Source organism: Melopsittacus undulatus, chromosome 12 (assembly GCF_012275295.1).
Source record: "Melopsittacus undulatus isolate bMelUnd1 chromosome 12, bMelUnd1.mat.Z, whole genome shotgun sequence".
In the NCBI taxonomy this organism is placed as follows: domain Eukaryota; kingdom Metazoa; phylum Chordata; class Aves; order Psittaciformes; family Psittaculidae; genus Melopsittacus; species Melopsittacus undulatus.
Genome location: NC_047538.1, coordinates 14681236 through 15209926, shown reverse-complemented (window position 1 = coordinate 15209926; position 528691 = coordinate 14681236). Strand labels below are relative to the sequence as shown.

The window sequence follows — 528691 nt, the reverse complement described above, 5'->3', positions numbered from 1 at the left end:
TCTGGTACCCGCGGGATCCCGGAGGCGGTCACGGCGCCGCCGCCATGACCGTGTTCCAGGGGCAGCTCAGCCGGGGGCAGGAACCCCCAGCAGCAAGGAGCGGTGCCGAAGGAGGCCGTTAAAGCCGGCTGCTGATGGGCCCGGGGCGGGTTGAGGCTGAGGCGAACGGCCCCATGCACCCTGTCGGGCCTGCGCGGCGGGGCCTCCCTCACAGCCTCCCCGGGGCTCCCTACCCCCGAGTGCAGCGCGCCCGGCTCTCACCTAAGGCAGAGCCGCTGTTCTCGGAGGCGATGCCGAAGCTCCGAGCTCGGCTCTTGCTTGCACCGGGGTGGAACACCCTGAAGGCGGGCGACGGGATCAAAGCTAGCTGAGGGCGGCAGGGCGAGGAGAAGCCGAGGGCGTTCATGTGTTGTGATATAGAACCTCACACTAATGGATGGGGCAGTTGATCGTTAATGCTTTTTGTCCTTTCAATTCAGCCGCTCTCATTTTAAATTAACAAACAGCGGAAGCAACGGCTGTAGGAAGGTAATTGCCTTTTATCAGAGATGATGGAAAGACGGCTCAAGGCTTTTAGCCCCTGTGCGAGCCAGCTAAAAAGGAAAAAAACAAAAGCCACTTTCTCCTCTGAACACTGCTGTATAGCTTCAGGCAGCACAACCCCTTCAAAACTGATTTACTTAAACAGGATAAACCCAAGTAGGCCTATTCATCTTCCATGGCTTAAGGCCCAAGCAGTGCACAGAGTAAACCTCAAATCTGTGGCATTTAGACACAATTCCTAAATAACTACATAAAGTCCTAAAAAAATCCTATGTACACTTACTTCTAAAGGGTTAATGAACATTTGCTGTTCTAATTTGCTCTGATACATAATTTGCTCCTCCCCCAATAGAGAACTATATTAGCTTTTATAGTTGCACTTCAATTACAATGTTGCCTCTTCTGTCCTTCACTATCATAACTGCTTTGAAATGAACACCAGACCCAAAATACTATCATTATATTGGTTTAATCACCAACAGTGTAATAACATTTAACTATGATAAATATTTTTGTTTACCTCCATATTCAATTTCAGGACATGAGAATCTTCTAACATTTCACTCATGCCCTTGAGGTCCCCAAACACTGTTATGAAAGAGAATAGTAATATTATAAAACAACAGTTGGAAGACCTCTGTTAGGCTTTTCATCTTTGTCTGACTGGACCAACAGATCTAATAATAGGGTGGTAATTTATATGGCCATAATGTCATGGCACTGTATCAACACATAATAAGGTTATTGAAATTGGTTTAAATCTTTGCAAGCTGCCCTCAAACCCAAAGCAGTTTCTAACTGTTAATTCCTCATAACAGGCTTCTACACTCAAGCCATTATTTTAGAGTGGTTTTTAAAGTATGACTGCTTTTTTTGATGTTCAAACCACTCGGGAACACATTTCAATAAATACCCCCAGTTTTCAAAACACCCATTTACATCATGCTTCGACCTTCAGAGCTGAGGAAAAAAGTCTCATGATTAAGTACAGAACTAGAGTTGCTGTTGGCATTCACTGTAAAGGAGCTGGGTCACGTCACCTCACCTCATAAATCACTAAGGAGAAGATTGTCCCTTTCAAAGAGTATATGGAATTGCAAGTATCATGACTCATTTGCATCCAAGTTATGTGACTGTAACTGAAGTAATGCACTGAGAAGCTTGCACACTTCAGAAAATAGGTTAACGTTTTTGTATGCACATAAACAGCATCAGTTCAGAGCACAAGAGGCACAAATTATTGCATCAAGTTGAAAGAATCTAAATGCCTGCAGTGCTTTGAACATGAAAAAAGTAACCAGCATGCTGGTTCTTCTACTGTGCATCTGCTCTCAGAGAATCATAACACTATGACTTAAAGCAATGATGTAAGAGCTGATTCTTTGAGACATTCATATTACCAGCAGATAAACTTCTCAATTTTATAAACAAAAGGATAACAATCCCATAGCAAAATAATGGTTTCATTGAAACAACATTAAAATCCTGGTTAAATTCTTAACCCAGAAAGCCTTTGTGACCTCTGGAGAATTAAATCGGATCTGCTGTGTCTGATAAGCTGTAAATTCACCTGGAAATTTTCATCACAGGGATGTCTGACAAAGGACTTGTCAAACATGCACAAATATCTTGCCTTCTGTCCAGACTTTTGAATTAGAAGTGTGCAGGTCCAGCTGCAGAACACATGATTTGCAATAGTATCCTCACCTACCATTATAATTAAAAGAATTCCTAATGATAAGGGGATTTTCACATACAAGATAGAAGAAGGCTGGACAGAAACTATTGATGGACACAAACTACAGAAAAGAGGCCTGTAAGGAAAACAACTAGAGCTTCCCGTTACCAGGCTGCATTTATCAGAATGAAAATTAGGTGGAGCCACAGTCTTCATATTCTTAGTTACGACCTCAGTAGCTGCAGCACACACTACCCTGTTCCGAGCCTGAAAGCTACTGCAAGGCAAATTTTGCTCAGCCCACATGACTTACCTCAGTAAAATAATTTGGTTTGCAACTTTTAACTTCTTTTGTGTTCCTGGTGAGCTGGTATTTACTCACATTGTGGTTTTGCATCTCGCTTCTTGCTGAAATCTGCGCTGCTCAACCTAACCTGGGTCAGTCACCACCTGACAGCCATGGAGAGATGTCAGAAGGACCCCCCCATGAGCAAGCTCACATCAGTCCTCTGATGTCAAGAGGCGGCTTATTGCTACAGGAGATAATCAAAGTAGACACATTATTTGGTTCAGTGGTACTGCACAATTACTAATCTCACACTTTGCATCCATGCAGATTTAAGGCAAATTGAACTGTGTTGTCTACAGAAGCACAGCTAACTCCTGGTTTTGGTTGGAGAAACTTCAGCCACTTGGTTACTTCTCTAAAGCTTCAGATTGCTGTTAGTGTTTTTCTAAAGTCAGTATTACATAAAATGGGATCTGATGACCAAGAGGTCGAATAAAAAGTAACTTCTATATTTATTTATTTTTAAGATATTCCAAATTTGGATGTAAAAAAGATCATAGAATCATAGAATAGTTAGGGTTGGAAAGGACCTTAAGATCATCTAGTTCCAACCCCCCCTGCCATGGGCAGGGACACCACACACTAAAGAATGCCATGCAAGGCTCTGTCCAACCTGGCCTTGAACACTGCGAGGGATAAAGCATTCACAACTTCCCTGGGCAACCCATTCTAGTGCCTCACCACCCTTACAGTAAGATGCTGGTACGATGCTGTTTTTTAAGTAACAAGATGAGCTTCACATTGGAAATCAGATTGCACAAGTCATTCCTAAGTAACATTCTCTGCCATTGGCAGGTGGACCTGGGTTATCTGTTGCACAGAGACTGAGGCGACTGAGGCTGCCCTTGCTTGCTCCTGATACATAGAGCAAACCTGTTCCTAGGGCTGAAAATCCCAAACTCTTATTAAACACACTCAATTTATCTATGGCAATATTAGAGAAAAAAAATGATGTTTATGTGGGACAGAATACAGTCTTCATACTTGGGCCCTTAAATTCAAATAGTTCAGAGTACTTTTCTAGAATAGGTCATATGTATCTGCTCTTTGTAAAAAGTAAAAAATAATCCTCTGAGTCAGCCTTCTGGCTGCTTTCACATCACACACCTTTACTATATGCTACCACTGTTCAATTGTTAAACCATCTCTGCAAGTCAACCCCAGCTACCTTTCCAGAACTATAGCACCAGTCCAATAACTACTACTACTATAGACATTCTGGCTTTTCCTAGTTCTCCAGCCACTGACAATTTCTCTCCCGAGTCATTATACATCATGATGTTTTAAATTCAAACCCGTGATAACAAAATGTACTTTGTTGTTCCATAAGGCTGCTGTGAGCTACAGCTAAGAAACTGTTGCTCCAATTCCTTAGCTTGGTCTGCTGTATTTACTGCTAGTGGCACACAGACATGAATCAGGAGCATAATCTTTGGCTGCCAAAAATCCAGGTGTAGTTGCACTTACATGAGCAAAGCCATAAATGTCACTACCTTTGTTTTCCCCAACAGAGGCAAAATAAGTTATGCTTCTGAAGGCCCAGTTGTGCTGGTATGGCTGTTTTTTATGTAACTGCCATTCTGGGATTGCTTTGCCAGTCTAAACACATACATATTATACCAAGAGAGTACTCAGACTTGACTGGCACAATATATTGCTAAAGAAACCAGAAAAATTTGCAACTGCCATACTGTAAGGATACTGATCTAACATATTTATCTCACGCTACATCTATATATAAAGCAAACCAACTTAAGCAGATTTAGGCCACAAACAATGGGTGCCAAATATTTAATCTCCATGCTATGTGCATTTTGGACAGTTCTGCTTCAGGCTAAACCTTGGAGTACCTCTTAGCACATTCCTGAAGTGCACCTATCAGTTCTGCTCCTCTGCAAACAGCCTAGTCCCTGTGATCTGAGGCTGCCCTGAAACATGAGCCAAAGCACAGTAAATAGGGACTATCGGAAGAATCATGTAAGGGCACTACTGATCAAACTGAGGTATTAATGTAGACCCCTCTGTAAATGCCAGCCATTCAAGTGAGACATGACAGACATAAGGCAGGTAAATGCAGCTCAGTAAGACCTTGCTTCACTCTGGTTATTTCCAGTAGCTATTCACAGCAGAGTTAGTACAGCAAGAGAAAATACACCTTTTCTTGGAAGAAACCTTCACCTTTTCCACCATTCACCTTTTTCTTGGAAGAGCACATTCTTTTAATGAGAGGCAAAAGCCTCAATTATTGAATACTAATTATAATGCTGTACCACAAGAAGAGACACTGCTGGCTCCACATATTCTGCAGTTTATTATTTAATCTATTTTAATTAATGCCTGAAAAGCAATGTGACTTCTTCCTCTGAGCAGAAGCAATCAATGCATTTATACAATCTGGTAGGTCACTGACCAAGGCTGGCTCTTTACCTATGGGGGCTGGTGTGCCAGATGAAATACCCACTGAAAACCCTGTGTCTGGCACCAAGGGCAAGCTTGTAAGGCACCTCACTGCTCGAGTAGACACCAGTGTTCTCAGAGGCCACAAAAAGAACAAGCTTGTAAAATAAAGCTTCATAAAACCAGCTCAATTCCAGAACATTTTACTAAGCATATTTAAGCATATAATGATTAAGAATGTGCTGAAGTCCCATTAACTTAGAGCAAATTAAATGAGGACTAAATATCCTTCCAAGTGCTCATGTAAAGGCCATCTTATACATTTGTTTAAATTCTTTAAGTTTGTATTACATAACCGTAATTGCAGAGACCAAGCATATAGCATCATTACATCTCATACTCATTCTAATAAAGTTATTCTACATAAATTATTTTCATAACTGCTTCTATGCTATCCAAAAATAATCTAAAGGAACTCAAGTCCCATACATGTGTAACAGTCATAGCTTCAGAAGCAGCTTTATCATCTGTTGCTGTTATGGTTTGGGGTTTCGGGGTTGGTGTTTTGTTACTTATTTTATGAACAGAAAACTACACCAATGCATGCTTCCTTCTGCTCAGACCCTTCAGGAGAGGGATAAAGACTTCATGTGGGTTTTCTAACATTTTAAGAAAAATCAAGGTTTTGACTGTTGAGATAAATACTTAATAATGTCCATACTACAGTTTTAATAAGTAATGTGATCACTGGAGCTGAGAGAGACAAAGAAAAAAAAAGATAAATCACAGAATTAGATGGAAATAAAACACACACTGAATGTTCTAGAAAGATATTCAGAATATGGAGGTTATTTTGGTTTACTCACCTGTTAAACCTAATATCTCCCCTGAACTCACTATCAAGTATCTGACTCTGCAGTCCTACTTGCTGTTTATTTTACCTTTACCTTCCAACCACTTTTAAAAATATACACTGTCTAGACATACCTTACAGAACTCTCTTTATAGAGGGACCATTCTTGAATGCAAGTTATATTAGAACAGATATTCCATTCTGGTGATGATTCCAAATTCCCCACCAAGTTAGTAAATACATATTTTATATATGTAACTATAAGAAGTTTAGGTATAACATATAAACCTATTATTATTTTACCTATATTAAACAGTAGCTTAATCAGGCCACACAAAACTTCATGTTTAGAATAAAGGTCTCAGAGTGCCCGTGACTATTCCTTTTGTAGATTGGACATCTTAAAGCTCCACTGTCCATCTTTGTCTCCTTGCAAAATAGCCGTTTCCATCTAAGTTTCTGTTAGATAATCTTCAGAACATCTTTCAAAGTAACAGATTTTCTTAATTATATTTGTTCTCTGCTAAATTATATATGGCCTTCTCCATGTTTCTGACTTCTGGTCTGGTTTCAGTTTTTATGTTTTTCTCCATCTATCTTTCTAGTACAAAGATAAAAAAAATTGTGAATCAGCAATTACTTTTTCCTCATTCATATTGTGTATGACTTCGATTTTAACTCTTACCTACTCCACTTTGTATAAAAGTTTACAGTAATTATTATTTTTCTCCCTCATCTATGATCCTAAATGCAGCCCTTGTGTCTTCTGGTTTAAAAGATATGGTAAATTTCAGTACTTTAATCTGATACTGCATTTTTTTGCCAGTTCAGAGACAGTTATTTTATGCATTTTATGTATTCAACATTTTCTTCACTCTGTTCACCTTAACTTATATTTCACAGCATAAGCAATACTGATGGGTTACACAATTCTCAGTTTATTCTATTGCCTTCCCAGCTGATTACAATACAGATTCTATTTTCACCAAGTCAAGACCATTTCCTAAACTCCTCAGAAGCTATCAGCAAGCCTTCTCTGCAGAAAATTAATCAGATGAAGAACATTAGCAATGTTCTATTACATGAATCTGAATGATACAAAACTAATTCCTAGTAGCTAGCATTCCATATAAATAGAGCTGTTTGCTAAGTCATAAACATGTATTATTTAAGTTCAAGCTAAATTTGAATTGTAAGATGCTTTAATTATTTCCTTATTACTGCTTAGAATTCTATCCCTTAATTTTGAAATTACTTACTTCCTCATGATATTATGGAAACAGTGTGCAGGTCTTAGCAGTAGTTTTGTCTTAATATTTATTTTGATATATTCAATGTGTAACAATAAATATCAGTTAAGCTTCAAACATACTGAGGACCTCCAAAGGCTTAATTCGTTCTCTGGTCTGTTAAGAGTATATTTATTAAAGTTGCTGCTAAGAGGGAGACATCTCCACTAGGGTCCAGGTGTGGCACAGAATCAAGATAGCCTCAACTTAGTGTAACATGACTCTCAGGTTTCTCCAAGATCCAGGCTTCTTCCAGAGTGAACCTGGATTCTTGCCCTTCAGTAGCATTTTGTGAGGTTCAGGCTTTTCATTAAGGAAGCACTGGGTTTGCTCTTCCCTTCCTATTATCTGTACTGTATCTCTGCTGCAATTATTTCAAGCCTAGATTTCATTTGGGTTGCTACCTTAACAATGACAATACCAGTTGCTTGTCTTCTCAAAGTGACTGTCAGTTTGAAAAGTTCACTCCTTATAAAGCTAGAACAACCTCCAAGACAGCTCTACCATTTTATAGATATTTTATAGGCATTTTATATTCCCTCTTCCTTTGAGAACTTGCTTGGCACATTCTGGTATTAAGACTTGAAGGATCCACTCCAGCCTGCAAAGAAGGCAGATTCCACGTGCCCTGAGGACATGGCAGGAAAAGGAATGCTCCAGACACAGGTTTCGGACATTAAGGATTTTAGAACCTTCAAGATTTCGAGAACCTTCAAGATTTCTACCTGATCTTGCTGTGCTTGTAATATCCAGCTGGGGCTAAGAACAGCTAATGGCTTTTGGGAGGGAAGTGATGGGCACTTTGGTTGTCAGAAGCTGGAGAGCTGATTATGGAATTGATTCCTATGACACTTGGCCTGGAAGCATTCAAGTCAATACAATCTCTTTACTAACCTGAAACACAAAACAAAATGCCCCAAACCAGGACTACTAGCTTTAAAGAAACACTTCAATTTCTTACCTGGACAAGTATGCAACACCATGCAATTAAAAAAACCGCAACAGCTGGCACATCCCAAAAAACAAATCCCGCACCACTCTTAAGTAAGTACCAGAAATGCACTTAAAACTCTTTCATTGCTAATACCTCATGAAAGATTTTACTTCACCTTATTACACAAAGTTACATAAATCTATGTGCAAAAATGCACAGTTGATTAATGTTGACTGTTTACCAGATACACTTTGTTCTGAGTCTAGTTATGAATACACATATAAACAACAATTCTGAAATAATTTAAAAGAAAAAATATAACTGAATTTATACAGATATTTTAAAATTTCTTCCACCACCATTTTTACAGACAGGAAACAAAAATCTTGCAAACATATAACATATAAAAGATGTTATAGATAAGCAAACTTAACAAGAATGCCATGCAATCGTTCCCTATTTACACTTTTTTCCTTCATATTCCTTAAACCTGATATTTGCCCTTTTATTCTTAAAAAAATAATTATAGAAAAATACAATATGTTAGCTAGAGTTTACTTTTTCCACTGGATTTACTGCAACTATAATTTGAACACACTAAATTATGCACTTCACAAATATTTGATATGACCATTTGCTGCTATCTGCACTGCAGTCCTGTTCCTGTTTCCAATGAAGGGAATGACAAAACTCTCCTAAGCTTCAAAAGGTAAAACTGCACCTCACTTTATTAACTATTCTGACATAATACAAAGTAACATCAGAGGCTTTGGTTCTTTATTTTAATTGTTGGAAAATGCAAATCCCAAATTTAGAATTTTTATTTAAGCAAAGCAAAATACGTTATCATCATTTGGTTTAAATCTAAACTGACTTGCTTTTCTTTTACCTATGTGTAAAAAGATAATCTTTTATTATTACAAGACTACTGTAAAAACTAAGGCTTATAAATGCTCTTAGCATGACATGGCATGCAAACACTATGCTTGCCATTTAGGTAATGTCTTCAAAGAGAATGTCTTGCTCAAATACACTCTGGTCATTTTTTTCGTAAGGTATAAAGAAGTTTGCGATGCAAACTCCCAGTAGGAGCAAGCCATTGAAGCAGAGTTTTGGTTTTAAATATGCATTTGTCAAATTCAAATTGAAGACAGCCATAGCTATTTCTCTGCATCTAAAAGTTACAATAACTTTTATTTGTATTAATATATGGTTTAAACAGTCATCAAAAAAATACAAGAGGGGTAAGCACTTCTTCCTACATCTCAGAAAGACAGGCTGGAAAGCTCCAAGTTTGTAACCATGTACAACCCAAGAAGACTACATGGATCATCTTGCAATCAAGGTGGTCAAAAAGTCATTTATATAGCACTGAACCAGCAACCTATGGCTAACCATGCAAGGAGTCCTGGTATCTAGAAACTATTTAAATATGCAACTACAACGAATTAATTGGCTAAATGCTGCTTTAACATCTCCTGGCAATTAGAAATCTGGGAATGGCCTTTCACAGTACTTTACCTCAATGGCAAGTCTAATTTACTGCTGTCTCTATTACAGAAACACCCAAGCTTGGTTACAGAGGAATAATTGCACATGCTTGTCAGGAGTGGTAGAAATCTTGCTACTTTGTAATAATTAAACAGAGGCTTGTAAAAAGAATACCTTCAGCATATATAGAGAAAAAAACCTGCAGTCTGCATTAGTAACTTTACATTCAGCATTCAAAATAAGTCATAACAGAACACCAATGGCAGCAAAATAACTTAGGGCTTTAAAAGATCTTAGTATCAGCTACAATCTTCTACCACCTACACTGGCACTGAATAATTGAAAAAAAAAAAAAAGCATGCATTTAAATAGCTTTTTAATTCACAGATGTCAGAACGTATGAAGTGCATCTTAATACCCAACTCTTTCAGCAATAGAAGACTATAATAATGTCACCTTACAACAAATAGCTATTTTTACTAAAAATCTATGAGCAATCACTCCAGGCTTTAACATATTATACCAATAAAGACATGAAGCCAATATTGCACATGTACAAAACAGCCAAGATATGTAAACTTCATATTTGGCTTCTGTTTGATGAATTACTTATCTGTCTGCTGCGGCAGAAGATAAGAAAACTGATATTGCTAACTAGACTATCAGGAAATAAGATGGCACGATATAAATGATTTTATTCCACTCAGAGATAAGCAAGTCTGCTCCCACGAGTCTTTGACCAAGAGTGATCAGACTGAACTAAATTTCCTATCTACTCTCAATCAGGTTTTAGAAAAAAAAAAAAAATCAACCAAACTCTATTGCTCTACTATCTAGGAAAACAAATGGAAAGAACATCCCATGCTCTGCCCTCCCCAGGCACAACACTGCACCATGGCACTGCTGAAAAGTTTGTTGCTAAAGGATTTAATGCTATAAAGATAAGATACATTAATTTAACACACACTGGCATAAGTTACACAATCTGAAAAGTGCCCATTTGATAAAACCTCCAGGTAGAACCATAAAGGCAGCAAATGTTTCTCCTCAGAACCGAAAAGATGTTTAATAATCTAGTTAAAACATCCTAGAAACCAAAACTGAGAACACCTGCAAAAAGCAGTGATGCCATCCTGCGCAAACATGGCCTTGCCCTAGAGGCAAAGTGATACTGAAACATTTAGTTTGGATTGCAAGTTGGTATTTAATGTCAAAACATTCTTTTGGTTTCATCCAAAGCATTTGTGACCCCTGATAGGGTATGCTACCAATTTCTTTAAACCTTTAATTTTCTTGCTATTTTTTGCTTCTGGAAGCTGGCACAAAACATTTACTAGAGCTTTTATTACAGACAATTCAAATGGAAAGTTAAGTGTACAGCTTGAATTCATAGGTGCCTGTTTTCCACTGGTTGTCTTCTACACTGATCATGTTGCGCTCTGTGAAAGTAACCCATCCTTCCGAATCGATGAGAAGGACCGTGTTAGTCCTGAAACAACAGAAGGGTAGAAGCTTAAGTCTTGTGTTCATGATACACATTTGCAGAGTCCCATTTCTCATCCTCAAAGGTTTCAGCTCATTCTTTTTCTTGACCACATCACCACCACACCAGCAGGGCAGAAATCATCCCAGTAAGTTTAAGCAGGCATTTTGAGTCCCTTCTGTCACTCCACTGCTCCAATTCCCTGCTGCACTCGCAGCAGCTGACACAAAACTTCTCATTTAGAAAGTATGATAGAAGGTTAAACTTGATTTAAGTGTCAAGTGTTCCATTCAGAAGTAGCATACACCCACACTTTTCTTCACAGCCTACATGTTCCCTGATGGGTTATTCATATCAGTGGCACTCTTCCATTCCTTCCTTTTAAATCCGTTGTCCATTAATATTTAAACATCATTAATTATTCTCACAGGACACTGATACATGATCATAGAGAAATTTTTTTGTCTCTTGGAACCTTCCAAAGAAGAAATCTGTTTTCATGAAAAGCAGATTCCATTCATGCATCTGTGCCACTCCATATCAAGTATGAGCTGTTGTTTCTCTATGGATACTGCAGTACCCTGCAGACAGAGATGACTGTCAGAAGTAGGAATTTTTCACCATCCTGATGTGGTGGCCTTCCCCAAGACATCTCACAGTTGTTCACTCATGTAGAAACTGCTTCATTTCCTCAGAAGAATATTGTGAGGCCTAACTAACAGCCTCTATTCACTTAGTCATGTTGCTAAGGGAAAGGTAAGTATGAGCATACAATTACAGTAGCAGGGAAGACTTGAAAGACAGTGTTAATTCACCAGTAAGAGGTCAGGGCTTCTCCTGAGTTATCCTAGTTTCCTTTGAAATTGCTAGACTGCAAGCTGTGAAGCAAAGGAAGAAAGATGCTGCTTTACTAATTTAAGTCTTCATAAGCCATATTTAAATTGTTCTTTGAATGTATTTTACAGAGATACTTGGTTTTGGCAGTGTTTTCTTTCTCAGAATACCAACTTAAAATACTTACAGAAGGGAGTGCTCCCAGCTTCACAATTTACATCCTACAGAGGAATTTCCTACAGAGGAAATACTATGGCTGATTATGCCAGAGACCAATCTGACAAAACTGTTGGCAGACTTTTAGAGGAGGAATTCCCTATCAGCAGCAACAGGGTCCACCTATAATTTTGTCCCATGAAGGATAAAATGCAATATTCATTGCATTATTCTATTCTTGTAGCTTTAGAACAACAGTCTGAGCAGAAAGTAAGAATATCTCAGTAAAAACAGCAGCATCAGTTAGGGATAAGTGGAAATACATGTTGTTTTGGATAACAGTAACAGGCTTCTAATGTATGAAAATGGCAGTTACATATTACAGTGACATGCCTAAAGAAACCTCTGCAGATGACATTCTCTCACTCTTGAAAAAGAAATTCTGTAATTCTGCCGTATCTTTGGTAAGATCAAAACTAGAGGTGGTCAGATCCGCTACTACACCGGGGAACTGTATTATCTTGCCTTAAAAAAACTGAAGCTATGTCATACTCCCCACCAAAGGTGAACTATGTGCACTTAAAATGCTCATCAGTAGTAAATCTAAAACACCAGAATACTGAGCAAGGAAATAGTTCATTGAAGTAATATCTAAATAAATTTAAAGCAATCACTATATAAGTAAAACTCACAGCAGTATTGCTTTAATTGGAGATACACTTTGATCTGTTTCTGACTATGAGGTTTCTTACCTTGTTCCATAACCTGGGCAACGAACACAAATAGCCGCATACTCGTTTAGTATAGGACGTATGAAATCCTTCCCTTGCTCTTCAATCGCAGGGTCTGGTAATTGACTGAAAAAAGAAGTAATAAAAATATAAATATTGAATTTTCCAATATTAACACATCCATCCCTCTTAAAGTGAGCTGTGTTGACTGGGTTGTTGATAAATATCAATCACTTTTCAAAAAGTACGAAAGTGTGAATTGTGTTTGAAACTAAAGAATGAGGAAAACCAAGATAAAACAGCTTGTAAGCTCTTTCCCAAAGAGATTCTTTCAAGCTTCTGAACTTGTCTCACTTTAATATTTTTTGTATCTTGACAAATTTGTCACTTTCCTTGTTATTCTTGGTTTGTCTTTCTAGTATTTTGGTTTAAATTTAAAATATTCATGATCAAGTAATTTGAGGCTCATCACATAAACGAGCATCTTTCCAGTTAGACTCTGTGAGTTCTTTTTGTATCAAAGAAAGACCTTTCTGCTTTCTTTGACCTTATCTGGAATACCTGGAAAACACCCAGGACAATCCCCAAAATAAAATTCACAAAGATGCATCAGGCAACAAGGTGAGCTAAACCATCCAAATTTCTTGACATACATTCCTATCAAAGCTTGAAAGATGTTTAGAAACATAGATTTATTATAAAGCATGTCAAGCTTTGCTTATTGTGACTAAACAAGTAGCAGCATCCCACAGAAGAGATGCTAAGGTCTAAAAGATTGCTGCAATAACCCTACATCCATGGCTTTCCACTCACATCACCAGAACATACTCTTAAATGCTAGCCATGAGTACGGCTTCTTATTTCAGTAAAGATTCCAATGTTATTTATCAAATTTATCAATTTAGCAGCAGGTTTTTATGTTTGAGTTTTAAGGTTCTTCCATCTTCCAAAAAATAATCTTATTTCTGCCTCCTAGAACAGACCCATCTATAATTGTACCTATCATACTGTAATAATTCAGCAGCCTATCAGCTGTGCAGTGAATGTTGGGAAAAAGGGCAGAACAGAACAGACTAATCAATTCAACCTCATTTTCAGAGCTCATCCTGACCTGTAGAGGAGACTGTGCAATTTGTTATACTCTCTCTGACCTTTACATTTAACTGGGATCATTTTCTTTGTTGCTGTGGTGGAGATGAGGACCTCGGGGTGTTTCAAAGAAAAGCAAGAATAAGTGTGAACAGAGCAACTAAGCTCTCCTGATGCCTGTGCTGGGCATATGGGTGGGGCATACCACGATGTAACAGAGAGGACACATAGCAGGACACTTCAACCCCTGAGAATCATCAGCTTCTATCTCATATCCCACCACTGACAACTCCTGTATGAGCACAATGGGCTCTCCAGCTTAATGACCCTAAGTAGTTTTAAGGAGCCTGGAAGGAGTGCAGTGCATCCCTGAGATCACAGTCAAAGGTAGGGCTAAAGCAAAGAGGGGATAAAGGACAAAATCCTGTATCAAACAGGAAAGAAGGGAATTCTAAGAGTAAACCACTTAATTCCTGCAACATACACAAAGGGATCATAAGGTAATATGCAATAAGATATTTTAAGAAAGTTCAAAGCTAGTGCATATCCATGTGTTCAAGATGAAATGATTTTTTCATAACAAACATTAAGTGTGCTTTGGAAATATTACAAACTTAATTTTAAATATTACTTTTTGTAAGTAAGTATTTCCATTTTATAGTCAGATTATTTCAAATGAGATCCTACTGAATTACTGAACATTAAGATCGCTTGGACTGTAATGTATCTTGTACCTTTGTCTTTTTACTAGTAAAAGGTAAAGTGTAACATTTTTTATGAGAAATCTCTTCATCTGGTATGAGATGAAAAACTAATTAAGTTGGCTTAATAGACTTCCCAATTACTACTCACTGCACAGACGTCTCATTCTTACATATTTTGAACCACTGAAAAATGCCACAAACATGAATACTGGCATTAAAATTGACTGATAAAGGTAGGAAACTGGACCTATATACCAGGGACAGCTTTGCTTTAACACAGATCACCCCATACACAGGTGAAAGTCAGGCAAAACATGAAAGATACTAGATGGTGAGCAATGATATAAATTTAGATAACAGCACCTCTTTTACCCTGCTCCATGTCTGGACATCGAAATGGTATAAATTTCCCTTACTTCTAAACACCTAGCTTATGGGCTCAGATTCACTATGCAGCCAGTCATGAGTGCAGGACCCTTGCCTACATACTCAAACTCATCTCTTTGGAACTTCCTGGACCAGAGACCTACAGCAGAATTCTGCAAATACACCCTCAACTCCTTCCCTCATTTAGCCTAAAACAACTGCACTCTGAGGAAGGCAGCTGGTTCTACTTTGAAAATATCTTGCTTCTCCACCCTCTGTCTACACTCTGGTTAACAACACAGAGTAGCTAGCAGCTGCTGATGCAAACCTGCTCATGTAAACAAGTGTTTACCCTGTGTGCAGTAAGGAACTGAACCTTACCCTGAAGTGAGCCTCCACAAAGCTTACAAGCAACTTAGAAATCCCTTGTTTTGCACTTATTACCCTTACTAAGAGAAGTGCAATCTTTAAAGAAAAGGGCACAGAGAAATCAGTGTACAGTCTATCCATACCAAGACTGCAGTAATAATGTTTACTGTGCCTGCTGCTTAAAAATCAATATTGTTGAAAGTCTCTTTGGAGAGAAAGAATCTTACCTTTCCTCTTTATTAGCTAAGTTTAGTCAATTAATTTAAGACTAAAGTTTCTTTTCTGTCAAAATAGTTTCTAGATGCAACTTTTAAAATTGCCATATCGCATTATGTCCTTACGGCTGTTGATTATTCATCACTGTGAGAAGCTCCTGCACCAATTCTTCTTTGGTAAGGTCTTGACTTCTCTTGACCACTTCTGTAAAAAGTTGCTTCCCATATTCAAGTTTCTTCCATGGTGTATCCAACAGAGAATTACTCAATCCATGTATTCCTATACATAATAAAAATCCATTAACAATCAACTAATTACAGATCAGTGTCTGTAGAACACTTCTAGCTGCACAGGATCTATGCACTTACTAAATAACGTTCAAGAAGGTGGTGGTGGTGGAAATCAATTTAATTGCAAGGGGTATTCTGGTGATTTGCAGTTGTCATTACATATTTCACAAATTTTATTAATGTTTAGGTGACTCCCCAGCTAATCTTTTCCTGCAGGTAAACTATAAAACACATGCCTCATTCCTAAACAGGAGACTACAGCAGGTATGTATCTTGCACTAGGCTGTGCTTAGGCACTTTTCTGTGCTAACATTCAGTACTTTGTAGTTTTACTCTAATGCATATTTGCAGCAGCTACTTTTAACCTCTGGTTTGTCAAACTGCGAAAAAGCTACAACAGAACTATATGTATTTTTTGCAGTGTTGCCTTCTCCAGGTTAGCCACATTAATCAATTTATTTTTGCCTCTGATATTACTCTTGAAAACCACTGAAAAGCAAGATTTGATAATAAGGAGCTTTCCCTTTAGAAGTACCCTACATTTCTCAGCCACAATTCAAACTAAGCACAAAGATTAACAAACCTCATCTCTCCCTAAAGACAGCCACATACACAGAAAAGGAATTAGTTTTTGAGGCATGGAAACCAGAATTACCTTTGCTACAGTCTACAGATAACCTAAAATCTGTGATTCAGTTTCTAATTACAACAAGCAGCCAGACTGGGTTTTTTAAGTATTTGTATTAAAACCTGCTTTGTGCCTGTAGCTGTACAAAATCTAAAAGCTATTTCCAAGAATTTATGCTGTGATTGCAAGAGTAGCTATTTGCCTACTGGCAGCAACATGTTGGCCATTAACCTAAGCAGGCAAAGTAAGTCACTGTCACTAACTTTTATCAGCCAGCTACGCTGCTCAGAGCCTTCTGTGTGCCCTTGTCCATTTAAATGGGCTTTTTGGTGATGAATTCTGAAGTACTGTTCTCTATAGTCGCTAGCAAAGCCCTGGATTTTGAATATACACCTGATAAAATAAATAAAAAAAAATGCAATTAAGCTAACTCTGTTCTTAAGGGAGCACAGTCCCACTCTGCCCTTCACACTACTGGGTAAAGAGATTTAGGGTCAAATCCCTGAACCTTTGAAAAATTCATTCCTCAAGACAGACTTCTATCTTTCAGTCAGAGTTACCTAAGGAGCATTCCACCAGCTGTGGGTACACTGTCATGCACAGAAGCTTTTAACAAACTATTGTTTTTTTACAGAAATTCTTTAGCAAAAACATAAATGAATTTAAGGATTTTTTTCTTTTAAAGAATGCAAAGACCAAGTTAGTGAAGACAGTGCTTAAGTGGCCGAGTTACTAGAACAATACAGCTACATTCTGATTCCTTTAAAATAACAAAATGTAATATTCAGACTTTTCTGAAGAAAACCTACCAGCATTTAGGAAAACAGGTTCTGGTTCTCCTTTGTTTCCATAGTAGCAAATTACATCTCCTTTGGTGGTACTGAAAAATATAAATAAGAATTTCTCCTTGAAAAAAACATCAGCTTCTATGTTTGATTATGCTCTAAATCAATGCAATTGTCAAACACAGCAAGATGCTTCTCCCACTACTACTCCTATGATACCACAGGCCTGAGATTGATGAGTCGTATTACTCTCCTCCTCACAAAACACTGTATTACCTATATCACTGTTAAAGATCACATTATCATATTTAATCATAACTATAATAAAATTCAGTAAAATCCGAGAACTGCTGCATGGAAAGTAGCCAAGCCTAATGACAAAAACCTGTATGGTTTTTAATAACTGACTAATTAGTTACTTGGGGAAAGGAGGCATGTTAAAACAAAAGGATGTCATCACAGCAAGTAACTTTTTCCCCATCATCTCTACTGAACCATTACCACATTTTAAGAGGCTGACTACTCTGAGCTGTTTCACCTGACAGAAGCACATTTTGAAGCCCACTTATGGCAGTGTCATAGGGCATGTCTGGGTCCTTGAAGTGACAGATATGCATTTTCAGGCTGTTGTGAGATAACTTTATTGTTTGTAAATTCCCTTCCTAATTGCAGGTACTCGTTTCAGCAGTCACTCTCTTGTGCCTAGTGTAACAGGGCAGAGGACTTCATATGACATTCAAAACCAGCTTCCAACACTGGAAGTAAATGTCACTTGGCAGAGGTGAAATCAGCATATCTGAATTGCATAGATTTTTAAGCTGTTGTATTGATATTGACAACACAAATACCAAACCAACTGATAAGAAAAAAAAAATCAAGAAAGTCAATAAGCTTTGTGTGCTTGTGGGAAATGGAGCATGGGAAATGGATTGCTATTAGATGGCTCACTCTCAGCATCCCTCAATCCCATCAGCTGACATGAAACAGTGATTCCGCAGATTGCTACCAGTTGGTGGGGTTTTTAAATAAATTTGCCAGGACACAGCCATGAAACTATATAATGTTATACTTCCCTCCAGTGATTTACTTGCTCACAGTGGAAAAGTGTCCTATTCAAGTTACTTACAAATACACTGATTGTAGTTCAGCTTTTAATGTCCTCCAAGCTCTAGCTTCTTAGAGAGCAGACAGACTTTCTAAATGAAAAAGAAACAAAAAACAGCCCCAAAACCCAAACACAAAACTCGCAGTTAAGATTGAATTTGGATTGAATAGCATAAAACATAATACAGTAGAGAAGCTATTTCCAGCTCATTTTTTTCCTAAGATAAAACCACATAGCTGTGCCTGAATGCAAATAATAGTATATAGAATGCAATCTCATTAACAACGTACTAGAAGTTAAATTGCTCTGCATAAGTTTAGCATCCACTACTCAAACCTTAATAAGAAGCAAAACAGCCTTGATTTAGCTGTTTATATTCTTCTTAAAAAGCTATTCTGAAAGATGTTCCATAGCATCCTCTGCAAGACGGCCAAATGAAGAGGGAAATATTAACTTAATTATACAAGTCAGAAGAGGCAAGAGGAATAAAAAAAACTCCACATAAAGTAAAAATAAAATTGTCTTTCCTCCTCTGTGCACTAGTCTGTCCCTCCTGCACACTTGATACTTTTCTGACCTTACAGAAATACATCTAAGTGTTCCAGTATAGTTCAAAGACAGTAATTATAGCAGGGGGTATTTGTGTTTTGTTGCTTTTATTGTTAAATATCATGACAAGCTCTCAGTTACTCAATTTACAATTTACCTACTTGTTAAAAGAGATGTGGCATTTTTTAAGTCACTAGAGGAAAGTTCAGAAGACTTATTTTCCTCAACTTTGTTTTTATTTTCAATATTAAGATCCTTGTTCACATTTACCTTATGCTGATCTCAACACTCTTCACTGACCACCTCAACTCTCCACAGATGACTGCCCACATCAGAATCATGCTTTAGTTTCATCAGGGCACTGAATACCAATTGTTTCTTTCCTATTCTACCCCTAATTCTTATTCACTAAAGTTTTCTACTAGTCTCTGGTAGAGCTCTCATGGAAATATATTATCTGTGATTCAGTAAAATATTCTTATCCATCAATAAAAGTATATTAGTGCAAGCCTAATGGTTTCTTTACCCCATTTGAAGTATTTGCATTGGGAATACCTAGATAGTCCATAACAAAAGTTGCCAAAACAAAATAGAACGGAAACACAAGACAGGACCACAATTTCCTTTCCTTAATGTCTCGAGATGCAAATTTCTGTTCCACTATCACATATTAACTTGTGTATGTGACCCATTTATGGAATCTGTTAAAAGTGTTGCATTTTCTTAATGAGAGACAAAAGGGTTTTTTAAATCATGATCTTTAAACACACTAAGGCAGAGAAATACAGCATTTTTAATGAATATGAGAAAGCGATGCTGAAAAGTACAGGTGGAACTGAAAAAGAATTCAGTTAGGAACAATCTGAACTTCCCTTCTATTTCTTGAGACTCCTTCAGATACAAACAAGTTCTGTATTAAAATTTACATAGAATAAAAGGTATAGTTTGTTCTTGAGCTGGCAAAGCCAGCAACAAGAACAACAACTGTTTTCACCAGATGGGTAACCTTTTCTTTGTTGAATAAGCTTAAGTATTAGAAATAAATTACTGGAAGAGTGGGGAAAATCTAATGAAATATTCACCCATTAAGCTGGTTCAGCAAACTTTTTGCTAGTAGATGTGTCTGCAGAAATATTTGTATCAGAAAAATGAGCAAAACTTATATTTCTAAAACCATTTTTATAGTTATGCCATAGGCAATAAGAAGTCTGACTCTTTTTCATATTACTAGCTCCTTTAGCTATATAACTAAGATATTTTGCCTTTAAGGTAGATGGAGGTTATTACAAATTGTTTAAAATTTCAAATATAAGACTCCCATACACTCTTCCCTTCACTGGATTCTGTCAGTTCTTCAAGAAGTAAAAAAAACCTTTAGATAGCCAGAGAAATTAAGCCATACTTTATTTGGCTTCAAATACTAAGCTACATACCTGAGATGCCTGGGACCTTACAGGAACAAAAAAAGAATGGAGTTCAAAGGATCAACAGTTCAAAGGATTGAATCCCCTGACAGCTAAAAAGGACAGCATTGAGCTGAGCTATCATTAATAGATCAGTCTGACTTCTTTGTCACAGTCACATGCTAGGATACAAGAAGTTTTACACTCGGTATACACTGGGACACTGCACTTGCCATAAACGCAGGCAAAGAAAAAACAATGTGCAAATAAAGTAGCAATTAGAATACATAAAATACTTGTAATCTATTTAAACAAATAAAGCAAAACTGATGTCTGGGTTTTGGGTTTTTTTCAGTTAAGACACCAGTAACTACACAGACTATTTTATTGGTGCATTAAATATTATCATTTCGAATTGTCAAAGCTGTATTCGCTGTAGGTTGTCTGCAAAGAGAAAAGATCAAAGCAACTGTTATCCCCTGAGGTCTGAAAAGATCAAGTTTTAGATATAGATTTGGACAAATAGCCCACGGAAGCCCCTGAACACAAGTTCTGTCATAAATGAGACTGCATGCTGAACAAGTAGGCACTACTGACTTCCTTCAGCAATTACTTTTTAGGTTGAAGAGTATTACCTAGCATCTGTCCTGCGATTCTTGTGACTGACAAATTCACTAACAAGCTCACCTGGAGTTGAACAAAAAGATGGGAAATACATACAAACTGCAGGGTCTCTAATTCAGGACATCTGTAACTCATTTTTTCTACATTCCACATTCCTCCAGATGTGTGTTTTCTATTACCCCTAACTTACCTCCACTGCAACACTGCTGCTGTCTTCTGTCAAAAGACTAAAGCTTTCTAAGAGACTTCTGAAATGAAGATACTTCCAAAATTCAGTTCACTGTGCTAGTCAGCTTCTCTTTCTTTTAGTATTTGGCTCCACCTTCTCTCTTCCTACTGTTTACAGATAGTCAGTACTCAACATCAAGGCAGAAGCCAAGGTGAGAAAAAAATTATTGAAGCCTGATCACAGCAATAGCCTCAAAATCCTTGCCTGGGCTCAGACTCCATTTACTCTCAGCTTCACACATACAGGTACCCAATTCACTGAAGAAGGAGTAAAGGCACAATTAAAGTGATGACAATAGGACCCAGCAGACTTTTATTTTTTAACACCCCAACCATACCAGACAGCAGAAATAGAAGAAACTAAAACTACATAAAAATTATGCTCCTAAATACATAATTCTGTCAAAAAAGAGTAAGCAATAATAAAAGTTCTAGGAAATACTCTAAGGAGTATAAATATCAATAGTAATGGATTCTTCACAGCAACATGGAAGCCACACAGAGTTTGCCACAATTACTTCCTAATGCTGATGAAATATAAGCAATGTCATTCTGCATCAGTGCCCTGCTTCAACTTCAAGGTGGCTGAGTTATGTTCAACAAAAATATAGACAGAAAAGGAAAGAAGAAAAGTAATGAGTCAGCAAAGCTCCACAGGGTGTGGTTATCACCAAGGGATCACTCCACTGAGCACTGAGCTCTGATCTTCTAACAGGGGAGTATTTTACAGACAAGGACATTATGTTGTTTAATGAATAATGTGTGTGTGTATTTTTTGTAAAAGGACAAAAGATGAAATTGGCAGCTTGAAATGAAGATCAGTAATTTCACCTGAGCAGTATGGCTCACATATTCTTTTCAATGTTTATGAGATAAGAGAAAACTCCTTCTGTTCTGAAGCTGAAAACAAACAAGCAAACACCAAACCACCAACTATAAAGCCCAAGTATTTTCATACATATTTCTTCTAACAACAAATAAAATGGTGAAAAGAATACTGCTGGATAACCGCAGCATACAAAGCCCGCTTTGAAGCAGTACTCTGATTTTGTTGTCAGCATCTAAACATTTCTTTGGTGTTGTCCTAATTTTTTGAGCCAGGCAGAAGCTGACACCAGAGGGAAGAGATAATATAAAGAAGTTCCTCAGAAGTTTTTTTCCCTCTCTTGACACTGGAATGTCCATCTCATTAGACTTGCAAATGACTGAGGATCTACGCAGTAATATTTCAAAGGTGGTACTACAGAACACATTAGAGAAGTACCTGGACATCTCATTTGCATGAGGAAGTCACAAGCAGCAAGACTGATGTACCACAGAAGGTGGTATTAGAACAGACAATCCATAACTTGCAGAGCACATGATGACTTGCCCATCTACATTCTTTCCACACCAGCAGCCTGGCCCTATCCCACTTTTCACTGCTAAGGATCCTAATCTCTGGAGAGCAATCAAATCCCTCCTACACAGCCTCGTATTGATAACCATACTGAGTAAGACAGCCAGTTCCCAAAACCTAATCACACTGTCCAGCTAGTTTAATCTTACAAGGCCCTACACTACAAACCATTCAGTTAAACCCCAAACACTTTCTTCAGCTTGCTTTTATCTCAATGATGCTGCTACATCACTAATCTACCATAGATTTCCTTATTAAAAAAGGAAAAAACGTATATAGTGTCTCATGATATTTAAATATAAACACTTTGTGTATTACATATTGTATTTTCGTGCATCTATTCCCCTCCCCATACACACAACCCAACCCCATTGTTTTGGGGGATCTGCAGTTTCAACTGGAACTCAGTCCTAAAACCTATTATTAGCCAAACTTCACTCTCTAGATCAGAACATGAAGAATAAGTAGTAATCTTCATTTTCAATACATTACCAAATTAGTCAGTGCAGGTGATCATATAGTTTACTATATTTCCCCTGGAGGGGTTGAAAACCAGTCACAGGGGAGAGCAGAAAAGCTTAAATGAAAGACCTTTTTCTGCACCTCCTTCCACTTGTTTTTGTTAGGGACAATTCATTTATTCCTCATGGAGAAAGTGATTCACTCCTATTACACAGGGACCTTCTTGCACATAAACAATATGGGCTCCACTGGCAACTTATCAGAGACACTAAACTTGCTGGGAGACTGACAAGAAGCTGCCACTTCAGTCTGTCCTTCAGGGCAGTCTGTATCACATACTTGGCCATACAGAATACAAGCGAGATGATGCCACAACAGCCTTAATGCAAGTATTGAGACACTCAGCAAAGTCTGAACAACTGTAACAACACAGACATAAACACAGGCTTCCCCACAAGAAATGCTATCCCAATCATTGACAAAAAAGAGCTCACTATTACTTCAGATATTATCACAAAGGAAGAAAGAAAACTGCTCTGAATCTTAAGCAGACATTTTTTTAAGAGACCGGTCCAGCCTCCCATAAATTTGTTCCTCTCTAATCAGATCAACTGACAGTCAAAATTAAAGGAGCAGTGACACTGCCCTCTTAAAAGCTAATTTTGCAGCCACACAAGACTCCAAATAGATTTGCCATATGCCATACATTCAACATAAAAGTACATTTAGTATAACGTGATAAGTATTCATGACTTATACTCAGCAGGTATAGCCAGATGATACACTGAAAAGATGAGAAAAGTACTCAGCATTTTTATCAATACAGTGTTCTTATTAAAACCAGAAATAAATAGCATTAAAATTGACATCACGAGATACCAAAGAGCAAACAGATCACACTAAAAGTGCCAAAACCCATGCACATTTAAAATAAGTCACACAAAACTGTGGAAATGAATGCAATTTTACAACCCATATGGTCGTTTTCAGCACTCCTCACATCACTGCACCTGTATCACTTAGCACATTGTCATCATCATAACAGAGAAAAGATACAAATTTCTTTTCCTGAAATGTGTACCTGAAAACACAAACATTGTAAATCTCAATGTGCTGCTTACAGCCATAAGTATCATGTGCTAAGATATACTCCTCCCCAACAGTGCTTCATTTACACTTCAATTTGAGTTTCCTCTCCATTTTCCACCACACTAACAGAGCCAATCACTATTTGTTAATACATGTTAAAAGCTGTCTTCAATCTTTACTTTGAACAGTAACATGGTCCAACAAAATAGCATTCACCACAATAACATTTTCTATTTACAGAGTGTAGCTTCCATTTATATTTCTCACAGGAGTACTTCTAATTTCCTAAAATGACAAGTTTACATCTCTTATAGAATTGCTCTGCATCATTAGCTTGGCAAGAATTTCATTTCATCAGAGTATCCAAGGCTAAGGATATGTCAAAATGGAGAAGTTAATCAACACATACAGCTTTCAGAGTCATACTCAGCAAGGAATTATGACCTGCATCACCGCAGAAAGACTATTTGGTTGAGCATACAATCCCCTATCAGCCCCGCATGGAGGAATAAACAAATAGAAGCAGCATATGAATAATGTCCATTTAACCCATTTTAATAACATTATACTAGCAACCATTATGACTATTCCATTTACCTATATTAGAACAAAAACTCAAACTTACTTACTGCTTGTTATGAATATCAAGTTTGCTTGAAAATATATTAAGACTATTTCTTCTGTCATCTTTTCAGTTATAGACAGCCTTGCAGCTTTGGAAGGCTAGCCAGGTAGCAGAGAGCACAGAGTCAAATTCTCTGGCCACGGTAAAAAATAATGTAAGAAATAGAAAAATATTGCGAAGTCTCTGGTGGGATAATGAACTTCATAAAGCAGAGAGTAAAACCAACATAAAAGCAGCAAACCCTGCATTGCCTAACCTGCTTCTGGATTAAACTCCTGGAAACAACGTACATGCTTATTTCCAAGCAGGCACTCCTGGTGCCTTCAGGGGTGGCACATACTTGCTTTTCTGCATTCATCCCTTGAGACTTTGATCACCTACAAGAGTTTCACTTCATTTTCCCATTATAACATAGCAAATTTATAAAAAAAAAAAGAAAACAAATAGCCTGGCAGAATTTGAAAGAAAGGATTTCCTTAAAAAAAGACAAAACACTTGCAGGAAAGTAGGACTGAAAAGATGATGAAATAACTGGGAATTTTGAGCCACCAGCTGAAGGTGGTCTAGTACAGAAAGTAAAAAATGTAAACACGGGCCAGGTCAGTGATTGGGTCCTTGAAATTTTTTTCACTGAATACAACAAACACTGTGCCCTTCTGCTTTAAGCATATGTGGTTTCCCAGAAGCATTCAGAAAAGGTGAGCAGGTGAAGGCCCTGCACCATCAGGTTGTCTACTAAGATAAATGCTTCTGTAGGAAGTGTACCAAAGCATTAGTGTGTTCTTCACAATTTATACTTGCTTATGGTCATGAAGTGTGCATCTAACTGAGCACTGATATATAGCCTGGAGATTACTTTAGTCCTGGACTGCCATTCTTCTGAATCAGGCATAATGCAAAGAAAAATCAGCATATATATTTGCGAGTGTACACATGCATGTGCAGTGGAAAGTATTGTGCCAGCCACATTGACTATAATGAAGTGTCCAAGGTCCTTCCTTCAGCTACAGGAACTTGAAGAAGTTAACATATTTGTTATGTGCTGATTCTTTTTAATGTTTCAGCAAAGATTAATGATACAGCCACTTGACAGGAATAATGGCTTGAAAGCTTTCAGCTATTCTAATCCTGCTGCAGAGCATTCAACCTCTCAGAGGAAAAAAGGAAAAAAAAAAGAAATCTGAGAAATTACAGAGCCAGGGTTTTGTTTTCTCCAAGACACAAGCCACACAGCCTTCAGTGTAAAGACTGACTATGGCCTATTAGGGAGTCACAAGAAGTTTTGAGGGAAGCAGTGAACAGAATACAAGATAGCCTCCAGTGTTTGAAAGATGAAAATATAAAAAAGAATTATGAGTAGAGTAACATTAGGACGTTACACACCCAATTAGAAAAAAAAGAAGAGATCTAGCATTAGTCTGTGATGGGTTTCTGTGCTGTTATACTTCTGTACTAAGAAAGTCACTGCTGTTATCTCTCTCCCTTTGACATTTGACCTGTCACATTTTATAGACTTACTTCAAGTCAGCTGCTAATAAATTAAATCCATTGTAAAGATGTCCTTCTACTGAGACTTTCTTCAAGTAAGTGTAGCTGTCCAGATCTCCAGTCAAGAAGTTTGTCACAAGAGCACCTAAGAAAGAGAAGTACATAGAGCAACTTACATGCATGAATTCACTATTCCAACAGACCGGGTATAACAAGCATTAAGACACAAGATTCTTGTTACCAACAGGGTACAACAGGGGGGAAAAAGCACCTACCAAAACCCCACAACAAACCAACCAACCAGCCTTTAGAAGTCTTACAGCATTGTATCATATTCACATTAAGAGCTTGACTTCTATTTGAAGAATTCAGTCAAAAGCTCTTGGTCAAAAGTTCTAGGTCAAAAGTTCTACAGAATTCATATTTACTAACTATTCTATACTGCATGGGCCTTTCCTCTCCTTCCACGTTGCCAAACTCTTCCTTGTCTTGCTTCATTTCCCCCATACATGACCCTAAAATGAAATACAAAATGGCAGGGTTCATTTGTTTCTCTGTGTTACATGTTTTGCCACTGTAATATATTCCCAACACAGTACCTTATGACAAACAGACCTATTTTTACTTTAGAAAACCCCTGCAGACGTTCCCTTTCAAAAGAGTGTTTCTTTTTATATTATTTCTGCTCCTCCAATTTATCAATGTGTAAGGGAGAAGGGACTACAGTAATCTCAGGCTAACCTCCAGCATAATCCAAGCTGCATTGTTTCCCTGACTTGGGTGTTTGAACAACATATACGTCTAAAATAGTCTAATGTAAATCTAGCTCAATGCTTGTCTAGTTGTTCTGACTGTTAATTAGAATTACTTTCAAGAGAAGACAGTTGGTACTGCATTGCTTGTTTGAATGTAACTTCAGGCTCCAGGCACTACATCTTGTTTTAATTTTGCCTGCTTGATTAAAATATCATTATCCAAGTCAAGCTTTGAATATCACACAGGTATTCAAAATCATCTGTTCACAGATTCTGTTTACAGCACAATAATCATTTTATTTGTCCATAAAGTGGTGTTCATTGCTATTTTTCTGGGACATTAGGTCTTGTTTGTCCACTTCCTTCTTTTTCTATTTCTATTCCTTCATACCTCTTCCTTTTGCATTTTGATCAGTCTTTGGCTGCATATAGTTTGTCAGGGCTGCCAGCTTGCCTTTCTTACTTATTCCCAGCCATGTCCCACCTTCTTTTCCTTCCTCCATATCCAGACCTAAAGAAATAAGTAAGAGTTAGGCTATTACATTAAATTACAAAAAAAAAAAACAACCCAAAAAAACCCCCTCAAGCTTAAATCATAATCTCCTAATGCAAATCCTGAGTCTTGATCAGGCTGGATAAAATGAAGGAGGTCCAAGACTGTCTTTCTCGACAAGTGAGGTCAGCCCTCTTAAATTATCCACCCTCTAATTCTGCACAATCAAACATTTATCAAGTTACTGCAATAATTCATGAGATAGAATGTGAAAACTAAATGTAAAGGCAAAATTATAAGCTTTGCCTATATGCTAAACTACATATAAAACTCAGTAGGCTCAGAATGCTTCTTAGCTCAAAAGCAACTCTCAGAAGATTGATGTGATCTGAAAGCTTAAACTCACACATAAACAGAAAAATTTAGAGTTAGCTAAGAAACTGATAAAAATCTTGGACTCTGGTTAACAGTAATTTACATTGAGAAGGGGGACCCACAAAAGTGTAGACCACAAACTCTTGAAAGAGAGTACAAGTTAAAAAAAAACAACCATTCAAAGCACTACCTGTTTGTAATGAGCTCATGTTAACCTGAAAGCATTTAATAGAAAACCAAAAACTAGTTCAATATAATATGTACACTCTCAGAAATCTTTTAATCCCGAATCATCATTTGAAGATCAAAAGGACAGGTTTTGGATACTTATTCAGAAACTCCTTCATTTCTTCAGCATCCAAAACTTCAATATCAAGTTTAGCCATATCATTTCTTTACACAATACTTTTATTACTGTTTCTCTACCTTAACAGAAAAGCACACTGAAGGAAACCATAAAGCTTTGTTAACCAATGCCCAGTGATTACATATTCCTCTTTTCTGAAACAGATGTTAAGTGCAAAATATTCCTTTCATTTTTAAGTCACACAAAGAAGAAATTTGATTTATTTAGCTCCAACTTGCTGCTTTTGAGATAACATTATTAAGTTAAAGGCAGTTATAGCCCATATTTTCATGTTATCTCCACAGACACACCCCCTGCATGGAGAATATACCAGTTTCTTATGCCAAATACAGACAGACCTGACAAGGGTACAAAAGGCAAAAATTCACGACCCTTCAATTTCAGGATAGCTTTTTGTTTGTTTTAAACTGCTACATAGCAGGGGAAGCAGCATCCAGAATGTCTGGTACAAAACAAACATCAGCCAGAACATCAGAAGCAAAGGAGTCATCGTGCAGTGGGAGTAATTTATCCTCTCAGGTTTCCCTGCCAATGACAATAACACATAACATCAACAAAGAGTATTTGCGAAGTCAAAACCTGGCCTTTAAGCAATGCTTTGCCTTCCACAGCTTCATTTCTGTTTCTGAGAAAAGGCAGAAGTATTGATTATACTTTAAAATGACTACAGCTTGATTCCCTACAAAGGAGAACCAGACAGCTGAATGAGTGTACTATCACTTGAACACAATGTAGACACCAAAATTAATAAACTGATGGATCAACAACTAAAATTATTCTGAAGCCTATAAATTATTAACTATTAAGAAATGAGAAAGTTTTCACTTTCTTGAGGCTTGGTTTAATGATTTTGAGTCACTATTACAGACACTGAATCTGCAGACTAACTAATTCCACCTATTTTAAAATGTATTTCAGTATATCTGACAAAGCTAAGCTAATAGTTTCTGATGGACAAATTAATCTAATATATTTCCACTGCACTGCTCATACTGCAACCAGTTAAAGAATGTAAAACTGGAAAGCCCCTACAAGATACAAAACCACAAATAAGATAATAGTAGCACAACTTGTCTTTCAAAGTTACGTCTTCCCCAGAAGTATAGGGAAGAAACGTATTTCTTATTAGAAATGCAACACTATCACCCAAAGCCCCAAAAATCTAGACCATAATTCCCTTATAAATTGTTGGTTCAAGTGGTTTCCATAAAAGACAGACATACCACTAAGGATCTCATTGCTGCTGTCCCAAAACTCTGCCGATTTGGATGGTCTGTGGTAAAATTCATCTCTATTAGCTGCTAGAATAAGCCTGTAGAAGACAAGAGGAAAGAGATACTATTACTTACAAATAGGAATGTCACAGTAGAGGCAGGAACAAAATCCAATTCTTGCCACAGCATAAACTCATTTTAAGTATGAAACCATCCTTTATCTTCACATCTCACTTTTATCATTCAGTGTAAAGGTCAAATGACTTCTGACAGCAGCCTTCTCTCTCATCTTAAGACAGTCAGCAAGCCTACCTTGTGTGAATGAGACAGCTATGATTTTCAAAGAATAACACATACAACATAAGAGACTGAATAAAGATTACTTATGCAATTCCTTGGCATGTGAAGTTACAGCTTAATTAAAGAAAACTTAAAGGTAACCCACAGATTTATAGGAAATTTATATTAAACAATAATCTGAGTGTATCTTTTTACTGGATCATTACTTAGGATCATGTAGTCACAGTATTTTTTAATCTAACTTTTACACCTAAAGTTCTATTTATGCGATTCAAAGACACAAGTCAGATGCTTTTGCCTGTAAGTACCCATTACTGAGAGAAATTTGTGATAGTCTCAGAGGTGCAGCCCTACTGAAATTCATTAGCAGTGTTAGTACTGGAAGACTAGAAATAAAATGTAGGCTATTCTGGCTGGGCTCATCCATCTTTCTAAAGTTTGCATTTTCTGTTATTCAAAAGCAATGGAAGACAGTCAGAAACTAAACTCAATGACTTACTACAACATCAAATAGATATAGGGTATCCAAATAAAAGCTTGAGCTACATGGGTTACTGGGTTTCTATGCTGAGAAACTTCAGACTGCCATTTTGAAACCTGCAGATGAGCTTTTATTTGACGTTGCTCTTCCATCAGTCTTTTTTCAATTTTTTTTTTTTATCAAAATAAATAAATAAAAAAACCCCAGTGAAGTGTAATGGATTTGGCTGATCCTAGTAAAGGGCAGAAGATAACTGTAACCTTAGGCAAGCCATGTACTGGAGACTTAGGGCAACAGGTGACTACAGACATGCTTGTGGACAACCTCACCACACCATGCCACGATCCAACAGCCAGTGCTTTCAAAGTCCTGCTCATTATTACCCATAACATGAATCACCTTTATTTCAATTGCAAGATTGTGAGCTCTCCTCATTCTCTCCAGCTATGTTGCTTAATATTTAATTTTAATGAAATATCACCTTTCAGAAACCTGCAGATATTCTTAACCAGCTCCTGTAACCTCAGTACCTTCTTCACTGTCAGTTCTTCCTACCAGCTGCGCGTCAATTACATTTACACAGCAGAAGCCAAGTTTGCTACTGTAAAGTGAAGCTAGACCATACAATTTGCATTCTAATTTTTAAGCCACAACACCAGAATCAATTTTCATGAAGTCTCATTACTTCACTCAGCATTCAAATGTACTGACATTTTCTGCAGGTTTCTGGACTTTCCTGAAAATTCATCTCTTCATTTATACAATGTTTTAAAACACAATCATGAGGTGCCAGTTGCACATTAGAAACACAGATGGAGAATTATAATTAGGCTAATACTTCAATGGCATCCCTCCTGTAAGAAAGACACTTAGTATTTTGCCCAACAAAGATAGCATCTGTTGGAAAGCACAGCGTATGTACATTTTTATCTTTTCAGTGCCAAATACTCATAACATTGCTCCTTTCAGACTTGCATTATTTTTCTCCTTCTGGCTGATTCTAGTCTTCATTCTATAGGCTTTCAGCTGGTTTACCAATTCTCTGTCATCTTGCTTGAATTTCCTCTATTTACAGCAGGCATCTTCCTTTTACAGATATTTTTTTTTAAATTAACACCTCTACTGTTAAAAACTAGTTTGGTTGAAGTACATTTCTTATTTCCTGAGGCTCCAATTACATTTTGCCTTCAATAATTCCCAACAGGAATACACAGTTTGTTTATACTATCTAAATACCAAAAATGAGTGAAATTTTTCTGATGTGACTAAATATTCTGCATCTCAAGTATAATACAGAGACTCTTTAAGTTTAGCACAAAGCTCATACAGGATGGCTATAATCAAAATAGCTTCATTTTGTCTTTTATGAAACATAATCACACTGTAAGCCAGCAATATTAAGTGACCCTCATCTTCTAATAAATTGCAAAAAGCCTATTGAGCTATTTTTATAACTAAAATAATTCAACTGTATTAGGATTTACATATTAAGATTTATTTTAATGTTGAGACAGAGATGAAAACATAAAAAATCACTCCATTAAAGCAATTTCCTATAATGTAATTCAGTTCCATAAAAGAGACTCTGATTATAGCTTTGAAGCTTGAAACATGTATTTATTTGTAAGGCGCACACAGTATAGTTCACAAAGATGTAAAGGCAGCTTGTTACCTTTGACAATAATAACAGACTACAATAAAGTGCCTGTTATACTGCACTAAACTTTACTACAAATAGGCCTGTAGAGAGAAACAGAGGAAAAAAGAGCAAGTTGCAAGGGTACAGGAAAACAGATTCATTAGCATATCACAAAGGTGAACTTTAAGGTTTTTGCTTAATTAGGTGCTTATGGAAATTGGCCAATGTACTCAAAGTCTACCTGGATGGAAAATTCTCTTAAGTGCTATTGTGATCATGTCTTAGCTTGAGAAATTGTATAGACTACAAGACAATGACAAATGATATGCAGTTCACCTTTTACACTTTTAATGTCTATTTTAGACACTTTTAGTTAGAGATGCAAAGTAGAAGAAAGCAAGAAAAGTAGTTGTAGATGCCTGTTTTAATGTGAACAAACTGGTATGCCTGCAGGTACAGGAATGCCCTTTCATTTGGGAAAACTGTTCCACGACCTCACAGTGAAATAAAGAGAGCTATAGCACAATGGAACACACACGAGTTGCCAGGAAAAATTATACTTAGCAAGAGGCTATTATAAACAGGTCTAAATTGGTCTAATGGCTGTAATATTGTTCACAGAATTAGGAAAGCTGGGTGCTATTCTGTCATGGGTTCAGCAGTAGCTCATGCTCTGCCAGGGAGGAGGGAGAGATAGGGCGCCTGGTCTGGACTTTAAACCACGACATATTCCAAACTGATATTCAAACCAATGTCCTTCAAAAAGCAGAGGCAAGGGCGAAAAAAAATCTTAGGAACAATTTAAGAAAGAACTTCTGAATAAACAAAAGCAGAAAGATTTAGTTATGGTGTGTTAATGAACAAAAGCGAACTAAAGTTATGCATCTGATGTTAAAATCAGACACCAAGAACACTACGGCCTGGCACTTACCACCAAAACAGATGGCTCAGAGTAATTTGCCTCTGAGGTATAGAGCAAGACATAATTTAAAGGGTACTGAGAATGTTAAATAGTTAAATATTCCCAAATTTGAGCCAAAACATCTCAAAAGTATTCTCCTATTTTGACACTGATAACAGGTTCTTTTCTCCTATAAATCAATAATTTTAATCTTTATGCAATTTTTTATAGCAAGAAAACTACTGTTTTACTTCTGAATATTGATCATGGCAGAAAGTTCACTTGGCAAACAACCACAGTTTACATCCAAAGGATCCTCCCAAGAGGCATCAAACTGATGAATCTGTCTTTTGCTAACTAGCAATAGAAAGTAAGTCAGACCAAATAAGTGGATATATTAATTCAGCACCAGTCATGTCATAAACAAAAACCTTTTTAAATGAGATTCCAGATACAGAAAGGAATGTGCTCCACAGACAACTGAAGTTTTGGTTCTCATTTCCTTTCTTTCTATAGAATGACATCTGCTTTTCAATACAAAAGGATAGAAAAACAAGTCAATGAAAAGCACAATGATTTGCTGCACATACTGACTCTGACAGTTTCTGGATGAATGTCAATACTTATTTCCCACAAAGCAACATGGAACCTGTAAGTATATATGAATACAGAAAGCAGTAGAATGCTACAGTCTTCTTACTGACCTTAAGTGATATTACATGTACTCAAAGATACTGATATCGGATATGAACTTTCAAAATTAAGGACTGCAATGAGAAAAAATTATTATAGGAGCTTTATTAGTTTGGGAAACTCACTGTATTATATGAACACATCCAGTAAAACTCATCTAGAAGCACAGATGCTTATTTTTGTTTTAAGCTTTGGCTAAATATTTCATTCACATGACTATTAGTTAACTACCTAAAATTTGAATTAATTTTACTGAAATAAAATTTCAACATAGGATTTTAGTTGCAAGCAGATTAGAAGGAGGGGGAATCATAGCATGGTTTGGGTTGGAAAGGACCTTAAGATGACCTAGTTTCAACCTCCCTGCCATGGGCAGGGACAGCTCACACTATACCATGTGTGTCATAGTATACTGTTGCCTGGCTCACAAGACTGACCAGCACAAATTAAGAGAGGATAAAATAATACAAAGTGGTTAATAAATGCAATACTTCTGCTCTACTGCCTGACCATTACTTCCAAATTTAAATTGGATAAATTCAAATTGTTGGTTTCAAACTGAAAGACCTAAACATATCTACTCTACTACAGAGAAGGGTACAGCTACAGCTGTGATGCCCCAAACACACGATTCCCCTTGGTTTAAATGATAAAGTAAAAAGCCAGACTTTCAGACTATGAATTACAATACTTAAAGGATGTATCCTACATGACATTATAGATCACCATCATGTCTGACATGTCCGTGAATGCAGAGCCCAAGTCTTCTGACACAGTCTGAAAACAAAGGGTTCTCAAAACATTATAGCAAGTCCTCCAATGGAGAAAGTCATGAAATTAAACATTACAAAAGCATAATCAAACACATACACTGATTTGAGTTTGTAATTCAAATTTTGGCTACAAAAAGAAATTGAAAAAAAATTAGAAAAACAAGTCTGTTTTAACTATAACCATTGTTACCTGTATGCATTTTTTGAAACTGGTCGGGGGTCAAATTTGAATAGAATGATGCACATTGAAAAATTGATGTTTAAATCTTGCTTCTTCCACAAACGCTTAACACAAGGTCATTCTGCAATAGCCTACAAAGAAAATAAAGATTATCTATTACACTACACATCTAAAAATAAAGCCTTGCTTATAGGCTGAAGCTTAAAGATTGCAATGTGCTCACTAATAGCCCGCAATAAAAATAAATAAATACAGCAGGACTTCCAAAATACATTTATTTCAATTAATGCTTTACTACCAGAATTCTTATGGTAGTTGTCTCAAAGTTATGTTTGGCTAATTCAGATTCTTAGGAAAGAAACAAGCATCAGGGAAAATACTGTCAGTCTAGAGTGCTACCAATACATGAAAAAAAAGGACTATTATATAATTCTCTGCTCATTATCAAGAAAGTACCACTACCTTTTTCCCCTGTCTTCAGTAAGACCAAATGCTTCTTTTAGAATAAAGGAGAAAATAAGACCTAAACTGTTGCAGAAGCTGGAAAAAGCCTGATCAAAGACACTCAAACCTATAAATAAAGTATATTACAGGCCAAGCTATTACTGGAGTCCACGAGAAGAAAGCATTATTGTTTACCATCAGGTATAAACAAAAATATACCGGACCAGAACATACATCTGAGGAACAGTTTCTAGCACTTGTGGTATGTTTAAAATTCTGGCCATGCTCAGATGGCATGACAAATGTTCCTTCTATTTCAAAACCATAGACCAGCTTTCACATATTTTGTGTTGCCCAAATGAATTTTCTTCTGGTAATATAAATGCAGCCTGATCTTTACATCTTGTGGCTGCTAAAGCAATCATCAGAACGCTACCAACAAACCACACATAACTGTTTTATGCTACTAAGCTTTTTCCATGCAAGAGCTTTCAAGATATGTGAAGAGGAGAGAAGGACAGGCAGAACTCAACACCACAACTCTAAGGCCATCTGAGCATGCCAGTGACTGAAGAAACTTCTGCACAAAAGTAAAATTTTTAACCATGCTTTCACATATGTAAAAAGTGTCTCTCCTGCTCCTTAATTTCCACATGATTTATCTTAAGGGATATCAGGAAATAGATAATCTACACTACAGATCCTGTTACCAAAACCAGAGCTACAAGTACAGCATTTATGCAGATGATTTTTTTTTTAACTAACTGACGACAGGCGCATTGACAATGCCAAAAGGATCTGAATTAGTGCTGGGAAAGTCTTTACAAAAGAAGCAGAAGCACAAAACTGATCCTATCTGGGCTGCAAAATCTTCCTTGGAAGCCAGCAAAAAAATGGACAGATTGCTTGCTAAAATAAAAGGTTTTTATTTGTCTTTAAGACATGCACCAAAATGCCATATAAAAAAATAAATTTAGATTGAGTGATTTCTTGCCTGCTTGTTGAGGAACTTGTAAAAATAAGACAGTGACTTACAATTTGGGTTAATAAGTAGTTATATTGTAATTACAACTTTGCATGTCCTTTGGAAGGTAAAGGGCTACAACTTCTACTATCAAGGATATGTCACCATCTGTCCTTCAGAAATGACTTTATGTCCATAAAATACATTAAATAAAATGCTTTAACAGAGCTGTTCATGGAGCAAGAAATACACAAGAATACCGTACACTGTTGTTCACTGGTCCTTCTTTAACAAAGACAGAAATATAACCTCATTCTTTTCACCTTTTTCTCAGTGTGAGCCGTGTCAGATTATTACAGAAAAAAACACTCTCAGCTCAGAAAAGATCCCCCTTCAAATCTACAGTTGAGAGGTATCAGTTTGCAGCATCAGCATGAACATGGTGGGTAATCCTTAAAATTTTGGGGTTTGCTTGACGAAGTGCAAAGAAGCACACATAGTGAAAGCACAGACATAAAACAACATTTCAATGGGCAACCATCACTGACTACTCTTGCTGACTGAGGAGACAGGACTCCCAGTATTCATTAGGTGTCCTGCCAGATAACTAAATGGATTACTCAATTAAAAATACTGTTGCCAATTAATAACTCATAAGACTACTACTTTAATGAATGGATTTCAGGCTCCATTAGCTCATTTATCAAGTTCCCTTCAAATAGTAAGTTCAGTCCAGCTGTTTGTGCAAAGTTACTGGTCAGCATAAAGCTCACATAAAAACTGCCAGTCAGAAAACAGCAGCCTGGAAAAAAATCTTTTGGCAGCAGAATAAGTTGGTGATACTTGCCTCAATTATTAAGACATAAATATTCTCAATGCTTAGATGCCTTTCTAGAATCCATATGCATTTTTATTAAGTTACACTGCTTTGACATAAGTATATTTTTGTTACCCCAACAACCCTACTTGATGTCATTACAGGGAAGTAGTGCTCTTAAGAACTACAAATATCAAAACAGTGCTATTTATCTCAGGCTTCACCTGCCAGCCTCAAAACAGTGTGTTTATAGGTCCTATATAAACAGTCCAATATTGTGTTTTTTCTCATTCAAGACGGAAGTGTTTAAGCAACCTAAACCAGAGCTACTCCTTAAAATAGCAGTAATACTTAATTGGCAAAGGAGACAACCTATGTATTTTGGCACCTTCTTCAATCAAAGCTGACACTACATTTACTAGACATGTTTTTATACCCAGGGCTGGATGTTAGCCTTGAAGTTTTTAAATAAAAAACATATCAGAAGTCACACTCAAATTTAGATATTCTGAAATTTAAGACAATTAACAAACACTAAAAGGGAAACAAATGAAAAGAGGTTGTCATAGACATGATAAGTAAATAAGCATTTAGGTGGGCTGATGCCAACCTCATGAAGTTTAACCATGCCAAGTGCAAGGTCCTACACCTGGGTCAGAGCAATCCCAGGCACAGCTACAGGTTGGGCAAAAACGAAATTCAGTGCATCCCTGCGGAGAAGGACTTGGGGGTGTTGGTCCATGAGAAAATGAACGTGAGCCAGCAGTGTGCACTTGCAGCCAACCGTATTCTGGGCTGCATCAAAAGAAATGTGACCAGCAGGTTGAAAAAGGTAATCCTGCTCTTGTGAGACCTCACTTGGAGTACTGTGTGCAGTTCTGGTGTCCTCAACATAAGAAGGACATGGAACTGGTGGAACAAGTCCAGAGGAGGCCACGAGGATGATCAGGGGCTGGAGCACCTCCTGTATGAAGAGAGGCTGAGAAAGTTGCGGCTGTTCAGCCTGGAGAAGGATGTATGGAGACCTCATAGAAGCCTTCCAGTCAGGGATGCTGGTGAAGGACTATTCATTAGGAACTGTAGTGATAGGAAAAGGGGTAATGGGCTGAAACTTAAACAGCAGAGGTTTAGACTGGATATAAGGAAGAAATTCTTTACTGTTAGGGTGGTGAGATACTGGAATGGGTTGTCCAGGGAGGTTGTGAATGCTCCATCCCTGGCAGTGTTCAAGGCCAGGCTGGATGAAGCCTTGGGTGATATGGTTTAGTGTGAGGTGTCCCTGCCCCTAGCAAGGGGGTTGGAACTAGATGATCTTAAGGTCCTTTCCAACCCTAACTATTCTATGATTTTACTTAATTAAAAAGTCTTTATACAGGTGTAATTCTTTCAAGCTCATATTCACATAAAAGAGGGTGCTGCAACTAGGGTATGAGACAAGAAAACTGCACAAAGCAGATGTGCTCAACTCAGCTCTCTCATCATTCAGCTGGAGTCTCTGCAGATCAGGAAGAGAAGATGAAACAGATTAGGTCAGCACTGGCTTCCACACTTGCAACTCAATCCTACAAGTCTAAAGTTTGATCAAAACCTGACTTTCTAGCTCCAGTTCAGCAGAAAATATGTCTTCAGAAGTATCCCAAGAGACACAGGAGGCAGCTTAGCATAAAAAAAAAAAAGAAAGATCAAATTAAAAAAGGCTAAGTTGTGGCACAACACATGCCTTCTGGTTTTCTTTTCTGAAGCCAATACAAGCCAGAATATGCACAATGCAACATGACAAAATCTGCAGTGTGTGCATGGGGGGAATCCCCTCTAAGGTGTAGACAATGAAGACTTACTGCTCTCTGGATAGTGAGTTTTCATAAAATCTAGTTTGATTATTCCTAGTCAATAAGACAACACTTATCAAGGATGACATGATAGCAACAATTTCCTATTTCTGTAATATGTTTCTAGCTTGCTGTCTAACTTACATCTGATACACACACAAACCAGCTTGACAAGAATTACAAACATCTTGTAATTAAGTGTTCTGCTCCAAATGGCATTGCTGATTTGGAAGTGACATTAAAGTAACTAACACTCTTATTCTGTGCTACTGTGCTCTGTTAGACAGTACAGTGTGTTGTTTCACTTGTTTTAAGAATCTGTTAGAAGCCTGTGTGGATACATGCCAGCATAAGGTAGCATTTAGAAGGCCTATCAAGAGGCTAAAATATGATAGATTGTGTATGTTCTTTTCATAGGGTTCTACCATCATTTGGTTGATTAGAAGCAGTCAGTTTACAATTTGGCATAAAACCATTTTACCCTTAAGAACTCCCAGTAGCAGCCTTTGAAAAATGAAGCCATTTGTTATGTATTTTGTTTTCACAAATGAGGCATCATAAATAACATCTGTCAGTTACCACACTGATCTCAACTGCTTCTCAACTGATCCAAAACTGTTGTTTAGGTGCAGTCTAAGAGACAGCTAAAGATCATTAGTCACTGAATTCTGATAGCTTTATGTACCACAACAATAACTTGTGACCAGCAGAGTCTAAAACTATTTTAATGCTTCTTTTGAATTTGTCCAAAGGAAATTGAGCATTAGACTCCCCAAATGCCCATAAAAGAATGAAATTGGATGCATTTTCTTTCAGCAGTGGAATGAGGGACTTTTTGTGCTGAACCTTAAAATCATGGAAAATAAGAGACGCTTGATTAGTATTTAGAAGTAAACTACTTTCTCCCCACACACAGAAAAGTGCTTCACAGGTGCATTTTCAAAACATTTTACTGATCTGTTTTTGAACTTCCCTTGGGTAGCATATGCTCCAGTGTAGCGTTACTCATCATTAAAGCTAAAGATGAGATGGAATAGATGGATCCATAATCTAATGCCTTTCAGGCTGCTCCATATAAAGACAATTTCTAACTAACCTACAGTTTGCAACCCTGCCAAAGAGAAGACTCTTCATCAAAATAGACAGAGTAGAGAACTTATGAAAACACAAAAAATAAAATGCAAGGCTCATGCCATTCCCAAGTACAATGAACTAATTTTGTTTTCAGCTTCTTAATTTTTCTCTGGCTTCTTACAAGATTATGTCCACTGTACAGCTCCCAGGAGAAATGAAGGCTGGTAAACATCAACTTTCACAACACCATACTTTAAAAATATTTGCAAAGGATGAGCAGAACAGCCTTTCCTTCAGTTTCTCAAGAGCTCTAAATTCCCATCTGCCACAGATCCACAGACCCTGAGCCTTTTGCTAGACTTCTTCCTCCTTTCAGGCAAAGCCTGTTATTTTTAGCATTCACAATTTTTTAGGTTTTCTTCAGTGAGAAATCAGCTAGGAGTCCTTTTCTGGTGCAAGAAACTCAATTTTCCATTTCTTTTTCACAGAAAGTCTATGTTAGTTGGAGGAAATATTGATGAAAGAATCATTTATACTTGCTCTGTTCTTATGCTCTTCCCTAGAGATACTCTTCTATACTCTCACAGAGAAAAAAAAATACCAGTCTATATGAACCTTTGACCTGACCCAGTACAGCTGGTCTTGTATGCTTAAGTTAAACTTCCTGTGACAGGAGGGTTGCAATCATCACTTTTGTAAACCAGATCTTATTCTCAGTCTTTCTGATGCATCTACAGTAACTCTGAACTTACTCCCTACCCTGAATAAAACTTTGAGGAGCCATAGGGTGACAGACATATTACAAACCTGGGGGAAGGAAGCGACCAAGAATAAAAAAAATACACAAACAAAAATACACAGCAGTTAAGTAGATGAAGGAAGTCCTGCAAGTATCCTCACTTAAGAAAACACACATTAACTTCCTTAAAAGTAGAGGATACAAAATGAACACTGCAATATGAGAAAAGCTTCAAAAGTTACTGCTTTGAGTTCAAAGAACCTTCTGGGAGACAAAGGGCAAGGACAACAGAGTTTTGTTAGTTCTGCTGTTAGTTATTTATTTAATTGTAATTTTTATGTGCTCTTTAAAAATAAGAATGTCCATAATGCATGTTTAGGGCCACAAAGATGATCAGGGTTTTAGAGCATCTCTTTTATGAGGAGAGATTGCAGGAGCTGGGCCTGTTTAGTCTAGAAAAGACTGAGATGGGATCTCAATAATGTACATAAAATATCTCAAAGGCAGGTGCCAAGATGATGGGGCCAGACTCTTCAGTGGTGCGCAGCAACAGGACAAGAGTCAATGGCCATAAATTAAAACATAAGTTTTACCTCAACATGAGGAAGAGCTTCTATAATGTGAGGGTGGGAGAGCATTGGAACAGGCTGCCAAGGGAGGCTGTGGAGACTCCTTCTCTGGAGACATTCAAAACCCACCTGGACACATTCCTGTGTAACATGCTCTAGCTGGCCCTGCCTTAGCAGAGGGTTGGACTGGATGATCTCCAGAGGTCACTTCCAACCCCAAAGATTCTATGATAACAGTAATTTGGCTGCCTGCTACCAAAATTGAGCAGGTCTAAGACTACCAACTTTACTGCAGGAGTTATTTATATCTGCTTGTTTCCGTTTTCAAATAGATAGCTGCTATGATGGCAGATATCCTATTACTGAATCTGGAACACAAGTAAATAGTTAATAAAGAGAAGCACGTAACTGAAGCATTGCCAAGCACACCAAAACTATTACAGAGAAAAATAGTAGCCCGTTCTTTAGCCACTTAATTTATAATATTAACTGAATATTTATAACTAAAATCAATAGTAAGTTGGCTTCAGCTAGAGCCGAGATGCTTGAACCACTGCCACAGCCAGGATAAATGCAGTTAAGACTGCAACACACTGCTAAGAACTATAGTAAGTCTGAAAACAACTCCCCTCAATAAGTTACTGAATTTAACTAAAAAAAAATAGTGGAGTACACGTAACATTTTAACTTTTAAAGCCAGCACGATACACAATGGAGTGAGCTCATCATCAAGTACCTCAGAGCATTTTGTGCCTTGTTTGCCTCATACAATCAGAAAATACATCTCTCAACCTCCCCAGTGTTTTCAATACCTACAAACTGGAACATGAGTAGTTTTCAGTACCTTTCGGTGACTTTTTCTTGCCAAGCTGGCATCAAAGGCTCACTGTATGTTAAAACGATTACTTTATCAGATTCTTTTATATGGCAAGTTCCAACTACCCACCACCAGCACAAAACCAAAATGCCATCACATAACCATACGGAAACAAGGGTTGCATGGCACTTTAACGTGCTCTAATAACTATTATTGAATAAATTGAGAACAAAAGTTCCCTGAGATAAAGAGGCTCGCTGCTAAGTCCTCCTCTGCGCCACGGGCTGTGAGGGGAAGAGGCCACCGCCGCCGGGGCTGTGGCGCGGGGGGGGAAGGCAACACACACAATCCCTCATGAACCCGTTCACTCCGCGCCAGGCCGCTCCACGAGCTCGGGCTCTCCCCTCTCATGAAGGGAACGGACACCAGAGAGTTCCGCAGCCCGCACCCGAGGTGCCTCCGCCATGACCGTCCGACCCCGCGCTCCCGCAGAGGGAACAGCCACACTCACCTAGCGCATACCGCGGACACCAGCACATCCCCACGGCTTCCGGGAGGAGCTCAAAACAACGCCAGTCCCTATTGGCTTCGGGCGCCCCGCCCCGCCCACCCTTTGGAGCTCTATTGGGGGGCGGATCTCCCGCCTCTCCTCCCAACGCTCCTATTGGCTGTCCTCACACAGGTGCCAGGTGAGCACCGCCCTCCCCGTCTCCCCCACTGGCCCGGCCCGGGCTGGGCGGGGCGCCGTGAAGGGCCGTGGCTTCCCGCTCTGCGCCTGGACCTGAGGCGCTGCCGGCACGGCGTGAGGAGAGCTGGCCCTGCGGTGTTGCCAGAGGCGGTACCGGGTGCTGGAGGCACGTCACCTTCCACACAGCCGTTACATGTCAGTTCCATGGCCGTAACAGTGGATTGGATAAGAGCCTGGTATTGGATAGTACATAAGCTGCATCTGGGCTGCCTCAGCCTGTTTCCAGTGTATTTTCTTTCAAGGTATGAAATAATAACGTCAAAGGCCTGATCTGAGCTTCAAAAGGCTCATATCTCTGAGGGCTGATACAGCTGGGATTGGGTTGTTGACAGTGAGTTCGGGTGTAGCTACATACTTCTAGAATCAGGTCACTGTGTGGGATGTGTGTTACCTTCGGGAGAGGCTCCACTTCCAGAAAGGCCAAAGTCACTGATCCCTGTGCTTGCAATGGGCATGAATTCAGGCCAGGACAGCTTTCCTGAGCATTGAGGAAAACACAAGTTGACAAAGTCAAGTTTGCTCTCAGTTATTAAGCACAGCATGATCAGAGTGAAATATTTAGTAATTGTACTTAAATCAGCAGATGTAGGCTGGGATTGGATCCGTGCCACCTTTATGTCCTTTCATGGTGAAATACAAACTTACTTGTGGGTATTTAAAACAAGATTTCAAACTTTATTTCACTTTTTTCAAAGGTACCAATAGAGGACTTCAGTGGAGTCTGTGAATTAACAATGTTTAATGGTGAAGCCTAAAGAGAAGACCAGAAAATCTTTGATTGCTCTTCTGAGTTCTAAATGAATACACACAAGATATGGAACACTAAAGAAAAGAACTCCTAGATGTATATGAGCATGTAATGTGGCATGGGAGGCTAAACCTTTCATCCTGCATGCAAAAAACCTGGTATCAGTTGTTAGCTTTATAACTGGCCTAGCAGCTGACATTGAGCAAGTTCATCTCAATGCTTTCTTTCTCCAACATCAGCAATGGGATTATAGCATTGACCTTTGCAAGGTCTTCTGAGATCTACTGCTGAAAATTGCTGGGTGAGTGTATTATCATAATTCTTTGTACTATTGCTTTTGAAACACAATAATAGATTGTTATTACTTTATATATATAAACTTTTATATAAATAAACCTAAAATATGCTTCTGTTTTCAGGTACGGAGTTATTTAAAACAGTAACAAGCAATTAGATGATAGCAAATAGCAATAAGTTGTGCCAGGAGAGGTTTATATTGGATATAACAAAAAATTTGTTCATCAAAAGGATTGTCAAGCATTAGAACAGGCTGCCTGGGGAAGTGTTAGATATCCGTCCCTGGAGGTGTTTAAAAGACGTGGACATGTGGCACTTAGGGACATGGTTTAGTGATGGATTTAGCAGTGCTGGGTTAACAGCTGGACGCAATTAAATCTTTTCCAACCTAAACAATTCTCTGAACCTGTAATAGACAAAATTATACAAATTTTTAAACCCCAATTACATTAAAATTGGTAAAATGCATGCACATTAAATGTAATTTAATGTTTTTTGGTGTCACTCTGTCTCTCAAAGTATAGACTCTTCACTGTGACCAAAAATTACTTAGTTTCTATGCTTGATACTCATTAAAAATCTTCAGATGATAGGTCTGCATACCTTTAGTAAGAGTTACATTCATTGGGAGAAGAAAAGGAACTGTCCATAGGCTTAAAACTTAATGGTATTAGTTTTTACTTGTTTATTTGTTTGAGTTGGTGTTTGGTGGTTTTGTCTTTTTTTAATACATCTGTAAAGTTACAATAATTTCAGAATAATTTAAACTTTTTTTTTAGGAAGCTTCACAAAACTCAGCCCATTGCAAGTATTTGTGAATACTGGATTTGGTAGCCATTCAGACTCTCTTCTGTTTCTTGTGTCTACTTTTGTTCTGCCTAAAACAGATCACTTACTGTTGTCCTTTCAGACTCTGTCCTAGGAGATCTGTGTATAGCTCCCTTTGTCAAACTCTTAATACGTTGATCCCAAGTAGGCAGTGATACTGTACCCACTTCTGGTGCCTTTAATGAAGAGAGTGGTACTGGCTGCCAGTGCAGAACATCTGTTGGAGATAACAAGCAGAAGTTTAGTGAAAAGCTTGTAGAATTGTCCTGAATTAGTCTCAAAACCAAAAATAGTCCTGTTACTTGTTTGAAACCTTTGTTCTGTCTTTTAAGTGCTGGAATGCATGTTGTTCGTAATGCATAAACCATACCTTAACTGGATTAATTATCTTTTTCCTGTGAGCTCTCAGTGGTTGCTAAAGAGGGGAGAGACACCAGTGACTTGGATACTAGAGATCAGTTCTTGCTCTGATCCTATCTCTGTCAGTTGTCTAGATGATGTAAGATCTTTACTGGTAAAATCTGCAGCTTAGTGGATGAGTGGACAATTCACATAACTGATTAGTTACAGCAGGATTTGATGTGCCCAATTAAGTTACCCTGGTCAAAAAAAAAAAAAGGGGGCATTTTTAATGTCAGAAAATGTGAGCAAACACATCTGGAAATAAAGACTGCAGGGATAGGGCTAGCTTGGCCAACAGTACTTCTGAAAATGATTTAGCTGTTACTATATATAAATGTTTCAGCATGACCTCTCAGGGCAATACCGTGCTAAACGTGACTAATGTAATCCTGTAACGTATAAAATGCAGAATAGATGGGGGAGAGAGAGGAGTGGTGCTGCTTTTGTCCACAGCACTGGTGACACTGCACCACTTCTGGCATGCACGGTTTGGGATGAGTGGAAAAACACTATAAATATTTTCAAGGAGGAACATAAAAATAATGAAGGGGATAAATAACAAGATACAAAATAGGGATGCAGGTAGCTCAGGAGGCTGAGCGGTGACTCCATCACAGCGCACAGACCACCGCAAATAGTGAAAAGGTCAAGTTAGGCAAATTCGTAGGGCTCAGGTGCCTGTGTTGCCTGGCTTCACTGCACCTGTCTCAGCGCTCAGTTCAGACATCAGCTGGGCCCGGAATCTCCCGGTCCACAGCAGTGAAAAGTACGATTTAGCTTTGCAAGAACAGACCTCTGGCTGTGGGGCACGGCGCAGTGCTGCAGGCCGGTCAGTGCCCCCAGCCGCTGAGGTGACAGCACAGCGGCACTGCGCCGCTTCACCGGGCGGCACTGCCTGTCCGGGCGGCCCCAACCCCCCTCTCGCTTCAGGAGCGCTTCTCGCCGGACTGCGGCGGCTCCTTCGCCCGCTCCCGCCCTTCGCTGCCCTCCGCCCCGCGCGGACGGGCAGTGTGGCCAGCCAATGCGGCGCGGAGCCGGCCTGCAATGCACCAATGAGGGCTTGGTTGCTGGGCGCGAGTGCGGAGGGACTACCCAATAGGAAAATTCGTGGGGTGCGAGCAGCGCGCCTGGCTGCGTGCTGGCCGCGGACGGGCAGCGCTGGGCAGGGGTCGGTGGCGGCGCTGCTGGCGGGTGGCTGGCTCGGTGCGCCCGCGGTCGCCTGGGCTGTGGTGACGGCACCGGGCGCGCCATGGTGCGCAGCCTCCCGCTGGGCCTTGTCCCTCAGGTGTGAGTGTTGAGGAATGATAACCCCCGCGTAAAAAAAAGAGTTGGAAAGACGGTACCGACATGGTCCGACCGGGAAACGCGTTCCCCTCTCTCGGCGGGCCGGGCCTGAGGGACACTTCACCGAGCAGTAATTCCGGGAGGGCACGCGTGGTTCCGCGTTGCGCTTGGACCTTTATTTAGAGCGGCCTTGAGGGCCGCCGGGAGGACCGCGCTCCCGCGGGGGCGGCGAGCGGCCGGGCTGGGTGCGGGGCGGGATCGGGTAGCAGCGGGTATTTTTGAGAGAGGAGAGATTCTCCTGCGTGCGCTAAAACCGCAGCCGGAGATCGCAGTAGAGAAGGTAAATGCGAGAAAAGGGTTAATGATTGCTTCCCTCCTCCCCTCCCGGCTGGATAAAGATGGTCTTGGATACCCTTTGTAAATAGGAATGTAGAGGTGGGAGGGGAAAATCAGTCCGACTCAGTCTACTACGTTGCTTCGGTGGGTAGGGAGGCGGTAGCGAAAGGCTGATACCGCCTGGGCGCTCTCCCCGGCGGAGGCGCTGAGGGACGGACGCGCCTTCCGCGGGAGCTGGGCACCCGCCGGGCTGCGTCGGAGCGGGGGTAGTGAGTGGCGGGTTGGGAGCTCCGCAGCGGGGCTCCTGCTGCCGGGAACTGGAGGTGAGAGAGGAGGACAAGGGGTTGCAGTTGATGTGCTGCCCAGCGGCTGCCGAGTGTTTTATTGAAGAGTTGGTGTGGGGGTCCCCTCGTCTTTTTTCTGGAGCACCCGCCTCCTTGAAGCCGGCAGAAGACAGAGAAATAAGAGAAGACGGAGGAGATGGTGAGCAATCACTGGGTTGGGAGGAATGAATGAGGTTGCCGGGCTATTTTCTGTGAGAGGTTCCTGCAGGGTGTAGTACGTTCGGGATGATTTTGCATCACGATTGCAGGCTAGCCTTCTTTGTCTGCTAAAGACTGCTGGTTAAGGTTTAACAGCGTTCATCAGTTTATTGTGAGATACACAACGAGGAGTTATGTATACAAATGGCTAAAACTGCGTGCGGAAGCCACACACACAAGCAACCCCTAAACAAACCAGTATTGTGTTAATCCTGCAAAATATGATGGGCAGCTCTTGTCATGGAGGGAAGTCTTTGCTCAGGTTATTTGTGGCATGCATAGGAGATGAGTCTCTTAGTAGCAAAGACTAAAGAAAACTATCCAATTTCTTCACAGACGTGAAATCCATTACAGACTTAAAAGCAGAAGTTCGGTTTTATTTTTCATTATTGTTTTAATTTTTCCTGCAGTATGATTCAAGTCTAATGTTTGCAAAACTTGATCAACTCTCGCAAATGTTGACTTCTAGCATGCATATAGTAAAGACTGTCCTTTCTCGTTTTTTTCTGATGTAGACTCTTGTTTGCATGTGTGGAAGGGGGGGGATTCTTACAACATGCACTTTGCTTTTCACAGTTTACTGTGATGCCTTAGGTATGTCACAATACAAAATGTGATCATTAACATGTAAAAAAAATAAGCATTTTTTATATCAAGTGAAGACCTGTTTTTATACTAATAATATCTTCAACTCTAGATACAAGTTTTGGAGGGAAAAACTGCTGTTTTGTGTTAATGGGAATGCTTTAGAGTAAAAATCATTATTCTAAATGACATAATATTGACATTGGCTGATTGTATCTTCTTGAGGATGAAGTGCTGCAGTCTGTATTAAGTGCATTAACCCTTTAAGGTTCCATGAATTTAAACATATTTTGTTTACAGATTTGTGCAGGACTGCATGGTGCAGTACTAAAAACTGGAATTTTAGTGGCTTTAGGAATGTTGTTAGTGTACTGCAAAAGAAAAATTGCAGCTTCATCTTAATTCTGCTGTGGAAAAAGATTAATTCTAATAAGGTAACACAGGATATAGATGGGGAATAAAGTGACTGAAAGGACTAGATAGTTTGGAGTTTGTACAGAAAAATGTAAGTTTTGAACTATGATCCTCATCATGCGAGATATTTCGATGGATGGTTGTTAAATTTATTTTAAGCAACATCTCTGTAAATGCTTGTCTGAAATATTTAAATTATATGCTCCATTACGCAAATGCGTTCAGCATACCATTGCTTGGCTAAAGGAATCTATCAGGAGGGCAAGGTTTAGAAGGACAATACAGTTTTGACTGCAGAGTTTATCCCCATGCATTGTTCAGAGATGCATAGAATGTATTTTATTTGACATTAGTGATCTTTATGGAGTTGACTTTGCTGAATTTTATTTTTATGTCATAGTTGCTGTCAACATAAACAACTGAATTCCAAGTAATGTAACAATAAATGTAACCTACTATTTAGCTAGAATAGATGAAAAATAGTTCCCTTTGATTTTTTTTTCATCTATTCATTCAGAATCTTTGCATTAGATTTCAGTCTCAGCAGTTCCTTAGTACTGGAAGAACTGGTAAGAGTTACAAATAGAGGGAGATTCCCATTATATTAAGACAATGTACTAGACATGGCAAAATTTTGCTTATACTTTAAATTTGATGCAAACTGCAGCTTAGAGAAGATATCCTGAAGACCATCTGCATGCATATTACAGTTATATAAAACTAAGCTTCTGTGTTTGATTTTATGTAATGCAACACATTATTTCTGCAGTGCTTTTGATGGATCTTGGTTAGTGTCAGAATTGATAGGCTGTGAGGAAAACCTGTGAGAAATCTTGTGCTACCAGGTTTATAATTTGTTGCCCTTAATATTTTATTATGTGAGTATAAATCATTGACACAAACACTGTAAACAAATGCTGTAGCAGCTAAGTGTGAGATTACATTTAGCTTATGTCTTTACAGTTCAACCAGCGTATGACAGTATCTTGTCTAGTGTGAGTGCCTTGTATTCCTAATAGCCATCATGGTAATCTTCAAAGCAGAAAGGTTAGGTCAGGTTGTTTTTTTTTTCTTACTTTATTGCCTGTCCCTACAGAAGAAGGGGGAGGAAAAAAGGCCAACTCTAGGCTTATACCAATATGGATAGGGAAAGCATTTATCAGATGTGTTGCATGCAGTGCCTTGTTCAGACTTCATGTGAGTCACCTGAGAATTACTACTGAGGTTTCTGTTAAGATTAAAATCCACACATCTTTAGAAAGTGCTCTTTCCTTAATGCAAAGCATTTAGAGTATACATATAACTTGGCAAACATCTTCAGAAAAGACCGTTAGCAATATCATGGGTTTAAGCATTAAAACAAGAACAAGGAGACTGGGAAGTATTATCTTAAATTCCAGGTAGGATGTGGTATACATGTGTGCTGAAGCAAGGATAGACACCTCACCAGTTGAAAAAGTAGCAACTGCCTCACGTAATGAAATGTTTTTTATTTTCCTCAGTTAGCTTGTGTGAACAAAGACAAACCTGAAAAACTGTGGTGCAAGGCTTGTGTTTGTCCTTTTTGCTCTAGTCCTAGCATTTCACAATCAGTGCAAGCTGTATAGCTGCTTCTGGTTCTATATGCTGAGGTTCTGGAGGTCTAGATTTTCTTCATTAGCTTAGGTTGCATTCATTTTAAATAGTATGAAAGACAAAAAACTAATGCTAATGAATCTCATTCTTTTTCCATGTCTGCTTTTCTGCAACCTTTTAAGGAAAGGCAGCTTAATTTGGTGGTATCCAGTCATTTGAAAGGCTACCAGTCAACTCTCTGGCAGTCACATTTTCAAGAAGTAGCATTTTTGGTGTGTAAATGGCTAATCATTTAGTAGTAAGTGGACAGCATCTATTACTCATCATTAGTTTGTACACACTACATCAAACAATATAATTTTAGAATCCTGATGAGGCTCATTGATTACCACTGTGTTGCAGGATAGTTTGACATTTTGTTCTACCAAAATACATACCGTTCTTGGAACATCTTGGGAATAAAAAAAATGTACAAGAGACCCAGGAGAATGGGTGGCATTCTAAAATATTTTAATCTCTTTTAGAGAATATTTCAATTTAGTTAATGAAGCTCATATCTAGTCGCTACAAGGAACATGACTGAATAGATTCATAGCTGTCATTACTGGGAGCATACCAGTACTGAAACAAATGGCCTCTCTCTGAAAATAATGAATGTTAACTAAGCGAGGCATCATTATATGCCTGGAAATGACTGGCTTTACTGATATTTATCTTTAACTGATTACTATATCAAATTCTGTGAAAGTGTTTATACCCTCATATTTTCCTATGCAATTATATTTTTTGTTGTCTAATCTAGATAAAATCAGTGGAAATGTCACTGGCTCAAGTAAGAGCCATCTAAAGTTGATTCAGAGAGGTTGGCTGCAATGAACCAAGGGATTAGCTTAATCATATCTTTCAAAATCAGGCCCTCAGACGAATTAACCTAGAAAAACAAAATCACTGGGTACTTCTGTATGTATCTAAAACTGTGTTTTCTCACAAGTGGACTTTTTGTACAGGAAATGTTTATTAGCAGTAGTACACTGAGGAAAGAACCTGCAAGCCTGTGTGTGTGCAGCTCTGCATCTCTCCAGATACTTCTTTGTGAAGACTCTTGGTCTGATTCTGCAAGTCTTAATCCTCTGTCATCAGCTGGTATTAATTACCATGAGAAGAGTGATTTTTGAATATAGAACATATACAGAAAGAGGACAATTGTAATATTTAGTTGACAGATTTGAGGCTGAGTAGTCCAAGAAAGTAATATTCATCCAACATTTGCCTAATGGTGATAACTGCTGATGGCAGTATTGCAAGGTACTAAGATCCCTTAAGAGCACATGGGTAGGATTGTGCTTCTCTGCTTCACTCTCCAGTTTATATTGCCCTGGGAAGACCTTTCTGTTTCTGAACTATGTGCAGTATGCTTTATCTCTACAGATCTGGTAGACAACTCAAGATCTTTGCTCCGTAAGGTCCTTGACTGCAGTGTCAAAATTTTCTGTGCGTATTTCAGCCTATGTTGTTTATAATTATGCTTTTCCTGCATCATTTTGTTTTGGAAGCTGCAAAAGGGTTTCTATGAGCTACTGTGCAGATACATGCCAGTGCACCGCTGATCTATTAGCTTATGGTTTGCAGGTCAGGGAGAAATTGAGATTTTGCTATCTAAGTAATATCGTCTCTTTGCTGCTTCAGTGCTTACATGACATCTCAAGTTGGTTGAAGATTAAAAGGATGCTGTCAAGGTATCTTTCACAGTTTCATTTTTATTATTTATTTTGTTTGCTTTATTATTGCTGTCATAAGCCATTGGAAGCTTGAAGTCTAGTGCCTTGCCAACAGGCCTTTGTCCTCCAGAACAGTTAGTGTTTAGCTGCTTATGGTTTATTTAAGAGTTTTGAAGCATTTACTGTCTTCTGAAATACATTACTGAAGAGTTACAGCTTAAACATTGCAAGCGAGAGGGGAGAAGTGAGTAAATCAGTTTGGGGCCAGTCCTAGCATTGTGTCGTTATAGTAAACTAAAAGTGTTTCTTCTTTTCCTTATTTCTTTCAGAATTTAGTAATTTGTGAATATAGAATTAGCCATTAGTGCACAGTCATCCATGAGAGTGGACTTCCCAGGGGATTGATATCAAGACCTGCATTCTTAGTTGGATATATCTTGAATTTTTACCAGTGCCAGTGGTATTGACTGAGATGCTGAGCAGTAGCTTCATTTGGGGTACTGGCCAGGAAAAGGTATCTTTACAGGATCTTACAGGATCTGGGCTTTATTTTTGCTATCATCAGAGCAAAGATCATGGAGGTTTTGTACTGAAAAATGATAACTTGTTGCTGTAAGCAAAGCTTTTCTTGATTGATTGACATTTGTTGCAATGTGAAGTTAGTGAAACTAGAGCTACTGTTTCCAGTAATCTAATTGCCTGTTCATCTGCTCTGGCAGTGTAATTTCTGCCCATAAGTTGGAAGCATATCAGCTCAGTTCCTTCATGGGACCTTCTCATTACAGTAAACATTCTCTATTTAATTTACATTATGTAGTGATAAAATTTTAAGTAACTGCTATTCAGAACAGTGACAGATGCAGTCACACAGACTTTTACTGGCTTATTCCTATGGCTAAGAAACTGTATTGCAATGTTTAATTAATCAACAGTATCTTCATCTACTGGATTCACAGCTTGATGAGAGCTGAATGTATATAGTGATACTGGGTAGGCTGTTTTTTGCAAGTTTTAAATGAAAAAGTAATTATCTTTTTGGCAGTATGCAGAGTAGGAAAGGTTGCAGAGGTTCCCCAGAGAAAAGTGAGTTGTGGAGTGGCTTCAAATGTGAGTTCATAAAGTGTGGGCTGTCTTGGGGAGATAGGAGAACCTGTGATGATACTTAAGTTGGGATAGCTACAGTAATTTCAGTCATTGCAGTTAGATGGCTTAGTTAGAAAGGGCAACCACTTCAGGCTGCAAATAAAAGCAATGGATAGGGATGGACTGACTTCCCTGGAGGTTGATTCAGTCTATGAGTTTGAATCAAGTGGTTTAACTGACACTTGGAAGGAGTCTTTCTTCTCTCTCTGCTGAGTAGCAAATACATACAGTATATGGAGACTAGCTTCCAAAATCAAGCATGTATGTCAGGTGCTGAGAGTGAGACAGCGTGAGTATTATTCTTGCTATGTATACATGAAAACCTAAGAACTTTTACCTGGTGGGTATTGTAGTTGGTCATTGCTGAGTTGATTTTTTTTGTAGACAGCTGTTCATGCCCCTTACCTATGAGGTTAATTGTAAAAGGTTGAAAGAGAAAAAATAAGTCTGGTCATTTTTGTGCAGTTGTCTGAACTTTGAAAGGATTCTCTTGACAGCTGGTTGAGTTTCTTGTGATGTAGCATCACAATCATTACTCGTAGCAGTCTGGTGGAATCCATAAGCTTGCTACTGTGAGAGTTTCTGTTTTGCTGTTCCTGAGAGGGAAGCCTTAAATGAGACTGCATATGGAGAGAAAGGTGGGCATGAGCATGACTTAGTGGTGTTACCTTGGGGCGTGTCAAGGAGAATCGCTTGGATGCCAGCAGGAGAATCACAGGAAATACAGGTGTCTCACAAAATTAAAATAGTGTGGGGTGGTTATTTTTTGTTTGTTTTTTTTTTTTGAGTGCTTCTCTAGAATCTGTATAGAACACTATTTATTGGTGTAGACACTTTAAACAATATCCTGCTCTTTCCTTTGACATATAATGCTAACATTTTGTTAATCTTCTATAGTGGGTTAAAATGGCAAAAGCTCAGATTGCTGAAATAGGAAGTCTTTTGTCTCTTGTGTCTGGATCTGTTTCTCTGTTTTGATAGGTTGGTGAGTGAGTGTTCTGCTATGCATCTACTCTGAAGTATGTAAAAGAAAAATGCTTAGATATGCTAACATTAAGAGTTTTGCATAAAGTTGTGCTGATAACATTATACTTTTCAATACTTGATAAATCTTTGGCTTATGGTTAGTATTCTGCTGTTGTACATTGCTGGCAAGTTGTGATTTAGAAATGAACTCTATTTAAAAAAGTGAAATAATTTCACATTTCTTCTACAAATCTTAATCTGATGCAAGGAAACTTCAGTCATGTTGGTCAGTAAAATGACAATAACCATCCATAAAACTTTGATTCAGTTCTGTATAGCAGTATCCTAATAATGGTCTCAAGGTACTGAAAGCATAGTTTTATTGTATGCAGTAGCTATAAATTTAAGAGTTTTCCAGTATGTTAAAGACATATATTATTCTGCCTGAATAAATATCACATTTGACTCTATTTTATTAATGTAATGTCAAGTGAAGTCTCAAACATGAATCCTAGCTTAAACTGGCATTGTTCTGCTGCTTTGCACCACAGGCTGGGTCATGCCATTCTGGTATAACTCCTCCATGTATTTTTAGACTGGTTCTTCTTTAATTCAGTGTGACAATACAAGTAGAGTTATTGACAGCAGCTAAAGTGAAACCATTATGACTGTAATCAATAACACACCTGCAGAGAATAACAACTACTACCAGGCACATATTTTGTATTGATTCAGAAATTTATGTTGTCTCTACTACACCCAGTCTGCTACTTCCATAATTTATGTAATAAAATTTCTACTTTAGAGAAGCTGTTACTAACTTAAATACCAAGAAATGATGACATATCAAGATGTAAATTGCATATTGAAGATTTTAGTACAAGCAGAAATAGCACTTGCTAAATTCCTGTGGGTTCTGATTCAGGACCAAGGCACTTCCTTACTGCAGGCTGAGAGATAATAGAAGTAAAAAGCTATGTTCCCTGTCCTCAGGCAGTATTTTAGAGGTGAAGGGTAAGATGTTGTTTTTAATGTGATGTGATTGAATTGTATAATCTGTAAATTTGAAACCATGATAGACTTCATCTGTAACAATCACCCTTATTCCAGTTCGGACCTCAAAGTTGAATGTTAACTTTTTCTCTTCGTATGGATACATCTTACGAGTACCTTCCAGCTTCAGATATTCTGTGATTCTGTAATCTTTCTGTGCCTATCTCGAGCAGAAGAACACATATCCTCTGATTTTCTTTTCCAAGCCTGAAGTCAGTGAAATTGAGGAGAAGGTACAGATTATGATCAAGAATTTGGGAATACCAGTGTTGCTTGAAAGTAATACCTAGCTTCGTGGAGATGTGTTTTTATGCCCTTACTTGCTAACTCTGCATATGTTTTGTTGGTCAGATGACTAGCCATGAGTCCAATGGAAAATTACTATGTATTTATACTGAATAGAATAAAAGCTCTTGATGGGCTTTAAGCATGATAAGAAAGCATCAACAGTGTATCACAAATAATCTTGGTGTATGAAGCTTCAAATTCAGTTGTTCATGCAGATTCATGAGTACTTTATTAATTCTTTATTTGAATGGCAAATGGAAGACTCAAATGTCCAGCTACTGCATGCACTGGCTTCCTAGATATACAGCCTTCTATTTCTTATTGTTTTATGTTCAATTATACCTACAATTTGACAATAGGGGTAATCTCAGTGTCGTGCAGAGAAATACAGATGACTTCAAACTTGCTATTCTTCAGGTTATTTAATAATACTGTAGTTCTTGGTTAACTTCTAGAGCTCATTTGTTGCCTATTCTCTGTTTAGTGGCATTATATGAAAACTATGTGTTATAGGAACAATTACAGTATAAAAGGACTGTTTTGTGCTTCACATGTTCAAGGCTCACTACCAAGAAGTTAAGCATCAGGCCTGTTTATTTAGTTAAAAATGCATTTGCAAATCAATTTGAGTCCTTAGACTACTGAACTGTGAGGAGCTTTTAGCATAAAGCTTATTATTTTTTATGTCAGAATATAACTGTATTTGTATACATTTGGAAGACTTGAGGTCATATAGGAAACACAAGAATTCTGTGGCCTTTTTCTCCATGCTTGTTGAAAACTGCACAGTTTTGAATGCATTTAGTACATTACCAAACCTGAGTAGAGAAAAGCTCAGAGGTACTTAAAACTGTGAACAACTTCAAAATCAAAGTTTCCATTTATACTATTGTAAACTATTCAATTAAGTGCAATTTCCAGTTGGGGTTGTATAATGCAGAGAATATTGAACATCCGCATTTGCCTCAGGCTGTCTAGTGGACTATATTGCCCGCAATTAAACAGATGAGCGCACAAATAAGGATAGGCATCCTTCCAAACAGTTCTAGCTATATTTAGCAAATTCTTTTCATTACCCCGTCTGTAGGACGGTAGTGATGTTGGTAACCTGAACATTAGCCAATAGAGCTGTGAGTTGCCTAAGCTCTGTCCTACAAGATGTTTCACTTTCCTATATTATTTTGACCTTGTATTGTCTCCCTTTCTTTTTATGCCCCAAGTGAGAAATGAGCTTTACTTTCTCCATCTGAATCTAGAAATAAGAAGCCAGTTCTCTGTGCCCCAAAGGAACAGCAAGAACTTGAAAATTTCACAAGTTAAATGTTCTGAAATTTATGAATGGTAAAACCAAGGCAGGGGGCAATACAGAGAAGTCTTTTAGTGGAAACTAAAGCAATAGATTCTGTAATTTTTCTACCTTGTTTTAAGTATCAATATCTGAAGTACTACCATGCCTCTTGCTAAAATGCAGTAAGCTTTGTGTGTAGCATTACCTTCAGAAAATACTGAATTCACAGTTTTCTTAATTGATGCTTGCATTTTTTTCCCTTCATAAACTTCTGTATTATCCAAGTATGTGTTGATGCTGTAGCTGGCAGGCTTGAAAGATGCAGCCAATTGACAGTATAATTGCCTCATTTTCCTAAATAAATTACTAACTTCAACTTAAGAAAACATAAATAACAGCTTAATCTCATACTTGCTGTGTGGAGGTGCTGTGTTTCAGAAGGGAGACCTTGTAACTGTTAGACTTGGAAATTAACTGGTGTGAGTTCTTTCCTGTGCTTTTTTTTTTCTTTTTACTGGGAAAGAGAAATATTCGTAACTCCACTATACCAGAATCCAGAACAAATTTAGCTCTCTCTACCCTTTGTTCTACTTAAGGAAAATACTATTTCCTTTTCTTTCAAATATGAAGTTGTGTAGATGCCATAATCTTCATCTGCATTCCTACAGCCAAGTGCCTGGTTTTGGTATTTTAGGGGAAATTATGTCTGAAAGGATATCCTCTAAACTGCCAGCTTGCTACATTATTCCTTAGTCATCATGGAAACGTGAGCTGTAGAGTAATCGAATGATTTCACATTGGATCTTCCACTGAAGTTTAGCTGTGTGGGCTTTCCTTGGAGTGTGAACAGCTCTGCTGTTCTGCTTTGTAAGAGTCTTCTGCATATTGTCAGCTTTCCAAGAACTGACCCTGCTGATGGTGGAAAATTTCTCCATTCCTCAGTTATTTTGTTCATTTAAGTTTAGATGGTTCATATCAGTTTGGGTACCTCCTTTCAGCCTTTGTTTTGTTGGGCTAAATAATCAAAACTCTTCCTCTCTGCTCAGAAAATGGGCAACCCATGCCCAGTTTCAGCAGTTCATATTTATGACGAGTCAGTCTTTCTCCTCTTTCTCCCGTATGCATCTCTGGAATACCATACTGAATTCCAGATTCAGTTCTATTGTCACATAAACTAGTATTGGCAGTTCTTCCTCCTGCTGAAAGTAGTTCTCTGTTAGATCTTAGTGTTATGTTGTCTTTTCTCACATACAGCTCTCCCGGTTCTTACGAAGTTGATTGATACTTTCTTTTTTTTCCTTCTTTCCTGAAGAAATCCAGGATAGGTATACCGTTTCTAAGCTTACTTGAAAATGTGTACATCTTACAAAAGAAAACTCTTTGGTTCTCAGATACAACGTAATATAGTGGGTTTTGTTGCTTTTTTCATCAGACTTGATGAATAGGCTTGTGTAAAGAACCAGGCACTAGACATGAAACAATATCCTAGATAAATAGCTAATATCCCAGCTAACACTCAACTAAAATAACTGTGCTTTATCTGAGAGGGAGTATACTGCTCTGTCCTTCTATCAGTGCTGTGATATTTCTCTTGTAGTGTGTTCAGTTTTAGAGAGGATTCTTGTATCACTAACCATTTTGGAACACTGTGTCTAGAAAAGGAGAGATTTATGTGAATGGAGAGACTGCACAGGGAATGGTAGAGGATGCTGACATAATAGCCAGGGGACAGGGAGATTGAGGTTGTTTTCTCCATCAGGAGATGGTCATTAGTTGACCACCTTAGGACTGAGAGAACTACAATAATTGGCAATAGCCATTTTAAGCATAAATGAGATTGTGCTGCCTTTTTATTGGACTTATCTTCTGTGCCGCAGGACACAAACTGTGACTTGTTACCTATGCAGCAATGAATAAATACTGCTGTATTTTGAAAGTGCTGTTTTACTTTATTAAAATTGGCTACTGATCTTGGTGGTGAAAGAACTTAATGGGTGCCAAATGTAGATGTGTCTGCTGGAGTAATGTAGTTGGGAAAAGGAGGCTGTGAGCTAGAAATGTGTGTGTGATTGTACTGTGTGGTTTCACCAGTGATGCAGAAAGTAAGGCATGTGAGAGAAGCCTTTTAGCCCTGGAGAGGCCTAAAAAAAATTAATGTAGTTTGTCATGGTACCACAAAAAAAGGGAAAGACTAGTAAGGGTTAGAGGGAAAAAACACAACTATTTCCTGTGAAAATGGGTTGAAGTCTAGGGGAAATCAGCTGGGCTCACAAAGGAAATAGTGATCTTTTTTATCTTTTTGCTTTCTTTGAAGCAGTAAACGAACGTGGTTTGGTCTTCTGAAAGCTTCAAAACCAGTAATGCAGGTATCTCTGTTAAAGAACAGAGCTGTTGTTTCAGATTCAAACTGTGGAGCTGCAATCCGTAGAAGTCCTTATCTTCAGAGAGTTTCTGACTTTGGTTGAATTCCTACCGATAAGTGATGTAGAGTTCTCCGAGGCTTTACTGGCATAGTAGCTCAATTAAGAAAACTAGAATTCCACGTAGTGTCCGATTTAAATGACCTTTCTACTGTCTGTATTGGTAAGTATATCTACGTGTACCCATGAGACTGCTATGCAGAGCATATAATTATTTTGTTTACATTTTGAGATTGATGTGAGTGGAATCAATACCAGTTACTTTGCTTTTCATTACTGAAGGCATCTGAAATGTTGACCAATCTTATCTTACTTGTGTCAAACAGATCACAAAGCCCTTACATACACATCATTTGACCTTCTAGGACATTCTTCAAAGAGCTGGCAGGCTTAGCATGTCACTTTTTTCTCACTTGAAGAAATTAAATCTAATTAGGAGGATCTTACGTAGATCAATGTAGATACAGATTAAAGGTGCACACAGTGTGTGGAGAATCCAGAATGAAAATAGCTGTAATGAAGATGGGGGTGGGGAAGGGATAGACAGACACATGACACACACTCTGAAATAGGCTGACTTATTTTAGAGTACAGGGTTGATAATTTATGGACTTTAGTAAATGCACTGTAGAAAATACAGCAAGTTGGAGAATTCAAATGGGGGCAAAAAAAATCAAGCCTTTTTCTTCTAGAGTATATAAAATTAGAGGAATTATGCACAAATACTCTTTCACAGTTTCAGTATTGGTGATCAGCTGCCTGATACTCATTTTTTTCTTCATACAGGTGTAATTTGACTGAATACACATGAATTACTTAATGTATTTTAAGAGCCTAATCATGAACAGAATTGACTTCTGCTCGGGAAACCTTTGACACTACATTGCATGTTAACATTGTCCTTCTTGCAGCAAATATCACTTGAGACTTGTAATAAACAACAAAAAATATGTTTGTGCATTCTTGTCATTTCATATGAAATCAAATGGCTATTTTCTGATAGAAATCTCAAGAGCATTGAGTTTATATAGGTTTCTCTCAGTTCCACCTCAGAATAACTGCTTGCATGTATTTTTTTGAGGCAAGGAATGTTAATAGTAGATCCTTTGTGATAAATTATTTTAAGTATCTTTGACACCACAAAATTGAAAGAATATTATTTGGTATGTACAGTAACAAGATAAACCCCAGATGGTTTGAAATAGGTGTAATATCCAGGAGTAAAAAATGTCTGCCTGTTTTGTGTGTCCTTGTGAGACTAGGGAATTTGGAACAGTCATTGGAAGATGAAGGAATCCAGCTCTCTGCATTATTGGACCCAGAGGCCATACTGTGTCATTACTAATGCATGCAGGCATGTTCAATAAATTTCATGGTTATACATCTGATTGTCATTTTCAGAGCTCATTGATTTAAGCAGCTCCCACTGATCAAGAATACTATGACAGGCATCACAGGCTAATATGCTGATAGGTACAAAGTCAAGAAGTGTTATTTCGGTCAAAAATTGAGGAAAAAAATGTGCTGTGGGGTGAAGTAAACACTAGAGCAGGGTGCCTAGAGAGGCTGCAGAGATTTACATTCCTGGAAAATTTAAAAATCTGACTGGAAAAGATCCTGAGCAGCTTGCTCCCATTGACCCTGCCTTGAACAGGGAACTGTACCAGATGGTTTCCAGTGGTCCTTTCCAACCTCAGCCGTTCTTCAAATCTGTGAAAAAAAGATGGGTAATAATTGAATATGCTTCAACTTATTCTGTTTTTACAAGAAGAAGCAAAGTTGCAAGGATCCTAATGGTGAACAATCTCCTTTTATGTTTTTTATCAGTGAGTATAACCTCCCAGCACAAGCGAGGGAGAGCTGATGGACAGAGCTGTGGGTCAGGCTGGGATGTGGCTGCAGTTCCAAGGGTACCATTAGCAGCTGCATTTATGAAACTCAATTTAGTTGTTTGGTTTTGGTTTTGTTTGTTTTTTTTTTTCTTTAAACTAACCTAGTTGTATTCATGTAAATTAACACTGGAGTTCAAACTTCTGCCTTTAGTGACATAAAGAATTTTACAAGGCTTATTTAAATTTAAGGGCTTCTGCTGACACTTTATGCAGCTGTCTTCAAAGCATATTGAATATAATCTCTTAATGACTTTTGGCTTTGCCAGTAGATAAATATTTCTTCCATTATCTTTTTTGTTTCTATTCGGTATTTTGTACTTTTTGAGTAATATTTGCGATTATTTTCTTACAATACCATGTTAGTAACAGCAGCAGGAAGGCATAGTTAGCTCAGCTGGAACATTTTGGCCTCAAGACTTCTTGTTATTGCATTCAGAGTAAGAAATAACTGCTTGCTTATCTTTGTGGTATTTTCATTCTCTTCTTCCTCTTATCCCCTTTTCTTGTTCTATATTACTTTGTTGTTTAGACTTAAGACAGATGATAGGAATAGTAGGTACAAGTTGATTGTAACAGATACTGTCTGACATTGGTGTGTCTGTAACTAGGAAGATGAAAACAATGAGCAGTAAATATTTTGGACAAGCTGAAAGATGTTGCTAAAATAATTCATAATTGTCTTGCCTGTTAGACTGGATAAACAAGAGAAAATGATTTCCTTTTGTTTATGCGGATTTTTGAAGAGCCTCAGAATTGCTGTGGTGATGCATTGAGCTGTATTGCTGCTCAGTGCTCACTGCTTTCTGTTGACGTAATTAATGTTACCCGTAGCTTCCGTCAGTGCAATCTTCCTGTTGAGAATGTGGTTCTGTGGCAGAGTCATGGGACTGGAGATCTGTGCTTGGTTTTCCCCTCTACAACTGGTTTGCATTAAAGCACCTTGAGGACATACTTGTAATATTAAAATAAAGGTGCTTAGCCTTTGTTTAAAAGGCTTTGTGTTACCTAATGAGGTTTTTACTCACTTCCTGGGGACAAAACCTGAGCTGTTAAATTTGTGGCAGCAAAACAAAACAATTTTTGAACCAAGTCATCATTTTCAGCATCAATAGAAGGTCATGCCTTGTTAGCTGACATTGCTTCAACATAAGGTTCCAGTCAGAATTGGCAGCAGTATGCTTAGAGCAGCTCTTTGAGACCTTCACCCTTTACTATGTTTGGAATTGCTAATATGGTGGGTCTTTTGAATATTTATAAGAGACTTGTTAAGATAGTCCTTCCTGAAGTTATTCAGAGTATACGCTCATTAGTTGTCAGTGACTAGTCTGGCAGAAAGAAGTTTGTTCAAGCACATGATAGACCACTGGATTCAGTGTTGCTCTTCCATTATTTCTTCTCTCCTTAGTGTTGTGTGTTGTGCCACGATGCTTATTTGGCAAGATCAAAATACAATTCCACTTATATTACTTCCGTAGTTTTAGTGTCGGCCTGGTTCTTGAGAAATTCTGACCTTCTGGGACCTGGAATTTGGCGAGTAAACTTTTTAAACAAGGTTATAAATGAAGACAGGAAATCTTGTTCATTTGCCTGCTGCTTTTTTTACCTAGTCCCTTGCTCAGCTGTATTATACCAGAATGTCCAAAATCACATTACATCTATGCCCCTTGCAGTTTTAAGAGTATGTAATTGCAAAAACTTAGGGGTAAGTTTTAATAGCAGGTGATTGTTCTCATCAAGAACTGTGTTAGTCTGATCTTTTTAACAGTACATGTATCATACACTTGAACTTTTCTTCCTGTGAGCATCTTCAGATGCTGAATAGCAATTAGTTTTTAATCAAATAGAAATTACCATAATGTCAAACATACTTTTTCAGCTATGTTGTTCAGAAACAGAGGAAGTTATAACAGTCATAAATGTAAGTTATAATTATAACTTCTTCCTGAACTCTCCCTAGGTGCTACAGACATGTATAGGTAGCAAAGTAGCCATACTGGTAACTTCACTGACATCTCGATTTACATTGAAAACATAAATTACCACAGCTTGCTATTCAGCTTTTGTTTTTCTTAATCAATGAGATTCTTAATAGTGATTTTTTTAGTATTCCATGATTTTCCGCATTTTTTAAGGTAGAAGCTTTTAAAATGGCTCATACAGAATTGCCATACTTAGTTAAAAACAGTTTTAGGTGGGTCAGTTTAGGATTTGTTGAAGTGCTTCAAAATTAAACCTACTAATGGCATTTTTTAATCTGTAATATTACTCCACCAATGTCTGCTTAATATTGTTTCTGATTGTTACCACTGTTTGCTTTTCTTTCTGGTTAGGGGGAATCATGTGTTTGTTTGAATTTTCTTGGAAACAAAATGTAGAAGGGGAAGCAAAGGCAAGATTGTGATTCTGATTCTGGATTGAACTGTTAATAAGAAAGTGAAACTTTTGAAGGAAGTTCTTGCCTGTGATTGTGTTTGTTCCATTCAACACATTTCTTACGATTCTCCTGTCTCCCTCAGTGCTGCTCCTGGAACACCATGACCCTTATAATGGAATTTTAGTTTGTCACAAACTGAATTTCCGTGTACGTGCTCTACTTGAGAGTACGTCTCATGTTTGTGATGAGGTTTCTCCTTTGTTCTGCAGTCCTTTGAAGCATTTACTTACCAGAGTTGAAGATAAATAATGCATCCTGTTTACTAATTAGATAAATTTTTATCAAGTGTCATCCTGAAGTCACGGGAATTGCTGTGTTAAGACATAGTGTTGCTTTATAGCTTGTAAATTATGAAATGAAACAGAAGATTTCCTGTGGAAGGTGAAGGCACACGGGGAGGATACGTGATTTCTGTAAGGTGGCCAAATGCTGACGACTAGCTTGCAGGAATGGGGGGAGGAACCCAAAGTTTGAGGTTTTTTTTTTTTTTCTTTTAGATTTCTGATCTAAAAAGCTAATTTTTTCCTGTTGAGTGCACATACATCTTTTGTGGGTCTGAGTTAGTAAGTTTTTGCTGCTATTAGTGGCTTCAGGTTGGGCCTTGTGTGTGGGCACTCTTCATTGAGGAATATAAAAAATCTCCAAGACTATACCTTAGTTATTTGTGTTGTTGATCGCTTCAATCCCTGCTATTAGAGGATACCCTATGTATCAGTGTGACTGTCCTACAGATCCTGTCTGGCCAGCAGTAGAAATTGTATATAGAGTTGTCCCATTACTCAGGTCAACAAGCTATTAATCACATTAGTCATAGAGTTTCCATTCAGTTTGGTTTGTCTCTTATGTTTTTCAGGGATATCTATAACTGAGTTGTGCTTTATGAACAAGGAAAGGGACCTAAGAACTTGCCTGAAAGGGTGGTAAGAGTTGTCAAAATTTTCTTACATATATTTTTCTTATACATGTTCATGTCTATGAAATCTAGAAGGCAAAATTGATAATAATATAATCTCTCTTGCTAGTTACTGTTCCAGATAGTCTCACAATTGCCATTCTTTAGCCAACAACGAAGTGATGAAAGACTAAATTCATTTGATTGTAGTAGTCTTTCGCGGCTTCTCTCAAACAGTAGGGCTATTGAACTGAGTATGGCTAAAATATGCAAAAGTATGAAGTAGTCTTGGAATACCAAACCACCATATAAAACCAAATGTCTGTATAATCAAAATGTGGAATAATTAACTGCGTATAATGTAACTAATAGTAGAGCTTCCAGAACTTTATAAATGGACCTTTTCAAAATGTTTTGTTCTGCTGCTGTCCTGCCTTTAGACAAGACATGAACTGGCTTTCCACCTCCTAACTGTTAGTTTTGTGTTCAGCTGTGCCATCAGATTTCACTTGAGATTGCTTCCTAGAGAGCTCAGAGAGCAATCAGTGGTATATGAGTGTAACACAAGTATAAATTCAGTGGTTATCTACTTGTACGTATGGGATGTGTGGCTTCCTGCAATATACGACCCTTCTGCAAACTTACTGTTTTTAAGTGAAGGGCCCTTGTCAGAACAGTAGTGTTAGCATAGTCAAAGACTAAGCAAATCATTAATTTGTATGATTGCTCATTATTTGGAAAGTCCTCCCGGAGAACTAACCAGACAGAAGTTTTCTTACACAGGAAAAGCCATCTATGTTAGGATAAAGGAACATAACTTTTAAAAGTTGGTCTTTTAAATGGTGAAAGCCAGAAGACAGCTGCACTTGCTAAAGGAATAAAATTAATTGAATAGTTCAAGCTCTTTAAAACATTGATTTTTCTAATTTAATTTGTTTTAATGGTCGCCAACTTTGTTTTGAAAAGTAGAATTTTGGGTGGAAGATGGGAATGCAGTTTACACAGTACAAGGAAAACGGAAAGTTGCCACTTCTTAATAAACTAAACAATGTAGAAGAGGTGGGAGATTTCTTAGGTTTTTCAGTGTAACGGTCATCCTGAGGTGAAGTTTGTCATGTTAGAGCAAAGGAAAATAATTGTAGGGATGAAAGGAAGCAAAATAACAGGGACTAGAAGGTATTATCTCTTATAAAACAGCCTCACTACTTGCTCAAAACTAGGAAAAAAGTAGCAGGCAATCAATGAGATGCTGTTTGTGGATACATGAGCAACCTGTTATTATTCTGCAGCATATTTGTGAAAGAATATACAATTCTGAAAATGTTCCTGCTCTTTCTACACTGAAGAAACCAATAATTGTGCTGTCATTGCCAAAGATTTTTTTACAGAGTTAATATCTAAACTGATCTGCTTGTTTCAGTAGTGAGGTGTGCTTTATACTCATTTTAAAGACTATGTCACCCTTAATCAGGAGTGCCATATGTTTTCAGAATGGTGGTGCTTTATGTATTGCTTGTCAGCCCTGAAGAATGCTGGTTAGTTCCTTCAAGTGTAGCTCTTGGCTAAGACTGCTCACTTGCAGAACAATTTTAGGTTTATTTTGATTGCTTTATTGGTTTGTGAGTTTTCATGATAAAATAGAATTGCTTTTTTTTTTTTGAGATTGACATCTTGGTGGAAAATATGAAAAGTTTGGGCCATTTGGAACTGCTCTTACTCCCACTATGGTCAGCAGGAGAATTTCTGTGGCTTTCAATGGCTTCACATTTCTCTGAATGTGAAGACTTTCCTTTCAAAAACCAGTCTTAGTAGTATGGTATAGCTGGGGTTACATGAAAAGTAAGTAACTGTTGCACTACTTGATTATGAAAAAATATATTTCCCAAGTAGAAGAAAGAAGTTTTAACCATTTCTGTTATACCAGTGTGTTGATTTTTTTTTGTTTTGTTTTTTTTTTCAATCCCTCCAACTCTGAAACTCATTGCACCATAAAAACTGGTTATCTAAAATTATTTTGCTTGTATCATCCAGTGTATTTTATTACACTGTATGCAGGAGTGGGTCTGAACAGAGTGGCTTCTCACAACCCAAGAAGGAGAATTGCAGGGTGTATACTTACTGGAAAATGGTAGACATGGCATAAATTTACAATCACAGGTATTATTGGTCATCTAAACAGGGAATCCAGATTAGAGAGAAAGCGTCCGATTTTGTGAAAAGTTCTATAGTTTTCAAAACTGTGTATTAGTTCTCAACTCTCCTAAAAGCTTAATATAATATAATATTAGTGAACATTTCAGGAAGTGAGATCCTATATTCCCTTTGCAATAACTTCTAGTAAGAATTTCTGGTTTTTAAATCCCCTTTAAGAAGATGCTATTACAAGTGAATTTGACCTACAAGCATCTAGTCAACAAGTGCCCAGACATTATTTGTGAAACATTAAAAAGAACTGCCCTTTCAGAAAATTAATATTTAATGGGTGTTTCATGAATTGTGGTTGTTGATTTAAACGGTCAGTTTTGTTTGTAATGTGCAAAACAGAGTTGTCTTGATTTGAAACCTCTTTGAGGCTGCCAGTTTGAGAGCCATCCAGAACACGTGGGTTTTATCTGTTATAAACATTTTTTCCTTGCAATTAATTTTTTTCCCCCCTAATTCGTTGCTGTTAGATTAATGTGAACAAAATTTGGGTTTCTACCATATTTTCTGGAATACTCAAGAACAATGAATTAATCTTAATTAACTGATGGATTGCTGTACATTAATCAAACTCCTGCTTAAGGTACTTAATTTCTTGCAAGTAAGCTATTTTTAAAAAAGTCTGTAGTAACTTTTGTTATAAAATTGAGCCTTGGTATGCAAGGTTGTCACACCCAGGAAGTGCAAGATATGACCCAAATACTCAAATTACCCATAGACAGCATTTTGGTTTATAAACATTTGCAGCATAAGGAAGTCTGAGCCAAGTACTTTCAGAAAGGAAATTCCTTTCCATGTTGTTTATATTAGATGGAGACATTAATTAGTATTTTTTCATATGTAGCTCATGGAAATCATTTTTATATGGTTTATCTGACACCAAGTTTATTTTGAATTTGAACTTTTGCCATTGTCTCTGCATGACATGGTTTATAAACTCAGTCTGATGGCTTGCTCCATGTTGTACGCCTGAGAATTTACCTCTACATGATTATCTTTAGTTAATGATCATAGAAGCCTCCAGAATTGCTGGAGTCCTAATTCTGCCTTCATTATTATCCATAGAATTCTAGTGCCTTTGGTGTTGTCGGGTGGATTTAGAAAAGAATATTGTATTTCTGTGTATAATATGCATGGATTTATTTTCATTTGTTATAGCTTCATAATTCCTAAATAAAATACTTACTTTTGTGAAAGCTTGGGGAATTTGCCTTGTTGCTGCGTGTGACCTGATGTGGTTTATGGATGAGCATGTGGTCCAGGCAGATGAAGAGGTGAACTCCTTCTTTTAACTTGTATGAGGCCTGGGTTGCAAGCCAGGTGATGCTGGAAGTTGCTGCACTACATGGTTAGGTCTCTTAACCACGATAACAGTAACAAGGGCAAGCCTGGTACTCTGCAGCAATGGTACAGCAGGCTGTGGCTGTTTGTGCAGCTACCTATGCACCAACAAAAGATAGGTTGTAGTATTGCAAATAATATTTTATGGCTCGATCAGGTAGGGTTTAATAAATAATTCACTTTGGGGATCATCACGACTGCTGGAATACTGATTATCAAAATCTGGCTTTTTTTAGTAGGGTGTAGTTAATTGTTTTCTTCATGAAGCACATATAACCTGATTATTAGGTCCTTTTGCAAGACAATTTGCTATCTGTACAGCTGTCAAAAGGAGTTGCACATATTTGCTCACATTTGTATTTAAAAGAAACATGTAATTTAGGATCCTTAAGATCAAAGGGTGAGAGTTTGCATTCTGGTTAAACATACAATCTAATTCCACTGTGGTACCTTTGCTGGCATATTCCCAAAGCCATACTGAATTTCCCTATGTGGATCCAATTGATAGATTAAAAGTTTAGGATTTAACGTGTACTTCCAAAGCAATACTCATGGTAGGCATTCTTGGTATTCATAAAGTGTTCTTGGAGATATCTCTGGCAATACTGGAGTAATATTGGCATGGTCTATTAAAGCTACAGTGAATAAAACTTTAAGACCCAGTCTCTTGATTTACATTTCTCACAGCAACATCTAATGGAATCAGCAAGGCATAAATGTTAGACAACTTCTCTCCTTTTATTTAGATCCATTAAAGTCTCTCCCAAGCAGATAAAGGAAACTTTGATGAAAAGAATTAAGCAATATATAAGCAATATAAAGCATTATCTTAGAAATACTTTACCATACCTGTTTCTCGGTATACCTCCCCTAGAAACATATCCTTTTCAATTAACTTTAAACTGCAGAATGTGTACAGATGCAATTGAAATGTAGCTGTTTTCAACTGCTGCACCATGCCATGGTGACTGGTTTTGTTTCTTCAGGTGTTTAAATGTATGCTTTTAAGAAGATGACATTCAGTTTTATTTGTCTTTGCTTCATTCTTGATTTCTTGTAATTACAGTATTATTCTTGCATTGTAATATTTTAAACTAGGCTTTGGAAAAAGCTTTATGGTAAGCGTTGATTAAGCATCTCTCTTTTTTTTCCATGCTTAAAGCTGTATATGGTGTATAAGTTGGTGCTGTTGCCTTCAATAGGGATGTTCATGGAATGAGTCTTGCAAAACTGAATTGCCAACTTTGAGGTAGAAACTTGTTGACAATTTTCAATAATAATTTATCTAGACTATTTTCCTGTACAGCTTAAAGGGTCTTCATGTTAAAAACCTGATGACTCTAATAAGTTTTGAAATAGGCTTTTAAAACTTCTACATAGTAATGTCAAGTGTGTCAAACCTAATAAAACCGTTGCCTTTGCCTTTTAGATTTAAAGCTGAATTTCCCCTCCATCTGGAGGGTTCTGCTTGAACAACTGCGGAGGTGTGCTGTCCCATGGGATTTCTGTCAGGGATTGTTACCCTGAAACAGTGCTGTCAGGAACAGAAGGGAAATATGCCCTGATACGTCTCATGAGCTAAAAGCATCTCTTGTTCCTCCTCTTCTTCCTGACTGGAATTCCAGTAATTGTTGCAGCTTTAGTATCGCCCACATCAGTAGAAAGGGAGACTTTTTCTTGCAACAGCTACTTACCATTGCCAGGATTGGGATAGGGCATTTTTTGTTTGGGGATATGAGAGCATGTTTATCTCATTAAAATGATCATTAACATATTCTTCCATTGATGTTATTTTCAGCACATTCCTTCTGATTGTATGGTAATTCTTTTGCTTTCCTGAAGTCTTTCTTCTCCTTAAGATAGCTGTAGAGAAGCAGAATTACGCATTACTTCAGAGCTGCACAACTGAAGATTGAATTCATGATGCTGTAATGGCTTGCAGCACTTCTTGTTTTGTGAATTTCTTCTCTTGGCACTGGACATTTGGAAATATCTGCTGGTATTTTTTTTTACTACATACACATATGGGATATTATTTTGCACAGAGATGTAATACTTGTTGACAAAAATATGATTTTCAGCGTTTTTGGAGGAAGTTTGGATTTGGTTTGGGAGCTGCACATCACTTTCTGGGTATTTATAGATAGAGGGGGCAGCACAAAGGCTAGATGCTTTCCAATGTGTTAATGTAATAGTATATCTTTCAGGAAGTCTTTTTTGTGGAGCTGAGTTTGGACATATGTTTGAAAACAGCCTTGTCACACGTGTCATCAAGGTCAGAAGGGAGAGAATGCAGATACTTCAACATTTCAACTTGGGTTATGTGAAAGGAGCATAGAATGTTAGCATTTGCTAACTAGTAAACTAGTCTTTTCCTGCCTCATAAGCAGTCCTGCACTAGAGGTGACTCAGTTTCTCCTGTTCCATGAAAAGTTTAGCTCACACTGCTGTTGGGACTTGAATATTGAGCTTGTAGGCAGTGTACTTGATAAAATCCACTGCTGATGGATTGTGAATCTGAAGTGTTAAAAGTGGTATCAGATGAAAGCATGGAGTGCATAGTGTGCAAAAATCCCCAAATGACGTTTAGAGTGTGGTGTCTGTACTTGGAAATACTCAGCTTGTTGATGTAATGGATAGCAGAGATTAATTCACCCTCTCTTTATACTGCTTCTTTGACATAGCTGTAGTGCTGGAAAGTGCCTCTTCTTACTGTAGTGTCAACTCTACCATGCTTTGCTACAATCAGCTCTGGACAAATGAGAACAGTTGGTTTCATGTTATAGCAATTTGGTGGTATGTGGTGAATACCAGCTTGCTCCTTTTGAGTCCTGGCTTAGAACACATTTTAATTTCAAATAAACATCAACTGAAAACCACTTATTTTGCTGAGCATTGGACCTTAGTAACACCATCATAATGTGTTTCTGTATTTAGTAATTCAAGCTTGTTTGCTGTTTTGGGAAACTGCCATGTGTGTTTGTAGCACTCAGTTGTTAATTAAAAAAAATAAATACATCAGGCTAATATTAGGGCCCGTGATGTGGAGGTGTGGAGCCTTATCAAAAGCAGACTTTCTATAATAAGTTTTGTGTGCCAATAACATTGTAGGAAAAATGCTGCTTTGTGTTTGTATTTGGTTTTTTTTAACCAAGAAAAACTCTGCTGCTTTATTGAATTTATTCCAGACTTAAACCACTGTAAAAGCATACTACTGCTGTGTAAACACTTTCTACCAGCAGGTGGATACATGTGTGTGTTTGTATATATATATATATATATATATATATACATTCATTGACTTAGTTCCGGCTTTGCCTGGCTGATGTCTCTCTTCCAGTCACTGAAGCTGAAAGTTTGTGAAAATCCTATTGAAGATTTGCAACACAGTGGATTTTTCTCTGCCAAAATTTGCAAGTTCACCTCATTTTATGGATGCTGAGCTGTTCTTGGATGTGTCAGGTGTTCCATCTCTGTGCTTTAGCATTATCACCAAACCTCCTTCCATAGTCATATATTAAATAAAAAACAGTAATTGCTTCAAATGAGCATGAGCAATACCTTCCATAGACATAAAAATAGATAGGAAAGAGGTAATTATTTCTAAGTACTGGAGGCTGATATTTTCCTGTCCAAAATACTTAACCATCAGTAGTAGTCCTCAACTGAATCAAAGGAATAAAATGGAAAATGGAATTGTGCTATCTAGAACCAGATGGTCATGGGAGGATGATTTTTCATCTGTGTGATGTTAGTAAATTCTGTTTATTGAGGCAGATTAGGAAAAGAGGTTACTCTGCAAAGGTGAGACTTATAGCTGTGTATGTTCTTTCTTGTTTTCCTCACTATTATTAATGCAGTTACCATTCTTGGACTTGCCTCTAAGTGGAAAGTAGATCCTGAAGGAGGTAGTGCTAAAGCCTGAAACTGTTCCTAGGTAGTTCTGTGATCATGTATAACCCTCCTCCAAAGAGCATGAGGATGAAGCATCTTTTACTAAGGCAAAACAACAATGATAAAGGGAAAGAATTATGTATACCTATCCCAGCCAATACCAAAGCAAGCTCTCAGATTAGAGAGAGCTTTGCTTGTAGATGTGTCGTGTTAGCCAGCTTTGAGACTGAGCAAATTACTGACTGTACTCAGTGGAGTGCATAATTTTTCAGGGGTGGAAGGAAAGAGTTACATAGAAGTTAGAGACTGTGAGGAAATGCTTTACTCAGAGTGGAATTTGTCAAGCAGATACGTGTGCTGTGGGATACTGCATCACCTGGTGCATTTGGTGTATTATGGTGAGAGTTGATCGCACCCTGCTTTGCTTGTGAGGACAGGTCACAGCATAACACTGTTCTCTCTTGGGGTTTTTTCCTTTTTTTTTTTTCTTTTTTTTCCTTCCTGCTTGGTAAATCTTACAACTATTTCTTTTTTGCCTAACAGAAACACAAAATTATTTCTCTGTGTGCTTCTGATTGAGGAGTACAAAGGGCTTCTTTCCTAGTGTACCACAAATAGGAAAAGGTTATTAGCCTTTCTGAAGAAACTCATTTAAGAAGAAAAGAATAAGAATATTTCCTGTCATTTTTCTGAATAATAATATGCACAGATTATATTTTGCAGCTTGGTCCAATATCCAATCAATTCTTTTTATTTCTCATAATGTAGTTCCTTGGCGTTTTGGAGAAGACAGCATTGGAAACCAGTGCGTATTGTTTTTTCAGGGTTTTTTTTTCAGAGCAAGTTATTTTGGTGTAGTGAATTAGAAGCCCATTCTCAGTCAGAAACATTTGATCAAGTGTGAAATAAATAGCCAGACTATTAAAGTCTGTGACTGAAATTACAAATTTTAATATGATTTATTCAGAACGTTAGGTATAAAAGAGTAGAAACTTTTTTTTTGTTCCACTAAAGTCATGTTAATTGGAAGGAGGACAGTGCAGGAGAGAGTGACATTTTATTTTGTCCTATTGTGGCTACAGGCTATTTCAGAATAGCTTGAGTTTGTTAAAAGGCAAATTTTTCTAGAAGGGCTAAATGCAGGATTGTGTTTGTCAATTTACAATAGGAGTGGAATTTCATTACCACTACAATTCATTTGTGTTGTGGGAGGAAGAGTAAAATAGATTCTCATTGACTTAAAATGTCACTGTCAATTCTAGCTGCTGGAATTCTCTCAGTTTGTTGGCTGAACATGTGAAAGAAAATAGGACTCTGGGTCAGCCCTGTTCTCTCTAATTAGGATCCTTGGGGTTTTGTGTGGGCTCATGTGTTCAGGGGTTTTTGTTGTTGTAGTTGTGTAACATTGTGCTTTTGTCTGTCTTCTAGCACCCAGTGCTCTTTGCTTTCTGATAGTGCTACATTTTTGTTTCTGTAACACAAACTGTCCTCTCAATTGTAAAAGCGTAATTTATTGTGGCTGGTCTTCATACCTTTCTCTCCCTGATCTCTTCTAAAGTCCTTGACATTCCTTTGCTTGGTCTATACAACATAATGTTTACATGATTTTCTTAACAACTTCTGACTTTCTTCAGTGTTTCTCTGACTCCTGTTTATTCCCTCCTTCAAAGAGCTGTACAACAAATCTGCGTATCCTTTTTCTCTCTTCGTATTCATTCCATCATCTGCTCTTTCTAAGCTTTGTTCCTTGCCACAGTTTTCAGTATACTTCTTACAGGGCATCTTTTGAAATCAAAGTCTGCATACTGGCAGAGAGATGTATGTGATTAATTTTTGCTTTGGCTTAAACAGAAGAATTGCCATCTCTGCCAGTTCCAAACACGTAGAATTGCAAGCTGGCTACTATATTTTGAACTCTTTGGAAACATGTTTCTTATTCCCACCCCTTGGTAGAGACTACTTTAAATATTTGGTAAAGGTTACTGGAAAATACTGTCCTCCCTGCTCAAAGTGGCAGATTACATTATATTGATCATGGAATTTTATGCTAGTACTCATGAACAGCCTTTGAATTATGGCTGTCATGAAGTTCTGTATTAGTGTGCAGTGAAGTGATTTTTAAAACAAGGCCAATTAAATTAGAAATACTTCTTCTTAATCTCACAGTTAGAAATACCACATCAACTGGAAATCACTTTGGCCTCTTATGGCTTTCTGCCCCTGTAACTTGTGAAGATAAAGTATCATTCTCCTGCCATCATTTTCTATGTCTTAGAAAGGAAAATTGGATAAAGAAGGCCTTCTGTTTGATGACCAATATTCCCATCAAAATTTGTAGTTGATGTTGTTTTTAAACTTGCAGAATAAATGTTTAAATTTCTTCATCCAACCACCCCAGAGGAAATGATATTACCTGGAAAAGATTAATTGCTTGTTATCCATTATTTTTAGGTCAGTATTAATAATTTATATTCACTGCAAGTATTGAAGGCATCAGCTTTACAGGTCTTTGGGGAAAAATGAAGCCCCTTAAAAACACTTGGGCACTAGTTCCTCCTTGGTTTCAAAGAGGAGAGTTTCATCTCTATAGTAGCAGTAATGGTAGTGCTAGTAATGGTAAAAAGCTTTATTTCTTTAATTCCAGCGTAAATTAGTCATAAACAATTAAAAATAAAAGTACTGTTAATCCCCTCAACTGTTTTATAGTAGGTAAAGTCTAGCACTCCCTATTTTAAATATGGCTTTACTTGAACTGCTTCTCAAAATATTTCCACTTATGTCTGAAATCATAATTATGGCATTCATTGTATTTGAGTGTAATTGCTGCACTTTGCATTCTGTTCAAGTCATGGGACTTAAGTAAGGAATTAATATGAGCTATTGCTTTTCATGCCTACTGGAACCTGCATTTTGGACCCCATCTCCTTTGTTTTTTATCAGTTAGTGTAATGTTTTTAATGAGGTTGTCTCGTTGGTGTAGAGTATGACTCTAAAATGAAAGTGACATTTACAAAATAATAAATACTATGTACATGGTTAGGGGCTTACCTTTATGAGGTGCACAAAGATTTCTGGATACAGTAACTGCAACAGCTCCACATTAATCCTATTGTAGTCAGATTCTCCTAAATTATTCCACCTCTTCAGGAAATTAAATGGCATAATTTACAAAATGGGAAAAATACCATCTCTACGTAACAAGACTTAATTGATACTTGTCAAGTGTTTGAGCTGCTCTGCTTTACAAGATGTGTTGCTGGGCAGTTACAAGTATTCATTCAACTGAATGCAGGTATCAGTGAGCTGAAGAGACCAGTAATAAATGCACGCATCTTTAATGCATCCAAAAAGAATAAGAAGAAATGTGAGTGTTTTAGAGACTTGTTCTCCTGGTAGATGAAGCCCTTATAAAGCATTTTCAAAAGCCTGGTAGGTGCAGTAAACTACGGATGCATTAGCATGGTCACTGTGTACTGCCAATCCCCCAGAAATTGGGACAAACTATGAAGTAAAGTAGGACTATGCAATAATATTAGTCTGTGTGCCTCTTTGGGAATGTATGACCTCTTGATGGGGAAGAGTTGCACATCTGCATGGTAAATAGATATCCTCAGTTTGGAACTGTATAGAAAAGAGTTGATAAGCCCGGTCCTTTCCTGTTCCAGCCATGATGCTTTATATATTTAAAATGTATCAAGCTTTCTTCTAAAAAAATAGTGTTTGTGTTGTCTCTCTTTTTTATTTGGAGATGCTTTCAGGATGTTATTTCTCTGATAAGTAGAATTGTTCTGATTTCCACCAAATAATAGCACAAATAGCTTCTCTTTTTAAAGCAATAGACTAATGACTCCGAGATAAGAACAGCAGTGAGAACTTTAATGGATCCTGATGATGCTTGACCTTCTTGTCCCTGGCATCTTTGGCTTTTCTGTTCGAAAAGAGAAATTGAGTTTTGAGAGAACTTGCTGGCAATAACCTCTCTTGCTACTTTCCCATATGACCTGCAGTGTTGAGAACACTCCTTTAATGCTCATGAGCCATCTCTGGTGCTCTCTGCTTTACAAAGATACTGTTAATGCACACACCGAAAACAAGTATGTGCAAAACAAAGGCAGAGCAACTGAGGATGTGGCTTGAGACATTTGTGGAGCATTAACAGCTCTTCCCACTAGCTAGCCCAGGGAGGAGACTGGCTTAGCACATGCTGAGCACAAACTACTTTGAGGCTTTCTTCACCTTTTTCTTCTCTTTATCAGCCTTTTTACTGGGGTGTTCTGAAGTTTCTTAGTCCTTGGGAATTATTTCCATCTGCAGCCTTTCTCCTGAACAATTGTAGTAATACCAGAGTCCAATTTAGCAGTGTTTCTTCAAGAGCTTAGGTCCTTGACTGATGCGTAGAAGACAAATGAAAAGAGCCATTGTAAATGGGTTTCTGTGCTATTAAAGCTTAGAACAGTGTTCCCTCTTGGCTGTGTGTCAGGCTGTACCTTAAGGGCGGACAGGTGGGCTATGAATCTTAAAAAGAATTAAATACTTAAGTGCAGGGTCAAGTATTTGTATCAGTGAGTCTCTTAAACTGGTCTTGGAGTAATCAACAGTAATAATTTTCTGTAATATTTTTAGGTATTTAAAGTGGTAGTTAAGTCGCAAGTGTTTTGAGTTCCTACATTTCATCAGCTTTCCCTACAGTTTACTTTTATGATAATTTTGCAATAGAACCTCAGTTTTGTATTAATTTTATAAAGCATAGGGACAGGTTGTTGTTCTGTGGGAAAACTTTTATCTAGTATAGCAGTACCTGCACAAAGAACTGGTAAGGTAGAGAATGGATCAAGCTGGGAGAGGAAGAGATTGTTAGTGTTAAGGACTGTTAGAAAGATCTGCTCAAGGAGAGACATTAGCATATGGCTTGTTTCCTCTGTGTTTTCTTTTCCTTTTCTTCCTCCCACTATTATTCAGCTATTTTAGGGTATTCCATCAATGTCTGACACTAATCAAGCAAAAGGGAATTACCAGCTTGTGGACTGTACCCTGTAGTTCCTTGAGGCTGTGCAGCCTCTCTTCCTATACAAATATGTAGACTTCACCTCTTGGAACCTGCAGTTCCAGCGTACTGCATTGCTCACTGCTCTCATCAGTAACAGCTCTGTAGCCCTTGAAGCATTTTCTTTATTCCGCTCTGGTGTGCAGAAACTGGTAGGCTTAAATTGTCTTTGGCAAGAAGCTGTAATAGATGGTTGCCAAAGGCTGTCCTCTACTACTACAGAGTAAGGGTTTCCAGATGTGAAATCTGTACCCTGATCACTTGCTTCACCTGCTATTTCAATGGCTCTGCTTCAGTTCAGTCTGCCACTGAAGTATATTTGCTTTGTTGTTTACAGTTGGTTCTCCCACCTCAGAATATATATCTAAGCAAAATGATATTATAATAAAGGATCCATATGTTGCCATGGGAATCTATTCCTTGGACGTACCAAGAAGTAGAACTATTACTGATTTATGACTCAGTGTGGGAATAACTGCCTGGTTTCTTCATTTTTCTAGTATTTCACATATGAAAAGGAGTTATTGCCCACTATTAAAGGAGTGAGCTCATCAAAGAGAAAAGATAATTACAAATCATCATTAACATTCTTCTTTGAGAATAGCTAGTTGTGAGAAACTGGGAGGAGCAGCAGAATGGAAAAGTTTAAGAATTAAGTGCCAGTGTCTCTGACCTCCTATTAGAGCATCAAGCCTGCCTTGTATAATAAAAACTATTTATAAATTGCTGCTCTGTTAAACGTGTACAGAATTTTACGATGCATAAATTGGGAAACCAGCCAGCAGAGGGACTTAGAGTGATGAATGGGTGGCGGGGTGCAAGACCAAAACTGTTTTATTCATGGATAGTGAGGTCAAGAAAAGCAATTGCTGGGAAGGACTGGCAGTTGAAGGGGAAGGGTACAGAACCCAAGAATCCAGCAATCTGAGAATTTTCCAAGCAACATTGTCACGCTTCTTTTTTTGGCAGTTACAGCTCCAGGTAGTAGCTTTTTATTTTTACTTCGCTACACTTCCATGAGTATTTTTAGTCTTTCTCCCTGCTCCAGTTGCCTCACTGATGCCAGCCACTTCCGGTGTCACAGCCCTAATCCTCCTAAATCTCAGTAATTTATTCCCTTAGATTTTAAGTAACAGATAGGAAGAGGTTGGGGTTTTCCCCTGTTGTTTTGAAACATCCTTACACCCACCCACACCCAATTATACTGTGGAGAGTGTGATTAAGCAACCAAAATAATAGTACTGATTTGGGGCCTAGCTAAAAGTTCTTGAATCTGTTCACTTGATTGTTGCTGCTCAAAAGACTGCTAGAGACCTAGATCTCATTAAATAACCACTTAATTCTATCGGTCATGCAGATATTCCTCAGCAGAATGCAGTTAATGCAACTTAATTCCAAACAGATGAGTTAAGGTCACTAGGTTGCAGTTATTCTTTGTAGTATTGTCACAGGATATGTTCAACATATGATACACAACAGGTGTATTATGTATCCTCAAATACCACAGAGTAAAACAAATGAAAACAAAAGAGAATAGAACTCTTTTGGACCAATGAATGAAATCTAATTTCCACTTGTGTTTTATTCTTTTTATAAATTTGTTTTAAGGTACTTAATTTAAAATTAGCGAATTGTTTGAAGATGTGGTTCCATTTGAAATGCAGGTTTTTGTGTTCTGTGTCTTGTATCTGTGAGGATTTCTGCCAAAAAGCATGGAAAAGGAAATGAAAGAGGCACTGAAAATAATCATTACACAGAGAAGAATTCCTTTACCTGGTAGCAAATGAGAAAATACATCCTGGTTGGTCTTACAATAACAATGGTCTTTAGTTTTCTTCTGTTACCCTGTGAGGTATTTCTTAAATAGGTAGTGTAAAGGACTTTTGTGGTTGGGGAAACTGCAGAAATTGCAAGAAATTCCCTTTTGCCATCCCCGTTTATAAACAAAAAACCAATCACAAACAACCCCCCCAAAAAGCAGAAAACAAACAAAAAAAAACCAAACCACCAAACCCAAGCAGTATTAATTAAAAAAAAAATTGCTGTGATTTCTTATAAATGAAATGGATGTGACTATGCTTTTAGTATTGCTTTTGGTCTAATTTGTGTGTTGCAGACTAACAGTATTTAGCCAGATTTCATCCTGCTTTTGGCCACCAGTGTTGCTGAAGGCCTCCTCAGAGCATGAAGGAAGTGTGCTGAAAGTGGATTCATTCCTTTTACTAACATCTTTTACAGTAGTATGATATTTTTCAGGGAATGGCCTATTGCTACCCAAGCTTGCAGGATTCATCTGATGAGCCTTTAGGTTAGAAATGGGTGAGTGGGAGAGCCTTAGATCCACAGTTCTTCAGTAGACTGCATGCTGCTTGCTAACCCCTTAGAAGCTCCTGTTCTCTGGAATTGCTTTGCTTTTTCACTGATGTACTAAGGAAACTAGCTGTGCTATATAAAACGCTTTTCTCAGCCCTAACTTTGTCCTTGCAATGATCAAGTAATATAGCATCTATCTTAAGTCTGCTAACTTTACCTACATGTTGAGCCAGAATGTTACAGAATTGTTTAGTGGATCTGACCTCACTGGTAGAGCTAAGGTCCTTCACTGTACAGTGAATATGTTGACTTTTTTGCTATAGCAAATGTAATTTGAAGGGGATATTAAAGTTTGTTTGCATTGTTAATAATACCTTATGCTTAGAAAAACATATCTGTACTGCAAATGATTTAGCACATTCCAGTGGTATGCTTGCCTGCACACCAAGCAAAATGCAAGGGGAGCGTCATGTTTTGTGAATGATTCGAGACCTTAACTTTTAAGTTGGGGAGCTGTTAGTTGTAATATTAACTTCATATCTTTGAAAGAGAAGATACTTGTCTTGATACTTGTCTTCTAAACTGTCAATTATGTTCCTTAAGGAAGCACTTTTTAGCCAGGTATTTATTTTGTATGGCTATTTAATGTATAAATGTATATATGTATGAAAATGTTATGATAATATCTGAATTGGAAATGGCTTTGCCATAACTCCAGATGGAATTTAGGTTATCTGTAAGAACCAGTTGTTTGGTTTGCAACTTAAGCAAGTTTTGCTTCGGTAATTTGAAGCAGTAAATATGAAATCCCATGCAATTTTTCACTTTTTACACTTCTCAGAGAACGAAACCATTTTACTGTGGAATAGGACTGTGTTTAGAATATCTAATAACAGCATCTTCTGAAAGTGCTACAAAGACGGCATTGCTTGTTTCCTTGTGTCACAGTTGGCTCACTGAGTAGCAGAGTTTCTCTTCAGTGGTTTCCCTAAGTAGCATATTTTCTCATTCATGCTTTCCCTGATGTTATTTCCTCCCTGATATATTGGTGGTCACATCAATCCCTAAAAGTGCATTATTCATGTTGAGAAGCTAAGGATGCACTGGAAAGAAGTTTAGTCTAAGTACTGGTGTTGGTTTATACATTACTAGCATTGATGTACTGTAGTAGTGATGCTGTGCTATGACTGACTCAAATGATGTAGTGAAGGTACTTTATTCCTTTAGCATCTGTCACTTTGTGCTTTCTGTACATGAAATTTTTATGGAAACTAGACTAAATGCAGGATTGTGCATGTGACTTGAAATGTCTCCTAATGTGAGGTGGGAAGGGTAATACATGATGTCTTATGTAGTACTCTACTTAAGGAAGCAAATGACATACCTGCCTGAAAAGAGAAGGCTCACTAACATGATGTTTAATGTATTTTCCTGAGAAAACAATTATATCAGTCTATGAAATAAATGCATTACATGTGTCACTTTTGTATACATTGTTTTGGTTTTCTCTGGAATTGACAAATTGTACTTGCTTTGGACCAAAGCCACATAATATATGAGGCAATTTCTTGCCTTGTGAATTATTGAAAAGAATGTTTGGTACGTTAAACTTGTCTTCAGCTTGCTGGCTCCCCTCCCATCTCTTAATCCCTTTGGGAATCTTGGTTTAAACTATCTTCCAGAGGCTCAGCAATTCCTAAAGGCTGGGTAACCATTCCAGTGGAATGGAAGGAATTTCTAAATATGATTTGCCTTTCCTCTTACATTTGTCCCTTTCTGGACTGTGGTCTCATTTTTGCTAATTCTGGATAGCAAGTATGCTAGATTGCAAAATATGCTTTGATCATATCGGTCAACCCTGACACAAAAATCACTGTCTAAACTTTTGGGATCAGAGGATGCTCAAGGCAGTAATTTGAATTGTTTTTTCTGTATCTCTGCAATAAATTTATGAAAGATATCATGTTCTGTTTTCTTACTAAAATATGTGTTTGTCTGTTGTTTGTACAGCCTGGTAAATTAGGGTTAGTTATGGGGCAGGAGTGCTGGTTTTCTGCTGTGACAGCAGCATAAGGAAGACAGGCAAACAATCAAGCCTTGCATATAATCATATTGTTGGAACTTTTGGTCAAATGTGAGATTTTTATAAGAACTTTGGACTGGATTTTGTTGGACACATGTCCAATGAATTAAATGAATTTATTGTGACATGGTTATTTACAGGGATGATTTTTAAGAGCCCTAAAAATGTCTATTAAGCTTAGCTTAAAGGCTTTTTTCAAAGCATTGTAAAGGCTACAAAAAAGTAGTTTGAAAGAAATGATTCATGTTACTTTTCAACGTCACTCAGGTAAATCTTTTTCTCCCTCTTTTCAGGGAAAAATAATAAATTGAACTCGTTGATCATATCTTAAGTTAAGGTCCAGATTTTTCTCAATTTGCATAGAATGCTGCATGGAAACACAATAAATCAGCTGGGTATTGTTTATTTAAAAGAACTACAAATTGTATTTAAATACCATCTAGAAATGTTTGTGAAGCAGTTTTTCCTTTTCCCTCATATGAAATGATTTGTGTAATCCCTGTTATTGATATGCTGTAGAAAATTTAATAACAGTACAATTTTATTACTGCATAAATCTCTGTTATGGCAACATAAATCTCTTACGACAAACTTGAGACAAAATCATATTAATTGTGTCCTTCTATTGACTTCAGCTGAGTCATGTCCAGATCCTTTGACAAAATAAACTATGAAGAAATGCAATGAGGCTGCTCGTCAGTTATCTGTATAGAGAAAGCTAAAATAAGATAGGGGATAACTGCTAATACTTCCTGAAGACAGATGTATAGATATTGATGAGTTTTATTCTTTTATGATTACAAAGTCGTCAACCACTCTTCTCATGTAACTAGCTTTAAGGCAGAAATAAAAGAATTTGGTATAATATTAACCATGGTAATTGAAATTTGTATGTTGTAGCAGGGAATCCTAGCAAGCTGACCTGGAAGATGGGGGAAAACCAGCACTTATTCTGGTAGCATAACCTCATGAAGACAAATGTAGATTTTTTTTCTCAGTACAGTACAGTCTCTAGGGAATGCCATCACACTCTCCTTGTGATGCAAATGGCAGACACTAATATGAAGCTTTGGATCAATTGATTCATTTCTGACTGCAGTTGCTTACCCATGCTGTGCTTTAATGAGCTTATTTTCCATAGTGATTGTATTTAGGTGGGGACAGTGTAGAGAGTAAAAAAAAAAAAATTAATGGAGGGATTATAGGAAAGGCAAGGGAGGTGATTTAAAATCTTCCATGTGGAAAGAGAGCCTTAGAGGTGTCTCTTTTTCCTCACAGTTTGCATGGATACGTCTCTTAATTTTACTAGCATCTCTAATTCACTAGCTCTATTTTAATGGCCTTCAATATACATGCAGGGGTTTGCATGAAAGCGGGAAACCTTACTCACAAAGAGTAAGATTTGTTTTTGCTTGGTCTGCTTATGTTGTTTAAATTCTAATGCTTTAGATTCTGAGGATAACTACCACAGTATCTGATATGGACTGAAAGCTCATGGGAGAGCTATTTTTAACCATAGTACTAAAAGTTACATTAAATTATTAATAAATTCAATATCTAATTTCGCAAAACCTGATATCACTTGCCTTAACTGTTCATAAGCTACATAGTAGGCTGTTGAATGAGTTTCTTTAAAAATGATGCAGGGTAGCACTTTATGAAGGAAAACTGCATTCTTTGTTGTCCTGAATGCTGCTGCTGGGGTGTAGATAATAATCTTGAGCATTATGAATACAAATCTGATACAAGGGTGGAACTGTTTTTAGTTTTAATTTAATAGTTGTTGCCCAGCAGAAATAGCTTAGTGGTTTCCATATGCTGTACTGGAAAAAAAAGGATCTGTATTAATTGCAAGTTCTTCATAACTTAATTGTTTTTAATAGACATGTAATGTACTACAGGGGTTAGATCTCATGACAGGCAGGCAGGTTTTGAACGGAATGTGATAGGGCTGGGGTGTGGTGCTCATGGCACCTTAAGAGGAAGATGTGTAAAATGCTGCTGACTCCTAGAGCCAGAGACCATCAGCAAGCTCCAGTCTGTATCTTGTCTTCTGTTAATACTGCAGCTCCTAGTTCTGAGTTTCTGCTGGCATGGATCACCTTTATCTTTAGATGTGTGGTCACAATTCAAGAGGCATAGACTGTGACCTTGGATGAATCACTTGGTCTTATGAGAAACAGAGGTATTGTTTGAGTAATAAAGTTATTACCTCAAAGTTAGGAGCACTTATATTTAACAAGTCAATTCAATAGTATGAGTTAGATGAGAATTTAGGTATTTTTGTGGAGTAGGTATTCCACTCAAAGTATTTGGTAATCGCTTCATGAAATGGGCTTTCTCTTTCTTCTTTTTAATGTTTTCATTCAATGACAGAATAGATTCAAGAAGTTGTGGGGGAATTCAGAAGACCCATGAAGAAGTTGAAATAAAGAACACTCATGTATTTGTCTAGACTGGCTGTTTATCAGCTCCTCCGACAGCTCTGTGTGCTGTTGCCTGGCCTAGCATCCATGCAAAGGCAGGAAGCTTTCAATTATTCCAGTTCTATCCTTGTGTTCCAGTTTTATCCTTGTCCCTCCTTCCTCCTCCATAAGAGAACTGACTTCTGCTTTGTCATTTCTTACTGGAAAATGCAGTGTGTCCTGGAAACACAAGATCTCAGTTTGTAGCTCTCGTTTATGTAGACATGGACATTTCATCTGCAAGTGAATTGCTGGGCAAGAATGATGCTTAATATGCAGGATGTTACTAATACGCAGCAGCAATTCAGGGAGTCTTTTTGGCAAATAGGAAGATTTCTGAAAAATGAAATATCACGGGTTCTGGAACTATTTGCAAAAATTTGAATGGTTTAAGCTGAGAAAAATACTGAGTTTGCAAACTAGAGAAAATGAGACATCCTTTCCCTCTTATCCAGAAGTGTTCTGATTAGGATACTGCCCAGGATGTGAGAAACCTGATTCAGCACTGAGACTGTAAATCATACCTCTTCCACCTTGGCCAAATGCTTACTGCAGGCTTTCCTGGCCCAGGCACTCTGTTTCTTCTGTTGCTGTTGTTCCAAGATAATTAAAATGTCCCAGCTTGCTTCAGATCTTCTGTTTGAATTAAGTGAAGGCTGGATTTGTGTGGCAGGAGACTGGAGTCCAGAAAGATGTTCTATCTGCTTGCTTCAAAGGTAAGTTTCTTAATTGGAGAAGGTTCATTGTGAATACAGCACTTTATCATGGAAAGATCACTTGCTGTATTCTAAGCTAACCTAATAGGTAGTGCTACCAGAAAGGTCTCTCTCACTTCCTTTGCTGTTGCCTGTGTTTCACAGTGGGAGCATAGGAAGGGAGGGCAGGATGGGTCCTTGCCCCTCTAGATAGCTGTTGCATTGGCTTAGCTGTCCTGTAGCATCACAGGGACAAGGGAAGGTGGAGGCACACTGAGCTTTTCTGTAAAAGGGAACTCTTCTTTCTCCTCTCCATTTTGTGAATCTGGCCTTCATTTCACAGCTTTTGTAACAAGACTGAAATGGAATGTGTCATGTAAAAATGAAATTTTGAGAGGGTTGGAGCAAGAGAAGGAGCTGTTTCAAATTCAGTTCGATCTGCCGAACCAAGAAATCAATTATTTACACAGCCTGAGTTAGAACATAAAATGAAATAGTGTATTATCTGCAGTTAACTTTTCTCTCTATAGTTTTAAGCAGGATATTTGAGCCTTAGACATTTGGAGAGGGGGAGGTATGTGCTGGTGGTGTGTTTCACTTTTGTTGTGTGTTCTTATTGGGTGGGTTTTCCTTTCTGTTGTTTTTGCAGTGGGATATCTGTTGATTAGGATATGTGGAGAATGCATTATCTGGTGTGGATAGCTGCTATTGCCTAGATGGCCCCTGGATTCTCAAGGCAGCTTACTTCATAACTGTCCAAGTCTGGTAGGAAGCTGAAACCACAGAAGCTGAATTCTGATGAGGTCATGGTTCAGGGTGCAGTGGCTGCAGACACAAATGAGTAGGACATAAATACAAGTGTGCTTTTGGTTGTTGGTAATCTGTTTCATTATAAGAAAACAGGTCATTGAATAGCAAGAAACATAAAAATGTTAAACTATGTATTTCAGCAAATAAGGCTTTTTAAGATCTAATCTTGGGTTCTTTTGTAATGCTGTGAATTATTTTTTTATCTCCTATTTTTTTATACTGTCTCTAAAAATATGCATCATGAATGGGTGGTTAATATTAAGACAATGTATTCTGCATGCTTTGACTTGCATCAGGCAGTCCATACCCTTAAGGAATACTTGACCTAAGGGAAAAATAGTGCAGCAATTAATTGGAGGCAATACATGACTCTAATGGTCCCTTTTAAGATGTTACCAAATGCAAAGATGCTTAAGCAAATCTTTGCAGCAAGCTGCCAGTCCTGAAGACCCATCTGTATAGAGATGAAATTGTCTTTATTGTCTTCATGCAGTTACCCCAAGCCAACATGTGTCTCAGGCTCTTGCTGGGATTTAGTCCTGTGGCTTCAAGCTATTTATATTAGGATAGGAGGGAATCAGCTCTTCATAGCTGGGCACAACTGGGGAGATAGGGAGGCAGAAATGGCATTTGGATTAGGATCCTTTTGGTAAGCAGTGACTTCATAGCTTTTCAGCTCAGAACTCTCTTGTTTGTAACAAACCATTTCCCTGGTGTCACTTCTGCATCTTGCCTGGGATTTGTCATTTCATCATCAGTCTCTGCCTGAATTTTTTGTTCTGTTTTTACTTTGTACTAAGTCTTTTCCCTTTCCATTTCACTCCAGCTTCCTCATTATTTTCTAGAGTTATGCCTGTCCCTGTGTTCAATCCCACATCATTCTGCGTTTTCTGGTCTAAGACTTCATATTTTGACAACACTTTGCATGCCTTGTGCTCTTAAATGTGCATTGTATTCCTAGTTTAAAGGACATGGCGTTTTTGTTTTCTGTAGTGTGTTACTTTAGTTTTCAGAGAAGGGAGGCTTTAGGTGATAGTAAGCCATAGTTTTTTAAATTTGCTAATATTAGTCTCTGGATGATGATGCATTTCGGTTGTCATCTATCAGCCATTTCTGAGTTGTGGGGAAGGAAGAGTGTTCTGCTTTTCCCTAAAGTTCCCATACTGTGCTGCATGTAAGAGGGAGCTTAGTTTTATGTTTAGGCAGTGATTCATGATTGTATATGCTTTTGTATAAAGCTGTGACTTAACACTCCCATTTATGGAACATACCCTTATAGAGGTAACTAGGAGATGTAGCTGAACAAGAGAATTTCGGTGTGAAGTGTCCGTGCCCATGGCAGGGATTTGGAACTAGATGATCTTGAGGTCCTTTCCAACCCAAACTATTCTATGATTCTGTGAATTGGAAACCTTTCTGTTCTGTTAATTTTATTTTTAGGTTTAAAAATTTCACTAGAAAGATCTCATTCATTAAACTGAGTACGTGTTCTGCAACAATTTCAAACCTATTTACAGAACTTAATAGAGATTATATCTGTTTATAGAATTTCAGTTTTAATGGAAAAAGTTCATAGATGTGGTCTTATTCTTTCTTAAATTCTGAATAGTTTTTCCATGAGAGATGTGTGGTTTTCTTTCTCTTTGGTTTTCTACTCTTTATTTTACTAGTCCTCGGAATGTGCTAACATTCCTAGCATTAAAGAGATCTAAAAATTGAATCCAAAGCACTGGAAATGGCCTTCTGTCTTCCTTGTGCTTTATCTATTTACATGAAAAAGGCTGGGTTATTGACACTGTATCATATTTATTGTAGGTTCCTGGATCTTGTTGCCATAGTTACATCTGGTAGTCAGAAAGAGTTTTGCTGGGTTCAAAGTTATGCTAATTGACAGTTTCTTAGGGAGAATAATCCTCGAATTTCAGGGAATAATCATTCTTTCTTGCTCTAAAACTTGAGCAAACTCTTTAGTTTTAAACCACAATATCCCCTCCCAGCCCAATACCATACCAAGACTGTGTGTACTTAATTTTTCTCAGAGAATGTTTTTGTTCTTGAATGCTTTTTGCTATTCGGTCAGTCTTCCTTTTGCTTTTCTCATCTTCCCCCATCTCAGAAAACAACAGCCCTTTTCTCTTGCTAGCATAGATTTTTCTGGAGAAGTGACAGTAATACAATGTCTTAAGTTTTAAGGTCCTATTTTTTGTGGGTAATTTGAGCTATTGTCCAAAGAAAGATAAGCAAGCTTAAGCACATGGAAAAGTAAAATATTGTTACTGATGCACCATTAATCTTGTTCTTAAAGCAAAAGGAGTTACTCTCACAGAACAAGCAAATAAAACCTCACCAGGACTCTAATGTTTGGTCTTGGCTTTCTCTCATTATTATGAAGAAAAGAGGTGCCAGAGTGGAGTAATTCAGCAGAGACTTTGTACTGAAGATTCATTCTAAACAGCCCTTGGTATGTCTAAGTGGTACCTAACAGGATCTACAAGATTATCACAAATGCACAAGATGGGATAAGCTACAGATTTTTTTAATTTAAGCTGTTTGAAGATATGATCAAGCTGCCTTGACATTCCAGCTTAAAAGAGTATAAACTGATTTGTGGCTTGGGAGTTGTATCTAGTTTAAAGCAAGGACAAGCTATGCCTCCTGCAAGTTTTGCTACCTTATGTGAGTAGCTAAAATCATTGTATAGAAAAGGCTTTATTGAAGCAGACATTTAGATTTTATGATATTAGTGTGTAACAGTATTTGGCCTTATACTTCCATTCTGTGGTAGACCAGTGAGAAGAGGAACAGCTGATAGTCCAGCTTTCTTGTAATGGTCAATCACTGCTCTCTATTCAAAGTGTTTTAAACTGAGTCTTCTGGAAGATGTCCAATGGTTACACAATCAAAATGAAGAACCTTGGGCACTTCTAAGTCACCAAAGTTATCAGAAGAACTACCAAAAGTAGATAAACATAATTTGTGTCTTTCAATGAAGTGATTCAGGGGGAATTACTGTTAACTATTGAACAGTTATGGTGAAATTCTGATTTAACAGCGTCTAGATGCAAAGGTGAAGTCTTTATTGAGGAGCAATACAGAGTTTTTTGAACGTGCCTTCCTAAGCAGTTTGTGTGGGCTGCTTAGTTTTGTGGAGGGTTAGTAGCTTGTGGCTAGAGCCTGGCGTAGGATTTAGCAGTGACTGAGAACAGTTGCAGACTGGCTAGGAATCTCGTGCCCCAGGAGCTGCTGAGGTTGTTGGTATGGGGAGCTCCCAGAGACACAGAGGTAGGTGGGAAGGTTTGAGATAGTGTGTTTAGGAAATGGGGGCTGGGATGGATAAGTCTGGCTTGATATCTTGGTAAGCATTAGCCTGGATCTCCGGGGCGGAGGGGAGAGGGGTGGTGTTTGGCTGCATTATACTGATATGCATTCACTTGCTGTGATTGAACTGCTATCCAGTCATTCTGAGGTTTTGAATTGCCTTGTGTCCAGTCCACTCTTTAACTCCTGTTAAACTTCTGTTCCTAAAGTGTGCCTGTTGGACTGCTTCTGGCAGCATCCAAGTGTGCCCTGAAGGAACCCGACTGCCCCAGGAATTTACAAATGTTTGAGATTTTCAATTAAAGCTTAGTGACTGGCTAGGAGAACACAATGAAACTTGCTGAAAGCAGAGACATGGTCTAGTGAATGAAAGAAATGTTTTAAAGCCAGGAGGGCTGCATTCTACCCCTAGAGCTTTACTATTGATTTGCTGCAGCATTGCACATTTCATTTATGCTGTGTGAGCCTTTAATGAGACTTTTTATGAACAGGATAAAAATATGAAGAGGGATAGCAGTGATGGCTAAATGGCTCCTTTAATAATATTTAAAAGGCTTTATTAATTTAAATTTGTAGAAAACTGGCAATCCTTGTCTGCAGAAGTGGTGTTTTTATAAAAATATGTTTTTATTATAGTTCTCTGTTAGAACTTGATACAGAGGTAGTGATGTTCAGCCAGTTGAGACGGACCAGGTTCAAACTGTACCTTACATGTTCAAGATATAGTCCCTGTATTCTGTCCTAAAGCTATAGTTCATTTTTACTGTTGTTTAGCAGCGATTGTATGCCAGTCTCTCCTGAGAGCTCTGAAAGGCTGCTTTCGAAAGTGGATTAATATTCTTAAATTTAGTACCTTATGTTAACAATTCAAATTCGTGTTTTGTTCTTTGTTTTTCTTAGTAATAACATGATATATATATGTATATCATGTTTTGCCTTAAATAGTTTGAACTGTTTTCTGTTAACATTTGTTTAGAAGGCCACTTTTTTCTGCCCTTTCAGTGCACTGTGCTGTCCATTTGCTTCAAAGAGCTTGTGACTTAGATGCATGTGTAAGAGACAGTTTTAGCTACAGGATGGTATTAAACTTATTTTGCAGTCTACCAATCTTAACTTGGCTTATAATGCTACCTTTAGAGAGAATAGGACAATTAACAGAACCCTCACATCCTTAAATGAGGCATTTATTTGGATAAATACAATTTATATTTAGTCACAGAGATATTTAGAAAAAATAAACTTCCTATAATCAGTGCAAATCTAAGTTTAACATCCAATTGCTCTATTATTTTGCTTGTTGTATTCACTACTAAAACTTGTAATCAATTCTCTATTACATGCATTCTAAATTTTCCAGACTTAGTCTTTCTCTTTTTTCCTCATGCGTATTCTAGTGCTTAGATTTCTTTGCAAATTTACATAAAAATAAACTCTGAAGTCTTTGAGAAAGGACGATGCTAAGCATGTCATGTTCCTGAATGCCTGCTTCTCAGGTCTTAGGTCTATTATCATATTAAAATTGCAGAGAAATTTGCTTATAGTAACAGAAGCATGGTATTTTTTGAACACTGTGTTATGCAATTACTTGAAAGTCTTTTGCCAGGGAAGACTTCTCTTTTTTTTTCTTTGCCCACATAGTGTATTAAATTACTGATTTTCCACTGCTATGAAGCTGTCTGCAGTTAAGAAGATCTTAGAATTAAATCATGTTTAAATCATAAGGCCACTGACCATGTTAAAGTGTCGAGGACAGGACTGAAACTTTCCTCAAGTTTAACAGTATTTGAATTGGGTATTTTAAGTCAAGCACATCTCTTGTTCCTATTTCTATTCCTTCAGTGAACTGCAGGCATTTTCAGTTTTATTTTATGCCTCACTTGAACATGCTGTATTTCTTGCAGTGGGCATAAGGGAAGAGAAGAAAATAACTACTCTCTGAATGCTCAAGCATGATACAATAAGCTGTAGAACATTGATTATGAAGAATGCTTACTGACTTTGGGTATGTGCTCGGTAGCTTCCTGATTTAAACCCTCCATATCTGGTAGCTGCTTTGCAAAGCTGGATTGTTTTATATACATAAGTATATATCTATCTCTATATACATCACAGTGCCGATAGAGGGGTGTAAGCTTCAGCTACTATCACCGTTAGTGTTAACAGTACATGGAACATAGCTTTGAGAACAGGTTTGATAATTTTCATTTATTTTTTCTTTTTGGTATGGCAATGCTCAGCTTAATTTCTGGAATTTTGTAATTGTGTATAAATAATGGAGTCTGTTCAACCTGTAATTAACCTGTTGCTTTTTCTCCCTACCTGCTTTATAATTTTCTTTAAGAATGTATGTGTGTGTTTATTACACTTCACAGGAAAGAAAAGCAAATCTAAACATTAATTTCTCCTATTGAATAAAAAATGTCACTCTGCTGATGTTTTAAATAGAAAGTGTTTGTGCATAGCTTACTATCTAGATTTACAGTGCTGGGTTCATAGTCACCTGCTTCAAAATTGGTTTCTGTGTCTGGCTGGTTGTTTTCTAACCCTGTTATGAAGGTCACACTGTCTGCTGGTAGAGGGCACCTGCTGCAGTGCGTAAGTTATGGCCTATGTTTATATTAAGTTATTTTGATGCATGACTCTGTGATTATGCAGTAAGGTACAGTGTGATTCATGAGATCCCGTTCTGTAGTGCCTGTGATGTTATTGAAGCTGATGCTACGATTATGACTTTGTGTTACCACATTATTTCCAAAACCATTTTTTTTCCCTCTTAAAATATGGCCAGTGAATATTGTTATCCCTGCTGATTATTGAGGGTCTGGTCATGCCCTTAAATTGACATTAAAGTTTACATTTTGATGTCTGTGTCTTAGATTCTGAAAAGAGAAGTCTTAAGATGTAAAATTATACTGCAGGCTCATGTTGAGAACAATCCCCTTGTTGGATCAATTGCCCAAGGTTTTGATGCATGGATGTTTCATACTAGTAAGACTCCCAGAAAATAAATGAACTAACACCATAAATAATCAAGAACATCCTATCACAAAATATTTTTTGGTCTATTTATTTTCACAAATGTAACTTAATTATTTATGATTCTTTTTTTATGCTGTGGTATTCCATGAAAGTAATGAAGTCTTCAGAATATGAGACCTTTCTACAGGTCAATCACTATATCTTTGCTGAGAAGTGTGGTAATAATGCCAGATTGTCAGTAAAAATTATTATGCTTGAATTTGGTTAATTATATGGCTCTATTGTACATTTGTCTATCTTTATTCTGTATAGCTTTTGGACCAAAAACCAGTACCACTTCTGGTGTGTAGATATGTAGATGTAGCACTTAAGGACATTGTTTAGTGGTGGACTTGGCAATGCTGGGTTAATGGTTAGACTCAATGATCTTGAAGGTCTTTTCCAGCCTAAACAATCCTATGATTCTACCTAGTGTGTGTGTGTCTCATATCAGAGTGAAACCTCATTGTACAGCTCATTGTACAGTTCATGAGGTGTCTGTTATTGCAGATGCTCCTAATATTCATATAGCACTTCTGGAAAGGAAATGCGCAAGAATTATATGCAGCTTTTTTCAGCTGAGATGTGAACAGTGAAAGCTGAAAGAATACATACTTGCCATAAATCTGAGAATTATATTGCTACCCACAATACATATGATAATATGTGATCACGTAATGCGGTGGAAATGCCACCCAAAAAGACTTTATATCTTGCCTTATTTAGTACGTGTGGCAGATACACCCATGGGGAAGAGCCGGGGTGAATTGAATGAAGGCAGTTTGCCAGTTGTTCCCTGATCTAGAAATTATGGCTATGTAACTTAAATATAAACCCCCACACCATTTTCCTCAGCAAATATGGTCTATAGTAAATAGAACTGTGTGTATATATATATTCTGGAACTTTCTTACCTGTACATGTGGTATTTTTACAAACACGTTTACTTGCAGACTACACAGCCTACAGTCAAATTCAGCATTTTTACATTAATTGGTGTTTAATGGCCAACTTCCATTTGATAGACAGCAACATGTTTTAGATGAGAAGCGTAGAAGGATGGATTTCCCTTTGTACTCTACACTTAATGTCTTTGCCGTGGTGAAAGTGTGTGTGTACATACATATATTTTGGATATTTTTTATTTGTAGGCAACTGCGTCACAATGTTTCAGGAGATTCATAAGTAATTTTATGCTAAGATAATTTTTTCTCCTGAATACATTAATCACATATCAGTATGAGCATGTGTATATGAATGTCATAAATGAGATGATCTACACAGCAGATTTAGAAACTAATTCAAATTAGGCCTAACAAAAAATAGGGAGTGAGGAAAGAGAAGGGGATTTTTACAAACTGATGATAATGTGAATTGCAGTATGTATTTTTAAATAAATAGGGATAGAAGATTAAAACCTTCAGCCAAATTTTGCAAATGTCAGGTGTGCGGTTGTGTGGAAAAAATATGCGTAGTACATAGCTAATGTGATTGGGATTTGGGGATTTGTTATGTAAGGGAACTGGGGTTTGTTATGTAATAAATGCTTTGGATGTGCTCACAACTGCAACAGAGCTGACAGTTCTAAATAAGACACGAAACTGTACACAGTTTGCAGCTCTTTTGTATGCTTGTGGTGCTCTTTCCCAAGCAAAATTGTCAACTAGCAATGAAGTGAAGTAGTGTAAAACTTCTTACAAAGACTACACATATTTCATTTTTTGTTGTAATAATTACTTACTTTGGTTAGCAATATCCATATATAATTTCATGGCAAATTAATTTGCAATTTAGTCTGTAATTGTATAGCTGCATATTATGCTGAAACTGAAGGAACAGGTTATAAGGTTGTTCAGAAACCCAGTGGACATGGTTTACAAGTCTGTTACCTGTTTATGATCTAATCCTTTGTGTGCTATCACTGCACCAGACCAAACCCAGAACATCTGTGTCACCCACATCCACATAAACTGCCTGAGTAATGATGTTATATTTGTTGTCTCATGGGCAAGTGAAAGTTTAGGGTTTACTTTCTGGATTTTGTTGGAGATGTAAAGCTATGAGAAAGGTCTTGTGTTGCTCTCACCTTAATGAGATTTAGGAGTCTCAGAAGATTTCCTGAACCAGTAAAGATCAGGGTTTGGCTTCCTTTTTTTTTTTAAGACTCCCACCCTTCACAGCATCCAAATTCGTTCAGTGATGTGATACAATTGCATGGGTGAAACTGTTCATCAGTGTTTGAGGCAGCCGTAATCCAATGCAAATATTAGATTTTTAGTTGTTTTCCATGAAATTTAGTTGAAATAAAATGAATTCCATTTGGCCTTTCTATAACTGTTTAAGGCAGAAAGTTCCATAATGCTGGAATACCTGAGTCTTCATTTACCTGGGCAATTCTTTATTGCGTTTAACCATTTAAGCATAAGTGAGAATTTTCTTTTTTTTTTTTTTAATCCCAAATAAATATGGGAATACTGGAACTACTTATCCACTCCCTGAAAGTCAGTAGAAGTTGGCGTTAATGAGGGAAATGCAGTGTAGAACTGTGATGGAATGCACTGCAGTTTCCCTCAGGGTATTAATTACTTGCTAGACAGAACTTGCTCTTGCCCAGGGCAAGGTGTTAGGAACAAAGCCTTAGGGTGTGTTTGCACCAGCAATTAGGCCTTCTATCCCCTCTCAACAGGAACCAAGCCATGCAAATAACTTCGCCTTGACAGCACTTCTCTGCTGTTTCTGACTGCTGGGACAGTCTATGGGGAGGAAGATGTTGGAAGAGCCATCCACTAAGGGAATGAGTCCTTGCTGTGTGCTGGTTAGTAGCTGGGAGGTGGTGCTGTGTAGGTGATGCTTTCTGCTCCTTGCTTGCAGAAAGTCAAGCAGGTTGCTCTCAGGAGCAACAGAGCTGGAAAGGGACAATGATCTGGGCCATGGTGCTTTTGGGAGGCAATGCTGGTGCTTGCCAGTTAAGAACAGCAAATGGACCATCTATCTTCCTATCATTTCTTCTAGTTTCAAATTCAGTGAGGATATATTGAGAGGCAGCAATTAGGGAGAAATTATTTTGCCCCCTGACATGTTCCTGCCTCTGTCCTAACCGGGCAGCAAACTGTGACTGGTATGCTTGCTAGCCCAAGGCTACGTTTGCGCTTACTGTTTGTGTAGTCATGCTTCATTCTACTACTATGATCCAAGGGCTAGGGTTACTGGTTACGGTTAATGTGGTAAGGATTGGTCAACTGTGCAGAGGAATTGCTGTACTGAATGAGCAGGAAGGACTGTTACGTGTTCTAGTCAAGGGGATGAAATCTCTGCTGGATGTTACAGTAGCAGTGTGGAGAGGTTTTGCCAGAAAAGTCATCCAACCATGTGCTGCAATAGGTGTCTGGGAGTAATTTACACGTCTTGGTAAGATCTGAGTTCTGAAAATCTGAAAGTTCTACTTTCAGGTCTGTGTTTGTGTAAGCATAAGTTGTATGAAGAATTACAGGTGTCATTTTAGAATTCTGTGCTGGTTTACTCAATACAGATGTTGGAAGAGACCCTACCTGAGGTGAGGGTATAAGAGTAGAGGTAAATATTTCAGGTTTGACATCTTGTGTTTGAATATCCCTTTTAAGTTAAAGTATGTGTCTAACTTCAGGCATGTACTCTAGTTCTACTAACAGTAGATGGGATTTAGGTATGCAGTTAAGTATCCCATTGAAACTGCAACAGATACGTCGTTTTGCAGTCTAAAAGTGCATGGTGCTTTTGCTTATGTATAATTGCACCATAAATGATTTTAATATTACATAAAATGGTAGAATAGTTAGGGTTGGAAAGGACCTTAAGATCAGCCAGTTCCAACCCCCTGCCATGGGCAGGGACACCTCACAGTAAGCTCTGTCACCCAAGGCTTTGTCCAGCCTGGCCTTGAGCACTGCCAGGGATGGAGCATTTACAGCTTCCTTGGGGAGCCTATTCCAGTGGGTCACCACCCTCACAGTGAAGAACTTCTTCCATATTGGCATCACTTCTATTCATGTGACTCTGTGATTCTACCTAGACAAAAAAGGCAGAATGTGAATTATTCAGTTTAAATTACATTTTATAGGATAGGTGATAAGAAAATGAAGTTCTGATTTTACCAAAGCACTTGACTTCTCTAGTGTATAGTGGAAAACAAGCATAGGGTACATACGTTTATATAATAAATGTTCTAAAGTTACCTCAGCCTTTAACTTGATAGAATAATCTCTCTGTTGTGAATTTTATGCGTATGGTTGTACTTCTGGAAAGAGGCCTTCAGCTACTGAACAGTGAATTAATTTTAAAAAATTTGAACATGTTTTTATTTAATGTTCAGAACACAGTTGATATAATGTACTATATTTGGAAAATGTGACTGAAAACATCAATTCCAATTTCCTTTCCAAGTAAATGGAGGAATCTAAGGACAAATAAAACAACTCTGTAAATTGTCTTTCATTGTTGTTGTGTACTATAGCCATAATTAGTTAGATGTTTGTGTACCAGGAAAAGTACACAGTAGTATTACTAGAATAAAAATGTTTAGTGTGTTTCCCATTTTGGCTGATGGCTGACAGCCAGCATTGGAAGTGGAATCATTAAGCAGTGCTGATGGTAGATGAACAGTGTATCTGTGTTGTACTGACATGGCTTCATTTTGATTTGTATACAGGGAGCAGGTGTAAGTAAGTGTGATAAGGAACTCCAATCCTCTGTGTTCAAACTGTTCACTTACCTGTGTCTTCTCATCCTAGAGAAGTAAATTGGTGACTTGTAACCTGAAAACGCACAGAATGAGGGGGTAGCAACATTCAGTATGATATTGCTGCAGGTTGCATGGGTTTGTGGGTGGTCAGCCCCAGGATGGTAATAGCACTGCTAAAATTAACTTTCTTTACTAGAACATAAGTATTTAGCATATGTTTGATTTTTTTTTTTCTGATACCAGTGGGACCCTGATTCTCCAGCCTCAAATTATTATTGTGAAAGTGAACATCATTGCTCAGATGTATTGCTTGAATGACACTAGTGAAGATCTGACACTCCACTCTTTCCTTCTTTGCTGTTTTAACAATAGAAAGATACTTAGCAGGTAATATGCAGTCAAGATACTCAGCTGCTTGAACAGATGGACAGTTATCTTTCTGAAATAGAGAGCTGACCTTTAATACCAGGCTGCATTTGACTTAGAGAAAATAGTTATTAAGAAGCAGGTAGACAGTACAGGCAGATTTCAGAAGCACCCAGGGTACCAGTGGGGCACATCTGGCAGTCAAAGTTAAGGTTTTTTCTCTTTAACACTTAGCACTAGGATCCTGGAGAGGGCTATACAAGCAGAACATCATTAGAATTCTTCAGTAATGTGTGTGGGTTGTAGATCCAGTAAGTGTACTCTCTGTGTATGCGTAAGATAGTCTAATTTTGGTTGTATCCTGGAAGAGTCCATTAGGTGTTTTCCTGCAGCTCCATCTTTTCTGGCACACTCATTAATGTAAAGGTGACTTACTTGAGACAGAACCCAGGAACTCTAGGTGGTTTCTTCAAAAACATTTTCCATTCCTCAGCAGACATGATTTATAGCTTATTGTCCTTCTGTGTAGCTCTCCTTAAAGTGTCCCAGTCTGAAGTACAGCTTTATAATGGTTGAAAACTTAATATTTGCTTTATCACAGCTGTTGCTTTGCTGCTTTAAATACTAAAACCAGAATGAGCTTGGGATACTCCTTTATTTTAATTCCGTTTCAGATACAAATGCCCAAAGCCTTGAAGTATTTCTATTGAATGTCCATTTTTTTCCCCACTCGATTTGGACCCCTCTTCCAAGTTCTGCTAAGCATGCATTTATTTATTTCCATGTTTCATTATATCAGGTGTCTAAAGCAATGCTCTGTACTTGCAGTGAGCACACTGCTTATTCTTCCAAAGGGTTTCATTGAATTCCAAAGAAATAGTCGCAGTGGTAAGCAATGTGCTGAGCTTTTTTTTGTACACAGAAATTGAGATCCACTGCATTGATTCAACATCTTTATCTTCTCTGTAGGACATAGCGTGTTGCTTTAGCACCTCATATTAAGTAATGGTACTACCTTCTGCCTGTGGAGAAGGCTTTATTCAAGATACCTATGTGTTTTACTTTATCTGCCTTCAAGGCAATACCACTGGAACATAAAAGTAGGGAATCACTTGAATATTAAAATCCCAGCTCTTGATGAGAGGTACCATAGCTTACATGCATTGTGTGGTACTTGCAGAATCTGAGAAAACATTTTTAGGTGAAAATTAATTTTGGCTTTGTCTACTACTGACAGATTAGGATATTTAACATGGAGTATTTCTGATTTGTGGCTTTTTTCTATATTACAATTAACTCCTAAGTTGCTGCAGGAGAGTAAAATAGAAAAGTTTGTTCTGATGCTAAGTTTCAGTGTAAGACTTTGACACATCGCTGCTAGAAGCTGTTTACATGATGTTGAAGAAACAGTTCACATCTTGTCATGAATACCACAATGGTCTAGATTGCCACAGGCAAGATGCTTTAATTTCACTGGTAGGATGACAGCATTGTTGGAACCTATCCAGTTGCCCATCCATTTAAGCACAGCTGAGAGCCAGCAATTATGTTTAAATGTATCAATTTGCAGAAATATAGTAAGCTTTGATGAAATCATTCTCTAATTCAGATTTCAAAATTACTTGCCGAAGGCTTGCTGGCCACGCTGCTGCAAACTTTTAAGATTAGAGATTATATTCCTGTTTCAAAAGGGATTCCCCCTCCCCCCAAGACATGTTAGATTATTTTTATTTACCTGGTGACAGTTATGATACATTAGGTCCTTTTTGTTCTTGCCTGCTGAGTGTAAATCTTCACTGGTAGTTTCAGGCCAGTTGTGGAGCTACACTCAGGTGAGTGAGTGGAAGATGGCTAATAACCCTTGCTCTTAATTTAGTGCTATGTTTACTGACATGACAAAGCTGTTGACATAAAGAAACTTACTTGCAAATTCAGCCATCAGGATTTATTTGGTCAGTCATTACAGAGAATTACCCAGTAATAGTGCATATTCAGTACATTAATTGAAAATACAAGCTCGTACTCAAGAAACCTGTAGTCTTAAAAATCATGTATGAGTTCATTCTTCTAAGCAACTCAAATGAGAAAGCTCTATATGGTAGGTATTACTGATTAAGCCAGATCATATACAGGCTTTTAAAATCTTTAATAGAAGATTTCACATTATATCTAGAGTAAATACAGCTCTGTTTAGTTTTACTGGACCCTGGAATCATTTTCTTGAATAACTAGTTTCTTAAACTTCCAAATTTTGATGGGTACTCATCTAAGACCAGTGGTTTCTTGCCAGAATCTTACAAACTGTTCCTTGTCTATAAAACCAAGGTAAATGATCCATGAAACCATCTTAAAATGCTTTCAATAGCATTTTGAATGAAAAGTTTTATGAAGATAGACAGTATTCCACAAGGGATTGGAGAATTTACTGTTGGTCTTTTGATCTAAACTTTAAGGTTACATTATTAATTTGGGTCTGATTAAAATAAAACAAATACATTTTACAATGTAAACTGATTTACTTCAAAGATGCATCTACTTGGCTAAGACAGAGGGGTGTATTGAACAGGAAGAGAAGACTGCCAAGTCCTTGCCTACTGGGAGGAGAAAATCTATATAGGAATTGCTGAAGGTACAATCAATGGCTGATGTTAATTTGTTGAAAATTTATTTCTACACAATGTGTCCCTAGGAGAAATACTGTTTAGATATTTGAGTTTGCTATGCTGGAGTGTATTTGCCTGTTGGTTTGTGGAGGGAGAAGTATACCCTTTTCCTCTCAGCAATATGTTTTGTGCAAAACAGTTTACACAGTTGGACTCTCAGCAGGGAGAAAGTCAGAGGGCTGACATGTTATTGTAATAATGGCAAGGTCAGCAGCAAGACCTGTGGTGTAGCACAACTGAAAAATAAATACATGAATCTGTTTTTAACATGAAGCATAAAATAATCTGGCTTTGGTTGTAGAATATGTTAGTAAAGATTGTAAAATTACAAGGCTTGGTTATCTGAAAGAGTGATCGTATTTAACTGATAAACACATCAAGTTTTCACTGAAAATAGCCTCCTTGTTTCATTGTGAGGATTTCAATCAGTTTATGTACTCTGTATGCAAATACATTTAAAAAATTGACTGTCCTTGTACTTAGTGATCTGTATTCTGTATTTAGGAAGAATGGTCTTAACTTTTTCCTAACTTGTAAAAATATATCATGTCAAATGTAACTAGGTATGGATGGCCTGTTGTACGGCTGTCATTAGTATCTTTGTGAGCAGATATGCTGGATCTGCAAAGTGGAGTTACATCTTTAGTCAGTAATTGAGATTTTTGTTATAAACCCAGTAACTGTAAAGAAAGCAGCAAATTCAGAATTATCAGACCCATGTAAATAACACATTTACTTAGAAATTTTAAACTTTCTCTCAATAGTACTGTTCCAAAGACCTGTTGATTTAATTTTACAAGTTTGTATTTCTTTTTTAAACCCCTCTTGAATTGTACTTATTTGGGGTCAGATTCCAGAAGGTTAATCAGCCTTTCAGAAACACCAGGTTGGTCTTGGGTTTTTTCCACTCAGCTAAAAGTGTGTCATGACCTCAGACTGCATTTAGACTGAATTAGGCAAACGAGAACTGATTAACGTAGCTATGCTCTATTGCTTGGCCTCTCATCTAGGCTACTGTGTTTGACGTAATATCCCAACAGTAGCTTAGCAAGGGGCTAAAGAGTGAGATGCAGAGCTTACCAAAAGCAGTTTTGAGGTAGGAATCTGCAGCCGTTCTTCAGTATTGAAGATTGTCGTGCTTTTATGAAAACAACTGTTAAGACATGTCAGTCTCCATCTTTCTCTTAACTGATTTTTGTACTTCAGGTGTATATCAGATTTTCTTTGATGGTGAAGCTGGCTCAGGAATCTAGTTCCTGGCCTTTGTTCTTGTGCCACTGTGACCTTAGCTGTATAGAAGGGCTGTGTCAGATTGTTAGTCCTATCTGTGGTTAGAAAAAAAATACAACAAATACCCTTATATGGTGTAGAAATGGTTTGTGGAGAACTTCTACTTTGAGAGGTGATGGTAAAGGTTAATCAGTCAAGTTAAATAGGAGGGAATGGCTACCATACACATCTTTATCTTTCTGCTATTGGCTACTGCAGCAGTGATATTCCAGCCACACACCTTCTTCTAAGTGTTAAAATAACAAGTGTATGTTGTTTGCACTTTGGATAGGACAGTTTAAACTATAGCATGATTCAGTCACTACAATTGGGTTTGTTAAGTATCACGCAAGATCAGTTAGTTTCATCTCTCTCCTCATGACTGTGCAGCAATTGGATCTGTATCTTACACATTTCGGACACAGCAAAACTGTCTACTGACCATTCCTCATGTGCTGATGCAGGTAACCAGCTAGACCCATGTCCCATTGATGTGCTGTGTCTGATTCACAGAGTCAAAAAGAGTAGAAGAGACAAAGCAAATGTGCTGTTAACTGGAGTCAGGCTAACCTGTGAAATTCTACCTACACAGATCTGATCCAGTGCGATTGTCTCTGATGTTGTGGAACTTGACCCCACATAGACCATAAAGTATTTGGCACCTTGAATAGGATGTCAGTTTGTTTTGGTCCTATTCCTTTTTTCCCAAAACACCATACACAATAGAGCTTACTTGGAAGAGGCGTTCTGCTTAGGATAAATTTCTACAGAACCTTCCTCATGGTCCATTCTGTCCCCATAAGACAACTAACTTTAAAAACTCAGTTCTGCTAATGTAACTGTCTTTATTTACTCACTAGATGATGCTTTCATCAGATCTTGCACTGGAGAGATAATAAGTGATGGGGATCAGTAATGTTTTAATTTCTTTTGCTTAAACTTACACTGAAGAATACAGGATCAGCAACCTCTGAATTAGTAAGCCTGGCTTTATTAGTTTTCTTCAGTCTTATTTAGTTTTTTCTTGTTTACAATTAAAGAACCGTTTTCTCCAGCTGATAAATTCAGTGTGCTCCTAGAAAAAGGCTGTGGTTAGTTTTCACCCACTGCTGCTTCCCCTCTCCAGTGCTGTGAGATGAGCTTAGCAGTTTATGAAATACTGGGAGCTAATAGACTACGTGATAGTCTCTTTTCATGCTAATAGTTGATTTTGTTCTCTTTGAAACAGTTTCTATTTCTCTCTTAAATGTTACCAAGTGTTCTGTGAAAAAACCCTCCAATCTATTTGAGGGGGGTCAAGAATATATGTATTTCTTCTCTGTGTATTAGGGGTATTAAAATTGATCATGAGTGTGAGTTCTTATCATTCTTTGTTTTGACATCAGAAAAAAGAACCCTCAAAGGCTTCCTTGCCCAGATTCCCACTTGAGGAAGTATATCTGAGAAAAATCTTTGAATAATAGTTGGAAAGAGTGACATGAAATTAGATCAATCGCAGTACTGCTGACATTGATTGAGAGGTGTTAAGTGAGGGATGGAAAAAACATATCTGATAAAGATTAATACTTTTTTTCACCAATGCTCCTGAGAATTGTATAAATAATTTGTTTCCCATAAAGCTGCTTATGGAAAATTGAAGAGCCAAATCATGGCTTGCAGAAGTTCATATGAATTCTGGACACAAAGTTCTTTGAAGACCACACAAAGGTCTTTAAAGACCTTTAAAACTTCATAGCTGTGCATCCTTAATTCAGCTGAAGCATTATTACAATTTAAGATGCTTAAATAATTTAGTATTATGGATGCAGAGCTTTGTCTTCAAAATCCCTTTTTCTCATCCCCCTGGGAAAACTGAAGTGAAAAGTAAACTTGTAAATGCTTTGGAATGATTTGTGTTTTTTAACTGGAAACCCACCCACAGTTTTCCCAAGGTGCAGGTCACTGAATCTTAATGCCCCTTTTAAAGAGAGGGGAGCTTCAAAAATTACCCAAGACATGGTTGGAATCTGAGTGGGAAAGGGAGTTACTTCCTGTGTTAGCTCTGTGCTGATGAAATTAAATCTGTTGTATTTGATGTGTAGTTGAGAGCTTCCAAATACAGTGCCAATGTTTCAAGTTCCCCAAAAGCAGATTTGGCTGCAGAGTTTTTCTGCAACAGCCAAGAAGTCACATGAGACCACTTATGTAAGTCTTGGATAACATGTACCACCCCCAACTCCTGGGGAAAAAAATGGTGTTAAAGTAATCTTTTGTATTATATAGCACCTCTTTACCTTTTGATCTCAGTGTTATTGTTGCATATAAAGGAAAGAGTATATTAATCTTAATAATAAAATTTCCTTTCTTCTTTGTGCATTATGAAAATAGGAGTGGTTTTGATGACTTTTGCATGAAAATGCTTGAATTCTGCAGTGATCAGCATTACTGACTTTCAACAGCTATGTAGTTAATATTGTGGCAGGTCTTTCTTAGAGGATTTTGCTTCTTTATTTGTGGGGTTCCTGACATTTGGAAATCCCATATATGTCCACTGCTCTTACGTGCTTCAGCTTCTTTCCCAATACCATGTTCATGGCTGATGCTAGCAGATAAGTTATAGCAGTAATACATTTGCAGAAGAGAAGACCAGGTGCTTAGAAGGCTTCTGCTTGTTCCACAGCTGTAATGGCAACCATGGGAACTTTATTGGTACCTTAAGTCCAGATAAACTAATTTTGTAATTAAAATTAGTGGTGACTTTAAAAGGGCCTTTGCCTAATTTATGGTTAATGTCAACCACCAGTTTTACTGTGGTAATACTGCCAGTCTGCACTGTTAAACATTTCTTCTAACAGCCATCTGACCTAACTGGAGTAGTTGGGTTAAACAAATTTGGGCATAGGGAGCAGTAGTTGCAAGTAATTGAAATTGGATGCTAAGTTAAAAACTTTATTAATTTTATTATTTTTAAACTAAATGCTGCTAATCTTGAAATTCAGAGCATTTTGAGCCTGTCATGTGAGCTGCATTGCCCCTGTTAAAGGCATGATATTTCAGGTTTAGATTTCTGGGTGTCATGCTGTAAACATGCTCCACGATATGCTTGTTCTGGACTTCCATTATGCCAAGTATAACTTACGATTTGACACACGTAAAACTGTTACTTTGCAGCAATGGAACAATAGCTTTGGTAATCCTTTAAAGCTGAAGAATAAATAATTACTGCCTCTCTATTTCTAGTTAGAGATTTCTTTTTTTGAGCTTGAATTGATGTGTGCTCCACTCTTACCTGTGGTCAGGTGTAATGAAACAGACAAAACACAAAGTGGAAGTTTCTATCAGAGAAAATTGAGATATGTCACTCTGAAAACAAAAAATGAATCCATGTGCTTACCAGAATGGGGAGAGCATTCTGTGTAACCTGCTCTCAGTTTTAGTAATAGTTTTTCTGAAGTTGTAGTATCTATAACCATTTTCAAAGGTAAGTGTAGATAAGCATTATTATAGCGTTTAATTCAGGAGAAGACTGTGTCTATGGAATCTCTATTCTGCTTGCCTATGAACAGAAGCAGAATAAACAGAATAAAGGAAGAGCCTGTCACAAGAAGCCACTGTTTATGCTTTAAAAACTTTTTGTTTAAAAATTAGAATGTTTTTGTTTATTTTAGTTCTCTGAAATCTGTTGGTTTGCCGTTCTGAGGGTTTTTGTTAAGCTGAAATTCCAAGTTAGCACTAGCATTTTTGTTGCTAGTTGACTTGCTTATAACTCCTTTTTCTTCTGTGACTAAGGCCCCAGATTAAACGCTGGCTTGCAGTATTAATACTTTATTGTTAATTGACTTGACTTGGTCCCTTGCAGTGCAAAATTAATGTCTTTGCCTTCTCTTTTTGCAGTCTTAATTGTGGCACAATTGAAAGTAATAAAAAACATTTAAAAATTCCAAAGAAACAGGCTGGGACAGCATTTGCCCCAGAAAGCTACAGTCTTTCAAATGGGGGGTTCTATGAAGTGTGCTGCTAACCAAGGTGCAGGTGAGAGAGGGGCCTTGGGATACTTTTTATTCAAGTCCCTAAAGAGCAGCTGTGCTCCAGAGGTGGTTCCTGATGGTGTATTGGTAGCTGTACAACACATACTCCTTGTGTAGTGGGAGTATTGTACTTAAATAATTCTGAATTAGTGGCTCTTTAGATTTTTGGAAGAGTGGTGGGTGTGAGCCAGGCAAGGAAGGCTGGTGCTGCAGCCAGCGTTGGTTGCCTTCCCTTGGAGCTTCAGCTGCTGCTCTGAAACACCCCTTTGATGGAGGGCAGAGAAAAGCTACCTTCTCCTGCTGAAGCAAGACAGCTTCTCCTGGATGCTAGATGCTATTCTCCTGGATATTAGATAAGATCAATGACCCTTAAGGGTCTGCTGAGGTTTGTTTTTCTTTGTGTGGTGCTTTATGAGGAACGTATGATCGCACAGTGTAACAGAGATACAGCCCAGAGAATATTTATAGCAATACTGACATGGAATACTAAGAAACGTGCAATTTCTGTAACATGATCATCGTTAATGGTTACCTACCAAATAAAGTCTAAATATTTGAGAAAATTAGCCTGTGAAAGTGGATGTGAAGGAATGAACACATACCAAATTGTTCTGTTGAACAGAAATTACCTTCTGAAGTAATGTGAACTTGGGATGACTTTTTACTCTTTGTGTAATGAGGGGAAAATGGTTCGGTTTTGCTCTTTAACAGATGCTGCCTTTGAATTGTAGCAAGAAGGGGGGAAAACAGATAATGATTTCCAGTAAAGTCTAATTTGTTAAAAGGCACAATTAAGCTTTGAGATAAATGATTTAGCTTTTAAAACACTGAGAGTAAAGGAATTAAACTGAATTCTCAGCTGCTGCCTGTAGGGTTGCTTTTTGAGTTCTGTAAAAGGGAGCATTGTGCATTCAAAAAAATTTCATTTTTCTGCTTGTGTTCTGTCTCTGAAACTACACATGTGCACTGACAGCTATTTTGCATCTATTTTAGGGCAGGTTATCTTATTTGATTCTTCTGAGAAGCTAAGCATGTTGCTATAGCTACTGAGCTTGTGGCTCTGGTGGGGGTTTTTCATCAGTTTCTAAATGTAATTGGTAAATAAGGCTAGTATAAGGCGTGTGACATTCTGCTGTCGGTTCCACTTGAAGATTTTATTTGTCTTTAATTTCTTTAGTTCTAGTATGTACATGGAAACATGTATATACCATTTTTATGTAAATATGTAGAGATGACAAAATGAAAAATGAATGTGCAGGTTTTCTAACCCAAGTGTTTGTTTCGGAAAGCTCTTGTATTCCTCCTGTTCAGCTTGTGCTTGGGTGTGGACTTCTGGTCTCCAGCACATAGTGACAGTATGAGATGCTGCTGAATGTGACGGCTGTGCGAACCATATGCTTGGAACTCCAGTCTCTAAAATGAGCTTTGCTTTCTGGTGTGCTACATCTAAAACAGATGCACTAGTAGAAAAAGTGCTGCTAACAGTATACTGCAGATATTAGGTACAGGTTTTTAACATGTGTAAAGAACCATTTTAAACAAGATTTAGGCTGCTACCCATTCTTGAACCTAACTACAGCACGTGCTGCATTCTCTGTTCCCTCCAGCTTGGTTCAGCTGTTACACTGTTGTTGCTAATATTGGGTGATGCTACTGGAAATGTAGTATTGGATTTGTCATGGGTGGGTGTAGTTTGGGTTTTTTTTTCCTTTTTTCATCCAAAGTCCACTGGAGTTTTAAGTCCTGTATGATCCTTAGGACAGGGTTGATGTTGTAATTTTTCAGCTGTCCAGGAGTATGAACATTGTGAAGTTCAACTACAGAAATGAAAGCCTTAATGCAAACCTGTTGCAATGAGGGCAGGCCAGGGTAGTGGCTATTGGCTGTTAATGGCTTTTTGTCAGGCAGCACTAATATAGGGTGGAGGGAAAATACCCTGTAAAGTAGCATGATCACTGGGAAGCCAGGCTATAAAAGGATCAGCTGGTTTCCAAGGATATTTAGAGATGAAAAGGTACAGATAGGTATCCAGTGAGACTTTTCAAGCCACTGATGTAAATTAGGATTCTAATGTTCATTGACTTAGAGAATGGAGGACAGCTCTACACTGGGTCTCCTAGTTAATTCCAGAGCCTGTGTATTTGTATTTCTAGGTGCTTTTTTACTGTTACATGTTGTGAGTGCCTTGCAAATTCTTCTGTACCAGTGATGGGTTTAGTAGCTACTTGCTGAACCTGAGTGTCTGTGATGCAGTGCTTCTGAGCCACTTGAGGTAGTATGAAGTCATTCTTTACACAGGTTTTATTAAGATTAGCGTCCTATTTAGGCTGCAGTAGCTAAGTCTGTCATAGAATAATTTATTGTGAAGCTCTTAACTTGCAGAGAATGATCTAAATACAAATATTGTTATTCTCTTGGCTAACAATAGGTATTCTGAGACTAGGAAGAAACTGTACTGAAGAGATTAAAGGACTGGAGGTTGCTACTGCAAACTCTAAAATTTTAAAGATTAACTTCAAGACAGGTTCATAACAACCAAACTGGTATTACATTTTTAGCATCAGTCCACTCACTTTTGTGAAGAAATATCCCTAATTCAGGAAAATCCCTTAATCATGGAAGCCCTCTTAGACAGTCTTTATGTATGTAAGGCCAGTGTGGTACCAGTTACCTGTGGAACAGATGAGATACATGTTTGGTGGCCTGGAACCTCTGCCTGCAAGGTGCTGGGCTGGATGTGTGACTTGTCAGCTTAGTGCTCTCTATTTCTGGTACTGAAATAGTAACTTCATTTTTAGGGGAATCCTGCCAATCCTGTAGACAGGGACATGGGTTTAACCTGTTAGGACATTATTATAGTCAGATAACTCATAAGGTAAGTGGTGACCATCCCTGTAAGGGTTTGGATTACCTACATATTTTCTTCAGTTTCTTTTGCTGCTGCTTTCCTGCAGTTCCTTCTTTCTTGCAAAGTCTTCATTGCTTTTATAACCTAAATTACTTTTTTTTTAGAAAAGAGCTGAGAAATAATTATGCATGTGATCTGGGAAATGAACAAATGAATGCAAATCCTGTGACTTAAGAGACATTTGATAAATTGTAATTGTGAAAATACCTTTCCTGGTAAAGGGTCACATGATTTCTGACTGCAGTGCTTGATTTAACAAGAGTAATTATGCAGAATCTTTGAAGGTTGAAATCCTAATTTTGGTTTCATTTAAATATCTGGTTGTCAAATCACATAGGAAAAAAAAATAAACATTGTCTTGCTGAACTGTTTATGAATGAGAACTATGTAGTGTCTATATTGTGTATGCATGCAGGTTAAATTCTGTTACACAGACAAATTCTTGTTTCAGAATCTGAAGTATTTCAGTACCTATATTTTAAAGGGATTCAAATTCTATCCATCCAATTAATTGCATTAATATCTTAAAAAATAATATGGGCATTTGCATGTATGCATAATCACTTAAGGTGCTTATCCTGTCATTTACTGAGTGACTGTGACCAATGACGTCAGAATTCTTGGCTTATAAAAATACAGCCTTGACAACTGTACATTGACATTTACATTGACAACTGTAAAAAATAATTGTAATTAGAGTTTAGTCAACATATAAACCAGAAATGTTCAAAACCTTCCTTTTGCTTTGTAGCCATCCAGGTGGTGTAGAATTTACTGGGATGCTGCTGGTAGGTTACATCAGCAGCATTGCAGGAAAGTAGTAGTTTCATAGTAAGCAGAATTAAATGGGGAAATACACCTTTTTATTGGCAAAATTTGGCTGGGGTACTGAGTCGATTTCTGTGTTTTTTTTTCCTTTTTCCCCACTTTTTTTCCCCCCTAAATCCCTGTTGTATTTAAAACATGCAGAGCAATCATTGATCTGCAGCTGAAGTGCAACCAGCTTTGGGTGAAACACAGAAGCTGTTTAACAGCAGGACTGCTCTGTAGCTTAGGGCAGAAAACAAGGATGTTCTTTCCAGTTTGAAGTACTAGAAGTGTAACATGCTGGTGAAGCCTGACTTGTGATTTCTCAGTTGGCTGATCTGACTATTAGCAAAGAAGAGACTGCTACGAGCTAAAAGAATTACTCATGTAACTCAACCACTGCTGGTGCTTTGATGCTGAAGATTAAGGCCCAGTGCTCATTGGCAGTCATTAGGGATTGACCACCCTCAAGTATATGATGTAGTTGCTATATAATTATGTTGGGATTTTTTGTGACATTAGGCTTGATATGTCTTCTGTTTCAAAATCTGCCCTAGGATCACTGACTGTAACATAGCTAGCATTTCAGATAGATTGCTGATTATTGCTTTATCCTTTGCTTGCATTTAGAAGAAGCTGTTTCACAGAATTAGGAGTTAGTTTTCTAGTACAAGGTAAATTTCTGGCTCTTACTCATTCATACAAGGAGATAAGAAGTATTTCACTCGGATAATACACGCACTTGAGTATTAAAAATTGTGCTTACCTGCTCTTTTTTTTTCTTTTAAGTGATTGAATACTATAGTTAAAATAGATAATATATAGTGATATAGTATGCACCTTTGTTACTGCACTAACAGAAATTAATAGTCAGTTCCTCAATTGAAAAAAAGGCACGAAAACTATTGGATGTCTTTATATATATTTTAATGCAGAAATGCATTAAAAGTCCCAGGTTGGTTTTAAACTTGCAGTACTGAAATGACAGACATGAATTCTCCAAATAACACAGAGCTGCTCAGAAACCCCAATTCTTTTATGGGGGTGGTAAATCTCTTGTGTACTTGTCTTCCTGATACTGTCAGTGACAGTTTTGCATAAAGTGAAGCTGGTATCAGTAGTGGAAACCTATAGCTTTACTTCATCTCCAAATCAGGTAATGCTGCCTGAAGTATTACCTTCCTGCGATCACTTCAACAAGACAGTGTCTTCAGTCCTGCTTTTTATCGATCACAAGTTGGTCATATTTGGATCCTCTGGAATGAAAATATCTTACAAGTGCAAGAACATTATCATGTTGGACTTAATTTCTGAGAAGGCTTTTGTGTGTGTTGACACTTATTTCCCTGTAGAGTCCCTTGAAACATGCATACTTGGAACCTCTTTGGAGGGCCAAGCCACTGCTTTGTTCTGTCTCTCAGAAGGGCTTGTGATTTTCCTGCATTTCCTGTAGAGCTTGAAATTATTCATATATTGATGTTCTACTGAAACAAGCATGGAAGTCAAAATTAGGATGGCTTTTATTTGTAGCTTGTTTTGTGCATGGTCATAATCTATAACATTAGTAGCATGCTGCTTGCTGCAAAGGCTTCTTCTTTATGCTGTTTTTATGGCAAAGCCAGCTGGGTGGCAGTGGTTCCTATCTGGAATCTTTGCAGACATGTTTAGCATGACACTGAGTCGTGCTAGTGCAACTTCCTCAGTGCAGCTGAACCCAGCCTTTAGTGTGTGTATTCATAGATATGGCTGTGTGGCTTCCAGGTGGCTTGAGCATGGGCAGACGCTGCTTCCAGAAAACAGCACTGATGTAAGTGCAGGGGAATGCAGGGGCTCCATGTGTATCTGTGTGTGCTTTAGATTTACTTTTTATTAATATCTCGGTGGCAAATGTAGACATTGGGTTTATGAGAAGAAAATATTTCCCACAAGATGAAACTTAAAGATTTCAGTCAGAATTTCCTGTTAATGCCTCTTTAAAAATGGAATGAAATGCAAGTCCTCATGTGTTACAATATAATGGATGAGAGAGGTTTTTTGCATGTGACAGTTGCATGTGTTAGTGCTTGTGTGAATAGGGTTGCATGTACTGAACGGCCAGTATTAAGTGAATCTTACTTTGAAGGGATCATCTGCTGGAGAGTTGTATGGGTTCCGCAGTGATATTTTTTGGATTGAAGGTTCAGAACTCGGGGGAAATTCAAGTGGATCTACTGAAAAGTGGAGGGGGCTTAGCAAGAATAAAACAATCTCTGCATATCTGTGGTCTTTATTATTCACTTTTGACCATTTCTGCTTCAAATACCTGGTAATTCACTTCTACTGAGTTCAGAGTCCTACCTGTGTGCACAGCCACCTTGACTGTGTTTCAAGTAAATATATATTCTACTGCTCATACATGAAAGGAGTGATTGCATAGAATTAAGTGTAAGCAGAACAGCAACCACTGTGTTGACTACAGATTTGGTTTAATAGGTAGTGTTTTATTCTCTAGTTGGTATGACATTGCTGCCAGTGAAAGCTGGTACTTCATCTGGCCATAGCAGGGTTTCAATGACCCGTATTGATTTAATATTTTTCCCCTGTTTTTTACCCCCTTTGTCTAGCTTTTGTCTCATTATAGTAAAAGCTGATGTGAGACAAAGAAAGCTATAGCAATAGATGCTTCTGGGACTCGCATACCAAGCACGTAATTGTTTCTATGCCTCTTTGAAATAGTTGCCTATCTCCAGCTATAATGATGCACCAGAGGAACAAATCAAAACCTGCTCAGCTCAGTACCAGAGATTTTTTGTCTTAATCAAAAGAATATATTCTTGCTGCAGAGCCAGTTGCTAGCTCCAAGAAAAGCTGAAAAGTGCTGCCTGTCCCTCAAGAAGCATTTTCCTGCAGGCACAGTTTTGATAGATGTGTGAAGGGCATACCATCTGCCTTAGGGTGGTAGAGGGAGCTGTGTAACACAGGGCTCCTAAGGGATTACAAAGCTGTAGGACATTTAGAAGTGTTGAGGACAGAGAAAAGGAGGGCAAAAGGAGTCTCTTGTGCTGAGAAGCAGGCTATTGAAGCATGGTGTGAGTGCAGTTTGTCTTGTGGTCTTTGTATCATCTCAGTAAATCCTGGCTATTGCCTTTCAGGATTTTTACTGGGCTATCTACTTCCTATCCCCATAAATCATTACTGACTTACGATATAGCACCCTTTATAGCCTCTGCAGGCTTAGCTGTGATTTAGATCACTGTACCAGTACGCTAATTGGCTGCTTCCTCCTATTGTCATTTCCAGGCTCTGTAGGTGTCCTTGCCTTTCCTCCTCCTTGAGTTTCATGATTCTACAGTCTTAAAGGGTAATGGTAGAAAGGGCTCTGACATGAATGCTTTTTCTTGGTGAATTGATTTCTCGCATAGGTTGTAAAACTGGCCTTTCTGACAGGGTCTACTTGAACATTCAGATCTCATGGGGTCTCTGTTGGGCTTCATTGGTTTCCTTTGGGATTGTTTAAAAAGGACTTTCAACTCAATTTAATGTACTCCTATTTTACTGGTCCTGCAGCATCTGAAGCTCGAGGTGTCTCTCAAGTTGAGCCCACCTACCTGAGAACACAACTTTTTTAATGCCTGAATAAAAATCTGACTTTAATAGAAAACTGTATAACTGGAAAATATGCTGTAGCTAATGTGCAGTCAAGCACAAATGTTATGGAATAACTAACATTGCTTGTGCTGGTAATTTTGTTTGTCTTTGTGTAACACAAACCCTAAGGATGGGCTGTGTTCTGCTATCTGCTGGTCAGGAGGTCACAAGATGTAGTTCCTCCTGTTTGTTGTAGGTCTGAAATAGACAAGTGGAGATGGAAGTGATTGTATTTGGGGAGATTAAAGAATTGCTTATTTGGAAGCATGAAGTCACTACAAGGGTGTTTGAAGATTGTGAAGTAGTGAAGCATCCGTTATCATTCTCTACAGCTGCCTGACAGGAGGATGGAGCCAGGAGGGTGCTGGTCTCTGCTCCCAAGGAACAAGGGACAGGACAAGGGAAAATGGCCTCAAGCTGCACCAGGGGAGGGTTAGATGGAGATGAGGAGCAATTCCTTCCCCAAAGGGTCCTCAGGCTTTACAACAGGTTGCTCAGAGCAGTGCTGGAGTCACTGTACAGGAAGTGTTCACAAACCATGCAGAGGAGGCCCTCAGTGCCATGGATCAGTGGTGGCCCTGGCAGTGCTGGGTTTGGACTGGATGATCCTAAAGGTCTTTTCCAACCTGATTGATTCCATGATTCTGTGATTCATGGGGGGCGTTCTATAGTGAGGTACTGTTAGAACAGTTTCCCACATCACTATAATATAGCTGTCAACATGGAAGTGGCACAACCTGGTACAGGAGCTTAATAACCAAACGTTGTACATGTGGGTAGGTGTATTTATGGCATCAAGACTTACAGGCAAATAAGAGCAATGCTCTGTCTTTACCTTTCATGCAGTAGTAGGTGAAATCAACACAAGAACAAACATTTTTATTTTATATCATAGTTAAGGGTAATATATAATTCATGCTGAGATCCTTCAACATTTAAATTTCCTTGTTTCATTACAATGCTTCTTAAACAGACTTAATAAAAACTTCAGTTCCCATGATTTACCCCTTCAGAGATGTCACAGCATATCCCAGCTGCAGAGGAAGCTGCATATCATTAAGTATGCACTGAAAATACAAAGAAAGCACTTGATGTTTTTCCCAGATCCATATTGTGTTCTTTTACAGTTTGGGGCTTTCTGCATCATCTTTATTGATTAAAAAACTGGGGTTTGGATACTTGTTCCAGAACTTGCTTTAGGTGTATAGGATTTTCCCCCATTCATAGGTAATGACCAAAAAAATCTGCTGTCCCTGAAGACTGTCGAGGAGCTGTACCTAAAGAATGGTAACTAAATAAGACTGAGATCATTGTCAATAACTTCATGCACTTCCCATCCTGGGAACAGCATCAACAATAATGTTTTGTTTGTCCATTGATTGCATTATTATTAAATATATAAATCAAACACAAGGTTAGAACATTACTATTTCACAGTATGGTCAGAAACTATCGGATTTTGTAGTACACTGAGGAGCAAATCATATCTGAGGTTTTGTGCATACACAGAGCTTTAGCACCATTGGTGGCTTGTGGCTTCTTTACTCTTAATTCTTTCAGGAAAATAGAAAGTACCATATTAAAAAAAATAATTAGCTGCAATAGAAATTGAAGTTTCTATAACTGCTTTTACACTGTTGAGACAGATCTCTGAGGGTCGTGGTCTCATTTTATAAGTAAGAGAACTAAGGTACTGAAACAAAAACGAAGCCATAAAGGCAATCAGTAACAGTGCCAGTGATAAAAACAAGCATCATCTGGTATAAAGTCCAACCTTCTTCTGCCCACCAGAAGGATTTAGCTGCAGGAAGCTACACTATTTTTTCTGTTTAGCCTGGAATCCTTACAGAAGCAGAATGGAACTCTTCCATTTATTTTCAAACTCCATTTCTTGTGACACAACAAATGGAACAATTATAAGTAATGAAGGCAGTTGTTCTCTTAGGTGTTTTGTAACAAATAAAGAACAAACTGTTTCAAAGAAATCGGAGGGAACCTGTTAACAATTACCTGTTAGCTCCTCCTCAAGCTCAAGCTTGCTCACACTGGTCACATTAAATCCTGTTCTGAGCAAATAAACAACCCCTAAGTGAGAGCCAGAGATTAGCTACATTCTCCTATGGAACTTCCAAAGCAGCAGCATCTTTTATGGGAGCAATTTGTCTGAGAAGTTGGCAACATACCCTTTGTCTCAATGATGTAGATCCTAGCGAGCCCAGAGAGAGAGGATCCTTTGTTGCCTCTATTAATGCTAGAATTATTTTGAATAGACATTTCCCATCACTGTATTAGTCTTGATCTCCATCCCTTGTTGTAGGCAGTAGTAACCGTGAGGGTATTGTACTGTGGCCAGCCTAGAGCAGTATTCACTCTGAATGGAATTTCCATACAGAAATCTGATAAAGGGACGGCAGTGGAAATTGAACTAGAATGTGTTATTTGTGCATGGTAATTGCAAAAATAGTTTGGACATGCATAGAGTGCTCTGAGAGTCGCAAACAGATTTCATTTAAGCTAATTACATATTGGCATATCAGTTTAAAGGGATCACAAAGGGCTTCTCCTTCTGCATGTGTTGTATTAACTATCATACACCGCTGCTGCAGTAAGGTAAGCTAATTTGGAATGATCAGCTTGAACTTTTATGTGGCCTAGGCTGAAACTGCTTCTTATCTCATTTTGTCTTTACATTTCTGGCTTTAAAATAAAGCTTTAACACAGCAAATGTTAGATATTGAAAAGCAGGGGGAGCTCTTCCTATCTTTTACATTTAGAAGGAGCAGTATTTATGTTAGTGCTGAGTGAAACTGTTCACAGCCTCCTAATAAAACGGTAATTAGTAGGGTATACTAGCTCTTTTCCTTGAAGGTATACAGCTTTGAGATTATCCCATGATTAGTAACTCTGGGCTTTGTAGGTGGATAGGAAAGTGGAGTGATACCGAGACAAGCCAATCAGCTTTTTAGAGTGCTTGTCATGTTCCTGTTCTCTGATTTCACTGGTTAGTACTAAAAGGAAGTGTTGCTTGTAAGGCACACTAATAGGGTGAAAAAAACACGTCTGATTTAGTGATTGAGACTGTGCAGGAATGCGTACTGGGATGGGAAGGATGGGGTAGAAGCTGCACCGTAAGTTTCACACCAAAGTCTGTCTTCATCTTAGTAGTCACACTACAGTCTCTTAAGTCAAAACCCACTGATGGGGTCAGAGGCTCCGATTTCCATTGACTTCAAAGGAATTGCTAATGCCCCATTTCTGTCAGCATCTGACCTCCTGAAAATTCAGAGAAATAAAGCCTAAAAGTGTGGGTCCTTTTTGAAGGCTTTGGAAATCAGAGTGTGTTTTGTCCCAGAATCACTGAATAATTTATGTTGGAAGGGACTTTTGGAGGTCATCTGGTCCAACCCCTGCTCACAGCAATGTCTTTAAACCTTTTATGACATCCTTGTAAGACTGGCCATATGTGAGCAGTTCGAAGCTTTGTTAGGTTTGGTTCAGTCATAAACCATAAACTGTAACCCTTTTAGCTTGAGCTAAATAGTGAGGAGAAAAACATCTTCAAATATTGAGCACTTGCACTCTCCACATGTAATATACAAGGCTAACTTAAATATGATTACTCTTGAAACACAGCAGTAATAATTGGTGTAATAGTATGGATGTAAGTTGTGGTTCTTCCCATTGCGGATTGACCAGACAGGGGGCTGTGGCTTTTGGGAACAGACTTTCCTATGGAAAGGTTTCATTTCACACACACATACAAACATAAATAGGAATTAAAATCATTACAGTCTGGTATGCTGAAACAGTGGGAAGGTTTTCATGGCATGATAGCTCAAAAGTATTATAAATGTTGAGAAGGCCATCTTTTTTCCTTTTAATATTAAAACTTTTATGTTAGGGTCATTAAAAACAACATGCAAGAGTGTAGATTATCTGTAAAAAATAATGTGAAAATTAGTTTGAGTAATGATAGATGGAGATGCTAGTTAAATTTAAAAGAAAATGTGAAAGTATGTAAGCTGTTGCATGCAAGTTCCTATGCTGAACCTAGCATACTTTTGAGCATATAACATATTTGGGTTTGCATCTCATGTAGTTGAACTATTTTGTAGTGAAGAAAATACATTATTTATGTATTTTAGAATACTTAATACTGATTTCCAAATAGAAGTATTGCAGAAGGATCTTAATTTGTGGAAGATAACTTCCTCTTATCCACTGCATAGTCACCCAATTCATTCATCCAGACACCAAAAGTACTAGTCACTTTGTGCTTTTGCCATAACAGGGAGGCTAGATTGGGAATAGTGTTTGGTTGAAAGAAGTAGTGATCACAGAACTGCAAAGCAGGATGCATTCCTCCTTATAGGATATGTTCTTCCTTATAGCCTGTGGCTAATGTGATATGTTAATCACACAAATTTTGGGGTTTGGAAGATGTTCTGCTCTGCATTCAAAGTGCCGAAGTTAAACATTTGATTACCCTTGAACTCTCATATGCAGAGAGATAACCATTTCTTCTAGATATTCATAACTTAGGTCAAAATAAAAACGGAAACTAGTGGTACTTTTATTATCTTTACTTAGCATTACTGTCACTTTGTTGTTTCTAGGCACAGGTCAGATAGTCCTGTAGACGCTCATTCAGATTCTGTAGCTGATGGATAATGCATCTGTTTCCTTTAAATTGGCATGCTAAGATGAGAATGTGAGCAGCTAAAGAACTGGAGTCAAGAATAAGTGCTTAGCCCTTACTTGGGTAATCAATCTCCCAGACTCAATAGGAGGCATGCTACAGAAATAGCAGGAAGGCGAATCTGAAAAGATGTGGGATGATTTCTTTAGTGTAAATGTGGTTTTGTGTCACTTTATTTCCGTGACTCACTATATCTAATATAAACAATAAAAGACAGAAGACGACTGGCTTTCTGAGGGTGGAATCAAATCTGAATAAATTTAACACGGATTTAATCTGTAGAGAGCTGGAGTGGAACTTTTTTGGGTTATGTCTGACAGTTATTCTGTAATTACTGGCTGGAAAACAAATGTTTCAGCCTTTTTATTCAGCAATACTAGCAAAAAAAAAAAAAAAAAGGAAAGTACAAGGATCATTTTAACCCTCTGTCCCGCTGTTCATAGTTCATGTAGTTCTTACTTTATGCTATTGCTGGGGTAAGCTAAGCACCTTTTGGAACAAATAATAACTGTAAACTATATCTCCAGGAAGAGGTAGTAACAGAAGCGGGACAGAGAATGGAGGAGTAAGCAGTAAAAAGCAGGAGTAAGCAGCTTTATTTTAAAAGTACAATCAAGTCATGTTTACCACGGTTGCAGTGCTTTATCCTCACATCTTGCAAGCTGCCTGCTAAAACTGAGGAATCTTGCGTTGAGCATGTCAACTTGCTTGTTTGGAGACTATGTGTGATAGTGCCTGGAGGCCTGGATTGGGACTAAGACCATACTGTGCTTGGCACTGTACAAATGAGGAAAATTAAGCCAGTCCTTTCCCAAGAAGCTTACTAGAGAAAAAGCCTCGCTGTGATGACTGTTGTGGTTGGGTCTCTGTGGACATACATTAAACTGAAAAAAGTCAGCTCGTGTTATATTAAGAATATGAAGTACAAAATATTTCTGTTTTGCAGATGTCTTTATGCGTATTGATATGCGATAGAAGACAGCAGAGCAATCTACTGCAGAATCTCCATGTACAGAGCATGCTTGTTTTATTTGTCTTGCATATTGATAGTGATTTTAATTGGATTTGGTTTTATTTATCTGGCACATACCACAGTCAATTCTGTGAACATGTATTTTGTAGGTTTTTCTGTATGGAGGGACAGGCCTGTCTGTGGTTTTTCTTGCTTCTCTCGTATCCTCAGCATTTGGTGGATGAGGGCTTTGCAACTGGAGCATTTTCTGACTGCAGGACTCCATCAGTGCAGGCGGGTGGTTTTTTTTCCCCTAAGTTAATTCCTCTTTACATTCTGCTCTGAAATCCCAGTGGGTTCCTGCTCAGCAGTGCTTTAACTTCTGAATATTGAAACCAGCAGGTATGGTGAGAATGGAATATTTTAAACAGCAAAAGAGATACTTGGCTAATGTATAATATCTCATCCTCTATACATTGGACTGAAGAGAAAAGCTGTTTGAGAGTCGCTTTGGGTACAACTGTTTATGGAAGTGACTAGGACTTACAGGGTATGTGAAAGCTCTAAAGCAGGAGAATGATGCCAGGTGCTGGGGAAAAAGGAAACGAAGACATCTCTGGATTGGTAATTCTGCTTTTAGGATAAGGTGGATGTAAGTGTAAATCAGAAAATTTTGTTTGGCAACTGTGAAAGGCAAGACACACTTATCCAAAGGTAGACATTTATGGGTAAAGCATCTTATATTAGCACCTGTCCGCAGTACAATGTGGAGATCATGCTCATCCTTTTAGATTAAGTTGGTGGCTGTGATACATTTGGACTTTGTTATGTTCAAAGGCTTTTGTAACTAAGTGTGACTTCCAGTGGAAAAAGAAAAATGTGATAAAAGCTCCAATAGCATATAAAATAGGTTTGTGTAGGTCAAAGAAGCAGAGAGAAGGGTGATGCTGGGCTAAAATATGATGGCTTCTTGTCAAGTCCCTGAATTAATGCTTTCCTGGCAAGCAGGCATGTGTAGGGGTGTATGGGAAAGGAGTGAAATAGATTACAGGCCAGAAATCGGATTCTTGAGCAAGGTGTTTTTCTTTTTCTTGGATGGAAGAAATAGCTGAGTAGTAACTTTTCTATGAAGGCAAAAAAGGCCACCTTTGACACAAGGTCTCTATGGGGAACAGTTGAGAACGTGATAGAGAAAATAACAGGGGAATGTTTTTTAAGGGGCCTATTTCTTTTTCTTACGAGGGCTATTGAAATAGAAAACCTCCCTAAGCATACCAAAAAGCATATTCAACTTAAATGTTACTGATACTTTTCTACTGAACTGCCTTGCTTGGTTGTCTGACAAACAGGAAAAAAATGCTAATTCTGACAGTAAGGTTTTTTTTCTTTCCTATGCCTAATTTCTTTGCATATTTAATTCACTCTTCACCTTAAAATAGCTTTCTGGTGTTTGCCTTGGTGGCCTTTTCTGGCTTTATTTGCTTTTGAATTGATTTGCAAGCTTTCACTCACTTCCTTTTTGAATGAAGATCTGTGATGATAAGGGGATCATATATCTTCCTCACTGTCCTTTGATACCTTGCTTCCTCTCCAAAACATGTTTCATACAACACTGGGCTCATCAGCTGGGTTTTTTAATATTCCAAATGGTGGAGTTCTGTAACAGGAGTTAGGAAGCAATACTGTAATACAGTTGGCCTGTATGACTAATCAGTTAGATAAAGAATTCAGGCTGCAGAATAGCAGAGCCTTCATGCTTGATTGATGATAACAGCAGCCAACTGACTTACTGCCCTTACTGCTAGCATCCCCCACACTATTAGAGAGGATTTCCAGCACAGTACAATAGATTTGTCGTACTAAGCATAATGCTGGGGTTTGTAGTGCATGACATCAAAACCCAAAGAAAAGCAGGTCAAAATGGATGACTCCCTGAATATACTTTGAAAAGCAGGAGTGGAAGAGTCTGGAACCAATGCTTGCTCATTCCCTACCTGCATACTTCCTACCTAAAAGAAGTGGATTAGTCTCTGTACTTAGCACAGCATAAAGAATGTCTCTTATTCCTAATAACGTTTACCATGGAGCTTGTTTTGCTTTGGCAAATCTCCCAGAGCCCAGGGAGATTCAGGCAGGGCTGATTTCTTAGGCTAGTAGAAGCTATTCTCTTTGAGTCAGGGCTTATGGAACTGTCATTATATGTAAGCATAGAATATATGGCCTGAAATAAATATCTTTTATGGAACCCATAAGAAGGAAAAGATACTTGTTTAATATAAATGGATATTAATTTCTTTTGTATTATAGGCTATAAATACCTCTCAGAAAATCTTATATGCTGTGGCTTTGGGTTAGGTTTTTTTTGGTGTGTCTCTAGTGATGTGAACTTACTGCACTATCCGCAAAGCTATCATCAATCATACTGTTGTATTGAAGCTGCAAAAAATAGGTTGAGGTGGGAGAACTTTCTGTTGCAAAGAGGAAGATGGAGGTTTGCCTGGATGAAATCAAAATCTGTTTATGAATCTCAGGAGAGCAGTTCCAGTCTCCTGCTTTATAGGAGAGTAAGGAGCCAGGAATCTGGATGTTTCTAACACATACACATAGTAATACATTTTATGGACACTGAACTTATCAGGTGTCAGGTGTTAGCAGATTGATTGCATTCTGTGTCATTGCAGAAACCTAGCGATATGGTTTTTCTTTATAAATATCATTATGACCACTGTTCTCATTATACCTAGTAAAACAGAAGCAAAAGGCACCTAAAATAATATCTATAAACTGGGTACTTGGTTTAGATTGATGTAGATGTTTGAAGCGGAACTCCACTGAGTGCATAAACATAAAACATTTCTGTAACCAGACTTAAGTTGCCAGATTGAGATCTGTACTTTAATTTATGACTTCTACAAAGAAATTGCCCAAATTGTAAATAGCTGGTGATGCTCTCTGCCCAGAATTTGAGTTTTGTGTTTGACTTAGTACCTGATAGAGAAGTACTGAGCTACTGTAGTGGTTTTGATTTGAAATTGAAGCTGAAAATTCATTGTGAAGTTGTTAGCAGCAGGGAGCTTCTTTTGTGAAGAACTAAATTAGAAGCTTTCAAATCTTTTAGTACTGACAGACTAAATGACCTCAGCAAGCGATTAAGTTTTTATTCTATCACTGATTCATCAACAGTTGTCCTTCCTTTCTGGGTCCATTATTCATCACTAAAAGAGTTCAGTATGAAAGGGAAATTTACCTTTTACAACTTGGCCTCTCTTCCTGCTTCTTTCATTCCCTGTAGCCACAATCTAAGCCATAGAAATACAATTACAATATTGAATGACTGGAATTTATGAGACAATTTAGGTTTGGGAAGTGAAGTTGCTGTTTATGGTGTAGGTACCTGTCTCAGTGGCTGAAAGCTGGATACTGGTAGCATGAGTGATGATAAGGCAGCCCTCCATTTGCTAATGGGAGGATTGCCAGTTGTACTGCACTGGCTGTTGCCTGACAGTGGTTGCTCCTTAACAGTTTCCCTTTTGATCTATATGCCACATGAACTTAACATCCAGTGTATCACATGGAAATCAGGCCCTGTGTGTTAACCTGCAGCTCAGTCTAACAACCGTTTTAATGCCGTCATAAACCTACACATTCTTGTATAGCATAAAATACACCAGATTGCATCTCATAAACTGTTATGTTAATGTTCTGTATTTATGTATGTGCATTACCTAAAAGATGTGAAGTTCTCAAATGGAAAATGGGCTACAGTATCTGCTCTGAAATGCATCTGCACTATCTATTTATAAGTGATGTTTGAACTGATGAACTTGCCTTATGCTATGCCTCCCAAACAGATGCCAGAGATAGTAGGTTAGTCCAGTTATAGAGATATCATAAATCTGGTACAGCTTGAGATGATCTATGTTCAGTGTTCATCTAAGTAGTACTCAATGGTGTGTCATGGGGAGGCAGGAAATCCTGGATGAAGCAAGGGATATTCTGGTTATATGACCACTAGGAAGACAGATTTTTAAGCTATTGTGTCCAATGGAAGCAATGACACAATCTATTTAATACTATTTTATGTTTTTCAAGCTAGGCATGTCTTATAGGCAGCTCTGAATGACAAATTAATTTCATTTTAGTCTTCTGTGATTGACTTGGTCTCCTGGGTCTATAAATCAAAACAATTGATGTTTAGCTTGTTTAAAGTTCAATCATGCCCAAGATTTTGGCTCTGATGAATATTTTAGCCATAGAGCTCTGCACCAGTGGGGAACAGATGAGTCAGGAAACATGTTGTCATTTTCATTTTTTCTTGGGGAAAATAAGCTAGGGAAAGGATTGTGACCCTCCAGTGATTTCATGAAACAGATGAGTGGTACAGAATGAGAAGTGTCTGGAACAATCTATCTCCTCTAACCAGAGTGTTATGGAGTTAGTTCTGCTGCCCTATAAGAAAGAAAAGGGAGGAAAAAAAGGGGCACAGAATTGTGCTGGTTGGAAATAAGCAATAACACTTCAAAAACTCATACTGAAGCATTATTGTGTGTTAACAGTGGTACTTGCTGTGTGAACATCCAGCATCTGCCAGGAACCAGTTCCTGTCCTACTGATCTGAGAGCAATATGTACCTCTGCAGGAGTGGATTAATTTCCCATTTGTGTTTACTTGCTGTAATTCCATATGGGGAAATGTGCAAGCATGGGCAATGTCTTTGGGAAAATGTGGAAGAGATGCAGGAGAGGGGAAGTAAGAGGGACAAAAGTACACTTGAGGTTGTTTAAGATCTGTTAAGGAACTGTGATTGGTAGAAGTCATGTACCTGAAAGAAGAAAATACAGTTTAAAATATTGCAGAGCAGTTCAAGCTGTACAGGAATAAATGAATATTTTTCTCTTATTCTTAAAATGTGTATTCATATTTTTGCTATTTCTTTTTTACTTTCACTTGTGGAGATCTTTAAAAATCTTTGCTTGAATCTCTTTGCTGAAGTGTCTGCTTTCATCATCAGAGAAATCTTAGAAACCTCAAAGCCACTCCTTCCTGGTTAGTCCACACAGAGGTTGTTCTGCCAATGTCCTGCTTCTTGACTCAAGCAAAGGTATCAGTTCTGGGTATTAAGACTTCATGATCAGATTAGAGTAGACTTGCACCAATTTTGGCACTAAAAAGCATTTTATCCAGCTGTATGATCAGAAGGAGACACAAAAGCGTCTGACCTTTGTCTGAGGACTTTAATTCCTTTATTCCTCCTAGGAGGAATCTTCATAGGATTGTCTCTAAGTCCAATATTTCACAAGCCAGTTTGATCTATTTGCCTTGGGTATTTCCTAGCAGTGATGGGGCAATTACTTTTCATATCAGGTAGCACTTATTTACCTGTATCAATTTCTTTTTCCTTAGCACCTATTTCTATTCCATAATTGCAACCTATTTTTAATATTCAGGATTTAAGCTTAAGGAATTGGGAATATGAAAACTAGTGAGAACAATTAAATTGCATTAAAATTCCCATAAAGCATTTAGAGGCAATTACTCTAAACCTGCTGTAATTATAAGGTTAAAAAGCACAGTGTAAGTTCTGCCGACACTCTGTAAGTCCATTTTTCAAAGGAGGGTAGTTTCAAAGCAGCTCTACCCAGACTTACTGGGCTGCTCAGTGCAGCCTGCTTCAAGGCACTAATCGATTAAATCTATGCTGTTTAATATTAAACTACGTCCTTTCTGTCCCAACCTGCTTTTTCTTTTCTGTCTGCTCATGAGTGGCAGAATTTTATGGAGAAAGTAACGTGAATTTTATGGGGACAGTCCTGCAGTTGAGCTAAATGGGTACTGAAGTAAATAATAGAAAGCCTTCCTTTGCTTGTTCAGCATGGTGGGGATATGAACTCCATGGAGTAATGCCCATCATTAACTAAAAATATTAAAACCAAGACAGGGTTTTATATTCTGGGGGCTTTTTCCTCTGCCTTAGTTCTCTAATTAACATCTTGATGACTAAGTCTGGTCTCTCACAGATGTCCTTATGTACTCTTAATGCCAGACCTATTTGAAAAATGCCAGGTTATTTGGAGTAAACATGACCAGTGTATTTTCTGCAGCATTAAGAACAGTTCATCATACATGAATGTTTACTACTACTACTACTACTAAAAGTAATACTTAAAATCCTCTAGTAATGTGCATTGATACTAGTAGTAGAAGGACTAGTATTATTAATTCATTCAGGCATGCGTCAGCCACCCTGGAATATTGCTTGGATCTGCCAGGAGAGGGCATGTGTCACTCAGAGCAGGCAATGTTTCCCCACTGCTGCCCTGCCTGCCACCATATACTGCTGGGTGATTCCAGAGCTGGGGCAATTTCAGGCCCAAAGAAAGGCTTGAGATTCTTCCAGTTTCTAACGTAGGTTGCTTGCTCTTACGTGCTGACATTCTTCATGGCAGTTTGCCCAAGGCATGTTAAGTGACCACCATAAAAAGAGAAGCCTTAGATTGACTACAAAGGGTTTTCAATCTTGATCCTACCGTATCCTAACAGGGTTTCTGGCAGATCTAATTTCATTTGTGTTGTGTGGGGTTAATGGCTTGATAGGTACAACTATATTAATAAATAATTCTTAATTACAAGGTGTATTGAATTGCTATGAGAGGAGATAATATCTCTTTATGACAATATTGTGCATAACTCAGCTAGCCTACCAAATGAAAAGGGATAAAATAATAATTTGCACAGTCAGATGTTTTGAAGCCACAGAGGCAGGTAACAAGATTTGAACATCATTGATTCATCTGTGAGCAGAACTGGAGTACAGGCAGTGAGATAGCAAAATAACCTGCTGGTGGGTCAATTAAAGCTCTCTGGTAAACAATCCAAACAAGTGCAATTCTGCTTCAGGCATTTCCTGCCTGTTTCTATAGCAGTAGCTTATTCACTCCTAGACAATTCCAGTGGTTAAGTGGTATTTGGGGGGTTTTGTACCTTCAGAGTGTGCTGTCTATCAAACAAGATTTCACAAGGACCATTGCATTAAATTTCTGAATTATCCCAATTTTAGAGACACAGAGTAAACATGTAGCAAGCAGAGTTTTAAATGACAGGCAAAATGGAAGAGAATTTTATAGTTTTAAAGCATTTACCCGCTTGGATCACTTGGACGCTACCTAAGATAAAATCATAGAATCATAGAATAGTTAGGGATGGAAAGGACCTTAAGATCATCCAGTTCCAACCCCAGTGCCATGGGCAGGGACACCTCACACTAAACCATGTCACCCAAGGCTCTGTACAACCTGGCCTTGAACACTGCCAGGAATGGAGCATTTCCAACTTCCCTGGACAAAGATGGACATATATTACATATATCAAAAAAAAAGGTGATTTAGCATGCCAAAATAATGATGTAATTTTCTTTTTTAATCTCCCTTCAGTCATTTTTAAATGACTGAATGGTTTTAAAATATGTACAAATATTTGAAATTGTTATTGAGCGCCCAAGCAAGTGCTGAGTGAATTTTATGGGTGGGGGGGTTGTTGTTTGGTTTGGGTTTTGTTTTTTCATGCAGCACCTCTGATGGCTGCTCATGGGCCAGAACTGCATTGAGGTGTTAAAGATAGGAGTTTATGACTGACAGTGTTTAATATTTTGAATTTACCATGAAGGCTGGGATTTGAGAGCCGAACTTAATCTCTGTGTCAACTTAATTAAACTTGGTTTAATTAAGCAAAAGGAGTCATTTCAGTACAGAAACTCCTTACAGAGGAGTGCCTTATTTTAGTTCCACCTCTGGTGAAGCATGTAGTAGTCAGGGATATGTGTAGAACTTTGTTCCTGTTGCCTTATGAAAGTCCCAGGTGATGCCTGAGATTGCAGTGCACTGATTTTTTTCTTGTCCTGGAGAACATCCAGAACAAATTATCAGAATCTGGTTGCAGGCAAAACAGACTGCCTTGGAAGACCCATCTGAAGTGCAAAATACTGTAAAGATGAGGGCTGTCTTAGCTTGTAAAAAATAAAAATAAGAAGTAGTTTTCAATTACATCACATTAAAATGTAGGACCATATGGCTCAGCTCTGTTTAGCTTACTAAAAATACCATATACTCCAAAATGTGCTTCAAGTTTCTCTTTGAAAACTCTGTGCTTCTCAGGTTGTCATGGAAGCTTATGATACAATACTGAGAAGGAGATTAAGAAGAAAAAAAGAGGGATTTTTTTTTAATTGGAGCTGAGGAGGGATAAATCCAAAACTTTGCCAGTTTTTCTCCATGAGAAAAGTAGTATAATGAATGCAGTAGGGGGGACATGCAGAAAACTAATACCCTCCATGCACAAGTGTTCAGAAGCATCCCCCAAATTTGTAATTTGTAGTCCATTATGGATTGTATAATTCCCTCTTTCTTTGCTAAAGAGAACTGGAAACATGGAAATGTTCAGGGATCTAACAGCAAACTCCTGTATCACACCGTGTTGCAAGGAGTTCAGAAAACTTTCCCTGTGCAGTTCTGTAGTATTTGAGCTGTACTATTGATGCTTCTGCTGTAGCAGAACATATAGATTCATTTTCTACAATGGCAGCCTACGTTCCTCCTGTATGTAACATTATCCTGAGAAAGTATTACTGTTTGTGCTTTTCCTTGGCATCAGCTATTGGTCACTGTTAGAGAGTAGGATTCCAGAGTACTGGAATAGCTGAAATATTTAAGGCCAGTCTTATACTTCAGGGGACTTGCACTGATGTTGAGTTTGTTCCAGCTTCTACATATTTTTAGATATTGTAGCATGAAATTTCACACCCCCCAAACTGTGGCTTCAGTGCAGTGGCACTCATGTGGCCAGTGTTCCCAGCTCCAACAGGACTAATGGCGTGAGTACAGGGTGCAGTTCTGCATCCGTTCTTTCCTCATTATTTAACGGAATACATGAACTATTATAACTTTGTTCTTCAGAGTAACTTTTTGATAGTTATGTATTTATTGATAGATTTCAAGTACAAAAGGGAATAGCTCTGTGTGTAACAAGAGTCTTCGCTAGTACTCGTTGTCCTGGACAGTATTAATGAAGAGTGGAGAAATTTAAGTCTAAGGGCTGCTGATGGTGAGTGATTCTGAGTAAATTGGTATAATAAACTGAAAGGAAACAGGGCACTTAGAATATAATTTTTAGCTTTGTTCATGTGTTTCTGATAAAGAGGATTTTTTTTAATGATCTGGTTTCTTTCTCAATTGGACTCAGAAGAGCAGTTTTACATGGAGGTGGAATAATGTGAAAGTTATGCAATTTTACTATAGATGTAAAAACAGAGCTATGGCAGGGAATGAAATTTCAGGGTTATGACTGGGTAACTTATATGACTGGATATGATTCAAGATGAATGCTGTAGTCAGTTTACCTCATTTGATTTAACTGTATCCTCTTTAATGAAATGGAAATATAAAATGATCAGATACTCACCTGAGGATATTTTTCTTTAAATCAAGAAAAACTATTCCTCTACCCCCTAAAATTAATTGAATGATTTCCATATAACTGTGATTTTTACAAGTCCCACAGTTTCAGATACAGCTTGACAGTTCTGGTTGCTTTTATTTTGCTCCAACATTCCACTTCTGTAACTGAAAGTGACTGTATCTGTGCCTTGAGTAACAACTGCCTGGGTTATGTATGTGGGTTGATGTTTATCACTGCTGTTGTTTCATCAAACCCTTATGTGTACACTGGATGCACACACACAAAAAGGGTCATTTGGAATGAAATGAGTGCAAGATAGTTTTATAACACAAGGTACTGGTGGTGTATCAGCACAGGGAAAATACTGTGGCTGGCCAGCTTGTGTAGAGCAGCACACCAGGCTGTTCTTCATCCACTGGCTCTATGACTGCTGCAATGTGTGCTCAGGGTAAGAATGAAACTGCTCTGTCACTCTTTCAAGTCAAACCTCAGACCAAAAAACCCTGAAGAAACGCTGCCCCCCATTCCCAAACAAACCCTGAACTAGCCAACCCTACAACCCAACCCATGGCTGTTTCTGTACTGGATAATGTATTTGATCTAGTTATATGCTGCTGCGTTATGTTGTTCCCATAAACAAAATCTTCATCCTTTCTTTCTATTCCTAGTTTTCCAGAGGTAGCCTGGGTAGTTTCTGCCTGGATAGTTTAATTCTTTTAGAGCTAATTAAGGTTGTCTGATTTTACAGTGCATGAGCTGATGTGGTCTTTTTCCTTTCTCTGATACAAAAAATCAGTGGGGTTAGTGTATAAATGAAAAAGAATATTCTAGACGTTGAAGTGAAATTGCTGATTTTAAAGATACGAAGAAACTGCACGAAAAACCTGTTCTTTTTATAAAATTACATGAGATTTCTGCTGTTCCGTTATGATTTGAAGCATACTTGAGCATACAGGCTTAAACACATTAGTATCTGCTCTAGTTACATGAAAAATGAAGAATTTAAACCCTCCAGATTTAGTTTCAGTGTTCAGCCAGTGCCTGCAGCAAGCTTAGGTACTGCTTCAGTCTCTTGGCACTTGCTGCATTGAAACTGCAGTTCATGAGGACTGTAGTTGCTAAATTTCCACAGAGGCTCTGAAAATGACTTCAAAGACGTTTGAACGTACCAGGTTCTGTGTGCAGGAAATCATAAATGCATGTGGAAATATGTATGTCTTGTTATCTACAGGTTTGAATTTTAATGGAATGTTTTCAGTTCCTTTTGAGCTACTCCATCCTTAGGAGTCAGCATGGTGATCAAAGGGTATGGATATGAAAGTAAAAAATTATTTCTAACCCCAGGTTTTGCTGTGTATTTAGCTTGGATACATCATGGTGTATCTCCAATAGCAATTGCTGGTTGAGGACTTTACTTCCCATGGAAAACACATTGAAGTCATAGATTGAAAAAGCTCTATGTTAATAGTGGTATTTCATTAACTTCTTACTGATTAATGGAATTATAAAAGGTTTCCTCTGCTTTTTGTATATTAAACAGTAGACAGTATTTTGGGGTTTCTTAGGGATTTCAGACTGTAGAGTTGACTTTGCTGACAGCAGCCTTTGCAGGGCTGTGACAAAGAATTCAGTGAGTTAATTATCTTTCCGAATTGCCAGTTTGGAATGTAGCAAGATGTCAGATCATTTTACTTGGTCTTTTTGCTTCTGGCATAACTGACCGGTAGATTTCAGAAAGGGATTAAAAGGAGCTAGTATATTTCATGCTTTCAGTTCAATAAAGCTGGAATCTGGAGTTGCTGTTTGCCAGTTTATCAGTCTTCTCTACAGTTTTCTTTCTTCTTTTCCATAACATTTTGGGAGGGGGGTGGATCCACCCTTTAGTCATGTATTGCTTCATGTCTCCATTGTATCCAAATTACATATGCATATAAATTAATATATTATATATGCTCATTACAATAGGCAGCTCCTGAAACTGAGCTTGCAGTCAGAGTCAGTCTAAATAATTTCTTCTTGCATGATCATGTCATTACAGATATTAAGGCCCAAGCATTCTCCTGACAGTTGTGCTCTGAATTTCTTTAAAAAGTGTCAGTAACTGGAGGCTATTAAAAAGCTTGGTCTTGGATAGCCAAATCTTTACACATCTCTTTGCAGGGCTGAAACATTTGTTTAGGGTTTGAAGGTTCATGTATTATTGGAGCAGACAGACACATAGTCTGTGTGTAGTAAGAAACATGGCCTACCTTTTTGTATGGGCTGCATGGTGAATATGCATAGGTAAGGAACATGGCTTTTATAATTTCAGTTGCTGACTAGTATGTGCTCATCAGTTTTTAAATAGCATATGCTCTTTCTGTAATTTATTCACAATATTAATGGAAAGACCAGGTAACCCAGGCAAAGCATGGGTAGCCAAACAGGAGCCATAACCTGTGTGCATAGGTTTGTAAGAAAGGGGAGAATGGCTTGGAGTTCAGGGCAGCAACATCAGAACTCAAAGACCTAGGAAAAAATAAAGAAGAAAATAGGAAGTTTTAGGAAGACCTATAAGGAAGCTTGTATGCTTCCTGTAAGTACTGTGTTACGTGGTTTTCTGTTTTACTTCAGATGAGTTAGTTCTAGCTCCTCAGCAATCAGTAAGGATTTAGTTACCTAAATAAAGAACCTGGTGAACTTGGGTTTGAGTTTCTCTTCATTTCATCTTTCAGTCTGCAAAACAATGCTGGTAGCATTGCACTGCCTTGAGGCAATGCGGATCCTCTCATGGGGGCAGCATAATTACACATCACAAGGCAAATTTTTGAAGAATGGTAGCCAAGTAAGTGGGTTTGTTGATTTGGAAAAGGAATTCTGACCTCACTGTTAGAACAACTTTGGAAATCACTAGTCAAAGATATACGGATATTACGTTAATTGCTATTATATGAATCGCATTACTTGTCAAAGCAGTATATTAAGCATGATAAGCCTTGCTTATGCCTTAAATTCTCAATTGACCCAATTAACCTAATTAGTCATGTTTGAGGGTGGACAGAAGCTTGGGAGTCTTACAGAACTGAAGTATTCCCTGTAACATCTTTTGGGCTTAAAATACAATCAGAATAATGCATGTTTACTACGAAGAATTGAAGCATCAAATGCATTTCAAGTCTTGGCAGCGCACTGTGTCCAGCAGCTTGGCCATTACTGTGGTTCCATTCAGTTTGATATAAGCAAACCAGCCTGTTTCAGTAAATTGCAGCAATAAAACTTTTGTTCCAGCAGCCAAGTTAATCATTTGACTCTTCAGTGAAATGACTGTGTTTCCATGACAATTGGATGAGTTTATGATTGACACACATACAATTAGAATCTGACCTTCAAAATAGTAAATTGCAGAGACCTAATGAAAGCTCAGTCATATTCTTAAACAACTTGTCATGAAAATAAGGTTATATTGTGACTTTCCCCAGGAAAGTTACTACAACTTGTAGGTCTTAACACCACTGAACGCAGCAGAGTAATAGCAAGATTTACTGTGGCCTTAACAGTAGGTTTTGGTTCCAACTTAATGTGGACTTTTACTTTCTTATTGATTTAAACCACTGTGGCTTTAGTAATTTCTTTCAATTAGTACCCACAGTGAAATTCTGTAGTTCTTGGACAATCTAATTTCCTATTGCCCTCCTATAGAGCTGTGCATGGTTAGCAGAGAAACTGTTAGGGTTTTTAAATAATAAGGTTATGCATATACCAACTCTAAGAGAACGTATGCTATAGCTTTATCAAAATTTACAAATATTTATGGACATTTTTGTGAACAGTTAAATTTTATTTAATAACATAACATTCACTTTACTTAATAAAATTCTGGTACAATTAATCAATGTAAGTTAACAGCATGGATTCAGTCAAGTATATTTGCTTCTGTGCTTTCTTTTAGTACCTGCATGGCCTCTGGACACATGGAAAACTCCATCTCCCTTTCTAAGGGTCCAAAAAAGTAAGACTTAGATGAGGCCCTGAGGGGCCAACAGCTTGTTTTATTTTATCATGGAGACATGTTAGTATTATATGAGCAGCTTAATATATAGAAGCTTTGCAAATGTTCTCCCAGCCTAGTCAGGATGATTACATATTCTTGACATCAAGTAAAATATTATTTGTTCAATCATTACAATTATCCAAGCAACTCACAGACAAGTGTATTTTTGTGCAGTTTTGCAAGGCTGATACAGTGTCATTATATCTGATACTATATGTACAGGATCCATTCCATTTCTGGCATGTATTTTGAGATCTGAGAAGCACCCATGGCCTGTGACACTGTTGTGACCGTAAATCAAAATATCTTGCCAGTTTCCAAGGTACTTATGTGATATATATTTTCTTTTTCTAATAAAACACTAGTCAAGCTGAGGTTTTTTGAGACCAGTACTTTAGACCTCATCAATCCTCAGCTGCATTTTTGATGGCACAGAAACTAGAGGCATTACTGAATCATTCAGGAGGAATAATATAATGAGAGAGAAGACTAGCGTCTGAACATTCATGGTCTGCCACAGCTTAATGATGGAGTCAGACTGGAAGCTGGCTTGCGAAGTCCCACAGAAGTGTCGTGACTGTGTATTTCGGTTGCTTAGCTGCTTACGTTAAAAACCAGACATTTAGATTAAAAGAACAGATGTGCAGCCATATTCTGTCTCCTAAGTCTGAAGATTATAAATATTTAAGATGCAAATAGGACTTGGGTGACAGAGTATTTGCTTCTGTATTTCTGACAGTTAGGCTTGCTCATCAGTTTTATCACACTCGCTGCTTGTTAGGAAGACACTGCCCAGGCTGGCAGAGCTAAAATTAGATCTACCAGCTTTTTTTACCCCATTGTGTTTTCCCATGTGGTCTTACTCCCCATTCTGCCTGTGAGCTTGAGCTGTAAAGAGCAGTGTGCTTCGACAAAAAGGTTCTGTAAGGCACAATACCTCAACTACATCTGAGACCAAAGAGATCAAGAGTGCAGCACGTTATACCCACACTTTCAAATTCTATGCCACCGTTAGGTTTTCTGACCTCTTCTGTTCTCATTTTGTTTCTCTCTGTTTTGGGACCACAAGGAGAAGAGTTACATAAAAAAACATGATTAAACCGTTACATCAGCTGTATACTGATAAAGATAAAAATATTAAAAGCACTGCAGTTTCACACTTCCTAATCTTACCAGGCATGTGAGTTAATCCTACTATCAACGTGAATAGCAGGAACAATAGCATGGTGCAGATGCATCTGAATTGTTTACCTGTTTAGTTCTTTTCTATTAATCACCTATTTTCTTTCCTGACCTAGTGGTAGCTCTATAGGACAGGCTCAGTGTGTGCTTTCTTCACTGTTAGCCTTATTTTCCTTGTTTTCCTGCTTGTGTTTATTTTTTTTCCCTGATTGTTTCTCCTCTGCCTTTCCACAAAGAAAGTTCTTTACAGTCACTAAATCAGTCATCAGAAACATTAATATCAATTAGTCCATTGCTACTTTGTACCTTTAAATGTTTATCAAGGCAATTTATCACAGCAGCCACATGGAACACATACACCAAGAGGGACAGATAACAGGGATTCAGGCACTACTGCCAGGGATTCTGACAGTTCTGGGTTTAGCTCCACCTGCACCTTGGCACATGCTCATTGCCAGTTCACACTTGGCACTGCTGCTTCTGTTTAAGGGGGAAACGTGGGGCTCTAAAGTGCTTTTCCTTGCCAGTGTTTCAGTGTTCATCCCACTCACAAAATTTATTTGGTGTCAGCATGTTTCGCTGCTAGGCTTTCTAGCATGTGCTGTACTCTTCAACACTACCACTGTTGTATTTAGTTGGTTAATTTGGCCTTTCAAAGACATCTTTGGTCTCCTGTTAGTGTCTCTGCTAGTAACAAACTGCAGTGTTTGGGACTCTGAGGTCAAGCTGTCACTGAACTGAATTAACCAGTTTACTGTAATTGCCAGATTTCTAGGGATCTGATCTGCAGGTTTGTAAAAATAGCCAAATACTGAAATAAATGTACCTTTTTTCCCTTTATTTTAATACTGCGCTGTTGTACTCTTTCAGAATCCTTAACATTCTTTCTTGTTTAGTTTTTTTCTAGCACATCCCCCTTGGTATTTCTTAGAAAAAGAAAGAAGTTGCTTGAGAACAGCAGGAGGTCAGAGTTTTGGGAATATGATTTGAGTTAATCTCCCCTCACTCACCTTAAAGATAAATGTAAAACCATGTGGGTCTAAGAAATTGCTTTGACTTCTTTACAGCAGGATTGTAATAAATTTTCTGTATCAGGAGAGCTTCAGTGATACATGAAAAAGGGATGAGAACAACACCATAAAAAGGGAAACAGTATGGCAGAGCAACTGATTTTTTTTCAGAAATGTCTGAATAATGAAATTCTGACTGCTTTCACCTTTTAAATCTTTTTAAAAGAAGAGGCTGAAGCATTTTTTAGTGTTTAAAGACCAAACAAACTGGTACTATTTTACTATGATCCTTATTAAACTTATGAACTGAAAAGACTAGCTAGTTAAAATCTGTATTTACTGTGCTTCAATTAATACAAGATTACAGGTACTTTCACAACCTTTTGCAAATGTGGAATCACACACTTCTGGAAGCTGATATTGCATGTTTTAGCTGCTTTTGTTTGTCATGGGAATTGGAAAAACTGCAGTCAAGTATTTGAATAAGTTGGTGTATCTTTAAATAGCCTGAGTAGAACAACTGCCTGGTAGCCTGAATGTATTAAAATGAAGCATACAGCTTGTAGGAGTTCTGGGACCTGGAATGCAAATATTCTTTGTATTTCCTTCTTCAGTAAGCTGTCTGCTTTGTGTGTGAATTCCCAGCTTGCCAGGGAAGGTTACTCAGCTCTGATCTGTAACAACTAGAAATGATTGATCTCTTCTGTCCTTAGATATTTTTCTTAGCTATCTCTTTTACCCTCATAAAGCAATGAGTTTGCATGCTATTTATATATTTCTCTGCAATTGTTTTTTTTTTTTTGCTTTAGATTGCTGCAGTGCTTCACCTTTAATTTTCACTTTGCTTTATCAAAGCAATTTGTATTAGTGATCTTAACCTATGCTAATATAACACTGTTTTGTGTGCATGACTGAGTAGAGATGCTACTTTTTCTTTTAATGTGAACTTCTCCCTTCAGGTCATTCATCGTTAATGAATAGAACTTCTTATTTCTCAACAAAGGCAAATGGAAACATTGTTATGCAATTAAATAGAATATATTTAATTTTTGTGTAAGTCAAACAGACATGCTGCACTCTTTCATGATCATCTAGGTACAGATTTCACATCCTTTCAATATCTACTAGCCCAAACCTCGTTAGTGAAATCAGCGCTTCTCTGTTGTGCGTCTCAGTTCTTAGTGCTTCAGATGCCAGCACATCTGAAATGATCTGACTGCTTGTACCTTTGTTTTCCTAACCATTTGTATATAGTTTCTTAGTTTGGGAATGCTTATTAGGTTCAGCTACATACACATGCATCCACTTGGTCAGTTTTCTGGGAGATGTGTGCATCTCCTACTGTCCACAAGAGCATTGTGGGTTTTGCAGGTTTGCTATGGGACTTCCAGTTGATTCAAGTGTTCTTGTTTAAAAAAACCTGCTTCATGTAAGTAACTGTAAGAGTTGGAAATGGAACAGAGGTCTCACTCAATTGTGTTTCTTCCTGAGGATGAGAGGAAGGCATCACTTCTGTGTTACTTTTGCAATTCAGGAGATTGGTGTCTCACTCATGGCTCTGACCTTCAGCAAACTGTCTATTTATATAGCAGAAGGTCTTACACCAGTTACAGGGTTTAGGTACCATTGTAATGGTCACTGTTTAAAGTACTCTAGTTGTCAGCACAGACTAGTAAGACTGCTCAGTACAAATATGAATTTATGGAGAAAATACAGTTCTTAGGTTACCCTATAATTTTATTCACCAAATACTAGTTGTTAAGCATTCTTTCAGGTTGGTTTTCTTCTTCCGTTTGGGCACAGAGAGTGTCCTCAGAAAGAACTGGACAGTTTTCAAGTACATATTTTGGGTAAGAAATTTCCCAGCTTGACAAAATATCTGGTAACTGCCTTTTGTTCAGAGTTGAGACCTTGCCAGCTTAATTGCCAAGGCAATAGATGTTAGCCACTGGCAGTCAGTGCAGCAGAATTAACATGCTGGAATGGTGTCAGATCAACAGAGAAACATCTGACAACATTGACTGCAGAGTACTTCTGGTTATTGTAATCGTAATGAAACTGTTACAGCATTGTGCTGGTTTATAGCAGCTAATCTGCTGTATGAGTACAGCAAGATATTAACTGTAAACAGCAGCTTTTTGTATTAAAATTGTCAACAGATTTCCTTTTAAAAGTTTACCTCTAAAAATTCCAACTTGAGTTGGCAAGTCTTTGCTGAAGGAGTAAGTTAACAACACTCTTAGCTTTATAGTTTAATTGTACAATAAATGAGTTTAAAACCCAGTGAGGTAGCCATGATGTTCATGTATTAAACTTTCTCCTCTTCATCAAAACGTTTTCAAATAGGAGCCAAATGGGAAAGGTTAATTTCTCAGTTCTTTTCATCTAGAATTTCAATTAAATATGACAGTGAATTGAGTAGGTCTACTCAAGCAATTCAAATACAAACCCTTGGCTAAATTCACAGCTGAAGTCTGCTGTATCTTGTGTCTTGCAGTCAGTGTTGAACTTGACTCTTCACCCACAAATTCAACCATTTGCTGCTTTCTTCTTCTCTCCCTTATTTTTGTTATTCCTTTTTTCTTATTTGCTTTCCTTTGGTGTCTTCTGTCCTTTCCCCTGCACAGGGGCAATAACCTTGAATTAGGAAACCTAGCTGGAAGCCATTTCTCACCTTCCGGACTGTTCACTGGACTACTTGATTGGATAGGAAGCTGCGTAATGCTGAAGTCAAGTCTTCAATAAGCAAGGATCATTTCACTATGATCATTTCACATGATTTTTGTGGCTGGGTATGGATGCACTGAACCACTTTAATGATATTTATATCACTTGGAAACATTGAAGTTAAATTTTGTCATGTGAATTCACTCTATGATACAGTTATTAATTTACAGGAATGTAGCTAGTAGTACTAGTAACTAGAAACTGCTGGTTCGTTTAAGAAACAGCTCTTCTGTTTCATAACAGAAACTCCTCTGGACTGCCAGTCCTTGCACAGTAAAAGTGTTGGTCGGGGAGCTGTTACTGAGTGATATTTGTGTCTGATGGGTGATTCAACCTAGATTAAAAAACAAAACAAAACAAAACTTGGATTTTATTACAGTCATGGATCTAAAGCTTTGTCTTCAATGTAACTCTGTCACCAGCACTTGCTGGTCTTGTCCATTATTGCTTTGGTTGGTTTGATACTCTGGAAAGCCCTACTTGCACTACAAGCGTATTGTGGGCCAGTATCTCTCACTTTTGCCTAGGAGGTATTGAGCTGAGGTGTATGAACCTAGCTGTAATTCAGTTAAAACTACTGAATCCTGCAGTGGACCTTCAGAAGGTGATAAAGATGCGATTTTGGGTTCATCATATACTCAGGCGCACACAACTTCTAGGAACAAGAAGCAAAAGCATATTAAGAGGCCTTGGTGGTCAGTCAATAACTTCAGTGCTGTCTTTTAAGCACCAGTTCCAGACCTCACTGCAATTTCTATCCAGGCTGAAGAGTCATGGAAGTGATTACAGAACTGGGTCTGAGTTGCTTTATAAGAAGAATTTCTTTCTTGAAGGATATAACTGGCTGCAACCAGTTTCCCACAGTTACTGTGAACTTCACTGGCATTAAAATTGCATTATCACTAACTTTGGGATTTAATTGTTTTTCTTTTTTTTGTCCAAGATTAATTTTCATTATAAATTTTTGGGAGATCACCTTTGCCTCCCTTTTAAAATGAATAAATTAATCCTGTTTCTGTAATACATAGAAGGTGACTTTTGCTACCCTGTGAAAAGCTCCTGTATTCCATTGGGTTATCCTTAGGATAGTGGAAAACAAAATTAGGTAATTCATCAGCTAAATTAAATGAGACTCCATAATAGCATGTAATGCAACAAAATTCCTTTCCAAATTTGCATGAAAGGTGATGAAGTACTGTGTTTTAATTTGTGTGTGGTGAATTCTTATTCTTTGGATGTTAGGCTGTGAAGTTTAGAATTATTTTTTTATAAAAGGTGGTCAGCCACAGGGTTTTTTGCTACCTGATTCTTGAAGCAACGTTGTTGTTAGAGCCTCAATATATATGTTTGCAATGTATATGTGCACTGGTGTGGGATTAGATTCTGCACGTACCTGTTTGTTTTTCCATTCCTAGATGTCTCTGTAATGAGAAATATTAGGAAAGTAGTACCAGCAGCTGTCAGTGGGCTCTTGATAGGAAGATTATTGTGCATTAACTTTAAAGAGTTAGGGATGTATAATTCATGGCTACTTGGTGGATTTTGCAAATCTCCCAGTTGTGTACAGTTGCTAATCTGGCTGACATGATGGAAAACAAATCTGGGAAATACTGTCATTTAGGTTTGCAGCAATCAAGCAACTGCAGTTTAAATGCAATTTCTGTTTGATGTTTGGGAGAAAATCCTACTCCTACATTAAAAGCACTAAACTGTCTGGGCTTCTTATAAATATTAATTTACTGACATGTCTGTGACATTTCCTTCGGTAGAAGGGATTAGCTTTAATTTTACTTTCTTGTATCATAGCACATTGTCATGAATCACTATACGCTGGCTTTTGTAGTTCTGTGTTTCATAAATTTTCTTTTAATATGCCATGTCTTTGTCAGCACACTAACATAGTTGAGGAAGTAGGTGCATCTCCTTTGCCGAAGTTAGTTCAGCCATTGTTGCCTTAATAAATGATTTACACCACTGTTAGTGCGTAATGACTTGAGCAACATTGTTGTACATTTTCAGTCCTGACATTTTAAAAAGCCACGATTCTTATCTATGATACGTCTGTGTACTGATGCATGGGCTCTTTACTGCTTTTGCAATATGTATATAAAATTCATTGGCAGTAACTGCTGTTACCCAGAGCATCTATTTTTGAAAGGTCTGTGTACCTACCCATGTTGACAGAGCTGTTCAGAGGGTTTGTAACTTCCTGGGCATTTTGCCACTGCTTCTGTCTAAACTTTGTCCATGTTTGTATCGGCTGGTTTTGTTAATTGTTGCTTACTTTATGTTAACATGCTGATTTACATTATAATTAAGAATGAGTAGGAGTTTATAAAGGACCTCCAAGCTCATAAGTAACACCAAAATACTGCTGGTTTTAAATAAATTTCTCAAGATAATTGAGTGTAAATATTAGAATATCAAACAGCTTGTAGTCTGCCTCTTTAGGTGGGAAGCCTTGAATGAGTGTACAGTGTTGCTGCTAAGTGCTTTGTGTGGTAGCTGTGTTTGTATCACATCTTCAAGTGGAGAGACCTCACTTCCCATGGCTGTTTCATATGTGTTGATTCAAGTTGTGACAGAGTATGTGCCCACATACTGAGTTGTATGATGTAGATACCTCATGTTTGCCATCTGATATCTTATATAAAAGCAGAACTGCATTGTCAGTCAGAATATCTTACATTTCTCTGTGAAATGAAGTAGCAGTTCAGCAAAAAAGGATAAAAGGTGAAGGAAGGAGGAGCTTAGAGAAGAAGAATTCTTTCTCTCACCTCCTTGTCTCTTGGTTAACAAAAGTAAATCACAGCAGATGCAAAATACAGCTCAAAGGGTACTGTTCAGTTCAGCCTGTACTGCTGGTGATTTATCTGTGACAGAGCTCCTGCCAAGGAAAACATACAATTGGAGGGTATGAGCTTCTTGTAATCAATACAAAGCATGGACAGACAAATTTAACTTGGGACCAAGTGAGCTCTTTTCCATTGGTCTCTTTTCCTTTGGTGTAACTCAAGTTGTGCTGTCTGTGATACGTTGCTATAAACAAGAAAACCATTTGTTCCCTAAGGCTGATTTTGGCCTCTAAGTGGGTGATGAGGGCTGTAGCTGTGAATCTGCAGGTAGGTTTTCTGTTACCAAATAAATTACATGACCCGAGTTCTTTATTAGTTATTTTAGTGTCAGAAATGCCTGAAAGAAGTTCATCTGAGTGACAGAAGGAGGCAAAGATACAAGCTCTTGGCAAGATTTTGCAATATGTGCTTATGGTAGTATAGGAGCTGAATTGACACATAGTCTGCTTGTCTATCCACACCATTTTACTGTGTCTCTCACTTAGTTTGGACTTTACTGCTTGCCTCATACTTGGCAGTTTTAATTGCACCTATTTCTATGCATGTCACTAACAGGCAGGCTAGTGCAGTGTGAAGCAAGGGCCACATAAGCCCACCAAACCAGGGGGGTCTGCCAATGCTTCACCTATCCGCAGACCTCTGCTCACACAACCAACCATGCACTAATCACTCTGGGTGCATGTTCAGAAGCTTGTTGAGTAAGGAACCAAGAAGGTGTGACGAGTGCATTACCACCACATCCCAGGTTTAGCAGATGATGCAAAATAAGACATTAGGAAATAAATGGTAAGACTGATTGCTACAGTACTTTACATCGCACTGTTTATGTAAAAATACTGATCTGGACATGTGCGATGGTGCCGCATCAAAATGGTTTTGATGCATCAAAATCTTTCCTATGGTCCTGTAAGCTACTCAAATTCTCGCTGCATTAGAAAGTTTTAATAACTAATTATGTTCACCGAAGTAAGAAAAGAACAAAGTGATTAGGATGCAATTGTGGAACTCACTGAGTGGCAGGAAATTGTTTGCTGATGGATGCTTTACTTTCCCGTGCATTTTGCAGTGTCTGTGTCTTGGTGTCTGTTAAGTTCCTTATTCTGAAAATATTTATCTTAATTATTATAGCTAGAGACTAATTGTCAAGTTCCATTTTTTTGGTCGTTTGTTAGCGAGCGAACATAAAAGCACTTGGAAGCTCTAATAGTGTGAGTGGGGTAATTAGTTACAAGTGAGAGAGAACAAGCAATTTGAAAAGGCATTACAGGTTTTTTCCCACCTTTCTCATCTGAGAGCTGTAAGATGCTTGATTAAAATCAGCAGTAAAAATACATCACTGGAATGAAGCAGTGTTTTTGTGATGAAGTACAGGTGTTTTATTAAACGTTCTGTGGTCCAAGCTGGTGGGCTTTTCCCCCCTCTCCCCTGCACTACAGGTCATGCTACCAAATGGACAGCAGCCATGGCTGAAAAAGGACTTTGCAAGATAGTACGAACCTTATCAAACTTCAGGCTTCCCAGGATTTGAGGCTCAAGCTCTCAGCTGTATAAACCAACACTTGGTTTCTCAATGTCAATTAGACTGCACCGATGGGAATGGGATGAGAATGGCATGGTCTGTCAGTGTTAGCTGATCCAGTTGTTTGTCATAACCCACACAGCACATTAGGGACTGTAGCTCACACAACTACGCAGAACGGTACCCATCTTGCTAGAAGAGAGAGCCTGTGTGGTTTTGAATGTCATAACTCCTGCTGACCCATCTCCTTGTTTTACCGACCGTGTGGATGTGTTTGTTATTGGCAACGCATACTGATTAAAAAAAAGGTTAAGTAGCCCACAGCCATAGATGAAGGTTATAGCGGATGTGGGTCTTACCCAGGATGTTCCGAGTCAAGACAAATGCCTTGGGCTGCTTGTCGTCTTGATTCTGAATCAACTAAACCAAAACATACTGCTGGAAAAATAGGACTCTAAAATCAAGGGAAGTATTTTTCTAGTAGTTTTCGTCTGTTCCAGGTGACACTAAACATAAATCATGAATTATTTCCAGCTTAAAAATGGAGAATATTTTAATAAAATACATAAAATTAGCCTACTTAGAGGAGGAAGTCATATTCTTGTTGAGACTAAAGCTAAAAGAAGTTAGGCTTCAAAGAAGCCCTTACCTTACTTCAGAAATGTATAGTCTTGTTTTAGCACCAGTTTGGTTACAGTGCCTCTGCAGGGTTGAAGGGTTTTTCCTTATAGACCACTGATATATTTATTTGGCCTTACTGCACCTTCCAGTCACAGGAGGAGCAGACAGAAAGGGTCTAATGATGAACCTGTGTTGCAGGTGAGGGGTAGTGGCATGTCTGGTTTATGGGTGAACTTTAGCCTGAGTGGAACTAAGCAAGGATGATCTGCAGGAATCATCTACTTGAAATGTTCCTGGTCTCAGAAAGAGGAGGAGACTGGGAATCTGAGACAAAGGATCCTGCTTGTTACTTGTATGAGAAATTTCTAGGATAAGAAATGCTGTAATGGGAATACTACCTGAAGCTCAAACAAAAGAATGAGATGTTGAAAAATGCAGAGTTCTTTCTGGTGACTTTCAAAGGTGAATGTTCCTGCCCTAATTTCTCGTATTTCTTGCTCCTAGAAGAAAAAATGTCAGATGGGATGAGGAGTATTTGTGTAGCCACAGTTGACATTTTTAGAGTCACTAGATGGTATTTAGACCTGGATGACTAAAAATGCTATGGTTTATGCTTATGCAGGAAACATTTTTGGCTTTTAAATGTATGAATCAGTGGGGAATTAAATATGTATCAGATTAAATTCTAAATTTGGAAATGTTTGATGTATGCACATACGGATGGCACTGGGACAGATATCAAGAGGACTGGAATTGTTGGTTAGCCAAACGAGCTCTTCCTATGGAGTTCACTTTCTATACTCCACGATTCTGTGGGATTTGCCTAAGGTCTCAGGAGATGGTGGAATAGCTGTTGGAAGTACCCTTTTTTTGTACACCAGCATGACTCCAGAAGGGAAGGGGGGACTGAGGAGAGATACAGTGAATAGATTTCCACTGTATTAGGTTGTCAATTATTTAAAAATAATCTCTTCCTTCTTTCCCTAGATGGCATATTAATGTCTTTTTTTGTTGTGTTTCATTGTTTCTCTGACAGAGTTGTCATCAAACCAAGGGAGAATTTGTATCTTAGAGCTACTACAGGAAAGGAACACTATAAAAGGTATTGTTTTCTGCACTTGCTCACTAAGTATTTTGCTGCTTTGTTATTATGTGTGTTCTTAAATCGTCCTTTTATTAAATTACCTTTACACCTCTCAGATTTGTTAGTCTGTATGCTATTGAAGGCCAACTAACATTTGCTTTACAATAGTGATTGAATGGTTGAGAGGCAGAAAGTAAGGAAATATACCCATGAGAGCTGAGGCACTGAGAGTAAAATTCAAGTGCCAGCTGAGGTATACAGGGATGACAGTTTTCTCTTTTGTGACTTCACACCATCTCTGATTGACATCTCCCTTTCTTGTTTCCCATAGAAATCCCCATTTCATTTCACTCTACCCCTGACAGAGCAGAGAATGTCTCTTACTGTGCAACTCCTTTCTATGGCCATATTTACAGCAGGTGGAATCTTTCCGCCTGAAACAGAGCATTCCCTTCCTGTTCTCTTCCTGTGCTTTCCTAGGGTGTGCCTGTACCTGAACAAGCTTTACTTAAAGGCTATGATTATGTCTTGCATTCCACCTCCTTCTGCAGTAAGGGTCATGCTCTTAAGATGTTTTTTCCTCTCTCTATTCTCTCCCTGCCAACTATGTCTTGGCTTTTCTCTGCTTGCTTAAAGGATGACCACAGGCATTTTCAGCTGCTGTGAATTCAGCTCAATGCTTTTGTCTGCCTTTTAAATCTGGAGGCTTGGTGGTGAATAATGGGATTAAATATTAAAGTATTCTGTTTGTTTTCCTGAAATATGACTCCCTTCTGTGTACTGCTTTATTTTTCTCGGTGTAGGTGGATTATAGTTTTTTAGCCAAGCATTCTTCGAAAATAATCCTCTGAATAACAAGTATCATGTTACTGATTTTTTATGAAGTTCTTAACATTTTAATTTGATTAGTTTTTAGATTAAACATTGTACCTTTTATATATGTCAAAACCAAAAGCATGTATAGCCCACTTAAAGTTCCATAGCTGTTTGTAGGAAGGATTCTTAACAGTTTACATTGCGTTCACTGTTTAAACTGTTTACTACTTATCTCTGTTATTCATATGGTCTTAATGGAATGGCTTAAAAGTGTTTATTATAGCTGGAATGCATTCCTGTTTAGACAGTGCAGGATTTTAATTTTGATAGAACAGAGGGCATTTGTTTTAAGTATTTGCAGTAGTTAGACAGTTAAAGCAGAATGATGACTTTTCCCCACTCAGCACCGTTATCAGTAGAATGGTTATGAAAAAAGGGATGTTTGAATAGAAAGTTGGTTCTTGGAGCAGATTTTCAGTGGTCTGGAAGAAATATTTCTGCTTCCGATTAACTGTAATTAGGCACTAGTGGTAGTGCATTCCTGGAAAGAAGAAATATTGATGGGTGATACAAGCTAGAAAAAGTATTAAGATTTAGTCAAAGATAGAGAAGTAGGATAGCCTTGGGAGGAATGAGGTCAGTGTCTAACTACAGCTATTTGGAAGAAAATGATCTGTACAAAAGACAATTGATAATGACCCCCTAAAATCCAGTACTTCCTGGAATTCCTACCGATTTTCATATCAGTGTCAACCTCAGCACAAAAGACATAGTTTAAACGTGGTAATTGTCTAGTTGAAATGGGAATTTATCATAAGGTCAAATCCAGAAGAGGTTTCGCGGTCATGAAAAGCAGGATAGGGGAAAGGGGAATCCCTAGAAGTTCACTACGTGTGTTGGTATGTTGCCAGTGCCAAGGTTGTGGGGACCTCTGCCAGCCTCCCAGCTGCCTACAGAGCGGAAGGGAAATACGGTACCCCTGTGCTGCGTGAGCAGCTGTAGGGTTGCTGACTCATAGCAAGCTGCTTGACTGTGTCTTCAGAGCCACTGATGGAAGGAACTTGCAGAAAAATCTCCCTAGCTGATGTGGGAAACAGATTATTCTAGCTGATGTTTTCCTAAAAGGGAAATTCAGCTTGAACAAAAGATCTACCAGGGAAAAATTCAGCGCAAAAGTTTAAATTTTTATAGACCTACAAGCCGATGAATACGAAGCTCTTCTAATAAAGATATGGATCTTAGTTGTGAAAATTGCTACTTGAAGTGATGTAATAAAAATAGTTCTTGATGAGTGCATGAATGTAACACTTTGCAGACTAAGCACAGCACTGCATTTCTTTTTCGTGCAAGTGAAGATCTAAATGAGTAAAGAATGCATGAGTCTGGCCTAATCAATGGGGTTACTATGGCATTTTACCCAATTATATGAAAAAGGCATGTCCTGAACATTATTCTCTGAAGGCTGTGCTGACTGTCAGTTTAACCCCAAAGAAGCCAATATGCTTGGCTAATACAGTAGAAGATGCTTCTGAGTGAAGATTTCTGCTTTGAAGATTCAGCTATGTCTTGTACCTGGAAACAGAGATGTAAATTTGTCAGTTTTCTTGACATTGTTTCTGACCCTCAGATTGGAAGCAGTGTTCTGAAGTAGGATATTTTTGAGTGTATAATGAAGAGTGTGTAATCTGTTGAGAGACATTACATGCCAAAATCTATCATATGGAATGATGAGACTCTCCGAAACTGTCACTAAAATGTGTCTGGTTTTCCTGACTTTATATGTTTATGCGTGAGCTGGATGATTATTCAAGACATCAGATGAGCTAAGTACTTTTGTTTTGCTCAGATATTATTTATTAGTTCTCAAATGCATGTTTGCCTTGTAACACTGAAAAGCTGTGGTGTTAATCAGCACAAACTTGGATTGCATCCTAAATTTACAAGGGTAAAATGAACTTGGATTGCATTTTAAATTTATAGATGCCGAAACAGTGAAGGTTCTATCACTGCATATACAATTGCAGAAAGCAGATCTATAGTTCAGGTCTAATGGAGTAGGTTTACTTAGTGCTTCAGGCTTCTAAATTTAGCGTAGTGAAATAAATACTTGATTTAGAATGAGACAGATGTTACTGGAGAGAATTAGAGCTGCTTGTGGGCCTCATTCTGTATCTTCCCTCTTTTTTTTATATTGCTTTAATCTCCTCTTCATTGATACTGTTCCTGCTTTAAAGCAATGTGAGGTCAAAATCTGGTTGTTTTTAATGAGAGGTTGAAATACGAGAGAGTAATGCAGTAGGACTGGTAAGCAGCTAATAAAATTCATTTGATTTAGTAGCTTCAAGAATTAGATGGGAATATTGACATTGTTGCTTTCCTGTTTCTACTCATTTTCAGTTCCCTAGCAGAGCAGTAGAGCAGCCACAAGATGTGGCTGCGAGAGTTAAGCAAGACACACATTTAGCAAAAATGGAGAGGGTTTTTGGTTTGGGTTTTCTCCTGAAAGCAGTAAGAAAACCACAAGGAAGATGCTGATCTGAACACTTCAGAACTGTGATTTTTGGTTTTTTCTTTCCCCTAGCAATGCCTGTTTGTTTATTGGCCTAAAATGCTGTGGGCGATATCAAGTGTTTCATTCAGATGGGTTAAAAGATCTATTTCCTTTTTGATGCATTTAGTTGCATTAATCTTAAAAGTAGTAATTGGAAATGCCCTCATAAACCCTGAGATTGAAGCCCTAGAATTAAGCCCAATTCGTTATTACCCAGGAATGTAGCTATACAGTTTTATTAGCCTTTCTTCTACTGTAATCTATGGATCTCATTTAGCTGCATGCAGCCCTGTTCTTCTGAAACATAAAAGGAAGGAAATCTCACAATAGACTGAAATAAATTATCTCTGTGTGTTAATCTACATGTAAAACATCCAAGCCCACTTCTCTAAAGGAAGATAGTTTACTGATAGGCAAAGCTTGACTGTGTGCTTTGGATACAGGAATTAAATGGATTTTAATTTTGGTCTGCAGAGTACTATTTATAGGATCAATTAACTCCTCATGGTTGGGATAAGTCATTTGACACATCTGTTGCTGAGCTTAAACCCTCACTGTTCCATGGGGTCACAGTTGGATTTTTTCCTCTCATCTCAAACCATGTAGTAAAATGATGATATTCCAGTCAACGGCAGTCAGGTTAAATACAGCTCCTACCAACACCACGACTGGAGCATTTGGAATAGATCAAGCAGGCCGTTGGTCCACCTAACTGTAGAGCTGACCTGGTCTTTTGTTGCTTGCCATTATGTTATTTAGTTTATCTGTTAGAAGATGACACAATAGTATCTTTCATAAGTTAGAAGATGACACAATAGTATCTTTCATAAAAGGATTATTATGATCATCTGCAGCATTTTCCAGCCTTGATGTAGTATTTCAGTTACTCTATTTTGCCAGTGGTCTGGCTATGGAAATTGCTGCCTACCCACTGACTCCCTTGTTCCTGTGTTTTGTGAAGTGAAGACTTAATGCTTGTAAATATATTACTGTTCTCAGCTGTAGATCTCTGAAAGAGTTTCAGGCTGCGTTCCTGTCAGTAGCTTTTTTCTTAAATTGGAAGCCCTTTTGCTAGTACTCAGAACATCCAGAAGCCAAAAAAAGTAAGGATATTAGTATATTATTTAGTGAAAACTTTTCAAGTATTCTGTGTCAGTAACTGCATAAAGTTATAGCAGTTTATTCATATGATTGGCTTATTTGTGGCCAAATTATATTGTATATTAATGAAGCCAAGATTTAAAATGCTAGGGGAGGATCTAGGGAATGAAGTTATGAACTGTGCTGCTTCTGATCTCTATCTTTCTTTTGTTCTCATTGAAATGGCCCTGTTCTAAAAATATATATATTGATTTTTTATGGCTCTACTTGCAAGGTGGCCTCCGCAGTAAGGAAGTGTTTCTGTTAAAAATGCTATCAGACACAGTCCGTCCATACAGCCCTACAGGCCGCAATGCCTAGAGTTACCATAATGCCTGGTATTATCTAGCAGCTGTAGAAGCTTCTTGAGGGTTTTCTCCCTATCTACTTGATTGACAGTATTCCAGGAGAATGGTTATAGTGGCATTTTCTACTCAATAGAAGTTTGCAGATTATCTGCTTCCACTCACAGCAGCTCTAGTGTCTGTTGGTGTTGTTGAGAATCAGACTGAGGTCAGGGAATGTGCTGAGGCTTGGTACATATATCTTCTGCTAAAAGCAGCTATGGGAGAAGTTGGAAACCTGAATACACATGAATCAGAAAGGGACCACAAAGTGTGATCCATTTTTAAGTAGTATTCCTTACTGATTTCAGTTGGGGAGACCATTGAAAAATCAATGATATGCAGCAGCTTTAGAATGCAATGACATGTGTTCTGGGGTGTTAAAGTGATGGCCTATGAGGAAATCAAGCTGGTAGCAGTTATGTTAGGAAAGTTCCAAGGCAGGAGAAAATGGGTCAGAGGTTTGCGAAGCAGCAAATTTACTATTCATATTCCAAGAGAGATAGCAAAGTATGATCTTATTCATTCTTCATTCATTTTAACTTCCAATTTGCATTTTATTTCTATAGAAACCCCAAAAATATAAAGAAAAATAAAACACAGGCCTGTTCAGTATAATGTACAGTATTAAGCAAACAGAATCGCTGAAATTATCAAAATATTCTGAATTTTTCCATGAGATTTGTGCTCAGCAGGTTACTTCAGACTTGGCTTTTTGATATAAGGGGGAGGGAAATGCTGTCTTCCAAATGCTGCCTAACTAAAGTAGATAAATAGAAATTAAGTTGTGCAAACAGTGATTCTCTTCGTGTAGGGAATGAAGTGTGAATGATGCTAATATTTTCATGGTTGCAGCTGAGCTGACAGAATTAATACTTATTGAGACAGAGCAATAGCAAGGGGTTCTGTAACATTGGAATTCAGCAGACACATACTGAAGTCAGAATTCAGCCATCTCTACCTTGATCCTTATCTTTGAGTTTTTAAAAAAACCTGTTCTACCTAGACACTCGTTTGAAAAGGTATGAGGAATGTTTGTTTACACAGAGAATTCACAGTGCACAGCATGAATTTATAGTGTCTATCACATACCCCATTACACCTTAGTGTGGACACTTAGTAGGTGTTGAGGTAACATGACACCTCTTTGCTGTGCTGTTTCATGCTTAATTAACACCAACTCTTATGTTTGAAGGAGTGTGGCATAATGAGTGCTCTGTGACAGAAGAGTTCAGCTTGGTCAGTGTAGAGAACTTCTTAGGTCCTGGAAAGCAGGAGCTCTGCTTCACAAAGGTGCTGCTACACTGTTCTGGTCTATGAGTGATAAATTTCAAGGAGAAATTAATTTTTTTTACGTTGGGTAAAAGTAATCATAGGCTAAAACATTTACTTTTAAAATTGCCCATATAAAAATACTTCAATTTGACGCTTAATACATTACTGAATTATTTGTGCTATTACATGTATGCAGTTGTTAGAAAGGTGTTCTGTATTCCTCTAATTTATTTTCCTTTCCATTTGGGAGTACAGCATAGCAATTGAAATGTATCTTATTAGGGAAATAGAGCAATAGAGCTACAGTATAATTAAAGTTGTTCAGGCACAATGTATCACCAAGTCCTGAAAGCACTGCATGGGATTTTAGAAGGAAAACCCAAAAAATTCCCAATAACTGACAGCTGAAGTGAGGAATCATTACCAAAGGAAAGCTGTAGAAAGATGGCTGGTGTCATTTAAATATGCACTGGTTAATCCACAAGAGGGTTGGTGTTAGATATAAGAAAATGCTGTATTCTTGTTTTGCTAAGAACTGTATCTTTTGTAAGGAAATACGATTGCAGTGTAATTAACTTAGAAGTTAATTGAAGTATTAATTTTTAAATGGACTGGGAACCATTATGGTAAGATGGGAGATGCTGTGGCACTACTGACCAGAGCCTGTTCTGTAGTGAAGTACTCCAGCTGCATTGCGCATACAAAGATGTGTGTGTGCCTGGATTCTTTTCTTGGGGTTGCCAAACCCAGATCATAGTAGGATATTCTGCCAATTTATTTGCAGCATTTATTTCTACTAAACGATTCCTGCAGGATATCAGATGAAATTTCCTACTGATGTAAAACCTTAAATATTACACATTGACATTTCTTCTGCAATAATAGAACTGGTGAGCTGCACAGTTATTGCTGTGTCCTTAAGATCCAAAGTTCCTTCTCAAGGAGTTTTCCTGTTAGCATTTCCTCTGCCCTTGTTCCTTGCCTAGTCTAAGCCTTGTTTCACAGACTGCTTCTGTCCAAAGGAACAAAAAAACCCTGACCAGGGTTTTTTTTTTGTTTCTTTTGACACCAGCACAGTATGTCTGTCTGTGCCTATGAGAGAACTACATTGAAATAGCTTTCTTTGTGAATTCCTCATTGCTATTCATTGGTGGAGATTGTCACGTAAGGGTCAAATTAGAACTCAGTCAACCAGAGCAGCAACGAGGGGAGCCAGGCTCAAGATAGATTTCACCATAAGGTCTGAGAAGCAGTTTTATTTTAATTTGCTACATGTAATATATAGATATTTTACTTTATTTAGCAGTGTGTTGCTCTTTTGTCTGTAGAAACTGAATTATGCTTATGTAGGCTCTGTGGTCATTTACTTGACAATTAGTCTTTCATTCTGCCTCCCGACTTTTATCTTTGGGCATATCTTTGCATGGTTTTGTTATATGTAGCAAGTTTTAAGCATAGAATTTACTTCTGTTAGTTTAAGAAAGAACAAGTTTTCTTGCATGGTGGTTCCATGCCCTTTGAGATTGGAGCCATGCAAAGAAAGGCTCATATTTCTGGTAACTTGGCTGGAACACAGGAAATTGTGTTTATGCTGGCTTCAGGAAGGCAGACAGTACCTGGTCAAGCATAAGATCTGCTAGGGCAAAATTACTCTCTAAAAATGTTCTATAATATTTGAACCAGCAAAGTGAGTTTGTACTGGCTCTGCATTTCATACCGTGTGGTTGAAGCATTTTTGATGTGGTAGTAGCTTAAAACTGGATGTACTGCTTCATAGAATCACAGCTTTGTGAAATGGATTCTGTTCTGTATGTTCTCCAGCAAAAACAGGCACTAAATTTGCATTCACTGACCCAGAGAAGTTTGGGTGCTAAATGTTTTAAGACAAAACAGATCAGAAACTTAGAGCTACAGAGATGATCTAATATCCAAAAACTTACTTTCACTTGGGTTTCAGATGGGATTAGATTACAGACAGGTAGAACAAATAAAGGGGTATTAAGCTATTGTGCGGTGTGCTTCTCTTAGAAATGAATGTACTCTCTACCAGCTATCTATGAAATGGTCTTGAGCCATTTGGGGGCTCGTACATCAGACATGGGGCCTAAAGTTGCATGCCGAAATAATTATTCTCATTTCTGAGATAATCGTGTTAGGTTTCTGTGTTTTAAAATGGTTGGCTACAATATCCAGTTTTATAACATTCAGAATCCTCGCTCCAGTCCTGAATTTTCCTTGACTGAGGACATTAACAGTAAGTCTCACAGGAACATGCAAGTATTGACCACTGATAACAAATCAGATTAACCAGTTGTTTGGGGGGGTTTTATTTCCTTAGGAGTCTCAGGATTGGCTTCTCTGAATATTATTTCTTTTTCCTCCAGCTTATGAGGAAAATGGCATAATAAATTATTTATGCAACATAATGAGGGGAACCTGGCAGATGTCTGTGTACAGAAGAGCCTGTAATACCTTATTAACTAACTGTCTTCTCTTTCCTCTCTCTTGCAGCTGATTCTGCTTAAGGCTGCTCTCCTGCTCTGTCTATACTTTCCTAGTCTTAGTGGGTGATGTGACAGCAGCTCTAACATTCAGACCCCAGTAATCCAATAGGTGTGTATTACTTGGTTTTCTCTGCATGCTTTCTGAAACTGCATGGGGGATAACAGTCATTTTGTGCTACTCATCTCTTATGGCACTTCAGGGTGAAAATATAATTAGCATGCGTTACGCTTCAGTTCCACAGATTATTTAAGCCCCAGTTTTGCTCTTTTTCTGATGGGTTTTATTCTGTGTAGAAGCACATTGCAGCTGTTTCCATGCATGCTCACAAGTGTTCATGTTCGCCCCTACAGCTGCTGATTTGCTGTATGTATAAGCTTCTTGTTGCTCATCATGGTACCGTCTCTCACCAGCAGGACTCAGTAGACTTGATTTGGGCTGGGAGAGAGCAATAGTGGGATAGCTGTGCTCAGTATTCAGACTGTTGAACCTGAGAAATATCCGGTGTGCACCAAGAACCACTTTCTCTCTTACTGAGAGAAGCCTCTGTGATGTTCTGTAGCTGACTTGGTGGACATTGCTCCCTTCAAACACACCTCACTCAAGTACCTGATTGCCTTAGGCAGGCAGAATACTTTGAAAAGTGCAGGGGATTTCAGGTTTTCCATGGCTGTTAGGATTTAGGTGCTCAAATCTCACAGAACTTGACCCCTCTTAATCAAAAGGGCCCTTTAAAATCTCTTGACCAGCAGCTACATCCTATATTAGCAAAATTAGTGTGCAGAGGTAACTCACTTCTTTCACAAATACCATGACTTTGGGCATGTCCGTGTTTCCAAGAGACTTCAAACATCCTTGGGCATCAGCTGGGTTATTAGTAGGGTGTGGGGCCCCTGCCTTGCCTCTTTGCACCGGGGTGATTTTCATCCCTATTGAGCAGTTAAACTGTATTGACTTGTAAGAAGCCTTTTGATGCATTAGTTCTTCATAGGAACAGTCAGAAAAAACGGATCCTCTTACTTTGCTCTAACTCCAGTGCAACACCAATATATTTAGAGTCATGTAGGCAGGAGAGAGATTTGCTGCTGTCAGCATAGCCTTTGACATTCTGTAGGCAAGTGTTTGCTGTGTTTAGAAATGCAGCCTAAGGAATAATCTTTACCTGGCTGCTATAGGTTTCATATTTTCATTTATTTATATCCTTTTCAATGCACTTCAATTTATTTACAAATGGTAGCAAATTGCATGTGGCGGCCTGAGTAACTAACTTGTGAGTCAGTACTTTTATTTTTTACCTCTAGTCTAGACTGCTGATAATGTAGATTGTTGAAACCCTGGGTAAATAATTGGGAGTGTGATCAACAGCAAGCAAGTATTTATCTGCTAATAAAGCATTTAAAATGCAGAAGTCTTTGTCCAACAGTTCTTAAAAGGCAGTTATTGGTCCTGCTGCTGTTTCTGCACAGCAGTTAGGGTTTTTATGGTCACTAATTGTACATCTTAAAATTCAGTTTATTTTCTGCCTGTGTTTTTCTTTGCACAGAGAAAAGCAGCACAATATTTATGGTTGTAAGGAGGTTAACATTATATTTTCTGCATGGAGATCTCTGTAGCTCTCTAGAGATTTGTACCATTTATAGAACCCCAAACTCCTAGGTTCTCTCATGTGTGACACCAAAGGCTTATAGCTCATTAAGGATTTCCTGAATGGGATCATTTTGAAAGTTACATACCAGCTCAGTCATCAACTGTAACTTTTATTATTAAAGCTGTTACTGCTTCAGAATCTGTATTGAGGGAGGTGCTTCTTGAATTTTCATGTGCTTTTCCTTAGATGAGAAACTTGCATGATATATGCTAAAGAGAGCCCGGGTTTTTTAGATTTACTGTGATTTACAACTTACAATCTTCCTACATCTCTCCTTGATTCACTATTTGAAATTGGTCCATAGAATTACCCAGCCTCTTGGGCCCCCAGAAGTTAACATCAATTTATGTGTGAGGAGGAGCTGTTTTTAGCTGCAGACAGTGAATGGCCTGAAAGCTGGACCCCTCAGGGAGCGATTGAGGAAACTTGAGATCCTGCTCAGCAGCACCTCTCAGGGGCCTGTCTCCACTCATTAATCCCTGACCCATCCAGATTCTTTACTGTTTCTTGGGCCTGGAGCAGCTCCTCATCTGAAAAGTATTTGGATCTGTGTGTCAGTCAGGCTGTTCCTCTGCTCTAGCATAAGAGCAGTGACAGTTAGTAACCAGGTAGCTGCCTTTATGAATTTACAGTTGGAAATGCTTCTCCACCTTAACACCCATGTATGCTTTTCCCAACATTTGGCTAGTGCCTGGGTCTGTGAAGTCCCACTTCTTTCACACTCCCTCTGAGGAAACTCAGAGCATGTCTGCACTACTGGGAGGAAAGACAACAAACAGAGCTGTCTCCATCTGTGCAAAGCATGGAAGCACAAAAGCAGAAGCATACAAGTTGGCTGTGCATGAGCCACCTTAGGTCTAGAAAGTCTGACTGTGTTTATGTGTAGCTGTGCCAGGGCTAAATCATGCTGAGACACAGCAGGTGAGTCACGCGGTCCTGTCCTGCATTACACAGGCTGCCCATGAGTCTCACTGTCCTTTGAGATGGTTGTGATTCTTCTTTGCAGAAACCAATGTACTCTCTGAAGCTCTTATAGACTTTTAATAATCTAGCAAAACAAGATTGAGTGTGGGAGGTCTCTGGAGTTGACAGCTAGGTCTATATTTGACTAGTTTGCGACACCTGGAAAACCCTTTGGTGGTTTTTGGTTTTCTCTCAGACACTCAATAGAGGTTAAATCAATGCATGAATGAGAAAAGGCACTTCTGCTTACTGGTCTGAAAATAGGAAAGCCTTGGACCATGGCTATATGTAAACATTATGAGATTAATACATGGTAATCCTTATGCTGTTTCCAACATTATTTCATATGTCCCTGATTCCTTTCAACCGTACCTAGGAGTTAACAATGAATCACAGGGCTATTGGCAGGTTATTTGCTTTGAAGCCAAGGTGTGTGCCATTGGGTTCGGGTCTGTTACTTCTGCTCCAGTGTCTTTTGGGCCTGTTTGATAATTTCAACCATGTATGACAAAAGAAGAGACAAAAAGAGACCTTGAGCCTACATAAGAGCTTCCAACAAACTGAGCATGCAGCTTATTATCTACTAATTTCCCTTGTTTGGGAACGTAACAGTATGTGACCACATCATCATTAGCTACCAGAGAATCAGTGCAAAAGATAGACCTGGTTAATGTAACAGTCATGGAAAACTCATCAGTTGAGAGAGTGTGCATCATCTAAAGGCGCTGAAAGATGAAATGCAAAGCTTCTGGAAAACCAGGGCTTGGTACTATCAGTGCTCGTGGAAATCCTTGCTGGAAAGCAACGAATCTCTGACAGCAGGAAGAATCACTTCCAATTTGCACATCAAAGGACAATTTCTAGGGACTTCAAGCTAGCACAGGGTATGAACTCTTGAATTACAGGAGCTAGAGCAAATTCTGCCTCTGTACTCATCTCAGAGGTGCTCCAAATAGTTTAGTAGCAAATGGTAGTAAACCAGTTACTTGTTTAGCTTTAGTGAAAGGGTTCTGTTGAAGCCACCATTTAAGCTTATATTGTGTTGCTGATTTTGTTCTCATGAACGCATTTTAAATGATGTTCACATAGATATGTGGAGTTAGTGGGGAGTTTTGCTGCATGGATCATGCAGATGGAGATAGGGTTTTAAATGGAATACTTCATAACCCTGCTAGAAAAGACATAAGGAGAAATATACATCCCATCTCTCTGCTTTAGGAGTTCTTTATCCTGTGTTGAGAGACAAGCAGCCCTGTGTGTTTTCCATGGAAGCTGTTTGATTTTGCCTTTTTCATTTGCATTATTAGGGAACAGCTGCATGAAGGACTGTTCCATTGGCTGCTGCGCTGTAATCATCAAGCACATTTCAACTGCAATTGTACTGTCTGCATTTAAAAATATTTTCCATGTTACAGTGTACTTTAGAAATGAAAACTATTTTTAGCTACTGTCTGCTCAACTGGGGGTGTGGGTGTGGGTGTCCATTCACTTGGAAAAATGGACACCACTGTTTTCTTGTATCATGAAGTTTCTGTCTTCAAAAATGTTAAACTTCTCACTTATGCTGTTCAAGACAGATTCCAGTTGTCTGTAGTGAGAAGGATTGTGTTCCTCATTCCCTCCAAAGCCATATCTGTATTTTTTTGTATTTAAGTATGTTACTGTTTGCACAGTGAAATTAGCTTTGCAGGAGGGATGAAAACCCTTGTCAGAGCATTTTAGCAAAAAGATGAAAGGAATTCAATATAAATTCTCTCCAAGGTGAGCATAGGTTTTTTTTCTTTCTTGAATAGAGAAGCCTTGGATTATTTACTTTTAAGTTAAAATCAGATCAATGGATGGGAAGACAGGCTTTTCAAAGAGCACTGCAGTTTGCTTCTTAGAGTGAGCAGTATTTTAGTAGGGTGACTAACAATGTGCATTTTTATTTCTAACCTCTGACCTGTGCCCTCCCTACCCCTTTACCTAACCCTTTCCATTTGCCCTGGTCAGTTAACAGGCAGGAGCATTTGAAAGCAGTCATGGATGACTATGATATCAGGTCTGCTGCCAGCATTTTAGCATCTGTTAAAGAGCAAGAAGCTCGTTTCGAGCGGCTGACCCGTGCACTTGAGGAAGAGCGGCGCAATGTCTCCTTGCAACTTGAGCGTGCCAATCAGCCAGCAGACCGAATGAGCATGTGCAACATTGGCAATGGTCAGCCACTGGCAACGGCCTGGCAGCAGCTTGTCCTGCAGGTAACAGCCTGCTCCTTTTACCTGTTGCTAGAGTTCACCTATACCAGAATTTCCCATTCCAGAAAGTCAAGTGCATCTTGTTTGTCTTCAGCATTTCATTCTGTGGCTTGTCTTCTGATACCCTAGAGTTGCTGTGCTTCATTGATTGATTTGGTAATTTAGACCTCAGAGGCTTTGCTTAGAAGTTGCTCTTTTAGCTCATGGGTTACTTTTAAACACATATGCATCCTTGAGTATTGAACCCTAAAGAACCATCTTCACACCCTCCTCTAAATCTATGCATTTGCTGTATGTATGGTGATGTGCTGGTGATTGAAAAAGAAGGTTGAATCATAATCTCCATAGAGCACAAAATTTCCATTAGAAATAGTTGGAGTTTGAATAGAGGGAGCAGCATAAAAAGCAGGGATTTCCCTCCTGTGAAGTCCTATTGTTTGTGGAGGGAAGACTTCACAATTTGTTTCTCATGTTTTTTGAATTAATGGAGTTAATTTTAATGATGCAAACTGGTTTTGCGGTATCCACAGATTTCCAAATATTGTTTTGCTTGATATGTGTTCTTTAACTGTGTAAATGTGCAATGACAAACTACTTACAGCTCTAAATTACATAAGCTCGCCAGTCGCTCTGACATGCAAGGTAAGTCATGCAGAAGCAATAGTACCATTTGTGAAGGTCTGCTTCCTAAGAAAACATTGTTCAATTCAGAGAGAAACCCTGGGCTGTGGGGATTCTAAAAGTTGTTTCCCAATTACACCAGACTGTTTTACAATTATACTTGCACTAAGCTGTATTCAGGCAGACTCTACATTATATTATGTTAGCACAGCTCTTCTATTAAGAGCTGCCATGTTTCTGTACGTGTAGATGTTTGAATATGGGCCTTCATGTGAAAGGAGTAGCTTGCGCTTGTTAGGCTGAAAGCCTGACAGTAGCTGGTAGGAGCTTTAGGTTGTTAACCTCTGGTTAGCAGCTGGGCTAGGGAGAGGGGAGATGTGCTTACATAGTAGTTTTCACAGGGAAAGGACAAGTTCACCTTCACTTTTTTCTGAATGACTTTGTGCAAAGTGCTTGATTAATAGCTCCAGAATGAAATTCCTTATCCACAAAACTGATGAAGCATGAATTTTCTGCAATGTTACAGCTTAAGGTCTAACCACTTCCAAGAAAACTTAATAAAAGAGTTTGAAGTTACTGGGGTCTACGTGACTCTTATGGAGAAACACCCCTGTAAGTGACCCCACACTGAATCTGTGTACACCCAGCTCACTGCCACTGTGCAAGGGGAGTTTTAGTTCATAAGTAATTAATGCTGAGGTATTTAGAGTAGCTTGTATATGAAATAACATGGTTGAATAGCTAAATATGTACAGTTAAGAATTAATGTGAAGTTATTTGTGTGAATTTTCATTCAATGTATTGAGGGCCAGGTTCTTCCTTGAATTACTAGAATTAAATTCTGTTTAAATGAAGGATGAAAGCTGTAAATTCAGTCTTCTGCAGAATATATCATGATTTCATCTTTATTATTCTATACTGCATTTCCTTGTTAAGAGTACACAAAGCAAAAGGCACTCTACAGTCTGCTATTTCTAAGGATTGCTCATGCACTACAGTGAAATGCAACTATGTGAAGCTGTATTTCAGTGAGGACTGACTGATTTCTGCAGTTTCTGCTGTACTGCTGCCCTATTCAACCTTTTGTTGCAAGTAATATTACAAAATAACTCAAGTGGCAGCTTTCCCATTTGGAAGTCACATAGGTGTTTATATATGATCTAGTTATTCTGAGCAGATTTAGGGGGAAAAAAATGAGGGTTAACTCCATTTTATGAGAATGCCAAATACCCTTTAACAATCCCCACCACCAGGCATCAGTTTTCTTTGTTGGTTGTTTGTCAAAGTGGAAGCTGTCAAAGAGATTTGTTAGAGAAGTGTGTATAGTCAGGGCTTTGTTAACAGTCTCTCTCCATACTTTTCTTGTAATAAATGCTCCCAAACTTACTCCCTTCTTGGAAAAGAAAATTAAGCTTTTTTTTCTTTAATTTTAGAAAAGGAAAAATAGTGTATAGGCAATGTGTATAGGCAATGTGCCAGAAGTGTAACAGCTTCATAAAGTCCTCAAAGACAAAATCAAGGTCTTATGCAAATATTGATTCTAATTAATTCCATAACAATGGCTCCTTGTCCTAGGCAGCCCTTTTAGCCACTTCCTTCAGTTCCTTGGCTGGTGAGTTCTGCCTGTTCATTGTGAATTTAGAGTACTCCAGCAGAACATGTGAGCTGTGGTGTACTTGTTGACGTCTGCTGGGAGTGCATAAGGCATTGTGTCTTTTGGCCCCTGACAAGAAGTATCAGGTCTGCAAATGAGCTCAGGGATGTGCTGGGAGTGCCAAAAGATGCATGCACGGACTTCTTAATGTTACATTGAGAAAGTGTGGAGGGTTTTTCTAAAAAGTATGTTAAAGTTGTTTTTAATGAGTGAAGTTGATTAATTGGGCACATTACACAAATTATTAATGGTTTGTTCAGATACTAATTAGAAATAGCTGAGATTATTGGTTGGAACTTGATGATCTTAAGGTCCTGATGATCTTAAGGTCCTTTCCAACCCTAACTATTCTGTGATTCTTGAATAGGACTTTTTCCCAGAGGGGTTTCTGGGAAATCCTGTCCTCAGGATAAGAGGTTCTAAATATTCATAGAGGTCCTAGACATTGCTGAAATGTCTCCCATTAGTATTAGTGATAGGCTTTTACGGAGGTAATGGTCAAAGCATTATCTCAGCCCACTGCAGAAGGCATTGCCTGCCAAACCTTCTGGCCATGCAGAGGTTTTGGACCTGTCTCTCCTTCCTGGAAGAGGCAATAACCAGCTACTGTCACAGAGACAGGTAGCTTTAACAAGCACTATTTCTGGAGAATGGGGCCACAAGTGCTGTGAGTGGTTAACAAGTGGGCAAATACAACTTCTGCTTTGTGTGGCTTCCCCAGTCTTAAAGGCTGCCATCATTTAGAGCTTGTTGCTGAGTGTAGCATCAGTGACATGACTTAACGTGTTTCAACTCTAGAACTTTGGAAGATATGGAACATTACACACACATTGCTGAGGATTTTGAAGTGGTCAAATGAAGTGTTCTTCCAGACTAAGATCCTTTTAGACAAAAGGTCATTAATTAATCAGTTGAAACCTTTGCATTACTCTAGAAAAATGTATCAGATTTTAATCATAAGGCTTTTATCTAGTTAATTAAAATCTCCTAAAAATCATTCCAGTTTTTAAGGATGATTCTGTTCCATATTTTGGCTTTGAGCTGTGGGAGCCACATGGGTGGCTGTTGTTTGTTCTGAAAGTGCAAATCTGGTTGTGCAAAAAGAGCAGAGCTGTCTGTTAATGTGTATTGGTGTTTACATCTTTAATTTTTTCAATGAAGAATGTAAAATAGTTCTGTTTTGGTTGTTCCAGTATCCCCAGCTGCGGGAGTCTTGGCAGTCTTTGTGTTACCAATGCAGGCGTAATCCAACAGGCATCTAAGTCAGTGGCGAGTAGCACCAATCATGTATCTTCTGCTTGTTAAAGAGCCTGGTTTATAATGTTTTTTATGAGCTTGATAAGTCTTAATACTCTTCATGTGTGAGGTAGTTTAATCTACCTGCTTCTATTTCACTTCTTTTCAAATCAGCCTTCTGCTGCTCTTCACAGCAGGAGCTATGAAGCTGGACAGAGAGAAGGTAGGCGGCAAGGGCATGTGTAGGGTATGTACTGTAGTGGGCTGAATGCACAAAGCTGCAGTGTTATCAAACCATTCAAAGCATAACTTTTTAATAATAAAGAATTTTTTTTTTACTTAAAACATCAGACATGTGAAACTTATTAAACACAAGGCTATATCCTGAGTTGGTTTAAACTGGCATGGTTCCATGGGTTTTAGAGAAGCTCTGACAAGTCTGATCAGCTGGGAGCTGAGCAACAATGTTTGCATTTAAAGATCCTTTCCCCATTGGTGTACATTTATAATCTCCATTCCTCTTAATGTTCATAACCAAAATAAAGTACAGCATTCAATAAACCTCTTTTGCCAACAAATCCACTGTAATTATACTTTGACTTCAATAATTTTGCAGTGACCTGTAGGAATTTGAAGGGGTTCCTGGTATAAAACAGGTAGGTGTTATTCCTCTTCCTAGAGGTAGAAAAGCTGTGGGAGTTGCCAAATCTCACATGGTATAAATAACAGAGATCATCCCCTTGCGTGCTCATGAGTCTTACTTACCAGATCAACTCTTACAGCTGTAACAAGTAACATAAGTTGATCTGAGAAGTCTTTGCATTGACAAAATCATCCAATAATTAAAAACTTACTGCATTTGACTGTTATTTGCATTTTTTCAGGCTCCCTGTGGTGGGTTTGTTCGGGTGTTTTTATGTTTGCTTTTTTTAGATATATCATTCAGTACATTTGGCTAAGATTAAACCCCAAATCTATATCATATATGCATATGAGCTCAGGGATGCACAGAGATTGTGTGTATGCATATCTGTTAGTATAATATGGATATTCTCCCATGCTTTTTACAAAGCCTTTATTTAAAAAGCCTATCGGCATAAATTCACTCTGGTGTACATTTCTTTTCTTAAAATTATATTTTTATTTAAAGCCTGGTGGTATTACATTGTTAGTCTTGCTGCAAGTTTTATTTAAAACTGCTTTACTTTATGGAATACTTTTTACACATCAAACAGTAGTTCCCGTAAGAAGTAAGCTCCATTGTACTTCTGATGCCACAGAACTAGCAAAGGCTGCTGAAGGATGAATAGTGACTGAGCAGTGGCTATTGGTTTGTGGTGATTTCTAGAGGTCTGTCAGTCAACAGCATGGGCCAAGAGACCTGTGACTGCAACTCTGAGTTAAAAATCAGGTTTAGTGACTACTTTCTTCCCCTTAAAGCAGTGATGAAATAGCTCCTTTTGTTTCCAGAAGCAAATCACAAGTTTTGGATGTTTTGACTTTAAACTTCAATCCAAGCAGCATCACTGACAAGTTTTTGACTTGGTATTAGGCCAGCAGTTTCAGAGGTTTCATCCTGTCAATCTGTTGTGCTTTTTCACACCATGTAAGAATTAGGCTTGCTGAAATTCATCGTGGTAAAGTGTGCAAGTACAGTGTATGGGCTGGAATGCCTAATAGTCAAACCAAGCTGAATCAGCATGCTGTGATATCGATGGATATAGCTTAATATCTCATATTTATGTAACTATTACACCTAGTGATATACATTATTATACAGACTGCTCACTTGTCACTTTACAAGCCAGCCTTGTGCATGATTGTGCAACTGCAGTAGATTTAACATGGCATGAATATGGTGTTGCAGGCAGAACTGAGCTTGTTTGTACCTTTTGTAATACTGTGCACAATAATTTGGTGCCTTGGATGTGACTGAGTCAGACTTCTCTGAAATAGGGCTTGTGATTGTGCCATTTATAAGGGCTTATGAATGATTCACTGAAGTCTGCCCTACAGTCATTTCATACTGGCTTAACTCTTTCACTGCACATCTGGAGGTTTTCATTTTTTCTCTCTGTTCTTTAAACTGGAGGAATATAATTTGTGTGATGCCCAGTATGGTAGATTACACTGTAGCAAATACATCTTGTGTAAGTCCTATCTGTGGGTTGTCTCCCTTTATACGTGGCCATCTTCCAAGTGATGGAGTTAGAGCAATGCAAAGTGGTTGCTTCTGAACTAAGGAAATACACACAATAATAAATTGTTTAAATGCAAATCAGGAAAAAACAAAAAAAGTGATGAGCCTTTTGAGTCAGTCTTCTGTCGCTGAGGTCATTATCATTTGCTAAGAGGTATGGTAATAAGCACAGGCTCAAAGTTGCCTATTGTGTTTAATTATTGTCTACATTTAGAACTGGTAAGAACTTTTTTCATGTGTTTCTCCAGGTCTGACATATGCTTGACCATGTGTTTCGATAAACTGATATGCAATTTTGGTGCAAATCTGCCCTAACTTTGTGTTAAACCAGGATACTAACAAAACAGAGTTGAAAGGAAGGCAGATGCATATGTGGAAACGAAGAAATTTAAAAGTAATCACACACTGTTGCTTGAGTTTGGGTTTTTTCCTATTAAAACCCTTGCCAAAAAAGACCTGCAAATCCTCCACCAACAAATGATAGCCCAAAAAGCCATCCTGGAATGTCAGTCATCAACAGACCTATTAAAATCTTATTTTTCTTCATTTTGCAAATGTGATTGTAGCTGCTCAAGGAAAATCAGTAATGGAAAAAAGCTGCAGAATATTCTCATGGTTACAATTGGGATCACTTAATTTCAACTCATGTTCCCAAAAAGTAACACCTGTTTAAAAACTAACACATTTTCCTTTTTCCATTCTTCTAGGCAGGTATTTTGTAGCCCTAATTAAGCACCAATAATAGTCTTTGGTCTTTATGTTAATCTGGGAAACCTGTGACTTCTGCCAAAAAAGGCAATTTTTTGAATGGAGGATCAGTTTCAAGTGAAAAATGAACTTTCAAGCTCACCAGAACACATGGAGGGAATTTAAAAAAATACAGGAGGATTATCTCAATTTGCTTTTCTATCAAGTTCACCTCTCTTACAGCTTGGGCAGAAATAGCTCTTCTGTCTGTATTTCATTGCTTTCATTTAAGATTCTCTGCTCCACACTGACATAGCGCAGGCTGTTAGAATATAGAGACTGTTTCCAGAGCTTTGATAGTAAGAACATGGGTGCATTCATATTGTATATATCTTTGAACATACGCAGAGAAGAAGCAGAAATGGGTTCTGAGCTGCACTGAATCATTGGCTTACCTTTTTACCTCTACCCTATCTCATACTGAGCACAGTTCCATCTTTGTGTGTAAAATTTTATGTAATTAGTTCTAGTTTGTAGTGCCTCTTGGCTTCCTTTGTTGTATAAGGTATTTCTGCTCATATCAAGGGACTGACAGCATGGAAAATTGGGGTTTTTTTTGCCTTACAGGTAAGGTCAGGTACAGACAATAGTGCTGTAGGTTCATGACAGCTCCTGGTGTTACAGCACTATTTCCTGTTACAGTGCCAAATACCCAAGAAAAAAAACCTCATTGGTATTTAACCCATGCATGTGCTGCTAGTACTGAGCAGGTTGCAAAATGTTGAAAGCATTTGTAGACATAGTTCTAATTCCTTTATGAAACCAACTAAAACAATAGAGATGCAAGTTCTGATTGAGGGGTACAGTATGGTTGGGTGTCAGTCATGCCATGCCCCCTAATCTCAGTTCCCCAGCACTGTAATTCAGCTCTTGTGTTCTGCTGCACAAATCACTGTGTGGTTGGTTATAAACGCATCTGCTATGCCATCAGCCTGATCCTGTAAATTCAGTGCCTAAGAGAAGTCTTACTGAGTTTCTAGGAATGAGCTGGGTCAGATTTCAGCTTCTGCGTATGTGCAACTCTTCAGAGGTTCCAGGGGATAAGGAGGTGGGGGGGAGATTTGGGAATATGATTCCCATGGGAAAATGAGTTCTTAGATCAGAATTCAGTGTGAGCTGAGAGATATTTGCAGTACATGTGAGTCCCAGCACAGTTAGGAACTGGACCAGAAGCTGTTACTCAGCTACTTTTCAGGGAGACGTGCTTCCCATGCACGAGGTGTGATCCTGTCCCTGGCTTCTGCTGTGCTGGAGATTGTAGCATTTGAGTTTAGCTTGGAGGTTGGAGCTTTTGCTGCTTTTTTTTATGGACATTGTCCCATCTCCTGGTTTACAGTGAGAGTCAGGATCTTTTGCTGATACCTCAGCAACAGTGAAAACTGGAAGCAGGGAACTGATGTTCAGGGCCAAAGTACTGCGGATGGCTTGAGACACGGTGACCAAGCCAGCCTGCACCTTACAAAGATTAGCCAGGGGAGTAGCTGTCTTGGAATTACTGCAATTGTTTCAATTAGAGACTTTCCAAAGTGACAGCATGGCATGTTGCACCACTGCGAGTTCAGAGAGCTCCTCCTGTTTGCCTCTGTGCTGGGATTATCCAGATTCCAAAAGAAATCCTAGAACCTGCTTCTGCTGCTGCAGGAGGAATGAGATAGCAGAAGGCTAACAAAAAAAGTCTCTGCAACAGACATTATAGTCTATATCATATGAGAACTTCTGCAAGGTGGACAGTAAGTATTCCTGTGAGAATTTTTTTCCTGGTTCTCCTTTTTCTTGTTACAGCTTCTCCCCTATGATTAAACTTCAGTCTTAATTTAAGGCCTTACATGCTAAAAAACATGGATACAAAAGTGAATGGGAATATTAGCATCAATTTGAGGAACAACTAAGTTTTGACCAGCTGCATTAGAAGCTGTGCAGTGCTTTTCAGAAGGGATTTATTTGATACACAAAGCACCTAAGCCCCAGTTATTAGAGTTATTTGGGGCTCAGATCTGTTGGCATGAAGCAGAATTCACTCAATCTGGTGCGTTATTAGAGAAAACTGTTGTGTAAAACGTTATCAGCAAATCTAGTTTAAAATCTAGATCCCAAAGAATTCATTAAAAACCAAAAAAGACAACCCATCAACTGAGAAACTGCCCTTCTGCTGGTGAGGGAATGTTTTATTCCTTCCAACACAATGATTTCTTAATTCAAAATCTAATTACCCACTATTCTGTAGTTTACATGTGCAAGTTGAAATACATCTTTTAGCTGTATTCACGTGCCTTTGCAGAAATCTCACTTTTCTCTCTATCATCAACAGTACCCCACTTTCATGTCTCACACTTCATCTCTGAAATATGTGCTCTGCAACTCTATATGGTAACTGCTAAATTCCAAAGTGCCATCTAATGTTTGTCAGCAGGACAGCAACTGGTTCGTGCTAGGGATTATGATAGTGCAAAGCAATGACCACGTTTACCCTGAGCATCTCAGAAATACTTTTGCAGTTTCATTTGCCTTGAAAATCTCAATTTCTTTTGTTTTCTATGAACTTTTGTTGAGTGAGGCTTTGGAAGCAACTGAAAGGCAAGAAATTTCTTACTTTCTTTGCCAAGATTTTGGAAGGGTAATTTTCCACAAGTGTTATCCTTTCTGGCCTTGTGTCGTGGTTTAAACCAAGTCCCCCAACTCCCGGAGAGTTAGGAAGGAGAATCCAAAGAATGTAGCCCCCACGGATTGAGATAAGAACGGTTTAATTGCTAAGGCATAACACAAGCCCCCTACTGCCATTCACTACTACAAATAATAATGATACAGCAAACAGCAAGTGAAAAGAATACAACACCCCACCAGCCACCGACCCATAACTCACTCCACCCTGCCCGGCCGAGCACCATGTGCTCCCTCCTCCATTTTTCTCCAGAGCCCCACCCCTCCAGCCTTCTCTTTCCCAATATGCATCCTGGGCATCACGTGCTATGGTATGGAATACCTCATTGCCTAGCCTGGGTCAGGTGTCCTGCCTCTCCTTCCTCCCAGACTCCCCCTGGCTGGAAAAAACCTTGAACAAAAACACCCTCAAAACATGCTCAAACCATGACACCTTGAGCCCTGACAGCTTTAAATTAAAATGATTTAATTTAATGACAAATTTACAGTTTCATCATATTTTTTTCCATGATTTTACATTACTTTACTAATAGAACTATGTCTCCTTTGAGAAGTACATATAAGAGAAACACATTAGAAATAAACTCTACTTGCTGTGTATACCTTAAGTAAAGGGGTGTCTAGGTTGTTCTTTGCATGATGTCTCTGAGCGTTGCAAGATCAGTAACTGCAAGTAACAATTAAAAATGTCTGAAAACAGGAGCATTCAAATGCAAACATTAAAGAGTTGTATCAGGTTTAACAGGAGTTTTTAAAGAAGCAGCTTTCTAGTCACATTCACCACATTTCCCTCTTGATAATTAACATGAAAACATCTTGTGTTTTAAACCTGTGATTTATTTTTCATGTTCTGCTCCTTGTTTATTTATCAGCTCAGATCTCAGCAGATCAGGATTAATTGTACTGGCTTTTTAAGGTTTTTAATACTCCTATATTTGAATTCCCAAGCACACTCGAGTTCACATGGGATCTTCAGGAAGGGAGATTTTAAACCTTCACAAAACCTTTTTGCACTGTGTCGCTCAATTTTATGAAACAATTTGTTAGTAATACAGGCCTTGATCCGTACGCATACAGGCAAGGCAGACCTTTATCCCTACAAGGCATTGCACAGGAGCCAGTTGATCTTTGTAAGCCTCTACCCTTGCAGATCCACATGTGGCCACAAGAATGTTTTGCAGAAGCTTTAAAACCAGACAATTTCCTCTTCCCTGAAGCCCTCTGAGCTTTGGACTTGAAAGGTCCAACCTGGCTATTAAACCCAGAAATTTTCAGCTATTCCCTTTCAGCTGTCTCCAGTATCTGCAAACTCTCATGAACCAAGGCTGGAAAAGCCCAAAATGAGTTTTGTGTTGCGATGACATTGATAAATGATGAAGCCTTTCACTAGTTTAGGCCATCTTGTTAGTGGTTCAAACTGTCTCTCGCTGGCTTTGTCACAGTGTGGAGTAATTCACTGAAGTCATCAGTGTGACTGAGAACAGAATGGCCAAAGATGGCCATGGGCAGCCTGAGGCTGAGCTCTAATTAAAGACTTTGATTTAAATAAATGTCACAATTTACTCTTTATAGATACATATATTAAAACCAAAAAACCCAGACAAAACCCCAAACTGCTTCTGTTTTTAAGCTACCAAATTACAGGCTGAAGAGAGTATTTTTTAAACTATAGTTGTGGTGACTCGGAAATGCTACAGAATACTGTCAGAGTTCATTTTAGGGACTTGATCTAAAATGTATCCTTAGCTGCTGGCAGAGTGGCATTTTTAGACTACTGTAGTCAAAGGTTGAAAAGAGCTAGAGTCTCCGTGTCTCTAACCCATCTTGGTTAGATCTTCTTCCTTTCTGCAGCCTTATATGTATTTCAAGTACAGGAAGCATGCTCTGGAATAAAATTTCTTATACAGGCACCTTAATTCTCTCTTCAGAAGAAAATCCAAAACAGCTTCAGGTTTTGATTTGAGGAAGATAGTCATTACCATAAGAATGGGTTGATGGTACATCCAGCCATCAATCCAGTACAGAATGGCAAGCTACATCTTTGCCCTTTGGATGAGAGAATGACATGTTAAACTGGTATCCTCTGAGCAAGTGATTGTAATGTGCAGCTTGAAATACAGCACAAATGATGTGGAAAATCCCAAAACCACAACAAAATTTAAGAAATGAAAAATGGTTGATGCTGGGTCTTTCTCTCCTGTGTTTGAGTGTCTTTGTTTCCCTTCTAATAACTGCAGCATGAAATTACAGTCACGGTACCAACCTTAAGTTTGATTTGTTTCCCTTGCCGTTGTCATTCTGTTATAAATGTAATGCTATTTTAATTTATGTTTTTTAAACTGAAGGAGATTTTTCTATTTTTATCCCTGTAAAATGTGTTGATTCTTATCTAAATGAAGCTGCTGGGAAGAAACATAGGTCATTCATTTGACTGCGACCTATATGCAGTGACATGCAGCCTCCTCTGTCCTTTATTTGTAATGTAAGCAGTGCTGTCACCAGATTGTCCTTGTTCTCATCCTGTCATATGACATCTTGGATGAAATGCAGTTGACTGATAATTAGATGTAGCAAGATGGAAGCTGTGTTTGTATATAAATGAAAATCCCCTGAACTTACTGAAATGCCTAAAGGTGTCCCTCTACAGAAAGCGTCTGCTTCCTCTTTGCCATATTGTTCTTCAGCCTTGTGATCCTTTAGACCTCTTCTTTAATACTGGATTCTTACGCAAGGATGACACACAAAATCATCCTGCATTTATACACAACTGCCCTCTGATTGAGGCAGTCTGGCTTCCTCTCCATTTCTAACCTTGCAGTATGAAAGCCAAAAGATTGCCTAAACCATGTTGATGCCCTACTAGAGTCACACCATCCTTTTGGAGCAAGAATGAATGTTTTGAAAGGGCTCATGTAACTTTTTAGATATATTAAAAAATGATGGAAATATTAATTGGAAAATATTTCAAAAGGTATCTTGGTATATTCTGTTTTCATTTGTCTGTATTAAAATCATTGCAGTAGGGCACACTGACACATCATGGTATACTGCTCCCTAGATCTCTCAGTTGTTTATCTGATCCATGAAATTCATGGACCGACAGCCTTGGTGTGGAAGCACCTGTGTGAATACAGGGTGACCTGTGTGGATGCTGAGACCTGCCATGGGTGATCCATAGGGCTTTAGCCTGTATGGTTAGCTGGGATTCTTGATTCATCTTGTGGCTTCCTGCTCTGGTGGGTTTATGGAAGTTACATATCGCTGAAGCCATATGTTATGTTTCCAGGCAGAGCTGTAAACCATTTCATTTTTACTGCCTCTGAGAGCAGATCAATCTATAGTGCAGCACTAGTGATGGAGAATTTTTTAAGGGTAATGGGAGAAATTAAAAAGAGAGCTTGGCCCAGATACTGTACTGTTCTGTTCCATTTTCCAGAGAATTCAGTCCTTTCCTGTTTATAAATTCTTAATTTCTCAGTAAGAAGAAAAAAGGTTTTCACCCTGCTTTTGCAGCTGGGAAAAATGTGACAGATTAAGAAATTAAAGTTCATTTAAAAAAAGGGGGGTGGGAGAAGGGGAGGTTGTGATACAGTCAGCAGTCTGATACTAATGGATAGAGCGTTCGTTGCCAGAATTTGGAAGTTCAGCGTAACCTTAGGGATCTAATCCATAACTCTTATTTAGGTAATTAGTTCTTTTACTTCAGCATTGCCAAATCTCAGCATTCAGCATTCTATCAGCTGGTAAAATATTGCAAGTGCCTGAGAAATAAGAGGACTTAAGATGTATTTTTTTAATCTTTGGCTTTGAGTCAAAATATTCTCCAGCCAGCAGGCCCACAAGCATCTATTGTATTTTTGAAAGGAAAATGATGTTTTTAAATAACAACCTGACTCCAGAAGGTGGAACTTCAAAATTCAGCAATGCTGATCTTGCACGAATACCTGTGGGTTTACAACTTCAGAGACTTTCTTATGTGTGTAAGAGCTGGCAAGTCCACCCAGGAAGGTTTCAGTTGTGTTGTTTCACATGCAGGAGTAGCTACTCTGGTGCCCTATGGATATAGACTTTATAGTGTCTTTTTCTTTGACAGTGTATAAAGGTCTGGCACACATCCATGTGCATGCCTAAACTGAATGGTACTTTTCTATGCCAGCATGGCCTCAACAGAAGTTGAGCTATTTTAGTTTGTTAACTGAAGAAAAGCTGGACAAGGAGAAAGGGGGGGAGGCTGCAGTACAAAAGTACAGGAGACTCATACAGAATGTGTTCCTTTTGCTTTGCTCTGCCCTTTAAGTATGTAACAACAGCCACTACCAGTTGCCTCTAAATTATTCCACTATAGATAAAGCATATATTTTCTCTCCAGTGAAACAACTAACTTGCTTCAGCTAAACCTGTGGAGTATCTACCGTCAACTTTTATAGCATTTACTTTTAACCAAATTAGGATCAGAGCTGGGTAACATAGTTCTGCCCTGTTCTCTGCCCCTAAAATACAAAGGCTTGGCTGTGGTACTGAGCTGAGATGCTGAAATTGGCAGTAGGAAGACTGAAACTAGAATAGTTCTGAAACATTCCTTCTGGTCTTTGGTGTTAGTATAGGAGATGCAACCTTTTCATGTTGATCTTGTAGGACTGATACTAATTACCATGTTAATCACTTTGACACTGGAAGCATGTTTTAGAATTTTCAGGGAACCTGAAGCTGAGATGAAAAGACACTTTTGTGCAAAGGTACCTATTCTGATAATTAAAGAAGATTAAATGGTAATGCACCTTTGCTGCTTCCTAGCTGATCTCACTGTCTCTGACTATCCCTGTTTTTCAGGGGTAGCCTCTAATTTGATGGCAGTAGCTTTCAGTCCCTAATTACCATTGTTCAGCCACCAGCTGTTACAGTGGTGGATTTATTTATTGCTTTGGTTTTCTGCAGAAACCTAGTACAGAAGAGGGGAAACCACCATTCCCTCTCTGCTGGTGACTGCAAGCAGTGCTGGTTATTAGCACTGGGGGGAGAATGCAGCTGTCTGCCTCTCAGATCTGGGTAACTACTTCCACCTGAAGGGCAAAGCTGTAGTTCTATTGCTGGGTAAGCATCTCCTCCTGCCCCGTGGTGGGTCCAGGGGGAAAAGTCTTCAGATTTAGTTAAGCTTGGTTTACACCAGCCTACCTCGGTTTTTTTTTCTTCATTGATTGGATGTCTTAATATATTTATTAATTACAAACCCTTTCTGCAGTTTCTTGGGAAGGGCAGGAAGAAGGGTCAAATCCTAGAATAAGAAGGGCAGGAGGCTCTCCTTCCCAGGGATTACACAGAGGTTTGCAGCCTGGCTCCCCGTTCAAAGACTGAATGGGAAATCTAGGCACTTCCACTTTACTGGCAATAAATGGATGTGAAAATCATGCTGTATGATGCTGTGAAGTCCTAGGTTCTGCTGCACAGTGTGGTGGAAGCAAGGTGTAGCACATCTGGCATTCATTCTGGTAATGAGTAATTTGTCAAGACAATCTTCTAATGAATGTGAGGCAGGTTTGTGGGCAGGTGAATGGTTTTAAAAAATGAGGTCAGGTGTACTTTGGGCCGTAAGCTTGGCTGCATCTGTGTAAGATGGGAAAGGGAGGAGGCTGTGATGGAAGATGGTCTTTCTCTGTCTGGTGCTGGTGTGTTAGGGATGGCATTAATCTCGAGTGAAGTACAAAAAGTAAGCGAGAAGAGGCTCTCCGTTCCTGGGCTTTCCTGCTCGACCTCCCTGTCGAGGCAGCTGCGCTCCCAGCGCGGGCGGTACCTGAAGCGCTTTCTGCCTCGGTGGCAGTAGCAGGTTAGCGTGTGGAGAGCGGCTGGCAGCAGTCACGTTCTCCCTCTTTGTCTCCAGGATCCAGCGGGGCGGGCTGGGAAGCGCGGGCACCCCCGGGCGCGGGGCCAGCTCGGGCAGAGGGTTCCTGGCCGCACTGCTCCACTTGGGGCTCGGCTCCGTGCTCCGGTTCCTCCGCTGCCCTCCGGCGGGAAACGGAGCCCGCCGGGGCTCCCGGAGCGCCGGGCGTGGCCGCGGCCCAGCCCGCTGCGGCTGCCCGGCAGTTCCGCCCCCCGGGCCGGAGCCGCCCGGCGCTGGGGCAGTGCGGGGGGAGCCGGTGCAAAGGGACGCGGCCCCGCGGGAGCCGCCGTTGGTGGCTGTGCTGCCATCGGAGCGGCGTTGGCTGATTGGGCTGTGCTCCCTGGATGGGCTCTGTCCGTGGGGAGGCAGCTGAGGGGCTCTCGGGCGGCGGGGCTGCCGGCTGGGGTACAAAACGAGCGAGCTTCGCGGAGGAAGGAGGCTCTGGAGGCGGCCGGAGCAGGAGGCTGGGTCCGCGCAGGTTTCGCAGGAAGCTGAAGGTGTTCACTGCTAGGGACTGTAGGACTGGCACCTTGCATAGATGCCTGCGGAACTCAAACAGGTTAGTGCTGAACTTGGGTCCTTCCCTTCGGCTCCGGCGGTCCTGCGCGTCCGTGTGTGCCGTGGTCCAGGCGGTGCGGGAAGGAGAACGCTGTCAGGGGCTAGAAGGGTTTGTTTACGTGTGTGTTGGGGTTGTAGCTGGGAACTAAGCGCAAAAGCTGAGCTACTCTTTCTAACAGAGCATTCGAGAGAGCTCTTGCTTTTGTCCCCGTTGTTTTAACTGGTGAAACACCAAAAAAAAAGCAAGCCGTTGTTTTTCATTGACCTTCTCATTCTGCTCAGTGAATCTGGGGAACTCTGACATGAACAGCTAGAAACAATACTTTTAACGAAAGCTTTGCTATTGTGCTTGTGTTAAATGTTTGCTTTTCCCATACGGTGTTCCCTTGCTTTCTCTTTGATTTCATTGTTGAACATACCAGAGAAATAACTTCAGTTTTCCTCTGTAAATGTTATCTTAAGCAAAGAGTCCTCTTGCCTGTGATCTTAGTAATTATAATGGACCTGAAGCTTTTGTGCAAAAAAATTTCAAATACTACTCTTTACCTTGGAGTATCATTGGGCATTACAGAGTAAAGCTTTTGCAGACTTGATTTAAATAAATAGAAATCGCTTAGACTCCTGTAATTTATAGGTGCTTACCTTGTTAACCTCCTCCATCTGTCTTGGAAGCCTCAGGAAACCCTATAAATTCAGGTGGTGGCAGGATATAGCTGCCTCTCAAACTAGGATGGGATGTTATCTTTTTCTTAACCCTCCTTTTTCTTTTCTACCTTTTAAATTTAAACCAGAACATTTTAGAGTGAGCAAATGCAATGATAATCCAGCACTGATAATCCACCTATGAATTTGCAAGGTACAGTGCAATGGAATTACTAGAGGTGCTTCAGTTTGGTTTAGTCATGCTGTGTTCCACTTGTCCATCTTGGTAACAGAAGGCTGAATCATGTCTTGATGCAAATAGGATGTTGGTTCCCTTGAGGGGCAAGCAGCCTGTTCAGCTGGGCCCTGGAGTGAGTGTGTCTTTGTCTGTGGGCAGGCCCTGTGCTCTCTGCCCTGCCTGCAGGAGGTGACCTGGTGTTGTGTGGTACCTGTGTCATGCTACCTGTGGGCTGTTTAGGGAGGGAGGATTGCAATTGTGTCTGTGGTTGTGTTCATACCATCTGACCCGAAGTTACTGTACCAGTTGAGTTTTAGGTCAATACAGTTAGCATTTCCTTGGGATTTTGATTTTTGGGATCTGACTTTCTGGTTGGTTTTTTTTTTTTTTCTTTCTTTCTCAAAGAAGAAGGAGCCTGGAGGTAAGACTAGGATGGTAACTGTAAAAAGGAGGTGTATAATGTCTTTTGATCTGTGCAGAACAGTATTCTTGTCTTCTGGGTTTTTGATTTTGATAGGAGGAGAAGCTAGAGTGGAAGATTATAGTTAATCACTTCAGGTCATGCATTTCAGTCCTGAATTCTTCCATATCAAAACAACAACAAAAAACCCCAAACCTCATGGCTTTAATTTTCATGCTGCCTGTCATAGTTGAGGATCAGACAGATATTTTCTCTTTTCTGGTGGAGCAAGGATTCTTGATTCATTCCAAGGCCTTTTTGCAAGTCTGATACTGCAGCAGAGTATTAGAGAATACTTTGCTTAATGAAAGGCAGTAGTTTTAAACCACAAGTTGTCAGAGAAATTTATTGTGCAGTTACAGAGCCTCTAGAAAGTAATCTTTTAGCTTTAATGATCACAATTAAGTAAAACCAAGCCAAATGGATAAATGACTTCGAGGTGAATGGCAAGTCTATACGATTAATACAGAAAATAATGGAGAGATACTAGAATGGACTTCTGCTACCTTAACTAAAGACCTTGTGTATTTAGATAAAGACAGGTATGACATTGTATCTAATTAAAAAGAACCAAGAGTAACTTCTAACTAAGCTTTTAGCTTCTACTGGGAATAGCCATGCTTCCTGCAGTTCTGGGCCACAAAAGCAGCATTGTAGCTGGGAAGCAGGTGCAATGCACTCCAGAAGAAAGTCTGAAAACCTGTTCTTGGAGCCATAAGGGTACAGGGCAGGTGGCACCTTCTTGGCGTTCTCCCTTGGCCATTCCTGTTCCTCCTGATGAGAGATGAAGGCTGCTGGAGTTTGTGCTGCATATCGGCAGCCTGATGTTCTGCAGTAGCCTTAAAGTAAGTACTAAGTATAGAGTTCTGAAATTCAGAAGGATCTTGAAGTCTGGAACTGTTAAAATACGTTTGGTCACTGTATGACATACAGCTTTGATCTGTCTTGCCTCAGGGCCATGAAGTTATAAAGGAGAAAGGAATTACTTAAAGTGACTTTAGCCAAAATCTCTTCAATTCTGTGTAATTCCTGCTTCAGAAAATACTTTGCTAACATTCCTAATTCTTACTAATGCTAATATTCCTTAGGCACCAACCTAAGTAACTCAGTACTTGGTCCCTGAAGCGTTTTGCTAGAGATCCAATTGTGAGAGAGAGTGAAGTCTTAGATCTGGCAGCATGCAAAAGTGGTTCATGCTTTGCTGACATATTTGATATGGGTCTGTACTAGTGATGGAAATCTCATGGAAGAAATGTTAATGGAGTGCAGCATGCAAAAGTATCATCATTTTCCAAACAGTTGTGCAAGTCGTGCTAAAAAGAACAAGTAAGAAGGGAGCTTTCCTTTTGACATGGATCTGCATATGGATTCACCCATGGATTCTCACATGTAATAGACCTGAAACAGAGGTTGGAGGTACTCTACTGCTTTGGAGTCAAGGTGCAGCCGTCTACCCTGCTCCTTGAAGTAAACCCTTTGCCAGCAGTTGTGGTCTCTGTAGAAGAGCTGAGCAAAGGGAATGTGTTTTGGGACTCAGTTGCTGAGATGTTAAACTGGAGCAGCTGAGTGGAGGCACACATTCCCTTCTCTAGCTCCTCCACAGAGGCAGCAATTCCCTACAGGAAGGTGGAAATGGTAACTCTTCAGGCAATTCATGCTTAACTCCGAGTGCAGGAACTCAGGTGTGGGGATGGTACCTCTTGGTAGAGGGGCTTGCGCAGTGTGACTGTGACTAGGATGCTCTAGAGCTGCAACAGGATATGACATGTAGGGTGTGAGAATTGAAGTGTTCTCTTTCTGAAAATGCAGCTGCAAGAACTGTGCTCTTTTAAGAGTGCTGTTGGAGGTGTTGGGATTCGAGAGTGTACAGTGTCCAGTTTGAATGCCTGCCTGTGTGTATACAGCTTTGTAACAGCAACAGACATACCAAGCAAAGTATTCCAGTGATTCCACTTCCCGAGGCTGTGTTGCTTAACCACCTGTCCCAAGGGTCGTGAGGTGAGCTGGTCTACAGGCAAAACCAGGCTGGCTGCATTTTGTGCTTATGTTACACTGCAGTTACTAAAAATAAAAGTGGGATTAACCCCCCCTCCCCCCATGCATGTACATTCAGTGTCTTTCATAATGTAGAAATGCTCATTATGAAAGATAAAATGGGGGGGGGAAGCCTCAACATTTAATCAGTCACATTTGAAACTGCCCTGACTGGACATGCCTAACAAAGTTGTTTGCAGACATTTGGTCTCGCTCTAATTCATTTCTACCATTAAATTAAGGGTTTGATTCTGACTTCAGTAGGGGTAGGGTCAGGGCCACTGCAGGGAAAGTACTTGTGTGTCTATTTTTGAGTATTAAATAATAAAGCATTTCTCTGAACATGAGGATTTTAGCATGTTCTCAGTGTGTCTTTACCTGTTCCTGCATGTGCTTTTCAGTTTCTCAAAGTTAGTTTCCTCCGTGACTGCAGACTGTACAACTACATGCTGCAGGGAAACTTGTGAGAAGCTTCTGTTTCATTTGAAGTATGCCATCAAGGTATAGGGAGCATACCGTAATATATTTCACTTATTGCTTCTTCTCACCCCAAAACTCCTGAAATGCCTACACTAATTTAAGGAGGTGTTATTCCCTTCCCTCACCTCCCAAGGTACCACTCTGAGACACAGAGTTAATACTTCTAAGATAATATGGATTTAATTAAGGAAAATAAAGCTTCAGATTCCACCACTGCTTGTTCTCCATTCTGGAAATATTTGTGGTTATGGCTGTGTGAGGTGGGAGCTGCAGCTTCGTGGGGTTAGGGACATCCATCTCATCCTTTGCTGCTGCTGGCTTTTGGTTTCACAATTTATGCAACAGGCTGCCCTCTCCATTGTGTAAATGCATGTTTTTGGGACTATTCTGTAGTCAAGGCCAGTGAATTGATCTAGCTTAAAGAGGAATGGCATCTTGAACCAGTCTGTTTAAAGCCCTTGGAAGAGCTGTATCTTCCTCCTGGGGATGAAACTGGGAGGAGAAGCTGCTCTGTGTTAACTAGGCTAGTGGGAGAAGGAAAAGGGTAAGGAATGAACAGAAGCATGTGTGTAGGATCTCATGTAACTGCTCTTGCTGGTGAAACAACACAGTACAGGGGTTTCCTATCTCAAATGACTTGGCTTGAGAGCTCTGCATACATCTAGTTCAGTCAAATCTTCCTAAGGACAGAGCAGAGCATTACAGAGACCCCATTCTTCATGTTTTAGAGGATGCTACTGAAACAACAGTAGTTTTCAATGTGACTAATGTTGTCCAGCAAAGCTCAGCCAGGTCCAACAATGACTTTGTGGAAAAATGGCTGGAAAAAGTGAAGGATACATATGTGGATTGGTGGTGGATGGGAACTTTCTTTTGTTTAACTCTGTCTTCCAAGAAGTTTCTGTTAATGGGAAACTTCTTTTCATAAAGGTGATTTAATGCTCACTTCTGTATTTTTCATAATATTGCACAGAGTTGTTTATGCTGCAGGAGGTAAGAAAAAGAAATTAATATTGCAGTAGCTTTGCTAGTTGTGAGGCTAGGATAGCAGAGGTGATGCTTTGTTTATGTTGAAAGGTTTTGCTTTTAGTGAGAAATGGCACATAGAATTTTTCTAGTAGATTTCTTTTGGGTTTGTTTCTCCCTTTAAGGATGTGGAGGACCTGATGGTTCCTCCCTGTGTTCCAGCCATGGAATAAATAGTAAGAGGAGGGGTTTAAGGGTGAAAGGAGCTCCTGAAATAAATGTTGAGAGTAGAGAGAGCGTATTTCAAATTCTTGGATAAAAGGAAAACTGAAACTCAGGCTTTGGTAGTTTTAGATTTCACAGTGTCCTTTGTGTCTCATGGATCTCATCAGGTTGTGGCCAGCCTTTGGGAATTTTTTGTTCATTTGTCTGCATGCCTAAGCAGTGAACAACTGTAACTGTACCTGAGAGAAGCCTGATGAGCACGCAGAGGCTAAAATCTTCACTTTCTCTGGGGAGTAGTAATCTTGTATCTACGAATGGGCGGGCAAGATGATTTCTCTCTTATGAAGGAGTTGTGAATCCATGGACTCAGTGCTCCCTGTATGCTGCAGTAATGTGAAAATTCATTAATTTCAGTGATGTTCTCTGCCTCTTTGATGAGTCAAGCCCACACCTGCTTACAGCAGGAAATTGAAATGCCTGAGTTTTCCCTTTTGGCTCATCCCACACATCTATCCTTAGCACCACAACACTTCTCTTTGGCATTCAAAAAATAAAGTGAAAACTGTTCTAAGTCAACCTGGAGACATTTTGAGCTTTGGAGTTTCTGCCTCCACAAGCTAAATCACTTGGCACAGCTCTAAATTTTTATTTTTAGTGAAACTTTCACAGCCAGACTATTGTAATGTTCAGAGAAAGAGATGTTCCTGAAAGCCTGAAATGAAACCAGAATGAGAGAGAATATTTTTATCCTCTAGAGCATATATTTTGGTGTGCATTTGTACATACGTGTATTTTGAGAAACAGAAGAGATGAGAAGATGATTTAAGTAAGATTACTCTGGATGTGTGTAGTGTAACACTGATCAAAATCATCTGGAATGTTCAGAAGACTTTTCAACTTGCAAGTCTATAAATTCATTAAAGGGCTGATAAAAGATATACAGCATAAATTGTTTAGAGCTGGAAGAGCCCTGAGATATGGATGGTTCCTGTGTGTGTGATCAGATTATTCTGTTGTTTGAATTGTAAACTTTTCCCAATTCTCTTAGCAAGTTTTGCATCTGAAGCTATTTGCATCACTCTGTTTTGATGATACAATTCAGTGTTACAGGAATAAATGCCCTTTTGGCTTCCGGGCATGGCAGCGTGTGGGCCTTGCTGGCTGGTCTTGTAATGCATTTAGCAAATTCATAAACCAGTGTTTATACCAGCACACTATGCAGAGATGAGAGCTTTCCACATTTGAATGAGATGGAGTTATTTGATTAAGGAGTTTAATACAGGCTATTGAAAGTATGTTAAATTCCAAGTAGCTTTGAAGAAAGGTTTGGTAAGGAAGCCGGTATGCAAGACTGAATCTTGTACTTCACACAGTACTGTGTTATAATAATGCAAAACAAATTATATTGTTTGAGTGAAAGAGATTAATTATTTATGGAAGAAATCATGCAGGTAACTGGGTTTCTTCATCAACGCCTTCCTGAATCTTGTTAATCACTGGTACACCATACCCTAATTCTTTAAATTAGAATGGTGGAGAGAAGCTCTTTCATGGCACCACTGTCTCAGGGTGCCATAAATTCTGTAGAGCAGCTGCTCTGGTTCTGCATCAGATCATGCTGGTGTTCTCCCAAGTACATCGTTTAATCCCAGTCACCTTCCTGACATCTGTTAGTGGTTTGTTCTTAAACCTTCCTTCTAATGGTAGCAGTGGTGACCAGGATAATTGTCTGTTGTTCATACACATTAAATTAGGAGGAATGTTTTACCACTTAAACTTAATCCAACAGATGCTTTATGGTCCTGGCCTCAATTACATTGGTTATCAGCTCATTTGTAAAACCAGCAATATGTTTTGGGAGACTAGTGTTGCCCAGCTGGGCTCTCTTGGTGATCTCTGCCATTTTAAGTCTCCGATGAATCCTAGATACAGTTTTTCACAAGCTTAAAGAGAGCGTTTCCTCAGATAATTTTTCATCCCGCTCTAATGAGAGAACAGTTATAAATACTCTTTTCCTGGGTTGTTAAAGACTTCAACTTAAACGCCAGATGCTGTGAATGCAAAGACTGACTCTGTAAATTGTAGATTTTATTTATAAACTATGTGTTGATGCTGCTTACTATTGTAAAACTCTCATTGCTTTCACAGTATCTGCCTGTGAATTGCTGGAAGGCTTTCTTTAAGAGTAACTAATGATATTAAGAGTTGCCTTTAATGAAAAGAGAATGATTATTTCTGTGCTGGTACCTTTGAAAGCAGTATGGTTTCATTACTTCCCCTAAATGCCACTTGGCTTGTACATTATCATGCCTTAGTTGTTTTCTCTTGAGTTGGTATTTTTGGTGTGCTGGCAAAAGAAATTCTTTACTGTCTAGTTCCTTTTTCCTTTTTTTTGGTACGAGATCTTATAAGTACAGTCACATTTCAGTATTTTGAGAAGTGGTCTTCATATCATATGGGAGTTATGGGATTCACTCTTCATGGAAGAGGTGGTTGGATTTCATGGGTGAGGTGTTTCCTTCTGATTATTCTCAGTTGTTGCTCATTTGGGTAAAGATAGTGAGCAGGTGATAAACCTCTCCTAAAGCAGCACCTGAGTACCCTGCCCCTGACCTACCTGAGAACTGTAACTTTACTGCAGTATTAAAAAAGAATTTGACATGCATAATGCCTTAGTTTACATGTGCACTGAAACCTATATAGCTGTCATAATGGCTTCAAAGTGCTTTGCACAGTTTATGTGCTGTTATTTATCAGCTGTTACAGGTGAGCCCTACTTGGTTTGCAAATAGGAGGTGAGAAGAAGTCCTGTTTTCCTCACCAAGACAGGAGGCAGCAAGCTGTGAAGATGGGAGTGGATGCCAACTAAGGCATGTTTGGGTGAAGTTAAGCATACAGTTTTCTGGATGAAATTTCAGCAATCAGTTTTGTCAGTCCTGTCCTTGCCTTCTAGCAATGGCAGGCAAGTTAGTGTTTAATAAAATACATGCAAACTTTGTTGATTCTGCTAATTATGGCACTAATTCACTTCTGCAGAGTGATTGTGTCCTAGCAAGAAGAGTGTTGGAACCCACCTCCCATTTTTATTTCCCCCTCATGCTTTTTAATAACCTTATTGTTCTTTCTGGTTCTTAATTTTCTTCTTCACCTAAAAGGAACAGACTATGGTATGTTGCTAAAATTTTAAAAACTTGTATTTCTCACATTAGCCTATATAAATGTGAGGACATGTGCACTAGATGAGGAGCGTTTCACATTTGTCCTTAGCAATTTCATATTGTCTGGGTTGTTCATTCCTTTCTTGCCATGCCATGATGTTTTATTACCTGAGGTTAGAATTCATCTTGGTCACGGTGACACATTTATCTTGTATTTTATGATGCGATCTTATCACATCCCATTTCTTTTCTCTTTCCTATTCAGCTTTTCATCTGTCAGTGACAGTCACGACACCAGCTAATGGCACAGTAATACCAGGGCTATGTGTTAGTGCATACCTTTGGCAATTTTTAAGGTTAATACTTTGCTTCTAAGGTAAAATATTCTTTTCAGCAGGTTATTTCTGGAGGGAAGAGCCATTTATAATTACATCAAAAACAGCAGCCTTCAGTCATTTTAGATGTAGGAAATAGCAAAAACGGCTTTCTTGGGTAACATGCAGCAAATACGAAGCAAACAGAAGGTGACACTACACCCTTCTCTCTTGACTGCGGCACTATGAGGAGGTACAAAGAAGTGCTAATTCATTATCTGTGTAATAGTGACAGAGAGCCCTTTGTATTTGCAGTTTCAGCTTCTCTGTTTTAACATGCAAACCCAAGTATTTTCCATCAAATCTATGCAAATGTGAAGTGAGAGTGAGAATTGTTCAGTTCAATTGTTGAAAGTGTTATGGCCCTTTTTAGTATATTGGAGTTACAAATGTATTCTTCCCTACCATTTCTTCAAGGGCTGAATCTTTAAAGAGAAAGCTGCTCCTGTACTGGCAACCAGAAATGAGGGGCAGATTTGACCTTTCAAGCTGGCATACACCAAGTCCAGCTATGATTAGAGATCACTTAGGGAGTGCTGCGTCAGTCAGCTGAACAACTCTTAAAATCTAGCAGCTGGTTTCGGTGTGTAAATAGGAACAGAAACATCTGCCTGCAAGTTGCTTTGCATTGAGTGTGACACACTGTTAATCCAGTCAGTTTTTCTGCTTCTTGGATTTTGAGACTCCAATCAAAACCATCTTTGTGTTTCATTTACTTGGGATCGGTTTATTTTTATTTCTCTTTCTTTCACAAAGCTGACACTAAAATTTCAGCCGAACAGTGCCAATGCAAACTTTTCAATGCTCAAATAAAATGCTATTTTCTTCCTTTGCTGCCTCTACCAAGAGGCAGAGCAAATGCCGTTTTACACCCCAAGCTTGGCTGGGTTCCAGAGACTCCCAGAAAAAGCGATACTGGTAACATCAGCATCTGCACTGTGCATCAAGACAGTGAAGGAAGAGTTGTGTCCACAGCAGCTGAAGTGCTGTGTATGCTTGTATAAATATACTGCAAATACGTGGGTGTGCTTCATGAATTGTTGCCCTTTAAATTTTCTTGTTCAAGGAAACTTGGCCCAAGGTACATTGTGTGGATACTGTTTTGGCAACTGGAGTCACAAAAATATTTACAAAGTCTGTTGGGTTCATCCCACATGTTCTTATCCATCCTTCCTGTATTTAAAATTCCCTTTAGTGTGGTGTTCTATTCTTCTAAGAAATCCACAGTTTTCTTTTAAAGGGACAGGGAGAATTAGCTTTCTCCTGGCTGTAAATTCTAGTTAAATGCATTTAAAGATGCCTTCAGAGTTTAAGGTAATGATGGAAACGCACCACTTAATCTGTGTTGGTTCTTAATGTTTCTTGTGGACTACAAGGAGTACATTTTTGGGTGGCTACAAATAGGGAAAAAGTGCTTTTAAGGTACTCTTAAAATTCAGTTCCATGCTTTCCTGAGGAAAAATGTCAAGATGACCTTGTTGGGCACTTCACACAGTATACCTCAAGTACCAATTCCATTTCGTCGTTCTGCTATGTTGTATTTTCCATAAGGTGGTGGGGATGCATTATGGAATGTATGGTCTCCTGGTTTCATCCAGAATGGATGCAGGCTGTGAACTTTGCTGTGTTCATTTGCATATCTCACTAACTCTGGTAGTACTGTCACAGTCTGGACTTTGGGCTTTAGGCAGATGTAGGTCTCTCTGAAATGTCTTTGGATTTAGTTGGGAAATGTGAAGGAAAGAGAAGACTGTCGTAAGCTGATCAATTGCATTGGAAATGAAAGAGTTAAGAATGGGAATTTGACTGCGCAGCTGAAATCTCCGTTTGAACTTGTGGTCTCTTGAGAGAAAATGCCATTCAGCATCGTTGCACAGAGTTATTTCATTCTTAATTTTAATTGACATGTCCCATAATGCAACCTACCCTTAAGGATCCATGCAGTGCTGAGACGTTTGTGAGTCAGTGTGTCTCCGTGTAGGCGATTTCTGAGTTTTAAATTGAGGTCATCATTAATTTCCCTTTTGATACCAGCATCCTTTCTGCCTTATTCACTCACTGGGTTTATGAATTTTGAATGAATCTTTCCCTAAATGAGATGTTGGTCACCTCCTGGGATTTCAGCTCAATGACCTGACCTTGCACCATTTTTCCTCTCTCTCTTCCTTTCTGTCTTTCCCTCACCCTCCAGATGCCCATTGAGCAGGTAGAAGTGATGCTTCCATGGAAGTGTTAACCCCTTGCCTTGGTGATGGGGGTGTTTCATCTTTCCTTGAAGTTGGAAGGACCTCAAGGAAAATGTTTTTCTGGCGCAACATTAACTGTTCATTCCTCTACTGGGTTTATTTCTGATTAGCTGTTTCTAAGCCCAGTAGTGGTATCAGAATTGCACATCTTCATCCTCTGAGATATCTTGAGAGAGGTCTGCCTAATATATTTCTTAATATTTTATATCTCACTACTGATTGCATTTTCCAGCTAAACTGTATAACTGCCTACTTTGGGGATTATCCCAGAACTTCATTAACTTTCTTACAGCTTCTGTCTCTGTTTTGTATCATGGGCACCAGTTCAAAGAAGCACTCTGCAAATGTCACAGAGCCTAACTCCGTCCAATAGTCACAAATGTGGTGAAAAACCTATGTTTTAGCATATCAATTCATGTTTCACTTGTTTTCAGTCTGTACATGAGTAGATAAAAACAACTGCAGGCATATCGGGAACATTGCAACTTTCATTGCAGTGTAGGCTTTGACCACCACTTCAGCTTAAAATGGGTAGGGTTTGTCTTACAGGTCTAAATGCCTTGAAAATATCAATTTGCAGAGTAGAATCTGTTTTAGTTAATATTTTAATGTTTTCTGTTATGTATCTTTGCCTCATAGTTGGTTTATCTGGTACAGTGTTTTGCTCTAGGTGTTCTTGGAGAACAGTCTTCATTACCTCTTGCATTTTTGCATAATATCAACTGCGTTACAGAAACCATGTAATATTTTGGTTGTTTGAATGATGATTATGATGATCAAACTTCATCTGTGGAAGAATGTTTCCGTTTATGAAGGGTCACTTTCAGTGTTAAGACAGTAACTGAAGTCCTCTCAAGGGTTTGCCTTTTTTTAGGTAATAGCCACTGTTCACCTTTTCTAGAAAAATTGGTCAGTGGTGTAATCTAGGTAGACAGTATAAGAGAAAGGGCATGAGATGGTGTGTTCTTCATTGAGTGTTTATTTTTCCCTGAGCATAAATAGGACGTGGTGTGTTTTAACATAGGAAGTAAGTGGTTTTGTATTGTTGTTACTACGTTATCAAGGGTGAAATAAGCTGTTGGGAGTTACCCTTCCTGAGTGCTGCTCCTCATGTAGAGTTCCTCACGTACCACAAAAAATCAGTAGCCTGTTTTGTGACTGTTTTCTGGTAAGATTTGAGTGGCCCTAGATAAAAGGAAAGTCCCTGTTTTTACCTTCGCACCTGATAGCCGAGCTGTAACGTAGAAATGGTGCAGTTCAATACAGTGTCCCAAGTGATGGCATGGGTCACTGCCACCTTTCCAGCTTCCTGCATAGGAAATGCCTGTCCCTAGGCTGACAGGAATGTCATGAACTCATAGCTAGAGCCTATAGCCTCCGTCACATCTTTCCATTTTGTCATGTAGCTATACCTGGAATATTTCCTGGATGGGAGCTTTCCAGTGCTCTCTGGATGGTAAGCAGGTGCATTTTACTTCTTGTGTGCTGTGTGAGGTCCTGGAGAATTTGCTTTTGCCTGGTTTTGGTCCGTTTAAGTGTAACAGCAAGGCATGCAAATAATGATCAGCTCTGACCCGGTGTTTCTTAGTAGGAATTGTCACTGCTGGCTTAGTTCTTCTGGGGGTTTTCTGGGCTGGGGTTTGGAGGAGGAAGGGAGCTTGCCCCTGGACTTTGCCTTTGGGTCATTTTATGAATCACTATCTGAGGATGTGTGTGATTCAGAAAAAAAGAAGCTAAATTTAGTTCTGTTACCTGCTCCCCTTTTGGTAGTCTACTTAGTTTAAAAAAAAACCCCAACAAAAACCCCACCAAAAAAACATGTCCTTGTTTGAATTTTAAGCAGGATGAATTAAAAATACTGTAATCCCATGTGTTTATACTCTTGTACAGCTGACTGGCTGCCTTAGCTGGGGTGGGGGCTCAATCAATTATTAAAGCATGGACTTGCTTGGTTTTGTCCAGCTTCACTGCAGAACACTGCCTGCTGGTGTTGCTGACTGGAGGTAAGTATCAGTGCTTTGTTCTCACCATCCTCCCTCTTGTGTATGTTCCCTCAGAAGGCTAAAGGTTTCAGAATCTGTTAGTGTGTATGTATGTCTGTGTCTAAAATAGAATGTAATACTGCAAATATACTTTACAGGGGCTGTACCATGAGAATCTGTAATGTGTTCCTGTGTATGTGGTTTGGTTTTCTCTTAACCTTTCTTTCTTTCCTCCCTCTGTCACAGATACCCATAGACTAAAGGACTGGGGGGAAAAGAAGTTGTTTATGTGCTGCCTATTGTTCAGTCAAAGTGCGTGTTATCAATGGTCATGTGCTTTGCCTAAATATTTTATGAGTGTATAGTATAGTAGCCAACCCTGCCTTTTTTTCTGTTGTTTGATTGTGTTTCCACTTACACCTGGTTAGTAATGTAGGCAGGATTTAAATGTGTAATCTCTTAGTAGCTACTTGATTTCGGAGATGCTTTGTTCTGAAAGTTCCTGTTTGTTGTGCTAGAATGACGGAGTTTTGAGTAGTAAGAAATTTTTTTCCCTCATTATCCTGACTGTACAATGCTGAAGTAATCTTACATCTGTAAAGAATGGTGTCTCCTGTCCCCTTACACCTCCAGTGTCAGGCAGTAGCCATACAGATTCACGCCAGTAGGATAAAATATGGCGGCAGGTTTTAGACACTGCTTCAACTTGAGTCCTGTTGCAGCTGGACGAAGAGTACATTCTGTGAAAGGACTGTGCAGCAAATCAGGGCATGGTACTAATATTTTGGGCAGACAACCACAAAACTGGACTCCAGCACTCAACAATAACAAAACACTCCAAAAGAAATATAAGAAACCACGTAGGGGAACTGAGCTCGATTGCACTTGCAGTTTGAATAGCGCAGATCCAGCAGCGAGCACCTTTGTCACACCACACAGAGGTGGGTGCTCCGCTGAACAGGGGAGCTTTGTTCCCTTTGCTCTGCACAGGGAGCAAAGTGCAGGTGCCATTCACCTCCTTTTAAAGACAGTGGTTTCTGTTCCATTAAACAGTTTTACTACAACTGCTGCTCTCAGCAAAACAGTTCTGACAGTACTGAGCTTGGACAACTCCCTTGCTTTGTTCCTGGGAGTTCAGAGCACTGCCCCTTCTAGGATCAGGCCACAGAGCAGGATTAAAAAAAATGCCAAGGAAAAGAAAAAAGAGCTGTTGGAATGAATCTTTTCCTGGCCCTGGGTGGAGGGCAGTCTGTGTGCTTGCTTCTGCCTGCTCCCGAGAGCAACACCGTGGAGCTGCAACTGCTCTTTTGGTACTCCTGGTCTGACAGAAGGAGGGATTTATCTTTCTGCAGAGGGTCTGCTTTCCATTTTTTCTCCTAAAGGTTCCAGTCAGGTGTTACAGAAACGTACAGGAGCATTGTCACAAAATGGACCATGAGCAGGCTCCGTAGATGTCAAGATTCCCGAGTACAGATCCACAGCGGCTGAACTTGTGAGCAATAGTGATTGTCCCTGATAATTTTGTTGCTGTTGTTGAGTTTCATTCTTATTTGGGCAGAACTACTTGTTACTGTGTTAGGGTTATTACCCTGAGGACAAGTGAAAGCAGCTTATTGATTGGGTTCAAGCTCCGGAGTTTCACTGTCTGGAAGCATTGGTTTCTGCCTTCTCCACATCCAGGCAGATACAGTGGAATGGGTTTTTCATTCTTTGCTTAGTCAGAGTTCTGTTCGGAGCATTGTTATCTTTGAAGGCGATTTAATTTACAGGAAACATATTCATGTTCTTGCAGTGCATCTGTAGAGAAAATTGGAGTAGGTAATTAATCTGGGGACCTGGAAATTAATTGGGAGGGAAATGGTTGTTTTAAAGATGTGCTAAATAATCACCATTTTACTATATTTAGCTGTCGATTGAAGTAATACAAGATCTAGAGAAGTAAACCTCCATAGCCTGGTAGTCCTTGTTTTTGAGGGACAATACAGTACAAAGAGCCAAATCTTACTTCCTACAACTCACTGGACTTCTGTTAAGTGTAGAAGGTGTCAGCTGTCAAGAAAAATTGGGAGCTGCTGGGTTCCTGGCTTGTTGTAATAGGCTTTTAGAAATTTCAGCTTGCTTTATAGTTTTCCAGAGCTGGAAGTCATCCACATGAGTACATGAGTACTCCATAGCACCACGCCTGGAGGCTCTGCTGTTCCTTGGGGTTCAGTAATGGCACCCTTCAGGTGCCTCAACTGTGTCTCCTCCTGCGATGTCTTCAGAAAGCAAACAGAACAGTAGCAGTAGCTACATCTGGGCTCTCCCTTAAGGGGTAAAATAGAATGATGAAGCATTTGAAGATTCCTTAGTTTTCTGTTGGACTTTGCGATAGATACCCACTGGTAAGCACCATCATTTGACATGCTTCAAAATCACTACTGAGTGGAAAAGGTGATGTTGGAAGCAAGCTAAGGACATAATAATGATGTTTAGGGTGTTTTGTGGAATGAAAATTCCACAAAAATGAGAAAATTCCTTTTTGCTTGATATTGCATTATCTTTACATTCCAAAAACCCTTGTAGGTGGCTTAAATGCTGCAAACTGCCAGACTAGATCCAGGCTCTGTTTTAATGTCAGGGTTTTTGGCTTTGGGGGCCAGTGAGTTGCTATCAAAAAAAAGAGTAGGAGGCTTTTAAAAGAAGGGTGCTGATGGCACAGCAGGTTATTTTTGATGGTGCTGAGTTGAACTTTCAGCCATCTGGTGATAATGGTGCCACTCTTGAATTCAGTCTTTACTTGCTAGAGAAGTTTAATTGAAATGTGATGAATGAAGATTGTGTGCAATTTATCAGTTGCATTTTTGTGTCTGACAATAACAAGGATCAATTCAGTGAGAAGCACATTCAAGCACACTATGGCTACTGATTTAGAATCTAATTGAGGACCTTCTCTCTCATGAAGTGGCTGTAAATGTCAACATATAATAATATGGTGTGATGTGTCAATACCATGGAGACAGCCTGTTAGAAATTATATGGAATTAATTCTAGACAACAATAGTGTAAAGGTTAAACAAGCCCAGAAGTGTGACAGCAGATATTTGTCTAGTATTAAGAATATATTGCAGATGTAGAGAATGTACATGCGAATACGTCTCTTAACATGCAGCTGTTTGATTAAAGGCCCCTGATTTAAGGGGTTTGATTTGCAGTATGGGAACCTCAGAAACCTGTTCTCTAAATAAGTCAGGTCACATAGGCAGAAACCAGAGTGGGTTTATAATGATGATTGATGGTGAGCTGGATTTTAAGGAGCTTTTGAAAAGAGAGATTGTGGAGTGTATGTTTGTATGGTTTGGCTTCTTAAAGCAATCATGTTAGCGAGATCACAGCAGTCTGAAGGTGTGCAAAGGCAGCTTTGCTAGGCCATCTGATAGAGCTGGTGAGATGAGAAAGACTGGGCAGGCTTCAAGAACATCTCTGCTTTTCTGGTCAACTGCTAAAGATAATTTTGAAAGATCCTTTGGCAGTTTCACCCAAGGGAATGATTTCTTGAGGGATTGTCAACACTTTGTTATTGAGATAAAGGTAAGCGTATTACAGTTCCTGGATGCTGTGCTCTGCAATGAAGAAATAAGGGAATATAACTTTGGGATTATCTGAGTGAAAAACCTCAGTGCTTCTGATGTTTGAGAAGTCTGACTTCCAGACCATACCTGAAAGTTTGTAGAAAGAGTAGAGATACGCTCTGAACTGTTCAGCGCAGGTGTTCAAGTGAATTTCTTGTTTAAATCTGCATCACTTCAGATTATGACATATTAATGAAATTATTTGGGTGTGTTGTGAGTTGAGTAGATATCTGGAAGACAAACTGTGCGGAAGTGTTCCAGTCTTATTTTTATATCTGTATTTGCTTGTCTGATCAACAGGAAACTCATGGTCTTCTGTGTCATGGTAAGAAAGCAGTGCTGACTGAATGCTGTTTATTTAGCCCCAAGTTAAGATGATCTTTACTATGCATGCATTTATAGCTGCTGCAGACTTGTATGTGGGGGAAGCAATTCAGAAAGGCTTTGAGGTTGTTTTTTTTTTTTATTCCTGTTGGCTTGCTTTATGTGGGGAGTGTATAGAGAGGAACTGGGATGCACATATATAATTTCAAAACACTGGGATGTGTTTTGATGGCTAAAATGGAACAACAGAATCACCAAGTGGCTGAAGTTGAAAGGGACCTCTGGCGATCATCTGGCCCAACCTGCCTTCTCAAGCAGGACCACCTAGAGTTGGTTGCCCAGGAACAGGTTCAGATGGCTTTTGATTATCTCCAAGGATGGATACTCTGCAACCTCCCTGGGTAATCTGTGCCAGTGCTCAGCTGCTTTTGCAGTGGAAAAGTTTGCTGATGTTCAGGCAGAACTTGTTGTGTTTCAGTTTTTGCCCATTGTCTCTCCTTCTGTCAGTGGGCACTACTAGAAGCAGCCTCTCTCTCCACCCCTCCCTTCAGGTATTTATTATATTGATAAGATCCCCCTGATCCTTCTCTTCTCCAGGCAAGATCACATTCCATTTGGTGACCACCAGGACCCCGCATCCTTTTCTGTCAAGCTGCTTTCCAGCTGGATAGCCCTGCTGTGTCCTGGTTCCTGGAACTGTGCCTTTCCCGATGCAGGACTTTGCATTTCCCCTTGGTGAACTGAGAGTGAAACCTGAAGTGGAACTTTAAGTAAAAACACTTAGGCATATCAATTGATACTGGTTTTAAACAGTAACCTTTGGTCTGAAATCTTGGGAGATGACAATGTGAGCATGCCAAAATGAGGAAACATTCCAGGTATAGCCTGTTTGAATAAATAAAAAATCCGGTGCATACCTTAAGCTCTGTTGTTGCTGTTAAAACCACTCAGCTCCATTAGATGGGCTTGTGTTTATTTCATGCAGCTTGGAGCAAAGAGAATACTGATTTTGATGGTATCTGTTTTGTTTCCAGAACCCCTCTGTTCAGGTGACCAGCTCAAAGGAGATAAGTGGCAACGTATATCCTGTTCAGCTTTCAGGAGATGTTATAGTTCACTGCTCCCTGTTGTCTTTTCAAGAAAGACACTTACGGTTTCCGCTTGAATGTTGTTTGTTCAGAGAAATCCAATGTAAATAATTTGATTGTGAATTGACTGAATTTCTGTAGTTCCTGACGCAGCCACAGGGATCTTCTAGGGAAACTGCAAATCGCCGTAGTTTGAGGATCCTGAGAATGCCTTCATTTTTGCATTTTGGAACTTCTTCAGTTACAGAAAAGGACCAAAAGTTTGAACACTGTATAAAAAGAAATATGGATGAGTGGGGCTTGAACCACTGAACTCAGAACCTCTGAATGATAGGTAGGTGTGTGTCTGTTGAGAAGCCTTGAGGGGCTTCCTAGTTAGCAAAAAAGGAATAAGCACCTCCAGGATCTAATTAATCTCTCTCTTCTGAGGCTTTGTGCATCCTGAAGTCTTGCCATTGCTGGAAGGGGCTGCCTGTGCTGCTCCTCTCTTGCAATCCCACGAGGCACAACAGCTATGGTATTGCTGCTTTTTGTTTTTCTTCCCTGCATGGTACGAATGGGGAGAGAATATGACTAGTTCAGGAGCATGCAAAACTCAAGTTGCTGCTTGTGGGTGTGGGAAGATCAGCAAGGTAGGAAGACTAAATTCCTAAATTGGAAACACTATGGGAGATATATTTTTAGTTACAATTTGTTGCAGGACATTGGCAATTATTTCTAGCCCAGAAGAATAAGAAACAGATGCTTTGAACACTTTGGACTTCCAGGGAGAGGGTGTGAAATAGAGATATTGTTGTGTCACTTCCTTTCATCTAGTTGCAAATAAAACTGCATACTTGATAAGGTTTATGCTTCACTTTTGGTCATCAAGTCTAATCATTGAGTGACTTCTGTGAAGGTGGATGTCATCAGTGCCTTAAAGTCTAACGTGACTTTTTTTCTTCTTTGAATATGGATAACTAGCGTGTGCCCATTTTAGGATTCCTTCCCTATCAAATTTAAATGGAACGTTTTACATATTCTTTCAAGAATTATAAAAAGGTTTGTGAATCTAGATTCACTTGTATGAAAGCAGAGTGGCAAACACAGTTGTGAGGTGCTGTTGGAAGCAAAAACAGAAAATTCAAGCTAAGTGCTACTTTTAGTGACAGTAAGAATTAAGGAGATCAGTCTTGAGTTTTCAGGTCTGAAGTAGTGTTACTGACGTGAGAAGTTTGATCCAGATCTGTAGGCACGATAATTTAAGGCCAAATACTGGATCGGTTTATTCTTGTACAGTGACAGTGTATCCTTATCATAGGATAAAACATTGCATTGTACCTGCCTGGTAGGATATCTGTCAGACTTTGAGACAGGGATGGTGGTTTTTTTAAGCAAGAAGTTCCCAAGTCACATTTTTTGTTGTGTCTCTAATGGTTTGGGGCATCTATCATGTTGAGCCTGTTTTGTCCTCACCAGGCTGTTCCCTGGCCCATCTCCTCAGTGGGCTTTAATGAGTTCTCACAGAAGTTCAGGGCCGTGCCAGGCCTACCAGTAGGAATTCAGGCTGAAAACCCTTAACTCTGTGTGAATGATCCATCTTTCTTTCTGCTCAGAAATGTCTCAAATTAACTAAAGCTGAAATTGGATCAGAATTGCTGTAAGCTGACAGAGGTGGGATGCAGTTCTCTTGTCATTAGTACTTCTACTTAGCCATTACTGTGGAAGGTGGAAAGGAACAGCAGCAAGATCTTTTTAAATAACCTGAAATTGTGATAAGGATAAAATACAAGAGTTCAGTAATAGCACGAAAATGGAAGACATCTGCTGTAGTGGGTGCACTGTCTGTGCTAGCTGCATACCTTAATATCTAAAAGTCTTTGACTTTTCCCATTTGCCTGTTTTTTCTTCTGTTCTTCCCAGAATAGGTATTTGTGTGAGCCCTATAAGCTATAAGTCAGAGCAGTGGTTTGTAGGGCACTGTAGAGAAGGCTGGGCATAGCTGTGTACCATTATTTTGCTGTACGCGATCAAAGTGCTGGATACAAATTCTGTGTGTGGGTCTCCGAGATACCTATGTCAGCATTTTTATGCTGTAAATTTCATTGAAGATGAAGCTTCAGTTGATGGTAGTGTCTGCTCTAGCAGGTCTGAGATGAGGGTGGGATGCAGTTGTATCAGAAGGACATAAATTAAGTTCCTAGGATCTGCTTTTAGTCGATAAATGACAAATGGAGTGATAGGAGAGCCTTGAAGACAGTTTTTAAAAGCTTTTCTAAGTAAGAGAGGTCAATTGATTGTACTACATCTAGAAAAACTTTGCTGTTTTGTTTCAGACAGTGGTATGTTTAGTTGTAACTGTTGTAAACTTCCAAAGCTGACTGTTGCCAACGGAGAATGCAGTGCTGGAGGGGCATATTTACAGAGGGAGTTGTTGTACAGTAATTGCAGGACAAACATTTAGTAGTTCAGCAGTGCGGTCGAGTACACGCCAGCTTTTAATTGTGGTATGTGGATCCCGCTGGTGTTTCCAGAGGCATTTGGAATGGCAGCAAACTACTTAGCCAAGTGCAGGAGGATCATTGCTGCGGAAACCCTCCCTATGAAATTTCCAAGTTTTAAGGGAATGGAAAGGGTATCTTTTTTTTTTTTCTTCCTTTAAGTGTGACAGATGCCAATCAAGTGAAGAAATGCTGAGACTTTTTTTACCTTTTCCTGGAACTGATGTGAGATTTCCATTCCAGTGGTTTTGGGTAATTCCAATTCCTTGTTTCTCATCTGCCATTAAGAGGATATTGCAAGATTTTGTTGTAGCAGTAAGGTATGCTCGCTGCTGGTGTGTAGCTGTACCATGGCTTTTGGAATTGGCATTGTTACTGCCTGGATAAAATGTCTTTGCTTTTCCTTCTTGTGCTTGGAAGGTCTACAAAGAACCTTTAGAATGTCCTGTGCCATATGGCTCCCTGGTTTTATTTATTTTTATAGGGAAAGAATCTGAAGAAAGGACCCTTGGCTGTTCTGAGCTGTTCTCCCTCTCTCTACCTTCCATATTCTATGCCTTGTTTTTATTAACTAGAAGAAACAGTACAAAAGCCCATACACACTTAAGGGTAGAGTTCTGCTAGCTGCTGAGAGTCAGTACAAGCTCTAAGAGCCTATCCTCAGGCTGAAGAAAGGTTTGGTACTGGCTCTTGCCTTGGGAAACTTGGCTTCTGTGTGTTACTTACACACAGAAGAGCCTGTTAGCATGGATGTGGGGAACTAATTTGGCTGATGTTGAGTACCTGTTCCCTGGAGCCTTGTGTGTTTCTTGACTACCTGTATGAGAAGAGAGTATCAGAAAAAAGTTATTCCCTGATGTTTGGCAAAAGTTAACCAAAACCTGCTCTTCTTTCCCAGTGAGTGATGTGATTTTTTTCAAGACTTCTATGTGCTAAATCTGAACTGATCCAAGTACTGAGTCTGCAGATATGTATCCTAGGTAATGTTGTAAAACTCTTAGGTCACAGAGTAGCAATATGAAGAGAGAAGGTATATTTGAACATTATGTAATGTCTTTCCCCATTCAGGGTCTAGTCCTGGCGAGGCGTGCCCCCTGTTCACTCCCCCTTCATGTTATCTCTAAAGGCTCATGCTATTTGCCTCTGCTGGAGTCTCTTCAGGGTGGCCACATCCCTCCCAGAGCAGAGAGGACAAGGAGCTATAGGAGTTTCTTGTTCTTTCTTTATGATGATTAATTTCTGTCCCCTTCCCTGTAGGGAGGCAAGTCGACAGTCTGTGGGCAGGTTAAGTGCTTGAACATTTTGCCAGTGTAAAGAATACCTGTCCTGTGTAGGCTTAGATGAAAGCAGGCGATGTTCCAGGAAGCGTGCATGGCTCTAGGGCTGCAGATTGGACCTTTAGCTTTATCTGTGTTGCCAGCTACAATGATGCTTCCAGATGCTTATCCCTGTGTATTCACTAGGTGGTAAGAGACATGGCAAGTGAAACATATGTAGTAAACCCTAACCCTCTTAACCTGCTTTCTCCAAATCCATGTCTCCTTGGCACATTAAAAAATAAAATCCTCCGCTCATTTTCTCCCAACCATCAGGCTTTCCTTGTATCCCTGAGAATTCTTCCTGTCTTTTGGCTTGTCCTTATTCTGCTCCTCCTTCATCTGTTCTTCCCTTAGACTTCTGCTTCTTTTCCCAGGTTGCCTTTGTATATGCTGGGCCTTGCCAGTCACATCTGGGTACTGTTCCTGGCTTTCTTCTCCTTTATCCCAGGGCATAAGAAGACTCTATGATTCCTTACTGAAGTAAGGAGAGGGCAAATCCTTGGTTATTTGAGGGGTACAGGTTGAAATTGTGGGCAGAGATGTAAATGCTGTAGAAATTGTTGGTAAACAGGCTAACCCTGCAAGCAGATCCTGACAGCATCTCTTTGCTTGTCAGGGAGCTTTTGCAGGTGACGTCCTCTGTTCCCAGGCTGATGTTGAGGCACCTTTTCCCTGGAGCCTTGTCAGGGTGTTTTATGGATCTCAGCCTTCTTCCTCTGCTGACTGCTGGGAGGAGACCTCGGTTGCCTCTGACTTGTGGAGGGAGCTGGTTTCTAGAGGGGGTATAAACAGAGGTTACTCATCTGGAATGGATTCTTTGTCACTAAAAACCTATCAGCAGCCCCTTATGAAAAGGATAATTTGCTGTATCTCCAAGACATTGGGGGGAACACAACTGTGTCAAGGTTGTATGATGGACTGGTGTTTCTGAAAGTCTGACAAAGGTAGAGTTATTTGACAAGAAACTCTCTATAAATCTTTTTAAGTTACATTAACCTTACCAGTGAGTGCATTTCAAGTGTGCATTGCTGTTCTCTATGTACCTGGTGTTCCAAAAAGTGAAGAGAAATATGTGTCTGTGTGTTTAGGCTGAATTTGGTGTCTGAACTGCTCACTGTCAAATCTGTGCTATGTCCTATCCGTTGTCTTGCTCAGTGGTGCCAACCGAGTGGCCACACTAAGAAGGGAGTCATTGCTCACCTGCAAATCTCTTTTAAAATTGATCTGTTAGCTTACAAAAAGAGAGGGAGGGGAGGAGAGAGAAACACTTACCAAACACCCTCAGCTTGTTGTAACCAGAAAGCATTATTTACTTCATATAAAACCTTTTTCTGTTTATAGCATAATTTGTTATAATGTCTACTTGCTTATTGAAAGAAAAAAGGGGTGTGTGTGCAAAAATAACCTTAGAAAAAGGTGGCATTAGTGAATAATTTTCTCCCAGTGATGATATTCTAGATTACTTCAAAGATGTGTCCTCAATATTGAATTTTGAGTCTGTGTAATAAACTTTATTGATTGTTTGAAATGGATTGGTTAGGGTGCTGTTCTCTCGGTAATGGCATGTCAGCGTGCTACATATCCTAATGCTCTTGGCTAGGACTGAATGGAAGTTACTCAAGTGAGAATTTCCCAATGACACTAGAGCCTGAAAATTGGCATTGTGCGATATTGTGTGGTTACAATGCATCAGCTTTACTGGAATATAACAAAAGGTCTGTGTTCTTCTCAGTTGAAAGAAAAGGGGAAAAAAAGAGGCAGACTTGATTTTTGGCAGATTTTACATAGGTGATTCAGAAACAAAGTTTTTTTACAGAATGGCTATTGAAGTAACCTTTTGAAATCCTTGTAATAAGTAATTCTTACATTGCATTAATAGTTATCCCAGTGAGCACACAAAAACATTCCTGGAGCAATGCTATTTCCGCAGTGATGAGAAAGCCTGGGACAGGCCTCATCTGTACAAAAGATAAATGGCTACCAAAGAAAAAGTTAGGAAGAACTTTTAATAAGATCAAGACACAGGAAGAAATGATTAAAAGATTTGTAGAAAAGAGTCTTGCCTGTTTTGTAATAAGAACCATGTAGGATATAGCCAGAAGAAACAAATCAGGTTCCCAAGACAGTGCAACAGTTGGAGTGGAGTGTTTTGGTTCAAGAAAAAAAATGTAGGGAAGTGGGAATTCCTTATGGGAGATAAATCCAGTAAGTATAAACTATTATTTCTCCATCTAACCTGAAGGCAAAGAGATGTAATTCAATAACCAGCGTCTGGTACAGCGTACATGGCAGCCAATTATAGAGTCCAGGTCTGAGCTCCTGTTAATTGTCTCTGACTCTTAAGTTTTGCTGGCTTTTACCATTATTACATGCTCTTGAGAAATACTTGCTTCCTTCGTTGCCTTTCAGATATCTTTGGCATTATAGTTATTTGCAGACCTTAAATAACTTAGATATGTAGTTTAAGACTGAAGACAGAAAGTCATGATTCCCAGGAAGACTGAATGACTCTAAAAAGAAATGGTGAAGCTTTCTCCTTCATCAAGATGGTCAACTATTTAGAACACTCAGCATTCTTTTGTCACATCATTTCCATATGCTTATGTTTTCTGTATGTAAAAATAAAAATCAACCCCAGACTAGTTAGGAAGTATCCTGGGAATTTTGGGACTGCATTTTTATCATTCTGTGAGATGGTGACACTACCAGCTCTTGCTGTTCTGCAAGCAGAAGGAGAAAACCAGAACAGGCAAAGTATCTGAACCTGGCCTGTCTTTAGGCAGGCTTTGCTATTGCCTTACATCTGCTTACATCTCTGGAAGGTAAGTATCAATGTTTATATAGTTAATTGTAGCATTTGTACCTCTTTAGGATCACTTTGAGTAGATATAAACCACCATTCCAGGAGCAGTAATGATGAGAATTGGGAAAAGTCTGGAAGGATCTTTGTGCATAATAGTTTCTCACAGATGCTAAGAAGAAAACATTAAAACCTTCTGAAGGTTCAAGTGCTTACTGGCTGTCAATGGTGTGTTCTGGTTTTAATCTTCCGTTTCAGAATTAGTTGATTTGTGGAATCCTATTATTTACTGAGATCAAAATGCTCTGATTGTACCTATATGTTTATTGTAATCTTTAAAGAGGAAAAAAGCCATAAACAACTTGAGATTTATTTTGAAGTATACCTGTCTAGTTTGCAAGAGAGCTGCTCTTTGGGAGCAGTAGTAAAGTATGTCATAAAGGAGTGAAATATTGACAGGTTTGGGAGTTTCTTAATTACATTTTTTTTTTGTGAAGAACTGGGTGGTTTTGGCTTCAGTCAGTTAGTGCCAAGGTCTTCATGTTTCTGATTATATTGATTTTTTTAATGTATGTCTTAATTTGCTTTTGTCATGCTGTTTGATTCCTGTGTTTTCCTGTAACCAGCTCTGTTTACTGATCCCACAAATGAGCGTGGGACTCCCTGCTGTCAACAGGCTTTCCTCTAACAAGCTGCTTTTTTTCCTGGAGCAAATGCCTCTTCTTCACTAGGTCAGGAAGGGGTTTGCAATACCTGTTCTGATACTTCATGACCAACCACTTCTGCTGATGAAATCTGGAAACCAGCCTCTGATCACATGAGCATCACACAGTGTTTTCATTAATGAAATACCACTATGAAGTTGATGATGGTGATGCTTGAAAAATAAGGGAAATGATGGATGTTCCATCATCAGGGAAGGCCTGATGGTTTGATATTTGCCTTGCTTAGAGACTAGCTCTGTTCTAGTTCTCCTTGTCCATTTGGGGTCACTCTGGTTTGGACTGGTAAAACAGAGTCCTGCGTTTCCTAAGTTCTGGAAGACTATCTGTGAAAACAGGTTTTCACTCCACTGGACTGTGGGAGAAATTCTTCTGACAGTTCTGTTAGGGAAACTTCCAGGGGAAAAACGTGTTCAGTTCCGAACACATGGTTGGTGTCCCTAGGGTTGAAGTGATGTATCCTCTTCCTTTGAAGCAGCAGAAGGGCTATTACCCTTGTACTAGTATTAGAGAGACGAGCCTGTCTTCATTTTGCTAGCTTTACAGCTGAGCTGCACATCTCCAATTCATGGCAGTGGCTGTGTGGTATAACTTTCCTTAGCAGGCAGCTTACAGAAATACATCCTCCCTCCCTGCTTCTGAAGCTTCTCACAAATGGATAGGACCCACTTCCCTTAAGCTCCTTAACTTTTAAACATGTTTCTATTCCCCCTTGTCTTCTGTCTTCCTTCCCCAGAGGTAACCCAAGTGTTTTAGAAACAACAGTCAACTGGAGCTCATTGAATAATTCAACTGTTGCCTGAAGTAATAGTAAAAAGAGGGTGACCCATTTAATAAATCAACCAGAGCTAAAAGCTGTGTGGTTTGTGAAAATGTTCTTCTGCCCTCCCTTTGAACTACCAGACTTTCTCTTCTAAGACATGGGGTTTTTTTCCCCTTCTCAGTTGGATTTTCCCTGCTCTGGAAGGATGCCTGGTCTACCTGAGGTTATTCTTGCAAGTTTTCTGTTAACTGGATCTTTTCCAGAGAATACTTAGTGTGTTGCTTCAGCAACTTGGGATGTTGCAATCCATTCTCTCCATCCATACAGTGTTCCTGGCTAGCTGTCCTCTCCCTTGGTTACTTCTTAGTATTTCCTAAGGGCTTCTGAGATACAAAGATATTTTGGGGGCTACTGAAATAGGTCACTTTTCATTGCTTCAGAAGGCATATCTTATTCATGTCTGCTTTTGCTTTTCTTTAAACAAAAATTCTCTAAGTGCTCTTTACTTCATATCCTTACATTGTGCTTCTGTTATCTAAACCAGATCTAAATGCAAAATACTGTCTCTAAGGGACATTGCACAGAAATATGACTGTCTAGGGAAGTTCATAAACCTTTTGCTAAAGACATTCTTCTGTCTGCAGTCTGTGTCAGACTTCTATTTAATCCCATTGGACAGGCGCTTGCCAGTACATCAGTGTGTTACTGTATAAATTGCTTTTTCATTGTTCCTGTAATTGTAAAATAATCCCCCTATTATACCCACCCAGTGATCACTGCATTATCTTTCTGCTGAGCTGCAGCATTTCTTGGTGCCTGGTGGTGTTCTGCTTGTTGAAATGAGAGGTATTTATTAAATTGGCTTTTCAGTTGTGGCTCAGATGAAAAACCGGCACAGTGATCAGTTGGAGACACCAGCTATATGCCTTTAATCATCGTCATCTCCCTTGTAGTCTATTGCTTTTTCTCTTTCTTTCTTTTTTAATGGGCCTTACTTCAATCTATGCATCTAGGCTCATTCTAACCACATTAGGTTACTGAGGTTTGTGTTTCAGATGCTGCTGGGGATGAATGTGTGAAAACCGCTGTGTATAAATAAATGATTGTAGGTTTATAATCAAGGTCTGGGGAGAGATGATCCATTTGCTTCTCTTGCCTGTTTTGACTGGAGAGTTGAATTAGCTAAAACATGTGCTGTGGTATGGTAAACAGCATTGACTAGGAGGCTACAAAGATAATCCTCTGGGGACAGGCTGCTGAGGTTGGTACCTTCCAACACTGAACCCAAGCAGGCTTTGCTGTTGTGTTGTCAGTGCTGGGGTGGTAGCTTTTCAATGAATTTCTGTACCCTTTGAAGCATCCCAAACTTCATCTTTAATCAAGAGGTGGGGTGCAAGGAGACCCTCTGCTTGATCGTTTTCAGGAGCTTTTAGCTGGTTTTGTTCTCTGCTGTGTTTATTTTTTTGTAAGTGGTTGGGTTGCTTTTTCTCTAGTGCTAAGGCACAAAGCTTCTCACTGGAACATGAGGCTTCTTCCCCAGCCCTTTCTTGCAAGTATATTCAAAACTAAAAAAAAAAAGGCCACTGGGTGTTCTAGTTTGTTTCTCTTGAAACACAATCAAATTTAGATGAATTATTCCAGACACAGAGTAATTTAGAGATTAGAACAATGTGTCTGGGTTTTCTTGTACCCCTTATCTTCTCTGTAGGTTGGGATCTGTTTGTGTGTTGTGGTTGGGGTGCTGTGATCTTGACCTGGGGGTTCAGAAATGACTTGGGTACAGAAGAGAAGTCGACCTATGTTTTAAAAGAGCACAGAGGAAGTGAAGCATCTCACATCCCTTAATATACTTTCTGCACTTAAGCTTTAAGAGGACTTCTGTTTTAGTACTTGAAGCACTTCTGCAGATCCACCAGAGTTACAACTCATTCAAGTGAGTACTGGCCTCCCCTTAAGAGGCATGGAGAACTTTTCAGTGGCAGCTGGTGACATGGTCCCTTGCCATCATTGCAGAAGTTGGGGTGAGAAAGTTGCCAGCATCCTGGCTGTAGGACACGGAAGGACTGGGGAAAGGGTGAATTGTTGCATAATGGAAAGCCAGAGATCATGCATCCATGGTTTTCAGGCTCTTCTTGGCTTAAAGCACCCTCATCCCCAAACAAAATATTGTGCCTTTTTCAAGAGGAAAGTAATGAATGAGGCTGAGTCAAACTGACATACAAAGGACAGGAAATACCAGGTTTCTTTCAGCAGGTAGTTCTGAAACACAGCTTCTCCTGTAAATGAATCTTCCACTGGCTGTGTTAAACTGTAGGAGGAAAGGACAAGGCACTAGCGCTGAAGTGCTCAATCTCACGTCTACCATCAGGAGTAGTTTGGAGCGCATTTCTTGTTCAAGTAAGTACTTCAGAGCAAATCTGGTTAATTTGGAGGAGTGTTTTCCAAAGAGAGGCCAGAGATTTTTTTTTTTTGGTCTGGGCTTAAGCTCCATTTAAAAGTAAGCCTGCCAGTTTCCATAGACCAGCTTGAGTTTTAGTTTCCCCACTTGCCGTACCAGCAGCAGGACACGTTAGCAAATGTATGACCAGGTCAAGTCAGTAAATTGTAAATGCATCCCAAATTATTTTGTGTCTTCCTGGTGCATCTTTATGAGGTTGGTTAAGGGCTCACTTGAGCACCTTTAGATGAGCAAGGGAAATTAAACTGGTTTCCCCTTTCCTGCCTCTTCTCTCACCATTGAAAGACTGATACAATTTGGCTTGAAATTACAAGATGTCCTTTAGAGGTGTCTGAAATAGACAACAGAATTGGTCTCTGCTGTCCTTTTTCAAAGGAGTATGTTTAAATGCCTTTTTTTTTCCTCTTCAGAAACTTTCCCTTGAAATTTTACTCTGCTACTGAAAAATCATCCTTGTCCTGATGGAAAATCATAGAATAGTTAGGGTTGGAAAGGACCTTAAGATCATCCAGTTCCAACCCCCCTGGACGGCCAGGGAAACCTCACACTAAAGCATGCCACACAAGGCTCTGTCCAACCTGGCCTCAAACACTGCCGGGGATGGAGCATTCACAGCTTCCCTGGGCAACTCATTCCAGTGCCTCATCAAATATACTTTCTTACTGTAGGACAAAACATCCAGGAATGCAATTTTTATATTGCATCATCTGGATGCAACCACGTTCATGTAACTGTCCTCTGTGCTATTTTTACATTGCCATATTGAAGAATCTGGCCCCTACGGGGCTGAGAGTATCAAAAGGTATTACATTTTAGTGAGTGATGGTGGATGTGTTCGTACAGAAGCCAGCTGAAGCATGAGCCATTCTCACAGTCACGCTGCTGAGTGCCAGCCACGCGTTTGCTTGTGCATACAAGTCACTGCATGATGCTGGTTCCAAAATGCTTTGCTTCATCTTTTATCACCTCCTCAGACCATAGTTCCCCTATTCATGCTTTCCTGTGCATAGGAGATGAAATCTCTTGTTACTGTAATGCTTCTTTGCTTGCTTATTACAAGCAAAATGATGTTTTTGTGCTGTAGATGATTGTCTTCTTCCCAGAAGTGCATCTGCTTACACTGATGGGACAAATAGTGGGTATCAGCAGAGCTCAGGTGCTTTTGAAAATGTCCAGTAAACCAAAAGGAAAAATTTTAAGCTTGTGAAAACTCAAGCCAGTAAGCCTAGGGCTGCCTAGTGACTTATTTAATCTGCATCAAATCAAAAACATTTTATGGGTATCATTCAACTCACTACATAAATAACTTATTTGTAAAGCCACCCTTTTGAGCAACAAAATAGCTTTTTGCTGTAGACAACTGGTACTGAGCTGTTAGTCTGTCAGACTGATCGCTGTTCTGTGCTTGGCTTTCTGACAACACAGGCAAATATTTGCGTAGGTTTCTGTAGGTAACCCCTGACATCCTTCAAATGCAAACCCATTTTGTTTCAAAGCTTGTGATATATCTTCATGCTAAGGCAGTAGAGTGATTTGGATGGCTCCATTGTTGAACAGTTGCTCTGTTTTTGTGGGAGAAGGATGTGGTATTTTTAACGGAGAAGGATGATGATGATGTTAGGCCAGCAGCTTTTTGGCTGCCTGCCTTGCAGCCTGCCAGCAGATCCTGTTGCACAAGCCAGCCTCACCAGAGCAGCAGATGGCAAGACCAGTGCCATGGCGAGCTGCGTAGTAATGAGGAATGATTGTTTATAGCAAGCCACATCTATTGATTAATTAACACAGAAATCAACAGCAGAAATGCAAAGAAGAAAAAATAGTTTTCCCTGGAAGAATCACTCTAAAGTAAAGGCAGGAGTGAGCTGGGGAGCTACAAAAAGAACTAAAGAGACTTCAGAAAGGAGTGTGTAAGTAAGCGTGTGTACAACAGACAGTCAAAATTGGCTGTAAGACTAGAAGAATCTATAAAGTGATGCTGTGTTTTCCAGCTGTTCATCTAAGCAGGACTCATGTTCACGTGACTGGGAGAGTTCCTTAGGCTTTGTACTTGTTACCAGAGCCACGCTTTTCATGTCACTGTACAGAAATAGCAGGGTCTGAGATTTTACTGATGGATGTATGTACAGCTGGCTTCAGTTTGGAGACTAGAGAACTTTCTACTTTGCTGAGAAAAAGGTTTTTAAAACCCATGTGGATGATTTGCAAGACAAGAGAATATCTGAGAAGTTAGTATTAATGTTGAAATGGAACTGTAGGATTTTAATCCTCTCACTATGTAGGAATTAAAAATGTGAGACAGTGTTTCTGAAATGCTTGATTTAGCTTTGTAGGTACAGAGTTTTCACTTGTTTGCCAACTATAAGAACTTCTCTAAGCTGGATTGTTGTCTCCTTTGTTGTTTGCTTTTTGCTGTACTTTGTTGTTAGCCCATATTAAAGAATCTGAGAGATGATTGTGTTGATGTTTCCCAGGAGGAAAGAAGCCGCTATAAATAGAATAACTTCAGGAAAAATTGAGGTTAGGCTTTGTGGAATTGGAACTGGGACTTTAGAAATAACCTGAACTTGAACACTTACAGGCCGTAAAGCTTCTAGTGAAGAAGATAAACATATCTATTTGTCTCTGCTGATGGATACCATTGGGTTAGTTGCTATACATCCCTGTTCCCCAGGCTCTTCATTATGCCCCTGGTGGAGTCTCATGTCCCACTTCAGCATCCTGTTCCCTATACTTGTCTTAAAATGAGCAGTCCCTAGAAGACAGTGCAAAGTAGACCCAGGTATGCTAAGAATGGACAGACAGCAGGTGGTAGAACTAGTAAGTGAGATGGTTTCTTTTGGTCTTTGATTGAAGGAGGCTGGCAATAAAAACTCTGAGGCAGAGCTCTTGTGAATTGTATTTGATGGTTGTAAAAGGTTGTTGTTGTGAAAGGGGAGGAAGAAATGGCTCATGCTGATATATTGGCTGAAAAGCTGGCTTTTCAGAGTTACTAAATGGGAGGCTGAGTGCTTCAAGCACGTACTGAGAGAGATGGATGTTGGGCATCAGATGCTAAGGTAGGATGGGCAATAAAGCAGCAGAGAGAGAATGTGGTTTGAAAACACTGAAAGAGATTAGAACAACTACAGAAATGGTACCTGGTGTTGAGAGTTAAAGAAAATTTACTAGATCCTGAGGACAGCAAGTGCTTTTGGCATGGGGAGCGCTGAGGAAAAGTTTAGCAAAACCAGCTGAATTGTAGCTGAATGGAAAGAAAAAGTATGAAAGGAAGAGGACAAAATGAGGAAAGGCTTCAGGGCCCTGTGCAGACAAATCATGCCAGTGAACTTCAGAGAACTGTAGTGGTTTTTGCCTTGTTTGTTTCACTGTTTAACACTGGTATATTCTCAGTGCCATGAGAGGGAATTGCCGTCAATATTCAGGGGAGTTCTGCAGTTTAATGTCCTGTGGAGTTAATCCTTCCTATTTGAGTCCAGCAACATTTTGCATTTTAGCAGGAGCCTACAGTGATACGCAACATCTGTGTGGAGCATTGCTGAAATTCCTGATAAATGAGTTCCAGAGGCAGCCTTCCATTTGTGGGACATTTCTCAAAATCTGCTACGCAAAAAGAATAACTTTATCAGCCTCTTTAGTGAGCTGAAAAGCTAAAGAACTGGAGTCTCCTTTTTGGTGGGAGAGTCCAGAGTCTGTTAGACACTGATGCACTTGAGGTTTATTTGCCGACAACTATTGTGTTGCACAAGCACAGCATCCCTGAAGGCACTGAAACATGGGGGGATAATCTGTCAATAGTCTGTGCTTCAGTTTCTTCTTCTATAAAATAAGTAGCCTTTAAAATTAATGCTTTGAACTTCTCAGGACATAGAAAGGTGGTGATTGTGAATTGTAAAATGTTTTTGGAAGGTGGTTTAATTATTTCAAGTTACGCAGTATGAATGAAAACAGGGCCTTTGTTTGCTTGAGATATCTTCTGCAGCATTGGAGAGATGCTGTTGTCCCTACTTTGTAGCAAGGTTACTCGTGTCAATACCATCCAGATGTGTATCCTCGGGGTTTGTCTAAACAGGGTTTTCACTGCGTGGTGTTAATAGCTCTTACGCTGGCTCCCAGCAGGGTCCCACCCTTGTGCTTTCACCTCTGTATTTATCCATTCTGCTCCCCTCCCACTGCTGTCTTTTTTTCATACAGCTGACTTGACTGAACAGGGAAATCTTGCCTCATCTACTTGTATGGGAGAGAAAAATGGAGGGAAAAAATAAATATATATGTATATATAAAGAAAGGAGGGACTAGAAAACCCATTATAGGCAAATGGTGGATAGGAACAGACTTAAAAATCATTACCCCTTGACTTTTTCTAGCAGCAGATAATTCTAGAATAGGTAAACCAGTGCAGGGTTAACCATTCTGGAAGTCATCTTCTGTTTAGATACCTGTGGTATTCAAAATAGATTGATTTAAATGGAGAGAAGCAGGAAGCTTGAGGCTCCAATCATGTTCAGTGCTTGCTGTAACACGGGTGGCAGTATCTGCATGGACACACTTGGCTGCTGCAGGAGAGGAGCTTCAAGTGCCTGCTCTAATAGGGTGTTTGTCTGCTCTGCGTGTGCTTCTTTTGGCAGGTATCAGGTGATTTTTAGTTAAGCTCAGAAAAAGGTTATGAGAGGTTTTTCCTTTTTACTGGTGTGTGAAGAAAGAACACTGTGGGTGTGCAGACACGAAGGGATGAAACCAAGCACATCCTCTTCAAAATGTGGAACATGATAGTGTCATTGCTCAAGGCATTTAGTACCGAAGCTAGTGTAGGAGATAACTACTGCAAGCCAGCATGGCCATAATCCAATCCAAACTTCATTTTTTGCCTGATTGTGTTGGCCTGAGCAAGTCAAATGTTACCCAATTTTCTGACCCAGTTCTGTTTTGTGCCTCCAGGATAAACTCTGTTGTATGCTTCTGTCTTTTCAAATACGTGTGTTTGAATGTGCTTGTGTGAGTTCCTGAACCACTTCAGAGGTGGGGGAGAGTAGTGTAGCAGTAAAGAAAAAAAAGCACAGAAGCTTCCAGTTGGATTTGGGGTTGGTGTTTTTCCTCTGGCTTTTGTGTTCTTCTGATGTTACTTCTGCTAGGATAAAGTCATGTTCCTTCATTTGTGCTGTTGTGATGACGTGGATTTAGCAGAGCTGTGCCTGAGACACACCAGTATGGGTGATAGCTTAATGAGGTTTCCTGAGGAAAGGTGTCTTGCATCTCTAAGCTTCGTATTCAGGTTGGGCTTTTCATTTTAGGGTAGCTGCTGTGGTATTGGCCTGAGTTGGGCTGTTTGAGGTTGCTGGAAAGGTCTTTTAAATTAGGTGTTAAGAAATAAACTGAAGGTAAATCCCACAAACTTGTGAAAAAATAGGTTTGGAAAGGTAAGAATGGTTCCTGAGTTTACAGGAGTGGGTCAATAGAGAAGAGCTTGACTGTAACCACTGCTGCTGGTGTAGCATTCAGTGTGCAGCTGCCCATCTGCAGCTAGGAATTGATTTCATTTTTTTTTCTCAGTTTTGTGAAATAGCTGAGAATCTATGGGCTGACTCAGATGGAGTTGTAATTCAGAGATGCCCCTTGTTGCCGTGTTTTATTTATCCTGGTTTATAATGTTCAATTGAGAAATTTATCTTCCAACATTTTGCTTGCCTGGTACTTAATTGTGCATTGGCTGCATGAGCCAGACTTGGCTCTCAACTTGAAGCCACATTCATTTAATAGAGTTCTGCTGGAGATGAATCTTCCTCTTGGTGCTAAATCTGGGACACTAGTCAAGTAGGTTCGGCTGGCCTAAACATACGCTAAGTCCTTCACTGCAAGGTCAGAGATCTGGATAGAATTGTGTGTGTGCATAAGAGCTGGTTTTTAATACCACAGCTGCTCTAAATAATGTGTCTACACAGCAGCTAGGAGGCAAAAATTTACAGACCGAGATGGTTAGCTTGCGTTTAACATTTTTAATTGATATTTGGCGTGCTGTGTAAATTTGCCCTGGTTGTCTTAACAGTATTTGACTAGATTTAGGTGGGTTTGCTCCCTCACACCCAAATTACTGTCGTTTCTAAGAGCATACGGTTTAATATAAAGCTTGCATACTTTGTACAATTATATCTTTGTGGCAATATTACTATACCAGGTTGTCTCCTGTGTTAAATCTGCAGGTTAGCATCCCTAGTGCCTGCTGGAAGTTATGATCTGCATCAGTTGAGGTGCTCAGTAAACAGTCAACCCATTTGTAACAGTCAACCCAGAGTAACCCATTTGGCAGCTGTATACTATTGCTAAATGGAAAATCAGTTTCACTGCTTTTTAGTGATTTCATTGTCAGTTAAGAAACTTTTATTTCAGAAATAGATTGGTGTGAGTTACTGTGCTATGATTGCAGTCATAGTGGTACATTTTCACCCCTTCTCAGAGCACAAGTGATTCAGTGGCTAAGAACTGCAGTGCAAGGAAGGGCAATTAAAAGGAGTTATTTAAATAAACAGTTTGTACTGAAGGCTTTGACTCCCCAGACCCACCCACACTGGCCACTGTTCGGGAATGCTTGAGGAAAACACCACTCCCTTAGTAGGAACTTGGGCATGGCTGTGTCTCTGTTTTGATTTGTTCCATTGTGTTTTGACACTTGGAGTGAAGTTGTAATGGGCTTGTCCACCCAGTAAAGGGCTCATAGTTACTGCTGTTTCTGTCTTTCTCTAAGGCTCCAGCTATTGCACTCTGCCTGAAGATTAGATCATTCTTCAGGAGTGGGCGAGAACAGTGTTTGAACTGCTAATAGACCCTCTTAGGCCAGTACTTGTACTAACTTCAATTACCATCTCCTAGAAAGGTGAAAGATCCCCTATTTGAGGTGCACTTAATCATATGTTAAAATTGCCAGGAAAAGTGTAATTACCTTCTGAGCTTTATAAATGCCAAGCTGAAATGAAGCATAGAAGGGTGAAATGCACTTTGTATCTTTCCTAAAGAAATCACAAGTACTGTGCCTTTTTTAAAGGGTGTGGATGGAGGATAGAATTGAGGGCATGTGGGAGGTACAGATGCAATTCCTCATGCCCTCTCGAAGGTGTGTTGCCCTTGTTTCCCAAGTGAGCTCTGCTATGTACTTATAGAAATCCCGATTTTCAGATGAACATTTGTTGTGTTGCAGCTGTATGCAAAATGACTTCAGAAGCAACAGGTAGGAAACAGGAAGGTGGATGAATAACACAGCATTTACATGGTTTCTGCATTGGGGAATGTTGTCCTTGTTGATGCGGGAAGGTGACCTTTTTTCCTGAAACCAAATGGGAAAATTGGAGGTAACCATCCCAGAAATCCACACAAAGGCTATAGAGATGGAAGAAGCTTTCACAAAGCTGTGCTGTATTGAGCTGTGGAATAATTGAACAGTCTCAAGGGGACTAGAAACCAAATAAAGCTGCTGGGGCCAGAATTAAAAGAGCAGAAGGTTAGGTAGTCTGAGTGGGTGTCTTCAATGTCTCTGATCTCAGCTTATGCTGAATAAGCTTATTATTTAGATGCTCATAATGAATTAGTTAAACAGCGAAATAATTAACAAAGTAGGCACTTAAATGGTTATTGCAAGTTTTAGAGCTGACTTTATTTAGATCAATGAGGTAGTTCATTCTACCATTAGCTGCACCCTAGCAAGAAGGATTTTTTTGTGTTTGAATAAACACGAACAGAAACAGTGTGGCTTTCACTGGAAAGCCAGCACAGTGGTTTGCTTCCTTTAGAGGGAGAACATCAGAGACTGACACGCAACTTCTGAAAATACTTTCTTGGTTCTCTTAAAATGTCAGAAAATTCTCAGGCTCTTTGATACGGTAGTAGAGATTATCAGTTCGTCAAGTGTTGATGTATGACTTACTAATTAGGTAATGTCTGTAACACAGTATGCCAGGTACTATTAGAATACACACACAAGTTGGTCTGCGTTTTTGCTGTTCACTGAGTTGCCCTTGCTTTTCCCTCAACTGGTTTTTAGGCCTGAGCTGTCACTCAGCAGAGTTGCTTGCTCTAGAATGCTCATGGGCTCTTCTTGTAACTTCTGATCAATTGTAAGACTCCAAATACTTCACACCTGGTGACTGGATCCTAAGCTGGAGATGTTTCTGGCTCTTCTGGCAATATTCTCATGTCTCTTCCTGATCAGTATAGGCTGGCTTAACCTAATCTAATAGTCTCTTTATATGTTTTATGGCTTTTATGCTTCTTACTCAGTACAGATAATTTAACAAGACTTGCAAGCTATTTGCCTTAGCTTTCATTCTTTTACACACACCACATGTAGCCCACTGCCTCTCCCAGCGAAAAAGAATAGCAGTTACCAGTGATGTAAACCCCTGACCTCAATTCTGCAGGTTTTCTGTTTATCTGTTGCAATACAGCAGCATATCTGGGCAAGACTCATGTATTTTGTGAGAAAATGCAAGGGGATTCAGAGGAGAGATTCAGATTACTGCGAAAGCTGACCAAGTTTCTGATACTTTTAAGGTATGTCACAGATGAGATCTTTTCCCTCATTTTTTCCTTCTTTAAAGAGCAAAGGGAAGAAGACTCAGGAAGTTGACTGCCCAGAACAGTACAGTGTATGGATGCCATTGTATATACTCTGTGTGGTTTGGTTTTCAAAAGGTGTTATCAGAGACAAAATGCAGCTGCCATCCAAAGCCTATCCTGAGAGAAGGTTATCAGTAAATCCCTAGCTGTGAATTGTTTTTCAGCAACGATAAATCAGATCGCTCAAGGCAATTTCATTTCCCAGTCTTATTTTGTATGGTAGGTGTGAGTGTTCATCTGGCCTTTCCTCACTAAAACAGTCCAGCCATTGGTACTTTACATTCTCTGGTCATCCAGCTATTTTTGTGAAGACTGTTACTTCCTGCTGTTCCCAGAACGTCTCAGAGATCCAGAATGGTAACTGGATGAGAAAAACACTTTTGCCGTTTGTCATTGTGGATCGCTCCATCAGGAGGCAGATTTCGGGACAGTAAACAAAGAATTTAAGCACATTGTATAAAGCTGCTTCTTGATTTGTTTTTTCCTCTTTGTACTTTGATATGTTGTTCTGTATATGAAATTGTCAAAGATTATTAAGGAACAAATCCTATGAATTTGGACAGACACATTAGGATAGCTATGCAGGTCTCTGTAGTCTGTTGCAGTATGAATTTTCTATATTACAGTTGTCCTTCCATGGATTTTGTTATTCTTGAAAGTGACTTCACACTAAAGTAATTGCTCTGCTTTACCAAGGGTTTAATTTTATTTCAAAAGAGCATTGTTTTTCCTTCAGGACAAAGTATTTGCTTTGGGAGTTACACTGAGAAACTGTAGCTGTATCTTTCCTGTAGTCAGCCTCCAGGTAGTGTACAACTACAAAAGACATTGAGAATTCATCTGACAGCCTGAACTATGAAACAAAAGTTGGAGTCAGAAACTTTGTGAGAGTTTTCGGTATATTTATATCTCATGCAAGAAGTCACTGGCACTTTTGGTCTGGGGAGATCTTTGAAGGAAGTTCCTTTTAACTCTGCCTGAAAAAGCCTGAGCAGTATTTTCCTTTTCAGGAGACTGATGGGTGAAGTGAAACTAAATCAAATGGCTTAGTTCCACTGACTACACAGACCATGGATTTATAGATACATTAAAATGTAGCTGTGGCTTTTTTCCCTTTTCACCAGTCCCTAATTGGTATTTCCCCCACTCCCTTTGTCAGATGCTTTCATGTTGTGGCAGTTGAGATGCATTAGCTTCTTGTGGCCTCCTTGAGTTAGCTCCTCTGACATACCTCTAGAGCAAGAGCTGTCTGTAAGGGTCTGAACTGGTGCTTAATGAAGTGAGAGCGTGTTGCTGCTGTTGTCAGTTGCCTTTTGGGCTGTGTTTAACTGTTCCCCTGAGCTGCACTGCAGACATGAGAGAACGAATATGACATCTTTCAAAGGGCTGGGCGGGGAGTCAGTGGTGGATGTGAGTCTTTCACCACCAGATGAATTGTCTCTGCATGCAGAGCTTCCTTCAGAGTGGATCTCAGTGTCTGTGCTTCTAGGGCTGAAGCTGGCAGTACCAATCACATCTTCACATCTTTTCACTTAGTCTGATTTACATAAAATCCAGTTAAATAATGTTTTCAACGTAGTCCACTGTATAATTGTTACCTTTTATGACAGAAGACAACATTTGATCTGGCTTGCACTTCACATGCTCAAAATAATTTCTCCTAATCCATGGGATGTTTTATTAAAACCTTGGACACCCCAGCTTTTGTGCTGAGACTGAAAAATACTGCAATTTCTTAATATCTCTAGTTGAATTTTACATGATGTTTCTGCTTTTCAAAGCAAGCAGTAGAGAAGCAGGAAATCCCAGGAGCTGTCTGTATTTGAGTTGCTTGGAAATTATTCATTAATGTCTTTCAGGTGGATGGCAAATGTGTTATGAAGTCTTCTGTATCTGCATGCAGGGTAATGAACCAAAACAAGTGCATGGAAAAGATCCCCTCAAGCCTGAATCCTTGAAGAGCAAATAGGTGCCTCTAGGAGCAGTTCAGTCTGTACACAAGGGTGTTTACAGGGGTTATAGTGACACGATGTTGTGGGTACTGTGGTTACAGCCTCTTCAAATCCTTTGTGTAGGCTTATACTTTATCAGAGTGGTTGGAAACTGAACATTTATCATTTTTGTTGTTGTTTGGTTTTTACTAGCATCTTGAAGAGAAATTACCTCCTCCTGGATGAAATGTGAAAGGATTTAATGATTGGATGGGGCAGATAGTCTGAATTAAAGAGGAGCGGTTCGTAGCTTTAAGAGAGATTTGCTATATCTCAGAAAGATGAAGTGCTTTAGCTAGCTCCATGTGGCATGTTGCAGGTTTTTCAGTAACAACTGTCCTTTACAGAAGGAGTCTTCCCACCTTTTTCATTTGCTGTGTTCCTAACCCCTGCATTGTGCACTAATCTTTTATATGGATCACTTTTATATGGGTCACTTCATCTTGCTTGTCACATGCCCAGTATAAAATGAGGATATGTTTGTCAGTCAGATAGTTCAGGTCCTGCTGACTCTCATTTGCAGCCTGCTTCACACCAAATATTGTTCTGTGAAGGCAGCTTTTGTTTTTGTTCTAGTTATTATGTACTTGTAAAGAAATTATTATTAGCTAAGCCTCTGAATTAGGAATGTCATTGTAAGCCTCTACAGCCCCTTCTGTTTCCTACCAGCCTGCCCTTGTGGCATCATCCTCCGTAGGAAGCTAGTTTTGGACACATTACAGTCACACCTGTGTATATTGATAAATGTTTCTTTTGTGGTGTGCTTCAGCCATTTCCTGCAGCGGAACTGTCTTGTTCAAGTTCTACAGCTAGGCTGTTTTCAGCTTCATTTCCTTGAGGTCTTGAGTGTGATGTTATGACTGCCCCTGAGACCTTTCTGGGGCTGCTGGAACAGTTTCTGTTTAAACAGTGGTCAAAGGACCAGTCCTTGGGCTTGTTCAGCTTGCAGCAGGCAATGTGGTGTTGTATTGGTAGTAAAACTTCGAACAGCATTTTAATTTAGTTGCACCAGAGCTTTTCTACAATAGATGTTGATTTTTAGAGTATTTCTGAAAGGGAGCTGGGGCAGCCATCTTTGTTTGCCTCATGGGTGAAGGGAGCTGGGGCAGCCATCTTTGTTTGCCTCATGGGTGAAGGGAGCTGGGGCAGCCATCTTTGTTTGCCTCATGGGTGAAGGGAACTGGGGCAGCCATCTTTGTTTGCCTCATGGGTGAAGGGAGCTGGGGCAGCCATCTTTGTTTGCCTCATGGGTGAAGGGAACTGGGGCAGGCATCTTCGCCTGCCTCATAGGTGCTGTTGCAGGAGTCTGAATTTACCACTGAGTGTGGTATAGTTATTGATGTTCAAGTTTCTGAATTGGACTAAGTGGGTATTGTACACATAAAGAAATGCTGAAGGAGACCTGGACTACCTTTGAATCTGCTAGAGAGCCTGCCATGATGGCCGCTCATCCTCCATTAGTCTGCCAAAGAGATTTCATGCCCTGTGTGCCATGTTGGAGCATCTGGGAGATGTTGGAGAGATGGCATTGCAGTGGAGGAAGAGTTGGTGAGTAATTTTTCCTCATGGATGAGAATGCATAACCTGTGCTAGCACATGTTCACAAGGGGATGGTTGTGGGTAAGACTGCTCTTCATCCTACTGCTACAGCATGGGTTTACACAGACAGGCTGGTGAAGGATGACTCCTCATATCAGGAATGATCAGAGTTGCAGACCCAGCCAGCTGACACTGACGTGTGATGATTAAAATCTCTCAGTGAGATTGATAACATTGGAAAAATGAGGTCACTCTACAGAGTTGTGCCAGATGTAGTCAGAATCCAAAAATACTTCTCCTGCATTGATGAAAGGGAGTAGGAGGAGAGAAGATGGTGGATTTAAAGATTAGTTTGGTAGTAGTGGTCACCAGCTACTAGGAATAGTAGCCAACCTTGGTGTAAGGAGTATAACAGTAATTGTGAAAGGAGCACCTAAGTTACTGCAGATAATGGGCCAGTAGATGAGCTGATGGCCTCTGATCATCATCTTCCTTCTATTTTTCTGCTGTATGCCACACTTGTGTCTGAAGAGTATGTGTTGGTTTGTTTTTTTTTAAGTGATTATGGGTTAGAGATTTAAAATGTATTTCCTGTAATTTCTACATAGATGGACACACTTTGAATTTATTAAAAATTAAAACACGGATTATTGTTTTTTGATTGGCTGAGGTGTCCTGATAAACTTCTTGGGCAATCACCACACCTGACACCTTTCAGAAGTATTGGTAAGAGCTGCAGTCTTAGAAGCACAGCAGAGATTATGGGGAACCAATTAATTCAGTAGATATTAATTAATAAACACTTTTCCTCTGGGGAAAACCTCTTAGCACATCCACTGTTTGGCCCAAGACTACATGCATGCATGAACAGACAGTGCACATGCTTTCCTGAATTGTCACTTGTTATTTCTCTGGATAGGCTTGGGGCTCCTTCCTCTAGACTGCTGTTGCCAGGCTTTCAGAAGAGCAGACTGCAGTTAATGCTTAAGCTGTTTCTCAGCCACCAGTGTTTTTGCATATAACTGCTATCAACACATGCCGGTTTTCACCATTGCCCTGTGATCTGCTCAGCTGAGTCCAGCCAGCTCCTGGCAGTCTGTGGTCTTTGTTTTGAGCACGCTTCATTGGGGGTGTGCATGTGGAATAACTGGCTCTGAATATAGCTGGTTTATGTATTGAAGCATATATGTACACTTGCAATAAGGGGCTGCTGCATGAAGGACTGGTGTATTGTCAGTGCTTTCCTCTTACTATGAAACACCTTCATTTGCATCTGTATGTGGTACTGCACCGACTTGAGCACTGTAGGCTGGATAGTTAATAGTGCAGAGCAATTCAGCTGAATTACAAGCCTCCATTCAATTTATCTTTTTTTTTTTTTTAAAGAAGGCCACTGGTCTGTCATCAAAATCATATAGCTCTAAGAGAGAGAACAGTGAACTCTACTGCTTGTGTTGTATGGTGGTTGACAGTCAACATCTTAAAATCTCGCTACCTGGTCCTGACAATAAATTAGATCCCTTCTGAAACTTTTTTAGTTATAACAAGATAGAAATGGCTTAAAAAAAAAAAAAACTTTGCTACTGACCATTTGAACTTCCTTGAGTGCTGAAACTGCATAATGGTGCTTAGTTCTAGAAGCAGTGAATTTCACTGGTGATTTCTTCTGCTGTGGTGTTGCTGCAGGTGTGAAGGTAATGTTCTTGAAGCAATTCACTCAGTGATTTGTTCTGAAGGGCTTTTTTTTTTTTTAAGCTGTGTAAAATTCCATTAGACTAATTATGTGGATTTGTATTGATATTTGCTTTACTTCCTGCTGAGTATAAAGATAGAAGCCTGTTATTGGAATGCAAATAACCTGTGATAGAAAATCACCTTCATAGCAAAATGTGGCGGTGCTTCAGAGTTGGCAGTGTGCTGAAATGTGACTTTATTGGTAGAGGACTGAACCAGAAATGCTTAACTTAGCTTCCCATTATTTTTGGATTCTTATTCCATGAAGTACTCTCCATTAAAAAATGATCTTATTTCTTGTGATATGTGTGCATCTGTGAAAAAGGAGAAATTTCATCATGAAAGTCTGCAGAGAATACAGAGGCTTTTATCTGATCTTGCTTCCTCTTGGAGAAGTTATGGATATAAAATGCATTTATGATGACAAAGCCCATTTTATTAATTATATCTTTTAAAAAGCAGTAAAAATTCCAAAAGATTTGTGATTTAAATATTCTAATTGAACCTCACAGAAGAAACAGTGAAGTGCCTCTTCAGTGCTTCTTCACCATATGTATTTATATGGCTTTTGCTGTCAGCCTTTCTTTGGGGATTTTCAATACATCATGATGATGAGACAGCTTGACCTTCTCTTGCAGATAAAATTAATAGTGAATTTGACTATTTTCCTCTTTTGTAAATGACTGGCAGAATGAATGGAGGATGGACACAAATACTGTATGAGGAGGTCTGTTCCCCCGTAGTAGCTTTGTGTTTTGCCTTCCCCAGCAGAGTATACCTTCAGAGTTGTGCCGCTTTGATACAATCACAACTGCTTACAACGGGTTGGAGAAAGTAGAGTTTAAATGTCTTCTAAAGAGCAGCAGTATCTGGGTTAGAGAAGGACTTACTTCAGCAGCTTGTCAGAAATTTTCAGATTTTTTAAATGGATTAGTTGAGAATAAAGAATCTTCTATTAAATCTCTGGTCATGTATAAGTTAGTATAATAGAACAGCTGCTGAGTGCTCTGTTTCCCTTTCTCAAGGAAAACTCTGAAAACACATATAAAAAGTGAATAGTCAATAAATAAGGAATTGTTCTGTTATTTCAGAACATTATTTGGTGCTTTAAGTAGTGCTGTGCAGTATTCAGTCACTTCTGGGTTGGTCATGTACTTTTCAGTTTTTTTGTGAAGGACCATCTCTTTCATTAGTAGAATTTAATGTCTGAAGTGGTATAGTCTAATATCACCTATCAAAATGTTCCCAGTCATTTTCAGACACATGTATAGCCTTTTCTACTTAGTACTTGCAGCCTGTATCCTTAGGAAGGGAAATTATTAATCCCTGATGAGTGCAACTGAAATGATACATGAAGTCAGCAGAAATGTTTTTACCCAGCAAGCTGGTGGAGTGTCTTTATAAGCCAGCAAACTGCAGTGCTTTGCAAAATATTACAGATCCAGAAGCACAATGGATTAAGTCTACGAGGTTTACAAAGCTAGGATTAAGAATAGCTGTAATGTCTACTGCTGAGGTTATACAGAGCACATTATGCGGTATCTTTTCTGGGTTTCCAAACACATTTTAGATGTATACTAAGAGCCTGTTATGTTTGTTGGCTTTTCTTAAGTGAATGCTACAGTTATTCTTAGGTTTCATTTAATTTTCTGAATGGAGCTGTGCTCACTTTAAACTGCTTGGCAAAATATTTCCCTGGTTGGTTTTTTTTTTTTGAGTGATCAGAGTTGCTGATGATTCCTTATTCAGAAATTGATTTAATTTCTGCATGTGTGAACTGATAAATGAGGGAAGCTGTAAATACTGGTGTGTTTGGCCACTGTTGACATGGATAATTGAATTAAGTGTAGAATCAGGCTAGTTTTCTGCCTGTGGCGTGTGAAGCGTTCACTGGTGTTTGACAGAATTTGCTGTTTAGATGGATATCTTTGTCTTCCACCCAGATAGCTAGATTGGTACATTTGCTCTTCCTGACATGCGAACTCTCATCCCTTGTAAGCAAGATTTATTAATTTGGCTCCGTCCTTGTGTTGTTCCTGCACTTCCCCAGATTTGTGGCTCAGGGCACTACTCCCCAATCTGCAGCTCATGTGTCAGGTGCTGGGAGGCTGGATGTGGTGTGGCTGGCACGTGAATTCGTGCTGTGGGATATGGGTCGTGATACATCTGGAGTTGTGCTCTTGGGGAAGGTCTCAAAAAAACCCTTCCTGTTCTTTCCTAAATGAGTTGCTCATGCGCTACTATGGAGCAGTTCAGGAAAAATCAGTTCATCCTGAAGATACATAGAAGTATCACTAGGTCACAAGCAAGACATTGTGAGTGTTCACTTGTTTAAAATCAAATGCTGGGCTTGTGTTCAGGTTTCTTACATTTTAGAATCTCTTCCCTATCAGTAAGTACTAGTACAAGATACGGAGCTAACAAGAGCTTATCCACAAAAACATAGTCTAGGCAAAGCACATAAAAAGCTAAAGAATGACATTGTATTGTTTGGAAAGCCTTAAAAAAGAATCTTGATATACTGCCATGTGTGGAGAGAGCTACTATCCATCAAAAGATTTATACGGTGAATTAAAGCAGTGTTAACAGGATGAAATATTTCTTTTGTACTTCCCCCCTCCTTCCCTTTTCCTACCACACTTACTCTTCCCCTTTATGGATTCTGTCTTTTCGTATTTTTAACTCCCCATCCCCTTTCCCTGCCATGCTTTATTGTTTTGTCTTTCCCCTCCCTGGATAGAGTTCATGCATTTTATAATGCATTTCTCTTCTGACCATCTTTTCCTGTTGTGCTCCTGGCTTCCAGCATTGCTTTTCCAACTTTATGCCAAACTGATTATCTTCCATGCTTACATTTTATCTAGTGGTAACTGTTGTACTCTGATCTAACAAGTAGAGCTTTGGGGTGTTACAGATTTCTGTTATTAAGAATATCATGAATGATGGGTTAGTCCTGAGCAGCAAACCTGACTCATGGGCTGAGCAGCACCTTTTTGCAGATATTTTTGTGCTGCTGGGTTCTCTGGGAAGGGACAGCAACAGGGTGAACCCAAAAGCTGAAACCCAAAGAAAAGTTAACCCTGCTAGTCTGTGTTTCTGAGGATGCTTCCAGTGCTGTGCTCAGGGTATAAATCTTGCTGCTGCTAAGTTTGTACTGATTGAGTCTGTCCAACTGTTCAAAAGAAGGTGGGATGACTGGCTGTTGATTCTTTTTGAGGAGTTGGAATTAAAATAAAGCAGCTTAATTTGAACTCTTGAGAAAGACAGCTGTGTGTGTATAGATGGTACAAGGGCTGCTAATGCTTTAAAGAGAACTTTGTTCCTCTAATGCACTTAGGGAGCTTCATGGTAAGCAGCAGTTTATTTCTGCCAAAATTTCAGTAGTGGAAGTGGGTCTTATGGAGGCCGTTCCTTTAATATGAAGGAGAGAAGGCTAGGTCCCTGGTTGCCACATATTCTGCTAGAACAGATGAGAATGGTATATCCTGCACATAGCAAAGGAAGTCTAGCACAGGAGGCTGGTTTGCATGAAAGCAAGGTGGTCACTGTTGTCAGTGTGCATGTAGGGAATTAGGGACTTTGAAGAGTTCTGGTAAAGGTGTAAGTAAGCTGGCTAGAGGCTTACTGACACACCATTTCCTATTTTCAGCCTCAGCTTGGCAGGGCTCTTCTTGAAAAATTAAAGATTCCCTTTTCTGGCAGAAAACCACAACAAGGAAAGGGAGTAAAACACAGCTGTCCTATCCCTGAGTTGAAACAGCAATCTTGCAGCTTGTCTTGCCAGCTGTAGGGAAGTACAGCATTCAGAGCATGAAGCTAGTTTTCTGACTGATGCTCATTAATACCAAGTCCTTAATTTCACCCTGTATGATCTCTTGTTGTTATCTCTGTGTGTTTAATTGAGAAATGGCTCTCTGAAAAGCCCTCTGAGAACCTGTTTGTAAGTGACTTAGATTGCTGGCTCTAGGCCTGTGTCTTGTCTTAATCTTTATCGTATTTGAATTCCATTATGAAGTGCCAAACAAAAGCACATCAGAAATAATAATAAAAAAAAATACAATGTAAATAATTGGTTGGTTGACAAGTGCAATTGGATTTTACAATTCAGATGTTTTAATGCAGAAGTGCTGACTGCATACGCAGTGCCAATAGGAATGGTCACAGTAAGATGGGTATTTTCAGCAAGCACTTAGCCAGAGCTGATGTAAAATGAAAAACAACCAGACACATTTAACTGAGAAATTGAGAGCTATTTTATTTTACTAGTGAAGATATTTACCTCTGGGCAAGCAACTTCCACCTTAGCTTAAATGAATTTTCCGTTCTGAGATTCATGCTCATCATGCTGTAATAGCAGTCCTTGCTAACCTGACTGTTGATATTTAGCATTCTTATTATACACTGAATGGATCCAGTGGTTTTCCATAAATTTTCTAGGTGATAGTGCCTGGATAAATGGCTTTACTTAAAATACTGCTGGCACAGTAGAGAAGGGGATTCGCCATTGCTCACTGGTGGGAGGAGAGGGGACTCCTTAAGCCAAAACCAGTGCTGAGCAGGGAACTTTCATTAGCCAACTTTCATTTTGCCAACCCTGGCTGGCAAAAATCTCTTTATTATATTGAAGTATAATTTGCTGGGGGGAACCCTTCACAAATTTTAAATTATTTGTTCGTAGACTGAAACATCCTTGGGGTAGTGAAGTAGTCAAGTAAGAGTAGTTGTGTGCATGCACACAAGCACATCTCTGTTTTAAGGTTTCTGATTAAATAGAAACATGTTTCTCAAAAACAAACAAACAAAAAATCAAAACAACAAAACCAGGTCCCACTTGTTAAGGGGTCAGCAAAATTTTAGCATGTAAGTTTTTCTTACTTGCACCACTCACAATTGATACTTGATTAAAGTTAAACTAAAATGTGTGTGTGTGTGTCATGTCAGCCCTCAGCTTTCTGACATTGGAACTAATTAAATCTTCATCTGTGAGGCCAGAGGGTTTTCTCACAGCTTTCTTTTACACCTTTAAGCACTTGATTTGTAATCAAATCACCCCTTGACCTTCTCTTAATAGCTTGGGCCTTAGGGCTGGATAAGAGACCTTTCTGATCCTTATCCTTGTCTGTTTTTGTTTTCTGTGCTCTGAGCCCACTGCAGTGTATCCACATCCTTCCACAGCTGTGGTTAGGCGAGCTGAACAGTTGTTCCATGGTAGTGACCATGCAGATGCTAAATAAAGAAGATGAAATGTTATTACTCAGCATTTTACAACAAAAAGAACACGAAAGTGTTCTCTTTCCTTTTTTTTTTTTTAACCCTTATCTTTCTACTGTTTATTGCTAGTTTGATGCTGGCTTAGCAAGTGTACCTGCTGTCTATCAAGTCTGTGTGAGGACTGTCCATGTACAAGTAGGTGTTGTAAGCTCAGTCTCAGGAAATAAACAGAGAACGTGTGAAGTAAACAGACTACTGGGGAAAAAGAGCCATTTGTGAAGTCTCTTGAGTAGTAGAAATAACATGGTAACTGCATTGCGCTTGAGAAAATTGTCTTTCTACTGGAATCTCTTCCATCTGGAAGATTTACAGCAAATGAAGTGGCCTCTGACTTTGTTGGCTTCTTTGTGCCTTTTGGTGTTCAAATGGTCTTGCAGTCATCCAAAGACCTCCCGCACAGTTTCTTTCCTGCTGTCACATTTTTGGTCTCTGGGCTTACATAATACTAAGAGCCAGGCCTCTGTTAAAAGCTGCTCATACATTTCCTGCTACATGTTGTTTAGATGGTGGCTCCTGGTGTGGAGATTGCATGGGAGGGAAGGGAGCAAAATGCAGATGGAAAAGTAGAATGTGATTTAACATGGGTGATCTCCTGAGGAGCCATTTGGACTGAAGCAGTCTTGCTTTTTTGATGCCAGGCAAACCTGCTTTGGTGCTTAATAGCGAGCGACATTGACAAGCACATTCCTCATGAGATGGGTGGTTAGATTTATTGTCAATCACTTTGTATTCCCTAGATTGAGAAATAATTTATTTAAGAAACAGCTTTCTTGGAATGAAGGCTTAAAAATTCATCAGTGATGCATTTGTTCTGTTTCCCTTGAGATTATAAATTTTTTTTTGTTGTTTCTTTTTGTGTTGTGGTGGCGTATTTTGCTACAAAAAGTGTTTTTGTTGTGTAGTTCAGATATAAAAGCAAGATTGTGCGTGGGTGAGGAGATTAGTTAATTTAACACTGATTTGATATGGCTGCTAGGACACCCAAATAGTGTTCTACTCTTGGTCATAGTTCTAAGTATGCAGAGATGGTTTACATCTGCCTTGAAGTTAAAAAGCAATTCTTTAAGGTAGTTTTGTAGCAGCACAAGTAGGGTTGCACGTGTTAGCCTAGAACTGACAGGCTGGATCTGGCAGGTTTGGGTTTAACACAGTATAGTCATTTGTATAAGTGGCTGGGGGGAGAGTGTGGGACACATGGACTGCACAAAGAAACTTGCCAAACTGACGGCTCTTTTTTTTGTTTTAGATGAAGGACCTAGCTTCTGACTCCTATGTGCATGTAAGTTTGGGGGCTTGATATATCTAGTAATACATGCATCAGTTTCATTTATGATCCAAACCCTGTGGGGCCAAGAAGATTTGAAAGCTGAATGTGTCTGTCTTGCAGAAAGGAGCGTACAAATGAGTCATCCCACACCACCCTTAATTGCCAGCACTGCAGAGGGAGCAGGTGGAGATGAAGGAAAAAGCTTGCTGGAAAATTGTAATCCATGATGTAACCTCAGCCCACTATGAATCTCCCTTATTTAGCCTTGGTTAGTTCATCTGAAAGAGTCCAGAGAGGAAATAAGTCAGATCTGTTCTGGGTTTGGTCAAAGATTAGGCATGCAGATTTGCATTGTTTTTGCCTTTGGGAGGTAGTTTTGGCAAATCACAGTCAACTCTCTGTACAAATCTTGGTGAGAAACAGTCATTTCCTGCTCATTTAGTATGGTTTCCTAGCGGGCAAACTTTCCAGATAAATACTAGCCATGCTTTTGATAGCTAAGAGAAACAGGGTTAGTCCTGATGCTGTGTGTGCCAGGAATCCTTTCTCTTCTGCCTGTATCATTTTAATATTAAAAATAATGGCTTGGGTTTCTATTTTACTACTTGATCTTGCTTAACCACCAAGGGAGAAAAACAGCTGGTGACTAAGACACTGAATGATGAATTGTGATACCCTGCTCCAGTTCTAGGTTCTCTCACAGACTTCTTACCTCAGGGCCCTGAGGCCTAGGTTCATCCCCCAGCTTTTGTGCTATCTTGAGGTGATGCTATTTCCCTGCAGAATCGGTGGCAAGAGTTGGATGTGTCCAGGGAAGTGATTTAGTCTGTGCAGAATCTGAACTGTCTCATGAAACTCCTATCCTTTTTGACTAAAGAGGAAGAATTAAGTTATTGTACATTTAGATACCTTGCTAAGGTGCCTGAAGGTGCTAAGATGCTGTGAATTCAAATCTATTATACATCCATTTCCCTACCTGGAAGATGCGTGTCCTTACTCAGATTTAAGTATGTATTATCACAACTGTTGAAGTTGACTGAGGTGTAATGTCCTGGCATCTTTGGTTAACACCCAGTCAATCTGAAAAGCAGGGCAAGGCAATACAGAGCCCTGAGAGATGCCTTGTCAAAGTGACAAATTGCCCTTTCTGACTCAAAGGACCAGCTTGCATGGCAGAGCTAAGTAGCTACTGGAGAAAGGGGAGGAGAGCATGGGAAAAATACCTTATTTGTTCAGGCCTTCCCATGTATTTTTTGTTCTTTGTTGGTCTGAGTTGAAGTCCTTTGTTTTCCTTCATCTGAAACAGCAGCAGGTTGAGAGGAGCAAAGCCTTTGGGATTCTGCCTCTCCCACTTCTCATTCTTATAAACTGTTTACAATCTCCTTCAGTTTTCTAGCTTTGTATGGAAAAGTTCAGTGGGTCAGCTTTCCCTTTAGCTTCATCCATCATTCTAGTCAATTAGAAATAGTTGAGGGCCAATTGCCCGGTCTTCCATTAACTGAGACACTTCAGATTGTTTAAAATAGCATAAAAACCCTCTTTGTTGACCATTGGGCAAGCACTGTGGATTCCCCTGTTGACGGGCAGTTACCGCGTGGCTGAACAGAACCCCAGTATGTCCTGCAGTACTTGAGAGATGAATATTACTACTACAGGCCTTGTCTGGGTTTTGATTCCTTCTCCTTCACCTCTGCCTCTTGCTCCCCCTCAAAGGTGTGATGCCTTCAGATGGTGAATTACCATGCCTGCTTGCAAAAAAAGCTGCTCTTTGTGGCTTTTCAAAACTTCTGTAGTTGAGGGTTTTTTTCAGTTGCTGAAATGTTCCTTTTTAACCTTGGTGCTTTAAAAGCTCTTGGCATCATTTGTTAGTTGCTTGTCGTGTGTGTTTCTAAAGGACAAAGGAAGTGTGTAAGTGTTCAAGAAACAGTTAGTGCATTGTGGTGTGTGGCTGAGTTCATTCTGGTATCCCATGCCAGGACTGCCTGCTTTCATTGAGAGCTAACATTTCCCTTATGTTCTGGACTGACCAGCCTTAGGGTAGAGCTTGTGTGAGAGCTCCAACAGAGAGCTAGAAGCTTGTCATAGGTTAATGTGTTTGGGTTCACACTGAAGTGAGCTGAATCCATTGTATATATACATATAAATATACATTTATATTTAAAAAAACATTTTGTTTAACCTAATGTTTAGCGAGGGAAGTAGGCTCACTAAGAGGAAATCAGTTTATCTACAGCAAAGTATGTGTTTATGTATTTCCCATCTTAAAATCATTGTGTCTTAGAAACACTCCTTTCAGTGTTGCCTAGGTTTCAGGATGGGCTGGTCTCTTTGGCTTTAATTGTTTTGGAGCCATTTTACATGGTTGTGCCAGTGTTTAATCCCAGCTGTGCCACAGTGGTTCCTCTGGTTATGAAGTTTGGTAGGTCTGACACCACCTGTGCTTGGTGCTGAAGAAGACCAGGACCTTGCTGCACTTTCGAACTTGAGGAGTGCAGCAGTCTTTGAACGTAAGGCCTCCATGTTCTTCCTTCTACTTGCAGTAATGCAAGTAAGGCTGCTTGTAAGGGCTTACCTGTTTCTGTGTTCCTGAAGCATGATTTAAAAACAGGCAATGTCCTGTACAGCAGCCCTTCAGATGATACAGGCTCAGTGATGTGCATATGATGGCTTAGATTCCAGCTGTTGCGCTAGTGAGGTGCACAGAAAGTTCTCTGGACAAATCCAAGGCAGAGAGCACAAAAGGTGACTTCAGGCTGTGGTAAAAGAAGAGGGCGCTGAAAAGGCAGAAGGATGTGATAGCAGATGGATTTGATTTGAGAGCCTTCAGATGCTGGGGAGCTGGATCTTTTACTGGGGAAAGAGCTGCTGCAAATACACCAAGTTCAACAAATTTCACTAGTGACTTGTTCCTCTTTGATGTCCTATTGGGATAAGAATCTGGTGCAGATCTCTATATGTAGACTGTAGGTGTTTTCTTGGAAGACTTACCTTTTTCATCTTTCTTACTTCTCCACATGCCTACAGCAAGTAAAGTAATAGCTTGAGGATATGACTGAACTGGAAGTGCAGACCTGAGCTGGATGGAGACCAGGGGACGGAACATCAGCCCCAAGATTTGACTCTGACAAAAACAATGTTTGCCTGCTTTGCACTTGCAAATAATCTCATGCTTTTCAGAGGCTGAAGCCTTAATAAGTAATTTAAACAAAGAGTAGGCGGAGGAGAGAGATTCCACATCTAATTCAATTAACATTGTTGTCCAGTGCCATTAATTATATCTAGACTTGTATGTTTCACAGAAGTTGATACACTTGAGCTTTGTCTGCACTGGGGTCAGCTGAGGATAAATATGTCCATTGGCATAGAATCCAGCCTTTGTGTTTTGCAAAAACCTTCAAATTTGGTATCTGACAGTAGCCTGGAGTAAGCAGTAACATTGAATAGCCTGCATTGCAATCTACTGAGCAAAGGGTAACTCTGGGAGAATGATGATTTGATGTACATGATTTTAGTGTCTTTGAAGAGGGACTGTTTTAGTGGAAGTGGTAGTCTCCTCTGATTTTATATTGTTTCTAGACTATTTTAAATTATTTCATAGACAGAAAATAAAGAACTTTGTTTACTGTCTTAAAGCAGGATGTCTGATCCTCCTGGGGGAGGTTATTCTTTAATTTAAAAAGGTATAAAATAGCTACTTTGATGGAAATACAACTCTAGGAATTGAAATGGTGATGATTATAGAAGCTGTAGTTTTCTAATGCAAAATAAGCCCTAGGAGATGTGCCCTAAATGGTGTATCACTCTTGTTTTTTAACAAAACAAGAATTACTGTTACTTTATTATTTTTGCTTATTTTACAAGGTTTGTAGCTGTTTCATTTGCACTTAACTTTTACAGGCTGGGGATAAATTGTTGTTTTGGTTTTTAAATAGCGATGTTTGAGATGCAGGCACAGATCAACAGGATAAGATTCATTTGGTACTCATAAAAGCAGGGAGAAAAGTCATGACTACTGACACTATGAAATACCTGTATTGGAATCTGTTCTCGTAATTTGATGGTGTTTTGGAAGGAGCCAAAGGTTATTATTTGAAAGAGACCTCATGGGTAATGCTTATTAAAGGAGGGGGGGGAAAGTTATCAACTTGAAATGTGTGCGCTTATTCCAAGAGAACTCCTGCTGCCCTTTTGGGAGGGCTGTGAGGCCCTAAGGGCACTAACAGACCTCAGTGGCCTTCTGACCAGAGACCTGGGAGCTCTATTTAAGATCAGCCCTGGCCCTCAGTCCACACATATGCTGTACTGGAGTACTAGTCTCTAGCCAAGCTACATTGATCCAGACCCCAGCCTGCAGACTGACTTCCCTGATCCTAACCTGACCTAAGCAGATTTGCTTCCCAGGTTGACTTTGAGCCTTCCTTGTCACTCTGAGATTGCCTCCTGGTTGGACCTGGCTGCCATCTCAGGTCTGCCCTGATCACCTTGGCTTGCGTGCTCTAGAAGTGGGTCCCAGACAGCAAGGCCTCTTTCTGGCCATCCGAAGGACCCCCCCTCAGCACCATGTTCCCCAGGGAGCTGCAGACCCTTGATGTTCTCTGTGACACAATTTCTCTAGTTTGGCTGTTATGCCCTGAATGTTTCAAAGGGAGAGCTCATGAAGGAGTGGGGAGCCTGCCTGCAGGAGCTCAAGGATCCTGACTATCTCCCATTGAAAAGGAATGGAAAGAAGCTCCCTTTAGATTTGGTCTTCCCAGATGCTCAGATGATGAACAGTGATTGTTGTGTCATGGTAGATCCCTCTTGTGCTGGGGAACACCCTCTTGTTTGACAGTAGAAGGACCACATGGTCTTGTGCAGTGTGGTAACTAAAGAGGAATTGTATAGTTGCTTTTACTTTGAAAACCCCCAGCAAGGCAAACGAATGTGTGTTCTGAAGTGGAATTACTTACCTCTGTTAGGCAAGGAACTGCTGGTATAGGGTTATTCATTAGGGTATCATGTCCCAGCTCTATATGGCAACTTGTGTTTTACTTTGAATAATTATGCTTACCTGCCAAATGTTCAGCATCTGAGATGCTGAGATGTATTTAGCAAAAGAGCGTCCTAAATACTGACTTAAAAGCTGAGCACAGAGAAGGTGCTTGAAAGGTGCAATGTGTCCCACTTTCTGTAATTTGTGATGACCTAAAATCCTTAATGATAGGAACTAAAAACAGATAACAAAACCTTTGCATCTTTTCTACATTAGTGTTAGCTCATGACAACTCTTAAGTTAGGGATGTGGAGAAAGTACTGGATTTGGAGATCAAAGCACCACGTCCTTAAGCTAATTCAGGGAGTAAACTGGGTAATATGCTGTCCTCTTTGCTCACTGCATTCCTCACTCAGTAGCTCACATAATAAGAAGGAAGATGCAAGATGCAGTCTGGTTAGTTGGTGGTGGTGGAGTATCTACCTTGAACTTTGCAAGCTTGTATTCTTTCTGATGCTTAGGACAGTCTCTTGCTAACAATAGCTTTCTCTTGCAGGAATGCAGATATGTATCTGCCTGAATCTTCATTTTAGAAGCACCCGGAGGATAAAATCTAGCACAGTGCTCATTAAAGTCAATATGCTCTAGTTTACAATTTGCTCATGTTTAAGTGCTTGTCTTCTAAGGTTTCCTTTGCCCACAGGCAATCTGAATAGAAAGGGAGGCTTTCCTCCCTTTCTCCCTCCATCCTCCCCAGAAAAAGAAAAATATTTCTTTCCACCTTCCATCTCCTCAGGTTTATTATCACAAAGCAGACTTTGCTGCTGAAGAATCTAGAGGGGAATGAAGAGATGTAAATTCATGCAAGATGCAGCTGGAAATGAGGATGATGGATGAGATATGTGTGTATATACATACATATATGGGAGGAGTGAGAAGGTCCCACCTTGAAGCAATTTTGGCATTACATGCCTTGGATATGAAAGGAAAGTTTACAGGGACAAGGTGTGATGGGGAAAATAATCTCTACAAGTAACTGGTTTCTTTGTTGTTGGGGAGGTTGGGGTTGCATGAAGATAAATAGAAGCTCTGAGTCATATACAGTCAAAATACAGTATCTTCAAGAAAAATGTGAAGGGACTAACATATTTGTCCCAGGAACTAGTTTCACTTCTCAAGTTGTGGGCAGAAGACACAATGTGACATATGAACACTACCATAAAGGATTCAGTGTGTATCGGAAGTTATTTGCCATAATGATTAAGTACTGCACACTGAAGGAAGGATTTCCTTTAGGATTTCAGAAGCCTTATTTTCATTGATTGATTCCGTAGCCTGAGTTACTTTGTGGTTTCAGTAGAAATTGAAGTAGTGCCTGTTTGTATCACCTCTGGTGGTCCAGCATGTGTTGTCTTTGAAGGTTGTCCATGTTCCATTTTGACTGAGATGATTGAGGCTTATTGTCATAGTCTCGGTTAATATTTAGCCCTTACCTGAAAATGAAAGTGCCTTCTTTATTGAAGTTTAAGTTCCAGAATGTCAGAATACAGCTGTAAATAAAGGAAACTAAACAGGGGCATCTCAGCTTGTTTCAAAGGAAATTGTAGATCACACATGAATTAAATGACACACTCCACATTGTGGAGCTTAATGAGTACTCCGCTCCTGCCCAGCAGCATAAGGTCACTGGGAAGGAATCTGTCCTTCAGGGCTTGTGGAAAACATGGCAGAGCAATCCAGCATTCAGCTTTGGGATGAAATGCATTTTTTCTAAATAAAATGTTACAAAATAAAATGTTTTTGAATCATAGAATAGTTAGGGCTGGAAAGGACCTTAAGATCATTTAGTTCCAACCCCCCCTGCTGTGGGCAGGGACACCTCACACTAAAGCATGCCACACAATGCTTTGTCCAACCTGGCCTTGAGCCAGGGATGGAGCATTCACAGCTTCCCTGGGCAACCCAGTCCAGTGCCTCACCACCCTAACAGTAAAGAATTTCTTCCTTATATCCAATCTAAACCTCCCCTGTTTAAGTTTTAACCTGTTACCCCTTGTTCCCTGGTGATGAAGCTGCTCACAGGTAAAGAATACTTAAACCTATACATAGTTAGATTCAACACCTGTGTGGCAACAATTTCACCCCAATCATTTTGTTTTCCTATGATATGAAAAGGTAAATTGAACTTGTCCACAGTGTCTTCTTTACAGAAAGTGTGTGTTCACTTTGTAATTTAGGGCTCTGTCATTCTTTTTTATAATATTGGGGGGGGGGGGAAGATGTGGCATTGTGTGTGTATTTGTGCATTTATATTTGTGTGTACACTTAATAAAGGGTGTTCTTAGTGTGCCATTTGACAAGGTGTGCAAATAGAAGCCCTACTTTGGCTTTGAGGTGTGTGTAGCCCCATACCTTCAGGGCTTATAATGACATGAACAGCCTGTCATTTCTTTTTAAGTAGCTGAGGATTCATAATGCTGGGGAAAAGTCTTATTACTCAGTATGTAAGCTGGTCCTTTATTGGCCACTTGCTGTGAAACTTCTGAAATACATTCATCTACCAGAGGGAGCTTCTCTGATTTCTGCACTGAGACACACAATTGTGTGAGGAAAAGCAATGTTCAGACGTTGGTGCTGGCTGGAAGAAGAAGGGTCTCTTTGGGCACCATCCCTCCAAGAACCAGCCTTTGATCTACTTTCTTTCTTTTTAGTCTTTCTTTATATTGTCTACCTGTTATAAATTTTAAATAAGCATATAGCCAGTGAGATCTTACAGACCTCGTGAAGGGAAGGTGTCAGAAGGCATTTCACATAATTCAGCTATTAGTCTCTAGCTATCCTTTTTTTTTTTTTAATTATCATTGCTCTGGTCAGTTTGACAAAGGTGTCAGTTTAATAGTAGGTCTGGATGGTTTATAGCCTTCTGCAGTCTGCAACTGAGTGTATTTTATCAAATGTAAAGAAACTTTTAATGTTGCATAAGATTAACTACTCTGAAAGCAAAGTCCTGTTCACTGCAGAACTGAATGAATGTTTTTAGAAACAAAAATTACGTTCTTCCTATGCTGGGCATTGAAGGGAAAGCTGAAAGCAGGTTTAAATATAAGGTAGTGTCTGTTAGTCTATGATATGTTGCCTATAAATACGATGAAGTCCTGGACAGATGCTTCACATGATTTCCTTTTGCTAAACTGAGGCCAGTCATACCAGCATAGTTTTGCAGCATGCTTTTTTGAGACAGGAAGTACTTCTTTCTCTGACTCTCTACTTGCAAGTTGCTGGGTAGAGTGTGTTTTTCAGTTGAGAAAGCTGAAATGAATAGAATAGTTATGCCATGATGGTGGAAATTAAATATTAATTTTTATTTCTTACCTGCTTCTATAGGAACAAAGCCCCAGTAACCAGACATCAATAGCAATGATGCAAGAGCCTCAAGAAATGGTGGAAGAAACAGTTACTGTGGAGGAAGATCCAGGCACTCCCACTTCGCATGTGTCCATTGTCACTTCTGAAGATGGAACTACAAGAAGAACTGAAACCAAGGTGAGAGGTTAATAACCAATGAGGAAAACGGCAAAATATCATCTGATCACAAAGTGAAAATAGCAGGGAAAATAGAAATCACTAAATAGCTTTAGTGATGACAACCAAGCTGATGTAATCCTCAGTGATACTGAACGTTCTGTTTGCCAGTAAAGCTGAGTTCAGGGCTTCTTCAGTTTCACCTCTACATCTGGTTTGCTCCTTATCAGCTGTGCTACCACAGCTGTTGATTGAGCTGTGAACTGAACAGTAGAAAATACCAAATAAACTAGAACTCCTTCCCAGAGTGTTTATTCTTTTAAGGTTCATTTTATTTTACTGAAACAGTTCACAGCATTGCCCTGCAAACACATGTAGTGATAAAAGTATTAGATAAGTTGTTAGGGCTTGGAGTAAATTATATTTGTAGCCAAGGAAAATGTGTTTGGAAATATGTCTTCAAATTAGTTAACAATGTCTAATAACAATATGTGATTATGCCTTTTTCCTTTAGACCAAGAAATATCTTGTTTAAATAACACTATAGCATTTAAATTCTGCAGTGATCTTCTGAATGGCATTTTATTCCTGATGCATGGGAAAAGCTGGGTGTGTTCTCAAATGACCTGTACTTCAGGTTCAGCTGGATTACAAGTGTTACATATATTCTGAGTTTCCTGATGTCTCTTTCTTCTCTTTTCTAAGATAATTTTGAAGCCTCGTTGAGCACTTGTTGCATGCTTTCCAGTACCACTGGAACATTAATACACCTTATCAATTTGGGTCTTGGAAGCTGAGCTGGAACCCATGTTAGATTTTGGTCTTGTGAAAGTTGAAGGGTGATTGCCTTTTTAAAAACTTCTAAACAGCACTGATTTTAAAAAAAAAAAAAAAAACTGTCCAGCTGCTTTATGTGTGATAAGGCACCAAACACCCTGCAGAAATCAGTGTTGATTTTTACTGACATTCCAGAATTGTGGTCATCTAAGGTATTCAGAACATCAGATCCTCAGTTTGGAGTAAATGGGCATTGAATTCCTGAGGTCAGTGGGCCTCCACACTGTACTATAAACTGAGTATCTGGTTTTATATTTGTTGCAATTAATTACAAGATAAATATTACTGGACTGTTTTCTCATTGTTGGAAGAAGATGAAGGTCTTAAAAATCAGACAAACCCCCTCCCCCCCCACATTTTTATTAACTCTTGAAAAAAATCTGATGTATTTAGTCTGTGACTTACTTGAAAGAAATGCTGTTTTCTTTCTAGTGGCAACAACAATGGCTGTTATTTACAGGAAGGAAGCAATAAAATCACAGTGGTGATGGACACATTTTTATGAGCACTAATAGCAGCTCAAAGTTTTAGGAGACTGGAAGTGCAACTATGCAAGTGAGTAAAACGGGAGCTGTGACTGTAAAAATAGAGAGGAGGCCAAGCAGTTGTCCCTAGATAACAGCGCCACATGGAAATGAAATAGTTTGTCTGAAATAGTTGTGCCACTGATAAAGATGCATGTTTGTCATAACCTAAAAGGTGCGATTTTTCACCTCTGTGTGGTGTAGCTGCTATTTTTCTGTCTTCCCCAAGAAAAGGACAGTTGCAGCTCCAAAACAGGAATTGTATCTGCATATTGGAAAAGAACACTAAAAAAATGGCAACCCAAGAGCTACTGTTCCATTTCAAAGAGCACAGCTTTCTTCTGTTGTTGTAGTTCATTTCAAGCAGTGGTATGTACAGAAAGGGGGAAGGGTGTATAGCTGTCTTGCTCTGCATTTGATTCAAATAATGCCACTGACTTCAACTCACCTACTGTCTGGAGATGTTTCCTCATGTTTTATTGCTAAAAAGACTATATCTTGAAAAAATAATTAAAAGAAAAGAAGAAAAATCCAGTTGTTCAGAACTGATTCTGAAATGTCAAAACATAGATTTAGTTGGTGTAGCCCTATCTCTGTCAGAAGAGCTGCTGTGAGTTTACTGAGGTGGTAGTTGTCTCTGAAACAGTTTTGTGACTTTTCCTTGCTGTGATAATCTGTCATAGATCTAACAGCTCGTAACTGTGAATTTGAGGTCAGATTTTATAATTATTTTTAATTACACTGGTCTTCAACTTGCTTTTTGGTTTTCGTGGGAAATGTGTAAATGAGAAGTACTGTCACTGGGGTTTAGTAGCATCAGTTAAGTGTCCAGGAGTTAATTAGTATTGGCTTACTATCAGTTCTAATAGGTATTGTCATAATGTTTTCGTAGGTTATACTGTTGTATGTGAGAGCCTTACAAAGAAAATTAAGTTTCTTAATACCTGTGTGCAGGGACAAAATTCTGACCTTGCTGCTCAGATGTGGACAGCAAAGGAAAGCATTTCTCTGGGATGAGAGATGCAAACACATGTCCGTTTGGATGCACTGTGCAGTAGTGTAGGATCTTTGTTGAGCCCAGAAATTGCTGTTTTGTGTCCTCCCAGATTAAAACAGAAAAGGGAGTGGGAAAGAACAGCCTCTATGCCCCATGCAGATCTGGCCTTGGTTCTAGTGTGCAGGTACTTTTTATCCTTCTAAAGGAGCATTATTTCCTGTTGTGGAAATCCTCATATCTATCTTCAGTAATACCTAATGTGGCTAATGTTTAAACTTTAGATGGTTGTAGTGTGTTCATGCAGTATTATTGGGGATAGCTTTATGCTCAGCCCTTTTATTTGTTCTTCTTTGATCAGTTAAGGTAGTCAGGACAACATACACATAAAGGCTTTAAGCCTCTGCATTGCTGTGCTTGCTCAAGGCCTTTTTGAGGAAGGGTTTAGAACCTATTTGTGCTACTTCTGTAGCTAGAAGACTCTCCAGCAAATTTGTTTTGCAAATAAATTGGCAGCACAAGATGCTTCCTCTGACAGAGAGACCAGAGATGTTTTCCCAGTGTGTGTTTTCTTTTCTAGCTGGCTTGTCACAGAGTGGTTGGGGTTGAAAGAGACCTCTAGAGATCATCTAGTTTAGCCTTTCCAGCTAAAGCAGGTTCAGCTGGGGCAGGTTGCACAGGAACGTGTCCAGGCCCATTTTGAATGTCTCCAGAGAAGGAGACTCCACAACCTCTTGACAGCCTGCCTTGTACTCTGTCACCCTCAAAGAAGTCTTTCCTCATAGTCAGGTGAAACTTCCTCTCTTTCAGTTTGTTCCTGTTGCCCCTTATCCTGTCACTGGGCACCACTGAAAAGAGGGGTGCTGCAGTCCACTAACCATCTTCATAGCCTTCCTCTGGACCCTCTTCAATAGTTTCTTGTCTGTTTTGAACCTGGGAGCTCAAAATTGGACACAGTACTTAATGCCGTTTAGTATGTACTTTTGATTCTTCGGAAGAAAATTGTCATTTATGCTAAATGCTGTGAATCTTTATCTCACTGGAGTGTAATACCTCTAAAATTCCAGCTTTTGAAATGAAGCAGAGCAAAGGCTACAGATGTGAAAGCTCCTGAATGCTGCTGTTTCTTTATTCCCCTTCCCTCATTGTTTGAAAACCATAATTTATAGAGGTTATTCTCTCCAGTAGTATAGTAAGTGAACAGCCTTATTCCAGAAGCATTGACAGTTTTTCTATGCTTTTCCCTGCATCTCTGAAGATGCTTGTAGCAGTGAGGCAGGAAGAAAGGCATAATGGAATTTAATATTTGACATCTTTTAAATGGAGAACATCTGCCTTTTCAAAATGAGATACCTCTGAGTAATTTTCCCCAAACTGTTATTCTCTTAGTACTGTATTAAGTCCCTACATAACGTTCACTGCACAAAAGATGTAGCAGATAATGCTTCATTTCAACTTTATAAGCTCTCTGGAAGCCAAAGACCTATCATGCTACAACAGTGAAAGTCACCTTGGGGGGAGACTACCACTTCTTGCCCATCAGCTGGAACACTGCCATGTGTTAAAGGGCCTGTTTGTAAGTGGCTCAAGAGAACTCAGAAAAGCAAATTAGATGTGTGTTTTGCTTGTGTTAGTTTGCTTTTTTTTTTCTTTCTTCAGGCACCTTTTATTTTTATCTTTGAAATTATAAAAGATTGGAGAGATTTAGGTCACTTATTGAAAATGATGGTTTATGGTAATAAACTGCAAGATCAATCTGTATACAAAGTTGTTTAATTTGTAGTCCATCCATTTGTGCTTTTTGATACCAGGAAGACCAGACCTTTCCCAACAGTGATTAACTGCTGCTCCCACTTCCTAGTACCAGTGATGCAAAATTGCTTGTGATCGAAACTCTTCTGTTGTGATGGTGCCAGGTACCCCAAGCTGCAGTTCTTCAAACTTTGCAGAAAATTCAAGTGAATTATGTCATAGAGTAGGAATGGATCTCAAACAAAGTCAAAGGCCTTAAGCTTAAAATTGAAGGGGAGAAATTTGAGCTGTTGTTTTGAAAACCTATGGGGTGATTTCTTACACAGTGTTTAATAGAAAGGTAATAGCTTCAACCTGCTTGGTATGATAATTTTTACAGGCCATAGTTCAAAACTGAGCTCTCAGAAATGTCAGACTGCTTTATCCTTGTGCATTCCTTCTCATCTGTTTTCTATTTTATGACATAGTTTCAAAATTTTTTTTTCCTCTGTCAGCTTTTATAATGTACTTAATTTATATTTAAAAAAAAAGGTGGAGGGGAAATGGAAAACCACCCTCAATAACAAAATGGAAGGCAAAAATATAGGTACTGGTTAAGACTATTGCATTTGACTGCGATAGCCCGCTTCAACTGAAATCTCAGTACTCTGTCCTCCTCTTGTCTGAGCACTGTGCACTTTGAGACATCTGCATGTGCATTCAGGAAGTCAAATCATTGAATATTTTCATGTTTGGTCTCCCGTTCTTCAAGACAAATAAAAGGAGGAGGGACAGAAAAATACAGAAACTGCTTCAGGTGTGTACATCTTTACTTTGTGTTCCATTGACAAAGGTATTTCCAGAAATAGAATTAGTGAAAATATTATTATGGATCCTGCAGGAGGATCATTTAACATAATAATTGCTATCTGGGGCAAGAGAACCATGGGTAGGTCCATAAACCTGAAATATGCTTAAATTCTGGAGTCAAGGAGCAGCAATGAAAGCACTACTCTTCAGTCTTAGGAGTTTGTTTGCAGAGGGCCTGAATAAGCTGGTATGTTGGAACTTATTTTTTACTGTGGCTGAGGCTTTAATATAGTTTACAAGGAGTAAGGAATTGCAAATATATTTTAAGCATACTCAGACAGCTTTTTCATAGGGAAGTAAATTGAAGCTTTCATGTGCTACTCTGTTGCATTGAAACAATTGAACACCTTTGATTTGTACTTGGGCTAAAAGACCTCTTTAAGCAGGTATTCTTTAAAGATGGAAAGTAAACAGAGGAAGTCAAATTAGACTTCCTCAAAGTAACTTGTATCTCTAAATTTTTCTTTAGAGCATATCTGTAGTAAGGAGTTCATGTTAATAAATCTTTCTCAAGATTGGATGCATGTGGAGGATCAGGTGTCTCTCAGACAAGACAGTCTGCTGGGACTCCCAGCTGGAATTAGCTTCCTTCTTTCTGGCTAATGCATCCATATTAAGCAAACCACAGAAATGCTGGGAGAGAAGATTACTGTGTTGTCAGCTGCTCAAGACTGCTCTGTTCTTTTAAGAAATATAAATGAAACATTCCCTTGAGCTGGATTTCCTGAAATAAAGATGCTTGGTTTGTTGGTTGTTTTTTGTTGGTTTTGTTTTTTTTTTTACTGCTTGGAAACCTAATAAATCGCCCTTCCTCTGTATGCTGGCTAATTGCTTCCAAAAAGCTTCCCTTTATAGTCCTACAGGCAACAAAGTCTGTTTATCGCATGATAAATCTTCTATCTCAGTGCCTACCCCTGACAAATGAGGCATGAGTGCAAATACTCCCTCTCCCTCTCAAAATACAAGACTTGGTTTGATTGCCCCACCATAACACCTTTAGCATTAGTGAATGCTTTTATGCTATGAGAAATGTGTTCTTTAATGCTTCAGTGAAATGTTCCTTTTTATGTGTCTGACGGGGTTTTGGATTGCCCCGATTCTTTCTACTTGTTAATAGGCACAGCATTCAGAAAATAATAAAGGTGAAGCTGTGCTAACATTGCAGACTTGTTCCTACATGCGAGGGCTGATGCTAAGTGTATCTTTTTGACTAGCTATAGCCATTGAAAACTTGTCTGTGCTAGTCTTGAAGGCAGAAAAGTAAGACAAATTGGGGAGAAAAATGCAAATGAATCTGTGTTGTCATATAAAAAAAGTACTCTCTGTAAATACTCTATAGAGAGGATGGTGAAAAACTCAGTAAGGGGAACTGATCATTATATAGGAATTGCTTTTGCAAGTGTTCTGAAACTGCTTTTTTTGTGTGTATGAGTGTGTGTGTGTGTACACATACTGAATATTGGTAGACAAATGTCCTTGCCATAAAATTTCTGTGTTGTGTTTCCTCATTCTGTTTAATAATTATGATTCTGAAAGAAAACCAGCAGTCAAAACTGAGCAAGCATCCAGAATTGGCAGTAGGCTACTGGGTTAAGACATGCAGCAGCAATGCCTCTTCTACAAAGACTGTCAAAGGATGCTGCAGGTCAAAGGTTGTTCTTCTTCTGTGCTACTGCTGCAGCCAGACGGTGGCGTATTTAGCAGTAGGCATTTTGCATTGTCTGATCTTGACAAGTTTATGAAAAATTACACATGACAAACCATGTGCATGGCAATGTAGGCCTTGAAAAGCAAACCTCAGAATTAATGTTTAAAATATCTGACTCCTTTGGAAAAGTGCTGAAAGGGCTTTGAGCTCATATGAGTGCTCTGCCTGGCATCTAGAAAGCTGCCTCTTTGTTCCTTCCTGAGCAAAAGTATCAATTTCTGAGTCATCAGATTGTTGAAGCATTACTTTACTTCCTGTTATTCCTGTTACTGGTTCCTAAATTCAAGAATACAAAGGACCAGCACTTTGCATCCAGTTTTGTTGTTGCTTTGCAAAACTCTTGTATTTCAGGCCCGGGAAATGCTGTTTTTCTTACTCTTACAAGATCACTTATGAACATACTGTTTTGAATCGGACTACTGTTTCATACTTCAGTAGGAGAGTACTGAGCTGTGTGGCCTTCTGTATGTCCACCTCACAAAGAGCTACTGTAAGCTATGCCAGCTCTCTCTTTTCTCTAAATGCTGTCTAGTTTTATAAATGCCATGACAGTGGTCATGCTGATAACTGAGTGGAAAGTACAAGTATTGTGTGCAGGTAATAAGCAAAAACAGCTGTTGAATGTTATATCATGAAATAAATATTTGGTTTCTACTTTCCTTCCTTCTAGTTATAAAAATGTGTGCTTTTAAAACAAGGGAGAATGGAAGGTTTGGAGGCATGAAAAACTAACATCTTTCCTGAGGTTTACCTGCTAAGGAAATCCCTTTGGGTTGAAGAGGCAATTTCTTTGGCTCTGGCCCAAATTAGCTACAAAGGTTGTGTTGGTACCTGGCTATGCTTTATTCAACATCATGATGCTGTTTAATTACTCTGATGGTGGAGAGCCATTTGTGCTGCTTTCAGTCTTGCAGGATTTCATTACTCCATTAGGCTGAAGTATCATTTTCTCACAGATGCCTCTAGGAAAAGAAATGCTGTTTGGGTAAATTTTTGCTGTTTGGTGTGTCTGTGTGAAAACATCTGGTTGGAGGACATGTCTGGAGCGGTTTCAAGAGTCCCACTCTAATTATTTTGTTTTAACAGCAGCTTGGCTAATCTGGTGCCAATCTAAATGTTTAAATCAGAGGCTATAGGTCAAAATATCTATTTAGACTACACTAAGCAATCCAGGCATACATGTTATAGTCACTGTTTCTCTTGATGTATGTAGTTCAGTCTGTGGCTTACAGGAAGAAATGTGTCATTTACCTTTAATATTTTAGTAACCCAAAATGTCTCTTAACAATGTTGGTGTTCGTCCCCTCTCTTCATATAATACTCTCTGGTGGATTGATTCTGTCACTCATCCTTGTGGTGTGTTGTTTTGTTGTTTGGTTGTCTTGTTGGTTGGTTTTTGGTGGTGATGGTTTTAGTGGTGTTTGTTTGTTTTACAAAGTCAGCATTTACTAGGGTTAGGGTAACTTTGTTGTAGGTTAAAGTAACTTTATTAGGGTTAGGGTAACCAAGGGTAGTTTGGCTTCTGCCTGGACTTTGTATTCTCTCTAAAAGAGAGTGGTGGTCACTCTGGAAAATGGCACAGAAGATGATGGACACCACATACCAACTAAAACAGAAGGCCCTTTGCTAGTTTGTAAATAGTGGCTTTTGTCCAGCACTGTTTTACGCAGATTATCAGACCTTTTCCCATGAAATCAGAACATTCTTGAAAGCTCTTGAGGAGTCTTTGTTCTTACCCTTTAGCAAAATCCCTGAACATAAGGGCTTTCTGGACCCTAAACATTTCTAGTTTTCATCATTTATGGGAAATAGACTAATACTGTGTTGAAATTAAATGTGCTTTATAGGAAGAAAAGGTAAAGATGTATTTGTCTGCAGACTTCTTTAATGTTTTAAACGAGTTTGTCTGGTCCAGTATGTTTAGGGTACTTGCAGTTGAAAAAGTTCTGTGGCATTAGTGTTTGTTACTGCAAATTTGTTAGTCACCCAAAATTGGAATGACAGCTACCCGTTGGGCTTGTGTGGTGGTGGCTGGGTGTAAGTGTACGTTAAAAGAGAAAGTAGTTGTGCTGTCTAAAAGCTTGAAGTCCAAAATTTTTCTGTTTGAGATCATGGTTTCCTAAGTATTACAGCCATATTTGAGCAAGTTATGCATCAGTACAAATTATCCAAATCAGGCAGGGACATGTAACTGTATTTCTGTCAAACTAGAGGATGTGATGTGGTATTTGTGCTGATTGTGAGAGGACAGGCTGTGGCTTCTCAACATTTTGAAGTCTGCTCTAGGAAAGATGCCTACTGAAAGCCTTTTGGGCAAGTATGAACTGGTAAGATGACTTTGCACTGCTTGCACATGCTGTCACATGGCTGCAATGGTTTTGATTTGCAGGAGTCCCAGAGTGCCCTCAGCTCTGGCTCTGTGACCTGTCTTTTATGCTTTGTGATTATCTCTCTCTGTTTTACTGTTCCAGTTCACTGCATGTCTCAGCGTGTTGTGCAGCAAGGAGAAAATTAACCTGTTCGTTTGCTGTTTCTTCACAGGTTACCAAAATGGTTAAAACAGTCACCACCAGAACAGTGCGTCAGGTGCCACTTGGGCCTGATGGCCTGCCATCAATGGATGGCTCCTCTCCCATGGGCAGCTACACAGATTCAATAGACAGAAGGTACATGAAGAATGGGGAGCGGTACATTACACCACAAGCATCATCCACGTTAAATAGATCTTACAACAGCTACAACGATTCGTACCCTGACAGTCATGAGGGTCAGTATCGCCCTTATATTGGTCATGATGGTTATGGCGATCTATCTGATAACTATGGCAGCTTGTCTCGTGGTGTCAACTACCGTCCTCGCTATGCCTACGTGCCAGGAAACAGTTACAGGCCAGATGATGGTAGCTTCACTTTGCCAAGCAGAAGGGATAACTACGGTCCAGTTGCCCAGCCTCAGGTGCCAGTGGGTAGCAACATTGATTTGAACCGCTCCCAGCCAGAACGCTTCCAGCCAGAGCCCTATGGACTGGAAGATGATAACCGCAGCCTTGGAGTCGATGATGAAGGATATGAACTGGACCCTGATTATTCCACTGTGAATCGGAGGACATCTGCAGGTGTGCCAGAGAGAGGAAGACCTCATAAAGGAAGGTAAAATACATTTATTTTTTATAATGTAGCTTTTTTTTTTTTGCTTACTTGAACTCTTAATGGTATGTTAAGTTCTGGAATCACTTGAAAGAAAAACAGGTAGAACCTGTCATTTTGTTAGCCCATAAATGACTGTAAAATGCACATGAAATTTAGAAGGGAGTGAGGGGTAGTGATCAGGAGCCTTCTCATTATGTTTCTGGGCTCATTAGTTTAGGTTAAATTTACAAAGAAAGAGATGATCTTGTTAGGAGAGTGCCGAGTTACGTTTTTCCTTTCTTCTAAGGAACAGTTGAGACTACATTGTGTTGTCCTGAAGACATCCCACACTAGCAAGGTGAAAAGAGAAATTTGTAATCTGTGAGACTTCTGAAAGGTCTGGTTACGTGTACATCTGCTGAACAGAAATTCTGAACAGCTGGTTGGGGTTCCAGAGGAGCTGATACCTGGTGTTGAAGGGATGCCTTGTTGGATAAAAGCTGTCTTGTGAGGTATTTGACAGCTTCAGCTGCTGATCCTGTGCTAACTGCACACCCTCAGCTGCAGGTTGTGCAGTACAACCATTTCAGTCCAGGTTGTGCTTAAGCTTACTGAAGTATTTAAACATTTTGTAAAACCAGATCATTATTTTGTCTTGTGCCTGCATGAAGAGGAGATAAAAGCATCTGGTTTGCACTTAATGTAACTTCATTTGTGACCAGTCACAAATTACTTCTGGTTCAGTCCCCTTTCCAGGGGATGTTCCATTTTATGCCATATTTTCTGATTTTAGTTGTTTATGCTGGGCTTGCAGCTGTCAGCTTTTGCTCTCTTCTTGGGAAGAGAGGCTTATTACTCAGCTGAAAGTTATCTTCTGTATATGAACCTACAAAACTTGTATATTTTGTTCTCGAAGCAGTGTACAAACTTTTGTGTGTTTGCATGAAGTCATGTCCTCATGATTCATGTTTTGATGTGGAATTAGTTCTCACTATTTTCCTTTTAATTTAGTTTCCAGAGCTGTAAAAAGTCTTGTCACCTATTTGCCCCTGTGTGTGTAGATGTTCTTTGGATTTAACACTTCTAACTGAAGCCTTCACTTCAGCAGTAATTCTTGGGATTTGGGTAGGCCCTTTCACTCTCGTCTTGGAGTGCTACTACTTGAACATGTTATGTTTTTCATGATTCCTTCCCTACTTTCCTAGATCTGTCTTCCTTCACATTTCTGGAAGTTCAGTGGAATCAGGCACCTGCAAATCATTATCTACTTTGAAAGAAAAAAAGAGAGAAAAGGTATCATAGAATAAATTGTAGAATAGTTTAGGATGGAAGGGACATTAAAGCTCATCTAGTTCCAAACCCCTGCCACAGGCAGGGACACCTTCCACTAAACCAGGTTGCTGAAGCCCCATCCAACCTGGCCTTGAACACTGCTAGGGATGGAGTATCAAGGCATAACTCCCAGAACAACTTTTTAAGTCCCTTGTGTCATCTTTGATCTTGCAAGCTCATCAACTAGTGGAACCACATCATATTACATAAACACATTAGTGTTTTATGGGGCAAAAGGGAATACATGCAGACAGTAGGTGCTAAAATACTGTTCAGTCTATCAGACCCTGTTTGCTGTTCCCCTGCATCTACACAAGTTTACAGTTCTTGTTAAAAGCAGTCAGGCAGCAGTGCTTTTAAATGTTTATTAATGTTTTTCAAACTAGGCATGATGAATAATTAAATGTATTCTTATAACCTACCCATTTGCATTTTTAAGCTTTTGTTTGGTTTAAGCATGTCTTTGATTTATTGTTCCTTGCAGTTTAGATAGGACCAATTCACAATTTTTTTTTTTTAGGTTTCTTTTATTGTGAGGGTTTCTTCCATATTAAATACGATCAAGAAGCTTTGACAAGTAATTAGCCTGACTGTGGCAGCAAAATTCAGCTGGTGAGAACATAAGAAGGTTGTATGAGGGGCTTCTTCATAAGTAGTTAATTTTTGACATTTCAAAGAAAAACTTGAACAATTCAAAAAACCTGCATTTCAGATATGCTACTGATCTGCAAGGAACTGAAGACTACAAATAGTGCTTTGTATTAGGTGAGGGTAATTACTACTTGATTATTCCTTTCTAGGTTTTTTTAAATAAGTTATTCCTTGTGAAAATTACTAAATGAGTGTGATAAATTGATAGCACCTTTGATTTCAGAAAGTTTGTATGTTTAGAGTGGGTATAACAACATATTAGAAGCTTCTCTACATCACACGTCTTTCAGCTTGGACATCTCCATCATGCCACAAACAGACTTCTCTTGGATTTCTGCGGAAACTGCAGTTATTCTCTCGTTTTCTTCCCAGTAAGTGCTGCCCTCATTTGTTAATAGGTTAAAGGTAGAATAAGGATCCTGGCTGATAGTTCCTAGTTTTGATGCTGTTCTGTCTGAAGGGACTGAATGGAAACTTCTTATCTGAATCCACGGTAGTACATCTCACCCCATGTGATAAAGAGGCCTCCTAGCTGTGTCTGGAGGGGTTCCTTGTCCAACAGGATTTGTAGTATGATTATTCATTCAATCCCTTGCATGCTCCATTTGATCACAGAAATAAATATCTATTGTGCTTTCCTTCTGTCATCACCAGCTTCATTTTAAGCTACTTATATTTCACTTTAAATTGGGGAAGAATATGCCTCTTCACAAACATCTGCAGATCCAGATAACTGCACAAAGGCAGATATTCTCTGTTGGCTCCCCAGTGCTTCTGGCTGGGTTTGTTTCTTATTTTCTTTTATACTCAGTTACTGATGTAAGATATATTATTTTCTGCAACTGTACCTGGCACTTGATGTTCTGTTCTTCAGCATGTGCTCTGGATTGGTTTGTGTCAGATTGCCTAATAAATTGGGGTGAGAGACATTTTGATAATAGTTATTTAATATTACTCAAATTAACTTGTGAAGATATTTAAACATCTTTAATTGAGTTTATGCCCTTTTTTCTTCAAATGGTAGGTTGCCTTTATTAAATCAGGAGGGGGTTTATTATAGTCTTTAAAAATACATAGTCTTATGGTGTTGCAAGGTGGTTTATATACAGTCCTTTTTGAAAGAGAATTAGGAAGTACTGAATATGTTTCATGCACAAATCCCATCCCTACTATTAAATATTTTTAATCATTAAATTGGAGTTAGCACAGATCAGAAAAAAATGGCAAGTCATAATTCATCTTACTTTTAAAATTTATCTTCTGTTCAACTTCTCATTTCTTGCCTCTGTGACAACTTTATTTCCTGAGTGGATCACTACAGTTTGCACTTGTACTGGCATTCATGGGACTTTTTTCCTTTTTTTTTTTTTTAACCCCTAAAGAGCCTAGAGCAGCTACTGCCAGTGTTACTATTCCAGACTAGGCAGGATATGCATTTTTAATGGTGACTAAATCAACAACAAAACACTTTTCTGCTGTTAAATTTTCTATGGCAGAAGCCTGATCTAAGAGACTGAGACTATATTTGGTTGTCACTTGATGGTCCAAATTATTATTACCAGGAAACGAGCTGAATTTACGATTAAGTAACAGTAGGTCTCTTGCTTCTGTTATGTATAGACAGTGTGAGAGTTTCGCTGTCACATACATATTAGTCACATTCTACTTCTGGTGTATTTTTTCAGTCTAGAATATAAAGGTTTACATTTGTAAATGTACTTTCAGTCAGCACTTCTGGCCTAACTTCACCCATTCCAAGAGTGATCTCACCGCAGCACCCATCCTTAGGTCTGTCTGTAGACAGACCTCTTGTTTAATGCCCAGCCATTAAGTGTACTAGTAGGATATAGGCAGCATTGGCATGTTTTCTTTGTTGGGGCAGGAGTATATGGACATGCCTGGGCAGAACAGGGTGAAGCAAAATCAAAATGCAGACAGTTTAGAAAATGTGGTTTTTTTTCTGAGTGTTCTTAGATCTCAGTTTGTTGATCTGGCAGCAGAAGACTGGCGTGTGGTTGAGTTTCATGTGGCAGGAGGTAACATGAGTCAGCTCATCTATTAGCAGCTTTCAAGGGAATTTTGGTGGTTACCCGTACAGCCCATGACTCAGACTTGTCTCAGCAGAGGATGCAGTCCAGTTTTGAAATCCTGTTGTGTGCCCTCCTGTCAGGGAGCAGAGGATGGCAAAAGTAGGACCTCATTCTGCAAAGTCTTTAGATTTCCTTTTCAGTTTCTGGCATGAGGTTCCCTGCTGAAATTCCAAGCCTTTCTGGTCTTTTATCCTAAGCAGACACCAGCTGCACACTGTGATGAATGTAACACTTACATAAATTGTTGAGGATTAAATGTGTAAATCCTTCACTTGTTCACTTAAATTTGCCTATGTTGAAGCCATGAGGAAGATAATAAATCTATAGCTCTCTTACAGTTTTTATCTGTGCTAGAATGTTTTTTATCAGTTCCCTAAGACAGGTGATTAGTGAGACCCATGGCATCCTGAAAACTCAGCTGCCTTGCTACAAACAGATGGAAGGCAAGATGCTTGTAGTCAGCAACTCTGGCATACTACCAGATCTCTTCAGTCCCGAGCGTAAAGAGCTCTTGGCCGCCTCAGCACAGACGACTGTATCTGCTGAAGCTCTCATTAGTCATTCTGAATCAAGTGCCTTTCCCTTCCAGTGTAGCTGCTTTGCTAGTATGAAGGGGAAAAAATGGATTTGGTTTCCACCAGTCTGGCTCAGGATGATTTCTTTACCCTCTCTGTAAATGTGTTGCTGATTTTATTCATTTTACTTCAGAAACTGTGTTTAACTCCCAAATAGATGCATGCCTTTGATTTCTTTGCTCTTTGCACACTGTGTCCTTCCCTGTTGCCAAGCCCCCTGTTAAATGGGGGGAGCTGGGACTTGAACTGGGCCAGACCATCTTTATTCACATGGAGAGAGAGGGGATCTGTCTGCCAAGGCCACCGAAGGCCTTGTGATAGTTCTGCATTGCACTCTCTGGTCAGGTATTTTGCTCCTTTGCAGATGATCTGTTTTGTGAAACTGCCTCCCTTCAGTGCTGTTAAGCAATGGTAAAGCTGGTATTTAGAGCTTCCCTTCTCCATATTTGATCACTGTATTGAGTCATGTGAACTTGAATTGGTGTGATGAGATACTTGCCTTTACTGAGCTTTCATGTACAGTTCTTGAGTTCACACCAGTATCTCAGAGTTTCTAGATAGCTATTGAGGATCTTGAAGGGTCAAGTGTCCAGGTGTTACGTTTGCTGCCAGGTAAACACTGGGGTTTGTTACTGGTGCATTAATCAGTGCTCTTGACATTGTTTCATCTTACAGGATATGTTGGATCTGTTCTGGAAGGGCTTATTTCAACAAGGGTGCTTCTTGTGCTCATCCTTTCTCTACAGATACTTAAGAAACAGTCTTGTTTCAAAGTACTTGTCTTTGTGTACCGAAATGGTTGTGTTGTGTAATCCTGTTTTTTCCACTAAGGAGATGGTCCAGCAGAATGAGGTAGAGATTGGTGGGAACAGAGTTATAAGTGAATGTTTCATGTAAGAATGGGACTGTCCAAAAATGCCAACAGTTGTTAAAAATAATTTATGGTTCAGGGTCTGTTTCCTTGAGGATGCTTTACTTCTTCTGTGGGGATGGGGCCATCGGTACGTGCTATGGGCAGCTCTTCATCACAGAACAGTAGCTGGTGGGTTCTGAGCAGTGCTGCCTTCCCCACCACCACCTTCATATTCATCCTAAATGCAGCTGTCTGTACCTACAGCACTCAGAATTGCAACCTCTTCCCTGCAGCAGGAAGCTCTCAGCATCTTCCCTTATGTTCTTCTACCCCAGCTCCATGTCCTGGGGATTACACCAGAGAGCGATCATTAAAGGCAGGTATCATCAAAGCCTGTTGGCTGTCTTTGGTACATCAGTAGCTTTGTATTGGAATAACAGAAGAAAAACCTCTCTTAACAAAAAGAAATTGTTAGAATAAGTAGCAAGTTGGGATGTGATTTTTTTTCTTTTTTTTGGAACTGATTATTCAGTTATTCACACTTATATTTAATAACTAGTGTAGACAATCAAAAATTACTGTTGTTGGTACTGGAGTTATGTAGTGCTCTCTCCTGTCATGAGTGCTGCAGTTTAAAGTCCCAACAAGTTTCATTTTAGGCAAATGTAATGAAACCAAGGAGCTTTGTGTGGCTCAGAGGAGAGGAATCAACTAGAGGAAGATGGACTCATCTGTGTGGTTCTGTTTGGAAGGCTTCATGGAAATAGTGCAAACAAACTGCATCCCAAGACAGTAATTATCTTTGTGTATTTGCATGGCAGAGAAGGAGAGAGAAACTAAATTGTGCAGGTGTAACTGAGGTGGTATACAGGTTCTTGTGAGCAGCTCAGAGGGCTGAGGCATGTTGAACTACCAATTAGCAAGTCAAGCAAGCAAGAACTGTGCAGGGGGTGGTTATTGAAATCAGTCCTTTGCTACTTTTACACAGTCAGTAAGAATTTAGCTTGAAAGAATTTAACATGAGGATGAGCTTGAGAACCAGAGGTTTTGCTGTATTTTTAAAGCTGGTTTTCCCAAATTTATAGGTCTAAACCCAGAATTTTGTTTGAGGAGTAGTTAACGGGTTTTGTTTTTACCTCTGCCCTGTGTATATGCTCAAGAGTAAATGTTTTCAGTGTTGCTACTTTCTTCTTGGAGTGATGGAAACAGCTTTGTTCTGTGAGGGAAACTACAACAGCTGTCCAGACATTGTAAATTACTGTGTAGATCAAGTACTGAATTATACATACACAAATAACTGCATTGATAAAAGGATTTCTTCAGATTCATTCTGAGTTTTGGATACTGGCCCATTTTTTCCTTTCATTCAGTTTATGGTTTAGAACAGCAATTAAAGCAACTTAAAGTCAGCAGAGGAGCTTTTAACATTAAAAGCATTAATTGTACAAGATTCAGTTCAGTCTCCACCTCCAGTTGCTTCTCTCCCCAGAGTCTCGTTTAATTAGCAGTCCCTTCAGGATAACAGCAAGCTCCATTTTCTTTCTGAGTTCTAATGGTCTATACTTCATTCAAAATGACATCAGAAATTGTTCAGTTACATCAGTCAATGATTAAAATGAAAGCTTATAAGAATCATTTTGTAGCAATTAAAACTACTTACTTGACTGAGATTAGCTACCTAGTATTGTAGTTACCTGTCCAGGAAAAGAAGAGTAAGGCAAAAAGCTGCTGCTGTTTATATATATGAATAATGTCAGTTTATGTTAATGTCAGTTTATGTTAATATCAGTTAAGAGTAGTATTAGAGGGAAAGGAGGATGAAGAAGAAAAATCTTCCAGACTGAGGTTTAAAACAGTGGGATTAATTAGAAATTTGATTCAGCTCCCCAGTGGGTCACTTCACCTCTTTGTTCCCCTCAGCCAGGTTAGCAAGCTGGTGTGAACCTTTGGGGCAGAGCCTGAGAGAGGATTGACTGCAAAGTTGGAAGTGTTTGGGGAGCTCATAACTTTGAGGTGCAAGTTGCCATATTACCCTGGGGGCTTATTCACATTTAAAGCTGAAGAATTTGTGACCAGTGCGTTCACTGTTCACAAGCTTCAGATTTCCTTTTGTACTTCTCCTAAGGACTTACGTGTTATCTCACTGCACGTGCACTGAAGCTCCTCTGCAAAAGCTCTGCATATTCTGAAGGATGAAAGTGTCATTTTGAATAAAGGATGAAGTATATCAGTGAATCTCAAAAACAAATGTTGAAGCTGTAAATGCCTTGCCTTACAAATCTCCTGTTCTGTCTGTTGTAGGAAGTGATCAGACAGGGGGTAGGGATATTTTTCTGAAGGCTGCAGATTATAGTTGAAGAGGTGGTTGCTAAAGAAAAAGAAATATTTGTCAAGTACTGGTTTAGTTACATGTTTTTAAGAATATGGATGTTTGTCATGTGAGAATGTACTGTGTGGGTATATTTTCAACTGCCTTGATTGTAATTTTGCCCTTTGTGTGAACTGGGACAGTAATACCTATATATGTGTTAGCTGTTTGTGACTGATCTTACTTCAGTTACACACACCAAATTATGGCACAAGAAGATGGATGCCATTCATTCTAATGCTGTAAATGATCTTAAGAGTATTAAGCTCTTAAGATCATTGACTTGAATGATCCAGGTTAGGTGCTGATCTGCAGAGGAATGCTCAGAGTACTGGACTTGGTTTGCATGTCCAGCAAATTACTTTGATATTAAAAGTTGGATGCAGGCCTCTTGACCAATAGCCTTTTACATGTATTCCAAATTATTCTGTACAAGATAGATTTTTTTTTTTTTTTTTTTTTTTTTTTTTTCTAATTACATGTGTGGATTCGGAACTTATGTTTTACATCACCTTTGACACTGTTATGTATATATTGATGAGTTCAGTATGCTTGTGTGAGCGTCAACATGGAAATGTAGTGGAACTTCTCAGACTTCCTGAAAAGCATCTGTGGTCTCTGCCCAGGCCTTGAATGCCTTTAATTACAACTTTAGTTGGCCACAGAAGTAGCGGCAATAATGAAGCTGAGTGTTTCCTACTAAATGTAATCCAGCTCTATCATAATTGTTTTGCTAAGTGACCAAAATGAAAGCAATCTGTTTGATAACTTGCAGTCCCTGTCATCATTTCATTGCCAGCCAGACAAACACTGCTCATCGCTGTCCCATCACTGCTTCATACTCGGCTATGGTTAATTTTCAAGTTACTACAAATAAATAACTCGAAAGTGTAAATATGCTGCCCCTAATGATGATTGTGATATTAAAAGAGTTGCTTATAGCTGAAATCTCCATACATAAAATCATAGAATGGTTTGGGTTGGAAGGGACCTTAAAGGTCATCTACAGACTCAGAGGTACAGAGTGTTTAAATGTACTTTTTTCCCCCCCTCTTTCTTTCTCTTGGGACTGTTGCTTCTTACAGGGGCTACGATGACCCCATCGAGACAGAGATGGTTGAAGAGAGAATACCTTACCTCCATGGTGGCTACGCAGCACCGCTGGCACAGCCAGAGAGAGGAAGTATGGCTAGTATTGACCGCCTGGGGAAGCGCTCCCCCTCTATTGACAGCATTCGTAAAGACCCCAGGTGGAGGGACCCTGACCTCCCTGAAGTGATTGCCATGCTCAGCCACCCCATTGATCCAGTCAAGTCTAACGCCGCAGCCTATTTGCAGCACTTATGCTACGAGAATGATAAAATCAAAAAGGACGTGAGGCACCTCAAAGGGATACCTATCTTGGTGGGTCTCCTTGATCATCCAAAGCCAGAGGTCCATCGTAAAGCCTGCGGGGCTCTCAGAAACATCTCCTATGGGAAGGATAATGAAAACAAGGTGGCTATAAAGAACTGTGATGGGATCCCTGCATTGATCAGACTATTGCGAAAAACAAATGACATGGAAGTCAGAGAGCTAATTACAGGTCAGTGTCTGTAGTTTCTTTAATGAATTATTCTTTAGAGGGGTTCTTTCAGCTTCAGGAACAAGAATTTCTGGAGATCAGGGCACTGGAGGAAAATGTGGATCACTAGCTGCAGCTGTTTCTTTAGCTGCGCAATATTTGTGGTGTCAGAAAGCCTAAGGCAAATGTGCCCTTCAGGAGGAAATCAAGATCATCTGTGTAGGTAGCACACTTGGGTTTCCCTGGCTGCTGAGAAGATGGATGGTGCATCTTGGATGTAGCATGCAAATGCATGTGGCTGAGTTACTGAAGCTTAAATGAGTTATAGCAACTTCATTGACAGGTAATTTGTAATGCACTTTCCCCCGGTGTGTTATAATCATAGGGTAAATTATGCTAATCTAAAACTTCCTATTAATCACTTATAAAACAATCCTGCTGCCATGTCCCACTGCTTTGTATTGATGGAATGGTCAGTCTCCTCAGGAACACTTCCAGCTTTGTTGCTGTGGACTTTGGAGCTGTGCATAATGTTGCAGCAGTTCTGAGATGGAACACTCATATTTTAAGGAGCAGAGTTTGCTGTTAGATGCTCTGTGCACAGAGCTGGTTTGTTGCAGTAATCATAAATGGGAGAATTACTTTTTGAAGTTACTGAGTTCATGAACACTTTGCAGAGAGTTTTCAATTACTTATAACTCCATTATTCAACCTGTTTTTTATTTGAACTTAGTTTTGGACATCATCCAAAGAGAGTAATAAAGTATATGCCAAGTTTCCAAGTTCAGCCATTAAATGGAATAGGGTGAAAAAGTATGTCAGTTCTTAAACTAAGGAGAAATATATTGTTCTTCAGTCTCCCATAACTCATGAGGATTGAAATGGATTTCCTTTTCTCTTCTCAGAAGCTACAGGGGATGTTTGGATGGAGACCAGGGCAGTTGCAATGAATTTCAGTGCCAGAACAGAATTTTTCAGAAAGTTTTGTGAGTGTGAAAATGGGTCCAGGGCTGAAACTGTTCCGCTGCCCGATCTTATCAGTGTTGGATTCTCCAGCATACCCTACTGCAAACATGGATTAAGCCATTAGAAGCAAACATCATAATTCTGTAATTGCCTCAAAAAATTATAGCAAGCTTTTACTGGTAATCATAATTCTTTGAGATGAACAGTGACCTTGGGTGTTCCAACTGTTCTCCCCCATCCATTATAGGAGATTTAGCAAACTAGGTCTAAATATACAGTGTAGAAATCAGCAGGGGTGTTTTACTAGCTCACTATAAAAGTCTGTTTTGTCAGAGAACATCTAAGTACTGTGTGTTGGTTGTGCTCTGATTGCTGTCTATGCTTTGTCTTTTAACATGGAAACTCTGTTGGTAGTAGTTACATTCCATTTGTTGCACTCATTTAGTATGATGGCTGACTTAAATCTTTTATTTAAAGAAAAATTATCTGTTTATCTACTGCTCTGATTTACTCAAAACTCATTTCTGGAGTGCTGGGAAGGAATAAATTTATTTTTTTTTTTTAGATTCAAGAAAGGAGAAACAGATCTATAATTTACTCTGAAGGAATATCGTTATAACACTAAGTGGTAATCAGTCACTTGAGATGGGCAAAACCAAACTGGATGTTTTCCCTTTTCACACTAAATGGTGATTGCTTGGATTTCTGTTTGATTGATTACTTTTCAGTTCAAATGCATTTTATTTGATAGTAGTTCCTGCTAAGTAAATGCAGTATATTTATTCTAATACAGTTTTTGCTATTTAAAGCTCTTCATTTCCCCTTACTAAGGAACACCAGGAATACTAAGGGTATTAACTTAAACAGATGTCCAGCAACAGATGATGTGCATTTAATCTCTGCCTAACCAGGAATAATTTCATTCCATTTCTAAAATGATACCTTTCAGATCCGGTGTGAGACATTCAAGTGTCAATATAGAATAGTATTCTAGTAATCTCTCTGTGACTGGGGCTGGTGTACTTGCAGTCAGTGTTCAAAGCATCAGCTGATAATGTGGAATTGTCCATTTGAAAAATGAGCTGCAGAAGTCAGCAGAGAAACAAGAGCCAACTTGAAGTACAAAGAGAGCATCCAGCCAGGACTGATACAAAAGGACTGTGTTTTGCAGCCTCAGAAAACTCAGATCACAATTCTGGTGTTCTCATGGTAGAAATCTTGACTTCCTACTTGGGTACTTTTCTCTAGTGATAAACCAGTGTCTGCCTTTGCCATGAAAGTTTTGTGTTCTATCTGGAGTGAAATCTGTGAGGAGGCAGATAAAACAACAGCATACTAGGTTTGCTTGTTTATTTCTTTTAACAGGCTGCAAATTCAAATTTAGTACACAATGACTTTTAAGTATTTTAATATTTCTGTAACTCAGTACTAGCTGCTGTTGGAAGGCTGAATTGTAATCATCAACTGGTCATCCTAGATGTGGACAAATGATAAAATAATCCTACTTTCCAAAGAGATTTGAGCACTTTAAGGAGATTTAAATACTTCAGATGTCCAAATTCAAGAACATTTCCAGTCTTGAAGTTTTGCTTCTCTGGGTGTGGGACACTGCCTGCCTGCCAAATGGGGTACACTGGAGCATTACAAGTAAGACATTATTTACAGCTGGAGAGGGTACTTCCTGGCAAAAGAGAGCATCAGTCTCATCTAATTTGAGAGTCAAAGCTTTAGTTTTAATACTGCTCCATGGCTTCTCATTTACTTGGTAATCTGACGCAGCAGCCACAGCTGTCTAGAACAGTGTGAGTTAGGCCAGCCAGCTGGGCCTGGTCAGTGGGTTAATGGAGTGGGAAAACAGCCACATCAACATGTTAAAAATGCATAAGAGGTAGATGCAGTGGCAGTGGAGCATGAGGTGAGGAATCGGATGTGTGATGATCGGTGCTGAATGAGTGAGACTTGATGTGTCAGAAGTGTGGTCACTTGACTGCTTCCCAGGATATGTTTGGAAAACACAAGGTAGACACGTATTGACATGCAATTCTGGGAGCATGCTGTACCAGTACAGTACAGCACTACTGCCAGATTAAGCAAGTCTGTAGCTTCTTCTTTTCAGGTAGTGCTGGTTTTAGCAGAATTTAAGAACCTTCTCTGGGTTAATGCCATCTCTCTTTTACCAGATGTTCTTGATGCATCTGCAGATGGCACTAAAACATGATGTCCCTCAAGGTAAGGCAGATACATGAGGCATGTAAAAATACCTTCAAAACTAAAGATACATTCATAAAATAACACAGATCTCACTTTAATTTCATTTTAAAGTGTAGAGTTAGAAAATGTTTCCCATCCACTGCACTGAGAAAAGCGTGATTTAGCTGTTAGAGTATTTGTAAGTAAATAATGAGTAAAGCTGTGGTGAGAAATACTCCACAGAATTCTTCCTTGCATCCCTTTCTAGTCTTGGAAATGTACTGCTGTATTTTCAGTAGATCACTTTCTTGAGAAGCAGAGAGAAATGAGGATTAAGCTGATAAAGAATTAAATCTGTTGTGATTGCAAAAGCTGCAAAAAAAAATCTCTTGAGTGATAAGGATTTTTTTTTGTGGAGGAAATGTTCCAGTCAGATATGCAAGACCAAAATTCTCTTTGAAAAGCAATCAGAAGTTGGGAGCTTTGAATAATTCTGTTCTTCGTGAAAACATTGAAAGTGATTTTGTTGTTTAACGACATTGCACTGATTTTTGAGTAGTGCAGGACGTGATTTTCCTGATGCTGCATGTTGCAGGCTGGTTTTAATTTAAAAATGATTGACCTTCAATATGCTCTGCAGAGGAAATATTTTGGTTTGATACAGTAATAGAAACGTACAGATTGGTGACCTTACTCAGAATTCACACCTGTGCATTTATGTGTGCTAAGATCTTGTCAGCTGATGGGACACTACCTGCTCTTTGGAGTACCATGCTGTCTTGAACTTTCTGATCACAGATGAGCTTACTCCTTCCATTTTCTAATACAAGGCTTGTCAGAAGAAGGTTCCTTTTCATGGTGTAATCTGTGACAGAGTAGTTCATGTTGAGGTTCTTGACCACTAAACTTGAAGAAATACAGTTCCAGTCTTCAGGACTTAGAAGGATACAAAGTCTGTCAAACGGATCCACGCAGGAGCACCATGTGACAAGAAGTCCTCCATGAATATTATGCAGAGCTCTTTATCTTTCCCAAATGATAAACTATTTGGTATGGACCATAGATAAAAAATTAACAGCTTCTGATTTCTTGGTGACATTGGATTTTTGCAAGTAAGCAGGCACAGCAGGAAAAGATTTCCCTTGCATTTCAGAAGATAATAGCATTTATGTTGTTCTGTCATGATGTCTTTAGAAATCTTTCCACAGCTCCAAGAAGGCAGAGATTTAGGAAATTATGGCTGTTACCTGAATCACTTTCAGTATTATACAAATCATCTAGCTATGTTTATAGCTTATAGTAATTTTTAATGCATTTTTACAATGATCAGTACTTAAAAAAAAAAAAAACTTGTAGCTATTATCCTTGCTTAACAGACTGAAAGAGTAGAGCTCATAGTTGTAGTTAGGTAAGTCTATTGCAAATAGTATTTATGAATTAAAGAATGGTAAAAAAATTTATCATCTTTGAAAAGTAATAGTTCATCTTTTTTCCCTAGTCCTAAAATTCATGCAGTCTGCAGTCAAAAGGTCAGTACTTGTAGTGGAAGGGTGTAGAAAATTTAGGTAACTTCAGTTCTCTTATTCTGCTGTGTCAGTGACTTGATTTCTTTTGAGTGCTATTCACTTGAATTACTTAAACTTGTGGTTTTCAAAACAGTGTTTCTGGCTTGTTAGATCATTAATGTGTAATGCTAATAGAGACAGAGAATGATATTTAAAGATGGATTGCAAATTTGTAGGGATTTTAAATTATTTTGATTTTTTTTACTCAGATTCTCTGAGTAAAACCTACAGTCTGAGCTGAACTTTTACACTGGTTTTTTGGATTTAAGTTTCTTTGGCTGTCACTATTAATGTCTTTTACCATTGAATTTGTTTTCTCAAGAGCTGAAAGAACGCTGGGGCTTAGACCTCTTTGCTTCATAATTTTGAATAAGAAAAATGTTTTGTCACTGTTTATTTTCTGAATCCTTTCTTGTGGAATATTTTACCAATTAAGTCAACCTTGAATATGATTTTTTTTTTCTCTCTTTTTTTGGAACCACAAGATTCCCTCATCCCTATTTATCTTGGGCTACCTTTCTGTTAAGTGCTGCATATTTTCCTTCACTGAGTGCTGTTCAACAGAGGGACTCTTTTGGTTTTCCTCATGCAACCATCAAGAAGAATATTATGAATTTACGTGGCTTGTCAATCTTTGAATAATTTGAAGAGTTTGTGCCTTTTTTTTCCTTTTTTTTGTTTTCTTCTCCACAGTTTGTTGGCGTTTTCTATGAAATGCTTGAGAGATGGGAAGCAGATGAGAAATTGAAAAGCTTGTAAACTGCTGGGGGGTTTTGATTTGAAGAAGGAGGAAAGGCATTCTGTTAACTGCAATCTCTGTTGCCTGGTAGCCACTCATTGAGATTGACAGTCAAAATGTGTGTGCCCTAAATGGTTTATTGCAGTCAGACTCTTAATAAAACTTCTGTGTATGGACAAGAGATCCTTTTGTAGGGCAGGTAGTTCTCTTGGTCTGGATGGGGTTACAAGTGTCAGTGGAGCTGGCTTGGTTGTGGAAGGTTGTCAGGTTAGTGCTGTTTTCAGTGTTGCAGTCTACCTGGAATACTGCTGAATCCCAGTTACATTTAGTCTCTTTAAATAATTGCTGGTGAATGAGAATATAGAAGAGGGAGTTTAGACATGATGATTTTATTTTACACAATGGAGTTGAAGGTATCGAAATCTAGGCACAAATCTTCAAGTTTTAAAGCAAGCATAAGATTTGAGTATTGAAAAACTTACTTAGAATCATGTAATGTTAGAGCTTTTGGAAATTTTATAGGTCTTTTTAGCCTTTTAATTATAACTCTGCCTTATTCTTAAGCAGTAAAATTTGCCTTTGTAGTTTCACTATACAGATAACAGATTATGTCACTCCTCTAGGAAAGGGACAGAGGCAGACTCTCATTTCAGGTGCAGAAGTAGTATGTGCATTTAAGGAAAGAGCTCATAAAATTGAAGGTCTGTCAGATTTTGAAACTTAGCTTTTCCATATACAGATGATTTTGAATCTTCACATTGTTCCCTATTGCAGTATTTTGCAGTTTTAAAGGAACAGAAATGCAGGATCCTGGCAAACACTGTACTAGGTTCCTCACTTGGTGCCATCCTTTCCTAATAGTGTGGGTTTTGACCACTGCAAGTACCAAATGCTCCATTTAATGATTCTGTGAGGAAACTCTGACATAACGCTCCAGAACGAGGGTATTCTGCACCCACATTTCTCAGTTCTCAGTTTGAATCCAAGCTTGCTGGAGAGATGATTATCCTGTGTAATGTCCTGGGATTTATTCAGTGCTGGATGCTTGGATTTTGCATTTAGATTTTGAAGTACGGAGCTAGCAATGCATTTATGGATTTAATTGTAATTACTATTTTTATACCAGTGAATCTGATATACTTAAGGAATTGCTGTGCAGTAACTCAAGAAAGAGTGTCTAGTGAAGTATTTCAAATAAATTGGGTAGCTTATATGTCAGGTTTTGTAATCTTGTTGTAAATATTTACTTACATTTATTTATGATGTATATTTTTGAGCCAATTTGTTGCAAGAAGTAAAGGCTTTCTGCTACAACCAAATGGGGCCAGTTAGCACTTTTTGCGTGGTTTTGGGGTAATTTTTTTTCTTATTCTCCATTGTATGGTGCTTTGTAATGACAAAGGGTGATTTACTGTAATGGGTACAAAGAGCAAATTAATTAATATTTTACCTATACTGTCTTGTTTGAGAGCTGAAAAAATAAGTTATAAAAATCTCATCTGGTGTGTTGTCTGTGAATAACAAGGGCAGTAGGCCAAAAAAGTGGAGTATTTTTTTGTGGTTTTAGATAAAGACTGAAAGAAACATTATGGTGTTCACACTGTCTGCCTCAGAGTTTCTTTATTAATTAATATGGTCTCTGAAGTCTGAGCCTGGATTTTGTACAGATCACTTTGAATAGGAAATACCAGAGCATTTGACTCCTGAAGCTCTGCTAATCATCTGCCTTTGAGGTTATCGTGTAAGTGTCAGTTGCTACTGAAATGGAGATAAAATTCCTGTCCTGACCCTAAATGGGTATAATACTCTGATATTAAAATAGGCAATTGGCATTTGACACTTCTGACTTGCAGCAGCAAAAGCCTGAGTGTGAAGTAGAGTTCCCACGCGATAGCAGCCTGTGGTCGAGGTGATGCTCGGGCAGTTCTCCAGCACATCGGGTCATTGCAGAGCTGCAAACATCCTCACTACTACCTGCTTTCCTTTGGCTGAAAGGTCCAGCAAATACATGTTTGTTAAACTGTGTGACAGAAGTTACAGTTCCAGATCTTTTTCCAGTCACTTTTAAAGTTGGAAAACATAGGGTTTAAAACTTAGAGTAGCTGAAAGAAACTGAAACAAAAGGTTGCATCTTTGTTCCTTTGTGTTTTGCTTTAGATGTGTATAAGAGGTGAATATTTACAATTTACAATATGCACAAGTTCACAGTTGTAATAACATTGGGAGCCTCAGTTTAATATTGTGTCCATCCGCTTAGGAAGGATTACCTGTGTGTTCTGGGGAATCTAGCATTTCCATTCTCTCTGAAATACGCTGTCTTCACACTTTTCCTTGGAGCTCTAAAGTGTGCATCCAGCCCCCTCCAAGTGTTGGTGCTAATAGTTGTCAAGTGTAACCAGGCTTGGCCTATGCAAAAATTATCTCTAAAGTGAATGTTCTGTTTTAGTCCTAACCTAATGAGCAATAAGTGTCAGGACAGTGATACAGGTCTCCTGGGAAGTTGTATCACTTAGCGAGGGATATTTTTACAGTTGTAAGGCTGTTCTGTTAACATTGTTTTGATGTTTGACTTCTGTCTTCTTTGGTTTATAATTGAGGTAAAATTGGAAAGGCAGAGGAGTTCTGGTTCTCAGCTTCTTCAAGGAATCGTATGCTTGTGGCACTAGGTGATTTGAACATTGATACTGCCTGTGACAGGAAAATGTGAAAGTAAATAAGAGAGGAGTCTTGAATAAAGTACAGTATTATGCAGAGGATAAGTGTAAGATGAATGATTCTCCATAACTTCATCCCTGTTTGAAGACTTACTCAACTTTCTTGTCTGCTGCACTGAATGGATTTTTACTTTTTCAAGCATAGCTGGACTTAAAAGTGTATCAGAATTTGTACACAGCATAAAAATCCTATCACTATCCAATAGCACATCCTATTTCTGTATTCTGTTGTAGGACTTGATGACTTCAAAAATATCTGTATCTTGATAAAAGTATTTCCATGCTTTTGGAAATGTTTCTGTTGCAGCAACTGGAATTTTCCCTATACTGTGTGATATCTGGTGGCTCATCCAAGTGGTTTTGCTCTTTTGTTTAGTTTTTTAATTTAACCATCTAGCGAGTCTCTGCAAGTCTAGTGATTCTGTTTAACATGGAGATTTTTAACTAGTAGTTACTCTCTTATTTAATAATTACTGTTTCTCCTGCAGGCACCCTATGGAATTTATCCTCCTATGAGCCCTTAAAGATGGTCATCATCAACCATGGTCTGCAGACGCTTACCAATGAGGTGATTATACCCCATTCTGGTTGGGAGAGCGAGCCGAATGAGGACTCTAAGCCTCGTGATGCTGAGTGGACAACTGTCTTCAAGAACACTTCTGGTTGCTTACGGTAAGGCAGAGCTGTGGCGTGTTATTCTGTTCACCACCTCACACGTTTAGGATTTATTTTATTTGAAAACTGTGTTTTCAAATAACTCCCATCTTGGGTTTAGGCCTTTTCCTATCAAAAGGCATTTTCTTGAAGATGTTGAGGAACTGGTTTAATGGAGTTATGCTGAGCCTGAAACATTGATGCAGTTTTAGCCACAAACACTTGTGGACACTCTCCTATTTTAAGCTAAAGTGACTAAGGACCTCTCTAAGAGCCTTTTCTGATTAGAAATTGTATTTGTATTTCTAAGAGCACCTTGAGAGTAGGATAGTACATAGTAGAAGCTGGGGTGAGGAGGAGGCCTAATGCAGGCTGAAAAAACTGAAGAAGCAATGTTCTCTAAACAGTCTTCCATTTTGCTTTTCTTTGAAATAATAAAATAGTGGAGATATCCTGTTAGATTCTTCAGCTTTATGAAGAAGTCAGTTAGTTTGAACAAAACAAATAGATTTGGCATCATATGTTCTGTTTCTCTGGAGTATACTTCTGTCAGATTTCTACTGATTAATGCATCTTCAGAAGTTGGTTCATTTCTGTTTCTTGGGCTTGTGGTTTCCAAATTGCAATAACTATTCCCCTGGGTAACTTCACAAATGAAGAAAGTAATGAAAAGTGTTCTGAAAGCACCCATTACGGAAATTATTTGCAGTCCCACTGGAAACTAAGGTCCTTTAAATAGGCTCCAGATATCATAAGTTTTTACTTACTAGTGTCTCATTTTCTAATGGAGTTAGTAATTAGTCATGTTGGGGGATAAAAGGATTAACTGAATGAATATGAGATTTTCCAGTAAGTGTAGACAATAAATTGATCATTAGTGGACTAACCTAATCCATATCATAAATTTTTATTAGTATGGTATCCACTGAAACTTCTACATTCCAGGATAGCTGAGGGGGGGGGGGAGGGGAGTGGCTTGGTTTGTTAAGGTTTTTTTTTTTTTAAAGGTACTGGTTTTATGCAAAACCTTGTGCCACTTTGGACGTTATATTCTTCAGGCTGATTAAGAGGGGTGTAGAGCATAGTAGGGCTGAAATACATTAGAGAATTTGAACTGTTGGTGATTAAAAGTGGTCTTGAATTCACTTCAAATGCATCAGGACAGCAGCCAGTAAATGGTGACTGGTTCTGTTCCTGAAAGGAGGAAATTTATTTCATTCCTTTCACCCCTGGTCTCTGCTGTCGTAATCATGTGGAACTATATGCTTCCTTGTGGAAAACTTGAAACTTCAGTTAAGATGTGGAACAAGGTTGATTTCATGCTTGAAAGTAGTTTAACGTAAATGGAGACATGATGGCAGGTTAGAAGGGAAAGGTAATCTGAGAAAGGTAGTTTGTCCATGTGTCTCTGTTGTGCCATGGAGAGAGCAACCTCTTGCACAGGAAGGAGTAACAACTGTCTTGCTGTCTTTTTACTTCTTGCAGTGAGATAAAGTGAGTCCATGACAACAGTGCAGGAGTAGGTGAGATAAGAGCAGTCTTCAGTTGATCATACTTCCAGCATTGGTGATATTACCATTTGTAGAACATTGCCAGATCTAGGGATAAAAATGGGCATATCAAAAATATTTATCATTACTCCTGTTGGAAATTATTTTGCATTGTTTGTTGAAATCCTCTGCAGCTCATCCTTAAAAGTACCAGCAAAGTAAGATAGTTAACACCAGCAGAGAAAAAACTGTTGCAGCCATCTGTCTGACAGACGTCACTGTTTAAAACCCTCTTTGCCTACTCTTCTCTTGTTGACACAGGCACTTTTCCTAGAAATTGAATTTTCCATGAATGGAGCTTACTGCAGACTACAAACTGTTTACCAATTTGAGACTTAATTGGAAGGTTAGTCCTGATGCTGTGCCAGCCTCCTGTGCCCCCTTTGAAAGTGCGCCTTAGGTGTGCTGTGTTGTCTTCCAAAACAACTGAGAGCATCTTTGAACTTCTAAGGTTTCAGATGTCCTTGCAGTCTAGCTTTCTAAGCAGAAGGCAGGTGTTATGCATGCGGGACATGTTCATTTCAGTATCATTTTTTCAGTTAATGAAGTTTATCAGCAGATGTGGGCGAGTTTGTCTCAAACTCTGTGATTCACAGCATGAACCGCCAGTTAATTATTTGCCTGCCTTTTTTTTTTTTTTTGACGCTGCTTTCTCATCTTTACTTTGTTCTTATTCTGGGTCTCTCCTTTGATAACGTGGAGCCTTGGAAACACTTATTTCAAAATAATTGAAAACAAGTCATAAAAAAAAAAGCTACCTCTTTGTCTTTACCTCTTCTTCAAATCTTGCTGCACCTTTTTTCCTGTCCTGTCCACAATATGTTTTTCCCTTGTGTAATTTGTAGGTCTCTCTCCTTCCTCACTTTGGGAGTTCAGGTGCTGGTGTGTACCCAGTTCTGAGGAGAGCAGGGTGAATTGTATTCTATGTAGTCAACTTGACCTGCATGAGCTTAAGGGCGTATTAGTATCTTGTATTAGCAGCACATATAGTGTAGTGCTGCAGGTGCATGTGGGATGGAAGGATGATTTAGCAGAGGAGTCAGTAGCTGAAGCCAAAATCTTAGCAGACATCTCTATTTACACCAGTATTGCTTTACTTAGGTATTAACTTTGCTAGATAAGAGGCATGATCCATGCACTCCTTTGCCCCTTACCCGAAGTTAGGGAAGTTTATTGGCTTTGTGTATAGTCCCGATTTCTACACACTTTATGAAGTATGAAAAATCTGTCTGTGATTCTTGGTGTTGACTTTAGTTTTAAAGGCCAAAGGACCTGTGCTCCAGAATGGATCTGTCTGATCTGCTATTTGAGAGAGGCCTGAGTATGATACTGGGTAATGTTCAACCTGGTCATTTACAATCTGAAAATTGGAGAAACTGCAAAGTTTATCATAAAGAAAGCCATTCAAATACTATTTACAAAAAACACAAGTGAAACAACTGTGGGATTATCTGTGGTATTTGGTGACGCTCCTACAAAACCACCATACCTAACTGGCAATGTCTACATAGCCAGTAAGAATCAGAGGAAGAAAAAGACAACTGCAAAGGTTTATGTTGACTTTGAGAGCAGTGTTTATTTTAAGGGCTGCTTCTGAAGTAAAATCTTCCATGACTGTGGCCATTGTAGGGACCTCTTGAATCCTGATATCATCTGAAACATGGCAAGTGGGTTCTGTGTGCAGTCCTTCCATGTACTTACCAAAAACTCTCTTCAAACAAATGTTTTGGGAATCCTGTATTCCCCTTTGCAAAATAAAGACTTGGCAGCACAGCCAATTTGCAAACAATGATCTGATAATTAAATTTATTGCATCCTTTTTATGTGTTTACCAAGAAACACTGAAGTTTTCAGAAACTAGTATGGGTGATGATAATTTTGTTTCTTATCCTGAGATCAGGAAAAAGATGTTTCCTCTTACATTGCTGTGTCTTGATTCTAGGGGCTGACCCAATATGATAAATGGATCTACAATATGAGTAATAATTTTGCAACTTCAAATGGTCACAAGTCTAGTGATAGATGCTACCTTGGATATAGTTCTATAAATAAGGTATTCTTCTATTGTGTTGAACCTGTTGAGACAAATAGGTATGGTGGAAATTCAGAAAGGAACAGTAAAACAAAGATTGATTTATTGAAATTCAGTGGTTTCTTGGCTATGGAAAAGTAGAACTGGGGAAGAAGTAAGGAATACATTTGCTAGGAAAATCATTAAATATGCACATATGTTCACTGATTTCATTTGGAGACAAGATCCATGTCTTTGCGTGGTATTTATTCTTTTAGGTATGTAGATAATGTCTCATCTAGTTACTGCCTTTTTTCTCCCCCTGTCTTTAAATGCTTAAATCCCTACTGGGGTCTGCAATCTGGAAACATTCATTTTCAACTTGTTCTTCAGTTTAAGTAATGTAATAATGTTGTGCATCTTAACAAGGCCATTTCATGATCCTTCCTACAACTTTGACCCAGGTATTGAGATGCTTTAGGAGAAGAGTACCTGTTGAATTGCTTGCATGGTGATGGAGCCAAGGCTGGCTCACATGCATGCGGGCAGCACCAGAGACCTTCACTGTATCTCTGGGTTTTTCTGCTTTAGAGGGGAAGTGTTGCATTTGTGTTTCAGAGAGCACTGCTACGGTCACATTATATGTTCTGTTTTCTGTGTAGGTAACCACCATGATCTCTAGTTCTCTGGAAGCAGCAAGGATTTTAGTGGTTTTAAAATGAAATTCATTCTGGGTTTAATTGCTGTTTTCTGCCTAATTACTTTTAATTCTCCCTTGGATTTTTTACTTCTAAGAGGACAGAGTAGAACTTAGTTCCTAAATTGCCAACTTTCTAGCCTGATTCCTGTGCTAAACTGACCTGCTGTCAACAAATGTTAAATGAATTAATTTGCATAGCGAACAGATGCAAAGTGCTCCTTTTTCCGGTGTACCATCTGTAGTTGCAGTGTTCCTTGTCAATTCTCCAAGTACACAGGAATTCACATTCCCAAATAGCCTTAGGGTTCAGAGACCTGGCTGTGGGTCTACAAACACAAACAAACTGCACCCACTTGACTTCAGCTAAAAACATGCATTCTTCAGCTGAAAATTGCATATAACAGCTTGTCCAGCATCAGTTCCTGAGTAGGGACAAAACTGGTGGCTGGAGCTATTGCAAGAGACTTGAGAAGTGTGGACTTCATTGATGTTCTGCTCTGTTCTGACATAATTGCAGGCAAGATTAATGGTGTAAACCTTTTTGTGGTCTAATTGTTAATAGCCCTATTTCCTTCTGGTTTTGTGAGATTCAAGTTAGTAAGTGCCTGACTGGGTCTGGACTGAGCTTCACATTGCTGTCTTTAATGAGGGATTGGCACCTCTGTCTTTACCTTCCCCTGAAGCTTCTAAATGCTGGTAGTTCAATGATTTTGAAGTGGCTGATCCTAGAGACAACAGTGGGAATAAGCACTTCCTGTAAGAATAAATTAAGAGTTCAGTCCGATTGAATCAAAACCTAAGAGTTACGATAAGTATGAGGTACAGTGTTTGAAGGCATAAGATAAGGACTCAGTAGATTCAGAGCCAAAAACATACTCCACTGGGATGAGAAATGATGTAAAGGTATCTGCAAGCCTCTGTAACTTTTATATACTGCAGAGGAAAGAGGGCTGCAAGGAGTTGATGGTAAATCATTAATACTTAGGATGTGCCAAGTAGAGGTTTTGGAAGAGAATGTTTTAAGCCTTTTTCTGAGGATGACAGAGAGCATTAAGATACATGCATGTACATCTTGTCCTGCAGATGTAACTTAAGAGTGCTTCAATCATATATAACATTGCTTAATGGTACTGGCCTCATTCCTCAAGTCCTAACGTCTTTATATACTTGTGCATATGTGTATGCTCACAAACACTGTAGCATGAATGTGTGAGGCATGTGGATGTTACAGAAGGTTTGTCAAATGGAATGTGTGGTCTTGTTTTGGCAGAAAAATTCTCTTTGTTTGCTGGAAACAAATGGTATGAGCGTAGGAGTTACAATGGTGTGTCCTTTTTTTTTTCTCATCTCTGCGTACTGTATTTGAAGAAAGGCTGTCAAAGCCAGGTGCTTATGCCCGCCTTTCCTATTAATGATTAATGTATGGCTTTTCTCTGAAGAAAAGAGCTTGGGAATTAAAGTTTTCAAAGTGAATTACCTTCAAGCTCTATCCATCTTTAAATCCTGCAGGCATGATAATAGTATGTGGTGACAGTCACATAATATTTGTCCTACCTGCACTCTTATGTACTTGAGGCAGTCTTCATCTCCCACAAACTGAAGTAAGAAGGCACTTAAGTGCAAATCTTTGACCTGGAAGAGCTCTCTAGTGAAGAATAGAGCACAGGAGGTGAAGCTCAGGTGATGCTGCTGCAGTGCTGCCAGCCAAGCTGCCATTGGTGTCAGGGGAGCTTTGATTATTGAAGCATGGCAAGGCAGAGAAGATACGAAAACCTGAGTTTTCAGGGGCCAACTTCTATTTTCTCTGGCTGTCAGCAACAAAGTGGTATTTGAGCTTCACAAGACCAGCATTAGTACAGAGCCCTCCCTGCAGCAGCTACATTTCTCCATCGCTTCAGAAAGGTTTTTTTGACAAATTTGTTTGATTTTTAATCCATGTTCATGAAGTCTTTTAGTGTGTGTTCATAGGGCAGTTGTTTAACAAAGGAGGCCCAGACAGGACTTATTGCAGAGCTTACCGTGTTTCTGTCCCACCGAGAGGAGATGGGGGCAGAGGCAGCATGTCTCTGACCACCCACCCACTGTACTTGGAGGTTAGTTCACTCATACTGTTTTCATAGTGGACACAGACTTTGGGAGACTGCTGCTTGAGAAGCTGCAGCTAATGATACTGCCAGTGTTCTGTTGTGCAAAAGGTACTTTTGAACTGGACTTCCAGCAAAGAAATCATTTTGAAAGAGACAACTGCCTGTGAATCTTCACTTTAGAGGCAGAAACAGCACAGAAAAGGGAGAAGCTTATCTGCCCAACCCAGGCTGGAAAAAAACCAACTCAAATTAAAAACCTACACAACGGAGAGGAGAGAGCAAAGGCAGTTTCTTAATTAGCTTACTGATACTGTGCAGGATCACAGCATATGGCTGTCCTGGGGCTTATATGATGAGCAGAGCGTTTAATTCGTGCTAGTAAGGAGCTGTTAGGGTTCCTCCTGACAGTTCCTGATGTTTAGCTTGTAATATAAATAAATTATGCATAGATTTTAGCAGCAGAGACATAACCTAGTTACATGCAACCTTAATGCTTTGCAGTCAAATCTGAAGTATAAATGTAAAGTTTTGCACTTGCTTATTGCCTTCTGTCATTACTTAGGAATGAATCTAGGTCCCTTCTCCCTGGGCTGTCTGAGAGAGGAATCAACAAAAAATGTCTGTCACTGTGGTGGGATGAAGGGCAAGACAGAAACAAAGCTCACTGCAGGCACTGTAACAGACATAGTTTGCTTTGGAAGGCGTGGGAGCCATGATCCTTTATTAGATAAATGCCACCTTGGTTTTGTATTTTTGAGATTCTTCTCACGTTTCAGCAAGCATATGTGTTAAAGCAAGCAGAGCCTCTTTGCGTTTCCTCCAAGCAGAGACTGGAATAATTTGGAAGCTAAGTAGCTGCTGCTGGGCATCATGGAATTCTTGTGTAATGCATTTCTGCATCATTTTGCATTACAGGAGAACAAGCTAAGGCCCTCCAAGTAGGTCATGCAGGAGGTAACCAGTCAGCATTTTACTGAAAAGGTATTACACGATGTTTTGGACATAGAAAGCCACAAATAACAAAAAATAGACTTGACATTTGTACTTTGTTAAACTGTACTGCTGACTGCTGAGCACCTGCTTATTGCAGGGAGCTCTTGTAGACAGGGCTGCCGTAAGTATGAGACATGTAGTAAGGTGCTTTGTGTGTTTCTTGCTCTGTGCCAGTGTCTCTGAAGTACAGACAGAAATGTGAAGAAATTTTTGGGGTGGCTTTTGGTATGTCCTCTTTGGGGCATTTGACCAACTAAACAAAATCAATCTCTTTATTCACATAGGAGGAAGGGTTTTACATGCAAGGCAGCCAGGCTGCCCTGGTGCTTTTCTCTTGGGTCTAGCTGGTGAGTGAATGCCTAAGTGGAGCAGAAATCTCCAGTGGGATCTCCTGCCCAGATATGGGACGCTTTTTCTCAGTTTAACAGATGTTCCCTACCTGACATCAGTATCAGTAGAGCACCCCTTTCTTTCTGTTCACTTCATTTGGACTTTGGCTTCTTCCTATTTTCTTTACCACATTCTGTCCTTGATTTCCAAATCAGCTGTCTGCTGCCAGACACCGTGTTATACAGAGCTGTTTGACCAGTGCTGCCTGGGTCAGTCTGTGTCACAGGAAGCTTCTTTCTTTTCCTCTCTTATTTTTATAGAACAATTAATTCAATACCAATTAAACTTTCTGATATTTCATGTGAATTGAAGTATGGAGCTCACTCTCTTTTTTTAGTGAAACAATGAAACAAACGATCTTAAAATGCTGTATGTTCCTCCTTTGGGGGGTATTCAGTACCTAGAAATACACTCAGAAATAGAGTGCATTTACTGCAACTGTTATTTATCAAGTCTCCTTTGGCTGACATCCAGGTACTAATTTCTGAATAGTGAAGCAAAGTGTGGGTGTCTAAGGGTGTTTTTATAGTAAAGGTTCTGACTGTCAGCATAGGTGGATAGAACAACTAATATATTTAAATTAGACTCATGAGAACCTTGTAGATTTTCTCAGCTGAAGTATATAAAACTCAGTGTGTGGACAGTGGTGGTGTTAGGGTCTAGCAAGGTGTGCATACTTCCTGTCAGCTTGGCCACAGCATTGCCCTAACTCAGCCCCCTTGTGCAGTGCCACACACGGAGCCCACCAGGAAACCCCAGTCACTTGTAGCACTCCAGTTTGTAATGATCACAGGTATCCTTATCTTCTTAAACAGTGCTGAGACAGACTATATAGGAGCAAATACTACTTTTTAGCCCAGCAATACAAAAATAGCTATTGTTGTTTACACTGGTAAAAAGTAGGATTCATTTGGGTAATCTGAGACTCTGCAGTGTGCACAAAGAGGCTGTTGAAAAGAACCCATTGCTGTATCAGATTCAGTTCTCAGCCATGCTTCTTCCAGAGAAAGGTGGAAGTGTTACTAGGAGGATGTCTTGAAAATTTCCAGTTCAGTTATTTACACAAAACCCGAAGTTCCCTACCTGTGGTCTTTGTCCGCAGCTTGGTCTCCAAACATAGTGCTTTTTACACCCATTGAACTGAAATTTTATGTAAGTGTTAGTAATACCCTACCTTCTGGCTGTCAGCTTCATCTGCAGCACTGGGATAACAAATGATGGCCCTTTCCAGACAGGTGACAGGCACAGCAATAGTCTCGGAAATAGTAGTTTTAATGTTCAGAGAAAAAAAAATGTGTCTCTTTGCTTGTAATTTCAGGTTTCTCTTTGTTATTAAAAAAACCTACACCCACACAAAAGGTTTCCACATATTTTTTCTGATGTTGCTACATGATTTGTATTGAAGTACTACGGCTTAAGTGCTGTGCATTTAATTACCTTTAAGTCTTTTACTCTTGAGGATAATTTTGGTGCATGGCACAGACAGTAGTAACAGCTCACCTATCCTAGAGCTGTTGAGTACCAACTCTGTTCTGCAGATGTAAATGCTACTTCAGACTTGCATATTACTAAGACAATTATTTGGTAATAATTATAATTTTATCTAAAGCATGAACAGATTTCTCAGCACATTCCCATCTATTTTCTGAAGTCTTTAATACCCACAGGCTGGATTCCTGCCTGATGTGTTTCTATGCTGGCAGGTATTTACTTTTATTTAGCATTTACTTAGTGCTCCTCTGTTTTGTTTTCCCAGGCAGAGCATGTATTTTAACATCATTACAAATCCTTTTTCACTAGTCATGTCTACAGTCTGGATTCCAAGAATTTGAGGAAGAATCCAGGTCACTCTTTCCAGCTGTAGGCTGGGGATCTAAAATCTCTGGAACAAGCTTTGTGCTTTACTGTTTTACATAAGATCAGTCATAGAGTCCTTCCTATGTACTTTGAGTAACATGGAAAGTAATTTCATGTCTTGCTCCTAGAATTGTTCTTTTGAGTGTGTTGTGTATCTTTACAGTAAGCACCTGTGAAGCTTTCTGTGAAGCCTTTGCAGTGTGCTGTAAGAAAGTTTCTGTTGTTGGTTTTAAAATACATTTTAATGGACTCTTGGAATGAAAACTGGGAAAGTCAGGGAGAGCAGCAGAGGAAGTTGTCTCTTCAGGTCTTCTTGGTTTGAAGAGATAAGGCAAGGGAGGCAGACTATGCAAACACCAGAGATGAATGACAGTTATTATACTGCTTTTTTGTGTGAAAGTAGTTTGGGTTGTTCTTCCTCCCTATTCCCATCCATTTAAACAGGTGTTCAACTTTATTTTCATTTATAACAGGATTTTGTCCATCGTTAGTGCCTCAAAAGCCCTGCAGAGTTCCTGTTTTGAGTTGTTCAGACTTTAGAAAGTACCTTTACCTTCATCTCCAGAGGTTCTTGATATTTAACTGTTCCAGTAAGCAAGTCACTGAGATAATGTGTTTCATTCCAAAATCTTTGGGTCATTCCAGTTGCTGCATGACAGTCTCGCTCCTAAGTAACAGTTAACAAACACTTCAGCTCTAGGGTTTTAGCTTTCTTTTCTATTCAGTGTCTTGTAACAAACACTCCATACACGGAAGAATTTATTTTCTTCTGGTATAAAATAATGCTTGTCTAATGTGTAGAAACGTTCAATGAAAAACAAAACCCTACCCAGATCTGGATGTTGTGTTGCATATCTGTCTGTTGCATGGGTTTCAGGAAGCTTCTGTCCTGGGCAAGGCTTTGCATTCCTTCTGTGGGGTGTCGCCCAGTGCGAGATGACTACAGATCTGTGTTAATGTCTGATCTGTCACCTATTTGTTGATTTTCATCACTCTTGAAAGAAGGGTGTTAAGAGATTTTGTTCTGAAAGCTTCCTTTGGAACATGACTTATTTACATTTTTTTTTGTATAATAGATCTGTAAGGTCCAGAACAATTCTAGTACAGATGTGAAACTGGAAGGGATTTTTCCTTACTCCTGTCAGTGGCATGCTATTCCATTGCAGTTTCTATCCTTTTTAATGACACTAGCTCTCTTGTCCACTTTTGTCTCCACAGTCCCATGACTACCAGGTGATGTTTTCAAAGAGGTAGATAGTATAGAGTATGAACACCCCAAGGCAAAAATGCAACCTGGCATTTTACTGGGTTGCAGTTTTTCAAGGTTACTCCAGATGATGGAAACCAACCCTGATGGTCTTCTGGGATTGACAGATGAGAACTCACTCTCAAGGCATACTGTCTTTATTTTCACCATCCCCACATGGCTTTGTTGTTCTGTGTTGAATCTCATGGCCTACAGGAATTGCATTACCTGGGGAGAGAGGACTAGCAGAGTCCCAAGAGTGTTGGTATCTATAGAGCAGATGTTTCTGCATGAGATGCATATAAGGATACATCTTCTGATGTATTAGTTACAACAACATGAAAGCTGCAAAGTTCGATGGCTGGATAACTTATTTGTAGCATTAATTAGATACTAATTTGATCCTGCAGAGTTCTTATGGTTATTGTGTGATATATATGGGAATTTTTTCTTGAGACATTAATTTTCTGTAAATTATTCTATAGCTGAAGAAACAGCAAGTGGTACTGGCAAGCCACTGATACACTTTTATAGCATCAATTCTAATCTTATTGTCCACCTTTAATCATAATACAAACCAAGAAGTAAGAAAGCAGCACACAAACTACTGTGATGCTGTTAATAACTAAAGCAGTATAAAAAAATATGCTACAAGTGTGATAGCACAAATGGACCATTAAAAAATCATATAAATGGTCATGAGCAAGGAATTTTTTTTTTTTGCAAAATTTGGTTTATTTATTTATTGAAGTCTGCAAGTGTTCCTGATGTATTTTTAGCTCTCTATTTCTAAAACTTAATGAAGGAATAAGAAATGTGATTCACAGCTCCAGGTAAGACCATTTTTAATTCATTTGTGTCACTCTCAAGCTTAATAAGTAACATTTCACTTTAACAGATGTGCTTGGAGGTGGAGTTGCTATCGTTTATTGTTATAACTCCCGATTGGTATCACAGAGGATTTGAATTCTAATTTCCGTTTCATAAAGACTTTACATTAAAATTCACATTTGGGCTTTTAATACAGAAGGATTAGTACAACTGGAGGTGGAAGAAGAGCATATAGAATTCTCTCCTCCATGTATCCTGTGGAATTGTGTTTTGATATCCACTTTACCTGTCTTTTATCAGCTATTGCTAGAGGTGAGGCTGTGTTAGGATTTAGGGAAAGGATTTATTCTGTGCATTTGTCTTCTTAATTAAAAGTTAATGTGCTGTTACAGCAACCAGCTCACACTTAAATGTCTTCAGATTTTGAGAGGTCTCTGAGAAAATGTGGTGTTTTTTCCTAATCACCTAGTTAACACACCACCCTGCCTAGGTGATGGGGAGCCACGGGAGTGGACCATGGTTGATTTGTTAATTACTTGGAGATTGGCAATTCCCTGGTTAGCTTAAAAGAAACATTGGCTGCACTATCCTGATGGCAGAAGATAAGGATTGTGTCCTGAGCTTTGAAAGCTCAGCTTTATGTGAGTCTGGGGAAGTCAGACACCCAGAAAGGTTGGCTGTGGTGGTGTTGAAATTAGTGCATTTCACCTTTGGGAAAACTTTCCATAGTGGTTTTGCCAGCAAGCACTTATTTTGCCACTCCATTTCCCACCAAAAAAATTAAAGATAAAAGATAAGAAGGGGGGTGGGGAGAGGGGGTGGAAAGGCAGCATTTGGAAAATTGACTTGAATCTTATTTATTTATTGAGCAATAGCATGTTGGTGCTTGTGTAAGGCTGGGGTTTCAGTACATAGTGTGCATGCTCCCTGGACAAGTGTGGCTAAGTTCTCCCCTCTGACAGTTTCTGTACTCACGGATACATCCAACTTTAACAACTACAACTGCCTTCTCACTGCTCTGTCTCGCATCTTCTACCTGTGCCATTCTCTTGTGCAATGTTTGGAGAAATTTAAAGCCGTATAAACATACTGACTATTGTCTTTTAGCTTCTAAATGTGACTGATTCAGGCTTTGTACTGATGCTGCTGTACACAATGAATGGTGAGCTTTAAATGTCAAACTGTAGGATTTAAACCAGGTACAGTAACTTCCAGTCAGAAAGCTGGTGATACAGAATGGGCTTGGAGAAGCTTTGTGTAGTCAAGGAGACACCAGCTGTACATGGTGACTCCCATCTGACTTCTTTGGAGCAGATGGGGGCCAAAGTGAAGAACAATTTCATATACAGATTAATTAATTAAAGTAGTTTATTGTACACCTGGATTTATTCAGTTTCTGTGGCCATGAATTCCACTGAGTAGTCCTGTGATTTTGCATGTTTTTTTAAGGTGGTGAAAATATTTTTCAGATTAAAATTTCAGGCTTTGAAATAAAATTTTGGGTTTGCATACTGTTCGCTCTGACAAATCCTGTCCAGTTCAAGATTTATCACTGGATTCACAAGGCAGAAGAATGGGTTTATAGGCACCTCTGTGACTGTCCCCCTTTTTGTTCAGATTCAGGGAGCTGCAGATGTGCATTGCCATATTTTACTGAGATTTAACAGGTTTGTCAGATGACTTTGCCTCTGAATTGTTCATCCAAGATACTGAGTTATTAATAATTTTAGTACAAATTGACACACCTTCAACTTTATGGTGAAGGTCAGAGGGCTAAATTTTCCTTTAAATCTCTCTGTTAGGAATGTAAGTTCAGATGGAGCAGAAGCACGCAGAAGACTAAGAGAGTGTGATGGCTTGGTGGATGCCCTCCTTCATGCTCTACAGTCTGCAGTTGGCAAGAAGGATACAGACAATAAGGTGAATTTCAGTATTAAAACTTAATGGATGTTTCCATTGATTTAGGCTGACACGTTGCACTGGGGTTGACTTCTGTTTGCTAGTATCAGAAGTGGATTATGGTTGCCTCAGAAAAGACGTTAATTATCTTCCTCTCATCTCTGTTACGATAATCTGTTGTACTGTCATGATCATGCAGCATGATGCTGCTATGTTATTTTGTGTGGCCAATGACATGACCAAAGGCAAGTGGTTATGATAGGTGGGGAGAGTATCATCATCATCATCATCAGTGACGTTATTGCTATTGTTCTGCATTACTTAATTGACACTTTAAGTGTAATCTCCAAATCGGAATTCTGTCACATTGCATTGTGCTTTGCAAAGGACTCAGCAAGGACTCAGCAGAGGACTCAGTTCCCACTTTAAAGATTTTTTTCAGCACCATCTCTAAGAACTTTAGCACTTAGACATTAAGAGAGTATCTTCAGACATGCAGCAATTTCATTGTGGCTGGTTTTTTTAGGTGCCGGATTTGATTAATCTGTTCTTTATTATCATCTCATCCTGCAGTGCTTAAGAGCATATTTATATGCAAAAGGAATATCATAAATTTAACCTGCTTAAAAAAGAAAGAGCATGCTATTGCTTTTTAACACCAATAAAGCTTAAATAACATCGTTACTTTATTCTTTTTGAGTCGTACCATGTGATGGACTGTACAAGGGAATTATAAAGCCCTGTCACTTAATCAGATAATTTTGGAAGTGGATTTTGTAACCACCTGATGGTTTCCATTGCAAGCTACAGAGCATTGCTCTTGTCAGAATCTGACGTGCTGTGGGTTAGCTATTACAGGACATGTGAGGAATTCAGTGAGAATACAAGACAAAGGTTTTGACCAGGGAAAATTTAATAAAATGGGCTCCTTGGGGATTTAAAGTTTGGAAGAATGAGAGAGAGGTTTGTATTAAAATAAGATCCTTGTATGATCATTTTCCACTGTGTGTTTGATCTTTTGATGAATTGTATTCTTTATGTAAGATCAGGTGGTATTTTCGATTAGAGAGTTTTCATTTTGAATGGGTGCTATTTATGAAGTACTTAACTTCTGGAAAATAAAATCAATTTTAGAACAAGAATAAACTTTAATTGAAGGGATTTTGACTAAGTCTTCCTTGAAAGCTACATTCTTTTCCTGGGGCATGTGGGCTTTTTTAAAATTCTTCCAAATGCTCCACTGTATAAATTAATGGTTTGTAACTACGAGGGTGCAATACTACGTATAACACACATTTCTCTGTAACAGTCTGTGGAGAACTGTGTGTGCATCATGCGGAACCTTTCCTATCATGTCCACAAAGAGGTCCCTGGAGCTGATAAGTACCAAGAACTGGATGCCAGTCAGACTGCAAGTATGGGAGGCTCTCAGAAGAAGAAGAAAGACGATGCTGGTTGCTTCGGTGGGAAAAAAGCTAAAGGTATGTGTTGCAGAGAGCTTGGCACTGGAAATGGATTTGGGGGTAAATTTTGCTGTGTAGGCAAAATTGTGATGTTGACTGCGTGTTTGTAGTGTCGTGGCATGTGTTCATCTCCCTTGTTGCATTACTACTAAATGTTTGGGAATTTTTTCCATAATTGCCAGAGTTTTGTTTGGCTGTAAACAGGAGTGGTGCATGCTGACAGATGACAGTGCTGTTGGACACAGGCAAATGTGCTCTGCCTTGCCTCTTCTCTGCAGTGCTGTGTTCTTGCGTTTGTCAAATCTTTGCTCAGTCTACTTGCTTGGCTGTATCTTGGCTGCATAGCATGTGCCACAGTCTCTGGAAGTGAGGCCAGCATGCATTTATTCCCTGCATGGTAGTCCTGTGTGTGTATCTTCCATGCCTGCAGTCCCTCACGTTTGAAAACAAACTTAACAGCCTACCTTCCCACTCACAACCCAAACATACAACCTGCTAATTCAGTCACTCTTCCAGTAATTTAAATTGCAAACATGATTATGTAGCTTTTAATTGTCAGTCACTTTTAGACCTGTTCTCTCCTCTGGGGCATGAGTGTTGCAAATGAGTTTCATTACAAGAGAGGATTAATAGTCTCAGTAACCCTCCTTCCATCTTTCATTTAGAAAGAGGCACTCAAATTATATCAGTTTTCTTTGTTGTTTTAGAGAAATTAGTATTCTAGACTGAATTCAGAGATAATGAACTCTGTTTTCTGTCTAGGCTTCATTCTCCTCATTCATGTGTACTCACATCCTGGCTTACTATTTATAACCAGGTCTGAAGAAGGTTTTGGTCCTGACAAGCTGATACGGAATTGTTTGAACTTGACAGACTGTGCTGCATGTGTTACTCTTGCTTTGATCTGACCTATACATGTTATTAAAATATTACATGTTTCCATATGTGTTAGGGAAGTCATCACAGTGTGAACTTGGTTTTCCAGACTAGTCTGTCACCAGCTAGATATAAACTGTATTAAAAAAAATGAAAAAATTATGTGCATCTCCGAATTGCTGGGGGAAACACTGAAGAAAGAGTTTTACCTGCCTGGCCAGGCAGTTCTCACAGTGAGTGACTGAAACTTCAGAGTGATATCCTTTAATATCACCTTGGACATGTGCTGACTCAAGCCTGTTCCCTGCCACTTGCACTCCCTGTTGTTTTGCTGCTTGAGAGCAACACAGTCAGTGAAAACATTTTTAGACATAAAAGCTATGAGTGTGCACTGTGGGAGGAGGGGAGTGTGCTGATTGAGAACTGTCATCTTCCTCTTGATGACCGTGAAAAGAGAGTGCGCTCGGGTGGCTGTCCTCTGTCAAGTGTCTGCCTGCTTCCTCTGGGGCCCACCTTTATGTATCTCCTGTGTCTGTACGCCCTGATAGTTTCTGTTTATCAGCCAGAGCTTCTGATTGCATCTTTCTGGACAAATTGGTCTCAAAATCGTCTGACACTGAGTTTGAACCCTTGGATTTCAGTGAGCAGTGCAGGCAGTCAGTGACAGCTTGGGCTTGGTTCTGTATGTACAGCAGGAAATGACAATTTCTGGGGTATATTTTAACATATTCTTTCTCCTCTTTCTAAAGTGTGCTGTTCTCTAGGTGGAAATCAAGTGGTAGTAATGCTGAGCTCGCAGCTGGCAGTATGTAGATCAGAAGGATAGAGGGGGACAGGCAACTGTTGTGTAAACAAAAATGTAAATTAAAACCCATTAAATGTGCTTCTGAAATCATAAAGAAAAGCTTCCTTTTCTTACTGTTATATTTACGTGAATCCCTGGTCTGAACCTGCCTTAATTTTCCCAGTCTAGGACTCTAAATGTATCAATTCTCTCCCCCTCTTGTTCACTTGATCTTGCAGCGTTTCCATGTTTCTTTTACTTCATGGTCATTGATCATAGCATTTCAAGCACCTCTGCGAAGGGCTGGTCATCCTTCTGTCCCCTCAATTCTGTAGGAACCTTTTCATTTAATGAAAAGAAGAATCAAAAAAAGCTGTGCAGAGAAAGATTTTTACTTTTTCCCAGCAGGAACCAAAGGGAAAAAGTAGAATATCTTGTTTTGGTTTGGTTTTTTTAATTGGTTAAACTTCTGTAGTATTTCTTGTAAGACTCAGGTTTTAAACCTTTTCTGTGAAATTCTGGCTCTTTATGACTGTTCCTTTGTATTTTCTTCCTTCCTGTAAATTTTTGTTTTTCTTTTGCTGCTTTTCTGGTAATTAGAGGAGTGGTTCAATCAAGGTGAGTTGTTGCAATACTTTCTTTTCATCATCACCATAATACGCTTTGTTCAGCTTTCACATGCAAGGCTTAGAGCTGCTATGAAGGTCTTGCTCATACCACCTTCTCCACTGCACTCCAGAGCATCCTCCTGTTCATTCCAGTAGGCATGGAAATCCTCTAATTGAGTGAGCATTTGCAGTTTGGTCTTTCCACACTGAGAATATTAAAAACAAGGTTTTATTCATTCATGGTGTAAGTGCAGTGAGGTAATTGATTGCAACTGGCCTGGTAACCCTGTGAAAGAGGGAGCACCTACATGTGCACATTGTCATATCAAAGTACAGCTTTGTTAGCAGTGTGGGTAGGAGTAGGCATGAAAACTCAGCAGCTTGGATGTGTATTCTCAGGGATCCTTGGTATTTTGCCTGCTTGGGCAGGAATGCCTGAGCTGCTGCATCTTTATTACTGGCACTCAGGCTAGCTAGATGAAGCTACCTACCCCAGTAAATGCCTCGGGGGATATGCCCTTTAGTTTCTCATCCCAGCACAACAAGTAAAATTGCAATTGGAATACACAAGGCTGAGACTGAAGTTTGCCTCCCTTGATTGTCAGCTGGGAAGTTGTTAGGCTGTGAGCGCCCTGGAGACTTCCACTGTTACTGAAACTGATTCTGGGGTAAAGGCAGGGTCATTTTCAGTTTGTGACTCTTGCTTCAGATCAGTGGGCTCTGGAGGGCTGAGCCAAAGGAGGAATGTTGGGAAAATAAAACCAAAGCTAATTGCACCACCCAACAAATGCTGCTCAATAGTGTTGTGAGAGACACTGATTGCAGATATGGCTGGTGAGCCTGCAGAGGATGGGTGTATTGACAAGACAGAGCTCAGCCCTTGCTTTCTGATCCTCTGCTGCAGTCTGGGTCAGTGGGTTTATTAAGAAGCACAGTAGTGACTGTTGGGGGGGGTGTTATGCAAATCTCTCTTCAACTTTTTAACCAGAAAGAAGGATTTTGAGGGTTAATCCATCAGCAGAAATGGTCTAACTGAATAGCTGTGTTGATTATGTGGTAAAGCAAAATGACATTTGGGGAAAGTCACCAACATTAGTGGTTAATAACACTGGGTCACACTTCAAAGTGTGTACTGAGTTTCTGACAGATTGAAAATGCTGAAGGTCATGTTTTGGTTATTTCTTACATAATGAAGGGGGAGGAATTAATCCCACTGTTTTCAGAGACTGTAAATTGCATCTTGCACAAGCAAGTCTCATGTCAGGCAGTTTTCCCAAACCACAGTGCTGTGCCAGTTCCTGCAGCCAGGTCTCATATAACAGACCTGTCAGCAGGCATGTTTAAAGCTGTCTGTCTCTTGGCAAAGTTTGGAGCTATGCTTCTCATCCAAGAGCATCCTCTTTCCTCTGGCATACCTCAGGCTGGAAAATTTGGAGAGTAGGGAAACGCATAGAAGGGCAGAAAAAGGATGTTTTATGTCTTTTCTACTGTTAATGTGGTTATTCCAGCATCCCTGTTCACTAGAGTTACTGACAGGCTTGAGTGGTAGAGGGGTTGTTCAGAGCTATAGAAGCTGGTTTTCTCGTGATCTGGGTCAGGCCAGGGGAGGTTTGCAATTGGTAGGCTCTTTAACTTGCTAAATTTGGTCACCTTTTTTTAGGAACTCCAAACCAATATTTGTGGGTCCTGTGAAAATCAAATGGGAAAAATACCAGCTGGGCCACAGATTGAAAACTTTGACTTATATAGATGGATTTCTTTTGGAGTATTCTTAGAGGTTGGTCACATTCTCTCTATAGGGAAGCTGTGGAAAATGTAGGAGCTTCAGGTATTTTTGAATCTGGCCCTGGCTGAATTTGATTAAGCAAGTAATTTGTAGAGTTGAAATCCCCTTGGTCAGAGCTCTGTGTTCTGAATTGCTTCCATTTGTAAACAGCTGGCAGCTTCTGGTTTGAACAGATGCGGTTTTGCCTGCAAGGTGGGTTAGTTTCTCAGAGGGCTGAGAGTCAAACTAGCAAAGGCTTCATAGAAGATGGCCACTATTTGCAATCTGGCCCAGAAATTGAGAGATGGTGACTGAAGATCACAGAGCACAGGTGGAGTGTGCTGTCTTAATGAAAGATGGTTTAGGAAATCGGCAGCTGCTTCTGCATTGCCAGCTCAAAAGATGTAGCAGCCAACAATGCTCTCCTGCACAATCTCTTCCATACAAAATTATGCACAAATACATACTGCTTACTAAACATTGTGCTAGAAAGAAGTGAGCTCTTACAGTGCCATCACAGTTCTTCAGGGCTAATGGAAGTACCAAATTCCTATCTTTAAAATAGAGGGAACTTATGAAATGAATGAGTAGTTGTGTCGAATAAGGTCTGGTTCTCCAGGTAAGTGTTCTTAGCTAGATTACACTAGCTAATGCCAAAGACATGAGACTTGGGGTCATGTGAAAAAACAGGTTGTCCTACTTGTAGGTAAGACGGAGTAACACTTACTGGTCTAAGTCTGTAATCTTCCCTACACTGACTTCCTTATGTGCCTTCCCCCCGCCTTTGCCCTGCTTTTTCCTGTCAATGTTCTAAGTGTCAACAAGGGTTTGCAGCCAGTAATTGGGTTCAGCTTTCACTATGAAATGTGACATCCTTTGGTGATGCACAGCATTTTTTCTTTCTGGCATTTGATTTCCCAAGCAGTGTGTTTCTCATTCTTTCATGGAGCAAAAACTTGACGAAGGGCTGCAAAGTGCAGCTAATTCCTATCTCTTCCTTTAGGAAAAGTAGCTTCCAAAGGAGTGTCATGGTACCTGGCTGCATGACTTTTTGGCAGCTTAGATGGTCTTTTTCATACTTTAATGAAGCAAATTGCTTCAGATGAACAGAACTTCTGGGTGCATGTTTGGTTTTGCACAGTAGTAAAGTTGGCTGGTGTTCTGTGCTTGCATTTCAAACCAAAAGTGTGTGATATTTCCAAAGAAGGGGAGGGGGTGGAATACCACCTTAAGGTGTTTCCCCCCCCCCCCCCCCGATTTTATTTCTAAATGTTCATACTGGTATTTAAAGGCTCTGTTTTGTCTCTGTGGTAGTGTGTGTTTTTATCCTTTTGTCAAGAAGAGAGGCAGAGTGGCCATTGAATTCACTGCACAGAAGCTGTACCAGCTCTCAGCTATAACAGGGCTGGGATTGACCTTTCCCATGTCATGCCCTATTCCCAGAAAACAATCAGACTAATATCCACATTACCTTTTCAAGGACCATTTTCCTGTTTGCTTTTAATCATCCTGACTGGTGGAGCTTTCAGCCCTTCCTGTAAACCTCCATTAACAGCCTGGTAGAGTCCCTGTGCAGAAGCCACCTCTGGCAACTTCAGTTGTGGTGTGTTGAATTCATCCCATTATATTTGCCATGCCTGCTCTGAAGGGAGAGGGACTGAATAATTTGATTCCCCTCCCCAAAAAAATAATTTGGGAAAAGAAAATTGTGCGTTACTATCCTCAGAGTCAATACTGATTCTTGTGCTTCCTTCCAAATCTCCCTCCGCTGTCAGTACCTATCTGATGGCAAGGTGCCTGCTTATCCCACAGCATCCATGCTGCTTACCCAAGGCTGTGTGTCTCTCTGGGGACAGAAGGAGGGATAAAATTAACCTTTTCTTCCATAGATGTTTACATAACCTTGAATTCCTACCTAGCTAAAGCTGAAGTCCAGGTTTTGTTCTGCTTTCTGTCAAGGATTATGTGAATTAAAACTGATATAATGGTTTGAAACTGCCTCTCAGTAAATGTGTGGAATTATTTCCACTGATTTCTAGTAAATAGTCAAAATGGCACTTTATTGATTAAAGGGCAATTCAAGGTCAAGTTGTTGGCTGCTGACTGTGCATATTATACATATATTAAATCTAGGCCTTCTTGTCTGATAGTGACAACAAGAATAGAGGCTGCAAAACAAACCTATTGTTTTTTGCTTTGCTTTAGCTAAGCTTCAGATCAGAATTTCTTGATGAAAATAACAAATAAATACTGGACTTCTGAGGAAGGGGAATAGCTTTGCCAAGAAGGCAAATGGCACAATTTTCAAAGATTTTAAGCACTCTTATGACCCACTGAAATGCTCATGCTGAGCATGTTTGCAGATCAACCTGCAGGTAGCACGGATATTTTCCTGAAGTTGCTCCTCCTAAAACCACAGTGATGCAGCTGGATTGCAAGTCAGATATATACAAATATGAGTAATAGTCTGTGATTTATATTCTGAGTCTATATCTTCTCCCATCTTGCAGACGCACATGACAGTATCTTACCTGTCAGTACACTGACAGTCTTTTCCATCTGTTGTCTTATTTTTTTGCACAGGAAAGAAGAATGGAGATTTGGACAGGAATTTTGATACACTTGATTTGCCTAAGCGGTCTGAAGCAGCAAAAGGTAATGCTAATGTTTATGTTTTTGGAAATAACAAGTAGCATGGGAGCAGGAGGCTTTTAAAGGGGCTTGAGACATGAGCATATCAGGCTGATCTCTTTCTTTTGTGTTCAGTTAATTGAAATAATGGATATGTCAGTGCTTGTTGTTATCTAGTAGGCAATATTCAAAAGCTGGATACAAACAGCTTTTATATAGAACTGCTGAATGGGTGGAATCTTGTAGAAGCCCATCTGATTCAGTGTTAGGTGATTGTAACTCCATAGAGGGATGAGTGTATGCTCTTTTCCTTACAACTCCATTTGCAAATTGCCTGCACTACATGTGAACGTGAGTTTCGAAATGCATTGGGTGTACTCACCACTCAGGTTTTCCCTTCACTATCACCTCTGTAGTTCTTCAGTGCTACAATGAATCGGAGAGTGACAGTGGGGAATGAGTTCAAATCTTTTGTCTTTACTGATAGTCTTCTCCTGAGTACGGTATTTCCCCCTGTCTGCAGTGAGCAGTATTTGTAGTTTTCCAAAATCAGGTTGACAGAAAAAATTCTCTGCACTGCGCTATTGTATTTCAGCTCTGGCAGAGGTTAAATCTTTCACAAACAAGCTGCATTCCCTTCCTTTACGCATGGTACTCTTTTATTAATTGGAGATTAGGAGATGATTTAGGATCTTATCAGACTTCTTACAGCACTGGACAGTGTTTTGAGACTTGCACAGGTTTTCATTTGAGTGTGTGCAATGTCATCGCAAAGATTCAGCCATTGTCATGGCAACTGCTGTGGTGCCAACCTGTCAACTCAGCCCTGCAGGAAATGCTCTCTCACAGTACCTTCACCTTAGTGATCTGTGGATATCCGCAACTACCTGAGCATTCCTCAGAAAGAAAATCAAACTCTTCCTGTGTTACTTGCACAATGTCAAAGAGTATAAAGAAACAGTGTGACTCAGTGGAGAGATCCTTGGACTTGGAATAGCAGAAGTATGCTATTTAGCTACCTTTTTCAAATCGACTGATTTGTGCTTCAATTTCCTTACTGTTAACTGAGGGTGGCAGAAGCAGAGGCCCTATCTAGCATCGTTAGAGATGTACTGGTAGTCATTAATGGCACAATAATTACACGTGTGAAGTGCTCCACTCACTTAAATTCATGGACAGTGAAGCTCTGATATGCAAACTAATCCTAATACATGGATGGATCTAATCTATTTACAGGCACCTTTTTACAGTGGTACAGTTTCTAGGCTAATGCCTAAACATTAATGTTAATGCACCTCTTAGAAGGTGCAATGTCATCCTGCTTGGAGAGCTGCAGGGAACTTCTCGGTTCAAGGCTGGACACTGATTACATTGCAAAGCAAGGAGACATCCTAAGGATGGAGAAGGAGAGGAATGCAAAATACAGCAGGGGCTTCAGGACTTTCATTCCTTTCTAAATGTGACTGGAATATAGATGCCCCTAAAAGGAAAAGATGAAAATCTAAGATATCTATAAAGAATTGGATATTGTGCAACTTTAAGACAAAAATCTTTCAGGTGGCTCTGTCAATGGTAGAAGGTTTGTGCTATATCTGATGGGAGATGCATCTGTCTCTCTGAGCTTACACAGCTCTGTCATACCCAGCTGCTAGAAAACACACACTCTCAAAGAAGTTTTGTTTGATAATTTGAAGATACCCCTATTTAATCTAAAATGAATAGACTCTCATGGTAGGTAGATTAGATCAGGAGATTATTCCCACAGCATTTTGAAAGAAGACCTTTGACATGGAAAAAGGCTTGAGAAACTACTTGTTTGTATGCTAAGGTAGAAAATAAATTCAGTGATGTGTATTTTGTTTCCTGCTAAGCGTCTTGTTTACACAAGAGCTCCTGGATATTAAAGGTTCTAACAAGGTTGCTGGGACTTTGAATTGTCGGTAAGATGAGGAAAATAAAATTGCAGTTTTAAAACCCTTAAAAGCTCTGGTCAGATCTGTGCCATAGAGTATAATTGCCTCTGATGAGATCAGCTCTCAGCTGAAGCAGAACCTCGTTACCAAGATTGAAAAATCATACAAGTTTTAATGATCAAAAGCACTCAGTTTGAGTGACACAATGAAGTGCTATTTCAAAAATCAACAATTATAGATTAATCTCTTTCATGTATTATTAAAACCATATTAAAGTGAGTTTTCAGCTGGAATCTCAGTGGGCAAATGAAACTGCAGTAATAGGATTTGTTCATGCAATGCAGCAAATGAACACTGTGGTAGTTAACAGATATTAGGATGCAGTGATGTTAAGGTTCCTGTAATCTTGCAGTTGACATCTATTGTGCTTATCTGGTGGATGTAAAGATGAGGTTTCAAGAACTTGACATATACTCTTAAGTATGATCACTGAGCTTAATTGATAGTGTGCTTATGGTTGCTTGAAAAAAGACGGACTGGAAGCAGTGAAGTAGTTTCAGACCTATTCTCTATCATCTCTAGAAACTGCACTTGGTCTCCAAGTGACTTTAGTTGCAGGAATCTCTGCCTGTCCTGTAGCTGAACATCATAAACCTAGAAACTTGTGTAGTTTTCAGTTGGGATATTGGGGCTGGTTAGTGTCTGTGTAGGAGACAGCTCAGGAATATGTTCATATCCTGAGCAGTCCAAATGGGCTCATGAGTTATTACCTTAAGTGCTGTTTGTTGGGATTTTTTTCCTGAAATATGTTTGTCCTGGAGAGAAATGAATAGATGAAGGTAATTCTTGTTTTTTTTCAGAGTGATAAAACTAGTCTCCTTTTCTTCTGATTGCATTTGGTTTTTTAATGGAAATCAGATCTTGCTGCAGCACAGAATTTGAGCAGCCCTGAAACCATTTCTAAGCCTTTAATAATTTTATGTGCTAGGCATTCTGGCAGGGGAAAGCTTCCAGTTCAGGGTTGTTATCTGTGGTAAACTGGATAATGTCAGATGGGAGAACTTGCAGTGCTTTCAGGAGCTGTCTCATCTTGATATTAAAAAATAAATATATATACTCTGGCAGTGTCCAGAGTTGTGCTGTCCTCTTGAGGAGAGATTGTGGAAGAGACGCTTCTTGTTCCTCCCTTTCTTGAAAGGAGCATATTTTTTTCTGATATTCGAAGAGGGAGAAGATAAATTTTGGAGGGAAGTGATAAGAGCTTGCACAGAACTATATGAGAGGGAACAGCACTGACAAGAAATTATGAATGTTGTCCTCAGGACCTTGCTAAATTTAGTACTTTCAAAAATTGCTGCTTCTGTGGAAGGGGGAAAAGTTGTCTTGCTGAAATCCCTTCTCCAATATAAAGTAGGTCATTGACGGTGGTGTTGGCTGTCTCCTCTGCAGCGTGTCCTCTTCTGTGCTACCACAGTGCAAATGCTGATTTCTCCTGTGTACATATTAAATATATAGGATAGTGCAATCCCTTTGCTTGGCTCACAGAGTCCTTATTTCTGAGCAGGAATAGTGACAGGAGGCTCACACATTGAGGGGAGATCAGGATTAATCATATCTGTGCAGTGGAAAGCATGTCTCAGATGGCAGGTTGTGAGATAAGGTTTTCTGAAAAGAATCAGGATTGATATGTGTCAGCTCTCTGAAGATGTTCTAAAGATTGTAACATTTAATCTTCCTGATGTGAAGGTGTTGGATTGTCTGCCCCTGTTCATCAGTGCTGGAACATGGGAGGAGAATGTCCAGAAGAGAGAACCAGCTTTTTACATGGAATTGGCGAATTATTCCTAATTAAATCCAGATTTCCGTGCTGTTTGGTTTAAGCAAATGCTGTGGCTTCTTGTTTATGTACACATCTAATGGTATAAAAGTAGATGTTCTGAAGTGTTGAAGTTCAGCTATGATTTCAGTCTAACTCATTAGTGAGTTGAAAGTGTTCAGCCATAAGGAGATATGTGCAGGTGCATTTCAGCCTGATCAATAGGCTAACTCATTCTTTAAATCAGTTTTTATTTATCTTTTCTATTTTGATTATTTAAACATCCATCCTAATGGGAGCATAAGCTTAGGAAATACTGAACAAATGCTAAAGCTGCTTATAGTTGAACAAGTCTATTTTGTTGTAGCAGGGACCTCACAGAAAAGGTGAATTCATTTGAAAGCTCAGCTTTGTGTGTACACTTACTCTGGTCAGCAGCCTATGTAGGTAGGGAATGAGATTTTGGGTGAACTTGTCAGGTGAATTTCTTCTTTCTCCGTTATCTGAAATCCTGTCGCTTTCCATGTAGCCTGATGCAGATGATAGATTTTTCTATCCCAGAAGGTGAGTGTTTAAATTCACTTATAAATCTTTGTATTACTGCTCCAGGAAATTAGACTTCCTGGCACTGTCAGGGTAATGACTTTAACTTAGTAGATTACAAAAATGCCAGCAATTTGTCTTCACTAACATGTAGTGGGGGGGGGAGAGGGGAACTTCACTGAAGCTTTCCTCTGACTTCAGGTTTGTAATTAAGATTAGCTGCTGTTCTCATTTCACTGCTGTTTTAATTTGCTTTCTTTAAATCTTTACAAGTTGACTCAAGCACTCACCTGCCCTTTCCAGCTCCCTTCAATCATTAATTTTGATTGTCGTATTGTGAATGAGTAGAACTGATTGATTAATGGCACCATCCACACCCCTCCTGTGCTTGCTAGTGGAAATTGAGGTACTGGGAAGATCTCATCTGTGAGAGCAAGTAACATGTTCTTGTATTAATATCTTTATTTCATGCATGTTGTTGAGAATTGCCATCAGAATTATTAAGTATCTCTTATTTCTGTTGCTTTACCAAGCAGAGGATTCATTTTGGCCCAGTGTGTTTTTCGTATTTTACAAAGCAGTGAAAGATTTCTCATCTGTCTTCCAGTGCTTTGAGTCAGAGAAAATTTATTGCCTTGAATAAGAAAATTCCCATATGGAACCTGTTCTTGCCAAACTTTCTTCATTCCAGTACCTGTAAATTCTCATTCGTTTTCCCAACACCTGCAAGGAACTCAGAGCAGGCACCTGTGATTTTTCTTTCTTTGCATACACACTGTTTCCATAGCAGACTGCTAATTGTTCTGAGTACTCCACTTACTGTCATAATCTTCTGCAGTTCTTATGTTGAGCCACTTGTTTGTTCAAAGCTGGGTTGAAACGTGACAGTTGCTTCCCCTGGCCTGCTGAGCTGTGCTCTACAGGTGGAAACTCTTTATTTGTGGTCTTTATGGATCTGTTAAACTTAATATTGTAGAACATAAATTTTAAGTTTAGGGATGAAACTGAAGGGTTTGAAAGGCTTATGGGGAGGTGCCTCTGGAATGTGAATTGGAGGTCTGGAAGTACTATTATGTCTTTTGTCTTTTTTCTGCCCTAACATATCTTCTTCCAATTAAAAGAATTGAAATAGCTTCTTGTTTTCTTAATATGACAGCTCAAGCAATTCAAACTGGTATCAAGTGTATTATTATAGAACAATGATTATATTTGATTCAAGTAGATTGGCCTAAGCCTGTAAGAGTTGTAGTCTATACTGACATACTGTGACAGCTTCTGTGTTCTAATGATGTGTGCACTTCCTGCATGAAGCAAATATGGAGAGCATTACTCATTTAGCATGGATTTTAAAAGGAGTGCAAAATCCTGTCATTAATAGTTAACTTGATAAAATTTCCTTAAAACAGAAAATCATTCAGATAGGAGTGTTGCTCTTTTTACATAGGTTGTTTTTTCGAGAGTCTCTGTAAACTAAACAGCAGAGGTTTAGATTGGCTCTAAGAAAGAAATTCTTTACTGTTAGGGTGGTGAGGTACTGGAATGAGTTGCCCAGGGAGGTTGTGAATGCTCCATCCCTGGCAGTGTTCAAGGCCAGGTTGGATGAAGCCTTGGGTGACATGGTTTAGTGTGAGGTGTCCCTGCTCGTGGCAGGGGGGTTGGAACTTGGTGATCTTAAGGTCCTTTCCAACCCTAACTATTCTATGATTCTATAAACTCTAGATGAGGGGAGCAGTGATGGGTGATGGTGACTCACCTGCAGAGATGAGGTGTTTTTCTTTGACTTCTGACCCAATCCTATTCCTAGTACATACTCCAGGGTACCTATAAGGAAACTTGCTGTAGGATTGTACCTTATAAAAAAATGTTTTGCAGTTCTTGCTTGAAAAGTTTTATGTTGACCAGCAAGGCAGAAGAAGGAACGAGTGAAAGATCTATCTTGCTTTTCAGAGACAGCTTTGAATTGGGAATGAACATTGCTCATTTGTCATGATGTTTCCTGTCACTAGCGATTTTCAGTTCTTGCTGCTTGTTGCCAGGATCAGCTGGTTCTTTATGGTAGGTTTGTGTCAGACCCATGCAGAGCTGCTGGACTTCATTGCTGTCATGGTTTAAAACCAAATTCGCACAGCTCATTCACTCACTCCCCCCCTCACCCCCCCAACTCCCAGAGAGTTAGGAAGGAGAATCCAAAGAATGTAGCCCCCACGGGTTGAGATAAGCACAGTTTAATAGCTAAGGTGTAACATAAATCACTACTGCTACTACTACTACAAATAATAGTGATAAAGCCAATAACAAGTGAAGAGAATACAACACCTCACCAGCCACGGACCCATAACTCACTCCACCCTGCCCGACCAAGCACTGACCGATACCTCCTCCATCCCCCCAGAGTCTCCAGCCCTTCTGGGTTTCTCCCGGTTACATCCTGGGTATGACGTGCTATGGTATGGAATACCTCTTTGGCTAGCCTGGGTCAGGTGTCCTGTCTCTTCTTCCTCCCGGCCTCCCCTCCTCCCTGGCAGAGCATGAGCTCAGAAAAGGCCTTGGACAAACCAAACATTTGAGCAGTAACTCAAAACATACTTGATACCAGCAACTGTTCCCAGCCCGAAAGTCAAAACACAGCACTGCACCAGCTACCAAGGAGAAAAATGACTGCTACTGCTCAAACCAGGACAATTGCTAAAACAGTCCTAGTAGTTAGTGATGCATAGTCTTGTCTTGTGATAAGCTCACTGTGCTGCACAGGTGTTACATAAAATAAATCATTAGCACAACTCTTGAGGGTTGTTTCTTCCTTGTTGCATTAGTGCAGGTAGTAAGCCTTGAACAGCTTGGCCTTTGAAGGATGTTGTCCATAGAATGACCTCTGTTTCCTTCTACATAACTGGTGGCATAAAGTTTAAAAAAAAAAACAAAATAATCCCTGCCTTTGTTGAGCAGGTATTGAACTGTCTTTGAACTAGCTGAGCAGTGAAAGCAGCAGATTTTCACCAGATAGAGTGTTTTACCTGGCAGGTACCCATGGTGAGAGATTGTCAAGCATGTCATTAAACACCAGCAACTAGACAAAATCTTTCAGGCTTTTATCTTGATGCATACTGCTGCAACAGGACTTCGGCAGACCTGTAAAGAGCACAGTTACGGTTTTGTATTGTGTTATAATGCTAGAATCTGGATTGAATAAAACGAAGTGCTCTGTTGTGTATGAGTCAGCAAACTTTTGTGGTGGGAACTAAGTTATATCACTGAGTGTCCAAGGTTCTCTTATTGCCTGCTTCTTTTGTTATGTTGCTGTTAATTTCTAGGCCAGATAGAGTTTTCAAGTGCTACATCCTTTGAGCTCTCTTTTGACACACAGGTGACTTCACTGCTCTTTGTAGTTCAGCAGTTACCACTAGAATCATTTGCTATCCATTGGTCTATGCAGGCATTGTCTTAATCAGCATTGTATTGAGGTGAAAGATGAAGGTCTGCCTTCTCTGTAGTTTACTGTCATTGGTGGGCTTGATCACTTGCATTCTTGTAGACATTTGACATTGTATATTTGTGGTAAGTTTTGCAGGAATATTCAAATATCAATAAGGACCACAGCTCAACCTTGCTTTTCTGAATTCTGCCACTAATTCTTTTCACTTACTAGTATGATTCTGTCCTACAACACTCTTCTTTGGAGACTGTGAGGAAACATACATTGTTTTGGGAGAAATACTAATGATATGACAGAACCCCACACAGTAACTGTGTACAGTAGCACTGCTGGGACTGCTGAAGCTTTGCTCTTTGTGGTTTAGTCATTCCACCAAATCGTGTGAGAGGAATTTGAGACCATTACAGGACCAGCTCTCACTTTGGTGTTCTGTGTCAGCTCAGGAATGTGAAGAGTAATTTTGGCTTTGCTTTCTGGTAATTGCTACCATGTTTGTCAAATTGTTGTTCTCTTGCTTCTGAGAATGCCTCAGTGTTGCAGCTCTGATCTGTGTTTTCCAGTCTCTTGCTTTGTTCATAGGGATTTCCAAGAAAAAAATTGTATTTGCAGGTGAGATAGGTTAGACTCCTGGTAAGGTGAAATGGCATTTGTGGAATAGAAAAGCTCCTGCAGCTGTAGCAAGGGGAAACACAATGTTTGTGTGGCCCAACTATCCTATAAATTGCCCAGTTAAGAAATCTACTTTTGTGTCAGGAAGTTTTGAGTTGGGAACTTGAAGCATGCTTCTGTGTGGAGGGCATACACAGCCAGTGAAAACTGAGGAAGAAATTTTTGAACCATGGTAATTAAATGCCACTAATGCCTTCCCCAACTCTAATATGGACACTTCATAATGGGAACGGCTTTTTCAGTTTTAGGTTATGTAGCTTCAAAGTTTAAGCCTGAGGGAACAGTGGGAAACAGCTGCTGGGATAGGGAAGTAGGAGGAATTATTGCAGTGATATGAAGATCTCTTTCAGCTCTACACTTATACAGAGTTGAGAACATGAAGCTTTTCATGAAGTCATAAGGTGGTTGTTCTTGTCCATCACTTCTTGTCTCTGTTATTTGTTTTCCTGTAGAGCTCCTTTTTTTCCTTTTGTCTTCTACCTCTATCTTAACAGCTAGAGGTCACATGAAAGGTGAGCTAGGAAGGCCACTTTCTTTCTGAATTGTTTTAAACTCTTCCTTCTGAATGAGAAAAATCTGACTCATCTCTGAGGTGAATCAACAGCCACAACTATTGCTCCACTTTATTCTTTTCTTGCATTCTTTCATGGTCAGTGCTCCTCATTGGAGAGGAAAAGCTGGCAGGAGACAAGTCTCTCCCACTCCAACTTTACACCTTTTTTTCACCTGTGATTCTCATGGGTCTAGAAAATAACTTCAGTAGTCAGCTTCCAGCTCCTTCTTGCCTGAGGCTGATAACCAAGAACATCAATCTATTATAATAACTAGCAGCATCTTCAAAAGGCAGGAGTCCCAGGTGGTAAATTCCCTTTCCAACTTGATGAGAATTTGTGGCCAAGTTATGAATGCACAGAAAATGAGACTTACGCATGTGGTTATAACATCTTAAACTAGAACAGCCTATATGTACTTGCACAATAAAGTAGCCTATGAAAAACTAAACAGCAGGAACTCCACTCAAGCACATGGTAATTACAGCAGCTACTGAGGAGATGGAGTGATCTGGAGCTTCAGCAAAAGACAGAGCTGAAAGTAAGAAAGTCTCATTTTTGCATTCCAGCATTGCTACTGTCTTGCTGAGTGGCCTTAGGCAAGTTAATTGCATTCAGATCCAGGGCTATAGTGAACTCGTTTGGGAAGTGTCTGCTACTGCCTCTGCCTTCACTAAAATAATTACTGATAGTTTCACTGCTGCTGTGATAACCAGTGCAAATGGAGTGTGCATGATCCATTTCTAAAAACAGCAGAACTCTTCCAAAGTACTGTGTGTCACAACTGTTGTTAGCACCACAGTGACAGAAAAATCAAATAAAACTAGAAGTTCTGTTAAAGGGGTGGATGGTATTACCTTGCTCCAGTGGGATGTTATGTGAATGGACTGAGGAGTTCATGTTCGAGTATTTCAGAAATATCTAATACTATGAATTGCTTTGTATTCTTACTATGTACATTACACTTAGTGTGCATTTTTATGGAGAAGTTCAACTGTATTACTTATGATGCTTGTGCTGATAGGCATATACAGAAACCAACACGTAACTTAAGACCTTGGCGAGTTTTACAGCCCAGCCACAACATTTGCTTTAGTTATAGCAAGGTGTGCTCTCTGACGATGCACTATCTTAACCCTTCAACCACTGACTGGATTTTCATGTCCATTATACTTGTGTAACATTTCTGATGATAAAATAGTTAATGTTGGAAAGCAATAGATGTCAGATCTTCGCCTTTTCACAGCCTTCCCTGTACTGTTTGCCCCAGCCAAGAATGGTTAATACTGGTTTTCTCCCTGCTTTGGCTTGTGTATGTTTTTGCCTGTCTCATTTAGCATTTCTGTTCTACAAGCCATTCTAATTGTTACTCTAAAATAGAATGCCTGTTATTACAGAGCGTAGCTCATTCTATGGATGCTGCTCAAGGACTGTTTATAAAATGACAATGTGCCATGAAAGTCTGCCAGGAATAAAAGCAGGAGTTGGTGGGGACGTGTTTATCCCGCATAACTGCCTCAGTCTTGGGACTTAGTCACTGCAGTGAAAAACTCCATCCATCACTGTTGCATTATGTCAGATTTTCTGCCATGCTGTACTCCGTCTCAGTGAAGAGATAACAGTGAAAGCCAAGAGACTTCCCCAGTTCCCCTTGCCCTCCTTTTAGCATAAGCATAAAAAATGAGATGATAATTTGAAGAGGGGTACGGATGGGAAAGTTCTCCTGATTGCCTCGCCATTGTTACTGTGAAGTGCAAGGAAAAGTAACACAGCTTCTCTTAGAATTTAGAGATGAAATTTCCTGTCAAAATCAATTACAAAAACCTTGTTGCACAAAGTTATGGTTGTCTCTAGTGTCCATCAAAAGTACAGCAGCAAAGTTCTGCTGACGAAGCCACTTGACAAGAGAACAGCAGAAAGTTTCAGAACAGCTGAGGCAGAAAAATGGTGTAATGTCGATTTAAATCCCTTGCCAGATTTCCAAAAATAGTGTGTGCATAAGTAAAGGAGGTTGTTACAGCTCCAGGTGAGTCTTAAAAAGGCTGTGCCTTGAGGAGTAATAGCAATGTGGATAAATTTCTCAGAGGCCTGCGTGACTCAGGTGCTGTCAGAACTCAACATTAGACAGGCATCTCTCAAATCTGACTTAAAGTATCTGTCAGGGGCGCTCCAGCTGTCCCATCTGGTATTCTTTTGCCCACAAAAATGCATACTGATGCCCTGTAATTAAGTGTTGGAACAGGTTCCTCAGGGAGGTTTTGAAGGGTTCTCTATCATGGAAGGATTTCAAGACCTGACTGGACACTGGAATAAATAACCTGGTCTAAATTCAGCACTGAGCCTGCTTTGAGCAGGAAGCTGGCCCAGATGACTGTAATTGTTCTGTGTGACTCTTGTTAAGTGATTGCAAAGTCAGCCAAAAAAGTTTGCCTGCAAAAAACATGGGTTTTTTAGAGATCATTGTTTTCCAAAGCAACTTAATCCATGACAGCTAGACAGATGAATCAGGTGGGAAGAAGAATGAGAGCACCCATTTGTCAGTGAAACCTGGGAAAGGAGCATATATGCAAAATGCACCTTAGTACATGGATCTCAGTTTGATTTTATAATGCATACTTTCTCTGGTGCCAGCACAGTAAACCATGGACTTCTCAACACTATGTTAATCAGTCTCTGAAGGTCTGCTTACAAATGGCTAATGATGGGGGAGAGAAAGGGGAATAAAAATGAAATAGTTGTACGATTCTGAACTAATTACAAATTGAAGTACTAGAGACCAGGCAAAGAGGCCTTCCTTATAGTGCAGCCAAGACAGAGGAGGTACATGCAGTAAGGAGTCCAGCATCTTTTCCACTTTTGCTTGAACAGTATTTATTATAGTTAATGGGGAGCTTTAATCATGGAGTTAATCTGAAAATTAAAGTAAACTGGACTGTCAAATAACCTGTGCATTCTAAATTGCAGAAGTCACTGATGCTCATTAGTCAGATTGAAGCTGCAGTCTTGTTTTGCAGAAAGGCAAATAAAAAGAATCACAAAATTAAGACCTCTATTTTCTCAGCATTAATTTCTAGTGTGGTTACCTGCACAGCTGCTGCAGTCCTATTATCTGACTCATTACTTTGTAAACCACTTTGAGAGATGTTGAATGTGAAAGCTGCTATATAAAGTCTTATTTATTTCGATAACCCTGAGTGCTCTGCACAGGCCTAAAAGCTCCCCCCCTTCTCTAGCATGACAGGGGAATCATATGACTTAATGTGCCATATACCTCTAACTGTGGATTCAAGAAAAGTGACCTTGAACTGAGAGGCAGGCATTTTACATTATAAAGCAGACACTTAAATTTACCTGTCAAACAGAAGCGGGGGGAATCTTACATCTGCATGGTTTAGAAAGCAGTGTCAATCCAACTGTTCATTGCTCTGAACCCACTGAGGGTTTGATTGCTGACCCAGGCATTTTCAGGTGATCAGTGTGTGGTAGAAAGAAGAGCATTTTTATTTCATCCTCTCAGATCTTGGTTCCAGCCCTGAATTTCTGTGTCTTGGTCATAGGGAAATGTGGAATTCTGTAATAGCATGATGCATCTTTTGTCTCTTTAGGAACAGACCATGATTCAGGTTTCTTTGGAAAGAGGATATGTGAAGAGCAGTCCTTCCACCTCATGTCCGATTTGGTCATGCTTCCCATGCTTTAGGATCTCCTTACTTTACTGAATATATTGTTGCTTTTGCAGGAGACATTTAGAGCGACTTCGCATTCTCTTTCACCAGTAGCCTCAGTAAAGTGTAAGTACCAAACACACTGTGACAGTCTACTGAAATAGGCTGAGTCTAGATAGGCAAGATAGAAACAGTGTGGGAGGGGAAAAGGGGACACAGACAGCTGAAGTGAGTGCAGTCACACAGCATTTTAGGGGCAGATTTGGGAACAAGGAGGAGGTTTCCTGATTTCTGAAGCAGCGTCTTTCTGCTGGCTCATGCTAACAAGCCAGCTAGCAAGCCCATTCCATTTGGAAATGTCATACCTTCTTGTCCCTCACATGCAAAGCCAGGAACAATATTTAATCTAATGAGCTCTGTTTTGAGACCTATAAAACCCTAAGCAGCAGATCTGTAATCATGATTATTGCATCTTGCCCTGCTGAGAGCTTAAAAATGATGAGCAAGAAAGGCATCTCCTAAGACTCATTCAAAATATGAGCAGGCAAGAATTAAGATCTAGAGAAAGGATTTGCCTTAACAAGAGCATCCCCAATGACCTTTAAACACTTAGAAAATTGAAAGTCTGCATTCCTTGCATATGCAGGTTTCCCACTTCCTTTTTTGGGATGCTCTGTTCATTGAGTCATAAAACATGTTAGTGTCACTGCCGAGCACAAAGGCAACTTGCGGATATGTAAGAGGTGAGATGAGAAACATTGAGGATGACTGAGCTGTTAGTTGCATTACATCATGCTTGGGATTTCTCAAGGAATGAGAAAGTGTGTGTTAGGAGCATGAGACCTAATTCCATTTATTCAATTACTTGAGCACTGCTTCCAGGAGAGTATTTGCCTTCAGGTTAGTACTAGTGTCTAAAACTAAAGACTTGGTAAAGGCATGTGTGACTTAGATTTGGGTGGTTCTGCAAGGTCTTGGTTAATAGATAAATCTTAACAAGCAGGTCCTTGCCAAATCCTACATACCTGCTTGTTGAAAGCAATGCTGAGATTAAACCCACTGAAATTAAACGGCATTGGCAGTTCTCTATGTGGCTGGATCCCAGTTTCCCTGAAACACTTAAAATTTGGTGCCACTGCTCTCACTGCAGCCTGGACACTTCTTTCTAGATCCAGCTATGGACACAGCCCATAAGAAGCCATCAGGGTGTTCGTAACACTGCCTTGCATATGTGAGTGATTAGAAATAGGTATAGATGGTAACATGATGGAAATTTTGATACTCTTGAGCAAGTATTTCACCCTATTTACACTTATATTGATCTTTTCAGAGTTTTCTATAGGCATGAACAACCTCCACAGTAAATGTCAGCTTCTGCTTAGAATCTTTTACATGAGTAGTCTTAAGCTCAATTTTTAATTGCATAATATTCCCGTAAGAAAGCTGCATTGAAATTGAAAACTCTACTAAACAAAGTGGCTACTGAGTGAGAGATCTTTTCACTATTTAAGCAGTGATGAAGAGGTTTCAAAAAAGATGTCGGAGTTGTTTGAAGTAGCGTCTGTTGTGGCTTTGTAAGATTTCTCCTATGACTTTCTGGTGGTTCGTGAATACAGGCCATTCTGGAGGGTGATAAAGATGGGACAGGCTATACTTGGATGCTGTGTAGTGTTCCCCTGTTCCCTCTTGAAAAATGTCTCTGTGCTTCTTCTTTTTGTTTCAGCCAAGTATCTCAGTCAGTGCTACATGCTGAGGCCCCAGCTCTTTTTCTGTTTCTTTTTTCTTTATTTTTTAACTTGCAAGTATATTTATTTGTGGTTATAAAATAGCTAAGGACTCAGAGAGCTATTTTTCTCCAGATAATGTTGTCTTATCCCACATTCAGGTCCGAATTTAAGTTTTATAGCAAGGTGCATGTTGTCAGGAAACCTATAATTCTACGGGCAGAACTGGTTTTGTGTCAGTTCTGCCTGTGATTATCAGCTATTGAGACAGTGCATCAAACAGCAGATATGTTCACATCCAATAGAAACTTCCCTTATTTTCTACTAAGCAGAAAGGAGAGGACCCCTTCACTCCATGCCTTTGAGGTGGTACGTCCCAGTGCATATCAGTTCAAATGAAGGAGGAGCAGCAACATCTTCTCTTGCTTCTCACCATCTGTCCCTGCCTGGATACAGTGCTTTGAGGATGGGTAGAAAATCTTCATTCTTGAAGGCATTAAGGTTTCTGTCTTGTGCTGAAATCCATGGAAATTAAGTACCCAAGTACTGTACCTTGAAAGCCTGGGCTGCCAGGTCTATTTTTTGTTAGAGAAGATGAAGAAAACCTTCTGTTCGTGCTGCTTCTGCTCTGGCCTGACGTTTATTTGACATTGAATACATCATATTCTTTTTCTTGGGTGCTTGGGAGATACTTAAATTGTCTGACAGCAGTATCGTGACTGTAATTGAGACAGATTAGAGGCACTGAGCTGCCTTTGGGTGTGTGTGGCAGCTTTCATAAAATGGCGAGAGAAACCCACTTTTGACTTTGGAAGCTGTAGCAGGAACTAATTAGCAATTTCAGGACACAAACAGGATTGGAGGAAGTGTTTGGGTTGGCGTATAATAAATTATTTAATAACATGAGGCAGTCTTTCCATATGGCACTTATAAAATGCTTATAAGGGCAAGATTGCAGAACTGTGCTTGTAATGAACCAAGCAGGCTTCCATTATCAGTCCTGGTGATTGGGAATCACTCACCTTTAATTTCTCTAGGCTAAGAATGGACCTGCTAGCTTCTCAGCTTGGGTTCTGATAACCCTTCCCCCCAAAAGGTTAGTTGTTTGTATCCTAATGTTTCCTTCCTAGTGGGAAATGTTTGGTGTTTCAGTGAGGGTGGATCCACTGGAGAATAGACAGATTTATTCTTCTTATTTCAGGAATTCAAGCTGTGGAGTTCTGCCTTCACTGCCTTAAGCAGATGGCCTCTAACAAGTAACTGCATTGATATGAATAACCAAATACCTCTGTAATGGCTTATGACCATTTATAAGACTTTATATAAAAATCATGATGAGAAGTAGAAGTAGACTTGGTGAAGCTTGAGTAACCTAGAAGGAAGCTTTCAAATTGGCTTCCAAGCATAGTTCAGCATGCATGAGCTCTGAAAGGTTTGTTTTTTCTCTTGAAGTTGTTTTTCCCTTGGCACTGAAGATAAAACTCAGACAGGCTGCGAAGGGGAGAACCTGACAGGTGCCAGCCCAAGTGGAAATACTGTCTGTCGATCCTTGTCTGTCGCACCTCTAAGCAGTGCCCATAGCTGATACATCCAAATGCTTGTCAGAAGCCTGCGAGCTTTCAAACCAGAGCAGAAAATCCCTCAGCAGCAGGGCAGTGTTTTGAAGCTCAGTCAGTGGAAACCCCCATAGTCCCATACCTGACAAAGCAGTCCTGTTTCTGTAAATTCCCAAGTGATGAAGCATTTCCGTTTGCCTTGCTGGTTAAGATTCAGTGCCAGCATCCCAGCATATAAAGCCAGAGAAGGGCTGATCACACATAGGCTTTGGGTCCCTCATGCCCTGCCTCACTGCAGGCTTGGTAGAAAGAAAATGCATCCATGGAGGTCTGGAGGAATGTGGCTACTGCTTCCAGGCAAAGCAGTGGCCATGTGCTGCAGTCACCCCCCAGCACCAGCCAGGCTACCAGGACTACCGGATGCTGCCTTTTCATGGCTGCCAGCTCTGCAGTACCACCACATGGGTGGGCAGGTACAGTGCTCCCCAGTCAGACAGTGGGGTCCCACCTGATGCTGGAACTTACAGCTTTGGTCTGTATAATACCGTGGCCTCTGTTTCACTCCACGGCCCCTCATGAGCTTTGATTTACTGGTGTACCTACTATGTCAGATATAGGTCATGTAGCAATGGACAGGGCATTTAGTGAGACCATACACAGCTTCATGATCCAATGAATTTCATAGAGCCTCTCTTGGAGACAGGAAAAAAGATACTTACAGGAAGAGTTTTCTGTGCTTTTTCCATCTTTCTGGCATAACTTGGTACTTAACGGGACTTAGTGTGGATATTTCAAGTAAATAAGTGCTACCATATAGGGTTTTTCATGTTGCCATGCAGCTGCCTACCATAGTGGTGTTTTCCCCCCTTATCTGTGCTTCCCTACTTGCTGGGGCTTTCTGGCAGTAAGCTTTATAAAACATTTCCCCATCTAAACCATTCTGAATCATGTCAGAATCTTTAATAAAATAAATTCACTTAAGTGGCATGTGGAACCATGGCTCCTTTTGCAGTAAGCTTTTCTCTGCAGGCAGGTTTCTATGACTGAGCTGGGAAGAAGCTAAATGCTCGTTAGCTTCCTAGAGTCAGAGCAGCTGATTGGCATCTGGAACTGCAAAGCTGAGTTTTACAGGGGCTCAAGGCCAAAAAAGGGCAATTTTGAACACATGAGCCTTAGTTAAACACACACCAAAGACCAGAGGAAAGAAAATGGTAGATCTAGGCAGCCACAAGTCAAGGGAAGGAGTCCCTTAACAGTGCTGTTGATTTTCAGTGATGACTCTAGTTCTGAGACATTTTTGTGTTATGAGGCTTTTGTACTTGTTGATAAGATGCTAACAGCAACACATTGTGGTTTATGACTAGACATAGCTGTGGTGTGATTTTTTTTTTTTAATCATTTTTAATGGGCTTTCCTTCAGGGCATCACTCAGTGTATCCCTCTTTAATAAACACATTTGGTGCAGTAAGTCTTCTGATGGTTGGGCTGGACATTGAAGCCTCTGCACAAGTAATGGCATTGCAAAGATTCTGTCTCAGATCTCAGACCTGTTCAGCTGCACCACATAGCAGCTGTGATCAGAAAAGCAGTAGAATGTTTTACTGAGCTGGAGATGGATTTTTTTTACCTGATTTTGATATTTTTAGTTTAAGAAGTCCCTCAAAACACACATGTTCTGGCATGTATACATGAATGTACAGTTACAAAACCACATTTGTTTATATAATGTGAAAAGTATTAATTTTCTTCAAGTTCCCAATCCTCATTAGCTTTGCCAGCTGTTTCTCTGTTTCTTCTGTTCCTTTGGGAAAGCTTAGTTGAATGGAAAAGGCTTGCAATATGGCCCAAAAGCAGCAAATTCAAGCCCTACTAAGGCAAAAAGGAAGCAAGTCCCAAATTGGAGACTCCTCCATTTAAAAGCATTCCCCATTAAGAAGATGAGTCAATTTTTTTCATGCCTCTTGTATCCAGTGAGACTTTCTGTAGTGTCACTCTATTACTGCATCTTTTCAGAGTTGCAAATAGGGAATGGTCTTTGGCTGTGCTATGGATTTGAATTACTGTGGTGTCTGCATATGTTCTTGGCTTCTGCTTGCAGCCTTGAGGACAGTCAGTTGACAATTCCCTGAGACTCCACATCTTCTGCTGGTGTAACTGGCACAAATGCCAGAAGCCAGACAAGCCAGAGCACTGATTGTGCAGTCCTTGCTATTGCTATCTGTGGCTGAAAGGGAGGGGTGACAAAATAGAGCTGATTGGTGCCATGAACAAGAAGACATCCCTCAGGGCATGTGAGTGGTCACCAAGCACTACCATCTGGGTCCTTTCAGGGAAGAGAAGGAAAACAAGTTGGTCGTGTAATTCTGGGCTCTCGCAGAGACAGGAACAGACATGTCAGAATCACCCATGGTCAGTAGTAGCAGCAGCAGCACTGAGATCTAAATGAATGAGCATGGACATTTGGCCTTGTACGCTGTTGTTCTAGTATTTCTGTTACATAGCAGATAGCAGGGAAACAACATGATCAGTGACATACTCTAGTATCGATCTTGTGTGCAAGGGCCAGACTGCTGTCTGTCGAAGAAGTCCCTAGTGCAATGCACATCATTGCTGTGCCCACTGTCCTTTTGGCTGTTAAGAGGCATGAGACTACCTGAAAACTTCAGGAAGACACTTCCCTAGAGGGTAGCAGGCAAGATTGTCCATATCTAGGAGCATTTGCATTGCTGCTCTCCTGGCATATTGATCCACCATCAGCAAGATCACAAGCCTGCTAAACCTCATCTGTATCCTGTCTTAAAATAGAGACAAGGGGTAAGTAACAACCCTAAGACTACCAAAAACAGGATTTCTCCTGATTTCTCATGGTAAGGCAAGAGAGCGTTCACCCCCTAGCTTAGTCTCAGGTGTGCCTGTGCTATGAGCAGTACAGGACCCTTGCACTGTAGCAGTGTCAACAGTGTCACACTGTGAAACCCTGCAGAGCTGGCAGAACTCTGATGCCAATTAGTTTGCTATTCACTTGTGTATGTGAGCCAGGGTTTGGATCCAAATCCTATCCTGAGATTTTGCAGTGGAGATGCAGGGCCTGGGCAGCATACTGGGAGCTTGCAAACACTGTGGTGATCTGGTTATAGGAAAAGGGGAACCTGTACTTCCAAACAGATCATGTTTTATACGTAGGTCACAAAGCAGAGACTCCAGTGTGTGTTCTGTGTGTGTGAGAGAGGGGGGAAAATGTTATTTAATGTTTGATTCTTAGATACAAACTGCATTTCAAAGCAGACTTTGCTTTTGCAGTAACATGATTGTCCTGTTCCTTTAAAAGAAAATGCATTCAATTATCACTGTGAAGTAAAGAAAAATAACTTTGAATCAGAGAAACTGGCAAGAGAGTAAGAGTTAACATTTTGTGTACTGTACTTGATGTCTCCAAGGTCAGATGCAAGTCTTCTAGGACTGGGGTAAGGAAAGCTGTTTACATGAGCCATCCATTTTAATCATTCAGCCAAAGGGATTAATGTTAACTTTGGGTCCAAGGCGTTGTTGGTTTGTAACAATGGTGTTTCTCAAAACCAATCAAAACCATTGCTAAAGGTGACCTCTACAATGCTTAAATGTGCTGCAGTTCATGCAGGTGCCTCCTCTGCCTTTTGGTGGAAATCTTTAGCAACTCTCTCCTGCATCAGTCTGGCTACTAGGCATGCCCTGCCCTTCAGTAACAGCACATTCCCCCTTTTGAACTAGTAGCTTGGATAGTGCTCTAGTTAGCAGCAGCAACTTTCAGATCCTTATTAAGTATTGGTCCTCCAGAGCCTTTACTGCTGATTAGTGACAGAGGAGAGAAGGTTGTTAACGGAACATCTGCAGTTGCCTAGAGACTTAGCTACATATGCTTGAAAAAAGGCTTTGTTATTGGGCAGGGTGTCAGATGCTGTTGGGAGAAATGCTGCTTGCAGGTCCTTTGGAAAGGGAGAGCTGTATTAGCTTTAAAATGTCTGTTCACAGAAAACAGAAGTGCTGGAACTCAGACAAGGTCAGAATGGGTTTTATTTAACTGAACCATCTCTTTGTTGAACTGTGTATTCTTTGAATATGAAGTGGAATATAACCAACCTCTTATAAAGCATTTGCTGTTAGAGAAGTTACTTTGACAACTTGTGGAGCTTGGGAAATGTAAAGAATAATAGAAATAGCAAAAAAAAAGTTTGCTTTCCCAGGCATCCTTATTTCTCCTGCACTGCCTTGCCCTCCCATTTCTTTTTCTTGCTGTCTTTCTGTCTTCCCTGCAGTCAGCTCAGCTCTTTGTGTTGGTTTTCTGCATACCTCCACACTTGGTAGTGCTGCTAACAGTCCTGTTACATCCTTTGGGGCGGGGGATTGCTTGCTCCCCTTTGTAACTAGCATGCCATTGCTGCTTTCATTGTGGGAGTACATGGTAAGCTGGGAAGAGTGTATGTAATTTTAGAACTTGTGTGTGATTTAGATTAGTTGGAAAGGTCACACATTTTGGTGTTCGTTTTCTAAATAGAAAAACTCCTCTTAAACATTCCCTCAAGCCTGATTTGAGTCTCGTGTGTCCCATATTATTCTGGTTGTTCTTTTCAATACTATTCAAAGGCTAGTCTGTCTGTCTTCAGAGCTCCTGCACAGCGGTGGATGCTGCATTCGTGATTGAGTCTCTGCAGTAAGTGTAATACCTGTCCTGACTTGTGGTGTACCTTGAAGTGAAAGCTATAGGGACTACTCAGAACTTTCCACCTTTTATTTCTTCTTCATTTGTTGCAGAAGTTTTCTATGCCTCTGTGGTATGACATTCAGTATTCTACATGTATCTGCATTGAGCTGCATTCTCCATCAGTTATTCCAAGCATTTGGCACTGTTGGAGCTGGCTGCATTTTCACTACTGTTAAGCCTTTCAATTAGAAGAATCTTGCAAGTTTATGTTGGCATTCAAGCTGCTGTGTGCATGAGTGCTGCAGCACAGCATACAGATGGAATGGAGCTGATGAGCTGGGTTTTTTTAAGGATTTGATTACTGTTTTTATGGAAGGAACCAGTTGCCTCCCCCCAGTCTTCTGTGGGTTTTTTTCATGGAGTCTTCTATAAATCCATACTGCAGGGAGAGGAGTTCCTGGAAGGGGGGGGGGTTCATGTGCAGCACTGGTTTCTTGCTTACATGTTCTGAAAACATTTCTATAATAAATTATTCTGAACTCTAGTTTACAACTGTTTAACTTGCAAACAATGATCTACACAGGTTGTAATGAAGTTACCAGCCTGCTGTTGGTAGAGGGCAGGAGGCCAAGATCTGTGGAGCTTTTCTTTCTTGCAGAATCAAATTGTTCATTTCTTTTACTGACATGAGCCTTTACTTTTTTGTTTCTTCTTTTTTTATCTTTGTTTTTTCTTTTGGCTCCTAGTTGCTCAGGGAGGCTGCTTGCTTATCCTACAAAGTCTGTTAGTAGGTGACCTTGCGGAGAAGCTGCAGTCTGGGCTCCTCTCGCTCCATCTGCCGGCGGCTGTAGCATCCTGCGCTCGGAATTGGCAAGCACGGGAGATGCAGCTCAGGGCAAGCAGATCAGCCTTTCAGATTCCATTCCTGCTCAGCACACCCTCGGTGTGGTCCTGGACTGCATCTCTTGGTTTAGTGTCACCCCAGAGAGAGTCCAGATGGTGCTGCAGCTTCTCTGTGTTGCGAACCAAAGCATATTAAGTGGAAGATTGCCTTCAAAAGTGGTCCGAATCAAAGCACTGATGTAAACATGCCTATGGACATTGCATGGATGAGTAGCTCTCAGAATTCATGTTAGTGATCTTTTTTTTTTTTCCTAGGGATAGGGATTTTTAATTTTTCCTGCAGTGTTGCCAGTGTCTTTCCAGCTTCATATGAAATTTGCCTCTTTAAACAGCGACCCAGACATTTTGTGTGGATAAAAAATGAAGCAGCACATTTCTGCTACAGCAGTAGAATTCTCATCTGACCAGCATCCACATGTGTATAATTTCCCATGCCTGCAGCAGGAGAATAAATCATAAATGGGTTGGATGGTGAAAGGGAATAGATCTGGCAGCCTTGCTCCAAAGAGTTGTCTGAGTTTGGGATTAAGCTGGTGTATCAGAGATAGGCACCTGGTGCACTATTTTATGTTATTGCCAGGGTGCAGCTAAGTATAGGCACAGAATCAGCATCACTGAGATGAAAGCAAATAGGTTTGTGGAGGAGATAATCCTGGAACTGCTGCATCATTCTTAGCACAGGGACTAAGGTGGATGCATCAAGGTGGCTGATCAGTCCCAGTTAATTCCTCAGGTGTTTTCTGTTCAGGATTGAAATTGCTGTCTGTGCTGTCACTGTTCTTTGGGCAAATAAAGGATAATCCACTTGGCATCTCCTAGTAGCATGAACTTCACGCAGAACTAATCCATTTGCCAAGTTTGAGCAACTCTGCTGCAAGAAAGATCATCTTCCTTTTTTTGAGGAAGATGAGTCTAATGTGGGAGCTCTTCCTTTGTTATACACATTCATGCCATTAGCTGGGGGGAATGTGTAGATGCTGTAAAATGGTGTTTACAATGACATTAGTGTCTGAAGGGTTTTCCGTTTCTCTAAAAGGCAAAAGCTAATATGGTAAACTTATTTACTTTGCTTTCTGCAATAAATGACTTATCCCCATGCTTTTCCAGGAGGAAACAGTGCAGATTGCAACTCAGCACAAATCTGTAATGGATGGGAAAAGTCTCATTTATTCCAGGAGAAATTATCTTTTTAATGGGAGTGCTGAATCTGAGCTATAATTAAAATAGCTTTTTAAAGAAAAATAGTGGATGTTTTTTCTTTTGATGTATTACCCATCACTAATGACCCTTTTCTTTCATTTCCATTTAAAAAAATGGGCTTAAGCAGTTACCCGTATATTGCACAAAAGTAGCATTACCTGAAAAAAATAATTAAGATGGTCTGGAAATTAAGGAAATCAGTTTTGAAGAGAAGCAGGTGCTTAATGGAGGTGAGACCAGCTGTGCCTCCCAGGAACGTGCTGCAAGTGCTGCATGGAAAAGTGTGCAAGGCCTCCACGCAGCACTGGAAGGAAATTTATAATAATTCAGACAAATTGCATCCTATAAATAGCAGAGCTGGATTCATTAGGACAGGAGGCAGATGGAGAAAATATAAAACTTGTTTGTTTCTTTTTAAGGGACTATAATGCTTATGAAAAGTGTCAGCTTGCTGTCAATAAGGGAAAAACCCTCCGGTGCAGCAGTAACTTTCTCGCTATTAGGTTCTCATCTCTGCTAATGAGCAGCCATCCATGCAGGGCATTCATAGTACTTTGTTTTAGCAACTCCTGCCAGCCTTTCTCTGGCATAACCAGGCTGACACAGAAGTCCTGCAATACTGGAAACCTGCAGCAGTTGAGAGCAGCAAGGGAGACCCAAGGGAGGAAGGAGTTTCATGTTAGCACTTGCTAACTCTGCTTAAAGCAGTTGCTAACAGGGCAGGGGCATAAATGTAGTTGGGAAGTGGGGATGTGTGGAATACAGTGGGAATCATCCACCAAACTGGCTAAGGGGTTAGCTCCAAAGCAGGAATGTACTGGTAATTGATAGAGGAAATGCTGTGCATTACTGAAGAGAGAAGGTGAAGACATTTTTGAGATGCTCTTACATTAGTTAGTAGGAAAAGAAGAGGCTTTCATGCATGAAGAGAAGTAATGACAAAAAGCGGGAAGTGCGTGACTGGAATGCAGCTCTGTCCACAGGAGGTAAGCAGAGGTGAGAGGGTTGTTGCATCTCAGTATTCATACACAGTGAGGTGGTGCAGAGAAGGAATAGTGTCCAGTCAAAAAAGGAATTTATCTGACAGAAAGGGCACATTGTAGACAGCACTTAAATAACAGGAGAGGGTGAACGTATGGGGCTGTTCCCAAATGTGCCAAAATTATAACTAGGCACTTTAAAACAAAGCCATCAGAGAAGACTGGCTGAACAGCTACAAACTGTTCAACCACAAGCAAGTCTGAGCTCCAGTATAGCAGTAGTAAATGTTCTGTATGAATATTATCTGTTAATGAATATGCTTTAACTCTTCTGCTGATCTGATTTATATTTCAGCGAAGCTTTCTTAAAAGATAACAGTACCAGAATTCCAGTTAGCTATCCTAAGAGATTTTTTTAAGGACTAGTGTTAAGGAAGGGAATACTACCTGCTTATCAGTGTTTTTTCTTTAGGATTCTTAGATTGCCAATTCACCTTGTAAAGTGGCAGAGGAAAAAGGTGATATGAAGGTCGTATTGCAGTCAGATAATCACAAACTTATTATAGGAATGACGAAAAGCTATACACAACTGTTCATGCTTCATGTATTAAGTAACTACAGTTTTTCTCAGCATTCAATATAAAGGGCAATGATCCCAGAGCAAGGAGAGGACATTGGAAAAGAGGAAAGTAAGTGGTATGGCTTGGCAGGATGCCTTTGGGGATTGCCATCTGCCGTGACTTGTGCATATCTGTAGGGTGTCATGTAGTGAGCAAGTGGTGGCACTAAAACCAGTCACAGACACGGAGCAGGTTAGCTATCCAGTCCTTGGAGAAGAATGCAAACGTGCTGGGAGGCATGTGAGAAGCTGAGCAGGAAAGCAGGAGCCAGCACATGGGAGCTCATGGATCCTCATGCATAGATCAGTTTTCTGGTATGGAGCAAAGAAACCCTTGTCTAATTAAGTGTGTTTTCTTGCTTTCAATGGGATAAAAAGCCCTGTATATCCAGGGGCTTAACATTGCCTGTGTTTATGGATAGTGTTGTACAAGGTTTGAAGTATTGAGTTCTGAGATCTTGACTCACATAGCCCCACAGCAGTACTAGTAATTTGAAATGTAAGGCTTTAATTTCAGAAAGCCTTTAGCAATATGCTAAAAATAATCAATGGGGTTTCCACTGGCCAGAATAACATTGTCCAGTCTTCTTGCTCCTAGACTTGGTCCAAGATGTCTGAAATATCATAATCTGTGATACATGCTGGAAAGTATGTATGTGAGACATGGGTGATGTTGAAGAGAAACTACCAAAGAGGTGATTTGTGTTTGTAGGTTCCCTGCCTTGCATATAGAGAAGAAAGTCTTCCAAAACATGCTTCAAAACATGCAAAGACTTGGAATGATGGAGTTGCTGCCTAAATACCCTTTTTTTTAATGTGTGTAGATGGATAAATCCTAATCCTATGGATGAGGAAGTCAAGATGTGGATGGTACTGTAAATTACTCAGCACCACGAAAGGAAATCCATGACAGAGCTGGGAATAGTTCTCATTCCTATTGTGCTTAAACTGCAAAGCTAATAGAGCGATTCTGGGGATACTTAGTTGTGTCTTGCTGTCTTCCATTGTGATACAGTCCTGGTGTGTTTCTTTACCTGATATTTGAACTGGAGTCAGCATTTCTCCCTTCCCCTACCGACTGGGGCTTCTAGTCACTTTGATATCTTGCCTCTTTCTTTTGTCATCTCCACGTGCAAAAAGGGTGGCTGATACAGCTGTGTAGCTTGGTCTTATTTGGCCTGTTGTTTGTGTGTGTAAAGGTACTGAGATAGATTTAAGTGCCAACGGGAGTGCAAGGTGAATTTGGAACTAAATCTAGAGATTCAAAAAAAGAATTGTGGCTGACAAAAGTTGTCGCTTGTCATCTTGTTATTACATGCATAGGCTCAGCCTGCAGGGCACTGTGTAGCACATAATTTGGAAAATAGTGAAGATTTGGGGAAAAAAATTACTGACCTGGAGACAAAGAGACCTTCAGCCTAGGTGAATGTCCTGGGCATGATTTGTGCGTTGTTTTCAGCAGCTGTGGATAGAATGCCCTGGATATGGCAGAAGCCCTTCCTTTTTTGGTGTAGTTCTCTTTTACCTGCTTTCTTCCATGATTAAATAAAGGTATGTTATATGTTTATTCACAAATTCCCTTCTCTGCTTCCCTTGCTTCTGTTCTCTTCCCCCATCTGTAGGCTTTGAATTGCTGTACCAGCCAGATGTGGTCCGGCTATACCTCTCCATCCTCACTGAGAGTCAGAACTTCAACACTCTGGAAGCTGCAGCAGGGGCTTTGCAGAATCTCAGTGCTGGCAACTGGACGGTCAGTGTAGTTTTCTCTTCAGTCTCTTTCTTGTGCTGTGTATGTAAAGAACAAAACCATGTCCTATTATAAGTGTGCTGTTATTTTGTGCATTTACATCTTTAAAAGGAAGGAGGTGGGCACTTCAGAGAAATTATTTCCATTTTATTTGCCCACTTAAGATATTTTTAATCTTCTGGACAGATTGTGTTCACATAGTGGAAGTGTCGCTAAGCTTATGATAATTTAACCACGGGCAGGTTTTACTACTTAAACCACTTAACTATTGCTTCATCCATTCACAAAAGTGTGTTGCTAGATGATTAAGTGTCCTGAATACTTAATTCTTTGGATTGTCAGACTGCTCAGGAAACTGCACTCCAAAGTGTCCTCTAAGATCCTGTTCGAAGCATCCCCAGTACTAATGAGGCAGTTATAGGTATATCTGATTGCTTTGAGAACCACATGGCAGCCTGAGGATTAGTGGGGTGGTTTTACAGCTGTGTTGAATACAGTTTATTTTAAAATCAATCAGGAAACAGAAGCATCAACTTGGAGGTGGGTGAAGATAACAGATGCTTTGGATACATTACTGTTCCTTCCAAATGACCTCTTTTTAACTAGTCCAGAGGGATATGTTCTCACACTGAGGTGTGTACAGAACAGATGCTGGCAGATAATGCTCCTTCTATTTCTGTCCTCTTTTCCCAGCAGCTTGCTACACTGTAGAATGAACTTCTACATCCTTGGTGCTTGGTGAACTTGAATGATGGGTTAAGTGATGCATCACACAACCTAACTAGTCTTTGCAGGGGAAAAAATATGACTTACAGCAGTGAAATAAATGCCTGGGGCAAGGAAAGGGCAGGTGTATGAACTCACGGTACTTTGTGTTGTTTCTTTTCCCTTGTGTGTTCTAATCAGTGGTCAACATATATCCGTGCAACAGTGCGGAAGGAGAGAGGCTTACCAGTGCTTGTGGAGCTTCTCCAGTCTGACTCTGACAAAGTTGTGAGGGCTGTGTCCATTGCCCTGAGAAACCTTTCCATGGATCGTCGCAATAAGGATCTTATAGGTATCTTCTGACCTTTTCTAACCAGACTGGGATCTTGGATACCCTTTAAATAACACATTTTCTGACACTTGTGCTGGGGTTCATTTTGTATGGAGTTTCCATCCACATTATCTAAGGTTACTTTGCAGACACCAAGTGGAGAGCTGTCATCTCAGAATGTTATCCCTGTCCATTCAAACAAAGTGGTGTTGAAGGGAGATACCTAACTTGAGAGTAAAAACAGATGCAGAGTTTTGCAGGAGAGGGGAGTGTGTGCAAAGGGCTTGGTAGGTTAAGAGGTATCTTGTCTCTTCCTTAGCTCTGGCTGACATGGCACGTGTGCTCCTAGTTGCACATGGTACTTACAGAGACATTAGGCCTGCAGTTTAGATTAGAGTGGGAGTCTTGTCCCCTAAACCTGGGCTCTAAATTTGTCCCTTTCTTCTTGCTTCCTCCTTCCTTTCTCATCCTTTTGTGTGGTAGATACTTACACAGAAGCTGGACATCAAACAACTTGCTCTTCTTCAAGTTACTTTTACAGCAGTGGTCCCTAACTCCTATCCAAGGGGTAAATACGCATTCACCTGCCCATAAGCAGGAATCTAGGAAGATTCAGGTGTGAGTTGTTTTCCTCTGGATACCTCTATATTTAACTGATATATTTGTTTAAACTACAACCTGGTCAGGCCAGGAAATATTAGTCACATGTTTAGGGCCATCATCAAAGTTGATATTGACAAAGAGCAAGGTGGGATTCCACCTTATACATCAGGTCCTTTCTTTAATAATTCAGAGGTATAGATAGTAAATGGTACAGACAGACACCTGGGAGTGATAAATTCTGGGCTCCTGTTTTTTATCCAGTACTATGCACTGAGAAGGCTAACTGCACCCAGGAGGAAGTACTCTTACCTTTGATGGGGGAAGGTTAATAAATGCATGGCTGCACACCTTGCCCCAGAAGGCCTATTACAAGACTAAGCTGAATAAGCCATGTTCGTGTATTAGCATGAATATGTGGCATTAGCAGCAGCTACTGGATGCTTTTTGCCTCAGGCATTGCAAAGTATGATAGATGTTAGCTGTAATATTCTCAGTTTCTTTTTTTCTTCCCCCCAATACCTTTTAGCATTCATGGTGAAGGGCTTTTTCTTGGGTATCAACTCTCAATCACCTTGAAATACTATATGGTAAATACACTGCTGTTTTACAGTTTTGAGGTTCAAAACGTGCATTTTAAAGTTTTTTTGACATATCAGACACCTTGAGTTTTATCATTGAGGATGGGAAGCTGAAATGATTATTAGGGCTGACTAATGGTATCTCATCCCCTTATCTAGGTAGTTATGCCATGGGTGAGCTGGTAAGAAATTTGCCCAGCAGGCAGCAGAGATCTGCAAAGAACCTGGAAGAGGATACAGTGGTTGCGGTGTTGAATACCATCCATGAAATCATTACTGACAGCTCGGAAAATGCAAGATCTCTGATCCAGACACAGGGCATTCAGAAGCTGGTAGCTATCAGCAAGTCAAGGTAAGTGACAGTTGAAAGCAAAATGCGTAACAGCTCTCAGCAAACAAGAAAATGTCACTATGAACAGCAGCTTTTGATTTTCAAAAGTATTCAAGCACCCTAACCTTTCAGAGGCTTTAATTTTAGAGTAGTTAATATATATGCAGTAGAAATAGGCAGCACCTTTGATAGGTTTACTTGATTGAAAAGTAAATTGAGTAGTCACTTCCGTCATGTTAAGACATGCTGGGTCCTTGTCAGATACATTGTAACACCATGTATGCATTTAGCAGACATCTGCCATGAAGTCAGGATCTTTACCTTTAGCGTGGGAGGCCTTTTTCCTGTGACAGCATTCCATTCCTGGAATACCAGTGATGAAATCTGTTTCTTTTAAGTAAAATGGTTACTGATGTGCAGTAATTGTTCTGGCTGAAAGGTGCTGGTGGTAATTTGAAGTGACAATTTTTCACTCTGTGGTTCTGTTGAAAACTCTTGTGACTGCTTTAGAGACAAGTTTGTTCCATATAGTTCAAACAGACATTATCGATGTTTTAGACATTATAGATAGTTTTCAGCAAGCTTTTGGGAGAATAGCTGAAGACTTCGTTGGGTTGCAGTGTTAGGAAATGTGAGGGCCCACCAAGAATCAAGCCCAGTGTTATTTTGTTGAGAGTGCTTGTGTACTGACTTAGTAAAAAATGGATAAAATTTAATTTTCTTTTTAAAAATTGCTTACTTTTTGCTGACTCAGATTGCTTCATAAGGTAATTTAAACCATGAAGCCACTTCAATGAATTGTGAGGAATATATGTAAGTTAGAGTGAAGGGTTGAGAAGTGGCCTGGAACTTTTTGGATTTGTTTCCCAATAAAGTGGTTTTTCTTTGCTTGTTTGGGCTTTTCCTAAATAAATCCAGGCAGGATGGATCTGTCTGTTTTTTATTAATGATAGCTACAGGACAGAAGGTCACCCTGGCCTCGGTGCTTGCCCAGCAGTACCTGGAAAAACCCAGAAATCTGCACAGTTTGCAGCTTTTGGATTTATTTTTCTTTTTTGTCAGCAAATACCTGTACATATGGCGAAGTCACTGAATGATTTCACATATATCTTACAGCTTAGAGGTTCAAAGAATAGCTCTATGGAATACTAGGCAGTTCCTGGATGTTGTTTTGATGCAAAGAGGTCAACATATGAATAGTCTTACATTACTTGATACTTAAGCTCTAATTTTATCTTGCAAATCAGCCAGTCTCCCAGAGAAACAAAAGCAGCATCTCACATTCTTCAAATGATCTGGAGCTATAAAGAGCTACGAAATGCCCTGCAGAAGGATGGCTGGAATAAATCACACTTCCAGGTAAAGATGCTGGGTCTTAGATCTCTTTATGGAAATGCCTGTGTGAAAGATGTCATAATTTAGTCTAATATTATAGTCTGATAGACTGTGGGGTTTGGTTCTGTTCTTCTGGGTGATATTGTATGTATATTGATGTATTGTATTCTATTTAGTGAAATGTCTGTGCCCATCACGGGGGGGATGGAACTAGATGATCTTAAGCTGCTTTCTGACTCTACCTGTCCTGTCATTCTATGATTCAGTCACAGCACCATGCATATGCTTTTCAGTGGTCTGTGAAATGTAACTCTAGGTTTTGGAAGTTTGGCACCTCGTGTAGACCAAATGCCCTTGCTTTACTGGAGGAAGAATTAGCGTGTCTTTTCTTAGTTGTTTCATTTGAAACATTCAATCTAGCACGTAGGGCAGCCACATGTTCTTGACAAGCAGCTACCTGATCTTCCCTTGTGAAAGGTTTTACTCCTTTTATTGGGATAACAGTGGTTGGCCATTTAGATAAAAAAAAATCACCAACAAATCTATATGAAAATAAAAAATACTCCAGTGCCATATTCTCAGCAGATGAGGGGCTCAGCAGCATTCCCTAATCTCTCTCCATACTTTTGGTTTGTTTGGTTTTTCTTGTTCAGTTTCCCTGAGTAGCAATTTCATATTTATGTGATTTTTGTCTCCTAGTCTGTTTCTGCAACACCAAAGGGTTCCAAAGGTACTGCGGGCAGGTCTGGCTATGATGACAGCACTTTGCCTCTGGTGGATAAAAGTCAAGGTCAGTTTTGCTTTTCGTCACTTTTTCTGTTGTACTTTGCTTCTTTTCTGGATTTGCTACATGTGTGTTGTGGCATGAGGGGGCAAAAGTGTATCCACTGTCCCAAAGCGCGTGGTCCTGTTTAGCTGGATATGGGTGGTATTCCTTCACTTGTGAGATGTACACTACTAATGTTGTTTTATTAACTTGTATGCAACAAAACCAGCTAAACCTTCCTGGGAGAATTTGGTATGAACAAGAGTTGGCACTTTGAAAGGGGAGAACAGCCTTGTTTGCCAATGCTATATATATCAATAAATCTCAGCCAGGCAGTGGCCTTGGCCTTACCCCTGCCTAGTACTGGAGTCGTCTCATTTCTGAACAAACATGTCTATTTTGGCAGTGCTTCTTCCTCTCCTGAGCAGGTTTTTCATTGGAGAAGGGTTTATCCAAACTCCAGCTAAACCCATTTGTTCTTTTCCATGCAACCTCACACATCCATACCAACACTGGTGTAGCTCCAGCTTTAATTTCATTATGATTGCCTTTTCTCTGAGTCTGCTTCTAGTTTCTAGTGCTCAGATGTCAGATTTTTTTCTCTGAAATCTTTAGTCTACTTCAGCAGAACTTGCTGTGTTGTGCTTCACTTGGTTTAACTGCAGATTACTGCAGAAAACGCAGCCCTACACTGCCCTGCCTGTTTCCACCTTCCCTTCCTTTGATCAAATCTGGCAGATTATGCAGAAAGAGGATGACTCGGGTCCGTTTGCTGATCTGACAGTAAACTTCTTGTTTTCTTTGTGGGTTAGCTTTTCTGTTGGCTCAGCAGGCTGCCAGATTGAATTGTGTGCACTGTGAAGCTGCATCCTTACGTATTTTCATTTTCTTCTATTCTGGAGAGACCAGAGAGAGGCTGTTAATGGTGGAAGGTAGTCCAAAGCAGAACTGTGGTTTCAGATATTGCTTGGAGAGAGGGAGTTCTATATTACAGTGCCAAAGCAGAAAATAGAAGGATTACATGAGCTCTCTGGAGAGCTTAAATCAAACTTTCTGAATGGGTAACAGTTGAATAGTTTGGTGGGGTTTTTTATAATAGTCTATGCATTCAGTACTTTATGGACCTTTCTGGTCCTGTAATTAATGTGAAACTACCAGGTTTTGAGAAAAGCAAATGTAACTCAAGTCGTTTCAATGTTTCTGTTTTATAGATAACGAGAAGACTGGGAGTCGTGATATGATACCTATGGATGAACTTGGCCCAGGTGAATTCAGCCATAGATCAGACTCTATCTGTTTTGATAGAGCACACTGTCACTCACAGGAAAGTTCAGCTATTTCCCTAGGAGATATTATTTCAGATGGGTAAAGCTGACATTTAAAAGCAGGACGCTACCTTACAAAAGCTTGGTTGTCATCTTCCCCCTCCCCCATTTATTTTTATTTTCTTTTTTTTTACTTAAATACCTGTAGAGCAGACACACCAATTTCTCCATTACTTTAAGCATATATTGAGATGTGCTGACCTAGGTTTCATTCCAGTCTCTGACCCTTGAGGTGGCTGGATTACAGATCAGGAGGCCTGAGGATTCAGAAGGAAAAAAGAGTTGAAAATTTTCTTCAATGTAATGCTTGTGTTTAAATCCATTCTGCCTTTGTTTTCTGTAGATAATGCCAGAAAAAGTTAGTGTGTATGATATTCCTGGCTCCATTTTTCATTTACCTGCATCTAGCCATGCCTGGCTTTTCCTGTAGACAGAGAATAGCCACCTACTGTCATTGAAGTGCTTTGAGATTGATAAGCTCTGTAGTTTAAGACCAGTACAGGTAGGGGTTTTTTTGTTTACTGAGATAAGTAAAGAGCTTGTGTGGTCTCTTGACAATTCGCTTTACTTCTTCCAGCTGATGATACTTTTATTTAAATACCTGTATTAATGCCTCCAAACAAAACCGTTTGATACCCTGTTATTGTGATGGTAACTGAAAAAAATAGCAAGTTAGAATCAAACTTGAAAGCCAGGCATGTTCTGAAGTTAAAATGACTGGTATCTGTTACCTTTTGTATTCTTAGAAGAATGAGATGCCACCTGCCATGAATCAACTGTCCATATGAGTTTTGCCTAAGGGAACGCTGAAATATTTGTTCTCACAATGGAAGAAAATAACTTGTGAGAAGATTGCCTGGCAGGATAGCTGTGTGCTCACAGGTGCTGCAGTTTGGGCAGTGCTGGTGGTTTATTGGTTCAGTATTAATTGTTGCCTTATGCTTTCAGGAGTTACCAGTTCAGCTCTTGAGTACAAGATGAAATGCAAATTAACAGTGTGTGTCCAACATCAGGCAGATTATCTGGGCTGTTCTGTTCTCCCATTGTTTTATCACTATTAGAAGATGAAATCTGTCAAGTTTTCCTGACCACAGCTCTTGAGTGTCTTTTAACTCCAAAAGGACTATAACTTTGTGCTGTTTCAGAGGTCAACTGAGAAGGGACTAAATTATCCAGTGTACTATTATTAGTTCCAGGGAACTGGAATAACAACTTCAGGCTTCTCTAAAAGCTGTATGTTTTTTGTCTCATGGGTATACTTACAATACTAGACTATATTTTCTGATTTTAACTTCATTGTGGTCTTCTGTTCTGGAGGTTTTGTTCTCTTTTTTTCCACTCCTGAAGGATGGAAGAAAACATTGTATTATGAGTTACTGTGGGATGCCCTGGACAGCCTAGTGCAGAGACAGTGCAGGTCTGTCAGACTTCATCAGCTCCCAAGAAGGGACTTTTCACCGAGTAGTCTTAAGATCATCAAAGTTTATTGTCACGGTGCTGCCTGAGGGTGGCTGTGACCCTGGGCTGTCTGTAGAAGCAGAACTGTGATCTTCAGGCTGTGTGCCAAATCTGAGAGTTCTCTAAAACTGTATCTGTGCCTCAGTTAAACCACAGTCAGAGAAGAGCATCTTGCAGCTGAAAATTGTTTGGACGAGGCACATAGTTCAAATGCCACTGTCCTGCATGCCCATCTTCAGGCGTAACTTTACGTTTCTCCTCCTCCTCCCTTTTGATGGGGCCAGAGGTTTGATCTCTGTAAATAGAGAGCTGTGTCAGGGCACAAATGGACTGACACTGAGCAGGCATTCAGTCTTGTAATTCGTGATGACATAAAAATGTTGCTGCAGAGTGAAAGAGAGATAATGAAGCAATACAGAAGACAACAAGTAGAAAGCTGAGAAAGAGGAATAAACAAGCCAAGAATGGGATGTGCCTCTATTGACCAATATAATTTTGTTTATGCATTCAGTTGTATTAACTCAGAATAATGCTCTAAGATATCATTTATGCGACTGAAACAGAGTTAATCCTGATCACCTCTTAGAATTAATCTGAAACGTAGGAGGAGTAGTATTGTGTAATTTCTTTGAACAGCTGTGGTCCTTGAGGCACTGAAGTATTACTTCTATGATGCAGCCTCCTTAAGATATTTGTTATTTATTAGGTCAGATCATGAACTTACCATCTCCACTGCTGCTTGTCTTGACAGAGTCACAGCACAGTGTGTGGGTTTTAGAAACATATAATCCATTAGTACTCGTGTGTGGCACTGTTGGCATGCAGACCACACAACAGTGGGCTGACAGTGTGAATTGTGAAATATCTTGGAACTTAGATATGAAGAGCAAAGTTTTTGACCAGTCTTTGTTGACAGAGTACTGTCACTGTGCTTGATCTTCCTGTTGTTGGTGTCCTGCCTAAGCATGGGGGGGTTAATTTTTTTAGTGGTATTAAAGATCTGGTTTGCTTTTAATTTTTTTTGTGATTAAATTCTTCTGACCTTGCTCCCTGCAAAGTATCACAACTGCCAGACTTCACTTAGTGGCTGTTTTGTTCTGGGGACAGGTTAAAGGTTTCCTTTGTATTGTGGCAATTCATTTAAGTTGTTTGTGGATCTCCCACAATAATGGCACTACAAAAAGGCAAAGTGATCTGTTACATCACTGGGAGCATGGTTAATGCTAGATTGTCAAAAGATACCATTCAGTTATGGTAAGCTTGATTTCTTTGGGGAGTCAGCATGTTTCCATCACTTAAATATGTCTCTGTGTGAACTAGTTCCTCATAAATAAATGGTGAATCTTTATATTAGGATATGACTTCCCAGCAGTATTCATGTCTGTCATGAATTAATGGTCATGCATTCTTCCACAGCTGCTGGCTGGGTAGCTGGCTGCAGCTGGGAGCCTTTGGGTTTTCTCTTTTTTGTTTGAAAGGAATAGCCAAGAATGTTAGGCATCTTCATTGTCAACAATTGTTAATAAAGCTCTATGTAGCAATTATTTTCATGCTTTAAGATTTGTGTACATGTGTAACTCTAAAATATTTCAGTTATTTTTAGGCAGTGCAGTTAAATAATCTGTTACTATCCATACATGCATAAATAGATGCTACTTCAGGTGCTTGCTGCAGGTCTGTGTGCACTTGGATTCATGAGGTGCATAGGAAAAATAAGCCCTTTTTAAACTAACCTGGCCATGGCCAGCATAAGCATCATTAAGTAGGGCCCTGCTCTGTGGCTACATTTGGTCCCAGTTGGTGTGCATGTCATGTGTGCAAACAGTGCCTCTTGCCATGGGAAACCCACAAAAGACATAACTTACTTTTTCTTAATGACCTGTTGTAGGCAAGAAATAAACTGAGAGGAGCATTTTGAGTTTATGTAAGACCTTTCTGTGGTATTCTAAGAATCCAGTTTGTCAGGACATGAAAACATTAATGAACCTTCAGTTATATAGGGGAAGACAAAGCCTGCAGGGAGCTACAAATTTGAGTGTCATTTACTCCAGATTACAAAGCTGTCAAAGCAGAACTCAAGAGGATCTGTTTGTCACTGATAATAAGGGAAATGTGGTGCATCAGGAAAATAAAGATCTGCATTGGCTGACATGATTCAAAACAAAGGTTCTAAAATAATTAGAGCCATTGCTTTAGAAAACCCTCTCACACTTTTCTTTGTGTTCCTGGTGCTTTCAGATTGTTTCTTAGTTGTCAGCAGAAAAATCACCAACAGGTGCCGCTTTGTAATGAAAGACAGTCCAAGCACAGCAGGGTTTGCATCAAGATTTCTTCCAATTCAACAGGCCCTTTTTCTCAGGGCTCTGAAGGGGACTCTTCTAAATCATTGTCATGTCCTGCTAGTAGTGGTCAGGCTCAGGAAGAGTGGGAGCATGCTGCAGAGCCTTCAGAGACTGAGCACAGCCAATTAATCAGGCTGCTAAGCAAGGAGCACAAGATTTGGGCTGAATTTGGAGCTCATTAGCCATAGGGCATAGAGATGACAACTTGCTGCTTTCCTTGAGCTCACTAAAAAGTGCAGCAGGCTGGGATGAAAACAGGGCTGCTTGCTTATGAATGGCAGCATCTGGCAGTGCTATAAAAAAAGGGCTTTTCTGTTTTGTTTTTAGCTGGTAAAAATTCAGTTTTGGAGCTGGAGCTTATGTAAAAAGCAGGCTGCCAGCATCTTTGGGTTATGATGGTTTATTTTCCTGCTTCTTTGCTGAAGAATTCTGCTTGCATCAGCTATGTTTCTGCTCTTATTTGTGCTTGATGTCTGTCATGTTATTTCTCCTCAGATGGGTACTCCACCATCGATCACCGGGACAAGGAGCGCAAATACAAGACCAGTGATAACACAGGAGATGCCTCGGAGAAAGAACCTTTAAAAGTGAGCTTCCTGTTACTGCTGAATGCTAGTTAGTGCCTGTAAGAGAAAGGAAGCCTGGTGTCCTCAGCAAGAAATACGGGGTAGTTACTCACGAGGGGGCTGTAAAGGGGCTTTGGAATTTATTTTGCAACTCAGCCCTTGGCTAACTAGAAACAAAACCAAAACATTGCTTTCCAGCGTGGGAGCAAATGTAGGCAATCACTGTATTCTTGTAAATGGATGAGATTGTAAAAATAGAAAGTGTTTAGTCTGTCACTCTTGTACAGACAGCATTCCCTAGTCCTAAAGTGTGTAACTGTGCCTCAGACTTTGTTCCGAGAATAGTCACTTTGCATTGTCACACTGCTTCATTGTTTTCACCAAAGGAAGTAGGTGTGAACTTGGGTGTCTGTGTGTACAGCAGGGTGGTAAACAGTAGTCTTTTCTTCAACACTTCTTCACAGTCCTGAAGGGCATGAGCAAAGCAGATAGAGAGAGAGACATGCATAGTCATGTGTGGTCTTATAAAACAAACTTGGTCAACTTTCTAATTAAAAGAATCTTACTTCACAAAGCTCTGTCCTGTGGGTTGTGTGCAATTGTGGCTTAGTGTAGGCGCTGTGTAATTTCTGTTGCATTGCTATAGCTTTCCAGTAGACCTTTTAAAGAGAGTTTATTGATGCCGTGGCCATCAGTTCTCCCTGGCCTCAAAACAAGCTTCTGTTTTCCTCTGGGGAAGTAATTTCAAGGAGAAAGAGGAGGATTCGTTGAAAAAAAGAGTCAGTAGTAGGAAACACTGTTGTTACCGTATAGAAGGCTGTCCCTAATAACCTTCAGCATGTTGCTGATAAGGTCAGAAAATCCAAGTGATTCATGTTGAGTGAAAACAAATTTCAGTAAATTGAAAGGAAAACCCACTTTTATTAGAGACAAGGGAAGTAAAGATGTGATTTGGAGAAAAATATTTCTATAGATAATGAATTACAAAGGTGTCCTGCTGCATCAGTCTGCCTGTATTAACTTCCCTGGTTGTAAGGCCAGAGGGTAACCTGAATTCAGCCTGTGGACCCACCAATGATACGGGCTGCCATCCTTTTCCCTGTGCCGTGAAACAGAAATGTGTCTGTGGGGTCCTCTGGTTTGTGAGCTATTGGATAACTGTGGCTCTGAGGCCAAGAACTGTGGATTTTGATAGCAGGAAGGTGCAGCCTTTGGCTGTTGCAGATGCTTTTGTGTCAGTATTGTGCCTTTGCTGATCTTGTTTCTTCCTTTACCACTAATTTTCCCTTGTGCTTCTTTACAAGCTGACTTGTTTGGTGGTTTTGTTTTGATTAATCCGCTCTGTTTTGCCTTTAACTCCTCACCCTGTGCTGCAGAATGACACAAATAGGAAAAACATTAGCAGGAGTAACAGGGCTTCGGTGAATCTGGTGGATGCCCGTGACATTAAACCCCAGCCTGTTGACTCCTGGGTCTAATTTGCATGCATGGTAGGTCCTTTTAATGGTAATTGGTGCTAGTGATTAACTTGTCTCGTGCATGATCTGTATCGCTGTGGAAGCTCAAGGCTAACTGCTAACTGGGTCCTTTCAGACAATTGAAAATGCAGTTAAAAAAAAGTGGTGTTTGTATTATTCAGTGTATCTTTAATGAAATGCAATCAAACACCACTGGTTGATTAAAAAACAACCTGTCAAATAACCAGGCAGAAAATTAATATTGCGAATGATTGGTTGTCAGCTGAAATGTGAAAGATTTCTGCTGTTAGGCCAAGGGAATGAATTTTTTAATACTGTGTTCTGCTTCCAACCATGTTTTTTTCCCTCTATGCTCATTATAAGGATTAGCCTGACACTTAAGGAAAAGCATATCCTTGACTATTTATGGATGGTCCCCCGAGGTTCCCATGAATTGCACAGCCCTGCCCAACTGCAGGAAAGCTGCTGGCTCTACACAAGTTACTTTGCAAGGGGAGATGATTTTGATCACACAATAAACAATGACCCACAACTCCCACTTCTCAATTCTTTAGTTTATTTTTCCTGTCACTAAAGAAAGGTGCCTTTTTGTTGCTTGCTTGTTCTCTGCCTTTTCCACGTGCCAAGTGCCTCAGTATAGCCCCTGGACTTTTTTCACTCCTGCCACTGCTAATCTGTCTCCTGCTGTCTTCCTAGACAGCCCTTTACCCCGGTTATACCTTCTGGCACTCCATCAGATGTGATGCTATGCTTGGAACAGCAGGTTTTGTGCCCCTGGTTATGGCTGAAGGAAAATCTTAGTGACTGTCAGGAAGGCACTGGGCAGCTTTCCCATCAGAGTAGACAATAGGCCTTTAAAGGCCCAAATTCCAAAACATGGAGCATCATCCACCCCCGTAAATTTTACATGGAAATCATCTGCATTAGTGGGAGAGAAAACCCCTGTGGTTTTGTGTTGTAGTGGTGGATTTTCCACACACACACCCCTACACCCCCCCCTTTCTTCTATGATTCTAGTGTAATTGTGAAGTGTTTACAGATTGTTTCTGCTCTGGGTTGGAAGCACCTGCCCAGAGCAGTCTTTCAGCATTGCCAGGTGCTCTTACATAGCCACAGAGCAGAGCTGGCACTGTTGGCTTCCCATAGCTAGTCAGTACTGCATAGGCAACCTGGTTGGCTCAGCCAAAGAGCTGCAATAAGTGTATGTGAGTAGTGCCTGTGTACTTCACTCCTGCAGCAACTCCTCTGAGCAGTGAAGGCTTACAGGTGGGGTACAAACACTGTGCTCATTTTTTTCAGTCATAACCTTTAAGGAGCCCATGTACTGGGGATAGGTTGGCATTTCCAGTTGCTGTCATACCACAGGAGATCACCAAGGTCATGTTACTTGCTGGTATTAATTAGTTTTGACTTTATTTTGCAGGGCTAAAGTCCAACCACGGTTTGTTTTTTTAATTGAGGGGGAGAAACAAACATTGAATTGACACAGAGGATCTCATCAGTCACCACTGCCATTCAGATTTGGAGGGCGCTGCATCACTGACCAGGCTGCAGGTTCTGGGAGGATGCGGGGAGAAAACACAATGACTTGACAACATTGCCAACCCCGAAGCACCATGCCTTACAGCGAAACAATTGGCTTTTTAACTCAGTTACATTCCCACCCGAAATAGCCACCGCCTCCCCCTCCCTCCCACTCCTGCAAGAAGAAAGCAAGGAAGAAAAGAGAACCCAAGCTTCCATCTCGTGGGCTGCATTCTTAGGTGACTCTTAGTGTGGATGGTGCCAAGTATGACAAGTGAAGTTCATGTGGCAGCAAAGAAGACAGCTTCTCAAGTGAAGGAGAGACTGAAATAATATCATAGGTGTAGCCATGAAGATAATAGCACTTTTCTGGTTTGGGGGTCATTGTTTTGGTTTTTGTTTTGGGGGATTTGTTTTGAACTGTGAAGCTAACATTTTTAAAAGCTTTTGGAAAAATGTTTAGGTTTTCTGTTATTGTTTCCACAGAAAGTGCAGGAATGTTGAGTGGGTTTATTGGATTTCAATAAAGGGAGAAAATGCAGAACAAAAACTATTAAACACTGGTCAGATGAACTGGAGAGTGGACGGCAAAACTGATGCAAGCTGTATAATCTGCTTTTAGAGTAAGCTATATCATTCACAGTGCTATATTATCATTATAATCTGGTGTACAGTACTTCTGCCTTTTGAATTCTGTAATGGCTCTGTTTTTATTTCCACATATTGAAAAGCAGCTTATTGAAGGTTTCAGTGTCCCTGGTTCAGAAATCTCTGCTGAGAATGGAGTTTGCTGGCTTTTGATTTTCATCTTCTCAAAGGTTGCAGTAAGGAGCTTTTACATTTTAAATGTACCAGTATTGCATTGGTGATTATTAACAATTTCTTTTGCCATAGCTGTTAACGCAGTGGAAGGAAATAGGAATTTTTTGTAGGGTGTCTCATTTTGAAGACACTATAAATTTTAGATGGGTCTGTCACTTATATTTGATAGTAAATTTGTCACTGTTGGATCCATGATTGCTGTGGGCTGTAGATCCTGATGAAGAATTGCCACAAAGGGAACTGGTTTGGCAGTTTTTTATATCATCATTATTTCTGTGTCCCTTTGGTTTTGTTTTGACATTTTATGTTTCATTTGGTGTGAAAACCACCCATGTGCAATGGCTCTCCTAAAAGATGCCAAGGCCTGCTATTTGTGAGGGGGAATTTTCCCCTTATGAGAACATATTCTGCATGTATGGTACCTGGTAACACCATGAACTAAATTATTTCAGATCACTGATTTTCTCCAGGCATTGGTCAAGGGAGGGCAGCAGATGAGAATAGGAAGCAAATGTCTCACTACTGGCATTAGAAGACTTTTGCTGATTTTATTTGGTTGCTACTGTTCTGTGATTGCCACATTTAGTTTTAAACAAGCTCCTAAAAACGGTGTGACTGGAAAGCACAGTTTTGAATCTAGCAAACATCACTTGCGGTTTTCAGTGCCTGCCGTTTCCTTTGTAATTAAAAAGGGGAAATACCCAACAACCTCATCTCCTCCCAGATATACTGTAATAGTAAACACCTAAAATTTTTGTAAAAAAAGTTTAAAAACTAAAAAAAAAAAGGCAAGTACCAAGAGCTTTGTATCTTCTTGAGTATATTAAAAATTTGACATGAATACATATATATAAATAAATAAAAATCTATATATCTATATATATATATTGTTGTGCAGAGGATAGGTTAACAAAACCATGTAAAGTAGTTTGCAAGAGAGGGAAGCATATGTTGATTCAGGGAAAAAGACTGATGCCAGAAGCTGTCAGTGATTTGGATGACCTGTGTGCTCCTTCACACCCTCCCTTTTTGACCCTCATCTTCCAGGTACATTGCAGTGATCACTTCTGGATCCTGGGAAGGTGAAGTTGCTTGGAGCAAATTAAGGTAGCAAAGATTTGGTTTTTTCAGCTGCATGAGAGTCCTATTGGGCCAAAGATGCTCAGCAGATCAAGGGAAGCAAAGAGATACGTCTGTGATGATCTGTGTCAGGGCAGTGTCTCTATGTGTAGACATGAAGTGTGGCAGTGAAACCAGATAAGTAGTCTGACTGTATATTATATCAATGGTGCTCTTTTCATACTTGTTCTGCCAATACGCGGAGACCCTTTTAACCAAGCTACACAGAAGAATTTTATATCACTTTTGGTTATGTACTTGGTGTATTCTTTTTGTATATGAAAGGATTTTTTTAAAAACATTCAGTAATTAGCAATGGAACCTGCTTTGTAGCTGACTAGAACAGTGTAAGAGAAGGGTCGTGATGTTAGTCTGTCCCTGATCTACTTCAAACCATATATTTACCAAAGGAGTCTGAGCAAAAGTTCACTTAAAATAAAGACCTGACTGCTGAAAGGAGTCTCTGCTAAGACTTTGTGGTTTAGTTATTGTACAGATACTTCAAAGCCAGCAAGAGGTTAACAGAGAAAATTGCAGGAAAGGGGAAGTGAAGTGACTGGGGCCAATTATGTCCATGACCCCCTATCCCAGATATCACATGGCTCTCAGTGGGGCACTCAAAATCTGGATTGGAATCTGTCATTAGTGGGCTGAAAACACTGAGGAGTATTTGAGAGGCAAATTCAGACCATATCCCACTTTCCCCCAGAAATCCATTCTATATTTACACCGTATCCTGTGACAGGCAGAGTTCCCTGTCAGGTTAGATGGGCTGCCCAGTGTCATTGTAGCAAACTCTTTGTTTTCCTGGGGGTGAGTGTTTATGGCAGCCAGCGTGGTTGTGAGCTGACAACATGGCCTGTTGCAGAAAAGCAGAGGATGTAGGAAGACAAATAGGCAGTCTGTGGGCCAAGACTTCCCCTGGGAATCACACATTTTACCGTCATCCCTCCCATGCCTTACAAAAACAAATAATTGCCCAGTATGTAGCAATAACCCATCATTTACATTACTGTGGCTTTTTTTCTTCTCAACAAACTGTTGTTTGGATGTTGAGGAAGGAAAATGGATTGTGGGGGTGATTTGCATGTGACACTATCTCCTTGTCTTACCAGCCCATCAGCTGAAGTCCAGAGCAAGATAGTTTGAAGCAGGGCTGGTGATTTAATGTCCTTGATTTAATGCCACAAGCTTCGTGGTGGGATGTGTGCCTACCCCTACCCTTAACCTCTTCCCTTGTTGGTGCTAGTGTTTGACTGTTTGAGCTGGGATGTTCTGGGATGTGGGTGGATGAACCTGTAATTGTTGTATTTTGGCAGCAGGGACTGTATGTAAAGAAGGGAAAGTGGCAGTGTGTGTGACTAAAGCTGCAGTAGGGTCTAGAGTATCCTGCTAAAAGGCAGGCAGTGCTTTTTAGGGCTCAGGTATGTGACCTCCTCTTTTCCTGTTGGATCCACTGTGAAAGCTGGAGGGAACCTGCCTGCAAATGGCTGGGGAAGAAGAGATTTCTACCTGCAGAAATTCTAGTGGGAGGGATGGTTGTGAAAGAAAGCAGCGGTGCTGAAAGCCTCCTGCTAAAGAGGAGGAGCATATATGATGGCCCAGTTGAGGGCTGAGATAACACAGGGGAGAGGGAAACTCCTGATGATGTGCAGTTACTGCAGAACTTTCCTCCCAGGAAGGTTTGCACATCTCCCAGCATCCTCACTGAGCTGTGGGGGTTTAAAAAAAAAACACTGTGTCTCGAGATTCCCCTGGAGAAGTATCAAGTTTGGTTGTTGAGTGCTTGAGCAATTGTGCTTACAGCTTCCCAGGTTGGTCTGTCTGTCTGCAGAACCCGAGGAGGAGAGAGGAAAGGCAAGGCTTAAGGGCATTTTGTTTCTGTCATGGAGTTAAGTAGCAATTTAGCCATCAGTGTAACTTGACAACTCGTGTTGCCAGCTTGAAATGCTCCCCAGAGAACAGCTTGGGCAGCCACAGGTCCTGATCTTCAGTGTCTTCTGGGCAAAATACCTGCCTGTGCTAGTTCTACCCTTGTGCACTCAGACATACTGATTCTGAATGCATTTGTATTAGGAAAGCAAAACTTGTCTCTGTTGCCAAAACATCACAAAAGGGACTGACTTGGGGACTAGGAACTGCCTCACTGTGACACATCAGGGGGTGGCATGTTTGTAACAGCAGATTGGTGAGTTCTTGACAGCTCTGAGAACTTTTCAGTAGTTCTTTCTAGCACGGAAGCCTCGTGCTAGCAGAGCAGTTTTCACTCCTTGAGCAGTTCCATGAGGTTGAAGGTGGTGAGTTAGTTACCTTGTTGCTTGCCTTAAAGTTGAGCATGTGGGCTCAGCTACCTGTGAATGGTGCACGTTAAACCCTGCAAGTAAGCAAAGCTGCAGAAGCCAAGTGGGTGTATTAGAATGGTTAAAGCCTCTGCTGCTGTGCAACTGCCTGTTCAGTGACAAGTGTGCCAATAACTTCAGCCAGTAGTTTTGTGCTGGGATGGAGTTGTGCTCTCACAGGTTTTGAAGGTGTTTATATAGGTGTAGTTCCTTGCAAAATTTCTTTGTTTTGATACCCCTAAAATCTGGTGTTTCCTTATCTTTGACAGAGAAATTCTCTGGTTTATTGGTACAAAAACTAATCTAGTGCATTTAAGGGGAAGCTGTTACGAACCTTTTTGTTCTGTCTTAAGTTTTACATCAGGGTAGGATGTTCTGAAGTCCAAGGTGAGGAGGAAGCTAGTGCAGATACTACAAGGCCTGCCAATCTGGTTCTTACTGTTCAGAAAAACAAAATAACTAGACTAAGAAGCTTACTGGTAATTAGTAGCTAATGTGTTTGTAACTATCATGTGCCTTAAAATTTTCATGGTAGGAGAATAAAAAAAATCAACAATGTGTTTTCTGTAATACTGCTCAACATTCTCTCTGTAGTTTAGACTGGTGGGATTTTGCATTGTATTTACACTGTACTATAAACTGAAACACTTAGAATGGTTTGATTTTACAAGTATGAAGAGGAAAAATTAAAAAGGTGGATTATGCTTTTCATAGAACAAATGTTACCGTGACAGAATGTATTATTATTATAGGATCTTTCCATAATGCAGACAAGTAGAATGCTTGTTAGAACCAGGTATGTAGGATAACAATTTGGTGTGTTTTCAATAAACCATGCCTGGAAAGAATACATGTGCCATTGGTTATCTTTCTGTTATGTCAGGTACCTCAAATGTTCTTTGGCTTTGGAACAGCAGATTTCTGTGGCAGGGGATTATTGAACCCTAGTTCAGTTCAGTGTACTCGGTGTTAGTAAAAGGTCAGTGGTAGTGAGGGTAATTGGAATAGCCTCCAAACTTACTATAGCTGAAAAAATTTTGATTCATTGCCATATGCTGGAGTTGCAGCATGACCCTGAACTGTTGATCATGGTGGTTTTGTCCTTTTTAATATGCTGTACTACTTCTGTGGGAAAGACATCTGCATCACCACTCAAAGGCCTGCACATTTGGGACCACAAGCCTAGCTTTCTGATGGCTTTTCCATTTGGGAAGTTAGTGACCTTTCCTAATTCAGTCATAAAATCCATGTAACTTTACAAATATTTTGTATTTTGAAATATGTGTAAGTATGCTCATAAATGTAAGTGTAAGAATAACAGAAAATCTTTATTGCATTGATGTGTGCCATTTGGTTGACATAAGAAACGGTTATATTTGGAATGTGCCAAATAATTTACATTTGTTGCTACGTGGGGGAGAAAAATCCTGATACTGAGAAGTCAACCATGTGTTTGAAGTAACAGCTGGTTACTGACAGATCTTAATTCTTTTTCAGACTGCCTTCCCCTGGCACGTTCATCTGTGTTGGTAAGATCAGTAGGGAGGCTGCACCTAAACACATCACAGTGACCGCCATGCCAACGTGAAGCATGGCAAACCCCAGTAAATCTTGGCATAGTGTCTGTCTTACAAGTAGAGTGGAGGTCAGGTTTTCTGTGAGTGGAAAGCTAGTAACAAAATGTGCCATGTGTTCAATTGCTGATTGCACCATCTACAGCAGAAATGTAAGGTTCCGTTTACTCACAAATGCTTGCAAACAGCACTTGAAAGGTCATCTTAAGCTTGCCTTCCCTCTTCTTTTCAGATGTCCTCAGCAGTTCTGTAAAATCATCTCCAGGTTCTGTTCTTGCAGCTGCAGGATTTTGTTTCACAAGTGCTGTGGTAAGATTGGAGGCTTCTGGGCTTAGCATTGTGCTCCTCGGTATTATCAGTGTTGTGCTGCAATGAGGAATCTGTTTATTTCTTTATGGATACACTAATACAGGAGTGAAAAACAGATGCTGTAGGTAAGGTACTAAGCTAAAACAAATATGTTGTTTCTACAACTGACCTTTTGTAGTTGTCAAAGTGATTTCATTTCCAGCTTATCACAGGTTAGGCACATGGAAACAGTGAGTTCTGCAGGTTGAAAGGTTAACCTGGTAACAACGGGTAAGAAATATCACAGCCCTCATCTGTTCCAGGTTTCAGCAGTGTCTTGGGGGAATATTCTGTCCACAGAGGTCTCTTCCCCAGTGTTTTACTGTGAAGGTCTCTGTGCAGCTGAAGCACAGCAACAGCAGAATCTCATTCTGGTACAAGGTGACAGAGGCGTTTTTTGCAATGGGAAGTTGTTTTATAATGGGATCGTTACCTGCAGAGCCAGAGGCAAAGATTAAAACTTTTACCATGTTTGATGTCCATGCACAGCAAATGTAGTTAGCTGTTATTCATAAGATACCTTATAATTAATCCCTAATTGATTGACTGCTCAACCAAGTAAGCATGCATCACTGCATTATGTATATTTTGGAAGACAACACCATGTCCCTCTGAGGTAACAAAAAGGCTCTTGCAGAAACCAGGCCTCTCTTTCAGGTGTTGCCCAAGTCATGAAGAGACCCTAGAGAGTAGCTGTCATTTGGAGAATAGAATTACCAGTATTTGGTGGGGTCAACCATTTGTGACTTGTTGTGAGAATTTGATTAAGGCAACGTGGTGTTTTAAGGGAGTTCTTTCCATTGGGAGCTTTCTATTTGTGGTACCCTCTCAGTGGGTGCTCTTTAAATACATGCTTCCAGATGCACAGTGGCATACCCAATTTGTGAAAGAACAGGTTGTGTCTTCTAATTGCAATAGGCTGATGTTGCAGTAACACTCAGCAGGTTTTTAGAATATATTTGAATTGAAAGATCCAGTCCTCACCTTTTGGTTCTGCCAGAGTTCAAAGCATTACTTTATTCTGTAAAGTAACTGTTCTCCCAGGGAGGTTTCACATTTATGTGTCAGTGACTCCAGATCATATTTGCTCAGCTGACCAAAAGCCTTTTTTTCTAGTTGTCAGTCATGCAAACTGAGTCAGGCTTTTTCCTTTTCATTCCTTGCCACCAGTAATTAAAGGCATTTCAGAAGTGTGGTCAAGTGGAAAAAATGTTCTTGATGTGGAATTTGGTAAATAATCTCATGATACACACACTGTCGTTATTTTCACAATTTGCCGTGTGGGAGATACTTTCTAATGCATTAAAATACCTCTTTTATACAAAAAGGTGACTGTCGTATTTGCACATATATTACACACGCATTATGCCCTAGTGCATCTCTTGAAATATCCGTGCTAATTCAACAGGTTCCCTGCCTCCCTGATTTTCTTGATAGTCTCTTGGACATTAATTTTGTCCATTAACTAGCAGTAGGAAGGTATTTTTCTGATCCTCCCTTGTAAAGCAGAGAACATTCTACCCATTTACTCTTTTCACATCCTTTATGTATTTGAGACTTGGGTTTGTTCATGAGTAGGTGTGAAGTGCCCTGCTCTGGCAGGAGTGTCTGTTTAGGTGCAACTGTGTTTAAAGCTAGAAACAAAAGAGGATTCTTTGGAGTCATGCCCTTAGGTGTACATAAAAGAATGCCCATCAACTGTATGTATCCAGATTTCCCAGTATGCTCTGGAAACTTGTGTATGTCAGTCTGCTTGATGGTTACTTTCTTTTGCAAGTTTTGTACAAATTCTTTAGAACCTCCTGAAGGACTTTGGCCCAATGACTTTGAGTTGAGCCTGGACACTAAGAGGACATGGTGCTGAGCAAGCTTACAGAATAAATCAACTTATTCACAGTGTAAGATGGAAGTGTTGGAGCTCAGAGTTTGCTCCTACACAGGACAGCACAACAGAATCACAAGGGGCTACCTCTGCATAATCTAATCCGGTATAGTAAATCTTGTTTTTTCTCAGTGTGACAGAGATTAAATTGTTGAGGAAACTCTCATAATGTGGCCTTCTTATATTGCTGTGAAATGCACACACTACAAGCTGGCTGGGTCACCATGCTTTGCTTGGTTCATTTCTAAACTGCCTGTCACCTGAGTTTGTTCTAGTTTTCCTTTATACTGTGGGGCAATCCTTTGCTAGGCTCATGACTGGTGTCCTTAAGGTGGATTTTCTGTATCACATAGGCCAGGAGAGACACCACTTCAGTAAGGTGGGTGGTAAAAGGAAGAAGCTGATAACAGGTCTGAAAGAATCCATAATGGGAAAATGAGAATGGTTCTCCCTGATTTTTCACTCTCGTTTTTAACTGTTACATCTTTCTGTGGCTGTTGCAAGGCTGGAAATTCCAAGTGCAGTGCAGCATTCATGGGAAACGAAGGAAGTCACGTGCCAGCTCTATTGTTTTTTAGGGTTTATTTATAAATGCGACCATTGCCTCATTATATAATCACAGCAGGACATGCCAGAATGCCAGTGGATTTCTGAACTGTTCAGGTGAGTTGTTTGAGTTGTGATTTGAGTTGTTGTCTTCTCAGGGACAACCCTCACTATTCACATAGTGATACCACCACTGAGGTTAACCAGGGTGTGCAGCACGCACCTGGTAAAGCCCATTCTCTCTGGTCTTTATTTTTATACAGCATCTTAAACATACACAGCACTTTGGAGTAAGCAGTTTGCCCTGTCCCTAAAAAGCATATAAAATGTCTATACAATTTAATGAGAGGATAAGTAAATATGAGAGGATAAACAGCATTTTCTCAAGGTCAAATATTATGTAGTTTTGGAGGTTTTGGTGTTCCTTTGGAAAGATCCTGCTCCTTTTGTTCTCTGTCTGTTCCAGTTTTAACCTATTTACTATTCCAGTTTTCCCTGTCTCTGCATGGACAGATTAATTACTTTATTTGTCTTCTGCAAAATTCTGTTCTATTTTCTCACTACATGGTCTGTCTTCTTTCAGTCCATGCCCTTCTCTCTCACAAAGCAGTAGTTAACTTTTGCAGTAACGATGCAGAAATGTATCTCGGCGCAGTAGGAACCTTCATTGCATTAAGTAGCATGCTTGTAATTTAGCAAAACCAGGGTTCCTGAAATGGTCTTCTCACAACACACGTTCTTTTCCACTCTTGATAATGATTAATCAGGTCAGCTTGGGGATACGTATCTTCAGAAGTTGCAGCAACTTTCTCCACTTCACCCTAAGCCCAGAGTGTGGTTGATCAGGTTTGAGTTCAAAATAACAGACTGTGTTGTTTGATGACCTCTGTTGGTCAAGGCAACATGGAACACCTTGGGTTTGCTGAATTATGTGAAACAATGGAACAGACCTTTGAGCAGTTACCCTACTTACTCCTGATTTTGTGATCTCCACTAGTACTTGCCTTAATTACAGGCTCCAAAATACAAAAAAAAATCACACCCCAAAATTTAAAGCATAGAAAAATTAACTTGTGCAGCTGCATTTACATGGTTAAGTAGTAATGGCCCTCTTTATCCCAAAAACACAGCCTTTTCCATAGCATCAGCAGCTTTCATATATTCCAGATGAGACGGGTAGTTAGTGCATTGGAAATGGGAGTTGTTGCGGACATAGTTAAGGAATTCTGGAGTTCCTGGGATGATGACATTGTCGGCCAGAAGAACAGATCCCTTCCTCAGCAAGTTGCATTCCTAGAAAGAAGAGAAATTGCTTCATGGTGGCTATTAAGCAGACATTGGCTTGAATGTAACGTGCTTTCATGTTAACCCATGTCATACTCAAGTGCCTGCATCCAGAACCCCATTGTACTACAGGTTTGGAGGGAAGAAAAGACATGGGGGAAGCTGAGGAACTCTAATCCTTTGTGGGCATGTTTAATATGCTAACTTTTAAACAATCTCATTAGAGATACCGGTGACATGTTGGATCATTCAGGTCCTGAAACAGCAAATCAAGTGCAGTGGTGGTGTGCAGTTTGCTGCTCAGATCATTTCAACTATGTCTACATGACCAGAAAGATGGTTTTGTTTTAGCTCTCATGCTTAAGTTTGGAAACTTTTTTAATATGGCATAAAAATACTGTAGTAGTTTTTAAGGTCACCTGAGAGACTGGCATGGACCAGTCTGCTTGGGCAATCTCAGCAAAACTCCAAAATATCTAAATGAATAAGAGATTTTCTGTGCTTGTTTTCTTTTCACCCTGTACATTCTGCCACTTTGTTCAGGAGCTGGGCACGAAGCAGGGCTTTTGCACAATGAAGATCACTGACACATTTCCACAAGGCATAATTAACTTGTAATACTTCAAGTACAACGTTTATCCTCAGTTAACCTACAAACCTAATTTTTCCTGGTGTTTTTGTCTAGCAGAAGTTGCTTATCTGACCTTACCAGCTGTTTTAAAACAGTCTGTAGTTAATCAGGCTGGTTGTTATCCTGTGGTTACAGGCAGCAGTTGTTAGCCAAAACAGAGGGTGTGGGTTTTGTTGCTCCGAGTACATTAGAGAAGTTCTGTAGATGAGAGTGCTGTGGATACAGTTCAGCTTTCTGCTGTTGCCTCTGGTGACCCGATACTGGTCAACACAGAAGAAGCGATTCTAGAAACAGCAAATACCCTCTGGTCCCTTTCTGTTGCAGAGCTTATAGAAGCCTACAAGTGACAATATGCTGTATTGTATTGACACTGGTCACTAGGATTTTAGATACTTTTTGTGTCAGGAATGCTCTCTGGGCCACTTTTGGTGTATATTTCATCTGAATATTTTACATTTTCTATTGGATATTCATATTGCAATACATGCCAAAATTGCATGTTAGAAGGTCTGTAACAGCTAAGAAAACGTGATTATCTTTTCTTCATCTTTCTCCTCTTAATTTCATAAGGGATTTTTGTGACTTTGTATCACAGTTGCTCCAGACTGACCACTGTGATGGAATTAAACTGTTTGTTTTGGCTGTGTTGTAAAGGTTAAGCTCTGATAAGGAAGCACCAGCTCTTCCCAGTGGAAAGAGCTCAGTCATCCTTACACAGCCAGTTTAAAAGAAAACATTCTCTGGGCACAAAATAACTGTAGGGAGGGAACAATTTCTAAATTCAATACTGGCTGTCCATAACACCAAACAGATTTTCTTTTCAAACAGCTATCTGGAGGACAGGCCTGAAATTAAAAACCAGGGGAGCCTGGATGAGAAAATAATGTGGATTTATTTCTGAAGAAAACAGTTGAAAAGTTACACTTCCATACATACAGGCAGTGTAGACAATCTTATCAGCCTGCAGCTCAAAGCTAGGAGAGTGTATGTGCTTTGTTAACAGATGTTGTCAATCTCAGTTATTTAACACCTGAAAATTCCTTCCTGTTCAGAAGTCCTCTAGGAGTTCCTTTATCTATCATTGCCTGCTGCTGTTACACGTTTTGTAATGCTTATAGTAATAGTTAAGGCAGGTTGGGAAGAATGTGTATAATTTTTCCATAGTCAGGACTGGGGACAGTTGAACAGCACTCCCCAGCGAGTGCCTGACTGGGGCAGTCTGCACTCCTCCAAAGGTTGTTTTGCCACCAATTAGGTGGAGCAAAGACTCAAAAAGATCTGTGCTACCAAAATTGTGTTTCATTCAAAGGCTCTGCTGGCACAACAGACCCTCAGCAAAAAAGGGATACTGAGGAAATTAGGGAACTGGAGCTGAGATACGCAGGTCCTGAGTCTCACCTGCTCCTGGGATCAGGATGGTTTTGGGTCAAATCTTCCTGTTAGTGACCATGTAGACACTCCTTTTAGGGAGCTTAAGACCCAGACCATGCACTCCTTTGAGCTAGGATTGTTCCAAGAAACAAAATGGTACAACAGTATTTGCCAAGTCCTGAGCTATGTAGTGTCAGCAGCTGTCCCTAACAAAAGTTTGGGATCCTTTCCCCAGAATCCTGTTTTCTTATAAGGTTTCTATTTTGGCTGCCATTCATTTTACAGAGGATTTAGTCCTTCACAAAGCATATAGGCCTCACAGACACCAAGGCATTTGCTACTTTACTTTTAAGACTGAAATTGTGCAAACTGACCTGAAGCAGGATGGTGTCTGGTGCGTATCTGTCTTTCCAGTGGTCCAGGAAGACAAAATCTAGAGTATCCACTTCATATTTTTTCTTCAGCTGGGGAATAATTTCCTCTGAAGGGCCTTCTAGGAGTCTTACCTGAAATGCAAATCCATCTGATCAGTTGAGAACCATTAAGAAAAAGCACGTGCCTCTAGCTCATTTTAAACTGCGGCCAGACTGAAAGAAGCTGCTGCACATTGATTTGTCAAGCAAGAGCCATATTCTTTGTGTGGAAGAAAAAAGTTGTAAGGAAATCTGTCTGGTTTATGACTCATAGCTGATCTGGAAATTAAATCAGATGGGGGAAATGCAATTTTAGATGTTGCTAGTGCTTCAGGTTCTCTTCAAGAAGTCAAGAAACGCATTAGAAGATCTCATGGTGGGATTTATTTCCTCTGGTTTTATCACCTGAAGTGATTTGTCTAGTCGAACAGACATGCACTTCTTCAGCATGAATCCCCTGACTTGCTGTAGATTTCAGCCTTGGGCTGAGCTAGGTTATAGGCTGGAAATACTTGCATCCTGACCAACTGCACAGAGTTAAGACACCTCAGATTGCACAAAACTTATATATACATACATGTATATATATGTTGTGACCAACTAGATTTGGGTAAGTACATCTCATCTGAAGTCCATTGCACATAATGCCATTCTTTTTTCTGAGCTGTCTAAGACAATTTTGGAGAACAGCCCTGATTATTTTGGTCACACACACCCACACACCCCCTTGACTTCAAACTGTCCTCTCAGCTGGGTCTGTGTCATACTTGGGCCCCTGACTAGTGCTATCAAATTTAGTTTGCTTGTGCTGTATATACAAAACCACAGATGACCTCGGTCCTTTTTGTGGACACTGGTAGCTTTTCCCAGTGATCAAGCCTGATGGTTGAACTCTGCATGTTCCCAAACACTTCAGGGTGTTACACTTGCTTGCCAAGTAAAAAGCAAATGTAAACCTATTCATGTTGTTTCTATGGGTAAAGTCCGAATCTCCATGTATTGCTTTCTCATACCAGTTGTAGATAAATGGTATTCACCTTATCTTGCACTCCAGCAAACTCAAACATCTGTTTAGCTATAGCAGCAAACTCTGGGTTGAACTCCACAGTAAGAAGACGAGCTCCTGCCTTCAGCAGCCGAGCAATCCTGACTCCTGAGTAGCCACAGTATGTTCCCAGCTCCAGTGCAACCGATGGACTAACCTCTTCCACTGTCTTGTCTAGAATTACACCTGCATGAAATGGAAATATGTTAACTTCTGACAAAATCAATCAAGATCACATCAGAAGAGCAAGTTAGTGATGAGAAACTTAAAAAGTACACTCGGTTGCTGAGCACATTCAAAAATTAAGGGTTGATGTCAAATTATATGCTATATCCTTTGCAAACTGACCTACCTGTGATCAAGTTGATCATTGAAATTCTAAGTTTTGAAATGCAACGTTCTCAGCTAGAAAAAATCTTGCTTAGTTTCACAATATATAAACATTTTTGAGTGAGGAAGTGCCTGAATTAATGACAATATTTATAGTGTTACAAGGGGAAAATGCAGTGGGTTTGTCTAAGAATTTATTGCAGAAACTAGCCATGTTTGTGGACTATATAAATCCTGAATTTTGATTGCTCATATTTGTTGGAAATGTTACATGCAGTATACAACGTTTCTTACCCTATCTTTGCATGATACAAAGTTTCTTATCCTAAATACTGGTTTTTAAAGAGAAGAGAAAAAAGTAGTTATGAAGTTGCAAAATATTTGGATTCACCAGATGAATTTGAGGGGACGGAAAACATCAGTCAACAACAAAATGTTACCAAAATAAGTGGTAAGACACTGCTATATTCAGTCCTGAAGAAAAGAATTTATTTGTGAGAAAACACTTTACTTGTGTGGCTGGAAACTAGATAACTACTCCAAAAAACTATTTGAAGGGATCTTACAGTGAGCCATGGAATTTTTCAATGTACATAGAAATTTCATTATCTGGTACTTTCCTGGATGTCATTTGTTTATGAATAGTACAATGATGATGGCTGCTTCTTAGCAACATGTGGCCACTCCCAAAACCCTTGGAACTAAAGACTCATTAATGATGGCTCGGCTCTGATTGGAGGAAAGGTCATCTTGTCTGAGCAACACTGGAGTGAAATCTTTAAGAATATAAACACAGCTGATCAAGGTTTAGAGCTCTAAGAATTTCCACTCAGCCAACACCCACTGTTGTGTTGCCCTCAGCACCCAGCCTGGTATGCAGAGTTTCAAAAACTGTACCCATGACAGAGAAGCTGTTACAATGCTTACTGTTGTATTTCATTAGCTATGTTAATCCCAGGCAAAGCAACTCTCCCCCGCAATTCCCCAGCAAGAGGTACTTTTGTGTCTAATTCGTAACATGTTAACATTTTGCCATTAGTTTTTTTAAAAGATTGTCACTTTCCTGCAGCTAATTAAAAAATGAATGCTTTGTCCATGTATTTTCCTTTAGGAGGCAAGAACAAGAAGATTTACTTGTTAAGTAGCAGCAATGTCTGAGCACTGCTTCTGTGTATTACATGGGTAGGATTTTTCCGTTCAATGCGGATTTGTAACTTATGCTTGCATACATAACATAGTTTAAAATACTCCACGCTTCCATCCCCCCCATTTACTATCTTTCAGTTAAGGATCTGAAAGTATTTCACATAATGATTTATGCCTTAAGGGGATCTTTTGTAAGAACTGAGGTATAACCCAACCTGGATTTTCCTCATAAATTGTCACTCTCTGCTTACACAATTGCAGTGTACACAACACGCAAATCCAGACTGGGTCCTGTCACTTCCTGGGTTACTCACTGGATACTCACAAGGCTGTCATAGAGTTTTGAGGGGGAGGGGTGAGGTTCCGTTTTGGGTTTGGTTTTGTGTTTTCTCAGCAGATAGAAGTTACCATGTGAACACAATAACATATCCTGTAATGTTCTCATCTTGAAGGATTGTTCAAGTGCTGATCCCTGCTGCAATTACCTTTCTCATTGCCCACATTCATGGCCCACTCTTTCTCGGAGCAGTACTTATCTATAGCATCCAGCACACTACAGGGGTCTCCTCGGACTGCATTCTGCAGCACAAAATTTAAAATCCTTTGTTCCTTGGTCTGATTCATGATTAAATTGGTTATTTTCTCCATGATTATTTCATTCCAGAGAAGGGCAACAGTGGGGTTTCTCTTGATGAGTACCACAAAGAGCAGCAAAATGAAAAGCAGGAGGAAAACAATGAACAAAAGGACTGAAGAGCTCTCCAGCATCTGGAAGGAAAAAGAAAAACAGCCCAGGGTTAAGGTGGCACGGGAGAGAGCTATCCTTTTTGTAAATACTAAGTTGAATAACCCACAGCCAACCATACTTGAACAGCAACACAGAGAGTTTAATTATGGTATTTTCTAGAGTAGCTGAAAATTGCTCTCTGTCACTTGGTAATGGATGGTGCTCTGTGGCACTCCCTTTAGAAGCCAATTTTACAGGCAGTCAACAAGTAGCTTTATTTAATGCTCTGGTCCCTTCCCCCACACAGCTGCTCAGTCCTGGCTTCATGCATGCCACTGCACAAGGAGCCTCTCAGCATCAAATCTGTTCTCTTTTTTCAAAGGATTAAAAACCTTAAATCAGAGCCTGCATGTGATCCCTCTTTCCTGTATTTTTGAGTACTGGGAAACTTCTAAGCTGGCCTTGGTGAGAAAATATGGAACATCTCACCCTTTAATTTTGAACACAATTATCAGCAGAAACTGGTCACTGTCAAGTAACGTTCTGTTACAAGCCAGTCTGCAGGTTGTGAGTTACTACCCTGCATGCAGAGCTCTATGCCACCACCTGCCCTCGCATGCTCTGCAGAGAAGCTGAGCTTGATGTTTCAGTAGGATTCCACCTGCCCCTTCCTTTCAGAGCCTGCAGCAGAGGGACCCAGGTGGAATATTTACAGAAAATAGAAGCCTTTTCCCTGCTTATAAGACCTTTGACACAAGAGGTTAACCCGAGAACCAAAGATGCATTTACTTTTATAAAATAGGGATGTTTTCTCACTGGTTATAAAAATATAAACTGAATCCCTGAACCAGAGAAGAGCTCAGACTCATGAAATTGAAGAGATGTACAAAAGGACATGTTGTACTTCTCTGATCAGCCAGCTCAAATCATCTGATGGGATTGTGCTTGATCTCACTCTGAAATTCAGTGTAACAGCTGCAAGTGTCTGTGTGTGCGCAACATGGGCAGTGTGTCTTTTTTGAGTTTAGGGCATCTGAACATAAAGCTCAGCAGATGAGATGCATGTCACCCTGTACAGATCAAGCAGTAAATCCCATCAAAGCCATTTAGTCTGATGTATTTCAGATAAGCTAGTACACAGGGAGGTGCATTTACCTCATTGCAGGAGTCACAGCACAAAGGATCTCATAAAGAAAGGGTTCTTAATATTAAGCAATTGATTTAGGCTTTGACAGGGTGCCAAACTAAGAGGTTTGATTTGCCTGAGGACTCTCTGTGTGTGAAGTTCCTCTTGTACAACTCAAAACATGCCTCATTTCTGATGATGCAGCTTATAACACCTCTGCTTTTCCCTCTCAGCTTCCCACAAGCAGAGCTGACAGTTGCATGCTGGGAGGACAGCACAGTTTGGAATGTGCTGCAGTTAGTATTAGGATGAATGACTGCCGAGTTCATTTGTTCTGTAAGTCTAATTAAGCATTTGACCACAAGTCTAAAGAATTCAAAATCCATTTCTTAACCTCAGCAGGCTGGATTAAGTTGCACTTAAAAAAAAAACTGTTACAAAACATGACACAACTCTTTCTAGTCTCTGATCCTTCCTATGAAGTCCATTTCTCTTCCAGCTTGCTAAAAATGGTGAACACCCGCACTTGTATTGCATTCCACCAACCTTCAGCAAAACCAATCCTCTAATAGGAGCTACAACATCCTCAAAATGTTGGCCTAAGTTGCTCAAAACCAGAGGTAAAGGGGCTATATGATTAGCCAAATATTCCTCCAGGTCTCTTCCTACTTGTTCTGTTTCTCTTTTTTTTTTCCCAGAATTGTCCCAAGAAAATTGTAAATGTTACGTGTTGTCAGACCTCCATTCTGCAGTAGGAGTTGGCACATACACATTACACACGGGGAAAATCTGTCCCACTGCTTTGAATTTTTAATCATCATGCAGAGCAGACTTTGAGTTTAGAAGATAACTGAGTTTCCATGGAGATATGCTCACAGTGGTGTTTGTTCACCCATCCACTTACCTTAGTTGCACAGCAAGTATGATTTGTTTGAAGCAGCCAAAAGTATTTATTTTGCTTTTAAGTAGTAACCACTGTTAATGCTTACCTTAAATGCTTTTCTTGAAAAGGCTGACCTGAGACATTTCCTTTTAGGGCTTGTCAGCATCATTAGCACAGAAAAATCCTGCTTCTTGAACTTCATGAATTTTATTTCCTAGCTAATAAGAATCCGCTTCTCTACCTCAACAAGATCATCAAGGCCTGGATGTCAGTTTTGCTTCTTTCCTTCTACGTAGTAGTAGCCCTACTGATCAGGCCTAATTGTCCTGCACCTTCCAGGTGGGACTTGTGCTCTTTCTAGTTCTACGTGAAGATGTTCGACATTATCTGTCCACCAAGAACTTGGGTTGGGCCTTAGTTGATTGTATGGTCATTGTTGATGGATTTGGATTACTGACATAGTTGAGAGATAATTATTCTGAATTATGGTGAATGGATGGAGCCCAGAAGCTATTTATTGATGCCAGCAGGTATCTAATCCTTCCTGCCTCTGCACAAGGAAAACCACATGAGCCCTGCTTACCAGTGACTCACTTGGTGGCAGTTCAATTGTATTCAGGTCCCTGAAGACTAGCCGAAGACTGTTGGTGTTCAGAATTATTTCATACTGCTGCCAGATATAATCCTCTGGTTACAAAGGATATATTGGCATCCTCTGAGTACAACTTGCCACAGGCTGTTGCTTTGACACTGTGAGATTCTGCCAGTGTGTTTGGGGCTGCCTTCAAAGATCTGCTGGAGAGCAAGAACGGATGATACCTACAGGTGGTGTATCTTTTGAAGAACAGCTTTCCCCTATTGCTTAGTGTAGATATGAGACCATTTGCTGAGATTTCTCAAAAGAGGGAGAGAGAGCATTTGCAGGCTATCTCAGGCCCACTCAGGAATGCTGAGATTTCTTTTACAGATGGGGAACAGATTGTGAAGACTTATTTTTATACCTTAACAAAAAGAAGCTGCTTGACAGTAAAATCCTACCCCTCCATTTTCACACTGTTACCCAGGCATGGAAGGGTATGTCAGCAAACCAGATTTCTATTGTCTTATTTTTCTCACACTATTACAGGCTTTATATAGCAAAATTAAAAGACATCACATGCTCAGAAGCCCACATAATAAAGAAGGACAGTATCTTCCTCATCTGCAGCCTGTGAAATGCTACATGTCTCTGTTAGCCAGAGCAGAGCAAAGCACTCAAGTTTGCTGATCTTGAACAAATACTTCACCCTTCTCCTTACTTGTACAGCAGGATCCTTTTAAAGATTTTGTTGTTTTAAAAGACTGAACTTTGCACAGAGAAAGACTCCTTGTTTGAAATGTTGTTGTGGTTTAAAATAAAGTCCGTACAGCTCGTTCACTCACTCCCCCCCTTGCTCCCCCAACTCCCGGAGAGTTAGGAAGGAGAATCCAAAGAATGTAGCCCCCACGGGTTGAGATAAGCACAGTTTAATAGCTAAGGTATAACACAAATCACTCCTGCTACTACTACTACAAATAATAATGATAAAGGAAATAAGTGAAGAGAACACAACACCTCACCAGCCACCGACCCATAACTCATCCCACCCTGCCCGACTGAGCACCGACTGATACTTCCTCCATCCCCCCAGGGCCTCCAGCCCTTCTGGGCTTCTCCCAGTTACCTCCTCGGTATGACGTGCTATGGTATGGAATACCTCTTTTGCTAGCCTGGGTCAGGTGTCCTGTCTCTCCTTCTTCCTGGACTCCCTCCTTCCCCTGCAGAGCATGAGCTCAGAAGAGGCCTTGGACAAACCAAACATTTGAGCAGTAACTCAAAACATACTTGCTATCAGCAACCGTTCCCAGCCTGAAAGTCATAACACAGCATTGCACCAGCTACCAAGAAGGAGAAAAATGACTGGTACTGCTCAAACCAGGACAGATGTACATGCCCTAACTTTTCAAATGCATAGATTTCATTTAGGCTGCTGCAACCCAGCAGGTGTAGTGCGACATCCTGATACTAAGATGCAACTAGCTTAACAAAAAGATGTAAATTGGGATATGCTTCTGAACCACACAGACAGCCAAAGACACCTGTTTCTTCTAGCTATTCCTTATGCAAAAACATGAGCAGCCCTTTAGCTTCTCCGGAAGGGCAACAACTGATAGTTCTGCTGCCACCTGGAAACAAATTTTGTATCTTCACCTTTGAAATCTTATCACTTCAAGTTCACCCAAGAATCTCCTCTGAAGGCAAAACACTGACCTGCTTTTCTCTTCTGGTCTAGACTGCTGAGTGGCTGCTAACACTGGTTTGTTTACATGTTTTGTGTAATGTATTTGTTAACAAAACAAAAAAAGCTGTACATGAAAGCTCAAACATATGGTCTTGGATCTAAAACTTAATCAAGGAAGCAATTCAGCTTGGCTATTCCTACAATTAAGTGCTCAGAGGGATCTATTTCTTACTGTGCCTCAGATCTTTTCACTTCTGAGTCCCACATGAATGCCACCTCATATAGCAGCAGAGCCCACCTGCCTCCCACAGATTCTTAGAGGTTGCTCACAGATAGGAACAACCTATATCACACATGCTGCTTTTTTCCATTCTTAGACAAGTTCACTTGGTTTTGCCATATCAAGGAATGTTTTTCAGCTGTTGGGGGGGGGGGGGGGGAGGTTTTATAGAATTATAGAATAGTTAGGATTGGAAAGGACCCTAAGATCATTTAGTTCTAACACCCCTGCCATGGGCAGGGACACCTCACACTAAAGCATGCAGTGCCAGGCTTTTTCCAACCTGTGGAACTGGAACACTGCTGTGTAATACCTCAGTGCCTTCATAAACTGTCATTATGTGTTGTTCATAGTAGAGATCCTTTAGGAGATAATTATCCTGAAAATCAGTTTCCACAGAAAGTAACCTTTAAAAGGAGCAAACCAGAAGTACATTGGTTTTCTCTTTTTTTCTTCTAAACACTGTTTCTTTTTCAAAGTTTGTCCCACTTAATCTGTCTTCTCCAGATGTGAGAATAAATTCTGTGATTAGCAGGAGACTGTAAAAGCAGCCTGCCAAGAGTGAGATGCATCAGTGATGGTCATGTACCCAGAGGGGAAAAAAGTCTGTACCAAAACAGGTAACTGCTTTCATATTCTTAGCTGAAAAATATTTGAAATGAGAATTGTGTAATTCAACCAGTTTCAAACTACCACTACCTAAGAGACAGTCATGTTATGACAGCTTTAGAAAACGCAACTGTAATTTTAGCTTTAATATGGATTCATGAGGTTCATTAAATATGCAATAAAACTGAACTTGCACATAGTCAAGTTTCCCATAAGCACTAATTACAAGGCAGTTGCGCTTATTATTTAGTGCTTGTTCTGAGGTTCCAAATACACAGTTTAGCACTGCAACCTCTTCTGTGCATTAGAAACACCATGATAAAGTGAGCCTTCTCTTTGAAAACTAAAATTTGAAGTGGAAAATAGTAGGCAAAATGAAAAATTCAGCAAGGGAATAAAAAGAAAACTGGAGGGATAACATTATGAAAAGGAATGAATAACATCTATCACTAAATCTGGTTTTGAGAAGACAGAGTTTAAAAGAAAACATATTAAAATTTCATGCCCAAACCTGTCAAAGTACTGACAAGTCTTTCTAAAGCACTGGATTATTTTCTTATGCATCTAATCTTACTCATTTTGGCAGGTTTCATAAGACCAAATCATAACTTCACAGTGCAGTTCAGCAAACCATGGTTTGCAAACCATGGTTGCAAACCATAACCAAACTTGAATGGGAGCACCTCTGCTTCAGCTTACACAGATTTAAAACACTTTCAAAGAAAGAAGCAAGCAGGAATTGTGGGTATCTGCTGCCCCAATTTATCTGCCTTTAAAAATTAAATAAGTCATTCCAATGGCCATAAATGAAATCTCAAGAGACTGGCTCAGTCCTGGGGATCTATTATTATGCCAGTAGTTGTTTAAGTTAGTGGATTCACTACCCCCTTACTATTATAGGAGCTCCAGTTTTAATAAAAACATAAAAATGCCCATGTGACGGAGCACAGAACAAGACACCCTGTTCTTTATTCATGTATAGGTGACTCTAGCCATTTCACCACAGGTTATAATAAGGGTCTTTCAGTACTGTTATTTATCAGTCCTTTTGGTAATTTTTTTCCAAGTACTGTTAAAAAAATCACTGGTCTTAGAAGTCCCTGAAGTGAAAAAAAATAAGGATTATAGCAATTGGAAACATCAATGTTTAATGTAACTCCAAGTCACCAGATGAATTCAAATCAAGATTTTTCTCAGTGCTTCATAAAAACTGTATGTTTTTGTAACACTGTTAGAGGAAAGTGTAGGGGACTTGGCCTAAACTACTGACTGCTACTGTTTCTCTCTCAGATTCCAAAACAACCCCCCTCTGCTAAAAGCTGATATTTACAGAGAAGAAAAAAATGTTGAAAGTAAGCACCTTTAAATGCTCTGAGTTTTAATAAGGACATATGACTTAGTGAGTTTCATGCTTAGTGGATTAAAACAGTATTAAATTTGAATATCTAACCATTCTGAAGCTTAGTTCATTACAAATAATTAACAAGGCTTTATTTCCTACAGATGCAAAACTAAGATGACAGGTAGTAAAATACTTGGGAGGTTGGAAACTGTTGGATAGAATATTTTTTCCAATCTAGTTGAATCCTTATAAGCCTCATTACAGATACTCTCATTACAGTTTTAGCTTGGAACTGATACTGTTTTGCTTTCTACTAAAAATCAAGTCCTAAACATAACCACAAAAACACCCTCTTCTACAAAACCAGCATGTACATAATTCTGCTATTCCCCAGGACTGGAATGAGAGTAAACTTTGTGATCCTGAGTCAGGGGCCTTAGGGTTGAGTCTCATCTTAGCAATGTTTTTTCTGATTTGATCTTGGGTGAGCTGTCTTACCTATGTCTTTGTTGCCGGAAGAGTAAGTTTAAGTTAGCACTACTGTAATTTTCAAGGTGTTGCAAAGCTGAATTATTTTTTGTCAGAAAAATGCCTGTTGTGGATATAAGGTTTAAGTTCAAACTTTTTAAAAGCTTCTGCTGAAATTATGCCTTTAAATATCTTATACACTAAAGCATGCAGAGGATTTGGATATAAGTAAGGATATGCTAGCTCTTTCAGAAGCAGTGCAAAACAGTGCAGAAGAGTCAGCACATTTCTACATATATTTTAACAATGTTTGTTGCTCTGCACTAGGAGATCTATGCTGTGCCCTGACTGGGACTGGAGTCCCTGACTCTCTGTCCTGTGCTGTCTTGAGTGAGACAATCTCTGTTTTGTGGCATTTTGCTTTTCTTGATCTTTTCCCAGAGCAAAAAAGGCAGGGTATTTTGGATGGAAAGCCTGAACTAACTTCTGCCAAACACATTGTATCCTGTTGCTGTAGGCAACGCAATTCAACAGCTTCATAATTTAGTACTTTTAAAGGTCAAAAAAATATCTTTTTACCTCCTATTCTTTCATTATTGTTTATGTATTTTCAAATGAGTGCAACATTGTGAAGAATAATCAGCATATTGCCAAATGTGAATAGCTTGTATTTCAATGGAAACTTAGTCTGGGAATTTGACATTCAGATTTTCCACTGACATCATAAAAACAAGCTGAACAGACTTTATATAATTTTTCACTAAGTATTTCTTGTATGAAATCTAAATTTCCATTTTCCTAGGTTTTTTCAGATTACTATGATTTAGCTTCACTACCATGACTACAAAATTTCAGACTTCTATAAATGCAAAGTTCTGATCATTATTTTTCCCTTTAGGCCTTTTGTCTTGTCCTTTTTCCTCTTCTCATGTTGAAAAGAAACAAATACAGATTTCTTCTTTCTGAAGTAAAGGAAAAGAACAGAAAAGTGCCTACTGTCTACTTGGGAGCTCATCAACTAAGCTTCATAAGGGTGTTTATATCCATTCTCTTAATTTCAATTCAGATAATTGCTACCAACTTAAAACTCCCTTCACAGCAGCCATTGTCTAACTGGTCTTCAGTGCTATCACCCAAAGGAAAAGGTTTATATAATGGCTATGTGCCCCATAAAGAAGTGCAGGGTTTAGAATAAACTGGCCACAAAGAGAGGCCTCATCTCCAGCCAACAAGCAGGTCTGTGTGGATCTATAAGTTTCTGATCCAGTCTGGCCTAATTCCACTGCATGATTTAAAGTCACAGTTTAGGGTGAGAGAATTCTTCAAGGATAAGAAATGCACTTACCAGGCTTTGAGCAAAGACAGCTTTTCAGGAATAAGATCTTTTCAGGTACCCCTTGGAAGCATTTGCTCCTGGTAGTCGTTATTCCCACTCCAGAACATTAGATGCATTTGTATTATTTATACTAGTGTGTGAGGCCAGTGGTTGTTGTAGCTCAGCTGAACTGTACAAACCCCACCTGGGAAGCAGTGAACTGCTAAGAGCAGCAAGTGCTCTGCCCTAGCAGCACACTACACACTGGTCTGTAAAAAGTTTTCTTAGCTGAGACTTTAGCATGCCCCATTGTGTAAAACTACCTCCTACTGAATGATTTTGCCCCAAGTATAGGTTTGGAGATTTGTGAGAAAGGGCTGGCAGAGGAAAGACCAAAATGGCTAGTTATCCTAAGCATAATCACCTGCAATAGATTTATTTCGCATTCTCTCTTTATACCACAAAGATCAAGTGCTGAATCTTCAATGTCCCAAATCCCCACTGTGTGCTACTGCCCTACTTCCAAGGCTACCAGCTAATCTAGCATACATCTGTCTCCAGCACAGCTTTCTGCTCTCCACAAGCTGCTCTTCAGGCCAAGGGGAGTGCACAACTGAAACCTGGTGAAACACTCACTGAAGGACCTTGAAAGAGTAGAAGGAAATTCTTCTGAAACAATGGCTTATCTCTATGGAAATGAACAGCTCTAACAGGCCAGGTGAGGTGGGATCACCACAGCACAGCAGGTAACCAAACCACTGTGTGGGAAGAGGCAGCATAGCTGAGACAAACTCAGGGCATGAAACCTTGGCCTCAAATCCTGAGAGAATGCCCTTCCCAGAAAACTAGCTGGAGTGGCAATAGAATGTTTCTTACTTTACTTAGAAACTGCTTTCTGAGAAATCTCTTCTAAGAGAGTTCAAGCAAAACTGGTATGGAATGCCTCACACATTAGGATCTGGTTTCAATGACTGCTGCCAAAATTATGTTTTTTCAGAAAATTCCAAGTCAGTTATAATTCCAGTGATCCTGAAGGATTGATGAAAGACAACAGTGTAAGACTGGCAGAGATAAACCTGATACCAGCTGCTAAAAAATACTGCTAAACTTCAGTGACAAGTAAATTGTTTGCAGGGTTAATATGGTTAAATTCTTCCACTGATGCAAACTAAAGCTGTATGTTGGCAAAATTTTCTTTTGCATTTAAATACTGCAATGTTGTGCAAATGCATGAATGTGGTGGCTTTGTGAGACGAGCCCACAGCTGAGTAAGCAGAAAAAAAGTAAGGGTAAGTGCAGCTATGAAGTAAAGGTTGTTTACAGAGATCATCGGCATGACATGTGCTCGACAGTATTGGTAAATATGGGGTTTTTTATAAAGGACAGAAGGTAAAGAATGTCCATAAAGGGCATCAGAAAACTACTTCATGAGCAGCAACTGTGCTAGCAAGCAAAAGTAGAAGCTTTTTGTCTGTTCTTCACAGACATTTTGCTGTAGCAGAACTCCCTCTTGAGAATGAAAACTCCCATAAAATACAGCTGCAGCAACACATTTATAAAAGCAGCTATTCAGTCAAATATGACTGAAGCTTGACTTGCATCCAGCTTTTTCTTGAATACAGATGAGCACCAAATTCCAGCATACTTATAGCCGTAAATTACATTTTCAATTTAGCTGAGGTTATCTCATTTCTTTCAACTGTCAAGGTTTACAATACAGTATAAATGCATTACACACAAATAAGTCCTCCTCTTTCTCTGTGAAAGCTGTTGCTGCCCACAGACTGGCTTCCTGACAATGAATACCAGTCAAAATGTGGAAAATACCGCTCCTTTCATACTCGCCACTGTTTAAAACAGTGACAGTATCTATGATAGCAAATTGTGTCAAGCCTGAGAAGTAAAATATAAATAGGTACCTTTCTCAGTACAGCAGAAGCTGTTCCCTCCGATCTTTTCCTGTGCTGCTCTGCTGTGGATTTTATAGAATAAGAGTCCAAGAGCCTGCAGTATTCAGTCACGTTCGATCACATCACAGGAATAGCTTATCAGTCCTGTTACACAGACTCTAAAAGGAGCGGTGTCCTTTTCTCCAACTCCTCCTTTCACCGGTTTCTGCGCTCCTTAAAGGTGCTGAGTGCTCTAATAACCCTAGAGAAAGCTGTTCATCTGTCCCCTAATGACAGTGTTCTTGTTACTTAGTTACAGCACAGTGAATGATGACAAAGTCAGGTATGAGCCAAATCTGCGCTCAGTATAAATGCATTGTGTTCAATCAAGCAACTCCAGGAATGAATTTGGCCCAAGGCATTCAGTTCTTTTTTCAGCTCAGATGTGGCGTGCTTCAGCCAGCGCAGAATTTGTAGAAACAAGACCTAGGCATGTGGGTTAAATATAGAGTACTGCTGGAGGGAGGAGAAGTATGTAAACCAAATTGCTTAACAGCAACTACAGAAGGAAGTGCAATCAATACATTATAAATAGTACATTTGAATTCGTGGAGCTTCGAGGTGGAAAAATATTCTGCTACAAACAGCTCTAACATTAAAGGATTATTCTGATAAGCCATGTCCTTGGTTTGACTGTCTATATTGTTTCCTTCGAGGCAGAGACTATATAATCAAGCTGCAATTAAACTGCACCATAAAATAAAATATTAAGAAAAAACCAAAACCCAAACACAACGTGGTGAAAGTTCTCTGCTGTAATCTCACTACAAAACTCAAACCTACTTAGCAAGTGTTTGAAAAGCTCTAGCCTAGAAACTTTCAAAAGATTTTAAGAGTTTGTACTACATGTGGCAGAAACAGGAACTGAAGATCTGAAAACAGGCTTTGTCACATGATGGGGGAAGTCCTTGAAAGAACGAGGAACTACCCGAGAGCCCTTTAAGTGGATGAATTGAATAAAGAACTATGGGAAAATGAGATAGGTGAAGATCAAAGTGTGTTTAGTAAGTTAACAGGACATAACTAAGATCCTGCATTATAGTACAGTACTTAATACAGAATAACTTTGAAGTATCCCTCCCATGTACAACAGAGATTTAGTTCAACAAATAATTTTCTTGTAACCTAGACATCAAGAAGAACAAAGAATGAATTAAGCAATACTGCACTCCAGCTTTACTGATGGTAGTTTCCTACCTGGTCAAAAGCTGGTTCTGAAAGCATGACAGGTTAAAGCATGATCTCTGATGCCACCCACATTTAACATTAGCTAAGAATTTCTTTTACTGCTGCTCTGTGCAGAAAAGAGCTTAAACCAGCCAAACTTACTCTATGCACTGACCTGATTCTGTAAGCTATTCTTTGGAGCCGCCCTAGCAGTTAACTATAGCTAGTTCTGAACTGGTGTGTGGTATCAGCCCAGCTTATACATAGGAGCAGAAATTTGTACCAAGACTTACCAGACTGAGCAGTGTCCTCTGACAATGCTTTTAAAAGATTTTGAACCTTGAGCTGAATCATATTGTTCAGGCTAAAAGCATGGGAGGAGCAAACTTGCTTCTGCGTGCCTACAACTGTTTACTTGGATGATAAAGCCTATGCCTGCAGAGTAACCCTTTCTGTTGTCTAGATATTTAATTAGCTAAGAAAAAATGTGTAAATGGCAATAACTGCAAATTAGATAAAGGCAGAGGTTCAGTTAGTTAAACCACCCAAACTGTGAGATAATGTCCATAATTTGCTTCCAAGTTAATAGAGAGTTGAACATTTGTAATACATTATTATGGGATTTTTTTTTCTCCAAGGGAAGATTCTTTGGTAGGATGTTAAACATTGGCTTATGCCTTTATTTAAATCACCTTTTTGCCCAAGGCAGTGCCTACATATGTATGGACTTTTTGTAAGTTTCATTGTAACAATGCTACAAGCTCCAGATGTATAAATTTATACCATGTTCACATGACTTATCCTTGTCTAGACAGTAAAAATTTACCCCGACAGTAATACATCCAAGTTAGAGAACTGTGGACAGCTATAAATATCTCAGTTTTTTATAAACTTTTACATTGTACAAATACAATTTTTGTTTGGGGACAAGATCTTAAAAGATGGATTTGATACTGCAGAATATCAGGATTCTGCATTCACAGGGCATATTTATGGGAAGATGTAAACCCAGCACGTCTTAGCTTGGGAGCCCCACTACACGAATGACAGCAGGTCAGAATAACTGGCTAGTTCACACTGAACAGCTCTGACAGTTGACAGAGTTCAGCTCAGATCTGTTTGTACAAACTTGAGTAGACATTGCTAATGTACAGAGCTCCCAGTCTCAAATGGAGGCTACACAGCTGCCATCACGTGATGCAATGTGGCAGTGCTATCCCCACTTGCTGTGCATAGCACGGAGCTAGAGCCTTCCCAGTAAATCCATGCCTGGCATAACAACAAATGGCATTCCCTTCTTTTAACAATCCTGACCAAAGACTGGTTTTTAAAAGGCTAAACAAAGGGAGACAGGAGAGCTAACACATTATCATAAACCCCACAGATCATATGAAACAATGAGTTAAAGAAAATTCTTTTGAGCTTGCATTTTCAGAATAGCAGGAGGGATTTTCTTTTCTGTGAATTTTGCTGTTTTCCACAGTCAAATTGGTTTCTCTTCCTGAGAACATGTAAGAGAGGAATTTTGAGAAAGGAAGCATCACTCTTGTATGAATCAGGAAACTGCCTGAAGATATCTAAAATAGGAAATAGCTAAAAGAGAAGGAAGACAGCCAGCAAAACTGTACTCTCAATTTTAACAAATAATACAAGTAATTAGACTGGTTTTTCTTCTTTTCTCCCCTCACTTTTTTGGTAACATATGTTGAAGAATTTGAACGAAGTTAAAATTTGAACTTGTGTTACTTGAAGCTTCATCCGTTTCTGCAGTTTTTTCCCCTCACTTGCAATCAATTAGTTGTTTAGGAAAAACTATGAACAGAAGATTCTGTGTTAAGGAAGGAAGGAATAAAATAGCATAGATTAAATTCTGAATAACAATGAGTCCTACCCTCAGACAGATTTCTGACAATAAAAAAAAAAGCAAACCAAGCGGGGAACAGCAATAAAGCTGAAATGTTAAATTATTGTTGTTGGTTTATGAACCTGTGCACAAATGTTTCCAGCACAGGAAACACTGTTAGCTGAAGGATGTATTATTTGTAACAAGATGTCCTTCTGGGCGCTTAGCTTATATTAGAATTGTTGGTTTTCTTTTAGAACTACATTTTAAAATGGAATTTAAATTATTACCTCATGTAATTCTGTCATGTGTGTAACTTTTCTTAGGTTATTCAATGTAGTTGGTTTAGATACATTTACAGACCTCACATTAAAATTTATTAGTTACTGGCATATGATATTTGTCCCATCCTAAAAAAATATTGTTAACTCTGTAGACCTCATATGGAAATCTGATCACCGCCTTGATCTCATAAACCAACATCAGTCACCATCTTCCTTTATCAGATTGACTGAACTCTCCTAAAGGATGATTTGTCAAAGCTCTTCACAGCAGTTATCAAAAATGTGGAAAAATACAGTGGAGTTGGATTGTAAGTAAACAGACAGAGATTTCTTTGTGCCAATGAAAAGCAATACCCAATAAAATGTAATATTGGAAAATTCTTGCTACACAAGTCAGTTGAAAAGCCTTAAATAAAAGTGATAAACATGCTCCTGTTTACCCTGGATTTGTGTCTTTAAATAAAGATCCTCACTTGCCAGCATAACCCCCACACTGGAATGCTATCCATATATTTCAGAATTTGAATCATTACAAGTTTTTACCTTACTTTGAAAAAGGTCTAAGGACTGATGACCACCCCTCACCTGCTACCATTTGTTCTGCCCTTTTTGTAGCTCTGGGACATGGTTCTGGCAGTTGCCAGCAACTATGTCACTGTTTCCACTTTTGTACTTACTATTTGACCTGCCTTTCTTTCACATGCTTTTTCTCTCTGTCCTCTTTCTTCCTTAATGCTATAAAGACACCATGCTACACACTAGTGGAGGAACAACATGAGCAAAATAAAAAAAGGTAAAATCAATCACAAGAGAGCTGGTAAGAACCCAAAAAGTCCTACCTCATGTAGAGATCTCTTAGTTCAATCAGTGATCCAGTACAGTTCACTGACAGTCATGTAAACTGGTCGTTAAGTCATGCCACAAAATGCAAATTCTGATATAAACCATTTCCCACCCCACCCACTGAAAAAAAAAGAAGCTATGGGATGACTTCCTAAGATGGTATCTACCTGAGAGCTCTCTTCTTTCCCCCACCCTGCCAGGCTGCTAATCTGAGAACATAACACATAGAGCAAACCATGCCAGGAAAATAGGAAAGACAAGATGTGTTTGAAAAGTAAAAATTTCTAAAATGTTAGGTGGAAAAGGCATTTGGTCCTGGTTGTCTTCATGAGGAAGAATTTGAGTAAGCCATTGATAAATGGAACAAAAGATATTTCATATGAAGGAAAAAAGTCCAGAATTCCAAGCTGTCCTTAGACCAAATTAAAAAAGAAACAGTCTGCCTGTTAACAGAACCAATTAAGAACTGCCTTACAAAACCCCCATTTTTGTTAAATGTATTTATATACATGCACAGTGGTGTTTCCTTTGCACTTTTAACACCACACTGTTTAAAGTACATTGAATAAACATCTCCCCCTGGAAATAAACCAAACCACATCTAATGTATTAAGTTAATTTATGACTTAAAATATGAGTAGCTACAACTGACAAAATTCTGTGGAAATATGATGTTAGGTCTGATAGCTATCTTGTAAGAAGGTTTTTTAATCCCAAGCTTTGAAAAAATATGCTTTCACTGCAGAAACGCAATGCTTCATGTAAATGATTCCTGATACTAAAATGCATTTTCCACTAAAGGACTTAATGCTTGCTTTCTTAAAAGAAATTAAGATATATATTATATATTTATGTAAAAAAAGTTGTATCAGTAATTATTCTGATCAGCTTAATGCTAACCACAAAAGAATTAAAATAAGAGAGTAGAAAGCTATAGGAGCTGAGCCAAAGAAACCACACCTGATAACCAGAATCTGCCTCTGATCCCTGAGAAAGGTTTTTCAAGTGCAGCACAGACACCTGCTCAGTGCTGACTGCAGCAAATGTCAGCGGCTACTCCTTTTTTTGATACTGTCACCACGCACAAAAACTATTCCTTGTTGCTGATATCTGCCTCTACCAGTCTCAGTGATGAAGCTTGTGAGAATGTGCAAGAACAAGCAGGGTGATGTTACACAGATTTTGTACTGTCCTCTGAAGATGGCAGTTGTGATGGGAACGCCTCAGCCTGTGGAACTGTACAGTGCTTCATACTTAGCTGTGAGATATAGCCAGAGGGCTGGTGACACCGCAGATTCGCGTGGTCTGGCAGTGGCACAGAGGCACCTATTGATAGTTCCAATTCCCAGATGGTTTAAGGATGCCAAGGGAAAGCAACTGTCTCACTTTAAAGTTAGAAAAGAGAGGGTGTATGCTGATGTGTTTAGGAACTAAGAAGCTAGTCTTGACACTGCTGCATAGGCTGTGGTTCACAGACTCCAAGAGCTGGAGAAAAGATGATCAGTAATGTTAGCTTACAATGTGGTTGTTACAGTGGATACTCGGCCAAGTTCCTATCATTAAGAGTACAGAAGCGTTCTTTCCAAAACTGCACTGTAGGTGCTGTTTAAAGGTAACTTTTTCTATCTACATTTAAGGCCTTTTCTTATTAGCAAAATACAGTAATGCTGCAGGGACATTTCTTTACATAAACTTGTTTTTTGTTTGGAGAGATTTAATTCTACCCTTGTCTGAACTAAATGCTGTGTGAAGAGCACATGTTCAACACTGCCTGACATAATTCAGAGTAGTGGCTAAAATGAATAGCTAAGACAACTCTGCAGATATGTACCTGAAAAGCATAAAAGATTACTATCTGAATAAGCTGGAGGTTTCTTTAATTCAAAGGCCTCTCAGTATGCTCTAGTCATGTCTGCCCACTGCTGCTGCAGTGGATAAGAGCATTTTTAGTTATTTATTGATTAGTGCTGCAGGAGGCAATAGAGAGGGAGTTTGCCTTTTTCTGTTTACCAGCAGTGACACTGGACAAGTCATCAATCCATTTACTAACGTGACAGTAATTTCTGTTTCGTGTATTTTTAGACACTAATGAAGAAAAAACAATCAGACCTACGCTGGAGGTGACGTTAGTTCTACAAGACGGGGAGTATATGAATTTCCTGCCATTTCTCCTCAGCTATGGACCAGGTGATTGATGGTTTCTGAAACAAAATGGTTGGATACTGCCCCCTTGTGAGCCAGGCCATTGCTAGGAACCAGCTGAACCAGGACTGCCTGAAACGGTTTTCTGCCGCCTGCTTCCTCTCACTTAGAAAAAGTGGCAGATTCCTTGTCCCAGACTCCAATTGGGCTATTTATCACATACGAGTGTACATACAGCAGCAAGGTGGGTCACTACCGCACTTCAGTAAAGGCCAACAGCAGGTAAATATGAATGAGAAAGACCTTGATCACTGTGGCATTGTTCTGACCAATGCCTGCTTTGAGGCCTTTCACCTTAGGCTGCCACAATACCTTGTTTAATCAACATCTGGCAAAGGAGATGCTGGTGAAGGCTGTGAAGCATCAGCAGTGCTGTGACAGGTTATCCACTGCAGATATCTGTACCACTGCAGTTAAACCCTGTGTTAGAGCTGGTTGTGCTGGTCTGGTTCACTGACCTTTGAAACACAGCCCACTCCGCCATTTCGCTTGAGGAAGTTCCCTCAGACCCGAGTCCCTGCTGCCTGCTCTCAATGCTGAACAGATCTTAGGCCAAGAATAAAAACTACATCATCTGTTATCTGTAATACCTCATGGAAGGGAGAGGCTTTATTCAAACCACCTTATCAGGGACTTATAACTTTCAGGCTGCACCTGAGGAAGGAGTGGTGTTACAACGGGATATGTAGTTCCAGAGGTGACACAAACAAAGCTCTGAATATTGGTAAAGGTTCTGTGCAGTTGCCGTTTTCCTCTTCTTTCCCATAACGCCCTCCCTGAACCACTTTTGCAGCAGCATCTCAGAGGGAACCCAGTCAAGCAAAATGTGGTGTTTTTTCCCTTCCAAACGTCTGATTTTAACGCAAATGAGCTTGTCCAAAGCCAGAGCTTCTGCCTGCCTCTGAACAGGCCTCCCACAGCTCTGCAGCGGCTCCAGAAGCCGCACCCCAAGCCCAAGTGGAGCGCTCCCGCCGGCCGGGAAGCGGCCGCCTCTCCTCAACGCCGCGACCCTCTTGCTCCCTTCACACCCTCCCGCCCTTCCCCGCCCTCACCGACCCGGCGTTGCCGCCCTCCCCTCAGGCGCTGCTGGGGCAGCTCGCAGGGGTCCTGGCTCGGCGCAGGGGTCCTTTGCCGTACAGCATGGCGACGCTGTGGAGGAGGCGGGAGCGGTTGCTGGGAGTGTCGGGCCGGCTGTGCCGTACAGTGCGAGCCCTCTCAGGTACGGGGTGCTCGCTGGGCTCAGGGCAGGCAGAGGCCGCGCCTCCGCCTCTCCTCGCGGGGAGCCCTTTCCTCCTCACACTGAAGGGCCCCTAGAGGGGTTCCCCCGCGCTCTTCCCACACCACGCACTGCGGGAAGCGGCCCGCAGATGCTTTGCTTGGGACACCGCTAAGGGAACGAGGCCGCCTCCCTTCCTGGAGGCGGCATTTTCCTCCCTCAGCGGCCGAGGAGGAGAGGGTGTCGAAGGGCTTCCAGCCGTGAAGGGTTTTGGATCCCACTTACCCTCGCTGCGTCTCTCGGAGCCCGTCCCTCGGCCCTTGCACTGCTGAGGGAGTCCCGGGCCGCAGGTGGCTGTGAAGTGGGCAAGGCCTCCTGCGCCCCTCGGTGAGGCTTTCTGGAGATGTAGTGGGGCAGCCCAAAAGTCAGACAAACCTTTCCCTCAGGCTTAACTTCAGCGACAGGGGAGTGTCAGCCTTCCCAGTGCAATGTCCACTTGAACTGCCAAGAAAAGGCACCCACCCCAGTGGCACAGCTGGAACTGGATCCTTTGAGCTTCAGGTGTCCCCCCTGACAGCTCTGAAAGCAAAGGTTGTCCTGGTACCCTTGCTAAAAACTGAGTTATCGCTTACCGTCCAGCTTCTCTTGCTGCTTCAGAACAGCTCTGGGAGAGTGAGCTGCTCTGTGGGAAGGCTGAGGTGCCTGGTGTGCCAGCTTCCCTCTGACCCACACCCCTGCGAGGCCTACACTGCAGCTGAGGCTTTGTTAGTCTGATAAAGTTGCTCTGATCAAACATCTTTGTGTAGAACTTGCTGTAATATAGAGGCAAGACCTGTACTGGATGTCAGTTGCAACTGTCTAATCATGCAGAGGGAGCTTCTTGGGACACTGTAAAAAGCTAATCCATTTCCTCACTTTTGGATCCTTTATTTCTGTATTTCATTCATAAGATCAGGCTGCAGAGCTTAATGATTTTTTTTGAGAATGCTTTGGGGCACTGAAAAAGTACAGTGCACTAGTAAAGAAAACCTAAATCAGCAATAAACAGTTGTAAACAATAGTGTACTTTTTGATATTCACCTTCTACCATCTTCCTTGCTGTTCATTTTCCTTCACTTTTCACATCTTTTTCACAGGAAAGAATGAGTATGACCTTCTGGTAATTGGTGGAGGGTCTGGAGGCCTTGCTTGTGCAAAAGAAGGTTTGTATGTGTAAATAACAAAGAGTTTAGTTTTAGCTTAAGTAGTGGTTATGGAGACTAAGAGAAGTGTTAGTGATAATGCTAAGCTTTTTAATAAACACATATTTATATACATAAGTATATATACATACATACTGAGTTATTAACTCAGCTCCATAGTTAATCTACAAATGAATTCACACCTTTGGGTGGGTTGATCTTGTTTGGCTTTCCTGTTAACCTTTAAAAAAGTATTTTGTCATGGGAAGGTGTGATAAGCTTTTATTTCACTGTTATTGTAAAATACTCTGGTGCCTCCATAGGTGCTGTATTTTTTAACTATACTGTTTCTTATTTATGTGTTAAAACAACAGTCCCTTCAGACTGTTTCCAGGAGCTGTTCAACTGCTGTAGAAAACTTTGCCTCTTTGCTACTCAGTGTAATGTGCCCAAGAATCCACAGGTTCCTTAACTATCTCATTTGGGGTCAAATTGCATTTTGGGGGTTGGTGAAAGTTGGAGGCTCTAGTCTAGGTTATTAAGTGCCTTCTGGAGAATCTTGACTACATAGGCAGCCTGCATTCCTAATCTGGCATCTTGAGTTAGACAGTAAAACCCACCAGCTGTCATCTCCTATATTCTTTCTCTTTACACCTGTGCTACTAAAAATATCTAGGTTTGTGTGGTTTTGCCTCCTCTAAATACCTTGTCTTGTTTTTTGTTTGAAGCTGCTCAATTTGGAAGGAAAGTGGCTGTTTTGGATTATGTGGAACCTTCTCCACAAGGTATGGAAGAGAAATACTAGGAGAATACTTGGAAATGTGTATAAGATGACTGCCTAGGTGAGCACATTGCTCCAGGCAGCAAAGTGGCCAAAGCCAGCCTGTTCAATTTGCTTTTAGGAAAAGTCCTTATGCATAGCTTGTTGTACTGCTCATTCCTTCCAGTGGTGTCCCAGCTCTGCCTGCATCCCCTGCACATAAAGTTTGTTAGCATTGTTTGATATTACCACTTGTGGTAGGCTTTGGACTTAAATATGTGAGAATATTCTGTCAAAGTATCATTTATGATTTCTAAAAATTATAAATTTTGTCATGTCAAGGCTGTTCATGTACAATATGTAAAATAAGATCTACAAATGCAGACAAGCAAATGTGTAGTAACTGGATCTTCAGAGCTCTGAAAAACATCTTGAGATGCTTTGAATTTTAGAAGAAAAGTGTGTTTTATTAAAACAAATTAACATAAGCAGAGTTAGAAACTGATCTGTAGAAGATAGTGAACTGTGTGTTGTTTCAGAACTTTTTAACTAATTGCATGAGCAACCTAATTCTCTAATTAACCCAACTACATTGAGTTACACTAACCTGATGCATTTACTTTTCCTTTTTTTTTTTTTTTTTTTTCCAAGGAACCAAATGGGGACTTGGTGGAACTTGTGTGAATGTTGGCTGTATTCCTAAAAAGCTTATGCATCAAGCAGCCCTTTTAGGGAGTGCCCTTAAAGATGCCCAACACTATGGCTGGAATATAGCCCAACCTGTTCATCATACCTGGTAAAGACTATTGCCCATATCCACTCCTATGTGCTGCAAATACATAACAACTTTTCCCAGTTGGTGTTTATCTAGGGACAGTTAGGGAAATTAATTTTGCATGAAGCTTTTTAGATTGCTTCTTGTTTAAAACACAGGTCTCTATTTACTGGTTTATCAGGGTAGATATATTTATTTGGATTTGATAATTTACTTTTGTAACAAAAAATGCACTGTGGAGCATTTTTAGTATCTAGCAACTGCCTGTATCTTTAAGTAACATAATGTGAATTTGTAACACCATGACTTCATGTTCAGTTTCTTATTTTGTGATAGGTCTGTGATGGCACAAGCTGTTCAGAATTATGTGAAATCCTTGAACTGGGGACACAGAGTGCAACTACAAGACAAGTAAATAAAACTTTGCAGTTCATCTTTCTTTTCACAGTCAAGGAGCTGCTCTTCTCTTTGTAGAATTGCTGAATTGCCTTTGGACTTTCTTATTAGAGCTAGTATTTTTTTTCTGGGAAATAGTAGTTGGAAGTGACCCTGAAGCTTTCTAAGAGTTTAGTGATCACAGAATGCTCTCTTGAGTCTGAAGAGGTTTTGCATTAATGTGAAGTAGTCAGGACTTTTCCAAACTAATTTCAAGCTTGTCCACGAAAACTTATACATCATACAAGCCCACAGATAACACTGCACCAGAACAGCTTGGGGTCTTGCTTTCAGTGCAGAAAGATTTTCTGCAAAAAAAAAGAAATTATGAATTTAATAATATATTAATTTGACAGTCTTGTGATTAATTTGACTAGTCTTGTGATTCCTGCTGAGTCACTACTGTGTGCTCTTAAATGTGCATTATATTAGTAATGTTACAGATAGCAATGCTATGGATTGTGGAAAATACATCATTTGAAGAGGTCAGTAACCTGATCCCAAAGCATGTTATGGCTAGGTACTCTGGTATGTAGAGGAGTTAACTGCTGTACAAGAATTAAGTGACAGATTATGTGACAGAGCTGCAAAGAATCCTATGAAATAAGATGTTTGTTTCCTTTTACTTTTCTTACCTGTTTGCTGTCCTTCTTAGCACTTCAGATATGGAAAAGGTATCTGATTGTATTTCGTTTATATTCATTGTTAAGTGTGCATTTATGTTGCTGCTTTCTTCTAAACAGGAAAGTGAAATATTTCAACATGAAAGGAAGTTTTTCTGATCCACATACAATCCGTGGTTTAACAAAAGGAGGTAAAGAGGTGAGCTGCTGTGCTGTGAATGTGTATAATTCACTTCAAATAGTTCAGGTTTTCATGTGTTGGTTTTCAGGCCACTGGGGAGTTAGACTGTACTTCTGCAAGTTGTTTTAGGTATTGAATTTTATTTTGGTGAGGAAGATGTGCATTTTCCACCAAGAGAAGATGTTCATGAACTTGGCTGTTGCCTACTGAGTCCCTAGCCTCTAACCTGTCAGATGCCATTACTTTTTCACTGCAGATGGAAATACTGAGACAAAAGATGATTTTTTTTGGTCAGAGTCATATTGTTTGATAGATGCTTACACAGATGTGAATAGGAGCAGCATCATCTAATGGCTCTGAGCATTAAATCAGTCTGAGATATTTTCTCCCTTCAGCTGAATTATAAGCTTTCTAATACAAAATTGTGTGTGGGAGGCAATTATATCAAATGCCCACCTTCAAGAAACTGGGTCATATGACAGAATGGTGGCCATTTCTGCATATCTAACAAGAGACTGAATATGCATTTTAACACCTTTTTGAGGGAAATTGTATAATGTTACTGGTTAACAGTGGCTTGAGAGAGCAGAACATTTTTGGGGTAGATGCCTAGCATTTTCTAAAAACATGCCACTTTTGAAGTAGTTTAACTCCAGGCCCTACAGGCAGAATTCACTTGCTGTGATCTCTGTGTGTTTTGTCCTGAGCAAAAATGATTTTAAAAAGCTGCCATTTATCCACCACAGCTGTTGCTTCCAAATAGTCACCAGAATCTTACCCAGTGTAGGGACAATTGTAAGCTGATGTTAAAACAAAAACTGATACAGAATGTGCAGGGAAGCACCTGCATGTGTTAGTTTATTTTATCTCCATCCTTTTTTAGTGTATTTCTTGATTATTGTGTTATATAAATAGCATGTGGTAGTGCCAGCTTTTCATTCATCACTCTTGTACATACATGAAATATAAAAGACAGATGGAATTATTTCAAATGCTGGATATTTTTTTGTACATTTGTTCATAGACTATTGTTACTGCAGAAAATATTGTCATTGCTACTGGAGGAAGACCAAAGTATCCTACACACGTAAGTTACACTTGCCATGTAACAACTCCAATGGCTTTACTGGTTTTGTTGCAGATGATAACGAATATTTGGAGGATAAAGATTGTAAATATAAAGTAAGACGAGAGATTTTTGAACTTGTGTGAAAAATTGTCCTTTATATAAAGCACAGGCTTTTCAGAAAAACATTTCCATAGAAAACAATCTGCAACAGTTTAAGTATATTAATCTTGCTTAGAACTGAAGGATAATTCAGGTTGGAAGGGATCTCTAGAGGTCATCTGCTTCAGCCTCCTGCTCAAGGACGTTAGGGTCAGCTATTGAGTGATCTGTGAGGTCAGATCGTGTTGCTAAGGACTTTTAGCAGTCAGGTTTTACAGATATCTGAAGATGAAGACTGAATATCTGGGCATCCCCAGATACATTCCCCTTGGTCTACTGGCTATACTTCATCTAATCAGTCCAAGTTGCTGTTATCTTTATTTGCTGCCAGGACATCTATCGGTGATTCAAAATCTTACCTGTGTGATCACAGATCGCAGGTGCACTGGCGTATGGAATCACGAGTGATGATCTGTTCTGGTTAAAAGAATCTCCTGGAAAAACGTAAGTTATCTTACCATGGCTTTTATGGATGCTGGTATTTGTACCCTTTCTTCCTGGGGTGAAAAACGTTCAAAATTGCCTTTTATACACCAGTTTTTCTGTCCTTTTGTTTTCCTTCTGAGAATTTGTCTTGCTATGCATAAACATCACACTACCAAACTTCGTTAGTAACTAATAACTGGCCACAGCCTCCACCCCGGAAATTCCTTTCTAAAATCAAATTAAATACGAGCTTTCACCAGTTTGGGTTACGGGAACTTGTTTGCTGTAGCAATTATACCTGGAAGTCACAAGAGGGCAGCATAAACTTAGACGAAGGGTGTACTGTCCCTGGTCTTTGATACGGGTCTGTATGAAATCGCTCTTCAATTAGGAAAGAAACTCCAGCACTCTTAAGTGGTGCCAGTTCTGATAACAAAAGAAAATACAATGAGACAATTGGGTTACTTTTGCCTTTTCTTATGCCTTGGGAGCTACTTTTCAACGGAAATACTAAAAAATCGTCTTTAATGGAAATACTAAAATGCCATAGTCTTTGTTTCTCACGGCACATAGTGCAGTAAGATTCTGAGTTAACTTTGCACTACAGGACAATTTGCTGATCCAAATAATTGTGATAGGAAATACACATTTGCTAGCATGGGAGTCAGATAATACTTTTTTTCTCTTTTCTCTGTTGAGCAATTCTAGAAAAAGCAAAGTATATGAAAGAAAAAGAACTGAAACTATAATACTGGTGTTCTGAATGAAAACAGGTCTACCATTCATAGCTGTGACTTTCTAATATAAAAAATGCATTGTGTTAAGCTAAACATCAAATAGATAAACAAGGCTCCTTGGTACAGTTTGAAAAGGAAAAGCAATTTTGCTGTTATTTGTAGTATATCAGTCACCTCTTGAATTTTGAGAGTGTGATTTATATGAGGAATTTAAAAAAAAACAAACCAGAACACAAAACACCACCCCCCCACCCCAAAAAACTAAACATAAGATTTATCCCTGTAAGATGTTTCTGTGAAAATGTGGCTTTTGTCCAGTTACTGCTAATGCAAGTTGTAACAGTGTAATGTGGGAGTCGAGTGTTTATATGTTGCATTCCTGAGATTTAGTCAAAATAAGCCTTCAGGGGCTACAGTAGCATTTCTGTGCTTTATCAGGCTGTGTCCTAGCAAATGAAGGAGGGAGTTGTTGAAGGTTTGTTTCTGTCGGATTTGTTTCTATTATAAATATTCCCAAGGTTCAGTTTAACACCTTTTGTTTTTAGTCTGAGATGTGTTGTACTTACTCTTTCTTTTCTTCCTTTCCAAATGTACATATCTGAGCTACAAATTACATGCCTGGGGGTTATAGAACTGTCAGTCCTGCAGTTATTCATATTAAAAAGAAAGCAAACCGTTAACCAACTTAAAAGTCCCTTAGATATACAAGTAGTGTGAAGAAATTCTTGCTACTGAGATGAAGGCTTTTGGCAGAGTGAATTAGAAAAGATGCCTTGAAATATGTTCAGAATGAATGAGAGATTGAGCAGGTGTGAAGGAGGTTAGGTTCTGCTTTCTTAACTTTTCTGTTAGACACTGACAATGCCCAGGAACCCTCTACTCTGTAGAAGAAATTGTGAATAATATGAGGCTGATATTATGAATAAGTGCCAGCTGGCATCCTGTTTTCATCTAATGAGAAAGAAGAGCAAACATATGCCCACATTACAGATATTCTCATTCTACTTTCTCTTAATCTACAATAGATAATTCTTTATGGACAGTGTGGGGCTTTTTGCAGCACTTCACAGGAGCTACATATTTAAAGAAAGGGTGATCATCCATTTGCAGATGGATCAGATGCCCTAATGCTGGTGGCAAAAATTATTTCCTACTATGTTAAATTGTTTGCCAAATGTAAAACCCAGACTAGCAGATTTTAATCTTTTTAGTTCAACTTGTTCTCTGTACACCTTCAGAGATTGTATGTTTTTATTACAGGACAGATAGATGTTATCTGGGGACTTTTGTGAGAAAACGTGTTATACTGACTGCAGTCCCTGGGGCTTATGAAGTAGCAGCCCCCATGTCTGCACTGCACTTCTCAGAAGTTTAAAAGCTCCTCTGTTATAACTAGGAAATGGTGCAGGTTCGTTTAGGGTAGGATATAGGCCACAAGCCAGTGTTTCATGTACTATTTTTGCTTTGCTGTCAGCACAGTATAGACTGTGTATAAAGAGATTTGTAAGTATTTGACTTGTTTCTCTCTTGCATTATTGTGAAGGAATAACTTTCCTAGGAATGTGTGGCTAGTCAGTGGCAGAGCCAAAACAAAAAGCCAAATTTGCTGTCTGTAGAGTCCACCATGCCTCTAACACTTGTTTTTAGCTGCCATACATGTTCACATAGAAAATATTTTAATTTTAAAAAGTCCTTGATGTTCTTCTATGAAATAGATTCCTGTCTTTGTGAGCATGTATACCAGTAGTATTCCTGGTAACAGGGCTGGGGGGAGAGTCATTGCTTTGTAAGTTTGAGTTAAAACTGGTGAATGACACCTCCTTATAAAGGGACTGCAATGAATGAACCACTTGGTGTTAGCCTCCAGTTTGTGTGTGTTTTTCCATGGATTTAAGGGTTTATTTTTATTTTGTGAAGCACCACGCTAGTGTTTGCTACTTCAGCTATGAATCAAGCAAAACATGGAATACAAAACAGTGTGGGATGTGTAGGCCACGAGATGATACTTCACATTTGTTCCCCTTGTGATTTTGAGTTTGTATTTTGATATTTCAATACATTTCAGAATTCAGGGAAATGTCTAAAATTCTAGCTTTCCAAAACACAGTTAGCAAACTACTTCTTCCATACCCCAAAATCCAAGGTTCTTTTTTTTCAACTTTTGAACATGGCTTTTAGACCTGCTTAAAAAAAAGCCAAAATAAGTGGAAAAAAATGTGCCAAATATTCAGGTGGATTTTGCCACTTATGGGGGTTTTAGTTGCTGTTTTTTGATTAAATGTTCTCAATAAAGCATGGGGATGAAAGTTCTTCATAAAACATGCATTTCCATAGATGAAGATCATAGTCAGAAAGAGCCTAACATTCCACACTGCTCTCATAGTAACTAGAAATTTTGTTTCCTAATGATGCTTTTTTTTCTAATTCAAAAACTTAACAAAAGACTTTGTTGTAAGTGGAAATAATATGTGGAATGCATCTCCAAACTGTGAGATTTTAGTAAGTCTGTAGAACGCATGAACAGCAAAGGAATGTGAGTGCAGCCTGTCTGGCAGCTGAATGTCAGCTTTCTAAAAAATAATTAAAAATATGTACTTAATAAATACATTTGAGGTACAATAAAGTCTGACAAGAAGGCTGCACATCTCTATGTTTATATGTTGCCCACTGTCTCAGAGGCAGTGGGTGCTGAGATGCTGTAAAGATGAGTTACCAGCAGCAATAGGCACTGGGGGAAAAACCTGTCAGTGTCCACTCCAGATGGTTCCAACAGAGGTGTTTCATAGAAAGCCATTGAGATATTTGTGATATTTCTTTATGTTGCTGGTTTCTCTTCAGTTGTTTATGGCTGTTTTCACTTTGTCTTTCAGAGTATGTGTTTAAATATCTCTTTACAATGTAAACCCAATTCTTTATGTCTTACAAGCCTGTTCTTTTTTTTTATTCTGTTAAAACAAGCCCACATGCTGGTAATACCTCTGTCTGTGGAAGTGGACAAGCTCTGCTCTTTCTTTCTAACACCTCCGTCAGATCCACCCCTCAAACCTGTAGTTTTGTAACTATACATACTTCAGAAAATCATTTTTGGTTGTGCAGAGATATGCACAAGCTCATTTCACTGCTTTATTCTGTTCTTCTTTTTATGTAACAGGTTGGTTGTTGGAGCCAGCTGTATCCTTTGAAAAAGCTGTGATGATTTATGATTATAAGCAGCGTAGCTGTCTTTCCTGTGAAAGCTCAGGTTTCAGAATTCCTTTGCTCACGCCAGATAGATGAGTTGGTAATAGAATAGTAATAGTTTTCTATGCAGTAACATCATGGGAATTAAGGTCAGCTGAGGATAAATTCTCAGGATCTTAAAACCAAGGTGATCTATGAGGAAAATATTCTAAGGCTTTGGAGTTTTATTCTACGCAACAACAGCAAGCTGAAGATGTCTGAGAGAGAAGAACTTGCTATGCCTAGGTAAAAAGCCCACTTAGTATACTACCCTTTTATATTGCATTGATATGAATTTATTGTTTCTATTTCCCTAACTGATGTTTCATTAGATGTTTCACTTGAGTGTGCTGGATTTTTAACGGGCATTGGATTGGACACTACAGTCATGATGCGAAGTATCCCACTTCGTGGATTTGATCAGGTGAGTAAGGAATATCTTACATCTCCTTATAAAGCTAATATATTAAAAAGTGTATTTGGTTTTTTTTTCCTAAAGAAAATGTGTCTCCAAACATGTCCTAGTATGTGCTTTCTGAAGAGAAGATATATATATATATATATATATATATATATATATTAGCTCTTGTTTTTCTGTACTCTCCTGCCTAATTGAAAGCAAGATTGAAAAGGTTGGGAAGCAAGGGAGGGATTTATGCCACTACTGAAAAACATTGGACAATCTCTTTAAAATAATTTTAAATTTTTAAGAGTTACAGATATTTAACACATAGTTCAATGTGGAGTTCATTATTATGAATATAAGTCAATCACTAAGCTGAAAGTTTGTAATGACAGAGGAATTGAAAATCTTGACTATTTTCAAAACAGTGGTAGTTATAACAGGTAAAACAAGTATCTAGTGATTTCAGTGAAACTATCAACCCTAAGCTGGAGAAAATTAAAAACAGAAACATTCAGGCAGGGAAATTAGAAAAGAAAAAAGTGTTTCACATTTGTCAGTTGTGCTGACAAAACAGAAAACACTTCTGGCCAGAAATCCATTCCTGTATAAAGAGAATAAAAGCAATTACAAATAACAACAAGCAAAGGCAACAACAAAAAAAAAAGGTTTTGTATAGGATTTGTGTCAAAAGCATAACTGCTTAAAGAAGGAATAGAAGGTAATATAGCAGGTTTACTGAATCCAGTAAAGGTGTTACTTGGATGCAAGATTGTAACCCCTGTTCATACCTTAGAGGATGTCTTTTATGGCCTGAGAGTCCTTCTGGTAGGAGAGAGTATGTTAAAAGTGACTGTGAATCTTCTGTTCCTGTAAGATTTGATGTTAGCACTACTTTGAAGGAAAGATTTCTGTAGCGTTCTTAAAATGAAGAAAGTGCTGGGGTTTCACTCATATGCAGTGAACTTTTTGTTTGAAGTTTACAGTTTTTATCTCAGACAAATAACTTTGGCAGATGGCAGCCTCAAGAATGAAGCCTGTGTCCTGTTAATAACTTGGAAACAGTGTTTTCAGAATGAAATTGAATGTGTGTTAACTTAATTATTCCTGGTATTATAGATTGGGACTTTTTGTAATGCTTAATCACAATAGTGCAGAACATTTACAGGCTGAAGTTGGTGAAAGTGTGATAGAACCATGGCCTTGTTTTTAACAGTTTCTTTGCACACAGAGTGTGTAGGAAAATCATTTTCATATGTAGCACACAGTTTTTGAGGAGCATATATTGCTGTTACAAGCAACAGTGACAACTACCACTACATGTAGGTAGTGACAGCTCCTGTGTGCATGGCAGCCACTCCCACTTGGAAGTGGTTTCCTTGAAACTAGTAGTAAGTGTACCAGAGCATGCAAAACGTTGTGTAAGAATGTGTGTTGGGATTTGCACTCATCATTGAGAAAATCTACACCTGTAACAGCATGAGATCTGAGCAAGCAGGGAATGGTGTTAAGAATATGTGCGTGGCACTTCATAAAACACAGTAGGGCTGTCTCTGAGAACTCGATCCTTTGTAGGCAGGGAGAGCAAATGAACATTTCAAGGTTAAGAAGACATTAATAGGGGTAAAACTGGGGTATAATTGTGTTCAGTCTGTAGTCACATTGAGTCTGATGGAAACTGGTTAATGATCACTGGATAGTGAGCTGTCATGTGTCTGAGGAGATAGAATCCTGCTATGTCTTCATATTAGTTAATATCAGGTTTGAAAATAAAGTTTTGTAAGCTGAGTGCTTGCATGTAGCTGTTCTGTGTGAGTGGTTTTGTGATAATATCCTTTAAGTAATAAACACATCCTTTGACAAAGTGCAACCTGAATTACTGCAGTCAAGAGCAATGACATCTTTTGATAAACCTGTCAGTATACTACTTCGCTACTTGACTGTGGTGTGGCATCATTTCAAACAGGCTCTTAGGACAAAAGTATGATTTCCTTTTTGTAATAGAACTTTCCAGGAAACCTTAGTGATTCATAGTCACTGCAGAGAAATGACAGGTGTCATGGCAAAGGGAAATATTTTTCTTCCATAGCTTTATGAAAGTATTTAATTCTTATTGAGCTGCCAGAAAATGGTAACTATGGTAATGTTAAACTGAATATGCTCTAGATGCCCTTTTGTATAAGCCACAAATTAATTAAAAGCAACTGTTTTATTCATGTATTAACTTTTTTTAAATCAATTTGAATATTCAGGTGTAGGTGCCTCTTGAAATTGAGTTGCAGGTCATAGTGCAAATTATTGTGTTGGCAACGCATAGTAATTAAGTGACAAAGAATGTTGGAATGTGCAATGTATTTACTGTGTTTTCAGGAAGACAGCTGAAGGAATGTTTTACATTAAAAAGACTGTGTATCTAAGAATAATTTTCTTTTTTCCCCTACCAACAGCAAATGGCATCTTTAGTAACAGAGCACATGGAATGTTATGGCACAAAATTTTTAAAGAGATGTTTCCCAACCAAAGTTGAAAAATTGGAGAGCAACAAATTGCAGGTGACCTGGAAAAATACTGACCTGGGCACAGAAGAAACTGATTGCTTTGACACAGTGATGTGGGCAGTAGGTAAACTTGATTATCTTAACATTTATTTGCAATGCTTTCCATTTTGAAAATTAAGTCCCCATATCATTGTATGGGGCCTCCTGTTTTCTGTATGTAATAAATATTTAGTGACGTAAACGTTGATAGTTTTTTAATTCTTTTCTTGCATGCCTGACTTGTTCACTTATAGTCTAAAAACACATGAAAGTTACAGTGAATGGAAGAAATCTGTGGTAACTACTTTTGCATGAGCTGCAATAAGTGGCAGACCATTTAGCCTTCCTCACATTTACTAGAGGGTAAGAGCTTGAATTCCAGCAGCCTCTGTGGTGCAGATAGTGTTCTCTAAGTTCATACTCTTGATTTTCTCATGAAGCTATTTGCTGTAATTTCCTGTTTATCCTGTTCAAGAGGCTTCCATTTATTCTAGGATTTTTTCTAAACTGTACTGCTTATATTTATTACTGCAGCCATCATCTAATTCAGAGAAAGAGAAGTACTTGTCCCTAAAACCCGAGTTCATTGCAGGAAACCTTAGGACTTCAGGGCGTTTTGAAATCTGGTTAGTAGCTTTCACATATCAGACCCCTCAGAACTGACACATGATGCCTAAGTTAATCAGTTTTAAAGATTTTTTGTGACAAATGGCTATGAGCATAGTCATCAGAAATGGGAGTTAAATCAGTTTTTTGCCTCCTTTGAGTCACAGCTTTTTTATTTTGCCCAGTGGACTAAAACTGTTGTCCCATTCCCCTAGTTAAGTCAGCTTTATATCCTCCTACTACCTCGAACAGAAATCAGGTTGTGTATTGTGACAGACATTTGCTTACTGTGATTACTATTCTCTTAGAAATGCAATAGGCTTCCATAAATTGTGGAAAAAGCCTATAATAATGGCTTATGCTCACCAGAACTTGTCAAAGACACTGGTGCTTACCAAGAGCAACAAAGATAATGCTGTGTAGAAATGTGACAGCCCTGAAAACTGCAGAATAATATTCATGAGGTGAGATGAAAATGGTTCCAAAAAGTGGGTTTCTAAATGCTATATTTGATTTTTCTCAAGCTTTCTGGCAGAAGTACACTGAGGTGGAGTCACACCTGTGAAATGTCAAGTCAATTTGTTTGGTTTTGTCAAAGATGTAAAAAAGAGCTATTAAATTGAAATAATAAGAATATAATCTTGGTTTAGTATTAATTATAATGAGATAAGGTTACATGATATACTATTGCAATTCAACTGTAATGCGACTCCACTCACTATTTTGATAGGGGGCACTGCATCTATAGTAATTTTTGTCACAGATTTGAATTACAATGGATTTAGAAGCTGCAAAATTAATAGTTTGAGGGTTTGGGGGTTTTGTGTTGGTTTCTTTTTTCCGGTGTTCAAATTGGCACTCTACTTTTAAGGATTAAACACTTTAACAGTTAAAGCTGGTTAATTGATGTGCAGTCGATATGATTCATTGTTTTGCTCTGTATCAACACACCCACACCAGGTGTCTCAGATAATAGGCTGGGAAACTTGGTAGTGTTGAGGATTTCCTGTCTGCAGATGTGCCAGTTACAATACTGATTGAAGAGAGTCAGCTTGGAGAGTTAGTTAAAAGCAGCCACTGTTGTTAACTAATTGTAGCCTGAATTATAGTAGATGTTTCCTTAACTTTTGTAAAGCACATCATGGAATTTTAGTGGGATTTTATGATAATGGTAAAAATATTTACCGACAGTGGCACATAGTTTGAGTTCCGTGAGCCTCAGTATTATCTCCTAATGTAGACCCTTGGAAAAAGAATTATATTGTGTTTATATGAAGAGTTTTGTTTCTCTTCTGGAATGTGTGATTTTCTGCTTGTATGAATAAGCCAATAAAAGCAAACACAGTGCTCTCTTTGCTTTTCCAGTAGCTTCTTTGAACCAGGCAAAATATTTGAGGGGGGAAAAAAAATTAAAAAAATCTCATTTTGATACCTTTTAATGTAGCTTAAAGGTTTCTGTTACCTGTACCTTCTGTTTCTGTAGGTATCTGTTACAGGCCTGTTACCTTGCTGAGTGATTACATTGTTATATTCCAGATCAGTGGAACAGCTCTTTCTTGACCTATATTTGATTCTGCCTGTTTAGTCCTGTAATATCCTTCTATCTTTTACTACTGCTCTCTTCTGCTTTAGTGAGAATTCGCTTCAGATTATAAGTTTTTGAAATTTTTTTTTTTCATCCAGTATGGAACCAATAAACTTTTAATTTTACATAGTATTGCCCCTACTCTTAAGGACACATAAATGTGTTAGGTGCCTGATACACACGAGCTGCAAAGCGGTGGTAAGGGTGTGCATGTACAGACTGCACAGGGTTTTCATCCGAAGAAAAGGGTAGAGACCGGCACTTTTATGAACAGACACAACTGCTGAGTTGCAAAGAACAAAGATGCAAGAGACCAAAGTTTGTAGAATGGGTTTGTTTCAGCTATTGGAGGACTGGAACCTGTGAATTGAATGCTGCGGTTGCAACACAGCTAATATATAAAAGGAATTGGTGAGTAGTAGTTCCATTTGAATTTCCAATAAGTGGCAAAAGATGACTGCTGTGACCAGAATCTGATTGTTCACAAAGTCTGTAGAAAAGATGCAAATGAGGTCTTACTGTGCAGAGGAGCAACACTGAGATGACAATTAAAATAAGTAGTGTTTACAAAATATCCTAAAATTAGTTTGACAGAGAAAGTGAAGCAGTATGCTAGGAAAACACAGTAGTAGTGTAATGTGCTACTAAAACAGAAAGAACTATGACCAGCAGCAGATTTTAAGTTTACCTTTACAAAAACAGTTTTTTCCCTGATGAGAGCAGCAGAACAACCATTTTCAAGTTCAATTGCACTCATAAGCTTAGAGGAACACCACTGCCTTTGAAATAATATCATCTTTGCCATAAAAAAAGAATTATAACTTTAGCTGAATGGGTATCAGGTGTTGCACATCATGGGCTGTCACGTATGTTGTCCTTCATGTCAGACTGGCTGCTTGGCAGATTTATTTTCTAGTGCAGTAAAATAAGATAAATCACTGTTCAGTATCAAGAAAGGCTTAAATACATAGCTTTTTTTTTAATAGCAGTTTTCTTCAAGTCTTACAACCAAATCAGTTTGGATTAACTAAGAAAACAGAAAATTTGTTTGGAGATTTTCTTTGAAAAGTCCCATATAGTAAAATATCGCTGTGATCTATGGGCATCTCTGCCAACCCCTGCAGAAAAGGGGATGGGCCTTAGATTTGTCTTTGCAGACAAAGGTCTTTAACCTTTGAACTATTCGGTGAAAAATAATGCACCTTGGTTGATCTCAGGGAACTGTTAATGCTAATGTGATGTGGTTTGCTGAAGCTGGGTCTTTGTTCTGAAGTTCCCATGTCTCTTTCTCATTACTTTTAATTCCTTACCGTCTTGGCAAGATGTGTTTTCTGTAGTCCTAATGAAAACTGTCATTCCCATTACATCAGCCAGCGCTTTTAGGTTGTTTCCCAATATCTAGTTTTAATGACATTCAGTCAGACTTTATTCAACAGGGCAATTTTTAATGTTCTAGTAATTTGTTTGCATTGAAAGAGGATTGGATGGTACTTTTTCCTTCTTTTGTTTAACATACCCATAAACTTTGAGTGTATCTCTTATGCTACTTACTTTACTAGCTTGTAACTATAAAAATCACTTCTTCCTGCTAGGAAAAGTTTGGATGCCTGGCTGTGCCTCTAACCTGTGTGTGAAAGAATGTTCTGGATTCAAACCTGTTTTCAGAGTGGTGATGGCTAGCCTTTACCTGAACGGTGGTATATATAAATAAAAATAATGGTGGAAAATGCTCCAAAGTAATTTCATGAAACCAGTATAATTACTATGGTACTTTCTACAGAATGCAGATATTGTTCACACATAAACGTCCAGGAGATTGATGCCAGTGACCTCACTTGGGAATGGTTGTTGGGTACTATTTTGAGACTACAGAGCCATCATTAAGGCTATACAAAACCTCTGGTTAAAGCAAGCTTAGTGTGGGAATACTAATGTGAAGGTGAACTGTAGCTTTCTTCTCAGAAAATGTTTCCAGGCCACTTTACTTTGTACAGGACCTTGAGAACAAAACAAGTAGAATTGGTAGAAACCTGTTGCATGCTATAAGATGTTCATTTGGTTGCATGTCACTTGGAGTTGCTTATTTTGTTGTTGCTTGGGCAGGAGCAAAGTGACATGTCTCCAGATGCAAGTAACTTAAGATGTACAGGGGATGGTGATGGCTACATGTTTACTGAGTCCACCATGGCTGCCACAAGCTTTCTGCTGAGATGACGCCTCTGTGTAATAAGTCTTACTAGTCAATGCTAGAAGAGATAGTACAGCTTAGCAGACTTGGCAAAGAACCAGTTACTGTCCTAGCAATGACTAAGGGTCAGGTTCTTTTCACAGTGAAGGTTTATCAGCAATGAATGAAATATTCAAATATGTCCTTGTAAAATTGGTGCATGCTATCAATGTGGTAGGGGCTCTGAACTTCTTGTTTACCTTAGTTAGTCTTACTGTAGTCAGTATTTTCTCATAGTCTGGACATTGGTTACATGGAATAGGTCTTTATTAGTCATTATCGTCTGGCTATGTTTTAGTGAATGATTTGTGGGTTTTAAGGAGGGGTTTAAAGGTGAGAAGGGTAGTGGACTTGAAACTGATTTGGGGGAGCATGTCAGGCACCTACAACAGTATGGGTGAGAGTACTAAGACTGGGAAAATGGGTGAGATTTTGATTCAGGTCAAACTGAGGTCATATTGGGTAAAGTTATGAAGTTATGTGTCAAAATGCCAGTGTATAGGTAAGAAGTGGAGAAGACCATTGGACTTAAGTTTTATTCCAGAAGAACCATCCTGTCACCCTGCAGTATGCTCACAGTGACCACCTGCAGTATCATGCCTGGTAATAAAATGCTTGGTTGGCTCCAGTTTGGATTTTTGAAATGCTGGGGGGCAAGCAGACATTCCAGCTTCTGGGATTAAGAAGCTGCAGGAGACCCATTATAAAAATTCTGCTGTCTGCTGCACCTTTATCACCCTGGAAAACCTTACTGTATGCAAGAGTATGCTATCACTCATCACTGCTGCTACTTACTTGACTATGCCTATTCCTATAGTTTCTTCTCACTTTAGCTGCTTCAGTCTCCTCTGTTGAAGGTTCTGCACCTGAAGGTTACAGCAGCCTGATGCTGCCTTCACCTTCATCTGTGTGCAGGTGTGATTACCAACTAGAGCCCATCAGCAGATGATAGGACAGAAAGACCACATCACAGTATAACCAGCTTAGCATCTGTCAGGGATGGGTGCTTTAAGCAGTCTCTTGTCGCTCTCTGTAGCTAAACTGGCTGGTAGCTCCCTTCGGAATGTTGTTAGATTTTACAAAAACAGATCAAAAAGGTGTTTTTTCTTTTAAAGTGAAAAGTGAGTGGGGGCAGGCCTTGAAGGCAGGGATCTGTGTGGTTTTCACAGCTATGTGGTTATTGTATTTGTTTATTGAAGATGAGATTGTGGTGTGGTGTTAAAAGTGCAGGAGGCAGGGTCAGATTAGAATGACACTTTTCTTCTAGATGTCTGACATAACATCTTGCTGGTTTGAATAAATGCTAGATCTAGTCCTGTGTCTTATACAGTCCTTGTTCTGTAGCAGTTTCAGGGCAGTGGACATCTTCAAATTAAAAGCTTGTGTGCTGGCTTTAGTGGGAGGGAGGCAGGAGGCCATCTCTGTGTTAGGTGCCTGGTATGATTTGGCATAGTTTTGTACTGCCTTCTTGATTTTTTAAGTAAGCTGTAAAGTCATGCTTTCTTGAAGCTATAAATGTAAAAAATTGAGAAGTTATGGGTATAGAACATATGTTCTTCTGACCCAATACTGCTGAGAAATTGTGTGAACTGATTCTATAATACAAGTAAAGTGAATGTTGGGAAATACCAGAATTTCCTGAAGCTGACATTAAAACTTACCAAGATGCATTGGATAATCATGAACCTAAACTACTGAATTTGAGGTGAAGCAAGATCAGTAAGTGTAATTCTGGCTTATGGAGATGAGCCAGCATGGGGCTGAAGGCCAATAAAGCTTCAGTTCAATGTATTAAAGTTTGATTTTTGCTTTCAGAAATAATATTTAGGCAGTAAACTTGAGAGAAATTTCACTATAAGTAGCACCACAGTTTTTGTAACTCCTAGCTATTAATACCAAGCTGTACATATGTTAAAATAGACTGGAATTGAAAGGTTAAGTGTTACCCTGCAGATTTGATAAACTCAGCTGTTGTTGTCACAGGTCTTTAAATGACTCTATTGACAGTTTTTGCTTTTTTCCTCTTTCAGTGCCTGCCATTGCGTGCTAAGCTTTCTCTTGGCTCTGCCTGGCAGGAAAAAGGGGAAACTAGAAAACCCCATTAGTTGTCCATTTGCAGAATATCCAGGCTTTACTCTCAATACACAAAGAAATACAACGGTAGGAAGTTGTTTCACATCCGAGCCAAGATAAGGTCCTGGAGGTTTATTATTTTTGTTGCCTGATAGCATCAGGACTGGGGAGCAGGGGGCAGAGAAGGAACAGCAGATCAACATCCCATGGGGACAACAGAAGGGAAGACAGACAGATAGCCAAGTGCCGACAGCTTCAGTCAGTACTCCCAGAGGAAGTGTTGGTTTCACCAGATGAAATTAATACACAGAAGTCTTTACAGAGGCATTCAGATGTGACATTGTTTGAGGGGCCTGGCTATATGGCAGATGTATAAAGCACTGAATCATATGTTTACATATAATTAGGTCTGTATTGACAAGCCAGGTTTTCCTTTTGTTTAATAATTTCCTACATTAACATCAAAGAGCTTGTTTTTATAATGAAAACATTTCCCTTTTAGTTTTGCTTTGCTATAGCTCTGTACTAACATCAAACACAAAACCATGACTCACGCAAAGGAGATCTATACATATAGATGTAGATATATCCATGTTCATTTACAGCCTCTAAAATATAGATGCAATGTTATAAAATGTCCTTTATTTGAATATATTCAGGTAATCTTTTCTACGTGATCCTGTGTGTCCCTACAAATTTGGGGAGTACCTGATAATTTCACTGTGCTTATTAGCTGTCAGATACGTTTGAAAAATTGGATGGGATTTAAGATTCAAAATTTTGGGTCAGGATTTGCTTTGTTAGATACTCTAACGTTAAGTGTAATGTTAAGACTTTGGTGGTCTAAGTGGTAACTCTATGCAAAAAACACCAAAATATTTTTTTAAACGTGATAATTTGAAGTCATTGGAAGAGGAAGCTGAAATAAAATCTAAACTTGGTGTAATTTGCCTCATTTGTTTTTAAATCCATCTAAGATAGTGTTTCTAAATTCTAGGAATAAACGCTGCAGAAACAGCTCAGATGCAAAGTTTGAGCTAAATAACACAGCATTAAGGATTTGAAAGCAAAGCTGGTAAACTTTTTCATCCAAGCTGAGGGAACTAAAAATGCTTTAAGAGAAGTGTATCAGATAATGAGAAAAGAGGATTTCAGGAATGTTTAACATTGAAGTATTTTTACCCACAAGTGTGTGCAATGGGCTGTTTGTAAGTACTGAGTGCATTCAGGTAATGTTTATGGGACATTTTCAGTGTAGAAGTTGCTTAGTTATTATATGTATATTCATGCTATGTTAGGAAACTGAATTTAGAATGTGCATCAAATATTGAGGTATTAAAGCTTTGCACTTCTTGCAGTGGATGTTGTCCTGCACATTTTTAAAGGATATCTTCTGCTGAAATAGTCTGAGCACAGGCAATAGTAATAATGCTCCTTTCACAAAGAAATTCATATCCACACTTTTCACCCTTACAGCTTTTTCAGTATGAGATCAGTTTCATCATGTTTCTGCCTGGACTGTCAAATAGCACGAAATTCTAGGAAACCTACAGTGGAGGATCCCAGTGTTCTAGGTTAAGACTGCTGAAGTTTTACAATAGTTTTAACCTTTTTTCTTTTTTTCCCCTCTTAAGGCAGAGCCCCTGACGTTAAAACCCTCAACTTGGATGCAGTTGGAGTGAAAACTAATTCTGAAACTGGAAAGATCATTGTTGATGCCAGTGAAGCTACTTCTGTTCCTCACATTTATGCAATTGGAGATATAACAGAGGTACTGAGTCTACATAAACTATTTTACAATAACAGGAAGCCAACTTTGTTCCTGACTAATAACTAGTCCCCAGACGTCATCATGCTCTAGCATATATCTTCATGTTTTGCTCTTTTCATGTTGCAGAGCTTTAGTGTTTATGCCAGCCACCTGGGTCAGTAATTTCCTTCACATGGATCTTGTGAAGTATTTCAGCATTAGGTATTATTACTGATGTTTATCAGGGAATGCATTATTGGTCAGAGGCTAAGAATAATGTCTTTATCGCTTCAATTATCTTTCTAATAATGTTTTTATCACTTCAGACATATGACTTCATAATGCCTGTGACTGCTGAGTGAAAGTAGCTCTTACCTTCTGGAGCTGAATACACTTATTTGGAATGACCATGACAAGTTCCTCTTCTAGTATTTTGGAGGCTAATTGACACTAGTCTCAACACAGCATTTCTGCTGCCTGACACAAAAGTATCTTCCTCTAGAATAAGAAAAACTAATTGCTGCAAATACTAAATGTATTTTATTTCTGTTCATGATTTATGAATGATTATAACAAGTAAAGGTGAGATGTGGTGTTTTGTTTTTTTTTGTTTATTTGTTGTCCTTTGATGGTTTGGGTTTTTTCCTAAAGGAGGGTACATCATAACAAGAACAAAATTATTTACTTATTATAAGTACAAAGCCAGAATTATGTGGCCTTAATCCACTGCTATTGATAATCTACACTGTTTGTGACAAAAATGTCTTGTCCTGATCAAAGTGCACTTAAATACTTCTAAATCCCTCAATTTTCAGTTTACAGAAGAACTCGGAGTATCTGCTGTAAGCCGGGCATCTTCAAACATTGTCTTCATAAATAGTGTTTGTCTGGATTCTGAACTATACCATTACAGGAGGATGTTTTCATCAGGTGCCTGCTGTTCCTGAAAAATCAGGACAATATGTAGAATCTAGAAACTGGGCATTGCAAAATACAGAATTCTTTCACCTGGTTTTGAACTTAGTGGAATTAATCACATGCCTTCCTAACAAGATTGGTTTTGGTATAATGAAGTTACCTGTTTTGAAAGTCTGGTAAATCTGAATAGTGTAGCAATATCCAGACACCATATATAGTATAATTTGAGAGAACCTTTAAAGATTTCTCATTCTGTAGTGTTTAAAGTCTTTTAAAAGTCTTCCACATTTACAAACCCTACAGGTGTTCTGAGTTTTTGAAGAGATGCAACAGGTTACATAATGTCTTGGGAATAGTGCTGCAGATTTCTAACTGAACTCTGGAACTGCCATCTCATAAATCTGATGACCATTCCTGACCTCTTCCCCTCTGTGTAGACATGTGTTTCTTCCTGTCTGTCTCCATCTTCATGCGAATGACTTGCCATTTCCTTTTAAACTGAATTAAAAGTCTTTCCTGCTCAGCTATTTCTCCATTTTGTTTTTCTTACTCTCCACAGCTTCTCTGTCCAGTCCAGCCACTCAGAGCTTTGGGATTATGTGCAGTTCCTCTCCTTTCTTTTCACTTCACATACAGGTTCTCTCTGCTGTACTTGTCACTTCTTGCTCTGGCTTATTTCCTGAAGTCCTCTTTCTGCTCACAGTGACCTCCTACACCTGCTTGTCCCTGATACGTGCCTTGGTTAGGCCTCCTGCTTTCCAAACCTTTCTTTTTAATTTCATCCAAGAAGCATTTATTAGAGGCAGTGCTGGCAGGGCCTTGGATACTGATGCTTATTTTGCTGCCAATCTGCAGTGTTATTTTGGGCAAGTCATTTCCTTTTGGGTGCTTTTTGTTTTCTGCCCTTTGAGGATTTAGTTAAATAAGAAATATAAAGTTGGAGGCAGGATGCTCTTCTCTTTCCTACTCTGGATCTAAAAAGTCAGGACTTCATTTATTTGTCATTTTCATTTTGTTGTTAAAATTTGGATTTCCTTTTCCTGCTTTTGTCCTTATTCGTACAGATTTGAACTTGAGTTGTTTAATAGGCACTTCTAAATGTGCTATAAACAACAATGCAGTTTTATACTGAGTCCAGTGAACTGGGGAAAAACTGCAGTTAAATCAGTGATCTGGAGAAGTATTTTCTTAAGCATTTATCTGCATATGGGCTTAATACAGAGAATTACAGAAATCACAGTATAGTACTCATGCATTAATAGACTTTAAAGATAGGAGGAATTATTGCTGTTATCTGACTCTATGGCTGTGTAAGCCATGAATTCCACTTGCTAAGCAATAAAGTTTCATTCTTAAATTATTTTTTTTAGCAGAATTAATTTAGATAGTTAATTTCATTGGTATGGGGACTAGCAGTGAAAGAAAGTTCTGTACTGGTGCACATCTCAAAGAAAATGCACAATAGAATCAAGTGTGCTAGGAACCACAAAGCTGTAGAGCTTGGTGTGTGATACTTTCTGGGTGAGACCTGTCAAAAGAGATCAGGAAGGGGAATCATGTTTCCTGTGTATGAGCTTCTTAATATTCTTAATATTGCTTATAAGAATATTTTTTCTCCAGTGTTCCTGCTCAGGATTTCTCTTCGCTCCGCTCTCTCTCTGAGTCTCTTTGGTACCCTGAAGTGCTATTGCTCATACCTTTGCAAGTACTTCTCAAGCCCTCCTCCTCCCTCCTTTACTATGTCACATGAACAAGAACCATACTGCTACCACATAGCAAGAAATACTTTTTTTATTTTAATTGAGTGCCCTGGCTGGAAAGGGAGTGTGAGAGGAGAAAGGTGAATGCTCAGAATGACTGCTCTCATTTGTGAGTCATACCCATCTGGTACAAATGGGAAACTATGTGTGCATGGGTGTCTTGTTGCACCCTTGTATGGCAAATGGAATCCTAATGTTATCCAAGCTGTTCATTTGGAGGACTAAAAAAACAAAACATTCCAGAGGTCAGTCACTTTGTCCCAAAAAAAGCTTTTCAAGCTTTGGTAAAATATTATTTTCAATTAACAGGTGAAATTGCATTTAGACATTTGCATCTTCTGAGATCAGGATGAGGAAGATCAAGCTGGAATTTTAATTTTTTTTCAGAGCTGATATAAATGCTTTGTGTTAAAATTCTTTCTCCAGTAGTATTCTTGTTGAAAAGCATGGCACACACTATAGAGAAGTTCTCAGAAGGAGGTTTATCATATGGTCATGCCACTATACATCTGTCATATTTCAAAGGGTGTTATAACAAAGATGTGTAGAGAAGGTGGAATGTACAGTATGTTGCTTTGAATAGAAATGAGACCAAAAAGAGTTGTGTTAGAACAAATACACATTACTTCAAAGCTTTTTAAATTCTCTTAGGAGCCATCTCGTTTAAATGTATAATACATTGGAGGGTTCTTAGGAACAATTCATATCCATAATAATCAGCAGAGTAGTTCTACACATGACTGCAAAGTGAATGTTCATTTCAAATATTTACCAAGGAAGGTCTTTAAGTCATTGTTTATGAGAAATTGGGCTTTATCTGCATGGATGTTTTAGTAATTAGTTGGGTTTTATGGAATGCATGGCAGCGCTTTCACAATTTTATCTCTCGTTCCAATCTTCTATTCATTTCTGGAATGCCAAAACAACATCTGTATTTCCTGCTACAGAAGTGATTGGCAGCCATGTTTCAGGCAAATGTGGATAAGAAAAAACAAATGGCAAATTTCATCTGGTAAATGACATTTACAGACTTGAAAGTCAGAATGTTAGATTTGAAAAAACATAACTTGATGGATCTTAGGGTGAAAAAAGGGATAGATTTGCAGTGTTGTGGTTTGTCATGAGCTATGGGGAAAAACAGGTTTGTCTTCATTAACAATTAGAATTGTAGTTTCTGTTATGGGGTTAGACATAATGTTCCAGTTTGGGTTTTTACAAAGGAATTTTTAAATTAAGTGGTTATTAATACATATAAAACCCCATAAATGCTTATTAATATGCATGGTACATGAAGTACATGGTAGCTAATAGCATGTACAGAATCTACCTAGCAACATAAAGAAAACGACAAGCTGGGAAAGAGAAATGGATTCCAGTAAACACTAAAAATCTTCAGGATAATGAAAAAGAATGGTTGAAAAACTTGAATGTGTGTGCTGGGGGAATCCTTACTTTATTTTTTGCTGGAGACTATTTTTGAGGGCTTATTGAATTACTACTTCCAAATGGGGCTTTGCAGGAGTGTGATGAGCTTTGTATCTAGATAGCACCTGTATGAATCAATACTTCATACATTTTAGACAGCATTCTATGTTGTCCCACAAAGGTCTTTCTCAGTTACAATTGTCTTATGTTTCTACATCATTCCTTCTAGATTTGCAACTTGTTTCATCATCTCAGACAAGCATCTTGATGATATGTCATAGATGAACTCTTAAATAATGTTTTTTACAAGACTTATGAAATTTGTTAGGTCTTATTAATTTACATGGACTACTCTTCCTTGGACTTCAGAAATGTTCCTATGAAAATACCTATTTGAATTTGTAAAAAATTCCAGCTTCCTTAGGTTTAGCACTGGAGTTCTGATGCTCCAGGGGTATTGTGCCAGCACTCAAAATAAGGGTTCTGGCACACTGTATAGTCTTCTTTAGATATAAAAGGTAGGTAGGACTCAAGGCTTGAACTGGACCATGTCCTGATCATATCCTGTTATCATTCCATTTCTCACTTGCCGAAAGTTAACATTTGGCAGTAGCAATCCAAGCCTCTCTTTAATACCAGAGCCTGAGACTGGGACCAACTCCTCTTACAGTTGCAGTGCTAAGAGAGTAGTGTTCCACTTCTCTAATCCAGGACCAATATAGGAAGTCAGTAATAGTACCTACAAATAGCTACTTTTTGTGCCTGTGTTCTGTAAAAATGTGTCAGACAACTTTTTTAAAAGGTCTGATGTTATAAAAACACTGTTGCTTTCTTCTAGGTTTTTCCTGCTTTAAAAAGACCATCTGAAAAATTTCTTGATGGCTTACTATGAAAAGAAAGGGGGAAGTGAATGGTTAGCATATGAATATCCTCTGCTTTTCCAGAGGTGACTTGATAAGATACAAGGTTTTGACACATTCATGGCATTTGTTTCCTCCCTGACACTTCCCCCATTAAGACAGATACTAAACTTGGAGACTTAAAAGCATGTTTGGACAGAAATTATTACTGCCTTCTCTGTTTGGAGCCCTGGCTACCAGGCTGAAATTCCAAAGATTTGGCTTTCTTCTGACCATTGTCCCAGTAGAAATCTTTGGATGCTACTTCTCTCTTAATTAAAACAAAGCTTTGTACTCTCTTCTTAGGGCCGTCCTGAATTAACACCCACAGCAATAGCTGCAGGAAAACTACTGGCTCGGCGTCTTTTTGGCCAGTCTTCAGAATTGATGGACTATGACAATGTGAGTTGTTATTTCTTTTTTTTTCCAATAATAAAAGCCAAATCTACACTTTTTTTTTTAAATTAATCTTTAAAGAAATTACATTTTATCCTTTGGAGTCTGGAATCTAGCTTTTACAGTAGCCAAAGTAGATGTGTGTGATAGAGCTACACTTCTCAGGCATGCAGAAGTTTCCCTTTTTGCATGCTTCATATGGCTCAACAGTAACACTGTTTCCTCTTAAATAGGTACCTACCACAGTTTTCACTCCCTTGGAATATGGTTGTGTTGGATTGTCAGAAGAAGCAGCTGTGCAGTGTTATGGATCAGATAATATTGAGGTATGAAAGCATTTTTAATTTTATACCTGGTATCAGAAGTTTCATTGTTGTGTCAGGCAAAATTTTGTTTGTAGTTAAGGAGTTGGTGTCTTCAGAAAACCTCAGGTCTTTGAAAGTATTGCAGCAGGTCACAATAGAAGCTGTTACCTAGTAAGCTTAAAATTGATAGGGTGTGACAGTTTTAAACTCGCTGATGTTTTAGTAAGTTATATTTGCAGCATCATTAAATATTGGTTATGCTCCTTTTAATTGTCAGAATTGCTGGTCATATTCTTTAGTCTAAATTTTTGGGATATCACCAGAAATATTCACACAAGCTGCTAAGTGTCTTCATGGCTACAATGTCTTGATATAATATGCCTGAGTGCTGCATATTGAGGAAGAAATCCATTATGGCATATATTCACACCCAGCCCCCTGATATGAAGAATGAGATTGTGATACTCGTGATGAAGAAATTCACAAGCACTATATAATATGGCACAATTTAAACAAGTCACCCTTGAAAAACTATGTTGTGTTGCCTTTATTCACTCATCAAAAAGACTGTCAGCATATGACTGGGTTATCTTTGGAAATACAAAATGGAATAGTTTACTTCCTGTCCAGTCAGTTATTAGTTTTGTCTTTTATGATTCTGAAATACAGCTTATACTTAAAAAGTCTGTCCCAGAACTCTTATCTTGGTTTGTTCTCAATTGATTAAGGCAGGTAATGTGTGTGTGTGTGTGTGTGCGCGCGTGTGTTGTAAGGTGCTCCTGTTATATATGTATTGGAAAGCAATTTCAGCTGATGGATTTAGCTTGGAGCCCCAGGCAAAACCTTTAATATAAAAATAAATATTTACTATTCAGAATGCAAAAGTTACAGTTCAGGTTGTCTTGTCACATACATTATTATAGATATGGAAAGCTTCTTGGCTTGCATTATTTTCATTAAGCAAGGTACTGAATTTGTGGGAGAAGGAACAAACTAACACTTTTAATTTGGTACATTGGTTTGAGTAACATGATTATTTGTGAACTTTTTTTCTGTTTATTTTTAATCTAATGGTTCTCTCAGAAAGTTTTGTATTAAGCTTCTCCTGTGCTTTCCACATTTTTGTTTAAATTAATGAACAGGCTATAAATAAATCATTTTTTTCTACAACATTATAAATGTGTCATAATAATAGTCATTATAATACTAAATAGCAGGTTTTTACATGATAGTACTCTCTAACACAAAATGTTATTGTTTTCCCTACCAGGTATACCATGCATATTATAAACCTTTAGAGTTTACAGTAGCTGAAAGAGATGCAACTCAATGCTATATAAAAGTGAGTGTTGTGAGCTTTTAACTTGCTTTTAACTGAAAACAAGAGATATGGGAGAGCCAGCTTCGAGGAGGACTGTTTGGCAAAAAAAAAAAACCCTCTCAGGATGGATGAAATATTTTCCTGGTGCAACCTGTCTCTCTTGTCAAACTTCATATGTGTAATATTCATTACATATCCTACTGCATATTAAAATTGCTTTACAAATATTAGAATCTTTCAGAGCTGACATTCTTTTGATTGATACCATCTTTGAACTGCTTTTAAGATGCTAATAAATATTCCAGTTTTTCTAATTATATTTTGTCACATATGATTTATGTAAATGCCTTAATAGCTTGCCTTAACTGTCCCAAGTACCAGTGCAACTAAAGTGATGCTACTTTTCAGCTATTCCCTTTAAATTATGCCAATTAAATTAAATATTTGAGGGTAAAGTAGTAATAGCGTAATAATTGCTGGATGATATTGAATATAGTCCTTACTAAACTTCCAAAACACGTGAACAGACATTAAACTTGAGAGTTTCAAACCCTATTGGAAGAGGGTTTTATCTTCTAAACTCCTTGATATTTAAAGAACCATGTCAGGATTGCTGCTGTTCCTGGGATTTCTAATGAAAGAATCCAAGCCCTTACTGAGTAACAGAACCTATTACATTAGTGATGATTTAATGCTTGATGGGTGGACAAAGGGAGAGACTTTCTTTTCATAATTATAAAGATGGTGTACTTAAAGGAACTAAACAGTTTTCATTAAATTCTCTAATAAAAGTTAAGTGACTGAGGCCCTCCCACATACTTGTTAACTCACCTTCATCTGTGGCTGCTTCCAAGCCTAGACTCCTTTTTAGGTTATGTGGCTGATGTGGTAAATGTATCTCACCAAACATCCTGCTGTGTTTACTGACTGAATCAAAAGGGCACAAAATATTCTGTAATTGGTAGTGGTCATCTTTGGAAATACAGTTGGTTAGCTAGTGAGAGTAAGTGCACGGGCTTGGAGAATTGCTAAGGTAGCCAGTCAGTGTCAAAATAACACTAGTCTGGTTACTAGACTACAGAAGGTATTTTGAGAATTTCATACAAATGACAGACAACAAAATATTCAATTTACCACAAATTGTCATTGTCAGTGGCTCCCAGAAGTCTGAAAGAAATACATCATAAAGCTTTGATTCAGGAAAGTGCTTAAGGACAAGCATAAAACCTATTGAAGTCAGTAAGTCTTAAGCAAGTGCGTAAGTTCTTGGCACACTGGAGTAAACAGCTGTACTAGGATCTCAGGGCACTTCAGTTTCATTTAATTCAACTTCATGCCTTATCTTTAAATGTTCTAAGAAAAGATCTCTATGTAATGTATTGTTTTCAGATGGTGTGCTTACGAGAGAGAGAGCAACGAATACTTGGCCTTCATTTCATTGGACCAAATGCAGGCGAAGTTATTCAAGGATTTGCTCTTGGAATCAAGTAAGTACAAAAGAATGTCTCTAGCTTCTAAAGCCTGCTTTTTAAGTTATTGTAAGATTATAAAAGATAGCTGCCTAGTTTTGGCAACACTATAAAGAATCATGATTTTTGTTACTTTTATGTAGAATTGCACATATTTTCACTAAAAATACTGCAGTTCTTCATTAAGTTGTACTGGATTTAGTTACTGTAATACTGGATATAGTTAAGGAGCAACTGAGGAAAATATATTGTTGGCTTGATATAGTTAAAGCAAAATATAAAACTGTGCATTAACTTCCTAATATAAGTTTTCTCAGAGTGTAGCTTCTTTTGCGTTCTATACACAGGATAAGAAATCACCATATTATTTTGAAAGTCATTTCTTTAAGAGGATATTTGTGTTCTTCAAAAAAAACCTTTCTTTATACCTGCCAAGCATTTTCTTTCTTAATCTCATCTTTAAACATGCACAGCCATTGCTCATCAAAAGCTCAGCAAGGACTTGCATGAATTTTTATATTTTAGGGGTTATAAGCTAACCGTAACGTGATGAGGTAAAAAGGAAACCTCTGCAGGCTGATGGAAGGGAAGAGATGCTTTTGTCTGGAGCTATCTGATAATTGCAGTAACGAGCTTACCCAAGTAGATGAACCTTTGTGATTTGATCTTGTTTGATTTTACTCAAATATTAACATGAAAGTTCTCCCTTTAAAGGAATAAGGAACGATTCTGGGTTCTATCTGGTTAAATGGAGAATTCCTACTATGCTTCTTGTATGCTACAATTACTTCTTATTTGTTTTTATATTTCCCTTTTTAATGCTGATACACATCTTCAGAAATGTTGATTTGTATATTTATATTACTAAATTATAGTTTTTAACTCCTCTTTGAAGAAAGTAGGCTGGGACACAAGAAATCAACCCTAATTGTGGTGTATGTTCATTTTCCTAAATATCATCATTTTATTGCAGTTTTAGTCTTACAGTTGTGAGTGACTAGCATAAATGAAAAGCAGAAGGGATTAAGAAGGCAGGACCACAAGTATCATGTGAGGAATATCTTGGAAATCACTGATTGCAGTGTGCCCTCAGTACACGTTTTCAACATGTGTTTGTAGTCCATTAATTGCCAGTGGTATAGATTCTAGAACTACATTTTTTAGGATGTCATTGTTTTGAAGTTTTATCCAAAATAACCAGTGAAAAGGAAGCACATGAAACTGGAGTGCTTTTCTGCCTTGCCTGAGGGAAATTAAAACTTTAGCCACAGTAAGAGGTTTTCAGCAGGTCAGATTCCTGTATTGGTTTCTATTGTATTTCACAAATCTAAAGTTTCCAATGTGTAACACCCACTATAAGAGCTGCTGTTCTCCTTTGTCAAATATTAGATCTTACTTCAGCCTCTCCAAAGGATGACTTTCCATCTTCCCTCTCCACTTAGCACTCCAGTAGCATCTGTGCTTAGCAGCAATTTTTTGCTTGTTGGTGCTTTTTTGGATGTAGGAGGAGAAGACATCTGTGAAGAGAGAAGACTTCTCTGTATTTTGTAGAAGGAGAGAACATTATTCTATAGAGAGCTTGAAACAATTCTTAAGTTTAGGGCCATTTTAGCTATTCTTACAGTATGACTTGCCAGGAATAGCAGCTTGAGGGAAAGTCATCAAGTGTAAGAATGTTATCGGACACGTAAAGGAATTAAGCTAGTGGGATTTTAGCTCCAGGTTTTTTGGTGGGGTTTTGGTTTGTTTTTTCAAAGGAAGACTTTTTCCTTCTTCTTATGTTATTGATAATTTCAGTTTAAGCATCAGACTTTCTCTAAGATCATGGAAGAATATTCTGGTATTACTTCCTTCAGCAGATTCTTTCCAGCAGTCCTAATTATGATTTTCTTCCTCTGTGTATATATTTGTGTTTTTCCATCTGGAGTCAGAGCTAGTGAAACACACATGTATGTACAAGAAAAGCTGAAGGCTGCAGTTTTATCACATGCTTTTGCCATAGGCTCAGTTGTGACTTGGATAAATTGCTTAATTCTCTCTGTCTCAACTCTTACGACAATTCTTCCCTACCTAACAGTGTTGTGAAGCTGGGTGTTTAAATGTTGTGTAAGTGCCTGAGAAATAATAGACAGCATTGTTTGAAGAATAAATGAACTCCTCTTCTGATAAAATGGATAAGAGCACAATTACTTTGATGTCTTAGGACATTCTAGCTGCTTCAGGTGAATAGTGTTTGACTTTGTGAATCTTTGGTTGTTTTGTTTTTTTTTGTAGATGTGGTGCTACATATCCTCAGCTAATGAAGACAGTTGGCATTCACCCTACCTGTGCTGAAGAAATTACCAAGTTGCACATTACAAAGCGTTCTGGCTTGGATGCAACAGTTACGGGCTGCTGAGGTTAAAAATGCCATCTCTGGAAAGAAGGAAAAAAAGCACAAAATATATTTGTAAAGAAAAGGGGCACTTAGCCTTAGGAACACTTTTAATGGTTCAACTTCCAGGAATCTTTTCTTGTTCTCCCTGTAGACAGCTTTCTTTTTCAGCTAGATTGTCGTCACACCATCACTGTTCTAAAACCAATTCAGTCCTGCTGTAACAAATTCTATTTCAAAGTGCCTTTAACTCTTATCTTTCTGGAGCCAGGAATAATCACAGGTTTATATAGGTAAATATAACTGAAGCCATTGACATCTGAGGCAATCTACAAATGAAGCCATTTTCATTTGAGTTTCTGTTGGCATTGCTGACTGCCAATAGAAGCATCTCACGTAATATTCATAGGGATCCTAGGAGATGGGCAGGGCCTCCCTTAGAATTTTGGCCATGAGACTTTCTCCTGAGTGCTTGGATAGTTCATTACCTATCCTAATCTTGAACACTGAGATGCTGTACTCACTAGTAGAAACGAGTTCCCAGACTGTGTAACAGTGGGTTAGCAGTCATCTTTGGGATTTTCTTTAAAATCTGTAGTATGTACAGGAATTTAATACAAAATCACTTATCACTGAAGCTATGCTGCTACTGGATGAATCCCAATGCATTAATCAGTGGCATCCTGGTCATAACATTATGGTGATGGCTGAGAATGAATAAGCTCAGAGGTGTTAAAGAAAAAGTTGAATTTTGTGGTGACTTCTCTGCCTACTCTTAAAGTTTCTAATTCAGTTCAAATTGACACATCTCACAAATTATTGCCTGAACACCATATATTAAGCAACGCTGACAAGTAGAATCAAAACCGCTAATAATCCAATTCATGCCACATTTTATGTTTTATAGGATGTGGAAATCTGGCTGACACAGTGATATATTTGTTGGTTGGTTTTTAAGATTCTTTTCTCTGATGAGGTGGATACTGATTCTGAATGGATTTAGGTCTGGCTTTAATAGAACATGTTACAAAAGGGAACTATATTAAACAGTGAGCTAGAAAAGAAATAGTCCTGCTCAGAATAAAGACAGAAAATAAATAGCTGCAAACTTGTTTTTTTAAGTATTGGCCAGAGTAATAAAGCATTAATCTGTTGCAAATTTCTGCTTATGTTCCTGCTATCCAGAAGGGGGAGATGCTGGCTAATTTGTAGCAATGAAGAAACAGAAATCTGATGGTGAAGCTTCTTTTGCAGAACTCAGTTAAATAAGTAGCCTGACAAAGGCAAACACAAAATAAACTGCACTAAATATTCAGTCCAAGTTGCAGCTGTCAACATTTTATATGCATAGTCATATATTTCTTGCACCCTTTACAGTAGTAAAAGATCAGTTTGAGGTGAAACAAATGTATCATTTTTGCAGTTAATTCATAGGGGTGTTTGTGTGTGTGGAATTCAGTAGTTCCATAGCTATCCTTCTGCTTGTTGTACAGTTTAGAAGAATAGCCTGATGGCCGTGTATATATTTGCTAATTTTAATTTGATTGCCATTTCACTGTTGCAGCATGTAACACAGACAAATGGTTGGTTTCTTTCAAGGGTAGTATCTTTTTTCCTATGATAAATCATAGTAAAACTTGAGAAACTGTTAGACAAATAGTGATCAGAACTTCCTTCTAAAATGTGATGTAACAACATTTGTCACACTGTCACTGATAATAGAATATTGCTTTTCTAAAGATTTGTTCTGACTTAACAACAAAAGAAATCTTAAATGCTTTCTTTAGAAAGTTTCCTGATTTGCAGTCCATATTTCTAGTCCATAAAAGAGGAAGAACTGATACAATTTGACTGCAGGTGGCATTCCCTATGAGATCTGCTGATGCTATTTTTCATCTATGAAGTTATCCATAAGGTTGTAGTTGAATAAAGAAGCTCTTTGAGTGGAAGTGTTGTTGAAACGCTGCCTGAATATTGCAATTGCCATAAGGAGAAGTGATGAAAAATTTATATCTGTATAGAAATGTGTGCATACCTGTGCATTCAGAAGTTGATTTCCCTTATTAAAGACCTTCTGAGTATGATGCTGTTAAAAACCCCTACTAGATTTTCCAGCTGTTTATATATAAAAAAAATTTTAAAAGTTCATAGTAAATTGAGCTTTTTTAAAACTTAATATTTCAAAACTTTGAGATTCTGAGCATAGCAGCCTACAGAGATTTTGCTGTCAGAAACTTCCCACCTCTGACTAAACTGTAATGTGCATGCATGCAAGATTATTTTTTTCCTAGTGATTGCCTATTACAATTCCTTTTGTACCCATAATTGGTGTTTAGCCATGTGTCAGCTGCTTCTCTTCTCCGTCTTACCAGTGCATCCAACAGACTGAGGTGTCTGCTGCTACAGACAAATCCGTGGAACAATGAGTTAATTTCATTCATCATGAAGTTCCAAATAGTGATTTGGGAGAACAAGTAAAGAGATCTCAAGGAAACGTGTCCTTAGTGTATGTGAGGTGTGAAACTAAGGCATGTCATCATTCTCAGGAGTAATAGAACTGTATTCGTTTTAGAACTGCTGAGTGGTCTGCATGAAAATTGATCCTGGATCTTGAACAGCAGCTTAGTTCTGTTACTCATTTAGTGGAAAAAGTTGTTGCCCCCAGTGTAAAACTAAACATACATTCACACCTATACAACCCTAATGTCAGCATCAACAGCAAGACAGAATAATGACAACTCCTGTGATTGTGCTTTTTTTCCTGAAGGATTCACTAGGGATGGCGCTTAAGAATTGTTTTTTTAAAGCCTGACAGATACAAATTGAAATGGCTAATGTACAGTGCAAATTATTGACTATATGTGAACATGTTAAAAAAGAAATCAGAAAATTTAGTCAGGCTTCTTCTCAGGATGCCAGCTGATGAGGGCTTGTTTGTCAAACCACCCCATGGTGCAAACAAGTCTGAGCGTTGCTGGGTCCCTCATATGTACAATCCTAATTATTGTGTTGTGAATTTATGAATTAATAAAGATATTTTTTCTAGTAAGTGCTTGAATGTATTTATTTGATTTTGTTCATACGACTTATGCTGGCAAAAGATTTCTTTTTTGATCTTAACGCTGTTTCTCTTGGTTGAGATATTTGTTAAGGAAACGAAGTAGACCTTTTAATAAGGAGATGTTGATACCTCTCTCATGTGTAAACTGAATAGCCATGAAGATTATTTCAGGCTGGATGACCTTCTTATTTTAAATTTAAACTAAGAGAATCTCTAGGCTTGGTAAGTGTGGTTTCAAATACTCTCCTGTTTATTCCTGCTAATGAGGTCTAACAGGTATTTTCACAGTCCATATGTGCTGACATGCTTCTTGAAGATTTGTCAAGATAAATGCCTTTGTAATACTGTGCAGTCAGGATATTGCACAGGACTATGTACCATATTCTACAGTACCTATTCACTTTGGGGTTTAACAGAACATGTAGTGGAAAGAAAGCATTGCAGCACAACTAATTAGTAGCTATGGGTACTGCTATGTAAAAGTGTTGGAAAATGAATTGGGAAATGCCTAGCAAAATATGTTTTAAAACTCTGGGAAACTTCTCTGTCAGAAAAGATAGGGACTACATTGTTTGATTTCATGTCAATTTTAATTTAAATCCACTTATTTTGATGAGAAGTTCCCTTTAAGTCTGGTGATGCTGAGCTTCTGAAACAGCCTAGGTTAATATTACCTCAGTATATGCCCTGGATTTCATGCTGAGAAGGAATATTGACTTTATTGTATTTAAAGGCATTTTTACTTTTGCATTTTTAATCTCTTGATTTTCTGGAATATTTCATTGCAGGTTCTAACTTATTAGGATATCTAGAAACAGTGGCTAAAAAAGGTAAGCATAATTCCTAATTTTTATTGTTATTCCTTATTTTCATGTACCACTTAATCATAGATTTGGAGAATGGTTTGGGTTAGAAGGGACATAAAGCTAGTTCCAACCCCCTGCCACAGGCAGGGACACCTCCCACTAGACCACATTGCTCCAAGCCCCGTCCAACCTGCCCTTGAACACTGCCAGGGATGGAGCAGCCACAGCTTCTCTGGGCAGCCTGTGCCAGCACCTCACCACCGTCCCAGTAAAGAACGTCTTTAATCTAAAGCTACTGTCTTTCAGTTTAAAGCCATTTCCCCTTCTTCTATCACTACATGCTCTTGTAAAGAGTCCCTCTCCAGCATTCTTTGGAAGTTCCCTTTTTGTACTGGAAGTCTTCTATAAGGTGTCCCCTCTTCACGAGGCTGAACAACCTCAACTCTCTTAGGAGCACTTCACAGGAGAGGTGCTTCAGCCATCTGATCATCTTCACGGCCCTTCTCGAGCTGAATATACTGCACTATTTATATTCTACCTAATGGTAGTTTGTTCTCAATGCTAAAGTATTATGTACAATTAAGTTTTGCTTTTTCTCATCTATGCATGCACATATGTTATTATACCTACGGAAAATGTTTCTGCAGTTTAGATCATTCCAGACCAGGAGCTGGAAAAGACATTTCCATACAGCAGATACATTTTTGTTTGTTTGCTTGCTAGCATAGTTATTCAGATAAAAACATAGGTGCCATAGCGCAAGGTATTTCTAATGAGAACAGTTGCATGTACAGACTTCTGAGTTTGAAGGCTTTTCTTCAGAGGCACATGCCTATCCAACAAAGTAGGCAATTTTTTGCCCATACAAATTGCCATTTGTCTAAATCCCACTGAAATCAATGTGTTCAAAGTTAACGTTACCCATTAATTTCGGTGGGATGCAAGTATGTGTCTTAAGTGCTTTGTTAAAGGGGAATCAATAGAAGCATATGCCAAAATGTCTTTCATTATTAGAGTTGGGGAACAGACTGCAATTATGATTCAAAACATAAAAGGTACAATAGACATCTATGATTAGGCAATGAAATATGCCTTTAATAAGCATAGTGCAGACAGTTTGTTTTGCAACAAGTAAACTTGTATAAAATTCATTGACTTTTTCATCCTTTCAGATCTGTGTGCTCACTTTTAAGAGAGGTTTTTTAGTTTTATGCACAAAGTTTTCCTGATGTTCTTCCAGAAGAAAGGCTGGGTTTGCAAGCATTTATTCTAGTGCCAACTTTGAATTTTACTGGGAAAAGAGGAAGGAGCAGAGCAGACTTCCCGTCCACCCCACCCAGGACAGCATGTAACAGATACTCATTATTTTAAAAATGGAGTATTTCTGTCCACTACCTGTCCAAGGGCTAATTATGTTTCTGTTGTGACACTCAAAGTCAATATTGTCAACTCTTCTTAGTTCTAATCCTCTACATTGAGTTTTGATGAGCCAGGTGAAATATCCTCTTCAGCACCTTACTGCAATTCTTGTCAATCATCTTGCCATGAAAAACATGCATATTACAAAGACCTTGGCAACACTGCATCTGATTTCAGTCTTTAATCTTACACGTACCTTAAGAAAACACCATTCTGGCTACTGATGTTCTGTTTGGGACATGAATGGGAACTTATTTGCTGTGCGAAACAAAAAAAATTATCTACTCTTTAATGGATATAATGGAACTCTTTGGCCATCGCAGTATAACGACTTAGTACTAAACCACTGATCTAGGAAGTAAGCAATTAGTACAGTGAACTGGTGTAGAAATGAAGCAGAATATCTCATGTGAATAAGTAAGAAAATGCATATTTACTTATACATCCTGTAATTATAAAATAACTCATTTCAAGCACTGGTGGAGTTAGGAGAGTGTCTTTGTAATCCCTGGACTTTCTTTGCAAGGACTGCTGTTCACTGAAGTCCATTTTTAAGCATGGTACTATGTGTGTGTCTTTTGTTGTTGTTTTCAAGATCTAGCACATCTAAACTCTTCTGGTCCTACAATGGAAAATTAACATCATCCCTAAGAAACTGGAATATAAACTAATAAGGTAGGTTTCCAGAATCTGATTGCATCAGTCAGAGAGATATAGTACAAAGAGAAAAGTGGATATTCCCTGGGGGGTAGTGTGAAATGGAGACCAGTCTTGTTTGAACAAGGTGCTTTGCATTGTTACTTAGATAGAGGTTTTGGGAGTTGCAGCCTGTCAGAATCAGCATCTTCAAGGAGGGGGTGCGGGAAATTTTTTCCAAGTAAAAGTCTCAGCAGTTTGTGGTATGTCCAATGTACTCGTATAGTAATTTAAGGAAACCCTTTTAAACTCCATGAAAGATGAACAGTAAAGATATGCTTTCTGCACCTCCTTATCAGTTTTTCTTCAGATCCTTCAGAAAGACTGTTGGATTTTTTCCATCTTCTTTCCCTTTACTTTAAAGCAACATGCAAATCAGGCTTGCTTTTCCTTGTTTTGGCATAAAACTGAACATCACGACCCCTCTTTGTAAGTCTTTCATGAGGAGGCTTCTTTTTCTTAAGGCTGTGTAAAGAGTTAGAATTAGCTAGGTGGTAACTGAACTCAAACAGATCTAAACCAAAAGACCTATACATACCTGATCAGGCTTTGTCTATTAGAATATTATGTAACTCCAGTAAAATAAAATTCCAAAGGAAAGAAAACAGTGAAAACAGACAGCTTTCAGGCTTTAAACAAAGAATCAAGAAAATAAATAAATGTTCCCTTCTTTGCAGGCTCCCCGTGAGACAAGGCCCAAATACATTACTCCATGGCATGCTCCTAAAAAACAGAATTGAAAGCTTGTTTTATTTTTATCTCTTACTAATGTGTGAACGAACCGTAATGCAGCCAACCAGTATTCACACTGTGTCAGAGCAACAGGTTATGTATCAGCTTTTAGCTTTATGCAGGAGGATGAGTTGTTGTACATGACGCCTTAGTTTGTAACACAATCAGTAATGCACAGCAATCTTTATTTAAACACCTTTGTTCAACTGGGACAAGGGTTTGAGCCGGGGCATTTTTATTTTATCATTGTAACCTTCCTTTTTGTCTCTCTCAAAGGATCAAGAGGCAGTGCAGTAATTTTCAACTTCACACGAAGGCAATTTGTGCAAACATAGCTGAAAACATCAGGAAACTTGGGCATTTTACTAGAGAAATGGAGTCAGCTGACGTTCTGCTGGCAAGAATAATTGAGAAGAAGCTGTTAGGCACAGTAGTTTGGGCATTAGGGTGATCAGATCATATCCTGGTAGCACTGTTCAGTTTGGCTATCTTAGATGAATGATTCCCATAATGTAGAAAGCAACAATTATTAACCATATAACAGGAAGCAATTTAAGCTGCTTTGGAGACTTAAGAAGTGGGTCTCAGATTGTCAAAGGAGGGGTTTTTTTGACTCATTTAATTTACACCAGACTGGGATCTAACTGAATCATGGGAATGCTTTTGATTTTTGCCTCTTTAATTAGCATTCAGTTTATTTCTTAGACGTATTTTAAACACAAAAAAGTAATGAGAAGTTCTCTTGACACTTCAGACTTTGCTTGCATTGATTTCTGGCCTTATTCATCCTATGTCTGTCATGATAGCTTGAAGTTTCAGGTCAGGACTTTGGTTCTTATCCCCAATTAGGGATTTAATTGTATTGCTCCCTGCTCCTTGAATTTTTGTTGTTCTGTTTTTTCATTACATGCTCATTCAATTTTACTTAGCTACTTTTACCCCTGTTTAGGTGTTAATAAGTGAATTTGCTTTTGATAGGTTAAGAGCCCAGTGTATTTGTAAGAGGTCATTTCAGGATTTTCTGCTTGCATCTTCCTTGAACTCCCTTGTACTTTCCAAATCTGGAAATACTATAACTGTAGAGGAGGAAGTTCTAAGTATGTCTGGTACTTAACTGTGGTATAGTCCCAGTTGAAGAATAAGAGACCAACCATTTGTGTTTACAGTTGGACCTTCTGAAAGGCATCATCTTTCTTTAATGACGAAACATATCAGATTCACAAGCTGTGACAACAGTGCCTCTGGCTTTCCATGACAGTGGCAAAGTGGAACATCTGATGAAATCTGCATGTGAAATGCAAGGTTGCCTTCTCTGTCACTGTGCTTACTGAGAGCTCTATGGTCTTGCATTTTTGTATGGAGTAGCAAAATCTCAAAGTGCAGAAGGTCACCCTAGAATGATGACATTGTCCCATGTGTGTGGCTTAGACATACTTGTGAGGCCACTTCATTGTCTTACGCTCTAGATCTGAAAGTCCTAATATTTTCCAAGTTCACAAGTTGGGCGAACATTTGCTTTAAGCTATTGAGTTGACGCCTAAGAACATTGGAGGGGGGTGTTCACTTAGATCTACATTATTAATTGAAGCACTCTCCCTCACTGTATTTCAGTGAAGTGCAGCCAAGAACAACAAGATAAGAATTAATGTGACAAGGGAGTTTCTCAAACTGTGCCGGTGCGCATTAGCTTGGCTGAAGAGAAAAAGAAGCTGATACTTGAGTCTTTTGAGTTGCGAAGGGTCTGGTCAGTCCTTGAAGGGGAAGCACATGAATGGCCCAGTTGTCATCGCATTTTATTTTTCCTCCAGCTTTGACTAATGGTGCATTTCCTCTGGCCTCCCACGGGCTGTCCGTGGCTGACTTGCTTTGTCACTCTTCACATCTAGTCGCTGCCTTTACTGTCCATGCTGTTCCCATGGCAGGAACCCAGTGTCCTCTACAAAAAAGCACAGGCACAAACCATCTGTCATTCTTCCCACTCCTCTTTCAAGCGACCACTTCCCATATTGTGTGGCCTTGCAGGCTGAAAGCAGCCTGCCTCCCCCCCACCTCCCTTTGCATGCCTGGAGTACATGCCAACTCCCTGCTTGATAAGGGACCTCCCGACATTCTGCCTGTAAAAATACTAATGGGCATCTCCCTGCTGATAACCAGCTCTGCCTTTTTATTGTGTTCATGGGGTGATAAGTTGTCTGGATCAACAAGGAGTTGTCCCTTTTGCAGGCAAAGTAATTAGGGTCAAATTAGGTGTGAGTTGTGAAATTAATCATTGCAACCACCAATAATTTGTAGTGTGCTATGGACAAAGAAAAATAAAAAGGAGGCTGGAGAACAGAAGGAGAAATTATTGTAGGGCACAAAGAACCAAAGAGATCAGGAAAAAGGGAGGAGAGAATAGCTGGCTATGCTATAGGCTCTTCTGGATTTGGTCTCCTGCACCTGTGAACTGTGAAATCATAGAACAAGGTAATTCTTTAACATCATTTGAGAGTCCTAATTAATCCATGCCTGGGGTATATTAAGGAGAGGAAGAGACCTGACTTTGCCCCAGAAATAGTTCATTTATGCATATATTGATAGTATTGCTTACACATCACATTGTTTGAGATGCGGCCTCCCCAGAAGCATGATTATGGGACTTGTAATATTTAAGTGCTCTAGGAAAACCTGCAGCTATAGCCATTGATGCAGACTAAGCTGTGCCTAAACCACATCTGTCAAATGGGCAACACTGACAGTATAGTTAGATATACTTTTATCTATAAAAAAATTATCATACAAACACCTTTTCTGTATGTTTAGTAAAAAAAAGGCAATTTTGTTGCTTTATTTCAAGTACTGGCTTGTGGAAGATGTCATAATCTGAATCTATAACATGGATTATATAGATCTAGTCTCTGCTGGAAATTAAGTCCAACAGATCTAAATTATACCTGGAATTTCTAAGCTGAAAACCCAGTCCATCCTTCTGAGGCAGCGCTTGACAATAAACATATGACCCATGTCTAGAAATTATGTTTTCTGAATCTTGCCTTTTCCTACAGCATAGCTTAGACTCACTGCTTGGGGATACAACTTCTTGGATCAGTTGTTGCCAGGGCTGCATTACAGAGGTTTTGAGATGATTAAAAGAAAGCAATGTACATAAACCTTCAGTTTATGTATATAAACAGTGTAACTGGCATGAGCATGTTTTTCCAGAACCATTAACCAAGTCTGGGAGAAGGCAGATGCAACTCGGAGGTCAAACCTACTAAAGCAAAGCCACTTTGACACACCGAGAGCTCCCTGTGAATTTGTTCTAACTTCAGAAACTGTGGAGCTTCAAGCAGAGAATGGGAATGGAAGATAGTACAACACCTGCTGAAAAGCTTCAGTTTTGTTTTCTGGGGTGAAGAGCCTGAATTTTATGCCTAAAATGCAAAGCTGAAGGTATGCTGAATTTGCTTGGAAATGCTGCAAAGCTATTTTCATTTCCTGTGACTGTTGCGAAGTTGGCTTTTTTCCATGGCTAAGTCCCAGTTCTTCGCTAGCCAGAATGAAGTGGCAGGGGAAACTCACTTTCTCTTTCATCTTATAGTATATCTAGAAGGCAAGAACCAAGACTTTGAACCATTAATTCCTAAGTCTGTGATTTGATTTGCTGCAGTAGAAACTGTGCTTTAAGGGTTTTGTCTTCTGATACCAAAGCTAATTGTTAATTGCATCTTCTTTTCTCTAGCCACTGCCACAAGGAATGACTGCCTTCTGTGCTGTTGACAGATCTGCCCCTCTGTTATCAGACACTGCTCTTTTGCCATCTCAGTTTCATAACAATTGTCTCTGCCTGGGAGCCAGTGGAGCAGCCATATTGGGCCAAGCAGTTCTCCGAGGAGAATGATAGATGACGGAGTGATTCCCTTCAACATGTCTGGGACACTGAGGTTGTGTTAATTTTTTATCTCCCCCCATATTTCCCCTTTCCCTGCTCTGAATTCTGAAAATTAATCATGGTATTCTGTATGGACAATACACAGAGACAATACTATGGTAACTTGAAAAAAAAACATTTTATGGCACTGCTGTATATGTCTTTTATCAAAATTGTGAGGACAGAGATAATTCCTACAGGTGAGAGAGACTGACTGATGACCATCAGAGGGTACATAAGGAATAAATTTGATTGGCTCTGCCAAGTTTCTAGTGCTTATGCCAGCTCCCTGCCCATGGCAGAGGGATTGGAATGAGATGATCTTAAGGTCCTTTCCAACCCTAACTATTTTATGATTCTATGATTCTATGAATACTGCTTCCTTTTCTCTCACTACTGTCATATATGTCATTTTGCTGCAGTTTACATACTGGCCTCCCTCCTGTGCTTGAGGAAGAAGCAGTATGAGTGATACAGTTATATTGGCACAAACTCAGGAGATGTTGTAGCAGCACAGAGCAAAGTTTGTCTGGAAGCAGCTTACTCTGAAAAGTGTCTGCAAGCAGTCAGATGTCCATGTGGAGATGGGTTCCTAGGACTGGATCTCGGCTGTATTGAAAATTAGCTTTGTATTCACATACTTCCCTGAAATATTCTCTAATAGCTGATTTGAACAGTCTTTAGCAGAGATCATATTTCTAGTTTGGGATTCCCATTATACATCTTTCATTAATACAGGGATTCTCCGCAATCAGAGACCAGCACCACAAAACAGCTGGATCCATTTTGGCTTGACAAGGGGCATGGGCATTTTTTATATATATATTTATGGCTCTCATGAACATTCAGAATGCTTTTTATAAATATTAAAAATAATCAAGGGTTCTGGAAAGAATTCATACTGCATTGCTATCATCTGCAGGAGTTCTTCCATCTTCCTCTAGAATATGGATTACTAGCTGACACTATGAACTAACTGGTCCAGTCTGGGAATTTCTAGCTACAGCTAGAGGAAAGGGAGGCTGTGAAGGGAACTGGTATCTCTTGATCATCAGAGAGAGCAAATATAATGCAGGCGGCAGCCTGGCTGCCCCTGCAGCAAGTCAGAAGCAAGAAGCTTGCAAGCAGGCACCTCAGAAAGCTCCCCTGAGTTTTGCTCTGCCTTCTGCACCCGCTGTGGTTACTTGGTAGGTTACTTGCCCTGCTTGTCTTGAGGTAGCTAGAGTTGAAGCATATGTTTTCCATTTAGGGCTTGGAGGATGCCCAGGTCTGACTTGGCATGCTGTCTGCACTGGGCATCAGCAGTACAGATGTGGAAACCACAAACCCGATTAATATGAGCCTAGAGTAAAAACTCAAATAAGCTTATAAATAAAACCAGACTCACAGATTATTTGTTTCCATATTAGTCTATAATAGACCCTACTCAATATGTTTGTTTTATTTGGTTTGGTGACCGACATAGGTATTTATATTTCCAATAAAAATTGAAATCAGAATACAACAGACAAAGTAAGCTTAAATTATTTGTGCAGAAGATAATTGCAACTGTCTGAAGCATGTAATTCCTTACATGAAATGTTAGCCTGCTTTGAACAGAGATGTGACAAACTCCTCAATATTTAATTTGCCATTCTTTCATAGCTCCAAATCGTGCATTTATATATTAAAAAGGACTCCTAAATGCACTCTAATCCTCAATGAAAAATTCAGAGGTGTTGGATAGCTTGGTGGGTCCAGTTCTTGGTATAAGCATCATCCGTGATCTTGAGTGTGTCCCTCAATGATCCCCATGTCTTAGCTTAATCCCCTTGTCTTTTTTCCCCCTGCCAGTCTCCTGCTGAGCTCTGGGCATGCTTGAGGACATCCAGTGCTCCTTCCCAATGCAATTGCAGCTGCTCCAGTGCAGGTAACAAAACCATCCAGAGAAGAGAATTCCAAAGAACTCTCCAAGAAGTTTCCTTAATGGTGCTGACATGTTTTACTCAATGGAGAAGATCTCTTCCTGAGAGCTGCTGGCCCTTTATCCAAGGTGAGATCACTTTGATTCAGCTCCATTTAAGCACAACTGTACTAGAAAAATCTATGGTTTGGCAGCAGTAGGGTATCTAGTTTATTTTGCCTGTACTATGACACTTAGGATAGGACACCCGCACAAAGCCTGACATGTCTTTGAAGTGAGACTTACTGTACTGACGCCTTATGTGTGGTATGTAGTATCTGCAAATGATCGATTAAGCCTACCTAGCTTTCAGATCGTCCCATGGTGATGTAACTGGAATTGTGCTTCTCTCTCCTAGACCTACTAAATGGATAGTAGAGGGAAATAAGCAATTCCATATGCTGGTTTGGATCTGTCCATAGGCTGTCAAGGGAGCATGCAGTTCTTGCATCCCAGTGGGACAAACCTGAGCCTTGGATATGTATTTGCAGTGACTTTTTGGTGCTAGTGGGCCTCTTAAGACAAATGAATAAAGAAACAGTGCTCTCTTCCCATCTTTGCCTTGCAAAAACGTAAGGGAAAAACTCTTACCGTCTTTGTTAGGACGTTGGTGCCAGAGGAAAGACACTAGCAGTTATTCCATTCAAATGTCCAGCTTTTCTTTCTGATTGCTTCTCTGGATTCCTTTTTTTCCCCTCTGCTCTTCAGGTAGTTGAGCAATGGCCTTTTCCTATGAAACAAGTTTTCAGATTCACAATGCTCCTGACTTCTCATTGTTTGAAAGGTGAGAGGGTCACTTAAAGTAAACTCTCTTGGGTGTTTTCCACATGGAGTTGTTGGAGGGCCAGTCTGTGCTGTCAGCCCAGAAAGGCCAGAAGATGCCTTCAGACTCCCCAGGTGCCTCTGTGTTTGTTTTCTAATGTTATTACACATACAATATCATTAATATTATGTCCAAAGCCTGTCTTTTTAAACAGAGTCAACACATCTAACCTATTAGCCACAGGGAAAAAGGAAAGGATGAAGTCAACACTGTAAAGAATTAACCCTTTACATTGCCCAGAGAAGAAATAAAAGATATGACCTCCTTAAATTGCAAAGAAGGCTTTATTGTTTTCTCTCACAAACTAGTGGAAATAACCTCTCTCACTTTTGCACTCAGATGTAGAATGCAACAGCTTATGTCCTGCAGAAGTCAGGAAAGACTGGTGACTTACAAGACATCATTCTCTTTCCATGGTACATGCCATTCAAGGGCAGGAAATTTGCCTCCAACCCACCTTTTTCTTTTTTTTTGAATCTCTCTTTTCCTGTGGGCTGCCTCAGGTACTGGGCTAAGCTTGGCATGTAGACACAATTAGAAATATAGGCGAGACTGCATGGAGCAAAGTGTCCAAGTGCTGAGTGAGTGCCCAATGGGCCGTAGCAAAATGCACAACCAAGTCAAAGAAAAATGGAAAATATTTCATAAAATTCATCTTTGCATCCCTTTTTCCTCTCTTGATATATGGCCCCTTATTCACAGCTGCCCGGGCCCTGGCCCACATATAAATATGTCAGTGCAGCAATGAGTCGGAACACGGTCACAGAAATGCCGGCAGCTGTTCCCAGATAAAACGCTGAGCTGGAGCCGAGGCGTTTATTGTAAATAAAGATCAAGGCAAAGCAGCAACATTTCTGTTCAGCTCAAGCCTGCCAAGGTTGCTAGTCCAGCTCTTTTCAAGACTACCATATGTCCACATGGATTTCCCCTTCCAGAAAGTGACATGTTACCCTTCTGACAGCTCTGTAGCCATTGCAAATTCCTCAATACTTTGCATGTGGTGCTTTACAATAACTTGGAAACATTGGTGGCAGATGAGGCACTGGGAGCATGTGTGGGCATAAAGGGGAGAGGTAGACTTCTAACTGCTCAGCTCTAATGCTGCTGTACCTTAACAGTAACTTTGCAGGGCCCATGACACATTAATGCTTTTTTTGGTTCTGCTCAGTAGAGGGCACTGAATCCTATAAATAGGAATTGATACAGTGAAGCACAAAGGGCCTGATAACTTTAACAGATGAGCTAATTTTTTTTTCTTCTGGATACTGGTGGTGTGGAAGAGAAGTATGTGGCTCTGCCTGCTGCATGCCTATTGACCAAGGGACATGTATTAGCAGGTGATAAACTTGTCTTTTATTTTAATTAAAGTGGTAGCTACAAAAATCAGTCACCTGGAAATCAGGTTGGCCAACATACTAGCCATCTGGCATCCTTCTGAACAGCAACCCCAGCTGACACAACTTGGGAGAGATGCAAGCACCTACAGACTAGAGCCTGAACATCGAGGCTGGGATGGAAACGGGTTGAATTGTGCAGGCTTGACTGCAGTCCACAGGGGCACTATAGGAGTGGTCTGAGGGGAGTTGGTTGAATTGGGGCATTTAAGCCTTCTTTGTAGCTCTTGATCCAAAATTCCTACAATTTCATTATAAAGTTATATTTTTGTTTTTCCAGTTAGTTCATCTTGTTCTCAGCAACAACCACAGACAATGCACTATCAATCTGTTCCACTCTCCCTATTTCATCACTGAGTTCCCTTTGCTATGTGCTGTAGTTTGTGTTTTCCTCAATGATGGTTGAGATGAGCTGTAAACCAAAGGGACTAACAAAAAAATGTGAGGAATCTAAGTTTTTTCAGATTATTTTTTAAAGTTTAGATGGCTCTTATGTATGTATGTTGTAACATCATTCTTTTAATAATGGAAGTTTTAGGGCTAATAAGTAACGTTAAAAAAACTTTCTAAGCCTTCATCTGGCACTAGTCTAATATGTTGAAGATTTGGCACAATTTCTCATATAATTCAAGAATAAGCTGAAATTATTCATTCTCCACGCCAGTAGATGCTGACCTTGAGCTTGACCTAGGATGCTTCACTTTATATGACAGCTACAAAAAGTAGAAAATTGAATACTATCATATTATATGCTTTAGCTCTGCTGAAGAAAACTGCAAAGCGATGTTTTCCAAAAAGCAACTAGTTAGTTATTGAGAGTTTTATACTCCTATAGCAACACATCTCACCACACCCTAGCAATTGCCAGGCACGACCTGGAGGTTAAATGTGCTGGAAAACGTGGCAGTAGCTTCCAGCATTTGCTGATTCCTGAGCTTAGGGACTCAGGCATGCCTGCCTTGCATAGCAGCAAAATAAGTTTCAGAGCTTGAAGAGAGAAGCTGCTTTTCTTTCACACACCCTCTCCCTCACAAGTCTGAGCTCCTGCCTTTGCCTTGGCAATACAACATATGGTTCGAGAGCTGCCCATGCGCCACAGGTGGCTGGCCCTTGGCATGTAGTACCATGCCACTGTTCCCATTTAAATAAGATAGAAGCCATGATTACTAAGGGTTGTGGGTTTGGTTCTTTTATTAATAAATAGGTCAGCAGGCCCTAACAGTTGGCAGCCATCTCCAATCTGGGAGCTGTGTGATGAAAGGCTATATTATGGCAGGCTCCAGTGTATCTTTTTATCTGTCCTACTTGGTACAGCATGTTCCAGGTGGAGACTGGCAGGATGCTAGCGCTAAACCCTGCCCTACTGCCATTCCCTAGTGACAACAGCAGTATTCTGGCTCTTCATCCCATGATCAGATCCCAGCTCCCTTTCACTGCTCTGAAAACTACTGCTCCCATCACAGTTCTTTGATATGTGGAAACTTGCTGACTTGGGCACATTATTTGGGGAAGGGAGATCAATCCCTTTTAAGTTCTTTGCAACCAAATGTGCTCTTGATGTGGTTGCTATAGTCTGTAGTAGGCTAAACTAGCGCTGCATTTTGTAACCACCTTTCACTGCAGAAGCTTCATACTGTACCTTCATTTCTGGTATTATAAATCATTATTCCCTAACATCACTCAGGAGAGAAGTAGGTAGATGATAAACATGGCCATAAGTTGGTTCAGTAGCAATTTCCCTTTGCAGTTTTGAAGTGTGATTTTTTTTTTTAATATATTTAACAGATCCTTGGCAGGTTGATGGGGACAGGAGACTTCTGCTTTATCCCCTGGAGCCCTGACAATTTGAGATGTTGCCTGGCTCAGCTCCTAGATGTGAGAGGAAGGAATAACTTGCACATATCCCCAGTGATTTCCTGATGTTCACTGGTGGAGAATAGACATGATTCACTCCAGAAGGTACGGCTGAGTGCTCCGAGGGATCTTTCTGCTAAGCAAGGTTGGTAGCATCAGCTCCCACAGAGCTCCCCTGAAGAGAAGCTGGTGTCAGCCTCAGCTAACTCTCAGATGCCTGACACCAAAGTGTGTAGAGTTTTGTTAGAAGCTGACTGAAAATGTGGTGCTGTTATTATCTGACACTGGCTGAAACAAAAGCCAAATGTTGATGAATGTCTGATCCTAAAAGTAAACAGTTTGATTTTTTTTTTTTTCTTCTTTGCAAGTCAGGGGCCCTCTAGGGTTTTATCTCATTTTGGCAATCTCCCGCACATTTTGGGGCCTGGAGCATGGTTTTAATTGTTACATCACAAAAGTTGCCAAATAATGTTGAATGCTCCTTAAAAACTCTCTCAATTTTATGGAACTTCTCAACAGCTTGACTAATACAATAATTACTGGAACTCGGCTATGTTGCCTAGTGGCAAATGGAATTTTTTCATAATGATCCTGTCTGTCGTTAATAACAGGATTTGTTCTTTCTCTCAGCGGGAGAGAGGCCAGAAAGCCATGGTATCTGTCTTTTTTAATGACAGCCAACAGCAAACGGATAAAATAATCAATTACATCTACACATAGGTAGATAAAGTATAATTTATCATGTCAAAAACAAAAATGTTTTTAATTGGGCTGTTAATCATTTTGTAATTTTAACTGAAGAGATGGGGGCTCCACTTTGTGCTCAGACATCACTAGTATTTCATACAGCATTAGCTGATCTTATTATAGCTTTAATAATAGTATTTATTACTAACTGCCAAAATATATAATGTGATTTCTGCTCTCATTAGCTGAAGCCTTTGCAGTGATAAAGGGGTGCCCTTTTAGTTTTCTCCTTCTAGAAAGACCCAGAAAAAAGGGAGAGTGAAGGGTGTTCAGGTGACTTATCAACTGTTCAGATTTTCCTAGCATATGCTGATCTTTCTGTTTGATTAGGAGTACTAGTTTGTAGTACATGTTACCGAAATGATTTTTAACAGCAAAGCACATAAGCAGATTAGTATAACACAGCAAAGATTGGAAGTTGGGAGTTTTGATTTCTAGCCACACCTGTGTTGTTTTGTGGGAAGCTGGGCATTTAATCCCTGCTAACTTGTTCTCCCTGTCTGTAATGTAGGTATTAGATAGCTACCTCATCAGGCAGCTGTAAAGTGTGTGAGTGTGACTCCTGAATATTTGTGATAAAGATGGCAAACATCTGGATGGATGGCTGCAATAACAGCCTCTCTGACAGCTAGCTCTTTTAGGAAAAAAAAACCTGGAGGTTTATGGCTGGACCTAAATCTTCCCCATATTATAACTGAAAATGCCTGCTTCATTTCAGGATCAATGAGGAATCATCTAGCAGTAAAATCTCACAGCACTGGGGTACTTTAGCTGTCTGCTCTTTTGCTATTACTCGTATCAATGCTATGAGCAGATACCCTGTGTGGGACCAGATCTCTATTTTACTTAAAAATTCTACATTAAAAAAACATCAGACATGCCAGAAAAAGAGATGTTGTGATTCTTAAGCACCCCTTTGCTTCAGATACACTGGAATTATGTCCCTGCCCCTTTGCAGAGGCAAATTAATCTTCATTCCACTTAACTTGGTTTCCTTCTGGAAAGTTCTACCTATCTTTAGTCAAGAGCCAGCCTCTAGAGTACCTGTCTGGGAGTAGAACATGTGCTTAGCATTGTTTGGCAAGGGCAGATTTGACTTTCACTGATTTTGGCTATAGGTTTAATTTTACATGGGTAGCATCTCCTGGTGATGCATGTTACAGAGAGGGGCAGGACCGACCTCCCTGTAACTGGATCCTTCCCAGGAGTGGAGGAAATTTAGTGGCTTGAGTGGCGTTTTTACAGGTCTAATGGCAGGATTGAGGCTGTATTCATAGTGGGAAACAGGGAGGAGAGGCTCTGGGGCTGGCTTGTCCAAGCATAAATAAATTGAAGGTGCACAAACATTCAAAAAATTCCCAGAGAGTCACATTGCACAACTTAATGGGCCTGGTGCCTTCACCTGTGCCAATTTTATGTGACTCTTAACTCTGGCGCGAAATAAAAACGAGACTTGCTCTAATGACATCAACAGCCTGCGGTGAAGAAAATACGCTGCTACTTTGATACAGATCCCCTTTTAAGAAGGACACAGTAGACAGCCAAGGCTTTTTTTCCCATCTGTTAGGTCAATGTCACAATTCCCTGCTCAGAAGAGTGCTCTGAGCAACACCCCTCTGCTTTCAACATGGCACTAAATGATTTTTAATAAGAATATGGTTTTCTGCTGCCCCTGGTTTTGCCACCTTGATTTTTACTCTCCTTCTCCATTACATGAAAGGTTGGAAAAGTGGGTCATGAATTGGCTGGGGGAGGGGAGCAAATAGCATGGAGAGGGTGTTAAAAGAACCAGCTGTTCTGTGTGAAGTATCTGCTTTCTAATTGCTTCTGTTGGAATTTAGGGGGAAAAGGCACTGGCTACACTTAATTAATAAGGCAGGACTCACATAAATTCCAGCTGTGAGCACAGGACTGGTCTTTAAAGCATAAGCTCAGGAGGTGGGGTAGAGAGTTTGATTTCCTTGAACTAAATCCCATCACATGCTGCTGTTGGTGTGTGTGTCCACTTAAGCCTTTTGGTTGGTCTGTCTGAACCAGACATGAGGTATCTGTTGCTGTCCACGTGCTCTCTACCCCAAGAAAAATGACCTGTCCTGAGAAATCAAAGGTGTGAGGCTGTGTTTCAAGCTAGGGTGAAACCGCTGTGTTTTCACTTGAGTTTGGAATCCCTAAAAAGTGGGGATATTTGGATCAAAGGGTTTTATTCAGACTTAACAGAAGCATGGGCTTTTGCGGCAGGACCCAGATATAGTTTTGCCCCTTGGTCCTCTTTTCTGCCTTTTTCCAGAGGGTTTAGACTTGGCATCCTGTCAACATCTCCCTTTCATCTGAGCTCTGCCTCAAGACCTTTGCTGCAAGGGTAGCACTGGTGGAGTGGTTGTGCAGCTGATGCCCCCAGACCATGTCAAAAGGCCATTTTCCAGTGATCCTGGAAGAACAATGAAATTTATTTTTTTTTAGAAGGACTGAAAAAACTATTAGGAGTTTACCTGAGTTCTAGACAGTGCCCCTACAACCTACATGAAAATGTAAATGCCAGTGTTTCCCTGCATGGTCCTGCTTCAGGTCTCGCTGCCATAGGATGTCCCTGATCACCACTGCAAGGTCTCCCTATTCAGAGCACAGCAGTACTGGGAGCTCTGCTGAGACCAAAGTCATCTTCCACTTCCCATGGGATGGCATCTCTGGTTTTCAAAGCTTGTTGTTTAAGTGTGTTGTGCTAGGAAACAGTGGAATCAGAAAAAAAAAAAAGTTGGATGGGATATTCCCATGTAGTTAAAAGACTGTTTATCCTCACTAGCTGTGGAGGGAAATGAGCTTCCTGCTTAAGGTGAGGAGTCATTTGCTGGATGGAAACCTTTGTGTCCCAGCTGGCCTACTCCTTTTGGTGCCACTGCTCAGGGCAGGTCTCTTCCAGTGTGACCGGTCTCTCTCCCAGGCCCTCTCCTTTCCTGGCACCATGCTCCTGCCTTGCATCAGTCCTGACGCTCCTCAGATGAGTGTTAGGGTCAGCACAAGGGAGGGGACATGGCCATATAGCTGCAAATAGGTTGGGAAAGGAGGACTGCTCATTTTGGCACAGTGCGCCCAGTTGTTTGTTCTCACCGCACCCTTCCTCCCCAGGCTGGAGCTGAGCAAGTCTGCCTTTTCATGTCTCCTTTCCCCTCTTGCTGCTTGGCATCACCCACCACCTTCCATGAACTCTGAAAATGCAAGAACCCTTCAGATTTCTGGTCAGAGGCCTTTATTTTTTTGAAAGGTGAAATAATCCAAGGCTTAAGTATCCAGGAGGATTTTTGTATTTCAGTGCTCCTTATTTCAATGACAGCTAGGCCTGATGTGGCACTAAACATACAGATATATCAATAGCCCCAGTCTCTTGAGGTTGTTGTGTGGAGCTGGACTTCCCACCCAGAGAGAAAAACAATTCTTGGGTGTTACAGCATGTTGCCAAGCAAGCAAGGTGGGGCCTCACTTTGCAAAGCTCTAAAAACAGCAGTTCTTTGTCTCCTCAATTTCTTTTCACCCTGAACATGTTGCTATTTTCAAAGGTTGATTTCAAAGTGCTGATTCACAGCCACCAGCCGTATTGTTTTAGGTGAAGAGATTAGGGCTGAGAATGTTGTGGTTTTGTAGTGAAAAGACTTCATTGGGAATAGCAGCATATTTGACATGAGACTGTTATTTATGCTCAAAGAACCATCTCATTTAAGCATGAGAAGTCTTTTTTTTCTTCTTTTCAAGTATAGATCAGTCATGTATGAAGACAAACTCCCACTCAGCCTCCCTTTGCCCCTAATACTTCTATTTAATTATTCTGCTCATTATTTTATGATTTTGTCCTTGACTGGAACATTTCTCTCTTGTTCTTCCTTACATGCACCATTAAAGAAGAAAAGAACTTATATTTAAAGCTCAAGCCTTGTGTATCTCTTATGCCATAAATAATGTTTTATACAGATTCTAAGATTATTAAATCCTCCTACTTACCCTCCCTCTTATTTTTACAGCTCATCTGATTAGAGGGGGGACATACTCTTTTGAAACTTGTCTTAACTATTTGTTTCACTTTTGCAAGCAGACATGAGAAGACAGGATCTGGCTATATGCAAGGCTGATCGGAAGACTTGCCATAGGAATGCAAGCATGCCTGCAAGAGAGCTGATTGTTGGCATGGAAAAAAAACTCCAGAGGAAACCCTGTAATTCTGAGATGTAATTCTGAGCCTTTCTAAATACAGGCAAGTCTACAGCTGGAATTGAAATCTATCTGGGGAGAGAAATGCATTCAAAATATAACTGGGGGGGGGGAGGCAGGGGTGCTGGCAGGCACATAATCAGTGAAGGGAAAGCTTTGGTGCAGGGATATAGTTGTGCTCAGGTAGTAACTTATTTTGGACAGCAGTAGGAACTAAGCCACTGAGCTCTGTGCATTGCCTCCCCACAACTATGTTATCTGGCTCCTTTTGATACCAAGGCCAGGCTGCTGAAGCTCAACTTTTTCCTACACATGCAGCCAAACCAACGGCCACAGCTTGCAGAGATCCTGAGACTACAGCACAGAGGTGCTCTTCACTCTGTTTGATTAAATCTGCTTAGCTCAGACAGTACCTTAGGGTTAGTCAGGCCTTGCTAGTATTACAAACCATGAAGCTGAGCGGGGAGAGGAAAAATACCCCTGCTAGAGACCAGGCTAGCGAAAAGTGCTGAAAAGGCTTACAGTAGACAGCCTACACAACAAAACTATCTCCTTCAATTAGTCCATGTTCATCAATGAGGCAAATGTGTCTGCCTCCTGGGCCAGACAGGGTAGTGTTTTAATAATAGGCATAAATCTATTGTGCTTTTCTCCTTGTGACCTAGTGTATTCTGTCAGGACAATGCATACCCCAGAGAAGGGAGTAGAATTTATGTGTACAATAAAACAATAGAGCTTCAGTGATATCAGCTGTTTGACGAACTTTAATATACATTTGCTATAAAACAGGCAGCAATTACCAGAATGTGATACCCAAATAAAAGTCCATGATCCATTTGTGTGACAGATCTTCAATTTACTCACATTCATGTGAAAGAGACACATAAAAATTATACCCATGCTTAAAAACACTTAGAAGCAGTCTTTAAGACCCCACAGTTGCAAGTGATACTGCAGTACTTAGCTAATACTCATGTTTCGATGGCTTTGCCTTCATGATTCTTCCAGTGGTTCCTTTATATTTTCTGGTATTTTGCCAAACACCTGTGAATCAGTGCACAACAAATATTCCTGCCATTTAATTTAGCCTTGCACAGAAAGGCTATATTAGGCCTGATGCAGACCTAATCCCAAACCTCTAAAGAGGTTTAAGGCACTCTTGTTTCACCTAATCCTGAAACCTAAACCAGAATCATTGAAAACCTCCATAACACCACAGGAATGGGCAAATAAAGGGTTTCCACTATGAAATTATTAGAAGGACACAGTGTATCTTTTGGATTTGAGACCTAAGGTTTTACCTGAGGAGCTTGGACTGTCCACAATAAAAGTGTTTATTTTGAAGACAGGAGGTTGAAAGGTTTATTTGACTACAGGGCAGGCTTTACCCCTCCCACCCAAAAAAAGAAGGGTGATCCCCTAGAAAAGTGAAAAATGGGGAGGGGATGAACAAGTAACAAGGCAGGGGTAGCCCAGCAAAGCAGCTAAAGAAAATGAAGCACAGGTTCCTGTTTAAGCCTCAGTCAGGGAGCACTGTGAGAAAAAGCAAGAGCATAGCCCTTGGTGCAAAACTGGGCTCCTGGCTGCTGAAACTCACAGCAAACATGTAAGGAAAGAGTTATTTGTGATATAATAACATTGCTGCTGTTCAAAATGGAGAATGTGCTCTCTTGAGATCTCTTACTGATGGGAGATAACACGTAAAAATGTGCACTGTACTGGAACTTTCAATTACAAATTGCATCCAACTATAATAAATTTGATCTTGCATTAATTCATGTTAAATTAATTGGATTCTGTCATTCCTGAATTCTGGTAACCACCTTATCTTGCCATATAACTCATTATCTTTGTGTCATGAAAGGGGTATTGAAATTTCAAGGCGACTGTAGGGAATATTAATTGTACCATAGTTTAATAAACATTTAGCTCCTAACAAATTATAGACCTGGCAGTATACTGCACATGTGGTTTCGTTATGCATAGCATTTTATAGCAATGAACTGCTGTTCTAAATCCCTTAAATCATTTCAGCAAAACATGTAGGGCAATACAGGGCTATATTTGTGCATTATACAATACTGAAGGTATTTATCTGGTCTTAGGCCATTCCTGATAATGAACCTCCACAGTGTACTGCATTTTCATATCCACTGAATGCCATTTAAGAGCCCTTTAGAGCAAAGATTTAAGACTCAGCATTCCTACTGGTGAGAGGTTTGACATAATTTGCACAGAAAAAAAAAACCCGAGATTTACCTTCACAATCTCACAAATAGAAATGGAACAGCATAGAACTTATTTAACAGCATTGTGGTACTCTAGGTGTAATTTACCTTGAAAGACTCTGGCTCCATAGACAAAAATGGTAGAAAAACCAAAAAGCATTAGTTCTATGAGGTACCAGTCGTTCCAGATGGAATTATAGCAGTATAGCCTTCTGAAAAGCTACATAAATGACAAAACTTTTATCTCCTAGCCAGGTGACACAAGCAAAACATGGTTTATTTGCTTTCCTTAAGCAAGGCTTGGTGTAGCTAGAGAGCAACAGGGGGCTCTTAACAGGGGAAGACGACACCTTTCTGCAGTGCTGTCAGTGTACATGCCTGCACTGGGCTTGCCCTCACCTGTCTGAGGAGGGTGGATGGGTATGTCAGCAGAGTACAATTCCCATCCATGCTGCAGCATTTTTATTCTAGTAGCAACAATACATACTGGGTGATTTAGTGCAGTTATGATACCTAACCATTAACTGCCATTTGGACCCATGTCAGGAGGCAACTTTCTTACCTAAACAAGTTCGCTTGCAGGACAGCATTTGGAAAACTAAGCCCTGCTTTGTCACACTGGTAAATTCAAGTGTATTTATCCCAGAACAAGTCCAGATTAGCACTGGTTGCCAGAAGAGGCAATTGAACTCAGGAACACGGTAATCCTGGGCTCAGCAGTGTAAGAGAGCCTGAAACAGCCAAAGCACAGTGCAGACCCGGCCAAGGCCTTCCCCGCTGGTTCGGCCACTGCTCACGGTGCGCAGCTCTCAGCTCCTTCATACATCCAGTTCTCGTGTCTGCCTGTACAGAGCAGCGACACGTTTCAAACTCTTTGCCCCCGGGTTACACAGCGGGAAGCCCTTCTCCGCCCCAGGCCCGCAGAGGGGCTGCTCCCCGGCCGCTACCAGCGCCATGAGCCGCCCGTACAGGCCACATGCTCCGCGGTTACCGGGCAGCGCCGGGCGCGGACAGCGCATGCGCGCTTCCCCGTGACGTCAGAAGCTGCTTGCTGGCATCACGCTGGTGCTCGGCGCTCCTCTGTGTGTGCCTGGTTCCCTCTTAGGTACGGCGAAGGATCGCCAATTAATCGCTGTCACACTTCCTCCCCCGGCAGGCGGAGCGGCGCTCGGTGAGAGGGGCGGGGGGAGAGGGGCGGGTGGAAGGCCCCGCACAGCCCAGCTGCCATGGGGGGGTTCGGGCTCGGCAGAGGAGGAGCCGCGAGCAACACCCGGAGGTGTCGGCGGCTCTGCCCGGAGCCCACCCCTGTCACCCGCACAGCACTGCGGGGAAGGGGAAAGAGCGGGGGACGGGAGGGGCTTATGTGCGCGTGCGCGGTGGCGTCGCCGTGGCAACGGCGGAGCGGCGGGGCTGGGCCTCGGCCTGCCGCGTGCGGGGCGCGCGCCTTGGAGACCGTTACTGCCCGCCCGCCTCGCGCCTCCTCACACAGGCGGCAGCGGCCGCGCTCGGCCGGCTCCGCCGTGGGTGCCCTGCGGTCACCGGCACCGAACGGGCAGAGGAGCGTGTCGGTGGGAAGGCTCCCGAGACGGGACGAATGCTTGAGGGAGATGCAGCATCGGCGGCTAACGTGAGGCTTCTGCTAGAGAAAAGTAACACTTTGATTCAAATCTGCACCTATTTTATTGTGGTTAAGCCACTCTGAAGCGGTTTGCCTGGAGAGGCTCCATGCAAGGTCTCCTGTGGCAGCTGTAGCGCTAATGCCTGGTGCTTTGAGTTCAGAATACACCCCATCAAATATTTAATATCAGTGAGCCATAAATACCAAACCTAGTTGTAATGGAGCTTATAATTCTAATGTATTGAATTTTACAATTCTTCCATAATCCGGTGCTTTACTTTTATGACCAACAGAAATGAGTGTTTTCAAGGTATTTAAAAGTAACCGATAGTGAGCAAGCTTACGCAAACATTGCTTGAGCAGATCGAGGGGAGGCAGAGAACTGCATCTGCTGAACCCAGTTCTACCCATGGAAAGCACGGCCTCAGCTGGCTTGTTGCTTCTCTGTGCCTCCTGCCGCCATCTGCAAAGTTGTAGTGGTAGTCCTCAGGAAGGCTTTAAAGTGCTTGTGTACCTTTCTGTTGAAAGTATTTAAAAAAGTAAAACATGCATATTGTTAATAATGCATATAGTAATAGGAAAAACAATATTGTATGTATCATCTGGATAGAGCTCTGATCAACCTGGTCTGGTCTCATAGCTGACCCTGCTGTGAGGTGGATATTGACCTACAGACCTCCTGAGGCCCCCTCCATCCAGAGTCATTCTGTAACTGCGTAATTAATACACCATAATTTCATAATGCAAACTTCAGATATAGCTTACAGCAGTCTACAAAACTAGTCTCATTTCAACAGATGACTCCAATCCCTAGAGTTTTACTTTTGATTACTATAAGAAAGTGAAGGAAATATTGATTTAATGAATTTTGCATAGATTGTTTAACTGATGGGGAAAGAAAAAGATCAAGACCACTCCTGTCTTCACGCAACACACACCCGGATGTGATGCTCCTCATTCAGGAGCGGCAGCACCGGTGTTTTCAGTTTTCAGGGAGTGGGGTTTTGTTTTTGCTCCCTCTACTGGCATTCTGATCCTGCAGCGAAGTATTGCACAGTTACCGAGTATGTGAAACATAGTCTATGGTACAGATATTTCCTACATGGGCACTTTGTTTGCTATGTAGCATTTTATAGATCTAGCCGATGTTCTGAATGTAATCTTGCAGTGTTTGGATGATACCTGCATCCTGATATACATTTGTATTCTTTCACTATTTTTTTCTCAATAGTACTGGTTGTTTGAGATGAAGAAAATGCCTTATACAGCTCCTTTATATTTAACTTTACAGTATAAAATAATCTAATGGCTAGATTCAGTAGCTTCATTTTGAAATGAACAAGGTATAAAAACATGCACAGTGTGCTCGGTTAAAAACAGAACATGAGAGCTGGAAATCCGTATTTAGATTTTACTCTTCTCTGGGAGCTGTTTTGAAGAGCACTTCTCCATGCTTTCAGCGCACTCTCTTTGTGACCTGTCATTCTTCCAAAGCTCCTTCCACCGGCCCCCAATTTTAGTAGCATTTCTGTGAGGCTTCTAGGGAAGGCTTCATGACCGTGAAGCATTTCACTAACAATTTGTCCTGTCTGCATAAGTTATACGGAGTACAAAGGACATCTTATTTATTTTTAACAAAATTACTACATTTTAAAGAAAATACTGGAGTAACTTCTTGTTTTTTAATGATTCCCAGTAACATCTTTATTGATTTACAGGTAAACTAGTTTTTTCTTCTTGTAAGAATGTCCTGTGATCATGAAATCTAATTCTGTTTGTTCTGGCATGGATGTGTCATTATCAGTTATAAAGATTCTGCAGATGGAAATTTTGTTGGTGCATGCACAGGAATAGGTGCCAGTTTCTAACATCAGATAGTCTGGGTTTGGTTAATTGGTCCACAGACTTATTTTACAATATTAGAATTACACTATTAGAATTGTAACATACCAGGCAGTGGATCTATTGACTAAGTACATTACGCCTTTGCTGATCCCGTTGACCACTTTAGAATGTCGTGAGTTTCTTTTTGCAAAGAAAGGCAAACTCCTGACCTGTACATGTTCTTACATTTTAAATATACAAGTGTTTTGGCAATCATATAATATATTGGACTATATTATATTTTATGTTTGCATACCTTTTTGTTTTGAGTACTGTTTCTTGGCAGGCTCAGCCATAACAACATACTACTTCATTGGAACAGTTAGAACTGTAAACCAGTTGTCGCTAATTAGTTTATATGGGAGATTCAATGCTGAATATTCTGTTTTGCCAAAATTGCGTTTATGAAGCACTGTCTTCATTGTGGAAAATTGCTACTTGGACTATGCTTCTATAATAAATTGTTTTGTTGTAGCTACTTTGGATTATAGATCTGATTTTAGTCAGTGAGATTTCTGGGATTGTGAAGACAAAGTAATGATTAAAATAAAAGGTTGAGCTTTCCTTTTTGGACACCTCTTATGAGTTATAGTGCTGATACATTACTTTTGCATGGGCTTCAGATATATTTGGTAGTACAAATGAAGGTTTCAAATTAGTAATAACTTAAAAACTACCTTAGCTACTGGTTTGGTTTTGGTTTTTGGTGGTTTTTTTGGGGGAGGGGTGTTTGTGTTCAGGGTTTTTTTGTTTGTTGGTTGATTTTTTTGTTGGCTTTTTTTTTGTTTTGTTTTCCCAAGTTACTGGTCTCTGTGGAGCAGTAAAAGTGATCACAAACAATGAGAAAGAAATAAATCTACAGAAAAACCTGCACTATTTTTGCCTAAGCAAGCTTACTTTTGAGGTCTGTACTGGCACAGTTGTACAATAAAAAGTGGATTTTTTTTTTCTGTTCATAAGCAATAAAAATAATTTCACAACTGTAATGAATGTACTTCCTATGATACATTTTAGTTATATGCAGGTAATGATGGCATAGCTCGTCGTTCCAAAACTGTTTCCGTAGCATTTATGGCTTGGTGTAAATGCTCATATGTCATAGGATTATTTGAAAGGACTGGAATTTTGTGACATGTCAGGTTTGCCATGTTGGGAAAAGTGGCTCATTAACAATAAGTGGTAGTTATCAAGAGTAGATTGTAGTGTTATGTTTGGGCTAGAAATATTAGATTACAAATCAACAGATTTACTTTAAAAAACAGGTATTACTGGATGTCATTTTAAAAGGCATATATTAGCCTTAAAGCTTTCCAGACCACTAAACTGAAGAATCCAGGCTATGTCATGATTCAGAAGCATTTAAGATATGAATCAGTCTCTTCTGCATCTCAAAAGTAAAAGTTATAGGGAAACCACCTTTTCTATAAATGGCTTTACCAGCATAGTTCTTTAGAATTGTAACATCATAATGTAAGCAAATTAGGAGTATTTTAGTCAGCAAATTTTCTCTTTCATGATTTATTTTTAAAGGTCAGAAGGTGACCGTTACAGTCAAAAAATAGTAATTTGTACAGGAAAACTTTCCCAGATGAGATGCAACCCTGTCCTAAACCTCTATGTTTACAGGCTGAGTTTCCCAGAGCTGCTGGGTAACTGTTGGTTATAACATAAAGCAAGGCAAGAACTATTTGGAAAGAAACCTAGACTAATACTTTGGTTTGGTTGGTTTTGTTTTAGGTTGGTTTTTTTTTCCTTTTTTAGTTATTCAATGGTTTTTCAGTAGATGCAAAATTTCTTTGATTTAAGGGAGGGAAGGAAGGATTCTGCCTTAAAACATACCAGATAGGAATCTTAGGACAGACTTTTTGCACTCGGACAGCTGGAGCAGCTGTAGATTCCCCACTGAAATGAAAATGCTACAATTCAAGATTTAGAAAGGCAAAAAGTGTGACCAGAGCATTAAATAGAAGGGTCATATGATACCAAAATTAAGCTCTGTGTTTATTATAAAGAAAATCCTAGTTGTAGAAGGGAAAAAAATGAACTTGTTCCACTGCTTTTTTCCTCAGGAGAAAACACCGTATATATCCTAGGTAATAAATCTGGTTTATGGCTCACATGAGAAAGGGTGGAGAAACTCCTATTATTTTCTTCCCAGAAATTGAAATACACATGAGCTAACATGGGAGACACTGGGATTTTCATCCAACAAATGCACAGCTGGCTTCTGCTTTTGTTATTTTTCTAAGTCTAATAATTTTTCATTTGATTAGCTGGTGGCTGACAAAACTATCACTTGCTTAGTGCTTTGTATATTTAGTAGAGTAGATGTGATGTGAAAAAGGTATTGTGATACATACCCAGAAGCATACCCCAACTTATTCAGTTGATGAGAATTTTCTACAAGCCTCTCCTTAAAATGCAAGTTTCTGTCATCAGGATTTGAGTTTGAATATCAAGAAAGTAACTTCTTGAGAACTAGAAACAGGAGAATTGTGTGAGCATTTGAGGATTTGGGGTTTTTAATTCACATTGTAGGACTGTATGATGTTCTACACATATAAATAAATTGTCGGGAATAAGTTGACACTCTTTAGTGCCAATATTGCCATGAGAAAGTGAGGAGACTATTTGGGGGAAAAGTCCTAGTTAGTTCTAGGAGGTGGGAGAAGTAGACCTGCAAACAAGATATAGAGAAGATTTTGAGTGTACACAGGGTGAGTAGTGGAGAAGACACATGGACACATAACATGGGTTGGTTTTGTTCGGCTTTTTTTTCCCCCACAAAACAATGAGATAAAGTGAGCACAGCCATAAATGTGGGAGAATAGGAGCCATTTAGGAATGTGGTTGCTCAGACCTATGTCTTTGCAGACCTCTGTAAAGCTGTGGATTCTCAATTCGAAATCAAGAGGGAGAAGGACCTATCACAAAACTTCTTTCTGTGCCTTCTGCGGAATAAAGAAAATGTATTCAAGAACCCAATATTGTGGTCTGTTTTGCATTGGCCATTAATACCAGGGGCAAAGCAGATTGGTTTCTTCTGTATTCACTCTCCTGGTGTGTAAAGTGCTGAGCTATGATGCTGCCTTTCTTATTCTGCCCAAAGCAATGCTAGTATCTTCATTAAGTCAGCAGCAGAGGAAGAAAAATGCAGTTTTGTCACACATTGGTAGGTTTCTATTATCCAAGCATTTAGTGGTATTCTCATTGTTAATATCAAAAATTCCAAATTAAATTGTCATGTTCTGGAGGCAGGAGAGAATGTAGACTGCCTGCCTCTACTTGGATATTGTGTGATGTCTTCTCTGGTTTTAATTTGTGTTAATTTATAAATGTTAGATGTTCTAACCCATGTAAAAAATTGAAGTGAAATTACCTTGAAGCTACAGGTTCATTATAAAGCTAAACCTCTACCTAGTTTCAGGGCGGTTTTATCTCCTTTTATACAGTGGCTAGCTGGGGAAGGAAGGATTTTGTAAAGATTTGTAGAATCTACATACTATGTGTCTATGTTCTGACCTAACTCCATTGCACTGACTAAATAATTGTTGGCAAGTCCGAGCTCTATAACTAGAAGGTTATGACTTTACTAAATGCCATGAGCCAATATATTTTCACAGATAAGGAAAATTACCTTAATAGAAAAATATGAGACTACTGAAGTGGTAATAGATTATCATTCTCTTTTGGTTGTATCTCTTTTCAAGACTTTCTGTCTGCTAGGATCAGAACACTTGATATATGGGACTGTTGCTTGGAACATGGAAGTGTATGAGTCTATATCAGTGATGGCTTGTTCTAACAGGATGTTGCCTGATGCAGAAGAGGTATTATCAGTGCACCCAGCTTCAGTCTGTCTCCTTTTTTCTCCATCTGCCCTGTTACAATTTGCATGTCTGGCCTGCCAGTATTTGGATGTTTGCCCTTCTGTGATGGACCTGTTTGACTTTCTGAAGCTGTAGTTAAGAGTTCTTGCACCTGCATTAGACCCTTTGGTTATTTTGTCCTCTGACATATATAATGATGCCACATTGGTTCCCAGCTGGGTGAACATGTTACTGTGTGACTAAATGGGATGGGCTGGGAGTGTGCTGGTTAGTAGAAGCCCTTGCTTGCCATGGTGGCACATGCTTTTCCTGCAGCACAGCACCGTGGCCTTTCTTTTGCACTCTGATCCCTTTCTCCATCCAGGTGCAGAGGGCTCTCCACCTGACTTGCGTAAGTTTCAGAGAGCAAGGGAGCCCATAGTGCTGTACCAGATAAACAGGTGGTATGCAGCCTTAACTGCACAAAGGTCTCTAGCCTGGTACTGTTACACAGCGTTTACGCTCTTTGCATGAGATTTGCCATGTCTGCTCTTGAGAACAGTTTGACCTTATCAAACAAGGCTCTCAAATTTGAGAGTAATTTGGAGCGTGTGAAACATTCGGGAGTTTTTACTTTTTACTTTTTCTTTTCTCCTTTTTTTCCCTCTAGTTGTGTGTTTAGGCCCCCCACCTTTCACTTCAACAATTGAGGGTGTTGGTTACTTCCTCCTGTGTTTGTGTAAGAAAAACTTTTTATAGTCCGTTTTTCCAGTTGGAGTATGTACTTCCTCCATTGCAGCTTAACACATCATTCTTCCCACTCCCTCCCAGCCACTGAACCTAATGGAAGACCTTTGGGGTTTTTTTTACTTAAAATAAAAATGGAGCTGTGGGGTTGGGAACAGTCATTATTCTTGCTTTGAAATGCCTTCTTTGACAAGTTGCGTTTTGCTGTTGGTGAAGGAGAAGCACGTAAGGAAGCAAAGAATAATCGTCTGCATTTAGTTTATAGGACATTTAGTTTGTACTGGCCATTTCCAGCTCAGTTTTTGTTCAGCTGAAAACCTACCTAGAAAAAACAAAAGTTTGTCAGAAACATGAATGGGCCACATTCTATTAAAAAATAAGATAATGTCAAACGTGAAGAATTTTTCAGTGTTGTCCATCCTGACTTCTGCAAGGACCACAGCTGAGGTGAACGCAGTCTAGGAGCCCAGCTCCTTCAGTGGAGGAGCGTGTGCAGACATGGCCACTGTGGACTTGCTTCAGATCTTGAATATTTTTAGTCTGTATATAAGCTTTTATTTTTCCCAAGTGAATAGTTTTAAGGTGACATGTTAACTTTAAGGCAGTTAAGGCAGGAATTCACACTTCTCTTTTCTCATACACTAGCTCTACTGTAAGCTTGCAGAAAAAAAGTGGATCTGAGGGTTTCAGATCTGAATTGTGACACTGGCTCTAAGAATCCTCATGCCTTAAATCTCTTGTCTTGCCACGGGATGATTAAGGTCCTGACAGGTCATTTTTTAGTTCCTTTTGTATTCTATGATTACCCAGTGAAAATAACATTTTAAAGGCACTTGCTTATTTTATTGCTCCACTACTAAATAATTGAGATCAGCACTTAGAGTTTAATTATAGTGATTTTATACCATGAGTGTTCTTTAGTGCCTGATAGTGTAATTGGGCATTTTTATAATAACCCCTTATTTTAAAAAAATTTTGAAATTTGTGCCTTCCTGCTTGTGCCCATTAAATGTGGTTATCGTTATCTAGTGACGACGTGTGTTCTTCCTAACTAGGATTCCCTTCTCTTTCATGCTGATACTATCTCCATGCTAGATTATTCCTGTCCCTAGCAGCACCTCGGGGCAGGAGTGGGAAGTAAATGTGTCCCATATGTCTGCTTTAGACAGCAGGTTTGGGTGTGGGGAGATGGGAAAGAAGAGACAATGGGGTGGAGCAACAATGGGGTCTTCGTGCCTAATTCTTCCTCACTGTCATATAAGTAGGGCAAGCTGAGGGGGAGCAAGGCCATGGCTTTTTTGTACTGTCAAGGTAGTTAGGAGTAAAGTGGAAGTACATTGCATTCAGGTCAGGGTGAAATTATTTGTTCTCCCATGTGAGAGGAAGGGAGCCAGGGAGGAACTGTGACTGAGTCACCCACTCTTGCTGGAGCGCCTCCTGGGGTGGTGCCACTACATGCAGCCCAATACAAGACTGAGCCTGAAGGCTTGAACGAGCCGATTGCAAATATTTTACAGAAGTCTTATTTTCTGGTAATTACTTTAATATGATTCAGTGTTTTCTCTTTTGTCTGATCTTGTTGGTGAGCCTTCATACCTGATCCTTCCCCTGCTGTTGTTGGAGCAGGGCAAGCATTCCCACACCATCTGTGCTGTTCCTGCTGTTTTCCCTCTTGGTTTCAGTGGCTGTAAGTGCATTTTGAAGTATTGTCACTGTTGAGTACAGCAGACTGAGAATGTGTCCTTACAGAAAAATGGCTGATCCTGGCCCTGATCTTGTGAACCCTTTGAAACTACTAAACTGATTCACATTAGTGGGGATAGGGCAGTTTGCAAAACTGGGGTCCAGGTACTGTTTGCCAGTTCACATTTGTAGTGATTCCTGAAATTAGAGCTCCTGTGGAAACCTGGAACTTTGTTTCTTAGGCGAGTGTTGTGTATGAACTGAGTCCAGAGCACCCATTGCTCAACAGATCTATGAAGAATGGGCAGGATTTAGGTTACAGTGGGTCACTGACACTATTTACTAGAGACTAGTAATAACAGTGAACAGACTCATTCCTTTCCCAGATCTCTAGGGTTTTAAAAATCCAGCAGAACCAGCAAAATACGTGAAGCCCAGCCACTGAAATCCAGCCAAGTTTTGTAAAGATTACAATGGTAGCTTCAGTTAAATATAAATTGTAAACTTTAAATGTACAATTTATTTAAAAGGATTTATTTTGCCAAACCATAAATTGTACCACTAACTAAACCAAGAAATAGCAGATTAAGAAATCTGAGTTTATACGGTTTAGAAAAAACCTTTCAGATATTTTTAATGCTTTTGTTTAACCATGTGATTCGTATTTAATCCCGGTTAGACCAAAGTCATACATACATATCATTGTAGCAGACTGTACATTTCTCATAAGCAATTGACTGGTCTGTGTTATCATATATGTTCAATACAGATGGCGGAGGGAGGTGTAAAGTGCAACTCACTTGCATAATCTTTTGCATGTAGTAGCAAAAAAAATCTGTCTCATACCTACAAGAAATACATAGGAGCTCATAATTCATATTATCTCATAAAACTCAGAAGAGCATTCAGAGACTACAAATGCAGGTAATTTATGTATAAAACCTCATCCATGAAGAATTTATTGCCATAGCAGGTATAATGTACTTTGGCACAGACTTATTACCTGAAACTAGTACTTGCAAATTTGAAAAGGGAACATACCAAAGACCTTGCAGGTTAAGCTATAATCTGGTTTTATACAAAACACATTATTGTGAAGACTTTTGTGTTTGAGAGAGCTGAAGCCAGTTGCTAAGTTAATGTTCAATGGCTACTGCAGATGTGTGCAAATATCTTCTCTATGTGAGTAGTCTCTTTAAAATCAGTGTCAGTTTAGTGGTGCTACCTTTGTGTAATTATTGATGTATGTAAGTACTTTGGACCTTAGTGGAAACTGAGGAAGCTGCAGAAGCTTTTATATAAAACATTCTGATGTGTAGTATCTAAGAATTAGTATCTGCTTTGCAGAGGTAGTTCGCTAGCAGCTTCATGAAATCCAGATCTCATTTCCTCCTGCAAGGACTGCACTGGGAACATGGGGCCTTATCTTTCTCTCCACACTTGGACAAACTGCCTGATTAGGGCCATGGGATCCATCCATCTTGTTGCCATTTCAAGACAGGCATTTCTGGGTGACCAGAGGGAGAGGTGGCTCTTGTGTCCTGGGAGATTCATGCTGCTAGACTTTGGTATGTGATGGCATAAGCAAGGCTATGGCAGGGCTGTGGTTACATTGCAGAGAAGTTGTGCACAGTCTTCGGGAGATTTCAGTTCTGTCTCCTCAGTACTTGGGTGGCTCATGCAGCTGGAAGAAAGATGCATTTCCTTTTGTTCTTCCTGCAGGGGTCTGATTTCTTGTTTTCTTTTGAGATTATATTATGCACATATGCTTTTTTAATTGTTGCCTCTTTTGACCCACTTTTACTTCCATGAACGTTAATGACACGAAATGAAGGCAACCCATTGCCACTCCCAACATTTCTTCATAATACAAAATAGCCTTAAAATGGGGAAGGTTCTCATTTACCGTAAAATGTACCACTTAAATGCATGTAGCTGGGAATGGAAAGAAACAGCTGCTGGCATGATGTATTAGAGGGATTTTGGGCCAGGACAACAGGAGAAGCTACAGGGCTTATTGCTGTAAAAATGGACCAGAGCTCTCAAGCATTGATGTAGAACAGACAGGACCTTTAAAATTCTTCCTCAAAAGATACGCATTGGTATAGGGAAGCAGTTTGCTAGGCTTGGATGGACAGAGAACATTATCAATTCTTCTGGGATTTTAACTAGTAATTCCAGGAAGTTTAGGAGTTTCAGGAAGTGCTATTAAAATATTATGCTATTTCTTCCGGATATAGATCCTTGGACAGTACACTTACAGTTATGCCTTTTCTATTGGCTTGCCCTGCAGCAGAAATCCTCAACCACGGAGAGCAAAGATAACTTCCTTTGCCAGGTGTATTAGCTGGAACTATATCTGTTTGCAGTAAGAAGTAACTTCTCTCTTGAGAGTGACCTGTGATTTTTGAGATCATTGAAGATTTATCTCATTGAGGATGTCATTTTGCTACTACGGAAAACCTCACTGGGCTCATATGTGAAATACTATGTTCAGTTCTCTGCTTTTCCAGATGAAGCTAGTGGAGTTAAGAGATGGTGCAGAAAATGGCAGCTGGAATGATAGAGGGAAATGGAGTAACTGTCACAGGAGGAGAAGTTGAACAGGCTGATACTGTTTAGCTTAGAAAAAGACAGATACTTATCAGTAAGATTTACAAAATCGCGAGAGTGATGAAAAAGCTGAATATGAAAGTGTTGCCCTCCAAATCCTACAATGGAAGAACCAGAGGGCACTCAGTGACTGTAGTAGGAAATCAGGTTTAAAACAAGAGAAAAAACTTTATTTTCTGAAACTTCAAATAGTGATTTTTTTTTTGCCACAGGAGTCTAGGCAATGGTATCAGCAGGTTCCAAAGGCTCCAGACAATTTCATAGACAGCAGGACTACAAATGGACAGTGAAATTATGTGCCCTGTTACATCATTAATACAGCAATTGTGCATGGAGGAGTATAGGGGGAATGAACTGCAAAAGCAGTCAAGCTTCTTCTGTCTTTTCTCTAAATAGCATCTCTAAATAGCAGGCCACAGTTGCATTCAGGATACTAGGCTAGATGGACCAGTTGTCAGACCCTGCAGGGCATTTTTTTCTGCAGTACTAGAACCTTACAATGTTTTTTGTTGAATGATTCTTGTTAGTACATTGAGTTCTCATAGGATAATCAAGAAAAAAATGGTAGCATGTGAATATTGCATTGTTGATACCTGAAATTTTAATGTATTTTAAAGTCTGATCCATTGATAGTCAAATGCCTGCCTGTTACTGTGCATGTTACTAACATGGCATTTACTTGGAAAACGTACAATTTAGAAAATGAATTTTAAGTTTGTGTGTTTGTTTTTTTTGGCAGTGAGTTTTAGTTATCTCTGAAGTGGAAAGCTATCCAGGTGCAGTGAAGCTGTTTGGTGCCATGAGTACTTTAAGCAGGATGGTATGCAGGACAAGTATGTAGGAAGCTGAGTTGGAGTAGTTTCTTCATGCTCCAGTACTGTGTGCTACTGAGATGTCTTTGTGCTTGTTCCAAGTAGGCTAAATTGAGAGAATGAGACAGAAGAAGGACTTTGGGCTGACCACACCTGCAGATCAGGGGCTCAGAATCTGGGATGTGATCTCTGTTCCAGGCTCTGGGCTTGAGTGACATCCCAGAGCTGCAATGACATCCCTGCAGGTTGGGTCATCCTCCCTGTGCACACTGTTTAGTGCAACTCCTGATCAGACCCTAAATATTTAGGCTACTGCTTCTTCTACAGTATCCAGCACTTTTATTCTTTATTTTAAAAACCTATTTAGTTACTGTTTGTTATTAACATCTGCAGCATTTAGAGGAGACCTGCAAAGAGGAAAAAAAGAAACAACCAACTCACTAATGCACTTTAATATAGGACATGAAAAGTTATTTAAAATGTTGGGGGTATTTTGTGATAGAAAATACTTGTCTTTTGTGTGCTTTACATCAACAACAACATTGTCTGTTTAAATTAGAGGATGTGGGGTTTGTTAACATGGAGACTTTGAATATTTGTGTATCTTCTCTGCTCTGGGAACAAGCTTTTAGTTGAGATACTCAAAACTATACCAGTGCAGCTCAGGTCGGCTCATGGTATCTGAGGAATTGGTAGCACTCTGCTGTTGATGAGAAGTCCAGTGTAAACAAATGCTCACTAGTAGTCTCAGATGTGCTGTTGGGAAACATGTTTGGCTTTTAATCAAAAGAAATTGAGTGTTTTGTTCTTCAGAGTATCTATTTTATTCCGTTGTGTCAGTTAAATGAATGTTAACACAAATGAAGAGCTTAAAACTGACTAAAGCCTTAGTTAATTGAGTTTTGGTTCCGTGAGAGTTTCAATGTCATCCTCGTTTTTGTTTTCCTGTTTTCTGGGGAAATACTTAAGCTATAGGGCAAAAATAAACAAAATAAACCTTTTAGATCTTCTTCACACTTAAATATATTTGTGCATATTCTTAGTTACTGTTTACTTCTTGCAAATTTATCTCAATCTGAAAAAAAATTGGGTGTACTGTTTTCTTAACAAAGATTTGACCTTCATCTTTATGGACACGGTTTCACTATTTTTCCTCTCAGCATTTAGTTCAAAGGAGCACTTCTAAGCACACAGGCAAAACCCAGTTCCATTGTATAAAATAGAGATGTGTGTTTTATATCACGGGAGTTTAGAGAACAATGCAAAGGTCAATTGTGTTGCTTGCTCTCCTGTCACATGATGTGGGTGTGTATATGAATGCATCCCTGGAATTCCACTGTGGGATCTGCATCTTTGAAGCTGATGCTAAAATTACTGCCGAGGCTCTTCCAAAGGCGGATACTGATGAAGATTCAATGAAATCGAAGGTCGCCAGTCTGGTAGGCGTTGAAAGGTACCTGGCTATGATACTATTTCTGATTTAATAATGCGAATGGGAGGCTAGCCCTTTGTAATAATTAGGACTAATTACTGAAGAGGTGTTGACAGATGGGCTAAGAGGAAACAAACTGCCTTTATCCAGTGGCTTAGAGTCAGATTACTGGTCTTGTGTTATCTGTTTCTCAGAAAGTAGAAGCTTCAATCATTCACTAAGTCTTCAAAGGGGAAAGGGATCCTAACAATATACAGGATTTGGGATGAAGCTATGAAATAAGGCTTTGACTCAAAATGGCTAAATTAATCTCCTTTCCGTAAATTATCATACTTTTAAAGTTTGAGTTACAGATGGAGAATCTGATTGTAGTACTGAAAAATACGTGAAATCAATATTGATGACTGTCCTGTCATTATTTGCTGTCACTGCTCCTGCTCATGGATTAGTTTAAACTCAGTTCCTTGCTATTACTTATATTAATATGAATTCTTTGATTCCCTCTTATGCCATGTGTGATACCCACCTGAAATGGAGATAAGGAAAAATATTCAGTACTCTTATGTTGTTTGTTTTATGCAGATGTTGTATCTGCTCAAAAATCAGAAAAAACATCTGCTTGGCTTAATTATGGTTACTTACTTTTTTAGGAGACAAGATCATTCATATTTCAGGAAGAAACCAAATTACAATATAGTGGCATTCAGGCATTTACTGAGAAATTCCTCATTGAAGTAGCATTTCCTTAAAAGGTATTTCTTCTCTTCTTTTGGATGTACATCCACATGAAGTAGATATGATTGTCCAATGTAAATGCAATTAGCAAAGACATTCAGGGGTTAATGCTTTGTCACTAGAATGAGACTCAGTGTGACTTACTTTAGGCAAATGATTTAAAAGTCCAGCAACCTCCATTTTCTCAAATGACTGCTTTTAAGTGCATTTCTTCCCACTCCATCATATATTGGTCCTGTTTTTCTGAGAAGCATGAGATAAATATGCTTGCATTTGTAAGAAGAGGTAGCCTTCAATTATTTATTTACTTTTAACAAAAGAGGCCTTTTAATTAGTGTTTAAATATTTAAAACAGTTTTATTGTGCTGTAAAATCGGTTATACTTTGATCTAGATTTTCTGGTTTGAGATAATAGGGTTGGTAAAAGTTTTCCTAATGAATTTGGTTGGAACATGACATAATCTGATTATCTGATGAAAGATTGACACTTCAGTTCCTGCCAGCATAGAAGTGTGGTACAATAGGGGGCTATTCAACACACATTCAAAGATGGGAGTTCAAGTTCAGCTATGGAAGAATTGTTCAAAGCTTCAAATTAGGGCGCTAAAACAGTTTTGCATTTTTCAATATATTTTTAGTCAGGAGTAGTTTATTGTGGGTGAGTGGAATGAAGCTTGTTGTTACATGTGTAAACTATGTAACTCTAGTTTGTAACTTTGGGTTTATTTCTCTCCATTTGCTAAACAGTTGTTACCCTTACTCCTTAAAACACAGAGAAACTAGCTGACCAGAGCATTGCAGACATGGGAAACAGTGCTAGGAACTGGGAATCAGCATCAGTCAACTGCTGTTAAATGTAGGACCAACTTTTTGTTAATATCCCTCACGTTATAACAATTTATATAACACATGATTACTTTTATCTCAGAGCCTTGGAGATATTTAACTAAATGTATCCTACGCGCTCATGCAAAATGAATATAGACTTACCAAACTGGCATGAAAGAACAATTGTGGGGCTGTATCTGAAGTGTCAGCTTAGTCTAAACTGTTAAAATAAACATCTTTTTATTATTATTATTTTTAGATATTCAGGTAGTATTTGCCTTGTAAATGTCATTCCTGTTTGCACTGGAATTATAGTGATTCTTATTAGATTTCTTGGACTAATTTGCTCTCCAATAACTTGGCATATCCAAACGCTTATGCTGTATCGGATGGGAATCCTGATGGACAAAATACACATACTATTCGTGATTAAGCTTAAATTTTGGGGGGTATTTCATAGCATAAAAATACTCCATAATCTGTACCTTTGAGTCATATATTTAAAAGTTATATACATAACACTAAGTCTTCCCTTTTTTAAATACTGAAGGAGTTCTCACAGGAAGTAAAATGTATATACCAAATGGTATGTTTACTGAAATACAGTTGCTTCTGACATTGAGAGTTCATTGAAGGATTTAAAATTTTAGCCTAATTATAGAATCATAGAATGGTTTGGGCTAGAAGGAACTTTCAAAGGTCAGTGAATTGATGCAGATTAAAGTACTGTCCACATTGCTTTGTTTCTTAAAATACTATGTGGTGTGTGAATCTCACTGGCTGTGGAAGGGGACTGTCTGTGCCTGGAGTCAGTGAGTGAAGTCCTAACCCCAGTTCTAGTGACTGCCAGCTTAGGAGGTCACTTACTGTCGCTGCATCAGTTTATCTACATATATTAATGCCAGTCTCATTACTATACATAGAGTAATGCCGGTCTCAGAGACAGACTGTAGTTTACACAGAAGCAGAAACTTTCCAAAGAGAAAATGCTGTATGAAGTACTGGTGTAAAGACTGAATCCTGCAAACCCTTCCTTGTGTAAGACACCTTACGAATATCATCTAGTAGCTTGGACACGTTAGATCAGATCCAAAATCTGGAGTTTGAAACATGAGCAGGGTACAAATAGGAATTACTTTGGTTATTTAATACTCCCTCTGTGTTTACGTTAATTTCTCTTATATTATTTGCCATTCCAAAATATATTTTTTAACTGTAGGGAAACAAATGTTGCGAATATAAGTATGGAGTAGGAAACAGGTACAATACTTTGATATAAATGTATATCCCGCTATGGCAATACTGGTAAAGTACTTACCCTGTTCTGTCAAGTGCAGAATCTTATTTTCCCTCTTTAAATGAACATGCATTTTGTGGTGGTATTTTGTACTTGTCTTAATTCCATTAAATGTAAACAGCATGATTAAAGTAAAGGAAGTATTTTGGAAAGCACTGTCAGAGCTCAATTTGCAGTGCATTTTAATTTAATTGCCTACCTCTGCAAGGCGTCTCACTCCTGGTAAGGCATATACAATAGGGGGTTATTTCATAAGCAGAAGAAAGCGTACAGCCAGAAACGCGAGCAGGAGTTTTAAAAGTACATGCAAAGTAGGTTGCTTCATTGTGTCTTCATAAGAGTCACTACTCAGTATCTCCTCCCTCCAAAAGGAGAGTTCTCCCCTTTGGAGAACTTTCTCTTTGCAGGAGCTGTGAATTTCAGGGTCAGTTCTTATTCAAAGAAATTTGAGGGCATCTGACTGTTAAACGATAGTCATATTTACTTTGACTATGCCCAAAGCAAAATAAAATACAACACTACTAAATCCATGTGTAATCAAATATTAATGTATGTATCTTTTACCAGAATTTAATCCAAATATAATATTTATAGAGTAGAAAAATTGTTTATATACTTTTTAGTCGAATCTAAGAGAATGATGCAAAATTAAAATGCAGTCTTGTAAAACTTACTGACATACTGGAATGCATGTAATTTTTAGATAAGTATGAAAATGGTTTTTGATCTATCCTCTCTTATTGTTCACTGTATCAGGCTAGGTCCCAGGCAGACCTCAATGTCAATGGAAATAATTCTGTTTCTAGCAACTCTGGGTATGATCCTGTCCATCAGGAACCAATTGATAAATCACTGTATGATTTAGAAGCATGTTAATTTACTATAGATTATATTTTTATTATGTAATATCACATTACATACACATTTCCTTAATACAAGAAACTCTTAAGTTATATTTCACACTTTAAAGAAAAAAGGATAGTAGCCAAAACGTCATGTGATTTGTGCTGTGTTTCATGTTCCTGTGCCCTGTGGGAGGAAAAGAAAAGTAATAGAACAGACAAATAAATAAACGTGGTGTTGAAACTGGCGTGACAGTTTCTGCTCTTGCACAACGGAACTGCAATCAATTTATTGTCTTTGTTGGTCAAATGCCAGAATAACAGTATAATATTATACAAGAGTAGATTAATTAAAGTGTAATTAAAATGGAATAAATTAAATAATCATAAAAGTTTGTCATGGGAAAAATATGTGTTTAGAATTAATTAGTTTTCAAATAAAGTGATATTTTAATTGCTCAGAGTTACAGAATCCTTAATTGCAGACATATAATTCTGGCCCAAATAATGTCAGTTGCTGTAACAACTTGATGCATTTCTTCTCTGTCAATTCTTTTTAATAGTTTGTTACTAAACAAGATTATTGCAGGAATGTCTGCTAAAATGTCTGGAAGATGTTTAATTAAGCCCATGCTATCTGAGGACATTATTAGCTCTTGGAACCAAAAGATTTGTAGCTGATGCTGCATTATGCAGCACCCCTAATTAAGGAGGATGGGCAGACAGAGCCCTGTGGCTGACAGATTGCTATGCACCACTGAACTGGAGGCTACTCAAAACAATCATTTGATGGTCCTTGGCTTATCAATTTTCTGCTAGATTACAATGATTTATCAAGTGTACCAACTTAAATTCATTTGGGATCTGGTGGTGTGCTATATAGAGACAGTCGTATAGATACTTCTTTTCATTTATATTGTGCATTTCCATATTCTTAAAGTTTTCAAAGTGTTTAGGCATTTGTTGTCTTTGTTTTTTGCATTAATTTTATGGAGAGTGTGTTGCAAAGTTGAACTATTGTGAGCTTTTATGCCTGCTTTCTTTCTCCAAACAAGGCTGGCTGTAGTTATATCATCACACTTTACCAAGAAATTAATGGTTTCAGAAAGTAAACAAGATGGGTGTCTTTTCCCTCATCTGCAAAAGCAACTTGTTTATTAAACACTAGAATTTAATCTGATTCTGCTGCATTTCATGCTAAATTTTAGACTCCCCTATTAAAAGCTAGTGCAGTGACACGTGAGGCAGTGGCTCTCATGTTTTCAGACACCGTATTTTTGGCATAAATGTATCCATGATATTTGGCTGTCTCCAAAATGTTTACTTTGGTGAGATTTGCAATGCCCAAAATGTTTAACTGTGCTAACAAAGGTTAACCAGCTGATAGCTGAGGGCAAATATGTCAGAATGAAAGACTGAAAAAAAATTATCAGTCCGACACAGTGGGAGTATTAGAATGATTAATGTTTATGTTAATTTATGGCTTTTACATATTGATTAATAGCTTTTTGTTTCAGTGACCAAAATGTGTAAGTGGCAATGAGATCCATATGCTAACTCAGTGTCTTTCAAATAATTACAGTAATTCTTAGGTTTGTTCCCAGGCTGAATTTATGTTTTCATATAGAAAATAATCATTGTACAGTGACTTTTTAAAAAACTGCAGATGGAGGACACAGCCTGGGTTTCGTGTTCCTGAAGGTGAAACACTGACATCTATATACATATTCCTTGTACGCTTCATTATTTAAAATCATAATATATTGTGGCTTAGCGTCATTCAGTCAGGGGATGCTTGGAGACAAGAAAAGGTGCTAACACTGTGAGGAGCCATTATCTGAGTGGAAGTCATTAAAAAGCTGTTGCATTGCATGATGATAATTAGTCATTTTCTGTTTCCATCAGATTTCTTGTCATATCACCAATTGCTGATAAGACATTTTGTTTGCTATCTGTCCATTGACTATTACAATTAAAATGTGGAAACTTCCATCATTCATTCTAAATGTTAGGAGCAAAGGTAATTTTTCGAGAGCTCCTGAGAGAGGATGACCTCCTAACTTCCCTTGAAGTCCATGGGAAATGGAGGTTCGCAGCACTTCTCAAAGTGAGACTTTAGAAGTGTTTTTCTGAGCAGGCAGTCACTGTTAGTCATTGGAAATTATTTGGTGACTAGTTAGAATGAAAGCTCTGATGGCATTTAGTGTTCCCAGCTATAAAAAGGCTCTTGTCAGCTGTAATGTTGGCTGTGTGGCAACAGGTTTATGATATCAGCTAATAAAGGATTGTGTAGCTCCATCACATCCATGCATTCTCTTTGACATTGATTTGTCTCTAACTAGCAAGTTTTGCAAGCAAGTGAATTCCATCTAGAAATCTGAGTACAGCAACTAGATACTGTGTTTTCCAGTGGAAACACAAGCTCAGAAATGCTCCCATGAATGCATGGGTCCACCACTGTGATTTTTTTCTTTTTTTTTTTAGCTTTTGGAATGTGTAATTTATGTGAAATATGTACATCACTGTGCCTAATCTTTACTTTGGTAGTCATGGCTAGGTGGTAATACAGAAAATAACGAATTTAAGAGAAAGCATTTGGTTATCCTTACTTGAAAATTAAGAGTTCTTTATTAGTATATTCTACTGGTTAAATCAGAAATTTCTGCTAATTCTAATTTCTGCTTGAAATCAATTTCTAAATTTTAAGATTTCTACTGATGTCTGATTTCCACTTGAAATTTATTTTTAATTAGCTTTGAAGAAATCCTAGAAATATAATACAATTTGAATCTCAGTTTAGCACCAAAGATGGCAAAGGGAGCTTTAAACTAAAAGCTGCGCTGTTAGTTGATCGAGTAAATTTTCATGTATTGTGGATCTGTGACCTTTGCAGTTATTTGTGTAACACTCATACATCTCTTAATCTGTGCAGCTGCTATACAACCTTCTACCAATTTTACTTTTACTAGTGCATATTTCTGTCTTTGCACACAGCAGATATGGTGTGTTTCGTGGAACCGGGATACAAACGCAAAGAGCAGGCTGCCTGGCTTTATACTTTGGATAAAATCCAAAGTGGCTGTTTCATTCTTCCTGAAGTGTTTGTATGTGTTAGCTTGTTACAGGACACAAAAGGTATTTCTTTGTGTAGTCAGTTACTTTTCACCTTAGGTGTAAAGAGATTTCTTCAGACGATGGTCTTGCAACATCCCGTTCTTTTGCTGACTTCCCTGTTTCAGTGTGTTCTGTCAGTTTTTGATTTGTACATGCAAAATGAGAAGCTGGGCTTAAAAAAATTGTCACAACATGTCGGAAGAATTGCTTCCCAAACTATATACCTGCTTTGAGACCTTTTATAATCAGTAACTTATAAGACTTAACTTTTGCCATCAAGTGAAGTGAACTTGAGCTCATTGTGCAGCACTTCTAATTACGTATGGAAATGCTACTCATTAATGGGTTCTTGTTCTCGACTTCTTGGAAGTGCCATGTAACCAGGCAGCATTCTGTGTCAACCAGGGATGTCTAAGATGGTTCAAAGTCCTCCTGAGTTCTGGCATAATTCAGTGAGATGAATTGGGTGCTGTTTGGGACCCTCCTGATTTGTCTTTGCTACTCAGGCAACTAACACACCAGCTAGGTATAGCTTGCTGCACGAGGAAGGGCCATGGTATTCACAGGCAGCCATTTTTTAAGGGTTCCGTTTCACCACTGTGAAACCCAGTTGTCTGCAGTGGCTGGACACGTGAAAACTGTGTTTGGAAAGCTCATACTGCAAGAGCTGCCTGCTGTATCTTAATGCTGGAGATTGTGAATGAAATGGAATAACCAGATTTGTTTGTACTGCATTAATAATTTGAGATAATCTTTTATTTCCACTGACTTCCTCTGTAGTTGAAGCTAGTAACCCACTTCAAAACACTCATGCACTAGAGCTATGGTATGGCAGGGTGTCACAAAACTTGAGTGAGTACAGGTAGGCACAGAAGTGCAAGCTGAAAAATGCCTTTTGTATGAATGGAAAGGGGGAAGAACAATTTATTCACATCTTTCTCTTTCATTATTTGCTCTGATTTTTCCTTTGGGAGGGTGGCACCTGGTAGACTAGGAATTTGCAAAAAATAACAGGGATTTCGTGTATCTATTTGTGAGCACACCTGGATGTGTTGAATATTTTGCAGTAGTAATTATGTCTGCACACCTGCTGGTTTCCGTCCCAAATCAGTTTGCCAGACATGCCTAGAGAGATTTATTTCTCCTATACCTGAAAAAGTTCTTTTACCACTGAGTTTTTACTACTCTAAATAAGTCTAAAGAAAAAAAGGATTTTTTCTTGTCTTTGCTTGAGCCATTGGTATCTCAAACTGAACTGTGGAGTTTGTAGGGGGAGGCGAGTGTTTGGATGATATTTTAAATAGCAATTTGGTTTTGCTTCGATGTGTGATAGAAATACAAATGACAGGAGTGGGAACAGGAGAGTTGCTGAATTCTGCTGGAATTTTTCCTGTGGGAATCTGTTAATGTTTTTAATTCTCTGAGAGATTTTCCTAAGGTAATCCTTTTGACATTTACATATTTGAAATGACTCTCATTAAATAAAAGCTTACATCAAATGTTGAAGTGATGATACTGGAATACGACTGCATAGAAATTCGAAGAGTTTGAAGATTATCCTAATTGCAACCTAAACAAAGTAGGTTTTGTGAGGGATATTAATAACGAACAGTGCCTTAAAATAACATATTTTTGAAGGAAATTCAGTTGTTCTGGCGTTTAGTAGAAACTTTTTCTTTTTTTGAAGAACCCTTTTTGGTACCTGTGTGTGCTGTGCATAGCTGTTTGCTAACTGAAACACTGATCTGAGCAGCTGGGGTTTCCACTCCTTACTCACACAGCAAATATAATCTATGCAGGAGCCCAGGGGTTTGTAGTGTACCCTGTGAAAAATATTTCTAGTAGCCTGTAGCATATGGGAGTGTAGCGCAGCCCCTGAAGGAGGATGCTGTTACCAGCACAGGGAAGGCTGGAAGAAATAAAACATCTTTAAAAAAACAAGAGCATGATGATGAGGTGTTGCATCTCTTACTGGTGATACCCTCTTGCAAACAAACAATGCTGTAAGCAAAATGATTCATATTTTTAACATACTTCCACCGGAGACAGGAGTCATAGCATGAGGATATCTCAGGTAGTAGTCTGGCCCTGAGACTCTTAAATGAGGTTTCTTCTATAGATTGGGCTTTGCTTGTGCAAGCCCTTGAGCCAGATTGTGCTCTCAGACCAGCCTAAATATTAAACAAATTCACTTAATTAAATTTGCTGCAGATACCCTCACTTAACAAGAACAGATTGGTCCCCCTGAGGCAAGATGGAGTTAACAAGAAAATAAGTGTTGTGCTAATTAGAGAACTCATTTTCAGACACCTGGGGTGAAACTTTTAAAAGTCCTAGAGATTTAGGATTGAAAATTTGTTTGAAAATGAGTTTTAGGCTTCTAAATCACTTAGGCACTTCTGAAAAATATACCCGGGGGCTTTATCCATCCCACAGTCATCATATTTAGCATGTTTGTAGCTGTCTGCTTAGCAAAGCATGGTATAGCCATTGTCTGTTAGTATCAGTATACCACAATGTACTTCATTATTCCTATAAGTAAAGATAGTGAGCTACCTGATGAGTTCAAGGTAGGCTAAATGTCATTTTTGTGAGGATGCTGAAGTGTCAGCAGGAACAGAGGGATACTTTCCTGGAGTTTTTAAGGCACCAGTGCACCAAATTTCCATCTGTTTGTGATTCATGGGACTTCCTGTTGATTTAGGTACATAAGAACTTTTAATTAAATCTTGTTCTTAAGTGATCTGGCCATGCACATGGATAAAGAAAATAGCACAGATGCAGTTTTATAGTTCAGCACTTGCTGGAAGAAAAATGAGATGCTTAATACTGTCACACTGCCATTCATCTCCTAAGTCACAATAGGAATTTCATAAAGAATCATCTCATAACCCCAATAAAAAATGACATAGGTTCGATATTAAGCCCAATTTCCAGATTCACATATCTGATTAGCAAAAAAGCAACCAGGCTCCAAGGAGCAAAACGTCATTTCATGTGCTTACAGCTTGCAAGTATGTTGTCAGTAGTCATGTTTTGTTCCTGTATCCAGCCTGAGAATTTTTCTGAAATATCATCCTTGTAAAGACATGCATTAGTAGCGTCTGTTTCATGCCAGGTAAAACCCTTCCCACAGCCACGCACACACTTGCTGTCTGTCAGCAAAAACTTGTGTGTCAGTAATTAGAAAAATGCTATTAAAAACCTGCCTTGTAATCCCAGATAGCCTCTGGGTTGACTCAGTTCTATTTTGTCTTCCTTGCTCAGTGCAGTAACCCACGATCATTGCACTGTGAAGAGGGACCCCACTCCTCTGACAAACCGCCCGGCCGCCTGTTACATTTACATGGTTCTACAGAGTGACATTCTGAGTGGAATAGCATACAGCTGTAGTGTCCCAAAGAGGTGGCCTTTAGTGACAAAACCCTTAGTCTAACAGGTTTACAACAGAAGTGAAACAGGTTACAGACGGGCAGTCAGGAGCTGGATCTCACCATGGGGGAGAACTTGTACATCATGTAATCACCTGAAAATTTACTCCAGCCTGTCAAGATGCTAGATCATCAGACAACATCATAAACCAAATGAGTCAGGGCACTAAAACAAAGAGGATATCCACTGATCTCATTATTTTCATATCTAATTACACAGTGCTATTGAGGGAGAACTGAGTATTATGCTGAAGAATCCTATTTCATCACCTGTCCTAAAAGATAATTGTGTTTAATTAGGACTTACAGGTACCATGGTGATTACTGATCTATAAACACCCAGGGTAGACCTGCAAATGAGGTGCCATAGCAAGCGCATCCATTAAACAAAATTCAAAAGCTGATACTGAAGAGAGATGACAAGAGTTGTTTCAATTTGCCATTTGACTTTTAGCTCTAGCACTTTGCTGCAGTCATCTGCAATTCCTCTGCTGTGAACCAGCAGGCAGAGAAACATCTGCTGATCATCCCTTACTGAATTTAGAAACCGTTTTCTTTAATCCAGTGTTATATATGCATGAATGGGAAAGAGTGGTGACATCTATAGTGGTAAAAGCTGTCCTTTTCTGTATGAGGTCAGGTCAGCAAGACAGAAGCAGAAATACAAACATGGCTAAGTCACAGATAAAACAGTAAAAACTTTTCATAGTAAAAATATTTCTCGTAATGCATGTTACAATGCATTTTCCAATGAATTGCACATTGTACTTACAGTCAAAGAAGCTGCTGGTTACCTAGTCCCAGCACAGGTCTGGAGGGGCACTTGCAGCAGGTCAGAACACAGGGAAGTCATCCTTGTCCTTTGGTGCTTGTGCACCTGCAGACTGTGCCTGTGCTAATGTGGGCGGGAATACTGTCAAAAGTGCCAGATCAGTAAGAGTGTACCTACCTGGGTCACACCAGCTGTGAGTTTATAACCAATTGTCCTTCACATTTCCCATCGTAGACAGGGCACCATGCTTTCCTGTGCACTTGCCCTGTTCTGTGCTGACTCAGATCACAACTGGACTAATCACATAAAGCTGAAAGCATCCATCTCTCTTTACTGATCTTTTGGGGAATACAAACCCCTTGGAATAAAGTGTTTAACACAATAGTTACCAGGTTAGTGTGAATTACTGAGGGTTTTTTTTTTCAAGTAACCATACTTGGAACAAAAAACTCAAGCATTTGGAAGTGATGGGATTCTTGTATAAAAATGATCATAACTAATCTCACCTGAAATGCTTTTCAGTTGATATGTTCACTGCAGTGCTTCTCTGTAAATGGTTGTGAGTGGAATACGCAGAAGCAGTACTTTTATGGGGAAGAAGGGGAAAGACTTGCCAAGGGGCTAAGTGGAATGATAAATTGCTTGCCCACTGAAATTATGGGTATCCAATTTCTTGCATTTTGCAGCTCTTCCTTTTTGTGTCAGGGAAAAGAGCTGAACAATTTAGTGTTTCCAAGTGTGTGCGAGGTGTGTGCACATGGCCAGCTCAACACTTAACTTGCTTAAAAAGGAATGCAGCAAAAAGCAGATTTGACAGCTGCTTGATGAGTCAATGTTAAGAGGAAATACTTTCTTATTGCACTGCACTGCATGGCAAATAGAAATAACATCAAATAATGATAAATGAGAGAGGGAAGTGACTAGGAAAACAATGTCCTGATCAGTATATATTTAAAATTGTCATTTCCATTTAGACTGCCTTACCCTGTGTGACATCTGTGTCATCTTCTCATTCCCCCAGCTCATCACTCAGATGGCTCTGCCACCTCCAGATCCGCAGTTTGTTCTCAGAGGTACCAGTGCTGCAGTCCACACTCTGCATTTCTCCTGTGGAGGCCAGGAGCCCGATATCCCTATTCTTTTCTCTGGGTAAGTAAACCAGGATTTCTGGCTGAGTTGAACATCATATGGGCATTTCTGTTTAAACCACAATTTATCTAAATAATACATTGTATCTGGAGAAAACAACCAAATGCCTGGTTTGTGACTGAGGAGTGTATTACCTGTGTACATACAGCTTCAGCTTCGGAAAAAAACCCATCAAAAGTATCAGACTGTCTTATCAGACAGAGGCCTCACTAAAGCATCTGTTCTTACTGCCAGGTCTGAGAATGGGCTTATCCATGTCTGGAACCTGAAAACACACAGAGTGGACACAGCACTGGATGGCCATGGGAGAAAATCTGTCTACTGTGTGGAGACTGTCGGTGGTAAAAACAGGCTCCTCAGGTTAGCAAAGCAAAGCAGACAAAACCTGGTGAAAATACTTTTGTCTCTGTGCTGTATGTGATTGAAGAGGGGGGGAAAAAATGAGTCTTTTATTTGTGGAGTCAGTGAAAGTCTCTCCAGTGCTTAAGGAAATGTAGAAAAGTACAAAAACACGGAGAAAACTGTAGAACAAAAAGTGGAAAAAATTATGTGATTAATTTCGTTATGATGTATATGTGATGACATCATGACAATTGGGGTCCATGGTGGCTTTATTACTGCACTGAGATCAGGTGAGGTCTCTGGGTAAAGGAAATACAATTGGATTTGAAGGTGACAGGTGCTTCACAACTGGTTATCAGGGAAGATCAAAATTTATATACAGAGTTTATAAATAGAGGGGAGAGGGAGAAAAGGTAGGGAAGAGAAGAATCAGAGACGGAGAATGGAAGACTGAAAATGAGCAAGAACGCTGAGTTGTATGCCTTTGCTTTGTTGCAAAATATCTTCTTGTTTAGCAAGGAAAGGGGAAGATTTGTGTACTTTGGATTAGACAGGTGATCTAGAGTAGATGCCAAAGTGTCTGTATGACTAGGAGGTGTTCTGACATGTTTATCTGGAGACGACATCTCTTATAATATACAGTGGAACTCATTAGCATTTATATTTGTTATCTGCTTAAGTACAATTATCAACACTCTCCCCCATAAAATCATACTGAATGAGCATTGTTTGTATAATTATTGAGTTTTCCCATACCTCTAATTTTGCTATATAACAGTTCACATAGCAGTGCAATTTTAGGACAGCAGTTGTCTGTACTTTTTGTGTTCAAAAGCTGAATCACAACAATTCCTTGCAGTACCTCATTGTTTGTATGCACAGTGCTATAAATATTTGGACAGTTTGTCACTCCGCTGAACAGCAGGTGGGAGTTTCTGTATTGTTGAAGTCTCAACAGTCTGTAGATTTGCATCTACCTCTGTTTTGGTTTCATACTTCCCCAAGGTGATACTGCTAATTAAAACAAGAAATGGAGAAGGGATTTTTCATGACTCCTTGTCCCAGGTGATAACATAAGGACATGTATCCTGTGCTACTATAGCTTGTCAACTGGAAGCTTTGTTTCGGGGACAGTGGGATCATGTAAATCTGTAGCAGTTAATGCTGTGCCCTTTGGTTTTACTGTCTGGGAGCAACATATAGACTTTTGAGTGGGATGGAGAGGTGTGCAGAGGAGTCTGTGAGCTGCCGTGATGAGGCAGTGATGCAGATGCTGGTTCTCTGGGTTTGGATATTTTAACCACGGTGTTTCATTGTTTAATTCCTGCTACTCACTGCACCAGCAGTCCTTCTCTTGTTACAACACCACACACACAGAGTTGTAAGTCTTCTGTGCCCTCCCTGTGGCTGTGGGAAGTTGACCATTGGGTAACTGTAGCCTTTTATTTATCTTTGATGTGGTCTTTGTTGTCTTGCTATTTGTCTTTCAGATGTCAATATACCTGACATTTCTACTTCATTGCGAGGGTGAAAGTGTTGAATGTGTTACTCTCTGGATACCTTTGTTTCCTTTAGATTAGCCCTAATAAGAATACTTACATTTTACCATTTATGATTAATATGCTCAAATAGTCATGAAACTTCAGAAATACATACACACATATAAATAGCATAACTGTGTTTGATCAGGTCCCTTTTCACAAGGAAACATGGCTAGCTGTGACTGCAGGGTACCGGACTCCCCCTCAGGCCCTTCCTCCTCCCAGGAACTTTTGAACCTACTGGTCAGTTGTGCAGCCAGCAGAAGGGTGATTGTCTTGGTGGTTCCCAGTTACCACGTTTCATGAAAGACCCTGTCAATACCCCACAGAAGCTGTACCAAGCTCACTCCTTTGCTGCATGTTAAAGACCCTACTTTGAGATACTAGCCTGCAGGAGTCAGGCTTTCTCAGACCTGCTGCCCATGGATAACTTGTTTTACTGTAACAGTCAGGGTCGTGACCAGAGGATCTGCTTATGGGATTTGGCAGAAGGACGGACTGCAGTGATGGATTCTGTCTTTACGGAGAATGTGGGATTCTGCAGATGCTCTTTGTTAATGGTGGCACAGGGACGCTGGCTAATGGCCATGGCAGCCAAAGCCCTGGAGGAGGTAGGAAGTATCTTTTTTTCTGGGAGATTGCTTTTGGTTTTGAAAGGAGATAGTTGAGAAGGGGAAACTTCACTACTCTGAAGTTCTCTGCTCGAGAGAGGGCAGAGCAAGGAGCCTTTGGGGGTCCTAATCACTAATTTTACCTCCCAGAAAGATGACTGAATTCTATAACTCAAGCTCCGATAACAAGGATACCACCCCAATATTGTCTAACATGTAAGTATTCGCAGCTGCTGCTGATCTTTCACGTGCAGGAGTTTTTAAAACTCCTCTGATGCTGCTCAGTACTGTTGAAGGGGAACAAGAGTTTTTGTGGGAACTAATGGTCAGAAAGTCTGTCATCAGGTGGAGGTACTCATCTTCCATCTGAAGCTGAAAGTCGTGCTTGGTGAGAGGAGGGGAGGTGTAGGTGATTTGTAATGCAATACATGGTCTTTCACCCCAGGCTAATTCTTTAACTGGTACTTTGGCTGGAAATAGTTGGATCACTATTAGCAGCCAGAGGTTTGCTCAGTATGAGATAATTGTAGGGTGCCTTTCAGTTCCTACTGGGTAAGTCCACATCTAAAACCCATGATCACAGAGTCACTGACTGACAGCTTTGTTGTCAGTTTCCTCTTCTGCTTTGGAGAAATCATAGTTTTGTTTTCTTTGAAAGACTATTTGAGGACATCACACAAAAATTAATTATTTCAAATACTTGACGTCAAAATACCAAAAATATTTAAAAAAACCCAACTGGCATAAATATGAAAAGAAATATTGTTGCTAATTTCAAGGTCAGATGCTTTTCTGGACTATGGGATACAGATCTTGAAACTGAAAGTTGCATATTTTATAGATGAAGTAATAAGTGGGAATGGTGCCTGTATTGTAAGAAAATGTGAATTTCTTATTATTCAGAACTTAAGCAGATATTTAAGTACTTTGTTGGCTAACAGCCAGAATGTTCAGCCTTTTACAGAACTGACCAAGCCTGTAGACACAACCACTGTACCAGTAAATACAACCATTCCTGTACCTTGTTCTGATCAGACAAAGGCCTCTCTCCATTTTACAGCAGTGCTCATAATACTTCAGTTAAAAATAAAACAACTGACAAGTGCGTTCTTGTGTCAGCCAGAAAAGAGTTTTTGTGTCAGGCAGAGAGCACAAACACACACATTCTGAAAATGAACAACTGAATAACCGCCTGATCCAAAGAGAAGGTGTTTACCCCGAAGTCTCTTACAACTCACCTCTGTTTTATTTTCATTTCTGTCCTTGGGCCCTGCAAACTGATAGTGATTTGCTGTCTCCTGAGGTAAGAGTTCCACTCTGTGTATGAACCTTAACATTAGAACTGTGTCGGGTTTCAAGACATTCACAAAAGCTCCTATAATATATAGTGCTTCCAAATAGGCAGCACTGTGTGAGACACAGTGCATTTGCAGCTTATGATTAAAATTAAGACTTAATAAGTGTTTATGCTTGGCTGGTGCCCAAAAAAAGAGTAATTTTGTCTTAAAGCAGGTTCAGTCCATAAATAATGAGATCTGAACAGGCATTTATTTGTTCATGATTGCATTTAAATCACCAATTATGAGTTACATGCACTTTTCTTGCCAATTTGCCAGAAACATGTTAAAAGCTTTATTAATGTGAAAAAGAAAAAGGGTGTGTTTCCTTGTGGCCAGTTTTAGCCACCCAGGAACACTATTAACCTCAGGCAAAGGCAAATCTTTCTCCTATTAAGCAAAACCAATATAAACACAGAACTTCAAGTTTTAGGTTACAGTTGTCAAAATATATGAAATAGTATTTATTTCTAAGGCTCAGTTGCCTCTAATGCAGACAGTCTCTGGAACTGTCAATCTAACACAGGCAGCTCATGCCTGCTGGCCTTCTGCAGAAAGCTTTTCTCATCTTTGTGCTTTTCTTTGCCCTTTGCAAGCCCAGCTGAAGCCCTTGTACCAGTTTGTCCATTTTTAACCAAGGTAAAGTGAAGAAGATAGGATTTTTTTTCTTTTAACCCACAGAATTGTGTTTATCACAGAACACTTACCCTTCCTTATTACGTAAAAGTTACAGTTTCAGTGTTGTCTTCGAGGCAATGCCCTTTGGAGGGCCAGTGATGAAAGATGCAAGATGAGAGCAGGTCACCATATTTATAGCCCATTTCCTGCAATAGCTGTCTTGGTCATTATGTTGATAGCAAGAACGTTGCCAAGAGAAAAGCATCTTTTGTTAAGAGTGTAGCTCCAAAGAACCAGAATTCCCAGATGATTAAACATTGGTCTGTTCATAGTTTTGGTCTACATCTTCGCTGTAGCCTCCATTCCTCAAATCTGGAAGATAGTTTCCTGCCCCACTGCTAAGTGGCTTTAGGAAGTGTATATTGTGTTTATCGACTTGCACTCCTAGAGTGCAGCTGGCTTTTGGCAGGCTAGCTGACAACCCCTAGAAATAGGAAGATGTTCTGGCAAGCTTTGAACTAAAGGTATGGGATTGGAAAGCCATCGCAGCTGCCGTGGTCCTGACTGATGGCTCCCAGAGGAGCCATATTTGTCTAATACCTCATCTCAGATGCTTAAGGAAATTCGCGTGACTGGGGCTGTCCAACAGCCCTGTTGGGCTTTTGCACATTCTGAAATAGCCCAGAATGGTTGGTGGTGCTGGATTTATAAAATGTTTTAAGTCCTTTAATTTTATGAGATAATGCAGACCATTGTTTATTTAACTAAAATAAAAGATCACCTTAGTGATTAAGTATGCATGTGAGAAATGGCAGCAAGCTTTTGATACCTAAGAACTTCTATTTCTCCATAGTTCCAGGCTGGAGAATCAGCCCATAGTGAGACACTGCTGTGTCAATCAAGAGACTCAAAACCTTCCCGTGCCAAATTGCAAAGGCAGACTCCCCTGATCTTGCCTGCCGTCATCCTGGGGTGGAAATGAGCTACTTCCTTGGCAGAGGAAAGACTTGCCCAATGCTAAAAAAAGAAAAAAGATGATCCATAATTCATTGCCATCAGTGCAAGTAACAGTGGAAGCTGCTGAGTAGACAGAGAGCAGGTGTTTAACACAACATTGTCTGACCCTATTCAAAGCAGGGTCAGACAGTGTTGTGTGGAACATAATCGTGTGCCATCCCCACTCCAGCCTGCATTAGTAAATTCTGGTTTACATTTGTTAGTGAAGTCAGTAAATAAAAAATCCACCTTTGATATATACATAGTGCCCATGCAAGCTCTGTGTTACCATGACAGAACAGAGGATACGGTGCAAGTGTCCGCGAGCAAACATAACAAAAAATTAGCCACAGAGATGGAAAAAAGGGCAAGGGAGAGGAACTGGGGAAGTATTTTCAGATGAAGCAGTCTGCAGTATCATCTACTGTACGCACAATATCATCTGCTGTACAGAAAGAACACTAAGACAAATTGACTAGAAGGGGGAAAGAAGAGGATGTGTTCATTCCAGCAGTTTTGTCTGGTCTTTCCTAAAACAATGACTGTATTTAGATAGCTGTAGATTCCCCTACATTTCCAACTTAACATGCATTCCTGTTTCCTCCAGACAGTTTTTACTGGAAGAGCTTATACTAACCTTAATCACCTTAAAAGACTTGTGTTTTCAACAGCAGAATTTTGACCTGGAGCTGGACCAAATACTCTTGTTTTCCTGATGTCAGGTTCAGGTTTTGGAGCTGCCATCCAAGACGTCAGTCTGTACCTTGAAGCCAGAGGCGGGTGCCAAGCTGGGCATGCCCATGTGTCTGAAGTTATGGCAGGTAAGGGAAGAGTGCCTGCTAATTGTGAAATGTTTTCCCTGTGATTCATTTTATATGAAGCACATGAATCTTTCTTCACTTGGATTTTGATTTATTATCAAACCAATCAAGTAATTATACTATTAAAGGGGGGAAAGATTTGTGAACATCCTTAATGTAACTTTCAGAGCTCTCCAAGCTTTAATGGAAGATTTGCAAATGCTCAGGAAAAGCTTTGTATCCTTAGGATAGATACGGTTTTTGCATCAATCAAGAGGAAAATGAGTGACTTACCAAAGCTGATTGTTTGATATGGTTTCTCACTGCATTAAGAACGATGAGAAATTATTGGGTTACTTAAAAACAGCAATTTTAATGGCAGGTTACATTCACTTCAATGCCCTCAGGACAAGGAAGCATTCTATGAACATTTCTATTCCAGGCATACAATAGGAACAGTATTTATGGTGGTTCTGCTTTGAACAAAAAGGTAAATAAAAGCAGTTAGTGGAAAAAATAAAACCCTAAACATATTTGCAAAGAATCAGCCCGTTCTCTTTATGGGGTGCCTACAATGGAAGCCACATAATACAAAAAGGTGGCAGTAGAGGGAGGAAGGAGATTAGGTGATTGGCTGTAAAAACGAGAGAGTTGGTGACAAAGCGGATTCCCAGTTTAATCAGTTGGCTGATTCCCAACCACATACTGTTACAGGACTGCATTGCCATCCGAGCTGATGTCAGGTATGTTATTCCTGCAGGTTCATCTGAACATTTATATTGGTTTCAGTCGAAAAAGTTATCAGTCAGTTGTGAATTTGAGGCCTTAGTGTCCTTACACAAGGTCCTGGAGTGACTGAAGCCTAGAGGAATTCAGACAAAACTAGGAGAGGCCACAGTTCAAGTCCCTGTAATGCTGTAATTAAAAACTAGGAAAGAAAATGAAATAGACTGATTAGGCTTTTATTAAACAGAAAGTTTCTCCTAAAAATGCAATCAGTGTTCAGTGCTCAATGAAATGAATGGGGCTTTCTGTCTCTGGGCATTTTTTAATAAGGTGAAGATAACTGAGGAAATGATCAGTGTTGAAAATTTTGTTGCCTTTATAAAAAGTCCTCTGTCTTGCTGTGTTTTCTACATGCACTAATATTGCTATTGCTCTAGGAAGCAGAGCAGGTGCAGAGTCTTAATTTTATGTAGGTTTTAATTTTGTTGCCAGTGGGGATAAAGCGGGGAACTGGGAAAAGGTAAATTATTCCATGCAAATTCTAGCTTGGGAAAGTCACTGCAACTTCCTAGACTGCAGCAGGCCAGGGTAGATAATCCCTCACAGTCTCACAGCAGGGCATGCTCTTTTACAAATGAGTGCAACTCGGTTTAAAAGTGTGGGGGAGGAGAATACTCTTAAAGGCAAATAATTGTTTGTGGTATACCAAAGTGATGCTCTGCATTCTGTTCTGTGGTTTCACTGGAAGTGGCACACTGAGTAACCCTGTAACCATAAAAGCAGAGGAACACAAGCTAACCCAGCTGAAGCCCTTCCTGTATAGAGGCCATCCAGGATTCCTCTGTGCATTATTGTATTGGGCAATATAGACATACCCGGGAGATGAGCTCTCCCCAACCCATCGCCTGTGGGCAACGTGTTGCCTAACAGATTATTTGATGTTGCTTATGGCACAGTAAATTAACAAGTTGAAACAGAAGCTGACATGGAGAGAGCCACATAATGGTCTGAAGGAAGCATGCTTGTGGTTGTTGCCCAGCAAGAGTCTGGGGGCTATGGCCATGTATTGTATTGTTCTGCATGCCAATAAACAAAGATCCGTGTACCAGGGAAACTGCACTTGACCAGCAGCACAATGAATTAGAAACGTTACTATAGAGCAGAAGGAAATTGAGGCTTAGGTTAGGCTTGTAGATTAAGCCTCACCAGCTTAACCAAAGCAGTTAAAAAGCTTGTGGCTGTTTATTTTGTTGTTTTGAAGCTTTTCCCCCTTGTTTTACTAGGTCTGTCCTTAAATGTATTAGTTTGTACAACAGGTTTTTGCCTTGTGAATGTTCATATTCCTAAATACTTTGTGCCTTCAGCTTCACACCTTCCTGCTATTACTAACTGGGTGGAGCAGGATTTGCAAGAGTAAGAATAGGCTTCCCTTAAATTTTTTGCACTCCTTGGGGAAGGCATCATGTTGCGTAATGGTGCAAAAAAAAATGCAACAGGAATAATACATGTAGAAACTGGAAATGCAGAGTTATTACTTTATATAAACTACAGCAATTATTGCTGTTGAGCTGACAGCAGATCACCTCCTCTTCCTTCCTTGACAAGTATCCAAATGCAACAACAAAGTGTTCTGCTTAGGAAGAACGATGATTTATATTTTCATTTTTCCACTGAAACAGAACATGAATGGAGAAGACTTTTCACCAGAAGTGTCCATTATTAGCAACTGAAATAAACAGGCTGTTGTGAAACCACTGCCTGGTGAATCCAGGCATCAGCTTGAGAGGTTCCCCGATCTTTCAATGGCTTTATTGTTTAAGTTCAAGTACATGTACTTATCAAAATACTGCACTTCATACGTTACGAAAAGTTGGGAAGAAATAGTGAGGAGACCTTCAGTTCATAGAAAACAATACTTGGCTTTCAAAATAGGCCAGTCTTAAATCTCACTTGCAAGTTACTGGGTTTCAAATCTAAGCTAAGATACCCACAGCACCAAAAAACCCAACAACAAAAGGTTTTGCTTCGCTTTTCCCATAATGCTGAGCACTCACTCTTGTCTTAATGAGGGTTATGAGCACCTATGAAAATCTGCTGTCTGGTGCTGAGTAAGGCAGAGGAGCTAACCCTGCCCACCCATATCTTGTGTTGCTGGCTAATGGAAGCTCTATCTGCTGCAGAGTCCCAGGACTCTGGAGTCCTGTGCTCATAGGACAAATAAGGGGGGGTGGATGTGCTATGACTTTGTTTTGCTTTGAAGGTTTTGCCCTTTACTGAATATAAATTAAACCTGGAATGTTTGTATCATTCAGATTTCTTTTTTTAACTTTCAAAAACCAGGTCCTCTTCATCCAAAATCATAGAATCCCAGAATGGTTTAGGTTGGAAAGGACCAGTTCCAACCCCCCTGCCATGGGCAGGGACACCTCACACTAAACCATATCACCCAAGGCTCTGTCCAACCTGGCCTTGAACACTGCCAGCGATGGAGCATTCACAGCTTCCCTGGGCAACCCATTCCAGTGCCTCACCACCCTAACAATAAAAAACTTCTTCCTATAATCTGAATTTTCCCTGTTCAAGTTTTAACCCTGATGGTTTAACATTAATTCATATGTATTGACATACATTCTTTGCTCTTTTTATTATTTTAGCAAATCAAAAATTTGACAGAGAAATTATGCACAGTTCTGGGCACTACAGGAGACCTTCTCTGTAAGCCTTCCTACCCAGAGCATGTTCCCAGCCTTCTCAAAGGGATCTTAAAGCAAAGAATGAGGCTCCTGCGGGATACCAGTTCAGAAAGGCAATGTAGGGGATTTCCCCTTGGCTTTCCTTCTTCCAAGAGGTAGTTTTCTTCTCCACACAGTGAGATACATTCCTCATTTAAACACTTCTTAAGGCTGTGTAAGTCTGAGGAAAGAACATGAGGCTTTTACTCAGCAGTTCTGTTACCCAGACCACCCATCTCTTGTTAGTTTAACTATCCCTAGAACAAATAGTAACCAGTGGAAGAATTGTCTGGACCATTAATAGAAACACTGAGCCTTTGGCCACTGCAGTCTGGTATCCTGCTATTGACAGCCGGCAGGTTTGAAGCATTTCATTCAGTAATGCAATATCGGTAAAAACCAAGTCTTTATAAATGTCCTTACACTTAATTTTGATTTGAATACGAAGTAAACATATCCTGAAGGATCTAAGAGTGTTTGGAAAGAGCTGAATAACCTGGATACATTTCTTAGACGTGCCTGCATGAGGTGGTTGTAATCCCAATGTTTGTTTTTTGGTGTTTCATCTCATACCAAAGAAATAGCTGGCATTAGCAGATGCCTGTTTTGTAGTTGCTTTGCATTAGGGATTTGCATCTTCACTCACATACCCAGTTACTGCTTACAGGGTCATTAGTCTTTTGGCTGGGGCAATGATGAATATTTTCCTTAAGTGTGACATGTAATCCAGTAATGTTCCTTTCTTTGAGTTATTTCAGAGGCTTAAATAAATTAGGTGTCTGCCCAGGGTGCCATGGCCCTTGGCCTGTGACATCATTAATCAAAATAGCTCTCAATTGGTTACAGTGGGACTCGGGCGCCTGTTAACCCCTTGGTGACTCACCCAGAGATTCCTTATGGGAGGTTCAGTGTTTACCTTGAAGCACTGGGTAATTGATCCCTATGTGTAACCCTACACTTGGCAGTGTGAAACTGGAATCTTTGGGCATGGCACTTCTTTCAGTGTCCATGTGGGTTTGTATAGCTTGATAGTAACTCGCTTGCTCTAGGAATTTTTTTCAAGGAGCACAAAGTTCAGGCCATGAAGTAAAGCTTCTGGAAACTTCAGGCAGCCTTTCTTAAGGTGCTGTAGATGGCAACAGTTCGGATTTTCAGAGAGAAATTTTCTCTGTGTGTGTATATATGTCCATGTTAGATACATACATGTATGTGTGTATATATATATATATATATATACACATACTCTTTATGTGTAGATATAAAAATATGTGCACATCAGCAGTTACTGAGTAACACTTTGTGTAAACGGATGGACTATGAAGCTTTGACATTCAGACTTGTAAATTTCTCACTTGTTCACCAGTCAGCATTTCCATTTATTTTCTTGGTGCTTGGACTAAAACTTAACCTGGGGGTGATCATTTTCCTAACAGACTATTTACTTTTCAAACAATTTTGCTTTTCCCTTGATCAGCTCAGCGGTGATTCACAACCTTTGCTTTTGGCTGGCTATGAAGATGGATCAGTGGTCCTTTGGAATTTGTCAATGGGAAGAGCATTGAGCCAACTTGCTTGCCACCAGGAGCCAGTGATGAGCCTTGACTTTGACTCGGAGAAGGCCAAGGGGATCTCAGGCTCATCTGAAAAGGTGCTTAGCATCTGGAGCCTCAATGAGCAACAGAACCTCCAGGTCAGGATCATTGGCCCTCTAGTGTCATTTATCCCACTTTGCACTAACAGTTTGATAGACTAAAAAAATATTTAGTCATGAAGAAGAGTTGTTGCAGATCTCTAGCTAATTAATCACAGACTGGTTAGAATGTCTGTGCTATGTGACTGGACTTAGCACAAGATGGTGAGGATTTAAAAAAAAGGCAAAAAAAACTTGTCTCACATGTTTCTGGTTTTACCAAAGTTGCAACAGGCACACAAGCCCAGCATTACTCAAGCCATTGCCTCTGTATCTTCATTTATCACGTTAGTAGTGTTCAGCTCTCAGAATGTCCTAAACATTATAAATGAGTTACAAAAATGAGAAACAAAGGATTGATTTTCCAAAGGTTCTGCTTGGATGGTTAGAGCTTTATTTCCAGTGTGGGAAAGACAGAAATATTCCGTGACATATTTCACAAACAAAAAGAGTAGGCTAGTACAGCTAGCACTGTGAGGTTTAGGCAGCCAGCATCCTTTGGCACCTTCAGAGCCTCAGCTGGAGGCAGAGAAAATCAGTTCATTGGATATATCAGTGTGTGTTTGAGCTCTGCATACCTGGAATGGCTGGTTTAGAGGTCTCACGATCACCAATTCATTCTATGCTAGTGAATGGCAATAAATGTTGCTTAATCTAGACAACATTATCGAGTCTTCCAACAGTGCCAGGGGGTTAAGTAGGTTTAACTAGGTGTGGAAATGAAGTGCATAAATAAAAATTAGTGCTCATGAAAATTAAAATGGCCCATGCATAGCCTCTCCACTGCTGAGTGCTTTACCCTTTTGTAAGTGGCAGCTGTCCCTTGAACATCCATTGCAGAGTACCCTGTATGCCCCATCCCATCTTTGAGAGGACAACTGCTGGATACATCAGTCTATGAAAGAACAGTAATTACTCTTGCAGCTTTTTATGGACATTTTTTAGGTAGTGTGGCAAGTTAATGCTGTTTCCAAATGGTGCTACGGGAAGAAAAGCAAGTGCTTGGGCAGCCAATGATGACTTGTCACCTTGGGGCTGTGGTGAAGGTGTATAATCTGCTGGGCTTCACCACAGCCTAAACAAGCATATATGGAGCGGTAGGGCATTGAAATCCCGGTATATGTAACGTAAATGCATCCAACTGAGATAAAGTTTGGAGGACACAGCACTCACTAGGAGAATGTCTGAATTTTAATAAGCAATACAACGTGTGGTAAAAGAGGCACACTAGTTGCCAAGTAAGTAGCAAAGGTATTCTAAGCCAATGTGATAGAGTTTTAACAAGTCTGATACACAATTGTCATGGTTTTGGGGGTGGTTTTTTTCATGTTTTCCCTCCCCCAGCCTTTCTGTCACTACTCAAGGAAGCAGAAGAAAGGTTAGCAGGTAAGTCCCAGTAAGAAACTTGGTATTGAGACTAGTCTTCTGAAGCCAAGGTGTCAGAAACCTGACATCATGACAGGCTTCTTAAAGCTTCACATACTCTGGTGTTAATATAATCCTTCATAGTAATTATACCAAAGCTTTTTCCCAAATTCAAAGAAAATATTGTTCTCCACAGCACATTTCAGTTATCAGTTACCCATAATGCAGGGATACAGGTGTGATTCATGGGGAAAATAAACAGGTTTTCACCTGAAATATTCCAGGTATTGTTTTCCACAGGGTATTCATGTTCCCAAGAGATGTCAGATTAGTTACATCTTCAGTGCATCACACTCTGCAATAGTAGCTTTTCTCAGAATAAATTTAAATGCCAAGTATTATAAACTGTAAGTAATGTTTCTGTGCTTCACACAGAATATGAATGCCCTAATAAAATGCATCTTTCATATGAGCACTAGAGATTGTCAAGGACATAGATTAAGGTTTTTTTCCACTATTGCATTAATAATATAAACCAGATGGGGATTTTTTTCCCTGACATTCCAGGTACCTGAGGTAATGGTAGATGTTGGAAAGCCACTCAGTGGCACATTATTTTTATTCTAAAGGTTTTAATAAGTAACTGTGGTGCAGAGCTATCTGCCGGTGGAGAAATAATGACGCAATGATGGTTCTTCAGCTCTGTTTTAAGTGGCAATGTTCCAGTTTGTCAATGAATAGATGATGAAGGTAACTTCATAGTTTATTGCTATGGGGAAAGTTTGGTGTATTGTCTTCTACAAGAAAGTTGCTGAAATCATCACTGTCAACAAATGACTGGATTGATTATGAGCCTTCTAATTTGGACAAGATAGTGTAATAATGTGATGATGTTTGCAGTAGAATGTAGGAGGTAAACAGCTTCTGCAGGTGAATAAACAAAGCAGAACTGAGAAATCTGATAATCACAGGAGCTCCTTTGTACAGAAAAAAACTCTATAAGTGGCAATGTAGATAAGTGCACAAGTTTTGGTGGTTGGGTTGCTGAGGCTTTTCCCTCAAATGCTGAAGCTGAGGCTACTGCTATCTTGGCTATTCTTCCTAATAAGAACAGGGCTTAAAGACATGGTTTGGGTGTAGAAGAGGGAAGGTTGGGATGAAAAAGAAAAAAAAAGAAAAGAAAATAAAATCTTGTCCCCCTGTGTTAAGGAGGGGACAGGAGGACGGTTTCTGTTGGCTTCAGCCTGTCAAAATACCTCAGTGCATCTGCTAGTAGATGCAAGTTTCCTTGGTCATGACTGGCTTAAAGTAGCTCACCTGTTTTTACCTCTTTGTTTTCTTAATTACAAGCTGGTTTTCTGGTTAGGAAACTGTGTTGGTTTGCATTCGACTACAGTATTTGCCCATAAGTGACTGGATGGCACCAGTCCTGGCAGTAGGATTTCACCTGGCTGCATATACCTTGAGCAAGTTGTTCTACTTTGTTTGTTTTTCTCTCTCACCTCTTGTATTTGCAGATCATGCACAAATGCCCACTGTTCCCTCATGTTCCATAGCCAAAAGGCATCACCATTATAGGCTTCACTTTCAAGCTGTAGCTTGCTGATGACATGCAATTTCTCCCAGTCGCCCTGATTTTGCTGTATGGCTCTTGCCCACATAATGACAGTAATGATGGGAAGCACCACACCCAGGATTGGTTATAGCCATTAGCTAATAATCTGTTACACAGTAAGGCCCAACTTACATGTGCCAGGCTGGTGACGTGAGTAAGAAATCCATCCCTTGCCAATATGCATACGCCAACAACAATCCTGCTGAAGCCACACTGCAGTAGCCTAACTGGGGAGCATACATACCAGCAAAAAGTACAGGTTTTGCAGTAGCAACTCCACAAAAAGGCCCCAATACAGCCTCCTACTGCTCATCAGTATTACAGTTCAAATGATCTCTAATGAATATATCCTTTTTAACCCTGTGCCAACTATGCATCATGGACTATCCTCTGAGGAGAAAAGCTGTTTAGCTCTAAAACATACGTGTCAATTCCTTCTCACTTCAGAAAAACAGCAAATACCACATAACTTATTAAAACATGCACTGAATTATACTAGGCTTTGGTACAAGATAGCTACAGATTCAGTCTGAAATAGATGGTGGCATTAAGATGTCATTTTCAGTTGTGCTTATAAATAACAGCACTTCAAGGTCCGTATGCTCCAAAGGCGTCTTCCACACTGGAACAAAAGCTGGACTATTTCAACACAGATGCACTCATGGGTGCATCACACTGGTGCCCACACTGCCTGTGCTTCAGCAGCAGACTGCTGACTAATACAAGTTACATGAGGTGATCACAGCAGAAGTGTATTACATTGAGCTTCAGGAGAAACTTATGTCAGTGAAGTGGAAACTTTTCTTTCGAAGGGCTAAGTCCTGTGCAACCCCTGTGGCTCCTGAAAGAAGCTAAAGGCCTTCCAATTTAATTGTGCCCCTCAGAAACTTGTGGCTCGGTAGTCCCCAACAGTAACAAAAGGCTTCCAAGATTGAAATCAATAACTTGGTCATAATCCCCTTCTTGGAATTTGGTGTAAATAGAAGTCTCTTGGGAGGGAGTACTAGAAATACAGATTTCCTGACACTGTAACCTAATTCCTGGAAGCATTCCTTTCTCAAGACTGTTGTAAATGCTACCACAGCTTACTGGTGTTTTTGTGAGGGGCCACAGTAGTAGAAACAAGTAGCAGGTAGTTTAACATCAGCTCAGCATGCGAAACACTACAAAGGCAGGGAAAATACCTGGCCGTAGCACTGAACATTGCAGCTCATGCAAGAGTAGCTTGAAAAGCAAAGGTATGTAGTCTGGTTTTCAAACCTTGACTCTAAGCTTCACCTGTGACAGAATATAAATACCTTCAAATGCAGTATAAACTAAAAATATACAGACGATGCTGTTATTTTTAGAGAATGTTGCTGGAGAGAGATAGGATCAAATTAAGATCTTTTCCATCTCTGCCTATAATTTTTCATCTGCCATGTGGTGAAAAGCTCCCTGCTACCTGTGTGATAGCAATGTATACTGCTGGTCACTCTACCTTCTAAAATCCCCCCAGGTTCCTTTTTCTTCTGTTTTCATAGAATCATAGAATACGTAGGGTTGGAAAGGACCTTAAGATCATCTAGTTCCAACCCCCCTGCCATGGGCAGGGACACCTCACACTAAACCATATCACCCAAGGCTTCAATTAGAGCTCATCTCTTAACTTTCTCACACAGGTTTACAAAACACACAACCTTGTCAACGCTGGTATATCTGATATCACCATCCGTCCAGACAAGAAGATTGTAGCAACAGCAGGGTGGGATCATCGCATCAGGATCTTTGGCTGGAAAAAACTGAAGCCCTTAGCAGTGCTGGACTATCACACAGCAACTGTCCATTGTGTGTCCTTCTCCAACCACAAAAACCCCAGGGAGAGACTACTGGCAGCTGGCTCGAAAGATCACCGCATCAGTATCTGGTCAATATATACTCAGACGTGACGTGTTCTGCAGTTTCAGGGACTAGGAAAACAAGATTGGTGAAGGATTCTTTACACTGTAATTCAAACCTGGATGTGGAGAACCGGTAAAATGTGTTTCCAGGCTGAAGTGAGAGTCCTGGGTTAATTCTTATGCTGCTTGTTCAAGCTGCAAGTTTAGTTTTCCAGAGAGAAAATGGATTTTTAAAATCTGTAACATGCAGAGCAAGGCCAATCACAAATGAAGACACAGAACAAGTCACTTTGAGTTCTGCTACAGGCTTTAAAATAGCTTGCCTTTAGCAGGTTACTGAAATAACTGGTGCCAATATCTTTGCAAAAAAGGACTGGAATCCCTCAGACTGCCATAGGGGCGTAATATAGAGCACAGGATCACAGAATGGTTGGGGTTGGAAGGGACCTTCAAACATCATCTAGTCCACAACCCCCATAGGCAGGGAAGTCTGTTTATAGGGCATTTATGTATCCAAAAATCTCTATCAGTGTAAAATGTCACTCGTTCTTGAAAATTTATACCCATTAAACCACCTCCAGTGGTTTCTCATTGTCAGTTACTTTTTGTTGCCCATAACTGAAAGGCTAGCAGAACCTTGATTTGTTCACGCTTCTGTCAGTTTCTAACTTAAACCAACAGCCAGGAATGTGACTAGGGACGGCCTTTGGCATTTATGAATTTCATTATGTCTCCTGTCACCTCGACCTTCATAATTAATCACAAGAAAGGGGTAAAAAAAAAAATCCTCCCCTGCACTGCACTGCAAAGCTATGTAAAGCCTTTCAGAGCCAGTGCTAAATCCTTTCCATAGACTGACTAGCTGAAGGGTTTAAACTCAGCAATCCAATTAGCGCCCTTCTCCTTGGAGAGTTAGGGGTAGGTCTCAGCATGGCAAGGCTGGGATTCAGCTACACAACTCCCATTAACATTTAGGGGAATTGCATGGATAAATCTTTATCCACACAGGGCAAATGGCTCCATTAACTTGCCAGCTCTATAATCATTGAAGTTGAAATTCATCCAATGAAGGGATTTGTTTGAATCACGAAGCAACATTTGTATTCTTTTAAACCGTACACCAAACTCTTAGCAATAGACATACATAAGTGATCATGGATATCTCACTGTTGTATTTGCTGACAAAGCTGCAGTTACAACTGCAATTACCAAGGGCTGGTTTGTTGAAAAGGAGATGGCCTGGAAACTAGAACTCGGCTTTACAGCCTGGAATGTTCTGTGTCCAGGCTGTGCACTGTTGATACTTTACCAGAAATACTTGTTTCTGCCTCTGTACAGAGCTGAACATGAAAAAAAAAGTCAACAGAATTGTAGTGAACAGCAACATCAAATGACTTTAGAAATTATTTCAGGGAAAACATAGAAGCAAATTAAGGTCGGGGTCTGCTACCCAGCTGTACTGTACAGGCAGAGAATACTGTTGGACTAAAAGTCTTAAGCATCCAGCCCATTGTTCTTTCCATTAGACACAGAAACAGGATACTATTCCCAGGCTTTCAGAAATAAAACTTGGCCTTACACATTTTGGAGTGTGATGGCACTTTAAATAATGCATTTCTTTGATTATTTCTTTACTGTTCAGTAGCTGCATGGAGGATCACATTGCAGTTGAAAGTTAAAGCCTGATTTTGAGTGATCCCGAGTCAAGGGGACGTGCTGGTGTTCATTACATCTACCAGACAGAGTTGCATAGATGGTAAGTGCGTGCTCCATCATCCACCCCCACCCAGGAGCCACCTACACTGGACACAAGGCTCCAGCCAGCAGCCTTATGGAGTGAGGCAGGGGCCTTATAGGCAACCTGCTCCTGGAAGAAACCTTTTCTTCTTTTTCCCATTTCCTAAAGTATGTCAGAACTGACGTAGAAAAATAAGCAAATAAATATGGAAAACATTGTTGTGTGTGGTCCAGGGACCAATCACAGAGAGTTTGCAAAGGGATTTCCTTTTGGCTGTCCTGTCTCATCCTACACCACACATGAAGCCTGTCAGGCAACCTTGAGATTGGTGTGCCCCTTCTGCGTGGGCCTCTTGAAACAGAACTGAGTGAAATTGTGCTGTATGAGAACAATCTCACAATCCATTAATTTTTAAAGGCCTCAACTCAGTGGACACATGCTGGGACTTTGGTCTCTTCTCCACTTAGATTATAGATAAATCAGTTAAATATTTAATTAACTAAGTCCCCATTTCTCAGGAGAATGCCCTGCCCTGTGCTTTAACCTGTGCAATCACTACACCTTCTGAATCAACAGCCTTGAAGTGAGAGCTGATGATGGCTTATGCCCTAAAACGCTTTGTCAAGCTGATGGTTGGGCACTGTCCTGGAAGGCTGGAAAAACCAAATCCAGGTCTGCATCTCCTCAAGCACAGACCTAGGTGTCCTTTATCTCCGGCTTCAGCTCTGAGGTACAGGGTTAGAGGCACAGCTGCTATTGGGATTTTGCATGGATCAAAGCCAAGAACACCTTGAGATTCTTGGTACAACAGACATGGGACTGCTCACAGCTGGAACCAAAGGTGCCTTTGGCCTATCTGAAAAATGTAGCTTCTGAGCACCACTTCAATTGCCACAGCTTAGCACAACAACAACAAACCAACCAACCAAAACACACACAAAACCAAGCCAGAAAAAAAAAACGCACAAAAAAAGACAAAAAAAACACCAAAAAAATCCCAACCAACAACCCCCCCCCAAAAGAAACCCCAACCACCAACACATGGTCAGTCCCTACATTGTGAACCCACACTCCGTTTCCTCTCTCAGCTGCGCATCCCAGCTATTAAAAGTTCCTTCTTCCCTCTTTTCCTAATGGACTGGGAGCTGCTGTGCAGTGGCCCTTGGTGTAGGTGGCTGTAGATCATGCCAGTATTCCAATTCTCCATGGCAGCAAATGGCAGCCTACACTATTGGGCAATTTCCACAGAAGAGAGCTGTAGGCTTAATGCTCCTCCAGCAGAAAAGCAAAGGGAACACAGAGCTCACCCATCTTGGGCAAATGGTTACTGTAGGAAATGAGAAGAGCCAAGCCTGGTCCCATCAGAGAAGTGATCACTCTTTCCTCTTATCCTTCTGACAGATAAAGGCAGCTGTGCCATCAGAGAATAGTGTAAGAGGTGAGAAGCCAGTTTTAAGACTGGAGTGAGGACTGAGGTGCAAACCTCTTCAGCATTTTGGAGCAGCTCCATGCTCAGCACACCCCTCGTTCTGAATGCCAGTTATGAGCACCTAACACCACAGGGACACAATGAAGCTCCAAGGCATTGATGCAGCCTGGCTTCTGCTCCTGGCACGCTGGCTGGGGGCTGGCTCACAGCCACCCCACACAGTTCTAGACCTTGCATCCCAAAGCAGTACACAAAATGCATCCAACTACCGCCCTTTGCTGGGGTTAAATATTTATATTTGTCTGACTAGGTAATTTAAACATAAACTTCGTCATGCAAGCATAAATTGAAAAGGAGGGCATGAACTGCAGCTGGAATCCTACTAGCAGGCAGGGACAGAGGGAAAGAGTTTCATCAGCTTCAAGAAGAAGGACCCATGTTGCAGAGCTGCTTCCTGTACTTAGGAATACTTCTTATATTTAGGAATTCCTACACTTACATGTGGCATCCTCTACTTCCCGTTACCAAAGCACTACCCATGTGAAACTTGCACATTGCAATAATCACTCCATTAACACTTTACATCACTACTGATTGAACTTAAACACTCCGTGATTTTTTTTTCACCTTATAGTCTCCTTGAAATTAGCAACGAGGCAGCATCAGTTTGATCTAGAGTTGAGCCTAAATGCTGTAGTTCAAATGTGAATTACAAAGTCTCCTAAAAGTTTATTTGCTTAAGGAACTGACCTGGACTTCCCCAAAGTAGAATGATTTCCAACAGGACAGTCAATACAGACTCTTGACATCTCTATAGACTGTAAAATAGAGGTGGTTTTGTCTGATTGCAACTGTGAAATCAACAATTCTTTTTTCTAGGGTAAAAAAAACCCAAGAAAAAAAAGCTCTTTGCAATTGTACCATGAGCATGGTTATCACTTGAGATTGCAGCTGAGTTGATAGCAGGAAGGTTGGGAGTGAAGAGCCACCTTAAGCTGCTGAAGTGAGCTCTGGAATCTCACCTGCCAGAAAGGAATAGGGCTAGCCTGTACCTGGCCTAAAGGAGTCAGGAGTGAAGGTGATGACAACTAAATTATTACAAAAGGCTTCCTCCGAGAATCACCATCTTTGGCACTGTGAGAGGGAGAAAAGCAACCTGCATTCATAAACTAACAGAAATAAATCCCAAACACTAGCATTTGTGCAGCAATTACATGGAATATTTATCACCACTGCAATGAATGGTGATCTCTGACCCTCCAACATGTTTTGCAAATGAATCCATTAGTTCCAACCCCTTTCTCTGATCAGTACATGAGCCATAACGCATTGCAGACCTGGGTGTAGATGAGCAAGGGGAGATTAATTGTGTTTGTAGTAATGAGTGAAAAAGGAAGTGAGCCAAGGGCCTGCAATGAGAGTTGTTTGATTTAGCCCTATACAATACAACTGCTTTAGTAAGCCAATAAATTACTCTGCAGCTTGACCTGGAATGTTGCAAAGGTTTGAGTTTTAAAGAGCAGATTTTATAGTTTAGTCAATACTGGCTTCTGGACTGCTTTGGGGTTTAGCACATTTAAGATGCATCTACAAAGCCAACTTACAAATTAATAAATCTTTCCCTTAATTCAGTCTGCCAAGAACAAAGATAGAGCACTGACTGCTACAGGAGCCATGTTAGTGATGTAAACCAAAGGACTGGGGATTAAACAAGGATTACTGAGCACTAAATCAATGTGTTTGGTTTTCTGGCTGTGTGCATGTGGTGTGAAAATGTGGATCATTACATCAAACATGGTACATGACTGCCTGGATTAATACTAGACAATGTTGCAGCAATGCAGAGACACAGAGTTCGATGCTTAAGCATGACCAGTGTGCTACCAAGAAGGCAATGGCGATGACTACAGAACAGTTTCTGTTGGCTGTAGTCTGAAATTCCGGCCTGGGTCTCCCTACCAGAGTAATTTTTCCAAATACACCTGGCTGTGTTTAATCCATGCCCTGCTCTCCTGGGGTATGCTGGAAGTTTCTTTTACAATGCGAAGAAAACGATCATGAATTAAGATCATATTGGGGGTTTTTTTGGCAATTCATTTAAGGATCTCAGCACAAAATTAAACTCAGAAAAGAAGTTAAAATTCTGCACTATCAGATACAGCAGATAAAAAGTTCCATTTCTACAACAGACTTAAATTGAAGCATACCAATTATGAAACTTGACAACAACAGCAAAGTAAGTGTGGGGCAAGTAGCCATATTTTAGATACCAAACTGTTTGCCCCCTGACCTCATCCCTTTTGGTCAAGACAAGACCAGCAGCCAGGGCCCAGGTTAGTCACAGCTGCCCTGGTCTCTGGTTGTATTTACCACCACCCCTTATCAAACACCGCAAAGTGAGACGTAGGTCTGGCTTGAGCCATCCTCTCCCCTCTGTATTTTAAAACTATCATCAGCTGCATTTATGCTGCCTATTAAGAATTTTGTTCCCGAGTAGTGATACACACCTCCAAATACACTCACTGCTCATGTCTGAAGGGGGAAATTCTGTTTTAGCTATTCGTGTTTATTCCCCTTCAATACAATCCATTGCAAAAACTTCAACACTGTAATGTACTGTTAAAATACATAGTTGGGACAGCAACGTAATCCCTCAGTTGTGAATGTTTTGCTCACCTGACTGATAGTATGAAATGTATCTGTATGTTCTAACAGCATTACTGTGTACTGCTTTATTCTGGCTTATCTCAGAGGAATTTGATTTGATAAAAGAGGATTAAAGGGGGCAAGGGGGGAATAAAAACAAAGAAGCAACTTGCCCCTGTAAGTTAGGTGATCTGAAGATTCTGGGAAGCACAAAGGTCCTTGAAGCAGAACACCTCCAGCAAGGCACCACATTTCTTATGGGACAAGGATGAGAGTGACAGGAAAAGTTCCTAGAATTAGCACAGAGTGAAAGGTTTCTTTCTAAACCTGTACACCAGCTCATTTCAGTTTCAGACGTATTTGCTGCTACCTCCCCAGCACCCTTTTTTAAAGGTGTTGGAACACTAGGAAATCCCATAAACTGCAGCCTAACGCTTCTAAATACACCTCTGTGCTCACCCAGAGGAGTGGGTGTTTATTTCTCTACTACGAACAGTCACAATGCCAGATGTTACAGTGCCGTGGGAGATAGCACTGGGAGGGACTGGGGTCTGGAAGCAGCCACATGTGTTGCATTAGAACCATCCCAGAACAATACTATCTCCTTACAGGACAGTGACACAGCAGTGAAACGATATTAATTTTATCAGTTATCTGTTACAATTTGAAGCTGTGATTTAGAAAAGGGAAAAATAAAAAGCTGCTGCATGAGGACTGCTGTTACAGCTGGGTGCCATTTCATCCTAGGTTTTACTCACAGTATATGTAAATTGGGACAGCAACAAATACAGAAATCCTTCAGCACTTTCTGGACAGCAACGATGTCTCCTTCCTACCAGCTGCAGGGTTGATTGATCCTGATTATGACCAGATCAGGGAGTCCAGGGAGGACGTTAAACTGCTGAGCCATCACTCTGCTCTATAGCTCTGGCACCTCATGCATGCAAAAGTACATTTTCCAGGCACCTATGGCACCACTTGCTATAAACATATTCTGACATAGGTGGAAGGAAGGTTGGTGCATTAGGCCCACACAGTAATTTTGAACATGGCAGAGAAGGTGGACATGGCATTTGTCTTGATGGTAATTAAAAAATTCCTGATAGAAAATCTCCGTGATTCATGGATACATTGTGCACAGAAAAGCATCTAGGCTGCTTATAACATCAGGCTTGTGGTAAGTATTGTGTTTTCAGATTTTTTGCCTCAAATATTTTGATGGCATGCAGACTTGGCATCACACTAAATAGAGACATTGAGTCTTTATAGCTTTATCTCTTGAGCCCATCTGGTTTGAAGCAGTTGACAACAGGCAGGAAAGGGAATAAAATGAAAGACTCACTTCATGTTTGCTGAAATAAAAGAAATGTGTAAGGCAGTGCTCAAATAAAATCAGCCTGGTTGGAGGGCTGCTGCAGTCCCCACTCAGCACCCCTCCTCTGCCCTGCTGATTGGAATGGAACAGCTTTGCCCACAACCCCTCCACTCAGTGTGAGCTCTCCCTGCCCACCTTTGGTGCTCAGCCCCCCAAAAAGGCAGCTGAAGCAGCCAGGCTGGAGCACCAAGGGGGAAGGGGAATGGTTTGCCCACAGAATGAGGGACAATGGGAGTGCTAAGCAAACAGAGTAAAAGAGCAAACACAAAGCCCTTGTCCATCAGTCAAGCTAAAACCACTGAGAAAACTAACAGCACAAACACCTCACATGAAGGAGCTTCTCTAAGTTTTATGTGCTGTTCATTCCATCTTTAACTTCCTTTTGCAATTCACATGTACAGCCCAAGAACTGCAGTCCGAGTACTTGGGCACTTGGGCAATTTCTCTATTGCAGGCAGGTACAGAACATAGCACTAGCACCAGAGGTGTCCTGCCCTACCCACTGAAGCTACCAGTGCTTAGTTACAGCACCAGCTACAGTGAGAGCACATGTGGATGTAGGAAAATACCCTTTCCTGCTCCATCAACCCATGACCACTGGGAGCTGTTCATACAGGAGTTACAGAACACTAACTGCAGCTCAGGCTAGCACAGATGTTCTGGGGCACTTGCTTTCTCAGTGAGGCACACCATACAAAATGTTTGTCCTCTCTCGGAGGTGGTGAGAGCCCATCCTTTATCAGCTGCAGAATCACTCCAGGAACACGAGACGGAAGTTGCTGTGTAAGCGTGCATGATTTTATACTATGTAGCAGGTTGCCTGGAAAATGTGTGTGCTCCATTCCCCTCTATACTGCACCATCTCTTTAAAGAATTAGGTTTTAAATGTGACTTCTTTGGCTTTTGTTCTTAATCACTTTGTTACTAGTTCAAATTTATAATTTAACTTAAATAAGAGTGATTTATTGTAATTATTTTGTATAGGCTGCTCTTCATAAACTTCTTTTTTTCTTTTTAATCTGGAAAAACATTTAATTTCCCATATGGAAAGAACACATTTATCATACTTTACTCGGATATACTTGGCCAAGTATTGCACATATATGCAAAACATATGTGACATATTCAAGGCTGAATTTCATAAAACAAAAATGCTATGAAATGTGATATAATAAATACATTACACAAACATATGCAGCCAATTTATAAAACTATGGTATCTTTGGTAAATTTATAATAGGTCATTTCTATTAATGGGGGGGAATAACGGCATTTTTTTGGCATATGCAACACATACAGTACTTTACATAGACTTCCTGAAGGGAAGTGGACCTTTGCAAAGCAGACTTGTGCATGTACATACACAGTGTATATGGGACAACTCCACACCTTTCAACCTTAATGTATATCTTCAAAACCAGTTCTTGCTTTTTGCATTGATCAAGTGTACAATGGGCAGGGGAAAAAAAAGAATGAAACAATGTTCTTGGAAATGAGAAAGCCTCTGATACACTAACTAGATTCCCACAGGTAATGGGGATGTTTTGCTTTAACTTAAGAACACTTGACAAGCACACACAGTGCTCATGATAATGGCCAGTAACAGAAATCTTTGGGTGCAGTCACTTTCATCTGGTTGTGTCAAACATTCCTGTAAATAAAATACCTGACTGATCAGGTCAATCAGAATAATTAAGTGAAGAAAAAAACTCATATATTTAGAAAAAAGTTAAATACCTACACATATACGTATACATGCCTCTGCACTAGTAGGCTGCACTTCCGTAACACCAGCTCACAGCAATAGCTGAATTACCACTGGCTAATTATCCGCAAATTCTAACTCACAGATTACTGCCTTTCCCTGTTTATGCCTGTGTGCTTCAAACATCAGACCTTTGCTTTCTAAAACAAATCTATATTTTTCTCTCAGACTGCGTATTTGCAAGCCCCGGCTACAGTTCTGTAAGGGTTCACTTTCCGTGTGTGCACGACCTAACCCGTGCGATGCGCAGCTCTTCCCTCTGGAGGGAGCCGGCTCTTCAGGCACGGCGACGGCGCAGCATCGCGTCCGCTGGAGCCGGAGCGCAGGGGTAGCCGCGTACCCCCAAAGACCAACCTCCCCCACACAGACACCCAGGGGTGACACGGCCTCTCCCGGCTGTGACGGGTCAGCCCATTGCACCCAGCGGCTCAGCGCTCTGCCAGCATAAATGGGTTTGTCTTCAACCCATCATGAAAATGAACAGAAGCAAAAGCAGCAAGAACCTGCATATGTATGTGCACACGCACACCCGTCCCGCACCCTCCACTTCAGCCATGCTCAACAGGCTCACAGCAACTTTTTGAACTCCTTGGACGAAGGTGCCACAACTTGCTTTGCAAGCACTGCTGTGCTGGCTCTCCCAGAGCTGCTCCAGGCAGCAGGGCTTAGCTTCTGCCCCCCAGACCTAACCTGTGGGCACCTAACTTGTTTCCAGCAGTTATAGGGATCCCTTTACATAGACAGAATGTCGCACATCATGAGTGAACCAGCTTGTTCCTTTCGGACCAAATCCCTTGGCCAGGGATCCAGGCATCACAAGCTGAAACCCTCTTGCTATAGAGGATTAAGTCTATTTGGCAAGGGGAGGACCCTGAGACAGCTGAGGTGGCTCTGGGCCATGCAGCATCACTAGCCACAGCTCCTTGCAGGGATGCACTAGGAAGCTTCTAGACCCTGGGAGACCCCAGTGGCCTGATGCCTGCACAATGCCTTTTTATGCTTACTGCTTACTTTGGGTCATTCTCCACTCTGCAAGTGCTAGTCTGTGTAACAGTAGCTAAGGAAGCCAGAGTACTTGTACACATATGCATGTTTGAGGTGGACTCAAGAGATGCCAATGCCCCAGGATGCATCTACTGAGGACCACCTTCACCATCCCACCCAAAGCAGTCCTAGTGCCTTCCCTGAAGAGAAGGAAAAATTATAAAGAACATCCATGAAGTGAGTAAATGGTGCACATGAACCTGCAAGCACACAGAAGTCTCACCCCCATAGCTCCTGTCCTGCGTGTGGAAGACACGTACTACATGTCCTGACCTAGTAGTCAGGTCCACTAGCAAGGATAAAATAGCAGCAAAAGAACATTCCTGAAAACCTGAGCTATCCCAGTGTTTAGGGTAAGTGATCAAGCAAAGACCTGCCTTGTTTCACCTGTGAGTGCCTAATCCTGTATTTATCCACTGAGGTAAGTGATGAGGTTTTCAGACCTCTGGAGCAATCAGTAAATTCAGCCTGTGCCTCTGGAAAATGGAACCACATGGCTAATTTATTCTCTAGCGCTGTTTGGAAGGGACAAAGGGTGCTTGTAACCTCTGTGCTCGGGCTTGTTTTACCAGCAGTTTTCAAATACACAATGTTACATGTGGCCTGAGGTGACCATAAGTGGAAGTATTGTCTGGAAATGCTGCAGCATTCTTTCCAAATGTTTGCCATGGACCTTGGTGACAGCATGTACTGAGAGACGCTTAAACATCCATGTAACTATACAAAGTAATTTTCCAAATAAAACTGCAATACATGGATAAGGTATGGCCTATACACGACATATCGTGACTATCTGGCTGAGAGGTAACATGAAATTAAAGTGTTACATATTTGCTGTGATTTTCAAAAGGCTTCTACTGGTCAATGCACAGTGATTGGGGCTGTTTGTTTGTTTAAACTGGATTTTTTTTTTGGGATACAAAAACAACCCTATTTGCTTTCCATCCAGCGAGACAGACATGGCCATACAAGGAGAAAACAGCAGTCAAAGCTCTGAGGAAGCTTGATTTGAGGACTAAAACGTGACATGAAATGGACTGCTACCATGCTTAATAACAAGCACCTTGCATGTTGGTGGCCTAAAAGCAAGGTTAGAAATACCATTTTCTTAGTCCAAACTCAAGCCTTGACACCACTGCATGGTGTCTTCTTCCCATTCAGACACAGGAGTTCTATAGTGATTCTTCTACAGCACAAAGAACAGAGTAGGACAGAACAACCAGAGGGCCCATAGCCATAGTGTGAAGTTCTGTGCATTCCTAACAGAGCTAAACTGAAAATCCTACCATCAAGGCAAGGGCCTTGAGCCACTTCCTGTAAGAGCACAGTTTAGTCCTGGTGTCCTGGGTCACGCAATCCTCTCATCTTTTGCGCAGTGAAGTACGTTTGGAAAGGTGTGTGGCCATTCTGCACTTCTTGCAGCACACTGTGTATGTTTAAAGAAAGCAAGTATTTACCAACACAAATGTATGGTATCTGTTCTGGGACCCCAACCCTGCCAAGTGGGGCACAATGACAGATCACAACCATGGGCAGCTCCAGCAACCAGGAAGAGGGAAGAGAGGGAGCAATCACCTACGGAAATTCACTCTTTGCTCGGACTTAACAACTCAGCTTAGTATTCCTCCTTATTTAAATGACATCATTTTGTAAGGAAGGTTTAGACTTCAGAGCTGCCAAACTGACAAATATACCAAAATAATCTAACAAGAAATGAAAGAAAGAAAGAAGAGGGAAAACATTTATAAATGTCACTGTCCAATGTCTTTTCAATTTAAATGAAATAAGATTATCTACATATATCTACAGATATCTACATGTATCTACAATGTTTGCAGATGTGATTCTTTGGTTGTTTTCACTTTTTTCCTACATTGCAGCTATCAAGAACAAAAAAAAAGAAGTGTTTGTATAATCTTTGAAAGAAATAATAAATATAACAACTTCATTAAACATTTGACCAAAGCTTTGGCACTAATCAGTTTACAGGTAACAAATCATACTGAAAACTCTGAAGTAACAGCGGCAAAGCAACAGAGCACATCCAAGAGCCATTTCCGACTGACTAATAATAAGCACAAGGCTATTTTACATCAACCTTTCTGAGAACATTAATTATGGTTTAGTCAGACACTAAGAATCTCACAATTCACTGCAAATATCGAATAAAATACATATTTTTTGCACAAGTCTTTTCATGGATCCAGATATATGAGGTTTTTACAACAGAAAAAAAATACATAAAATACTCATGTTAGCCTGTATCCCTTCTTAAACCCTTCCAAAATATTTTGGAAGCCCAAAGCCCACTGCCAGAAACTGAATAAACATTGCTATTAACACTGCCACCTGCTCAAGGGAAAGATTATGTTTTAAAAGGTTTGTAGTAGAAATGCACAAACATGGATGAGTAGAGAACGTTCAAAAAGACAAGCCCCTTCTTTTCATAGACTAGTGGAAGAATTAAAAATGTTCATAATACTGTATGCCAACACAGCTGAGGGGCTGCTCAACACCTTCTCTGAATATAAAGGGACTGCCACTTGGTGAGCATCTGACAAAAAACACAAACCAACTGTCCAAAGCACATCACCAGAGAAGCTGTGATGAACAGGCCAGGCCCATCCTTTCAACAATACGGAAAGACTACTACTGAAGGAAGATGTTAAAGGGAAAAAAGGAAAAAGTACTTACCAGCTTTAAGAGGGGAGATGCAGCAAGCAGGTAGGTGCAGAATAGGTGCTTTGGGACTACTGCAGTTTGGGTCAGCCAAATATAAAGGGTGAGGCATTTGGGGGGAAAAACCCTGAAGCTCCTCTAAAAGGCACTTCTCAATGGGAGTCAAGAGCTCGAGGAAGGATGTAGAAAGGCAGTACTGTGAGGCTGCCTGGGAAGCAGACAGTTTACAAACTATTGCTGGGAGTACACAGCCTAAACTGTTAGTATTCCCTCACCCCAGGCTGGTTTCTAAACCTTAGCATCCACTGTTGTGAAAACCAGAAGATATACACGGCATGCTCTTGGCCATGGGCTCTTCTCAACAGCTCCAGAAAATGCTGTTGTGGTTAAGCCGCCCCAATGAAGCCCAAAACTCAGGGGAAGGTCGGGACTGGAGGAGAAGTGGGCCATTAGTTCTGACAGTGAAGATTCAAAGTGTTCCCTTAAGCTAAACTGTGCCTCCTGTGACAGTCCTCACAGAACCACCTGAGCCACCTGCAAATGAGACCAAGCATCCCCCAGCAAAGACTGACACCGACCCGAGCAGAATTACACCCTACCCCGGGGCCCGGTACCGCCGGTGCTCACGACCATCCCCGCAGCTCTCCCTGCCCAGTGCTGACCGTACACACCCCGCTGGGCTGCGAAATACCCGTGACACCTGCAAAAACAAACCTCCATCGAAAGACCCGGTGGGTGAATGAGAAGGGTGCGCATCACCTCACCGCTGCTGCTCCCCGTCCTCCCACCGCTTCCAGCGGTCCTCAGTGCCCGGCGCGCTCGAGGGCACAGCTTAACGGAGGCGCGGGGGTAGGGTGAAGATACAGAACGACATATGGCTTCATTTATCAAAGTGCAGCTGCGGGTCACACCGCGGCGGACAACGCTCAACCCACCCCGACCCCTCACCACACACCGCCTCGCGGCCCGCCGACGGGTGGGGAGCGGGACGGGGGCTCCGGCTTCCTGCCATTGGTCTCGGCGGGTGTCGGTCAGGACAAGCTGGCCTATCAGCTCACTCGTGAGGCGGGGACAGAGGGAAAGGCGGGAAGGGGGAGAAAGGACGGTAACGGTCGCTGCACGCGCGGCCGCAGCCAGTCTCTCGCGCCGTCGGTGGCCCCGTTATCTGGGCCCGTAGTCGTAGCTGGCGGGAGCGCCGGACGACGAGTACATGTTGGCAGCCGCCGCCGCCGCGGCCGCCGCGTTCATGTGGTGGTGATGGTGGTGGTGGTGGTGGTGGTAGCTGTGCCCGCGGATGCTGGGGAGGGGGTAGGGCGCGGGCCGGCTCTTCGCCCCCAGGTAGTGGTCGTAGGCGGCAGCCGCCGCCGGCGGGTACTTGTAGGGGTGGTGGTGGAGCGGCTCCGAGGCGGCGGGCTCCAGGCGCAGTTCGTGGTGGGGAGGGCTGGGCCGGCCGCCGCCCGCACCGCCCAGGGGCACCAGGCCGCCGCCGCCGCCCGGCAGCGCGGGGCTGAGCACGCGGGACATGAGCTGCTGGTGCGCGGCCTCGGCGTGCAGCGCCGTCCCGCCGGCCGCCTCCCGCTCGAACTCCCGCCGGCTCTCGGCAGCATCTGCGGGAGCACACAGCGTCAGCCCCGCCGCGGCTCGCTTCAAGGCACGGAAAAGCGGTGCGCGACCGTAAAAGCGAGGCTTGCAACGAGCGGAGTGCGCAGCGGCATGCAGCAGGAACCGGGGCTTGTGGGACAGGACCTTCTGACTGAGATAAATGGAGCTGAATTGACTGACAAGCTGGTACACGCCTGAAATTTTTGTAATTGTGTAACACTAAACAAATACAGACTTCCCTTTATTTTGCAGGCCTGGAGTGTGTTGGAAGAAAGGCCCTTGGTTGTTTCTGCAGTTGTTTGCTCTGCGTAATGGAAAAGGAGTCAATGGGCAGAGGTGCTGCTTGACCTGACTGAAGCTCCTGAATGGGAGCGGGTCGGTCCTGAATGTGCTGCTGGGGCACATCAAAAGGGCATTGTGAGGAGAGCCAGTGGCCATCACTGCATCCCTGCCTGAAAAGCTGAACTTGCTGCCAAAAAGTCAAAAAAGAGACACTAAAGGAAGAGGGTGGTATATTTTAAAGCAGCAAAGTTGCTTAAGCACAACAGCTGTGAGTCTTTTAGACTTAGGGCAAATTAATTAGGCTATGAAGGTGGCTATTTTTGTTAAATAAAATAGGTGGTGCTGCAAAGCTCATTAACACCATAGCTGTGTCTGCTGCCGGTAGCAGTACACCAGCATGATAAGCAGGGCTGACCCCGAGCATGCACGCGCTGTGGTCCTGGGTGTCAGGCTGGCCAGGCCATTGCGGGCTCTCACCTTTCTCTGTCCCATTCTGGTGTGCCGGGGAAGAGACTGGATTCCGGGATCTGGCAAAAGCACTCATGAGAGGAAGGGCCCCTGGCCTGTGATTCCTGGGCCTGGAAGAATAAAGGGAGAAGTGATACCAGTGGTGCAACAGAATGAGCACTTGGAGTGCTGCTGCTGTGAGTTGCAGCTGGCAAATGGGGCACTGCATCCCCTGAACTTCCATGCAAGCCTTGTGCAGATGCGAGCTGGGCAGGTGCATGCAGAACTGGGGCTGAGTGTGGGGTGTAGTGACAGTCAATAAAGACAAAGCCTTACCAGTCCTCAGGGTCACAGTCTCTGAATCCCTTGGCGAAAGGGTTGCTGGCGATCTTCAGCTGTGTGATCTGTAGGGAGAAGCAGGGAAATGTCTCAAAGTGGCACACACAGGACCCCTGGTCAGACAGCAAGCATGCCCCTGAGCTGGGTTTGGAAGTTGGACATGCTCTGCCACAGCGCACAAACATGTGCTTTCCCTCTGTTAGAAAACGCTGGCTAGGACACTATCTAATAGGAGTTCAAGGTGAAGGGAGAGGCGACTGCATTGGCTGCAAGAGCTGTGTAAATGCACTTGTAAGAAAATGCCACATTATATGGGTCACCACTGGAGCAGCTAAGACAAATCACTGGATAAATCATACTTATGTATTTATTTAATTCGACTGGAGAAGGCAGGACATTTTCTATATTTAAGCAAATCCATGGATAAAGTAAGTGATTGTGAGTTTCCGGAATGGGTTGAAAAACAAACTCTAAGCCCCTCAGTGACAGTTCCAGCCTTAGAGGTCAAACTGATAGAAAGCAGGAGAGAAAGAGCAGCTGTCCGAAGCCATCAGCAAATGCCAGCCGGGAGGGACTCCGAAGCCCCTTAAAGGCACAGCCGTGCTCTGGCCCCGGCAGGGACCCCGGAGGATCCGGGGCCGATGCGCGGGAGCCGCTGCAGAGGGTGGCACCAGCTGCGGCCCCATAGAAGAGTGAGGCGGCTCTGAGCAGCACTGAAAAGCCCCTGCTTTGAATCCGTATTTGCTCTCTAGGCTGGGATTTCTGCTCTTTACGTTACACTAATGCGATTTAAAGAAGCAATTGGATTAACTGCTGCCCAGAAATCCGCACCAAATTAGGGGGGGTGGGTTATTTTGTTTCGTTTCGTTTTTTAAACATGCCATTGTATTCTAGGGAGGAGTTGACCGCTACGAGTTTAGAGAAGTAAAATCGCACATTTATCCTAACAAATTGAGAGTGACATTTCCCAGCGGGAAGCCTGTAGTTTTCCAACTAGTTCCAGCCTCGGGTAATGAGCTCCCCTCGGGAGCGGGGGAGCGGGCCGTGGGGCTGCAGCTCACATCGCTTCCTCGATGTGCAGCGACGCAGAGCTCAACTCAGCTCCTCGGCTATCGGAATAGGGTTTAGCAGACGGGGAGGAGGCGGCGGTAATCCCGCCCCGCCGTACTCCCACAGCCCGGAGCAGGGCGCGCCTGCACCAGCGGTATCTCCGCGGCGACCCCAACCCCTATTTTCGGTTGCCCCGGGCCCCGTCGCCTCCTCACTCGGTGGTTCTGGTAGGCGGTCACGGCTGTGAAGCGCGTCTCCTCGAAGACGAAGGTTTTGAAGTTCTCCTCCGCGTATTTCTCGCTGTCTTTCCGGGGGTCCACGTAGACCACGTGAAAACGCGGCTGGTATCTGTGCATGGAGTTCAAAATGATCTGAATGATAAAACGAGCAAGGAGACAATAACTGATTCAGGCGGAGCATGGAGAGAGGAGAGCGCAGCCCCCGGCCCTGCCGGCTACCCTACCGGGGGGGGGGGGGGAATGGGGTGCGGGCTGGGACACCCCAAGGGAACCACGGCACGGGGCGTCTGTGCAACCTCGCCCGACAACACTTACATGCCCGTTGTCATCCAGTAAATTGTTGGTCAGTTTGAGCTTATCGAACGAAACGATCTGCTTCATCCACTGCGCCCCTTTCGCCGGGGAGTCGGGGTGGTAGTGCACCCTCCCGGGGGTGGCGGGGTCGGCTTTGCCGGCCACCAGCCAGGAGGAGCTGTGGAAGGCGTACCTGCCGGGGGAGAGCGCACCCTCAGACGCGGTCCAGCGGCTCCCACCCAGCACGCCGCGGCCTCGCAGGATTCGGCCGGGGGTAGGGTCCCCCATCCCAGTCCCCCCTGTCCATTCGTGTCCTACGGCAGCGAGTGAGCTCTTTTCCACAGCCAGAGTCGTTGAGGGGAGAATTAATAGTTTAGCAGGTCGCTAATGGAACTGGCAGATGAAAAATCTGCAGGATGGGGGAAATTTATAGCTACCTGCACAGATTTGGAAGAGAAGCCACAAAAGCTCCCCCTTCCTCTAAAAAAAAAATGTAAAGGGTGAAAGGGAGCCCTCTATACAGTAATATTGTGGCTTTAAGTGAAGACTGGAAAGTTATATGTAGATTAATAGCAGGTCCAGAGTTTAGCAGCCTTGTTTCATTCTTTCAAAGTACATATTAAACAGTAACATTTAAAACAGAGAAACCAATCTTCTATACACGTGTTTACTTTAAAAGCCAGTGTTTGCACAGGGGGAATTAGACACCATTGGACTTGAGCAGAAACATTACTTTTTAAAGATATACTCAATTGGATGTTATATATCCCACTTCCCTTGACAAGCAAACATTTCTAAGACGCCCTGAGAATTTGGATATCTGTCTAAATATTTATATATTGGACCCTGCGATTCCTACACGGCTGCCTGCTCGGCGTCCTGATCTGAAGCTAAAAACATAATGCGCCTTTCTCTGTCTTCAAATTAAAGGGGTGCCAAACCAGACCCCATCACTGCCTTGCGAGTCGCCAGCTTCCAAGGCCTTCCCATGCTGACGCTGGAAACAAGGGCCAGGGTTTTGTGGCTCAGATGGCCCGTGCACTTTGCACAAACCCTACTCTCTTCACCCAAGCACCCGGTGAGCTCCCTGGCAGGCACGGTACAGCCCTGCCGAGCCACCAGCCACAGCCCAGAGGTTACAGCACTCGAGGACCACCAGGGAATATTCGTTAGGGAGCAAGGGGTTTTTGCCGGGTGGAGACTGGGCAGGGAGGGCTTTTCTGGGAAAGACAAGGCAGCTCCTGCCCGGTCCGGCCGCGGGCATTGTGAGAAAGCCGAGGAGGCCCCACGGGTCTGTGCCAGTGCAGCCGAGCCCCTCCAGGTCCCAAACTCGTAATGGTGTGAAACAGACCCTGGGGCAGCCACATCCAGCGTCTTCTCCCAGACACACCGGCATGTGTTCGGCCCAGAAGCGCACCCGCGAGCCCCGAGGGTACAGGAAGTGAGCAGCGACCCTCCAGCTCTCACAGTGCTGAGAGCCACGGATGGGCAGCGTGCTACTTACCGATATCTTTTGTCGTCCACAGGGACGAAATCCATGAGGAGCATGTAGTCTGCCATAGGGTCCATCCCGAATATCTTCACCTGGAAGGTGGGGAACATGCGCCTGGCACAGAAGGGAGAGAGAGCAGAACTGAGTTGAGGGGCAGTGGGATCCCTGAGGGGCTGACGCAGATACACCCTCCCTTACCGGGGGTGCTGTGAACGGGAGCCCCACAACCTTCCAAGTTCTCCCACCTCCTGCTGCCCTGATTCCTACCCAATTGCAATGTTCGACCCCCTCGCAGGAACCGCCGGCCAGAATGGCAGAAAAAGACAGATGCTGCCGGTCAGTGTGGAGAAAGAGGCTGCCGTGTCCCCTGGTCCTCTGCAGCATCCTGCAGGACGAGCTGGGCCCTGCCTCTCCTGCCGGTTCCAGGACCGTTTGTGTTGGACACCCAAAATGTCAAACCGGAGAAGGGGAAACAAGTACCACCGCAGCTTTTGTCATGGGGAGATACAAGTGAAAAGAATTTCCTCCCCTCAGCTTCCTCATCCTTTTTCCAGCTGACCTGATTTGAGGCAGATGCAAGGCATTACCCCATCTCTGGACACACCACGCTGAGCTGCTGGCAGAGCCCTGGGAAGCTTGGGCAGCCCGGAGGGCATGTTTAGAACCTCCTGCAGGCGATGTGAGGGTTCCCACTTCTGCAATTTTTCCCCCAAATCTGTGCCCGTTTTAAAGCAGCGGTTGTAGCACTGTGGTTTCTGGGGCTAACAGGAGACCTCCCGCAGCCCGGAGGGCAAACACACCCCGAGGCGGGCAGGGACTAGGGGGCAATGGGGATCCCTCAGCGAACCCGCTCTCGCCTCCGCTTCCTTATCAGAACCCGGCCGAGCTCCCTGTCCACGCACCTTTAACGGGTCAAAATGAGAGCGCGAACGTGCCCGAGGCTCCCGGGTAAGGCAGTTCGCCCCCCAGGGCTGTCCCCGCTGCTCTAGTCTGCGCAGGCCCCTGCAGACCCCAAGCTATAGCCGGGGGCGCGGGTCCCACGCTCAGGGAGGGCACGATCCCTTCGAGGGGGAAAATACGATCGGGGGCGGGCTAAGGGATGGGGTCGGGCAACCCCACCTCCCTCTGCACACTGCGGGGACAGGGCCTGGCCTGCGGCTCCCTGGCGGGATTCGCCCTCGCATATGGGCTCGTTACAGCTTCAGTTTTGTTTGCTACACTTCTTGTCCCGAGTAGGAAACGAAATGAGCAGCAGCGGTCCGCATTTCGGGAAGGTGATTTGCAGCCATTGAAAAACCAAACTCCCAACATCCCCAGTAAAAACAACCCGGATCAAACCCGGACACGGAGTCTCCCCCCGGCTCATTCTCGGGGTGCACGGCCGGACCCGCCGTGCCTCTTCCCGGAGCTTTTTTGGTTGTGTGCCGTTACTCTACGCTGAGGACAGGCTACCTGCCAGGGCGATGGGCAGCGGGCTCTGGCCCCGCAGCACCTTCAAGCCCAGGCCCGGCACTGCCGGGCAGCATTGGGATCGGGCGCTGCGCCTCCCTCTCTGCAACGCTTTTACAAACTGTGACAGACGTTCTCAATTGCTCCCTCTGTTATTATTATTTTTAAAGGTGTAAAAGCCCCCATTAGCTCCAGTTCCGGTGTTTCTTGTTTTAAAACTAAGTTTTAAAACAAACAACCCGAGATTATAAGACCCACCTAGACAAACAGCAAGGCCAGCCCAGAGGAGCTGGGAGAGAACAGGCTTTGAAGCGCTTTCGCTGAGCCCTTCTTTTCCTGCTGGTTTTACCCCAGTTTCTCCTGTTTTCACACCCCTGTCTGGATATCTGTCGGTGTCAGAAAACAAGCGAAAAGAAGCGGGAAAAGGCTCTAATTCAAATCGAGCTGGTTTATTTCCGAGCCCTTTTGGAGTGGGGTATTTGCAATGCTTTCGGGAGAGCCAAGAAAGCCAGATCGAAGAGCTTCTGTTTGCAGAGAGCCTCCGCCTGGAGCCTCAACGACCTTTTCCGCTACGGAAAGCAGCGCCGATCCCGGCGCCGGGCTCAGGGGCCGCAGCCGGAGACAGCGGGCTGCGCAGCCCGGCGCCGGGGCAGGCACCGGCTGAGGTAAATCACGCCCGGGGTCCCGCACGGCCGCGCCAGCCCCTCCGCCCGGTATCGCGGGGACTTTAGTAAACTGCTAATTAAAAACCAAACCAAACAACTCCCCCCACCCTGCGTATATACAGAAACATGTCTGTATATTCTAGACCCTCAAAACTGCTGGAGGGAAAGCGGGAGCGCACGGCGGCGGTTACCGCTTGTGCTGGGCCCTTTCGGAGCGGAGCCCAACCGGCAGCACTGCGCCCTTCTCCCCTGCGACGGAGCTGCAGCAGCACCCGGAGCTCGCACTGCTGCCCTGCGGCTCAGTGAGAGCCGGCACCGCTGGGTTTGATAGTTTGTTTTTCTTTTCTCCTCTCCGCCGAATCATTTTAAACCAAGGGAACAGACCCGAGCCCGAGCAATGCTCTTGCTCCCCCCTAAGGCAGCGTTTGCCCGGAGCCCGCGCGGGGAAAGCTCCGCAGCTTTGCCCAAGCAGGCGCGGCCACGGCGCTTCCCGGAGACTTCAGCTAAATGCAGTAATTAACAACCGTGATTGGGGCTTCTCTTCTCCCCCACAACTTTTGCTGGTTTCTAAAGCGATCGCATAGACCGTTTCCTTTGTTCCCTGGCAGGGAACGGGGTCCCGGCCAGCCGAGCGGAGCGTTCAGAGCAGGGCCGAGGAGAGCCGGGCACAGCCGGGCTCGTTACGGAAGAGCTGGGAAATACAACAGCCCTGGAAGACGTTTCAAGGTGCAGAATGAGGGTCTGTTTGCTTCCCCGCTGGCGGGGAAAGCTCTGCCCGTGATAAAGAAGTTAGTTACAGGTACCGCACGGGTTGGTTTGTTGACTTTTCCTCCCCGCCCCGTGCCGTCGCTTTCCGCCCCGGGAGCACAGTGTCCTCCGCAAACACGGATCTACGTCCCGTGTGGGGTAACCAAACCCGAAAGCTCCCGGAGGAGCAGGGAGCCCTTTCCAGCGGATGTGAAAGCCGGCGGCAGAGCGCACTGCGCGGCTCCCCGAACCGGGCCGCCTCACGCACACCTTCGCCTCCAGCCTGTGGGAGCCGCGCGTTCGTCCCCGCAACACCCAAGGCCTTCGGGCCGTAAGATCTCGCAGATTTCGCCCCGGTAGAAGCTGCCCCGCAGCTTGCCCTTGTCCAGCCTCGATTTTCCCCCGAACCGTGAATTCAACCGCCCAGGCGTGCCAGGGTGCCCGGGGCCGGAGGGAGCGGGTGAAGAACCGGGCTGCTTACAGGCTTCACACTGACCTGCCGGCCTTGGTGACGATCATCTCGGTGCCCAGCTGGTTGAACTCGTCCCACAGAGCCTTCATCTCCAACTGGACGCTCACGTTGGCCACCTTCGGGTTCTTCTTCACTGGCGCCTTAGCCGCGGTGGCCGACCCCGTGGAGCAGCCCGAGACGGCGGCCGGCCCCGCGGCGGCTCCCCCGGCGCCCTCGGGCGGCTCGGGGCCTGGGGGCGGCGGATTGGCCCCGGCTGCCGCCGCCGCCCCGCCGAAGGGGTAGCCGTGCTGGGGCTGTGGCTGCGGGTGCGGATGCTGCTGAGCCGTGCAAGGCTCGTAGTGTGGCGGTTCATGCTGTCCGTACGGGTCCCCCGGGGAAGGGGAGAGGTGGTACCCCCCGGAGGCGTTCAGGCTGCTCAGGCTGTTGGCCGTGAAAGCTGCAACATCGCAAAAATGGGACAGCTGGGTGAGCCAGGGGCTGGAGATAGCTGAAATCATTCCAAAAACAGGCGGTCAGGGCTCCGCTCCGGCTCCCGCTTCCCCCCCCCAGCTCCGCGCCGCTCCGTGCGGCCCCCGCCTCCGGCCGGCTCCGCGGGGTGCCCTCCGCCTCCTCTCCTGCCCCGCGCCCAGCCCAGTGGGGCGCCTCCCCCTTTCCGCTTTGCTTGGCCCCAGCCCCGCTCCCCCCGGGGCAGGCGGGGAGCTCGCTGCTCCCGCTGCCTGCCTCGGCTCCTTCTTTTTTTTTTTTCTTCCCTTTTTTTTTTGCTTCCTTTTTTTTTCTTTTTTTTTTTTTTTTCCCTTTGCAAACCCCAGAGATCTGCCAAGAGCCGCGGCGGTGCAGAGCCCGTGCGATCTCTGCAGAAGGCCTCCCTTGCTGCACACGATTTGGGACAAAGCAAACTTCCACAGACTGCTTCTCCCCTAACATCCCCCCCCCCAAAAAAAAAAAAAAGAAAACAAAAAAGAGGAGGAAGGGGAACTCAGAGACAGAAATTGGTTCTTATTTCCGTGTAGCTGCCGCGCTGCAGGTAACGTCCCTCGCTCTGGGGCCACGGCTGACAGGGGACAGGTAGACCTCGAGTGGCAATTCCCCCCCTTATTTTCATCCCCGGGCGAGAGAGGGCGAACAGTCGGGGACCAGACCAAAGCTCCGAATACGCGCCGAGGAGCGCCGGAACGGCCCCGGCCAAGCAGCCCTTGGGCGCCTGCTTGAGCGGGCCCTGCGGCGAATGACAGGCCGCCCCGGGGATCGGACGGTCCCTTCGGATCCCCTCCGATGCTCAAGGGCTCCTCGAGGTCCTGGGGGTCTCTCGAGTTATTTCCGCCGCAGTTCCCAGGCCGGACAGCAGCTACAGAGCCAGCGGGAGCCGAGCTCCGGCCCGCCGCTGCCCTGGGCACGGCCGGCACACTTGGGGGATGCTCCAGCACCTCCGAGGAGACGCGGATCCAAGCGGCAGAGCCGTCGGAAGCCGCCACTGGGGTACAGGCAGAGCCTCATTCTCCATAGGAAGGCTGAGGGGGCCCGGCAAAACCCCTCTGGCCGGCTCTGCGGGCAGGCCGCGCTCTGTGCATTCCCCTTGGCCCGGCCGCGGGGCCAGGACGCGTACAAACACCCCGGGAAGCAGTGGCCGGGATTCCGACCGGCGGCCATGGGGGGCCGAGCGCAGCGCTCACCTTCCATGTCCCTGGTGACGGTGCTGAAGTGCATCTTCTGCGAGCGGCAGCCGGGGCGGGCGGGCGCGCTGCGGCCGCCGCGCCGCTCCTCCAGCGCTCCCTTCCCTGCTTGCTCGGCGGCGGCGGCGACTGAAATCAGAGAGGCGATACTGAAAGCATTTGCCTTGGGAGACAGAGGGCTGTTTTCGTCCATAGGGGAGACACCAATGCAGGAGCAGCAGCCGCGACAGCCTCCCACCACCAGCCCCCCCTCCCACCACCTCACTCCCCTCCTTTCTACCACACCATCCAGGGAGGTGCGAGAGAGACCCCCCTCCTTCCAGACGGGGGGGGAGGGAACCTTAAAAAAAACCCAAAACAACCAAAAATCCACACCAGAAAACAACCTAAAGCCTCAGTGTCCCCCCGGGAAGGGCGTTGGGGAGCAAGAAACTTCCCCGGGCCCCTTCGCAGCCAGCACCGAGCACCGCGACGGCTGGATCGATCCCTGTCAGGGAGAGGGGACCGGATAGGGGGGGTGAATAAAGAAATATCCCCACAAATTTCTTCCCCAGCGTCCCTGTTTCTCTTCCCTCAACTTCGTTCCCTGCGATTTATTAATTTATTTTTCTGTTTTCCCTTCCTCCTAGCCACCACCTCCTGCTTCTGCCCCCCCGTCCCCTCATTTTCTCCTGCACGTAGGGAAAGTGTCTCCCTTATAGGCACTTTCCCCCATTCAGTGGCTCGGAGGCGTCACATGGAAGCCGGGGGTGTTTGCCTGCAGAAGCGGCTGCGGCAGCGGCGAAAGCGAAGTGAAACTCCTGCCGAGACGGTGTCAAAGGGCTGGGGAGGCCCTTCCCCGCCTCCCGGGCACGGCGAGCTGCCGGCGGGGAGGGATGGGATGTGCTTCGGGGCGGGCGGAGGGGTCGATGGTGTCAATCACGGCACCGGGAACCGGCCGACGGGAAAGGAAAAGCCGAGCCGAGCCCGGAGTCACGCTGCGGATGTCCGGCACCGAGAGGGAGGATTGCTCCCTTCCTCCAGCCCTTATCCACCACAGTGCCGCAGGCTGCCCCGGCTCGGCCCAGGGACTCGCAGTCCGAGCGGCCGCAGCGCCGGGCACGTCGGGCAGCGCTGCGGGCGCAGGTGCCGTCTCGCCGGGGCAGGATGTGACCCTCCACTCCCGAGCCACCAAAGCACCAAAGCACCCGCGGGCTTTTGAGCATTTCATTGGTCAAAAAAAGCGGAGAAAAAGGCAAACAACAACGGGGCGGCCGGCGAGGGTTTGCCCGGCCCGGCGTGAGAGCCCTCTCTGCCGGCAGCACCTGCACGGCTCACCTGGACCGGGGGCCGCTCTCCGCTGGCTACCGTGGACGGCTTTCCCGGTTCCCCGCCCTGTCCTGACGAGGGTGAGACGCTACTCACCGCCCGGCACCGACCCTTCGGAGCGCTGCGGCGTCCCCCGGGCCCTTCCTCCACATCGGCGCTGGGCGAGCCCTGCCGGGCCGGCCCGGCCCCGGTTCCAGTCCCGGCCTTGGTCCCAGTCCCGGCCCCGGTCCCAGTCCCGGTGCCGGTCCCTCCAGGCGGGTGGCTGCACCGAGGTCCCGGGGGATATGCCCCGACGGGGCGGGCGGAGCCGTGGGGCGCGCCGGTGGCTACCGCCGCGATGGGGGTTGCATAACCCAAGCGATGCGCGGAGAGCCGGAGTGAGCAAGCGGGTTATATATAGCTGCCCTGTCTGTAGCCTGCGGGGCTTGATTCTTCTGTTGAAATATTATCTTTGGATGTGGTAAAAATATTTGCAGAGAAAAATCTAGACTACTCTTACATATTTGAGCATATGTTCCTGCAGCTAACGGCATAAGGGCAGAGCGTGACACGATCGGTGTTTTGTTTCTCTGCTGTTGCTTGCAGCGGGATTCCCGACCGGGGCACTTTCTACCCTGAGCTCAGGAACACGCCAAACAGAAGAGTGTCCCAATGCTGACCCACGCCGCTTACCTGGCGGCAATACAGGGAGGAGGGAAAGGGATTTCGTTAGGAGACTTTGGGGCAATATCGGAGGAAAGCGAAGAACCGCTGGCGTGAGTTGCAAGCCGCCTCAGGGAGCTGAAGGGCTGATGTGAACAGGCACCAGCCTTTCCCAGAGGTGTGCCCGGTTCTGAGCAGCCTCTGCCCCAGAAGGAAACAAAATTTCCCCTTCCTTGAAAATTAAGAAAAAAACCCGAATCCAGCACCCCAGCAGAGTCGAGGTTGCTGCCCTTGACTTTATTGCCCGCATCGTTTCCTGGCTTTATCCCTTTCTCCTTCCCTGCTCCTTAGATAAAGCCGCTGGAAGCAGCGCTGGAAGCAGCGATACGTCGAGTTCAGCCTGGGCACGGACGAGCCCCTCGGCCTGCCCGGCGGGGTCGCGAATTAGCGGTCTCCGGGAATCGTTGCCAGCCTGCCCTGCGGCCCCATGACCCCTAAGACCCCGCTGGCCCGCTCCCGCACCCCCACGTGTAAGCAGCTCTGAACAGAACTGAGACGACGGGATAGCGAAACCAGCCCTGGCTCCCCCGCGACGGGGGAACCCGACAGCGGCAGAGCAAAGCCGAGGGAGCGGGTGGCACGGCGCAGTGCTGTAAACGGCGTTATCCCCTCTCCTGCACGCCAAAAGGGCCTCAAACCAGAGGCCGCCTTTGCCAGGCATCTCGTCCAGCGGGCACTGTCCCCTTCCCCAGTCCTTCAGCATCGCCGGAGCTCTGCAAAGAGCGTCCAGCCTCGATGAAGGGCTGCTAACCCCGCCGTTAGCAAGGATCTGTCCGGGGCTGTGCAGTCGTCCCTGGGCCCTGGAGAGAAACTGATAGAGCGCGGGAGCTGTCGGAAGGGCACCAGGGAGAGGGCGAGGGGGGCGTTCTGCTTCCCCGGGGTGCTCCTCACACCTCGGCCGAGCAGGTGAGAGGGAAGGTCGAGGTTGTCCCGCTGCTTCTCCGCTGGGAACGGCTCTGCTCTGCAGAAACTCCTAGAGCTCGACAGGGAATAAGGGCAGGACACCTCCTCCCCGCTCTGTGGACACACAACTGCTTCAGCCCGAAACACCCAGATGCCGGTGGTGCAAAAGCCTGTGGCAGCAGCAAAAAAAGCAAAGTGTTGCAATGCCCCCCACTCCCCGACGGCAGCCCCCAGCCCCTGGATCCCGAGCAACGCCTCTGCCCTGCCGCTCCACTACCTTCCCCGGCTCTGGCGAGGCTTCCCCAAGCAGCAGGTATCCGCTGCCGCCCTCTCCTCTGTTTGGGCTCCGCACCTTGCAATCCCTCAGACCTTTCTGGCGAGGCGGACCCCGTGGGCTGCTGCCTTCGTCCTCCCTCTCAGGTGTTTTCCCGCTGGCACCGCTCCCTACGGGCCGGTACAGGTGCCCTCAGGCACGGACGGCCGCGTTCCCACCGAGCCACGGCTTTTTGCTGCGGAGGTGCCCAGGTCCCACAGGCCCGGTTCCCCCGCGCACCCTGCGCTCAGGCTATGCTGCAGATGCGCCGCGGCCCCGACGGGCTGGCGCCGCGGCCCCGGGGACCGGCTGAAACACGGCCCCACCGCCCGCCGCCTTCTCCTTCTCAGCCCTCCACACTCACCCCTCCGCCCGCATCTCTCTATTTTCCTCCCGCGATCCCTCCTTTCTGCCCGCTCCACCGTCCCTCCCGCCCCCCAACCCCTGCGCCCCGACGGGCCCCCGGAGAGCCCGGCTTGCGGGGGGGGCAGGGAGGCGGGCGCGGACTCTGCAGGGGAAAGAGGGGCGGCCCCGCACGGCCTGGCTCGGGCTTGGCACGGCAACCCCAGCTCCCCGCTGAGCCGCGGGGGGACAGCGGCAGCGAGCCGGGGCCGGGGCCACGCAGGGTCGGGGCAGCGGCACCGCACGCGTTCGCACACTCTCATTTCTCCGCACCCCTCCCAGATGAGCAGCCTGCCGGCGGGGCGTCCCGCGTCTCCCGGCTTCCCTGGCCGCGGCGGCAGCAGCACCGGTGTGCTGCGAGCAATAGCAAAGAACGCTACGGGAAAGGCTGATGCTGCCGGTAGCGGTGCTGCAGGCTAAGCAGTAACAATTCGTAGAGGTTTCGCTAACGGGAGTCGCAGATATTTATGAATTCGTTGTAGGCGGGGAGATAAAGAGGAGACAGGAACATCTCGGCAGGTGAAAAAAAAAAAAAAAAGCATGTAATTCCCGCGGGTCCCGGGAAAAAACGGGGATTTTCTGGCGTTTAATTTGAAACCGTTATCAGTGACTACTGTTATTACAATTACGGTCATGATCGTTATTACCACGACTACAGCGACTTATTAGTATTATTTTCAACTGGGGTTTGAACTATAGGAACCGAAATTAACGAATCCATCTAACAAATCCTCAAGTCAAATGTGTTAACCAAGTATCACCCAGAAAGACGCACAGAAAGACAGAAAGCAAGGCAACATAGACAGAAAGATAGAAGAAACAAAGAAAGAAACAAAAATAAAGAAACAGAACGAAAGACAAGAAAAAAAGTAAGAAGGAAAGGAAAGAGAAAAAAGATTGGGAAAAAGGGAAATAAAAAGAAGGAAAATAATGGAAAGAGGAAGAAAGAAAAAAGACAAAGACATAAAGAGAAAGCAAAAAGAGAGTCGGGAAAAGGCATCGCAAAGACGGGCAGACCGATAAGGACAGACAAACGAAAAGCAGATCGAGGCGAGCGGCGCGGGGCACGGCGTTCGGCAAGAGTAGCTTTGCCTACCCGCATCCCCGCACCGGGAGCGGTCTGGCCGGGGGTGCTGTCACCACGGCTCGGTGCCAGCCGGCGGCCCTGCGCGGGGCCCCGTTGGTCCCACCGGCGCTCGCCGGGGCTCGCTCGCCCCTGCAGCTCGCTGGTTTCCTAGGGGCGCCCCAACTCCACTCGCCCCAGTTGCACATTCTCCAGAACCCCCGCGGCCGCCCCGAGCCGCTCCCCTCCGACCGCCGAGACCCCCGGGAGACGGCCGCGGGTGGCATTGCCCCGGCCCGGCCCAGCCGCCGCTGCTGCGCGGGATCTGAGCCGTCCCGTCCGGCGCCGGAGCGGCAGGTGCGCGGCCCCCGTGGCACGGCTCGTTCCCTGCGGCGGCGGCAGCGACACAGGGTGGGCAGGGACGTGGGACCCAAGGCCGCGCTGGGAGCGACTCAGGCCCGGGCCGCCGCTGACGAGGTCCGCGACACCGCAGGCAGCCGCTCTGTGCTCCGCCGGTGGGCGCGTTTGGGGTTCCCGGCAGGGAAAGGAGGGAATGTTAGGGGAGAGATAAAGAACAAGAAGAAGGAGAGGAAAGGAAAGGAAAGGGAAAGGAAAGGAAAGGAAAGGAAAGGAAAGGAAAGGAAAGGAAAGGAAAGGAAAGGAAAGGAAAGGAAAGGAAAGGAAAGGAAAGGAAAGGAAAGGAAAGGAAAGGAAAGGAAAGGAAAGGAAAGGAAAGGAAAGGAAAGGAAAGGAAAGGAAAGGAAAGGAAAGGAAAGGAAAGGAAAGGAAAGGAAAGGAAAGGAAAGGAAAGGAAAGGAAAGGAAAGGAAAGGAAAGGAAGACAGAGGGAAATAAATGCATAAATAAAGAGGAAGAGTGAAAGAGAGAGGGAACAAAAGAACAAATGAGAGAAAAAGAAAGAATGAATTAATGAATGAGAGATAGACACTCCGAGGAATGATAAGTAATTATTGCTCCAACCAGCACAACCCTCATGAACAACAACTGTTTCCTCGCTAATAGGCAGTGAGGCACCTGGGATGGGAATGCTGTAGCTTGTGGGGCTCTGTGGGCTGCATGACCCTGCAGAGGGGAGCCAGCGGCTGTACGTAGGACTCCACGGGGCCAGAGGAGCAGGACTGGGCTCCTGCACACCTCGCACCCCCACTGGCTCCCACTTACCAGCCTTGGCTCACGTTATTTGCCATGGGGATTTCAAGCTGGTTTTATGGGGTCACTTGCCTGCAGATCCCAATGTGGAGATCACGCACGGGGAAGTTCTCAGAAATAAAACTGTCAGCCATTCTCCCCCAGCACACAGCCGGTGGGGTTCTCTCTTTCTCCCTCTTTTTAACCTTTTTTCTCATTTTTTAACCTTTTTTTTTTTTTTTTTTTTTTCCCCCTTGGCAACTGCTCATGCTTCTACAGTGAGGAGTCTGTGCTCTCCTGCAGTGCAGCTGCCCTGTGTGGCCCACGGTCTGGAGCTGTGAAGTTTCTGGGACCCCCATCCAGCCCCAGAGCACAGAGCTCCCTTGGGAGCTCTGGTGTAGCCTGGGCAAAGGGACAGTTTGGGTCATTACCTGGGGCTCCCCTAGGAGCCCACTGGAGCTCATCTGGTTTTGAGTGCATCAGGAGCCGCTTCTAAAACCAGTCACTCTCTGTCACTCCGGTCCTCATTAATGTTCATTAATGCTGTCAAAAAGCTCTGTACAGGGGTGCTGCTGTGCTGCCTGGGGCTGACACACGCATTTGACACTTACTATGTGAGAGTGAATTTGTACCTGTCCCCTCTGGCCTGGCCCTTTCCTCATTTGCACCCCAGCTTCAACGAGGAAAGGGAAACTCTTGCTCGGCTGCCTGAGTGCACAATGAAATGGGGCTGCAGCTACGGGGGAATGAGGCACTTTTAGTTTGAAAGACGGATCCCCCCCACCCAGTGCTGAGGTGCCAAAACTGGCTCAGTTGAAGCGTGTTTCCTTATCGCAGCACAAGCCTGGGAAAGAGCAGTGAGGAGAGCTGCAGAGCACAAGAGGACACTGCTGCTGTGCTGCATTCGAGGGGAAAGCCTTGCTGCTTCTTGCTGGATCTTTTCTGTGGAGCGAGAGTCATTTTCAAGCCATCCACTTGCAACCGAGTCACTAGACGGAAGGGGAGGCATTTCTCTATGACTCCGTTGTGGTTGTTGCATTGAAGGTTTATATTCTCTTGGTCCCACAGCAGCATCCTGTGCAGACATTTATTTTGGCTACAGGCACCCTAGTTCTCGTTTGGATGCAGCCACTGAGGCCTGACCCATACGGGCACTGTGTGCTGGTGAAGCCACTGCAGCCATGCAGGTTGGCTCTGGGGGTTCACTTCCATATAGGGGAGCTCAGAGGGTGACACCCTGCAAGGGGCTGAGTTAGGTGAGCACAGTCCCTGCACGGAGGGGCATTATGGAGCTCAGTCACTGTCAGAAGATGAGATGTCCTCCAAAGCTCCCTGCCTGTGTTTGCTTTAGACTGGCCTGTATGGGTTTTTCCTTGAAAGGACTTTTTTCCTTTTCTGTTAGGCCAACAATATACCCCTGACATTCCTTGTTGTTCTGCCTTGTCCCCTCTCACAGCAAAGAAGAGATCACTTGTTCTGGAGCTCATATTTTTCATGGGATTTCAGTGTGGCAGGTAATGTTGTATATTAATCACCAACACCACACAGTATGTCAGCACAAACATATTAACACAAACAATAAACTACAGGGCTCAGCATGCTAATGAGAGGCTGCACAGTCTACAGGGCTCCTACTGGGATAAATCCTCTCCCTGGGTTGCTGACTATTTCATTGGACATATTGCAAACTTAACCCAAGCACCAAAAAGAACAGATGCTTTAGCTGATGTCAGCTGCTTCTTCAAAGCCAATCCAGCATAAAACCAGACTAACTCCATCCTGGAGACTTTTCTTATTGCGTCAGTACTGGAGCTCTACCCTCTGGAATGCATCCAGCTGAGAGGCAGCAGGCTCTGCACTGTCACCAAGGGCAGATAGCTCATGTTAACGTCATACGGGAGAGTGCAGTCTCTGACAGCAGAGACCAGATCTGAAGATTAGTCCTAGATCCTTCTTGAAGCCCATGCCTGCCTGCAGAAAAGCCGTGTTGATTCTGTTGGCCTGCTCTGCTCCTTCCTCTCCTTCTTCTTCTCCTTCTCCTTCCTCTTCTCTTTCTCCTTCTCCTTCTCTTTCTCACTATATCCATTTATGGATGTGCCTGTTCTCAAGGGATTTTGTGACCTATAGGTTGTTGTCAGCTCCATTTACTATTTCTTCTCACCCTGGTAAACACCCTGCCTCTGTTTGTAGTGTTAGTTGCATCCCAGTATCTTTCTGTGGAAGCAACAGTGATGGTGTTTAGTCACCTTGGGAAAACTGTTTGGCATTGAAAAGGATCCAGGATAATCTTGTCTTAGGTTTTTGTATAATTCATTTATTTTATTTTTAGGTTTTGATGTATAAAATGACACTGCACCATTTCTAGCTCTTCTCTGATGACATCTTAGCTAGCTTTTGTACTTCCGACTCATTAATTAAATTTCCCTCTTTTTAGTTGAAATGTCAGGCTGGAACTGATCAGGAAACCAAATTCCCATGTTTTTTTTATGTTTCTTGTGATTCTAAAGAATAATGTTTAATGGAAAAGGGTGTTTGAATCTAACCTGTTGGTACATGTGGCTGATGGATGAGGAACATCCTCCTTGTTCTGGTCTCAGAGACAGGGTTTAGAAGAGATGTGAAGGCACGCAGTCAGGCTCCCCAGAGATGAGAAGAAGCACAGCTGTTTCCTTCCTCACAGCTTTTGCTGGAGAAAACTTGGCCCTGGTGAAGCCAGTAGCAGGACCTCTGTCATCTGGGGAAGGCACATATGTACACCCATAACACATGTGCGGCCTGAGCTGTGCTGGCCACTGGCTCTCTGGGGGCCCTGGCTGTCACTGGCCATGGAGGTGAGTGAGTGATCTCTGCCTCTGGCAAGCACAGCTCACTGCAGTTCATGGGTGCTTTACATGGGCCTTGGCCTGGGAAACACCACACCATCATCCCTGTAAATAGCATGAACCAACTGGCACTGAGGGGTGGTTCAGTTTCGGGAACTGCTGATGCTCATGCCTTCCTCTGCGGAATTAGCACAAGGACAGATTAAAGAAAGCCAATTTCCTTTCTCATCAAATCAACTCCTTCTGGACCAAACAAAGCCACGAGCACAGTGCTCTTGTCCTCCCATGATCTTGTGGTTTGCTCTGGCTGGAAGAGGCAGCTTTGGAAAACCCAAGCCCATTTCCTGCTCTGCATGTTGCAGTGTATATCCTCGCCTCAGTCCTGGAAATGCTTTGATGGATATTATTAGGCACGGAAAGCATTTGGAGCTCCTTTCTTCTGTACAAGCTGACCAAACTGTCATGGGATGAAAGAGGGGCAAACTGGAAGGGTCTGTGGATGTTGTGGGCAGGCTGCCTTGCTCATGGAGCCTAAGTTGCACTGCTGCCTTTGATAGGGACCACAGCAAAGCAGTGACAGGCCAGGGTCGCTGCTAGCCCCTCGGGACTGGGAACACCTCTTTCATACCCTCCTGCCAAGGGGCAGAGCTGTGATGGGGCTCCACCAAGACAATGCCAGTGAAGCCTGACTCCTGCCTGTATCTAGCCCCGTATAAGTCACCTTGGCCTCTTTTTATATGCATATACCAAGTCCAGCAGATCCCATCCCCTTCTCCAATCCACCCTCATCAAATCCTACAAGGGGAACCAGCCTTTTGCCCCTCTTGCAACAGCCATTGCCCACCTGGGTCTTTGTGCCACCATCCTTGCTCAAACCTCCAGCCATTGGGAGCAGGAGTCTCTCACTGCTTTAAGCAATAAAGTGGCTGAAAAGCAAAGCCAAGCAAAACCTTTGCTTTGTGAGGGACTGGAGCTCTGATTGCTGCTAACACAATCGAGAAATGACAGTGTGGAAATCTTGGGGAGTGAACAGCACTTGTGGTTATTGGTGAAATCCCATATTAGTAGAAAGGTCTGGTAAATGGAAGCAGGAGTCGCTCTGACTACAGCATCTGTTGGATGTGGAGAGTGGTTATGACTCTCTCCAAATACAATGCACATGTACTGGGGAAAATGACTGCTACAATAACAGGAATAAATCTTAATAGAGACTTGGGTGATAACAGACACCATAGGGGAGTTATCAAAATGAAAAACATATGGCAGCGTCTCTGCCAGACCTTTGTGGAAACCCTTTGGAAGGACTAGCAGACCTTGTACCTGAAAATGACTAAAGAGCAGGGGAGACAGTGACAGGGGAATGGGGCTGAGAGAACAAGATAAATGCCATCATCATGCCCTGCTGAGAAGCCAGAGCAACAGGGTTTGGTGTCAGCGTTCTGCTGCATGTCTCCCTTCTGCACAAATCTGGGTCTGAAAGCTGCCTGGTTTGACAGTCTTCCCCACTTCTCTCAGCTTTGGCAAGCCAAAGGGCTGCAAGTCAGGCTGGACAGGGGCCAATTTTGACTGTGTTCAAACAAGACCTTGACCTGGATTACTTACTAGGATGAGATCCCATTTTCTCTGCCTTTGAGTAGTAAGCAGGGGCAAGACTGGAAGAGGAGGAATAGTGGAGGAGGAAACTCAGGGCCAGGGAAGTTCAGGCACAGCTCTGGGCCTGAATGGATTCGTTTTCCTGCAGTTATAGGAGCCACAAACTGAGCCCAGACTTCACGGTATGGCAAAGAACAAGCAAACGGGAAGCTCGGCTGGAACTGACAGTTTCTTGGCAGGAAGCAGCAAGAGACAGGACAGAGCGACGTTGAATGAAATCGCACCTTCTCCCAAGCACTTAAATGTCTTCAGCAGAGGAAAAACCACAGATTAGCCAGAGTGCAGAAACCCAGCTTTGCTTTGCTCTTCTTGAGAGCAGCCTGGCAGGTGATGGATAAACACGAGTATAACAGATATAGAGCAGGTCTGTGTGAGATGAGGGTATTGTTTGTCCCTTGGGTTTGTAGGAGGGGAGCAGGAGGCATGAAGAGCGTCCCCAGGATCCCTGGGGCCAGAGGCGGTGTCCAGCCTCTGCTTGATCAGACCCCAAACTTTGGGAGTTACCAGGGAGGTTCTCCACCACCACGGGGATCAGCCATTCTTCCCTGATTCTGTTCAAAGGCTGGCCCCACACCAAAACCTGACTGCTGTACAGTACTGGGGCAGAGCCCAGGGCAGAAGGAGAATCTCAAGCAGGGACCATCACCTCCTCCTTCACTCTCAGAGGTGACTGTGCAGGCTACTATTATCCAATCCAGGGCCAACTCGACAACTGAGAATACTGGAAAATCCAAAAGACAGATGAGGAAGAGGCTTATATTAGTGAAGACACTCGGCATGCTAGCGTTAGATGACCAGGGACACCAGCAGTAAATAGAGATGTTGTTATGGTAATGAGGACAAGGCTGGAGGAAGGACCACAGAGAAGACTCTAAGTGCTTAGTGCCTCTAATCTGTCACAGACTTTGTCCCTGGCTGTCATTATTTTAACTGCATCCTCAGTCTGCAGCCTCTGGTTGTGGCAGGTGTCTGAGGACACAGGATGCATCAACTGTGGTGCCTGTCACAGCCGAAACTGTCCTGAAGAGAGTCGGATGTGATCTTGGCTACACCGATCATCGGCATTGATATAATCCAGGGCTAATAATCCAAACTCACTTGTTTGCTTACAGTCAAAACCAATCTCTGTCCAAGGGATCAGCAAAGAGGAGCCTGAAGCTTTGAGCTGGTCTATGCTAGAAGGAGAAAGGCAGATCCCTCCCTTGCTTCCCCAGGCTGGGACTCACTCACGCCCATGGCTGGGATAGTCACTGGGACGGGGCTGTCCCAGGTACAGGCAGGCACTGCCTGATCCCATTTGGGCTGTAGATTCCTGGTTTTGGCTCAAGCTAATGTACACCAGGCAAAAAAATTGGAGATCAAACAGCATCTTTACGCCAGACCTGACCAGAAGGTTTGCTTTATTGTGTGCTTAGTCACAATAAACTAGCCAATAAAGTAGTAATAAATGGTCACCAAAAATTATTTCAGAGTCAATAAAACAAAAAAAGAGTTTAACAAGATGAAATGAATTGTTAACACTCCTCCTCTTCCCTGTACTATAAAACATGTCAGGTTTTATAGGTGACGGGTGAATACAAAGCTCTCTTCGTCTTGCAGGATGGCAGCATGACCATTGCTGCCTTTTGCCATGAGTGAAGTGACAACCCCAATCTCTCATTGTCAACACAGCCCGAATTCCTGCTTCTGCTGCTGACTGGGGACCCCTCCATGAGGCTGTGGGCACTCCATGCTTGTGGGATGAGACCCATACCCCGTGTTTTGCCCTCATTGGTGATGGGAGCACTGCGGTGACAGCCTTTCCCTGCAGCAGTCACAGCGCTTTCAGGAGCCAGGCAGTAAAACTGCAGGGCACTGAGCTGAGCTCTCGCACTGAGAAAACAGCCTTTCTAAAGGTTTACAGGACCACCTTCATGCATAGAATGACCCCCCATGTTTAAACCAAACAATCTTGACCTCTCCATGAGTTTTAACCACATAAAAGCTCACCTCTTGGACTCTCCATTAGGTTTTATGATGTGCTTCCATATTTAAATGGACATGACTCACACCAGGGTTTCTGCCATGCATGTGAAGGAAAGAAAAGATGAATGCCAGATGTTTTGTATGCATTACTTCAGGAAGAAAAAAAGAGGGAGTAAAGGAAATTAAATGTTGGGCTGGGCTTTCACAGCTTCCCCTGCTCAGGTGAGCATCAGGCTGTATTTGAATTTGCTTTAAAAGTGCAGGCTCCTCACCCCGGCTGCACTCCTGGTTGTCCTGCAAACACACAGAGCTCCCTCCCTGCTTCCTGCAGCGGGGGCTTCAATTTGCTGTCAAAAGTCTCCTGGCCAAACCTGACATCTGTCACCACCTCCCTGTTTATTTGTGGAGCAGGAAGGGGCTAGAAGGGGTGGAGGGCAGCCCCACTTTGGGGTGACATGTTCCCTCACCCAGAAAACAGCAGGTACGGCAGGCGGGATGGCCATGTGATGCAGGTGAGCTGCATAGGCAGGGTTCAGGGTGCAGGCTCTAATCACTGCAACTGGAAAAACACCTGACAAGCTGCTAGCCATCCCCACTGGCTTACAGCTACTTTTATGTGGGCTCCAGTAGCAGGGGAGGTAGGAAGGGCTCTGCAGCAAAGCACTCTGCAGCCTTGCTTCTGCCTATCCTGTTAACTCTCCAAAAGGGCCATCCGTGCCTGCGCATAACCCCTAGATATCATTACCTCAACTGCTCCACTCCAGCCATGCCCACACTGAAGTTGTGGGCAATAGGTCCTGCTCTCAGAGCCAGCAAGAGAGCACAGGGTCTACAGAAACTCTCAGCACAACGCATGGTGAAAGAGGGATCACTCCTCCCATTGGATCTCTTCCAGCATGGGCAGATATAACCTTAAGAACCTGACCAGCTATTTGTGCGCAGCCCTTCCCAGGAGTCTCCTCCTGGGAGGGCCCGATACTCCACGTGGCCTCTTCCTCCCTGCAGCTGGCCAGGGGACTGACACGTCAACATGAAAGGGGTCCTGCTGCTCCCAGCCTGGGCAGGCTGTCCTGCTGCAGACAAATGAGGCTGAAACTCCACACTAAGCATATGTAAGGACATTAAGCTGTTGGAACTAAAGGATAATTTGAAAAGTATTTTTCTTAATACTGGCATTAGGTTTCCCCAGATTTGCAGTTGGTGAGGAGAAAAAGAATGTCCTTACTAAGGGAAAGCAAGTGAAAACTGAACTGGGGAGGAATTAGGGAATGGTGGATGCTCAGAGCTGGGTCCCCTTGTTTGGCTCAGGGCTCTGCTCACGCTTTGGGCAAGAAAAAGGCCTGTTCCCAGCACAGACCCTGCTGAAACACCCTAGAGGTCACTGGCTTTCTTTCACTGGCAAGCTGCAACATGGCAAGATAGAACCAATGTGGCCACACACAATCTCATGTGAGCAAGAGCATCCATGATGCACCCTGCTGGCACCGAGGGTAGGGCAGCACTCCCACTGAGGTCCTGGAAACATTCAGATTAGGCAAAACCTCTGTTTTTCCAGAACTGATGAAATGAAAGATTTTTCATCTTCATATCATACAGAAAGTCCCTTTGGGTATCTGCTGAACTTTGCAACTTCTTTATATGGCTGCTGAATGACCCGGTCATGAATAGAGAGCACAAAACACTGCAACTTTTACTTCCCTTCAGATTTTTAGACCTGTCTCCTTAGTTGGATAAATCAGTGCAGTCAGTGAGATCAGAGCTGGTGTTAATGCAGCTGCAAGCGGCCTCTGGTGAGTTATGTTAGTTCTCAGCACTATCCTGTTACCTCACCCCACAGGGATGGGAGCCTTTCCTGACGCATTGGGGCTGGCCAGTCATGTTCCTATGGTGCAGCCTCTCTGCTGCTTCTCTGTATTCCCACCTTTGCCCCTGCAAATGTCCCAGGAACACAAGCTTTGGTCTTGCCTTTGTTTCCACTCCCTGTCTCTGCAACCATGGGCCAGGGCAGTGGGTGGGATGCAGGGCCCAGCGCTGCACCCCAAGCTCCTGAGTGCAGGAAGCTGATAAGTTGGTGGCTCAGGGGGCATGGGGAGACATGGTGCTGGTGGCAAGGCATCAGAAGAACCTATGTCCTTCATAGAGGAATTCCTGTGCCCTTGCAAAATGCCTGTGTGAACGGAGGCAGGAAAATTAGCTGCAATATGGCTTTTTGTGATCGCAGAGAAATTGCGAAAGGAAGGAAAATAAAAAAAGGTTCAGTTTTCCTCTCGCTCCCCTTCCCCACAACGCTGGAAAGTCTCAGGAAGTACCCAGCCATCAGGAACAATGTGAAAAAAAACGGTACCATTTTCCCCTGGTGAACCTGGCAAAATCCCAAGCAGGGACCGTAAAACCCAGCAGAAGTGGGGCTCCCTCTTGCCCCTCATGGGAAAACAAGGGATGGGCTTCCTCCTATCATTTTCCTTCTCTCCCTTTGTTGAGCCCTGCTGTCATGTCCCCAGCACAAGAAGGATGTCTCACCTTGCCTGGGCACAATGGGGGCATGTACAGCAGCAAGGGCTGGTATGGAGTTTCCGATGAGCTCCCCATGTCTGGCCCAAGGGGGAAGCAGTGGCTTGCAGAAGGACACATGCGATGTCACTCCATCAACCTCTTGAACTTCCTATCTCACCCCCAAAATGTCTTTTGATTGAGCATTAAAGCTGCCCAAAAGCTGTCTCATCCTGCACTGCTCATGTCGATACAGACACTCTGGCTGTGACAATGGGGGGGACATGTGCCTGAATACATTCATCAAATCTTGCAAGAGCTGCAAACACAACAGTGTCTGGGCAGAACCAAATTTACCTCAAGCCACACTTCCCTGCCTGCCCTGCCTGTCTGGCACAGCTTGGTGAAGAAGAAAGGCAGGACCTGATTCCTTGTGTCACAGCCCTGGTGCACCCCTCACAGTGGGGTGAGGGGTGGTCTGCAGACAGGCTGGGCATGCTTCATCCCTATGTTGGATGTGGGGAGGACCCAGGATGGTGAGGAGCCTCCATGCTTCCAGGCAGCGTGCCACCAGGAACAAGCATCACAGCCCAGCCTCTTCCATGGACCTGTGCATCTCCATGGCTTGTGTGTAAATGTTATGCTTCCCCAAATAGATGTTTTTCTGGGAACGTCCCATGGCCCCACAGAGGTTTGGCTGGTTGGCATCGGATGACCAAAGCTGTTGCGTGCTCCCATTGTTCCCCAAGGTGGTTATTAATAGAGCACCGTAATAATAGGGGATATTTATAAAACACCTCCGTGCCTGGGAATCCAGAGCAATCCACAAACCTATGCAGGTCCATCTGTCAGCCTTGACCTGCTCTGGTGATTGACACAAAGGGAAAACGAACCCTATACCCCACTGAATGGTATGAGAAATGTGTGGGCTGGAGGGGCCGCTGCAAAGGTCTGGTGACGTGAGCACCAGCACTATGGTTCTGCAATGACACAGGGGCAGGAACACCCCAGCCCTGGTCACCTCCCTGCTAGCAGAATGAAACAGGGGAAGGTAACAAATGCTATTCCCCTGGTCCCAGCTTCAGCCTAGTGCTTGGGGGGAAGAGAGATGCCATTAAGAAATCAAAGCTGGCATGGTGCATGGAAGCCTGATCATGCCCAGGCTCCCCAGGACTATTTATGGAGTCAGGGCACAGCTGGTGAGGGAGGCTGCACTGTTACCATTGTCTTTGATGTAGGGTTTGGTTAGAAGGACCCATTTTCTGCCCTCCCATCACATCTGGACCATGGGATCCAGGACCAAGCTCTGGGACAGGCTGAGGATTTGCACAGGTAGCCTTGCTGTTGGGCTGTTCCACCAGGATCATAAAACCCAAACAAATCCAGCTCTTTCCCTCAGCCTCACTTGAGGAATTAGAGAAATGAGGCCATTTATGTCTTCACACGGGCGACTGAGCCTGGCAATGACCTTTGGTCACTTTGGAGCGGGGATGGATTTGAAATGTGAACCAGAGACCAGAAGGTGAAAACCTCCATATCCCATTACAAATCCCTGGGGATGCCCAAGGCTTGTCAAGTCACAGTGCTTTGCTGCTTATTTATTACTATTTGTCTATGACTGTAGCCACTGCCAGGGCTTGCATTACTGCTGGGGCAGTGGTCAGCTGCTGAGTGGCCTCCAGGGCCAGCTCGTGTCCCAGAAAGGCCAGAGGCTGAGACCCTGTGGTATTGCTTCTTGATGCTGGGAAAACACATTGGTCCATTCCTGGCAGCAAGCAGGAGCATCATGGTGGGTGACATGGTCCTGGACATACAGCCCTATACAGTAAGGGATCCAGCTAAAATATCTCTGAGCCACATTATAGTGAAAGGAATTCTACATAGTGTATATGCAATATTGTATACTGGCTTATTCACAACCAGACAGCACTTTCTGGTGGATTATTAATGCTTTAAGATAGAAAAATCCTCTGTCTGGCTTGAGACTGTCCTCTGAAATAGCTGCAGAATACCTGCATTTATTCAGCAAGTGGTTCACATGACTGTCCAAGGAAACTTCTAACCCATCAGGTAACAGTGGCTTCATGAGAACAGCAAGTTGGAGACAGTGTGGATTTCTTTTAAAAAAATACTGTATATATCTCTATAAACAGAAAATTCCCTTTCATCCCTTTTAAGCCTGTTTCACCCCAGTCCTTCCCACTAATCGTCTTATTTCTACTTTCCTGGGTGGCAGCCTCCTCAGAGGGGCTTTGCTGGGTTTGCCCTCTAGACAGAGCGACAGCTTCCCATAGCTGAACAATAGTGTTTGGAAGATGTCTTATAGAAGAAGTTTTAGCACCCCTGTGTGGCATCACTCTGCTATATGAGAGCTGAGCAGCGCATGGAAACTCTGCCTGAAGCTTTGGGGAGTCGGCAGCAGCCTGTGTCTGCTGATGGAAATGTGAGTCTGCCGGGAGGCCAAGCCCAGGAGGTTTCCCCATTAGCAGCTCAGCCCCTGCGGAAAGCCACAAACTAGCCTCAGGGCAGGGATGAACACCGCAGGGCTCTCTGAGCTGGGGTTTCTTGAGATACAGCAAGATCTCTTGAGACAGGAGAGAAAACTGCATGTAGAGAGCATGTGGTGATAAACTTACATAGATCGATATATCTGTGACATCAAATGCTTTACAGCACAAATGATGATAATTAATTTTCTTATGATGTGGGACAGCTGATGGAGGATGCTGAGCTATTAAGAGTCAGTGATTTCTATGTAGATGCATGGGCTCTGCTGTGTGTAGATGCATGAGCTCGGTAAAGTGGTGGGTTACTTCCCAAAAGGACTGTCTGTGGTGATTAAGGAGATAAAGTCCCATCTTCAAAGGTGAGAAAGTACTTAAGTGCATGTGTGCTGAGTATCCACAAGTTTGCCATCTGAAAGTATCCAGACACTGGTCAGTGATGAAAAGAGAGAACCAAGACCAGTGAAGATGAATAAAGCAGAGCAATACTGGTTCTGACCTCCTGACTGGTTTATTAGCTTCACTAGGCACTAGCTGCATTAAATAGGAACACTTATACACTTCTGCAGATGTGATGCAGCCTGTCAGAATCCTTGCAGTGTTTTGAATATACCATCCCAAGTCTCACTACCTCTCAGTGGGATTTATGCTGTTAAGCCAGTTCTGGAAACACCAGCCAAATAGTGTGCATTTCTTCAGGGTCCATTTAAAGTGCACCTGCAGGTGCTGGTAGAAGTGTGAAAAGCAGCTCCAGCAGTGAGCTAACCTGTGTGAGCAGCTCCTGGTGGAGCCAGATCTCATGTCTTTTCAGCTTTTTCTGACTGGGAAGCTCTTTTCCTTGCAAGGCTCCTGCTTCGTGCTGCAGCGTCTCCTTTTAACAGTCCCATTATTTCTGAGCAGCTTTCTAAGTCCCCCCCACCAGTAGAAGAAACCTATGGGAGGTGAAACAGTGCTGAGTGCCTGCTGCTCAACAGACCAAATATATTCTGACAGCTGTTCATCAAGAGTACAACTACAGAAAGTGAAGTATGGGACTGTAAGAAAGTGCAGCACAGGTCTAGTGCTGAATAATGGGGATTCCCAAGAATGGGGCTGTTAGTGGCTCTTCATTCACAAAGTTAATCCAATAAAGAGAGTTGTCTTGTGCAACCTTTCCAGTGCAGCAGCCGATATATGGAATAGGATTAACTTTGGGCTCAGAGTGAGTACACACAACCTTTGTATCCGATGCTGAATTATTCTGCCTCGGTGCACTGTTGGAGTCTGAATTTCTTATTTCCCATTTGCTTTCATTAGCAGAAACATAATTGTGGCCAACTTGAAATGACCACCTTGGTGAACACACAACAGAAACTTCTGGGTTTCACTGAAACACAAGTTAGTCAACTATAAATTATGATTATGTTGTTTAGGATCCTAAAACTTAGACTGAATTCTAGTTTAAATTATGTATCTGTTCCAAGTGTTTGTTTTTGTTACTTGTGTCAGGAGTAGAATCCAAAATACCCACGACTACATAACAGCTTTGGGAGTATCACATTTTCATCCTAGTGGCGGGGTTGTGCTGTATTGATTTTAGACTTCTTGAAAACATGGACAAAGAATAAACTGGCTCAACATAAAAAAAAAATCAAATGTAAAATCTCTTTGAAACAATGAAAGTATGCAGCTGTTGCACAATAAGCCACAGAAACTGCTTTTCTTGCTGTTGCTGTGCTGAGAGCTTCTGTTTCAATGCCAGCTTTTAGCAATTCCCACCTTATTTCATGCTCTAACAAACCTACAAGAGTTTTGTCTGGTCCAAGGTGCCAGAGGAGACAAGCAGCTCTCAGGATGAGTGGAGGCAGGAAAACACACTCAGCTTTCAGTGCAGCACTCGCTCTTGTTGCGCACAGAGGGAGACCTTGGCACAGGACAGCTTTTCTGTAGTTACTCCATGCCCAAAGGCTTGTACAAATCTCCCCTTTGGCCTGAGTCAGCTTTGGGCTCCTTTACTAAAAATCTGCCTCCTTGCAAAATCTTTTATCCAAGGCACATGTTCACCACCCCTAGTGCTGCCTCTGGGTCCCCATGTCAGCCTGGGCACCAGCCTGCCTTCTCCAAATTTGTGGAGCGAGTGAGGCTTTAGCAGATGTCCAAACTGATGCTATCAAGTCAAAGTGTCAAATTCCCAGGGGAACAGCCTGCCCTGGCAAGGGAGGCAGGTTGGGCTGGGTGCTGCTGGTGCCGAGAGAGGGTTTTTGGCTTAGCAAGTTCGGCAGGCATCTGGCAGGCATTCATAGGGTCAGTAGGGGGCTGATCAAGACAAATTTGACCTCCAGCATATAGAAAACATCAGGCAAGGGCCTTCTTTTTACTGCCATACCCAGTAAGAAAAGCTTAGCAGTTTTGGGGGGTAGACCCTGCCTTGCCCCCAGAGCAATGTGCTGTGCCCCTGCAAGCAGGGGTCTGGCAGGGAGGGCACAACAAAGAGCTGCTCAGCTGATCACAGCTTTACCTAGAGACCAAGATTAGAATAATCAAGGGAAATCCAGAGGACAAATGCCCAAGCAAAACCAGTGGTGGCTGTGACTGAAGAAAACAAGAGTTTGTGGGAGTTATTTGGGGCCCAAACTGAGGTGCCCCATGATGGTTTTGCAGGTCCTGCTACAGCCTCGATGGTGCTTTTCCCATGAGTCCCTCTCTGCAGAAGATAGGAGAATAGGTACAACCTGGGGCAATGACAGATTTTCAGTGTATTTCTGAAAGTCTTGATTTTACTTCTGTCTTATTATTAATATTATTATATTAATTTATCAATATTATTATCTTGAATTATTTTTGGATACAGGACTCTTCATCTCAAGTGCTTGCCCTTCCTCCAACAGGCAGGAGAGATGTCCTGGTGAAGGAGAGCTGATACAGAATGATGGGTGCTCACCACAAACAGATACATCAGATGTTATCTCAAGGCCGAATCTAAGTGTGGGTAATTACATTTCCCCATTTAAACTGCTGGCCAGTCTCAGCTGGATAAAATGTTCCCTTCCTAGCTTGAAGTGTTGCCATATCCTGGGAAACAGCTGCTGTGATGAAGTTAAGAGGGCAGTTCTGTCTGGAAAGGACTGGTGTACTTGTGGCACCCCGCTGCCCAAGTCCAGGTACCTGGTGGCAAGAGGCAGCTCCGCTGGGGGCTCACTCATATGCTGAGAGCCTCAAGAGACTTTCTGGGCTCTGGGATAGCCTGAACCAGTGCCTGGCTGGGGAGGGAGCACTGGGATAGAGAAGGGCTCAAAATAAGAAGAAGCCATTGTTGCCCAGAGCACTGCCTGCAGTGCAATGCTCGGTTTGGGACAGGGCCAGAGGCCTCTACCCAGCTGGGTGCCCATGCTCCTTGTAGACCATGCTGCCCCAACTACATGATTCTGGTGTGGCTAAGTTTGCAAATGAGATGAAGTCCAAAGACATCTGAGTCAAAAACAAGCTGAGCCAATGAGCCAGGTTAGTGAAAGCTGGTGAAATACAGACTCTGCCCTTTTCCTTCCTTGCAGCCCTGGTGAACTGCACAGTCTCTCAAGTAGGTCTTTATAAATGATCAAAGCGTCTCTGTGGCTTTTCAGGGGGTTGAGCTTCCACTCACAACCCAAGGTCCAGTTTAATAATGTAGTTTGTTAAATAAACAAGTGGCTATGCAGAGCCCCAGCACTGTGACGATGGAGAAGATCCGGTGTTCTCTTCCCACTCCAGCGCCAGCTGTTGATGGACATCTGTCTGTAAAACATTGGGCCTTTTATTGTTTTTAATGCAAGAAATGCCTTTTCCTGGAGACCACCACTGAATACTGCTTTGCTAGAAAGGCTCCTTCACAATCCAAACAGAGAGCAAGTGAGCATAGAGGATCCATTACCCAAAAACTCAACAAAATCTTCCTCACCCATGAAAAGTGTATGCACAGCGGAGGACGATCTTGGGGATGGGGCTTGGAGGAGGGGGGAGCTGTGCCTGGAGAGCGGTGTTCTGGGACCCACCAGAGGAAAATACTTCAATTTTTCTAACCGATAACTCTACCGCCTGGCTAACAAAAATAATCCCTTATTAAAGATAACAGGAATCTGGCTTGTATAATGCATTCATAGAGATTGATGTGCTTCCAGTTTTCAGAGTTTCTATACCCTCAGAGAGACTAAAAGCCACAATATTGATATGGTGAGGGGGACAAGCTCTCTCTCAGACACAGTTTAGGTTCATGTTTTTGCATGTGCATTTGAATTATGGGTTTAAATCTGATGTCATCCACCAAAATAGTTGTCAAGGTCTTAACCTGCCTGAAGAGGTGGCCCATTTAGCCTTGTACACCCTGGGGAGTCAAGGTGTGCGTGTATATAACAACCTCTTCTTACCGAAGTCATGAAGCCACACTATCTTAATTCTCATCCTTTTATTTGACTAGAGATTTGTTTTACTAAGAAAATATGGAAAATGCAAATGCCAGTAATATGTTCCTTTAACTGAGCCAAATTCCACATACTTCTATGCTCTCAGATACCTTCACCAGCAGCATTCTTTTATCTAGTGTGCAAAAAACACAGCAGGCTCTTAGAACAAGAAAGCTTGGCAGAACCACTGCTACCATCTCTGAGGTGGGCTGTGCCAGAGTCCCTTGCTGTGGCACAGAGGCAGCCAGAGGGCTACAAAAGCACTGCACTGCCACAGGTCATCTATAGTCACCTTAACACTGGCATACATGCCCCACATCTGTTTTGTGTGGGAAGAGGTGGTTTCAGCCTGACAGGTAAAATCAGTTCTTACAGATTGGTCCTGGAGGAGACATCAGTGGTAAGATAGATGCTAATTGCTAATGAGAAATGGTCCATCAGAACTGGCAATGGCCCCAGCTTTGAGGTGGTAAATAACCCCAGTGCTTTTTTGGCAGTAAAGCAAAAATCTGTTTCTGTGCAATGGTCAGCAGAGGAGAACTCAACCAGAGCAACCTGGGGTATGCAGGAGGGTCTCAGGCAGAGGGTTAATCCAGGGATTGTTTTACTGCCTCACAGGCTTCATGATCCATTTTCGTGCCCAGAAAAGGTTTACTTCAGTATAGGAAAGTTCTGCCCGTCTCAGAATAGCTTTGGTTTTCCGAAAACAGTTTGATGTCCTGCTTCTTAGCAGGTGAAACTGCAGCTGAGTGACATTCTCACATTATGCCGTGACAAGCATGGCCGAAAATCCTCTCATTGAGGAGCGCTAAGTTGTAGGGTCACCTTGTCACTGTGGCAAGGAGATCCCCATTCAGCTTCCACTGAAGGCAGGTTTGAGAGGTGGCTCAATCCATATGGCTCCTTCCTGGGACTCTGCTCTCCCACCTTGAGCTCCCTTATCAGTGGCATGACCATGAAAGTGCAGAGCCCGGATGTCCATCTCCCAGCAACTTTCATTCCTGTTTTTCACAGATGAAAAGCGTGATTTCCTCCTGGTAACACCCAGGAGCTGGCAAGTTTCAGCCTGGAGTGATTTCTATTATTTTTTTCTCTCTAAAGAGCTGTGATAAAAATAACCACCAGGAAAAAAGAAATCAGGCACTCAAAGGCTTGAAGGCCTGACACAACCTTCATTCACAGGAGCCCAAGGAGCGACAATACCATAATAAAGATCTGAGGTATCACCAAGAAAAATAGGAAGCAGCCAAAGAAATAAAAGGTCACCACAAGCTCGCTGTAAACACCCTTGCTTTGCACACATCCTAGTTCTGCTGGGTTGATTGCTAACAGGCTGGAGTGTGACGCTGCATTTTCGGTGCTACAGGTATTTATTTTACACTCTGGCTCTGAGTCTGAGCCTCCGAATGTAAAAACAATCAGAAGGCTGAAGTGTAAATTCTCCCTGCTGATTTATTTACTGTTGTGTTTTTATAGCACCACATGGCTCTAAGTTTGCACTGGGCCCATTCAACCAAAACCCATGTCATACACTTCCAGAGAAATGAATGACTTTATAAATTCTCTACAATAATAATCCCACATACAGGAATGCATGCAGAGAACACCCAGACGGGGCTGGAATGTTTTAAGAATATAATATTGTGCTTTTTTGGTCAGGGAAACACATTTCTCTCAGGGATATGTGGTGTGGCCCAGGCTCCAGCCCTGTCTGCCTACCACCTGTAATAAGCCCTTTGGGAGATTTTAGTTCAGGCCACCCAAACTGTGAGCTGGGCAAAGAGACATCAGCACTATGAAGTTAACAGCCTTAATGAAGCCCGGCCCAGAGGAGACTCAAAACATCCACAGTGGGGGAAAAAAAAGGGAAGAAAGAAAAGAAAAGGCTTTGATAGGAAAAACATCTGATCTGTGTTCTCTAATCTTTGCTTTGTTAGTTAAAGCATCTTTAAAGGGCTTAGTACCCCTGGAACAGGGACCTCTTTCTCTCCCTTCAGAAACACCAATTAGAAAAGCAGGAAACTGTTTCCAGAAAGGGAGACTCTTTAAAAGAAAATTTAGCTTTAGCTCAAGGGATCTGATTGCCTCTTTTTCACAAGCTATTATTTTTCCCCATTGTGTGGCTGAGCAACCATTTTCTCCAGGGTGAGAAAGCAGCTCCTTGTGCCGATCCTGCTGATGGAATGCCAACACAGTGGGGCAAGGAGAAGGGAGATTCATGCAATAAAGGGATGACCGTGGGCCATGCTTGCCCCTGTCCTGGCGAAGCAGAGATGCCACTGCAGGTTGCGGTGTCTAGGCCGAGTAACAATCATTTGGCCAGTGGTGGCTGCTGCTGGGAGTCCCTGCATCCTTTCTGATGGCCACCCTGCCTCGAGGCTGTCCTTCATCCCAGGCCATATCACAGCCCTGCTCCACTCACAGCTGTTATGGATGATAAACCCTCTCATCTCCACAGACCCTGTTAAACCCAGAGCCTAGAAGGGAAACATCTGAACAAATTCCTGGCTCTGTTCATGAAATTCCTGGACATAGTCCATGCTAAGATCTTTTTCTCTCTAGCAGAGTATTTTCCTTTGGACCTCAGGGATGTTACAACAGCTGTTTGTAAACAGTTTTCATCCAAAGTTAGCAGAGGGGTGAGCAGGGGAATCACATATCAACTTTGTCCTCTTGAACATCTAAACAATGTTGCAGCTACATTGGCACAGATTTAAGGAGTTATCTGAAAAGGCCAGTAGCCATCAGGCAGCTGCCCATGCCTGCCTCTGCCTGTGAACACACATCCAGGCTGGAGTGGGACTGGGGGATGCAGTGCTGCTGGAAGCATATTGTGCCTCTACTTGGGTTGAAATTCATGTCAGAGCCTGTGGCCAGGTAAAGACCAGGAAAAGGAGGCTTTCTGGGGAAGAAAAGAGGCAGAGGCTGGTATAAAGCTGTGTTTGAACCCAAGCCCTGACCCCCCTCATCCCAATCCAGAGCCCCTTGCAGTATCCAGCATTGAAAACCACATACATACCTTGGGTCCCTCGCCGTCCTCTCCATCACAAGTGCCTGCTCAGAGCCAGCTCAGCATAAACATCCTGCACCATAATGAAGGATAAAGTCTTGTCATTGCTGCATAAAGGATTTCTGGAATTTAGAAAGGTTTTGGTTCCCTATGCAGCCTGAAATGGTCTGGCCCCTGTGGGAGCTCAGTCCCATTGTGTGAAGCTGTTGCAACCGTAATACCTGGAGACACCTGAGCTGGTGCAAAAAGGGGGGAACTGCAACAATGTGTGGCCCTGACACAAGACCTCAAATGTAGGGCAGCAGGAGTTTGTCATCCCTCAGGAAGAGCCACAGGGGCCACAGCAGTGGGCAAAACAGGGCTGGGGGCATCTGCAGGCCCTATCTCTTTTTCTTTCCATGGTGTCCCTGAGATTGTGTTACCTGTTGTCACTTCTGCAAACAAGTGGATTTTAAGGTACCTTTAAAACTGTCCAGCAACAGCTCCCATCATGCATCACCCAGAGTGCATCTGAATAAATGAAAATGCAGCTTTTTTTCAGGGCAGTGTTTGCTCCCTTAGGCTCTTCTGTCTGGAGATACTTCAAGCTGCCTGATTTTTCCTGCTGTCACAGGTGGCACAATGCCTCCTCGCTCCTCCCTGCTGGCCCTGACTGACCAGCACTCTGTGCTGGCACAGCCCAGCCATACTGACAGTTCCTTGAATGTTTTTCTGAACATAATGGATTGGCACAGGCCATCAACAGAACCCAGAATTTTTCTTTCCATCCTTTTCTGTCAGTCTTTGAGCTGATGCTGGGAGAGCCTTATTTGCCTTCTTCTTCAACTAACACTTTCCCTTGGCATTAAAAATATCAGCAATGGTGCTGACACTGGCAACAAGTCTAGAATATTTTTTTCTGGCTCCAATGAAAAGGTGAGTTATGTCTCACAGTGCTCAGCCTGACACCAAATAATTCTGGGTGTAGATGTGTGTAAGGTGTGTAAGTGTTTTGGGTGCATCTGCTGAAGTTGCTGCTCGTTTTCTGATGCTACTCAAGGCCACCCAAACAGAAACACAAAAGGATGGAGTCCATGACCTCTGCAGATCTCTGGCAAACAATCATCAGCAGGAACTACCCGAGATGGGACAAGGAACTTTGTGGAATCCTGCTTTGGTGCCAGATTAGCACCAAGCATTGCCATGGAGGGTCACTGCAGTTTTCTCCAGAGTGCCAGTTGCCTAACCAAGGATTAAGCCACATGGTCTGAGGTACAGCCCTGGTACAGTCCTGGATGCTGAGGCCAAGTTAGGATGTAGGATGTTAGGACGTGCAGAGATGCTTATGAATGTTGCACCCCAAAGCAAACCGACCAAAATGTACATTGCAAACAATTGCTTAGTAAGAGAGGAGAAATAGAACATGGAACTGGCCCGTGGGCATTCCCATAGCATGAGGCAGAGGCAGGGAATTGTTTTTACTTGCTGCCAACCATGTCCACTTCCTGCTTTCTCCTCTTGCAGCCACAGACTTCGCTCGGTACCAGACACATTCCCTCCACTGCTTGCTGCCACTCAGATACTGCCTTACTTTTGCTGCCTGACCCATCACACTGAAACAATACAGGACATGTTTTACAAGGTACTTCTGTAGTGGTGAGGGAGAGTTTGTAATTTTATGGAGCTTGCAAATTGAACTTGTAAAGTCCTCTAAAGCCCATAGCTTGGGCATTTCAAACTACTGATGCTTAGGGATGAAGGCCAGAAAAGGCAGAGGTGAAAGGAGCCAAATTCATTGTTGATAGAACTGTAAGCACTGGAGCTTACACAAAGAATGAGTTTGAGTTTGTTCAACCATTAGCTTTACCGAATTAGCTTACCTGGTCTCCCTTGCAGCTTTCAAGAGTCTCCCAGAGCTAGTTATATCCTCGTGTGGATATGTGAGTGTGAAGGATTCAAGTCAGCACAACTGAGGCACTGAAAGGATCTTAATGAAACGCTTTTAGCTTGCACTTCACCAAATACAGCGGCATCCATGAGATAACTTACACCTCTGGCAACCTTTGTTTATATGCCTCAAAGGCTGGGGTGAGCACCCCTGGACTGTGACACCACAGGAATGTAAGGTACCTGCTGAAGCAGCCCCCACAAGGAATAAATAGCCATCTATTGTAAATCACCAACCATGAATGTAATTGAAGGCAAATGATAATAATGGTGAGTATTACAGCAGGACTTCTAATAAAGCCCACTCTGTGTCCTGAGCCAAGTGCTTTACCTGCCACTGTGGGCTCTGCAAGGTAATTATTCCACGGGCAGCCGGGATGATTGATGGAGATATTCATTAAACACAAACCTGACACTTTGCTCTCTAAGCCCAAATAATCCAACCAGGCTGTCTCTGAATAGGGTACCCTCCCCTCAGCACATTTTTAATGGGGGGTTTCAAACTAAAACCAGCAGTCAAGTACCAAAGCCCAGACCCAACGGGGGGATCCTGGCTCACTTCTGAGGGCTGAGGGCAGGTGCTCAGGCCAGAGCCAGCTGTGCACACACGGACCCTAAGCAGAGAGTATTAGGCTGTGACAGCTGCAGCTGGCTCTGAAATAAGCACCAAGTATGAAGAGATTATGATAGATTTTACTTGTATTATGAAACTGATTTTACACCATATACGAGGCAAAAAATGTCTGTCCCTCAAAGGGATGGAAATCCTTTTGCAGGGCCAGAGCCGCCAACAAAGCCAATCTCAGGCCTGCTGGCAGGGGTCAGGCTATTGGAGCATCTTCTCTGCACAGCGGCTGATCTGCAGCGTATGGCACAGAAAAAAATATCTGTATCCAATAGTCTGGTTTTGATTTGAGGGAGAAATGAACTGTCTTTGATTCTTTATCTTATCTTGTCTTAATAAAAACAGTTTTCAAATTTCTTTGCTGCTTTGGTCCAGCTGTTTTTGTCTGTAGTGTCAAAAATAGGGGACAAGGTAAGAAGGTCTCCTTTTCTCTTCATCATCACCAGCAAGGCGTATCATTCACATCAGGGATGTTCATGTTGTGTTGGCTGCACTTCTAGGATGGGGGTCTACTACAAGGTTCTGGGCTGCTGGCAGGACCTGTCTGTCTGTATTAAGGGTCTCTGCTTTAAGCAGGTTTGGAAAGAAATGGCCTCAGAGCAGAGGGGAGGCTGAAGTGGTGGGATCTCCAGCACAGCCCAGCCTAGGGCTCTTTCTGTCACTGCTCCATGAGCAGGGAGGTTTGGTCTGTAGTCAGCAGTGTGCCATACAGACACAAGTGTTAATTCATGAAGAGATCAATCTTACAGTGCTGAATAATAGTAATGGCATATCTAGTACCACCTCATTAGTCCCCTAGTACCTGCCCCTCAGGAGACCCTTGGCGTTTAAGAGAATAACAAAATCCAACTTATAAAAAATGCTCTCTTAACTTTTTTACTAGTATCTCTGCACCTATTAAAATGTCACAGTTGCTAGTAAAGAGCTTCTGTTACTGGTAAGATGCTGTCCAGCTGGTTGTGGATTTTTATGAGTATATTGAACTATGTGATTTGGGACCAAAAGGGACATGGACTCATTTCTGAAGCAGACCTTTTTTGTGTGACTGAAATAGTGCCTAATTCTCCTTTAGTTAATGTCACAAAACAATATCCATGTCAAAACTGAGGAAAAGCTTAATCATAAGATTAAAGAACCAAATTATAACTTCAGATGTTCTAAAACCTTGGCTGACAAGTCTTAATGAAAGGAAGTACTAATTTTGGACACCATAAAGTCCCTGCAAAAATGCTGTCAATGTTTGCTGCCATCACCTGAAATTAGATTTATTTTTTTAATAACTCTTCTGGGAAGTGGCAACAAGCATGCCTTGGGTAGTGAGCTGGTCCCAGGACAGCTCTCTAAGCAGGAAAAGGCTCTCCAGGAAAAAGGAAACTGTGGGGTCTCAGTGGAGCAAATAGCAGGTTTGTCTAAGGATGGAAGGTGCAAGTCACAGAATTGGAAAATGGGTTAGAAAATAATGACTTAAACATACGATCCAGAGGAACATGTCAAGTGGAGATGCCTTGATGGGCCATAAGAGGTTTGTCTGAATTCTTAGAAAGCTTTAAGGGGGTTTGTCTTTCCAGATGATCCATCAAGCAACCCTGCTGTGAGAGCAATGAGTCTGCCACAGGCAGCTGGTCCTAGTGCAGCCCTTAACTGCTCCACATTCTTGCCCTGCCTAGGGCTCATGCTGCCGTGATACAACTGAGTGTGGCTGAAGAGTACAGAGCTGCAATTCCTTGCTCTCAAAATACTGGAAAAACCAAAGAGGGTAATAAGACTGAGAAATAAGAGCTTGTAAATTCCCTGCTGGATATGGGTAGGTATTTTAAGCCTTGCCTGCTACCTGAGTGATGCCACTTGGACCAGCTCTGGCTAGGACTGTGGCAACAGTCTTGCTCCTAAAATAATGTGGATGTGAAGGACCAGCTTTCCTGGTAGCCATCTTCACTGTCCATAGTAAAAAATTCTTTCCCTTTGCCCATGATCAGCAAGTGGGGGTCCCTTCTGCAAGTCTTACACAGGGCACAGCACTCCCCAAAAGTCTAAGCAGCCCTTGAGATAATTCAAGTGGAAACCCCACAGTTTACACAAAGATAACCTCTGGGTCAGGAATTTAGAGTGATCTGAGCCACAAATTGCTGAGCAATAAGAGCGTTTCTTGTGCAAACTTGCCTTGCTCTTCCCCAGGCGTTGGCCACTGGTGGAGGCAAGAGATCGGCAAAGTGGATCTGTGGCTGGACCCAGTGCTGCCTCTTCCCAAGGCCCTGACTAGCAAAGGCAATGGTGGGAACAAGGGTGTCTGGGTCACTTTGCAGGGCAAACACTCCCAAAGCTGGATATTTTTACTTGCTCTTGACTCCCTTTCAAAGCCAGTGAAAGGCTTGTGGTTCTCAGGGCACATCCGACCCCTCTGGGATGGTCCCTCACTTCCTGCATTAACCAGGTGTTGGCTGCACTGCCTGGGGAAATCTGCCTGGGGAAGCAGGATGCATCATGGCTTCAGGCTCCCCTCACGGCACTATTTAGTCATTGGGGTTATGGGAAATAGCCTGAGCTATCCAGGAACTGACAGTGGGACCCCATCCTGTTATCATGCTCTATGATGGCCCATCAGGAAATGACATAAATACCCTCATTACTCTGTGCTTCATTTTTCATCATTGGGAAGCACCTTTTTGTTTTGTTTCTGCTGGTGGCAGGTGACCAATCACAGTGCTCTAGCTCCCCACATCCTGCTGGGCAAGGTCTGCCTCTGTCCCTCTGAGAATCAGGCAAAGGATGTGCCTGTTTGCCAGTGTTTTTTCTTGCTGCCCCAGTGATGTTGCCTGGGTCAGGAAATAAACCTATTTGGAACGTGGCAGGAAGGCAGGCTTTTATTAAGCTGTTTGTGTTGGATGTCTACATCAAGGTGGGTACTGCATCAGCGGGGACAAATGCTGTGAGAATCTGTGTTCACACAAATCTGGTTGTTTTGATGCAGAGTGACTCCAGGTCACTGACTCCAGCAACTGACCCCTTCCCTCTTGGAAACCTGCATCTGCCTGGAGTGACGTTCACCACAACATTTTTGATTGAACATTCACACTTTGTATCCTGCCTATCCTGAGGGAGAAGCTCCTTTTCTTTGGAAATACATTAAATAGTACTGCAAGTTAATTGCCTTCTGAGAGTTATACACAAAACTGCTAGGCAGGAGAAAAGTAGCCTGCACAGTGAATACAGGAAAGACATTTACCAGATGGATGCTGCTGTCTTTCCCTGCTGTGGTCACAAGCTCTTTGAGGACAGCAAGATGTATAACATGGGTCCAAGCAGCAGTGTGTACAAAGCAGGCGCCAGCCTGAGACCTAGAAGGAGAAGAGCCCTCTTGCTTTTCTCTGCTTGTCCTGATCCGAACAACCCAATGCATGAAGAGTCACAGAGAACTGTCAGAGGGTGATTTTCTGATTTACAGTGGGACTGTGGTAAAGTATTTCTTACTCAGTTAACAGCTGTTTTGTTAACTCCTAATTTCTCCCATAATCTGTATATTTTTTTCCCTACCCAGGGCATGATCTGTGATATATGATGGAGAGCTTTGCCATTTATCATGTGCAAGTGAAAGTATAAACTGGTTTTATTAGTTTTTGGAGTGCCAGGTCACATAAAGTAACTGGAGCATGTGTTTAATGTGTCCTGAGCAGTGTCTCCTACCTTTTCTGGTAAGACAACACGTCACACAGGAAACTTGCTTTATCTGGGTCAGCAGCAGGACTGCAGACTCTCTCATGCTACTGTTGGGGTGAGTTTTGCCTGCACTGTCACACTGGGGTTTGGCTGGGTAGTGAGATGGGCACCCTGAATGTGGAGATATTCAGGCACTGCGGGACAGGACCAAGGCATAGGGAAGGGACCGCTGAGTGACTATTCACAGTGGGACATGCACTGGTGGGGCCAGGCTGCCATCACTGCTGGGACACTGGAGCAATGTGTTTGAGGTCCATGGCAAGGAGCAGATGGCACAGAAAGACTTCAGATGCCTGGGTGGTTATTTGCGTACCACTTTAGCAAGTGATTGCAATGTCAGTGTTGAGAGCCAGGCCCTCTCTGCTGTAGGACTCCCCTTCCTCCTAGCTCTCGCCAGCCTCTGTGTGGATGAGCTGTCCTCACCATACAGCTGGCTTGGACATGACCTCACTCACCCAGGGCTGCAGGAACAAGAAGATGCTAGCAAAGCTCAATAGAAATAACATGCACAATATTGGGAGCAAGTTCTCTTAATGGGGACAATCTTACAAACCCCCGCCCTAATGGGAAGCCAGGAAACTGTTAAGTCTCAGCACCCTCTTCTTCTAAGCTGCAGACTGTGTGGTGGCACATGTGATGAGGTTGGCATGGGTAATATATCTTGATGCCATCCCAGGGCCACATGTAATTTTTAGCTATACTTTTCCTATACAAATAGAAGGAGAGGCAGATGTAAATGGTGTCCTGCACTTGTGTTTCTTAAGCACTGACTTTCCTAAAACTTCAAGAATCAAAAATTGTCTCCATTTTAGTTGCAACAGCATTACTGGGACTGTACTGGCACTACATGCTATACTGGCATTTAGGATGGTCTACCTACCCTTGGAAAAGGGTTTTTTTCTTTTACTAGAAATTATAGATAGGGGAAACTAAGTCAAAGCTTAGGAGTTGACAGAAGCCCAGCCTATATCTTTTGAGTGAGAGGTGAGGGATGTAACTGTGAGACCAGGGAACACTCATGAAATAATTTCACTGCAACCCAGCATGCTCCTGCATCTGAGACTCAGCTGTTTAGGGCAAAGCTGTGTTATGAAAGAAATAGTGACTCAGCCCTTTATGGGTTCCACTGCATTTACATTTCCTGTGTGTGAGCATCCTTAATTTTTTCTGGAAGGAAAGGGTGTAACCAATTCATTACTGACCCTGGCATCCCTGATCTGCATAGGATGCTTCTGCTCTGTAACTCTAGAATAACGGTGGTGATTATAAACACATGACAGAGATGGGTGAAGGTGGTGAAAACCATTGTAATCACACATGGGGCAATGTGCTGATGGATGGCCTGTGGTTGCATGATCCCAGGCTCTGGGTAGCCTGCTGGGCTCCCACATGCCGCAGGAAAGCCCCAAAGTGGCTCTGCAGCTTTCCCTGCAGGAATTAGCTGCCCCCACAAAGGTCCTCCCAACACTAAGCCGTTGCTATTGGGCAACAAAGAAAATATAATATCGCCTCTATGAAATGTTGTCATCCAACTCTCAGATCAGAGCCTGTGAGCCTGCACGTGCAGTCTAGACAGCCTGTGTCTCAGTCCTGCAGCTCTCAGCCTGTGGCTCGGGAAAGCCAGGGCAGCTGGAGCACAGAGTGACTGGATTGGTTTTGTTTAGTCCTGGCCCTCAAAGAATGGGCAAACACTGCTCAGGTTCTGGCACAGACTGGAGCCACCTTTGGGCTGATCTAACCTGTGCTAGCTGTCAAGCCTCTGAGCTTGATCTAGTATCATCTAGTATCATTAGTGGGCATCATCTAGTATCATTAGTGGGCCCATGTCCTCTCCTAACCTTAAATATCCTCTCTTGATTGTATTTGGATATCCAAGTTTTGCTCAAAACAACTTCCATTCTTCATAATGCCGTCAGAAGAACCTCAGCATGAGAACCAAATGTGGTTCTCCTGTCACCCATTCACTCTTACACAGACTATTAATCTGTGCAGGGGGGTGTGCATTATAAATGGTTTGATATGTATGTAAATCCCAGACCTAGTGTTGTTCTTGGCAGCCTCGTTCACAAGCTGATGTGTAAAACTCTTTTCTTTGAAATCTCCAAATAGTTTGCTGGATCTCAGCACCTTCTATATGAACTCATGGGGACTCAGTGTGAGAGAGATGGGCAACACCAGACTAACTTGCCCCTTGTTTTGGGGAAGTATCAGATCTTTCTCCCCCCTCATTCCAGGTTCATGCAGTTTTCTGGCTTGCCCCAGTAGCCCCAGTGTTTGCGAAACAGCTGCAGGTAAAACTCCAGTGACTTCATTGTCTTGCTCCTTTGAGGAGTTTTCACCATGATTTTTCTGTTAATCCCTCATTTTATTTTACATTTGTCTTCTGATTGCACTTGCTTAGACAAGCAAAGTGAGAGAAGGGATATAGAGCTTTGAGGGAAGAGAATTTGGTCTGAAGCCCTAGGCTCAGTACATTTGGCTTTTTCTCTGTTTTTTCCCTTTTAACTGAAAGCTTGCAAACACAGAAATAATTTACATTTGGATTATTAATGCCCAAAGCACTAGCAAGGAAAAAAATCCCCAAACCTGGATATTTCAGCCAAGCCAGCACTTAGACAGTATGAATTAGACCATTGTCTAATTGAGTATTTTACTTTTTATGCACACTAGGACCTGTACATTAAGGAAGAAGCAAAAATCCTTTTCTGGTGTTAAAAAAATAAAGAACTGAATCATTCATACTGAAAGGAAGATGTTTTTCCTAACACTGGCAATCATCAGTTAACTTCTGTGCTTTGATGCATAAGTGTTTCTAGCATACATTCATCTATTCTATTTATCCCTGCCCTAACTCAATAAATGTCACTATCCTTTTTATACATGAAAATGTTTGTGTTCTTGATATAAAATGGCCATTTATTATCCTATAGCCCTCTGGTCACCAGTGGATCTTTTGGGAATTATTTCCATGATCTAGTTGCCACAACAGAAAAAGATCTGTTCTTATCATGTCCTCCTTCCTTTTGCCAATGGAAATAACTGAACTCTCACATCCTTAAAAGGTCTCACATAGGCTCTTTGGTAACTTCCACTGGTTTGGGAATTATTCTTGCAATTTCCTAGCAAATGACTCAGAGCTGCTGAATATTTTTCTGTTGCAGAGAAGAGGAGGGGGAGTGTGTGCTCCTTACTGCAGGTAGAAAGGTCTGAAGAGCCTTTTGAAGTTACTTGATATTTGCTCCCGTTCTTAAACCACACTCTTGCTTCCAGCCTGGACTCTATTTTTCTTATAAAAACATTCCCTGATTTGTTACCCATCTGCATCTGCCTGGATTTTTGTTGGCTAAGTGTCCATGCCCTGAGGTAACACCATGGACTACGTGAGGATTTTCTCCTTACCTTGAAAAGACCTTTAACTTTCCAGAGCCAGAAACCCCATGAGCATGGGCTGCTGGTCAAGCCTGTTTTCATGTATAGAAAAGAAGATGCTGCAGATTGGCTATTGCTGGAGGCTTATGTTTGGCTGTGCTCTGGCAGGTGCCTGGGTTGAGATCATGCTGGGGAACTTCAATTGTGGCCAAGTTGATGTAAGAAAGGATAATCTAATTTGCCCTTTTTCCACCCAGCTGTTTTCTGGGATCTGTCAGGTGTGTGTTCTATCAGGCCTATCTCTCTCTGGCTCCCACATCAATGCTCTGAGCACCTCAGACACATCCCTGATACAACCATCCCATGTGGGAGGCTCATATTTTAATTTTCACAAAGTGATGTGTCTACTAGGACTTCATCTATGGGCTAAACTAGACTATCTTAAGGTCCTTTCCAATCCTAACTACTGTATGATTCTATGATTCTATGGTTTAAGCTAGAAAACACCTTAAGCCTCTCTCAGGACTTCATTTGTGTCTGTCCTGGTGTTAATGGTCTGGGCATGGGGTGACTGCTTTGCACTAGCTCTCCTAGTGATGGAGATGACAGTGATGGCTGCCACAGTACCAGTTTACCTCTGGAGGGTAGCTTGCATTTCTGTTTACTTCTCTTGTCCTTCCATACATCAGGCCAGCAGGTATAGTCAGCAAAGAACAGTCTGTCACTGTTTGCACCAGGCTTTACAGGAGCTACATAGCCAGTTGCAGGGAACCCACATGTGTCTATGTCAAAAAATTAGGGCTGAATCCTCCCTGTTCAGTATTGTGATGATGCACACAAATTCCCTACGAAGTCTAGACAAGAAACATAGATACATCATGTAAAACTGTTCCCAAACCTGGAAACCCAATGAAGGCATTGGCTCCCTCTAGGAAGGATGTTCATACATGAAAGTGTGACATCCAATGAAAAAGAGATTACCAGACAAAGAGCTCTGTTAGTTTCTTGCTTTTCAGTAGTTATGGATCATGTGTTTAACAGATTTCTACTCTATTGTCCTATAATTCCCCTCAGCAGAGAGACTTATTTTAACCAAATGGATCACATTTTTACTTGTTTTTCTAAGAGCAAACCATGTGTGCACCAGGGAAGTTTTTATGGGCAATGAAGGAGCACTTATAGGTGCAAAGTATCAACATTCCTGTAAAATTAAATTAATTACCTGTTGGGAACAAGGATTTCTTTTTTCCTTGTTTAACTCAAATTCCTAGCTCTGCCCTCCAGTTCCCTTCGAAACTGGGAACTCGATCAGATTAATCAAGGCGAAAGGCATTTCCGCTTGCTATTCAAAACATTGCAACTCCCCTTTGTCCTTATCATAGTGCTGTTCAATCACTCACTGCCATAGTGGAATGGGCTTGGCTGGGGGACAGGGACAATGCGTGTGCTTCCTTTGACTCAGATCTACTTTCCTTCTCTTTACAGTCACTGTAGCACCTTCCATTGCTCAGAGCCCAGAAGTAAAACCTCCTCCACAGGTTGGTCAGAGCTGGCAAATGGACTTATGAAGGAATCTACATTGTAATTTCACTCGGGCTCATCTGTCCTAAGAGGTCTTTTGCCTGCGGAAAGGACTCAGTCAGAGACTGACTGACTGACTGACTCTCTGCCTCATTTTTACCCTGCTTCTCTGAGAAAGATGCATGGTTTTGCTATCCTTCTTTTATATTTCAAGTGGCATCAGCTATAGAACATGGGCTGCCATCACATCCTTTCCTTTTATTTCAAAGGAGTCTTTAGCCTGTGCCAGCAGACAGCTCCACTTTGCCAGGAATATGCTCAGAATTCAGTGATGAAGCATAAAGTGTACTGGATATAATAATCTGGAAGGAAGGAAAGAAAGGATACAAGAGATGGAGCTCTACAGGAAAAAGCATAAATCCAAGAAGCTACTTCAGATTAGAGCTGGGGAAAACTCTCTTTACAAACATCAACCAGTTCCTCAGAACATGTATTTCCAGCTTCTCAGGACATTACTTTGTCACTTCTGATGGCAATACAGCCTCAAGAGCTGACTGCCCAGTTGTCATCTGTACTCCTGAAAGCTATTTGAAAATCAAGGGATTTCAGAAGTTCATCAGTCAATTAATTTAATCATTTAACTGTAAATATATAGAAAGCACAATCAAAACGGTGGAATCTCTAGCAAAAACCTTCCCGGTTGTTAAAACCTTTCAAGGATCTGGACAGCAAAACTTAGCCAAATACAGTTTATATGGCCCCCCAGGTAGCAGTCATCTGACCACAGCCTTCATAAACATCTCTAGAAAACGTGCATGTGAGAACATAAACTGCAAAGGTGGGCTGACCTCAGCTATGTACCATGTCCCCAGGATGACACACTCTTCTGTACTGCAGACTAAGTCACCCTCTGTGGTCTTCGCAGCAGTTGCAAGTTACAGCCATTAGAACCAGATGGAACCACCTAGAGCTAGAAGTTATTTTTTCTTACAGTTGGCTCTGGAGTCTTTATGTAGTTGATTCAGGAGATCACTTGTGTTAGAGATGGAGAAGACTCCATGTGTGTTCCCTCAAGCCCCCTAGAACAGAACCCTTCCTTACAGTCCTTTGTGCAGTTGGCACCTGCAGAGTTTTAAATATCCTGCATAAGGGGTTTCTCTCACTTCTCTTGAAAAATGACTAGAACTCATCAGCTGGATGTCCTTGTAGCTTGAGCATACTCATGGTGTTAGTACAAGTCTAGAGCCAGGTGTATACATGGATCTGAGCAGGCCCAGCAGGAATTACCTGCTGAGATGATCTGACTGGGGACTGGACAGTGCGTATTGGCGTGCAGGAACTTGGCACCTTTAAGACAATTCTGTGGTCCTGTTCCTGCAGGAGGAGGAGTTTCCCCCTTCCTTTTTGTCCATGTGACACACACTGAAGGATCCCTGAAATATTAAAATAAACAGAAAGCTTGACTTGCAGAACCTGTCTGCTAAGCCAGGAATCACATTTCTTGCTGCAGTTTCAAACTGTCATCCAGAGACTTGTAAAACATTGACAAAACCCCCTTTGCCCCCAGAGCTTTCAACAAAAACAACAACCCAGTACTTGCACCCATCCCTGAAAGAACAAATATATTAGTCTGTTCCTGCTTCACTCTCCTTGCTTTTACCCTTACAAAAGGAGGAGCTCTGAGCATATTCTCCTTTGTATTTCAATTCCTTTTCCATTCTTTCTGTTATAGCTGATTTAAGGATTAGAAGGCCCCAACATGCCAGATGTGGGGGAAGCAAGCTTAATGGATGTAGTAAAAGAAATGTAAGGAAACCCCTGATCTAAAGGCCCATTTCCTGCTAACTCTCATCACTGCCTGCTTTCAATGAGGAATGCATAATCTCTTGTTCAACAGAGCACTGCTAGCTTGTAAAGTGGGACTGTTCTGAGGCTAGCTTAGTAGTACAAGGTGTCGTAAAACACGGGATTCCTATGAGATAAAGACCTCTAACTAGATTATAGATGGATCTGAGCAAATATTACATATATGCAGGCTATGTAAGCTCCCTTCCTCAGTGACCTGCAATAGCCACCACATACACACACAAGGGTTGGGTGGGGTGTCTGTGGACCTGGGAGGTCTGTGGCACAGCCAAGAACTGAGTCCAGGTCTGAAGGATGACTGTTTCTGTTCTGCACAACAGACATGCCTGTTTCTTCACCTTCATTCAAATAAGATGCTTGCTCCATTTCTGTTGTGAAAAGACAGGGATTTCCCTAGATGACTTTATTTGAAAAAATCCAAGTGAACAGAAATGAAGAATATCCATGGCTGGGATGAGAGCTTCATAGTAACTGAAGCATTTTCTTATCCCCTAACCCTTCTTGGTACTAAACAGATATTAAGAAGGATGCTGGAAGTGTCTTGTTTGACTGAGACTCTTGTGAGTTTATGTAGGGTTTTTCAGGTGATGATGTTTGATGGAATATATCCCAGAGCCTTCTGTCGTCGTGTCTGAAAAGAAGGTTCAGCTTATCTGCCACCCACAGGAGCGATCAACTCTTAGGGTGAAAAAAGTTTGACTCATTTCCAAAGGAGCTTGGTGTTCTTTTTGCCCCTCAGCAATCTTAAGTAGTGGGATTTGAGAAGGTGTTTGATATGAAAGAGCAATTTAATTCTACATCCAAGCAAGCCAGTGGACACTATCCCATCCCTAGGACCAATAAATTTTACAGCAGCTGCTCACAGAGTATTGCAGGTTAGATGCCCAGTGCTTTCAGCAATTTACAGTCAACAGCTGTTTTTAAAACAGGGGTTTGTTTGGTGAAGAAATACTAATCATACACAGACAGATGGGTTCTTTCCTTTTCTGATTTTCTTAGGGAATGCTCTGTCAGCTCTTTGAACACACAGATCTTGCTCATCTCAGAGGAAGGTCAGAGGGGGTATAGAGCAACCTTCTCTTGCCTACCCAACTAGCAGGACCCAGATGAGGCTGTTGGACCTCTTTGGTGAACAGGAGCATTATAGGATCTCTCCGTATTGCCAGTCTAGAAGAACTTTGAGAGATGCATTGGAAAGCTGGATACACCCAGATGAGACCTGCGGTCCTTTTGGTTAGAGGAAAGACAGAAAGGTGTCAGACAAGAGATAAAGCCTTTCTAAAGCAGCAGAGAGAGGGGGCAGCTGGCTGGACTGTGGTGCCCTGGGTTGGGTGGTTGACACCTTCCTGGGGATTTGTTCTTTGGGATTTCTGCCTGCATCTGCAGAATACCATGCTGTGCACAGCAGATGCTGAGACCAAGCATAAGAGCTTTACTACCAAAGAGTCCAGTGGATGACTTCAGGAATTAACCTGGTTTTGGCAATAGTTATAAACCAAACACGGTCTAGGAACCATCTTAAAGTGAAGAGTGGGAACAACTGTTTTTGCCACTTTGGGGAGAAGTATTTACATAGGTCAAAATAGTCTAAACAGTCTTTACCTCAGTGATAGGACTAACAAAGATGAGAACTGGGCTGGATTTTAGCAGTAGAGCTGTCGTAATCTCCTGAATAGGAAACCTTCTGCCCTGGGGATGTTCAGTTCAGTTTAAGGGTGGACTGACCATACAAGCCCCAACTACGGAAGATGCCAGAAAAGCACAGACTTACAGAGGAGGTGATAGAGAGATGATGGGAGAGAGGAGGGCATAAAATTGTAGGCTTTTATTAGGTGTGGATGATAACAAATGTGTTAGGCAATTGCTGCGTGTTTGGCACCCCAAGAAAACTGACTACAGAGCCAGCATCCAGGGAAATGAGCTCTCCAAACTGTAGCTTTGCTAAGAATGTAAGTCAGCTCTTTATCAAATGATGCAGGAGATCAAGTGAGAGAATTTGTTTCAACTGAACCATCAAATCATTGCTAAGTCATTGCTTGGGCTCATCTATACACACAGCAAAAGCATCTGTCTGGCTCACTGGCCTCCCAAAGTGCTGGCTCAGTGGTTTGCAGCAATTCAGGCACAAGTGTTGGAAGCAAGGTGTGAGATGCTGCAATGAAATTGCCAACTGACAACTTCCAGGGGAGCTCGGGAAGCTCCGTGAAGCCTGTTCCCTCTCACACTCTTTGACTTTCATGACCTCTCCACAGATGTGTAAATGGCACCTGAGAGGCCTGTGTGCAGAGCTGGTAATTTCTCCTCACCCAGTCTATCCCCCACCGGTACGCAGAAACATGCTTGGTGTGAGAAATGTGTCCTTGGCACAAAGCCAGGGCCCAAACAGACAAAGAAATAATGTTTACCCCCAGGGCCTTTCTGACAAACAATAAAAAAGCAATAGAGTCAAGATAGATTACGCGTCAGCTAAAATACTACCTCTTCCTGCCAATTCTTATAAAAGGAGGCAAAGCTGCTCTTCATGCTGAACTAAAACTTCTGTTAAAATACTCAAGGAAAACAATCATTTAGACAGCATCTTTCTTTCTGGCCAATGACAATAGTATTCTTGTTAAACCTTTATTGCACCAGTTGGCTTTATAGGATGCAGCAGGCAGTTTGCTTGCTTTGAATACAGTTGCACAATGGAGTAGAGGACTTACAGCCCAAGATGAACAGTCTGGTGATAGCATCTTTACAAGCAGAGGAATGGATCAAATCCAGCTCTGGCAGGTACAGTAAGCAGCTTTAGGTTAGCTGTTGGCTTATTTCTGCCTGTGAATACCCATTGTCAAAGGTATCAAGGAAACCATTGCCACTTGGGCATCAGACGGTTTGATAAATGGGAACCCCAGGCTGCCTTCACCTGAGCCAGCAAACAGCATGCCAGCTACTAACTGGATGCCTGTGCTCACCTGAATGGGTCCTAACCACAAGGAGATGAATAGGCACCATGTGAATATTTTATTCAATAAACTTGGCTCTGCTGTTGTGTGAAGGGTGAGGCATGTGATTTATTACTTACAAGAATTTGGACAGCCCCTGGCTTAACCTGAAAACACTGGCAAGTGTCAGGAAAGTCACGAGCTTTACACATATGATTATCAATTACTTTTATTAGCAAACAATTCTGGATATCCTCCCTTTTGAAACAATGCCACTGGCCAAGTAGAGCAAAACACTTATATGGGCCTAAGGTTGCAAATCACACCCTACATTTGCAAATAATCCATAGTCACAGATTTGTCTGGGTAATATCAGTGAGTGACAATGGTTATGTTTAGGAACAGATTAAGAAAAGGGCTTGCACTTCTGCAAAGCCTGAGTAAGTTTTCAACAGGCACCACCTATAGCAGTGTTCACCACAAACAGAGTGACATCGAGCTGTAACTCACTCCACTTGTTTTGATGAGCATTGCTCAGAGTCTCTGCGCATGTCTATGTCATGGCATGATCTGACAGAGGAGAATCATGCCATTTTCAGTGAAGAATATGACCAGACAGATGAGATAAGCTTGAGGTAGCTTCCTTGGCTTGGCAAACCTGAAACTTCCTGTTACAGAAAACTACCCTCTGCACTCAACAGATCCTAATTTTAAATACTGAGCTTCTATGTTAGTTATCAGATGAAAATGAATGTTTTTGTGAGTCAGTCAGATCCTATTTACAGCCCTCCATACTTGTCTAAACCCACAGATCTGGCAGGAAGACAAAATATTTACTCACAAGCATCTGTACCTGAAATGAAGAGTTCAAAGTGGTAATATAAATTATGTATTTACTAGATTAAGTAGGATCTATTTCAACAAAGGCAACTGAAGCATGGAGTCCTGGCTTTCCCAAAGCCCAGGGATGAAGTTTGTACACTGGAGATCCAGTAATATGTCACACTGTGCACAGACACTGGATATTAAATTCTGCATAAAAGACTCACTCGTTCTGCATGAGAGTTCAACACTTAGTGGTGTCTTGCTTTAAGAGAATGTTCAGATCTTAATTAAGCACTTAAACATATATGTAATCAAAGCTGTTCAAGGCCAAACTGCAATGGAAACTAAGCCACTTCAGTTTAATGGAGCAGAAGAGTGCAGATACCTGGTAAGAGATAACCACTCTTACCCTGGGTGAGAGGGAAAATAGAAACTGCCTTTCAAAGTAAGAATAGCAATGGAAAACTAAGAAACATATCTAGAAGTAACAGACCCCATTATAGCCATATATGACCAGTTCCTTAGTTCAGGAAGCACTCATAAATACCTATTTCTGTTCAGAATTTTAAAAGAAAGAAAAGTGCTGTATTTGTATCTTTCAGTGATAATGACATCCTCTCTGGTCCATCAGGAACTGGGGAGAACTTTCAACAGGAAGCAGTCAAGTGCTTCCAAGCCAGCAGCAGGGGGAGCGGTATGGCCTGTTAGTGTTGGGTTTAAGGAAATTTTAACATGAGGGGAATTCCACAAGACTCAAAAGAATTGCAGCTTGTGCCAACATTTGAACAGGGGTAAATGGGAAAGCCCAGGCGGTATCAAGGCAGTTAATCTGATATTGATTCTGGGTTCTGTTGTGGCTGACATGGGATACAACCACTGAAGAACTGAAAGGCAGCATATTTCATGCCAGTCAACATAGTTCTGTGGAAAATAGGTTTTGTCAAACTAACATTATATTGGGTTTTCTTTTAATGGAATTACAAGCTTCATTAATAAAAGTGCTTGAGTTGATACAATATAAAGAGCTTTTTTAAAGCACAAGGTTTGTCTGCAAGATATACTGATAAATATAGTAAGCACTTTACAAAGCAGTGCAGCATTTCTTAAGTTGATTACAATTTGGGAACTAATAGAACACAAAATAGATGTAAATGAGGAATTGTGATGAAATGGGGCTGCTCCTGTTACTGTCCTAGTGGGCACTGCTCTAGACAAAATAGATTTTCTTAAGGATATTGAACCAAATGCAAATTTAAGTAGGGATAGCACCTAGAACTGGCTCAACAAGTGAATGTGGTCGTTGGCAACAAGGATGAAGAGCAGCTCTATAGACTGCTGTGGAGCTCTGGCTCATTTGAACAATACCCACTCGAATTTGAGCAAACGAATAAAACCAAACAGCCAACGTAAAAAATGGAGGTCCCATTTCTAAGATGTGAGACCCTAAAAGCATTAGAAGAGACCTGGGGAGCATAAGAACATCAGCACAAAACTACGGCTAAAAGCATTTGAACTCAAGAGGCTATCAGGGAGAGATGAAAATGATATTATTGTTGCCTGAGGAATTAGGGAGACCGCTGCAAGAATATTCTGTCCTATTCTTGCATCTACCCTTCAAAGGGATGGGTTAAAAATTGGGATGCACTCAAAAATGTATATCTAAATGAGACAAGGTTTGAAAACTCTGACAGTTAATGAAAGGCTTATGGAAATTAATCTGTGTAGTTCATTGAGGAGAAGCTGAGAACAGACTGTGAGGAAGCCTGCAACATTTTCTGTGCTCATTTGCACTTGGAGTGAAAACAAGTTTTAAAACCTGACATCCTTCATGAAATGGATCTCCTGCTCCCTGAGCTGTTCTCATCACAGTGATCCTAAACTCTAACGCATCCTATGCCAAGGGTAACACGGAGCTGAATTTTAACTGGAGATCGATTACATTTCTTTCTAGGTAAATCATTTGCTGGTGTGTGCAGCTACAGAATTACACACCCTGATGTCATGAACAATTTCTCCTTGCACCCAAAGAGGCCATGTGGCTGAGAAGCAGCTAGAGGAAGGCGAGGACTGAACTGTAAGCATCCTGGACTCTAATCCCACCTAAGCCCCTGCCCGATATTTTGAACCTGAGCAAGTCATTTAACCCCCTCAGCCCCCAGCCCAGCTGTAGCACTGTGCAATAGTCAAGATTGGGCTGAAAAACAGATGTTGCATCTCAGCTGAGCTTTACATTTCCAAAAAGTAACTAAATGGAAAGACCTGCTGGGGAATGCAGGCAAGCGGATGAATGGGGACTGTTGCAAATACTGTAAATTCACACTATTTACATGGATTCTTAGGGATAAAGGAGGAGAGGTTTTTCCCTGGTGATCAGTTTATCCCAATAGCATCCTCAGCATTAAATTCACAGTGATAGCACATCCAGTGCTGCCAGCAGCCAGATTGGAATGTTGTTCATTGACAGCCTGGGCAGTCCTGCTGCCTCAAGCAGGGGTGGATGGTGAGAGGTGCTTTCTTGCTACCAGCTGGTTTGGAACAGAGCAGCAAGCCTTGCCACAGGAGAGCCCTCTGTTTCAGTTCTTGCTTGCCTTGTATGTCAACATTTAGTCATTGCTGTGGAAACAGCAACACACATCCACAGGGAAAAGTAAAAAAGAAAAAAAAAAGATGGGGTAAAGAATAGAAAATGGTATTTTAAGGCACAACCAATTTGACTGGTTTTGCCCATTTGACTCAGGAATGTGAGTTTGTTTTGCCATATGCTTGCAAAGGGAAACAGGAATTGAGAAGGGAAGTGGTACCAAACTGTTTACTTGAAACTGTGGGCAAGACTGGGGGCCAGAACTTCTGGGAATCCCATCAGGCATCCTCTGTGTGCGCACAGCTCTCTGGAAGAACTGCCTGGGGATAATGCTGCAGCAGAGCTGCTGTGTTTTCAGCTACATTCCCTTCTCTCCAGGGCTTATGGGTAGCCTCACATCTTGGAGGAGTTCCCTTTATGATGAGAGTGCTTTGGGCAAGCCAGATCAGAGCTGAGGCTAGGCAACTACGACCAGAGACATATGCAGGAATCTGAAGCTCACTGGGTTGGATGTGGAAGAATACAGCACCTCCCACTCATAAATACAGCTCCTCTACTTTCAGGTGGATGATATCTGCAGGGTCAAACTGGTGTAATGCAAAGACTTCCAAGATTATATGTTGGAGGCCAATACAGAGGAGCTCTGACTATTAACATCAGTTTATGTGTTTGCCCTGCCCTGCTTCAATGTACATGAAGCTTGTAGGCTGCACATCTCCTGAGGGTTTTTCCAATCAAACCATGTAACTGAGTGTTGCTGCAGTGATGTCTCCATCCATCAACAACAAAGAAGCAACAGAGTTCTGGGGCTTCTGACCTTTCTGTTCATATGCAACTTGCACTGAGAAAGCAGTGATATCAAAAAGATAATACTCAAAAGACTTTTGTTTATGAGACCTATCTGGTTACAAGCAAAGTTTCAGTGAGCGATATACAAAAAATGCTCATATTTTTTAAACTTCATTTAAATTGCTGCTAATGATATGTACCTGCTGCATAATAAAACCTAAATGACATTGGGAAAATACTGGGGTTTAGTTAGGACATAGAAAACTGCATAAGTTTTACATTTGAGTTATATTCAATTTTGGAAAACAAAAAAAAAAAAAGTGGTGACTGTGATCTCCAATGTGTATTATTTGCTTCATATATACCAACAAATTAGGGGAAGATTCCTGTGTTTCTGTTTAAAGTAGAAGAGGGATATCTAGCTTTGATTTGGAGGAAGAGCCATCAAATACAGTGAAGAGTAGTTATTATCTGTTGCACTTGGCAATGGGTACATCCTGAATAAGGATACAGGGATGTGCATGCAGAGACCCGAGGAAAAGTCTAACCTGCAAGAAAGGTCATCTTGTGCTGCCAGTTAGGGCTGCAGGGTTTGTTCTTCTCAGGCTCTAGTCTTTCAGTATGACATTACCCTTTGTCAACAAATGCCGAGTCTTAGTGAAACCCTGGAGAAAGGGGAGACTGCAACACCCCCAAGGCCTTGGCAATAGATATAGAAAATCTGTGTGTGTGTGTTTAGATCCTTGATTGCAGAAGAAAAATGGCATTAAGTTGGCACAAGAAAGGAATTTTATACCTGTCAGTTTTTGCACAGGTCTGTAAATGGCAGAAACTTTCAACTTCTGCCAGAAAAGCATCAAGGTTCCCAGATACAAAGCCAGAGAAATTATATATCTAGACCAAATACAAGAATTTGGTTTTGATTTCAATACAGTCAGTCTGGATATAAGAGTTGAATAAGTCTGCAGAGACTTGATGTAATCTAAAATGGAAATAATTCTTGATATGAAGGGTCACATATTACATTTCTGCACGCAGATCGGCCTGTGGCTGATAAGCACCAACATAAGCCTCCTTAAGAGATATATCGAAAAGCTACACTGGGTTACAATAACTGATGTTTGAGAAAAGTCTAAGGAGCTAGGATGTTGGAACTGGAGACCAAGCATCATTGTGCACAAGACAAAGATGACCTAAGTTTTGTCCTCCCCATGCAAGTGCTTTCCAGGTTCATGTGATGGTATTTGTGCATTTTCTGCCTTCTCACATGGGTAGGGACTGTTCTCCCTGCTTAGGCAGGGTTGCAAACCCCAGTCATCACCAAACTGGTCTGTTGGTTCCAGCTCAGCACTGCACAGGGACTTTGAAGTAAGGTCCTGAAGTGACCTAACACCAAGGAGGAAGATACAAAATGGCCCTGCAGCAGATGTGTGGTGGGATGCCCTTTACATGGGTCTCATTGTGAATCTTGATTAACTCATAATCTTCAAGTCCTTCCACAATTCAACAATTAAAGACAATTAAAGATAATCTTTACACAGGTGTCAAGCCACTTGCAGGTCTTCCTAGGATTCAAACTAGTGCTGCTGGGTCCCAGGTGTAAGATGTGTGGGTCAGGCTCTAGGCAGGTATTTAGGGTTGCCAGTCACCTTGTCTGCCCTTCCCTGTGGCTCTCCAATTTCCATTAGGAAACAGTAAAAGGAGCTTTTTGGCTTCTGTGCCATGTGAAATCCTTTCTTTGAGAGGGTGTGTAACTTGTGCCAGGCCTGCACTGTGAATGCTGAGTACATGCAGTCCCTTTTGAATCACAGGAAGTATGTAAGCTTTGGAGATTATCAGCCCATTATTAACATTTCAGAAAAATATAAAGTGGTTTCCGCTTTATCTGTTTACTCTGTGGCTGATAAAATACTAACATTTTTCAGCCTCCACTGAATAATCCCTGGTCCCCATATTCCCAGACAATATGGTGTGTGGCTTAAACGGATCACCCCAAATGAAGCTGTTTCTCTTGGCCAGTGTCATACAGGAAGCTGGTGAGAAAAAGGTTGTTTGCACAGGATTTAAGCATTTAAAAAAAAATTATGAAAACGTGATGCTGAGGAAAACATCAGGCAAGTAGTAAAAGTGCTTTGCATGTGCGCAGCTGTTTCCTGGACATTTCTTTCTATTGCAGGGGCGCTTGGTTTACAGGAAATTCCAGTTCACACACAATGCCAGTCTCCCCAGAAAACGGGCTCTGGGCTCGGCTGTATTGATCTGCTTTGTGCAACTGGCGGTGCTGGTGATTTCACCACCTGCATGCCCACAGGCAGCATGGACTGTTTTGATTTGATCCTAACTGGTTTGTAGGAAATAGTAGTAAATTTGCTTCCATCTGTTTTATAGCTGGGCTGTTGTTTCTCATGGTTAGGTTTAGACCTGCCCAAATTAGATATCGACCCAGATATAACTTAGCACTTAAACTCTCAGGACAAGTGGCTGGCCCTGGGCTTGTGCTGCACATGATACAGACTTGTGCTTATTGTGGGAGTTCCACTGGAAGGAAGCAGACCAGCAAAGCACTGGCACAGGCTGAGGGTCTCACAGCAGCCTTCTCGGTACATCCAGAATTTATAGCAAGTTGAGGGGTCCTGAGAAATTAATTGTTTCTACCAGCTAAATTTTCCGTGCTATTTTTCCAGCTTTAGAATAGTGACAACAGGAGATGGGTACAGACACCAGCAAGCCTGGATAAACTACAGATTTCACATTTTCTGTTGGATAAAAACCCTAACACACTCCAAACACTGGTATGGCTCATCACATGGCAGACCCAGACACATTCAGTTCTCATCCGGAGATGCTGGGAGCAAGACAAGTGTGAGCAGGGTTAGCTGGAGTTCCCATTCTGCTGAGTTGGCAGAAAGCCTTGTAGCTGCAGATGCAGGGGGACTGGGATGATAAATGGACTTTGGAAAGCAACCCAAACATGTACATACAAATTAGTATTTAACATACAGTTGCTATTTGCAAATTATCCCCTTGTGATTTAGCTCTTGAATGAAAGCAACTGTGTTAGCTGAATAAACAGTAGCAGAGGGAGCTACAAGAATGCACCTATACTCCCACCCACAGCTGTACCCTGGAGAGTCCCTATGCCAACCCTGTACGCACGTTCATGAGGCACGCAGACCCCTTCCATGTGCCGCGAGAACCATCAGCCATGCTCTCTTCTCCCAGCCTACCACGCACTGTACACCACGTGGGCCACCCTTGTAAGCCACTAGCCCCTAAGTCAGCGGACTGTGAAGAAGGGGCTGATGGCAAGTTGTGCTGTCAGCACACAGGTTGCTGGTGAAAGGGAGACAGGCTGCCAGGTATTTTGGCAGATAGTTTGGTGGAAGACAAGCTGGGTCACTAGCTCAGGTTTTTAATGGGAAATGATGTCATGGCAACACATGAATCATAAATAATTTGACACCAAAAGGAACAAGCCACGGTGGCCCAATATCTGAGCACCTGCCTTGATATCCGGAGTGACGCAGTGCGCTTGACGCAGCAGACCAAGCACTGACGTGTGTTGTGAACCCTCCAAAACCCCAGAACTCCTCCAAATCTCAACAATCAAAATGAGACCTTCCAGCCTGGCCTGAGAATGCCTGTGCTGAGAGCTTGCACTGTCCTGGGCCTCTGGAAGGGAATAGGGCAGAGGTGAGGAAATCAAGGCTGGGCAGCATAGCAAGCATCCTCCATACATGCTGAAGCCAGCTAGTTAGCCTGCAAGGCGTTGGGAGAGCATATCCCAGCTAAGGAGCCTGCTTGCATTCAGCAGATGTGAAGAGCTGGTGAATAGCTGCCTCCTGCCATTGCTCTTGGCATGGCATGCTCAGGACCATGCAGGGCAGGCTGAGCACCCAGATGAGTTCTGCATGGACTGCGCTCCACAGGGACCTCCAAGGAGCAGCACAACTCACATCCTCTCCCTGACCGCATGGCAGGGCTGGAGGTCTGAGGTACCAGAAAGGTGGTTGTAGTCAGTGGCCTACATTTTGCAGGTCAGGCTTTTCACAGCCAAAAAAAGAGGAAAAGGATTATATTTCAAAATAGTTTCCTCTCTCTTTGGAGAGAGAATCAGAGGTAGAGCCAAGCAGCTGTTACTATGCATGATTTAAGGAGATAAGAAGCAGCAGCAAGAGGTAGAGATTGGGATTTATAGTATCAACCCTAAAAATAGCTGTGTAGAGAAAGCCTAAGCCTGGCAAAGTCTCACTGGGAGTTGCCTCATACACAATGGCTTAGCTCAGCAGATGGAGTCCAGGTGGGGAAGATTTAATTTTGAGGAGTTTGTCTCCACCATCCCCACTTTAACCTAAGGTACCACTTTACACCTGAAGTCAAAGCAGCTCAACCCTTTGTGTGGATGTCCCTGGGAGACAGGTCACACTGAAATACACTGAAACAGAGCTGTCAACACAGCAGCTTACACTAGTTTATAAAAAGAAAGTTCATCTGAAGCCAATACAACTTCCTCTTCAAGCATCTCTGAGCAGGGAAATGACTTGCCCAAGCAGGTTGGTGGCAGACACGAGCATGGAGAGGGGCTCTCCAGGCTGCGTTTACAGCCAAACCCGAATGACATGCCCAAGTTGGCAACCAGGCCTGGAAAGATCATCTGCATGTTGAGTCTAGTCCTCTGCAATCACAGACAACCATGTCATATAAAACCATTTAACTTTGCTAACTATGCCACTCATCCCTTCAAGCCTACCAGGAGTGTTTTTAGACCCTCTCTTGTCTGCTGGCGTCTTCTTTGCCTTCCTTGCCAAAATGCAAGTCCCTAGGGCAGTGGGACCAATAAATACACATTCCACATCCAAGCAGGAAAACCCATCTGCTCTGAGAAAAGAAACATAATGACAAACCCCAGTGAAAGTGAGATCAATACACATCAGTAAGCTGTCAGCTCTTCTGCTGAAGATGAGCTTTCTGCTTGCATTTGCACTGCATGTATCCCACACTGTTGCACTGTTGCTGTTGCACTGGTATGTGTTATGTGTTCTGTACTGTAAGGGAAAATGTGGCTTTATAAAGTATCTGGTTTAGAAGTTGGTTAGAAGTTGATTTGCTGCTCAAGAAAAAATACTTTCCTGTTCCCTTTAAAATCTTTTCTTGATTAGAAAAACCTCAACCCTGTTTCATTATAGTGATAGGAGAGGGGCAGATACATTCTAAGGGAATTTCTGATGGTAAAAAAAAAAAAGAAAGACAAAAAAAGATGTTGCTTCTGGGGATTTCCAGTAAAGGAACATGAAGGTAAACTGATCCATCCTGTGTTTGCTTGTCTCTCCCTCCCCATTCACTCATGATGTTGAGCATCATGCAATGCCAATCTGTGCCCTGAACTGGCTGGGTCTGAAGCTGTGTCCTGCCCAGCTCAGCCAGTGCCTGTGTGATGTGCCAGGCCTGGCTGCACACCTTGTCTTCCTGCTGGCAGTGGCAGAGGCGTGCGTGTGATGCTGGTTTTGCTCAGACTGTCCACATGCTGTTTCTAATAAAATCTGATCTCGTTCCTTTTGACGCAGACGACAGGAACTGGTCCTGGTTTAAGTCACCCTGCCGGAGAGTGCACACTGCAACCAGCCTATGATAACACTGTGGAACTGGAGAGAGGGACTCAGGAAGCAATAAATCAACTCTGCTGAGTTATGACATTGGTGACAAAGGAATGGTTTCTCCTCCATCAAGCCCTGCTGAAGGTACTTGGTCTTTGAAGGCAAGGCAGGGGCTGGGCTTGCAGGCCCTGGAGTGGAGTAAAAGGTGTTTATTTGTCCTATAGGTACTCTGGAAACAACCAGTGCTGCTGTGACTGGTTTACTTACAAGCCTAATAAATAACATCAATAACACTGAAAAACTCATTACTTTGGTAACACTTTGAGGCCCCACTGAAAATCTGTCTGTCACTAGACTGGGATTATACAGCCTCCTAATAGGAACTAGTTCACCCCTAAACAGGGAAGATGGATAAAGAGTAAGGGAGGTAGCCAGGGCAGAGAGCAGTGGAAAGATGTTCAAGGTCAAACACCAGCCTATTGCTTCAGCAGTCCTGGTTCTGTGTGTTACTCACTGCTCCCCACACTAACCCCTCTACCATTATTTACACTATGAAAGTACTTGGGTTTGAATCTTCTTACATATTATTTGACCATTAAATCCCATGATAGAGCAGAGACAGGAAGAGTGAGACACAGGGAATCCAGAACCTGTGTCCTGCAAAGTTATAGCTGTCAGAATCAGCCCCTCTTGCAGATGTATTCCCAAAGGAGCCACAAGGCTGGTGCTTGGCTGGTGCATCATCTGAGCTTTGAGTACACTTTGAGCAACCACATCTAACAAGCATAATTTTTAGCCTCACAGTACTTACAAGAAGGAAGCATTGTGACCACAGTAACTTGTCACCCATTGGCGAGCTAGGGAAACAAACTAGGAATCCAGGTTGCCAGGGTAACTTGTACCTAATAAATTACCGTTGCATTGCAAACAAATAACAAGATGCCCATGTAGTGCTATGTGGCATCAGACTCATTCCTAATGGGGTCTGTAATCAGAATAAGGAATCTGAGTGGAAAATCTGCAGCAGAGAGTGAAGGCAGACAGGCTTGTTTGCCTGCGTATTGAAATTGAGTTCTGTGGCTTTTAGCAACAAAGCTCAGGGTGATTTCCTCTGTGCTGCCCTTACTGAAAAGCTGAAGAGTCTAGACCATTGTAACACACGGGCTGAACCCGCACACCCCTGGATAGGCTGTACAGAGCATGGCTCCCTCCAGGGGCAAAGGCTAGGGTAATACACCATTTGTCTAGCTTATCTACAGACTCCAAAGCAAATAACTAAGCATGCATCTTGAACTCAGCTTGTAAAAATTTCATGTCCCCTTTTTACAAGAGTTTTTTTTTGTGATATTTGCTCAGACAGAAGGTAAAGTCACACCTGCAGAGCAAACAAGAAAAGAGAAGGAAGTCACACAAAGCAGTGAAGATTAAGGAGAATGGAGGCTGTCAGATGTCATCATGCCACCTCCCAGTACAAATCTATGCACAGTGCATCAGAGCTGGGACAGCCCTGTGTGCAGCAGGCTACTGAGCAGATCCCAAAGAGCTTGTTTTCCTTCTCCCAGAGCAAAAGGAAAGTCAGCAAATTGAATTCAGCATGAAAATGACACAGATGTATATAAAAGCTGGGCAAGGGACTTTCCTCATTTACACCTCTTTGAAGTTTGTGCAGCAGTGCCCATGTCACTGGGAGTGGGTACAAACTAAATATGAGTCTCAAATCTGATGCATTTGGGTCAGGCAATATCATCACAAGACACAGAGCAATGCCTACAGGCACAAAGTAGGCCCTGTGCAAGCACATCAAGTGCTGTGCTTTAACAGTCCTACTTTCCTCAGAGCACCAAATTCTGTTTAACTCAGCGATGTTCATGAGGTCTCAACTGCTCAAGCCTACAGCTCCCTTTGAAATGAACCTCACCTTCTATCTCCACCTACACATGTGACTGATCCTCTTAGGGTCTCAGTAGCCATTTGTAACATTATGTGCTACATAGAAAAAGTGGATCCATCAATTCAGGAACTTGTTTATAAATAATTCTAAAAGTAAGCACATGGGCAGTCAGAGAAGTAGAAGAAGCATCTATCCCTAGGGAGCTTCTGGCTGCTGTCCATGGGATTTTCACAGAGCACTTTTATCTCATTAACATTCTGTTTTTTCATGAGCCATGAAGTTATTTTCCATGCATGGAAAAGATTCACAGCGCTCTCAGCTCTGAGCAAAGCAAACCACTGAGTATGGCCCCAGACAGAAAAAAGGGAGCGAGAAGAAAGACACCAAATCTGTGGTACCCTCAAGCGTGATGCTAGAATCAGCCTCAACAGCAGGATTCAGGGCCACCAGGCAGGCATCACTTATGGCTCCCAGCTCTGTTTGACACCAAATCTGAGGAGCAGCAGCTTGTTTCCTACAAAGGGGAATCCCTTGCTTGCCTTGCACTTGATCAGCATTTTTGAGTGAGTTTCTTGAGGAGGGAGCACACCCAGCAACACCACTCAGCAGGGTGAGAACTTATTTCCCTCTTGGGGTCCACGAGCACCTGGCTTTGAGCCTTCTGTGTGTCCCCTTAGACTGCGGTCAGACAGCGCTGGACACAACCTAGGACAGAGGGAGCTGCCCCATACTCAAAGCTTCTCTCCATCCCTTCCATTGCAGAACCTCCTTTGCAGTACCCTGGAGCTGCAAAGCTCTCAGGGCAGAACTCTGGTCTGCTCTTCAGCTGCTGGGGCTCCAGAAGTCTTCTTTGGAGAAAAAGTCTAAATACTGCTTATTTGGAGAAGGTGGAGGCTGGGGGAGTGCCTCTTCCCTAACCCCTACTCAAAGTAGGACGCTGATGCTCGCTTGCCAGCCCCCTGCAGGCTGCAGGTCGCAGGACCTGTCAGTCCTCCTCCGGTCCCTTGTCAGCAAGTTGGTCCATCACTCAGTCCTCAGCGCCCTGCCACCTTCCTCAAGCTGTGTGTTTTCACACCCACAAAACTCCCAGCAAAATATTTGAACAGCTCCTTCTCAAAACACCAGGAGATTAATATGAGCCACGTGGAGACATCTCTCCTAGCACAAGATGAGGAAGGTGCAGTGAGTCACACTACTAGTAGGTGCCTCTTTATTCTGCCTGGCAGCTATGGCCAGAGCATCTCTGTGCTACCACTCAGCATATCTTAATATTGCAGCTGTACTGGACCTGTGCCTCAGCCTGGGATCTTGACACTCTGCCTTTATAGGTTCAGACAGGAGCAGTCCTCAGTAGGTGATGGCAGGACTCTTCTGCCCAGCTGGTCTGTGCTGCATGCACCCTTATCTGTGGCCGCTCTGTCACCCTTCCAGCTCTTTGCTCCTTCCTTCTGTCTTTTCCTTTCTGAGGGTGTTGATGTTGGATCAAGAATCACTTCTGATCAGCTTGTAATAAATGAAGCACAATATTTTAGCTCCAAGAAACTTCGGAGAGACTCACGCAAGGCTAGAATTTGGCTTTTATTCCGAAAGCCAGGCTGCAGAAAAACCCCCTCTGAGATCACTTTACTATTACCTAGGTTACTTCTTCCCACCCTTTGGCAGGAGGCTGCAGCGCCAGAAAGTGTCAATTTACTCTCGCTATTGGGCCAAGAATATCCCTGGTACAAATTTATTACTTTTAATAGGGTTGGGCCTTTAATTCCTAGTGCATACTTGTGAAGAATTTTGGCTTGTCACTGAGGAGTAGGAATTATTTTCCCCTCTACAGGTAGAGACAGGTCCTCCTTTGGCTGAGGGCTCTGCAGATCCCGAGAGCAGCATTAATGCAGTGCTCCCATAAAGGGGATTTGAAAAGCCCATGCGCACCTGCCTGTGCTGAAAGCCAGAAGCAGAATGGCTGTTTAGCACACAGGGGGTTTTTTCTTATTTCTTCCCCCCTTTTTATTGCTCTGCTACTAGTTGAAGTGCTACTGTGGGATCAAATCTGCCCCCCGTCCCTTGGGGAATTAGACAATGGAGTAAAGGGCTCCTATAATGAAGAGAGAACATTTGCCATCAAAGTCACAAACAGCTGAAGCTGGGACTAAGGTTTCACAGCAGATTTTATGACTTCTTCCCATTTGTGAAGGGATCTGGTTTAAGTGCTCATCAGGCTCAGATGGCTGGGGTTTCTGCCATGCTTCTATGCACACACTGCTGATGTTCTCACTGCTGTAAAAGCTGCTGCTGGTGGCTCACAGTCACTGATCAGGCAAGTGGCCACCAATAATGGCAGCCCATTAAATGTTATTCTGAGAGAGGCCTGCTGGCAACTGGAAGGAATCTGCCTCCTGCTCTCCAGCTATCTCAGTTTGTAGGACAAATCTGGGCTGAACACAGATCACAAAACCATCTGCTCCACGTGTAGCAAAACTACGTCTGAATGAAAGCAAAGAGCAGAGACGAGCAGGAGCCAAAAATCCACCACCCTGCTGATGTGTCACCTGCCACCCACTGCAGTGTTTCCAGCAGTGCAGCCTGCAAGAGGTGAAGACGCAGCTCTGACAAAAAAACCTTCTGCAGCCCTATGGGCACAGCCAGGCTGACAAGGTCAGCAGCTCTGCTCATGGCTCTAAGAAGCTCCAAAGGCTGAGTACAAACAACAGTACTGACTTTGCAAAGTCAGGAGAAAGAAGGAATTTTGTTCCAGTTTTTCACGTTACTGAAAAGTGAACAAGAGAAGCCATCGCTTTTCTTCTGCAAGGAAAAAAACCAGATTTGATCAAAAATGCTCTTTGAATTTTAGATAACAGGTGTCCCAGCCTCATCAGTTCTACAAAGGAGGATTTGTGACACTTAGAAAAGCCCAAGTAATAATATATGGAGAATGAAAAGTGACGAAAATTCAAATGTCTGCCTTTGCCTCCCTGTCAAACTCCTCTGGACTCAGTCATTATGGATCTTTTGTGGGTAAGTGTAATAGAAAGGGTCTCTATTCTTACAAAAGCACGTGATGCTTACAGAGTCCTGTCTTCCCAGACTGAGAGCTTGGCAGAACTGTTCAATTCTCTACAAAACCATTTCTGGTTTTTATGTCTTTGTGTGTCTCATGATGTTGTGTGCACATCTGAAAGTCTGCACAGACACTCAACAAACCATTCACTTGAGACCCTCATTTCATGGATACTACACGAACTGGTCTCCAGATGGATAAAGCTGCAAGGGTTAAATAGCTAGTTAGAGTACGTAAAGTCTACATCCACTGTGCCTACAGCAAGGTTTTCCTTTGGTTTAAGTGCCTTTTTTCTCTTTCTGAAGAAAGGAAAGATAACTGCATTCACATACCAGCTTTATGATACAATTCTAGTTTAATAGTAATAATATACAAAATCCTTTCTATTTTACAGATAACCACATGCACTTCACTGCTGTAGCAGTGAGAGGTGCTGCTCAGCACTCAAGGGAGATTCAGTGGCTGTGCCTGGACAACCTGTTTGGCCTAACACACTGCCACTTGGACTTTGAATAGTTGATTAAAATAATTATCAGCTGCCATTAGAAAATTATTTTATTTTCTGGTTCATCAGATGCAAGATTTTAAAGCCACAGTGAGTGATGGTGATAACAGAGCTTCCATGACTTCTGCAAATGCAGGGATCTGGTGTAAGGGACTCAATCCCTGCCCCACAGGGGAAAGGCAGGCAGTACTTGGTTGTTGAATGTGCATGGCCTCCCTGGCTGACCCCAGCATGTGCTGCTGCCTGCCCCACTGAGGCTCATGGAGGACACAGGGAGAGTAGCTGTTATTACAGTGTATTACAGATGTGAAGCAAGATCAGAGAATAAAGCTCATAGAATAATTTGCTAGTGATTCTTTTTTTCTTTGTTATAGAATATGAGAACTAGACCACAATTTTCTACCCTATATTCTCTGAAAATTCCTCACTGCATTTTTTTTCATACTTTATCCCTAATGGAAAGAACTTCCAGAACTGTAACTTGGAAAAGCAGTGAACATCCCTTAGAAAGTGAACTGCCTTTCAAAACTCACCTTGTCTTTGTACATTTAGAATAATAACGTCTCTCTCTCAAAATCTAAGGTTGGGTGCCCCAGGCCTTCCTGTGGAAAGGTGCAGTGCTGTACAATGCAAGGCGCATTAGGTTCAGCTCTTGGGTTGGTACAAAGCTGGACAGACAAACAGAAATAGCACAAACAACTTTCATCCTAGAAAACTCCACTTCTTCTGTTGCTCTTAACAGAGTACTGAATATGCCACCGTGGTCTTCATTAGCCAAGGAAACACATAGATCTCCCCAGCACCCTTCAGCATTGAACTCCCTCTTCAAGCTACCAGCCTTCTTTGCTTTAAAGGGACTGAGCACAAGAGTCAATATATGGTGCCTTATCTACAGCCTCAATTAGGAAGAGGGGATAAAGATCAGCTCTGGGTTTAGATAAGGGTAATAAACCTGATAGCTGACAGCAAAGGGTAGCAGGGCTGCCATTCTAACTTCTGCAGTGTTAGCTCTCTAAAAGTTTCTAACATACTAATGATCACAGTCAAACCCACTCATGCCCTGAACACTCATCAACATGAACTAAACTCTGCTGTTAG

At 40.7% G+C, this 528691-nt stretch overlaps 6 protein-coding genes across 22 annotated transcripts; 3 read left to right on the top strand and 3 right to left on the bottom strand.

Moving 5' to 3' along the window:
- Window positions 1–8186: 8186 nt before the first annotated feature.
- TANGO2 (transport and golgi organization 2 homolog) lies at window positions 8187–34463 on the bottom strand. Of its 2 annotated transcripts, none has more exons than XM_005147739.3 (8): window positions 34339–34463; window positions 29371–29459; window positions 27304–27423; window positions 26188–26302; window positions 17210–17280; window positions 15608–15761; window positions 12760–12864; window positions 8187–11023 (listed from the first exon to the last, which is right to left on the bottom strand). In XM_005147739.3, the coding sequence occupies exons 1-8, from the start codon at window positions 34392–34394 to the stop codon at window positions 10903–10905; spliced, it is 831 nt and encodes a 276-aa protein (XP_005147796.2). In that variant the 5' UTR covers window positions 34395–34463; the 3' UTR covers window positions 8187–10902. The 2 variants fall into 2 exon arrangements, with proteins under 2 accessions (XP_005147796.2, XP_030903737.1); XM_031047877.2 differs by lacking the exon at window positions 8187–11023 and adding an exon at window positions 11040–11895.
- An 8571-nt stretch (window positions 34464–43034) lies between these two features.
- ARVCF (ARVCF delta catenin family member) lies at window positions 43035–321613 on the top strand. Of its 8 annotated transcripts, none has more exons than XM_034068129.1 (19): window positions 43035–43379; window positions 63397–63463; window positions 141064–141129; window positions 227263–227421; window positions 236606–237213; window positions 246147–246646; window positions 255288–255471; window positions 268921–269038; window positions 270327–270498; window positions 277097–277168; window positions 303017–303144; window positions 304048–304198; window positions 305518–305710; window positions 306937–307048; window positions 307724–307814; window positions 309002–309055; window positions 313411–313502; window positions 314858–314971; window positions 316383–321613. In XM_034068129.1, the coding sequence occupies exons 4-18, from the start codon at window positions 227296–227298 to the stop codon at window positions 314957–314959; spliced, it is 2703 nt and encodes a 900-aa protein (XP_033924020.1). In that variant the 5' UTR covers window positions 43035–43379; window positions 63397–63463; window positions 141064–141129; window positions 227263–227295; the 3' UTR covers window positions 314960–314971; window positions 316383–321613. The 8 variants fall into 8 exon arrangements, with proteins under 8 accessions (XP_033924020.1, XP_033924021.1, XP_030903632.2 ...); XM_031047772.2 differs by lacking the exon at window positions 43035–43379 and adding an exon at window positions 46214–46708; XM_034068130.1 differs by lacking the exon at window positions 63397–63463.
- A 4480-nt stretch (window positions 321614–326093) lies between these two features.
- On the bottom strand, window positions 326094–349906 carry COMT (catechol-O-methyltransferase). 4 transcript variants are annotated; one of them, XM_031047779.2, is made up of 5 exons: window positions 349689–349906; window positions 331819–332101; window positions 329850–330043; window positions 328774–328905; window positions 326094–326406 (listed from the first exon to the last, which is right to left on the bottom strand). In XM_031047779.2, the coding sequence occupies exons 2-5, from the start codon at window positions 332099–332101 to the stop codon at window positions 326227–326229; spliced, it is 789 nt and encodes a 262-aa protein (XP_030903639.2). In that variant the 5' UTR covers window positions 349689–349906; the 3' UTR covers window positions 326094–326226. The 4 variants fall into 4 exon arrangements, with proteins under 4 accessions (XP_030903639.2, XP_030903638.2, XP_030903637.2 ...); XM_031047778.2 differs by lacking the exon at window positions 349689–349906 and adding an exon at window positions 346427–346489; XM_031047777.2 differs by lacking the exon at window positions 349689–349906 and adding an exon at window positions 343754–343816.
- Window positions 349694–384499, top strand: TXNRD2 (thioredoxin reductase 2). 2 transcript variants are annotated; one of them, XM_005147743.3, is made up of 17 exons: window positions 349694–349851; window positions 350985–351050; window positions 351758–351814; window positions 352441–352585; window positions 352901–352975; window positions 353743–353821; window positions 354828–354890; window positions 355405–355475; window positions 359346–359365; window positions 359746–359837; window positions 362264–362438; window positions 370479–370615; window positions 375903–375998; window positions 376226–376318; window positions 377568–377639; window positions 379008–379105; window positions 381362–384499. In XM_005147743.3, the coding sequence occupies exons 1-17, from the start codon at window positions 349773–349775 to the stop codon at window positions 381483–381485; spliced, it is 1542 nt and encodes a 513-aa protein (XP_005147800.2). In that variant the 5' UTR covers window positions 349694–349772; the 3' UTR covers window positions 381486–384499. The 2 variants fall into 2 exon arrangements, 1 of the variants encoding a protein (XP_005147800.2); XR_004080388.2 differs by lacking the exons at window positions 376226–376318; window positions 377568–377639; window positions 379008–379105; window positions 381362–384499 and having other exon boundaries at window positions 362264–362434; window positions 375903–375986.
- A 21821-nt stretch (window positions 384500–406320) lies between these two features.
- Window positions 406321–449896, top strand: GNB1L (G protein subunit beta 1 like). 2 transcript variants are annotated; one of them, XM_005147744.4, is made up of 7 exons: window positions 406321–406441; window positions 431909–432036; window positions 432271–432396; window positions 434368–434530; window positions 438204–438302; window positions 443214–443429; window positions 448071–448543. In XM_005147744.4, exons 2-7 carry the CDS (start codon window positions 431921–431923, stop codon window positions 448335–448337), a joined length of 987 nt encoding a protein of 328 aa, XP_005147801.2. In that variant the 5' UTR covers window positions 406321–406441; window positions 431909–431920; the 3' UTR covers window positions 448338–448543. The 2 variants fall into 2 exon arrangements, with proteins under 2 accessions (XP_005147801.2, XP_033924268.1); XM_034068377.1 differs by lacking the exon at window positions 406321–406441 and adding an exon at window positions 406850–406897 and having other exon boundaries at window positions 448071–449896.
- A 10139-nt stretch (window positions 449897–460035) lies between these two features.
- On the bottom strand, window positions 460036–475728 carry TBX1 (T-box transcription factor 1). 4 transcript variants are annotated; one of them, XM_034068207.1, is made up of 10 exons: window positions 475615–475728; window positions 473031–474796; window positions 471714–471842; window positions 470068–470530; window positions 466723–466824; window positions 465240–465411; window positions 464901–465056; window positions 463633–463700; window positions 463327–463427; window positions 460036–462572 (listed from the first exon to the last, which is right to left on the bottom strand). In XM_034068207.1, exons 3-10 carry the CDS (start codon window positions 471745–471747, stop codon window positions 462127–462129), a joined length of 1542 nt encoding a protein of 513 aa, XP_033924098.1. In that variant the 5' UTR covers window positions 471748–471842; window positions 473031–474796; window positions 475615–475728; the 3' UTR covers window positions 460036–462126. The 4 variants fall into 4 exon arrangements, with proteins under 4 accessions (XP_033924098.1, XP_033924097.1, XP_033924095.1 ...); XM_034068206.1 differs by lacking the exon at window positions 475615–475728 and adding an exon at window positions 474979–475212; XM_034068204.1 differs by lacking the exons at window positions 473031–474796; window positions 475615–475728 and having other exon boundaries at window positions 471714–471970.
- Window positions 475729–528691: the final 52963 nt, after the last annotated feature.

What these genes read in the sequence shown, in the direction of transcription:
- TANGO2 (XM_005147739.3), bottom strand. Translation starts at nt 34,394, where the DNA reads ATGTGCATCATTCTATTCAAATTTGACCCCCGACCAGTTTCAAAAAAT. An exon ending in TCAAAATGCAAAAGGAAGAG is followed by an intron (nt 26,303 to 27,303) that starts GTATGAAGGAAT and finishes TCTCTTTCTTAG; the next exon opens with GTGCTCTTGTGACAAACTTC. An exon ending in TGCCCAGGTTATGGAACAAG is followed by an intron (nt 11,024 to 12,759) that starts GTAAGAAACCTC and finishes CTGTTGTTTCAG; the next exon opens with GACTAACACGGTCCTTCTCA.
- ARVCF (XM_034068127.1), top strand. Translation starts at nt 154,372, where the DNA reads ATGGATGACTATGATATCAGGTCTGCTGCCAGCATTTTAGCATCTGTT. An exon ending in TATGGATGAACTTGGCCCAG is followed by an intron (nt 309,056 to 313,410) that starts GTGAATTCAGCC and finishes ATTTCTCCTCAG; the next exon opens with ATGGGTACTCCACCATCGAT. An exon ending in CGGAGAAAGAACCTTTAAAA is followed by an intron (nt 313,503 to 314,857) that starts GTGAGCTTCCTG and finishes CCTGTGCTGCAG; the next exon opens with AATGACACAAATAGGAAAAA.
- COMT (XM_031047779.2), bottom strand. Translation starts at nt 332,101, where the DNA reads ATGCTGGAGAGCTCTTCAGTCCTTTTGTTCATTGTTTTCCTCCTGCTT. An exon ending in GAATGTGGGCAATGAGAAAG is followed by an intron (nt 330,044 to 331,818) that starts GTAATTGCAGCA and finishes CATTTCATGCAG; the next exon opens with GTGTAATTCTAGACAAGACA. An exon ending in TTGCTGGAGTGCAAGATAAG is followed by an intron (nt 328,906 to 329,849) that starts GTGAATACCATT and finishes TTTGCATTTCAG; the next exon opens with GTAAGACTCCTAGAAGGCCC.
- TXNRD2 (XM_005147743.3), top strand. Translation starts at nt 349,773, where the DNA reads ATGGCGACGCTGTGGAGGAGGCGGGAGCGGTTGCTGGGAGTGTCGGGC. An exon ending in TGTGGAACCTTCTCCACAAG is followed by an intron (nt 351,815 to 352,440) that starts GTATGGAAGAGA and finishes TTTTTTTCCAAG; the next exon opens with GAACCAAATGGGGACTTGGT. An exon ending in ATGGATCAGATAATATTGAG is followed by an intron (nt 376,319 to 377,567) that starts GTATGAAAGCAT and finishes TTTCCCTACCAG; the next exon opens with GTATACCATGCATATTATAA.
- GNB1L (XM_034068377.1), top strand. Translation starts at nt 406,865, where the DNA reads ATGCTTGAGGGAGATGCAGCATCGGCGGCTAAC. An exon ending in ATCCCTATTCTTTTCTCTGG is followed by an intron (nt 432,037 to 432,270) that starts GTAAGTAAACCA and finishes TCTTACTGCCAG; the next exon opens with GTCTGAGAATGGGCTTATCC. An exon ending in ATGAGCAACAGAACCTCCAG is followed by an intron (nt 443,430 to 448,070) that starts GTCAGGATCATT and finishes TTTCTCACACAG; the next exon opens with GTTTACAAAACACACAACCT.
- TBX1 (XM_034068204.1), bottom strand. Translation starts at nt 471,906, where the DNA reads ATGGACGAAAACAGCCCTCTGTCTCCCAAGGCAAATGCTTTCAGTATC. An exon ending in CGTCACCAGGGACATGGAAG is followed by an intron (nt 470,531 to 471,713) that starts GTGAGCGCTGCG and finishes GAATGATTTCAG; the next exon opens with CTATCTCCAGCCCCTGGCTC. An exon ending in GACTGTGACCCTGAGGACTG is followed by an intron (nt 463,428 to 463,632) that starts GTAAGGCTTTGT and finishes TTATTCTTCCAG; the next exon opens with GCCCAGGAATCACAGGCCAG.